The sequence below is a fragment of the Tenrec ecaudatus genome, chromosome 5 (genome assembly GCF_050624435.1).
Source record: "Tenrec ecaudatus isolate mTenEca1 chromosome 5, mTenEca1.hap1, whole genome shotgun sequence".
Lineage (NCBI taxonomy): Eukaryota > Metazoa > Chordata > Mammalia > Afrosoricida > Tenrecidae > Tenrec > Tenrec ecaudatus.
Genome location: NC_134534.1, coordinates 106,614,678 through 107,108,791, shown reverse-complemented (window position 1 = coordinate 107,108,791; position 494,114 = coordinate 106,614,678). Strand labels below are relative to the sequence as shown.

The window sequence follows — 494,114 nt, the reverse complement described above, 5'->3', positions numbered from 1 at the left end:
TTTACAACAAAATTTCCAACATCAATTTCTGGTTTTATTTTCACATAGTTCAGTTTTAAGTCCATCTCTCTCCCCGCCGCCCCCCATTTTCCAATAAGTAGCCCTTTAAGATCTTGCTTATAAATAAGCCCACATAGAAGAAGCACACCAGCCTGTGTGATCATGAAGTGTCAACAGGATCGGGTATCAAAACCGTTATACCGATGTGAATGAGGGGGGTTGGAGTGGAGACCCAAACCCCATCTGTGGACAATTGTATATCCCCCCACAGAAGGGTTACAAGGAAAGGACAATTCAACCAGGGTTCAGTATAGCACTGATGAAACACACATCCTTCCTCTAGTTCCTGAATGCTTCCCCCTAGCCCCATGATCCAGTTCTACCTTACCAACCCATCCATCTAGATCAGACTACACACATTGGTACGGATAAAAGCTCTTAACACATGGAATTTAGGACAGAGACAAACCTCACGGGGGTGGGGTCAGGGGGAGTAGTGGAAAAAGGGGAACCCCATCACATGGATGAACATATAGCCCACCCCCCAAGGGAATGAATGACAAATGTGGATGGAGGGGACAGTGTAAGGCACAAAATAACAACAATAATATATAATTGTTCGAGGATTCACAAGAGTGGGAAAGAGTCGTAAAAAGAGGAGCTGATACCAAGGAATCAAGTAGAAAGAAAATGTTTTGGAAATGTTGATGGCAACATATATACAAATGTGCATAATATAATTGAATGATGGATTGTTAGAAGATTTGTAAGAGCCCCCCAATAAAATGTTTAATTTTTTTAAATCTTAGAAATCTCGTCAAATATCTAAATTCATCTTATGTTTTTTGTTTTTGCTTTAATTTATCTTATAAGATCTAACCATCAAACTTTTTAACATAATCCAAAGATGTTATTTGCCACTTCATTAAAAGGATCTTATTTCATCCATTGTACAACCATATGTTTATCATTTCCTTTAAAACCTCACCAAAATGACAATTAATACATGCCTGGCAATTTTTTTCTGGTGGCATCCTATTTTTCTAAGTTGATAGGTACTTTATCTATGACTCAGCATACATCTCAGTTCTCATCAGAATTGTCATTTAATGTCTATAATTCTACCAACAGTCTCTTCATGGTAATGTAGAGTTTTACTGTTAGGCACCTAACAGTAATTCCAGCCTTATCTATTACCAATTTCCATATTTTATGTATTTGCAAGATCATTTCCCTATATTTGATACCAAGTTCTGTCTTAGTCAGTAGTCATTTACTTGATATGGCCTTTCTAGCCATTGTAACCCCCACCAAATGACTGAGTAAAAGCTAACCCCACTGCCATTGAGTTGATTCAACTCATAGTGGCCTTATATCGGGTTTCTGAGATCACCAGGTCTTTTCTTTGACACAACACTGGAACAGTAAACCAGCAATCTTTTGGTTAGCAACTGAACTCTTTACCACTAACATGAAGAAGAAAAATAAGATTGTGACATAGAGAAGATCGTTGACATAAAGTCTTCACTCATGATTAAAAACTGTCAGAAGTCAGACATAGAGATTAATACTTTAACTTGGTGTGGTAGTTATATAATCGTTTGTCAATTTGAGGATTGAGAGTGAAGGGGTGGAGTCTAGTCTGTCAATCAGGTCATAGCCAATGAGGCCTCTGTGTGGGCACGGCCTTCCCCTGAGGATTCTGGGAAATCCTGTATTTCCTCCTTGGAAGCAGGAGACTCTCTCTGCTCATTCCCTGAGAGATGTTCTGCTGACAACAGACATGGTGCTACATCCTGGGAGCTGGAGAAGCCACATGGACCTGCCCTGATGCAACCAGACCTCTGGAGCTAGAGAAGCCACGCAGAGACCCCTGTCCACGCTTAGTTTTTACGATGCCACTGGATCCACTGGCCATTCCAACCCACTGGCCTCTGATTTGTTTCTGTAGTCTACCCGGACTAACACTTGATAAAGAACACTTATGGAAGATTTATACCTAACATTATGCTAATGATGAAAAATTTAATGTTTTCCCTTTTATATCAGAAAGAAAACAAGATGACTGCTTCTCACTCCTGTTACTCAATGCAGTATTGAAAGTTTTAACTGTCAAATAAAGTTTTAAAAACCTGCAAGCTCACTGATTATGACCCTATAGCATCGCATAGAACAGCCCCTGCAGGTATCCAATACTATAGATTAGTGGTTCTCAGCCTTCCTAATGCTGCATCCCTTTCATACAGTTATTCGACCTCCAAAGGGGTTGAGAACCGCTGCTTTCGATCTTTACAGGTATAGAAAGCCTCAACTTTTTCCTGCAGAAAGGTGGTGATTTGAACTGCTGATCCTTGTGGTTCGCAGGCCAATAGAGGCATACAAGATAGTGAATTAAAGGAACAAAACTGCCTTTATTTTCATATTGCTTGATTTCCTATGTAGAATATCAGATGGAATACATCAGAGCACCTAATAGGACCAGCATATTTTTCGTATATTAAGTCAGTGCTCAGAAATGTATTGTATTACTCTATTGCAGAATGTAGAAAAAGATGGCAAGCTCTTGAATTCATTTTATGAAGTGAACATAAACCTGAAACCTAAACCATACAAGAACATCACCAGAGTAGAATAGAAAATTAAATCATATGAACATAGATACAAAAATTCTCCACAATAGAATCCAACAAAATGATATCCAAATAATAATACATCATGATCAAGTCAGATTCATCCCAGGTATGCAAGAATGCTTCAACATTTTTTTAAATCCATGTAATCTGCCACATAAAGAACTACATGATTATATCAAATACAAAAAAGGCATTTGACTCACAGTCATTACTGATAAAAACTCAAAAATATAGAAGGGAAATTCCTAGCATATTAAAGGTCATATTTACAAAACCAATGGCCAGTATCTTGCTCAATGGGTGAAGCTGAAAGCATTCCCCCTTTAAACAGGAACCAAACAAGAATGTCCTTTATCACCACTCTTAGTTAATATTGTACTGAACATCTCAGAGCTATTAGAAACAAAGAGGAATCAAAGGCAATTAAATTAGCAAAGAACTACAACTTTCTATTTGCATTTGATAGGCTCCATTTGCACAAAACACCAGAGACTCACCAAGAAACTTACTGAAACTAATTGAAAGATTCAGCAACATAATGTGCAAGATCAAAAATGAAATTCCTATATACTCAAGAGAAGCAGTCTGAAAAGAAAATTTTGAAAATAATATTTATAATAGTTACCCAAGATAAGAAAAACTAAACCTAACCATAGAAACATACGACCTTGTTCAAATAAAACTACAAAGAAACCCAATATATATGTAAGTGGAACGATGTTCATGGGTAGAAAGACATTGTAAAAATGTCAATACTATCCCAAAACTCAAAAATACCTTCAAATTCATAGCCATTGAGTCAATTCTGACTCAGCAACTCAATAGGGCAGGTTAGAATGGCCCCTGTGGATTTCTTAGGCTAAATTTTTACAGAAGTAGAAAGTTTCATCTTTTTTCTGAGGAGCAACTGGTAGCTTCGAACTGCCAGCCTTGCAGTTACCAGCCCAATGAGTAACCCACTATACTACCTGGGTTCCAAATACTACCCAACGTGATTGATAAATGTAATACACTTCCAATCAGAATTCCAGTATCATTCTTTAAGAAGATGGAAAAACAAATCACCAATTTATATGGAAAGAGACCCAGGATAAAGAAAGCACTACTGAAGTGCAAACAAGACAGCCTTGTACTTCCTTACCTCAAAACCTATGGTAGTCAGAACAGCTGAGTGCTGACTGGTGCAATGAGATATACATAGACCACATAGATCGGAATAGAGAATCCAGAAATCAGTCTACCTATGGACAACAATATTTTTTATGTTGGAGTTTACATTTCAGGTCATTGTTTTATTCAGCAACTTAATCAAGCCTCCCTATAGTTTTCCCTGCCTATCTCATAGGATATATAGTTTTTAAGTTTCATTGATGTAATTCATGAATTAAGTAATTCATTTGTTTAGCAAATGTATTGAGTTGTGCACTCATTACCACAATAATACTCAAGTAATAAACTGCAAGAGTGGCTCTCCGTTTCTCTGCCATCCCGAGTGTGGTGGTGCTCCGACTTCACCATGTCGTCTCATAAGACTTACAGGATCAAGAGATTCCTGGCCAAGAAACAGAAGCAGAATCGGCCCATTCCCCACTGGATTCGAATGAAAACTGGTAATAAAATCAGGTACAACTCCAAGAGAAGACATCGGAGAAGAACCAAGCTGGGTCTGTAAGGAGCCCCCTGAAGGGTGGCACGCATGGCCGCATTTTCCCCGGCTCAAATTTTGTTCCCATCTGATGACTTGAACTTCTATTGGCAAATAATCTGGTTTATTCCTTGGGTTTTTGCTTCCTAATCAAGTTTAACAATAAATGATGTAAGGCTGTTGGTGTGAAAAAAATAAAAATAAATAAATAAACTGCAAGAGTGAATGTATGTTTGTTTGGATTCTAACCTTTACCTAGGAGTTTTGTCTCTCCAGTGAGCAAGAGATATTTATGAGGAAATAGAAGAAAGAACTTGGAGGCAAAGGGCATTTATAGATGTCTAAATAAAGGCATGTGCATATGTAAATATATATATGAGGATAGGGAAATAGATCTATGTGCATATATTTATAGGTTTAGTATTAAGGTAACAGATGGACATTGGATCTCCACTCAAGTACTCCGTTAATGCAAGAATACTTTGTTCTATTAAACTGGCATTCCATGATGCTCACCTTCCTGACACAGTCACTGAAGACAAATGGGTACATAAGCAAATGTGGTGAAGAAAGCTGATGGTGCCTGGCTATCAAAGATGTAGTGGCAGGAGACAACACTGGAGACACTGTGGGAATTCCGCCCAATTTGATCCCACCACACTGAGACAAAACACTAAGGGGTGCAATAGAACAGCAAGGGAACAGAGCAATGAAATCCCCAGCAAATACCTAAAATAGACTGAACTGGAAAATACTCCTAAAGGCCAACAAACAGTCCTAGAACTAACTACAAGCTTTTCTTCCTTGTGTTTTGTTTTATTGTCATTGGTTTGTTTTATTTTGTTTCTTGGTTTTGCTATGGCTTGTTCTTGTGCATGTTATTATCTCTGCAGGTCTGTCTAAATAAGATAGCTTGGATGAACAACAATGTGAAGGAGAAAACAACGGGACCGACAGTTCTGGGGGGACATGGGAGAAGAGGGGGAGTTGGGAGAAAAATAGTGGTGTTAGCAAACCCAGGGACAAGGCAACAACAAGTGATCCAAATCGGTGGTGGGGAGGGTGTAGGAGGCCTGGTAGGGTGTGATTAAGAGTAATGTAACCAAGTGGAATTTACTGAAACCCAAATGAAGACAGTATGATAGTGGGACAAAAGGAAAGTAAAGGGAAATAGAAGAAAGAGTTAGGAGGCAAAGGGCATTTATAGAGGTCTAAACAAAGGCATGTACATAAGTAAATACATTTATATATGAGTATGGAGAAATACATCTATGTGCATATATTTATAGGCTTAGTATTAAGGTAGCAGATGGACATTGGGTCTCTACTCAAGTATTCCCTCAATGCAAGAATACTTTGTTCTTTTAAATTAGCATTCTATGATGCTCACCTTCCCAACACAATTGCTGAAGACAAAGCTGGTGAATAAGAAAAGTAGTGAAGAAAGCTGATGGTGCCTGGCTATCAAAAGATATAATGTCTAGGGTCTTAAACGCTTGAAGATAAACAAGTGGCCGTCTAGTTCAGAAGCAACAAAGCCCACATGAAAGAAGCACACCAGCCTGTGTGATCACGAGGTGTCAAAGGGATTAGGTATCAGGCATCATCAGGACGAAAAATCATATCATTGTGAATGAGGGGGGGGAGTACGTAGTGGAGACCCAAAGCCCATTTGTAGGCCACTGGAGATCCCCTTGCAGAGGGGTCTCGGGGAGGAGACCGAGCCAGTCGGGGTGCGATGGAGCAACGATGAAACAACTTTCCTCTAGTTCCTAAATTCTTCCTCCTCCCCCACTATCATGATCTCAATTCTACCTTACAAATCTGGCTAGACCAAAGAATGTACACTGGTACAGATAGGAATTGGAAACACAGGGAGTCCAGGGCTGATGATCCCTTCAGGACCAGTGGTGCGAGTGGCAATACTGGAAGAGTGGAGAGAGGGTGGTGTGGAAAGGGGGAACCGAATACATGGATCTACATATAACCTCCTCCCTGGGGGATGGACAACGGAAAAGTGATTGAAGGGAGACATCACACAGTGTAAGATATGACAATAATAATTTATAAATTATCAAGGGTTAATGAGGGAAGGGGGAGAGGAAGGGAGGGGGAAAATGAAATATTTTGAGGATGTGGCAACAAAATGTGCTTTACACAATGGATGTATGTACGGATTGTGATAAGAGTTGTATGAGCCCCCAATAAAATGAATTTTTAAAAAGAGATTTATCGTTTTTGAAGCCTAATTGGAGACTTTGGGTTAATTCTGGGTCTGTTTGTAGTACACTGGATAAGGACCTGTTAAGGAATTCTGTTTGGTGTTTGTAGGTGGGTGGTACCTCCTGGTCAGAGACTTGGGGTGACTGGAATGTGTATGTTCTTTGATGTCCTGGAGGCCCGAGGAATGTGAAGAAGTTGCTCCAGGTAGTCTTGGACTGAGTGTATGTGAATGGACTGGCACTCATCCCTCAAAGGGGCTGAGGTTTCAGGAAGGTTATGGGGTGTATCAAAGCTGTGCAACTGGTAATGGTATAGGAGGAGGTGGTGAGGGAGAAGCGGTCCCAGAAGACGGGCTGCAGCTCTGAACCACCTGAGCTCGTCTAATGTGCTCTAAATGGCATGCTAATTGAAGGATGAGGTATTGCTAACTTGTAGATTAATGATGGTGTTGAGGGGCTAAAAGGAAAAAAAAATAAATTGAAAGAAAAAAAGTAGTTTCCTTTTTTCTTATTTAGACCAGCAGATGGGGAAGTACTGATTAAGCATTGATTATTAGAATAGTAAAAACATCTACCTGTGATAGTATAGTGGTTATGTGTTGGGCAGCTAACAGAAAGAATAGTAAAAAAAAAATTCTAAAAAAAAAACAGTATAGTGCATGACTTTGTTTTAAAGAAGAGGAGGATACAGGAATGATAAAACACTCAGCAACACCACCAACAAAAGAACAGCAGGGGCCTAAACCTTGTCCTGGGGGCAATCAGGTCTGTGTAGAGCAGAGCAGAAGTCTTTGAGCAGTTGGGGGCAGTTTCTGGTGGTTGTTTTGCTCTTGTATTTTAGACTGGCAGGACTGGTTTGAGTCAGGCTAGGGGGTTAGTTTTGGAGTCTGGTAGGACTGAGTCTCTTGGCAGAACTTAGACTTTAACCAAACACCAACAGTTCTCATTTTTTATTTCTTTTCTTTTTGTTTTTTGCCCTTTTCTTTTTCCTTTCTTTCAAATCAAAAGTTTGTACTACCATTCTAAATATTTTTCCATTAGTACTACCCTTCCAAAATAAGAATTCTTAAACCAGCATGACTTGATCCTTTTCTCTTTCCTCTATTACTTTCCTCTCTATTCTTTTTCATCTTTACCTCGCTTCTCTCTTACCCCTGTTATTCCTGATGCCTGTTCAGAACAGGTTCTATTAGTATTCTACTATACAACTCAACAAAGATGACTACCCACACCACACACCACGTAACCTTCCCAACACCCCTCATAGCTAAAACAAGATGTCAAGGAAAACAGAAAATATTGGAGTGTATACACACAGAAAGAGAAACAAACACAAATGAGTGAAAACCAAGCCCAAAGGAAATGGCTGAAATTGAACAGAAAATGAAATTACCAGAAAAGGAGTTCCGAAGGGTGATTATTGCACACATTTAACAGATGACGAAAGAGATTGAGACAAAATGGGAAAGAATATAAAAGCTGGAAACCTCATGAGAAGCTTACCAAAAAAATCCAAACAAATCCAAAGTTGAACACCAAGATAACAGAATCATATTCTGCAACAGGTAAGAGAAATGGAAATAAAATGGAAGAAATGGTAACCCGAATTACTGAGACTGAAGACAAATCTTTAGATTCGAATCTAAGAAACAAGCAACAACAACCCAAAAAAGCAAGGAGACCAAAGAGACTCATCAAGAGGAACAATCTACGACTTACAGGGATTCATAAAGAAGGAAAAAAAAAACTGCAGAGAGAATATTCAAAGAACTGTTAGATCGCTCTCGTGGTAGAAATATGTCGACCTTGGCTTCGCATGAGAAAGAATTCACTCCAAAGCCTGGATCATGATCCAAGTGAATTTTATGAAAGACAGAAGAAATTTCAGGTTTACACAGGCACCCACAGGGCCAGTCACCCCCTCACAGGTCTGCTGAGAAGCAGCTTGAGAGAGAAGAAAAGGTCACGTGGTAGACTCCAGATCCTGTCTTCAGTTCCTCCACAAGGAGGCGTGGTTGGCAATCCTGGTCGACTCCATTGGCTGAATTAAATTCACCTGGCTCCGATGGGCCAGTCCTGAAGTAACGCCCCTTCCTGGTCAGAAGCTTGAACCTCTGGGAATGCACAATGGACACCTCAGTCCCTATGCTAGCTTTGTTAACTGCATAAAATGAACACATAACTATTCAGGAAGCTGAGAGCACCCCAATCTGGAAGGACTCCAAAAGAAAAACAGCACAGTATATTGTAATCAAATTCTCCAATATCAATATACGAGGGAGAAATAAAAAGTACTCCAAGCCGCCCGGGAAGTGAGCCGGGGTCGGGAGGAAAAAAAAAAGTACTCCAAGCCAATGAGAAATGAAATGAATTCGTAAAAAAGACCACCACTACAAAAAGTACTAAATGAAATACTATGGCCAAAAACTCAACAACAGAAATAGGAAAACTTGGTATGTAGACCAACATACAAGCTAATTCCTCACAAAAATCAACACACTCAAAGCAGTATCCCAAACAGCACAAAAACAGAGAAAGAACAAATAAACTAATTACACAACCCCACCCCCCACACACATATAAAGCAAAATAATAGCAACAAGTGCATCTTATTGTTGTTATGTGCGGTGGAGTCAGTCATGCCTTACAGAGACCCTGTGTACAGAGAGAGAACTGTCTCTAACAGGGTCCGGGTTTTCATGAAGTTTTCAGTCTCGGACAAGGTTTCAATTCTGCCCATCAGGTTTCTGTGAGTCATTCTTTAGAAGTGGACAGCCTATTCCTTTTTCATAGTCTGTCCTTAGTCTGTTGACTGTGGGTGGCCCTGCTGGCATTTGAAATACCAGTGACATAACTTCTAGCATCATCGCAACACACAAGCCGCCACAGTACAAACAAACTGACAGAGAAGTGATGGAACAAACCGATACATATCAATAATCTCACTGAATGTTAATAGATTAAATGCACCAGTTAAGAGAGAGTAGCAAATGAGGTAAGAAAACAGGACCCATCAATATGCTGTTTTAGATATTGATTTTATTTAAAAAATCATTTTATTGGGGGCTCACAAACTCTTATCACAATCCATACATTTATCAATTGTGTAAAGCACATTTGTACATTCGTTGCCCTCATCTTTCTCAAAACATTTGCTCTCCAGTTAAGCCCCTGGCATCAGCTCCTCATTTTCCCCCTCTCTCCCCACTCCCTCATGAACCCTTGATAATTTATAAATCATTATTTATTTTTAAATATCATTTTATTGGGGGCTCTTAGAGCTCTTATAACAATCTATACATCAATTGTATCAAGCATATTTGTGCATATGTTGTCATCATTTTCTAAATATTTACTTTCTATTTGAGTCCTACTTATTAGCTCCTCTTCCCCCTGTCCCCTCCCCACCCCTGCCCATGACCCCTTGATGAGTTATCACACCGACCTTGTTGTTCATCCCCTTCAGGGGGTGGGATTGGGTTTATGTATTGATCATTGTGATCAGTTCCCCCTTCCCTATCCCCCCCCCCACTTTCCCCATACCCTTCAGGTATCATTACTCCCATTTCTGTCCCTGAGGGGTTTATCTGACCTGGATTCCATTTCTCATGAGCTCTTATCTGCATCAGTGTACATGTTCCAGTCTAGCCAGAACTGAAAGGACTGGGATTGTGGTAGTGGGAGTTGAGGAAGTCTCAAAGAACAGGAGGAATATTGTGTCTTTCATCAACTAGGGTGCTATACTGTGCCCGGTTAACTCATCCCTTCCTTGTGACCCTTCTGTAAGGGGATGTCCCATTGTCTATAGATGGGTTTAGGATCTCTGATCCAATCCCCCTCCTTCTGAACAATGTGGGTTTGTTTTGTTTTGTGTTTTCTGATTTCTGTTACCTGATCCCGTCAAAACCTCTGGTGTGCTGCTTTAGCGCAAGCTTGTTTCTTCTCTGCTAGATGGTCACTTGTTTACCTTCAAGCCTTTAAGATCCCAGATGCTATATCTTTTGATAGCTGGGTATCTTCCATTTTATTCACATTGGCTTATGCACCCATTTTGGCTTCAGCAATTGTGCTGGGAAGGTGAGCATCGCAGAATGCCAGGTTGTTAGAACAAATTGTTCTATGTTAAGGCAGGGTTTGAAAAGAGGCCCAAAGTGACATCACAACAGATTCAATTGATATAAAAAGAACAATAACACACTATTATAAAAGACCCAAAATGTTTGATAACCTCAAAGAAATAGACAAATACGTAGAAATACATGATCTACACAAATTAATGTAGACAGATGTAGAAAATCTGAATAGACACATAACAACAACAAAAAATAGAGAAGACCTTCAAGAAACAACTCAGAAAAACCCAGGAACAGATGACTTCACATGGAGGCCTGGTAGTGGTTATGTCTTGAGCTGCAATCCCCAATGTCAGCATTTCAAAACCAAGAGCCATGGGACAAAGACTGGGTTTTCTACTCCTGTAAACAATTATAGTCTCAGAAACTCACAGTTGGTTGCTTTGAGTTAGCATTGACTCGATGGCAGTGGGTTGGGTTTGGAGGTGGCTTTCACAGGGCAGTTCCATCAAATATTCATCAAAGACTGTCAGCATCACTACAAAAACTACTCCAGAATATAAAAAAGGACAATAAACTCCCAAATTCATTCTGTAAAGTGAGCGTAACCCTGACACCAAAACCAGGCTTAACCTTGACTTAACCCAGACTCCATGAAGACTACATGCCAGTATCCCTCATCAACATAGACTCAAAAATCCTTAACAAAATTCTGGCCAATAGAATCCAGCAACATACCAAAAAATAATCAAGCATGATCAAGTGGGATTCCTGCCAGGGATACACGAATGGTTCGAAAATTCAAAAGCAATTAATACAATCTACAATGTAAACAAGAACTACATGATCCTATCAATAGATGCAGAAAAGGCATTTGATAATATCCAACCCTACTTTCCGTTAAAAACACTCAAATAGGAATAGAAGGAAAATTTATCAACATAATGAAGACCATATACAAATCATCAACAACCAACATCATACTCAGTGGGGAAAATTTGAGAACATTTCCCCTGAAAATGAGAACCAGTAAAGAATGCTGTCTGTCACCATTCTTATTCAGTTTCATGCTGGAAGTCTCAGCCAGAACCATCAGACAACAAAAGGAATCAATGGAATACAACTGGACAAAAGGAGGTGAAATTCTTGGTGTTTGCAGGTGATATGATTCTATACACAGAGAATCAAAAAGACTGTTGGTTGTCTATGTATAGAGGGATTTACCAATATAGTATGATACAAGATTAACAAGCAAAATCAATTGGATTCCTGTATAGCAGTGAAGAGAGCTACATTAATAAAATAATACCATTTATAATAATCTAAAAATGTATAATACTCAGGAATAAACCTAAGCAAAGAATAACCTATGATTATAACACAATTCCAATCCAAATCCCAAATTCATTCTTTAGAGAAATAAAAAACCTTATTTCCAATTTCATATGCAAAGAACTACTTAAAACAAAGACCCAAATACAAGGCCTTGCAAAACCCACTCTTAAAATCTGCTACATAGCAAGAAGAGTCAAAACAGCCTGGAACTGGTACACCAGAAAAACAGAATAAAAAACTTAACAGGCAACTGATTTTTGATGAAGAGTGAAAAAATATCAAATGGGATAGGAACAGTTCCTTCAATAAATGATGTTTTAAAAATTGGAGCGCTCTCTGCAGCAGAATGAAATAAGACTCATACCTGTACCCATGCACAAAAACAAACATAAGGTGGATCAGAGACCTAAATATAAACTCCAGATCTATAAGGATCATCATTGAAAAAGTTGGGATAAACTTAGGGACCCTTTTGCAGGGCATACACAGACTACAAAGTATAAGTAAATAAACACAGTGGAAGACAAAATAGATGACTGGGACCTACTAAAAACAAAACTTATATACATCAAAAGACTTTGACTTCATCAAGAGTAAAAGGGGGGGAAGCACAATGAGATCACACAAATTGGGAAAAAATGTTTAGTAATGATACTACAGAAAAGGGTATAATTATAAAAATCTATAGGATTCTGTAACATCTCAGTAAAAAAAAATAACAAAAGACCCAATTAAATAGTGGGCAAAGATATGAACAGACAGTTGACCAAATATAACAATTGGCTAACACATTAAAAAATGTTCATAATCACTGACCATCCAGGAAATTAAAATCAAAACTATAATGAGATATCACCTTACACCTACAATGATAGCCCTATTTAAAACAACAACAACCAAAAAAAACAATAAATGCTGGAGAGGATGTGGAGCGATTGGGCTCTTATACACAGCTGGCAGGCTTGTAAATATGTACGTCCATTGAGAAAAGTGATTAGGCACTACCTCAAACTACTGACTAGAAACCCCATGTTGGTGTTAGGTGCTATCAGCTCAGTTCCAACTCAGCAGAAGAAAACACTGCCTAGTCCTGAGCCCATTGTTGGAGCCAATGTGTCAGTCCATCTGGTTGAAGGCCTTCCACGTTTTCACTGCCTTTCTACCAAGCATGATGTCATTCTCCAGAGACTGATCTCTCCTGACAACATGTCCAAAGTATGTGAGACAAAGTCTCACCATTCTTGCCTCTAAGGAATATCCTAGCAGTACTTCTGCCAAGGCTTATCTTGTTTGTTCTTTTGGCAATACTTTCTTTGTTTATAATGAGCGTGTCTATCCCTAAAGACTCCAAATACTTTGCTTGTCACTAAAGACTTCCAAGTCCATGCTATTTTCAATATTCCTCACCTTCAAATATAGCAATTTTTCTTCGGGTTTCCTTAGTGAATGTCAACATTTCACACTCATGGGTAGCAATTGAAAATACCCTGACTTGAATCAGGTATACCTTAGTCCTCAAGGTAACATCCTTGCTTTTCAACACTTGAAAGGTTGTATGGAGCAGATTTACCTAATTCAATGCGTCATTTTTGATGTCTTCCTATTTTCATGAATGTTCATTGATTGTGAATCAAGCAAGATGAAATCCTTGGCAACTTCAATCTGCTCTCCGTTTATCATGAAAGTCCATGCTATAGTTTATTGTGCCAGCCTGGCCGATAAACACAAGTAGGATTAACTGAAGGGCAGAGCAATAAATGGCTCAGTGAGCCTCACCTTGGTTGTTCTGTGCCTCAGTTTAAAGGGGTACACTACCTGTGGGATGCCTAGCCTGTGGACTGTGTCGCTGTATGTTGAGGTCTCTTTAAGCCCACATGATTGGAATGTTCATCTCTGGAGCTGGGGACTGACAGTTGATGACAGTTGGGGATCGACCTTGCTGTTTGCTGCCTGGGTATATATAGCCCAGTTCTCTCTACAGAAGGGGACTGGCAACTGGCAGCTCTCAAGCCTTGAAGGACTGCTAGTGTCTCACTGCTATATAATTTAACTGTTAATTTCTTGTATTATCTATCTGTATATAATTTAACGGGTCATTTCTTGTATTATATATCTATCTTTATAAGTATATTTATATATAATTACTAGCAATCTGGTTGGTCTCTCTAGAGAACCCTGTCCAATACATTTTGAGTCTAAATCCATACTGAAGGCAGCAATTCTTGCTCATCATCAAGTGCTTCAATTCCTCCTTCCTTTCCGCAAGTGTGTCATCTGCATACTGCAGGTTGTTAATAACCTTCCTCGGATCCTGATACTAAATTCTTTATATATTCCAGCTTCTCTTATTATTTGTTCAGCATCCAGATTGAATATGTATGGAGAGAAGATACAACTGATAACACATGCTTCCTGATTTTAAGCCAGGTAGTATCCCTTTGTTTCTGTTTGCACAACTGCCTCTCGATCCATGTACAAGTTTAAGAGCACAGTTTAAGTGTTCTGGGATTCAAGTCAAGACTATCCATATTTTGTTATGAGTCCCTTCTGAGCAGAGAGGTACATCTTATGGCACTATCTCTGGCGATATTCTTTTGTCCATTAGGTTTTCAGTAATTGACAGTATTTCTGTTATCCATAGAGTTCTCAGTGGCTAATTGTGGGGAACCAGCCCCACAATCGAACGGGTCCAAGGGGTGGTTGTATAATTGAGGAGTAAAATTAAAGAGACATTAGACAAGATAAGGCATGCAATTGCTCACCTCTAGGACGGCCATGATCTCAGCAGCTAGGTCTGGCCAGAGAGAGCAAATATATTTCCAATCATGGCATATATACACTTCAGTGATGTGCAAGCCTCCCTAATTATATCATAACAGAAGGGGTTGAACCATAGGCATACATGAAATAGGAGTGGGGCGATCTAGGGGTGTACACACAATAGGAAGAGGAGACACTTGTACACAAGTGACAAGATGGGAAGATGGTAGCCCAACCTTGATCCTCCTTGACTTGGCTTGACCTTGTCTTTGGGCTCTCTTTCAGGGGAATAATCCACTATCCTTATCAGAAGGGAGTGGGCCCTACTTAGGGTGGGACAGACTATAGTCTAATTACTCTGGGTGGCTGATAAACCCTCAGGGAGATAACCTTTAAGCAGCTGATCGCCAAGTGTACAGACTGACCATGTGTTAGCAAGCAGTGTCTTAGGTTTGGCATATAACATGGGGGACAACTTGGAGGTGGGGGGTGGGGGATCTGTATCCCACAGCTAATTCCCTTGAAGTGGACAGCACATTCCTTCTTTATAGTCTGTTCTTATTGTGGAATTTCTGCTAAACCCATTCTCTTTGGGTGACTGTTGGTATTCAAAATACCAGTGACATAGGTTTTGTCAACACCCAAGCTACCACAGTAAGACAAATTGACAAGAGTGGAGGAGAAATCCCTTATGACCCAGTAATACTGCTCTAGTGGGCATATACCCAAAGAAGTAAAAGTAACCACTAAGCCTTTCTTCAAATCCAAGTCAAATGTTGTCTCAGCAGAGGCAACTATGCTTTGGTCAAAGTTAAGACAATCAACACTTGTTATCATGGCCCTTACTTGGGCACTTATGACCTAGTTTTTATTCAACCCTTGGCGACTCAGGCTGTGTCCCATAGGATTGTAAACTTAAAGAAAACACACAGAAATGGGGAGAGTATTCCTATGGAGACATGGTCTCTGTGGGTTCAAGTTAAGATTTTCTTACTTAGTACTTTTGCAGAAGGAAGAGAATGAGGACAATCAGTCTGGTGAGAAGTCTCGTGTGAGCTATCCAAATCTAGAAAAGCAAGCTAAAGTGTCTTTGAGCATGAATTAGGTGAAGAAACTTTAGAAAAAACTGAAGAAGCAGGGTCAATTTGCTATGCAAGGCCTCTGATGCTAAAGGAAACCTCATGGCCAAAACCTATATGCCCTGAGGGGACTGCAGCCTCCAAGGTCTTAGGGTGATAAAAGCACTAGAGGAAGAGAATTCCAAGAAGCTCCTTTGCTTTCTTCAAAGGTTGGGAAAGCAAAAACAATACCAGCAAAGTAGTGAGAAGCCTTTGAGATACCCAAATTTAAATCAAGTGAGATGCAGACAGAATGAGTATCAGGCAGATGGGAAGATTTTAGGCAGAGCTGAGAAAACTAAGCCTGAGCCAGGAGGGGAAAATGATATTGAAAGCATCTTCTCCCCTTCTGGATTTTAATGTAAGAAACACCAGAGATTGTAAAACAAGCAAGCAAGCCAGTGCTGGAGGTAGAGAGATTAGCTCCAAAGAAATGCAGTCTAAGAGAGCTAGCAGGCAGGATGAAGTTCGAGAAGTGCAACTTCAAGAGATACAGGTTGAGGAGACCAGCTCAGAAAATAAAAGCAGAGGCCAAGTATAGGAAAGGTCCTTTACTTTCAAGGGTAGAAAGAGGGATTGCAGAAGGAGATTTGGAATGTAGAATGTCTTATCCTGTTAAGAGTTGTTAGAAGACAGCCTTGCGGGGACACTCACAAGGAATTCAGAGCCTTTCCCTTTAAGTTGCTAAAAGATCTCAAGCAGGCAGTCAATGATTATGTAAGGTCTCTATCTCCTGACTATATCTCAACCTCGGTCCTTGGCTCCACACGAGAAAGATTTCGCCGAAGCCGGAGCCGGGCTCATGATCCAATTGAATTCAATGAGAGTTAAAAGAAGCTTCAGGTTTTACGCGGCACCCATAGGATTCCTTTGACCATGCGGCCTGGCAGAGACTGCTGGGGGTCACGCATAGATATCTCTCCTCCCATGAAGACGACCAGACAAGCCTCTCTTCCTTCTGGTCCCTGCCTTTTCAAGGGATCCCGGGGGAGGCGTGGTGAACGACCCCAGGTCGATCCCATTGGCTGAATTGCAATCACCTGGCCCAGGTGGGCTGTTCCAGGTGTAACGCCCATCAGCGCCCACCGGCGGGAAAATCCAGCTTTCTCCTATGCTGGCTCTCCTGGGCATGCGTAAATGGACTTCCCAATTCCCTAGGCTAAGCTGCCTAACAATTATAGTCAAGACTCACATGTAATTAGCATGATAAGGGCTTTAGCAGAGTCTGAGAGCTAGACCCCTATTGACTGGAGAGCTTTAGGGAAAATTTGTCTTTACTCTTTAGAATTTTTACGGTATCATATGTGGTGGAATTTTATATTCCATTTGCAAGCTTGGAAAAATGCTGGAGATGGGATAGATATGGGAATTCATCACCTGCTAGGGGATGAGAATTATATTACAGTTGAGTAATATCAAGGCCTGGGAAAAGATAATTCCATCAGGAGAGGGAAGGCCGAGTTGCACGGTGGCTATAAGACAGTGGAATGATGAATCCTATGCTGACTTTGTGTCCCGTTTGGAAAAGACTATTTCCAAGTGTGTAAAAAAATGTTCAGGCAGTAAGAGACCTACTGCATAAGCTATTTTATGATTTCTCTAATAAACACTGTAAAAATGCGTCCCTACAGGGAACAGGGCACACTGTTGGATTGCCTCAGAATATGCAGGAATGTAGAGACAGATGAATACAAGGCCAACCTCATGGTAGCTGCCTTGGCAAATTACACCAAACCTAGAAGAAAGTGCTTCAGTTGTGGGAAGACAGGTCATCTTCAAAGAGATTGTAGGCAGCGCTGGTCAATCAGCCTTGTCACAGAGAGTGAGCTGCAGCATGCTGCTTTTGGTGGGACACTCCGATTTTAAACAATTTTTCCCACGTCCTGCGGCGTTTTTAAAAAGTCCCAATTTTTGGAAAGAATGCACGACAAGCTAGGGTATCCGGTTTTCGGCTGCCATGTGGCTATTTCACCAGGATATGAGTTTTAACAATGGTGTTGCGCTTTACCAATGTTAAATCTGGTCACCTTAGAAAAGACCCTGAACTTTGCCCACACTGCAGGAAGGGGACCAATTGGGCAAGTCAATGTCGCTCAAGTTTCAGCAGTAAAGGATGGCCTTTAGCAAAGGCTTCGCGGCGGGAAAGTAGAGGAAGGAGCTTGATCCATGTCCCCTCTAACAGAGCTCGGAAGGCAAAGCCTCTGCCTAACCCAGCAAAAGAAACTTTGAATGGCAATCACACTATCCCCCAATCTCACAGCAGGAGCCTCTTATTGAAAGAGTAATACAGTTTTTGTCAGGAAGATTTAACCTAAGTGCTCAAGGAATTCAAATTGATACTGGAGTTGATCAGAGTTGTGAGGAAAAGCTAAAAGCTGTAATTACATCAGAAATTAACAAAAGTAGAAATTGGGGTCCCCTACCTAAAAGAACTATAGGACTTTTATTAGGAAAGTCTAACCTATGTTCTCAAGGTATTGCTGGAATTATTGATCAGGATTATGAAGAAATTAAGGCAGTGATAAAATCTGATATACCATGGTTTATAAAGAAAGATCACTCAAGCCAATTTTTGTTTTCTTTCATTTCTAGAGTAAAAATTCATACTCATCAGGAAAGAGTACTTAAGAAGTCTAACCACCCTTTAAATCAAGGGGTCTTTTGGCATGCTGTTGTGGGAAAACAGCGCCCTCACATGGAATTAGAAATTGGCGGAAAAATGTTTTTCAACTCTGGATATGGGATTATTGCCTTAGTGCATTCAGGAGGGCCTAGCACCCGCCCATTAACTTCCCCTAAAGCCAGCATGGAGGGAATAGGAGAATTTAACCAGGACGGAATACTGCAAGGTTGTAAAATCCTGCAGTGTAAGAAGCCTAAAGAGCAATATGGCTTTGTAAGGGAAACGGAGCCCGACCAAAATCACCGACTCACAAACAACTGCTCAAGAAAGAAAAGTTTATTTAAGGAACTAGACAACTAGCAAAAGGAAAAGGCAAACCCGGGTTTGGGCTACAGCATGGCCACGCAGGGTCCAACACTGCAGCCCCGAGTCAAATTTTTCTTTTCTTTTTATAATCGAAGCTAGTGCGGTGGGGAGGGGTTGAGCAAGGAATGGGAAAGGGAGTTTTCACAAGATAACAGAATGTGGTTAGGTCGACATGTCCTGCTCAACTTGTCCTGGACCAAACGTACATCAGCAAAAGCGATTAGCGGGAGTGGGTCACAGTGATATTTCTCTAAAACAACATGTTTTTCTAAAATGGAGTCACTTTAGGCAATTTATTTAGTCTATTAACCCTTAACAGGCTTAATTGAAACTGTATCCTATTAGTAGACTTAGAGAAAAAAAATGGCTGTTTGGTAAGTTAGTTCGAAAATAGCTGAACAAATTTATTAAGAATTTTTTTCAGGCTTTCAAATCATCCAGTGTGGTAAGAAGTTCTCACAATTAATCAGATCTCTTGATCCTCTGAGAGCTGGCAGCCAACCTAACAATGAAGGCTATCTAACTAGTAGTTTTACTGGGTCAAAGCCTAGCAAGTTAACTGAGCTTGCCAGCAGTGCTTTAAGATTTGCATTGTTAAAACAGAAGGGGCAGAAGAGGAATCTTATGTGTGACAAAGTTCATTCAGTCATTTTAACTAAAAAATTTCTCCCCTTGCTAAAAGTTTGTAACAAAGTTAGGGCAGATAAAGACATTTTCACTTCCACAGAGAAAGCTGATCTCAAGGAGTCCCAGGAAGATGGAAATCACGTTTGGGATACAGGTCCATCTGTCACCTGGAGAAAAGGCTATGCATCTATGTTTTTGCAGAATAAAGCTGATGGACTCCCCTTAGAAGAACACAACCATGTTCGGAGAAAGATGGACATGAAGGACATGAAGGAACCACAAAAGCTTAATCATAATTCCTTTTTCAGGTTAATGACACCCCAAGCGAGGGGCTATTTGCTTATGTTTTCACAGGAAAAGGAGATAGGTGAATTTCTCTTCAACCAGGAAGGCCCAGAAGAATGGAGGGAGGCTGACCCTGTCCTGTTACTGAAGTTATTCAAAACGTCAACGTCAAGAAGACCTTGCAGATTCCTGAGAATGGCAATTGCTGACTGCTGAGATATTTCTTCCATTGCTGATGCTGTCTAAGGGACACTCTGGGACTCTATCATAACTGAACAGTTTATACAATAGTGACTGGACTATGACAACAGACTGTTCTTTTGCTGAAAGATCAAGATGTTGGACTTGTCAATGCTGTAATGTTATTGGAATGTTACTGATTTTTGTATAATCCCTTATCCTTATAAGACATTGCATGATTGGGATTTTTGATTAGGAAACATTTGCAAGGATTCAAGGGAAATATTTCATTAGATGTGATTCAGCTAAAGAAGGATATTTTCTATACATTCAAAGACAAGCTTGAGGCTTCTCCTGGCTCTGATAGGATTAAGCAATTGATGAGTGGCATGGAAGGGTTGGCCACGCGAGCTTGGGTTCAAAGCATTTCACATAGCTTAAGTTCCAGTCTGACTGTGCTGTTTATTCATCATATTTTTGATGTTCACAGTCGCTGAAGAGAGAAGATGTTGCCTCCGTGACGCTATTGAATTTTAAATGTAATGCAGAGAGGGGAAATGTGGGATTCTAGCACCAAGGGAAATAGAACTGGGACTTATTCCCTGACTGGTACGGAGGAAGACTGCCACTCTGGTAGTTGGAGAGATAGTCTGAATACATTTTCCTGAGGTAATCTGTCATTTCCATAGTTTCTCTCCTTAGAGCTGTGCTGCCTTAAAGTAAGCAAATGGTTGATTCATTCTCCCTATAGAAGCAGACTCTATTAGCTCCATTTCTTCCCGCCGTGGCATCCAATCCCTCTCATACCTTCCTCCAATAGCAGATGGCCATAGGAGGACTTTATCCCCAATGTCTGGGTTCAAAATGTTTGCTATAAGCCTGAACTGTTGGCTATATTAATTGGATCATGAAGTTTTGCATTGATAGCTTTCAATGTATAGAAAATAACCATATAGCCATTGTGGCTCTTTTGAATTTTATGTATAAAACAAAAGGAATTGTAGGAAACAGAAGGGTTTCTCCCAAGTTGTCTCCTCCAAGTATATGCCAAACTGAACTGCTTTTCAAGGACTCTACACTTGGAGGTCATCAGAAGTAGATCAGAGATTATTCTCCCTAAGAGCTATCAGCCAACTACAGGCAGCAGTCACTGCTGTTTATCCCACAACAAGTAGGGCCCACTCCCTTCTGATAAGGATAGTAGTTGTCTGTTTCCTTGTAGGAGACCCCAGAGAGGTCAAGCCCTCCCAAGGGTGACTAAGGTTAGGCTGCCATCATGAATCTAGGGTCCACCCATCTTGTCACCTGTATACCCCTAGTCCCTCCCATTCCTATGGGCACACCTCTAGCTCATCTCCTTCCTGTCATGCTTATGCCTATCATACATCCCCTTCCTACAATGTGTATGCCTATTGTACTGCCCCTTCCTGTGATTTATGGTTACCTGTTACCATGCCCCCCTAAGGAGATATAACCCTTGGTTAGCAATAAGGTGGGGGTCTTCTGCCCTTACTCCTGAGGCTCTCCCCATGAGGACCACCAAGCAGGGCTGAGGTGAGCATGCTACTATGAATTGTGTCTGACTCTATTAATTTAATCTATCTCTTATGCTTTCAATGACTTTAATATATAGCTCAACCGTACAATTGTGCCTATCGAACCTGTGATTAGTGGTGGGGGTCTGGTCCCCCGTCCAACTGCACACTGATCAGACAGAACCTTCCCAAGTGATGCCACTAGGTGTACTAACTCAGAGTTCCTGATGCTTGCTGAGTGGGAAAAATGTGTAATATGAAAGCTCAGTTAGGCCCAGCACCTGTGTTTTTTTTTTTGGGGGGTGGTTTAACCCCTCAAACACCACAGTTAGAGATATACCAAAAATTATTTAAGAATGAAATGATATTGTACCAGAGATTTCTGATCACCTACCAAAGTGATACCAAAATAAGTTCACATTTATTAAGTGCTCATGTGCAAAGGAGATGTGCATTTTATGAGTAGCGTGAACCAAATATGTGTCCTCTACATTGGTTTTGTAGTTTATTATAGCACAAGCAGGGGGAAAAAAAGTAAGAAAACATACAATTACTAAAGGTAATAAATTCTGGTAAAGAAACCCAAAGGATTTCATGGATTATAGAATATGAAGGACTTTTTCTAGATAGGGTGATTGAGCTCTCAGAAGAAATAATTTTGAACATATTGTTATATTTATGCTCTGAATGTAATGTGTTGGAACTAACATTTTGTATAAAAATGTATTCTTTTAATGGAAAAATGACCCATATTCACCATGAAAAATATGAAAAATACTAAAATAGTTTACTTGGATGCATCATCTTGGCATATTTTCTTCCAGTAACTTTCTCCTATATGTACATGTGTTTTTAACATAGGGTCTGTATGTTAGGCCTGAGAAACAAATCCAGAGACACTCATATGTGTAAGAGCTTTATATCAAGACATTATTATGTATCAAGAAAACATCCTAGCCCAGTCCAACTTAAGTCCATAGTTTGATACTAGTCCAACTTTATACATCTTCTAATTGACATGAAATTATGTAACTATCAGAGTTCAATAATAAGATGCTATTTTATTTTTTCAAAGTCACTTCTTAATTCTATCCAGTAATAAACATCCTTTTCCCCATGCATACTGAAAAATATGCATATACAAGTTGTCCTTACAAAAAACTAAAAGAATCCCAAATCCCTTCAAATGCACTGCCAACAAGTCGATGCTGCCTCATAGTGACCCTATAGGACAGGACTATGAAGGCCTGTCTTTCTCCCTCAAAGCAGCTGGTGGTTTCAAATGGTTTACCTTGCAGATAGGAGCCCAACAAATGACCACTATGTCAAACATTGATTTGCATAGTTTACATATACTATACATTATGTTGTATATAAGAATTGCATATGGAAGAATTTATTTCCAAGGACGGCATTGACTCTGCAGCTCCGGGAGAGGGACATACCTGATCGGAGCACATGGGAGCAGACGAAGGGAGAGTAGGAAAGAGTGGAGCACATCATGGCCCACCAGGCCGTGAGGACCATGTTCCCAATTAGAGCAGCCAATCCACAGAGAGGACCACATGGCCAGCCCACTATGAGATATGATGCCCCTCACTGACCCATAGCCCTATAGGGGACAACATTGGAGACACAGTGAGGGAATTGCACCCGATCTGATCCCACCACACCGAGGGAAAACACTATGGGGTTGCAACAGAACAGTAAGTGAATGGAGCGGCGAGGTTCCCAAGAAATGCTGAAGGTGAACTTTGGGGTCAGGGCGGGGTGCCCCAACAAACTGGACTGGAAAAACACTCCTAAAGCCAACAAATCATCCTTGAACTAACTACAAGCTTTTCTTGTTAAAAAAAAAAATTTGCTGAGTTGATGGCACCTAACAACTTTCAAGTCAGATTTTTGGCAGCTACAGATTTTATTCTCTCAAATTTTTCATAACTTTATTTTCTTTCTAGACATTAGTTTAAATTCTTTTTTTATACAGAAAAGTTCCTTTTACATGTTATCAGGAGAGGCCAGTCCCTAAAGATGGACATCATGATTGGTAAGTGGAGGGGCATAGAAAAAATGGAAGGTCTTTGATAAGATGGATTGACATGGCTGCCAACAATGGGTTCAAACATGAGAACAATTGTGAGGATGGTGCACTACTGAGCAGTGTGTGTTTTTAAAACAATGTATGAAGGAAAATTATTTTTGTTGTTTTTTAAATCTTTTTATTAGGGGCTATTACAACTCTTATCACAATCCATACATACATCAATTGTATAAGGCACATTTGTACATTCATTGCCCTCATCATTCTCAAAACATTTGCTCTCCACTTAAGCCCCTGGCATCAGGCCCTCATTTTCCCCCTTCCCTCCCTGTTCCCCTGTCCCTCATGAACCCTTGATAATTTATAAATTGTTTTGTCATATCTTACCCTGACGTCTCCCTTCATCACATTTCTGTTGTCTGTCCCCCAGGGAGGATGTAGATCCTTGTAATCATTTCCCCCTTTCCAACCCACCCTCCCTCTACTCTCCCAGTATCACCACTCACACCACTGGTCCTGAAGGTAACATCTGCCCTGGCTTCCCTTGTTTCCAGTTGCTATCTGGACCAGTGTATATCCTCTGGTCTAGCCAGACTTGCAAGGGAGAATTCGGATCATGATAGTTGGGGTGGAGGTGGGAGGAACATTTAGGAACTAGAGGAAAGTTGTATTTTCCATCGGAAATCGCATCCTGACTGGCTCGTCTCCTCTCCGAGACCCCTCTGCAAGAGGATCTCCAGTGGCCTACAAATGGGCTTTGGGTCTCTACTGCACACTATCCCCTCATTCACTATAGTAAGATTTTTTGTTCTGATGATGCCTGATGCCTGATCCCTTTGATAACTCATGGAGCAGTGTTTTCTCAGACTCATAAGAGACCTTATGTACAAGAAAAAACTGTATGAGCAGTGTTTTCTTGTTGTACTTAGGGTCTCTGAGTCTGAACTGCCTTGATAATACCTAACAACTGTTAAGGTGTATATGGAGCCCTGATGACATAAAGGATTACACATTGGGCTGCTAATCAGAAGTCTGCCGTTCAAACCCACCAGCTGTTTCCTGGGAGAAAGATGAGGCTATCTCTTCCCAGTAAAGATTTTTAGCCTCAGAAACCCTTGTGAGCAGCTCTACTCTGTCCTATGGGGTCACTGAGTCAGAGTTGGCTGAATGGCAATTGAAAGCTGTAATCAAGTTGTATGCTAGTAACAAAAAGCCTGTACCTATAATTATACATTAAAAAAATAGAGGAGATAGTGACATTACATGGCCTCTGTAATGGTTAAACAGCCAGGAGACTGTGGTATTGCTATAATGCACCCAGTGAAAATACTACCCTAAGATTTTCTCCCTTCTGAATCTTGCAGTTTACCACACACTCCTTCAGGGTACTCCAAACCCAGTTTCCTTCACAGTCTTATTCTACTTGGGTAACCTGGCTTGAGCCTTGATCTTTTGCCCCTTTAACAGACAAGTGAAAAGGTAACTTCTATCAGCAGCTCAGTTTTGAATAAATTCTACAGGTGACATATCTGACAATGTTCCATTGCTACCCACAGGTTATTCACAGCAGCTAATGCCTCGGAAGTGGCTCGCCTATACCTTCTTCACAGTCTTTTTCTTAGTTCTGTTGCACATAGGTCATTGTGTGAACTGACTGGATGGTACCCAACAACAGCAACAGGTGGCATATTGTTAGGCAATAATCCCAAAGTCAGCTCTCTAAACCATCTTATGCTCCTCTGGGAAGAAGATGAGGCTTTCTACTCCTTTAAAGAGTTAGTCCTGGTAACCCATAGAGTTCTGTCCTGTCCTATACTATAGGGTCCCTATGAGTCAGCATGGACTAGATGGAAGTGAGTTTTATAAGCCTTGAAGGCCTCGCGCTTACCTCAAGCCTAGGTGTGGGGTGCCAGGTGGTTGGTGTCCTACACCCATCTCCCAGGCCCAACATATTTGACTGAGTTGTTAATCTGCAGATGCTTTCCTTAATGAACTTTCAAGTCTCGATACATGGCACCATTACCCACCCGGGTTTGTTGTACTCAGCTTGCCCAACATTAAGATATGTCTTCCATACTCTCTTCCCCAAACTCATCAGCAGTCTCCCAAATATTTGAGGCGAACTTTGCTCCATTTCCATGATCAGAGGGCCTTAGTCTAGGAATTATCCTGGGACTTGTGCAATGTTCTACTACCCTCTCAAAATTACTCTTCTCACGATACAGAGCCTTAAACACTAAAACACAGCATCCCCCCTGCATTCCCTCACTTCAGGTTCAGGTCCTCGTGCCTCAATGGCCAATCGCACACCACACTCCCTCTGCTCCCCAAGAGCTGCAGCAAGATCTAGCAAGGGGGGCGCGTCCACACACTGCTCGCCAGTGTTTTCTACAGCGATTCACTCTAACAGTTCACTCTAACGGACTTTCTCCTTCTTTTTCTTTTATTTATTTTTTATTTTTCTTTCAAAATTAAAGTTCAGAGCCCAAAATAGAAAAGAGCAACGTGACACAAAGCAGCCCAGAAACCCCAAGTTAAAGAGCTCACAACTCAACTCATTACCATCTGGTGGATCCAAATTTTATTAATCCTAAAAGAACTGTCCCTGTGACTAATTCTTCCCAGAGCGTGTCTGCTTCCACCACGCCCAGCACCCAGCCCCACCCCCAACCGGCCCAACGCAGACGCAGCCTCGGCGCCTCCCGCCCCAACGGCTTAGTCGCACTGGAACATTCCACACCCCCGCGCACGCGCTTTGTCTTTTAACGTGCAGCCTCCGGGAGTTTCCGCCTCCACGCCGTACAACACTTCTAGTCCTTCCTAGGAGTGACTTCGCAACAGGTCTCTCATTGGTTGGTTATTGAAACGAACCTCCCAGAAGCGAGGCCAGGATAGGCTAGGATTCAGACTACGCCGTGCCGCAGCTTGCGCGTACGCTGATTGGTTAGCGCCGGCGTCCAATCAGCTCTGGGTTATCCAATTCAAACCCGGATCGTTGGGCCTAAAGTCAGTTGGCCGCAGTTGCGTGGGTGCCGTTCCGTGCCGGGCCATTCAGTGCTGCTGCTCCTGCTCTGACCCTTTCTTCCCGACCTGCCCCGCTGCGCCGCCGGCCAGATGGCTCACAAGCAGATATACTATTCGGACAAATACTTCGATGAGCATTACGAGTACCGGTGAGTAGCCGCGGGCGTAGACCTGGGCGCCCGGGCGCGTCCCTCGCGTCTGCCGCGGTGGCAGCTTTTGGCGTTGGCGGCGCGCGCCGAGTTTGAGTGGTGCAAGCGGTCGGTTTGGGCCCTTGGTTCTCCTCTGAAGGATGCAGGCGCTTTCTTTCCCAAGACCACTTTTGGGAGCGCAGCTAGTTTCCTACTATTACCACAGAGTAAACGGCCGTAAAACCTGGAGAGCAATTTTGGAAACGGCTCCCAGGGCCCTCTGCGACAACCCATTCCGTGTGCCCTGTACGCCTTCGGCATTCGGTAGTATTCTCAGACCGCCTAATGCTTAATATCGTATTCCAAGTCCTTGAGAAATAACGAAGTTCCCGGAAGCTCGGGACCTCCGCTCTGTGGCCAAGCTTTTTATCTAAATAGTATCTTCTAAGAAACTGCCATTCCTTTAGTGGTCGCCCGTAATTTACGGGTGTTCATGCAAAACCCCAGTTTCGCTCCCTCTGCAGTGGTTGCGTGTTGGGCCCGATCCCTTGATCTGCAGTTCTGAATCACCACCAGCAGCTCCGCGGGAGAAAGACTGGGCTTTCTATTCCGGAAGCATTTAAACAGTCTTGGAATTCCAGAGGGGTCACTGAGGCAGCACTGACTCATGGCAGCGAGCTTGTTGTTTTTTTTAACCTACCAGTAAGGAGCGCAGGTGGTGTATCGGTTACTAGTTACTAATCTCAAGGTTAGCCGGGAAAATCCACCAGCTCCGCCACAGGAGAACAACGAGGCCTTCTGCGCCCGTGAAGAGTTCAAGTCTCAGAAACAAACAGGGACACTGGTATCCTGCCCTGCGTTGGAATATAGATTCGATGGCAATGAGGCCAAATACGCTTCTACCAGGGGCAACCAGGCGTTTACTTACTTACATTGGCAACTGGTCTGAGAAACATGGCCAGAGAAAGCCTGTGACCTTCAGCTTTTTGTTACTGTTTTAGAAGTAGACCGATAGCCATCCACGTGATTTGGAGGTGATCCTAGAATAGCGTTCCTGAAGACTGTGTGGACAGCTTCATCGTCTGGTGGATTTGACCACCCACCACAAGGTCACAGCCCACTTCTCTAGGCCTCATTTCTTTGGAAGTTAGTGGTACTAGAAATTATCTTGAGGTGAAACAAGGAAAAAATCAGACGTTTGGGTCCTGGTTGGGACTGAAAATATATGGGTCTTTTATGACCTAACACATCCTAATATCATGGCATAAATTAAAGGGTCTTAGTTTAAGACTAAATTGAGCAATTGAGATGAGCTTCCCCCCCTCTCCCCGGGAGGGTTTGTATACATTGGCTGAATGTTTTCTGGTTTATCTTTTTTTGTGTGCAAGAAACTTTTAAGAGGGTAGAGGAAGTTTCAGGTAATATAGGCTGAGAGTACATGTTATCCCTGGAAAAGAATGCAAGGCTGCAGAGGGAACCGCTGGAGGGTTCAGAAGGGGAGCGTGGAAAAAACACATAGAGAATGGTCGGAAAGGTTTTGCTTTGTCTTTTGAAATATGAAATGTATTTTTGTGAGAGAAAAAAAAGCAAACCAAATCGGATTGGAGTGGAGGAGTTTAAACAATTTAGTGGCTTTATTGTATGCAAGAGATTAATTTGGGACACAGCTTTGACCACTGTCACCTTATAGGTTAATAAGTAAAATCTTGCTTTTTGGGACACAAACTGAGAAGTAGGTATGGCCAAGTAAAGTGACCTTGGTTTCTTTCCATCCTTTAAAGGTATATTTGAGATTCAAAGAAGAAAGCACCTCCTCTCTCCAATATCATGAAATCTGCCATCTCAGGGCAAAACCTGAGGGCTTCTAGACAGCTTTACAATACCTGCAAGCAACTTGTTAAAAAAACAAAAACAAGAATTGTAACAAGAGTTGTAAGAGCCCCCAATAAAATGATTTTTTTAAAAACCCAAACAAACCAAAGGGAAAAAAAGGAATTGTTTGAACTCTTTGAAGCTGCTTCATATGCCACTGCCCACTGTCAAAGAGTCTGTCTGATTCATAGTGACCCAATAGAACTGTCCTATAGGATTTGTGAAGCAGACTCTGCTATCTTTTCTCTCAGGAGTGACTGATAGGCTTGAACTTTCAAACTTTTGGTAAGCAACCTAGTGCTTTAAGCACCACTCACTACCATGGTTGCCTTTTATCTTTACATAAAAAACTCACTGCCACTGAATTGATCTGATTGAGCAATCCTGTAGGACAGGGGAAGAACTGCCCTTGTGGGTTTTCAAGGCTACTCATGAGTAGAAAACCTCATCTTTCCCTTGGGGAGTTGGCTGGTGGTTTCAAACTGCTGACCTCGCCACCAGGAGCCCATTAACTGTGTGTGTAAAAAAGCTATAATGCTGCAGTTGTAATCATATAATGTCTTCGCATAATTAAGTTAGTATGATGACATTGGCATCAAGTCCATCATTCAGAAACCCAAAAGACTTCTGAAAACTCATTTGTCTATAAAATAATACTTTTTTTCAGTGTGAATATATTCATGTGTGCTGATGTTCACTTATGTTATCCAGTGCCCGATGTGGATAGCTAGAAATAAACAATATTTAACTTTTCTGAAAATCTTAATTCTGAAACAATCAGCTTCAGTTGTTTTTAATAAGATGGTTCTCTAGTGGATTAAATGTTGGGCTGTGACCACAAGGTTGGTAGTTCAAGCCCATCAAGCAGCCTCGGCTGCTTGCTTTCGAAAGGATTCAGTCTTGGACACAAAGAAGCAGTTCCACTCTGTCCTACAGTGTTACTAAGAATCTGAATCCACTCTGACAGGTTTTTTTAGAGGTGGTGGGGTGGGCAGAGAAGGGTTGTAAATTTCTTTTAGAGCATAATATTAAGAGGTTAAAATAATTAATTAGCATTTTACTCACATAATCACTGATTGACAAGCTCCTAAATAAGCCAGGCTGCCATCAACATGTTGACCTAGTTTAATAATTGGTTTGTGTATACTTAACAGAAGAAAATCCTGTCATGTCTGCAGTAATTTATTCATAACCAATATAAATTAGAGTTGATTTGGTTTCATTGACCAAGCCCATTACCCTTCTGAAACAATATAGTTACTAATCTCTAGAGAGAGTTGCTGTGAGTCAGAATTGACTTGATGGCAATGAGTATAGTTTGAGCTTGGTGAGATGCTTTTAATTAGAAATTTATGCTGCTAACTACTAAGGCATTCTAGGGCGGATTGCCGATGATGGTGTAGCATCTGGTGTCAATGTATCCACAATGAGCTGTTCCCTTAACTCTGCATTTTGCTTTCTTTATTCCCTCCTCACCATAAGAGGCCCATAGTGCTGTTGAATTTGGAAATTTAGATATCATCAATAGACCCACGTATAAGCCGAGTTTTCCAGTACATTTTAAATGCAGTTTTTGTAAAATTAGGTGCCTCAGCTGATAGTTGGGTCGGCTTATACTCGAGTACGTACAGTAGTTTAAAAAATATGCAGTAAAATACAAGTAAAATTCTCATTTAAGCCTGAAGCTACTTAAATATTGTTACCTTATCAGACCTTGAAGAAGATCCTGTTTTCCATGGTTTATCGCGAATGTAGTGTTTTGTAATTTCTTCCTAAGTAGCATTTTGATAAATGTGGGTTTACACAAACCATAAACTGTTCTAGGATCAAACCAAATCCAAATCCTTAGATGGGAGCTACTAGCAATCTAACACTTAGCCAAGAGTGCCAAAATCTTACAGTGTCACATTGTTTTCTTTTAAACTAATCAACAATTAATATAGAATATATAAATATGATAGTAGAATATCTGTCGATTTTTAAAACCTAAATCTATCTACTGCCATCAGATTGTTCTGACTCATAGTACCCTACATAAAGTTTCCTCAGGTTGTAAATATCTGGGGTCACAGATAAGCTTCATTTTCCGGATGAGCAACTCTTGGTTTGAACTGCCAATCTTGAGAGAAGCAGTCCAACAGGACTCCTTACACCCTTTATAGGAGATGTTAAAGCAGTATTGCAAGAATAAGGGAGGTAACTATAAGTATTGCTAAGTCCCCATGTAGTTTTAGGGACTATGATATTAAGCAAATATAACTTGATCTAGCCTCATGACTGTCTATTAACAATAGAATTGAAAGGTTCACTTTTGCCCTTCAAGCAGTACTAAATTGATCCATAAGTACTAGACTGAGGGTGTGTGCATTTGTTTTAAGAATTCCCCAAACTGAGAAATGCCTGTCCACTTTCTTAGGAAACTGAACAGAAACAGTGTTGGAAATAGGTCAGTAACTTCTTTGTTGGGAAATTGATGGAATATGTGCATTTGTATGCTTTACACTTTTTTAAAGTTTTATTGACATTTCATCCAAATGTCATGCAATTTACTAAATCAGTTATATCAAGAAGAATTATACTATACAATCATCACAATCAATTCTAGAACATTTTCTTCCTTTACTCATTGTTATTCATATAATTTATTTTTAATTTGTGGCAAAATAGACAACAATATTCTCCAATTCAACAGCTTTTACATGCATAATTCAGTGCCATTGATTATACTCTTCATGTTGTACAACCATTATTGATATCCTTTTCCAAATTATTCCACCATCATTACCATAAGCACAATGTCTCCTAAGCAAAAACTTTTCCTCCTTCACCCACGATAACCATTAGTCAAGTTTGTTTTCTTCGTTTTTTTAGTAGTTTCTTGATATGATATTCACATCATACATTTCCATAGCTAAATCACTTTTAAAACGAGTTGTATATAGATCATCATAAGCAGTTCCAGTGCTCTTTTCCGCCCTCTCTGCTTTTAATTTTGTGTGAAGTATTCTTGAAGTATAAAGCAATTTACGGAGTATATAAGGACATACCGTAAATACTCCATTATAAGCCAACCCGAATATCAGCCGAAGCACCTAATTTACCACAAAACTGCATAAGAAATATGCTGAAAAACTTGGCTTATATACAAGTATATACAGTAGCTACCCCAAATATTTAGTGTTGAATAAAAGAAGCTACATTAACTGTAAGGTTAAATTGCATCCTCTCACACCCTTGATATAGAAGTCCAGGGTTGGGATGACAGCTTTATAATCAAGTACCAGGCTTTTTACCTCTTACTGCTTAGCTGTCCTCAATTTACAATTAACAACTGTGGTCCTGGGTTTCTACTTTACCTTCTTGATCACATCAATCTGTATCCTAGTCAACAGGAAAGGGAAAAATTGAACAGATATATGTATGTGTTTATGCATTAAAGATCACATTTGCATATTTTCTATGTCCTAGTAAACAGGTAAGGGAAAAATTGAACAGCTATGTATGTGTTTTCTCATTAGAGATCAAATTTGCATAGTTTGTAAGTATAGCTTATTCTCCAGATTTAGCCACATGGAAGATTTTTTTTTTTTTGTAATCAACTGCCCAACTTAGACTAATCAGAATTAAAGTTAGTAGAAAGTAGGGTTTCTCAAGTTTGAGACCAATGGTAATGGAATCAGAGTTGCTTTAAATACATTGTGTGTTTTGATGAGAAAGCACTCAATTTTTAAATGTTAAAATGATGCATGTATAAATGTATAAGTGATGCATGAACAAAGAAGCACTCATACTTGTATCTTGTAACAGGCACGTCATGTTACCCAGAGAACTTTCCAAACAAGTACCCAAAACCCATCTAATGTCTGAAGAGGAGTGGAGGAGACTTGGTGTTCAACAAAGTCTAGGTTGGGTACATTACATGATTCATGAGCCAGGTAAGTTTTGCACTTAAGTACATAATAATGGAATTTACATAGTAATTGTTAAAAAATTAATAGTGGTTAAAAGCATTTTGTCATAATTATATGACAACATTGCCCCCCACCCAAACAAGGAAACCAAAAAAAATCCCATTTGATTAACAGGTCCAAGTTAGACTTCATTTGCATCTATACAAGCAAATCTTTCTGAAGAATAAACTAGTATACTGGGCTTGGTCACTATATTTCTTTCTCTTTCAAATATGTGGTGTCTGAGTATATGGTAAACTCCATGATAGCGTAGAAGTGTTCTAAGATTTTCCTCGGCTGTGATCTTTATAGGAGTAATTGTTACTTGGTGAGTTCAAACTGCTTTAAACTAGATCACAATTTTAAGAAGTGAGATTCTACTTTTGGATTTCAACAAATCTGACTCAGAGGTTAGAGAGGGTCTCGTACTGTATTGAAAAGAAAGTGAAAACATGCTAGATTGGGCTGCTAAAGATAAGATGGGTGGTTCATACCCACCAGCCAATCTACAGGAGGAAAATAAGGCTTTCTGCATTATAAAGATTTATAGTCTCAGAAACCATACATAGACATGGAAGCAGCACACCAGCCTGTGTGACCATAAGGTGTCGAAGGGATCTGGTATCAAGCATCAAAGAACAAAAAGCATATCATTGCAAATGAGGGTGAGTGCAGAGCTCATCTGTAGGCTACTGGTCACCCCCTTACTGAAGGGTCACGGGGAAGAGACGAGCCAGTCAGGTTGCAGGGTAGCAAGGATGAAACACAACTTTTTTCTAAATGCTTCCTCCCCACCCACTATCACAATCCCAATTCTACCTTACAAACCTGGCTAGATCAGATAGGAATTGGAAACACAGGGAACCTAGGACAGATGATCCCTTCAGGACCAGCGGTGATACCTGAAGGGTAGAAGAAAGATGGGGGAGAAAGGGAGAACCGATTACAGGGATCTACATATAACCTCCTCCCTGGGGGATAGACAACAGAAAAGTGGGTGAAGGGAGACATTGGACAGTGGAAGATATGACAAAATAATGATAAACTATCAAGGGTTCATGAGGAGGGGAGTAGGAAGGGAGGGGCAAAAATTAGCTGATATTAAGGGCTAAAGTAGAAAGCAAATGTTTTGAGAATGACAGTGGCAAAAAATGTACAAATGTGCTTGACACAATGGATGTATGTATGGATTGTGATAAGAATTGTAAGAGCCCTCAATAAAAGGATTTTTTAAAAAAGGAAACCATACATAGGGTTTCTGTCCATCAGAATCCACTTGATGGCTTGAGTTTGGAAGCCATCTTGCTCCCCAAAACTCTTGTTAAAAATTTCATTACCGCCTGATGATATAGTTGAATAAAAAAATCTTTTCTCTAGAAAAATAGAAAAGCAACTAAGAAGCTTAATTGTGGATTCCTGAACCCTATCTAGTAAAACAAAATTTATGGATATATTGTCCTCCATGGAATCTGATGTTTTATAAGCATGCAGGTGGTTTTTGATGAATATTAGTATGAAAGTTACTTTTCTTTCAGCATAGATAATAGGAAGCTGATTTGAGAAAATCGACTTCTCATAAAGAACTTTGTTTTTAATACCTATAGAGTTGAGATTCTAAAATTATAAGGCAGTATTTCCTACAGTGGGTGGTACTGTCCCGTGGGAGACACTGGGATGATCCTGGGGGGCTGCAAAAGCAGATACTTGCACTTTATCTTGGCTCATGGGCAAATGTTTTTAATTGCACAGGTTGTGTTAGTGGGGTTTTTTTGACACTCTTACTGGGTTTTATTCTTTTGATCTTTTATTGGTGACATTGATGTTAGAAGCAAATTTCATTTCAAGTCAGTTCACAGCCATTGATTTATTATAGATTAAAATTCTTTTTACTTTGACTCATTTGACTTTTAATTTTTGTTAAATGAAAATTAACCATATTGTAGTAAAATGATATGTAAAATTTTCTTTCCACAGAACCACATATTCTTCTCTTTAGACGACCGCTTCCAAAAGAGCAACAAAAATGAAGATTATTTAGGGATTTTCAATTAAATCTTCTTCAAGTTTAATGTTTATGTGTATATATGGTGTAGTATTCAGTGAATACTTGAAAAATGTACAAATCATCCGTCCACACCTGTGCATGAGCTGTATTCTTCACAGCAACAAAGCTCAGTTAAATGTAACTGCAAATAGATTACTATAAGGTGTTTAAGACATAATTTCCTTAGTTATTTTGAGTATAAGTAAATTGCCTGTTGGATTTTTACCTTGTTTACTTTTGTTTATAATAAAGTTTCTGTGTTTCATTTGTTACTATTGGGAGTTAATGACATTTATTTTTTTGGTGACTATTGAGATTGTTTACAGATTTTGGTTTTGTACTTTTTAGCTTGAGGAAATAAGCTTAAAAATATATAAAATTTTAAATAAATTTAAAATAGGTTGAAATGATGGAGGTATTGCTATACTCCAGACTTTAGTGGGTCCAATTTGCACATGTTGAACCAATAGCTGACTCAAAGTAGTCCGTTTATTTCCTTATCATCTTAGCCAGATTCATCATGAAAACTAAGGTTCTCTGGTGGAAGTAACCAAGTTTATGACTTGGAGAGGGTCAATAATACACTGCATTGCAACATGTAAGGGAGCCAGGAAAACCTGTCTAATCTCTGATGAGTGGGGTTGTTTTGTACTAGGTCAAAAGTTTCCAATGACCATTTCCAGGGAGTTAAGTATTTGGTGTTTTTTTCCTCCCTGCATCCAGTTATTGGTTCTCTCACATAATTTGTGGGCAAGGATCCATCTTGTATTGCTCAGAGCTATCTCAGTATTTAATGTCTAAGAAAAGGTAAGCATACATTTTTACCAGGAGCTAGTTGTATGAACCCATTTAATTTACTTGGAAGAAACTTAAGGGCTGATATATTTTAAAAGCCAACGTGGATTTTATAGTATATAGTACTCTCTGGTTCTTAGAGAATGGTCTGGGCTGAATGGTCTAGTCTTCATTTGAACTGTAGCCAAATAAAAAAATGCCAGTTTATTAGTCTTAGAAAAATGACTCATCCTTTACCTCATTTTAGTCAGATTATAACGTTTCTGATTAAAAAACAGCATTTTTAAAGGTCCACATTTGTTGTAAAATACCAACATATGCCACCTTTTAGCCACTAGACTGGGTAAGTTAAATGCAAATAATGGCAGCTTAAATGCGATGACGGAGAATAATTTCAAAATAGCATGTTCAGCCATGAAGCATGTGACCTCTAGGTTTAATCCTCTTGTCTCTTTAGAAATGGGTGCCTTATACTTAGTGGACACAATTGCAAACTGAAGGTGGTGCTGAGCAGCAGCCTAGGAAAGGTCAGCCTAGGAGAGGGTCAGAGTAACTCATTAGGAAGCAGCCCTGGGGATGCAGTGATTAAACACCTGCTAATTGAAAAGTCAGCAGTTCAAACCTACCACCTTCTTCCCAGGAAAAAGATGTGGCAGTCTGATTCTGTAAAGAATTTCAGCCTAGAGAATCCCCTGGGGCATTTTCCTAGGGTTGACACAAAAAGCTAATCAAGACTCTCCCATTGAGCCAGTACTGACAAACTCAACAAAACACTGCCTGGTCCTATGCTACCAGCACACTTTAGACTGGACCACAGAGGATTTGTACTCCATATCAGGCACGTGTGACAGTTCCCACCTCAAGCTCCAGCAGAACCTAAGGACTCACTGCTAGAAATATGAGCTCCTTTGGAGTATTTGGTAAACCTAGTGGGCCATCCTTGAACATAAGCCTGTTGCCTGTATTTCCTGTACATTTTGAATATGGATAATAGAATTGCTAAATCCAAGTCTTATTTGCAAGGGAGGGGGCAAACTCGTTTGGTACTAGATGACACATAGCTCCTATTCCTATTTTAGGCAAATGATTTCCATCTTAAATCTACCCTGTTAAGTTCCTGCAAGCCTCTAAGTAAACTTCACCCTCCACTGCTGCTCTTCACCGTCCACTCTGCAGTACTAAGGCATCCTGCCATAGTGTAAGACAAGCTTGTAATAGGCTTTGTTTAACGCACAAAAATACTTTTCCACCTCTTGGGCTAGCCTGTTGGGGGCCATATATTTGGTTCTGACTCAGTGACTCTGGCCTACATACAACAGGAAACAATGCTCTGTTCTCCATCCTCACAATTGTTATATTTGAGCCCGTTGTTGCAGCCATTGTGCCAATTTCTCTCCTTGAAGGTCTTTCATGAGGTTCTGTTTAATCAATGTTTAATGCCCAATAGCGACTCAAACTTGGCAATTTTGAAATTAAATTGTTCTTTGGGTATCACCAAAATGCTTCAAGTTTCTGGAACTCCTCAGGATATAGGGGTTGGCAGTTAAGTCATTTACTTCTGGCTTCATTTTAATGAACATATCCTAGCTCTAAAAGCTGGGAGGCTGTCCTCCAAAGTGACATGAGTTAAACTCTTGCCCCCAGGCCTGGCTCTCCTCAATCCTGTCTAACTGCTGTGGGCTATACCCACTGCCATTGAATCAGTCACTGTGCCCCTTTACTGCAGAGTAGAACTGCGTTACTAAGACTATAAATCTTTACAACTCCCTCTTCTTTCAGAGCGGCTAGTGGATTCCAAAAGGCTAACCTTGCAGTTAGCATCCCACAGTCTCATTTCTTTTCATAGAAGGCGTCAGGGCAGATAAAAGGCTCATTTGAATTGTGCAGAGGGAGAGCACTCCCCACTACTTAGCCAGGGGCAAATGAAACTCAGTGTCAACGGTTCGATGCTGCCACACAGCAACCGTATCAAACTGGCCCTGTGCGTTTCTGAGACTGCCTCTGTCCAGTCTGTCTCCCACGGAGCAGCTGGTGGTTTCTAACCGCTGACCTTGCAGTCAGCCGCCTAACAGGTAACTACAACGGTTACGAGGCTCCATTCCTTCAGTGCAGTTTACTCAACCGCTCACAGCCACTCCTCTACCCCTGACCCAGACTTCCGGCTCGGCTGGGAGGCGGGCTTGTCGCGTTTCTATGACGCACTTCCGCGAACACTACAAAGGCGGAAGAGCACAAGAAAGTAACGCGAAGTATTTTGTCCCGCCAGCCGTCGTGGCTGCCCCTGGCTTCTCGTGGCTGGGCCTCCTCAGAGCCGCCCACCATGGCGTCGGAGCTCCCGCGAGGTTCTGAAGGGGAGGTGAGGGCTTCCAGAGGCTTGCCCAAGCCAGCGCCCTGCGGGCGAGCCGAGGAGGCCGGGGCCCTCGCTGTAGCTTTTACCCCGTGCCAGGGTCAAGCAGCTGCGGGCGGACGGAGGGCCGCCTGGCCGGGGCGGCCGGCTGGAGCCCCTCCGGGCGTCCTCTCGCCGGGGCTGGTGACGGCGGGCTGTGCGTGTCAGCGCAGCTCACTGCAGCCCCCGCCCCCGCTCCCGCCCGTCTCCCACCATTTAAAATAGGTTTAGTATAATGCCAGATGTGAACGCCTAACTGCCACCCTCCTATCGTTAGGACTTGTGAAAGAGTACAAGTTCGTCACACTTTGAGGAAGTGGTGGTTTATTTGAAAGCGTAGTTTTTAAAAAAGCATTCATCTTTCAGCTCTGCATTCTCGTTACCCCTGGATGAAACCCTGGCGACCAAATAAAGTAGCTTTAAACTCTAATTAAAAAAGCACAACTACGAACTTCTTGGTACAAGTCTCTTAGTATATGTAAGAGACTTATTTTAGAAGTCAGATTTCAGCTGCTTATGGTGGCAGGACGATGATTTCTAGGATTGTGTTTAACCAAACAAGACTTAACTGTCTCAGTGAGAATCAGATGTTTTCTTGGACCTGTGAGAAATTGAATGTAAATAAGCTTGTGTAATGTCTTTTGAGTACTAAAGCTTAAGGAGTAGTTGATTGCAGCTATTCTACAGAGCTCGATTAGCCTGATTCCAAAGTTGAGCTAGTTAAAAATACCATATTTCCATGTTGTAGACTAAGGAAACGTTTTCTTTAGTGTAGCTTTATTATATAATCTGAATTGAATTTATTTCCACTTAATTTGTTGTTTTAAAAAAATTAATGACATTTTGAAGACTGCTTTTTCTAATGAAGAGTTGCAATTTTCTTTGAAAGTTGTGTTTGAACACCCATTGTGGATTAGCATTTCTGGGGCTATAAGAATTCAGTCCCTCTCTTTGCTTTTTTGTTTGCTTTTGACTGATCTCAGGGTGTATGTAGCTAAACCCCACCTTTTTTCCTCAGGGCATCAAGTTATCAGCTGATGTCAAACCATTTGTTCCCAAATTTGCTGGGCTAAGTGTGGTGTGGCCAGAGTCCTCAGAAGCTTGTGTCTTCCCTAGCTGTGCAGCCACATACTATCCATTTGTTCAGGAACTGCCAGTGACCGAGTATGTATTTTTCTAAATATGCAGTACCTAAGGTATTTGTTGGCTCTTGGTGATTAGCAGCCAAATACAAATAGGTTGTACCAGATACTTTTTCAAATCTGCAAAGTAGCTAAAGAATGTGCTCCTCAGCCAAGAAGCGTCTAAGCCAGTACCATAACTCACATGTAAAATGCACATAAAACTAAAGCTACTTTGCTTTTTTCTCTTAAAAGATGAGAACTCAAAGAATTTGAAATATAGGGTTTATTCTGACCAGCTACTTTCCATATGCATATATGGAGACCATTCTGACTCCAAAAAGCAGATGGCTGCAAGTCCAAGCTCATTACCACTGATTCCATTACAACTCATAGTGACCCTCTAGGATAGAGTACAACTGCCTTTATGGGTTTCTAAGACTATAAATCTTTATGGAAGTAGAAAACCTCATCTTTGTCCTGCGGAGTGGCTAGTGATTTCAGTAGAACTGCTGACCTTGTGGTCCAACACATAACCTACAATGCCACCCTTTTGGGGCTGTTAACTATGGGAGAAAGATGAGGCTTTCTACGCCCATGAAGAGTTACAGTCTTAGAAATCCACATGGAAGAAACACCAGCCTCTATGCTCATGAGATGTTGATAGGATCAGGTAATCAGATATCAAAAGATCCAAAACACAATTATATTGATGTGAATGACGGATTGGAGTGGAGACCCAAAGTCCATCTGTAGACAATTGGACATCCCCCCCACAGAAGGGTTACAAGGAAGGGACATTTCAACCAGGGTGGAGTCTAGCACCTGCAAAACACATCATTCCTCTAGTTCCTGAATGCTTACCCCCCACTACCTTGACCCAGTTCTACCTTACAAATCTGGCTAGACTGGAGTACACCACAGTGGTATAGATAAGAGCTCTTAACACCTGGAATTCAGGACAGATAAAACCCTCAGGAATAGTAGACAAGTAGCAATATCATGAGGGTAGAAGGATGATAGCAGGAGAAAGGGGAAACCCATCACAAGGTTGGATATATAGCCCATCCCCCAGGGGACGAATAATAGAAATGTGGATGAAGGGAGACAACAGATAGTATAAGATATGAAATAATAACTATATAATTGATCAAGGATTCAGGTTGATGGGTGGTGGTGGGAGGGAGGCGATGAAAGAGCTGATACCAAGGACAGAAGTAGATAATGTTTTGGAAATGTTGATGGCAATGTATGTACAAGTGTGCTTAATGCAATTGAATGATTAATTGTTGTAAGATTTGTAAGAGACCCCCAATAAAATGATTTTTAAAAAGTTACAGTCTTGGAAACCCATAGGGGCAGTTTTACCCTGTCCTATAGGGTTGCTATGAATAGGAAACCACTTGAAGGCAGTGAGTTTTCCTCAAAAAGGAGACCAGATGACAGACACTGTTTGCGTGGTGTTAGATGGTTAGCAAGGTCAGTGGATCTAACTCACTATCCACTCCAGTGAAAAAGGTTAGTCATTCTGCTCCCATAAAGATTTACAGCCTCAAGATAACCTTATATAGAGTCAGGATGAATGAGAATTAACAGGATCAAGAGTGGGTTTTATTTATTCCAGTTTATGTTGTGGGTTTTTTTAATCATTTTATTGGGGGCTCGTACAACTCTTAGCACAATCTATACATACAACCATTAATTTGTTCATTTGTTGCCCTCATCATTCTAAAAACATTTGCTTTCTACTTGAGTCCTTGGTATCAGCTCCTCATTTTTTCCCCTCTTTCCCTGCCCCTCCCATAAACCCTTGATAATTTATAAATTATTATTATTTTGTCATGTCTTACACCGTCGGACATCTCCGTCGGACGTCTCCCTTCATCTGCTTTTCTGTTGTCTGTCCCCCAGGGAGGGGCTTATATGTAGATCCTTGTGATCAGTTCCCCTGAGGGGTTCATCTGTCCTGGAGTCTGTGTTTCCAGTTCCTATTGGTACCAGTGTACATCCTGTGGTCTAGACCAGATTTGTAAGGTAGAATTGGGATCATGATAATGGGGATGAAGCATTAAAGAACCAGAGGAAAGTTGTATGTTTCATCATTGCACCCTGGCTGGATTGTTAAGAGTAGGTTTTAGTGAGCCTTCGAACATTGTTTTTAACTTAGCTTAAAATAGAAAAACAGGATTAGCAACTTTAGGTTATAAAGAACTGATGGCAGGATTAATTTTGGGTCAGAAATTCTTTTTTGCAGTTAATAATTTGGTTTCCTGTGTAAGAAAAACTATCAACAGAAGAGGTCTATTAATTTTTTTGATGTTTCACAATAACATTTTGGCAACCAATTACTTTACATTTATTAGTAGGAAGTACAGATTCTGTGTTCATTTATGCATAAGTTTTATATATATTTGTCTTTAGTAGAGAGGAAATGGCAAAGGAATCAGCAAAATATACATGATCTTTATTTTCAAAGCTTAATATTTAAGCTTTGTGTGTGCTCAAATTTTTAAAGGATTTTTTAAAAGTCTTCCTGGAGAACAGGTTGGAATTAGCACTAAGTGGCCCCTTTTATGTAGAGATTTTCCAAATTGATGCTTTATGGAGATAGATTTTATAATTTTATGTTCTTCAAAATTTGAGTTGAAAGAAGATTCTGTTTTCCTTTCAATTTTATTTTTATTTCTAAAAATTTATTCCACTGATAATTGTTTTTTGAAAAAATATTAACCTTTCATTTAAATGTAAAGTTTTATTTATATGGTTATTATCAACTTTGGTGGTTGTGTAAGAATTCGTGTACTTTATACTTCTTTGATATGGTTTAAAATTTTTCCTTTTTTCAGTCAGTTCCTTAAACAGTATGTTCAAAGATAGTTAACACATTGGCATGTAATTCACATGTCATACAACTCAATAGTTCAATCTTATCAAGAACTCTTGTACAATCATTACCACAATCAATTTTAGAACATTTTCTTTCTTGTACTCATTGTTATTCTCGACTCCTCCCCCTACCCTCCCCACCTCTTCTGCCATACCTACAAGAAACTATTAATCCAGTTATGTCTTGATACATTCATCCATCTTGGATTACATATATTGAAAAATATATTTTAAAAAAACAGCTAACAAAATAAAATAGAAAAAAGCCTTGATTGAAAAGAAAGCAGAAAATATTAAAAACTAAAACAACTTCAAAATGTGTGAGGGTGTAGAATGGGGTTTGGTCAAATGCAAGTAGCCTAGATGAATTATTGAGAGCCGAATGAAGGTTGAACATGATAGTGGCACAGGAGGAAAGTAAAAGGAAATAGAGGAAAGAACTAGGAGGCAAGACATTTACAGAGGTCTAAATATAGACATGTATATGTGTAAATATGTTAATATATCACAAAAGGGATATAGGTCTATGTACATATATTTATATGTTAAGTATTAAGGTAACAGATGGACATTGGACCTCTACTCAAGTCTTTCAACATAAGGACACATGTTTTGTCTCATTTCATTGGGGTATATACCCAGCAAAGATATTGTTGGATCATATATTTCTATACCATTGGTTTTAGCTATAGCCATATTACTTTCCACAGTGGTTGTAGATATTTACAAGTTCATCAGCAGGGTATAAATGTACCTATCTCTTCACACCCTCTCCAGAATTTGTTCTCTGATTTTTAAAATTGGGCTATAATTGTGGTGTAAGAAAAGATATCATCATTGTTTTGATTTGCATTTCCTGGATGGCTAGTGATTGTGAGCATTTCCTCATATGTTTGTTAGCTATTTGAGTGTTGTCCTATATGAATTGTGTGTGTTCTTTGTCCGCTTTTCAATTAAGGTGGTTTTGTTTTTTTCTTATTGAGGTGTTTGAGAATTCTGTAGATTTTAGTAATTAGTCCTTTGTCTTCCGTCATTGCTGAAGATTTTCTCCCAGCCAGTAGGGGCGCTCATTTTACTTTCTTGATAAGTCTTTTGATGCACATAAATGTTTTATTTTTAATTGGTCCCAGTTTGTCTTCTGTGTGTGCTCAAATTTTTTAAGGATTTATTATGGAAAGCAGTACATGTTAAGGAGAAGATGATTAGCTCATGGCTGTAGTCAACTTTTTGTCGATATTAAATAGACTTGTACTGATGATGTTATTGGATAAGACAAGGAAATACCAATAGAACAGCTGATTCTTGAACAGAGGAATCAAGGCACAAACATCTCCCCTGCTCCACAGTTTAAAATTCATATACAGCATTTAACTATTCCAAAACTTAACTACAGATAGCCTACTGTTGATTGTAAGTTTTCCTGCTAAGACTGTTACACCACATTTGTATGTTGTATGTGTTATATACTTTAGCCACAAAGATTATTTCTATATGGGATATAAACATTTCACAAAAAGTGCAATCTTTTCGCACGTGCTAATAGAGCTACAGTGATGGTTTTATTGATTTGCTTTTCTTTTCTTACGATGGTCCTAAGACTGGATTAATTTACTTTGAAGTGGTGGGTAACAGAAACGGCAAACCTCAATCTATGGCATAACATCCAGCAATTCAGCCTTTCTTTGTAATATAATGACTTTTCTCTATTTCTTTGGAGCTCTTCCAGGATTACTAATGGCATGTATGCATTCCAAGGTGTACTTAAGGTTTACAATACTGCACTAAACGTAGTGAAAAAATTATGAGAACCAAGAAAGCCTACTTTTTAATGTAATAAGCAATTTAGTGGAGCGAAAAACTGCTCCTGTGGTGATGATTAGCATCATAGCAAGTTTGAAAAAGAACAAAATCCATCTGCTGAACCTGCATGATTCAAATTTGTGTTACTTAAAGGTCAACTGTATTCTGATAGAGAATTTAGCATGTTTGAAAAATAAATAACTGATGTAATGAATAAACAGGAATAAGTAGAAAGTTCGTTGTACCTTTTCAGCATCTTTTAATATAGTGTGGAAATTTCACAAATGAATGTGTTTAGATTGAAATTTCCTAGTCAGGAGAAATGGAGCCCTAGTGGCGTAGTGGTCACGTGTTGAACTAGTAACTGCAAGGTCAGCATTTTGAAACCGCCACCTGCTCCGGGAGAAAGATGTGGCTGTCTATTCCTAGACAGAGTTACAGCCTCAGAAACCTACATGGGCAGGTCTGCCCTGTTCTGTAGGGCTGCTAGGAGTGGCGGCAACTTGATGGCAGTGAGGTCAGTGTAGCCAGGAGAAATCTAGCATATGGCCCAGCAATAGAGAACAGAACTGTGCATTTTAGGGTTCCATTCAACTGGACTGGGTGAAAGAGGGGTTGTTTCTTAGGTCCCATTGGCCTGACCAAAGGGACGAGTTGTAAGATGCATTTGGGACAGAAGGGGAAGGAGAGGAAATTGTTCAGCTAGATTGAAAGGCAGCCTAGAGAGTACAACTGACGTTTAGGTTTGCTGGGGTAGGAAATAGGTGATTTTTAACGATATTTTGGATGAGGTCATAATTCATCTTGGATTTGGGTTGGACTTTTAAGAGGAGACGTGTGATGGTTTTGACTAGGCTCCATGCATTGGAAATCAGGATCTGCTGTGAAAGGAATATGGAAAAGGTCTCCAGCACTGTTGATGTAGATTTTTGTGGGTTAAAGTTAAATACAATCTAATACATTGAAGGAATGGTGTGAAGAATAGCATTTATTTGGGGACTGGATATTTTAGATTTATATATTTTACATTTGGAAAATGCAAAATATTAAATGGAAATAACTTATAAGTTTAAGTTGAAGCCCTGGAGCTGGTCAAAGTGATTGATTGGAAGTAGAGTATAATAGTAAGAGGTTCATACTTGGCATGTGTCTAACAAGATTAGGGGGGCACCAGAGGAGGGGAGGCACCTATTGCAAAGTGGGTGATGACTGGGAGAGTAGAATGGCTGAGAATTCAGAAGCTTTTCCAGCAGTGGAATTCAAGGAGCAAGACCTAGCTACTGTCATAAAGTAGAGGTGCTATTGAATTTGTCAATAGGAGGGTCATGGTGGGACATGGAAGGCTTTCGTAAAGGAGCCCAGGAGAAGTAGTGCACTAGAGAGTTTGGCAGTACTGCAAACACATCTTTCTGGCAGGGGAGTGTTAGGAAGGGACCTCCTAATAGCAAAAGAACAAGTAAAAAGCAAGGCATGTTGCTGTGGGCTTCATTTGGGAAGTTTACGGCAATTGGTATTCTCTAGACAAGCCAGCACAATACTGTTGTTGGTTGTCTATTTTGTATTTCCTCTGGTGTGTTCTTGGAAGGTAACAAATATTAATTTGCCAGAGTAAGATCCGTGAGGGGACAGAATCCCAGGGATGTGTGAGTAATTTGTTCAGGGTTGAGAATGAGCTGGAACTGAAGCCCAAACTAAGATCTTTTGACTCAGAGATGAAATTTTCCTAAAAGCAACAGCCTTATTGCATGTGAACCCTGCCTGTCCTTTAATTTTGAGCTACTATTCCTGCTGTTTATTTATTCATTTTTTAGACTTAAGAGTATTATTATTATTTTTAAAAACTCATTTTATTGGGGTCTCATACAATTCTTCGCACAGGAGTATTATTTTTTTTAACTGTCTTTGTTATCAACCCATGTTCTCCACTTTTTGTTTTATGAAGAACAGCTTATTTACTGTCACCTAAAGCCTGCCTCACCCCATTGGATTTTCCAAGCATTAGGCAAAATAGAGATTCTTTTTTTTAAATAGAGATTCTTATAAGCATCTAGTGAGTTGACAAAGTTTATGATTTTTTTTTTGCTCGCTGTATAAACAACAGTGTTCTGTGTGTACCAGAAATAAACAAACAACCCCAAACCCATCGTCCTGTTCATGCCAGCTCACTGCAACACTGTAGGACAAGGAGAACTGCCCTGTAGAGCAGAGAAGTGCTCTGTAGGATTTCCAAAGTGGTTGGTTGATCTTTACGGAAGCAAACTATCATATTTTTTCCCCCAGAGTGACTGATGGTTTAAATAGACAACCATCTAGTTGGCTGCCGAGTACTTAACCATTGTACTACTAGGGCTCTTTTGGAGACAGAGAAGGCCAGGAAGGAAAAGTTTAAAACTTTTAACTGAGACTTCATTGGTAGAATTAACTTAAAAAAATAATTTTATTGGGGGCTCGTACAGCTCATCACAATCCATCCATCCATCCATCCATCCATCCAATCTATTGTGTCAAGCACATTTGCACATTTGTTGCCATCATCATTCTCAAAACATTTTACTTTCTACTTGAGCCCTTGGTATCGCCTCCTCATTTTTCCCCTCCCTCTCTGCTTCCCCCTCCCTCATGAACCCTTGATGATTTATAAATTATTCTTATTGTGTCAAATCTTACACTGTCCCATGTCTCCCTTCACCCACTTTTCTGTTGTTCACCCCCCAGGGAGGAAGTTGTATGTAGATCATTGTAATTGGTTCCTCCTTTCCACCCCACCCTCCCTCCACCCTCCTGGTATCGCCAATCTTAACACTGGCCCTGAAGGGATCATCTGCCCTGGATTCCCTGTGTTTCCAGTTCCTATCTGTACCAGTGTACATCCTCTGGTCTAGCCCGATTTGTAAGGTAGAAATAGGATCATGATAGTAGGGGCAGGGGAGGGAGCATTTAGGAACTAGAGGAAAGTTGTGTGTTTCATCATTGCTACACAGCACCCTGACTGGCTCGTCTCCTTCCAGTGACCCTTCTGCAAGGGGATGTCCAGTTGCCTACAGATGGGTCTTGGGTCCCCAGTGTGTACTCCCACTCATTCACAATGATTTGAAGTTTTGTTCTTTGATGCCTGATAACTCATCCCTTCGATACCTCGTGATCACACAGACTGGTGTGCTTCTTCCATGTGAGCTTTCTTGCTTCCCTGCTAGATGGTCACTTGTTTACTTCAATCCTGTAAGGCCCCAGACACTATATCTTTTGATAGCTGGGCACCATCAGCTTTCTCCACCACATTTGCTTATGTACCCATTTGTCTTCCATGATCGTATTGGGAAGGTGGGCACACAATGATTTTATTTTTCTGTGCTTTGATGCCTGATACCTGATCCCTTTGACACTCCGTGATCACAGGCTGGTGTGCTGCTTCCATGTGGGCTTTGTTGCTTCCAAACTAGATGACCACTTGTTTACCTTCAAGCCTTTAGATCCCAGACGCTATATCATTTGATAGCCGAGTACCATCAGCTTTCTTCACTACATTTGCTTATGTTCCCATTTTGTCTTCAGCGATTGTGTTGGGAAGGTGAGCTTCATGGAATGCTAGTTTAATAGAACCAAGTGTTCTTGTATTGAGGGAGTACTTGAGTGGAGACCCAATGTTCATCTGCTACCTTAATACTAATAAATGTATGCACATAGATCTACTTCCCCATCCTCATATAGAAATATATTTATATATGTACATGCCTTTATTTAGACCTCTATAAGTGCCCTTTGCGTCCTAGTTCTTTCCACTATCCTTTTATTTTCCTCTTGTTCCACTAACATGCTCAGCCTTCATTTGGGTTTCAGCAATTCCTCTTGGTTGCATTACCCTTGATCAAGCCCTACCAGGCTTCCTACACCCTCCTCACCACAGATTTTGGATCACTTGTTTCCTCGTCCCTGGGTTTGTTAACACCACTTCCTTTTCCCCCACCTCCTCCTCTCCTATGTCCCCTCCAGAACCGTTGGTCCATTGTTTTCTCCCCCAGATTGTTCAGCCTATTTTATTTAGACAGACCTAAGAAGTAACGTTTAAGAATTAATATTTTAAGATCTAAACTTAAAAAATTACACAGTATCTTAGAATTAAAAGCCAGTCTATAGTTAAGTATCGGAGAAAGGACTAAAGCTAAAATTGTAACAATTCCCTTAATTTGTTAGGAGTGTACCCTATAGAAGATTCCTCGTTGGCTTACGTATAGGGCTGCTAACTGAAAGGGTAGCTGCTCAAACTCAACGCTCACTCCATGGGAGAAAGATGAGGCAGTTTATAGCTTTGGAAACCCCATGGAACAGTTCTACTCTGTCCTGTAGTATTTCTATGAGTGGTGGGTTTGGTTAGTTAGTTTGGTTTTGCTAGATTGGGGGTCCTGGTAGTGTAGTGGTTATGAGTTGGGCTGCTAAAAGCAAGTAAAGCAGTTTTAAACTACCAGCCACTCCAAGAGCTGAAGATGAGGCTTTCTATTCCTGTAAAATGTTACAGTTTGGGAAACCTATAGTTGGAACTGATTCTAACATTGAATTTGGAGTTTGGATAGAGGCTGCTTATCTTTGTTCACTGTAGCCTCTCACTTGCAGAAGATTAAAAGTATAATTTCTGATAGTTTGTTCCTTGTATGGCTGTGTTAAGCCTAGAGAACTAGAGAAACAAACCCAGTGACCCTCATTATGTGTAAGAAAGACATTTATATCAATGGTAATCATATACCAAGAAAACATCCCAGTCAGTCCAACTCAAGTCCTTATGTCTGGTACTGTCTATAAGTCTCTGTAGCAGTGACAGTCTACAATGATGCAAAATGCAGGAATATCACTGGTTGTGGGTGCAAGGTTGTGTGGATCCAGTGGCAGTGGTAACGTTGGAGGTGGGTGCTGGGAGAGAGGTAGGTGTTCCCAGGGCCTACCTTAGGGAGGCATCATCAGACTATGACCTTATTGACAAATTGAATACCACCCCTACACTTTAAAAAAAATTTTATTGGGGGTTCATACAACTCTTATTACAATCCATATATACATCAATTGTATAAAGCACGTTTGTACATTCGTTACCCTCATCATTCTCAAAATATTTGCTCTTCACACCTGTATACTTTTACATATCTTCAAGTTGACATGAAATTATGTAACTACCACACTGTCTTTTGACAGTCTAATAGTGTGAAGGACATATAGGAGGATTCTTAAGTAGATTACAGTATTCTTGCCTTTTTTTTTTTTTCAGATAGAAAAGGGACACAGGAAGCATTTAGTAGTAGACACTGTTTTTCTTAAAACCCTGAGGAAGTGCCTCCCCGGCTTGAGCACATCCCTGTCCTCATCAGCCACGCCCTGTCTGTCTGCTGGTGCTTCCCATACCATTCACCACGCCCTGTCTCCTTAAAGTGACCGTTCCACCACTTCAGGCTCTTTATGACATCAGTACCCACCAGTCTGGTCACTCGTATGGGTGGTCCTCACCCATCTTTTCTTGGGGTTGTTTTCTGAATTACCTTTCCATATCGTCCTCCTGAAGTGGGAGTGCTGTGGGGAGTCTTTGAGGCAGGGGAGGATGAAGCTGTGTTCTCACCTTAGCCATTGGAGAGGGGAGGGTGGGAGGGTTTGTTTTCAAAGGAAGATAGATGTTCCTTTCAATGCATTTAAGTGTTTACAGCTATCAGTATTATAATGCAATGAAATCTGGCTGGCCCCTCTGGCTCCTGAGAGGCAGCCAGCCAGCCCTGGCCTGAGTACCATCCAGGGGCAGCACATCCTGCTAACTGAAGACTCCAGTTAGTGGAACTGTCTGTTGTAAACTGAGATTTTAATCCAAAGCCAGAGCACCTGGGCAGTTAATAAAATGCTCTGTGCCGGGCTGGCTCTTGCTGATGCTCTTTCTTGTATCATCACAGCAACTCTGACCACCGAGCACTGTCTCTCTCCAGCGTGGCTGGTTGGGGTGGGGTGGCACTGGTGGGGGGGACATGAGAACATTTCATTCTTGCTTTTTTTAATACTAGTACACTTTGATATTTCATTGTTTTGTCGCAAGAAAAATTTCAACTCCGAAAATTCACAGAAGCATCTGTTGGTGCTTATTTGAGGTTTTCTTCTTAACTTAGAAGAACAAAAAGATTGTGTTTTGTAGCAATTTTAACTCTGCTGATGGACATTAGTCCTTATGTCAACTTGAATTGGGAAATGATTGAAACCTCTTAACAGTATGTACTACAAACAATCCCCTAATGTTAAATTTTATTTTCCTTTGGTCTAGTGATTTGAATAAATTGAGGCCAGCAATTTTTCAAAGATTGTGTCCATCTTTCCAAAAATATATGTGGGTTTCAGCATGCTGTGTTCCTTGACACCCCTTTTGCCTGACCCTGACATCAGAGCATTGGATATGGTGGGCTTGGAGCAGAGAGCATGGATTAGAATTAACTGCAGACATCTGGAGGCTTGTGGAGACAGGCTTTGCAGGTTTTTGGGTGGGGCCTGGATTGAGTTGTCTGTTCCACAAACCATTGCATCCAGGTCAATTGAGAGGCTTTCCTAAGTATTTAACATGAGAGTCAAAGGTTGTTGAAGCATTCTTTGACTGCATTGCTATTCATTATTATGCAATCCTCTCCATGAGGTTCCCAACTAATCATGAAAAATATACATGTAACCCAGCATCTTCCTTTGCATGTTTAGAAAGAAATGTTCAAATGTTTGTCATAACGGACATTCCATTGCTAGGATGAATGATGCCAAAAATACTTCAGAAATTAAATTAGTTTTTTAAATACAATATTAAACCAGTTAGTTTAGGTTTGAAATTTACAGCTGAAATTTATACTTTTTATTTAGGCAGAAAATATATACGGAAGAGATGGCCTTTGGAGCTTCAACTTTTCCACCTCAATATTTATCTTCTGATATAACTATTGATCCATATACCTATTCTCCTTATACCCTTGAATCTACACAAAATGTTTGTTCAGTGCCTGCCTCCCAGTATGACTACAATCAACCCAGGTGTTACCAAGATTTACAAGCTGCTAAGCCCCAAAGTGAGCGCTCATGTCCTCTCCCTCAAGAAATGAAAGGCCTGCTTAAGGTGAGTACCAGCGCTGGTTTTGATGTGTCTATGATTGGTTGTTTTAGTGTTTACATTGTAAGAGTTGACAAATTCATGTATGATATTTAAACATCTCATTTTTTGTGGATTTTAAAGAATTGATCTAACTTTTAAAAACGTTGCATTGTGAATACTTGTAAGTTTGCAATTTAAGATTTTTAAAAAATAGTATTTAAACATTTTTTTCATGTTATTTTAAATCTTTCTTTCCTGCAGAAAAAGACATATGATGAACCAAAGTTTGACAGTAGAAGAGCTGGTATAAAATCAGCTAAAGGCTCCCATCATATACACATTCATGCAGAAAATAGCTTTAAATCAGGTAAAAATAGTGAACGTTACTATTAATTTCAGCCTTTTAAGGCAGACAACTTACAGTTTCTTGGGGAGGCCATCTCTATAGACTTGTTCATGGTGGCTTCTCCTAGAAGTGAGATTGGCGGCCTGTAGATATGAGATCCTCAGCCGGAACTCCTGTACCATTCTGGGTTTCTTATCTTCTGGTGTATCGTAGGCTCTGTGATGTGCTCCTAAGGTGTACTTCATGAAGAGCTTGTTTAACTTTATATTCCAAGTAGATGATCACTTGTAATATAACTTCAAATCATATCATTAAAATAGATACGCGCACATATCCTTTGAATTGTGCTTCATTGTGTTCATTCAGTAAATAACTTCTCGGGTAAACTATTGGGGCACTTATAAGAGAAGGTAGAATTTGATTGTTGTTTAAATACCAAATATTATAGTTACTTGGAAGACACTTTTTATTCATGCCAGAAGTCATGTTGGCGCTAGGCTTGAAATCTATTCTAGTCTGTGGCTCAAAGTTATTCAACATGGTCTTTTTTTTTTCCTCTCTGTAAGTTATCTACTAATGTAGTTTGATCACAGATATCACCTATTTGTTTAATAACTTAAAACCTTTGTTATAATGTATTTAAATGGTCTATCCCGTTATGTACATATGATTATGTTACTTGTAATATAAATTTTTCCTATTGATGTCTCATAAACCACCTAGTACATGGAGATGTGAAAAGAAAGCTTGTTCGTTAATTATAATAATTGACTTGAAAATAAATACGAAGGATTATGGTGCTGGTAACCCACAATGTCATTCATTTGTAGTTGTAGGGAAAAGTATAGGGGAAAGGATTCTATGCTTAATTTTATTTGCTTTCCTTCATTTTGTTTCATTGACAAAATACTTTCACTTAAATCTATTAGGGTCCCTTTAACTTTGCTGCACTTTAAAATATCTGTAATTACAATGCCCAGCTGCCTCACAAGCATGAGGCAAATATTCTCCTCAGGTTTGTACTGTGTTTGGGTTTTCTGCATGGGGGCCCTACCACAGCAGTTGATCCTTTTGGTCATTCATGTTTTGCAGTGTTACACAGAAAGGTAACAACTCTAGCCACAATTGATATTAGATTAACTTATTGCATAAATAGCAAGATACATTCTTACTAAAATTTGAAGGTAGGCCAACAAGTGAAGTTTAATTCTTGATACCTACTGTACATTTTACAATTACAGATGTCTATCATAATAAACGAACTGACAGGAAATCCAGAATAATAGAAAAGAATGGTTCTACCTCCAAACTTGAGTTTGAATTTACCAGGGTGGATTTTCCTGAACTTCAAGGTCCAGAGAACAATGGTGTATTAGAGATGCCAAAACAACCCAAATGGGGTCCTTTGCGCTCTGCTACAACCAACATCTCTCTCTTGAGAGAAGTAAAACCGCTCGCAGTGTTATCAGAGGTCAGTTTTTTTCTCTGTTTATCTTCTCTTTCTTCAAGGATAATGACTTATGATATATGCGTCAGTTCAACCTAAATGTGGTATCTCGTATACATTGACCTTTATATCATTATAAGAAGTCATTATCTTGTTAAATTGCTATGAAATGTGAGGCTGACTTATGCATAGCAGTCAGTTTCTTTTGGGCAGAGAATTGACTGTCTTTATACCTGGTATTGGCCTTGGATTATGTGGGTTAGCTGCTGCACAGTTGTAGAACTCCACGTCTTCATCAAGTGGTAAGGAGACTCAAATCACTCTGGAGTCAGTGGATACTTCCAACTCTTGAGCAACACAAAGAACTGGCACAGACAACTGTATGAGGATGGGTAAAATAAGTGGATGGGTAAAAGGATGACATATTATGTAGGAGTGCTGATATTTAAACATGATGTCAGATACATTAGGTTTATATACAATTTACCATACTGATTTTCTTACTTTTTAAATTAAATTTTTGTCTTTTGTTGTTTTTAAATTTTCTTTCCAGAAGAAACCCTTCTTGATTATGTGAGGATAAGTCACAAAGTTTTACTACAAAATTATAGAAACTTTAATAAATATGTAAAAATGTGAAGTCTCCATCTAGGTCTGTATACTTCTGGGAGCAGTGTTTTTGTCTTTCTAAACCATCCCTAAAGAATGTTGTGCTCTTCAATTTACATCATGTCAAAACAACACTTTACACATCTCAAAGGGACTAAAATTGTGTTTGAAATATTCTTTTAATTTTGGGAACAAAAAGAAGTCTAAAGGTTTAAGAACAGGGCCATAGGGTGGATAGGGTAAGGTTTCCCTAGAAAATTCTCATAAGACAGCCCTCACTACCCTGAAAGAATGAGCAGGTGCATTGTCGTGATGAGGGAAAAAATTTCCAGTGCTATTTTCCTGACCCTTTCTCACCAGTACAGTTTTCATTTTTCTAAAAATTTCCTCATGCCCCGATGATTATGTTCTCTTCTATGAAGAAAAAACTATCAAGATTACCCCTTTATAAACCTCTCTCCAAAATAGCTATAACCATTAGAGTTGACCTTTTAGCCTTGAATTTTGCTGGCCTAGTAGATCCCCTTGGAAACCACTGTTTGGATTTGACCTCACTGTGTGGATTGTATTGATAGAGACAAGACTAATGTCTGGTTATGATTTGTAAAGTCACCTTCATTAGCTTTGATCTCACAAGACTAAAGGAGATAGCTATCTTAATACTTGTAGCACCTTTTGAGCTGAAATCTAGCTGTAACCAAGATGTTCATTTAAAATTGAAAATGCAAAACATGTGTGATCTTAATTTCCGTAGCTATTACATTAATGGTGATTCTACAGTCATAACCAAGTTTTGGATGTTAGGCAGTTTTTTCCTAATTTGAGGTTGACAGTCTTCCTTGTCTTGGGTTATCTTTGAGATCATCCCAACCAACCTTAAAACTTTATCCATCTAAAAATTCTAGTTTTATATAGTAGCATTCCCATAAACTTGTTGCAAACTTCAAGGATTTGGAAAGATAGCCACTTGAATTGTGTTATAAGTATGATATTAACTCTTACCTCAAAATTGTTTTTTATCATGGGACAAACAGTATCTTTTTTTTAAGGCACCGTAAAGAAACTTAAAGACAATTATATTATTGAGAGAACTTGTCTGCAGCCACCCACTAATCAGAGGCATGTACTTTTTGTTTGTAATAATTTTTGCATGTGTGAACTGGAACCCTAGTAGCAATACAATTTTTACCTATCTTTATTAGTATACCCCCTCCTTATTTATCAATTGTCCTTACCAAAAATTTGTATTTGGGACAATAGTGGGAAGTTTGCTGTTTTGTTCATTAACAATATGTATTTGGCATTAACAAATGGTTTTGTATCACCTTGTCTAGGTCATGATTCTCGGTGATTTTTTTTTAACAATTTATTGGGGCTCATACAATTCTTAGCACAGTTCATACATATACATACATCATTTGTATAAAGCACATCTGTACAGTCTTTGCCCTAATCATTTTTTTCTCCTCTTTTCCTTTTTTACATTTTATTTGGGACTCATACAACTCTTATCACAATCCATACATATACATACATCAATTGTATAAAGCACATCCATACATTCCCTGCCCCAATCATTCTCAAGGCATTTGCTCTCCACTTAAGCCCCTTGCATCAGGTCCTCTTTTTTTTTTTTCCCCTCCCTCCCCTTTCCACCCTCCCTCATGTGCCCTTGGTAATTTATACATCGTTATCTTGTCATATCTTGCCCTATCCGGAGTCTCCCTTGCCCCCCTTCTCTGCTGTCCCTCTCCCAGGGAAGAGGTCACATGTGGATCCTTGTAATCAGTTCCCCCTTTCCAACCCACTCACCCTCCACTCTCCCAGCATCGTCCCTCACACCCTTGGTCCTGAAGGTATCATCCACCCTGGATTCCCTGTACCTCCAGCCCTCATATGTACCAGTGTACAGCCTCTATCCTATCCAGCCCTGCAAGGTAGAATTCGGATCATGGTAGTTGCGGGGAGGAAGCATCCAGGATCTGGGGGAAAGCTGTGTTCTTCATCGGTACTACCTCGCACCCTAATTAACCCATCTCCTCTCCTAAACCCCTCTATGAGGGGATCTCCATTGGCCGACACTTGGGCCTTGGGTCTCCACTCTGCACTTCCCCCTTCATTTAATATGGTATATATATACATATATACATGTACATATATACATATACACATACATACACACACTTATATCTTTTTTTTTTTTTTTGCATGATGCCTTATACCTGGTCCCTTGGCACCTCGTGATCGCACTGGCCGGTGTGCTTCTTCCATGTGGGCTTTTTTGCTTCTGAGCTAGATGGCCACTTGTTCACCTTCAAGCCTTTAAGACCCCAGACACTGTCTCTTTTGATAGCCGGGCACCATCAGCTTTCTTCACCACATTTGCTTATGCACCCATTTGTCTTCAGCAATCCTATCATGGAGGTGTGCAGTCAATGATATGATTTTTTGTTCTTTGATGCCTGGTAACTGATCCCTTCGGGACCACTCGATCACACAGGCTGGTGTGTTCTTCCATGTGGACTTTGTTGCTTCTGAGCTAGATGGCCGCTTGTTTATCTTCAAGCCTTTAAGACCCCAGTCACTATCTCTTTTGATAGCCGGGCACCATCAGCTTTCTTCACCACATTTACTTGTTCTCGGTGATTTAATAGCTAAATAGTGATGTAAATATTTGTATTTACCTGGACATGTTGTTAGGTGTAGGCCAAGTGGTGATAGATTCTGGAGGGTCACTAGTTTCAAAGCCAAGAAGTCTTAGGATGTGCCAAGAAGTTTTAGTATGGAATTGTTATCGCTGTTGTAGTTATCGATGTTTCTGAACTACACCGACTAAAGGCACAAATAGCATCCTACAAGGGACCTGTTGGAGGTATTTCCCAGAATGCAGTTCTGTGATCGCATAGTTTTAGAGTGTGCATACTAGTTCCTAACCAGGGAGTCCCTCCAGAAGCAGCAGGCTGCAATATCAACCTTAAATGTTGCCTCTCTTTCAAATGGAATTTGATTGTTGAAATAAAACTTTTGGGAGGCATGATAAAACACATCAATAAAAGTTTTCTGAATTCCAAAAAAAAAAAAAAAGAAAGAATAAGAGGAAAGTTGTGTTTTGTCGGTTCTACAATGCCCCCTGACTGGCTCTTCTCTTCCTTGTGATCCTTCTGCAATGGGATGTCCAATTGTCTATAGATAGGCTTTGGGTCTCCACTCTGCCCTCCCCATCATTCCCATTGATATGATTTTTTGTTCTGGGTCTTTGATGCTTGATACCTGATCCCATCGACATACACAGGCTGGTGTGCTTCTATGTGGGCTTTGTTGCTTCTTAGCTAAATGGATGCTTAATTTATCTTCAAGCCTTTAAGACCCCAGGCACTATATCTTTTGATAGCCCGGCACCGTCAGCTTTCTTCACCATATTTGCTTGTGCAACCATTTTGTCTTCAGCAATCATGTCAGGGAAGGTGAGCATCACAGAATGCTAGGTTATTACAACAAAGTTTTCTTGCATTGAGGGAGTATTTGAGTAGAGTTCCAATTTCCGTCTGTTTCCTTAATACTTATATACATATATGTAAATAGACCTATTTCCCTATCATGTTTAAATATATTCACATATGTGCATGCCTACATTTAGACTGCTATAAATGTCCTTTGCCTCCTAGTACTTTCCTATGTTTCCTTTTAATTTCATCCTGTTCCACTATCATGTTCGACTTTAATTTGGGTTTGTTTCAAATTTAAAATTCCAATCACCAGTACTTATCAATGCATCTTAATTGCATGTTTGGTCAATTTCAGACGGAAGAAGTTGGTTGATTTGTTTTTTCTTTATTGACTTTAATGGATGGTATGTAAACTGAGATTCATATTGTGTTCATTCCAAGAGTGCTGACACACATAGGAAGTGGATATTATAGAACAAATAAATATCAAACACGAGTGAAACATTTTTTCACAGGTAATTAAAACGGTTGTGGCATTCCACTGACAGGAAGCTCCACAATTTCCAATCAGATTTAGAAGATGTGGAATGAAGAATAAATATTGCTGACTCAGATCTTGGAAAGCAAAGAATACCAGAAAGGTCTTTACTTGTATTTTCTTGACCCTTCAAAGGCTTTTCATTGTGTGGATCATAATAGATAACATTGCAAAGAATGGGAATTCCAGAACTCTTAAAAGTGTGCTCAGGGGGAACCTGCAAATAAGCCGAGTCAGCACTTGGAACAAAACAAGGGGACTGTGGTATAGTGAATTACTTAATATAACTCCTCTAGTTATAGACTTTGTAATTCCCACCACACAACTTGGTGGGGCATGTGTAGATTGGGTGTATACCTTCTCTTCCTCATTTGCTTGAGTAAGAGAAACTAAGGGAAAGATCGTGATAGGATTATATGATTCAGCTGTGTGTGACTAACAGGGTTAATTATGATGTTTTTTATCATTTTATTGGAGGCTCAAACTTCTTAGCACAATCCATTGTGTCACTAGCATATGTACATTTGTTGCCATCATCATTCTCAAAACATTTGCCTTCTACTTGAGCCCTTAATATCTGCTGCTCATTTCCCCCTTCCTCCCCACTCCCCCCTACCTCATGAACCCTTCATCATTCATAAGTTATTATTATTTTGCCATATATTACACTGTCCGATGTCTTCCCCTGCCTTCTTCTCTGCTGTCCCTCCCTCAGGGAGGAGGCTATACATAGATTCTTGTAATCAGTTCCCCCTTTCTACCCCACATTCTCTCCACCCTCCAGGCATCGCCACTCTCACCACTAGTCCTGAAGGAGTCATCTGTCCTGGATTCCCTGTATTTCCAGTTGCTATCTATTCCTATGTACATCCTCTGGTCTAGCCAGATTTGTAAGGTAGAATTGGGATCATGATAGTGGGGGGCAGGAAGCATTTAAGAATTAGAGGAATGTTATATATTTCAACGTTGCTACCCTGCACTCTGACTGGTTCATCTCCTCCCCACAACCCTTTAGTAAGGGGTGTCCGGTTGGCTACCAATGGGCTTTGAGTCTCCACTCTGCACTCACCCACATTTTCGATGATATGATTTTTTGTTCCTTCATGCTTGATACATGATCCCTTCAACAGCTTGTGGTCACACAGGCTGGTGGGTTTCTTCCATGTGGGCTTTGTTGCTTCTGAGCTGGATGGCCACTTGTTTATCTTCAAGCCTTTTAAAGACCCCAGACGCTGTATCTTTTGATAGCTGGCCACCATCAGCTTTCTTCACCACATTTGCTTATGCACATGTTTGTCTTCATTGATCATATCAGGGAGGTAGGCACCCATTGGGCACCCATTAATACGATTTTTAGTTCTTTGATGTCTGATGACTGGTCTCTTCTGCACCTTGTGGTCAGACAGGCTGGTGTGCTTCTTCCATGTGGGCTTGGATGCTTCTCAGCTACATGGCTGCTTGTTTATCTTCAAGCCTTTAAGACCCCAGACGCTGTATCTTTGGATAGCTGGGGACCATTAGCTTTCTTCACCACATTTGTGTATGCACACATTTTTCTTCAGCAATCGTGTCTAGAAGGTGTGCGTCCTGGAATGCCAATTTAATAGGAAAAAGTGTTCTTGCATTGAGTAAGTGCTTGAGTGGAGGCCCAATGTCCATCTGCTGTCTTAGTACTAAACCTATAAATATGTGCACATAGATCTGTTTCCCTACATTCATATAAATATATTTACATATGTACATTCCAGTCTTTGGACCTCTATAAATACCCTTTGTCACCTAGTTCTTTCCTCTATTTCCTTTTACTTCTTGTCCCATTTTGATGTTCAGCCTTTATTTGGGTTTCAGTAATTTCTCTAGGTTACATTGCCCTTGCTGAATCCCTACCAGGCCAATGAGTGAGAACACAGCTATGGCAATAAAAAGGGATACCAATTACCCATAGAAGAATAAATTAATTAAAAGAAAAATTTTTTAGAGAAAGAAAAACCTGTAAATAGATCAAGGTCTTATTTTTTATCTCTAGGCGTGTCCTTCAGTCAGGTCCAATGGGGTACCATGCTTTGGCCCCAGAGTCTGTCCTTTTTACTCCCTCGGGTGTACAAACTTGGGATTGGTCAATTTTGCCATCCGAAGAAATGTGCTCTCAGAATCAGACAGTGGAAATCTCACAGCCATGAAGAAAGAAAGAAGAGCCGGGAGTCAAGTGTGCCTTTTGCACTCCAAGATCCCTGCACACTGAACCTTCTCAATTCAAGGACAGAAATCTGTAATACCAAACCCAGGAGTGGCAGCACAGAACCAAGAGATAGAATGTTGGACTTCCCAGCCTACAAAGGGAATAAAGCTGAATGCTGTTAGGCAGGATGCTCAGTAGGGAATTAGGGTGCCTCCATGCACTTAATTAGGGGAGCTAGGTTTGCTTATCCATAAAACTAGTGCAAAGTGCCTTTGGGCTGAAACTGCAGAGTGGAGTGCCCTTTGAACAGTTAATAGCAATGCAAAAGAGTTTTGTAATATTGCTCATAGAGGGTATAGGCAAGGTCAAGTGGCTGAGGTCCAAAGAGATGATTGTGGACACAACAGAGAAGAGGCAGTTTTGATCCAAGAACTGTGTCCTGAACATTTCTGATCCTAATTGTAACTTAATTGTAATAAGCCCCATAATCATGAATATTACTATCTGTGAATTCTTTGTGATCGTTGCAGTGAATTTTCAAACCCAGCTTAGATGTGGAGAGTGCTGTGGAGAGACTGATGATAGAATTGGTAACAAAGGTTAGAGAGTGGAAGCATTCTGGCCTGTTTCATAGGAATCAGGGCTGATACGGTTTGATTCTCCTTCCCTTTGGTGAAGTCAGAGGAAGTGCTGTACTGCCATTAAGTACTTTTTAGAGGGATGCTGAATGTTAAAATCAGAAAAGGTGTATGCTAGGGTTGTGTCCTTTTACTGTAATTATTCAACCTGCATATTGAGCAGATCATTTGAGCATCTGGACTATATGTACATGAAAATGGTAATGGGATTAGACAAATGCTTATTAACAATTTGCAATATGTATGTGACACAACTTTGCTTCTACAAGCAATGACAACTTGAAGCACTTACTAATAAAGAAAGATAAACCCAACCAAACTGTAGCTTTCAGTATGAATTTTACCTCCACATAAAGAAACCAGAAATCTTCACAACTGGACCGATAACATGATAACTTGAGAAGACATTGAATTTGCGAAGGCCTTTGTTTTACTTGAATACACAAGGAGTACCCATGGAAACGGTTAAGAAATCAAATTATGTATTGCATTGGGCAAATTTGCTGCACAAAACCTCTTTAAAGTGTTAAAGAGCAAAGATACCATTTTGAGGACTAAAGCATGCTGACATAAGACAGTGTTTCAATCACCTCGTGTGAAAGTTGGACAATGAATAAGGAAGACTGAAGAATTTAGGTCTATAAATTATGGTGTTGGTGAGGAATGTTGAAATTATCATGGATTGCCAGGAGAAACAAGCAAATCTGTCTTGGAAGAATTACAGCCTGAATGTTCCTTAGAAGTGAGGATGGTGAGATATGGCTCATGTACTTTGGACACATTATCAGGAGAGACCAGTTCTTGGAAAAGGATGTCATGCTTAGTAAATTAGAAGGTAGAGACCCAAAACAAAACATTGTTGAGAACGGGATGGTCAGAGCAGAGACCCAAAACCTATCTGTAGACAATAGGACATCCCCTCACAGACGGGCCACAAGGAAGGGATGAGTCAACCAGGGTATAGCACCAGTGAAACACACAATATTCCTCTGGCTCTTTGAGGCTTACTCAGCCCCCTGTCTCCCTCCATCATGACCCCAGTTCTGGTTAAACTGAAGCAGATACAATGGTACAGATAACCATACACATGGAATCCAGGTCAGATAAACCAGTCAGGAACAGAAATGGTAGTAGCAATACCAGGAGGGTAGGAGGAAGGTGGGGGAACTGATCACAATGATGGACACATATCCCCACCCCTGGGGTTGAACAACAGAAACATGGGTGAAAGGGGACAGCTGTTGGTGTAAGATACGAAAATAATAATCTATAATTTATCAAGGGGTTAGGAGGGGAGAAGGGAGAGAGAAAAGAGCTGATACGAAGGCTCAGATAGAAAGTAAATGTTTAGAAAATGATGGCAACATGCGTACAAATATGATTGATATAACTGATGTATGGAGTGTTGTAAGAGCCCCCAATAAAATTATTTAAAACAAAAAAAATTAGAAGGTCAGTGAAAAATCCCAAAGAAATGGATTGATAGAGTACCTGCCATAATGGGCTCAAGTATACCAGCATGTGTGAGGATGGTGCAGGATTGGGTGGTTTGTTCTGTTGTCCACAGAATTGCTGTGGGTCCAAGTGGACCCCGTGCCACCTAGCAGCAATCAGTAACATCCTTCAAAACACAAAGGAGCCACAGTTAGGACATAACTTTTAGAACATAACCTAAACCTATTAATGATTGGATTTCGTGATTTGAAGGATTAGGACCATAGTCTTTTCACATCTTGGTCAGCTGGTCAGATATGTTCATACAGTTATGTGTAATACATTCTGGCTTAGAAAGTAGTGTCTGGGTTATAAAAGTCCCCCCCCCCTTCTCCAACCATTTTATTGCGAACTATTACAAATTATCATACCATTCCATAGTTGAGTCACATCAAGCAGTATTGTACCATTGCTATTATAATTAGTTTCAAGACAGGTTTTAAAAGCTTAGAGTGACCATCTTATTCACTGTCATCAAATCATTTTCAACTCATAGTTACCCTCAAGCTATTTTTCTAGACTCATCTGGAGAGAAAATAGAGTGTGAAGGAAACCAAATACTCAAGGAAGAAACTTAGTGTATGGAAATAGCTGTTTACATGAATTAGGGCCTCATTTACTTGTGACTAGAAGAACTATATTCCTGATTACTACTAATGACCATGCTAATCAGGGCCACATTAGATAGACCTTGAGGTTGTTAATGCCACCCAATGTGCTGTGACTTATAGTCACTCTACAACAGAATGAAACTCTGCCTGGTCTTGTGCCATCCTTCCAATTGTTCTGTTGAGCTCATTCATGTAGCTACTGTTTCATTCCATCTTGTTAAAAGTCGTCGTCTTTGCAGTGACCTCCCAAGCATACTATCCATCTTGGGACTGGTCTCCTGATAACATGCCCAACTGAATCTCGACATCGTTGCTTCTAAGAATTCTGGCTGTACTTATTTTAAGACAGATAAGTTTTTTCTTCTGTAAGTCCATGATAGTTTTACTATTCTTCATCAACACCATAATTCAAACATACATTCTTCATTCTTCCTCATTCATTGTCCAACTTCCACATACATAAGAGCTGATTGACAATATCATGACTTGGGTCAGATGCACATTAGTCCTCAAAGTGACATCTTTGTTTTTCAACATTTTGAAGAGGTTTTGTGCAGCAGATTTGCCCAGTGCAATGTGTCACTGGATTTCTTCATTGCTGCTTCCATGAACATTGGTTATGGATTCATGCCAGATGAAATCCTTGGCAACTTCAATCTTTTTCCATTTATCATAATGTCTATTGGTCCAGCTGTGAAGATTTTGGTTTTCTTTACATTTTTAATCTATACTGAAGGCTGCAGCCTTTGGGCTTCATCATCAAGTGCTTAAAAGCCCTCCTCACTCTTAAGAAGCAAGGATATGCATATGTCAGGCTGTTAAAAACTAAGTTCTTAATTTAGTCCAGCTTCTTAAATGCTTTGATCAGCATACAGAATATTAGAAAGATGTTATTTTTATTTCATTGACTGCAAAGACAAATTATAAGAAAGTCTTGAAAAGAATAGAAGTTCCAGAACACTTAATTGTGCTCATGCAGAACCTGTACATGGATTAAGAAGCAATTGTGCAGACAACAAAGGAATGCCACATGGTTTAAATTAGGAAAGATGTGTGTCAGGGTTGTGTCCACTTACCATACTTATGCTTACCGATTTGTATGCTGAACAAATAATTAGAGAAGATGGATTGTATGAAGAAGAATATGGTATCAGGACTGGAGGAAGGCTAGTTAACAAGCTGCAATTTGTAGATGACACAACCCTGCTTGCCCATTGAGAAATAATTCCTGTCATTTATTTGAAGCATTGAATTGTTTAGATGACTTAAAAGGAAAGAATACAGAAAAGACAAAAGAAAGAAAACCAGTAAGGGCTGCAACCTCAATGTAAAGCAGTGGTTCTCAACCTTCTTAATGCTACAACTGTTTAATACAGTTCCTCATGTTGTGGTGACTCTGCCCCCAATGATAAAATTATTTTCGTTGCTACTTCATAACTGTTATTTTGCTACTGTTATGAATCAGGCGACCCCTGTGAAAGGATCGTTTAACCCCCAAAGGGGTCGTGACCCACCAGTTGAGAACCGCGGATGTAAAGGCAACCAGAATCCTCACAACTAGACTAGTAGGTAACAAGGTAAACGGAGAAAGATTAAAGTTTTCAAGGATTGCATTTTGGTTGGATCCACAATCATGGATTGGAAACAGCTCATGGAAACAGCCTCCAAGAGGTCACATGATGTCTGTTGCACAAGACCTCTTTAAAACTTTGAAAAGCAAAGATGTGACTGAGGACAAAGGTGTGCCTGACATAAGCCATGGTATTTTCTTTTTTTTTTTTAAATTAATAAATCTTTTTATTGGGGCTCATACAGCTCTTATCACAATCCGTATATACATCAATTGAGCAAACACCCTTATACATTCGTTGCAGTCGTCATTCTCAGCCATGGTATTTTCAACAGCCTCCTATGCTTGTGAAAGTTGGACATTGAATAAGGAAGACCAAAGAAAAAGATGCACTTAAATTATGCATGGTATTCGTGAATATTGACTGTACCATGGACTGCCAAAAGAACACACATCTGTCTTGAAAGGAGTACAGTCAGAGTGCTTGTTAGAAGCAAGGATGGAAAAACCAGCCCCTGGAGAAGGATATTATGTGGAGGGCCAGCCTCCTGAAAGATGGATCGACACAGTCATTGAAACAATGGGCTCAAATGTAGGAACAATTGTGAGGATGGCGCAGGCCTGGGTGGTATTTTGGTCTGTTGTGTATTGGGTTTCTGTGAAACAGAACTGACCTGTTTGCACTTAACAGGAGCAGCAACAGATTGACTAAGGTTGGTGAAAGGATACAATGATGGATCACACCTTTCTTGAGGTTAAGTCAGGCAATATTCTTTTGTTAGAATGACTACCTGTTGGTCCATGTACAGATTCCTTATGAACACAGTGAAATGTTCTGCAATTCCCATTCTAAAATTATCCATAGTTTATTATGAACCACACATTTGAATGCCTTTGTATAGGCAATAAAACATCTTTCTGGTATAAACATCTGGTTTTCTCTGCTTTCAGCCAAGATCCACCTGAAGTCAGCAATGATATCCTTTGTGAAATAGCCTCTTCCATATCTGGCTTGAATTCTGACCGCTCTCTATCAATGTGCTGCTTGCTATAACCGTTTTTGAATGAGTTTCAACAAAATTTTAATTGCATGTGACATTATATCATTTGATAATTTCTCCAATTTGTTGGGACCACCTTTCTGTGGATTGGGCACAAATATGGATCTCTTCTAGTCAATCGGTCTGGCAGTTATTACCACAATCAATTTTAGAACACTTCTTTCTTGTACTCATGTTATTAGCTCCCCATTCCACCCTCCTGCCCTCCACCTCTTGTCCTGTGATCCTAAGAAAACCATTCATCTAATTACTGTCCTTCTAGATTTACCTATCCTAGATGTCATACACAGAAAAACATACTCAAACAAAACAAATCCAAAACAATAACAAAGTAAAAGAGAAAAACCTCAGTTGACAAGAAAGAAGAACATATTAAAAACTAGAACAAATTAAAATGGTCAAAAGATAAGGTGTTACATTTTAACACTAACTGCATTTGAAGTGATCTACTCTGCGTTATAGCAAGGCTCTTCATATCCCTGCTCTGTGGTCACGGGAGTCACCAGAGGCTCAATGTGTGTGTAGAACCTGCAAAGGGATTTTGGGCCTTCACTGTCATCCATATCCTCCTGTAAACCAAGTGTCCACAATTGAAGCTCCGATAACACTCCTTCCTTCAGATTTGGGTTTTATTATTTACAATCCTTGGATCACACAGGCTGGTGTGCTTCTTCCTTGTGGACTTAGTTGGTGTCTCACAGCCTTTAAGTCCAAAACATTATTAACTTCTGATAGCCAGCACCATCTTGTTTCTTCACAGCAGTTTGCTGTAGCATATATCTTCAGTGGTCTCTTTTTTTATTTTTAACATTTTATTAGGGACTCATACAACTCTTATCACAATCCATACATACATCAATTGTATAAAGCACATATGTACATTCTTTGCCCTAGTCATTTTCAAAGCATTTCTTCAGTGATCCCTTCATGGGAGTGAACATCCAGCTGGGTCATGTCATACAAACTATTTTTTCTTAGATTGGGACTAGAATTAAAATGTGAGCCCCAAATTTATGTATCTGTGATTTTTAAATGTCTGGTTCTCATTAGAGATATCATTATCATTTTGTGATAGAGAACTTTATCAGTCATCCCCTTGGGCATAAGGTAATTCTGTTGATAATAGTAATTTAGTCAATGATATAGAATTTAAGACACTATTGAGAAAAGGAAATTGTACAAGTATAGCCAGCTACAAACCACAATACATAAATTGTTGACTTGTACAGATAAATTCAGTGACAACACAATTCACATGAATATTGGAGGTTGGGAATAAAATATTCAATAATATTCATTTATAATAGCAGAGCCATGCTTACCAGATTAATCCATGTTATAATAAAGCAAGGAAGGTATTAAAATAGTTAAGTATATGGTAGTTCTGGCCACCATTCATTGTGCACATTTAAGACAAAAGATCCAAACGAAAGCCCAGTGTCCACCAATTCTATACCCTTAGTTTCAGGCTAAGTTCAAGGACTACAGATGAGTTTGAGGTAAATTCCCGTTAGTGGAATTTCTACAATACTGGTGTGGCCTATGAAGGGTGTGTTTCTTGAATGAACATAATCTAAAGTCCCAATAGACTACAGAACATGATCTGGGTCACCATGAGCTATATGGAAACTAAGTCAAAAGTGTCCAATTAGGAATATATTCTTCCCTTGGGTTCTTTATAATTATTGTTAAATGTTTTTCCTGATGGGCGTTTTCTCCTCACCATTTACCCACAAACAGAAATGTAATTTCCTTTTCTGAGACACAATGGCTCCCCTACCCCCATCACTTTTTGTTTGTTTGCTATGTATGAATTTGTCACTAAAGACTCTAAGCTTGTTTCAATTTTACTATTCTTTTTTTTAACAGCCACCTAAATCATTATTTAGGTTTGAGGGCTAAGGAATCTGGAAGGATTTTTTTTTAAAGAAACACTATGTATTTACACAGCCCTTTAAAAAAATCATTTTATTGGGGCTCATACAACTCTTACCACAATCCATACGTACATCAATTGAGTAAAGCATTCTTATACATTCGTTGTCCTCATCATTCTCAAAATTTGCCTTCTACTTGGGTTCCTGGAGTCAGCTCATTTTCCTTTTTTCCTCTTCCCCTCCCTCCCTGCTCCCTCCTCCTTCATGAACCCTTAATAATTTATAAATTATTATTTTATCTTACACTTCCCGGTGTCTCCCTTCACCCACTTTCCTGTTGCCCATCCCCCAGAGAGGAGGTTATATGTAGATCCCTGAGATCAGTTCCCCCTTTCTACCCCCCTTCTCTCCCGGCATTGCCACTCTTACCGTTGGTCCTGAGGGTTCATCTATCCTAGATTCCCTGTGTTTCCAGATTCCAACTGTACTGCTGTGCATCCTCTGGTCTAACCAGGTTTGCAAGGTAGAATCGGGATCATGATAGTTGAGGGTAGGAAGCGTTTAAGAACTAGAGGAATGTTGTGAGTTTCATTATTGCTACACTGAACCCTGAGTGACTCATCTCCTCCCCACTACCCCTCTGCAAGGGATGTCCAGTTGTCTACAGATGGGCATTGGGTCCCCATCGTGTACTCCCCTCATTCACGATAATATGATTCCCCCCCCCCCCCCCGTCTTTGTTGCTTGAAACCTGGTCCCCTCGGCCCTTCATGATCACACATGTTGGTGTGCTGCTTCCATGTGGGCTTTGTTGCTTCTGGGCTAGATGGTCGCTTGTTTACTTTCAAGCCTTTTAAGTCCCCAGAAGCTATATCTCTCAATAGCCGGGCACCATCAGCCTTCTTCCCCACACTTAACTTATGCACACATTTGTCTTCAGCGTTTATGTGGGGAAGGTGATCACACAATGATGGTTTTTGTTCTTTGGTGTCTGCTACCTGATCCCTTCAATACTTTGTGTTCACTTAGGCTTGTGTGCTTCTTCTCTGTGGGCTTTGTTGCTTCGGAGCTACATGGCCGCTTGTTTGCCTACAAGCCTTTAAGACCCCAGACGCTATTTCGCTTTGATAGCCGGGCACCATCAGCTTTCTTCACCACATTTGCTTATGCACACATCTGTCTTCAGTGATCATGTCGGGAAGGTGGGTATCATGGAATGACCGTTTAGCTGAGCAAGGTGCTATTGTATTGAGGAAGTGCGCGCGAGGAGGCCCAATGTCCACCTGCTACCCTACTACTGAACCTATAAATATATGCACATAGGTCTCTTTCTCCCATAATCATAAATATATTTACATATGTGCATGTCACAGCCCTTTTCAAGGAACAACAATATCCATTAAAATTTTCATGGGAGTAGAGATACTAGGAGGGAATGGGGAAAGTGGGAAGAGTAAGGGAGAAAGGGGAAACATCTCAGTGATCGACACATAATCACCACCAGCAGCACCATACTCCAGGGGGATGAACAACAGAAACCATGGGTAAGGGAGATAGAAGCTGGTGTAAGACAGGAAAATAATAACATAATTTATCAAGGCGGGTAGAAAGAGGAACTGAATACTAGACTCAATAAAGTAAATGTTTAGAAAATAATAATGGCAATATAGATACAAATGTGTTTGATACAATTGATTATGGATTGTTTTAAGAGTTGTAAGAGTCCCGAATAAAATGATCTTTTAATAATAAATATATATAGCTACCAATAAAAATAGAAACTTCCATGTATTATTTTTTTTAACTCCCTTCCTCCCTTCTTGACTTGAATTTCCAGTAAGGTTCATATATCACTGGTAGGAAGGAGTATGTTGATTTGGGATGAACTTAGGACAATTTTGTATGGTGGCAACTGAATGGCCTCTCACCCGCCCCCACCCCACCCCTTAAAAAAAGGACCCCTACTTGAGGTAATATCTTTCTGTCAAAGTTGTTTTTAAGATGGACACATTTTACACTGCCATTGAGTCGATGCGGACTCAGTGACTATAGGACATGAAAGAACTGCCATTGTGAGTTTCTGAGACTTTTAAACTCTTTTCAGAAGTAGAAAGCCCTGTCTTTTCCTAGGAACAGATGGTGGTTTTGTACTGCTGATCTTTCAGATTGCAGCCCAATGTGTAACCAACCATTACATCACCAGAGCTTCTACAATGTACATGTAGAGGGGTGATATGTTGTTCATGTACGTGAGGTAGGCTGTTGCTAGGCAGGCTGTTGCTCATTGCTTGGGATACTGGATTAGAAGATTATGTGATGTGAAAGCAGAGCCTACATTTATCTCAGTTTATCTCAGTATTGTAGTTGATTAACTTCAGTGAGCATAATGGTTTCCAGGTCCATACATATCATAAGGCATTTTATGGATTCATTGTTGCTGTTTAGGGATGTATAGTATTCCATTGTGTTTATGTACCAGTGGGTTTTTTTTAATGAACAGAAACTAATTTTTTCCAGAATTCTGAGATGTCCTAATCAAATACTATGCTTCACTCACTATGTCACAGGTGCTCTCTATTTTTTTAATAAATCATTTTATTGGGGGCTCATATAACTTTTCTATTTTTTTTATCATTTTCTTAGGGGCTCATACAACTCTTAGCACAATCCATACATCTATCCATTTTGTCAAGCATGTTTATATATTCATTGCCATTATCATTCTCAAAATATTTGCTCTCCCCTTGAGCCCTTGGTATGAGCTCATTTTTCGCCTCCCTACTCCCCCCTCCCTCATGAAACTTAGACTATTATTCCGTCATATCTTATACTGTCCAATGTCTCCCTTCACCTACTTTTCTATTATCCATCCTCCAAGGGAGGAGGTTATATGTAGAACCTTGTCATAGGTTCTCCCTTTATACCCCACCCTCCCGGTATCACCACTCTCAGCACTGGTCCTAAAGGGATCATCAGTTCTGGATTCCTGTGTTTCCAGTTCCTATCTGTATGAGTGTACATTCAGAGGGTTTTTTTTTAAAAAATCCATTCTTCTACTGATGGGAATTTGTGCTCTTTCCAGCTTCTTGCTATTGTAAACAGTGCTGCAGTGAACATGGGAGAGCATACGTCTATATACACTGTCTCATTTCTTTGCACAATAACCTAGCAAAGGTCTTTTTGAATCAGATGGTATCTCTGTTCCCAGTTGTTTTAAGTATCGCCATATCGCTTTCCACAGTGGTTGTACATATTTAAAAACTGGCCAGCATAGTGTAAGTGTTCTCATCTCTCCACACACACTGTAGCATTTGTTCTTCTCTGTATTTTTGAATTGGGTTATTATTGAGCTGGTTGAGCTGGTTGATCATGTTGTGTAGATATTCAGATTCCTTACTGAGTTTCTTATCTAGTCGTCTGTCCTTGAGAATGGTATATTGAATTCACTTTATTATTACTGTGAGCTGTTCGTTTCTGTTTTCAACTCTGAGGATTTGACTGATGTTATTTTGAAAGTCTTTCATTGTGTGTACATTTATTAATGTTATATATTCCTGGTGAATTGTTCTTTAATAATTATGAACTATCCATTCTTGACTTTCATTATGCTATTCTTAAAGTCTATTTTATCAGGTTAATATATCCACTTGTTCCTTTATATAGTTGCCATTGGGTTGTTCGATTTTTTTCCCCATTCTTTGATTTTATGGAGTCCTGGTTGTGTAATGGTTATGTGTTAGGCTGCGATCAGTATGATTGGCAATTGAAAACCACCAGCATCTCTACAGGAGGAAGATTGGACTTTTTATTCTTGTAAACCGTTACCATCTCAGAAACCCATAGGGGGTCGGTATGTGTCAGCATTGACTCAATGGCAGTAGGATTTATAAAATTTTACATTTTAGTCTATTTTTTCTTTGACTTTATGGTGTCTCTTATAGGCTGCATAGAGGTGAGTCTTGTTTTCTAATCCATTCTCCTACGCTGTCCTTTGAATGGTGCATTTAACCTATTTGGAAAAAAAATGTAATCGTTTTATTAGGGGCTCATTTAACTCTTATCACAATTCATACATACATCAATTGTGTAAAGCACATTTGTACATTCATTGCCCTCATCATTCTCAAAACATTTGCTCTCCACTTAAGCCCCTGGCACCAGGTCTTCATTTTTTCCCCTCGCTACCCGTTCCCCCTTTCCCCTCCCTCATGAACCCTTGATTACTTATAAATTATTATTTTGTCATATCTTGCCCTCTCCGATGTCTCCCTTCACTCACTTTTCTGTTGTCCGTTCCCCAGGGAGGAGGTCACATGTAGATCCTTGTAATCGGTTCCTCTTTTCCAACCCACCCTCCCTCTGCCCTCCCAGTATCACCACTCACACCACTGGTCCTGAAGGGATCATCCGCCCTGGATTCCCTGTGTTTCCAGTTCCTATCTGTACCAGTGTACATCCTCTGGTCTAGCCAGACTTGCAAGGTAGAATGGGGATCATGATGTGGGGGAGGGTGAAGCATTTAAGAACTAGAGGAAAGTTGTATTTTTCATTGTTGCTACATCGCACCCTGACTGGCTCATCTCCTTCGCAAGAACCTTCTGTAAGGGGATGTCCAGTGGCCCACAAATGGGTTTTGGGTCTCCATTCCGCACTCCCCCCTTCATTCAGTATGGTAAGGTGTTTTTGTTCTGATGATGCCTGATACCTGATCCCTTCAACACCTTGTGATCTCACAGGATGGTGTGCTTCTTCCATGTGGCCTTTATTGCTTCTAAGCTAGATGGCCGCTTGTTTACCTTCAAGCCTTTAAGACCCCAGACACTATATCTTTTTATAGCTGGGCACCATCAGCTTTCTTTACTACATTTGCACCCATTTGTCTTCAGCACTCATATCTTGGAGGTGAGCCTTAATACTTATTTAATTGTTTTGCCTCAGTGTGGTGGGATCAGATAAGGTGCAATTCCCACACAGTGTCACCGGTGTTGTCCCCTATAGGGTTATGGGTCAGGGAGGGGTGTCATGTCTCATAGGGGGGGGCCGGCCATGTGGTCCTCTCTGTGGACTAGCTGCTGCTCTAATTGGGAACATGGTGCTCGCGGCCTGGTGGGCCAGGATGTGCTCCTCTCTCTCCTCCTCCCCCTTCATCTGCTCCCGTGTGCTCTGATCAGACGTGTCTCTCTCCCACAGCTGCAGATTCAGTGCCGTCCTTGGAAGTAAATTCTTCTGGAGGGAGAGGCAGGTGTCCACTTATTAGTTGGGATTGGAGCCGGCCCCCCACACATATCCACTGGTTTCCTTACTCTACACCAGCATGTTACATTCACATCTTGGAGCAGTGGTTCTGTTCCTTCTTTTCCTGTGGAGATATAAACGATACCTTCCCCTTGAGTGAGTTACTTCCCTGTGCCCTTGCTACCCATTTCTTTTTTATTATCATGATTTTCCTTTCCCCACCTTTTTAGTTGTTTACCATGTGAACCCCTGTATTTGGTCTGGTCCCTGCCATATTACCTGGTCCTCACTCCAGGAATGTTTGTATGCAGTAGCTTTTTCTCCATGCCCTTTTTGCATTTTTTTTAAAAGCTTACCTCAGTGGACTCATGTTGTACTTGTCTGATTTCCTCCAGTTCTTCCCATGCAGCCATGTGCTTCATACTTCATTACTGCTTTTTAGTGATGCGTAGTACTCCATTGTATGTATATACACCACAGTTTTTTAATCCAATCATCAGTTGATGGAAATTTGGGTTTCTTCCAACTCCTTGCGATTGTGAACTATGCCGCAATGAACATTGGAGCACAGATGTCTGGTCTTGGTTTGTTTCTTGCCTCCTCTGGGTATATGCCCAGTAGGGCGATTGCTGGGTTGTATGATAACTCGATTTCCATCTGTTTAGATATCGCTAGATCGATTTCCATAGTGGTCGTACATACTTACAAGTCCACCAGCAGTGGATGAGAGTTCCTGTCTCCCCATAGCCCCACCAACATTTGTTGCTTTGTGATTTTTTGAATTGGGCTACCTTTGAGGATGTTAGGTGGTACCTCATTGTTGTCTTAATTTGCATTTCTCTTATGGCTAAAGATTGGGAACATTTTCTCATATGTTTGTTGGCCATTCGGATTTCTGTGAAACTTCTGTTTAAGTCCTTTGCCCAACTCCTCATTGGGCAATTAGTTTTTTTCTTTTTGGAAGCCAGCAGAGTATTGTAGATTTTAGTAATAAGGCCTTTGTCTGATGTGTCATTGCTAAAGATGTTTTCCCAGTCCATGGACTCTCTTATTACTCTCTTGGTGAATTCTTTTTATCTACACAGGTGTTTTATCTTCAGTATATCCCATTTGTCAATTTGTGCCTCCTCTGTGTTTGTGTCCTTCCCTTTTTCTGATAGCCTATGTATTCACTGTGCCAAAGTTCTCAAGTTGGTCCCAATTTTCTCATTGATGGCCCTAATAGTTTGGGGCTTAACTTCAAGGTCTGTGATTCACCTTGAGTTTATTCTTGTGCATGGAGTGAGATAAGGGCCTTGCTTCATGTATCTGCTGGTAAATATCTATTTTTTCCCAACACCACTTGTTAAAGAGGGCATCAGCTTTCCATTGTATATTTTTTTGGCCCTTACCAAAGAGCAGTTGTCTGTATGCTGATGATTTTATTTCTGGGTTTTCAGTTCTTTTCCATTGGTCTGAGTATCTGTCATTGTACCAATACCATGTGATTTTGACAACTGTGGCTGCACAGTATGTGCTACAGTCAGATAAAGCAAGCCCTCTCACTGTGTCTTTCTTGAGCAGTTCTCGGCTAATTCTGGGCTTTTTTCCTTCTCCATATGAAGGTGGTGATCATTTTTTCCATTTCCTTGAAGAAAGATGAGGGTAATTTTATCAGGATTGCATTAAACTTATATGGTGCCTCTGGCAGAAATGACATCTTGACTATATTGAGTCTTCCAATGGATATTCTTCCATTTGTTGAAGTCGCTCTTCATTTCTTGCAATAGTGTTCTGTAGTTTTCCTATATAGATCTTTTGTTCTCTTAGTCATGTATATCCCTAGATAGTTCAGTTTGTGTTTGGCTATTGTGAAGGGTACCACTTTTTTGATCTCCTCTTCTGTGGTCTTATCCGATGTGTATAACAGTCTAATGAACTTCTGTTGTTGATCTTGTATCCTGCCACTCTGCCAAACTCCTCTATTGCTTCCAGTACTCCCCTTGTGGAGCTTTTGGGATTTTCCATATATTAAATCTTATCATCTGCAAATATCGATAGTTTCACCTCTTCCTTAATGAGCCAAATACCTTTGATGTCTTTTCTTTGCCTTATGCTGTTAGCTAAAACCTCCAGCATGATATTAAATAGGAGTGGAGACAAGGGGCATCCTTGTCTGGTCCCCTTTTTCAGTGGGATTGTGTTAGTCTTTTCTCCATTGACTATGACTTTGGCTGTTGGCTTTTCATATATAGCTTGTATTGTCTTGAGGAACTTTCCTTCCATTCCTATTTTCGCTAGTGTCTTAAACAGGAATTGGTGTTGGATGTTGTCGAATGCTTTTTCTGCATCTATTGATATTATCATGTGATTCTTATACTTTTTCATGTCAATGTGACGAATAGTACTAATGGTCTTTCGTATGTTGAACCATCCCTGCATCCCTGGTATGAATCCCACTTGGTCATGGTGAATTATTTGTTTTATATACTTTTTTATTCTGTTGGCTAGTATTTTTTTTAAACATTTTATTAGGGGCTCATACAACTCTTACCACAATCCATACATATACATACATCAGTTGTATAAAGCACATCTGTACATTCTTTGCCCTAATCATTTTCAAAGCATTTGCTCTCCACTTAAGCCCTTTGCATCAGTTCCTCTTTTTCCCCCCTCCCTCTCCTCTCCCCCTTCCCTCATGAGCTCCCTTCACCCCCTTTTCTGTTGCCCGTCCCAGGGAGGAGGTCACATGTAGATCCTTTAATTGGTTCCATCTTTCCAACCCACTCACCCTCTACTCTCCCAGTATCGCCCCTCACATCCCTGGTCTTGAAGGTATCATCCACCCTGGATTCCCTGTGCCTCCAGCTCCTATATGCACCAGGGTACAATATCTGCTCTATCCAGACTTGCAAGTTGGAATTCGGATCATGGTAGTTGGGGGGAGGAAGCATCCAGGATCTGGGGGAAAGCTGTATTCTTCATCGGTGCTACATCGCACCCTGACTGACTCATCTCCTACTCTAAACCCCTCTGTGAGGGGATCTCCAGTGGCCGACAAATGGGCCTTGGGTCTCCACTCTGCACTTTGCCCTTCATTCACTATGGTAGGCTAGTATTTTTTAAAGGATTTTTGCTTTGGTGTTTATTAGGAATAATGGTCTTTAGTTCTCGATTCTTGTGGGATCCTTGCCCTGTTTTGGTATCAGAGTTATACTGTTAGATCTCTCTGGAGCAAGAGTTATACCTCAGTCCTTGTCCCTGCGCAAGAAAGAATTCATGCCGAAGCCTGGTTCGTGATCCAAGTGAGTTTTATGAGAATTAGAAGTTTCAGGTTTACATGGCACCCATAGGACTCCTCCCGACCATGCAGCCAGGCAGAGGCTACTCAGTGTGATACAAAGTCAGTCTCTCTCTCTCTCTCTCTCTCTCTCTCTCTCTCTCTCTCTCTCTCTCTCTCTCCTTTTGCCTTTTCAAGGATTCCACTGGGAGGCATGGTAGACGACCTCTGATTGACCCCATTGGCTGAATTGAATTCACCTGGCCCAGGTGGACCAATCCAAGTTTAGCGCCCACCCACACCTATGGGCGGGGAAACCTGAGCCTCTGAGCATGTGCAGTGCGCTGCTCTTTGTTCCCGTGCTTGACTCTCTGGGCATGCGCTAACGGACATTCCTCATCCCTACGCTAGCGTCATAGAAGGAGTTCGGGAGTTTGCCGACAGTTTCTATGTTCTGGAAGAGTTTTTATAGGATTGGTATTAATTCTTCCCTAAATACTTCATAGAATTCTCCAGTGAAGCCATCTGGTCCAGGGGTTTTTTTTGTTGGTAATACCTTGATAGCCTTGTCTATTTCTTCTGTTGCTATGGGTCTCTTGAGATTCTTGACGTCCATTGAGGATAGTCTAGGGAGGGATTGTGTTTTCAAGAATTTGTCCATGTCTTCCAAATTTTTGAATTCAGTGGAGTACAGTCCTTCGTAGTATTGTGTAATTGTCCTTTTGATTTCATTAGAGTATGTTTCAATATCCCCTCTTTCATCCCTTATTCTTGCTATTGAAATTCCCCTCCCCCCCCCCTGCCAGGGGTCTGTCTATTTTGTTTATCCTTTCAAAGAACCAACTTTTAGCAGCAGCATTTTTTCCCATAGTTTTATTTTCTCTTTCCTGAATCTTAGCCTTGATTTTTATTATTTCCTTTCTTTTTCTATTAGTAGGATTGCCCTGCTGACTCTGCTCTACTTTAAATTTTGTGTCAGCGTATCAGTCATGAGTCTCTCTTTCTCAGGTGTGCATGTATTGCTATGAAACTTCCTCTGATGACTGCCTTTGCTGTGTCCCATAAGTTTTGGTACGTCGTGTGCTCATTTTCGTTGGTTTCTAGAAATTTCCTAATTTCATCTCTGATCTGTGCCAGTACGCACTCCTTTTGCAGTAGAGAGTTATTCATCCTCCAATTGTTTGCTCTTGTTTTCTTTATATCCCTTTTAATGAGAGTGGTCTGTATGATATCAATGTGCTTAAATGTATGTAGATTCCTCTTATGCCCCACCATATGGTTTAGTGTGTGAGAGACCAAGAAAGAGACAAAGAAGAGGAAAAAAAGTTTAAAAGCAAGCTTGCTGGGCCTGGGGGGGGGGGGAGCATATAGAGAAGAGACGGAAACAAAGCAACAATGCAGCTGAGTCGCTCTCCCCCTAGAGGAGTTGCAAGGGTCCTGTCCCTGCCCCAGGAGGGTGGCGGCAAACTGTGGCTGTGTTGAGACCAAGCTGCCCTACAGGCTCTAAATAGTTCCTCCTCCAGCAGAGACAGTGGCAGGGCCAAGGTTAAGCCCCAGCCGGTTTCCACTGAGGTAAGCCAAAAGCCCCCAGTCCCTCAAAACCCCGTGGGTCTGTGCCTACTTATCTTTATGATGCTCCTCCTGCGTTCCAGTGGCGTTGAATTTCCCTCTAAGCAGCTCTCCTGGGTTGAATTCTGTGGAGTCCCTCTTGTATGTGTTACCCCATCACCATCTTCCCAGAAGTTCGCATTTAACCTATTGACATTCATTGTCTTAATACAGTAGAACTCTGGACCTCTACATTATTCTATTTTAGAAGGAGCATGGAGATGCGTTGCAATCAAATTCTGAATCAATTTTTCCTTAAAGAAATAAACTGAAAACGGATTAATCCATTCTCGACCACCACGTTTTTACCCTACCTTACCTTTTTATACAAAACATTACATAGAAATTTCAAAGTAAATTAAGAGTTAAATATTATCATTTAAATAATAAAGAACATTAAAAATGTTTTTAACAACTACAGTATGACCCATCCCTTGAGATTGATGGATCTGTGGACACGGATGTGGAGAGGAGGGTTGGAGAGAGAGTCCTTGTGTGGAAGGGGAATCCCCTTCCTTAAAATCATCCCCCTTCTTTGTCTTTTTTCACTAGGACCTGGCTGGCTTACTCTTAAGAAATCTGTCTAATATAGTCTATCATCCATAATATCAATAACATGGTTAACCAGTTCCTTATCATGATGATTATTTTCAGAAAACTCTTTCTTAGCACTCATGCTTTTTATCTAAAAGCAGTATAAAAAACCACATAAAATAAGAAAATTATAACAAAATGCATGGAACGCCGCCGCAAAAGGTTTAAACACTGCATACTAACAACATCAACTAATAATGCCCAGTGACCGAAACATGAACTGCTTTTGTTTACAAAAATGATATGCGTTGGGACAGATTCAGATGTTTTGTTCGAGCTCTGAGCTCAACATTTCGCATTGAAATCAGATTGTCAAGTACTGATGCGGTTGAGTACTGGCGTTCTACTGTGTATGTGAGTTTGTGTTCTTTTTTTGGTAGTTCTATTGGTGTCTATTTCTCTCCTATTTTTTTTTTTTTAGTTTGAGTGTGGCTTTCATTGTATTTGTTCCTAAATGATATTGTCTAGTCTGAGGCTCCCAGATTTGTCTGCTGTTGTAGTCATGTGATCCAGTTGATATTTTTTGTAATGCTTATCTTGATTTTACAATTTTTTTTTAGTTTTCCTTTGTCTGGAAATAGCATTACTTTTCTTCCTCATTTTTGATTGGATACCTTTCCTGGATATAGACTTCTTGGTTGGCAGTTTTTTTCTTTCAGTTTATATATGACTCTTTATTGTCTTCTTGTCTGCTTAGTGTCTGCTGCGAAATCCTCTTTATCAGCTTTCTTTTGTAGGTGACTTTTTTTCCCTCCAGCTGCCATCAAAACTTCATTTTCTTAAAGTTGCAGAATTTGAAAATGTTGTGTTGTGATTTTTTTCTTTTAAGATTTATCCTATTTTGGATTATTTAAGTTTCTTGAATACTTATTTTCTCCTTGTGATACTGGGGACATTTTCTTCTATGATTTCTTGTACTATTTTCTATTTTTAAAATTTTATTGTCACTTCATCTATATATCATAAAATTCAATAGGTCAATTATATCAACAGGAGTTTCACACTCAGCACAATCAATTTTAGAATATTTTCTTCTTCCTTGTACTTATTGTTGTTCATGCAATTTTTTTTAATTGTGGCAAAATGTACACAAAACATTTTCCAAGTCAACAATTTCTACATAACATCTCATCTCTACCCGTTACTAGCATTTGTCTCTTTGAGTCTCAAGTCTTTCATTTGTAAAGTAGATGAAATAATTTCCTGCTTATAAAGATGGTCTACAAGGAGGTTTCTAAAGGTGCATGAAAAAATTTCCTGTCTTTTCACTCCAGTTTCCATGACCTTTTTGAAGCCTCCTAGTATAAAATAAATGAATAAAAAGTATAGGTAAAGATATGATGTGATAAATAAATAAAAATCGATGTATTTGAATTATGATGCTGATGACAAGCATTAAAGGACCACTGTGTTAGGCTGTACTGCCCCAGCTCAGTCAATCTCAACTCTATAGGTCAGATGCTATGCTAATCAGGGGCCTCTTCAGACTCACGTAGATGCTAGCCCATGATGTCAAAAGGTGCAGCGGGAAGCAGGGAGATCACAGGCCCATGACCCCAAAGTTGAATTGGGTCCAAGGTCATTGGGAACATGGCAGGATGCTGACAGCTCTCAAAGTCTTCCCCTGGAGGCAGATACAGAATCTCGGCAAGGATGAAGGTGAGGGACAAGAGAGAATGGAAGTTAGTTCTGAGTGTCTCTTTTAGAAAAAAGCCACACCTCCCAGAAGGCAACATCAGGCTGTGACCTGATTGACAGGTTGGACTCCACCTTTCCACAAAAGCAAGTTGACATAAAATCTGACTACTGTAATTTCAGACTGCCAGAAGAACCAACACATCTGTATTACTAGGAAAGGCACATTCAGAATGCTCGTTAGAAGCGACAATGGCAAGACTTTGTCTCATGTACTTCAGACATGTTATTAGGAGAGGCCATTCTCTGGAAAAGGACATCATGCATGGTAAAGTGGAAAAGCAGGAAAAAAGATGACCTTAAATTACATTGAGGCAGTGGCTGCAGCAATGAGTTCAAGCATAACAACAATTATGCAGATGATGCAGGAAGAGCAGTGTTTTCATTCTGTTGTACACAGGGTCCCTGTGACGCAGAACTGGGATGGCAAAACTTGGCCATGTTATCATGAGAGACCAGTTCCTGGAAAGGGGGTGTCATGCTTGGTGAAGTAGAGGGGCAGCCAAAAAGAGATCTCAGTGAGATGGAATGACACAGTGGCTCCGGGTTGGCCATGATCTCAGCAGCCAGGTCCATGCAGAGAGAGAGCTTGTACTATTTTCTCGGTAGATTTTTTTTTTCCTTCTTGTTACAGGATCCTAATGATACTGGTTGTTTCAAGAGATAGTGTCCCACATCATTCTCAGGCTTTTTTCTGATTCCTTTTTTGGTTGTTATTGATTGTTTCTATTGTCAAATGTCAGAATGATTTTCTTTGAGCTCACTGATTTGGTTTTCCTCTTATAATTTGTTGCTTGGGTCTTTTACTATGTTGCCTAGTTCTGTTATTTGATTGTTTATCTTCTGGGATTCTTTTTATTTTAAGGATTTTGGGTTTTCATTTATTGGAGTTTACAGCTACATTGGACATTGAGACACAAACAGAAAGGCTCAAAACACAAGTTCCTACATTTTTATAGCTTCAAATATATCATTTCTACATATTTATACTTCAATAAATCTTAAACTATAGAGCACATTTCTTATAATTAATTGTTATCAGGAGATCTATAAACAAGCCCCACTGTGCACCACTTTTCTGCCAGCTAGCCCTATGTTTCTTACTGTGCTTTTTAACAGGCTTATGCACTTCTCACTTTCTGCTTTTGAATTTGCTGTAATCACCAGATAAACAAAATCTCTGGACCTGTGTTTATATTAACGTGGGTCATTTTCCACAACAAGAATGCCTGTTCTAAAAATGTCCTTCCTCAAGCTCTTATTTTTAACTTTCAGAGTTTTCTACCCAATAGTAGAACCACAGAACTTGGGATTCTCAGACAAGAGTATATAATCCTACTGCCACAATGTATTATCATAATACATTTTTAAAAATGTGTAAAGATTAAAAATATATATTTTTGTATATTTAAAAATATTTATTTTAAACATTTTGATGGGGGCTCATACAGCTCTTATCACAATCCATCCATCCAGTCATTCATCCATTGTGTCAATCACATTTGTGCATATATTGCCATCATCATTTTCAAACATTTTCTTTCTAGTTGAGTCCTTAGTAACAACTCATTTTCCCTTCCTCCCCTCCCCTCCCTCGCTCATGAACCATTGATAATTTATTTAAAATTTTTTCTCATGTCTTATGCAGATTTCTGTCTCACTTCACCCATTTTTCTGTTGTTCATCCCTCAGTGGGGGAGGGGAATTATATGTAGATCATTGTGATCAGTTCCCTCTTTTTCCTCCACCTTTCCCTTACCCTCCTGGTATCCTTACTCTCATTATTGGTCCTGAGGGGTTTATCTGTCCTGGATTCCCTCTGTTTCCAGCTCTTATCTGTACCAGTGGACATGCTCTGCTCTGGGCAGATTTGTAAGATAGAATTGGGGTGATGATAGTGGGGTGGGGAGGAAGCATTAGAGAACAAGAGGAAAGTTGTACGTCTTGTCGTTGCTATACTTCACCCTGACTGGCTTGCCTCTTCCTTGTGATCCTTCTGTGAAGGGTTGTCCAATTGTCTACAGATGGGCTTTGGGACTCCACTCTACCTTCCTCCTCATTTACATCGATATGATTTTTCTGGGTCTTTGATACCTGTAATCTGAACCCTTAGACACCTCATGATCACACAGGCTGGTGTGCTTCTTCCCTGTGGGTTTTGTTACTTCCCTGCTAGATGGCTGCTTGTTTATCTTCAAGCCTTTACGACCCCAGATGCTATTTCTTTTGGTAGTCGGGCACCATCAGCTTTCTTCCATACTTCTCTTCTTGTCCCCTGCCTCCCTCTCTCCTGTGTCTTACGGAATGCAGCTCCCAGGAGGCCCACTTGAACTGGTTCTCTGCAGCATCAAGCTTAGAAATTGGTAACCCCTGAGTGGCTTCTTGAGATTGTAACTCCTCCATCAGCACTTCCTGTTTTTAACAATGGAGAGAAAATGGTTGTCTAGGGCAGACATCCACAGGGCCACCTGTGGCCCACCAAGGACATTTATCTGGCCCACCGGGTGTTTTTGCCCACCGCCCCTTTTACTTCAAAATAAGTTATGTGCAGTGTGCATAAGAACTTGTTCATATATTTTTTAAACTATAGTCCGGCCCTGAGGGACTGAACTAACGCCCTGCTTAAAAAGTTTGAGGACCCCTGGCCTAGGGTCATCAAGCTCACTCTCCAAATCCTCCAGGAATTTCATTGCCTACTCTCCATCCTCTGGAACATGCTCCCCTCCTTGGGTTCTATGGCTGCAAACTGCTCTAACACCACCAGCTTTTATGTGCACCTTGGCAGAGTTCTCGGAATTGGCCCACAGCTTCCGAAGGCCCAGGTGAATCCTGGTAACCAAACTGCCAGACCATTGCCAGAAAACCTCTGGGTCACGAAGATGGTTCCAGGGACTGTGTGATCCCTCTTCACCATCGGAATCCTCCTCCAACTGCACTCTCACACTATTTTCTTCCTTATCTGGAGTTGGTATGGTAAGTATTGAATCTACTTTCACTGACTGTGCAGGCATCCAGAATTACAATACTTCCAAGAAAATGAGGGCCCAGTCCTCAGGGAAAATCCGTTTTCTTGTCAGACACTCCTCCAGCTCAGGAACTGCAGCAGCCTCACTGGCCATGGCAGACACCAGTTCTCAATTCTGTTCTCTTGAGTGTTCTCCACAACTCCCGAAAGGCCCTAAACCTTTTAAATCCAGTTTCTGGTAGCTTCGTTGGCTCTTCTTCAGAATATGCCATCAGGTTTGGGTTGTTTTCAGGTTGTGCTTGTTTTTCCTGAGATTTTTATTTGTTTTGGTTTACTGTGGTTGACTGCTGTTTTCTTGGCATTGTGGTACAATAGGTATGTGAGCTGACTGGGTCATGTAGAGGTAGTTATCTTTATTTAATGATGAGAAGTCTAATACCAGCTGGAAAATATATCGTGTTGAAAAGGGGGGGAGTGAGTTGGTAAGTGGGGAAAACGGGGGTGTGGGGAAGAAGAGGGAGCATAAAATAAAAGTAATGATAGTACAATAAGTAGCCATCTGGATAGGCAAACAATTTCTTTAAATTAATGGGACACTGTTTTAAGAGGGGTGATCAGAATAAGTTTATTGGAAATATATTTCACAAGGAAAAAGAGAACAAAGAGATCATAGGTGGATGTGCCGTGACAAAAGAGACAAGACTTAGGTGTGGCCTAGTGTGGGTACTAATTTCTGGTGCTATGACAGTGGATGTGGGTATTATGTGCACTCAAGAGTGGGGAAGTCCTTGTTTGGGTAAGTGGCCAGAGTGGAGCGTGAGGCAGCATCAGAAGAGGGCACTGGAATTCAAAGTGGGAGTGTACTTTAAAAAATATGATGAAAAAGAAGAAAAAAATAGGATGGGACCATTATAATAGAACAAGAAAATAAAGTAAAAAATACTGTATGGGGTTGGGTGGGGTTTTCTGTTCTTTGGTAGTGTCCCTTTGTGCACATGTGTGCTGTGTTGGGGAGGTAGGGCAAGTGGTGGTGGGGAGGGCCACTGACCAAATCAGGAAAGAAGGGTGAAGGGGAAAAATATGAAAAAAATAAGCTTAGGGACTGATTATGTTTGCACCAAACTGCACACACAATTAGCTATTTCCTGGAGACCATTGAGCTAAGAGGTTTGGCTGGTTGGGTTGCTTCAGGGGCCGAGAAAAATTGGCTGTGCCATCAACCAGTTCTATCTGGGAGTCTGTCAGCAGGCATTGTTGCTCTTCCACTTTAAGAAGCTTGGATCTACCTTTAAGTTGACATTCCCCTTGCCAGGAAGTGCATGATTTCCCTCCTAGGGGAACTTCTCTGGTAGTTTGTGAGGAGATCAACCCGGGCTTGTTATCTGGCATCTGTATTTTCTTAGCCCCTTTCTGATACTTTTCAAACCTTGAAGTGAAACTCCCTTGAGATAGCCTTTGCTAAATAACATATTGACTAAGAAAGTAATGCATATCACCCATAAGTACTATGTTCTTTTTTAATTCCCGAATAAACCAAATAGTAAACAATTACTTTAAATGAAGATGAGAAGGTGAAGTGACCAAGAAAGTATATTAATGGGACTGATGGAACAATTAGAATGCAAATAATTAGAATGTGCATGCATAGTGAAGAATGTAACCAATGTCACTGAACAATTTGGAGAGAATGGGAACCTAAATAGCTATGTAAATCTTTATAAAAACGTTATCTATATTTATCTAAAAATTACTCTAAGTCTAACCTTAGTCCAAGTCTTAGAACTACCCCGAACACTACTCCAAGCTATAATCGGATACCTAACTGAAACCATAACTGGAAACCTAACCCCAGCCAAATCATAAGCCTAATGCTGGCAGTAGTTCTAAGTGTACAGCATCATGCTACTGTATTGTTCGCACTATCTGTAACCTTAAGTTAGATGTAGAGGGGAAATAACCACGCAGGCACTTGGGTGCTGTTGTGGAAAGCTGTTTAAAGTATATTTCGTTTTGAAAAGAGTTGTACACAGGTATATATGGTATGGTCTCATTATTACAGTTCATATAAAAAGATAAATGTAACTGTGGCATTCATTCCTATAGGCCAATGCCAGGTCCTGCTGCCAGCAGTGCATTGTCATGGGGTCCTAGCAAGTTCTTCTCACGTGGATTGTAAGGGGCCAGAGATAAGCCCCACTCGATATTCACAGGCACGCAGCAGCAAAGAATGAAGCCAAAATTTTGTTTAACCATAGAGATACTTCCCAAAGGAATAACGTGGGTTCCCCTGGAGAGGTGAGAGGACACCTTAAGCACAGATAGGATACACTTTGCTTCCAGGGCAAAGCAGGTGTCCTGCAGAGGTGTGAGAGGATGCCTAAGGGGATGCTTTTTGTTTTTAAAAACACGTTCCAAGTGGGGGTTGCAGCTCCACAGATGGCCCAGCAACTTTATAATTAATTGCTAAATTGGTCCTTGGGTCTCCTGTATATATCTTTTAAATTTATCTTAGGCTACAGTTCAGTCTCAGCATGTTTTTTATCTTATCTCGGGCTATAAATCTGGTGTGGCAGTGTCAAACTTTTCCCAGGCCATAACTCTGGGTAAGATGTCTTATGATGCCCAACACAGCCTGACCTGGAGGGTGAGACATTTATTAGGCTTGTTATCTCAGGTGCCATGTTCAGTCTCTTAGCAGGCAGAATGCTCATTCCTTTAACACAGAGAAGCCTTGTCCTTACTGTCAGGAACTGTGTTATAAAAAGGGAAAGACATAGAAAGTTACTAACAGTGGTTGGTGTATTTTTATGAGATTTGGTAGACAGAAGTGTTAACTTTTTATGCATGTTTGTTTCCATTTTTTAATTTACATGTATTTTATAAATTTTAAGAATGACAAAGAAACTGCAGAAAAATTAAATTATTCTTTTCCCATTTCAAATAGTAATAAAAGAACTGGCTTGCTTTTTAGGGTGAAAGAGTGGTCAAAAATAAAAATGCAACTCAATCAGTGGCTGATAATGATGCTAACAGTTCAACTTCATATACAAGAGGTAAGATTGGCTGCAGAATATTATCTTTAAGAATTGTTTTCGGGGGCGGGAAAAAAAGAATTGTTTTCTGGGTTAATTTTGGAGTACATTGCAAAGAAAATGTTTTCACTATACAGTCTTCAATAAGGTAGCTAGTGGGGTGTTGATAGATTGAAATGGAACTTAGAATAGTAAAGTAAGCATATTGTGCTTAAAGAACAAGTTGCTATGTGTCCTCAAGTGGATTTGACATAGGCTTTTCTAGGCTGTAATCTTCATGAGAGCTCATTGCCAGGTCTCCTATCTCACAGAGCGGCTGAGTGCTTCACCAGTATGCTACCAGTGCGCGTGTTAAAGGAATGTGAAATGAGGGGCAAAAAGTATACCTGACATTTTTATGCAATTACATGAGAAAATTTGTGGACGCAGAAATCATTGTTTCAGTATTAGACTAGTGAGTTTCAAACCTAAATACTTACTCTTAAAAATGAGGGTCCTCATTGATACATCTCAATATTTACCATATTAGAAGTTAAAACTGAGACATATAAAATATTTTAAAAGTAAATCAATTATGTATTTTAAAAATAGCAATAATTAAGCCCAATATATTTTAATATAAATAACTTATTTTTATGGGGGAAAAATACTTTTCCAAAACCAAAAAATAAATGACACCGAGGAGAACAGCACTGTTTACATCTTGCAGCTCTTTTCAGCATCTGGTTCAGTGGATCTGCTGCCCAGTCCCATGTCTCAGCCTCAAGAATACCCCTCCCCTGCACACTTAGGGGAAAGATGAGAGGGGAAAAGGCAAGTCATGTGTGAGGATTACTGTGGAAATAGTACTGACATGAAATTTATAATAGCTTATTATAAAAAGAAAATTTCATACATGGTTTCCTATAGGTCTTTTTTATTTTGCATTTTTACATTTGGTTTTTATGTGCTTCATCAAATCTTCACCAAAGAGGCTCCAAGCTCTGCTCTGGTTGGAGGCTTGGTCTTGGTATTGGTTCCTTGCCTTGTGCTATTGCCATGAGCAGCAGTCAACTCTTGCTCACCTTCTGGGGGTCATGTGCTGATAGCGTGACGGGTGACCTTTTGTCTGTACAGAGTTTCATGGTAACCAAGAAGTAGCTTTGTAACTGTGTGCTAAACAGAAATAAATCACAGTAGTTTTGTAACTGTGTGCTAAACAGAAACAAATTACCAGTTGTTGTGATAGTGATATTTTACTTTTGATTTTAAAAGTACATATCAAGATGAGTAGGCTAAAATTGAATCGTTTGCTCCTTCTTTGTATTTGTCACATGAGCTTAATTGTGGATTGTTGTTTTTTAATGGAAACAATTGTATACTCACCCCACCTCTTGTATTAAAAGACCAGTTTTTATGAAAATCTGCCTTACAAGGGAAAGGGAAAAATTCAACATGCATATTCCAAGAAGGAAAACATGATATATTCCATATGAGGAAATACTTTTTAAAATTCATGGAAAAAGGAAATTAAATTATAGTGGAATTTTTCTAAGACCTTTTTGAAGCTTCCTTGTAGTTTTCAAAGGGACATATTGAACAGGAGCTCAAATTTAATTATGCTCTAGTAATATGGTTTTGAAAAACTAAGCAATTTTTATTTTACTGTTAAGATTGTTATTTTGGTTGTCTTTGAGCAGAGTTATCTTGGACACCAATGGGCTATGTTGTGCGGCAGACATTGTCTACAGAACTGTCACCAGCCACTAACAGTGCTACTGCCATGAAAAGCCTAAAGACACATGCTTCAGCAGCAGATCCTAAAATGGTTAGTATAGCATCTTCTGATCCTTCCTACACTAAAGAGAAACATAGTGTTCAATTTATTTAAAAGGTATGCATCACCTTTTGATATGTTGATTTTTTTGTAGTTTTATACATTTCTTTTTTTTTTTTGCCCAGCTCCTAGCACTAGGAGTTTGTTGTATTGGTAAAAATAATGATAATCAGTTAAGGGGGGGAAAAAAAGATTGCTTTTGAACATGCAGGGGATATTTGAGATGAATGAATAAGAATTTTCCCCTTATAGTCTTAAAATATCAGCGAATCATTTAGACTTCTTTAAAGCAGAGATGTTGGCATAAGTTCATGCTCTGGTATATACATTTGCTCCATCTTTTATCAGGGTACTGGGAGCAAGTTACTGTATATACTCCTGTATAAGCTGACCAGAATATCAGTCGAGGCACCTAATTTTACCATAAAACTGCATTAAAAATGTGCTGAAAAACTCAGCTTACGCTCGAGTGTATACGGTACTTGAGTTGCTCATGTTTGATCATGTACTTTAGGTTACTTATTCTTATTTAATTGCAATTTATTAATTATAATTTCAGAATTGGTTTTTCCCTTCAATGAAAATAATTTCCATTTTTGTTAGTCGCTGCACTTGTTTGTCCAAGAGACTTTTTATTGTGCTTAGATTTTGTTTTTGATTTTCATATACTGTTTTAGGATGAAATATATTCATATTGTTTAGTGTAGTATGTTCCCATCTTTTTGAGGGCTCGTACAACTCTTATCACAATCCATCCATCCATCCATCCATCACATTTGTACATTCGTTGCCCTCATCATTCTCAAAACATTTGCTTTCTACTTGAGTCCTTGATAGCAGTTCCTCATTTTCCCCCTCCCCTCCTCTCCCTCCCTCTTGAACCCTTGATAATTTATAAATTATTATTTTTTCATATTTTACACTGTCCAATGTCTCCCTTCACCCACATTTCTGTTGTCCATCCCCCAGGGAGGAGGTTATATGTAGAGCCTTGTAATTGGTTCCCCTTTTCTACCCCACCCTCCTGGTATGGCCACTCTCAGCACTGGTCCTGAAGGGATCATCTGTCCTGGATTCCCTGTGTTTCTTGTTCCTATTTGTACTAGTGTACATCTTCTGATCTAGCCAGATTTGTAAGGTAGAATTGGGATCATGATAGTGGTGGGGCGGGGGGGTGAAGAAGGAGGAGGGAGCATTTAGGAATTAGAGGAAAGTTGTATGTTTCATCATTGCTACACTGCACCCTGACTGGCTCATCTCCTCCCTGTGACCCTTCTGTAAGGGGATGTCCAGTTGCCTACATATGGGCTTTGGGTCCCCACTCCACACTCCCCACATTCACAATGATAGGATTTTTTGTTTTGATACCTGATCCCATCGGCATCTCATGATCACACAGGTTGGTGTGCTTCTTCCATGTGGGCTTTGTTGCTTCTGAGCTAGATGGCCACTTGTTTACCTTCAAGGCTTTATGACCCTAGACACCATCTCTTTTGATAGCCGAGCACCATCAGCTTTCTTCACCACATTTGCTTATGCACCTGCTTTGTCCTTAGTGTGTCAGGAAAGTGAGCATCGTGGAATGCCAGTTTAATAGAACAAAGTATTCTTGCATTGTGGGAGTACTTGCGTGGAGGCCCAATGTCCACCTACTACCTTAATACTAAACCTATAAATATATGCACATAGATCTATTTCTCCATTCTCATGTATAAATATATTTAAATAGGTACATGCTAAGGTTACTTTTTGAATTCTAAAAATGGTATAGCTAGCTCATCCTACATGAATGGGAGCTATGTACTTTTATTGTATTATAGGAAAATTAAAATGATGTCAGACACAGTGTCTATTGAAAGTTTCTACATCCATTTGAAGAGTAGCACTATGCAGGTAAAATAGCTTTCCTTTAGCTTACAGACAGAACTTGGCTGGCAGTGGAGCTCTTAGGCCTTTTAAGATGTCTTACCATTCTCTTGGGGTCCTCCAGGTAGTTAGTGGACAACTATTCTCACTTGGTCTGGTTTTCTATCATGTCTACTAAGTCACTATCCCGGGCCATTTTCCTTAAATGGATGTAGCTTCCTAGCACTCAACACATTTTGTTTTCTCAGAGTCCTTTATTCCCTAATTATTGAAAAAATTTATATGTATGAGAAATGCTTAGTTTAGAAATCTTATAACGATAACTAATGAAGAAAATAACTAATGATCTCCAGTCATTTTATCACTGAGATTGATTAACATTTTACAAAACTGGGTTGATAGTGTTGATAAGGGTTATTTTTCCCTGTAAAACTTCCTTTATTATTTTAAAATTATATGATAAATGCAATACTACAAGTATAGTTTTTAGAAAAACGTAATTTCTTCCACTCCCAAATCTATAAGGTTTCAAAGAAAATTAGGTGTTGCCTCTTCACAATCATTCTTGTGAATGCTGACTCTTATAAATAGAGAATGAAAAACTCAACCTGGATAAAACTGCCATGTAGTTACACAAATTGATAATCATAATTTTTTTATAATCATTATTTTTATCTAGGACATAGAATTCAAGAATTCCATTGAATGTCGTAAAATATTTTCGCTTTGGTTTTGTTGTAGTCCAAAGATTTACAGAGTGACAACCCTGAACAAAATGAAGTTTCAAGAAAGAGTAAGAAAAAGAAAGAAAAATCTAAATCAAAACACGAAGTTCTAACAGTTCAAGAGCCACCAAGGATTGAAGTACATTTAAATTCTTATTTACCTTTCGTGATGTACAATTGTCTTTTGTAGTGGAAGCTTGGGTTTCTGTGGTTTCCTAAGTAAAATTCTCTAGCATTTTCTGTAATAATAATTTCCTTATTAAAAAATGAGCACAACCCATTTTCTTACTTCTTCATCCTTGCTCTCCAAATAAGTACCTGTCTCAAAGCAGATCTTCCATGAAGATTTGAATAAGTGAATTAATAAAAACCATTCAGTCTAGAGACAAAACTAATGTTAAGAGTTAATAGTATAGTATGTTTACACCTTATAATCTTCTTTACCTACTCATTCCAGGTTTGGAATATTGACTTGTAGAACTTCCTTTTCCATTCAGAAATGTCATTATGATGTGGTTGCAACCCACTAAACCCACTGCCTTTAACTTTGGCATGAAAATATAGCCTTTAAGTAGATTTCGACTTGTGGCAATTAGTGTAGAACTGCTCCTCGAGGTTTCTAGTACTGTAAATCTTTATAGTCTCACCACTCTTCTGCATTCTCCAACCGTGATGTGATTACTGTAGAGAAATTCAGAATACTTTGGTCATTCATTTGGAGTCCTGTAAGGAGAATTTCATGGGCTTCCTAAAGAGCTCTTTAATCCATGGACCTCCCTTGTTCCATGTTGCTTCCTAAGATTCAGTCTAAACTCTGATTGAACTGTCCAGGTGACCGCTACACTTCTTTCCGTGGCCACAGAAGAATCAAAACACGGCTGCTTGTGCAGGCTGATGAGTCTTTCCGAGTTGCTACCCAAGTGCTCAGCCTGAAGGATCCCTACAAATCTAGGAAGTCTCCCAAGTTTTTGAAATTTCCATTTGGGAATAATAGGGTTATATGTTTGAGATGTCATGATTTAGACCAGTGAATAATGTATTATATTTTCTGTTCCAAATTTCCCATAATGACTTCTCCAAGGAAGATGACACAAAATAGCATTAAGTGATATTAAAAAGCTTTTTTTAACAGGCATATTGCCTTTTTATTTCTAGTACCCATTTAGCATATATTACAGAATAATTATTCTACTGAGTCTAGATTTTATGGTTTCTCCCCTGGAATTAGTATTTGAATATTTTCATGCCAAGGTTAAGGGCCAATTCTCTAGACTCTTGAGTGGGACCCAGATTCTTATTGGCACAGTGTCTATTTCTGGGACATGTTATGTTACGCTGTGGCCTTTAATTCTGTCACTTTACTTTATAAATGTTAAAGCAGAAGCAATTATGTCAGTGTTTGAATTGTTTTGTATTACCGTTGAGATTTTTTGGTGGCAGTTTATGAAAGAGACAAATATGAGCAACAGAACGCTTGCACCTGGGCATATTCTGAATGGAGCCCTAAAAATGTGTGGTTTACTTAGGATGCTGACGAGTTCCCCAATCTGGCAGTTGCTGCTGAAAGAAGAAACAGGGGAGAGCCAACAAAATGTCAATCCAAACAGCAACAGCAGGTAACTGTCACATGGAGACTACGATTGCTGTCGGCTTAGCGTTTCTCGCTAAACCCTTAAAAGTGACACACTTTGTTTTGTGCTGAGCCGTTGTGTTCCTTCATTGGAGCACCACATCCATTGTGTTGAAACAAAATTGCTTTTAAGCTAACATGTCTTGCGTGTTTGTAATAAGACTGGTAACTGCCCAACAATTCTTTTTTGTGGTAGTATTAAAGGCAGAACAAAAGTAAGAGAGCATGAAAACTTCATCAAAATTGAAGCCCAAGGGGTACAGGTTCCCTCTTCCAATCTATCCCCACGGTAGCCTTTAAGAATAAAAGTTGTTATTTATACCCAGATGAGAATTTATGTACTTTAGCCCATTTCTTCTCTAGCATTTTCATTGTTGTGCTTTCAAAGGTGGGACATGTTCACAATTATGAAAAATAAAATTCTAAACCCTTAAGAAAATTAACTTAGATCCACATGTAATAGTTTGATAACCTTCCATCTCTGCAGAAGGTTTCTTGGCATCCTGGTGCTGTTGCCTTCAGCACTCTCCTCTTGATTTGCGCTCAGCCAGTGGGGGCTTGGGGCTAGAGAAGAGGAGAACTGCTGGTAGGAGAGGTAGGAGATGCTAAAGCAGAGGAGATGCCGCATGTCTTAGGATATCTTAAGGAGACTCTTACACACCTTTCATAATCTCAAAACAAGTCACAGTTTCTCTTGTCACAAATAATACTTATTCAGAATGTATCAGTTTTTGTGCCTAAATTCAGTGCTCAGCTGCTTGTTTATGATTTAGACTTTGGTACAGTTTGGTCATAGCATCATAATTTCATGAAGGCTGGCTCATTTAGGGAGTTGGAGAGTGGATAATGCTAATGACATCGTAAACTAACCAATTCTCCATGCCTTAGCCTTTGCAGCTAAAGACTTCTTACAATGGGTGCTTCTCTGTAGCTGGGCATTGTTAGTCAAAATGTAAATAGATGCAAGCATACATGTGGACAGGTTAATTTTCTGAGAGAAAGACTTAAACAATGATGGTAATAGATCATGTGGGATTGGTTTTTTTCCCCTTAATTTCCAGTAATATTATTTTAAATAGTATTTTCATATTTAAATATGAACATTTTCATTTCATCTTTTACTATATATGACTTCATAAAATGAAAAGCATGGGTTATAAAACCAAAATTTTCATTTGATATTTTATTATGTGACTTCATCATAAAATGAAAAGCATGGGTTATAAAACACAGTACTGTAGATAAGCTTTTTGATATTTGAACTTTTAGAAGGATTTTAAAAACAGTGGAAAGAAGAGTGAAATTCCAGTTCAGCTGGATTTGGGCAGAATGCTCGCAGCCTTGGAGAAGAAGCAGCACTCTCAGAATGCAAAGCAGTCTTCCAAACCTGTGGTGGTCTCAGGTATGAGAGCAAGTAGCAGGAAATCTTTTCCAGATCTACTCTCTTTTGAATGTGTTCTTTTATAATAAAAGTTATCAAAGTATGCCATTAAGAATTAGTTCTTACTAGAAGGTGAGGACTTTTCCCTTAGTTATGGTGACAGGGTACTTCTGAAAATCTGGTTTTCTAGTGTTCTCTGTTTCAAAAATCTTTACAGTGTAGGTAAGGGAATTACATTTCATAGAATGTAATTATCTACCTGCCCTAACAACTAACATTTACTTAGTACCTAGTTTCTCCTGTTACAGCAGCTTATTTATTTTTAACTGTGCTACATTTGTAAAAAGAAAAAATAGATACCCAGTGACACTGTAAAGAAGGTTTTACTCAACGTACTTGCATGGGCTGAGTTTTCCGGTAGTAAGTAAAAAGGGATACGTGTTAAGTGTGTAGCATTTGTGTAGAAAAGATACTCTTTCAGTCCAGGGGAAGTATGCTTTCACAGACACATAGAAACAACAAATTGTGCGGTGAACACTTCCATTCTTACCACCTAGTGTGCACTTTTTTTTTTTAGTGTGCACTTTTTAATGCTGTGATTTCTCTGTTAAATAACTGTCTCAGGAGTCAGAAACGGGCTCACTAGTGGTCTACTTCTACAAGTAAGGCTTGACTTAAGTATTATGTGTGACTGCTGTTGGACTTCCTGGATAGGGCCAACTGTGAACGAAAAAGCTAGCCTTCTGCACCCACCCAAACACATCTTGGGCGTACAGGCAAAAGTTGGCACTGGAGTTCATTTAGGAGAAAGTCCTGGTGAGCGACTGCTGAAAATCATCCACTGACAACTGTGTCGGGGGTTACTCTGACTTGCTCGGGGTCCCCAGGACCTAGAATGGCCTCAACAGCAGCGCACAGGGCTGTTGCTGGGCTAGCATGGCAGGGAGTGGTTGTGACAGAAACTGTATGGCCTACGATAGGGGAAATATTTATCATCTAACCCTTTATAAAAGCAAGAAGCTTTGATAGGTTAGTGGGTTGTACGTTGGGCTGTTAATCATAAGGTCAGCAGTTCAAAACTATCAGTTGCTCCTCGAGATACAGACAGAAAACCACAGCTAGTCATCTTTTTACTTCCTAAACAATTTACAGTCTTGGAAATCCGTAGGGTGACTATGAGTTAGAATTGATTTAATGACAGTGAGTTTAATTAAAAAAATCATCACCTGACCGTTGGCATTTTGGCTATAGTGTTATAGTATGGATCTGTGTGCTTCTCCTACCTGGAGTTTCTTGTGGGTTTCTGCTTTGTGGATTGTTTTTCCTCAAATTCAGGAAATGTGGGAGCATTATATCACTTTGTTCAGCTTTGTGACTGCTTCTGAGGAGATCTTTGTCAACTTCCTTAGTCTGTTGTATCAGAAGTGGTTCTCGCCAGAGAATTATGGTTATGACTCTGAAGAGTCACTTGATGTATGGTTGGTTGCATGCTGTCAGACAAGACCTCATGACCTGGGATTGAAGTGAACTGAACGGTAGATGGTTGGAGGAGCTCAGGTGAGATGCTGAACCTAGCAGGGTTGTTAGGAATTGACAGGAGCTAATACATGTAAACTGGGTCATTAGAGGAATTGTTTCTAAAGAAGAGCTGATGAGAAAAGTAGAGACAGTCATATACTATGTAATAGTCTCCAAAGGTCTAAACAATTGTGCTTTAGCTATAACAGTTTTAGATAGTAGGGCCATTTTTATACTTAGGTTCTTATAAGTTGTACAGGTAAATGTTCCACATGAAGCAGATAATTGGATGGGTAAGATCTAATCAGTTTGTTTACCTGATAGATATAACACAAGTTCAGAAATATATTCCAATATTGACGGGAAAAGCAAATTCCCTGCCATTGAGTGGATACTAACTCATCGTGACCCTGTAGGCTATGAGGAGAACTGTCCCTGTGAGTGTCTGAGAATGTAGATATAAACAGGAGTAGAAAGCCCCGCTTTCTCCAGAGGAGAAGCTGCTGGTTTCTAACTGCCAACCTTGCAGACTGCAGCCCAAATCCTAACCACTACACCACCAGGGCTCCTACCAATATTAAAGGAGAATGGATAAAATTCATATGGGAAAATATTGGTGCTTGAAGTTGGACAGTGGACACATAGGGTTTGTTTTGCCATTCTTTCTGATATATGTGTTTGGAAATTTTCCTAGTTAAAAAAAAATGCAAAGTAGCTACTTCTTTTAAATATATCCTAAAGTGGAAGTTAGCCAGGAGAGGAAAATAAAATTGAAGTATCCGGTAGTAATGACTCGTTGACTATGCAAAGTGAGTGCTACCAGTTGAACATGATGAGATTTATACATCTGGAGAAACTACAGAATCAACTAGAAATATTACTAGAATCTTATAAGGGTCTTACGGTAGTTATACAGAAAGAATACATACAAAAGTTATTAGGCACAACAGTAATTCATATGAAATAGAAATACTTTTATTCTAAAAATTGGATACATTGTTGGATTTTACTAGAAACAGGATATTTGATTACATGCATAGGAGATAGTTCTAAAATTATTAGATAATTTATTGTGGATCATATCCAAAAGCTACCCAGAATCATTTAAAATCATTGCCTACTGAAAGAATTTCTGTAGAATTAAGAAGAATGGAAGGTTAGGGGCTGAGTTCTAGTGACACAGGAGACTTTTAAATGCTCTAAACGGCTGTGAAGCCAGGAGGGCAGTGCCTGTGTCGCATTGTGCACACTTTGTTTCAGTTGGTGCTGTGCCAGTCCTTTCCAAAGAAGCCACCTCGGGGACGAAGAACCACCACTTGCAGCAGGTGCAAACCCCTCACAACCCCTTAGACTCCAGTGCCCCGCTGAGGAAGAAAGGGAAGCAGCGAGAGGTTCCCAAGGCCAAGAAACCAACGTCTTTGAAGAAGGTGTGTGAAACAAAGCATTAAAAGGCTTTTAAAATGTCATGTATTCACATTTAATTCTTTCAGTGCTTAGGTTGTCAGACTTTAAGGTTTACTTTATTTGAATGTTGATCTCTTGAGACAGTTCTCTAAAACATAATCATTTGCTCCCCCAGCATGATGGAGGATGTAAAATTTTAAAGGGAAAGTTTTTTGTTTGTGACGCTCTGGTGACATGGACAGAAAACCAGAAGAGGGAAAAGTCCATTTTCTTCGTTCTTATCATCCAGAGCTCTAGAGGATCTGTCAAATGCTCTCATTCACTGATGCAGGGCCCCTCTTTGCACCTGTTCTGTTAGCATGTGACATGTCCCTTCCTTTCACTCTAACAGTCATCCTGGAGGCTCTGTGGTTGGTCTTGGGTTTGAGGCCACTGCTATGCAGAGGGACTGAGTAACAGGCTCTTGCTCAGGGAACTGTGGTGTATCAGAACATGCATTAGAGCCCAGTTTGTATGTTTAGTTCTGCACACAGACCACCCTGGCATGGAGCAGGAGTGGGTGGGTGGGTCTTTTCCTGCTATTGAAGGTAAGAGATTAAGCAGATCTCTCATGGACACTTGTGTTGCCAATAAGTTGAAGGTGGACTGTTTATTTTGAAGAAGAATATCTTAGGTGATTTGATCATTTTTAAAAGATTATTTTGAAGGAACGACAGGAAAAAAAGCAGCAGCGTCTCCAAGAAAATGTTGCAACTGACATGCAAGATATAGAAAGCAGTGGTGATGACCAATCCTTTCAGCAGGATGACCTTTCAGGTATTTGTGCCTGTTTGTCTGCTACTGCTGCTGCTTCTTGTTATTTTTTAAAATAATTTTATTGGGGGCTCATACAACTCTCATCACAATCCATACATCCATCCATCGTGTCAAGCACATTTGTACATTTGTTGCCATCATCATTCTCAAAACATTTGCTTTCTGCTTGAGCCCTTGGAATCAGCTCCTTGTGTTTTTCCCCTCCCTCCCTCTTTTCCCCCCTCCCTTATGACCCTTGATAATTTATAAATTCTTATTATTTGGTTGTTTGCTTCTTAAAGAAGTGATTCTTAAAGAATCACTGAATTGGGAGCCATCATGACAGAGATAAAATGTGTGTCTAGCAAACTACCTGGAACTTTGCCTATACACTGTCCAGCTGTATGATAAAAAAGCAAGTTAGGACTGGACTTGAGGGAAATGCAGATATATGCAGATGCATGCCTAGCTTTCTAATAGATAATATCATGGGTGGCAGAGTAGGGCTTGTGGTACCTCTAATTATTTGAGTTTGAGTAACAGAGGAGATGAGACTGCCAAGTTTGTTATCAGTGGCACTGAATGTCTTTATAAATTGGCATAACCAGGAGAATTAGATGCTTACCTGGAAGTGTATAAGAGATGTCCTAAACAATTATGTCTGTATGTTTTTGTACAGTAAGCTTTATTGGAAGATATATATTTTTGAAAGTGTATAGCTTGTGGACTTTTCACAAGGTAGACACAGAACCTAGATCAAGAAATAGAACAGAACCCCAGCAAAACCCTGATGTCGTTTTGGTCACAGGCCTTCCCACCCACCCCTGCCAAAGGTTTGGCCCTGGCTGCAGCACTGTGGATGCATTCGAACTTAACCTCAGTGGAGTCACATAGTATATGCTCTTCTGTGCTACTACTGTGTCTCCACCTGAGGTTAGGGGCGTTTGTCCATCTTGTGCCACATTAGCGCAGTTCATTAATTTCATCATCGTGTGAGTATACCAGGCTGCTGAAAGGCATTCAAGGGGTCTCCATGTTGGGGCTGCTATGGATATTATTGTGTGTGTGTTTTGGAGAAGACGAACATTTGGCTCCTGTTGGAATTTGCCCAGGAACACAATTGATGGGTTGCATTAATAGAATCTGCTAAGTAGGTTTTTATCAATTATATCTCCACTGGAAGTCTGATGTTACAGTTCCATGTCTTTGTTACTTTTTAGCATGTTATCTGACTTTTTTATGCTTTTCCTTCTGGTGAGTGGTGTGCATTCTTAACTCCTTCACTTTGAGACCTGTTACCTGCATGTAAGCAATCTGTGGCAATAATGAGATAGGAGACTGAAGCTCTTGCTAAACCATCACTGGTGTATTTGAGCACACCTGTTGAGATGTTTAAGGATCTCCGGTGGTACAGTAGTTATGTGCTGGGCTTCAATCCACATGGTCAGCAGTTTCAAAGTGTAGGAGTTTTAAAAGTGTAGCTCCCACTTGCAGCTCTGTGGGAGAACGACTGGGTCTTCTACTCCCGTCAACAATTGCAGTCTTGGAGACCGACAGCAGGTTGCTGTGAGTCAGCAGTGGCTCAATGGCAGTGGGTTTGGTTGATATTTGGATTCATTGTAATCTAAAGATTCTTTGAACAAAGGATGATTTCAAGTCAAAAACACTTAGAACTAAGAACCTGTTTTCTAAAACTTATTAATAGGAGATTCTTCATGTTAAATTTCAAAATTCAAAAGTAAACCTAGGTGTTGGGGTGGTGGTGCAGGGAGAGGCAGCCATACAGAAAGGCCAGAAGGCTGGCTGCAGTTTTCCCATCACATTTTTCATGTATTTTAATTGCCTTCTCTGAAACTACTCACCACCTATGTTTATTAATATGACATATATGTGCAGTTTTGGGTTATATCCTAAAGACTTGGGGACACATTGTTGGGACATACCAGTAGGTGCATCTTGGCACTGCTTCACCTAGATCAGCAGTTCTCAACCTGTGGGTCATGACCCCTTGGGGGGGGGTCGAACGATGCTTTCACAAGGGTTGCCTGATTCAAAACAGTAACAAAATTACAGTTATGAAGTAGTAACAAAAATAATGTTATGGTTTGGGGATCACCACCATATGAGGAATTGTATGAAAGGGTCGCAGGAAGGATGAGAACCCTGTACAATGACTTCTTTTCTTTGTACAACTTCAGGGGAAATGGAAGAATCGCTCCCCTCCACGCTGGCAGAGGAAAGAAGGGAAGAAGAACCAGTCCGAGCCGAGCCCCAGAGTGACTCAGAAACCTGCCATCTTCGTCTCGACTCAACCAGCTTCCCGAAGATTCACAGCCGGAGGTTCAGGGAGTGAGTGCCCCTTTACTCTCCTGTACCCCTATCCCTGCTAACGACTTGAGTGGGGAGTTGTGTGCTTGTGTTTACCTTATATATTCGAATGGAAGCCGACCTAAATATCAGCCGAGGCACCTAATTTTATGACAAAAACTGCATAAAAATGTGCCGAAAAACTCAGCGTATACACAAGTATATATGGTAATTTAGCAGTTATTTTTTTTTTGTTCTTCGGAGTGGGTCACACTCTCTTTTCATCCTACAAGTTTAAAATGGCCAGTACCCCAGTAGAACCCTTGTTCGGAGATAGCCTAACTATTGCATGTGCTTCTGTTGAGAGTCTCTGATTTGTTAGAATCCAAGTGTGACGTGCATGAGCAGGATCCATACCCGGGTTCCTCTGGTGGCACCACTTCTCTGTTTTCTTAGGGAAGGATAGTTTTAACCCTGTGGTCTCTACCTTCCAGGGTAGATTGTTCAGGGATTTCTGTTCTAGTGAGGAGTGACCAGAGATGTGGGTAGGACCCTCGTTGGAAGAGATTTGGCACTCCGTGGTGGGGCCTGGGGCACAGAGATGTTCATCCCTTGTAACTGGGAGATGGAGAGGAAACCTCAGCCTTTTCATAAAATCAGATCCATCAGGAATTTCACACTTTTTGTTAGTATTACCTGAAAAGGACTTAGTATTCTCTATTAAGGTTTGGTGGGATGGTACAGCCAGTGGAAATGCTTATGACGTGCTATGTTTCTGTCAGTTACTGCAGCCAGATGCTTAGTAAGGAAGTTGATGCTTGTGTTATGGATCTTCTAAAAGAATTGGTACGTTTCCAAGACCGTATGTATCAGAAAGATCCAGTCAAGGCTAAGACCAAACGCCGACTCGTCTTGGGGCTGAGAGAAGTTCTCAAACACCTGAAGCTCAAAAAGTTGAAATGTGTCATTATTTCTCCCAACTGTGAGAAGATAAAATCCAAAGGTAAGGCCAGCTGTTTTGCCCTGTGTAATAGCGGTTCCTGCCCGCAGCTTATGCCATAAGCCCATTTGGTCTCCAGTGCTGGGTAAGACCTCTGCTACAGGACCGGGGAGTGTGCTTTAATTGATGAATGCTTTTCCCAAAGTCCATTTAACCACCAAATAGCTAACCTGTGTCAGTTGGGTGGGCATCTGTCCTTTTAGCTGGGAACATTCTGGCGGCAGCAGCAGCAGCAGCAGGAGTGCCTTCTATAAGCCGAATGCTCGGAGCCTTGCTGATTGACTCTGGAGTTGGAGTTTTAGTTTAGAGCTGGGGAAAGCTCACTGGTCACTTAGATCACAGTTTCTTCTCCCTGGCTGCCAACCAGCACCTAGATGGAGCATCTGTAAGGTTTAAATTTACTTTTTCAATCTGTGATTAACTAGTCAGTCCATTAATGAAAGGTGACAGTTTGCCTAAGTACCACTTGATCTGTCATAGGTTTTGTTGTGACAAGCTTGGTCAGGTAGGAGATCGTGTACTCCTCCTTTCTGTCAGATCTCATGTAACTCTTTTCTTTGTTCTTTGAAGGACTTGCTTGTCTATTTTATTTTCTCGTTAGGTTAATATAGGAATTGATGGGAGCAGAATGTCACCTCTCATTTGAGCTATAAAAAAAAGAAAAAGAACCAAACCTCTAAATATCCACAACCGAAGTCTAGAGTACCCACTTTTGCCCTAGTTCCATTCCTTTCTTTTACAGGGTAAAAGCAAGCTTTACCAGTATTGTCTTTTTAATCTAAATCTTAGCACTAAGTCTTTGAGATAATCTTTGCCAGTTGACATTTCACCACTAAAGTGTGAGGTTTCCTGACTTGTCTACTGGTTATTTTGGAGCGAGCTCAGGAATAGCTCTGCTAGACCCCTTTCCCCAGGCCACTAGGTTTATCCGCTCCATGTCACAGTTGATTGGAGTGGACCAGGGCTCATTGCTCTGCCTTTGCAGCTGTGTGTTTGGCAGAGCCCTCACCAGGTCCAGGGCAAGGTGTGCACGTTACAGAGCTACAAAGGATAGCCCAAATCATGGGGGCAAACAGGTCACACATAGGCTGCTTGTGTCCTTTTTAACTTTCTAAAGAATTTTTAAATTTCTGCTATTTTTTTTTACATTTTATTAGGGGCTCATACAACTCTTACCACAATCCATACATATACATACATCAATTGTATAAAGCACATCCATACATTCCCTGCCCCAATCATTCTCAAGGCATTTGCTCTCCACTTAAGCCCCTTGCATCAGGTCCTCTTTTTTTTCCCCTCCCTCCCCATTCCCCCCTCCCTCATGTGCCCTTGGTAATTTATACATCGTTATTTTGTCATATCTTGCCTTCCCCCCTTCTCTGCTGTCCCTCTCCCAGGGAAGAGGTCACATGTGGATCCTTGTAATCAGTTCCCCCTTTCCAACCCACTCACCCTCCACTCTCCCAGCATCGTCCCTCACACCCTTGGTCCTGAAGGTATCATCCACCCTGGATTCCCTGTACCTCCAGCCCTCAAATGTACCAGTGTACAGCCTCTGTCCTATCCAGCCCTGCAAGGTAGAATTCGGATCATGGTAGTTGGAGGGAGGAAGCATCCAGGATCTGGGGGAAAGCTGTGTTCTTCATCGATACTACCTCACACCCTAATTAACTCATCTCCTCTCCTAAACCCCTCTATGAGGGGATCTCCATTGGCCGACACTTGGGCCTTGGGTCTCCACTCTGCACTTCCCCCTTCATTTAATATGATATATATACACATATATACATATACATACACACACTTATATCTTTTTTTTTTTTTTTGCATGATGCCTTATACCTGGTCCCTTGGGCACCTCGTGATCGCACTGGCCGGTGTGCTTCTTCCATGTGGGCTTATTTGCTTCTGAGCTAGATGGCCGCTTGTTCACCTTCAAGCCTTTAAGACCCCAGACACTATCTCTTTTGATAGCCGGGAACCATCAGCTTTCTTCACCACATTTGCTTATGCACCCATTTGTCTTCAGCGATCCTATCATGGAGGTGTGCAGTCAATGATATGATTTTTTGTTCTTTGATGCCTGGTAACTGATCCCTTTGGGACCCCTCGATCACACAGGCTGGTGTGTTCTTCCATGTGGACTTTGTTGCTTCTGAGCTAGGTGGCCGCTTGTTTATCTTCAAGCCTTTAAGACCCCAGTCACTATCTCTTTTGATAGCCGGGCACCATCAGCTTTCTTCACCACATTTACTTGTTCACCCACTTTGGCTCCAGCCGTTGTGTCGGGAGAGTGAGCATCATAGAGTTCCAATTTAATAAAAGAAGGTATTCATGCATTGAGGGAGTGTTTGAGTAGAGGCCCAAGGTCCTTCCGCCACCTTAATACTTGACCTATAAATATAGACACATAGAGCTATTTCCCCATCCTCCCATATATGTTTGCATGTACATGTCTTTGTCTAGACCTCCATGAATGCCCTTTGACTTCTAGCTCTTTCCTCCATCTCCCTTGACTTTCCTCCTGCCCTCCTACCATGCTTCATCGCCACCTGGGCTAGAGTATACCTCTTCTCTAAGCAACCTTACCCTTGATCGTTTCCCACCAGGCCTGCCACTCCCCCTTCTCTACCATTTGGGGTTCCATGTTTTTCCCTTGTCCCTGGGTTTGTTAACACCACTTCCTTACCACCCCAAGTCCCCCCGGAACTGTCGGTCCCGTTGTTTTTCCTCCAGATAGTTCATCCAGCCTGTCCTATTCAGACAGACCTGTGGAGTCACTAACATGCACGAAAACTAGACAGAGGAAAACAAAGCAACAGTATACAACCAGGCAACAAAACAACAAAAAAACCACTGACAAAGAACAGAACAAAACAGTTCACAAGAGAAAAGCTTGTAGTTAGTTCAGGGATCGTTTGCTGGCCCTTAGGAGCGTTTTCCAGTCCAGTCTTTTGGGGCACCACTCCCTGGCCCCAAAGTCCACTTTCAGCATTCCCTGGGGACCTTGCTGCTCCATTCCCTTGCTGTTCCATTGCACTCCCCCAGTGATTTGCCTCGGTGTGGTGGGATCAGGTCATGCAATTCCCACACTGTGTCTCCGGTGCTGTCCCCTGTATCGACCTTAGTCACTGATTGGCATCATTTCTCATAGTGGGGCCAGCCATGTTGTTCTCTCTGTGGACTGGCTGCTCTACTCAGGAACATCATCATCACGGCCTGGTGGGCCAGGCTGTGCTCCACTCTCTCCTCCTTCCCCTTCATCTGCTCCTGTGTGCTCTGATCAAATATGTCCATCTCCCAGAGCTGCAGAGTCAATGTCGTCCTTTGGAACAAATTCTTTTTGGGGGAGGGGCAGGAATCCATTTAATTTATGGTGCTGGGGCCAGCCTCCCAGACCTCTCCACTGGTTCCCTCCTCCACGCCGGGATATTGCATTCACACCTTGCGACACTGGGTTGAAGTCTGGTCCCACTTTCCCTGTGGAGATATAAACAATACCCTCCCCTTGGGTGGATTAATGCCCCATGACCCCACTACCCTTTTGTTCCTTGTATTCATCCTTTTGTTTTCCTTTCCCCACCTCCTCCACCATTGTCTACCATGTACATCCCTGGCTTTGGTCTAGTCTCTTCCATACTACACCGTCTTTACCCCTAAAATGTTTGTATACAGTAGCTTTTTTCCCTATGCCACTTTTGCTTTTTAAAAAAAAATTTTTTTTTAATTCTTACCTCAGCGGACTCATGTTGTACTTGTCCTTTTGTGCCTGACTTACTTCGCTTAGCATGATTTCCTCCAGTTCTTCCCATGCCGCTATGTGCCTCATACGTTCATCACTGCTTTTTAGTGATGCGTAGTATTCCATTGTATGTATATACCACAGTTTTTTAATCCAATCGTCAGTTGATGGAAATTTGGGTTGCTTCCAACTCCTTGCAATTGTGAACTGTGCTGCAATGAACATTGGAGCACAGATGTCTGGTCTTGGTTTGTTTCTTGCCTCTTCTGGGTATGTGCCCAGTAGGGGGATTGCTGGGTCATATGGTAACTCTATTTTCATCTGTTTTAGGTATCGCCAGATTGATTTCCATAGTGAGCCCTTGATAATTTATAGATTGTTATTTTGTCATATCTTGCCTTATCCGGACTCTCCCTCCCCAACCTTCTCTGCCATCTGTCTCCCAGGGAGGAGGTTACATGTGGATCTTCGTAATGGGTTACCCCTTTCCAACCCACTTACCCTCTACTCTCCCAGTATCGCCCCTCACACCCCTGGTCCTGAAGGTATCATCCACCCTGGATTCCCTGTGCCTCCAGCTCCCATATGCACCAGTGTACAACCTCTGCCCTATCCAGTCCTGCAAGGTAGAATTCGGATCATGGTAGTTGGGGGGAGGAAGCATCCAGGATCTGGGGGAAAGCTGTGTTCTTCATCAGTACTATATCACACCCTTACTGACCCATTTCCTCTCCTAAACCCCTCTGTGAGGGGATCTCCAGTGGCCGACAAATGGGCTTTGGGTCTCTACTCTGCACTTCCCTCTTCATTCACTATGGTATGTATACACACACACACACACACATATACACACACACGTATATATATACACACATATATATTTTTTTGCATGATGTCTTATACCTGGTCCCTTTAGCACCTCGTGATCGCACAGGCTGGTGTGCTTCTTCCATGTGGGCTTTGTTGCTTCTGAGCTAGATGGCCACTTGTTCACCTTCAAGCCTTTAAGACCCCAGACACTATCTCTTTTGATAGCCGGGCACCATCAGCTTTCTTTGCCACATTTGCTTATGCACCCGTTTGTCTTCAGCGATCGTATCATGGAGGTGTGCAGCCAATGATACGATTTTTGTTCTTTGATGCCTGATAACTGATCCCTTCGGGACCTCGTAATCACACAGGCTGGTGTGTTCTTCCATGTGGGCTTTGTTGCTTCTGAGCTAGATGGCCGCTTGCTTATCTTCAAGCCTTTAAGACCCCAGATACTTATCTCTTTTGATAGCCGGGCAGCATCAGCTTTCTTCACATTTACTTGTTCACCGCTTTGGCTTCAGCAGTTATGTCGGGAGGGTGAGCATCATAGAGTGGCAATTTAATAAAGTATTCATGCATTGAGGGAGTGCTTGAGTAGAGGCCCAAGGTCCTTCCGCCACCTTAATACTAAACCTATAAATATAGACACATAGATCTATTTCCCCATCCTCATATATATCTTTGCATGTACATGTCTTTGTCTAGACCTCTATAAATGCCCTTTGACTCCTAGCTCTTTCCTCCATCTCCCTTGACCTTCCTCCTGCCCCACTACCATGCTCCGTCCCCACCTGGGCTACAGCTATACCTCTTCTCTACGCGACCTTACCCTTGATCATTCCCCACCAGGCCTGCCACTCCCCCCTCACTACCATTTTGGGTCCCATGTTGTTCCCTTGTCCATGTGTTTGTTAACACCACTTCCTTACCCCCCCACCTCCCCCTATCCCAAGTCCCCCCAGAACTGTCGGTCCCGTTGTTTTTCCTCCAGATAGTTCATCCAGCTTGTCTTATTTAGACAGACCTGTCAGCTTTAAGAAAAAAACTTGTTTTTCTGAAAATTCCTTGTTTATAGCAGTTGCTGTACTTCATGGAATGTATTACTCTGAGGATTTTACTGGTGCTGCTTTCTTAAGCATTTTGTACCAATGAGACTGAGCATCTTTTCATTTAAGAGTGTGGTATTTCTTATGTATTATTGATTCTTTGCCATGTCTTTTAGCGACGTTTCATTTTTATTTGGGTTTGTACTTTCTTTTTTTCCCATAATAAGAAAGCTCGCCCTTTAGGTGTTGTAGATATTTTTTGTGGTTTTCGTTTATTGTTGAGGGAGGAGAGTGAAAAGGTGCAGGCAGAGATTTTAGGAGCTACATAGGACAGAATTAGTTTATCTTATGGCATCTAAGTTTTATGCCATTGCTAGGCCCTTTCCTACCCCAAGGTTATATTTGTCTAATCCTGTTTGGCTTCCTAGCTCTTCCATGTTTTCATTTAAAAGAGAAAACCGAAGACCAGTGGCTGTCAAGTTGATTCTGACTCATGGTGACTGCATGGGTGTTTGCGTACTCCATAGGCTTTTTGATGGCTGACTTTTGTGGGGAGTAGACTGCCGGGCCTTTCTTTATAGTCATCTTTTGGTTATCTTGAACTTCCAACCTCCTGGTTAGCAGCAAGTGCTTAACCCTTTGGCACCACTCTTTTCACGTTGAGGGAGAGAGTATATTGTGGCCTAGCATCCAGTGTCTTATGTGGGACAATGCCCTTGCTTTTCCCTGAGCTGAAGCCCTGTACAGCAGTCCTGCGTTTCAAATATATGGGTCACCATGGACCCTGTGTTACGCCATTCTCTATTACCTTGCTCACACTGCAATTCCTTCCTCTGGGGTGGCTCATTTTAAGCCTAATGGGTTGATGAAACTACCAATCCCCCTGTTAGAGGTTAGGGTTAGGGTTCCATTTAACTTATATGCATGGTCCTGCCCTACACGAGGGCTGTGTACACGATTCCTTTGAAGGAGCACAAGCACCTCACATTTACATCGTCTTACCTAGTAATTAGTGGTTAGAAGGGCCTTATTCAGTCATTCACAGCAGCACAGTAGCAGATACTGATTCGCATCCTGTTGGCCTAGCATCATTGTCCTTTGTTAGAATGGTGACTTATGTGGAAGCATTAGGGTACAAGTGGGAATATTGCATCCTTTTTTAATGTAGGTACACATGGGAACTAGAGACCTGTTCGCCTCTTTCTTGAAGTACTATTTGGGACACATGACGTCACCTCTCTGTGTTTCTGGTTTTGTTTGTTTTTATCATTTTAATGGGGCTCATACAACTCTTATCACAATCCACACTTACATCAATTGTGTAAAGCACATGTACATATTCGTTGCCCTCATCATTCTCAAAACTCGCTTTCTGCTTGGGCTCCTGGAATCAGCTCCTCATTCCCCCCCCCCTCCCCTGCTTCCCCCCTCCCTCATGAACCCCTGCTAGTGTCTCCCTTCACACACACTTTTCTGTTGCCCATCTCCCAGGGAGGAAGTTATATGTTCCCCTTTCTACCCTCCCTTCCCTCCCTCCCAGTATCTTCACTCTCACCACTGGTCTTGAGGGGTTCTGGTTTTTTGTTTGTGATGATTCAAACAGCCTTGTAGGATTTTTGTGAGACTGCATGCAAAACAGATCCTGGCACATAGTACCGCAAAACCACAAACTTGTTGCCGTTAGGCCTATTCCAGCTTATTGAGACCATATCGCATGGAATGAAGCTGCCCCACGGGGTTTCCAAGGCTATCGATCCTTTCTTTCTCCCACATCGTGCCTGTGGATTCCAATTGCCAGCCAAGCGAATAACCCTTGGGCCACCGGTGCTCAGCAGATGGTAGATCCTTGGTAAACATTAGCTAACATTTAGTTTTCCTGTTACGCACAATACTAGCATTTGACTAAGGGGGAGCGGTGATACATTTTATTACTTTAAAGACATCTCTATTTGGGGAATTGCTTTTCATAAAGGCTGAGAACTGTACTACATGCAGTGACTTGGCTTTGTTTTCTGGTGAAATCTGCCCTGGCCACTGAATATGAAATATAAAAGAGGGTGCACAATGCTGATGTCTGTAACCAGTATAATAAGCACACATCCTGTGTATTGTGTTTCCTTTGTTGTTTTTTTCTTTTCCTCTGATGCAGGTGGGTTGGATGACACTTTGCATACCATTATTGATTATGCCTGTGAGCAGAACATCCCATTTGTGTTTGCTCTCAACCGCAAAGCTCTGGGGCGCAGTCTAAACAAAGCCGTTCCTGTTAGTGTGGTCGGGATATTCAGCTATGATGGAGCTCAGGTGAGATGGAACAAGGGCTGCTCTGGGAGGAAGTCCGAGGAGAGCTGGTTTGGCACTGAGCAGAGGTGACCTCATGAACCGATGACCTTTGTGTCAACAGCAGGGCTGTATTAGAGAACAGCTCTTTTATCGATTGCTGGCCCAGATAACACTGAGCATGGCTCAGGCTCTAGGCTTTGCTCTCCCAAGGGCACGTTTGCTGAACGGGGGAGCTGGTGTACTCACGGGTACTCTTGGAACATCACACATGTGCTTTTTTACCCAAGGACCAGTTCCACAAGATGGTTGAGCTGACAATGGTGGCCCGTCAGGAGTACAAGACCATGCTACAAAGCATATGCCAAGAGCTGGCTGAAGAGCCTGGTCCTTACATGTCACCCAGCCCACCCACACAGAGATCAGGGAACTCTTCGCAGGATACACACCCAAACCCCAGTGAGCAAGAAGAGCCACATTACAGTGAGTGTTTTAGGGTGGGGTAGTGTGTGTGAGGTGGGGCAGAGTTGAGCACCTTATTGGTTCATTATTACATGAGTGGCAAGGGCCCATTTTAACAAGGCCCTGGCGTGGTCTCGGTTGTTGCCTGAAACGACCTCCTTTGTGAGCTTTGTAGGCCTTGTTAATGATTATCTGATAATTTCCTTTCTCAGACTTACGGTCAGTATCATCTCAACCTGTGCTCAGGTAGTTCATTCGAGTTCTTCAGTTAGCATTCCCTCAGATGTCCTTTCTGGGATTTATAATATAGGTCCAGTGAAAGTGGGTGCTCAGGGACGGAACAAGTGCCAGGGTTAGAAGCCACGCTATAATACTCCTCCAACCTTGTAATGAGCGTGTGCACATGCTCCCCACACTGATTCTCCCAGGGTGCTCATGTCTGCATGGCGTTCCTTGTTTGTTGGTGTCTTTTTATTAGTTACACCATTTTCTTTTTTTCTAGTTGAAATCTGGAGAAAACATTTGGAAGCATATAATCAATGTGCCCAGGAACTAGAAGAAACATTAGAGGCTTCAACTTCTCAAGTGATGAATTTGAAATTATAAGAAAAGAGCTCTGTGTGTGTGTGTGTCCATGTGCGCACGTGTGCGCACGTGTGTCCATATTTTGGGTAAAGGGGTGGATTAGAAAAGACTGTCTTATTCTCAGTTCTTCATTGACCTACTGTATTGGATTCAACCATTCAATATGAAAACTAGGCAGAGTGAAAGAATGTTTGTAGACATGGCTTGTTGTAGACCATACTGTGATACAGTTTTGGCTTTCTGACCACACTGGATTTGCAGAATACTGCAGAAAACATGATACTTAGACTACTTTGGTTGCTAAAGAAACTCCTCTTATTATTACAGAACAATTAAACAAGTAAATTATAAATTACACTGTCTGCAGGAAGCCCGGTATTGTAGTTACTGAGTGTCAGGTGGAGTAGGACAATTTAATTGGCAAGAAGTGGAAAAAGGTGCCATTCCTAATCTTACCTTTTTTCCACCTCCCAGGAAGCTCTGACTGCTTTGTAGGAAACTAGTGTAAAGTCTTCTGTGAGTGATGCCAACATTAGAACAAAGAGGGGCATGGTGACGTGCTTGTTTCTCAGGGGATGTATGTTTTCACATTTATAGATTAAAAATTTGCTAAAATGAGTCACTGAAGGAAAAAAACATTTTCTAATCTGTAACTATTTAGTCTTAATTTTAAAAAAATGCATATCAATGTTTTGACATTTCAGTTTTGATAATCTTAAAAACTTTCTTATTTTAAATGAATATTCTGAATTCTTTGAGACCAAAGGGAAGAAGTTTACTTTCATATTTTCCCTATAAGTAAGAAGGCTAACTTATTTTTAATAAATAGTGATTACTTTTATGCAAGACTTTTATTTTCTGTTTTATTGATGTTCCTAAGTGTCTGATTTGTCCATTTTGGATAATCTTGTCAGAAGGGGAAAGATTTGCTGTTTACATACTTAATATGTTTTGGAGTAGACATTATTGGTGTCGCTTCTTAAAGGTCTGCCTGTAGACTTAACCTTGTGGGTTTTTCACCAAAGTAAACAGCAGAAAAGGAATTATACTACATTTTGTTTATTTAGCAAGAAGGATAACTTGGGGGCTTTGTTTAATTAAAGTTAGACATGCCAAACATCTTACTCCCTCTGAGAAGTGACGTATGGTGAGCAGATAAAATGAAAGCGAGTCCACCGCGGCACATAGTGAACTGTGGCATTTTAGCATTTCCCTTAGCCATTGAGGCTACTTTCCATTGACCTCACCCATATTCTCACGAAGTATTCTGGATCTAATGTGAAGCTCTGACAGCATAGGAGCTCCCTGGTGCCATGTGAATGAATAATGGTGGTGCCCAGAGCATATGGGGAACGAGGGGGTCCCAAATACAGACCCAGCATCTTAGGACAGGCACAGGGTTATGCTTTCATGGTCTTGAGAATTGTTAATCCTCGTGCACTACACTCTCAACAGACTACCACATCTTATACCTGGCTGTATGAACTGTTCAACAAACGTGCTCTGGTTAAATACAAACTTGCAGAGGATTTGATAAAGAAAACAGCACCTTGGAAAAGAACCCAAAGCTCAGACCAGTCTGTCAACTGATAATTGTCGAAGCCACCTGTGGGGGTGGGGTGCCCCCCCCACTCCACACATGACCCCCATCTCCGCAAGCAGGAACCACAGTGCCAAAGAGAACTTATTGATAGGCGTTATGTTGAAAGTATGTGGCGGTTCTTTGGGAAGATCAGCATCTTTGGCAAGGGGTTAGCTTGCCCTACTGAAGGAGGACTTTAGAGTGCGGGGAGCCCCAGGGCATCTTGGTGCTTTTGATCACATTGTAAGAGGTCCTGTTCATTCCGCATCCTTGAAGTGATTCGTTGGAAAATGTGTACTGACCTCAGCTTACCCTCTGCTAAGAGAGCGGGGTCTGAAATATGCCCATGATCCACAGGTCTTTAAGATCTGTGACTTCCTCAGAATCACAAGGTTGCAGCTTTATTTTTCACAAAACTTCTTATATGATAGACCAAAAATTGTCAATGCCCATGCTCACAAAGAGGGACGCTGTCTCGGCTTTCAAAAAGTCTGGGTCACAAACCTTTCTCATCAGACCTGTGTCACTGTGCACCTGTAGCAGGGGTCCCTTTTCTAATCCACCTGCCCATGTGGCCAGTGCCGAAGGCTGCACATGTGGACACAAAGCCCAGCACTTAGCAAACACGGAGTACTGAGTCTAATGAGGAAAAACAAATAATAGCAATTTTTGCTCCCATGGTGGACCTCATTGTCACTTAGGGTCTAAGGCAAAAAAATTTTTGTGTGACAAAACATCACCAGTTTACTCAGCTGATGATGGTTGAGTCTCACCATTCATTATCATTTGGGGTCTTCCGTTTTTTTCTTCCTTGGTAGTATCCTGTAGAACAGGGATTTTTCCACTTCTGACCCCATTTTGCCCCAGAAATTTACAACACTGGCAAGTGTTGCCAGGAACACATTGGGTTCATTCTCTGTTTGATTTTGAGTGAGTTTTCGGTCGTTGTGCATTCAGAAACCTTTATTGTTGCCAAAATGTCACTACCTCCGCATTCAGTTACACAACCCACAGTTTAAGAAACCTTGCCTTAGAGAGAAGTGGCTAAATTTGAAAGGTGGAAAGAGCAGTTCCTAGATTCCTGTCAGTGAAATAATAGGTTGAATGTTGGTTCGAATAGTAGCCCTTTTCTTAAAAAAAAGAAATTATTCAGATCCTGTAGGAATGACCTTACGAACATAATGGCAATTTTAACTTAATGAAAGCATTTTTGTGGCCTCCTATCCTTTGGCCAGAGAGACCCTTCTGTCATGGGAAGCATTGGATTAAAAAGAGTACACGGGGAGTGACTACCCACTTGAGTCCAGCTCTGGGGTCCTGCTTCTACTGCCCAGCCTCTGGCGAGATTGGGGATGTATTCAAAGCAGGTAGAGCTGGAGCAGCCAAGCTGTGGATCCTCAGGTGCAAGCACAGAATCTTCTCCAGGGGTGACTGGGGTGGGTGGTAGGGTCTGCTTTAGATTTGTTTCAGGAACTGCCTCCTTGTGGTTAAACAGTATCCTTGTCACAACTTTCCTGAAAGAGTAATGTTGTCATTGAATTAGCAAAGCAGTTGGACCTTTTTCTCCAACTCATACTTGTTTTAGACAGTAGTTTTCTATGCGGGAGGGAAAGGTCAAAATTCAGTGGTTCCTGTGATTCCCTATCCTATTTTCTAAAGTAGGTGCTCAGTTTGGTTTGGAATTCCTAAGACAAGCTCTTCCTTCTTGTCTTATGTGTCAGGGACACTCAGTAGGAAGGGAACCCCCATATAAGCTCCAGTCCCATCTCTCAAATTTAATTTTAAAGGGTTGATTAGAAATGCCCCATTTGCAACAAATATACAAATGTGCTTGACACGATGGATGGATGTATGGATTGTGATAAAAGTTGTACAAGCCCCCAATAAAATGATTTTTTAAAAATGCCCTATTTGATAGCACCAACTCAAGCAGCAGCTTGTTGTCATTTAGGCAAAAGTATTTAAAGCCTGACATGTGTGCTGTTATAAACTTCCTTGCATATCCAATAATTAATTTTGAGTTGTCATGTCAACTCTGACCATGGTATTGGGCATCGTGTACAGAGCTTGTCCAAAGTGCCTGTCCTCTCTATGTAGGACTGAGGTTTAAGAAGCTACCCCTTTCTGCTCTCCATAGGGCACAATAGCAGAGATACTTAGGCAAATGCTGCCAAGCCAGCCCAAGGCGATCACTGCTCACCAGCACTTACCATCCCATTTTCCAATTTTCACGCTCTTATTGAAAGCAGTGGTTATGAGACTTTTGGCCTGGCTGTGCCAGCCACTCACTATAAGGAGTCAGTCTAAGTCACTTGGCCACTGATTTAATTATCCTTCACCCTCAGGTGCCAGAGTGGGTATGGATGTGTTCACCTGGGCTTGAAGGGTTATGGGTGCTGGAGTGAAGTTCTCAAGCATTTAAGTGCTCTACACAACACTTGTGACTATTCAGCCCTGGACCTGGGGGCAGTCAGGCATCAGGCCATTTGCTCCCCATACCCACCCAAGGCCCAGAGCCCGCAGCATACCCACGTCTTCCTCCAGGTCTGCATTGTGCGTTTATGCTCGCCGACCATGGTTCTCCAGGTGGTGAGCTCTCTGGTCCACTTCTGGTATGTAGCCTCTAGAAGATAGAATTGGGGCTTATGGTCTCAGTTCTTTTCCATGGTTACAGTAGATTATCTTCCCTTATTTCATGTTAAAGTGCTAAGGACACAAGAGGTAAGCGTTGGCCCAAGGTCATACCATGGGCATCAGTGAAAGACGAGGCCTCCTCTGCTAGGGAACATAGGGCACAGTAGAGCTTGGAGAGTCCTCCACAGGTTGGCTGTATACCCCTTGGAGCAGCAGTTTGAAGGTCAGCTGTCCCATCACAATCCAGTTGTCACCTTTTGAGGGTTACAACTCTTCGCAATGCCATAGGATCAGTGCTGGGGTCACCGCACACATGAAGAACAGCCCTTTACACTCTGCAATCTTTGGTTCTAGAGATGAGCTCCCTGTCTACACCCCATGGGATGTTGACGACACTCAGGGTCTAGGAAGGGCAGCTTTGCTAATGTTGCTGCAATGCCACCTCTTCCTTTGAAGAAGGAATCCTTTCTGGAAGCCAGAGCAGGCCTGTGTTTAGCACCAGATACTCTGATTTCCCAGGTATCTCTTGCTTTGGAGTTTGAAAGCAAAGCTACCTGTAGGGTTTATTAATATACAAACTTGACTACCTATCTTTCTGTTTAAGCACAACATTTGACGTAGAACATTCCTTTGAGCTCAGATTCACAGAATCGCAGTGGTTTTAAAAGTTCTTTAAAAAAAAATAAGTTCTGAGGTCTGAGCCCTACAACTGAGAAACAGAAGTAATAGGTGGGACGGTACAAACGGACTCCAATAACTGTTGGTGTTGCTGGCCACCCCACGTCACCTGTCACCTCGGAATAGTGCTCCAGAGGGCCACAATTCTTGACAATCCAAGTAGATCCCTGCACCATTGGGTTTTCATTAGCAGGACATTTTTTTCCCCTTTGTTTCTTAGCAGACCGTTTTTAATTCAACACTGAACAGGAAGTAGAGTGGGGGATACCACATCCAAATAATTTCTAAACACATCTCTAGCACTGCCAGTATCTTAATACACAAGGTAGTAAAAAAAAATTCGGAGACTTGGATAACTCTTAGAAGTAAATATGTGGTAGAAAAAAATAGAAAGTTGAGAAGGCAAATAAAAGAAAAAACAATGTAATAAAAAAAATTAAGAGTTACTGATTGGCTAGAGACCTGTAGGACTATGGTCATCCCCTGAGGTAGAATAACCAAACATTGAAGATAATAAAGGCAGCATATACCCTGCAACCAAGTTCAGAGGGTTAGAAAGGAGGAGAAACAGAAATAGAAAACAGAAGCAACAAGGGGTCATCGAGGGGTTACAATGGGAGAGTTGAAGCAGAATGTGTATGAATCGCTGAATTTAAGACCAATGATCTGCCCTGTAAACCTAATTCACAATAAAAGTTTTTATTTTAAAGTTCAGAGAAAAGGCTCTTAGAAATAAAAATGTAATAGAAAAATTTATGAAACAGTTTAGAAGTAAAAGAGAACTTTAATCTTTTTTCTGGCTATCATGGAATTAGTCCAATTGTGCGGTTTTGCTTATGTAATTCATGCTACAGGCTGTTTATGGGTTTTAATCATCAATAAGTTTACTGCAGATTCTCAAAGTATTTAAGTATACAGATAGGAAAAAAATGATACATGGGGGTCTAAAAATATTTACTTCCCACACACCCATTCTGAGGTGTATTGCGAGACAGATTTCAGAAAAATGCATTTGAGCAAAGTACCACCAAGGAGCCACCACTGCATCGACAGAAATGGGCTTTCCAGCGTCAGGGTAAAGGACACTCTTAGGGTGGCAGTGTGAAAGGGACAAACTATCACCTTGGGCAAGACTAGAAGGTTCTGGAGGAGGTTTAACAACAGAACCCAGATGATTGCATTTATGCAATGATTTAGGTGTTTATGAAACGAGTGGTGTTAATAAAAACTGAGAAGCCAAGCAAATGAAAATCAGGACAACTATTGTTTACACAAAAAACCAGAAGTTTAGGAAAGGAAACCATGAAAGATCTACTTGCCTCAACTGTTCTATGTGATAGAAACCCTAAGTAACAATCCAACCCAAATTTAGAAATGAGTTAAACTGGTATTCTCTCCTCTCCTGTCCTCTCCCTCTCCCTCGTCTCTGTCTCCAGTGAAAAAAAATGAAGTCCTCACCGTCTTACAAGGCCAAAAGATGATCTTAACACTAAGATGCTACCATATAAGCATGGCTTTTAGAAATATAAAGGGTAAATACTATTTAGAAACAAAACACCTACGTTGAAATTGGATAGTAGGACCAGGCACCCACTTACCCTGAGCCACCACTGTGACCCACACTTTCGATGTCCTGTTTCCTGCTGAGGAGGTAGCAGAACAGCGATACTCGGTGCTTTCTTGAATGGAATCTTGCAGCCAGCTGAGTGTGTGGGCCTTGCCATTGGACAACACATGGGTTTGCACGGGGGCACAGAGCTCCATCTTTTGCCCGTTCTTCTCCCAGACGAAGTGAACATCTGAAGGACCTATAAACACACAGAGCGTTTCTCGTGCATTCCCCTGAGCATGAAGGAACCTCGAACTGAGGGCTCGTGGCCAGAGGAATGTACATCCCTTACATGCCTGCCCTAGAGGAATATAAGAGCCTGTGGTTTTCAGAGCCAGACTAGAAATAACAAGGCAGAACCAAATTGCCCTCAAATGCCTTGGCATCTTGATTCCATCCTGGAGTCTGGTGTCCAGGCCCCGGTTTCTTCAGATAACACCTGCCAGGCCTCTGACCTCCAGAACATGCTTGGACCATCACTGCACAGGGTCTCCTCACATTAGTGGAGGGCTTGGTGACTGTTCTTGGAGACTCTGAATTTTTTTCTGTTCTACCCTTGCCAGATGAGTCCCTGAGTGCTTCAAAACCCATCCCTCCTTAGGGCTATCCTGCTGTGCTCAGTCTGGAGATAGAAGGGCAGGTCTAGAGTGGCATCCTTCAGCCTCGGGCACTGGATAGCCTTAGAGAGAAGTAGGTGTGGGGCAGATTAGGGACTACCTGAAGAGTTAACAGTGCTGGGTGGGGGTGCCAGGGAGCTGAGAAGGGTCTGGGAGATCCCAATTGTCCTTTAGCTCATCACAGTGTGGTCATGGCCTATGAGGAACACATAGTACTAGTGCTTTATGGGACAAACCTATCCGCCTACAGAAGGTTCTGCCTCACAAACCCTATCCACGGTCACGCAGGCTCCTGTGCTCAGGCCCAGGTCTGTTATGCACCCCCCCCCCCCATATTGTCACCAATAACAGCACGGAGCTGTTCTTTAAGGACTGCCTAAATCCTTGTTTTCCGTTGAGGTTATTTAGTTTAACTACAACAAGTCAACTACTTTAAGTGACTCTCTGACTCCTCTATTCAGGGCTCTGTGAGAAGGGTGGGAGCTGGCAGGTTCTAGTTTGACAGGTAGAGCTAAGTGAGGTTCCCAGCAGAAATCCTGGGGAGTTGTGCAAGGCACAGACTAGTGGGTAAATTGTGACTTAATGTAATTCTACATCGGGGATCTGAGACTGAAAATCGTAGGAGCACACCCTCGTCTTTCTTCCTTGGACTTGGAACAACCAACCTTGTAGTTCAGAAGCCCAACATCTAATTCACAGAAGCACGTGGGCCCATGGAAAGCAGTCTCCACTGTGAAAGGAGCAAAGGGGCCTGGGTAGGGATCGACCAGTATGCAGAAACCCTCCTGAAGCACGGGCCACCAGTGAACTCATTACTCCAGGGCAAAGGGACTTTGGCACCAGGTCATTGCTGGTGCCCAGCAGTAACCTAGCTTTCCAATTCTCATATTCCAGTCAATTATCTGGGAAGTGAGGGCTGGATCGTGGGTGGTACAAAGACTTCACTGTGCGGCCATACAGTCAGCTAGAGGAAGGAAGTCAGACCCAATTCCCCATCCCTATTAAAAATTCCACTTTCCCCATTAAGATTTAGGTTGAAGAAAGAACTGAGGACGTTATCAAAGAGCCCAGCCTCCCTCCCCCTGGTTCAAGGTGTAAGATGAGCCTGGACTGAGCTAGACAGCTGGACAGAGTCAAGTTAGCCTCAGATAGTCCTGCAGGCACAGTTCCCTTCCCTGCTTTCCCCTGCTCCAACCCCTAGACGCCTACCTCTGGTCAAAAGGACTGGGATCGCACTATTCCTGGTCTTCATCTGGGTAGGAGTGTGGGGCTGATTCAGCACATCATTCAGGGCAGGGAACTTGGCTCGCCTATATGCACATTGGTATGGGTGAGGGAGGCTGTCCAGAGAGCTAGCACTGCGGTACAGAACACCTTTTTACATTTCTAGGACTGACTTTAGTGTCAATTCTAAGAAACATCTGCTCTATACCCATTACTTGGTTAGCATACCTCAAGATAACTAGTTTACAATTGGATTGTACCTAGATGTTTTCAGCCTGGGAATGACTAAACCAAATGCGACATCTTGAGTATGTTCAGCAGTACTAGGAATTAGGACTCTGTGTCTGTGGCTAGAGTTCAAATGAATGTGCCAGGAAAGCAAATATCAAAATGACAGTATTAAGACTAACAAAAACAACTCCCACCGTTGCCATCACTCCTGGGTGGGTGTCTGTGTTTATATGTGCAGCGCATGCACTACGGGGCTGAGAGCAGTGAGGTGATGGAGCTTTATGGTACTGGCCAATGATGGCTTTCAATTTGTTGTTGTTTTAAAGGAGGGCAGTTTCCAGTTTAACTGTAATTCCTTTTGAGTTCTCATAGGATCAGCTCCCTGCTTCACCAAACATGACTCCTCGTCACCTCTGTCCACCTCCTTGATTATGCATACTGTCTTGGATAGTCGAAGATGTCCCCTCCTAAAGACCTATGTTAAGATCCTTTAATTGGACATTCCTAGAAATGAATCTTGAGAAGAGTGAACCATGCTAAGGTTACTGGAGTTCTGCTCCTATCAGCAAGAAGTTGGAAAATTTCCAATAGAGGGGGCATATAACAAGGCCAACCATGTTACCATACAATAAATTTCATTTAAGGACTCTTTTTCATGTAGGAAACTACTAACATTGTGTTAAATGAAAAAATATGAGCATGTTTGTATGCATGTATGTGTGGACATACAGGTTTGTGTAAACACAGAATATCCAAATTATTAAGTGAAGATTTAATTTTTTTAATTTATACTTTCCAATTTTACTGTAACAAACAAACATGGTTTTATAACTTAAGAGCTATTTTGAAAGAAAAGCCATACATGCTGAATGGTATTCTGAAAGTTATGTCCCAAAATGTTTTGCTTAGCAGCCTGGAGCTGTTTTGAAAAGAATGTTCAAGCCTTGGTTGGCTTCTTTAGGTTTCTTGGGAGTTTTGAGTGTGTGTGTGTGTGCATGCAGGTTTATTTTTGTTAATCTTGTCGCTCTAGAATTCATTTCCCCATTAAGAGTATTTAAAATTCTAGTCGTGGATAACTGTTATGTATTTTTCTTATCATTTAACTGCTGAGTATATATCCATGCTGCCACATTTTCTTAGCCACTCCCCAGTTGATGGATGTCTAGGTAGAATCGAATTTAAAAATATTCTCACGAGGGGTGTCCTGAACACCAAGGACTCAAGTAGAATGAAAATGTTTAAAAAGGATGATGGCAACCTATGTACAAACGTGCTTGAAACAATAGATGCATGGATTGTATACGAGCTGTAAGAGCCCCCAATAAAATGATTTCTTAACAACAACAAGACTTGTCCTGATCAAGTGATGTTTCTTAGAACAGACATGGGAGTCAATTCTGAAACAGCAGAGTCCTCTCCCTCCTTTTTCCTAGCCTTGCCTGACAAGTGACAGGCACTGAGATCTGCTTGGAGGACTAAAGTCGCTGAGATGTAGCACCAGGGTTTCTGGAATGTTCCTTACGCCTCGGCCTGGCACACAGAATCTGTCTGTGTGACCTGAGCTGAAGCCACACTAATAAGGACCCTCAGCACCAAATCTTCCAGAAAGTGCCTAGCTCCTGGGGTTGGAGCTGCATGTATGGAAAACACGGACCACATATTCTTCCTATAGTGTGAAGACATTTTTAAGCGTCATTAAAACTATTTTTTTAAAGATCATTTTTATTGGGGGCTCCTAACAGCTCTTCGAACAACCCACACAGCAGTTGTATCGGGCGTATCTGTACTTACGTTGCCATTCATAATTTTCTAAGCTTTTTCTATTTGAGCCCTTGGTATCAGCTTCTCTTTTTCACCCCTCCCTTCCCCCCCTTGTTACCCCTTGATAAATTATAAATTATTATTATTTTCATATCTTACACTGACCACTGTCTCCCTTCTCCCACAGTTTGTGTTGTTCATCTCCTTTGGGATGGGGGTCATTAAAAGCATTTTTAAGGAATGTACTTGAGCATAGTAAAACAGTAAAAATGTTGAAGAAGCACTTACATTTTCTCTTAACAAACTATCCATCTCATTTTGAGTGCATGGGAGATGAAAGAGAGAATTAAAATGTGACCCACAGCAGGGCACCTATCAGCACTGTAGTGTCACTGAGAGCAGGCCCAGAACATTGGCCTATGGCCCTCCTCCTCCCACCTGAAGTCTCTGTGGAAACACCTCACTTCTGTTCCTAGGCCTTTACACCCAGGGCTGTAACACTTCAAGGAACAGGGCTGACTAGGGTGTTTACCTCCTGTAGAGTGCCTCCCAGACTGAGGAGCCTCCGGTGGGGTGGGTGAGGCTGGGCAGAGCTGTGGACCATTACCAACTTCTGGGCATGCATTGTCTCCCTTCACAGAGGTTGCCTCCTCACCCAGAGAAGGGATGCACATTCCCGACTTGCCTTCTTTCTGCATCCACCGTCATGACAAGTGCGGGCTAACCCATCTTGCACAAACCTGTAACTAGTAGCCTTCGAAGGACTCTTGATCCCTGGTCCCAGCATCCGTCTCACAGTGGGCAGGAAACAGGGACTATTACATAACGTCTTACATTATCACTTAATGGAAGACGTCCGAGTTAGATTTGTGTGACAGCCCCAGGCCAAAATGAAGATCAGGCTGTGGGAAGAGCTTTGAGAAAGTGGAAGGAAGCATGGTGGGGAGCCCCTCCACACACCCGACACTAGTCAGGGCCCGAGAGGAGTCACGTGATATAACAAACCCTCTGAGCAGAGGGCTGCTCTTTTTGTCAAATGCCACAAATACGGAGTATTAGGGAAGGATGGAGACACACTCTGAGGCCTCGCCTCAAACAAGCAAGAAGACCTTCTTTGGTGAGTCCTACACGGCTCCCCAAAACAAGGTCAAGACCACAGAAGCATACCTGAATCAGAAGAGAGCATAGTAGCTCCAACTTCATGTGTGTCTTTGTCTAAGTCCAAAGGCAGTGTGAGTGCTTAGGTGGGGCTGCGAACTGGTCGCGTACACTCTTGGTGTTGTCCAGGCTGCCTCTGAGACCAGAAGGTAGAGATTACACACAAAGGAAAAGGATCTGGCCTGGTAGGAGCAAGTGGGTTTGGGTCAATGTCTGGGGTCTCCAGTCTTGACTTTCCAGCTCTTCTGTGCAGTATGCTCAAAGTCATGACTGAGGTGAGTGACGGAGAACATCCAGGGCCTAATTTGGGAAGTTTGTGAATGGACTTGATATCTAGATGGGATTAAGTTGAAAGATTTGAGATTAGTCCTAGAATACCGAGTGGACCCTAAATGAAGAGAAGATGATACATGCGGAGAAGGACTGTGCCCAGAAGAAAAGGCTGGAGTCATGGAGCTCCAAGTCTCTATGGCAGCAACAAGAAGGTAAGCGAGACAGAATAGATCCTCACCCAGAGCCTGCAGGGGGAACTCAGCTCTATAGGCACCTTAATTTGGGCTTCTGGCCTCTCGAACTGTGAGAGAATCAATGTCTGTTATTTTATGCTATCCTCTTTATGCAACATTGGCAGCTACAGGACCTTCTTGCAACAGATATGGCCAAGCCTGAACTTCTCGTGATCCAAACACCCTCCCATGCTCTCTGGTCTGAGATCTGTGAGAGCTGGCAGCAGGTTGAGGTGTAAGCCATCTCACATCAGGAGCACTTCTGCAAAGTTTGCAGGAGCACCTACTGGAGGTTCTGCCCCACTCTGGCTGAGTGGTGAAGGCACCCACCCTGGCTGGCAAGGTCTTTGCCTCTAGGGGCCAAGTGAATTCTGGAAGTACTGGAGAGTCGGCCAGGCAATGGAAACTACCTCTCCCAGAACGTGGGTACTCAGCAAGCCAATGGCTACAGGGTGCACTGAATTAATTAATTAATGGAATTAATACAGAGGATAACATACCATAGGAATAGATTCCCTTAGATCAGTGGTTCTCAACCATCCTCATGCTGTGATGACCCCCCCAACCATAAAATTATTTGTTGCCATTTCATAACTAATTTTGCTACTGTTATGAATCGGGCGACCCCTGTGAAAGGGTCGTTCAACCCCCAAAGGGGTCACAACCCACAGGTTGAAAACTGCTGCCTTAGATGATGCTTGTAAAGTTCTCTGCCTGGAGCACAGCCTACAGTAGGAGTTGCATCAATGAGCTTGTGGCAGTTTTAAAGCAGGTCTTCTGGTCAGGCAAACCCTTCCTGACCAGAATCCACAGGGAGCTCCACTCGGGATTCAGCAGATGCAGGGTACACAAGTTGGGCAAAATTTCAGAACACCAGAACTCAGGAAAGGGCCCTTTGCCAGGTGCTCTAGAAGGTCACGTGAGGATGCTTTTCTCCTCCATGGCATTGAAAATACTCGGCCAGATTCTTTGCTCTTTGTGAAACTTCTGATGCCCATATGTCCCCAGACCACATGAACACCACAGGAAATCTAATCAGAATTACGGTTTAAGTAGAAAACTGTCCCATGAGGGGAAAGATGGCCGCAGAAAGTTTTATGTTCTTTCCTGAAATTCCATAGTCTAAAAACACTTTGCTAGACCTTTCATTAGAGAGCTCTGAAACCATTTACTACTACTACTGTGATGAAATTCATATGAGAGAGAACCTCAGGCAGGGCTCCAGGCTACCCAGTGACAGCCCTTGATACCCTCCGATGGGTCTGAGATCGTAAATCATCAAAAAGAACACCTGATGCTCAGAGCCTCTTCGGAACCTGAGCCTGAAGCATCATTTGGATGCCCAGCTCAGGTTTAGTCCACAGTATGGCACATACCCAGACCACATGAATGGCCTTTCCAAAATGTGTCCCATAAAGCTCCACACCCAGAAGTCAGGGTCACATCACTCTCGCCACGGCTTGGGCAGAGCAACCACATGCAAACAGACCCGCGGGATCTACTGCAGATGCACAGGCCAAGCAAAGGCTCCAGTGCTTAGTTCAAAGATGGGGGTAGGGTGGGGGGTGGGGGGAGAGGGAACGGGCAGCAAGTCAAAATGTAGTCGTTTTTGGTAGATTCAAATCTCAAGACGAATGTGTTTCCATGCCTCACGATTTATTTTCCTCATCAGGTAAGTACCATGGGTCTATACCATTTCCTCCCTTTCTGTATTTATTGACTAATTAAAAATCCCCTTAGTTAGGGGTCTCCGGGCCCTGCCTAAAGCCTAGGAAACATTTGACACTCGGTTTGGGCCATCTTTCCAGAGCGGATGTCCAATATTAACCTACCTCTTCTGTCTTTGGTAGACAGGGATACTAGACTTTTCATGCATCGTGAACCTAACAATTTACAAAATTCATATTTTGAAAGCTCTGAAGTTAATTTTAAAGTTGCCACACGCGACACATATGGCCCTCCACTGTTAGCAGAAATCTATGTAATCTTATATGCCAGGGGCTGGGACACGATCGCCAAAGCCAGCCCCTAACTTTTGTAGAATTCCTAGTGTATTATTTCCCAGCCACCACCATTCAGTTGCATGTTGTCTGTGGCTGCTTCCACAATAGCAGAGTGGTTTCAACCAGGTAACGCAGAACGCTGGGCATGCTTATCGGGCTCTCAATGGAAAACGGCTAGTGAGCCCTGCTGTAGATTATTTGTAACTCCCACATTTCCCATCAGGTCCAAACCGAACCCTTGGCCATTGAGTCAGAAAGAGAAGAATGGCTCCATAGGATTTTGCAGGCCATGCATCTTTACAAGGCAGACAGCTCATAGTTTTCCCCTGGAAAAGGAACTGGTGGGATCAAACTAACCTTTCTGCTATAAGCTATTATCCCTGATCACACAATAACAGCATGGGTTGGCCTTCCCTATGGGATGCAGACTGAGGCAATATATGAGATCAAAGCACATGGCAGCATATGTATGCCCACAGCGAAGACACTTGCCTATACCCACATTTGCAGGCAACTGTTCTAGCCCCCTGCACTAGCCAGCCAGGCCTCTGGAGGGAGACGGGGCCAGATGAGGGCATGGTGGGTACAGAGAAGTGTGCTACTCACCTGTGGCCTGACAGAAGAGTTGGAATGTCCCCAGGGCATGCACGTGCTGTGCCTGGTCACTTAGGATGGGTGGCAGCAAGGTGACTGCTGAGGTCTCAGAGCCCAAGCTCAAGGATGGCCAGGGGCTCTGGGGAGAAGATGACTCAGGACCCAGACAGGACAGGGAGGAAGAGCCAGGAGGAAGGAAGGGTTTGGGAGGTAAGGCTGTGAGACATAAGAGGACAGATAAGAGCATGCTGAGGAAACATTCTCAGGAATGTATCTCATTCTGAAGAAAGCAGACCTTGACCAGGAAATTGACCCAGATGATGGAGAGTGGCACCACAGGGGTCTCACACCTGTCCTCTACCCCTGGCCCTTGAGAGTCGTGCTGGGAAACGAGTGGAAGCCACCTTACACACAACATTGTGCAGACAAGAGAGGCATCCAAATGGAAGTCATCGTAATAAAGATTTTCCCAAATTGAGGATATATGATTCTTATTTATTCAGTTCCTTCTCATATATATACAGATCAAAGTAGAAAAATAAAAACAAAGTAAGTCTTATAAAACACAAATGTTTACACCAAAATGGTCCAATCATATGCTGGAAGGTACGACTGACTACACAGGCACACAAAATCCCGAGTTAATTTTTCTTTGCCCTGAAAGAAGATCTCTTCTGATGGTATTTACAAACACTTGGAGGCAGGGAGGGAGGACAGTGATGTGTAATAAGCAAATGGTGGCATTGTACCACCAACTTCAACTTTCACTGCTAGAGGCAGGTCTGGCGTGGTGAATGGTCTATGTAGGGGGCATATTCTATCCCAAACCTGCTGTAGAGGCCTATCTACCATTGTTCAGGCCATTTCCAGCTGCGGAGGAGCACAGGCAGTACGTTTGCACAGGGAGTGGATATGAGGTCACAGCAAAGGGAAAAGGAGATGTTCAGAGAGCCAGAGAAGCAAGCCCTCCCTATACTCTTTGGCCAGGTGGTCCGAGCCAGTGACCATGGACATCCAATGGCAATGCACTGGCTCACGTGCAGTCCAGTGTCAACCTGACTACGCTTCACTGGGGCCTCCCAGCTCAGAACCCCAAGCTCATTGTATGAATATGTGGTAGTCCTCTGCTGCTGTCTCCTCTTCAGAAAGTTTTGAAAAAGAATAAAGACAAAATACAGAAAGAAAACTTTTCTGAAAGCCAACATTTCCCTCAAGAAATGAAGAAAAAAATAAGTGTTCCAGAGGCAGTTTGGGTTTATAGTTCTAAAAGTAGAAAGAACGCATTTAGCAAAAGTAAGTTTATCCCTGAGAATCATTAACAATTTAAGCTATACTTATTATAATACATAATGATGGAGAAGAAAAATTTTATCTCCTTCGATAATTAAAAATTAGCTGAAACGTTTAAACAATGAAAGCAAAATTTAAAAAACAACAAAAACTTCAAGAAAAAGCTCATGCTGTATGTTGCCAAACTTACAAACTAAAATGTCATTTCCACTCTGGAATTAAACTATGTTAATGGATGCAATGAGAAGGAGGGATTGGCATTAAACTTGATTGAGTTTGTGTCTCTCCCAATGAAAGCCAGACCTCAGCTGGACTGGTGGCTCCACCAGCAGGTGCATTTTCAAGCACTGTGACCACCTGAGGCATGCATGACCAGGGTGTGCTGCCTGCTACTTCCGAAAGAGGCAAAGAGAAATCAAGTCATAAGCTCAACCCAACAGACAGACAAGAAAACACGACTGGAGTCTTGCTTGAGATAACTTCCCCAAGCAAGATGGGACCTGATGGGATTGCCGTTTGGTAGAGTACAAGAGGTACCCATGTGTGGATGGACCCCTTTACAACGTGATGGGTCCTTGCTCAGCCAGCCAGCCAGGATAACTTAACCAGGCATCTAGGGAAGGGAAGTGGCTGGCCTCAGTCTCCATCGATGTCAGAGTCTGCGTACTTCAGCTCGCACTTCACATCAAATGGTTTGTCCTTGGCAGAAAGCTCGTCAATCCTCTGGGAGTCCTCGGGGTCGGTGGGGAGCTTGCTGGTGATGGTGTCCTGCTCTGTCTCATAGCCTGTGTCCAGAGCCAGTTTGGGCTGTTCCCCGTATTGCTGGGAGAAGCTCCCCTGCGTCACCAACGTTTCCTTCACATTCTGCTCACAATCAGAAAAATCCGATTTGGGCTTTTTCTTTCCAAGTACCATAATGGAGCGGAATTTTAAACACTGTCCAGGCAGGTAGCCTTTGTAGCAGTTGTAGGAAAAGAGGCAGAGGAACAGGGCAAAGAAGAAGAGGAAAAGAAACATGAGGAGGCGATTGTCACTGGACTTGAGATACATGGTCTTCTCGGAGTGGATTTGTGGGATTGTGTTTATGACAATCTTGGGTTGGCAGGGAGTGCTTGTTGGCACAAGGTGGGAGGGTGGGGTCATCACGGCTCCATGTGTTGTGATCCGCACAGTTGGCATCTGGGGAGAAGTCCCTAGAGTGGCCTCTGCCAACACTTCGGGGCCAAGTTTACTACCTTCTGTTTGCATTGCTGGAAGGGTGGGGGCTGCTGGTGTGTGCGAGATCAACTTCACTTCCAAAACATGCTTAGCAAGCAACTGTGAAATCGTCTTATTCTTCACGGTTTCTTCTGACAGACACTGGTACACCCCGCTGTCTTCTTTGGACAAATTAAAGATCAGCAGGTTTGCCCTGCCCACCAAAATGTGCTTAGAGGTGTTGGCCTTTAACACAGTGTTCTGGAACTTCCATACCACTTGAGCCAAGTTGGACTTCTGGGCGCATCTGAGCTCTGCTGTACCACCGTGCTTGAAAAAATGCTGCCAGCGACTTTCCTTAACTCTGTCTGTAATAGATCAAAATAAACGTGCGCAGCATCAACAACCTGCGTGTTAGCTGGGTTCTTCTAAAGCATGTTAGCATGCACAAACAGCCACTAAAGTAGCACGAAGTCATACAGAACAACAAAGCATGCATGACTAAGGAACCCCAGCTGGCAGCCCCTGTGTGAAAAGAAAGCTGAGACGACAAGCAGCAGGTACGCCTTTGATCAGCTTTTTCTGCTCCTGACGCCTCTCAATGCACCATGCACCTTTAGTTAGCCTAACCATTTCCTAATTTAATGATGGCGATACGAGAGCCTGTAGCATGAGCTGCTAGTGGGCACATCTGTCTTGAGCAGTGGTTGGGAGGACAGTACATGGAGTATCAAAGAAAGTGCGCTCCCAATACTATTGCCTCTGGCACCCTACAACTACTTCATTGGGAACACTACCTTGGTGTCCTGGCTTGCTGCCTGCTACTGAGTCGAGGCAACCTTGTGCCCACTGGCTCAAAATGCTGCACAGTCTTGCCCCACTGCCACATCAGGAATGGAGTGTGCCTTAGTGATCCGCAGGAATGCCATCCGCTGATTTTCCTAATACATCATCAAGTCTTTTTCCTAGTACTTGCAAGCCCCACTTTAGCCTGTTCCTCATCATCAGCAACATGCAAGTTTCTGTTTGCAGATGGGTGGTGGCTGTACATGAGGTACGCTGGCCGAGAATTCATGAAAGGTGAGAAATATATTATTGAACTCCCACTGCCCTTGTGGACTGATTAACTGCGGCCTTCCTTCCTCCTCAAAGTAGATTTAGGTGTTTCTTTGTTTGTTATTGTTCTTTAATGAGCCCCCAACTCCCCAACCCCCACCCCTACTCCAAGGCAGGCTAAAACAAAGTGATGAAAAGCACATTTGTAGAGAGTGCTTTTGGGTAAAAAAAGCCCATTCTGAATAGTTTCGAGCAGTCTTCTTTTTTCTTCAATCAAAAGAATCGAGATATACCATAGCTTTTGCTATAGGGTGCTTGCCTCAGTGCCAAGCAGAGGCAGAGAAAGATATGAAATGTACCCCCACCCCGCTAAAAAACAAACAAAATTACAACACTGAAATGGGGTTTAGTTCCTCATTATTTCTTAAGGAGATGTAGTAAGAGTTAATGACTCACCAGGGCAGGCAGAGACATCACCACTCATGTTCTGGATCAAATCCCTGTAAAACAACCAGGTCAAGATGACAAACACATTTGTGCTTTCTGCTGTGTAGGTGGCAGGGATGACGGAGTGCAGGGACATCACATAAGTATATTAAGCTGACAGTTACCTGCCGGGGATGTGTTCCTGGTGCAGCCCAACACATGTGGCAACATGTGGACTCCAGGCACAGTAGGGGTCCCGTGCTAACACGCAGTCCACACACGTGATGTGCTTCCCACAGAAGGCCACAGCACCCTGGATCACGCCTGGGTTAGAGCCAGCATAGACAAACTTTTTGCCCTGTGAACAGTAAACAGGTGAGAACAGGCATTTGGTGAAAGGCAAAGGGCAACAACACTTTATCAAGGTAACGGAGTAGGAAGGTAAGTCCAAAGCTGTTGGGATGCAGTTCGTTCACGCATGGGTTTATTCTACGTAAAATACGCTTAAACAAGTCTTTGTGACTAGTAGATGGCTGCAGACACACCCTCTCTTTAATCCCGCCCTCCTAGTCTCATTAGGATGCCTTCAGAAACAAGGTCCCATAAAAACAATGGCTTCTGTGGAGATCTGCTGGGCCTGTAAAGTTCAAGGCAGGAAGGTTGACTCAGGAGGTTATGGTGACTTTGCTGGGAGTTAGGGGTGGGGAAAGTGGGACTAGGTTCTAAAGGAGTGAATTTTTAAAAATCGTTTTGCTGGGGGCTCTTAAAGCCCTTTTTAAAAAAAGTGATAATAAATCACTTATTAAAACATGATAGAATACAGTTTCTGAGCCACTAGTACAGTGGTAAACATTTCACCTCATTGACATTCCACATAAAACCCAGTTAAATTGTAACATAATCTGCCCTGAATTGGAAAACATGTATGCCTTTAATCACTCAATGGCTTACTAGGTAAGTGAGTGGAGATCTAGGTTTTCTGGCTGAGTTAAAGAATATGACAATCTAAAAGGTGACCAAAACCCCATGTGCCTGCAAGTTAAATTTTATTTACCCTGGGATCATTGGTATATGTGCAACTTAAAGTTACCTTCATTAACTATTACCTCTTCCTCTCCACACACAAAAATAATATATATGTCAGGAACAAAATTTAAGGATAAGAGTTGAATTTCAAATCATGCTTTGTTACTGCCATTCTCTTTTTAACTGATCACCTATAAGCATGCAAACAACTGTCCTCTGAACCACAGCACTTCCATGGTCTCTTGGGTGACAACAGGTAACTTTAAAAAGGGCATTCAATTTGTAGTTCTCTCCTAGAACACAGTGTGTGTGTGTGATACACAACACGAAATAGGAAAAACCATCATCAATAAATTATTTCAATTGCAAAACCTTTTCTGAAAAGAAAACTTGACAAAATGTGAAACCATGCTTTCAATGAGTGCCATAGGACTACCAGTTGCTCCCAGGCTATTTCAGGAACCGCCTCCAGGGAGTGCTGAAGCCTACGCAGGGCCTTGATGTCAAGGTCCACCAGGGCTCCAGACCAGGCACTGGGGGTCGCCTTCCTCCACTTTCATTTGCTGATTCTTTGGGCCACCCAGTCTTGCTGGCAGAAAGGGCAGCCATTGTACTGTTTCACGCACAAGGACATGCAGCCGTTGTGGAAGGAGTGATTACCTTCTCCCCAGACCACTTAAAACCAAGGGAAATCACTCATGATCTAGAATTCAATCTCAGACTTGGGTTTTGTCCCTTCCTTGACCAACTGAACAACACATTCCTCTTGTTTGTTTTCAGCTTGCCATCTACGGCAGGCAGCCATCACCTGGACCTTGCAGATGGCACACGTACAGCACTCTACGTCCCAGCTCCACGTGACCATCACGTTCCACTTCGTGTGGGAAAACCTTTTAAGGCCCCTAACTTGAAGCCAGTGCTCCAGGAGTGAGAGGAGAGTATGCCTGGCTCCTTGCCTGGCTCCTCGCTGTCTTCCACGTTGGCCATGGTGGTGGCTCAGAGCCTGGAGCAGAAATGTTGGCCTGGAGAGGAGGGCAGCTATGGTGGCACCGTGGGACCTCCAGCAGGACAGCTCTTATCATATTCCATGTATCAATTGTATCAAGCACATTTGTACACATGTTGCCATCATCATTTTCTAAACATTGACTTTCTATTTGAGCCCTTGGTATCAGCTCCTCCTTTTTCTCTCCCTTCTCCCACCAAGTAATCTTGATAGATTTTCTTGAAGAACACAGCATGACCACTGGGGCTTATTATGAAAAGGTTTTAAGAAAATGGAAAACTACATTGCTAAGAAAAAGGCCAGAAAGTTGCATTGAAGAATTGTTTCCATTTCAACACCCAGTCATTCTTTAAGAGTATAAAGGGCTGCAGATAAGAATTTCACTGGGATACCTAAAATCCATCCATTACAGCCCTGGTCTTGCCCCTCACGCTTCTTTATCCTCCTCCCCCCAAATTAAAAGAATCAGAAGAGGAACACAATTTGAGCCTTGTGAGGCTGCCACAATTGCTGTTTTGACTGGTACAAATCAGAGTTCAGAAGCCTTTAGGGGAAGGTTAGAGAGAAGGAAACAGTGTTGAGAGCTAGATGGGAGGTATGTTGAGACAATGACTTCACAGTTTGATATATTTTTGTTTGATAACAGTTTCTATTCATTTTGTAGCAATACTCTTTGACTGCTTATTTAGTAGGATCACAGAAAATGTCAACAAAGCACGTTCAAGCTATCCATGACGGAAAGTTCACATAATTTAGAATGGTTGAGTCACTGGGTGGAGCAAGCAGTTAAAGTGTTTGCTTGTCAGCTGAAAGGCTGGAGACCTGAGATACTTTGGGAAAAAGGCCTGATGATCTACTTGTGGAAAAAAAAATCAGTCCTTGGAGATCCTGTAATCCAAATTCTAACTGGACACATGTGCGATGACCAGAGTCAGAAGGGTTCATGGCAAGTGGTACTCTATTCCCAGATTCCTTTGTCTGTTATGTTACACATTTTACACCAGACTCTACTACCAGATTACATCATCATACAAGTCTACCAGCACACCCAGTAGAGGCAAAGTATCTGGTCTCAGTTGTCACTCAACTAGGCTTATTGATTTTTTTCTCTCTCACTAAATTTTGACTGGATGTGGTTTCACCACATTCAATGTAAAATGCAGAAATCTGAAAGAACAGCAAAATCTGTCAAGCTTTAAAATCAGCTAGTTACTGGCTTTTAGACCATCCTTTGCCTGTTATCTGTCTCAAAAGATTCCCAAACTTATGAACAAATTAGTGTTTTATAGTCAAATGAAACATTATTTTATTCTTAAAGGTTTCTGTATTAACATCAAAATCAGGCTTCAGATAAAAGTCCTTGGTGCTAATGAAGGTTTGCAAAACATCCAAGTCCCATAAGGTTGCAGACTTGTGTGTGGGTGAAGCACCAATGTGTTGTGGAGCTCAGGCACGTGGCAGAGGTGAGTCAATTTGGACTCACAGTGACCGTAGGACAGGGCAGACCTGCCCCCGTGGGAGTCCGAGACTCCAACACTACAGGAGTAGACAGCTTCATCTTTTCCCTTGGCGTGGCTGGTAGCTTTCAACTGCTGACCTTGCAGCTTGCAGCCCACCTCGCAACCCACGATGCATCAGGCTCCTACGTGGCACATAGAAAAAGGGAATTATCTCTCTGTCAATGAACATGATAATGTCCAACAGTGGGAAGAGCTGGGCCTCATGGTGCCATAGACACATTCTTGTAAAGATGGGAAGAGGCCAATTCATAAGAGGATGATGCCTCGATCATGTTTTGTGGGGGGGATTGTGGGGGAGAGGGAATCATGTGGCTTGTATAGAAAGGCTGACGCAGAGAAAGGCTGACTTGGGTGATTTAAAACGTCTAACTGGCTCCTGTGGGGAAAACTGCACAAGGGTTTCAGATAGTTAATGTAGTACAGAACATAGTCCTGGGGCACCCGTGGGGGGGGGGGGCTCGTGCCTGAGAATACCTGCCAGACAGGAGCAAGTGGCTGCATATCTGAGTGTAGAGAAGGTCCAGTTTAGCGGAGGTCAGCCTTCAGCCTTGTGGGTCACCTGACTCGAGAGCCCATTCCTCCTTCCAAGCCACTGAAGACCAAATGGAGCAGAGAAAAGGAAAGCTCCTTGGACCAGCGGAGCCCCACTGAGCCCGATGCAGAAGCAAAGGAGCAATGGGCAATGGGCAATGCACAAGAACACTCCGTGAGAACTGTTGCCAGTTAGCTCTACCACGGGGGCTAGAATGGGTGCGAGAAGCCTGGTGAGAAACCAAATAGGTGTGCAGACACAAGATTGCTCCCCGACTTCGCTAAGAATGACTTTGGGGACTTCTGGAAACTATAGAGCGCAGTTCTAGTCAGACACACATGGGGTGGACATGCATCACAATCTACTTGATGATGGCAGGTCTGTAGTCCTTGGATGGTACAAATGTGTCTGCGCTGCTAGTATCAGAAAGGTTCGTGTTTCAAGACAATGCCGAGGCTGCTTACAAGTCAACCACTTGGAAATCCTATGAAGCCCAGTTCTACTTTGATATACATGTGAGCTGACGTTTCCTCGACAACCCCTTTCTAAGTGCTGGTTTTAACAGCATTCACGGATGCTTCGGCACACCTCCCTCCAAGAGGTACCATGTAGCCACCATCCCCAACGCATTTCTAACAAATAGGGTATAGGAAAAGAAACAGACTTTAAAGCAAGTGATCAGATCCCTTTCTCTGTGTGTCTGTGCAGGGCTGGTGGGGGAAGTGGGGAGGATGACAGCCTGATTGGGCCTGGACCCACCACTAGCTGAAAACAGAGTACGGAACGAATTGCTCTCTGAAGCTCTCTAAAGGGGCAAAGCTGTGGCATTCCCTGAAGAGGGCTGCTGTAAGGAGCATTTCAGGTTTAGTCCGAAAGCCTTGCACCAAAAACCACAGGCCACAGTAGGACAATGGAAAGTAGGGCTTTCATAAGTAGGAGGGTGAGGATTGGAGTAGGCCCACTATTCCAAATTCTCTTCTGACGTGGCGGTGTGAAACCCCTAGATGCCAGTCAGCCCAGCAAGTCAGAGGAGCTTCTTGTGCTGTGACTCGAAGCAGGAACGACCCCGCCCTGGGTTGGCTGCCTCACACACAGAGCCCTTCAGAGGTGCCATCCCTCAGAGGGATGGAGCAGCTCCACCCAGAACCCAGTTTGGTAAGCACTTACTGTGTGTTGCATCCTATGCTCTGCACTATACACAAGGACCATATCATTTAATTCTAAGAACAACCCACTGAAGAGATAGACACCCCATTGCAGAGGTGGGGAAACTGAGGCACAGAGTGCATAACCAACCAGCTTGCCAAGGCTGTCCTAGTCATACACAACGGAAGTGGGATTCAGACCCAGGCTATCTGGTAACTGCGTTCTTCTTCACTGCTCATCGACAGCACCCATTTCCCAGTCACAGCAGACACGGAGGGAAATGGCATATGACAAGGGCTGGCAAACTATGGCCAATTCAGCTCCCTCTCTGTCTCAAATGTTAAGTGAGTTTGGGAGGGAAGGGAAGTCAAAGGAAAAGACTTTACGTTGTGAAAAATGATATGAACTTCAAAGTTGCATGTCTCCCAATAAGCGATCCCTGGTATGCAGACACATGGACTTCCTCATGGGTTGCTTGTGGTATTCTTGTGTTATACCGACTAAGCTAAGTTGTGGCCAAGACTGCAAAGTCCACAAAGCCAAAAATAATTACCATCTGGCACTTTATAGAAAAAGATTTTCAACTTTGATGTGTGAGAAAATACTTTGTAAGCCAAAATAATGTATTCATGCTATATGCTACCATTAAAGAGACTTGTGGTGTAGTGAGTTATAAGGAGGTTATAAGCACAAGGGCCACAATTCTAACCCACTATTTCATGAGTGAAATATGAGGCTTTCTGCTCCCATAAGGATTTATACTCTGCATTTATATAGGGTTAAATACAGGCATGTACATATGTACAGAAATATATTTTTATATAATGATATAGAAATAGATCTGTGTACATATATTTATATGGTAAGCATTAAGGCAGCAGATGAATATTGGGCCTTTACTCGAGGACTCCCTCAATGCAAGAACCCTTTGTTCTAATAACCCGTCATTCTGTGATACTCAACTTCCCTGACATGACCACTGAAGACAAAATGGGTGCATAAGCTGATGGTGTCCAGCTATCAAAAGGTATAGATAGCATCTGGGGTATTAAAGGCGTGAAGATAAATAAACAGCCATCTAGCTGAGAAGCAACAAAGCCCACATGGAGGAAGCATACCAGCCTGTGTGATTATGAGGTGTCGATGGCATTAGGTATCAAGCATCAAAGACCCGGAGCAAAAAAAATCACAATGATTCAAATGAAGGGGAGGGCGGAGTGGAGACTCAAAGTCCATCTTTAGACAATTGGACATCCCCTCACAGAAGGGTCATAGGAAGAGATGAGTCAATCAGAGTGCAGTATAGCACTGATGAAATATACAACTTTCCTCTAGTTCTTTAATGCTTCCTCCCCAACACTATCATGACCCCAATTCTACCTCACAAATTCAGCTAGGCCAGAGCATGTACATGGGTACAGATAAGAGCTTGAAACACAGGGAATCCAGGACAGATAAACCCCTCAGGGCCAATAATGAGAGTAGCAATACCAGGAAGGTGGGAGGAGAAAGGGGAAACTGATCATAATGATCAATATATAACATGTTGTCCCCAGGGGGACAAACATCAGAAAAGTGGGTGAAAGGAGACAGTGGCCAGTGTAAGACATGAAAAAAAATAATAGTTCATAAATTACCAAGGGTTCATGAGGGAGGGAGACAAAAAAAGGCTCATACCAAGGGCTCAAGTAGAAAGAAAATGTTTTGAAAATGATGATGGGAACATACGTACAAATGTGCTTGATACATGGTTGTATGCATGGATTGTGATAAGAGCTGTAAGAGCCCCCAATAAAATGATTTAAAAAAAAATCTATAGTCTGGAAAACCCAAAGGAGGTCTCCTACTCTATCCTACAGGGTCAATATGTGTTGGAGTTAACTCAATGGCAGTGAGTTTTCATGTATTATCACTATCTTTACATATTGCCTGATATTAATGCTATCAGGAAGCTGATATTCATAGCAGAATAACACAACACAGACGCAATCTACAATCTCACCAAGTTTATGTATAAGAAAATGTCTTTATAGGAAAGCACACAGATAATAATAGCATTCTATCTGCTTAATCCAAACAACAAGTGCTGGAAACTTTCGATAGACAGCTACACATTTCTCTGGATTTGTTCTCTCACTGTCCCAAATTTCAAACTACATGGCTGACAGAACAATTTTTGAACAGCCTGAATTAGTCAGCTCATTTTGCACATAAAGAAACTAACACCAGAATCAATGTCCCACGTCCCACTGCCAAGAGTAGCGTTGGGCCTAGGTACCAGCTCAAGACTCAAGAACTTCCGGATTACCCAGACAGTGGACCTCAAGGCCCAACATCACGTTCTAACTTTACCTTTTTTGAAGATATCAGCAGGGTCTGGATTGGTGCAAAGTCCTGGAACAGTTGTGTCTCCTCGATGATGTGTATGCTGTTTTGCAGGCTGATGGCTTTGTGCAGGGCACCTTTGTCTGTAAGGTTAAGGGTCCACAAGTTAGTGATGGAGCCTAAGAGGGGATTCAAGGGGCGTCCAGTTATACTAACAAAAGCAACCAATGCTCTGTCCCGTATTGTCAACAGATCCCCCAAAGACATACTCATTATGTCTTTTCCCCAAGATTTGTTACTGGTTCTTATTAGCCATTTCCCATGTGTGGTAGTTATATAATCTAATGTCAACTTAAGACTTAAGAGTGTAGTGGTGGAGTTTAGCCTGTCAATCAGGTCACAGCTTGATGACCTCATTTGGAGCCGCTAAGGAGATAAATTGCTTGCTGGAGGTGGGACACGCACTCTCTCCCTGTGAGGTATTCCTGATGATAAGACACATGGAGCTTCACTAGAGCCCTTGAGTTGGAGAAGCCACGTGGAGAACTACGCCAGTGCTAAGATGCTTACACCACCACTGAATCCACAAGACTTTCCACCCCCTGGCCTGTGATCTTCCTGCATTTGGCATCATCGCATGTGTTGTGTGAGTTTGAAGAGGAATTTAAACATTGGTATTTGACAGATGGGCTAATATTGGACTTATGAACTTGATCTGAAGTGGGCTAGGATATTTTCTCAATATACAATGGCTTTTGTATATAAAGCTTTCTTTTCATGTATGAGTCTTCCCTGACTAACACATCATGCCACTAGTTAAAGACAACTACCTCTACATGATTCAGTAGTGTATTCACCACTTGTAGCTGCACCATGATGTTGTGTAAAAAGGAGCCAATCATAGTACACACAAAAAACATGAAAAACAACCCCAAATATCCAAACACAATGAAATACTCTGAAAAAGTGGCCCTTGAATGAGCAGAAATAGAAATCAGTAAAATGGTGTTGAGGTGTCTTCAACAAATAGGAAGAATGTTTGTGAGAACAATGGGAAAAACTTGAAAAATTAGGAATCCTACACCAAATGGAATTCCAGAAGATAAAAGAATTAGACATGATAATCTTCTACCACTGGAAAACAGACGTGGAATAAAAGGAAAACAATAAAGCAAAGAAGGAAGTCAAAGACAACTCCTCTGAGTGTAACGGATAAGAGACACAATTCACAAATAAAGCAGAGGAATCCAAAGAAAGCCTGAGAATAATGTGGGACACTAACGATTGGAAAAAAAAAAAATCTTACATCCTACTGGGATCCTGGAGCAAGAAGGAACAAAACAATCCACAGAGAAAACAGTATAAGAAGTCATGGGAAAAAAATGTACCCAGCACCATATAAGAGAAAATAACCTATTGAAGAAGCTCAGAGAGCTCCAAAGAGGAAAAATCTCAAAAGAAAAACATTGCAACATACTATTGTCAAACTTCTTTAATTTCAAGGAAAAGGAGAGAATCTTAAAAGCAGTCATGTAAAAAAGACAGTAAAAAAGTAAAGTCAGTAAGAATATGTTCAGACTTCTCTGCAGAAATCATACTGGCAAGGAGACAATGGAATGACATATAAAATTCTGTGAAAAACAACAAAAAACCCTGCCAACTATGAATCACAAAGCAATATTATCACAAAAATATGAAGGATAAATAAAAGTATTTTCAGACAAGGAAAAATTAAAAGGAATGCTTAAAAATAAGCTAAGCATTATAGAGTGTGCTAATGGGAACACTATGGGCAGAGACTCAACAATCCTAGGATCATCATACAGGGTGCCACCAACCAGACAACAATATAATGAAAACCACATTCAAAACAACACACAAATAGAGTGGGAACAAAGATAACAATAAAATCACACACAGAGAACAAAATATACACAACAAAACAACACTGATTGTCAAGAAATGAAATGCACCACTCAAAAGATGAACTGTAGCAGACTAGGGCAGAAAACAAGACCCATCTATGTGCTGCCTATAAGGGGCACATCTTAAAAATCAAGGACAAAAATAGACTACAAATCAAAGGATGGAGAAAAAATTTACCCAGCCAATGAAAGTCACAAAAAATGATGAATAGCAATATTAATCTCTAATAAAACAGACTTAAGGGCAAATAACACCATAAAAGATAAGAAATAACACTATATAATCATTAAAGGAACAACAGAATAAGGAGACATAATAACCATAATAAATATATTCCAATGAAAGATTCTCAAAATACATCAATCAAACCCTCATAGCACTGGAGGGAAAAACAGACAGCTTTTCAGTAATAGTAGGAGACTTCAATACATCAGTCTCAAGGAAAGGTAGATCATCAGGAAAGAAACCCAAAAAAGAAATAGAAGACATATACAGAGCACTCTACACAACAGCAATATTCTTCAACAATATTCTTCTTCAGTACACATGGTACATACTCTGGAATAGACTGCATGTTAGGCTACAAAGCAAGTCTTAATAAATTAAAAACATTGATATCTGTAATAGGTAGGCTTATTGTGCCAGCCTGGTCAATAGGAACATGTGGGATTAATCAGGTTGCAGTTTGATTGGAGGGCAAAGAGATAAATAACCCGGCAGGTCCTGGCCCTTGCTCTCTTGCTCTCTGGTGATCAGACCAATGTGTGGCTGCTTTACCTAGTTCTCTACCTCAACTTGTGAGCTACACTACCCATGGATCATGTTGCTAGAGCTTGAGGTTCCTTCGAGACCTGCTTTGTCATGCTACTAGTATATACATCACTTGAGCTTGAGACTAGTGGATCCTGTTGTCTCGCATTGCTTCAGTTTGATATTTCATCCGGGTTTGCTTCGCTAAGCTCCTGAGCTGTTGACTATTAGTGACCTGCCCTGCTGTTTGCTGCCTGTGGGCAGCATTGCCTGCATTGCCCAAGGAAAGACTCAGCTGTCTACTTCCTTGACCTTGGACCTGGCAAATTAACTGTTCCATGGAAGTGAGTTCAATTGAGCCCTCTGTACTGCTGTGTGGACTAATTAGCTGTTATATTCCTTTACGCTGTATAACTCTATCTATCTATCTATCTATCTATCTATCTATCTATCTATCTATCTATCTATCTATCTATCTAATCATTAAGTGTCCCCCAGGGAGCCTGCCTAACAGAAGTTCCTACCATCCATTTTAACAGACCACAAAGTTAAGAAAACTAGAAATCAACAATAGAAAGAATAAGGGTTTAAAATCAACACATAGACACTGACCAAGATACTACTTGAAAATAACTGGGTAAAAATTGTCGAATGACCACACAGAGCATGAATCCTTCTCCAACACCAAGAAGAAAACATTAAGGAAAAGGAAATGAAGTGTAAGCAAGCATGATGAACAGCTCAAAAAACGAATAACCTGTGGTCCAGAGACTGTGGGAGGGGCAGAGGGGAAGAGGTAAAGGGTAAATGCACTCACAAGATGCGTAGCCCCTCCTCCTGCCAGACTTAAGTGCCATCTCAACTTCCCAGTTGGAATGGACTCCATACACCTGGCCTCTAGATTGCTCACATGTCTCCTCATCCTTCAGCAAGCCAGCACTTTTCTGTTGGTGTGAGTCACATACCTTGGGCTTAAATGACTCCCATAACCACCTACCATCCAGGCAAAAGTGCTGGTTGACCTGAGCACCCTGGCTCTCCCACAAACCAAAGCCATAGCACCCCATTAGACAACCTGAGGCATGTAGAGCAATAGTCTGCCATGCCCACCGCCGCCCCAACCCCCAAGAAGGCTCTTACAATTCCCCTTCCTCTTAGCCATCCCAAGAGCAACCTTCCCTCTGGGAAGTCACAAGACACAGCTCCCTCTTTCCCATCCCATCTCAGAGACCAGTGATCTCTGAATAATGTAAGCTCCACCCCCTCCAACATGGGCCACTTGAATTCCATTCCTTAGCTACACTTAGCCTCACTCTACCTCCCAAATTAAAATGCCACTGTTCTCTTAGCTCTCATACCCCCACTTTACCCCTTTGCCTTCAGCCTTCTACCTGACTAACCCTATACCTGCTATCCCAAGCACCCATCTGGGTGGAACCATTCATACCCAGGCACTGAATCAAATGCTCAACTGATCTCTGTCTTGCACATTCTTAAACTCTCTCATGGTAGATGTTAGAGAACAGGAGTTTTTCTCCTTCCCTTCTTTCAAATAAAATCTTGTACTATTTTCATAATTCCTTAATAATTAGTATGTGGTAGTTAGATTTTGTCATTTTGGATTTATAGGAAATTATTGGGTAGAGTTTTTATCTTGTTTTAGCCTGTTAGATGTAAACATGATTTTAAAAGAGTCATTTTATTGGGGGCATACATCTATCCATTGTGTCAAGCACATTTGTACATTTGTTGCCATGATCATTTGTGAACATGATATTATAATTATCTTTGTTTGGTGATTATGTATGGTTGCAGAATTGTATAAAGGTCTCATGTTAACAATGGGTAATCTATGGTAGTTAGACTTTATGTCAACTTGAATTTGTATTAAAGTGTATGGCTGGCATCTAACCCATCAATCAGGTCATAGACTGATGCTACCTCCTGAGAGGTGTGGTCTTTTGAGAGATAGTGGGGACTCTTCCCTTCTCTCTCTTCCCCTTTCACCTCCCTGCTGACTGTGACTCTGAGTTTGTCTCTAGGGATGCCCCAGTGGGCCAGCTGACCCTCAGAACTACTGACACCCTCCTATGTTTCCAATGACTTTGGAGCCACATAGGCATCCACCAGCCTGTGATCTTCCTGTATCACATTTCACCTTTCTGGTCATAGGCCTGCAGCTATGTGAGTCTGTAGAGGGTTTGGGCTAGTATTGGATTTAAGTTGGACTGGGCTGGGAAATTTTAATGTATGATTATTTCTTAATATAAAGGTCTTTCTAATATATCTCTATATCTATCTATCTATCTATCTATCTATATCTCACTGGTTTTGTTTCTCTAGACAACCTTGCCTATATTAACTTTTCAATACTTCAAAAGAAAAAAAATTCCCATCTAGCATTTCTACTGTTTTTAACTCAGCCAGCACCTCACTTAGAATACCTTAGGCCAAATCTGCTATTAAAGGTCCAAATCTGCTACCTCCTCCTGGGATCCTTCTCAGTGACCATTGCCTCTTGAAAGATGTGAGCCTTACCCCTACCACATCCACTCCGCTCTGGAATGGTGAAGTTACTCAATTTCCCAAACCATAAGACTTCTAGTCTCGTACCTCTTGCAGCCCTACTCAACCCCTTCACCTCTAGCCTAGTGTTTGCCTAAAACAACACTGGCTGTCCAAGCACACAATTGGTAGAATCACTTGCCCCCAAGCACTGTTAGCAATTGCCCAACTGATTCCTGCCCTGTACATTCTTGAATTTTCCCAGAACAGAGTTTAGATCCCCCATATTCTTTTTTTATCACTTCTTTAACACAGAATCTTGTACTATTGTTAGTTTCTTTTAGTACTACCCTTTGTTTCTCTATTTTTAACACAAGTACTTAAAAAATAATTCTAAAATCCTTAAATTCGCAATACCCCAATCTCATAGCCAGAACTTCATTTAGACCATCCCAGGCCATTCAAAGCAATAGTTCACTGCCTGGGACCACTTGTACACACCCCCTCTCCACCTGGGTCATCTCCATGAAAGATTAGTCCTGCTAACTCCTCCCCAACTCTTCTCAGAGACCCCTGCCTCTTACGTGAGTGCCACTCCTTCCACACCCACTCAGCCTGACTCCCCTGAGATACCTCCCCATATTCAGCCACCCGAGTCAAGCCCCTCACTGGCAGGTTACTGTAGAGCACAAACATACTCCAACTAACCCAAGCACCTGACCACATGGAGTCATTCACCCATAGGCACTGACTACAACTTCTCTATTGGTCCTCCTCCCTTGTGCATCCAACGAGGGTCCTACACCAGCCTAGGACTCTCGCCCTTCTCCTATAAACACATCTTCCACTTGCTCACAACAGCTATAGTCCTCCTGGGGAAAGCCTAGACCCCAACCAAATACCAACTGCTCTTTTCTTGTTGTCCCTTCCCCGCTTTTCTTAAAACAAAAAAGAAAAAGATTACACTATTTCTATAAATTCTTTTACTATTAGTACTAAGCTTTCTTTTGACATTTCAAAACAAGAATTTATTTTTTGAAATTCGTAGCTTAGCATTAACAGTTTTTCTCATTCCTATATTGGTTCCATTCCATCCTTTTTATCTTTCCTCTCTCCCCTGCACCACTCAACAGAGTGAACGACCCCCACACAACACAATTTCCCTGCCACCCTTAATAGCTACACCAAAACATCAAGGAAACAACAGAAAATATTGATGTGTACACACACACACACACACACACACACACACACACACACACACGAGAAATAGGCATAAACAAGTTAACAACAACCAAACTTTAAGTAAATGGTTGAAATTCAACAAGCTACAAAATTACTAGAAAAAGGATTCAGAAGAATGATGATTGTGCATATTCAACAGATAAAGAAAGAGTCGTGGAGAAAAAAAAGAAAGAATAGAAAAACTATAAATTTCACTAGAAAACTTCCAAACAGAAATCCAGAAGTTGAACATTAAGATAACAGTTATACAACAATATAAAAGAACAGAGAAACAGAAATGAAAAAGATGGAATCCTGAATTAGTGAGCGTAAAGAAAAATATTTGGACTCCAATCCATAGGAAGAACAAGCAGCAACAACAGCAAAAACACAAAGGAGACCCATGAAAATCTAAAAACCGTGTGGGACACAATGAAGACTAACAACTTACGCCTCACAGGCATTCTAGAAGAAGAAAACAACAATAACAGATGCCACAGAGAGGACAGTCCAAGAACGCGTGGGGAAAACCTTTCCTACTGTATACTCTATAAAGAGAAGCTGAGCTCAAGCAATGAGGATGGATCCCAAAGAAAAACAGCCTAACATATTGTAGTCCAACTTTCCAATATCATAAACAAATAAAGAATTCTAAGAGCAGTCAGAGAACAAAGTGCAGTCACATACAAAGAGGCAGTAATTAGAATTAGCTCAGATTTTTTTAGCAGAAATTATGTAGGCAAGAAGACAACGGGGTGACATATATGAAGTTAAGAAAATCAGATGTAGCAGTATAAATCTCTGAAAAAACACATAAACAAACAAAAGACCAAGAACCTGGGAATCAGTAAAATTATCACTCACATAGATGGGAGAAATAGAAGTACTCCCAGACAAAGAGAAATAAAATGAGTTTATAAAACCAAGACACTACTAAAAAAATACTGAACAGAATAATAAACAAACCTGAGACCAACATATGGGACAATTCTTCACAAAAAAAGCTAAACTAAACTAAACACACACACACAGAGACACACAGATATATACACACACCATAATGATAGCACCCAAAAATAATTTCACTGAATATTATTGGATTAAATCTACCAGTCAAGAGACATACAGTAGCAGACTGGATAAGTACAAAGACCCATCAGTGTACTGCTTACACGAAACCCACCTCAAACCTAAAGACAAAAATGAATTAAAAATGAAAGGCTGGACCAAAGCATATCGAATGAATGGCAATTTAAAAAAAATTAGGTGTAGTAGTATAGATCTCTGAAATAACAGACTTCAATGCTAATGACATAAGGAGAAACAATAATGGGCATTACATAATTATTAAAGGAACTGTGATAATAGAGTTAGGTTTATTGTACTAAGTAGTCCTCCATAAGAACATGTGGGCAGAGTTTGATCAGGTTTCAGCTTGATTGGAGGGTGACCAGGATAAATGCTTTCCGAAGCCCCTCTCCCTCACCTGCCAATCTCTCTCTCTGATGATCGGACCAGCGTGTTGCTGCTTGAGCAAGTCCTTTGTGCCATCCATATGCTGCACTACCTGTGGGCTGAGCCAACCCATGCCTGTCTTGCCTGAGGTCAGACTCCACTGCCTGCCTCCTTGACCAGCAGGCTGTGTGAGTTGAAGGACCTTCAGTATACTAACTGTTCCACAAAAGAGAGTTGAACTGAACCCTCTGCACTGCTGTGCGGACTAATTTGTTGTTATATTCCTTCTCCCTATATAAACTTATCTGTATATATATATACATGCATATATGAATATATTATATATAATTTATTATAATATATCTGAATATATCACCCACATTAGTTTATATATTATATATACATTTATGTGTGTGTATATATGTATGTATAAAATCATAAGTGTCCTGGTTTTGTTTCTCGAGAACCCTGCCTACCACAGGAACAACAGACCAAGAAGACATAACCTTAAGGAACATAAATACCCCAAATGAAAGACTGTTGAAATACTGTATATACTCGAGTATAAGCCTACCTGAATATCAGCTGAGGCATCTAATTTTACCACAAACTGAAAAAAAAAATGTGCTGGATAAACAATCTGGAGGAGCAAACAATGGGACCGATGGTCCCAGGGGGACATGGGAGAGGGGGAGGTGGGAGAAAGGAAGTGGGTTTACCAACCCAGGGACAAGGGAACAACAAGTGATCCAAAATCAGTGGCAAGGGGCATGTAAGAAGCCTGGTAGGGCTTGATCAGGGCCACTGTAACCGAGAGGAATTACTGAAACCCAAATGAAGGCTGAACATGATAGTGGGAAAAGAGAAAAGTAAAAAAGAAATAAAGGAAGGAACTAGACAGCAAAGGTCATTTATAGAGGTCAGGCATGTACATATGTAAATATATTTTTATATGATGAGGAGGAAATAGATCTATGTGCATATATTTATAGGTTTAATATTAAGGTAGCAGATGGACATTGGGCCTCCACTCAAGTACTCCCTCAATGCAAGAACACTGTTCTATTAAACTGGCATTCCATGATGCTCACTTTCCCGACACAATAGCTGAAGACAAAGCAGGTGCATAAGCAAATGTGGTGAAGAGAGCTGATGATGTCTGGCTACCCAAAAATAAAGTGTCTGGGGACTTAAAGGCTTGAAGGTAAACATGAGGCCATCTAGCTGAGAACAAAGTCCACATGGAAGAAGTACACCAGCCTGTGTGATCACAAGGTGTCGAAGAAATCAAGTATCAAGCATCAAAGAACAAAAAATCATATCATTGTGCACAAGGCAGAGTGTAGATTGGGGACCCAAAGCCCATCTGTAGACCCAAACAGAAGGGTCTTGGTGAGGAGATGAGCCAGTCAGGGTGCAGTACAGCATCGATGAAACATACAACTATCCTCTAGTTCTTTAATGCTCCCTCCCAATACTATCATGATTCCAATTCTACCTTACAAATCTGGCTAGACCAGAGCATGTACACTGGCACAGATAAGAGCTGAAACACAGGGAATTCTGGACAGATAAACCCCTTAGGACCATTAATGAGAGTAGAGATACCAGGAGGGTAAGGGTAAGGTGAGAGAGAAAGGGATAACCGATTACAAGGATCTACATATAACCTCCTTCCTGGGTAATGGACAACAGAAAAGTAGATGAAGGGAGACATCAGACAGCATAAGACATGAAAAAAATAATAATTTATAAATTATCAAGGGTTCGTGAATAAGGTAGGGTGGCGAAGGGAGGGGGAAATGCGGAGCTGATACTAAGGGCTCAAGTAGAAAGAAACTGTTTTGAGAATGATGATGGCAACAAATGTACCAATGTGCTCAACACAATGGATGTGTGTATGGATTGTGAGAAGAGTTGTACGAGCCCCAATAACATGACTGGGAACAGAGGTGTTCCCTGTCGACACCGTCATTCAGCATCGTGCTGGAAGTCTTAGTCAGAAGCATTAGACGGCAGGAAGAAATCGAAGGAATCTAGCTGGGCAAAGAAGTGCAACTGTTTGCAGATGGTATAATTCTATATAGAGAGAATCCAAAAGATGCCACAAAGAGGCTGTTGGAAAAAAATCAAGATATTTGATAATGTTGACAGGTTAACATTCAGAAAGAAATACGGTATTTGTGTACTAGGGAAGAGCGCTCTGGAAGAGACATTAAGAAAAAAAATACCACTTACAGTAACTACATAAAAGGTGAAATACTTACAAATAAACCTAATCAAAGAAACAAAAGACATCTATAAAAAAACCAAACCAAAACTACAGATCATAACAACAAGGAAACAAAATAGAGCTACACAAATGGAAGAATATATAATTTCATGGATAGGAAGTCTTAATATCGTTTAAATGTTAATCCTATATAAAGTAATGTACAAATAAAATAAATTTTAATACAGATTCCAACTTCAATCTTTAAAGAATAGAAAAACTAATTATCAACTGTACGTAGACAGGGAAGAAACCTCAGATAAGCAAAGTCCATCTTAGAAATAAAAACAATTAAGTGGTCTTACAAGATCTCACCTGAAAAACCATTACACAACCATAGTAGTCAAAATAGCCTGGTAGCAGTAAAATGATAGATTCATAGAGCAATGGAACAAAATAGAAAACCTAGAAATAAATCCGTCCGCTGACAAAAGTGATCTTCAAAAAAGGGTAAAAGATTTGTAGATAGAAAAGACACCCTCTACAACTGGGCCTGGTAAAATCAGAACTCTATCTGCAGAGAATAAAATAGGACCCATACATACATCACCCCATGCACCCCGTGCATAAAATCAAACTCAAGATGGATCAAAGACCTAAGTGTAAATCCCAGAGCGATAAAGAGCATTAAAAAGGGAAAGCAGGGTCAAACTTAAGGGCCTGGTGCAAGGCATAGGCATACCACATATAATGACGGAAGGACAGATAGTGTTGTTGTTAGGTGCGATCGAGTCAATTCCGACTCTTACCCACCCTGTTACAATGGAAGAAAACACTGCCTGGTCCCTACCAGCTGCACAATTGTTCTAACATTTGAGCCCATTGTAGCCACTGTGTTACGCCATCTCATCAAGGGCCTTCCTGCTCTTCGCTGCCTTTCCACTTTGCAAAGAGGTCCTCCAGGGATTGGTCTCGCTTGATAATAGGTCCAAAGTCTCACTGTCCTTGCCTCGAAGGAGTATTCTGGCTGTACTTCTTCCAAGTCAGAGCTGCTTATTCTTTTGGTAGTCCACAACATTTTCAATATTCTTTGTGAAAAACATAGTTTAAATACATTGATTTTCAATGTCCAACTTTCATATGCATAGAAGGCAATTGAAAACAGAAGGCATTAGCCAGGCAAACCTTAGTCTTCCAAGTATCATCTTTGCTTTTCAACACTTTAAAGAGGTTTTATGTAGCAGATTTACCTAATGCAGTATGTTGTTTGACACACAGTAACCCACCCAAGGGTGAGGGGGTATTGTTTATATCTCCACAGGAAAAGAGGGGCCAGACTTCAACCCAGTGCTCCAAGATGTGAATGCAACATACTGGCATGGAGTAGCGAACCAGTGGAGAGATCTGGGGGCCGGTCCCAGTCCCAACTACGTGCACATTTGCCCCTCCCCCCAGAAGACTTTATTTCAGAGGACAGCATTGAACCTGCAGCTCCAGGAAAGGGACATGTCTGATCAGAGTACACAGGAGCAAATGAAGGGGGAGGAAGAGAGAGTAGAGCACATCCTGGCCCACTAAGACTTGAGGATGATATTCCCAATCAGAGCAGCCAATCCACAGAGAGGACCACATGGCCAGCCCCACTATGAGACACGACATCCCTCACTGACCCGTGGCCCTACAGGGGACAACACTGGAGACACAGTGTGGGAATTACATCCAATCTGATCCAACCACACTGAGGCAAAACACTAAGGGCATGCAACAGAACGGCAAGGGGAGCAGAGCAACTAAGTCCCCAGTGAATACCAGAAATAGACGTTGGGGTCATGGCTTGGCGCCCCAACAGACCCGATTGGAAAACATGCCGAAAGGCCAACAAAGTCCTTGAATTAACTAAAAGCTTTTCTTTTTTGTTGCTGTATTTTGGGTTTTTTTTTTAGTTTTTTTTGTCATTGGCTTGTTGTTGTAGTTTTCTGATTTTATTTTGTTGCTTGGTTTTGCTCTGTCTTGTTTTTGTGCATGTTGTTGTCTCCACAGGTCTGTCTAAGTAAGATAAGCTGGATGAACAATATAGAGGAGAAAAAAACGGGACCGACAGTTCCGGGGAGACATGGGAGAGGGAAAGGGGGGAAAGGTAGTGGAGTTAACAAACCCAGGGACAAGGGAACAATAAGTGATTCAAATCAGTGGTGAGGAGGGTATAGGAGGCCTCGTAGGGTGTGATCAAGGATAATGTAACTGAGAGGAATTACTGAAACCCTAATGAAGGCTAAACATGATAGTTGGACAAGAAGAAAGTAAAAGGAAATAAAGGAAAGAGCTAGGAAGTAAAGGGCATTTATAGATATCTAAATAAAGGTATGCACATATATAAATATATTTATATATGAGGATGTGGAAATAGATCTATGTGCATATATATATATATATATATATATATATATATATATATATTTAATATTAAGGTAGCAGATGGACATTGGGTCTCCACTCAAGTATTCCCTCAATGTAAGAATACTTTGTTCTATTAAACTGACCTTAAAAAAATACATCCTGACCTTCTATGATATTCACCTTCCCGACACAATGGCTGAAGACAAAGTGGGTGCACAAGCAAATGTGATAAAGAAAGCTGATGGTGCCCGGCTATCAAAAGAGATAGTGTCTGAGGTCTTAAAGGCTTGAAGGTAAACAAGCAGTCATCTAGCTCAGAAGCAATAAAGCCCACATGGAAGAAGCACACCAACCTGCATGACCACTGGATGCCAAAAGGATCAGTTATCAGGCATCAAAGAACAAAAAAAAAAATCATATCATTGTGTGCTCACCTCCCTGATATGATTGCCGAAGACAAATGAGTACATAAGCAAATGTGGCGAAGAAATCTGATGGTGCCCGGTTATCAAAAGATATAGCATCTAGGATCCTAAAGGCTTGAAGGTAAACAAATGACCATCTAGCTCAGACGCAACAAAACCCACATGGACGAAGCACACCAGTCTGTACAATCATGACGTGTTGAAGGGATCAGGTATCAGGCATTATCAGAACAAAAAAATCATATCATTGTGAATGAGGGGGAGTGTGGACTGGGGACCCAGAGCCCATCTGTAGGCAACTGGACATCCCCTTATGGAAGGGTCGCAGGTAGGAGACGAGCCAGTCAGGGTGCAGTGTAGCAACAATGAAACATCCAAGTTTCCTCTAGTTCCTAAATGCTTCCTCCCGCCACCACCCCCACTATCATGATCCCAATTTTACCTTACAAATCTGGCTAGATCAGAGGATGTACACTGGTACAGATAGGAACTAGAAACACAGGGAATCCAGGGCAGATTATCTCTTGAGGACCAGTGGTGAGAGTGGTGATACTGGGAGGGTGGAGGGAGGGTAGGATAGAAAGGGGGAACCAATTACAAGGATCTACATATAACCTCCTCACTGGGGGATGGACAACGGAAAAGTGGGTGAAGCAAGATACGACAAAAATTTATAAATTATCTAGGGTTTATGAGGGAGAGGGAGCAGGGAGGGAGGTGAAAATGAGGAGCTGATGCCAGGGGCTTAAGTGGAGAGCAAATGTTTTGAGAATGATGATGGTAACAAATGTACAAATGTGCTTTACACAACCGATGTATGGATTGTGGTAAGAGTTGTATGAGTTCCTAATAAAATGATTGAAAAAAAAAAGACTGAGTCACACTAAAAATAAGACAGTTATGTGCATCAAAAAGCTTCTTCAAAAGAGTGGGGGGAAAAGGATCATAAATCATTCTTCCGCAAAATTTGGACATGTCATCATGAAGGATCACCCCTTGGAGAAAGGCCATCCTGCTTGGTAAAATACAAGGGCAGCCTTTTTTTGTTTTTAATCAGTGAGGTGGACTGCCACATGACTGCCACAATAGGTTCCAGTGTGGCAAAGATTGTGAGGTTGGTGCAAGACCGGGTTATATTTCATTCTGTTGAATGTGGCGCTACTCTGAGTTAGAAGTGACTCAATGGTATCTAACATCACAAGTGCTCCAGTCAGGCCAATCAGATTTAATTCTAGACTCGAACCAACTCTTGCATTTTTATCAAGTTCTCCAGGCAAGCTGACAGTCACGGAGACGAGACAATGGCCGATGCCTGCGTAGAACTATTTCTCAGGAAACCTTAACCTCCTTCTACAGTAAACCAACAGAGTCATCTTGATCTCGTTGCCAAATTCATAGTAAATGTTGGAATCAGATTTTCCTGTTTTCTGCACCGCAACACAGGGCCTAACCCATATGACAACTCCGGGTCAGTCAGTTCGTTGCTCTGTGGTGGCTAGGTGTTGCTGGAAGCTATGTCGTTGGTATTATTTTTTAATCAGAAAACGGAAGGATACATTTTTACTCAAGATGCTATTGACAAGGAAATCCACATGGAACAGGCCTAGTGCGCAAGTCCAGGGACAAAGGTAATCGAATCTGTGATTCTTGGATCCACTTACTCCTTATCACCCCTTATAGCATACTTATCATTATTAATTTTCTATCCACCACACTTCTCCCTAAGATGGATTAAACATAACTGTCACTGGTATTTCAGACCCGTGCACAGGTCTGAGCAGAGCTGCCAGACTAGGACAAGACTACAAAAAAAGAAATGGTCTGTCCAATTTTGAGGAATTAGCTGTGACAAACCTGATAGATAGCATAGACACATTGTCAGATACTGAAAACCTCATGAGAAGAAGAACAGTATCAGAAGTTGTCCCAGAAGATGAGCCCGTCAGGTGTAAAAGCATTCAAAATATGACTGAGGAAGAGCTGCCATCTCCATGGAGCGTCAATTATCATGATGCTCATGGAGTAAAGCTGTGGGAATAAAGCCTTCAGAATCTTCTTTTGCTGACAGGACATGATTCAAAATGAGAAGGAACAGCTGAAAATATCAATTAGTATAAATCTAGGGAAATTGAAAGTGGTAAAAATTTTTAAATAGAATGCATAAAAATAGACATTCTAGGCACTATTTTGGTCAATGTGAACCAGAAAAACATGAATTACCATGCTGAGATTAAAACAATCAGGAGGAACTGGGTTGCATTAATCATCACAAAGGATGATTAAGATCTATACTGAAGTCCAATATGGTCTTTATAGGATCTATCTATCTACATTCAAGGAAATCCAATCAATAGAACTATTATTCAAATGTATACACTAATCACCAATGCCAGTGATGAAGAGGTTGAAGAATTTTACCAACTTCTTCAGTCTGAAATTAATCAAACATGAAATCAAGATGCATTGACAATTATTGGAATTGATTGGATGCATAAATGGTGATAGAATCCAAGCTGGAGATTGTTTGATATAATTTTCCAAGGATGACAACTTCTTTTTTTTTTAATCGTTTTATTAGGGGCTCATACAACTCTTATCACAATCCATACATACATCAATTGTGTAAAGCACATCTGTACATTAATTGCCCTCATCATTCTCAAAACATTTGCTCTCCACCTAAGCCCCTGGCATCACCTTTTTTTCCCCTTCCCTCCCTGCTTCCCTCTCCCTCATGAACCCTTGATGATTTATAAATTATCATTTTGCCATATCTTTGCCTGTCTGATATCTCCCTTCACCCACTTTTCTGTGGCTGACTTTTTTTTTGCCCTAATCATTTTTTTCTCTTTTCTTCTTTTACATTTTATTAGGGACTCAAACAACTCTTACCACAATCCATACATATACATACATCAATTGTATAAAGCACATCCATACATTCCCTGCCCCAATCATTCTCAAGGCATTTGCTCTCCACTTAAGCCCCTTGCATCAGGTCCTCTTTTTTTTTCCCCCCTCCTTCCCCATTCCCCCCTCCCTCATGTGCCCTTGGAAATTTATACATAGTTATTTTGTCATATCTTGCCCTATCCGGAGTCTCCCTTCCCCCCTTCTCTGCTGTCCCTCTCCCAGGGAAGAGGTCACATGTGGATCCTTGTAATCAGTTCCCCCTTTCCAACCCACTCACCCTCCACTCTCTCAGCATCGTCCCTCACACCCTTGGTCCTGAAGGTATCATCCACCCTGGATTCCCTGTACCTCCAACCCTCATATGTACCAGTGTGCAGCCTCTGTCCTATCGAGCCCTGCAAGGTAGAATTTGGATCATGGTAGTTGGGGGGAGGAAGCATCCAGGATCTGGGGGAAAGCTGTGTTCTTCATCGATACTACCTCACACCCTAATTAACCCATCTCCTCTCCTAAACCCCTCTATGAGGGGATCTCCATTGGTCGACACTTGGGCCTTGGGTCTCCACTCTGCACTTTCCCCTTCATTTAATATGATATATATATACATATATACATATACACATATATACACATACATACACACACTTATATCTTTTTTTTTTTTTGCATGATGCCTTATACCTGGTCCCGTGGGCACCTCGTGATCGCACTGGCCGGTGTGCTTCTTCCATGTGGGCTTATTTGCTTCTGAGCTAGATGGCCGCTTGTTCACCTTCAAGCCTTTAAGACCCCAGACACTATCTCTTTTGATAGCCAGGCACCATCAGCTTTCTTCACCACATTTGCTTATGCACCCATTTGTCTTCAGTGAGCCTATCATGGAGGTGTGCAGTCAATGATATGATTTTTTGTTCTTTGATGCCTGGTAACTGATCCCTTTGGGACCACTGGATCACACAGGCTGGTGTGTTCTTCCATGTGGACTTTGTTTCTTCTGAGCTAGATGGCTGCTTGTTTATCTTCGGCTGACAACTTCTTAATCGAAAGTCAATAACATAAAAAGACTGTGTGGACTTCTACAGATGGAATACACAGAAGTCATACTGATAACATGTGTGGGAAGAGCCGATGGAGTAGCTCAATGTAAGCAGCCAGGGGCTGACTGAAGATATTCATATGTAAGTTCAGATTGAAGCTGAAGAAAATGAAATCAAATCCATGAGAGCCAAAATATGACCTTTTGTCTCTCCCTTTCAATTTTAAGACCATATGAAGAAGATTTGACACACTGAACACTAATGACAGAACACTTGAAGAGCGGTGTGATGACATCAAGAATATCATACACAAACAAATAAAAGTCATTAAAAAGACAGGAAAGAGAGAAAAGGTAAAAATGGATTTCAAGAAGAGACTCTGAAACTTGCTCTTAATTGTAGGTAGAGTAGCATATGGAAGAAATGGTGAAGTAAAAAAGCCAAACAGATCATTTCAAAGGGAAGCATGAGAAGACAAAGTAAAACATTATAATGAAAAGTGCAAAGATCTAGACTTAAAAAACCAAAAAGGTTTTAAGATAACACTCAGCATCTCTTAAACAGAAGGAACAAAAGAAAATATTTAAGCCTCAAGTTGAAATATTGAAAGTTCCTATGAAAATACTGAATGACCCAAGAAGCATCAAAAGAAAATGGAAAGAATACACAATGTGGCGAATAAAAAGAGCTCGTCATTCAACCATGTACAGGCAGCAGATGAGCAAGAACCAATGGTGCAGAAGGAAGAAGGCCAAGCTGCCCTGAAAGCATTAGCCAAAAGCGAGGCTCCAGGAATTGATGGAACATCCACTGAAATGTTTCAGTAAGTTGATGAAGCACGAGAAGGACTTACTAATCTCTGCTTGGAAATTTGGAAGATAGATATCTGGAAAACCAACTGGCAAAGATCCATATTCACACCCATTACAAAGAAGGTAACCCGACAGAATGCTCAAATTATAGAAGAGTATCACTGATGTCGCATGCAAGTACAAGTTTGCAGATCATCCGACAATGGCTGTAGCAGTGTCCTGAGAGGGAGCTAAGTGAGCTACAGATTGGATTCAGATGAGGACACGGAAAAGGGGTATTATTGTTGATGTCAGGTGAATCTTAACTGAAAGCGCAGGATACCAGAAAGAGGCTTATTTGTGTCTGATTGACTATGCTAAGGTATTTGACTGTGCCGACCATAAACTATGGTTAGCCTTGAGGAGAATGGGAATCCCAGAACCCTACATTGTGCTCATGCAGAGCCTGTACATGGATCAAGAGGTAATTGTGTGAACAGAATGAGGCAACAGTGTGAACAGAACAAGGGAATACTGTATGCATTAAAATCAGAAAAGGTGTAGGTCAGGGTTGTATCCTCTCACCGTACTTAATCAATCTGTATACTGAGCAAATAATCAGAGAAGTTAGATGCTATGAAGAAGAATGAGGCATCAGGATTGGAGGAAGGCTTATTAACAATGTAGGATCTGCAGATGACACACCTTGCTTGCAGAAAGTCAAGAGGACTTAAAGCACCTGTTGATGAAGATAAAGAATTTTAGCCTTCCATATAGATTACAACTCAATGAAAAGAAAACCAAAATCCTCACAACTGACCCAATAGGTAACATGATGATAAATGGAGAAAGGAGCAAATTTGTCACCAATTTCATCTTACTTGGACAATCAATGCTCATGGAATCATCAGTCAACTGATCAAACAATACACTGCATTAAGTAAATTTGAGGCACAAGACCTCGTTATAGTATTGAAAAGCAAGGATGATACTTGAGGACTAGGATACACCTGATGAAACAATGATATTTTCAATTGTCTTTATGCACAGGAAAGTTGGACATTAAATGAGGAAGACCAAAGAAGAATTTGAATTATGGTGCTGGAGAAGAATACTGGAAGTACTATGGGCTGCCAAAAGCACAAATCTGTCTTGGAAGTAGAACCAGAGTGCTCCTTAGAGGCAAGAATGTCAAGACTTCATGTCATACACTTTGTCTATGTTGTCAGGAGAGACCAGTCCCTGCAGAGGGACATCATGCTTGGTAAAGTAGTAGGACAGTGAAAAAGAGGAAGAACTTAGGCAAGATGGATTGACACAGAGGCTACATGGATGGGTTCAAATATAAAAAACAATTGAGGGTGCGACAGGACCGGGCAGTGTTTTCTTCGATTGTATATTAGGTTGCTATGAGCTGCAAGTGACTCAAAGGCACCTAACAATGCATATGACTGTGCAGTGCTAGTGAACCTACCTGTGCCGATAAACATCACATCATAGATGGTCCCGTCTAGAGCCTGCACCCTGTCCACCACAATCTGGGTGTAGTTCACATTCTTCTTAATTAACCGAGGCCTGCTCTCGTATGGCATGATGGAGTCATCCATTAGAGGGTGGTCTTTCACAAACTGCAACGTCTTGTCAGGTAAGTTCAGGGAGCTGGTAAAGTTGGCTGCCCTGGCTTCACGGTTGATGCACTGTGGGAGAAATCACATATCCTAAGTAGTGGACCATGGCCATGGCTGGAACAAGGACAGCGCCACACCTCCACGCTATCACAATATCATGGTGTCAGATTCAAGAAAAACAAAGTGATTCTCTTGCAGAAAGGGGGAGTGGTGGAATCCTGAGGCGCCTTTGTCCCAGGAGTCTGGAGTCCTGGTTATAGAGCAGTTGCTTATTCCACTTCTCTTTTACCTACTAGACCATTTCACTTCCTGACATTTCCAGGCACTCCTGTTACGAATTATAGTTGTCCCTCGCCATGTTTAAGAATTTGTAGATAGTGGCAACAGGTGCATATGCTCTTATTTAACCTCCATTTATTCCTAGAACAGTCCAGAAGCCTTTTCAATGATTTAAAAGCTACACAAGCAGCAAGTGAAAGTAATTGTGATAAATAATCTGTTGAAAATAGGGCTTATTCAATAGTTTCAAAGACATCTGCACATTAAATGCCATATATGAGTTATCCAAAAGTCAGACACTCCACACCTGTGGACTACCTGTAATTAAGTATATTTCTTCTGTTTATAGTTGAGGGAAAAAAAGGACATGAAATTTAAAACTTTAGTAGAAAAGTGTGACTCAGTGATGATGCCCAGACAGGATTGCTCATTGGAGCACTAACATCTTAAAAGTACTGGTGTCTCTCTCCAGGAAACTGAGAATGAAATCTGCCAAATTTTACTGTGCAAATTAACACATTTATGTGTGCTTCCCAAAGTGCCTCTACACCAGTTAGAGGAAGCTTCTTGTGTGTGCACAGTGTTACCAGAGTTGTGCGACTTTATGCAGTAGAGGGAAGCAGAAGATACTCATTGGCCTTCCCCAGGCACGAGGGTGCTCCTCGGGTGTCTTGAGGACAGGCCCTGGTTGCTCCTGAGCAGCACAGGTAGGCCCAAATGTAGTCAGGTCAATGACAGCTGCAGGAGGCATTCAGCTCTGCCCCTGTCAGGCCCTGGACTGGGAAGGCCATTCCATTGTTCCACTCACCGCTCCGGGCCGTGGCCTGGGTACTGCCCCATTGTAGCGTACCCACTTGGTATGGGACTGCTCTACCATCGTGCTGTGCATGTACTTCCCTCGAGAGAAGACCTCCTCCACCATAGACAGGTTGTAGGCACACACTGCTGACAGTCCCATGTTGTTCCTAGGCAGAAGAAAGAGGATGTAACTGCCAGCGTGAATGCCAGAAAACTGGCCGCCCAGGATCTTCCCTGCACAGGGCACTCACAGTTGTGGGGTGAAGACAGCGTAGAACACAGGCTCCTTCAGCCACGGACCTCGGAGAACGAACACATCCTGTAGCATGTTGAAAACAAGGTTGCTATCTGGTTTGGAGCAAATCAACCGGGCCTTTAGGAAGGATGTCCACTTTTTTTGCAATGTCCTCAGTCCGCCCTGGTCACCCTGAAATCCCAAAGACACATGTAGAAGAACATACGTTCTCCACCAGCAGCTGAGACAGACAGAGTCCAGGACCTGCACGCACCCACCAGTAGACAAGACATGCCAGGCTGACTTCCCAGTCACTAGCAGGCCGAGGGGCCTCTCAGGAACAGAATGCTCTGTTCACACGAAACAAGGTGGCAGCTAAAGAACACAGGCAGTAGACCGATCTGTGACCCACAGCACATATGGCAGCATGGGTCACGAATGTATCTCTTCACTAAAAAACAAACCAAATTAAAGCAACAAAAAACCCCTCCGATTCTAGCTAAAACAATTCCATCCCCCAACACTTGTTTCCCAATAGTGAAGATGCATGCCTTTTCTTCTAAATGTTTTATTTGTTTTTGCTTGTGTCCAATCTCCAGGCTCATAAACTCTCAGTTAGTGACCCTTGGGCCGATATTCTCACACACACACACACACACACACACACACACACACACACACACACACTCCTTCTCCCATGTAGATATCGCTGCAATTTCTCTGAGAGCAAAGATAATGTGCTGGCCTGGTCTCCACGAAAGAACCTTAGTCCTTCAGATGTTCTGCCCTTTACCTCCTTTCTACTTTCCAAATGATCTATTAAAGTGCTTTGGGCTTAAATAAGCAAAACAGTACAAAACAATAGCAGGAACAAAACCCAACCAAATTCACTGTCATCAGGGTTTTTGACTCATAGGGACCCTGCAGCACTGCGGAGACCTGCCTCTGTGGTTTCTGAAGCTGTAAACCTTTCTGGGTGCCGAAGGTCTCATCTTTCGCTTGTGAAGTGACTGGCTGATGGGTTTGAACTACCTGCCATGTGGTGAGCACACCAATGTGTAATCTACTATGCCACTAGAGTTCCGTTTGGATTTCCTAAGTATTTCATAAACACTTTTTACCGACCAGAAAAACCGAGATAAAAATGTAAAATCTGTTTTGCTCCATGGGCAGTGGTAATTCAATAGAATTCTTTTTAATTGTTCAAACTAACCTTTATTTTTCCATCAGTATGTGCTGGAGCTATAGATGTTGAAACATGAACCAATCTTGTGACTGACAAATGAATTTTGAAATGTCTATAAAAATGTGAATAAAGGAAGTCCATGAATAAGTCAACTTCCTTTTGTGTAATTTTCCAGGTGTTTTGTGCACTGTCCTACAAAGCTTTTGCATCCTTTAGGTGTATGGCATAAGAAATATCAAGACTTTGTGGGCTACAGGGGACAGCCCAAAGAAATTCTGTAGGAGCCACGTAACCATCCATTTTGCACGACGTCCACATAGCAGCCATCCAAGAAATATTAAACGCATTGATTGATAAGGGACAGAAACAACAGTCAAAGGTTTTCTGAAGCCAGTTTCCAATTATGGTTGTATTTGACCCTGCTCCATGTGCAAGAAATAACGGCAGACAGGTGACTTCTTCTGTGACAGTCTCTAGAAGACTATCTCCAAATAGACAGGAGAACCAACCCGGCCACAACACTTTCTCTTTAACATTCTCAGATGGCACTTGAGATTTTGACCAAATCGGAACAAGAAATGCTTCCGAGCCCCTCTGCGTTCCTTTCACTCCTGGGAGGGTAGAGAAAACCACTTTGACATTAAAGTCTTCTCCAACTTCCACAGCAATTCCTGTTTGCTCTTCGGCAATCATAAAGGCACTTAGGAGTCTGGAATATTCTTTGCGATCACTATAGGAGAGTTAAACTATATAAGGACCATTGTTTATGCAGAAGGACTGCAACCTGTTAGGAATCAATATCTTCCTTCAATTGTGAACACTCGGGAATTTTCTTTTGATGTGAAGTAGAGACAAATGTAGTTCCTTACTGATTCCAATCCTTTCTGCAGCAGGGTAGCACCTGTAGAGTAATCTTTAAGCCTGGAGGATGCTCTTTCACTAGGAGTCATTTCTGATGAATCATATGAATCCACTGTCAACAAAATCCTGCGGTGACTCTGGCATGCGTTCCGGCTTTACAAACCATCCTTCGGGTCTGGATCCATAAACTACATGGAGACGAAAATCCCCTGAAGTTTATAAATAAAACAAAAGCTGTCGAAGGGATGCTAGGGCAGAGATGGAAGAAAACCGCCCTCGAGGTTCCCTTGGATTCCAAAACCAGTTCCCTGAGGAAGTGGACACATCCAGGGAAGAGGCTGCCCCTCCATGGGGTGGGGGGTCTGGTGGGGGTCCAACGGCTCCCCGCACAGGGAGGGCGAAGGACTTCACTTCTGCGGAGGGGCGACTCCTCGCCCACGGAGACGTGGGGCCCAGACGCCCCTCTCTGACTGGGCCCATCTGGGCCAAGGGCAGCTCTCAGCTGCCGCCTTAGAGAAGGGGCAGTTTAGTCCCCAGCCTCCACAGCCACCTCCGTTTAAATTTCAATAGAATTCTTGCCTTCTGTGTGTGAAAATTCGGTTTGACTCCTAGCTATTGCTCCTTATGGGCGGTCACCACCTGTCAGTCAGTGGCAGTTCCTGCATAGATTCTAGCGAACTTTCTAGACTAAGACTAGGAAGAAATAATGAGCTACTTCAGAAAATCAACTAATAAAACCTTATGGCTCACAACAGTTCAATTTCATTGTGCATGGGGTTGATGTGAGACGGGCCAACTCAACAGCAGCGAACAATAGCATATTACTTAACTCGCGACCCCTTTGGGAGTCAAATGATCGTTCACAGGGGTCGCCTGATTCATAACAGTAACAAAATAACAGTTATGAAGTAGCAATGAAAATAATTTTATGGTTGGGGGGTCACAACAACATGAGGAAGTGTATGAAAGGGTCGCCGCATTTGGAAGGTTGAGAACCACTGACTTAACTGGATCTGGACAGAAATACTGACAATATGAAATTTAAATGTAAAAGATATTTTTATGTTATACAAAATACAAACCTATCCCTCTCCACCTTGAATCACGCGAGTCCGAGTTTCTTTTTTAGAAGAAAGATTGTTTTCTTCCTTTACAAAAAGGTAATTCCTAGCATGTCTGTGATCTGCTGCTTCTTTGAGCTTTCATGCTGGATAGTCACTGATGACGTGTTTGTGCGTTGTTAAGGCTGAGCAGGAGATGTGGGAGTGCTGCTCTTGCTGTCCTAAGTCCTCAGAGAAATTGTAAAAAAGTAAAAGAGACACTCAAATTGCAGAGGCCCTGAGGCTACTATTTAAGTATGTGTGTGTCTGTGTGTGCACCCTACATGAGAGACCCCCAATGTTTGATGATGAAACCCCATGTTGGGCACAACGTAACATTCACAAGCCACAAGTTCAGTTAGGAAAGGCTTCAGCCTCCAGGGCTTCCTTCCTGACACCCTCCTGACGGCCATACTCTGGGTCCTGTTATATAGTCTTACACTAATGGAAACCCAATTTTACCGCCGCAGGCTGTTAAAGACACCATCTTGTCCCCATGTAATGTATTTTAGCTTCTGTTGAATAGCAGTTGTCTGTAGGCAGATAGATTTGTTAGGTAACCGGACAGAAACAGAGGGGTGGTCCCTCCCATGCCTGCATAGGCCCCCTACAAGCGGTTGGGAAGAAAAATCTGGTGGCCATTAGCCAACAATAACTTCCTTAACTGGGCATGCTCCAATAGAAGTCTCCGAGCCAGCTGGGTATTATGGGCCAAACTAGGCCTAGATGGGCTTGATTCGGCCAATGAGGTCAACTAATACCTTTGACCACACCTACCCAGCCAGAGGTTTCAAATACCCTGCTGGTGGGAATGTGCTCTCCTTTACCCTGCTCCTGCTCCCACTGGGCCGCGCTGCTTGCTCTCTGGCCTCAGTTTACCACATGTGGGGCACAGGCCCATGAGGTTGTCCATCTCCAGTTGTGGCCCTCAGCACGGCTTCTGCGGGGTTTGGCACGCTTCCCTGAAATAGTATGTACTCTTTTGAGACTGTAAAACCTGAATCTTCTCCCATCCTTCATAAAAACTCACTTGGATTACAAAACTGGTTTCGACATGAAGTCTTTGTCGTGTGAAGCCAAGAACCACAGTATTACCCTCTGGAGAAATCTAACATTGTGGTGCCTTCAGGAAAGTCCAGCTCAGGATATTTTCCTGGAGCGGCCCTCCGATTCCGGCCTCACTGACTCTTTTCGGGCACTTTCTGGAATCCTACCTAACCACCCTTGAGGGACTGGGAACTGGGTGGCTTGGTTGGACTTAAACTGCAAGGTGCTCAGTTTAGAAAAGATGCCAGTTTCCTAGAGGGAAGTGGAATCTTCTCATCTTCCTCCTCTTCCTCCACTACGACTGGTCTGGTGGTGTCTGAGAGCCAACTTGACAACAGCCCCCTATGAGGCCATGTGCAACGTAGGGCGGGCATTCCAATCCCTTCCCCGCCCTGTGTGTGTCTTCCTCTCCTCCCCTGGGTTTCCTGTGTGTCTGCCTTTCTGCTCCTCTGCTGCCTCGCATGCTTCCTGCTGCCTGGCTTCCTGCGATGCGTTCGAAACACTGCAGTCTGCAGTGGTCTGCTCCGTGTTCCTGTCAGCAAAAGGGTCGCATGTGCATGCATAAACCCTGTTGGTCTCTGCAGGATCCTGGCTCCCATTGCTTCCACTCTGCCGACTCCCGACTTGTCCGCATGCACTCTGCGCCTGCCATTTTTCTTGCAGGGCAGCTGTGGTAGTTACATAATCTGGTGTCAATTTGGGACTTGAGAGGATTAAGAGTGACAGGGTGGAGTCCAGTCTGTCAATCGGGCCATAGCAATGAGGCCTCTGTGTGGGCATGGTCTGAGAATTCTGGGAACTCCTGGATTTCCTCCTGGGAGGCAGGAGAGACTCTCTTGGCTCACTCCCTGTGGAGAAGATACATGGAGCGAGGCTGATGGAGTCAGACCAAAGGAGCTGGAGAAGCCACATGGAAAGCCCTGCCTGCGCTGAGATGCCTACAATGCCATTGGACCTGTAAGACTTCTAACACCCTGGCCTGTGACCTTCCTGAATTCGGTGTCATTGCATGTGTTTCATGAGTCTGAAGAGGACTTTATAGATTGGTATTGGACATATGGGTTAATATTGGACTTATGGACTAGATCTGGACTGGGATGTTTTCTCAATGTTTAATTGCTCTTATATATTAAACTCTCTTATACACTGGCTGGTTTTCCTTTGCCAAAGCCTCAGCAAAAGGCATCTGAAGGTCGTCCACTGAGTAACTGCTAAGGCTTTTGTAACGAAAGGCTTCTTGGCACCACTGCCTTCTTCCCCGGGCCACGCATGTTCCGGGCACAGCTCTGCTGTGACAGTATGTGTCCAGCCAAGGATCCTAATTTCCCTCGAATGCACCCTGAGCCAATTAACAGATCCCTACTCCCCTTCAAAGGTTGCAGACGGCTGCTCAAGCCAGTGGTCGCCTTTAAGGCTATTGGAAGGCTATTCCAACAGTGGTCTTGCTTTCAGAGGTCCAGTGAATTCCTCATGCCAGGAATTCCCTATGTCAGCCCTCTAGGCCCAAATCCAGTGGCCCTTGCTTGTTGTCTAGAAAACAGGGCCCAGTTTGCTGGCAAAGACTGGATTCCTCCCCCCGGCACCCACCTCCCTAGAGTTCGAGACCTCAGTTTCATAGCACCTAGTGGCACATACTGGAACTGCAGTTATGACCCTGGGCACCAGACTCTCCAGACTTCTCCACTGATTGTTTTCTAGATGGCTATTGAGAGATCCCTGCCCAAGGGAACGCCGCTCTGTTGAATTAGGATAGATTTGACCCGCAGATGTTAGAGGAACAAAGATTAATCTCATTCTGCAACACCATCTGGCCTTAGTACATTCTAGGTGATGGGGAATCCTGGCCAAAGAATGGCAAACTTTCCCTTCCAACCCCGATTCAGCTAGAACGTTGGAAGGATGGGGAAGTGGGAGGAGTTCCCTTATGTTGGGCCTTTTTCCGTTTGAGACACAGTAAAGACCTGCGTTCCCAGTGTACCAAGGACTCCCTAAGGGGTCCTGAACCGAAAGGCTCCTCCACCGCCAGCCCAGCCTTACCACCCTTGGACCCTGAACCTGTAGAGCCTGGTGAAACACATGACCCCTGGCAAAGTTCTACCCTTAGTAGAGACAGCTGGGGAGTTTAATCCCCAGGCAATTCACAAGCCTTTCACCCTAATTGAACTCAGGCAGATTACGAGTAACCAGAAGAGTTACTCAGACAATCCCAAACACTACTTAGAGAGCTTTCAGCACCTCACTCTAGCCTATGACTGGAAGGATGTAATGCCCATACTGGGACAGACTATGACAGACTTTGAGAAAGAACGATTTCTAAAAGGTCATAGGAAGTTTGCAAAAAGTTTACACATGAGATGAATGATAAGTATCCAATAGGAGAAACAGCTGTGCCAACTACTGTCACTGCTTGAGATTATAATGATCCCAAGGACGGGTGGGCAGGGGAACATTTTTTGGTGTGTATAACAAGTGGACTGAAGTCAGGTCGGCAAAAGACCATCAATGATGTCAAAGTGACAGCTACTCACCCAGGGCCCGAGGAAAGCCCCTTAAGTTTCTTAGAGCAGCTGAAAGAAGCTCCAAGGAATCACAGCACTGCAGACAAGACTCATAGGAAGGGCAAGTCATACTCGGGGGCAAATTTCTCACAGGCCGCACCAGACATTCCGAAAAGGCTCCAGCAGTTAGTGCAGAAGCCTGAAGGAGGTACCCTAGAAGAGATGGTCACTAGAGCTAACACCATCTTTTACACTAGGGACAAGGAAGGGGAGTCCAGGCTCAGGAGAAGGAAGAACATTTGGCATGCCCAGGTACTGGCTGCCATTGCTAACCAATGCTCAGCAACTGCCTCCCAGGTTCCCAGACCCCTGAACAAGGCACCAAGTGCTCTGTGTGCTGGCCTCTGGGCCACTGGGCAAGGAATTGCCCTAACCAAAATAGGCCTCCCCAAAGGCCATGCCACCACTGCAAACAAATTGACCATTGGGCGCACCCTGTCCTATGGGAGACAACCAGGAGGGGAGGTGCTCGCAGGCTACTGTGCAGCTGCAAACTGAAGATTGGCCTGACCCAGACAGCCAAGCAGCGGGAGATAGCTGTTACTGGTCTGGAGCATTGGGTGAGCAATTGATGTGCAGGTAGGTAAGTAAATTTTCTTCTGGATACTGGGGCCACCTACTCTGTCCTTAACTCCTTCCCCTGACTCCTGGCACCAACATGGTGTGTCAGGAAAACATGTAGGCAAACACTTTACAGATCCCTGAAGGTGTGGGATTACAAAGACTTTTCCCAAGCTTTGTCTTCCCCAAAGACATGCCAAACATTAGAGGCTGTTTGCCAGCATAAGGTGGGAGGTCAGATCCTTAGAGACATCCTCCCTGAAGGCAGTCAGTTGCCAGGCAACTGTCTGGTCCCACCATAGGTAGGCCCTCTCCCTGCTATTAAGGACAATGGGCTACTTCTCCCTAAAGGCTTGCGACCATTAGCTTGGTTCCTGTAGCTGGGGTTTACGTCCTACTGATAATGGTTTCCATGGTGGGCCAGAGAACAGATCAAACCGGCTCAGTGACATCCAAAGTTATGTTGCCATCCTGAATCTAGCATCCGCCCTTCTTGTCACATGAATACCCCAAATTCTTCCTCTTCCTATTGCGTGTATGTCCCTAGATTGTCCCCCTCATTGCTGTATAGCCCATAGTGCAACCCCTTCCTGTGACATATGTCTTTACCTGTAATTAGTGGGCTTGCACGCCCCCAAAGATATATAGGCTTCGGTTAGCAATAAAGAGCTCTCTCGGGCTCCCCTCCTGGCCTCTTGTCGGTTCCTCCCCTCCTCTCCAATCCTCGCTCCCCTGTTCCCTTTCCCCTTGTCCTCCTTCCCATCTCTCTCCACGTGGATCACCAAGTGAGGCTGAGGTGAGCATTGCTACCATGAAATGTGACTGACTCCATTATTCCAATGTCTCTTCTACCTCTCATACTCTCTGTGACTTTACTTATTATCACTGTACAATTGCACCTACCGGGTCGGTGATGATGTGTTAGGGGCTGGTTAACCCTGACATCAAGGTACCTATGGAACAACGTCTATTTCTCTTATAGCTTCCTAGTAATCCTTCAATGCCCTGCTGCCTTCCTAGGCTGAGATGTATTGTCTAAGCTACACACCTACAGGGTTATTAGGCCTCATCCTAGTCCCACTATAGCTTTCCAAATGTCCGTGAGCACAGAGGAGTTCTCACACAGGAACAGTGGGAAAGAGCCATACACCCTGAAGTCTGGGACACAGGAGTGTCCCTGGCAGAGCTAAATATTCAACCTCTGTAAAGATTTCCTAAAAGATCCCACCACAGTCTTAGAGCTAGTAAATGCTTTCACACAATTCTTGTGTTTAAAGTAAACTGGCCCCCATGCCTGTCAATCCTAAGATTTCTTTTCTAAACTTCCAATGACAAGGGCCCTGCTGTCTCACAGCTTTGCCCATGCTTTACCTAAACTAGTCACCTGTTTTGTTTCTTCGAGAAGTCATCAGATTACCAATGTCTCTGAGCCAAGTGTGCTAGTCCCAGGATCATCAGCCCTGGATCACTCCAACTTCATTTACAGTGGGCCCCTAGACACCCCTTTTCAGAAGAGTAGGAAGGTTATGGACTCAAAGACCCATGTTGTGCCCCTTTGCCAGCAGGAAGCAGCCAGGGGAAATGTTAGGTAGCCAGATAGGGAGAGGGGGCTGTCCCTCCCATACCTGCACAGACCCCCACAGGAAGTTGTGAAGCAAAACCAGGTGACCATTAGCCACCATAAAAACCTTAACTGGGCATGCCGCAATTCAGGCCTCCAAGCCAGGTGGGCGTTACACCTGGATGGCTTAAACTAGCCCCAGGAAACACTGATTCAGCCAATGGGGTTAATAATATCTTTAACTATGCCTACCCAGCCAGAGGCTTAAAAAACCCTGCTGGTGGGAAGGCATCTCTGGTGCTGCTTGGCCATGCCGCTCGCTGTCTGGTCTGAGTTCACCACGTGGGGCAGGGGCGGGGGGCGGGGCACAGTCCCACAAGGTTGCCCGTGTGCAGTTGTGGGCCTCGGCGTGGCTTCTGCGGGGTTTGGCATGCTTCCTTGAAATGGTGACTTTTGAGACAGCGAACCCTGAAACTTCTGTCCTTTATAACAACTCACTTGGATTAAAAACCAGGCTTCATTATGAATTCTTTCTCATGTGAAACCAAGAACCGAGATATTGCTCACCCAAAAAACCTAACAGATTTATTTCTGGGTTCTCTATTCTGTTCTATTGGTCATTTCTCGTTATACCAGTACCAGGCTGTTTTGATAACTGTGGTTGTGTAATAGGTTTTGATATAAAAAAGTGAGGCTAAGCAACAAAGTCCACATGGAAGAACACACCAGCCGGTGTGATCGAGTGGTCCCAAAGGGATCAGTTACCAGGCATCAAAGAACAAAAAATCATATCATTGACTGCACACCTCCATGATAGGATCGCTGAAGACAAATGGGTGCATAAGCAAATGTGGTGAAGAAAGCTGATGGTGCCCGGCTATCAAAAGAGATAGTGTCTGGGGTCTTAAAGGCTTGAAGGTGAACAAGCGGCCATCTAGCTCAGAAGCAAAAAAGCCCACATGGAAGAAGCACACCGGCCAGTGCGATCATGAGGTGCTAAGGGACCAGGTATAAGGCATCATGCAAAAAAAAAAAAAAGATATAAGTGTGTATATGTATGTGTATATGTGTGTATATGTATATGTATATATATACCATATTAAATGAAGGGGGAAGTGCAGAGTGGAGACCCAAGGCCCAAGTGTCGGCCAATGGAGGTCCCCTCATAGAGGGGTTTAGGAGAGGAGATGAGTTAATTAGGGTGTGAGTTAGTACTGATGAAGAACACAGCTTTCCCCCAGATCCTGGATGCTTCCTCCCCGCAACTACCATGATCCGAATTCTACCTTGCAGGGCTGGATAGGACAGAGGCTGTACACTGGTACATATGAGGGCTGGAGGTACAGGGAATCCAGGGTGGATGATACCTTCAGGACCAAGGGTGTGAGGGACGATGCTGGGAGAGTGGAGGGTGAGTGGGTTGGAAAGGGGGAACTGATTACAAGGATCCACATGTGACCTCTTCCCTGGGAGAGGGACAGCAGAGTAGGGGGGAAGGGAGACTCCGGATAGGGCAAGATATGACAAAATAACGATGTATAAATTACCAAGGGCACATGAGGGAGTGGGGAAAGGGGAGGGAGGGGGAAAAAAGAGGACCTGATGCAAGGGGCTTAAGTGGAGAGCAAATGCCTTGAGAATGATTGGGACAGGGAATGTATGGATGTGCTTTATACAATTGATGTATGTATATGTATGGATTGTGATAAGAGTTGTATGAGTCCCTAATAAAATGTAAAAAAAGAAAAGAGGAGAAAAAATGATTAGGGCAAAGACTGTACAGATGTGCTTTATACAATTGATGTATGTATATGTATGAACTGTGATAAGAATTGTATGAGCCCCAATAAATTGTTAAAAAAAAAAAAAGTGAGGCTGTTTCTACCTTGTTCTTCTTTAGTGTTTTTGCTTTTCTTGGAGATCTTTCCTGTCGATATAAGGTTGGTGATAACCTTTTCCATTTCTTTAAAGAATGATGCTGGGATCCAGATGGGAAACATTCTCCCATCTATGTAGTTAGCATTCAGTTTCTTGTACTAGTGTTTCAAAGTTTTATTTGTATGTCAATACAAGGCATGGGCCGGGAGATGTGTGAGAGAGAAGTGGATTCTATGCATCAAAAAGCACAAACATGGGGAGTCCGGGAAGATGGCCGACAGGGACACCCGCATACTCTGAGAGCTCCTCCAAACAAAGCGGGATTGGTAACCAGGTAGCTGTATAGTAAGAGTCTGGTGAGTGAAATATCCCCCAGGGACAGCACCCCAGTCCCACCCCACGTATTTGTCCTGAGCAGGGGTCTAGGTGAAAGAGGACCGGACTCGTGGGACATCTCTGGTCACTAAGCTGCCATGAGCTCACTGGCAACTGGCCTAGGCTCCATCCCCAAACCGGACCCCAGCCCAGAGCCGCTTGCCTGCCCTGCCTAGACAGGCGCAGCAGGTCACGCTCCCCTACACCAGCTGCCCACTCGCGGATCCCCACTGGGAGAGAAGCTTTCCTCTCCCGCGGTTCCCCTCTCCCCGCAGGGAAGCGATCTGCCCTTGGGCCCGCATCCCTCCCTCCATTCATCCAAGCTCAGGGGAGCGGACCCGCGGGTTGTCTGGCGACCCCCACGGGGGACCATACACCTGCACCGCTGCTGCGGACCTCTCCACCTGCCCTCCGTGCACTGGCCTCCCACCCGCCCCCACCCCCCGTCCCCGCCCGCCCCTGGCAGCCTAGCACCAGCTCCACTCCTGGCCGGGACCCTGCGCTGAGCACTTCCCACCGACGGGAGCCATAGCCCAACCCGTGCCTGTCCCGGACCCTGAGCTTCCTCGGAGCGCCGCGGCCCGCACTGCTGAGTCTGCCCGCCAAGGGCCCCTCCCTGCGCAAGGCACAAGAGTAGGTGCCCTCCGCAGGGTGCTGCGGGGACCCCGGCGGCCGCGACTCTGAGCCTGAGCGGAGGAAGGGCGCCATTGCCCCCTGCGGTTTCGCGCCAAGCCTCCTTTGCCCGCCATTACCCCCTGCGGTTTCGCGCCAAGCCACTACAGTCCGCGGGGTTCTGAGCTCAGAGCAGGGCGGAGAGCGAACACCATTGTTCCCTGCAGTGTCGCGCCTCTGTCTGCACAGCTGTCCGAGGGGCCTCCCCGCGCCCGCTCACAGCCCGGGCAGATCAAACATTCCACCTGCAGTGGAGCCTGGGTCTCGGCTTTGCAGTCCCTGAGGAGCCGTCAGTGAGCTCCAGCCAGCTCTCACCACCTGGGGGCCCTGTGGGGTCCCCAGTGCCAGCCCTAAGCCTGCCGCAGCCCGCCCCAGCCACCCCAGGAGACGGCACAGTGGCCTGAGCCTCCACACAATAAGGTTACTCCTGTCTCCCAGAAGCATGGGGCCTATGAAAGGATCAAGGAAAAATCAACAGACCACATCACTCCCAACAAAAAAATCAGAGAAACGAAGCACTTTAACAGACCTAACGTCACTCATAGAAGAAACAGATATAGATCAGCCACAAAAGGAAATCTTCAGAACTCTGCTTGCAGTAATACAGGAACTTAGAGAAGCAAACCAAAATAAGGATGCAACGATAGAGGGGATGAAGTCCACAATAGAGGGGATGAATACTATCCACCAAAAGGAACTGCAGAAACTAACAGAGGAGGTAGCAGAGGCCACACAAAAGGTCACAGAAGCTATATCTAGGCTTGAGGAGGCTGAGAACCGTATCAGTGAACTCGAGGACGCTCAAACCAAACGAAGCAAGCGAGAAAAACAATCAGATAGGAAAATTAAAGAAACAGAAGACAGCCTGAGATCAATGACAGATGCTATGAAGAGGAATAATATTCGAATAATCGGTCTACTGGAACACAACATAACACACAAATCGACCGCCAAGATAGCAAAGGAATTCCTGGAAGAAAATTTCCCCAACCTAACAAAGGAGAATCCGACTCTCATACAGGAAGCAGAGAGGACGCCGGCTAAGCTAAACACCAAGAAAAACACTCCAAGACATATAATTGTAAAATTATCCAACTTAGAGGAAAAAGAGAAAATTTTACGAGCATCAAGGGAAAGGAAGACAGTCACATACAAAGGAGCGCAGGTAAGAATATGCTCAGACTTATCAACAGAAACCACAAAGAAGAGGAGAGAATGGAGCAACATCTTCCAAAAACTGAAAGATAAAAATGCCTCCCCCAGAATCCTATACCCTGCCAAGTTATCCATTAAGATAGAGGGTAAGATAAGGGTCTTCCAGGACAAGGAAGAACTCAAAAAATATACTGCAAGTCACCCGACCCTGCAGAACATACTGGCTGACTCACTATGGCCAGAAGATTAAGCTCCAACTAGAACCACCAGGAGACCACCATATAGCCCATCTCCATCTAGAAGCCAACATGCCAGCAACACGTACCAGGACAACACGGTCTCAGATGGAAAAGAGGACAGGATAGAAACCCTTCACTCAAATGCAGTACACTGATATGAAGGAAGATAGGCAAAGACCCAAAACACAAAACAGAATATGGCAACCATGAAGCCAGAGATTGTAATAATCACTCTGAATACAAATGGGCTCAATTCATATGTTAAAAGAAAGAGGCTGGAGGATTGGATTAGAAAACATAACCCATCAATCTGCTGCCTGCAAGAGACACACGTCAAGTGAGCAGACAAGCATATGCTGAGAATAAAGGGCTGGCAGAAAGTTTACCAAGCAAATGGTAACTCCAAGAAGGCAGGAGTGGCTATCTTAATCTCCGACAAAATGGATCTCAAGATCCAAAACATAAAAAGAGACAAAGAGGGACATTACATAATGCTCAAAGGCTCAGTAAACCAGGAAGCACTTAGCATACTGAATATTTACGCACCTAATAATGGCGCGGCAAATTTCGTCAAACAAACTATTAAAAAAATGACAGAAGAAATCACGGAAACAACAATAATAGTGGGGGACTTCAACACTCCACTATCAGAGAAAGACAGGTCACAGGGAAAGAAGCTCAGCAAAGAGGCCAGAGAGCTAAACAATGTAATTAGGCAACAGGGCCTGATAGACATCTATAGAGCCTTTCATCCAAAAGCAAAAGGTTTCACATTCTTCTCCAATCCACACGGATCTTTCTCAAGAATAGATCACATGCTGGGACACAAGGCCAGCCTGAGTAAATTCAAACACATAGATATTATCCAGACATCTTTCTCAGACCACCATGCCATAAAGCTGGAGATTAATAGGAGGGCACCCAGAAAAGCAAGGGCCACCAATTGGAGAATAAACAACGATCTCCTGCGACATGAATGGGTTAAGGTCCAGATCAGAGAGGATATCAGGAAGTTTCTAGAAACTAATGAGAACGAGCATACAACATATCAAAACTTATGGGACACTGCAAAGGCAGTTATCAGAGGTAGCTTGATATCACTGAATGCATATATGAAAAAAGAAGAAAGGCGTATGACAGATAATGTTAACACAAAACCTCCAACAACTAGAACAGAGTCAACAGAACTACCCCTCCAATAGCAAGAGAAAAGAAATAATAAAAATCAGGGCGGAGTTAAACCAGTGGGAAGACAAAAGAACAATGCAAAGGATTAACACAACTAGAAGCTGGTTTTATGAACGAATTAATAAAATTGACACTCCCCTGGCAAAGCTTATCAAAGATAGAAAGGAGCAATCATCAATAGCCAGGATGAGGGATGAATCGGGGGCAATAACAACAGACCCCAATGAGATAAAAAGGATAATCACAAAGTACTATGAAGGTTTGTATTCTAATGAATTCAGAAACCTGGAAGACATGGATAAATATTTAGAAAAACAATCTATCCCTAGATTATCTGAGACAGAGATCAAGAACCTCAACAAACCCATAGCGAAGGAAGAAATAGAGAGTGTCATCAAAAACCTACCAAGGAAAAAGGCCCCAGGGCCAGATGGCTACACAGCAGAATTTTACCAAACATTCAGGGAAGAGCTGACACCGATCCTCCACAAAGTATTCCATAGCATAGAAAAGAACGGTAAGCTTCCAAACTCATTTTACGAAGCCAGCATTACTTTGATACCCAAACAGGGAAAAGACCCCACAGCTGTAGAGAATTATAGACCAATATCTCTAATGAACATAGATGCAAAAATCCTCAACAAAATATTGGCCAATAGAATACAAAGGAACATCAAACATATCATTCACCACGACCAAGTAGGATTCATCCCAGCGATGCAGGGATGGTTTAACATCCGAAAATCCATCAATATCATACACCACATCGAGAAGAAAAAGGATAAAAACCATATGATAATATCCATAGATGCAGAAAAAGCATTTGACAACATCCAGCATCCATTCCTAATCAAAACCCTCATGAAGATAGGATTGGAAGGTAAGTTCCTCAAGCTCATACAAGCTATCTATGAAAGACCAACAGCCAACATCATAGTCAATGGAGAAAAGACAAGAACAATACCACTGAAAAAGGGTACAAGACAAGGATGCCCCCTGTCCCCTCTTCTATTCAATATCGTTTTGGAGGTCCTGGCTAACAACATAAGACAGCGGAAGGACATCAAAGGGATCCAGTTGGGAGAGGAGGAGGTGAAACTATCGTTATTTGCAGATGACATGATCCTATACATTGAAGACCCCCAAAACTCCACAGTTGGAATACTTACAGCAATAGAGGAATACGGAAGAGTAGCAGGATACAAGATCAATAAACAGAAGTCGGTAGGGTTTCTATACACATCGGACAGGGCCAGGGAAGAGGCGATTAAGAGGGAAGTACCCTTCACAGTAGCCAAGAACAAACTGAAATACCTAGGAATATACTTAACAAAAAATACTAAAGACCTTTATAAGCATAATTATAAAACCCTATTACAGGAAACCAAAAGTGACCTTCACAAATGGATGACCCTCCCCTGCTCATGGTTAGGTAGGCTGAACATAGTAAAGATGACAGTTCTTCCTAAAGCACTCTACAAGTTCAATGCTATACCAATCCAATTACCATCAACCTTCTTCAAAGAATTGGAAAAACTGACCACCAACTTTATATGGAGAGGGAAGAAACCCAGAATTAGCAGAGAACTCCTCAAGAAGAAGGACACAATTGGAGGACTCGCCCTACCTGGTTTTAATGCCTACTACACAGCTACAGTGGTCAAAACAGCATGGTACTGGCACAATGATAGACACTCAGACCAGTGGAAAAGAATAGAAAGCCCAGGAGTAAAATCATCAGCATAGAGACAACTGATCTTCGACAAGGGTCCCAAAAACGTCAAGTGGGAAGCAGATGCCCTCTTTAATAAGTGGTGCTGGAAACAATGGATATCCACATGTAGAAAGTTGAAACAAGACGTCTACCTCACCCCATGCACAAGAATACACTCAAGGTGGATCACAGATCTAGAAGTCAAACCCCAAACCATCAGGACCATTAAGGAGGGAATCGGGACTAATCTCAGAGCACTGGCCCAGGGAGCACATAGGCTCACTGCAACAGGGAAGGGGACACACACAGGTGATCTGGAAATCGACAAATGGGATCTAATAAGAATAAAACACCTGTGCACCTCGAAAGACTTTGCCAAGAGGGTGACAAGGCAACCCACAGACTGGGAGAAGATTTTTAGTAATGACACGTCAGACAAAGGGCTCATTACTAAAATCTACAACACCATCGTGACCTGCAAAAAGAGGAAAACAGTTAACCCCCTAAGGAAGTGGGCAAAAGAAATGAGAAGAACTTTCACTAGAGAGGAGATCAATATGGCCAATAAATATATGAGAAAGTGCTCGAAGTCCCTTGCCATAAGAGAAATGCAAATCAAAACAACCATGAGATACCACCTAACACCCCTGAGGCTAGCCCAGATCAGTAAATCAGAGAGCAACAAGTGTTGGAGGGGCTGTGGTGAAGTAGGAACCCTCCTCCACTGCTGGTGGTCGTGCAGATTTGTACAGCCACTGTGGAAAGCAATCTGGCGATACCTAAAGAAAATGGAAATTGATCTACCTTACGACCCAGCCATCCCTCTACTGGGCATATACCCGGTTGAAGCAGCAAATAAAACACGACCAGTCATATGCGCTCCAATGTTTATTGCGGCACAATTCACAATAGCAAAGACTTGGAAACAGCCTAAGTTTCCATCGATAGACGAGTGGATTAGCAAACTTTGGCACATACACACAATGGAGTATTATGTAGCACTGAAAAGCACCGATGAGCACATGAAACACGTTATTTCATGGGAAGAGCTGGAAGGAATTATGTTAAGCGAGGTAAGCCAGACCCAAAGGGACAGGTACAACATGAGTCCCCTGAGGTAAGTACAATCAGCATGACAGAAATAGAAGAATAAACATCCATCCCACAATAAACGGGAGGAAGCATAGATAGTAGGAGGGAGGACAGGCCACACCTAGGGAGGTACATGAGAGCCCAGCATAAAGAAGGAGTAGTGGGGTAGAGAGAGGGAGAACCGGGAGGGGGAGAATCTGAATGGATGGTATGGGGGGGGGCAGGATACTAACCCACCCGGGGGAGAGTATCGGTTGTGTCCCCACAGATCTGGAACATGCATACGGACCCCAACACGACACACCAAACAAGGAGGGCACCGCAAAGTACAGAGGTCTACACAAAGAGGCTGGACGACAAGCCGGCCCAAACCAGAATTAGGCTGACCCCCACACTCGAAGGGAATACCACAGAAAACAAAAATAATTCGTCTGGAGTGGGAAAGGAACTGACCCACCACACCACATCCAGAAGGAAGCTGAAACAAAAGAAGGAGAAAGGACATAGTGGAGTACACCTGGGTCCACCAAGCCCAAAGTCGATAGACCAGCTAGAAGGGCCCGTCATACAGAGAGGACCATTCAGCTGACCACACTACGAGATACGACATCCTGCACCAACACATGGCCCTACATGGGACAGCACCTGAGACACAATGGGGGATGGGCGACTGAGCTGACCCCGCCACACTGAGGCAAACACTGGGGGCGTGCAATGGAGCAGCGGAGGAAGCAGAGCAGAGGGAGCCCGAGGGAGTATAAAGGATGGTCTACAGGCCAACGAAAGGACCTTGAACTACTAGCAATTTTTCTTTTAATATTTGCTATCTTTTTGCTTAGTCTTTTTAAATTTGTTTTGTTTTTTACCTTGTAAATTTTGTATATTAGTGGCTTTTCTGCTTATCAGTGTGTCGATGTTGCTTCTGTCAAAGCCATGTTCTTATGGGCCACTTGAGTACAGTCAAAGTCATATCCATTTGTATGCACATATTACTATGTCAGCAGGTCCACCTAGACAAGATAGGCTGGACAAATAATGAGAGAAGAAAACAACAGGACCAACGGTCCTGGAGGGACATGAGAGCGTGGGAGGTAGGGGAAGGGAGGAGGTGTCGCCCAACACAGGAACAAGGGAACAGCGAATGGTTCTAAACCAGAGGAGGGAGGGGAGGGGAGGACTGGAAGGGAGTGACCAAGAGCAAGGTAACTGAGAGGAACTACTGAATACAGAATGAAGGCCAAACATGGTAATGGGTCGGGAGGAAAGCGAAAGGAAATAGAGGAAAGGAGTAGGAGGCAAAGTGCATACAGAGAAGCCTAAATACAGACATGTACATATGTAAATATATTTATGTTTATGGGGGCAATAGATTTATATGCATATATTTATAGGTTCAGTAGTAGGGTAGCAGATGGACATTGGGCCTCCTCATGCATAATCCTCCAATACAATAGCACCTCGCCCTGCTAAGCAGCCATTGCAGGATACCCATCTTCCCGACATGATCACTGAAGACAGCCGTGTGTGTAAGCAAATATGGTGAAGAAATCTGATGGTGCCCGGCTATCAAAAAAAGATATAGCGTCTGGGGTCTTAAAGGCTTGAAGGCAAATAAGCGGCCATCTAGCTCAGAAGCAACAAAGCCCACAGAGAAGAAGCACATGGCCTAAGCGAACACAAGGTGTTGAATGGACCATGTAGCAGATACAAAGGAACAAAAACAATCATTGTGTGATCACCTTCCTCACATAATGGCTGAAGACGAAAGTGTGCATAAGCAAGTGTGGTGAAGAAGGCGGATGGTGCCCGGCTACTGAGAGATATAGCGTCTGGGGACTTAAAGGCTTGAAAGCAAACAAGCGGCCATCTAGCCCAGAAGCAACCGAGCCCACACGGAAGCAGCACACCAACATAGGTGACCATGAAGGACAGAGGAGACCAGGTCTCCAACATCAAAGGTGGGGTGGTGGTGAGAATCACATCACCGTGAAAGAGGGGGAGTGCATGATGGGGACCCAATGCCCACCTGTAGAGAGCTGAACACCCCTTCCAGAGGGGTAGGGAGGAGGAGATGGGCCACACAGGGTTCAGTGTAACAACAATGAAACTCAAAACCTTCCTCTAGTTCCTGAACGCTTCCTCCCCTCCCAATCATCATGACCCCAATCCTACGTTGCCTTGCGGACCTGGTTGTACCAGAGGATGTACAGCGGTGCAGTGGGGATCTGGAGGCACAGGGAATCTAGGACAGACAAACCCTTCAACACCAGCGGTGGGAGAGGCGACACCAGGAGGGAAGGGCATGTAGAAAGGGAGAACCGATCTCGGAGATCTATGTGTAACCTCCTCTCTGGGAGATTGTCAAGGGGGAGGTGGGTGAGGGGAGACGCCGGGGATGTAAGATAAGATATAATAATTATTTATAAACTATCAAGGGACCAGGGGTGGGATCGGGGAGGGAGGGGGATGGGGGGAAAAAAAGGGAAACCGAGCTGATTCCAGAAACCCAAGTGGAAGGTGAATTATGAGAGTGACGAGTGCAACGAATGTATAAGGGTGCTTTGCTCATTTGATGTATGCACAGATTGTGATAAGAGCCTTATGAGCCCCAATAAAAAGATTAAAAAAAAAAAGAAAGAAAATGATTAGGGCAAAAAATGTACGGATGTGCTTTATACAATTGATGTATGTATATGTATATGTATGGATTGTGATAAGAGTTGTATGAGTCCCTAATAAAATGTAAAAAAATTAATTAATTAATTAATTAAAAAAAAGGCACAAACATCATCCCAATTGGGTGTTGCTCATCAAAAGAAAGAGCAGATGACAAAAAAGAGTAATGATCTAGATGAGGAAAGTGATTAGCTCCAAGTAGCTGAAGAAATGGCAAAGGAAATTCAGAAGGAAACTGAAAGAACAGTTGACCCATTTTCCTCCAGACACATCACTGTAGGACAACCGACTGAGCAGTGAGAAAAGGAAAAGAAACAAAGGAGCTTCCAGTCCTGTCAGAGCAAGGTACTCTGTATTGATAAATATAAGATGCTTCCCTCAAGAAACAGTATCTTTTTCAATTCTTGAGCGATATTTGATATGTAACAAACACAAATGAATTGTATTCTTTCATTTGGAGCCATTGCCGTCACAAGACTACTGGGTAACATGTGCAGTAGTGGCCAAACTAAACCATCGAATCGATTCTAACTCATGGGGAACCCATATGTGTCAGAGGAGAACTGTGCTCCTTCGAGTTTTCATTGGAGGACTTTGCAGAAATGGCTCGCCATGGCTGGAATCTCAACCTCTCAGTTAATAGCTATTTGCAGTACCTAGGGACGCTCATCTGGCTCTTGTTACTTCCACAGGCTCAAGGCTTTGCAAGCCTGCACTCACTGAGGAATTGGAATACTAGCGCCTTTTGCAGGCAAGGACACTGATGTGTTGAAGTCAAATGCCTAGTAAGAAGCTAAGCCAGCACCGTGGTGGTCAACTGCAGTCTCTGCCCTTGACTACTTATATCTGCTTTTAAAATAATAGGAGCCTAACTCTCCCTCCACCACCCCAGCTTACCAATCCTTGTTTCTTTTTTATAAAAACACTAGCTATGGTAGCTTTTTATCTCTTACCATTTAAATAATTTCTGCTCCCTGTAAAACATGTAGACACAGAGAAGGAAATAAAAGCGTTCTGATCCTACAATTAAACCAGGTTTGTCTCTTAAGATGCTGACTGAGTAACATATCCCAGAGAGACTCACAGAAATCAGCAGAACCACTGAGAGGGATATTCCGTTCTTCCAGGACACAGGAGGTGCAGCAAAAAGGTTTAAAAACAACTTTGCTACACTTAACGGAGGCTAACAAGGCATCCCTGTGCCGACAGCCCTCGGGCACTCGCCAGGGGACTGCAGGAGCAGTGGAGCCACAGGACACAGTTCTAAGGAACCAGACGGGGCAGTTAAGAGTGAACAAGTTTTGGTGTGTTCACAGCTCACAGCTCTAACTTCCCAATTCAAGACCGTGTGCTGTCCACAGAATACCGAGTCAGGTGGGGATAAGTCACCAGGCAGCCTGAAAAGTGCACAAGCAGTAAACACAAGCTCAGTGAATGCCAGCTAGCTACATTTGGCAGAACTACTCCCCCTTTGTGGGACATAGTTCCTCAGGGCCCCTGATCTTTTTTTTTTTTTTTCCATTTGAAAACATCACTGTTTTATTAAGAGACCCGATTACAAAAATAATCATGACAGACACTTTCATTCATCCTTCTACTCAGCCTGTTGCTCTGGCCTTCCCTGTTGCCCACATCTCCCTCCACCTTCTACCAAATGGGTGATCTTTTTCTTCATCCCACCTCGTGGAGAAGATCATGGGAAGGGCCACAGGAAGTTATTCGCTTCTTGGAAGCATTTCCCAACAGTCTAGATCTCATGAACCTGATCCCTCATGCAGACGATGCCATATTGACCAAGAGACCGTGCCGTCAGAGTGTTATCTGTTAGGGCAATACACTTCTTATTGATTTTGCCATCACCACGCTGGTAGATGAGTTCATTCACCGACTTCAGGTTTGGGTACCGCCATGCAATGTATGATTCCACAATCCTTAGCATATTAATTGAAGCCATTGAAAATCTGGTGAAGGCTGAGAAGCTATTACACTTTTTGAATCTTTGGACTCACACCACTGACACAGCTGATCCTGATAATAAACGCCAGCTTGGGCTCTCCGGGCACATAGAAGCTGCCAGCTTTCCTTGCCGTCTGAGCCATTCAGATTTCAGTTCTGTCCATCTGCCTGTAGTCCTTGTGATAGTGCGTAGCTTTCTCATAGATAAGCTTCCTCCTGACCTTTTGAAGCATCTTTTGAGCAAACTTCTTTCTTAGGCGTTTGATCTTTAGTTCTGTGAAATTCCTTCGCTTTTTCTTAAGGGTCTCTGGACAGCAGGGACCGTCTTCTCCGCGACAGCCTCCATGATTCCAGCCAGTTTAAAAAAAAGGGGGGTGGAGGGCCTGATCTTAAGTCACCCAAAAAGACCCAAAAAGCTTTAAAAAACATGGACATTCAAAGGCATTTAAAAAATTATATTTTTAAACTTATCTGGGCAGCACTCAACACACACTTGGTCCATTGCATTTAATTAACATAACACTATGAATAGAAACAGCAAGGGCAAACTGCCCTTTGAGTAGGGTTTTTTCCTCCCCTCTATCTTACCTAGGTGAGAAGCAGGTATAACCATACCTGCACCCCCACTTGGCCACCCCATCATGCAAAGGAAGAGGTGTACATCGTAAATAGACCCACTTTTCACACACGACCAGGGGCCTCCAGCCCAAATCGGCAAAGCGAATCCAGCTTCCACGAGGTGCACCTGACTCAAGCTATTTTTTCCCCATTTTGCCTCTTTCTTTTTATCCCTCAAACTGCTCTGGGTCTCAGTTAACACACACCTGGCTCATTAACAGGTCATTAGCATAATAAAACAATCAGAAACTTCAGTGCAGGCAGGAAAATTAGGCTTGAAGTAGAGACTGGAAACCTAAAAGCCCAGAGGCCACTCATGGTGCATATACCTAGCTATACAACAAGCTGTCTGGGGACACCAGCTGCTGGTCATACCCCAACCCTCTCACATAATCCACATGCCCTCTGAGTAGGGCATTGCTTTATTCTGCCACCTAGCCAGGTGGAACGTATATAGACCCCATTCTGCAACCCCACTTGGTCAGCCACATCATCTGAAAGAGCGAATCCTGTTCCCTCTGACTTGATTCAGCAGAGGACTATTCTCTCCAGACAATTAATTTAAACCATAAGAATACAGGACCCACAGCCACCCCAAACACCATAATAATCCCTCTAGCCACAGTCTCAATCCTATTGCAACACCCTATAAGACCATAAGGTAGTAAAATATAATACTACCAGACACCGTCCCCAATTGCTTAAAAGACCTCTGCTGGCCTGGTAGGGAATGATCAAGGGTAAGGTTACTTACAGAAGAGGTATAGCTGTAACTCAGGTGGGGATGGAGCATGGTAGTGGGGCAGGAGGAAGGTCAAGGGAGATGGAGGAAAGAGCTAGGAGTCAAAGGGCATTTATAGAGATCTAGACAAAGACATTTACATGCAAATATATATATGAAGATGGGGAAATAGATCTATGTGTCTATATTTATAGGTTTAGTATTAAGGTGGCGGAAGGACCTTGGGCCTCTACTCAAGCATTCCCTCAATGCATGAATGCTTTCTTTTATTAAATTGGCACTCTACGATGCTCACCCTCCCGACACAACTGCTGAAGCCAAAGCAGGTGAACAAGTAAATGTGGTGAAGAAAGCTGATGGTGCCCAGCTCTCAAAAGAGATAGTGTCTGGGGTCTTAAAGGCTTGAAGATAAGCAAGCGGCCATCTAGCTCAGAAGCAACAAAGCCCACATGGAAGAATACACCAGCCTGTGTGATCGCGTGGTCCCGAACAGATCAGTTATCAGGCATCAAAGAACAAAAAATCATATCATTGGCTGCACACCTCCATGATACGATCGCTGAAGACAAACGGGTGCATAAGCAAATGTGGCGAAGAAAGCTGATGGTGCCCGGCTATCAGAGATAGTGTCTGGGGTCTTAAAGGCTTGAAGGACAACAAGCGGCCATCTAGCTCAGAAGCAACAAAGCCTACATGGAAGAAGCACACCAGCATGTGCGATCACGAGGTGCCAAAGGGACCAGGTATAAGGCATCATGCATATAAATATATATATATACACACACATATATACCATAGTGAATGAAGGGGTACGTGCAGAGTGGAGACCCAAAGCCCATTTGTCGGCGACTGGAGATCCCCTCACAGAGGGGTTTAGGAGAGGAGATGGGTCAGTCAAGAGTTTGATGTAGTACCGATGAAGAACACAGTTTTCCCCCAGATCCTGGATGCTTCCTCCCCCCAACTACCATGATCTGAATTCTACCTTGCAGGACTGGATAGGGCAGAGGTTGTACATTGGTGCATATGGGAGCTGGAGGCACAGGGAATCCAGGGTGGATGATACCTTCAGGACCAGGGGTGTGAGGGGTGATACTAGGAGAGTAGAGAGTGAGTGGGTTGGAAAGGGGGAACCGATTACAAGGATCCACATGTTACCTCCTCCCTGGGAGACGGATGGCAGAGAAGGCGGGGGGGAGGAGGGAGACTCCAGATAGGGCAAGATATGACAAAATAACAATTTATAAATTATCAAGGGCTCATGAGGGAGAGGGGAGCAGGGAGGGAGGGGGAAAAAAGAGGACCTGATGCAAAGGACTTAAGTGGAGAGCAAATGCTTTGAAAATGATTAAGGCAAAGAATGTACAGATGTGCTTTATACAATTGATGTATGTATATGTATGGATTGTGATAAGAGTTGTATGAGCCCCTAATAAAATGTAAAAAAAAAAAAAAGACCTCTGCTAAACACAATCCTGACATCCCTACTGGGACAACGAGTGGGACCCAGCTGCTCTTTTTGCTGGCGCTGTTGTTGCTCTGTGTTCTATCGCTCCTACACCCTCCACTTCTTTAAAACAAAGTGGAGCACTACTCTTATAATTCATCCTCAATCAGGACTTCCCCCTCTGTAGGCATGCATAAGGGCAGGGGTAAATATATGTTTATACTACTTTGCTGTTTTACTTTCAATTTATTTTCTAGTCCCTTAACAGCCATCAACCCAAAAGTTAACACCCACAACAGAGACAAAGGTCCTGGGCAAAGCTTAGAGCCCAAACAAATATACATTAACAGCTGGCTTGCAGCTTACTCCAGTAATATTTTTCTTAGTATTATTTTAAAACTTTTGCCCCCAGCCATTTCTTTCAATTGCCCTCTCTCTAATCTAAATATCTCAAGTTTTATTTCATAGTACGGTTAACCTACCTTTTAATTTCTCTTTTCTTCTCATCAAACCCTTTCTTTCCTTTACATCTTCATAAAACCAATAGCTGACACTATTCTCACATTTAAAAAATATTTTTCTATAAAATATTATAACCTATCCCTCCATCATTAAAAACAGGGATTAAAAAAGAAAAACCTAACTTCCCTTCTGTTAACCTACCAAAAAATACTACCCTCCCTTTTTTCTCTTCTTATTTTGCCTATTGTTCCTTCCTTTCTCCCTCAGCTAACACGTCCTCTCTCACTCTCTGATCACTCCCCTAACACCTAATCTAACATTCCCACCCCCAGATACTTAACAACTGTCCACCATCCCTCTACTGCACCACTGAACAGTTAACCATTCCCACATAATATCTCCTCCCTAACACCCCTAATAGCAACTCCAAGATGTCAAGAAAACAACAGAAGATATTGGTGCACACACACACACAAAAAGAAAAACAGAAACAAATAACTGAATACCAACTAGACCTAAATGTAATGCCTGAAACTGAACAGACTATGGATTTACCATAAAAATAATTTTAAATGATTATTGCACTCATGTGACAGCTGAAGGAGGTGTCTGGGCGAAAAAGTGAAACAACAGAAAAGCTCCCAACCTCACTACATGCTGTAGAAGAAACACGCTGATCAGAAACACAATCAAACACCACAACAGCACAACTAAAATACTACAAAGGAACAGCACGATGCTGTAAAAGAACAGAGAAACAATTGAGGAGATGGAAACCCAAATTAGCAAACTAGAAGAAAAAAATATAGAGATTCCAATATAAAAGAAGAACAAATAACAACAAATTCAGAGGACACAATCAGGAGGAACAACTTGCTTATTATAGGATTCCATAAGAGGAAGAAGCAAAAAAGAAAGAAATCCACACAGAGAACAGTCCAAGAGCTCCTGCAAGAAAACTTTCTTCTAAGTCTACAGGAGGAAGAGATAACTGTTCAAGAAGCCGAAATAACCCCAGCCAGGAGAGATCCCCAAAGGAAAATTCCCTGGCATATTTTAGTCAAGCTGTCTAACATCAATGAGAAGGAAAAAATTTTAAGAGCAGCCAGAGAAAAAAGATCAATTACATACAGAGGGCCAGCAATTAGAATAACCTCAGATTTCTCAGCAGAAACCATGCAGACAATAAGAAAATGGAGTGATGTATACAGAGTACTGGAGGAATAAAAACTGTCAACCTAGAATCCTGTACACAGCAAAATTATCACTCAAATATGATGGAAAAATTAAAATTTTCTAAGAAAGGAGAAACTAAAAGAATTCACAGATACAATTCCATCACTCCAAAAAATACTCAACAAAATACTACGACCAAAAGATAAACAGCAACAACACACAAACCTGGAACCAACAAGACAATGCCTCACATAACAAAAGAAGAAATAGAGCAGGCCCTTAAGAAACTTACAGCCAAGAAAAGCCCAGGTATAGATGGTTCCACAGGGGAATTCTATGAACTATTCAAACATCTGACACCAATGTTATACAAACTATTCCAGAACATAGAAAAAGACAACAAACTCCCAAATGCATTCTATGAAGCCAGTATAACAGCAATACCCAAAACAGGAAAAGACCCCATAAAGATTGAAAATCATAGACCAATATACCTCATGAACATAGACGCTAAAATCCTAAACAAAATCCTGATCAATAGAATACAGTAGTGGATTAAAAAAATAATAACTCCAGGTATGCAAGGATGGTTCAATATTCTATGTAATCTACCATATAAATAAGGCAAGAAATAAAAATCACATGATCCAATCAACAGATGCAGAAAAGGCATTTGACAGTATTCAATATCCATTTATCTTCAACATAAATAGAAATAGAAGGAAAATTCCTCAACATAATAAAAGCTATGTAAGAGAAACCAACAGCCAACATCATGCTCAAAAGGGAAAATTAGAATCGTTCCCACTGAAAACAGGAACTAAGCAAAGATATCCCCTTTCATCACTCTTATTCAATATCATGCTTGAAGTTTTAGCTAGAGTCATCAGACAACAAAAAGAAATCAAGGGAATACAAGGGAAAGAAGAATAGAAACTCTCACTATTTGTAGATGACATGATGCTATAAATAGAAAACCCAAAAGTCCCCACAAAAAGCCTGCTGGATACAATAGAATCTGGCAAGGTAGCAGGATACAAACTTAATAACCAGAAATCAATCGGATTCCTGTATGCCAGAAAATAGAGCTATGAAAAAGACATTTAGAAACAATACCATTTACAATAACTACACAAAAGGTGAAATATTTAGGAATAAACTTAACTAAACAAACAAAAGAACTATACAGAGAAAACTACTGAGCACTATTCCAAGAATGTAAAAAGAACCTATCTAAATGGAAGAACATCCCATGTTCATGTATTGGCAGGCTTAATATTATGAAAATGACAGTACTACTTAAAATAATCCACAGATACAATTCAATACCAATTCAAACCTCAAATAAATTCTTTAAAGAAATGTGAAACCTAACTACTAATTTCATGTGGGCAGGCAAAAGACCCAGGAAAAAGCAAAGCATTTCTTAAAAATCAAAAGCAAGTAGGATGCCTGGCACTGCCTGACCTAAAAAACCTTCTACATAGCCACAGTAGTGAAAATATCCCGGTACTGGTACAATGAGAGGTACACAGTCCACTGAATCAGAACAGAAAACCCAGACACACATGCATCATCCTACAGGCAACTAATTTTTGATAAAGGACCTAGAAATATCCAATGGGAGAAAGCCTCTTCAACAAATGGAGTTGGACAAACTGGGTTTCCATATGCAGAAGAATGAAACAAGACCCCTAACTTTCCACCTGCACAAAAATAAACTCAAGATGGAATAAATACCTAAATCTAAACCCCAAACTCTCAGGATCATCCAGGAGAAGGCTGGGACAAACTTAGGGGCCATATTGGAGGACATGACAGACTATACTGGAGGAGGCACACACAGCAGAAGACAAGAGATACGAGTGGACATGCCGAAATGACATCACTTATGCACATCAAAAGACTTCATTAGGAGAGTAAATCAAGAGCCCACAGATTGGGAAAAAATTTTACCAATGATACATCAGACAAAGGGCTAATTACCAAAATTTACAGAAGTCTATAAAAACTCAGTAAGAAAATAACAAGTGACCCAACTAAGAAATGGGAAAAAGGCATGAACAGACAGTTCACCAAAAAACTAAGGACACGAAAATGATGGTGGCAGCAATTGTACAATTATACTTGATCTAACTGAATAATGGGATGTTATAATATCTGTCAGAGCTCCCAATAGAATTCATTTAAAAAAAATACAAATGGCTAACAAACACATGAAATAATGCTAACCATGAGTGGCCATCAGGGAGATGCAAATTACAACCACAATGAAATATCACTTTACTCCTACAATGCTAGGCCAAATTAAAATAACAAACAGAAAGCAACAAATGTGGAGAGATTTATACACTGTTGGTTGAGTTGTAAATACATACAATCACTGTGGAAAAGGATACAGTGATATTTACAGCAATTGGGACTTAAAATCCCACACGATTCAGCAATACCACTACTAGGAATATACCCCAAAGAAATAAGAGACAGAACACGAGTGGAGGCATGTTCTCCCATGTTCACAGCAGCACAGTTCACAACAGCAAGAAACTAGAAGCAGGCCAAAACTTCAACAGTGGAAGAATGGATAAAGAAACTATGGTACATCCACACAATAGAAGACTCTACAACCCTAAAACACAATGATGAAAACAAGAAACACTGCATGATATGGAAAGACCTGGAATCACTCACAAACAGCCGAGTATTGCACGAGTTCACTGCTATGAGAAGAAACACCAATGAAACAAATCTTAGGAACCAATGCCTGAACAAAAGGGGAGTCATACATTACCTCCACACATGAACTCCTCAAGGCCCAGCTTGAAGGAGGAGACCTCACATTGTTGGGTCACTTTCTCAAGCGGGAAATGGGAGCTGACCATGCACTTGAGGCTATACAACATCAAGACAAGGCTGGGGCAAATCAAGGGCGCCCCCCCTAGGACTGAAAGGAAAGCCTTGCCAGAAAACCATGCTAAGAGCAGGTAAAGGAAATGTCCACATTTTGGAGGAGATGCTGATAGTTCGGCTGCTGAGTATGGTGGGCGAGAAGGAAAAATGAACTTCACATTGGGGTGCTAATCAATTGCTGTAGAGAACCTAGGGGGACAATGGACCAGATTTTATGTTCCTTGGTAGATTCTACAAATATGTTCCTACTCAACCCTTGGTGAACCATCCCCTGGACTAAATAGTATGATGACCTTGTTTGTTGACCACGCAGGCATCACGAAATAAAGTGGGCGCCATGCCAGATGGGCTTAACATAGAGATCCTGTTGAATGAACTAAGCCCTGCTCTGAAGTTGTGTGCACCCTAGAACTGAGGTATTCTGAAAGGAGAGGAAGCAGAGAGGGGGTGCCCATGACTACGGGAGTGGTGATCACTGGACCTTGGGGGGAATCCCCAGCTTGGGGGCTGTTTAATGGAAATGGACCCAGAATCATCATATATTTGATACCTCAATACCCCCCTCACAGTGACATGACAGGTTTTGATCTGTTGGTTAGGGAAATGCTCATGGAAAAAGTGATCCAGGAAGTTTTCCCCTAACACCTAGCCTCATACTTTGGATAAACAGAGCTCAAAAGAATGGGAGATCAAACTGTGTAGAGGGCAACAACTCATGGGCTGCGGCCCAAGGTGGATCAGTACTCATAACGACTCCTCCTACCGACAGTGTCTGGAATGCTGTGTCATTGGGAAAATTGATGTGATCATGCCAATTCTGTACTTTTTTATACATATGGGTTATTGTTTTCCTGCCTTTAGTTTTTAATAAATTTTTTGGGTTTATTTTTCCTCTTTAATTGATTATTTGCTGGTTGGTTTGCTGCTGGTGCTAATGTAGTAGGTCATGTGGGGTTTGATTTTGTCATAAGTCAACCACCAAAGAAAACTTCAGTCGTGTGTACTCCATGGACAAACAGATGGATTCTGGGCACCTATTTAACTCCAACCCCAGTACGAGTAGTTAGTTCTGGTAACATGTCCCAGCTCAATACTTGCCTTTATGATGATCACTGAAGATACGGGCAGTACAGCAAAGTATGGTGAAGAAGGCAAATGGTGATTGACTATCGATCACAATAGTGTCTGGGGTCTTAAAGACTTGTATTCAAACAAACAGCTATCTAAGTGAAGAGTCAACTAAGTCCATATGGAAGAAGCACACCAGCTTGTGTGATCCAAAGATGGCAAATACAAAATTCAAATATGATGAGGGAAAAGCATCAGAGCTTAAATTGTGAACACCCAATTTGGGGAAGGCTACGGAGAAAAGTGGTGACCCCAAACCCATCTGTAGAGTATCTAGTCATATTAAACTGCTGGCAGATCCCCTCTAGCCATACGCAAAGGTCTGGAACATCCTTACTATCAAACATAGATCATTGTAATCCTAATTAGGCTGGATAAAACTTGATACTTGGCCAGTTGACCTCCCTATAGACCCAAACTGAATTTGTTCCAGGTGTAAGAATTTATTACTTGTTCTTTTTTAAATATTGCTTTTAAAAATTTGTTTGTGGCTTTTAAAATATTGATAGAGGTCTTATCTGTCTTGCTCATTGTGGTATTTTTATCTTTATATTACTATTGTTTTGTCCTTACCACTTCATTCCATTTTTTGTTCTATATTGTTTTTGTTGGGTTGACAAATTTATGAAGCACAGGAGTGGATTCATAGAGATAATAAATTATGCAAGGATTTGTAGGGGATATAGAAGGGGTAGGGGGAGATGAGGACAGTGAAGGGATTTGGGGAGTAAACAGGGAATAAAGGCGGGAGAGGGAGGGCGCACTAGAACTGAACATGACGACACAGCTCATTTTAAAGGAGATCTAGTGAAGCGGGAAGAAAATGTTCTGAAATTGATTATGATAATGATTGTACAGTTCTTCTTGACATGACTGAACAATTGAATTGTATGATGTGGATTATGTGCCAATAAAACTGGAAAAAACAAAATCCAACAATTAAGCTAGATAATGAGCACTATTGGCAATTTGGTATTGTAGTTCCTTTTCTCTTTTTTGGTAGTCCCTTTTCATGACTACCTACATTATGTGGTCTTCGATGGCAAAGTTCATATTTATTTCTCTTGAGGGAAATAATAAAATGAAAAATGGCTTTTAATGGTCAATAAGTAAACAAAATAATAAAAATATCATGGGATTATTGTAATTGAACAAAAATATAAAAAATAAAATCACCTTTTGAGTGGTTATCCCTGCTCTTTGGTAGTGTTATTTTGTGCATACATGTTTTCAGTGGGAGCAGGGAGGGCACTAGAGAACAAAGTAGAAAAGAAGGAGGAAGGGAGAAAAAGAGGCAAAGTGTTAAGCATGAGTACAGATTATTTCTGTACCCAGTTGAACATACAATTAATTGCCTCCCAGAGGCCAGCAAGGCAAGAGGTTTGGCTGGCTGGGTTGTCTCAGAGGCGGGGAAAATTGGACTGTGCTGGGAGGAGCAGGGTCCCAGAAGCAGCTCATGCCACTGGCAATAGAGGCCTATACCACTGGTCATAGAGGCCTATACCACTGGCAATAGAGGTCTATACCACTGGTCATAGTGATCTATACCACTGGTCATAGAGGCCTATACCACTGGTCATAGAGGTCTATACCACTGGTCATAGTGATCTATACCACTGGTCATAGAGGCCTATACCACTGGTCATAGAGGTCTATACCACTGGTCATAGAGGCCTATACCACTGGCAATAGAGGTCTATACCACTGGTCATAGTGATCTATACCACTGGTCATAGAGGCCTATACCACTGGTCATAGAGGCCTATACCACTGGCCATAGAGGTCTATACCACTGGCCATAGTGATCTATACCACTGGTCATAGAGGCCTATACCACTGGCCATAGAGGTCTATACCACTGGCCATAGTGATCTATACCACTGGTCATAGAGGCCTATACCACTGGCCATAGAGGTCTATACCACTGGTCATAGAGGCCTATACCACTGGCAATAGAGGTGTATACCACTGGTCATAGTGGTCTATACCACTGGTCATAATGGTCTACACCACGGCCCATAGTGGTCTATACCACGGCCCATAGAGGTCTATACCACTGGCCATAGTGATCTATACCACTGGTCATAGAGGCCTATACCACTGGTCATAGAGGTCTATAAAACTGGTCACAGAGGTCTATACCAATGGTATAGTTGAGTTTGACAAGAGTTGCTGCTCTTCCGTGGTAAGAAACACGGGCCTACTTATCTTTAAGTTGAAATTCTTGCTGCCAAGAACGTGCAGGATAGTCCTCCTAGTGTAACTCCCCTGGCAGTTGCTGAAGAGATTTTCACACGCTTGTCATCCGGCAGCCGTCTTCTCTCACCTCTTAAAGGTTGCATTTTCCTTCTCATTTGTTTCAAGGAATTTTTACATTTCATTCCTTATTTCTTCAATTATTCATTAGTTTTTAAGCAGGGTGCTGTTCAACTTCTCTGTATTTGATTCCACCCCCTTCCTTATCTACATTGTTGTCTAATTTTATAGCATAGTAGTCTGAGAAAATGGTGTGTAATAAGTCGGTGTCTTTAAATGTTTTATGCCTTTCTTTCTGGCCTAACATGGTAGATTTGGGAGATTGCTCCATTTGCAGTGGAAAAGAATGTACCGTATATACTCATGTATAAGTCGAGTTTTTCAGCACATTTTTCATGCAGTTTTTGTGGTAAAAATGAGGTGCCTCAGCTGATATTCATGTCAGCTTATACTTGAGTCTGTATGGTATATAGTGTACTGTTGTGAGGGGAATGTTCTGTATATATTCAGAAGGTCAAGTTGGTTAATTCTGTGGTTTAGTTCTTCTGTGTCTTCATTGCATTTGTTTCTCAATGTTCTAGTGTGGTATATTGAAGTGACCTACTATTCCTATTTTTTTAAATTACAGAATTGTCTATGCGCTCTTCCACTTCATAAGAGTTGGTATAACTTGAATAAATAATCAATTTATACTTAATGTCATTATTTTAATGTATGAATTTAATGGTGCCATTCTGCTGTTGTTTTTCCTCTTTGTTCTTAGCATACTTTTTTTATACAGTTATTTTTGTTTCTGAAATTTTTGGCATATTTTTCCTTCACGATGATCCCTTTTTTATTTTGATAGAGTTTTTCTATTTTCTTTGAAGCTACTTTGTTATTTATTATTTTCTACCCAAGTTTAAGGCTGTTTTCTCTTGTGAGCTATTTGACTTTCTCTCCATTCAAGTATTTGTGTTTGTAAACTTTTCTCTTTACTTAGTTTCTAATTTTCTTCCTTGAAGAATTACCTCTCTGGCTCCCTAGTCTCAGTCCTGGAGGTCTGGTTTATTGGAGTCCTGCCCAAGTGTGTTGAGTTCTGGGTTGTCATATCCTCCACGTTGACCTCAGACTGATGTGCTCTTCTAGATTCTCTGTTCAAACAATTCCCCTTTGTATTTTTTTGGAATGTTGGTTTTGCTTTCACAAATTCATTTAATACAGTTTTATCTGAAATGTCCATATTTCCCCCTCACATTTGAGGAATAATTTTGTTGGATATAAGATTTTTGGCTGGCAGTTTTCTCTGCATAATTTTATATATGTTATCTCATTGGCTTCTAGTCTATAAAATTTCTGCTGAAAAGCCTGAATGTATTCTTATTGCTTTCCCGTAGAAAAGAAAAGTCTTTTTCCCTGTTGTTCCCTTGTCCCTGGGTTTGTTAACACCACTTCCTTTCCTCCACCTCCTCCTCTCCCATGTCACATTGGAACCTTAGGTTCGGTTGTTTTTTTCCTTCAGTTTGTTTATCCTATCTTATCTAAATAAACCTGCAGAGATAATAATATGCACAAAAACAAGACAGAGCAAAACAAAGCAACAAAGATAACAAAACAACAGCAACAAAAAATGACCAAAAAAAGAAAAAGCCTGTAAATAGTTCCAGGTCTGTTTGTTGACCTTTAGGAGTATTTTCCCCGTCCTGTCTGATGGGGTGCCACACCCTGGCCCCAAAGCCCATTTTTGGTATTCCCTTGGGACTTTCTTGCTCTGCTCCCCTTGCTGTTCTGTTGCACACCCTTAGTGTTTTGCCTCAGTGTGGTGGTGTCAGATCGGGCACAGTTCCCACACTGTGCCTCCAGTGTTGTCCCCTGTAGGGCTATGGGTCAGTGTGGAATGTCTTGTCTCATAGTGGGGCTGGCCATATGGCTCTCTCTGTGTGTTGGCTGCTCTAAGTCAGGATATCAACCTCAAGGCTTGGTGAGCCAGGATGTGTTCCACTCTCTCTTCGTCCCCCTTCATTTGCTCCTATGTGCTCAGATCAGACATGCCCCTCTCCCTTAGCTATAGCTTCAGTGCCTCTGATCTGAATACATTCTTCTGGGGGCAGGGGCAACTGTCCATGTACTTGAAATCGGGGCCAGCCCCTCAGACCTCTCTAATGGCTCCCTGCCGTTATGTTGCACTCATATCTTGGAGCTCCTGGTTGAAGTCTGGTCGCTCTTTCCTTGTGGAGATATAAACAATACCATCCCCTTGGGTGGATTAGCTGTTCACAGTTTTAACCAAGTAATGTAGAAACTGCAATTTCACCATGTGCCTCTTTCAATCAGTTTGGAGGTGTAACTTTACAATTTTAGAGTTCCACTTTAAAATGGCCACCCAGACAGATGTATTACAGAAACCGTTTATGACAATAGAAAACCAATGCAGAGGAGAAGAAAGTGGGTGAAGGGAGACGTCGGTGTAAGACATGACAGTGTAAGACATGACAAAATAATAATAATTTATAAATTATTGAGGATGAGGGAGGGAGAGGTAGTGGGGAGGGAGGGGAAAATGAGTCGTTGATACCAAGGGCTCAAGTAGAAAGTAAATGTTTTGAGGATAATGATGGCAACAAATGTACAAATGTGCTTGACACAATGGATGTATGTATGGATAGTGATAAAGATTTGTAGGAACCCCTGAGAAAATGATTTAAAAAACAAAAAAAAAAATAAAATAAAAACCGAACAAACATTAACTTCATATGGCTTGGTGAAATTTGAAGACAAAATGACCCAAAGTGAGTCACCTAAATGTAAGGATACCAGTCACCCTTCCATGGGTGCCAATATGTCCCAGCCTCCAAGAAAAGGGCCATAGTTAAACCCGAAGTGCTATTTCACATGGCAAGCCTTCCAGCAAAACGTCGATCATTGAAGCAAAGAATAAAGTAGTAAATACATCCATATTGCAGGTAAAGGTTAAAGTGAGTAAAAGCTTTGACTTTCAGATATGCCATTGACGTAGGCTAGGACTAAAGAAAATGAAAACTGAATGGTATCTTACCTTGCATACTCTCGCTATCCTTGGGATCATCAGCTTAAAAACAAACTCATATTCCACAGATACCTCCATGAAGAAGAAGTACACCTTGTCATCCTCACCCTCGGTGTCACTGAAGTTCCTTCGTATGACATCTGCGAAGACAAAGCTGGGCTCTGCAGAGGAGAAACAGCCCTGAGTTATCTGTACACGCCAAACTGTATACTGCCCAGCCACCAGACTTAATATTGGTATCATGTCAATATCCTGCAAACTGATCCACAGATTCAATGCAATCCCTATAAAAATCCCAACATTGTTATTTGTAGAAATGGGAGAGCCAAGCATCAAATTCTTAAGGAACTTGAAGAAAGTAGAAGGACTCCCATGTCCCAATTTCAGAATGTATAGTAATCAAAGCAGTCTGGTGCCAGTATAAGGATAGATAATGAAATGTCATCAAAACAAGACTCTGCTCCAGGGCACCTGGGGCACATCTAAAGGCGTATGGGCCATACTCTCGCCTCTAAAGTGCAGGAATGATGACAGTTATGAGCCACTGGGTGTGCTCAGTCTACTCTCCTCAGCCTCAGAGCGTCTCACAGAGACATCCCTGAGAAGCTAGCATGAGTTTCCTTACTGTCAGCCTTGAGTCCCCAGGGAGCCAGTCCCAATGTCCATAGAGACTGTCAGGGGAGCCAGCCTCTAAGAAATCATCACAGGCCCGGCAGTGCAATTGCACAACTATGACGTATAAAGATTATAGTAAATGCACAGAGAATAAGAGAGCTAGGAGAGAGAATAAAATGAAGGAGCCAGGCACATTTAATGGTGGCATGCTCACCTCAACCCCACTTGATGGTCCACATGGAGATCCAGAAATCAGAGAGGAGTATGAGGGAGACTGATTTATTTCTAACCAAAGCCTAAATATACTTGGGGGCGTGCAAGTACCTGATTATAGGTAATGACCTACATCACAGGAAGGGGTTGTAACAAAGGCAATACAGTAATGGGAGGGGAACAATCTTGGGGTACATACGCAATAGGAAGAAGAGGGATCGGGTACACATGACACGATAGGCAGATCCTAGATTCAAGATGGAGCAAAGTCTTGATTGTCCTTGAGCTGGAGACTTGACTCATTCTAAGCTTTCTATGGAAAGGAATCTACTGCTCTTAACAGCAGGGAGTGAGACCCACTTATGGTGGGATACACAGGAGTGTCTGCTTGCTCTGGATGGCTAAAATCCTACAGGGAGAATATCTCTAAGCATCTGGCAAACAGCCTCTTAGATTAGGCATATATTTGGGGAAGACAAAGCTTGGGAAAAGTTTTTTTATGTCCCACAAGAGGCTATCTACAAAACATGCATTTTCTATTTTTTATTAATCATTTTATTAGGGGCCTCTTACAAATCTTATGACAATCCATCCTTCATTTGTATTAAGCATACTTGTATATATGTTGCCATCAACATTTCCAAAACATTTTCTTTCTACTTGAGCCCTTGGTATCAACTTCTCTTTTCTCCCCTCTGTCCCCCCTCCCTCCCACCCTTGTGAATCCTTGATCAATTATACATTATTGTTGTTATTTCATGTCTTACACTGTCTGTTGTCTCCCTTCACTGACACTGCTGTTATTGGTCCCCCCTGGGGGATGGGCTATATATCCAACTTTGTGATGGGTTCCCCCTGCTCCCATCATTGCCCTACCCTCATGATGATCACTACTCCCACTACTGTTCCTAAGGGTTTTATTTGTCCTGAATTCCATATGTCGAGAGCGCTTATGTGTACCAATGTATGTACACTGGTCTAGCCGGACAAAATATGCATTTGCTGGCTTAAATAATAAGCCCTCCAGCCAACAAATCCAGACATGCAGCAGCTCTGTCTCCTTGGCTGCTTCATGCTGAGGAGTGGTCAGCTGTCCCTGCTTCTCTGGCCACAGTTTTTGGCACCTATACCAAACCATCCTGCCCCTTGAGAGATTAGGAGGCATCACACCTAAGGGTCCCATGGGCTGGCACCCACAAGCAAAGTTCCAAAGGAGTAGGTATGAGCCCTCTACACCTTGAAAACTAGACTCTACAATACACATGTTTTTTGGAGGCAAGAAAGAATTGAACTCTGATCTGATAAGCCATTTAACGTTGTCCACAGAGAATAATGCCAATCTGTATTTACTCAGCACTTCAATATCACCCATCCCGATAACACATCCCAATCGGATTCATTTGAACAAGGCTTAGTTTCAGACTCTCACTGTTAATACAACCTTCCAAACAAGTCAATTTTAAGGGGGAACATTACTTAGAACAATGCCTCAGTAGAGGAGAAAAACAGACACACGTTCTTGGTCTTTGGTTCACATAGCTCCACACAGTGGCAGACGTGTTCCTAATACACTGAGGACCTGCCACCCGGTCTTCTGAATCAACGGGTGCTTCTGCAGCCTACCAACCTGCACCAAGGGTGACATAAGGCATTCCTTACAATCAGTGGATGAGCAAGGGATAGCTTGCTTACAGTTCTGGTTTTGGAAGGAAGCCTCCCACAATGGGCAGGCACCACCCAAAGGGAATGTCGGCAGCACTACAGCCCTTTTCTGGAGAACTTTGGACAGTTCACCTGGTTGTTCATTTGACTTAGATGGAAAAATGGCCAGATGTGTGATTATGTATTGACTCATGGGTTGTGATAAATGGTTAGGATTGGCCGTCAAGGGCTTAGAAAGAACATATTTGGAAACTAGATGATAAGGAGTCGTGGGGACGAGGTGCATGGTCAGATCTCTCTGCATAGCCAAAGTGAAGACATTTGTAGCTCATGTGATGTTTACCAAAGGGTGACTTATAGTAATCAAGTGGAAAGACTGACAGATGCATTCTATTGAAAATAGCCTCTTTCCTCAGTCACTCCTGACATTACCCAGTGGATTCATGAACAAAGTGGTGAGGGTGGTAGGACTGTAGGTTATGTATGGACTCAGCAACATAGATTTCAACTTACCAATGCTGATTTGACTACTGCCACTGTTGAATGCCTAATACTTTTCCAGCAGCAGGAACCAACACATTGTCCCTTCTGCACTGAGCTACCCACCACAACCTCATTCAGAGTCAGCAAAAGGAGACATAAACGGGCGCACTTCCATTGGCAAGGAAGTAATCATGCATAGAAATGCACTTTCAGTGACCAGCTTTTGGTTCTTACCATTAAGCCAAGGTATTGCATACTCGGTTCTCAGCGGACTTTGGGAAGAATGGCGGGAGATGATGGGTTCACTTCCCAAAAAGTTATATGATGTGCCGGAGTAAAGATCTCCATCTTCATCAGCCCAGGGAGAAAGAGGATAAGTGAATAAGCATCTCAGGTTGTGGCATCAGTACAGGAGACAAATTGCTCAACACATTTTGCTAACATACTAGCCAAGTTATATACAATCTAAGAGCTTCATGTAAACTCCTCCTGGAGCTATGGAGACCATGTTCCCTCCTGCCTCTGCTTCTTCTTTTTGATATGGATTTTGTGTTGTCTTTTATGAGCAAACACTAAACATAATGAAGCACTTCCAGCATCCATGAAAACAATTGTAAACATGACAGTAGGATCCTCAAGCTATTCTCAGCAGGATGTGTCTCAGCTATAAGCCCCTACTCAAGCAGAAACAATCTACTCAGCATTACCATACAACCAACAACACCCACACAAAGTACTGATGTAAACTAATGTTCCCTGTGGTAGTTATATCATCTGTCAATTTGTGAATGGGTGGAGTCTAGCCTGTCAATTAGGTTGCAGCTTGATGACCTCATTTGGAAGCACTATGGAGATAAATAGCTCACTAGAGGGGAGACCCACACTCTCTGCTTGTCTCCCTGTGAGACATTCCTGTTTACAAGCCACATAGAGCCAAATTGATGGAGCCCGAGCCCTGGAGGACCATATGGAGACCCATGCCAGCACTGACATGCTTCCACTGCCACGGGATCCATGAGACTTTCCACCCACTGGCCTGTGATCGTCCTGCAATTGGAATCTGAAGAGGAATTTATAGACTGGTATTGGACATATAGGCTGATATCGGATTTATGGACTTGAAGTGGACTGGGCTGGGATGTTTTCTTAATATACAATTGCTCTTGTCTATAAAGCTCTTTCTTATATATATATGAGTATCCCTGGATTTGTTTATCTAGTCTACCAAGACTAACACATTCCTAACAAATTCAACTCTAGATCGTGATAGCAGGTAAGTTATACTTTTGAATAATAAATTAGGGAATATGTGGAGCCAGAGTCCCTTGGTGTTGCAAACCGTTAACATACTCAGCTGATAACAGAAGGCTGGAACCTGGAGTGCACCTACACATGGCTCAGAAGAGAGGCCTGATCATCTACTTACAAAGCACCAGCCATTGAAAACTGCATGCAACACAGTTCTACTCTGACACGCCATGAGTTGGGGTCAACTGATGGCAACTGGTATATGTGAAGTCACATGTATCTTTTGTGAAAATGGTTAACATCAAATTGAAGCACAGAAAAAGAGTAATGATAGACAAAAAGGAACTGGATACACTGTTTTGTATCTACAACAAGACATCAGACGCATCATCTTTGGTACAGAAAGTCATGAGAGGCGAGACTCACCAACCATAATAGAAGAATAGCTCTGCGCTGGGTCAAAGGGACACTTTGCTTTGCCATCTTCATTCTTCCCCAGAAAGGTAAAGGAGGTTAAGCTCTATAGTAACCATTGAACAAAAAGAAAGTGTATCACATTTCTGAAGTTACTTAATAATAATGCTTCTTCGTACTATTTAATTTTACAGACTCATTATTCCTAGAAGAGCAAACATGGGAAGGGCCAGATGAAGGCCATCCTTCAGAGCTGCACCCGGTGTTCCTCACTTAGGTTTGGAAGGCATCTCTTCCATGCACCTGCTGTAATACACTGGCCATGCTATTCACAATCCAAGAGCCTCAGTTTACTCATCTGTAAAGTGGAAAATGGGGAGCGGACATTGAGTGGAGACCCAATGCCCATCTGTAGACAATTGGATATCCCCTCACAGAGGGGTCACAGGGAAGACATGAGCCAGTCAGGGTGCAGCACAGCACCAATGAAACACACAACTTTCCTCTAGTTCTTAGGTACTTCCTTCCCCCCACTATCATGACCTCAATTCTACCTTACAAATCAGATTAGACCAGAGCATGCACACTGCTACAGATAAGAGCCCGCAACACAGGGAATCCAGGAGAGATACCCCCCACCCCAGGACCAACAATGAGAGTAGAGATACCAGGATGATTAGGGAAGGGTTGGGGGAGAAACAGGGAATCAATCACAAGGATCAACTTATAACCCCCTCCCACAGGGATGAACAATGGGAAAGTGGGTGAGGGACAACGGAGGATGATGCAAGCTATGGAAAAAATAATCTATAACTTATCAAGGGTCCGTGATTGAGGCAGGTGGACGAATGGGGAGGAAGAAATGGGGAGCTGATATCAGGGGCTCAAGTGGGAAGAGAATGCTTTGAAAATGATGATGGTGGCATATGTGCAAGTGTGCTTGACACATTGGATGAATATATGGATTGTGATAAGAGATGTAAAAGCCCCCAGTAAAAGTATTTAATGAAAAACAATTAGGAAATGACTGCTAATGTTCTAGGGCAAACCAAAATCAGGAAGCACTTGGGCAGCCCATGCATGGAATTTTATGTTTAAAGACAACATTTCAAAATGTTAGGAGAACCTGAGTGTTCAATAAGTAGAAAACAAAAAATAAAACCGGTAGCAAAAACGACAAAAAAGCTGAATTTGTACCATACTCTCCCCATCAAAACATACTCCAGGATGGATCATTGTTCCGAATATAAAGAAGGAACCCACAGTACATTGAAGGAAAACGTAGCAAATATCTCAATTTTGGTATAATCTTTCTAAATCTGACAAGAAAATTTTAAACTATACAAGGAAAAAATGAACATATCCAACAATTTAAAAACTAGGAAGTTTTTGGTTTGTTTTTGCCAGGAAAAAAAAGGAGATAAAATTGAATAGCAAGCAATACACGAGGGAAAATGCTTTCAGGATGACAGATGAAGTATTTACATCCCTCCACAAATGTACAAACAAGTTGAATACATGAGTAAGAAGAGTAGGAGACTTTAATACACCAATTTCCTGGAAAGATAGAACATCAGGAAAGAAAGTCAACAGAGACAGGACTAAATAACTCAATCAGCCAGCTCGATCTTCTAGAGCATTCACCCCGGGGCTGGTTCTTTTCCAGGGCACACACACGTACTGTGAAATAGAATGCATTCTAGGGCACAAAACACGCCTTAACAAATTCACAGACATTGGTGTCCTAAGGACCTAAGGTCCATTCTCTCAGATTACAATGCTATAAAATTGGAAATCAACAACAGAAAGAACAGAAACATAAGGACAAACACATGGAGACTTAAAATTAACTAGGTAATAGACCAAATAAAGGATGAAATTAATAAATTCTTTGAAATAAATGAGAAAGATAATACAATACACAAAAAACTTTTGGGACACAGCAAAAGAATTTATCAAAGAGCAATTATAGGAATCAATGTACACATGAAAAAAGAGGAGAAAACCCAAATCAAACCCCTGAACATGACATATGCAATCATTAGAACCAGGGTAACAGCATAAACTCTCCAACCAAAGAAATCATAAAAAGTAGAGTCAAAATAAAGGAAACAGTGGAAACAGTGGAAAATGGGAAACAGTGGGAAAAAATCAACAGGATAAGAAGTTGGTTCTACCCTAGAGCGAACTAAGATGGACGGAGGGAGAAAAGGAGGAAGGGAGGGAGGGGGAGAGAGAGAGAGAACCTCATTATGGTCCACCAGCTCTGGGGATGACACTCCTGCTTGAGCAGCCAGTGCACAGAGAGGACCTTAGGGCAGGCCCCACCACGAGACAGGACGTTCCCTCACTGCACCACAGCACTAGGGGGCAGCACTGGAGACACTGTGCAGAAAGTGTGCCTAGTGCAACCCATGCACAGGGCAGTAAGGGGAGCAAAGTAACCAAGTCCCCGAGGAATTCTGAAAATAGATTTCTGACTTGGTGGACAGGGCTTGAGGCCTCATCAGAAAGCATACATAAGGGTTAATTGACAGACCTGGAACTATGCTTTCTATTTTTTTAAAGTTGTTTTGTTTGTTTGTTTTTCTTTTGCCCTATGTCTATTTGTATGATAGGCAGGACAAACAATCCTGAGGAGAAAACAAAGAGATGGGCAGTTTGGGGGGTTTGGCGGGAGAAGGGTCATGGGAGAGAAGGGAACAGGGTGGGGGAGTGGGGAGCCAACTAACTCAGAACTAAGGTAAAAACAAGAGATCTAAAATTGATGGTGAGGAGGGCGCAAAATGCTGAGTAGAGTTTAATCAAGTGCAATGTGTCCAAGAGGAATTACAGAGAGCCGAATGGAGGGTGAGCATGATAGTGGGATAGGAAGAAGGTGAAAGGAAACAGAGGAAAGAAATAGGAGGCAAAAGCTATTTATAGAGGCCTAGCTATAGGCATGTATGTATGTAAATATATTAATTTATAATGAAAGGGATAGAGGCCATTGTACATATAATTATATTAAGTATTAAGATAGCAGACAGACTTTGGGCCTCTACTCCTGGCCTCCCTAAACACAAGAACACTGTGTTCTGATAACCTGGCACTCTTTGCTACTCACTTCCTGAAATGATCGCTGAAGACAAAATGTGTGCGTAAGCATATATGGTGAAGAAAGTGAATGGTGCCAGGCTATCCAAAGATATAGCACCTGGAGTCTTAAAGGCTTGAAGTTAAACAAGTGGCCATCTAGCAGGGAAGCAAATCAGCCCACATGGAAGAAGCACAGCAGCCCGTGTGATCATGAAGTGTTGACAGCATCAGGGATCAGGTATCAAGAGATCCCAAACAAATAACTATATTGATGTGAACGAGAGGGGTCGGAGTGGAGACCCAAAACCCATCTGTAGACAATTGGATATCTCCTCACAGAAAGGTTATAAGGGAGGACTCAACCAAGGTGTCGTATAGCACTGATGAATCACACATCATTCCTTTAATTCCTGAATGTTCCTCTCCCCCACTACCATGACTGTGGCCGTTCCATAATCCCCTGTCAACTTGTGAAGGAGTGGAGTCTAGCCTGTCAATCAGGCTATTGCCAATTGGCCTCCATGTGAGCATGGCCTTCTCCTGAGGATTCTGGGAACTCCTGTATTCTTACCTGGGAGCAGGAGACTCTCTCTGCTTCATCTTCCTGCTGACAAACCACATGGAGCTACACTGATGTTGCTAGAGCCCTGGAACAGGAGGAGTCATGTGGAGACCCATGCCACCACAAGATTTTCCACTCACCAGTCAATGATCTTCTTGCATTCAGCATTGTTGCATGGCTGTGTGAGTCTAAAGAGGAATTTATGGACTAGTATTGACATATGGGGTAATATCAGACTGATGCACTTGATCTGGACTGGGCTGGGATGTTTTCTTAATATACAATTACTCTTTGATATAAAGTTCTCTCTTATACATATGATTGTCTCTGGGTTTGTTTCCCTAGTCTCCCCAGAGACTAGCTGACACAATGACACAATGACCCAGTTTTGCCTTACAAATCTGACTAGACTGGAGAACACACATTGGTACAGACAAGAGCACTCAACACATGGAATTCAGGACAGATAAACCCCTTAGGAATAGTAGTGGGAGTAGTGATATCACAAGGGTAGGAGGATGGTTGCAGGGGGAAGGGGGAGAAAGGATGAACCCATCACAAGGTTAGATATATAGTCTGCCCCCCCACCCCTGGACAAATAATAGAAATGAGGATGAAGGGAGACAACAGATAGTGTAAAGTACAAAATAACAATAACAATATATAATTGATCAAGGATTCATGAGGGTGGCAGGATGGGGGAGGGAGGGGAAAAATGAGGAGCTTATACCAAGGGCTCAAGTGGAAAATATTTTGGAAATGATAACAACATATGTACAAATATGCTTGATACAATTGATGTATGGAATGTTATAAGAGCCCCCAAGAAAATGATTTTTAAAAAAGAGAAGAAGTTGGTTCTTTGAAAGGATCATCAAAATTGACAAACCTCTAGCAAATGAACAAAGGCAAAAAAGAGAAAATGCAACAACAAAAAAAATTTTTTAAAAGAGAAAATGAAAATATCTAGAAGTAAAAATGGAAAAGGTGGCAGCACAACAGATTTAAACAAAATTTTATATATATATATATATATATTATTGCAAAAGGCTATACTTCAACAAATTTGATAACCTAGAAGAAATGGACAAGCACCCAAAAAAAACCCAAAACAAACTCACTGCCATTGAGTGGATTCTGACTCATAGCAACCCTGTAGGACAGGGGAGAAATGCCTCTGTAAGTTTCAGAGACGGTAACTGTTTAAGGAATAGAAAGCCCTGTCTCTCTCTCTCAGATCAACTGGTGGCTTTGAACTGCTGATCTTTTAACATAGACAGAACTAGAAAACTTCAACAGCTACATGACAAAAGGAGACATGGAGCGTCATCAAGCAACTCCCAGCAAACCAAGACTACCTACCACTCTCCAGACAGCCCACGGGCATCCCTGGGCCTGTGCTTGATGCAAATCACCCGCGGGGGGTCCCATAGCCTTGCCTTGAATGCCTTGGTTGGAAGCCCCTGGACCAATCTTGTAAGCAACTTTTGTCTGACATTAATGTATGTGTCCCAATCATGGTCCTGTCCCAACATCTGTATTCACATCTGTAACTATGATATATTTATCTGCTGCCAATCACACTTTTGTGAGTTTTCTTAGCCTTCTCAGGGCCTTTTAAAACCTCTATATCTTAGCAAATTTGAGGATGCCATTATAATCTAAAACGAATAGTCTCCCTCATCAGATGCTATATCTTTGCTTCTGTCCTGTGTAAGACTTAATAAATGTTCTGTTTTGTTTTTAAAGGACTCTCTAAGAGAAAAGCCCAGGAACAGAGGTTTCCACAGAGGGATTCTACCAAACTTTAACACTTGTAGTGGAAAATTATCATCCACGCTGCACAGACTGTTCCAGACTATAGAAAGTGACAATAAACTCCCAAACTCATCTATGAAGAGAGCCTAACGCTGATACCCAGATCAGGCAAAGATCCCCCAAAAGACAAAAACCATAGACCAATATCCCTCATGAACGTAGATGCAAAGATTCTCAACAGAATTCTGGTCAATAAAATCCAGCAACGTGTCAAAAAAGTAACTCACCATAACCAACTGGGATTCATAACAGGGTTGCAAGAATGGCTTAACATTAGAAAAACAATTAATGCAATCTAATACATAACCTGGACAAAGACTAAGAAACACATAGATGCAGAAAAGGGATCTGACAATATCCAACATCCATTTCTGAGAAAAAACACTCGATAAAATTGGAACAGAAGGGAAATTTCTCAACATAATAGACGGCATATATGAAAAATGAATCACCAACATTAGGCTCAATAGAGAAACACTGAAAACATTTCCCCTGAGAATGAACAGTAGAGAAGGATGACTTCCTCACCACTCTTATTCAATATCGTGCTAGAAATCTCAATAAGTAGTAGACAAGATAGATGACTAGGACTTATTAAAAATAAAACACTTCTGCACATCAAAAGATTCATCAAAAGAGTAAAATGAAAAAAAAAGTAAAATCATTACCTATAGACTGGGGGAAAATCTTTTGTAATGACAAATCAAAAAAGGGATTAATGAAAGGAATTCTGCAATGCCTCAAATAGAACAAGGCTAATAATCCAATTAAGGTGGGCAAAGGACATGAACAAAGAATTCACCAGAGAAGACACTCAGATGGCTAACACTTACACAAGGAATTGCTCATTATCACTGGCTTACACTAATAATGACAGCCCATTAAAAAAACAAACCAACAGAATAAATGCTGGAGGGGATGTAAAGAGATTGGAACTCTCCTACACTGCTGGTCACACTGTAAATATGCACAATCATTGTGGAGAGCAATTCAGTGCTTCCCAAAACAACTAGCAATCGAAGTACCAAACAACCCAACAAAATTTCTCCTGGACATATACCCCAAAGAAGTATGAGATAAAATACAAGCAGATATATGCTTGCACATGTCCAATGTAGCACAGTTGAGAATGAGGAAAAGTTGGAAAACGCCCAAATTCCCATCAGTAGAAGAATGGATAAAGAAACTCTGGTACATACACAATGGAAGACTATGTATGCATCCCCAAAACACAGAGATGAAACCACAAAATATCTCATGACAAGGATGGACCTGGACATCATAATGCTGATTGAAGTTAATTGATCACAAAAAGTCAAATAGTGTTTAAGTCCACTACTATAAGGACAAAACCATGACAAAGGAAGTCTTCTGTTTCCAGATCATGTAATCTTTTAATCTGGTCCTCTAAGCAATGAGGTGGTATGTCTGATTAATTCCCATAAACCATATATCACCCTCTTTATTTGAATGTGGGGCTTAATCAAGAGCAATAAAGCAGTAAGGAATTATTAAACCCGAATGAAGGCTGAACATGATGGTGGGACAAGAGGAAAGTAAAAGGAAATAGAGGAAATAACCAGGAGGCAAAGGACATTTATAGAGGTCTAAATACAGGCATGTATATATATTTATATATAACGAGAAGAGAATAGATCTATGTATTCATATCTATACATTAAGAATTAAGGTAGCAGATGGACACTGGGCCTCTACTCAAGTACTCCCTCAATGCAAGAACACTTTGTTCTAATAACTTGGCATTCCATGATGCTCACCTTCCTGAAATGACTGCTGAAGACAAAGTGGGTGCATAAGCAAATATAGTAAAGGAAGCTGATGGTGCCCGGCTATCAAAAGATATAGCATCTGGAGTCTTAAAGCCTTGAAGAAAAACAAGTGGCCATCTAGCTGAGAACAACAAAGCCCACATGGAAGAAGCACACCAGCCTGTGTGATCATGAGGTGACAAAGGAATCAGGCATCAAAGAACAAAAAAATCATATCATTGTGAATGAGAAGTGCGGAGTGGAGACCCAAAGCCCACCTTTAGGCAACTGGACATCCCCTCACAGAAGTGTTGTAGGGAGGAGACAAGCCAGTCAGGGTGCAGTATAGCACCAATGAAACATACAACTTTCCTCTAGTTCTTAATTGTTTCCGCTCCCCACCCCGCCCCACTATCATGATCCCAATTCTACCTTAAAAATCTGACTAGACCAAAGCATGTACACTGGTACAGATCAGAGCTGGAAACACAGGGAATCCAGGGCAGATAAAGCCCTCAGGACCAATAATGAGAGTAGTGATACCAGGAGGGTAAGGAAAACAGGTGGGGGAGAGGGAGAACCAATCACAACGATCTACATATAAACCCCTCCCTGGGAGATGGACAACAGAAAAATGGGTGAAGGGAGGCATTGGTTAATGTAAGACATGAAAAAAAATTATAAATTATCAAGGGTTTGTGAGGGAGGAAGGGAGGGTGGGAAAGGGAGGGGAAAAATGAGAAGCTGATACCAAGGGCTCAAGTAGAAAGAAAATGTTTTGAAAATGATGATGGCAACAAATGTACAAATGTGCTTGACACAATGGATGGACTGTGATAAATAGTTGTACGAGCCCCCAATAAAATGATTTAAAGAAAACAGACACACACAAAATCACCTCAAGAGAGGTGGGTTCTCACTCCTGATAGGGTCAGTTTCCCGTGTTGTGGGGAGAGGAAGAAGATCAATCTATCCCTGCCATATAGCAGGGTTTTATGGTCAACTCAAGAACAAACACTCCCACTAGAGTAATTAGTGAACCTTACTAGGCAATTTGTGCAGGAACTGGAGAGCACACGTTAGATGATAATTAGCAATTGCTGGTGAATCTTTTAGCTATAATGATGAAGCTAGAGTTAATTTAGGAGATGCCATTATTCTTAGGAAATGCAAAAGGGTAATAGATTAACACACAGATATTTAGCAAAGAAGGCTAAATAAATATTCCTATCTCTGCAATCTAGGTGGTTAATATGCATACAAGTATTCACTTTTCCACAGGCTTAAATTGTTTTCATTAACAATGAAAATGACAGGTATAGATTTAAATGAAATATATTTTCCCTTACTTCAATAACTGACATATCTATGGAGTGTAAGTTTCAAATGCAGTATTTGAAGATTCTGGTTAGAGTTTAACCTGGAAACCCTTTGATGCTCAAATAGACTCAGTACACATTTTATTAAGCAAAAAGAAACAAAATCTGTCTTGAGGACTTCAACCATCCTAGAAACATGCCCTAGTATCTATCAACCTTTACCACTGTATCTCTCATGGTAGGACCAGTGTGCACTGCCTTAGCTGGCAAGGCTCCCTTCCTGCGAGATCTTCCCGAGGAGAAGCCACATGGACTTACCCTGATGCAGCCCTGGGTGCTGGAGAAGCTGCACTGAGATGCTTCTACCGCCACTGGATTTAAAGACTTTCTACCCACTGGCCTGTGATCCTCCTACATTTGGAGTCATTGTATGTGTCTTGTGAGTTTGAGGAGGACTTTGTAGATCGGTATTGGGTATATGGGCTAAGTCACACTTATGGGCTTGGACTGGGCTAGGATGTTTTCTGAATGCACATTTACCCTTTATATAAAACTCTCTCTTATACATAGGTGAGTTTCTGTGGATTTGTTTCTCTAGTCTACCCACACTGACACACCATCTGAGCCTCACCACAGAGGAAAACATACAAGTCCAATACTTGTCTATCTAAGTTCTTAATGAGCCACATTTTGTGTTGGCATTTCCCTTTGACTCAGAGTTAGACAATGTTTATAAAAATTTCAATTCATTTCTAATTCTAGCGCACCAAGATTTTCACTGGAGTAGATTTTACACATGTTACATACTTGTTAAAACATATGAGGAAATATGCTGAATTTTAAATTCTCACGTGTACTCCTTCTCTCTGTCCCTATGCATTGTTCATCAGATTTTCTGAACACAAAGAATTTCTCCTAGCTGGGGATTATAGCTAACTCTCTCTTTCCTAGTTTTCAGTCTAGTGAAGTGGAGAGAAGTGGAGAATTGACAATATGAGATGTGTAAAGGGCTCCCCTCTTAAACATGAAGGTTTCTGATGTATTCAGTGGAGGGATAAACAAGAGCCCTGCTTCTTTGACAGCTCAGTGCATTCATGTGGTCTTGATTGGATACCAATCTATATAGTCCAGTGGCAACCTACACACCAACAGGAATCTCAACAGCAGATAAAGAATGATATTAATCCAGGACCAGAACATAAGGCATACCAAAGGGTATGACGACTGCCTGTCAGCTTGGCTAAGCTCTAATTCCAAATGGTTTAACCAAATAATAAGCTAGTTGCTATTCATAATGTAATTTAATATAATATAGTCATGTTCCATAACTCAATTTAATCAAAGAAGGGTGTTTCCTTAGGGTGTGCGCTGCCTCCAGATAATAGACAAATATTTGGAGAGAACTCACTCTCTCCCCACATGCGTTCTTCCCAGTCATCTCATCCATAAAGCTTGGGATACAAGCCCGACGTCTTCAGCCTGGTGCCTGACCTACAGATTTTGGGTTTGCCAGCCTCTACAGTGATGTGAGTCCATCCTTGAAGTACATGTTCGCTCACTGACATGTGTATCAAAAGGATTGTTTCCCCAGAGATAAGAAAGACAAAAAGCAAGTGTACATCCTGGTGAAGAAGTTCTAACATTCATCAGGACCCTTATCATAAGTAGGCCTTCCCCATAAAACAAAGTGAAAAGGAGAGAGGGAGGGGCTGAGATCATAACAGATGGGAGCTTACTTTGCCAACAGCTCACTTTGTGTAGTACCCCTCCTTGAGTTCTGCACGGTACTAAGGGCTGCAGTGCTAGGAGGCTCACCTGTCGTGGTGACTGACAGGCAAGAACAGTGGTACCTTGAAGGAGGTGGGTGACAACCTGACCACAACTGACACGTGGATTTGATGCTCTTGATGTTGGTACTACCTTGTTTTGCTGGTGATTAGTTTATGCCTAACCCACACCTCACTCTGCGTTCATTGCTGACCAGGCTGGATGGAACACATGGGCTGTGCCAATTCTTACCAGGTAGTCACACATTGGTTGGAATGCATTTGTTCCACACACATAAAGAGTGTTGGCATCAAGCGTTTGTAGCACCCGGATGTAATTCAGGCATTCTGTCTATAAGAAAGAAAAATGAACATCAACAGCTGTCCAGCTTTACACACCTTTCTCATTCTCTATCAAGTTACCATTTCAAATTGGCTGACCCATTTTCATTCCAAGATCCTGCAAGCTAAGTGTCGATGTCAGCTTGTGCCATTGTAACCGCTGCCTCATTTCGACCTCCAGATGCCCGCGGTCTTGGCACCAGTTCCAACACGTCCATCTACATTGTGAGGGTCACAGTGATGCATGGTCAGTCCTTGGGCAGCCTACATCCTGGGCTGGCCTGACGAAGTCTGTCTCTGCAGTGTCCACAACTTGTTCAAGTGCCAAATGGGACTTTATTTCAGTTACACTCAGCAAAGATCTTGTGACCAGAAAGAGACAGACGCTCTCTTCAACTTTTCCTGAGGCCACACACTACCAAACATGCTTTTAACTTTCACTGGACGTCTGTGTTTCCCTCCCACTTTGTTGACAACATGCTGAGAATGGACACTGCACATTAGTCCCTGTAGTGTATCATGTGACTAAGGCTATAGGTAGCTTTTCTCTCCTGCTACAGTCCCTGTGTATGTAGGTCTGGGTAAATCCCCCAGAAGGAGCAAATGGAGGCCCAAAGCCGTGCTTTATAACTAGAAGGCCCCAAGGAGGAAAACACAGATGGCATTAAAAACCCACAAACTATTTCAGGCTGAAACTTACTGGGCTTATGTGCCATAGTCTGAAATTATCTCCGCTTAGAAAAGTTTGACATTTTTTTTCTACTGGTTGGAAATAAATCACAATTCCCTACGTTTTTCTAAACTAGGGTTGGAGTATTCTTAGTCTTGGCACAGTTTCTGTATAGATGAGTGCAGAGCACATTATCCCACTTAGTTCGAAACGACTCTTCGTGTCACCTGTTATCAGAATGAAATGCTTGCTTTGCCCTCATTTCTCATGGAAAGTGCTTAGTACTTTACTAAAGGCATAAAAAATAGAATTCCCTTGTACTCTTGTTTGTTTTAAAATTACTTTTTAAAATATTCAATAACTCTGAAATTGACTGAATCCCCTGCCAAGGACCTCGACTCATCCATGACATGTCCTAAGCACAGAGTGCTTTTTGTTAAGTCAGTTTGACTCACGGCAGCACCGTGAACAAGAAAACGAAACACTGGTCAAGCGTTCACCACGCTCACAGTATTATCACGTTTCACCCCATGGTTGCAGCCACCGTGTCAATCCATCTCCCAAGGGGCCTTTCCATTTTCCCTGCTCTTCTACTGTACCACGGATGATGTCCTTCTCCAGTGACTGGCATCTCCTGACAGCATGATCAAAGTCCTGGGGACAAAGTTTCAACATCCTTGCTTCTAAGGAGCATTCTGACTAGTTGCTCCAAGCAGCTTTGTTTCCTTAGTGGTCCGTGGGTACTTCCATTTTCTTCAACAACACCATAGTCCAAATGCAACAACTTTTCTCAGTCTTCCTCATGCAGTGTCCACCTTTCGTGTGCATATGAGGCAATGATAAATACCATTGCTTGGCTCAGGTGCACCCTACTCCTCAAAGGAACATCCTTGTTTTGAACACTTTAAAGAGATGGAAGCGGTCTTGTGCAGCAGATTTACCTAATACAATGTGTCGTTTGATCTCTTGACTGCTGCTTCCATGAGCACCACTAGCATATTAAGCAAGACAAAATCATTGACGTTCATTGTGTCTCTGGTTGTCATGATGTTACCTACTGGTCCGACTGCTAGGATTTTGGTTTTCATTTCATTGAGTTGGAATCCCCCCTGAGAGTGGCAAGCCTTGTTCTTCCTCAGCATGTGCTTCAAGTCTTCCCTTTCAAGGTTATGTCATATTCACAGTTGTCCATAAGCCTTCTGAGGTAGTTTATTGTACCAACCTGGACAATAAACACATGTGGGATCAATTGAAGGGCGGAGGGATAATGGCTCAGTGAGCCTCGCCTTTCTAGTTCTCGGGTCTCTTGCTTTCTGATGGTCAGACTAGGGTACAGCTTTCTTAGGCAGTTCCCTGCTTCAGCTGGCAAGGCTCACTTCCTGCAAGACATTCCTGAGGAGAAGTCACATGGACCTACCCCAATGCAGCCCTGGGTGCTTCAGCAGCCATGTGGAGACCCCTGCCAGCGCTGAGATGCTTACACATTCACTGACTCGGCTTTCCTCCTGCAGTCGGCATCATTGCGTCTATTTTGTGAGATGGAGGAGGACTTTGTGGATTGGTGTCAGACATATGGGTTAATGTTGGACTTGTGGAGCTTGGACAGCACTGGGTTGGGATGTTTTCTTGATGCACACTTACCCTTTATATAAAACTCTCTCTTATACATGAGTTTCTGTGGATTTGTTTCTCTAAAGCGCCCGGACTAACATACCTTCCTTCAATCCTTATACTACGTTCTTCTTCAGATAATCCAGCTTTCCTGATTGTTTCCTCAGTATACAGATTGAATAAGGATGGTAAGGGATACAACCTGGACACACACCTTTCCTGATTTTAAGCTATGCGGTGTGCTCTTGTTCTGTTCACACAACTAACTGCCTCTTGATCCATGCACAGGTTCCACAAGAGCACAATGAACTTCTCTGGAATTTCCATTCTTGTCATAATTATCTTCAGTTGTTACGATTCACACAGCCTTATCATAGTCAAATACAAGTATTTATGATGAACAAGTCGTTAGTCTTGAAAAATTCGACTATATGATCTCTAGCTCTGTTTCTAACATCAAGGCCATATTTTCCAAGTATTGTCCCTTCCTGTTTGCACTCTAAATATCAATGCATCTTGATTGCATGTTTGATCAAGTTCCTACTGAAAAGGTTCATAGAATTCAATTGCTGCATTACTAGTTTTAGGGGTTGGTATACAGATTTGAACAATAGTTGTACTGATTGTATCCCTTGCATGTAGACAGATATCATTCACACATAATATTGTGTTTCAAGATCGATCTTGAAAGGTCCTTTTGGACGAGGAATGCAATGCCATTCTTCTTGATTGTGTCATGCCTGGTCTTGTAAACCACGATTTTCTGATTCAAAATGGCAATAACATTCCATGTCACTAACACCTAGAATATTGATCTTTATGTGTTCCATTTCAGAAAGGCTCAGTGAGCCACAAAATGAAACAAAATGCGACATCACTGCCTCTGAGGAAATTCCAACTCTTAATGACCCTATACGACACAGTAGAACTGTCCATCAGGTTTCAAAGGCTATAACCTTCATAGAAGCAAAACACCTCATTTCTCTTCCTCATATTGGCTGGTGGTTTTGAACTGCTGACTTTGGACTTAGCAGCCCAGAGAGTGACCCACTATACCACCAGGGCTCTTTATGGCCCACAATGGTGCCCCAAACCTTGAAGAAGGGGGGCATTTACCCAGTGCTGAGGGATCAGATGTCTGCCAGACGTCTTGGGTGACGGGCTTGTGCCAACACACTTATACTTGCACTGTTGAGATACACAATCCTGCACTTAAACATGAGTCAGCAGGCACTGGAAATTGCTTTCATCACCAAAGTTTCAGAGTGAACCACAGTGAATGAATGCAAGTCAGTTAATCTTTTAAAAGTATTTATCAAATTTCTGCATTAGTTTGTCACTAACTTTGAGAAACTTGGGTCGTAATGAGTAGATCAACCCTACTATAATTCCTAAACAAAATGTGTGGCCCACATTTCAGAAAGGTTAGTATTCAAAAGATTAAAACAACTGAGAAAAACAAACAAACTGAGAAATATACCCCGTTCCCCTCCCCCCGCCCCCTTTGGTTGTTGTTTTGCTTCAGCTCAGAACAGGAATTACCTGTTTTGATTTTCCTTTTTCAGCACATTTTGTTTTTTTGTCTTCGGAGACCTTCCAATATACCTGTTAGGATGAAACACAGTCCATTTCAGTGCATATTATCCTTCTCAAAGAGTCTTAAAGCCAACTAAAAAGGAGGGGAAAACGGGGACATGGGTAGCCGGGGAACCGGGCACTAACCCACCTAAGAGGAGGGTATTCTTTATGTCTGCACAGGAAAGGGAGAGAGGGACCACATCTCAACCTGGTGCGCCAAGGCTTGAATGCAACCTACCAGCATGAAGCAGCTAACCAATAGAGAGGTCTGCGGGGCTGGCCCCAATCCCAGCTGCGTGGACCCTCTCCCCAGAAGAATGCACTACAGAAGACAGCACTGAAGCTACAGCTTGGAGAGAGGGGCATGTCTTCTCAGAACACACAGGAGCAAATTAAGAGGGAAGGAGAGACGAGAGAGTGGAACACAACCTGGCTCACTAATCCCTGAGGACAATATTCCTGCTCAGAGCAGCCAATACACAGAGAGGATCATAGGCCCGGTCCCACCAAGAGACATGGCATCTCCTCACTGACCCATAGGGCTATAGGGGCAACACTGGAGATACAGTGTGATAATTATACCAGATTTGACTCCACCACACCAGGGAAAAACACAAAGGATGTGCAACAAAGCAGCAAGGAGAGCAAGCAATGAAATCCCCAAGGAATCCCAAAAATAGACTTCAGGGCCAAGGCATGACACCTCATCAGACTCAACCAGAAAACACTCATAAAGACAACAGACAGACCTGGAACTATTTATTTATAGGCTTTTCTTTGTTGTTGTTGTTTTTTTCTTTTTGCATGTCTATCTAGATAAGATGGGCAGGATAAACGATCCTGAGGAGGAAACAACTGGACCAACAGTTCTGGGGAAACATGGGAGAGTGGCAGGTGTGGAAGAAGAAAGGGGAGCCAACAAACCCAGGCACAAAATGTAGCTGAGAGGAATTACCAAAACCCAAATGAAGGTTGAGCATGATAGTGGGGCAGGAAGAAAGTAAAAGGAAATAGAGGGAAAAACTAGGAGGCAAAGGACATTTATAGAGGTCTAAATATAGGCACGTACATAAGTAAACATATGGATCTATAATGATACTGATATAGTTCTATGTGCATATACTATATGTTAAATAATAAGGTAGCAGACAGACATTGGGCCTCCACTCAAGTACACCCCCAACACAAAAACTCTTTGTTCTGGTAACTTGGCATTTTGTGATGCTCACCTTCCCGACATGATTGCTGAAGACAAAATGGGTGCATAAGCAAATGTGGTGAAGAAAGCTGATAGTGCCTGGCTATCAAAAGATATAGTGTCTGGGGTCTTAAAGTTTTGAAGATAAACAAGCAGCCATAGTTGAGAAGCAACAAACCCTACATGAAAAATGCACACCACCCTGTGTGATCATGAGGTGTCAATAGGATCAGGCATCAGAAGACCCAGAACAATCATATCGATGCAAACGAGGCAGGGGGCTGGGGGCGGAGTGGAGAACCAAAGCCCATTGTAGACAATTGGACATCCTCTCACAGAAGGGTTACAAGGAAGGGACGAGCTAGCCAGGGTGCAGTATAGCACCAATGTAACACACACATTCCTTTAGTTCTCGAATGCTTCCCTTCTCCCCTACTATCATGATCCTAGTTCTACCTTACAAATCCAGATAGACTGTACACTGGAACAGATAAGAGCTCTCGACATAGGGAATCCAGGACAGATAAATCCCTCAGGAACAATAAAGGGAATAGCTATACCATGAGGGTAGGGGAAAGGTATGGGGGGAGAGGGGGAACCGATCACAATGATCTATGTATATCCACTCCACCAAGGGAGGCAGACAATGGAAACATGGATGAAGGGAGACAGTGGTCAGTGTAAAATATGAAAATAATAACAATTTACAAATTATCAAGGGTTCATGAGGGAGAGAGAGTGGGGGAGGGAGGAAAGATCTGAGGAACTGATACCAAGGGCTCAGGTAGAAAAAAATGTTTTGAAAAGGATGATGGCAACACATGTACAAATGTGTTTGACACAATGGATGTATGGATTGTTATAAGAGCTGTATGAGCCCCCAATAAAACAATTTAAAAAAAGAGGATGAGTATTCAAAGGTATTAAAATATATAATCTAGAAATAACAATGCAATTCTGAGGAAAGACATTTATCCCGGTACATTAAAATGTCAACTTGCACAGATGGAGAGGATGAGGATGAAGAGTATTAACCTGTCATGGTGTACACTCGTTGTCTTGGGACTTAAATACCTGTTGTTCTGTAAAACTGTCCTGTGACTCCTAACTGTCAATAAAAGTGTTATCTTTTTAAATGTTATAGAGTCTTTCATTAAAATGTTCAGTGACAATAACCAGGCACCATCCATTGCTCTAGCTGCAAAGCAAAAGAAGAAGCTGTTGATAGATAATATATTCCATTTTTTCCTCCTATTCCTTCCTTTCTTCCTTTGTTGTTCCAGACAAATGTTGTTGCTCTTAGGTGCTATCGAAACAGTGACAACCCGTAGTACCAGAAAACGAAATAATGCACGGTCCTGTACAATCTTTACAATTGCTCCTCTGTCTGGGCCCATTGTTGCAGCCAGTGTCAATCCATCTCGTAAAGGGCCTTCCTCTTTTGCTGTCCCTCCACTTTACCAAGCATGAGGTCCTCCAGGGACTGAGCTCCCCGAAAATATGTCCAAAGTAGTACGGTGCAGTCTTGTCATTCTCGCCTCTAATAAGCACTCTGGTCATACTTCTTCCGAGACAGATCAGTTTGTCCTTTTAGCAGTCTACGGTACTTTCAATATTTTTCTCCAGGACCACAATTCAAACACATCAATTTTTCGGTATTCCTTATTTAATGCCCAACTTTCATCTGCATATAAAGCAATGGAAAATACCATGGTCAGGTGTATCTTCATCATCAAAGTAACATCCTTGTTTTTCAATACTTTAAAGAGATCTTGTGCAGCAGATTTATCCGATGCAATGTTACTGCTGGATCTGTCGACCGCTGCTTCCATGAGCATCGATTGTCCTTCCAAGCAAGATGAAATCCTTGACAACGTGACTCATTTCTCCATTGATCATGATGTTACCTATTGGTGCAGTTGTGAGGATGTGGTATTCTTTACATTGAGATGTAATCCGCACTGGAAGCTGCGATCCTTGATCTTCATCAGCAAGTGCCTCAGACTTTCCTTACATTCAGCACACAAATTTGTGCCCTCTGCACACTGCAGGCGAAGACTTCCTCCAATCCTGATGCCACATTCTTACCCATAGAGCCCAGCTGTCTGATGATGTGTTCGCAGATTAAATAAATATGATTAGACGATACAACCCCGAGGGGCACGTTTCCTGAGTGAAAACATTGTTCTGTTCTCACAACTGCCACGTCGAAGATTCATGGAGATATTCTGCAGGAACACAATGAAGTGCTCTGGAAATCCTATTTTTCCAAGGTTATATATCCATAGTTTATTATGGTCCACACAGTAAAATGTTTTTTCAATAAAACACAAGTAAACACCTTTCTAATATTCTCCATTTCAACCAAGATCCATTTGACATCAGCAATGATGTACGTTGTTCTAGGTCCTCTTCTGAATCTGGCTTGAACCTTTGGCAGTTCCCTGTCAGTGTCTTGCTGCAACTGTTGTTGGATGATCTTCAGTAAAAATTTACTTACATATGATATCAATGACATTGTTCTACAATTTGAGCTTTCTGTTGGGTCATCTTTTTTTGGAATAAGTACAAATATGGATCTTTTTCAGTCAATGGTCGAGTAGCTGCCTTCTACATTTCCTAATATAGACAAGTAAGTGCTTCCAGTGCTTCGTCAACTTGTTGAAACCTTTCCATTGGTGTTCCATCAATTCCTGGAGCCTTGTTGTTGGCTTATGCTTTCAGTGCAGCTTGGCCTTCTTCCTTTCAGCACCATTGGTTCTTGCTCATATGCTCCCTCCTGAAATGGTTCAATGTTGAGTTTTTTCTTTTTGATACAATGACTCTGTATTCTTTCTTTCTTTTTCTTTCTTCCCATCTTCTTTCGATGCTTCCTGCATCATTCAACATTTTGCTCATAGAATCTTTCGATATTGCAACTTGAGGCTTCAATTTTTTTTGTAATTCTTTCAGCTTAAGATCTGCTGAGTGTGTTTTTTCTTTTGGTTTTCTAACTCTAGGTCTTTGTACATTTCACTACAATATTTGACCTTGGCTTCTTGAGCTGTCCTTTGAAATTTTCTATTCACTTATTTGACTTTATCAAAGAGCTCGGCACGCAGCTTGGCTAACTATGAAGTGTTCTGAAGTTACCATTTTCCAAGACTTTCCGTAGTTTATTGTGGTTCACCCAGTTGAATGCCTTTGCGTAGTCAATGAGACATAAGTAAATCTCCTTCTGGTATCCTCTGCTTTGAGCCAAGGGCCATATGACATCCCTAATTGTATGTTCTCTTCTGAAATTCCTGGAAGCTGTCAATGTATTGGGGAAACCGTTATTGGATGGTCTTCAGTAAAATTTTATTTGAATGTGATATTAATGATATTGTTCTAGAATTTGTGCATTCTGTTGGATCAGCTTTCTTTGGAATGGGCACAAATACAGATCTCGTCCAGTCAAATGTCCAGGTTGCTCTCTTCTAAATTCCTTGGCACAGATGAGTGAGTGCTTCTAATGCTTCCTCACCTCGTTGAAACATTTCAATTAGATTTATCAAGTCATGGACCCTTATTTCTGGATAATGCTTTCAGCAGCTTGAAATTCTTCAGTACTATTGGGTTTTTATCAGATGCTCCCTCTTAAAGTGTTTGAATGTCAACTCTGTGCATTCTTTCCATCTTCTTTAGATACTTCATGCATTGTTCACTATTTTGGCCATAGACTCTTTCTTTTTGGTTTCCTTACTTTAGGTCTTTTTACCCTTTAAATGTTCTGCTCAGCTCTTTTACTTCATTATTTCTTCCATTTGCCTTAACTCTTCTACGTTAAAGAGCAAGTCTCAGAGTCTCTTCTGACATGCCCTTTACTATTTTCTTTCTTTCTTGTCTTTGTAATGAGTAGTTGTTGTTGTCACTTTCTTCATGTAGAATGTTCCTGATGTCATCCTATTCACAGACCATCTGGTGTCTGTCATTAGTTTTCAGTTTATACAGTCTGTTTTTGAGATGTTCTGGAAATTTGGGTGACATACACTCAAGGTCATATTTTTGGCTCTAGTGGATTTATTTCTATTTTTATCAGCGTCTGTTTGAAATTACATACGAGCAATTGATGGTCTGTTCCACACTCAGCCTTCTGCCTCATTTTAGCTGCTGAGCTTGAGCTTCTCCATCATTTCTTCCCAAGTAGTCAATTCAATTTCTGTAGCCTCCATCTGGAGAAATCTTTTGTATTGTTGAAAAAAGATATTTGCAATGAACAAATCTTTGGTCTTTAAAAATTCCATCATGAGATCTCCAGCTTCATTTCTATCACCAAGATCATGTTTTCCAACCACTGTTCCTTCCTCTTTGTTTCCAACTTCTGTATTCCAATTGACAAAAATTATCAATGAAGCTTGATTGCATATTTAATCAATTTTAGACTGAAGATGCTGATAAGATTCTTCAATTTCTGTACCACTAACCAGTGGTTGTATATAAATCTCATTAACTGGAATAGTATTAACTGGATTTCCTTATGTTCAGATAGATATTATTCTATCAACAACATTGTATTTCAAGATAGATCTTGAAATGTCCTTGAATTTGTCATTTCTGGCAGAGTAAATTATAGGATTTTCCTGATTCAAAATGGTTAATTCCAGTACAGTTTAGCTCATTAGTGCCTAGGATATTGATCTCTATTATGTTCTATTTAATTTTTGACAACTTCTAACTTTCCTAGGTTCATACTTTGTATATTCAAAGTTCCCATTATTAATAGATATTTGAAGTTCTTCTCGTTTTGAGTCATGTCCCATCAGTAAATGAAAAACTCAAATGCTCTACTCAGGAAAATATGACTGCATCCATTCATTATGGTCAACTCTATTTTGAGAAGACAGGTCTTCCTCAGTCACAGTTTGAGTACCTTCAGCACTGAAGGGTTCCTCTTCTGGCACTCTCTCTGACAATGGTTTGCTGCTATTCATGAGGTTTTCGGTATCTGACAGTGTTCCCCTGCTCTTCATAAGGGTTTCAATGGCTAATTCCTCTGAAGTGGACAGCCTAGTCCCTCTTTGTAGTCTTAGTCTGGAAACTCCACTGAAACCTGCTCACTTTGAGTGATCCTGCTGGCATTTGAAATGCCAATGACATAGCTTCCAGCAACACATAAACCACCAGTTGATGAACTGAGAAATGGTGGACTGGTATGGATACAGTTCTGCAGTTACTGTGATCTACGTGTGAGTAAGATGAGGCTTTCTACTCCTGTAAAGCGTTTTCATCTTGGAAACCCACAGGGGCGGTTCTACTCTAACCTATAGGGTCACAATGAATTGGAATCGACTCAATGGCAGTGTGTTTGCTATTTTATTTGTGTGTGCATGAGTAGATGCATAGGTATTCAGACAGAGGTCGGGGACGGGGGGAATTTTCTCTTTATGGAAGATTTCCAGCTAATACATGAAGAGGGAAAGGTGGGCCTGGAGGTTGCAGTGAGTTTAGGCTTTGCTTGTCAGAGGCTGCTTGTTTTTCAAAAAGAGAGACCGTGGACAGAAGCACAGTCTTGCCACAGCACTGAACCTGAGAAGTCTTGCTACTTCACCTTAAGTGAAGTCTGAGCAGAAGTCAGGACCAAACCAAAAGCCACACCCACTGCCCTCAAGTGACTTCCGACTCATAAGTGACCCATAGGCCAGAGTAGACTGTAAATCTTTACAGGACAAGGTTTCCAAGACTAGGGTTTCTGCGGCTTCTTCAGGGAACAAATGACCTCACTTTTCCCCCCTTAGGGCAGCAATATACATGAGGACGAAATTAGCAAAAGTAAGAACGGAATAGGATAGACAAAGTAATTTTCTCCATAGGTAAACCAAGAGCAGATTCAGCAGACATAGCAGCCACCTGCAAATGGAGAGATCTGCTTCAATCCAATTCAAACTATTTAAAAACATAAAGGAAAAAAACATTTATGAATGTGCTAGTAAAATTTAAACACCAACAGAGTATTTGATGACACTTGGAAGTTATTGCTAGGTGGTTGTTTGTTTTTTTTTTATGTTTGGAGAGTAACAGTCCCTTTCTTTAGGATATGCAAACGAAAACACTTCTAGATGCCGTATGTGCTTTCTGGGATCTGATTTAAAGTTGCCATTCTCAGAGGAAGTGTGTAAGGCAAATGTGAAGACCAAGTAGCCCTGGCTGGCTACTGTTGACACTGAGAACGGGTGCAAGATTCATTACACCACGGTCTCTACTCCTGCATATGTTCGCAACAGTTTCCATAAAGAAACAATTTAAAAGTAAATAATTCAAAGATAAAAGATGAAGAATGGTTAGGCAGAGCACAGGGCATTTTGGGGCACATCACATCACATTATGCATTTGTCAGAACTCCACAGAGCTATACAAAAAAAGAGTGAATGCTAATGTGAATGATGAATTTTAGTTAGTAATGACATATCAATATTGGCTTATCATTTATAATAAATATACCACAGGATATTTTTAAGATATCATCAATAGGGAAACATTTGTAAGATGTTAATAATAAGGGAAACTAGGCATGGAGGGGCAAGAAACGGGAACTCTCTGTACTTTCTGAATAATTTTACTATAGAACTAAAACTGCCCTAAAAATTAAGATGACAGGTGTATATATATAGAGAGAGATGACTGGTGGGTAGGTGAAGCACAGATAATTAGATTGAGAGATCGACAAGCAGAGTGATCGCTGCGCACAATGTGAGACTGGGCTACATACACTGAGGCAGGTGCAGGCAGAAGAACAGCCACGGGATCAGGGGCCCCCACACATTTGGAGGTCAGGAAAAACGAGTAGGCACCCACCAGCCTAATTTCCAGAGGTAGTGCCTCTGTGAGACAGATAGATCATGAAATGAAGAAAGCAGCACCACACAGAAAGAGAGCGGTGCCTAAAGCACACCACAGTCCAGTCTAAGGCTGAGCCCGTGTGGAGAGCAAGGCATAGTGGTCCTGGTCCCATTGCAAAGGTGTGCTTGCATCTGCCAAGGGGCAACCCCCCAAACACCTACCTCATGCTGCTTCTCAGCGATATCAAGGGCATTCAGAGCAAAGACAGCCTCCCGGGCGCCGACGTACAGGGTGTCCTTATGCTCACTAAGCAGGAACGCTGAGTAGTTAAAGATGCCTGGCTCATGAAAATGCACCAGACCTACCTCTGTGGAAGAGAAGGGGAAACAAATATAAGGTTTTTAAGCTAAAAAGCCAACGAGCCGATATATTGTCTGTATTTAACCATGTACTAGCACACTGGCAGGGTCTCTGGGTGGTGCAAATGCTTGTATGCTTGTGGAAGACTGGTCTGTGGGCTCCCCACAAGCATCTTGGTGGAGGGTCCGGTTAGTGCAGGATTTGAAGGACTTGGAAGCAGGAGGAGAGTAATATGCATGGCAATGGGTGAGCACAGCAGTTTCAGGCTCAGCACTTCATTCATGACACCTGCATTGGTTGCATCTGTTGATACGTCTGCACCGGAGACTCTTGATGCTCCTGAAGTAAGCATGTCCTACAGTCCCAGCAAACCTGGAAGTACACTGAACACCACTTGCTGCCACTTGACTCATGGTATTTCGAGAGTAGTTTTGCTAATTGGTTTTTGATGGCTGGTTTGGTTTATTTTTAGGTAGTCACCCCACTTTTCTTCCAAGGTGCTTGTGGAAAATTACCTAGAGATTAACCGACCCACTTACTGACCTCTAGTTGTTTCCTACTATTAAGAACCTTGTAGAGGTTGTAAATGTTTATGGGATCGAACAACCTCATCCGTCTCCTATGGACTAGCTGCGAGCCTGGAACCACTAACCTTGAGATTAGCAGTCCAACAGCTAGAACTATTTAGAATTTTGTTCATGAGAAAAAATTATTTACCTCAAAAGCTTTTAAAAATCAAATGCAGAGATTCTATAACTCCATCCAAGCCTTTTCACTGATAATCACAACAAACGTTAAACTAGGTAAAACATGACAGTCTTTATTTATCAGGCAATACTTAGGAAGAGCATCAATACTATTTAGGTACACTAGAAAATTAAATATTGGGAATGAAAAATTTGTCAAAACTTTTTTCCTATAATCTTTATGGCATCAATCTGAATAAATTTGAATGGACTTCCTATAAAGTACCAAATGTACAAATGACTTACGGGTCAGTAGGTTAGTTCCTCCTGTTCTAATTGCCCACTGTCGGAGGTAGACATACATGAAATTCCCCTCTCGTCCAGGTGCTACTCCTCACACAGCCGTTTAGTTCCGCAGAGGAGAGTTCTCTGTGCTACATTCAACACCTGTGCTCAAGCCCAGGTCTTTTAAGTTCTCAATTCATTGACTGAGAAAGACAGGGGCTCCCAAGAGAGGAAATAAACAAAACAGAAACTAATAGGCAGCAAAGAATAATCAATGGCCTGAATTTTAACTGACCTCAAAACTCACCAGTGGTTTGTCCATAGGTACAGTGGCAAATGCTGAGTAGTGGCTTGTCCTGAGCAGTCAGTGCCAGACGCTGTCAGTTGTAAAAGAGATCGCCTTTCCTTTGAAAAACCAGTGACCAGTTGCCACCCTTGGCAAGTCCACGTGTATGCGAGGCAGAACCGTGCTCCCCTGAGGTTTTAATGGCTAGTTCTCCAGGAGTCAATCACCCACCCTTTCTTTCGCGGCACTCCTGGATGCACATAAACCTCTAACTGTCCTGCTAGCAGCCAACCTCATTCCCACTTCCCACCACCCAGGGAAGACTCCTTTTAGGAATTCCCTCTAACTTAGGCACCACATCAGGGTGTCTGAGCATGTTTGGTAAAGGTTTCCAGCTACTAAAAGCTTCTTTTAGATGCATCCATCTACAAATTCTGAGAACAGCAAAACAAAACATTGCTGTTGAGTCAATCCCACCTCATGTGTATCAAAACAGACCTGTGCTCTGTGGGTTGTGATCATTCAGAATGCAATGCAAGGCCTGTTCACAAAGGCCATTCTGGGGGGACTGAACCACCGGAACCTTTTGGTTAGCAACTAAGTTCCTAAGCATTTGTGATACACAGGGAACCGTTCTAGAAGCATAGAATCAAATAGCATCATTAGCAACAATATCTAGACACATATTTGGTACTGTGGGTGGTGAGATGATTGTTTCATTCCCCACATCACACGCCCACGCGACAGAAGCTGTTGGCATCCTTGCAGGCTTGTGCTCACCTTTGTGTGCCCAAGTGATCCTGGGGACAGGTGCAAATGCCACGGCTGTCCCAAACACCACACCCAAGGCCATGAGCAGCCTCCTGGCGGTGACACTCATCCTCATTGGGCAGGTGTGGGCTGCGGGGATTGGAGGCTGTTCAGCGCCCTGATGATGTGACTAGCCAGTCAGCACAGAGATGGAGCATAGTAGGTCCCCCTAGGACCTTCATTCTCCAGCCCTCCAGGCTAGAGGGAGACACTCTTGTTAGCGAAGGTCTCAACAGTCACGTGGTGTAGAAATGGGATGCTCCGAATTGTCTTTGGGGGAAATGCTGAAAGAAAGTGAAGAAAAAGGGAAGCAATCAAGATGATGTGGTACTACATCTGCTCAGCTTTTCTCCTGGGCTTTGCTCTCACCACACCCTCTCCCCAGAACGGTCTACTAGAAACCCCTCATGAAGGCAGATCTCGGTGGAACCCGACACAGGCGCCTGTTCTCAGAAGCACAGAGGCACCTACCTTCAGGCAGGCCTGGGGCAGGAAGTACAGAAGGCCAGTGTAGAGCTATGAGGATACCCACCGAGCTAGCGGCTTCCTTCCCGTGCGCTACTCCTGTGCAAAGGAGGATAAGATCAAACTGGAGGCACAGGATCAAAGTTGCGGTTTCCCTTCAGGGACGTTTGCTTTCCACTTCCTTTAACAGTTACCAAGTAAAATGGACAGACAGAAGCACCGGAGGACTGCAAGGGAGGCAAACATGATATGCATGCATAACACATGCATATGCATGAACACTTAACCCATGGCGACTAAGAAAGAACCCAAAACATGAGCCAGCATGGAAGGAGAACAGGTTCTTCCCCCTCTACACTGACGTAGCCTCTGCTGGAGGAACCCCAGTGGGGTAGTAGGCACATGTCGGGCTGTCAAAATGCAGGATGATTAGTTTGAAACCACCAGCCACTCTGCGGGGGGAAAGACAAGACTTTCACTCCTGTAAAGAGTTAATAGTTTCAGAAACCCACAGGGCCAGTTCTACCCTGTCCTATAGGGTCTCCATGAACCAGAATTAACTTGATGGTGGTGAGCTGTGGGTTGCTCTTTTTGTTTGAGTGTTTTTGCAGGGGAGGGGGAGTAGGAGAGAGAATAATCAAGGGTTCTGGGGCCTCCTGCTGGTCACCTACTCTTAACCACTCACCTACTCTATGAGGGCAAGACTGTGTGACTGGGTCTTCTCACTGTATGGTTCCCCGTGCTAGGATGAACAACGTAGTCAGTTGCTATCTGGAGATAGCAATCTGAAGCCCAGGAGCCTACACCTAACAAAGCCCATTCTGCACTGTAAACTGGGACTCAGCTGAAAGCATCAGCAGGGAGAAGCCTAGGGCTGGCCTGCTATAGGCTTGCCTGGATTCCCAGGCCAAGGTGGGAGGATGCCACTTCCCTTCTCACTACCCTGAATAGAGATGTGCCTCCATTTCCTCCCTTAGTCCAGTCTTTCCAAGGATTCCATGTAACCTACATGTACCCCGCCCCTCCCCCACGGGCAGAGTCTCAATGGGTCCTGCCAAAGCAAGCTTCTAAAGAACTTTTTTGGCCTCTTGTTATTTCGTAAACTCCCATTGAAGCCCTCTGGAACTGCTTCCTATTCCTCTATGTAGTCTTCACCCACGATCCAATGCCCTGGATGGTCATTGCCTCCTCTGGAGACACTGCACAGCGCCTATCTGTCCCCAGGATACCACTTTAGGAGAGTAAACCTTTTCTAACTGGTATTTCAGTCCCTAAAGACCTGCTGGGGCTGCAATCAGCCAACTCCTCTGAACATCTTTCTCTCTGCTGTCTTGGCAAAGCAGGTGGCACGCATTGCTCTCAGCAATGCCCTGGGCCTAAAAAGGTCTTGTTTGTTTTTATTTATTTTTTATGTCTTTGCACAGACCATGAACACTGGTCCCTGCTACTGAACCGAAGTCATTAGACTACATCAGAAGGCAATCACATGACGTGTTAGATGAAAACACCTCTCCCCTGGGAAGGCAAGATGGGGAGCAGCCTGTGGGTATGGGCACTGACTGCTGCCTCGAAGATTCCTACCTCCCTTGTCTGTAACCCTGAAGGGTGGCTTGCCAGGAAGCCTGGTTCACAGAGCACCCAAAGCAGTTACTCTCGTAGCGTTGACACACTAATAAATTCTCAGGAAATGTCCACGAACACACAGATTCTTTTTCACCAGAGAACAGTATATGCTAGTTTGCGATTAACACAACTTTCTCATGAAGGGCCAGAGAGAGCATATTCAACTTTTGTGTCACAAGGACTCAGCTTGACTGGTGCAGAGTGAAAAGCAGCAATGGAAAATCAGTGACTATGTGGATACAGCTGTGTTCTCGTACAACTACCTTTAAGCATGATCTACAACACCGGCGCTGGGCTATACGCAGCAATTTGTCAACACCTGCATGAGGGAGTTCACAGTAACAGACAAACATCACTGCAAAAACAGGAAACCTCTAAATGCTACTTAGATGTCCTAGGTTGCTGACCCCAAAGTTGGAGTTTCTAGCCCACCCAGAAGCATCTCAGAAGAAAGGAATGGGGTCTTCTTAAAAAGTAGCCCCCAATCTACCATTGGGAAGAACACTTAACATTACTTATACCAAGCACCAATGGGAGAATATTCCCTGTAGCATGTTCCTAATATTTTTCTTTAATAATGGTTTTTTAAATTGTGAGTTAGGTGAGAGGTTTACATTTCAGATCATCAACTTTGTATTCAACAGTTTGAACCACCCGTCAAAGGCCTCCATAAGTGCTGGGTAGAAACTTGGCCTAATAAGATACTTTTGACTGATCCAGGTTGGTGATCCAGGCTGAATGCTATAGATAACCAGGACTTCGGACATTTCCCTTGTGAGGTACACAACATTCTTCATAGGCCACAGCGGAAGGCCATGGAAACCCCATGAGCAGATCAGATTTTACCTTAAACACACTTGTAGCAAATTCAAGGAACGGAAGTCTTCTCTTGGACTTAGGGAGAAGAAGCAAATGACTACGGTCCCAAAGGAAACCAATGGATTTGGGTTCGAATATCTTCCTTGGAGGGTGCCCGATATATGACAAGTAAGACTACCAGCTGTTTGGTATGTTTATACTCTCTTGGCTTTTTTATAACATGTACCAGTCCAGCCTGCATAGTCCTACCTCCGTGAATGAGCATTATTGAATGTTTTACCGTCTTCAACCTCCATTATTTGCAAAATGTCCATTGTGTTTTAAATCTACACAAGTCACCACCAATCCATGTAGTTTAGTCTAAAAACTATCCTATACATGTATACTTTCTTTTTCTAAAGAGCATTTTAAATTCTATATCATTGACTAAAATAATGATACTATCAATAGAATTACCATGTGCCCTCTGGGGATGACGTACACTATTCCTCAATAAAATGATAATGGTGTCTCTAAAGTAGATCAGGGATGCATACAAACTGTACATATATGAATGGATTTTGAGTTTGCACTTTGTCATAACTGAAGAACAATTCGTTCTTATGACATGGCGCTGCGCAATCCTTGCCTTCATGAAGAGATCACTGAAAATATGGGTGCAAAGTGGGAAGAAGGTATCAGGAAGAGTATATCATAAACAGCTATCTACATGAGGTGTCAGCCAAGTTTACACAGAAGTGTAACAAGATGGGTGATCTAAGGATTGTAGATTAAAAAACCCATGAAACTACGAGTGAAAGAGGGAGCTGTTTGGAGGTTGAATTCTGAGCACCCAGTATGCAGACGGCTATGAATGACAGTGAAAGCCCGAATTCCATTGCAGCGTCCCCACATGAACTAATTAATCCCTGACCACTGCCAGGTGAATAGCCCTGCTATTAGAGAAAGTGCATTGGAAAGTGATTAATACAGATGTTGGCAGTTTAAAATTAGATAGGCTAAAATGTAATGCCTTTTCATTTGTTCTCTTTTGACCTATTCCTATTTTTTCTAGTTCTTTGTTATTTTCTGCATTCTTTTGGACTCAGATTTTTCTGTTTCACTTTGTTATTGTTGTTGGGAGGATTGTGTTTTTCTGGATATGAAATCCAGGATAGGTAAATCTACACAGATAGTACTGGATTAATATTTTCATAGGGTTATGGCAGGGGAGGCTGGGGGGAAATAAGAATTTAATAATAATGAGTACGAGAAAGAAGAAAATGTTGTAATATGAATTTTGGTGATGATCGTATAATGCTTAAATATGTTTAAACCATATAATTGTATTACATGCAAATTATATATAAATAAAACTTTAAAAATTCAGTTACTGAAATTCTGTGGAGCATATTGCTATTTTAATAGATATAGATATGAGGTTATCAGGGGTCACAATAGACAGCATTGGGGGGTGAGTGGAGCACAAAGGCTACTAGACAGAGCTTAAACCCCAAAACCAAACTCTTGGTCATCAGTCAGTGCTGAATCATCATGACCCCTGTAGGTTTCCGAGACTATAACAATTTATGGGAGTAGAAAGCCCAGTCTTTCTCCTGCAGAGCTGCTAGTGGTTTCGAACTGCCAGCCATACAGATCACAGCCCAACATGTATCTACTACACCACCAGGGGTCCTAAGCCAAGAAATAAAACTGGAGAAGGGAAAGATGAGGGTTTTTAAAAAGGCATATGAGCTCTAATTCTCTACAAAGTGAACTCATAGATGCGCTTGTGTTCATCTAAGTCTGATACCGATGCCTGCCTTGAGGCAGAGGTCTTACTGGATCCTTTTTCCCTGCCATCAACGAGGAATGCAGCACAAGGTGGTTCCAATCAGCATTTTCCAGTGAGAAGTCCAGGCCAGGTTAATCCTCATACACAATTCTGCGTTACCAATGGGATTCACTCATTAAGCAATTCCGCAAAGAGCTGTTTAGCAGAAATCATATATTGTCAGCTGGGCCGTGCAATTACATGGAAGTGCTGTAAGAGGACATAAATGGCAAGTTGGAGAGTTCAAAAACCCACCCTAGAACCTTCAACACAGAGGTCTGCACTTGCAACCTAAAAGTATTGTGGTGGGGGCCAGACCTCAAACTCCAAACTCACTGCCTTGAGCTGATTCTGACTTACAACAACCCGATAGGTGCAGTCCCTTGGGACTAAGTTAGGACTATCACACACACGGACAACCGCCTCGCTCGTCAATAAGCTGCAGCTGTGGCCTCCGAATGCTCCAAGTGGGGTCAAAGTGCACAAGCACCACTCAGTGAGTCCTCAAGGTTAGTTCATTCTCCCTGCAAGCCCTCTCCAGATCTGCTATAAGAACCCCGCAATCCTCAGCTGAGTCAGCCAAGGTGTATGTGGATAATTGTTGAACAGAATAGTCCTTTCCTGAACTACTAACCAGTTTGCGGAGGAATCAAGGATAAGTGGAAGAACACAGAAAGATGATAAAGTCAATGTAGAAAAATGATGAAACCCAAGGGTGTATATATGAATGTGCACTGTCAAATTCCTACCAACTTTGCCACATGTTTATAAAATGTTTGTAATAATATTGTGAGATGTTTGTTAAATAAAATAAATAAGATCAACAAAACTGAGTTGTGAAAAATCTGTTGCATGCAAACTCTATAATCAGTTGCTGTTGCGTTGATGGCAACTGGGGCGCCTCCCACGCCAGACTAGAATTGTGCTCCATAGGGTTTCCAATGGCTGCTTTTCAGAAGCACACTGGCGGGTCTTCCTCTGGAGGTGCCTATGAATGCACACAAGTCATTAACCTTTGAGTTAGCAGCTGAGCACATTAGCAGAAACGCCACTGCAGGCATGACGTACTGTACAGTCCTCAAAGCATATGTGATAGATGTCCATGGTTGTTTTGATCATAATAGTTTAAACTGGAAGCTACCAAAATATCCATCAAAGAGAACTGATAAGTGAAAGGTGTCTGTTTGAGTGAGGGGTTCCTCAGGAGCAATAGGAATGAACAAGAGGGATCTCACAAATGCAAGGTACAGACTGGATGAGGAAGACACAAAGGAATTACATGAAAGTCAATCAAAGAGTTTAGCTAGTAGGGTTCAAGATCATACATGAATGGGCTCATTCCAAATATAGCACCAGTGGATTGCTGTAGAAAAATCTCGCAGTAATGTATTTGTTCTAGTGTGCTTAGAGTGCTTCAAAAACAGATACTTGCTGTGCTATGGGACAAAAATAATCGAGGTCAGAGCTAATAAAAATTTTTTAAACAAAACTCAAAAGGTTATCTTCCCAAAACATTGAAACTTTTCAGTAATTTTATGGGGACACTGCCCATATAAAACAACAGGTTGGGGGTGGATCAAATGTTTTAAGGAAGGTGAAGAGTACTTCGTGGTGAGCATAAATTAAAGATTAGACATGACTAGACTGTGAGCCTGAAAAGGACAGATAAGTCACAACCAAAGGGTAACAGATATTATAAGGGAAATAACCAAAACGTATCAGCAAAAGCAGGCACATGTTAGAAAGGACAGGATGGTAAAACAGATTTATACGCAGTAAATGAAAATGAGAGGCAGCACTCTCTCAGCTTGAGGAGATCACACTCACCTCACCCTGAACTTGGTGGCTATTTAAGTTTCTGGGGTCAAGAAGCTTACTAGCAGCATTTTCTCACTGAAGGACGTGCTGCTGACCACAGCTCCCAGCCCACTGATGACGAGTATCCACCCCAGAAGAGTAACACCAACTCTTGCTTACTATTTGCTTTATTAATTATAAGATTTGAAGGTGTGACTCTTTCCTTTGGAAGCTTGGTGGAACCCCCACTGCATGGGGCATCTTCACTAATAACCTGTGCGTTTGGCTTTCATTCCCATAGAAACGTATTGAGTGCAGTGAATAAAACCTAAGCATTGCAATGACAAGTTGATGTGTCTATATGTTTTATGGAATCTGTTTAAAACATACCTCAAAGATAAGCTAAGAAAGGTAAGATTGTCAACCTCAATGAATGAAGAAATGGTGCTTTAAATCCAGAGACTGGTAGAAGACAGTGGAATTACTATTGATGTGATAGCTTCTGAAGCGAGGGTCAATATGGTTGGGCATTTTCAGTTTTTAAACGAGCATCTTGGCCTTATACATGGTTTCATGAATGCCAAAGGTATTGCACTAGTAGCAAACTAGTTTGAAGAGCTGATCTTTCCATCAAAATGGAAGCTAATGAAGATGATGTTTTGAAAAATCTCACTCAAAACTCACTGCCATCGATTGAGTTGATGCCAACTCCTAGGCACCCACCCTATAGGACAAGGTAGAACTGCCCTGTGGGTTTCCGAAACTGTAACTCTTTACAGTGAGGAGCACCTGGCGATGGTGAACTGCAGACCCTGGGGCTAGCAGTCCAATTCATAACTGCTACGCAACCAGGGCTCTTTAATGTTATGAAAACAACCGTAACTGGGGATGAGTCTTAGATTTACCAACTAATCCGAAAGCAAAGTCCAAAGAAAACTGGCTTCCGTGGGGATCTTCTGGGTCAGCTAGATTCAAAGCTCAAGAGATTACAGCATATTTTTTAGGGGGGGTGGTTCCAGTGGAGTAATCTTGATCAAATGTTCTCAAAGGATCCAGGATAATCATGGGGGCTTTATCATAAATAATTTTTTCAGAAAATGGAAAACTACATTTGTGAACAAAGAGGTCAAGAAAGTTACACCAAGGAAGTGCGTTTTTTTCTATCAGGACAATGCACGTGCGCATTCTGCAAGGGTAACAAAGGCTGTCCTATAAGACTTTCAGGGGAAACAATACCTCATCCATCTCATATGTGTCATATTACCACTTTACCCTTGTTTGGTTTCCAAAGCTCAAAAAAAAAAAAAAAAGGCAGTGAAAAGGAACATGATCGGGACCTTCAAGGATGCTTCAACTGCTGTTTTCACCAAGTACAACCTTCCGAATGCCGCGGCCCTTTCATACAGCTCCTCATGTTGTGGTGACCTTCCCAACCACAAAATGAATTTTTTGCTACTTCATAACTGTCATTTTGCTACTGCTATGAATTGGGCAACCCCTGTATTCGACCCCCCCCAAGGGATCACGACTCACAGATTGAGAACTGCTGATCTAGATGAAGGATATGTCAGGAAACAATCAATTCAGTTTAATGTTTTCAGTTTGCAGCAATAATTTTTATTTACCCTCAAATATAATTCCAGTTGTAGTGTTCACAAGCCTGAAAAACTAATCTACAGTGTGAGACACAGGCAATTAATATCACCATCTGGCCGCAATTCCTTATGTGAGGTATTATAATTCCAGATTTCTATGCCTGTGGCTTTTGAACGAGTTCTTTGTTACAGGATTAAGGTGGGGCTAAATCCTGACCTTAGTAAACCTGAACCAAGCCACACCCTTCGTTTCTTTGGAATCAAGTTTCGACTACTCTCCTAGAGGATGTAACTTAAGACACCATCCTTCATTTGTCTTGGGGTTACAGTTGGCCCCTGCATCAAAGCCATTCCACAGGATATAAGGCACAGACAAAAGCTGAAGAACGATTTGGGCGAACATGTTCAAGATCTCTGTCTGAAGTGGCGGAGGCTGCTGCAATCAGATGCCCCAGAGAGCAGCGCTGAGACTAGCGGGGCCTCCTCCTCATCTGGTCCAGGGCTACAGAACTGTGGGAAAGAAAACAGGTAGGCTGGCTTCCTGGGGCCAAGGGACACTGCGCCTAAGAGACTGAAGGCCGGAGAGAGACGTGGCTGTGGGCTGAGAAGAGGTGTTGCTGTGGACTAAGGGTGGTACCCTTCCTGTTTGCTGATCCTAACTGTGGTAACCTATTCAGCCCCCCAACAAAGCCCCTTCATTGTGAGCACTGTGCGGTTATGGCAATGAATTCTTGAAGCCAGCACAGAAGTACAGCTCCATGGGAGGAAGGGTTGGTGTCAGCATACAGTACAGAAGGACAGAGGGTAAAGGCATATCTGACCCCTGACTTGCAGCAATAAGGAAGCCAGGCAAGCTCACATTACGGTCAACTACCCATGCCCCCCACCCCCCATGTGGTTTTCCACATGATATTCCAAGGAGAGGATGAGCCTGGAGTGGAAGACTGCAGACCTATAGGAGACTCCCCTGCTGGGCTCACTGGGGGGAAAAACCAAGTAAACACTTGAACGATGTGCACTTTTCTGTTCAAACATTGCACGTAAATTAATGTCTTTGCTAATTCTACTTCTAGATCCATTGTAACCACTTCTTTCCCAAAACCCCATGGAATACACACACGATCACTCCCTGGTGAGCCAAATCCCAGCATCCCACTGTCCCATCATCACCCCCACATCGTAGTCTCCCTGCACCTCAAACCAATGTAGCTAATGTGAATGCTTGGCCTTCCAGGTAAGGTCCACACAACAGAAACGCACTGTAAGGATGTAATAATTAAAAGAAGTCACAAGAGACCAACTCCCCTAAGAAAAACCACCTCTTTAGAGATGGACATTGAATCTACAAAGACGAAAAGGCACAACTATACAGACAGCAAACCTGGGGGAGCCTTCCAAGCACCAAAAGAGAACATGGGAAAGCTGTAGTGAGAGGTCAGGGTGGCACCAGCCAGCGTGTTGTAGCTGTGGATCAGATACATGAGAACCAAAGGGCATGTCTCATTTGCAGTCGGGCAAACTTTGGTGGCCAGCTTTGTATTGTAGGACAATTTCCATGATACAAATACTCCTGCCACTGTCACTGTCAAGCTACCAAAGTCAAGTCAGAATGGGATGCGAGACGGCTGGCTGTGGTGGCTGCCGCACAGTGGACTCTGAATCACGGCAAGGCCGTGCCTGCAAGCTGCGGAATAGAACTGAGCTCCTTTCCGAAGCACACACAACTTGGGGTGGCCAATCTAGGCGGTAGTGAGACAATTTGTGCCACTCAGGGCCCAGCAACCAGTACATCGTTTCCAACCATGCAGACGTCACAGGCGGCAGTCTCAAGAACACAGATACTCTGGGAGGCAACACTCAGGGAATTCAGCTTTCATGTTTACTTTAGGCTTTCAAAATAACATACTACAAGCTTGTATTGCTTTTGTTTAAAACTGTTTGAATTCATTTTTAAAAAGGTCTGACTGATGTTATACTCAAGTCAGTGTATGGAAAATTTAAATCCAGCACATGTTTGAAGCCATAAATAGTGGGATTTTCTATGGTAATATCTCTCCCGGTTTCTATTTCTCATCATTTACTAGCTTTTTAGCATTTCTGAGGGTAAGTAAAAATGTACTGCTGTACAAACTTAGTAATCTTTATTAAACAAAAAGAATCAAAATGCAAACCCACTTTTCCCCCCATAGCCTCAGCTTCCATCTACGCTCACACACTTCTGAAGCCAGTACTACCGCCTCTCTAACTCTTCCTGTAAAGAATTCTGTGCTTTTCAATTTATAATACATCAAGCATCCCCAAGCGGCTCCAATTGTATTCCTTTTCCATGCTCTCTTGCATTTGGGAACACAAGAAAACCTCCAGGGGTAATACCAGGAGGCGTGGTACGGCGTGGATGAAGGAAGGTTTCCTAATGAAATTCTCCTAGGGGAGTCCTTGCTAGCCTCCAAAAATGAACAAGTGTACAGTCATGATGAAACAAAAAGCAACTCCTTGGTACAACTTTCTTGGTTTTTGCTTACCAAAGCAGTTGTCTGAAAACTTCTTTATAATAAACCTCTGTGATTATCCTGTGTCATTTGAGAAATTTTATCAAGATGGCCCCTTTCCAAAAACCTTGACCCCATAAGACAGACTAGAAGTGCCCTGGTGGGTCTTCTATGTTGGAGCTCTTTATGGGAAGAGAAGGATTACTTTTTCTCCCAAGGAAGGGATAGTGGTTTCAAACTGTTGACCTCGTGCTTAGTATTCAAACACATAATCCACTATGCCACCCTTCTGAGTTGCCCTCTTTGCCCTGAATTCATTTTTGTTATTATTTTAAATTCATTTTTAGGGTTTCCTGATCTTCCTTAAAACCCTTGATTTATCTAAAAGCTGCTGTTTTATATGAGGTAGCACTCCTATGAACTTGGTCCAAAGTGTCAATGGTTTTCGAGGTCCACTTGAGTTTTGTTAAAAATTTGCTATTAGTCTAACCTCAGAACCATTTTCCCTCACAGCACAGAAAGTATCCTTTTCTTTTGAAGCAACTCAGACGAGACAAAGACAAGGAGAACTCACTGATCACTGAGACTGGAGTGTCTTACTGAGAGAACTCACCGCTCACTGAGACTGGTTTAAACATATTTTGTTTGCCATACACTTAAGCATGTATAAATTAAAATCCTAATAGCAAAACTTTTTAACTTACATTATTAAATACACTATTAAAAGGGAAATATTATTTTTTCCATGTAATTATTCCATGTGTTTTATGATACCAAGTCACTTCTTGACTCACAGAAACATTATATCTAGTTTCTAAGTCTTTATAGGAACAGACGGCTCATCTTGAAAAACCCACTGCCACTGAGTCAATTTCTGCTCAGAGAGACTAGATATAATGTTTTTTTGCAGAAGTAGAAAGAGCTTCATAGCAAAGTAAAAAAAATCAAAGCAGTTGATTTCTAGATTTTCTCACATCAAAATTTTCTTAACTATTTAATACAATGCTGAGTGGAATAAACTGTCCTTGTTTTTACTTTCTTTCCAAAGATTCTAAAATATTTATTTAAAACAGACCTGTAAGTAAAATTCAAAGGCAAATGACTAACAAGGAAATATTTTAGTAAAACTATAAAGCCCCACCCCAAGAGATTTGTTATTTATTAAATAAATAAATATAGACAGCCAAGAAACATAGAGAGTGTTAAGCCTCATTAGTACTAAAACTACTAAGTAAAAGATCCTACCAAACTGGCCAGACAATTTCTAGTGATAGCAAACACAGCCACTATGCCTCGGCAGCCGTGCTTCCCAGGCGGCTGCACAATCAATAATCTTGCTGGACTCATTTAAGAACACTAACAGGATATAGGGCAGACAGATGTTTTTCTTTTTTGACAAAAGTTTTACAAATTAAACTCATATTTCTCTTTACTCTAAAACTTAAAACAAATGGTGTAGAGTTGATCAACTTAAAGATTAATAAAAAACAATTTACATTCACGGTAAGTGACTTTGAGAGTCCTCTTTTCCCTCTCACATCTTATGAAATTACTTTCCACCCACCCCCACAAACCACACAAGAAAAACTGGTCAAGCCAGGAGCTGGGCGCCTCCTTACTAAGCCAAAGAATTCAGCTGGTTAGAAAAGAAGCAAGGAGAACATGCATTAATTCAGAGAGAGGGAAAAGCAACAGAAGGAAAGAAAAGATGGCTCACTGCAGTAGGAGGAGGTGAAAAGAGACCTTAACCCACCTCTGTGACCTTGGTCTCAAGGTGAGGACAACCAAGGCATGGCCCAAAGCCCAAATCTGTGCCCCAAAGAACACACGAAAGGAGATCCGTTTTTCTACGGATCCAACTGAGACTTTAGAAAGGCATCAATCTTGTTAAGCTTAATTTTTTTTACTTGTTTTATGACTTGAAACTTTCCAGTGATTTATAGAAAGGAGTCTTCAGAAGTCTTTGCTCTCACAATAGAAGACGAGAAACTTAAACATTTAAATAACCCCTCCATATAAACTCAGGATTACTTCGGAAAGGTAGAGGACAGATATCCTTGAACTCTCTTCCTCTCTCCCACTCTATAACTCCCCACCCACCCAATGCCTATATACGTTTCTGTATATACAAACCTTCTGAAGCTCCTGGCAGTTGGCTTTCCGACCCAGGCTGTGTGAACAGGAAGAATGAGGTGACTGTGCGGCTGCTCACTCACAAAGGGGAAGTACGCTGGCCACAGAGCTGCCTGCCACAGCTGGAGAGTTCCTTAAACGATGCACTGCTACCTTCTACCAGAGCATACTGGTGCGCGCGCGCGCGCGCGCGCGTGTGTGTGTGTGTGTGTGTTTAATCAAATAAGCCATTCAAATACAAAGAGACTTTAAAAATTCATTAAAATTCCCATTATTGTTTCATTCCATTTTGCCACAACATTTTGAAGTCCCCTTGTGGGACCCATCATGAGAGGTAAGCAAAGTGTGCAATGATGAAAACATATTTTCTTGCCAAATCATCTGTCTATAAATTTCTGGCCTGAATCCTTAAAATATCATCAAAGTAATATAGCCTCCCCGCCCCTGAAGGGGACAAATAACAGAAGTGTAGGTGAAGGGAGACAAGGGACAGTATAAGATATGAAATAATAATAACAATATAAAATTGATCAAGGATTCCTGAGAGTGGGAGGTTGGGGCTGCGGGAGAGAGGGCAAAAAATAGGAGCTTATACCAAGGGCTCAAGTAGAAAATGTTTTCCAAATGATGATGGTAACATAGGTAAAAATATGCTTGATACAATTGATGTATAGAATCTTATAAGAGTTGTAAGAGCCCCCAATAAGATGATTGTTTTAAAAATCATCAAAGTAAAATGAATGAGATAATGAAGGAAGAAACAGCAGACCATGTGTGTACAAGAAAACGAACTTCTAAAGAAGACATGTCATTTTCCATTTTTGGTTTTCACATGAGATTCACACAGCATAAAAATAACTATTTTAAAGTATTCAACGCAGTGGCATTTAGGACACTCATAATGTTTTGTATCAAGTTTTAGAATATTTTTATGACCCCAAAAGAAAACTCAAAATAGTTAATTTCCTATTTCCGTCACACTCTAGCCCAGGGAATCACCAATCTGCTTTTTGCTTCTATGGATTCAACAGTTCTGAGTATTTCATAGAAGTGAAATCGTATATCCGCCACAAGCGTTGTTCTCTCAGCATGGTGTTTCCAAGGTCCATCCATGTTGGAAGACACAAGGACTGCATTCCTTTTCATGACTGAATAGTATTCCATCCCCCTTTGCTTTTGATTGGCAACTTTTCAAACAGTTTTATTATCACTTCGTCCACATGTCATACAATTCAGTAGTTCAATCATATCAAGAAGTTGTACAATTGTTATCATATTAAATTCTAGCACATTTTCTGCTACCTTGTACACATTGTTATTCTTGTAACCATATTTCTTTCTAATTGTGGCAAAATTCACAAGAAAACATTCTCTGATTCCACAACTTCTACTTGTATAATTCTGTGCCATTGATTATACTCTTCATGTGCAACTGTTATTGATATCCTTTTCCAAATAACTCCACCATCCCTGACATAGACTCAATGGTCCCTAAGCAATATATCTTTCCCCTTCACCCATAGTATCCATTGGTCCAGTTTGGTTTCTTTTCATTTTTTAAGGTAGTTTTCTTGAAAATTTAAGCCCAACAGTCCATAGTTGGAAGGCAATGTTTTCACACTGTGCTTGTTATCTTTTCACAGTGCAAAATATGGTCCTCAAAACTGGGATCCCTTTCTCACACTTTTATAAATTGAAATTTGGGTAAAGAGAAACAGAATAACAAAACTAGGTCACCTGCATATGGTGGAAGATGAGTTAGTTCAAGGTTGGCTATGTTGATGTCAATTCCTCTGTAAATGCAGTGATCAAGTATATTTTAAAAAATTTAAATGTAGATAATCCTGCCCTCCCCACAGAAGTGGTACAAAGAAGGAATGGTTCGACCAAGGCGTAGTACAGGACCAACAAATCATACATCATTCCTCTGGCTCCTCAATGCGTCCTCCCCCCACCATGACCCAGTTCTACCTGACAAATCTGACTAGATTGGAAAACATACATTGTTACAGATCAGAGCTCTTGACACATGGAATTCAGGACAGATAAACCCCTATGGAGCAGGAGCAGGAGTAGCAATATCATGAGGACAGGGGGATGGCCAAGGAGGGGGAAGAGAAAGGGGAAACCTATTACAAGATTGGATATAACAGAAATGTAGGTAAAGAGAGACAACGTAAGATATAAAATAACAATATATAATTGATCAAAGATTCCTGAAGGTGTGAGGGGGAAAAAAGAGGAGCTATACCAAGGGCTCAAGGAGAAAATGTTTTCAAAATGATGGTGTACAAATATGCTTGATACAATTGATGTATGGAATGTTATAAGAGCTGTAAGAGTCCCCAATAAAATGATTTAAAAAATAATTTCAGAATCAAACGCTAGCATATTTTTGCTATTTTTCTCTTTTTTTCACCCCTAAAGATGGCCAAGAAGTGGAAAGTGCTCCCTGGCAGAGCATCTGATCCACTCCCATCTCTATTACCTCCACCACCCAGTCCTTTTATTTTTCTGATAACTTCCTTACCAATAAGTTGTGTGGACACAGAGAGGACCATACAGCTGGCCACACTGCGAGATGTGACATCCTGCACCAACCCACGGCCCTACACGGGACAGCACCTGAGACACAATGGGGGATGTGCAACTGAGCTGACCCCACCACACTGAGGCAAACACTGGAGGCATGCAATGGAGTAGTGGGGGAAGCAGAGCAAAGAGATCCCGAAGGAGTATAAAGGATGGACTTTGGAGCCAGGACGTGGCACCACACGTCTCGTCTGGAAAACACTCCTAAAGGCCAACAAACTGACCTTGAACTACTAGCAATTTTCTTTTATTTTTTGCTATCTTTTTGTTTTGTCTTTTTTTTTACCTTGTAAATTTTGTATGTTAGTGGCTTTTCTGATTATCAGCATGTCAGTGTTGCTGCTGTTGAAGCCATGTTCATATGTGCCACTTAGGCACTGTCAAAGTCATCTGCATTTGTATGCACATATTACTATATCAGCAGGTCCACCTAGACAAGATAGGCTGGACAAATAAAGAGAGAAGAAAATAACGGGACCAACGGTCCCAGAGGGACATGAGAGCGTGGGAGGTAGGGGAAGGGAGGTGTCACCCAACAAAGGGACATGGGAACAGCGAGTGGATCAAAACCAGAGGAGGGAGGGGAGGGGAGGACTGGTAGGGAGTGACCAAGGGCAAGGTAACTGAGAGGAATTACTGAAACTAGAATGAGGCTAAACATGGTAATGGGACGGGAGGAAAGCGAAAGGAAATAGAGGAAAGGAGTAGGAAGCAAAGTGCATACAGAGAAGCCTAAATACAGACATGTACATATGTAAATATATTTATGATTATGGGAGCAATAGACCTATGTGCATATATTTATAGGTTCAGTAGTAGGGTAGCAGATGGACATTGGGCCTCCTCACACATACTCCCCCAATACAATAGCACCTCGCCCTGCTAAACGGTCATTGCACGATACCCACCTTCCCGACATGATCACTGAAGACAGACGTGTGTGTAAGCAAATGTGGTGAAGAAAGCTGATGGTGCCCGGCTATCAAAAAGATATAGCAACTGGGGTCTTAAAGGCTTGAAGGCAAACAAGCGGCCATCTAGCTCAGAAGCAATAAAGCCCACAGAGAAGAAGCACATGGCCTAAGAGAATGTGTTGAATGGACCATGTAGCAGACACCAAGGAACAAAAACAATCATTGTGTGATCACCTTCCTCACATAAACGCTGAAAACGAAGGTGTGCATAAGCAACTGTGGTGAAGAAGGCTGATGGTGCCTGACTACTGAGAGATATAGCGTCTGGGGACTTAAAGGTTTGAAAGCAAACAAGCAGCTATCTAGGCCAAAAGCAACAAAGCCCACATGGAAGCAGCACACCAACATGGGTGATCGTGAAGGGCAGAGGAGACCAGGTCTCAAACAACAAAGGCGGGGGCTGGGGGGAATCACATCACCGTGAAAGAGGGGGAGTACATGATAGGGGCCCAATGCCCATCTGTAGACAGCTGGACATCCCTTCCAGAGGGGTAGCGGGGAGGAGATGAGTCACTCAGGGTTCAGTATAGCAACAATGAAACTCAAAACCTTCCTCTAGTTCCTGAACGCTTCCTCCCCTCCCAATTATCATGACCCCAATTCTACCTTGCGGACCTGGTTATACCAGAGGATGTACAGCGGTACAGTAGGAATCTGGAAACACAGGGAATCTAGGACAGACGAACCCCTCAACACCAGCGATAGGAGTGGCGACACCAGGAGTGAAGGGGGTGTAGAAAGGGAGAACTGATCTTGGAGATCTATGTGTAACCTCCTCTCTGGGAGATGGGCAATGGGAAGGTGGTTGAGGGGAGACGCTGGGCAGTATAAGATAAGATAAAATAATTATTTATAAACTATTAAGGGATCAGGGGGAAGGGGGGAACGGGGAGGGAGAGAGGGAGGGAGGGAGGGAGGGGGGGAGGGGAAACTGAGCTGATTCTAGGAACCCAAGTGGAAGGTGAATTTTGAGAATGACGAGTACAACGAATGTATAAGGGTGCTTTGCTCAATTGATGTATGTATGGATTGTGATAAGAGTTGCATGAGCCCCAATAAAAAGATTTATTAAGAAAAAAAAAGTTGTGTGGACACAATCACTTAACAGCTCTCCCTCCGCTCTGACGTGCATTCCCACTCGCCTTGTGCCCTTCAGGCCTGCCACTTTTTACAGGTCTAAAATAGAACCTTGAATCAACAAGCGAGATACCCAATTAATAAGTGGAAACAATGCTGATTCATCAGGACCCCAGTGCAGCAGAACTTCTGAAGAGTGGTCCTGATGTCTTCCCTATTGTAACGACTACTTCTAATTGCCAATATTAAAGTAGAAAGTATGCACACATACAATCAACTGCCGAAGTGTCTTCAAAGAGGTCACATCCCTACTGGGCATGTAATTAACATTTTCAGTTTAAACTTTAGGGGGAGGCAACTAGACTAATGATCCATAAGCTCAGTGTCATTGAGTCAATTCTGACACATAGCGAACCAATAGGGCAGGGTGGAAAACCTCTGTGAGTTTCTGAGACTATACCTATTGGAGTAGAAAGCCTTGTCTTTCTCCCTTGGAGTGGCTGGTTTTGAACTGCTGACCTTGCGGCTAGCAGCCCAGCATGTAACCACTAACTACACCACTAGGGTAACGATACTACAGCACTAACAGGAAAACAGCTGATGTAGCAAATCTGACTGCTGCCAGCAATTTACCCACTCATATGGCACCTTCCACCTCACGGATAGAGCCAGAAAACTGTAGCTCCCAGGGGAATTCATAGAAGGAGGTTTTTTGGGGGAAAATAAAATAAAAGATTTAGATAAATAATATGAAAGCCAGTTGTTGTTGTTTTTAACTGAGAAATGTCATTTCCCCAAAAATTCAGGAAGGCTTCACATTTTTTTTTTAGTTTTTATTTTATTGGGGCTCTTACAGCTGTTATCACAATCCATACATATATCTATTGTGTCAATTACATCTGTACATATCATCATCTTTTTCAAAACATTTTCTTTCTACTTGAGCCCTTGATATCAGCTCCTCAATTTTTCCCCGTCTCCCACTCTCTTCCCACCTTAATAATTTATAAATCATTTATGATTTATAAATTCTTTTTTTTTTCATGTCTTATACTGACTGCGGTTTCCTTTCACTCACTTTTCTGCTGTTTGTCCCCCTGGGAGGGGGACCATACATCACTTATTGTGATCAGTTGCTCCTTACTCCCCTCTCCCCTTTTCCCTTACCCTCTTAGTATTGCTGCTCCCCTTATTGGTCCTGAGGGGTTTTGGATCCCCTGTGTTGCGAGCGCTTATCTGTACCAGTACACATGTTCTGGTCTAACCAGATTGGTAAGATAGAATTGGGGTCATGGTAGTGGGTGGCAGTTGGGGAGGAAGCATTAAAGAAGTAGAGAAAAGTTGCATGTTCTGTCAGTGCTCTACTGCACCCGACTGGCTCACCTCTTTTTGTGGCCCTTCTGACAGGGGGTGTCCAATTGACTACTGATGGGCTTTGGGTCTCCACTCTGCCTCCTCCACCCCATTCCCATTGATATGATTTTTGTTTATTTGTTTGATTTGTTTTGGGTCTTTGATGCCTGATACCCGATCCCATTGACGACACCTCATGATCACACAGGCTGGTGTGCTTCTTCCATGTGAGCTTTGTTGCTTCTCAGCTAGATGGCCACTTTTTATCTTCAAGCCTTTAAGACCGGAGACATTGTATCTTTTGATAGCTGGGCATCAGCAGCTTTCTTCACCACATTTGCTTATGCATCCATTTTGTCTTCAGTGATCATGCCAGGGAAGGTGAACATCACAGAGTGCTGTGCTAGTAGAACAAATTGTTCTTGCATCGAGGGAGTACTTGAGTGGGGGCTCAATGTCCACCTACTGCCATAATACTTTATAAATAAATATATGTACATAGATCTATTCCCCTGTCACTATATATAAATGTATTTACATATATACATGCATGTATTTAGACCTCTATAAATGTCCTTTGCCTCCCAGTTCTTTCCTCTATTTCTGTTTACTTTCCTCCTGTCCCACTATCATGTTCGGCCTTCATTTGGGTTTTGGTAATTCCTCTTGACTACATTAACCTTGATTGCCAACACCCCCTCCTCCACCCAAGCATCCTATGCCCTCCTTGCCATAAGGTTTATATTACTTATTCTTCCCTTGTCCCTGGGTTTGTTGACATCCCACTCCGTTTCCCCCATCTTCCCCTCTTCCATGTCCCCTAGGAACCATCAGTCCCATTGTTCTCTCCCCCAGATTGCTCATCCTGCCTATCTTGTCCAAATAGACATGCATAGACAATAATACGTGCAAAAACAAAGCAAAGCAAAACATAACCAAAAAAGAAGACAAAAAAACAAATCCACAACAGCTAATACAACAATAAATAAATAAACAAATAAATAACCAACAGCCAAAACAGAAAAGCTATCGACCAGGTCTGTCTGTTGACCTTTATGAGTGTTTTCCAGTTGGGTTTGCTGGGGTGCCACACCCTGGCCCCCAAGTCCACCTTCGGCATTCCTCGAGGACTTCATTGCTTTGCTCCCCTTGCTGCTCTGCTGTACATCCTTAGTGTTCACCCCAGTTTGGTGGAGTTGGATTGGGCACATTTCCCACACTGTGTCCCAAGTGCTGTCCCCCTTAGCACTGTGTCAGTGGGGGACACATTGTACCTCTTTAATAAATGAAAAGCCATGAGTAGCTTATTATTTTGGTTGAACAAGTCCTGTGATAATTCTGCTATATGTTTACGGGACTGAACAAGGAAGAGCAGATATGGGAGTATCCAACGGGCTTCATAGTTTAAAAATTTTCAAACAGAAGACTTAAAAACTGGCATGGTTGACTTGCTGTAAAAGATGCCTATATTGACTGAAGCAAAACTTGTTACCTCGGCAACAAAGAAGCCAGAAAGAGTAGGCAGAGGAGACACTTGGAGCCCTGAATCTCGGAGGAAAGGGTAGCTGAGCGATCTGAACACACACATGGGGAAATGATGAGCAGAAGTCTAAATAAACCCCTGACGATTTTTGGCTTGTCAGAAGTCAACTGCTCATCTGTTGCACTGGGTAAGCTCCTCCCTGATAGCCAAAAGGGACAACGGAGATTTATTCCTACGCCAATGCCCAGCATAACTGCTCCCATCTGGCAGAGCCAATGAGAGAAAGTGAGCACCCTCTTGGTCCCCACAATCCCTAGGGAGCAGTGACTGAGACCCCCAGTCCATCCAGCAGCTAGCTGTGTCCTTCCTTCTGTGCATGCAGGCAGTGAGGGTCGCCTGACAAAGAGGCAGGCCAGGCAGGAAATTGCACCACATGGGAGGCATGGCAAAACCACAGTGGGACTGGAACCTTGGGCTCCCCACAGTTGGCTCCCCATGCCCCAAAATTCATATCCTCTGGATGATATGCATACATCTTTGAAAGAAAAGAAAAACCAGTCAACCAAAAATCTTTAAAAAAATTTTTTTGCTTTGTTTCTATGAAACTAGCTTTTGGGTCACAAAAGAATCAAAGCTAATATCAACTTCAGTTTTACTTTTCTTTTTTTTAAATTTCCACTCATGTGGGCTTTTTTCCCTTCAGTTTTACTTTTCATTCTTTTATAACACTCAGATCTGTATTCAGATCTGAGGGGTAAGGAAACTGGAAGATTTTAAAAGCTATAACCCTTCTATCTTTTAAAAATTTTAATTTTATTCATTTATATGAAGCCCCACCTGGCATATTACAGCACTGTGATATCTGTGACATATACAAAGAAAAACTTCCTACATGTAGTTGCACGGCCCATCTCATCAAAACAATGTAAACTCCCTCACGCATGTGGTGCACCACATTAAATTGGAATGGCGGAGAGAGTGGCATGCCCCCGGTGCAGAGATGACATGCCAACTCATGAGGCGGTCCGTATTGTCCACTGAAAAAACTCGGGAGTACATAGGAGTGATGGTTGAACACTCGGATGAGCCTAGTCCATGCAACTAACCTGAGTAGATGAATGTTGAAACGTCAAGTGTTTTGCTGCATGTATGTTTACACAATAAAAAGTAATCAATTAAAAACACACAAGTTAAAAGAATATCATTACCCTGCCAAGAAATCTAGTCACCTACAAGCAGATGAGCAGTGACGGGAGCAAAGCAGATGGGGTTTTCAATCCTGATGACACCAGGGTCCCCTCCTGCTCGGGGTTTTGTTCTCTTCACTGTATTCACGGCCCTGGCCCCACGGGGTAGCACACAGCATGCTGGCCTGTTAGAACGCTGAGGTTACTTCATCGTGCTTGCACCTGCCTGCTGTGAAGGCTTGTAAGTGTCATCACTGAACACTTTCCAATGGTCTCTGACAATGGCAAAGTGATGGAGGAAGGAAAGATGCCACATGGACCATGGAGATGTCACCGTGATACCTCGATTCCATCCCCAGCCGGGCTGAGAGCAGCAGTAACAATGCTCACCCTTCATATAATGTCCCAAAGGGTCCTCTCAGCATAATAGGAGACAGGTTGACTGCACTGTGTCAACAAAGAAAACAGGGGAGAAAGGGGCCACAACTGCTGTAGAACCACCCTTAGAGCCAAGACCTCCCATCAGGGTTCCCATGTTATCTCCCAACACTGCTCAGTATATCCATGGACCAACTACTATTGTCAATTCCCACACATAGTAACTACAGAAGAGAGTGGAGTAGGGATTTTGATACTGTATCTCATTAGGGAACGGACAGCCTCAGCTTTCTTCTGCAGAGCAGCTGGTGGGTTTGAACTACTGACCTTGTGGCTAGCAAGCCAACATTGAACTGCACTATTAGGCATCCTCAGGTTTTGGAGATGCCAGTAACCACCAGGGTGGGACTGGGGTTAGGGGGAGCTCACAGAACAAGAAGGGCCAGAGTGTTTCTTATGCAGCCTGGGAAGCAGCTGGCTATGAAAGTTCTACTTCGTGTTCCCATCTCCATGGGAGTTCGGCTAGAGGCAGGCACCATGGAAATATGTGCTTCCTTTCTTTGTCATTGGCAGGGCAGTGAATAAGTCAACACCACACAATCTAAGATGTAGACCATCTGCCAGAATATCCCCTAGAACCCCGAATGAACATGACATGGCTTAGGGCTGCAGCAGTGCCTGTACCTCAAAGTGTTCAAGGCCTCCTCTCATATGGCCAGAGGGATTGTGGGATTTCCCCAGGGCCCAGACACTGCTCTCCACCCAAGGTCTCCCGTGCCCCTTGCTACCAGGGTTCAGCTTGCTGTACAGGCAGCTGAAGCAGCAAGCCCTCTGGGGCCAGGACACAAACTCTTGGTTAGTAACAGCTAAGGAGACTCAGAGCAAGTCCAAGTCTCCACTGGGATTTTTTTTTTTTAGTTTCCTCCAACCATATACGATTACTGTCTTTCATCTTTCATCTTTAGGGATTCTTTAAAAATAGACAGCAAAATTACAAAGTTTGGCTAGCTCGACCACAAATTGTATTTGAGTTGGCAGAGAACTGAGGCTTCCTGGCTTTCTTGAACTTTACCCAAAAAAATCTACAATTATTTTGTGTTGCCAATTGCTATCTAAGAATTTTAAGTTCCTGGATATGTCACTATCAAATACCACAGGATCAGGTAACATTTAAAAATAAATAAATTATTTTATTGGGGGCTCTTACAGCTCTTATAACAATCCATACATAAGTTGTATGATCGGGTAGCATCTGGTTCTATTATACATTAGGTCACCATGTATTAGAGCAGAATCAACGATAATTAATCACCACAAGGACTATAAACTCCTAGCTACAGCACTATTTGAAGCATACACACTGTGTCCGTGGCCTTCTATTTGATTCATTGGCTTCTACACTCTGCAAGATGACCAATGAGAATGTCAACTGAGTCCCTGGTCTCAGAGTAAGTAACCTCTGGCAAATCTAGTCATCTTGAGACTCTGCTTAAATATACTAGAAATAAAGTCAATACAGACCCTATGAATAGTAACTGTGTGGTCACTCGGAATCGAACTGCACCACCTCTGCAAACGTACGAAATAAAAGCAGAGTCAACAGGCCGAGCTGTGATAGAGAGAAAACAGAAGCCATTGCTGGGCTAACTTGTTGCCTGAAGATGAGTTAAGTTTTGTCACTGCCACCAAGATACCTACTGCTCAACTGTTTACATGTTTAGGGCCAGAATTTCAATGCATTTCTAGGTTATAAATAAGCACCAGCAGCATGGAACTGCTGGTGAAATGGTCACAGACTCAACAGTACGGCTTACAAGGCTTCCCATCTAGCCCAGTGGTTCTCAACCTTCCTCTTTAATGCAGTTCCTCATGTGGTGGTGATCCCCAGTCATAAAATTATTTTCGTTGCTACTTCATCACTGTAATTTTGCTACTGTTATGAATCAGGCGACCCCTGTGAAAGGGGTCACAACCCACGGGGTGAGAACCGCTGCTCAAGCCTTTGCACTGCTTTCAAAGGTATGCACATTTCTTCTCCCTACTTCCAGACAGTCTGAACATGCTCTGTGAGGCTCCTCAACACCATTTGCACTATCCAGACTCCCTCCAAAATCCTAACACTGTCAAGTCCATTCCAATTCAAAGAGAGCCCTGTGTGTTACAGGACAGAACTGCGCTCCCTAAGGTTCTCCTGACTCCTGTCATCCTCACAAAGGCAGAGCGCCAGGCCTTCCTTCCACAATGCCGCTCCATAGGGTCACACTTCCAACCTGGGTTTGTGCCACACGGGGCCCTAAGAAGTCATCAAATGGACTGCAGATCCAAGAATTCTTACTGGAACATCTAAATGGGAACAACGACCCCAATCTGCATTTTACAAGCCTTTATGAAGCAGAGTTTGATCCTACTCTTTGGAGTCTACTCCCATCCATCAAACTCTGCACGGTAGTCAGTCGGGCTGAGTACCACAGAGCCTGCCTGGCCTGTGGAAAACCTAAGGCAGCAGTCATGCTCTACACTGTGATGACCGTCCCTTCCATCGTTTTCATGAGGTGAACAAATAGCAGGTCAGGGGTCTGCTTTTTCTGCAGTGACATTCCCCCAGCTTGCCCACACACACTAAGTGACACTTCCAGACGACTCAATGCTCATGAGACACGGGAACGTGGTCACACTAAGGAGGAGCAACTGAGTCACAGCCATCTGGTGCTGACCCTGGCAGTTATTTTCCAGGAAACAAAACTGAAATTAAAAGGCTAACTGGCATTTCCTCCTCTCTCATTTGGAGCCTGGGAAGGAGTCTCTTTTTCTCCTGGGGAGTAGCTGGACTTGTTTGGGAGTGGGGCAGGACAGAGCACAATGGGAGCAGAGTTGCCTCTAAGATACCTCCAGAAGTCAGTGGCACCGTCTTTCACAATTCATCGGAACTAAAATACACAGAAAACTCCAAACAATGCTCTAAAATGTCCTCTTAGCAAGAAAAGTCTGGCTGCCTGTCTGTCTCTCCCTCAAACTAATGAACCGTTGAATCCAACGGAAAAACAATCCCATGCCTGGTTTAGGACCGTATTTCAGAAGGAACCACACTCCTGCTTCTTACAGCACAAGAGACAAGGTCATCAACACAGTTTATTCCCCAAAAACTCGCCCCAGAAAAACTCATCTAGTCCTCCATACACACCTTGTATCACAGTGATAACTCTCTGCTGCCATCACAGCCTCTCTGGTGAGAGCACGGAACAAGCATGTGGACTCAAGAGCCCCATCTTCCCGTTCCTGTGCAGTCCCAGCCGCATCCCAGACACACGATGCTGAGTGCATCCTGGCTACCCTGAGAACCAGCTTGTCTCTGAATTTAACAGTGGCACCCACTCTTCCACCTTTGAGGCTGGAGCTGGCCTTGCCCTCAACAAACACTTTTCAAACTTGTTTCCTAGTATGACAATGAATTTGGCTACAGCAACAGAGTGATGGACCTTACAGTCCACATGGCCTCCAAGGAATAAGAGCCCCCATGGGCTACACACGCCAGGAATAGTACTACAGGAAGAGAGAGGCCGTCGGCTGCTGGGGAGTCTTTGTCCCAACTCAATCCCCAAAACACTGAGAATATCCCATCATTTCTAGTTTCCATCCAGACCCCTGAAGTAGAGGGACTTAAACAACTTAACCTTGTCATGTACCATCAATAAAGAATACTGTACCCAGCCAAAAAGACAGACAGATAGACAGACAGAAAGTATGTGATGACTAGAATTTTGGGAGAGCCCAAAATACAAGTCCTGAAATTATGCCAGCAAAAGGCACTAAAATGCCAAATATAAATGGGCAGTTTTCTATCTTTTAGGATTCTATTTGGTAAAAGACAGAGATTCTTACAGTCTGTAGAAAGATGAATAATTCCGCTTCCCTCATATGACACGTTGTCAGGAGGGACCAGTCCTGAGAAAGACATCATGCTTGGTAAACTGGAGGGGCAGCGAAAACGAGAAAGGCCCTTAATGAGCTAGATGGACACAGTGGCTGCAACAATGGTCTTGTGTGCAAGAGAGCCACTGTGAGGGTGACGGGGACCGTGTGGTGTTCCCTTCTGCTGAGCACATGACTGCTATGGGTTGGAATGGACTCAGTGGCACCTAACAACATGCACCTGTTTTCTCATCAGCAGAATAACTCGGTTAATATAAGGACTCCCATCACGAAGCCGTGTCCAATAGTTCCTTTGACTGAAGGTCATCCTGTTTGGAGCTTTCTGTAGGAAAGCTAGGCAACTACAGGAGGAAGCTGTGTCACACTGACTGTGCTGACCAGAATCTTCCAAAGGGTCATCTGGTCCCCTCAGGGGCCAGAGAGGGGTCTCAAGGCTCCTCACTCTCTGTCATGGTCTCACTTATGTAACGGCAACAAGCATATAAAGACTTTCTATAACAGTGTAGTCCTCATGAATACCAGCCTAATTAGGGCTGGCGTCCGGTCTCCATGGCCTTTCTGTATACAGATGGTAGCCCAAAATCTCCCCATCAGTCTTCTGTCAGGCACAGCAGTCTATGTACAATCAAAGCCACACATGAACATTTGCCCTGATGTGGAGTTCTGAGCATGCTTCTTACTCAGACTCCTTCCTTTACGTCTTTCTCCCACACCACACTGAAAAGAGAACTCTCAGCGGGGAAGGTATTAATTAACATCTTAGGGATCCAGCTCAGGCCCTGGGAGTGCAGAGTGGACACTTAAGGCCAGGAAAGGTTCCCGGCAGGCTGACCTAAGTTCTTCTCAGACAAACAGAATTGCAGCCAGTCCCTTGCCTATCCAGGGCATCCACGTTAGCCATGCCTTGCCAATACAGCTCCGCCATCCCTAACTACACACTCACCCAGTCCCCCCGACAGAACTGGTCCAGACAAGCACCTCAGGTTACACATGGACAGAACTGGTCCAGACAAGCACCTTAGGGCAGAATGCCAAAAAAGAAATTGTGCCACTTCTTGAAGGAAAACAAAAAGCATCTCCCTATGTTCCCAGTGGTCACGTTTGAGACGCCTTCTCCACTGCTGCCATGGTCCTTGTCTGCCGCTGCGCCAGTGGGCACTTCCTGGCCTCCAGTGCGATATCCCAACACCTAGTCCTGTGCCCTCCAGACATGTCGCTGCTGCAGGTACCCATGCCCACTGCGTGCCACTGTAACAAGGACACTGCAGGCAAACGCCACTGAGCATGAATTTGCTGAAAGCCAAAGGCAACGACCAGAGGGTGGCTGGCTTCACACAAGGTCACTACGGTCAGCACTGAGCACAGAGTGTATGCCTAGCCATAGGGAGCAGGTAGAATACTGACTAAATTGTATTATTCACCTGACAAATCCTTTATCACATGCATAGTCCTAAATGCTACACAAACACATACTCACTGTATCCTCAAAACCACCCTGAGGCCAGGCATCTTTGATTTTAGACAGGAAAAACCTGAGCAGAAGTCATCTGGAGAGACTAGAGAGAAGTTATCTGGCTCCGGGTCATCCCATAGCAGTGCTTGGATTCAGGCAGTCTGGCCTGGGGCAGGCTCTCCGCTCCCCATCACTGTGGAGTCACGCCTCATCTGAAACCAAACCTATCTTCCCATTCTGGCTCTTGAAACTGCAAGGATCCCAACACAAATGACCGACCTACCTCTGGTCTTGGGGTGATAGATATTCACTGCAAGTGAAATGCCAAGCTGAGAGCAGAAAATAATATTCTGGGCATGGATTGGTAGCCAGAAGAGGAATCTCGTTAGCAGCCATTAGCTGCACACAGGGATGGCTTGGATCGTATCGGCTCTCCATCTACCCTACCACTCTCCACCTGCCTAGACAACCTTCTTCCACGAACACGGAAGGCTCTGGGTGACATTCTCCAAAACTCAGTGAGTCTATGTACTCAGGGAGAGGGACATGGAGAAGACAACATGGAATCCTTGGGATGAAGAGAGGTACACTCACAATCTCATCCCCTAATCACAAGGCCACAGCCTCAGATGCTATTAACCAAACAGCATCTGAGAGCGTGGCCTTCTTACAGCTCCTTTCCCCAAAGACCCTCGTCCCCCAGAGGGTGATGCTCAGAGCCCAACGCAGCCCAGGCCCGGAACATCAACCCCTCAAACACGGTCCCGTTCCTTCCCTAAGCCAAGAAACATTTCTTTTAGCTACATAACATCCCTGTAAAAGGCAGAGCGTACGACATCTGGGGAAGCAGAACTTCCCATACACCAGCAAGAGAGGGACAGATGGGAAGAAGAGGGACTCAAGCTCATCAGATAAGCGCAACACCACAGCTGACATCTGCCTCCCCTTCCTGGTGTCCTCACTTGCAGCCTTTCATCAACTTTATGAACCAGGAACTACTATCACAATCCCTTTTTCGTAGATGATGCAATCAAAGTTTGGAGACTTGCTAGACACATGCCAGTGTTGAACAGTGGTACCAGAGTCCAAATCTCGGTATCTCATCCGGGCACCTGTCCCCCATTCACCACCCACCCTCTCCTTAGATCTGAGGGCTAAATAGCCCCCACTCCTTATGTAAGAGAATATTATCTAGATGAGGACAAATCAAATTATTAAATGCATATAATAGACTTAAAATGAGCACATTTTAATTAATATTCTTTACTTAAAACTTTCTCCAAATTGCTTCAAGATAATAGTGATATGGACACTTTATAAGAAAGAGATGACTGGGCCTGGACCCACATCAGCTGCATCAGAATTCCGGGTTATTGAATAAGCAACTTGTATACTTGGCATCTGGTTATCTTGGAAGTTTGGGACATATGCTTTTCAAATTAAGTGCATATTGCTAATTAGGTCAATGCACACCATAAAGTTTCTATTGCAAGCTTTTAAGCACATAAAGGAAATTAAACAAAGCACAAGATGAAGTGCATGAAGTGAATTGAGAGTGAATAAGTCTACTTTCAGAAGACCAAAGGACCAGGTTTCTGTGCATGTCAAGCTACTTTATTTTGAAAAGTCAAAAATCGATTAATACACATATCACACAACTCAATACTTCAATTATATTAAGGATTGTACAATAATCACCAGTCAATTTTACAATGTTTTCTTCTTTCTCATACTCATTGTTACTAGCTCCCCATTTCCTTCCAGCCTTTCTTGCCAAATCCTAAGGAATCATTAATCCAGTTACTGTTTCTATAGATTTATCTATCCTGAGTTTTATACACAGAAAACCCAAACCAAACAAACAAAACTAACAATAACAAAGTAAAACGGAGAAAAACCTCAATGGAAAAGAAAGCAGAAAATATGAAAAACCAGAACAAATTTAAAATGGGTCAGAAGGGAGATCCAATGGTGAGGTGTTGAAATTTAATGTAGTTGCATGAGCAATAACTCATTTTCCAATGCGCTCTGCATGACGGCAAGACTATTCACATCCCTGATCTATACTGAGAAGGAATTCGCCAGAGGCTTCATCCACATGTATTTCTACTTCACTTTTTTTGAAAAACTGAAACGACTTTAAAATGGGTCAAACGAAAGATCAAGTGATGAAAGACTACATTTAAAATAACTACGTCTGGCATACAGACTTTACCAAGCTCTCCTCTGTCTGACAGCAAGGCTATGCGCTTTCCTGGACTGTGGTCAGGTGGGATTCACCAGAGGCTTAATCCATGTGGGGACACAGCAAATGACATTCGGGCTTCCACTGTCATCCATAGCCTACTGCAAACCAGGTGTTCACAACTTACGCTCTAATACCATTCCCTCCTTCACATTTAGAGTTTACCTTTTACAATTTGGGGATCATACAGGGAATGATCTTTGGGAAGAAGCTGGTGTGCTTCTTCCATGTGGACTGAGTTGACACCCCAACTATAGGGTTGCTTGTTTGAAGACAAGCCTTTAAGACCCCAGACACTATTCTCTCTCTCTCTCTCTCTCTCTCTCTCTCTCTCTCTCTCTCTCTCTCTCTCTCTCTCTCTCTCTCTCTCTCTCTCTCAGCAGTTTAATTGGCACTCCTTCCACATTTCAGACAGTCGAAAAGGTCAACCATGAGTTAGTTAGTTTATTGTGCCAACCTGGCCGAGGATGGAGGGATAAATGGCTCGGTGAGTCTCGCCTTTCTAGTTCTCAGGTCTCTTGCTTTCTGATGGTCGCACCAGGGTGCAGCTGCCTTAGCAGTTCCCTGCTTCAGCTGGCAAGACTGACTTCCTGCAAGACATCCCCAAGGAGAAGCCACATGGACCTACCCCGATGCAGCCCTGGGTGCTGGAGCAGCCGTGTGGAGACCCCTGCCAGCACTGAGATGCTTACACATTCACTGTCTCGACTTTCCTCCTGTAGTCGGCATCATTGTCTCTGTTTTGTGAGATGGAGGAGGACTTTGTGGATCGGTGTTGGACATATGGGTTAATGTTGGACTTGTGGGCTTGGGCAGCACTGGGTTGGGATGTTTTCTTGATGCTCACTTAATCTTTATATAAAACTCTTTCTTATAATGAGTTTCTGTGGATTTGTTTCTCTAAAGTACCCAGACTAACACAAACCATATCAAGAAGAGTTTACAATCTTTACCACAACCAATTTTAGAACATTTTCTTGTTCCACATACTCATTGTTATTCATGTAATTTTTCCATTTTTGAAAAAATATACACAATAAAGCATTCACCAATTCAACAATTTCTACATGTATAATTCAGCGTCACTGATCATACTTTTTGTGTTGTACAGTCATTGTTGTTATCCCTCTCCAAATTCTTCCACCTCCATTACAATGACCTCAATGCCCTCTAAGCAAAATCTCTTCCTCCTTCCGTCGGACAGGGCAAGATATGACAAAATAATAATTTATAAATTATCAAGGCTTCATGAGGGAGAGGGGAGTGGGGAGGGAGGAGGAAAAATGAGGACCTGATGCCAGGGGCTTAAGTGGAGAGCAAATGTTTTGAGAATGATGAGGGCAATGAATGTAGAAATGTGCTTTGCACAATTGATGTATGTATGGATTGTGCTGAGATGTATGAGCCCCTAATAAAATGATTTTAAAAAACTTTTTAAAAAGAATGGGTCAAAAGGGGGGTGAAATCCCCTTCCTCCTTCACCCATAATAACCATAGGTGAAGTTTGATTTCTCTTCTTTCTTATTTTTTTAAATAGTTTTGTTAATACAATATAGATCATACACTTCCATAGCTTCTAAAAAGAGTTGTAGATACATCCCTACCATCTGCTCTAATGCTCCCTCCCCATACCTACATCCACTGGTCTCTCCCAATTCTCCTCGCTCCCTCTCTCCCCGCCTTCCCTATAAACAGTGCATCAGTTATTGTCTCTATGCACCTGCTCCATCTGTGCTTTCTAAACTGGGACACCTAACAGAAACAACAAAAACCAAAATCAAAAGGAAAACAGAAAGAAGAAAATAATAATAATAATATAAAGAATAAGAAAGAACAATCCACCAACAATATTTAAAAAGCGAGAAGAAACTTCTTTCTTGGAACAATCAAGAAATATTTGGGCATAGAGCAAATTCAAGTTGGGTCAAGAGAGAGGTCAATTGACCTAGTTTCATATTATATTATGGTTTAATTTACCATAATCAAGTTTACAATAATTTCTGTTGATAGTAAAGCTGTTTGAGTCCCTCATCTGTCACTAGAAGGGATCTGCCAGAGTTCCAATCCAACCAGACACTGCAGATGGATTTTGTCCACCATAAGCTTTTACAAATTGGGTGCTCACAATTTAAGCTCTTGATACTTTTCACATTATTATATTTGGAGTTTGTTATTATCATCTTTGGATCACACAGGCTGGTGTGCTTCTTCCATGTGGACTTAGTTGATGGCTCACTTAGATGGCTGCTTGTTTAAATACATGCCTTATGACTCCAGCCACTTTGCCAATTGACAGCCGGGCACCATCTGTTTTCTTTACCACACTTGCAGCAGCACCCTTATCTTTTTTAAAAATCATTTTATTGGGGGCTCGTACAACTCTTATCACAATCCATACATCCATCCATTGTGTCAAGCACATTTGTACATTTGTTGCCATCATCATTCTCAAAACATTTGCTTTCTACTTGAGCCCTTTTGATCAGTTCATTTTTACCCAATGAATCCTTGATAACTTGTAAATTATTACTATTTTGTCATATCTTGCACTTTCTGGTGTATCCCTTCACCCACTTTTCTGTTGTTCATCCCCCAGGGAGGAGGTTATATGTAGATCCTTGTAATTGGTTCCCCCTTTCTACCCCACCTTCCCAGCACCCTTATCTTCAGTGATCTCTTCATGAAGCTGAGTATTGAGCAGGGCCAAGTTATAAGAACTAGCTGTTCATGGATGAGGGCTAGCATTATGTGGGAACCCACAGAATCCACCCGCTTTTCCCCGGGTAATGAATGCCTCTGGTTTAATTTGGAGGTCATAACATGACAAAAGTAATAAACAAGACTAGAATCAACAAGATTAACAAACAAATAAAACATAAGAAACAAACAAAAAACCACTGTCAATCATCACTTCAGGGTATAAGGCGATTGCATTAATAACATCAATAGTTTATCCAATGGCAACGAACTTAAGGCACTGTTGATATGGAGAGTGCATGTGTTGATATGGAGAGTGCATGTGTTGATATGGAGAGTGCATGCGAGCGCAGTCCAACTGCAGGCTGCAATCCATGAGCTGTCGCTCTGTAGGACTGACTTCTTAATTGACTGAACTCCGTTTACATCGAGCAGGAGAATGGTGCTTGGGGAAAATCTCAGGGCAGACCCTGGCCTCTCAGACCAAAGCCTGCCATATTAACGCAGAGGGCACATCGAGGCACTAAATATCTATTTTCGATGCTGTTCTTTCTGAAAGCTGACCGCCCTCTAGTTTCTTGCTACATTTTGCTATAGCATCATGTCTTCAGTGATCTCTTTGTGAGGGCAAATGTCAAGCACGACCATGTCATAAGAACTAATTATTTTAGATTGGGCTAAAATTAAGTGCTAGCTCCAAATCAACTCAAATATGTACAGTTTAATCACTCAAGTATGGACAGTCTCTGGTTCATCTTAGAGACAATACTGTCATTTTATATTAGAGAACATTAGTAGTCATCCCTCTGGAGAATAAGGTGATTTTATCGATAGTTTCATTAATTTAGCCAATGGTATTTAAAACACTGTTGAGAACACGTCATTGTACAAGTATAGGCCTGCTACAAACCACATTACATAAATTATTGACTTGCACAGATTAAACTGTGCAATAGTGACTGGACAATATTTACACAAACAATGGGGTTTAGTGATAGGGCACAACTTTAATCACATTCATTCAGTCCAGCAGAACCATACCTACCAGACTAATATATGTCATAATAAAGCAAGGATATATTAAAATAGTACGGGTATGGTCGTGCTGGGCTACCATTCATTGGGCCTTACAGTTGATGAACTTGTCACTATAAAACTTCAACCAATAGTTTAAAAAATCAATGTTTTAACTCATATGTGGGCAGACAGAAGCACTGACAAGATGATTGTGCGATGGAAATTGTTCCACAACTGACTGACTGCGATAGTCCCAAACTTGCGATAAAAATACTCTCAGGACTAACCTAGGCTACAGACAATGTCAGGAACATCTCAGTCCTTGGGAAGAGTGCTACTTAGAGGTCAGGATACAGATCACAAAGCTTTACAAGCTCAGGAATTTTCAAACAATACACTCTTCAATTTTCAGACCCAAAAGAGAAGGTGCCGGCCCCAGCTAACCCGCTGCCCTGAACCCAGTCTCCCCACAAGACTCCCAGAGGCCAGCTTTGTTTCATACCAGAATCTAGACTGCTGGCACTGGGCATCCACATGCTTGTGCTGAGGGGGATGGACACTGCTGTTCACCAGGGTTTGATGAGCCTCATTTTCCAGCAAAGCCTGTCCCTGTGGGTGGAAGGCAGCCCGAATGGAAAGGTTCCGACTGGTAAAAGGCACAGACAGCAATGAAGCCAGGTAGGTACACATGACAGCTTCTCAGGCGAATGGGAAGGTAGGTCAAAAGGCCTTGCTTAACGGCAAGTCCCCATGGGAATGTTCTTGTGTTTCTGGAAGAAGCCTGAGAGCTACAGTGTGCATGTTTGATGAAGACCCCCACGGTGCTTCTGCAGAATCATCATCTAAGTGTCCAATAATCAAGCATTGCTTAAATACGGAATTTGCTCTCAGTTTAAATATTTCTCACTTGCTTCATGATAGAAATTTTCTCTCTGGATTATTTTAGTATCGATTTTAGTATTCCTGGTGATCTTTTCTTTCTTCCTCTTTATTTTGATTTATTTATATATTCTGTTTTTTTATTGTTTCTGATGTTTCCCAGTATATGAAACACAGAAAGACTGCATGTATAAAATGAGTGTGGAAGGGGAGAGGTGCACTGGAATTGATTGTGATGATGCATATACACTTTTAAAAAGCGACTTAACTATGAAAGCGTATGATATGTGTGTTTTATATCAATAAAACTATTGGAATAAAAAAAGAACTGATTAAATAAATAAGGCAACAGGTTATGCGATCAGTACAAACCATGCAAGCCAATTTTTATCAACAAATACAAATGAACATACTCTATTATTAAACAGAAAGGAGCCACAATAAACAGCACTTCAGAGCAAACATGGGAAGATTTCCTCAACAACTAAGGGGAAGGTTCTGCTAGGAGGGAGAGCCTATACCTTCTGGTGGTGAGAAAATCAAGTTAAAAGCTAGATAGACCCAAGTTCCTTAAAACGGGAGAGCAGCAACGTCTACTTAAAGATCCCCTTTAGCATTGGCCAGCAGCACACATCACGTCTGTGACCCCTGCTGCTCCCCAGCATAGCTGACTTTTCCCAGACCCACAGGCAGCCCAGCCAGGCAAACATCCTCCTTCCATCACTGGCCGCTGCGAGTTCAGCATTGTGAGAGCAGCTTGGGGCAGAGACTGTAAGTATTCCATCGACACTTTTGCCATTTCCCCCCTTCCGACTTCTTTCTTGCTTTGTTTTCTGTGGCCCACCCCCATCCCACTGGTTCCACCTCCCCCACAAGGCACACATAAACACATAATAACCCTACTAAAGGAACAGGAAGACCCACTCATGAGGCAGTTTTACTTTCTACTTTATTTCATTTTCGGGAATTTTGTTCTATTATATTTTTATTATTTTTTTCTAATTCTCTTCCTCTTCCAGTATGACTCTGCCACCCTGAGAATATGTATTTCTCCCACCCCCATCCAGGCAAAAACAGGCAGGTCTGCCAACTCCAGCATAGCCGTCCAATCAAGGGCTTTATTATTTTCTTCCACCCTCTGAATGCACAAGCCCATCCACGTTCACACCTCCTTAACGACAGGATTTCAGCACTCACACCCAAGCCACACCTGTCTTTTCTCTTTTGTCCCTCTTCTTCTCTGCATATCCACCCATGACCTCTTTCTATACTCTTTTTCCTCATGAGATATTCATTTTCATTACTCCTCTTAAAACATATTTTCCCATTATTTTTACAAATCTGTTGATCCACCCAGATAGCCATTTATTATTACTATCACTACTTTCATTTAATTCTCTCGTTTCTTCCCTAACTTTCCTCCCTTACCGATCTCTACTCCCTTTTCTCTGTCTCACCACTCTTTGTTTCCCAGCTCCTATTAGACCTCGCCTACATCACTAGACAGAGCCAACTACCTCTACATAACCTGGCAGCTCCACAGCAATAGCAGCTGTACCACGATGCCGAGGAAACAGCAATCAACCAGAGTAAACCACAAAAAAAAAAAATCAAGAAAAAAAACACACAATTTTTTTTTTAAATAACCCAAATACAATGGAGTAGTCTGGAAAAGAGGCCTTGGAACTCTCAGAAACAGAAATCAAAAGAACAAGGCTTATGTCCTTAAAAATGATGTGAGGAACATTCATGAGGACAATGGAATATATTGAAAAACTAACATCCTTAAATCAAAAGGAATCCTAGAAGATAAACAATGTTGTAGCAAACTTAGGCAACATATTGAAAGACCTGAGGAATAGAATGGAAGAAAAGGAACACTGAATTAGTGAACTCAAAGACAATCACTCTGACAAGAATCAATAAGAAAAACAGTCGACAAAAAACACTAAGGAATCAGAAGAATGTCTGAAAGAGATGTACACCATCAAGGGAAGCAATCTACATCCCAGAACAGCTCGGCAATACCTTTGCTGGGCACAGACTCCAAATAAGAGAAAGAACATGAATAGATGTATGCTTTCCTGTATTCACTGCAGCATAATTCACAATAACAAGAAGCTTCTTGCATCCCAAGAAAACAGCTTCTTGAATCCCTAAGAATCAATATCTCTGAAAAACAGCCATGAGACCATGAAACCCCTCAGGACACGGATGGGCCTGGGAACCATGATGCTGAGTGAAGGTATTCAGTCACAAAAGACAAATACCGTGTGTATCCACTACTATAAGGCTAAGCACCCGGATGAAAGCAGACGTCTGCTGTAAAGCAAAGTAACCCTCTCATCCGATCCCCCAAGCATGCGGTAGCCTGCACGCACCCTCTGCCACTCCCCTTACAGGTACATCTTAAAACAAATTTAGACAGAGGAGACCTCACCTCCACTGGGGCCATTTTCTCAAAACGGGGACCATTGTGCTAAAGTCACTCCAAAGCAACAGACACCTTCAGGACCAGGGGTGTGAGGGGTGATACTGGAAGGGTGGAGGGAGAGTGGGTTGGAAAGAGGGAACTGATTACAAGGATGTACATGTGACCTCCTCCCTGGGGGACGGACAACAGAAAAGTGGTGAAGGGAGACATCGGACAGGGAAAGATATGACAAAATAATAATTTATAAATTATCCCCTCACTGACCCATGGCGCTACAGGGGACAGCACCAGAGACACAGTGTGGGAATTGCGCCTGACCTGATCCCACCACACCGAGGCAAAGCACTGGGGGAGTGCAGCGGAACAGCAAGGGAATGGAGTGGCAAGGTCCCCAGGGAATGCTGAAAGTGGACTTTGGGGCCAGGGCGTGGTGCCCCAACAGACTGGACTGGAAAACACTCCTAAGGGCCAAAAAAACGATCCTTGAACTAAAAAAAAAAAAAAAGAATAAATTATCAAGGGCTCACGAGGGAGGGGGGAGTGGGAAGGGAGATGGAAAAAAAGAGGACCTGATGCCAAAAGCTTAGGTGGAGAACAAATGTTTTGAAAATGATAAGGGCAATGAATGCACAGATGTACTTTACACAATTGATGTATGTATGGATTGTGATAAGAGTTGTATGCACCCCTAATAAAATGATTTAAAAAAAGAGTGATAAGCAAACCTTCCTGGAAATTCATTAAAATGGGGAAAGGAGGGCATGGTTGTCCTAGAAGAGGTGATTACATTACCGCTGGTGAGTAAACTGGTGGAACAACCTCCCATGGGCAAAAGAGAAAAAAACCAACATGCTTAAGAGTGCTAAAATACATATATAGAACACAAGGGGGAGACTATGCCCGGCACTACATTCCTAACTGGACACTTTTAACTTGGTTTCTATATAGCCATTAGTGACCCAGGGACTATTATGAATCTTGCCTTTTGCCTTCTGAGGCACATAACGGCCCTTCATAGACCACACCAGAAGGATTCTACATGAAACTTAACCTGTAGCACATTGAAGGAAGTGCCATACTTTAAGGCTGAAATGGTCTAGTGTGAGAAATGGATGACTGCCATCCCAAGGTTATGGAGTTGGCGATCATTGGACTTTGGTTCGGATCTCTTGCTTTGAAGGTACCCAGGTCTACCTGGTATTGAAGGTAGCCCAGGTCTACCATATATTTACTATTTTAATGCCCACCTTGCTTTTTCATAATACATATTATTAGCCTGGGAGGCATGGTTCAGCCTTTGTGAATGATTGTTATTAAAAGTTTTATCCTATCACTGTGGTAGTCATCTAATCTGGTGTCAATTTAAGGATTAAGAGTGTAGGGGCGGGGTCTAGGCTGTCAATCTGGAGATAGCCAATGAGACTGCTGTGAGGGCATGGCCTTCTCTTGAGGATTCTGGGAAATCTGGTGCTTCCTCCGTGGAGGTGAGATACACTTATCTCTCTCAGTTCACTCTCTTGGAGACTCTCTACTGACAAGGCTGACTTCCTGCGAGGCATCCCTGAGGAGATGCCACATGGAGATGCAGCCCTGGGAACTGGAATGGCCACGTGGAGACCTCTGTCAGCGCCGAGATGCATCTACCACCACTGACTTTGCAACCACTGGCCTGTGGTTGTTCTGCATTTGGCATCGTTGCATGTGTTTCATGAGTCTGAAGAGGACTTTATGGATTGGTGTCAGACATATGGGCTAATAATGGACTTATGACTTTGGACTGGACTGGGTTGGGATGTTTTCTCAGTGTTCTTGTACACAAACCTCTCCCTTATACACACGTGTGTCTGTGGATTTGTTCCTCTAGTCTATCAAGGCCAACACAGTTTGCTTCCTGTATTTGTTGTATAAGAAATCCAGGCGAGGTAGACTGCAGAGACAGCACCTGGACTGATCACTGCTAGGGGCACGGCAAGAAACGAGGGGGAAATGGTAGCTAACAGTAAGCAGGAGAGAAAAGATTCCGAACTTGATGGTGTTGATGACTGTAGAAATCTCCTTAATACGGTGGAAAGATTAAATTGTATAATATAAGAAACATATGCCAGTAAAACTCTTTTAATTGGGGCAGGGAATATATGGATGTGCTTTATACAATTGATGTATGTATATGTATGGATTGTGATAAGAGTTGTATGAGCCCCTAATAAAATGTAAAAAAAGAAAAGAGGGAAAAAAAAGAAAATGATTAGGGCAAAGAATGTACAGATGTGCTTTATACAATTGATAATATGTATATGTATGGACTGTGATAAGAGTTGTATGAGCCCCTAATAAAATGTTAAAAAAAACTCTTTTAAAAACAGAATTATAAATGTGATACGCGAACTAAACATATTTCACATCACTATATTAGTAGGGCTTAATTGGGTTAAGTGTGCTGTATTACTTATCTGGTAGGCTAATTCATCTTTTCTCATCACTTTCTTTTATTGAGTAACTAATGAGTAAAACTTCTTCCACATTCAGTGATGTGAGTGTAAATAAATATGACTTATAAGATCAAAAATTAAAATAAAATTAGTCAAAGTTTATGAATTATTAAATGTAACTTGGACTAAAATCCTTTATTTCATACATTTATGTTTAAAATCCATTCTTATTAGATTTGCCCATGGCAGGCAGTTAATAAGGTTGCTCCAGTCCTGATGCCAAGTTCTTCATACAATCTAGATTCTTTGACTATTTACTTAGCATACAGGTTGACTATTCCCTAGTTCCATTCGCACAGGTTCCACATGAGCATGCAGAGTGCTGGGCTTCCTCTTCTTCTCTTAGTTCGTTATGGTCCACACAGTCAAATGCCTGTGCATAGTCAATAAAACACAAATTTTAATTTTCTGGTGTTCTCTGCTTCCAGCCAAGATCAACCTTGATAAGAGCAGAACAGGGCGTCTGCCTGCCAAGGGAACAATGGGCCTGGAGGCCATGCCTGGAGACTCATAATCACTATTCTGACAAAGAAAAACAGCCTGAATTATGCTTATGAAGGAAATATACCGGGGACCAAGGAGTGGACTAGTCTGAAAGCAAACGGTCATCTACAGAGCTATCACCCTCATCCCTTTGACTTTTCCAATAAAACCAAAGAAGCGCTCCCGAGCCTGGGCTCTTTTTCAACTCAAGGGGGGACCAGCTTCACTCTTGAAGTGTATCTAATCTATGCTTAAGTAAATGTTTGCTTAGCTCTCTGTTACTGTGTGTGTGTGTGTGTGTGTGTGTGTGTGTGTCTTTCCTCTGTCGCCATGACAAGAAGACAACCCAATGCTGGCACCAGAACTTAACACATCTGGCATCAGCAATGATAAACTTTATTCCACATCCTCTTCTGAATCTGACCTGAATCTCTGGCAGCTCCTGGTCAATATATGGCTACAATTGTTGCAGGATGATCTGCAGTGAAGTTTCACTTGCATGTGATATTAAGATAGTTCTCTGCGCATCCTGTTGGGTTCCCTTTCTTTGGCATGGGTACAAACACAAATCTCTTCCAGGCAGTTGGCCACATTTGTTCGCTCTCTTCCAAAGTTCTTGGCACACACCAGTGAGTGCTTCCAGGGCTTCCTCTGAGTCCTCATTTCAATTGGTAATCTATCAATTCCTGAAGCCTTGTTTTCGGCTCGGGCCATTAGTCCAGCGTGGATTTCTTCCTCAGTGCCACTCACTTTCTATCATGTGCCACCAAATGAAATGGTTGAATGTTAACTCGTTCTTTTTGGTACAGCGGCTCCATGTATTCTTCCCATCTTCTCTTGATGTTTCTGGCACCATTCGATATTTTGCCCAGAGAATCTTACACCATTGCAACCCAAGGCTAGAATGTTTTCTTTGGTTCTCTCCGTTCAGATATGCTGAGCGTGTTTTTCCTTTTTGGTTTCGAACTTCAGGACTTTTGCACATTTCATGTTAATATTTTACTTTCTCTTCTCGGGCTATCCTTTGGAATTTTCTGTCCAGCTTTTTTTAAAGATCATTTTATTGGGGACTCTTACAACTCTTGTTACAATCCATACATCAATTGTATCCAACATATCAGTACATATATTCCATTGTTCTTTTCTAGACATTTACTTTCCATTGAGCCCTTGGGATCAGCTCCTCATTTTTCCACCTCACCCCCAACCCTCGTGGCCCCTTGACAGATTATAGATTGTTAATTATTTTCAAATTCTGTTCAGCTTTTGCTTCATCATTTCTTCCATTTGGCTTAGCTAATCTATGACTAAGAGTAAGCTTCAGAATCTCTTCTGATATCCACTTTTTGATCTTTTCTTTCCAAGAGCCCTGGTGGCATAGTGGGTTACATGTTGGGCTGCTAACCAAAAGGTCAGCTGTTCAAAACCACCAGTCATTCTGCAAGAGAAAGGCAATAGTCTCTACCCCAATAAGGATTTATAGTCTCAGAATCCCACAGAGACAAATCTATTCCCTTCTATAGGATTGTCGTGAGTCGGAATTGACTCACTGGCAGTGAGTTTGGTTTTTGCTATTCAATTAGAAGGGGTCAAAGCTTGGAGAATGGAGAAAATGGCATCATCCTTTTGGACAATTCCATTGAAGGACGAACACTGAATTCATACACTCCACAGGCCATAAACAAACAACTTCGGAGTTCTAAACCTAAGATCATGGAACAAGATCGTATCAGTAACAGCAAGATCCTTGAACTTTGTATGCTGAGCTTTATAATTTCACTCACCCTATTTCTACAACATATTTTCAAAACCTGTGAATTTATAACATTTCCCGGGTAATGCAAGCTATTGAAGTTATTGCCTTTTATTTATTATTATTACCTTTGAAATAGCTTTTTAAATTATCAATTAGGATTTATTGCATGCTAAACATTACTTTATTATAGTTCTCTTTACATTTTTATTTTATTATACTACGTTTAGATTGTTTTCTTTCAATAGGAAGATACCCTTGGGATTCTTTTTATTACTTCTACTAATTATGATTAAGGCTTAAAAGCAAAATGTCTTGGTTAAACAAGCTCCATCCGTGGCTGGCGTTGGTAAATTGACAAACTGATAGCTCTGTTACTTTTGCCCCCAATCAAAAGGCTCTAGACTCTGAAGGGCCTCTTGTTGCCACAATTTCAGATTGCATGTTTATGCCTACTGCCGTTATAGACTCTGAATGTCCTTATCTAAAAGGCCATATATACAAGACGATGTCACTTGCTCTCTGTTTTCTTCATCTCATCTATTTTGAAACTCAAACTTGATGTACTTCATAGTCATGGGAAACCCATTCATTCATTGATAATTCTAGCTATCTAGACGCAGTAATGGACTGTGCTGCAAATGATCAAATCTTTCCCATATGTGAGTAGTTTAAAGACTGCAAAGAATATGGTGCATTGTCCATGTGCAATAATTCATTACTTGAAAAATGGTTTGCAAGAAAAGTGACTTGAAGAAGTAAACCAAACCAGTCCTTTTCATAATGAAAAAAGTGGGAAGGGTATGATGTATGACCCAGAGAGAGATATATTGTTATGTGGAGGAATAGCTTACATGAGGGAAAACTCTAGTGTTGAGTCACACACATTGACTATAACACATTTAAATGGGTGGGTCGGATGCACTCTAGACACTTTCTGTATTCCCTTAAGCACATGTTCTTACAATGACAGCACACATTGCTCTGATAATGCTGAAGCTCATATCTGAAATAAAGCGACAATTAAATAATAAAAACAATCCCATATTACAGGCAGATCTGAAGTTGAATGCTCCCATCTCTAATAATTTGTACCTTGGCTTGGTATTTCCCATTCTTATTAACTGCAAAGGGCTGGGGACTGCATCTGACCGACTGTGGCTACACAAGGGTGAGGGAGAATCCAATTCCACTCAAGTCTAAAGTCAACAGCTACAAAGTCTATGCACACTAAAGTACTTAGAAACCAAATTTCAATGGATTAATTTTTAAGTGGCATGTGAGTCACATCGTGCAATCCAGTAGTTCAGTCATACTCAGGAGAGTTGTATGATTAGCACCACAACTTTGGGACATTTTCTTCTGGCTCATACTCAATTACGTCAGCTTCCCATGTCCCCCTGGAAATTATTAATCCTGTTACTCACTCTATAGATTTACCGATCCTAGATTCCATGTACAGAAAAAAGACACACACAAACAAAATCAAGAAATAAATAATCTGACAACAATCACAAAATAAAACAGAGAAGAGCCTCATTTGAAAAGAAAGCATAAAATATTAAAAACTAGAACAAATATAAAATGGTTCAAAAGGGCAATCGAATGAACAGGTACTACATGTCAACCGAACAGTGTCTGCCATACTTTATACTGCTGTCTCAGAGTTCCACTGAAAATATCTGGCCTCCTTAATATCAGGTTGTTCCTCTTAGTAGGACCTCACTCTACGCATCCTTCTAAGGTCCTCTGGGATGGTGTCCAGCTGTGCTGTCAGATCAGCCCTTGTGGGCTTACACGTTTCTGAAGAGCAGCTATCCAAAAACAGCCCTTGCAGAAAACAAGTGACTTCTTTGTGGGCAACACGAGACCTGCTCACCAACAGATGAGACTTCCCGAATTTGTCTTCTTCAGAGAAACACATAGCGAGGTTTATGCTCATAAGGGAGAAGAGTAAGAGCATCCAAAATTCATAACGGAGGCATCACATCAATAGGGAAGTAATAGGTTCTTGTTAAAAGTCAGACTCTGATTTTTAGCATAGGTTCTGCTTCAAAACTACAGTCTGTCATTTCTTTAAGTTTCCACTGTGCTTTGCTGAAACTAATAGATAAGTGACATAAAATTTTTTAAAAAGGTAAGTGACATCTAGGGGGGGAAAGTGGGAATTTTAACCGCCCTCAACAAACAGTGATGGGGCCAACATGCATTCATAGTAAACACAAGGTCAGGATGTAAAATCACTTAGGAAGACAATGTCAAGCATACAAGTGATTAATTTCTTAGGGAAAATGTGTGCTTAATTAACCAAACCCGCCAGGATATAGACCACCTGAGAATATATGAACTGTTTGCTCCTGGAACCAAACAAAATTAAGAATAGCTGACTACAATTTCACCATTAAGAATAATGAAACCCATACATACATAAATTGAGTAAAACACATTTGTACATTCATTGTATGAGCCCTCAATAAAATGATAAGAAAAAAAGAATACGCCAAAGCAGCTGGCTCATTCCACTCTAACCAAATAGCCGACTCTCACATTTCAAAGGACTTTATACACAATTATTAGTCCCCTACGTTTCCTTTGTATAAAAGCTTCTAGTTAGATAGAGATAGTAAAACACTGCTGAGAGCATGCTCAACTGTGTTTTCCTAATTCATGAACTGGTGATTATAATTTTTCAGCAAAACTCTTGGTTTTACTGTAAGCAGACTCTGTGGCTTGTGCTCTACAACAGACCCACAAATAGACTATGCAGATCTGTGGATGTGGTCGGAGTTCTAAACGACACTGCTTAAACCACTAAACTGACTCAAGATTTCCAGAGTTCGTGTGGAGAAGGTCATGGGTTCATGGCTGTTGATTCGGGTAAATGCATTTGAACTTAATTATAGGATCTAGTGGTCTAAAAGATTAATTTACATTTATGTGAAAGGATATGCTTGATGTTTTATTATTTTTTAATCTTTAAAAAAATCATTTTATTGGGGGCTCGTACAACTCTTATCACACTCCATCCACACATCCATTGTGGCAAGCACATTGGGACATTTGCTGCCATCATCATTCTCAAAACATTTGCTTTCTACTGGAGCCCTTGGTATCAGCTCCTCATTTTCCCTTTCCCTTCACACCTCCCCCCACTCATGAACCCTTGATAATTTATAAATTGTGTTTAGTTTGTCATGTCTTACAGTGTCTGACGTCTCCCTTCACTCATTTTTCTGCTGTCAATCCCCTAGGGAGGGGGTTATATGTAGATCCTTGTGATCAGTTCCCCCTTTCTACTCCACCTTCCCCTCCTGATATCACTACTCTCGTAATTGGTCCTGAGGGGTTTATCTGTCCTGGAGTCCCTGTGTTTCCAGTTCTTATCTGTACCAGTGTACATCCTCTGGTCTAGCCAGATTTGTAAGGAAGAATTGGAATTAGGATAGTGGTGGGGAGGAAGCTTTAAAGAACTAGAGGAAAGTTGTGTTTCATCGGTGCTATACTGCACTCTGACTGGCTCCTTTCCTCCCCGAGACCCTACTCTAAAGGGATGTCCAGTGCCTACAGATGGGCTTTGGGTCTCCACTCTGCACTCCCTCTCATTCACAATGATATGATATTTTGTTCTTTGATGCCTGATAACTGATCCCTTTGACATATTGTGATCACACAGGTTGGCGTGTTTCTTCCATGTGGGCTTTGTTGCTTCTCAGCTAGATGGCTGCTTGTTTATCTTCAAGCCTTTAAGACCCCAGATGCTATATCTTTTGATAGCCAGGCACCATCAGCTTTCTTCACCACATTTGCTTATGCACCCACTTTGTCTTCAGCGTTCATGTCAGGAAGGTGAGCATCATGAAATGTCAAGTTATTAGATCAAAATGTTCTTGCCTGGGGGAGCACTTGAATAAAGGCCCAATGTCTATCTGCTACCTTAATTCTTAACATATAAATATGAGTACATAGATCTATTCTCCTCTCCTTATATATAAATATATTTACATATGTACATACCTATACTTAAACCACTAAAAATGCCCTTTGCTTCCTAGTTCCTTCCTCTATTTCCTTTTACTTTCCTCTTGTCCCACTATCATGTTCAGCCTTCATCTGGGTTTCAGTAATTTCTCTTGGTTATACTGCCTTTGATCAAACCCTACCAGGCCTCCTACACCCTCCTTGCCATACATTTTACAATGTTTGATGTTTTAAATGTTGTTTTCCTGATGTAAGAATCCATTTTCTCTCTTCTCCTAAACTATCTAGAACAACATACTATGGTTATGCAAACAAAAGTGAATCATCATTTATATTTCCATAATTCATTCAGGGCTGGGAAGCTCTCAATGAGTATTCTTATTTTTCTGACAATATAGTTATGTTACATATCCATTACTTATCTGTCAGTTTGTTCTATTATGGTGGCTAGTGTCACTGGTATTTCAAATGCCAGTTGGGTCACTCAAAGCACACAAGTTTCAGCAAAGCTTCCAGACTATGCAGAACTCGGCAGCCCGCGTGGAGGAAGTAGTGGCTAATTGTCAGGTACTAAAGGAATTGGAAGAACACTGTTGGAGACAGAGCCAGAGGATGGGCCCCTGGTGAGGAGCTGCCTTCTTATAGTCGACCATAGTGACATGAATGGAGTACTGCCTGGGGGAATGGAGCCTTTGGGTCTTCATTTGCTGACGGGGCACGACTCAAGGTAAAAAGAAACAGCTGCAAAACACTACTAATCATAACTTGGAATGTACAAAATGTTAATCTAGGAAAATTGGAAGCCATAAAAATGAAAGGGAACACACAAAAATCTCTATCATAGGCATTACTGAGCTGAAATGCACTGGTATTGGCCATTTTGAATCAGAAAATCATATGGTTTACTCTGCTGGGAGCAGCATAGTCAAGAGGAATGGAGTGACATTCATTGTCAGATAGGATAATATCTACCTGCCTTCAAGGAAATCCAGTCAATACAAATATTATTCAAATTTATGCACCAATCACCAAAGCTAGTTATGAAGAAATTGAAGAATTCTACCAATGTCTTCAGTCAGAAATTGATCAAACATGTAATCAAGATGCATTAATCATTGGTGACTGGAATGTAAAAGTTAGAAATGAAGAGGAAGAAATAGTATTTGGGAAATATTGTCTTAGAAATAGAAACGAAGTTGGAGATCACATAATTCATATTTGTACCCATTCCAAAGAAAAGGGATCCAACAGAATGTTCAAGTTATAGAACAATATAATTAATAGCATATGTAAATGTTGCTGAAGATCATTCAACAACAGTTGCAGCAGTACAGATTTAGGACAGGACAGGGAACAAGGGACACATTGCTGAGGAATACCAGAAAGATGTTTACTTGTGTTTTATTGACTATACAAAGGTATTCAACTCTGTGGATCATAATAAACTGTGAATAACATTGAGAAGAATTGGAATTCCAAAACACTTCATTTTGCTCCTGTGGAACTTTTACATGGATGAAGAGGGAGTTGTGCAAACAGAACAAGAGAGTGCTGCATGGTTTAAAATTAGGAAAGGTGTGCATCAGGGTTGTATCCTCTCACCATACTTAATCAGTCTGCATGCTGAGCAAATCATCAGAAGTTGGATTATATGAAGAAGAATGTGGCATCAGTATTGGAGGAACGTTTTTTAAAAACCTGCAATATGCAGATGACACAACTTTGCTGGCTCAAAGTGAGGAGGACTTGAGGCACTTGGTGAAAATCAAGGATTGCAGCCTTAAGTGTGTATTACAAGTCAATGTAAGGAAGACTAAAACCTCACTGTATTACAAGTCAATGTAAGGAAGACTAAAATCCTCACAACAGGACCAATAGGTAACATCATGATAAATAGTGAAAAGAATGAAATTGTCATGGATTTTTGTCTTATTTGGATCCACAATCAATGCTCAAGGAAGCAGCAGACAAGAACTTAAAAGATGTATTGCAAAAAAGAAAGAAAGAAGTGTATTGGATAAATCTGTTGCACAAGATCTCTTTAGAATATTGAAAAGCAAGGGTGTTACTTTGAGGACTAAGGTGCACTCACCCAAGCTATGGTGTTTTCCATTGCATCATATACACGTGAAAGTAAGAGAGTAAATAAGGAAGACTGAAGAATTGAGGTGCTTGAACTGTGGGGCTGGAGAAGAATATTGAAAGTACCATGGACTGGATAAAGGACAAACAAATCTGTCTTAGAAGAAGTACAGTCAGAGAGCTCCTTGGAGGCAAGGATGTGGAACTTCTTCTCATGTACTTTGAATAGGTTGTCAGGAGAAACCAGTCTCCGGAGAAGAACATCATTCTTGGTAGAGGGGCATAGAAAAAGAGGAAGGCCCTCAACATGATGGACTGAAACAGTGGCTGCAACAATGGGTTTCAGAATAGGTCCAATTGTGAAGGAGCAGGAATGGGGAGACCCTGGAATGTTTGGGTCTGTTGTGCATAAGGTTGCTATGGGGGTTGCTATGGGAGATAACCTACTCCATGGCTCCTACCAACAACATAGGTATATGTATGCATAAATTCATTAGAAATGTGTCCCTATATTTAACAAGAACACTGTGAGAGATGGTTTGCTTGATATAGATCTTGCATCTGACTCAGCAACTTCCAGCTCTCTGGACTTGATCCAACTGGAATAAAAATCATGCCCCCATTGACTAGAAGAGATCCGTATTTCTAACAACTCCGAAAGAATGCAGAAATTATCAAACAACGTCATTAATATCACAAGCAAGTAAAAATATGGCCGAAGATTATCCAATGACGGTTGTAACAGTCCATTGACAGGGAGCTGCCAGAAACTCAGGCCAGATTCAGAAGAGGACATGGAACAAGGAATAGCACTGCTGATGTCAGATTAGTCTTGGCTGAAAGCAGAGCACACCAGAAAGATGTTTATTGTGTTTGACTGACTCTGTAAAGGCATTTGTGTAGGTCATAATAAATTAGGAATAGCATTGTGGAGAATGGGAGTTCCAGAATACTTAACTGTGCTTCGGTGGCACCTGTACATTTTCTAACCCAACAAGGGAATACTGTGTGGTTTAAATCAGGACAGTTGTGCACCAAGATTTTATCTTTATCCTCTTATTATACTTACTCCATTTCTATACTGAGAAAATAATCAGAGAATCTGGACTATATGAAGATAACCCAGCATCAGAATTGGACCAAGGCTTATTAATAACTTTTGATATACAGATAATACAACCTTGCTTGTTAAAAGTGAGGAGGACTAGAAGTATATATTGATGAAGATCAAGGATTAAAGCTTACAGTATAGGTTACAACTTAATATAAAGAAAACAAAAACCTTCACAACAAGATCAATAGGCAACATCATGATAAATAGAAAAAGACTGAAGTTGTCAAGGATTTCACCTTGTTTGAATCCACAGTCAATTCTTATGGAAGCAGCAGTCAAGAATTAAACAACGCATCGCATTGGGTAAATCTGTTGTACAAGACTTTAAAATACTTAAGAGCAAAGATGTCAGTTTGAGTGGTGAGGCATGCCTGACACAATCTGTGGTATTTTCAGTCACCTCATATGCATGTGAAAGCTCATAACTGAATAAGGAAGAATGAAGAAGAATGGCTGCAACTGACTTACGGTACTGGCCAAGAATATTGAGAGTACTGTGGGCTGCCAAAAGAACAAACAAAACTGGCTGGGAAGTACACCCAGAATGGTCCTTAGAAGCAAGGGTGGCAAAACTTCATCTTACTTATTTTGGACACGTGATCAGGATAGACCAGTCCCAGAAAAGGGCGCCATCAGGTATAGGAGCAGTGAAAAGGAGGAAGAAGCTGCAACACTGGGCTCAAACATAACAATTTTGAGGATGATGCAAGGTAGGGAAAAGTTTCATTCAGCTGGACATAGGGTTGCTATGGGTTGGAACTGACTCGATGCTACTTAAGAACAATATAAGCATGTAGTACAACCACTCCAACTTAAATTTTGTTAAGTTTATTTTTAGCAACACTATATTCATGATAGTGCTGCAGTTCTTTCTGTCATACATAAGCACTGACTCAGTGCAATTAAAACAATGGCAAAAATCAGCAGCCTTTCTTATTGCTTTTGGCCCTCAGCCCTGCTCCCCACGGACAATGCTCTTCCCAGGGAACAGCTGCATAAGCCCACCGTTCACACATGAGTCACCCTAGATCGACTGCTCCATTGGTTCTGGCTTCACAGAACCTGACCCCTGGGTTGTTAGGTCCCATACTAAAGTTCCATCAGAAAAGCAAAACACACCCATCTCTTTCATGAAAACTGGCAAGGAAAAATCCTTTGTTTGACAGTGATTTACCATTTACTAAAAGAATGTTACCATCAACAGAATTACCTTAAGCCCCCCCAATTTTTTTAAAAAAAGAATTACCTTAAGCCCCATAGGGATGATTTATGACATACTAAAAAGTGTATTACAAGAAAATGACAATGATATCTCTAAATGTTAAGCAGGAGCCATGATTTTACTAATGGGTTTTGAGTGCTCACTTGATCATAGCCCTAATATAAAAACAATGTGTTCCTATAACATATCCCTGCTTAGTACTTGCACTCATGAGATCACTACAGACATGAGTACCATAACAAAGTGTAGTGAAGAAATCAGATAGTGCCTGGCAATCATGAAAAACAGGATCTGGGGTCTTAAAGGCTTGTCTCAAAACAAGCAACCATCTAAGTGAGTGCATGTGGAAGAAGCAGACCAGGCTATGTGATCCAAGGATTATAAACAATAGAATCCAAACCAGAGGAGGGAATGGTACCAGGGCCTAAGTTCTAAACACCTGTTTGCAGAAAGCTATGGATGATAGTGGTAGCCCGAAATGCATTTGTAGGAACCCTACAGGAGTGCCATGAGTAAGTCTGCACTGAATCCCCAGTGTACACAGATAGTCCTAATATCAAACAAAGCGCGTCATAAAGTGAACTTTAGCAACTCTCCTTAGCCTAGAATGCAACACCTTCTTATGGGATGTCCCTCTGCACCCAATGGAAATTTATTCTAAATTTTTATATTCTCTCTCTCTCTCTTTTATCAAGCACATAGCCTTTATTTTATATACTATTTCCAAATAGAACATTTGTTAAAGTTAGCAATGAACACAACTTACACGTGACAACAAAGGTGAATGGCTCAAGTCCCCTGTGCATTCATTTTGTGGCTGAGCACCTTGTGTGGCTGACTTGAGTGACAGAAGGCGATACAAACAAGGAATCGGTGTTCTGTGACCAGTAGTGGCTGCTAAATGCGCACCTGAAATGTGTCGAATTGCAACTGAAGTTTCCTCAAACCAAGATGCGTGGGAACCAGTGGTCGAAACCACATGGTATTGATATAATGGCAGATCCTCAGACCAATGGAAAAGAACTGAAAACCCAGAAATAAAATCATCAATGTATCTTTGATAAGAGCCCTAAAAATATCCAATGGGAAGCAGATGCTCTCTTCAATAAGTGGTGCTGGAAAAAGTGGATATTTGCCTGCAGAAAAATGAAGCAAGACCCTTATCTCACTCCATGCACAAGAATAAACTCAAGGTGGATCACAGACCCCGAGGTAAAATCCCAAACTCTTAGGACTATCAATGAGGAAATCTGGACAAACCTGAGAACTTTGGCTCAGGGAAATACATAGGCTATCAGAAATAGGGAAGGACACAAATACAGATGAGTCACAAATGGACAAGTGGTATATACTGAAAATAAAAGACCTGTGTACATCGAAAGAATTCACCACATGAGCAGTAAAAGAGCCCATGGACTGGGAAAACATCTTTAGCAATGACACATCAGACAAAGGCTTTATTACTAAAATCTACAATAGTCTGCTAGCTTCCAAAAAGAAAAAATAAAACTAATTGCCCACTGAGGAGGTGGGCAAAGGATCTGAACAGAAGTTTCACAGGGGCAGAAATCTGAATGGCTAATAAACATATAAGAAAATGTTCCCACTCATTAGTCATAAGAGAAATACAAATTAAAACGAGATACCATCTAATACCCTCAAAGATAGCCCAATTCAAAAAATCAGAAAGCAACAAGTGTTGGAGGGGCTGTTGTGAGATAGGAACGCTCATCCACTGCTGGTGGATATGTAGGTATGTACAGCCACTATGGAAATCGATTTGGCAGTATCTATAAAACAGATGGAAACTGAGCTACCATACGACCCAGCAATCCCCCTACTGGACATATACCCAGAAGAGGCAAGAAACAAACCACGGCCAGTCATCTGTGCTCCTATGTTCATTGCAGCACAGTTCACAACTGCAAGGAGATGTAAACACATGAAGCACATTGCCACATGGGAAGGACTGGAGGAAATTATGCTAAGCTAAGTAAGCCAAGCACAAAAGGACAAGTACAACATGTGCCTGCTGAAGTAAGCTTTAAAAAAAATGCAAAAGGTGCATAGGGGAAAAGCTACTATATACAAACAATCCTGGGCAGAGGTTCAGGTAGTATGGAAGAGGCCAGGCCACATCCAAGGACACATATGGTAGCCAACTAAAAAGGAGGGTAGGGCGGGAAGACATGGGTAGTGGGGCAACAGGGCACTAATCCACACAAGGGGAGGGTATTGTTTATATTTCCACCAGACATGGTGCCACAGGATGTGAATGCAACATCCTGGCATGAATCAGGGAACCAATAGAGAGATCTGAGGGGCAGGGTCCAATCCCAACTAAGAGGACAGCACTGACGCTGCAGCTCAGGGACAGGAACATCTCTGATCAGAGCACACGGAGCAAATTAAGGAGGAGGAAGAGAGAGTGGAGCACATCCTGGCTCACCAAGTCTTGAGGATGATATCACTGCTCAGAGCAGCCAATGAACAGAGAGGACCATATGGCCGGCCCCACTACAAGACACAACATCCCTCACTGACCCATAGCCCTATGGGGGACAACACTGGAGACAAAGTGTGGGAATTGTGCCCGATTTGACCCCACCACACGGAGGCCAAACAATAAGGGTATGCATCAGAACAGAAAAGGGAACAGAGCAATGAAGTCCCATGGGAACACCAAAAATAGACTTTGGGACCAGGGTATGGCACCCCATCAAACTCAACCAGAAAACACTCCTAAAGGTCAACAAACAGACCTTGAACTATTTACAGGCTTTTCTCTTTTTTGTCATTGGTTTTTTGTTGTTGTGTTGTATTGTTTTCCTTTGTTGCTTTGTTTTGCTCTGTCTTGTTTTTTGTGCATATTTTATATCTGCAGGCCTATCTAGATAAGATAAGCAGGATAAACAATCTGGGGGACAAAACAATGGGGCTGATGGGTTCCAGAGGGACATGTGAGAGGGGGAAGGCGGAGTGGGGGTGTGTGTGGTGGGAAGGAAGTGGGTGTTAACAACCCCAGGGACAAAGGACCAACAAGTGATCCAAAATTGATGGTGAGGAGGGTGTAAGAGGCCTGGTAGGGCTTGGTCAAGGGCAATGTAACCAAGAGAAATTACTGAAGCCCAAATGAAGTCTGAACATGATAGTGGGACAAGAGAAAAGTAAAAGGAAATAGAGGAAGGAACTAGGAGGCAAAGGGCATTTGTAGAGGTCTAAATACAGGCATGTACATATGTAAATATATTTATATATGACAATGGGGAATTAGATCTATGTGCATATATTTATAGGTTTAGTATTAAGGTAGCAGATGGACATTGGGCCTCTACTCAAGTACTCCCTCAATGCAAGAACACTTTGTTCTATTAAACTGGCATTCCATGAAGCTCACCTTCCTGACATGAATGCTTAAGACAAAGTGGGTGCATAAGCAAATGTGGTGAAGAAAGCAGATGCTGATGGTGCCTGGCTAGCAAAAATACAGTGTATGGGGTCTTAAAAGCTTGAAGATAAACAAGCAACCATCTAGCTGAGAAGCAACAACGCCAACATGGAAGAAGCACACCAGCCTGTGTGATCACGAGGTGTTGGTAAGCATCAGGTATCAGGCATCAAAGAACAAAAAAATCACATCATTGTGAATAAGGGGGAGTGCAGAGTGGAGACCCAAAGCCCATCTGTGGACAACTGGACATCCCCTTACAGAAGGGTCTCGGGGAGGAGATGAGCCAGTCAGGGTACAGGATAGCATTGATGAAACATATAACTCTCCTCTAGTTTTTTTTTTTTTACATTTTATTAGGGGCTCATACAACTCTTATCACAATCCACACATATACATACATCAATTGTATAAAGCACATCCGTACATTCTTTGCCCTAATCATTTTCAAAGCATTTGCTCTCCACTTAAGCCCTTTGCATCAGGTCCTCTTTTTTTTTCCCTCCTCCTCTGATTTTTTAATGCTTCCTCCCCCACACTATCATGATCCCAATTTTATCTTACAAATCTGGCTAGACCAGAGGATGTACACTGGTACAGATAAGAACTGGAAACACAGGGAATCCAGGACAGATAAACCCCTCAGGACCAATAATGAGAGTAGTGATACCAGGAGGGTTAAGGAGTGGGGTAGAAAGGGGTAACTGATTACAAGGATTTACATATAACCCCCTCCCTAGGGGATGGACAACAGAAAAGTGGGTGAAGGGAGACATCGGACAGTGTAAGACATGACAAAGTAATAATAATTTATAAATTACCAGGCGTTCATGAGGGAGGGAGGATTGGGGAGGAGGAGGTAAAAATGAGGAGCTGATACCAAGAGTTCCAGTAGAAAGCAAATGTTTTGCGAATGATGATGGCAACAAATGTCCCAATGTGCTTGACACAATGGATGGATGTATGAATTGTGATAAGCCTTGTATGAGCCCTCAATAAAATGATTTTAAAAAGAAAAAAACAGATGCATGGGAACAATGACATACACACATGCAGAGCAACACGGGCTGAGAGAATGGGGAGTCCCAGGGGGCTGTGACTGTAGCACACTGATCAAGAGCCCTAAGAGGGTGAGCAGATGCCTGCCCTTCAAAGATGAGGGTGGCATAGGAAGAGATGACACCAGGCTGGCCCGTGGTTCCATATGTCACATCTGGGGTGCAGGTAAGCTTCTCCCTCTGCCCCAAGCTCATCTGAGGCATGCCCTCTTCAAAGTCCTTGATGACTTCATGCTAGCCAATTCTGAACTTGAAAGGTTAGTTTCTGTCTCTGGGTGATTCAAACGTCTTTCCACTTTGGAGCATTTCCCTTCATTCCATTCCCCACACTGGACCTGGCTGAATTTCTATAAACAAATCTGAGAAAACATTCTAAGATCTTTTCATTTTCTCATGAACCTTTTTTTTTTAAAACGGAACAAAGCTTTAATAGGCAAAGCACACTTTCATCCCAAAGCCCCATGCTTTGAGAAAGATGACCTCTCTGCTTTCGTTTAGGGTGAAGTCTTTGTTTTATACGGTCAGGTCATTGATGCTGGATCCATATTGGTTGTTTACGCTTGTGTTGTATGTTTATCTGTGTGGAGAAACGGAGACAATAGCTGGATTAAGGATTGCGTGAGAGCACAGAAAGGGAGGGTGGGGGAAATGGAGAGTCACCATGCATGGGCACAGAAAGGAAGAACAGGTTTCAAAGTTGGTTTGGCAAGGACTGTACAACCCTTCTTGGAATGACTCACCTATTGAATTGTACGGTATGCTAATTAGAGCTTAATAAACTTTAAAAAAGCAAAAGCTGGTGGGGCTGTAGACACAAAGCTTCTAGGGTTCTACCTGTACCTTTCCTTGCCCCAACCTTGCCTGTGTGTGACTCCACTGAGCATCTGGGAGTTGGGCTGGATGCTCCCACTATGAGGTCACGGCTCCTCACACAGGTTGTAAGCCAGGAATCCACTCGGCACACTGGGTGCCACGACACCCCCTCTGCTTCAGAACAGAGGGCAAGAACGCAAACTGACTACAACAGTCACAATAAACTAATATGACTAGCTTTACCAGTCACAATCCATTGGAATAAGCCAAGAAAACACAGCTTAATACTTGTGCTGATATTTATGTGTGCACATTGAATCAGTTGATCCCCCCAAAAAAGAACAGAAACATCCAACCCCAACAAACCACATTCCTCATCTCAGAGTCTATAATCCTGCTCAAATTCCAGACAGATGGCCTTCTCACTGGAGGTCATCTGTGTGTGCTGCTGCCTTTAAAGTACCAGTTCATGAAAACGTTGGGGTAAATCCAATTTCACTGAGATATGATCTTCAGATCCGACAGAGGATGAGGTTGTTAGGGTTCAAGTCACTTCCTGGGAGGGAAGGAACCACCAACCTCCTCCAGCCATGGAAAACATGCCCACCTACCTGAGACCGGTACCAAAATAAAACAAGAGCTCTGTTCCTGCAGTACCAAGGTGGGTTTTACCTGGGAGCCCTGCGCTGAGTTCATTCCCACTGTGCTCGCTTTGGAGGCTGCACTAGCTTCAGGGGCTGCACTCACCAGGCTAGTGGGGTGCTCCCTGACTCCAAGGTTTCCCCTGTGCATCCCTGGCTTCAGGGAGTAGAAGTGCTCTGGGCTCCTGCTGGCTGCATCTGCCTTAACACTGAATCACTCTTAATGGCTCATTGTCCGCTCCAGGCTAGGCTCAGGGCAAGAAATGAAGGGGACAGCTGCTCTGCCACCCTCTCATACCACAACAAGGCCCCATGCCACCCTCTCATACCACAACAAGGCTCCGTGCCACCCTCTCATACCATAACAAGGCTCTGTTCAGGAGTCTGGGACAAAGCTCCACAGAGAACTTGCTCCCCAGGTCCCAGCATGCAGGTCATAAGACAAGTTTGTTCCCATTATTTGCCCTTTAAATAGCAGGGCTATTTGGTGATGTGGGTCCAATGACTTTCCTGTTTGGACTAATTCTGCCCCCCCCACCCCAATCACCCCCCCGCCAGGATCATGAAGAAGGGAGGAGCGCCACAGGAAAAGTGGCTGCTGAGTCTAATGCTGCCCAATACATACTACTTGCAGCTCACCCTGACAGCAAGCCGGCCTGGCCCACATCCCAGCTTTCATCAGGGGGATGTCAATTAGACTGATAGTGACCACATACTGACAGTGACCCTACAAGGCAACAGAATCACCACTTTGGGATTCTGAGACCTTATATCTTTACTGAAGCAGGCCATCATATTTTCCTACTGGGGAGAAATCAACCTACCTAATGCCATGACCCTTTAATACAGTTTCTCATGTTGTGGTGACCCCCCCCCCCATAAAGCTATTTTCATTGCTACTTCATAACTGTAATTTTGTTACTGTTATGAATCGGGTGACCCCTGTGAAAGGATCATTCGACCCCCAAAGGGGTTGCAACCCACAGGTCGAGAAGCGCTGTTAGTGGCTCAATGTGCTAGGGAGTGAGAAGCCTTAGGTATACTGCAGGGTGGTGGACTGGTCACCAGAACTGCTAAGCCCAAGTCAACTGAAACAGGCAAATCAATGCTCAATGGCAGAAATGAGAATGAATGAGGAGGCAATCCATGCCAACTACTGACACTCTTCTGGGCATATAATCTAGCTTGACTGTCTTTTCTCAAACTCAACAAAAGTGAAAACTAAATCTGGAAACCAATAGGTCTCTTCTAGCACCACCCTGGGTTCTGTCTCCCTGTAACCTCACACGAGTGTCCCCAACATCCGGAAATGCCACACATGGTGTCTGCATGATGAGTGCTACCTTAAATGGTACGAGCTGTGCATTGACTACTTTCATGGTTCTGTACAATTTTCCACCTGTACAGCAGAACTTTGGATCCCCAGACTCCCTAAGTCAGCACATTAGATTTGATTGTTAGCCACAGCATGTGATCATCTACATTTGGCCTACAATAGTCAAACAAGATAAGCAAACAGAGTGTAGAGTTGGCCCATCCGTCCCAAGTTCTACAAGTCTCTAAAACTACACATGGGAGGTTCTAAACTCCTTCTGCATACCTCCACCCCAACACTGCTCACCCTAAGGACAATCCTTACCTAAGAGCCTGCCTCGCACTCCCAAAGGCTGAGGGTTACAGGAGGCACTTACTTTAGCTGTAGTGATTCCATGTTTCAGGAGGGAATTACACACTTGGGACATAGCCAGTGTTCGATGACTGCACAATAGTACATGCTGACACTGCAGGTGCTGTAGGCATAGTCATTGGACAGGCAGTCAGTTGGGATGGAGTTGTAGGTCAGCTCCACCAAGTACTGTACAGAAAACCCAACAGAATAAGCTAGGAAGCAGAGGCCTTTTGGCCTCTAATGTAAGGCAGGTAATTCCATAGGAGCAGCAGCATGGGGAAAGGGTATTATGACTTGCCATGACACATAGCTTGGGGCAAAGTCAGAAATGAAATTTGGATCAGAATTCTTTATAATAGGAAACCAAAGTTCCACTTGAGCCTGTTTCACAAGACCAGCTGTCTTGTGAAAAATATACAGTAGCAAATGTTCAACTACCTAGCAAAAAGATTCTTGTACCTTCTACCTAGATTGCTTCAAAATATCAACAGGGCAGAGAGATCAATCTCAGAAATGTAGTCACAACTGTGAAGAGAGAAATGCAGGCGGCAGAGGGCAGATTCAACCATTTGGCAGCCTTCATTCCAGTGACTTGACTTTTGAGCTTACCTCTCTCTTCCAGAGGCCTGGGTGATGACATTAACAGGTTTTAAGGTTAGAGACAGAAAAGAGAAGGAGAGGCACAGCTGACAGGACTTGTATCTTTGTGTCCACTTGCATGCATGCGTTGGTCCAGATTGTGAACAATTTTGCAGTACAAAAATACAAATGTCTCACTCCAATACATTTTCTTGGAGGAGACTAGGTAACTGAATGGCCCATGCTCTATTGGGCCAGGCCCTGCTTCCTTATGGGGGTCAAGAAACATCGCTGGTCCTGGGTGGGGTTGCTCACTGGCAGGGCACAGGGCACCTAAGTGTGTTGGGCCCTGCTTCCTGGTGGGGCTTGGAAACAGCACTACAGGCTATCTGAGAGCGGGTGACGGAGTGGAGCACTGGACCCCATGTGAGTGGGTCTGTCTCCTCCTCCCTTTACCTTGCTTGCTACCTCAGTCTCGGGATACGGAGGCTTCAGTTTACTTATGTAGCTTCCAGGTTGTTCTTTGCAATGACTGGCGTTCCTTCTTGCTGAAGGAAGCATGTTATAGTGTATTTTTGTCGTTGTGTCTAAGGTATGTTTCTTGTAAGCATCACATTATTGAGTATCCAGTCTGGTGCTCTCCGTCTCTTGATTGGTGCTTTTACTCTATTAAAATGCAGTGTTGTTATTGATATGTAGGGGTTTGTTGCTGCAGTTTTGTGTGTGTGTGTGTGTGTGTCTCATATTGATCTCTTTGTTCTTCACAAATTTCTGTGCTGAGTTACATTTGTTATTGGATTTTCTTCTCATATTTTCCATAGCTGTTATTTTATACTTTACTAACTTTTGTGATTTTCCACCTCTCTATTTTGATGGGTTTTCCCACTTTCGTTTAGATTGCCCTGTTATTTATTATTTTATTCCCATATCTTAAAGAGTCTGTTCTCTCTTATGACCCACTTGTCTTTCTTGCCATTTGGATGTTGTGTATCTGCAGTTTTCCCTTTACTTCCTCGGTATTTGTCTTCACTGTAGATTGATATCTCTTATTCTCAATTTTCAGTCTTGCTATTTTAATTTTGAATACTATTTTAAGTAGGTTGATTTCTTGGTGGTGATGTCAGTTCAGATTTATGTCTGCTGTTGTTGATTCTCTATCCAATTTTTGTTTAACAATTTTTTTGGCTTTTATTTAGCTTCAATTCAAATAGTTATTACTTGGATTTCACAACTTTGGCTCATCTTTGATATTGCTCTCCTATATCAAGGAGCATTGATTTGTTTTTGTTTGTTGAATTCTATTAGAAATTTGTTGAGAATTTTTGCATCTATGTTCCTGAGGGATATTGGTGTCTGTATTTTGGGATCTTTGCCTGGTTTTAATATCAGGGTCATGCTCGCCTCACAGAATGAGTTTAGGAGTTTGCTGGTCCTTCCTATATTCCGGAATAGTCTGTGCAGAATTGGTGACAGCTCTTCCCTGAATACTTGGTAGAATTGCCCTGTAAAGTCATCTTGCCAAGGGCTTTTCTTGATGACCTTCTCTATTTCTTCTTTTGTTATGTACATCTGTCTGTGTTAATTTGGGTAGAAGATGTATTTCTAGCATTTGCCCATTTCTTCTAGATTATCAAACTTGGAGTACAGTCTTTCACAGTACAGTCTTATTATTCTTTCTATTTCATTTGGATATGTTGTGATGTCACCCTTCTCATCTCTACATATTTGAAACTTTTCTTCTTCCTTTGTTGTTTGTTGATTTTGTTGGTTCTTTCAAAAAACCAACTTTTTGTCTTGATTTCCCCCCCATTGTTTTTCTGTTTTCCAGTTCACTTCTCTCACCTCTAATCTTCATAATTTCTTTTCTTCTGTTGTTAAGGGAATTAAGTTGTTTCCCTCAATCTAGCTGGAGAGTGTTTGTCTTTAATCTGTTTTTTGTTTTTAAACAAAATCCTTTAATTTCTCCTTGTCTGGAAATACTCATATCTCCCTCATATTTGAGCAATAATCTTGCTGGACATAAGGTTCTTGCACAGCAGTTTTATTTCTTTATATCATTCCATTGTCTTTTTGCTTGCATAATTTCTATGCTCAGCATAGTTTCTGCTGAGAAATCTCAGTGAATTCTTACTGGTTTTCCTTTGTAGATGTCTGCTCTTTTTAAAAAAACAGTTTTTTGGCATATACATCACATATCATACTATGTAATCATTCAAACATATTAAGAAGAGTTGTACAATCTCACCACAATCAATTTTAGAGCATCATCTATAGTCTTCTGAAAACTGCAGGCTCACAATTTATGCTCTGATACCACTCCCTCCTTCAAATTTGAATTTTATTATTAACAAAACTTAGATCACACACGGAGCTCTGGTGACACAGTGGTTACATGTTAGGCTGCTAACCTCAAAGTCACCAGTTCAAAACCACCACTGATTCATCAGAGAAAGATGAGCTTTCTTCTCCCATAAAAAATCACAGTCTCACAAAAAAATCATGTCATTGTGTGCTCACTTTCCTGATGAAATCGCTGAAGACAAATGGTTGCATAAGCAAATGTGGAAAAGAAAGCTGATGGTGCCCAGCTATCAAAAGATATAGTGTCTGGGGTCTTAAAGGATTGAAGGTAAACAAGTGGCCATCTAGCTCATAAGCAACAAAGCCCACATGGAAGAATCACACCAGCCTGTGTGATCATGAGGTGTCAAAGGGATCAGAGATCAGGCATCAAAGAACAAAAATATCAATTCATTGTGAATGAGGGGGAGTGCAGATTGGGGATCCAAAGCCCATCTGTAGACAACTGGACATCCCTTTACAGAAGGGTCTCGGTGAGGAGATAAGCCAGTCAGGGTGCAGGGTAGCAACAATGAAACATACAACTTTCCTCTAGTTCTTAAATGCTTTCCCCCCACCCTACCCCACCCCCGCCAATACCATGATCCCAATTCTACCTTACAAATTCGGCTAGACCAGAAAGGAACTGGAAACATAGGGAATCCGAGACAGATGATCCCTTCAGAACCCGTGGTGAGAGTGGTGATACTGGGAGGATGGAGGGAAGGTGGGGTAGAAAGGGGGAACCGATTACAAGGATCTACATATAACCTCCTCCCTGGAAGACGGACAACAGAAAAGTGGGTGAAAGGAGACATCAGACAGTGTAAAATATGACAAAATAATAATTTATAAATTATCGAGGGTTCATGAGGGAGGGGATGGAGAGGAGAGAGGGGGCGAAATGAGCTGATACCAAGGGCTCAAGTAGAAAGAAAAAGTTTTGAGAATAATGATGGCAACAAATGTACAAATGTGCTTGGCATAATGGATGGATGGATGGATTGTGATGAGAGTTGTACGACCCAATAAAATAATTTTTAAAAACTTACCATCTCAGAAACTCACAGGGACAGTTCTACCCTGTCCTACAGTGTCACTATGAGTCAGCATCAACTGGATGGCAGTGAGTTTGGTCTTCTAGTTTGATGGATCACAAATGCTAGTATGCTTGTTCCAAGTGGACTTAGTTGACACCTCACCTAGACAGCTGCTTGTTTATAGAGAGCCTTTAATTGAGGCCCCAGCTGCTACTCTTTCTGATAGCCGGGCACCATCGAGTTTCTTTGCCATGCTTTGCTACAGCACTCCTATCTTCAGTGATCCCTTCATGAAGGCAGAGGCCCTTTTTCTTTTCTTTCTTTTTTTTTCTGACCCTACATATTTTGGAGCATGATGCTATCCCCATAACATGCCCCAAATACTAAGGCACCTGACGAAAAATAAAATAAGATTCGTAGCAACCTTCCACAGATTGTGGTCATCCACCCTTCTTTGATTTCATCCACCAAGTCAGGCAATTTCCATGCAAACTGTAGGACAAGGAAAAAACAACAACACTATTTTCCTTCAGTTGCATTATGATTACTTACAACCAGATTAAAACACAGGACAACCCTAAAGTCTCATTCGTGAGCCTCCTGTCAAATTGCTTGTCAATTCCACTCAGTACACCTACCGCCTGCGGTCTTCCTGTTCATCAGCCCCTGCAACTACATGAGTCATCAGACGCCTCCGCCTCACCATCTGACCCCAGACTTAAACCAGACTGGACATACCCACTTCTACAACTATGCGAGCCATTTTCTTGATAAAAATATATTCATCGGAACCCTGCTGGGGTAGTGGTTAGGCATTGGGCTGTGATCCACATGGTCAGCAGTTCTAAACCACCAGCAGCTCTTTGGGAGAAAGATTGGGCTTTCGACTACCATAAACAGTTACAGTCTCAGAGAGTCACAGAGGGATCGCTATGGTCAGTATTTACTCCATAGCAGTGAATATACACATACTCAGTAAGCATCACTGGTTTGGCTTCTCTGGAAATCCAGCCTAACAAAAACATCTCTGGTGTATGCCAGGAGGCATGAGCTCCTGTCAGGAAAGCAAAGTCTTTTCTGAAGAGAGGACAACAGAATCATCCCAGAAGAACCTAAGCTGTTCTTTAGGCCTAAATATGGGGCCAGCAGAGAAAAGTGAACCAATTAAGCAATCGGTCAGGAGAGTTGGGAGTGCAGCCCATTCAGGCAATGGAGCATGTTTGTTGGCCTTTAGGAGTGTTTTCAAGTCCAATCTGTTGGGGCACCAAGTCCTGACCCCAAAGTCTACCTTTGGCATTCCCTGGGGGCCTTGTTGCTCCAATCCCTTGCTGTTCTGTTGCACCCCCTTAGTGTTTTGCCTCGGTGTTGTGGGATCAGATCTGGCACAATTCCCACACTGTGTCTCCTATGTTGTCCCCTGTAGGGCTACAGTCAGTGAGGACGTTGTGTCTCATAGTGGGGCCGGCCATGTGGTCCTCTCTGTGCTCTGAGCAGGAACATAGTCCTCAAGGCCTGGTGGGCCAGGATGTGCTCCACTCTCCTTGTCCCCCTTCATCTGCTCCCATGTGCTCTGATCAGACATGTCCCTCTCCCAGAGCTGCAGATTCGCCACTGTCCACTTCTTACAAGGTATCTTAGGACTTCAAAAATGAGGGTTCTGTGAACACAGTGAAAGCCATACTGCCTTTCCTGACCCCGAGTTGGAATCCACGCAGCATTGATCCCACCACATTCCATTCTTTGAAGGTGCCAGGGAGGGAACGCAGACCCCACATCTCCATGAGAGGAATGCAGTTGTCTCCTAGAGTGGCTGTCACAGCAGACCAAGCAGAGGAGAGTGGGAAGGGGGCGTGGATTATAAGGACAGACGTTTACTGTCTCACAATTTTGGACGTGAGAAGTCCAAGTCAGCCATATTAGTTTCTCCTCAGGTTTTGAGAAAGAATCTATTCTAGTGTCTCTCCCAGATTCTGGAGCTTGGCATGGTTGGTCTCTCTCTTCTGATTCCCTATCTACATATATTTTCTTTTATGGGTTACAATTCATATATAATCTCATGCTAAATTAACTCATAACCTTTTCCAAGACCTTATCTCCAAAGATTACAGTCACACATACAGGGGGTTGGAACTTCAGTGTATCTTTTGGGAGGATGCACATAGTAAATTGACCAATAGTAAATTTCAAAGACTTGCATCCATATTTTTCAAACTGCCATACTTTCTCTCCCCATTCAGCCACCTAGCTGTTTTCCTACTTGTTCTCAAGTTCCAATTCAGTGTTCTTGACTTCCACACCCCCATCCCATCCTTGTCAGATGGCCCCACCTTCAAGTTCCATCCGCAGTGGTCCCCCTATATATTCATGTTCTCTCCCTTCCCCACCAAACCAGAAAACCGAACTCCCTGCCATAGAGTCGATGATGACTCATGACAACATGACAGGACAGGGTAATGGATTTCCAAGACCAATTCTTTATGCGAGTAGAAAACCCTACCCTTCTTCCATGAAACATACAGTGGTTTTGAACTGCTGACCTTGTGGATCGCAGGCCAACACATAACTACTATGCCACCAAGGCCTTATCTGGGGAGCCAGGGAACTTCCAGCAACTCACTGGATGAGTGAGCAGCAGCATGTTTAGATGACAAACATATTATATCAGCAGACTGCGGAGCCAGCAGAAAAAGACCCGAGGGTGCCCCGTGAGAGGAGGACCAGCAAGCAGCAGGACCTGGAGGAGTGACCGCAGGGCTGGTATGGAGCAGGGCCATCAACTCAGGCCCACTTCCTATAAGGGGAGCTTCAAGTTTGGGGAGGGGAGCAAGGGCTAGAGAGCAGGGGTTGCTAAAGGATAAAGGTTTACCTGTTTGATTTCCCTAAATTACATGGGTCATTGTCACAAGTGGGGATAAGCGGTCTGCCTCTGCAGTAGAATCATACAAAATATGGGGTATCAACTCATGAACAGAGAGGGCTACAGGGCCGGCCCCAAACAGAGGCAAACTGACCCCTCCCTAGAAGTCTGTGCTACAGAGGACAGCACTAAACCTACAGGTTGGGGAGAGGGGCCAGCCTGTCACGCCCATACCAAAGCCAAACCAAGAAGGAAAAACAGAGAGTGAGGGACTAGACCCCAAACTGGCACACCAAACCCTGAGGGCGACGTCCCTGCATGAGCTGCCAAGGCACAGAGAGGACTGTCGGCCAACCACAGCTCAAGACATGATGTCCCCTCGCTGGAGCAGGCCACGACAGAGGACAGTCCTGGGGACATGGCGGGGAGCGAGTCCAGTCTGAGGCTAGGAAGGGCAGTTCCCGGAATTCCCCCAGCACCAGTGGGAAGATCGTCATAACGGCCAGCAGACAGACCTGAAATTGTGTATGCCTTTTCACAATTTGGGGGGCTGTTTCCCCCCTTTTTTATTCAGTCTTTTGTTTTGTCTCCATTATTGTGTATTGCCTACCAATATAAGATAGGCTTGGAAAACAAGCCCAAAGAGAAAGCAACAGTACTGATGGTTCTGGAAGGACTTGGTGGGAGGAGGAAGCGGGTGGGGGGGGGGGTGGCGAAGGGAGCAGTGAGCAAACAACGCCATAGGCAGAGGAAGAACCCGGGAATTAAAACCAACAATGAGGATCCTGGGGGTGTTGGAGCAACAGCAATCTAGCTGAGAGGAATTATTAAGAGGCAGAAGAAGGGTGAGTATAATGGTGGGACAGGAAGAAGGTAAAAGGAAACAGGAAAGATCTAGGAAGTAAAGCTATGGATAGAGGTATAAACGTAGGTGTGTGCATGTTAATATATTAATTCATAAAAATGGAGGTATTTACGCATCACTAAAGAGCAGTGATGAACGTATGAGGCACATAGCGGCATGGGAAGAACTGGAGGAAATCATGCTAAGCGAAGTAAGTCAGGCACAAAAGGACAAGTACAACATGAGTCCGCTGAGGTAAGAATTTAAAAAAAATTATTTTTTTAAAAAAAGCAAAAGTGGCACAGGGAAAAAAGCTACTGTATACAAAGATTTTAGGGGTGAAGACGGGGTAGTATGGAAGAGACCAGACCAAAACCAGGGATGTACATGGTAGACAATGGTGGAGGAGGTGGGGAAAGGAAAACAAAAGGATGAATACAAGGAAGAAAAGGGTAGTGGGGTCATAGGGCATTAATCCACCCAAGGGGAGGGTATTGTTTATATCTCCACAGGGAAAGTGGGACCAGACTTCAACCCAGTGTCGCAAGGTGTGAACGCAATATCCCGGTGTGGAGGAGGGAACCGGTGGAGAGGTCTGGGAGGCTGGCCCCAGCACCATAAATTAAGTGGATTCCTGCCCCTCCCCCGAAAAGAATTTTTTCCAAAGGACGACATTGACTCTGCAGCTCTGGGAGATGGACATATTTGATCAGAGCACACGGGAGCAGATGAAGGGGCAGGAGGAGAGAGTGGAGCACAGCCTGGCCCACCAGGCCGTGATGATAATGTTCCTGAGTAGAGCAGCCAGTCCACAGAGAGAACAACATGGCTGGCCCCACTATGAGATATGATGCCCCTCAGTGACTAAGGGCGATACAGGGGACAGCACCGGAGACACAGTGTGGGAATTGCACCTCAACTGATCCCACCACACCGAGGCAAATCACTGGGGGAGTGCAGCGGAACAGCAAGGGAATGGAGTGGCAAGGTCCCCAGGGAATGCTGAAAGTGGACTTCGGGGCCAGGGCGTGGTGCCCCAACAGACTGGACTGGAAAACGCTCCTAAGGGCCAGCAAACGATCCCTGAACTAACTACAAGCTTTTCTCTTGTGAACTGTTTTATTCTGTTCTTTGTCAGTGGTTTGTTTTTGTTGTTTTGTTGTCTGGTTGTATACTGTTGCTTTGTTTTCCTCTGTCTAGTTTTCGTGCATGTTAGTGACTCCACAGGTCTGTCTGAATAGGACAGGCTGGATGAACTATCTGGAGGAAAAACAACGGGACCAACAGTTTTGGGGGGACTTGGGGTGGGGGGGTAGGGGGGTAAGGAAGTGGTGTTAACAAACCCAGGGACAAGGGAAAAACATGGGACCCCAAATGGTAGAGAAGTGGGAGTGGCAGGCCTGGTGGGAAATGATCAAGGGTAAGGTTGCTTAGAGAAGAGGTATACTCTAGCCCAGGTGGCGATGAAGCATGGTAGTAGGGCAGGAGGAAAGTCAAGGGAGATGGAGGAAAGAGCTAGGAGTCAAAGGGCATTCATGGAGGTCTAGACAAAGACATGTACATGCAAATATATATAGGAGGATGGGGAAATAGATCTATGTGTCTATATTTATAGGTCAAGTATTAAGGTGGCGGAAGGACCTTGGGCCTCTACTCAAACACTCCCTCAATGCATGAATACCTTCTTTTATTAAATTGGAACTCTATGATGCTCACTCTCCCGACACAACGGCTGGAGCCAAAGTGTGTGAACAAGTAAATGTGGTGAAGAAAGCTGATGGTGCCCGGCTATCAAAAGAGATAGTGACTGGGGTCTTAAAGGCTTGAAGATAAACAAGCGGCCATCTAGCTCAGAAGCAACAAAGTCCACATGGAAGAACACACCAGCCTGAGTGAGCGAGTGGTCCCAAAGGGATCAGTTACCAGGCATCAAAGAACAAAAAATCATATCATTGACTGCACACCTCCATGATAGGATCGCTGAAGACAAATGGGTGCATAAGCAAATGTGGTGAAGAAAGCTGATGGTGCCCGGCTATCAAAAGAGATAGTGTCTGGGGTCTTAAAGGCTTGAAGGTGAACAAGCGGCCATCTCGCTCAGAAGCAAATAAGCCCACATGGAAGAAGTACACCGGCCAGTGCGATCACGAGGTGCCCAAGGGACCAGGTATAAGGCATCATGCAAAAAAAAAAAAAGATATAAGTGTGTGTATGTATGTGTATATATGTGTATATGTATATATGTATGTATATATATGTATATATATATCATATTAAATGAAGGGGGAAGTGCAGAGTGGAGACCCAAGGCCCAAGTGTCGACCAATGGAGATCCCCTCATAGAGGGGTTTAGGAGAGGAGATGGGTTAATTAGGGTGTGAGGTAGTATCGATGAAGAACACAGCTTTCCCCCAGATCCTGGATGCTTCCTCCCCCCAACTACCATGATCCGAATTCTACCTTGCAGGGCTGGATAGGACAGAGGCTGTACACTGGTACATATGAGGGTTCGAGGTACAGGGAATCCAGGGTGGATGATACCTTCAGGACCAAGGGTGTGAGGGACGATGTTGGGAGAGTGGAGGGTGAGTGGGTTGGAAAGGGGGAACTGATTACAAGGATCCACATGTGACCTCTTCCCTGGGAGAGGGACAGCAGAGAAGGGGGGAAGGGAGACTCCGGATAGGGCAAGATATGACAAAACAACGATGTATAAATTACCAAGGGCATATGAGGGAGGGGGGAATGGGGAGGGAGGAGGGGAAAAAAAAGAGGACCTGATGCAAGGGACTTAAGTGGAGAGCAAATGCCTTGAGAATGATTGGGGCAGGGAATGTATGGATGTGCTTTATACAATTGATGTATGTATATGTATGGATTGTGGTAAGAGTTGTATGAGTCCCTAATAAAATGTAAAAGAAGAAAAGAGAAAAAAATGATTAGGGCAAAGACTGTACAGATGTGCTTTATACAATTGATGTATGTATATATATGAACTGTGAAAAGAATTGTATGAGCCCCAATAAATTGTTAAAATTAAAAAAAAAAAAAAGGAATTATAGTCTCAAAAATCCGCCTGGGCAATTCTTGAGGAATGTTGCATGTATATTGAGACTGTAGTTTTGTAATTGTTTTAAATAAACTGAATTTTCAATGAAAAAAAAAATGGAGGTATTGCAATTGATGTATGTATATGTATGGATTGTGATAAGAGTTGTATGAGCCCCTAATAAAATGCAAAAAAATGGAGGTATTGGCCTATGTACATATATTTATATGGCAATACATTGAGGAAGTGGACAGACTTTGGGCCTCTGCTCAAGCCCTGCCTGAACACAAGAACACTTTGTTCTAACAACCTGGCACTCTATGATGCTCACACTCCTGACATGATCGCTGAAGACAAATGGGTGTATAAGCAAATGCAGTGAAGAAAGCTGATGATGCCCGGCTATCAAAAGATATAATGCCTGGGGTCTTAAAGGCTTGAAGTTAAACAAGCGGTCACCTAGCAGAGAAGTAGCAAGTCCACACTGAAGAAACATGCCAGCTTTGCGATCATGAGGTGCTGATGGGATCACGTAACAGGTATCAAAAGACCACAACCAAACCATACTGTTGAGAACAAGGGGGTAAGCACAGAGACCCACAGCCCATTTGTAGACAAGAGGACATCCCCTCATAGAAGGGTCACAAGGACGGGATGAATCAATCAGTCAACCATGGTAAAGCACAGATGAAACACACAATATTCCTCTGGTTCTTTGGGGCTTCCTCACCCCCCTCTATCATGACCCCAGTCCTGCCTTTCATTTCTGGTTATACCATATCATGACACATGGAATCCAGATCAGATAAATCCCTCAGGAATAGAAACGGGAATAGTGATACCAGGAGGTAGGAGGAAGGTGGGGGGAGGAAGGGAAAGAATGGGAAACTGAGGGCAATGATCAAAACGTAACACCCCCGGTCCTGAGGGGGACAAACAACAGAAATGTGGATGAAGGGAGACAGCAGTTGGTGTAAGATATGAAAATAATAATAATTTATAATTTAGCAAGGGACCACAAGGGAAAGGGAGAGGGAGAGGAAAAAAAGAGGAGCTGATACCAAGGGCTCAAATAGAAAATAAATGTTTAGAAAATGATGATGGCAACATGTATACATATGCTTGATAGAGCTGTAGGATCCCTGAATAAAATTATCTTAAAAAATATATATGGGTATTTCAGTGTCCAGAAGGAAGAATCCAAGACTAGCAACATGGTTTTGTGTTGTTCACATAGCCTCATTCACAATGACACTGAATGAGAAACAAGCAGGCTGCATGGTGGTCCATACATGGTGACAACTGCACAGAGTGGAAGACTAGAAAGCAATACAGGCCAGACATTATGTGTGCCACAAGGCAAATCTTCCAGACAGGACTCAAGCACACAGATCCAGGCTTTCAGGAGCCAAGCAGCAGAATGGCTTTTTCACAATCTGCCAAACCATCACAGTCAGCCTCTGCTTGGCTTGTCTAGAGAGCAGTCCGTGGGGAGCAGTGACCAGAAGAGGACTGGGTCTGAGGGCTGATGTTGGGTTAGAGCTATTATTTAGGGTGTGTGGGATCACAGCAAATGTCACTCTGAGGATGTACAGATATCATTGTGTTTTTAATGTGCATCTCACTGTGGAAGGAAGCAGCAGCTGGAACAGCAGGAGAAGAGAAAGACAAGGGGAGGTGAGAAGGACACGGCTCTTCCAGCTTAGCTCTGACTTGCCCCTGCATTTCCAACACAAAAAGGAAGTAGAAAACAGGATCACTGTCAAGGTAATCACCTGCACCTACAGGAACAGGGCCAGGTGGGACCCAGGGATGAGACCCAGCCCACATGCCCCCGGCAAGGGCAGAACTCAGAACACCATGTTATCCTGCTACATTGTAGCCATCTGGTCACAAACAAGCTTTGAAGCCATTTTCCTGGTACTTGCACAAAGCAAGGAGGGGCTAGCAGGAGAGTCACGCATGCATGACCTCCGTGGCTAGAGGAAATTGAGGAGGCCAGTTTCAGATCATGCTTCCCTCCTTTATGTGCACCTGTCATTTGGCTTGTGACAACCAGGCACTCTGAAATACTGAATGCAAAGGAAAACATGGGTGACTTTTGAGAACCCTTTCACAAGAACTGGGGGCTCTGGGCTCCCGGAGAAGCACTCACACTGTCCTCGTGCCACACACTGAAAGGTCCCAGCCGTGAAGAAAAGCACTCTGTAGAAATCCGTTTACATAACAGTAGTTACAATATTCTGTCTGGTACTATAGAAAGAAGCAGTCCCCCTGCCCCCACCCCCTGCCCCCACCCTCCTATTGGCTAATGATGACAACAGCAAGGACTGGGTCAGGACGCATGTGAATGGTGAATGGGGTTGTGTTCAGCACAAGGGTTTCTTCATCTTTGTGACTACACTATTATGGTTGTTGTTAGGTGCTGTCAGGTCAATTCCAACTTATTCCAACTGTAAATGAAAAGTAGAAATGCCCCGTAGGGTTTTTTCTTGGCTGTAATATTTAGAGACACAGATTGTCAGTTCTTTTTCTTTCCTGTCATGAAGCCTGTGGGTGAGTGTGAGCCAGAAACCGCTGATTAGCAGCGGAGTGCCCAACTATTTGTGTCACCAGGGCTCCTGGCACCAGGGCGCCAGAAAATGCTTAAAATAGTTTTGACACGAAGCATTTCAGCAGAAGTCTTGACATCGCAATAAACGTGGTGTAGAGGAATAGACGTGATTATGCATTATCTGCCTCTCAGTTGAAAGAGCAGTGGGAAGAGCTGCGTTTTCTGCTGGCATTCATTCTCAAAGGGAGCTGTTTGTATGAAGCCATCTCTCCCCTCTGCTAAAGCAAATGTGTGGCAGTGGCATCACCTTTCGGGTAAAATACACTATTTTAGCTCAGGCCAAGAGGAGTTTCATTGAAATAAATGGGAATCGTTCGCTCTCTAATGGTTTCTTTTCCGAGGTATTCAGAATCTACTTTCGGAATATTCTCTTTTGGAAGCTGGATCCTTGCACACCCAGAGTTTGCAGCATCGGTGACAATCACGGCATGCTCTGAATGCCCTCTCGTGAAGAATGAGGACTGTGGGTCCCGTGAGGGAAGATCTTATTTATAAAACACAGAAGAGCGCAACCATTTACCAAGGAAGGGCTGAGCGAGCTCGTGGCTTCACAGTATTGCATGCTCTAAAACCCAAGCACTGTTGCTCCAACACGCCCTAGGTCCCTTTTCAAATACATGTAGGAGATCCAATTCCACCAGCCCAGGAGTCCTGAGTTGACCCAGTTTCCCTGGTCATGAGGATGCAGTTAGAGTGGATGTCACACCTTCGGCCTTAAGACACCTAGTGGCCTTTCAATCACTGTACTCAAAGTTACTCCTTCCTCAAAGCAGTCCCAAACCTAAAGACCAACCACCCTTAGGGGGAAAAAAACAAGTGAAATCATCCCCCCTTAAAAGCCAGCTAGGAAACTAATACGGCAATATGAATGTTAAACATCTTTACCCAATGTAAAAATGCTAAGTGTTCCTATAGTCACCAATATAAGGCCCACCAGATGTCAACAGGAGTGGGGTGAGTCTGGAGTGTGTGTGAGTGGGAATGAAGACAATATTTTTCAATCTGGAAAAGCAATGTTATTGGAGCTTCAGGTTCTTCCCTTCCCAAAATATTTACTTTGAATGGGGTTTTCATACAGAAAAATTCATTACAACTTTCCTGGAAGAGGAAAGGGAAGGTGGGGGGAGAAATGGGGAATGGATCACAACGATCTACATATAACCCCCTCCCAGGGGGACGGACAACAGAAAAGTGGGTCAAGGGAGACATGGGTCAGTGTAAACCATGAAATAATAATGTATAAATTATCAAGGATTCATGAGGGAGGGAGGGTGGGGGACGGAGGGGGAAAAAAAAGAGGAGCTGATACCAAGGGCTCAAGTAGAAAGCAAATGTTTTGAAAATGATGATGGCAACAAATGTACAAATGTGCTTGACAGAGGATGTATGTATGGATTGTGATAAGAGTTGTACGAGCCCCCAATAAAATGATTTAAAAAAAAAAAAAGAATCTCCTGGGCACGAGAGAGAAATCACCACACTGGCAACCAGCTCTCTGACGCTTATCTCTGCCTACCAGCGAGAAAACAGGGTTTTAAATATTCCTGAGGAAGAGGAAATTCTGCAGGGAGCGGCAAGGCTTTCTGGGAAATGTAGTCCTATGATATTGCAGGTCCAACTCTCCCCCTTCACTCCCATGCCCTACCACAGCATTTTATATATATATATATATATATATATGTATGTATATATATGTAATACATATATGAAGGCATTTTTTTCAGTAAAATTGTCGTTGATGGTGTTTGGGTATGTGTGCACGCTGCCTCACAATATCAAATGTGTTTCTAACTGCAAGTCACCATCAGAGTGTGGAAGCAGCTACACGTAAGACACCTGCACAGCCAGGTGTTAGGAATCAAAAGGAAGTTTTAACATCCTAATAAAAATGTTCTCAGCAATAACATATATGCATGAAAACCTCATGGAAGCTTCCTTTTAAATGCAATACTGACCGCCACAAGTATCCTAGTTCAAACTTTGCCAAGAAGGGATATTATTCGTGTCCTCCTATTTAAATTCTTCAAGTCCCACAGAGTTGATCCACGGACAAAGGGTCGGGCCTAATTGAAGTCAGTAACCACAGGTGACAGGCTGACTCAGGATTTCTGAGGGATTCCCATAGGCCAGGCTCAGGCCCTTCCCGAGCAGACTGGCCCTGGGGGGAACGAGAACACAGGAGAAAAGGCTGTTTCGTTCACAGAGCCTAAGCAGCCTCCCCTCCCTCTTCGGCGGGGCACACAGCTACTCCGACTCTGCCCTACCAGCTGGCCTGGCCACCGCAGGCTAGGAATGCACCTGCTAACTTCTGCTGCCATTTTATGTTTGCTGTGCAGAAGAACAAATAGTAACACACCCACCTGCTTTTTAGACAAGGCATACACAACCTATCTTTAAAAGTACGTCAATCCTCTCCAGACAGACTTTGAGTGTGTGTGTGGTCTTCCATCAGATTGTTTAGTTTCAGTTTTTAGTTTTGTAGTTTCCCTTTGGGGTTTCCATAACCAGTATTATGATAGAAAATTGGAGAACTGCACACAAACACCAAGGGAAAAAACAAAAGGAACACTTGATAAACACTCTGGACAGAGACTAGCTTGATCTAGGCCAACTATACTGATTTGGTTCTAACCCTGCGCCGTCCTCACAATGTTGCAGCCACAGCGGCCGCCCGTCTGCTAAGGACCTTCCTCTTTCACTGCCCCTCCACGCTACCGAGCACGGTCTCCTTCTCGTTACACCACCCAACCACCAGCCACTCCTGGGGATGACATTTTCTGCTCCCATAGGATGCAGTCTCCCCACCCCAAAGGGGAAGCTCTCCTCTGCCCATAGAATACCGGGGAGTCACAATCATCTGGATGGCAGTGAATCTGAGCTCTAACCATTCATCTCTTGGTGGCAGTCCAGGTGTTACCTCTCTTTACTACTTCATCATCACAGAAAAATACCCTTTCCCATAAATGCTTCTTTACACACACGATTCCTTCAGATACATTTATAGACGTTGAATTATAATCATCAAAGGATACACGTATCTATACAATCTTTGAAAAGGCACTGACCAAATACCATATTGAAGTTCCTACATTAAATGTTGTATGTGGATGCCCGGGACCCCTGTGTGTCACAGGGAGTTACAAGTTGGACTGCTGACCACATGATCGGCAGTTCAAATCCATTCACCCCTCCTCAAGAAAACAGTGAGGCAATCTGCGCAGCCTCAGAAACCCCATGCAACAGTTCTATTCGATCCTGCAGGGTGGCAATGAGTCCAAGTCAACCCCATGGCAGTGGGCATGGGAGTTCAAATCTTGGCTTAGCCACTTCTCAGCTGAATAACCCCAAGAATAAATTAATGATTCTCTCAATTTTCTTTCTTTCTTTTGTTATAAATTATTTTATTGGGGGCTCTTATAGCTCATATAACAATCCATACATCAATTGTATCAAGTACATTTGTACTTTTGTTGCCTTCACCATTTTTAAAACTTTTTTTTTAACTTGAGCCCTTGCTATCAGTTCCTCTTTTTTCTTTTTCTGTTTTTTAAAATCATTCATTGGGGACTCATACAGCTCTTATCACAATACATACATACATCCACTGTGTCAAGCACATTTGTACATTTGTTGCCATCATCATTTTCAAAGCATTTTCTTTCTACTTGAGCCCTTGGTATCAGCTCCTCATTTTTCCCCCTCCTTTCCCACCCTCCCTACCTCACAAACCCTTGATAATTTATAAATTATTATTTTTTAATGATTTACACTGACCGATGTCTCTCAATTTTCAATGTCCTCACTTGTGGGGCGGGGGGGGGGGGAAACATATGTTAAAAACTATGCAAAAAAATCCTAAACAAAATTCTGGCCAATAGAATCCAACATCGTATCAAAAAATCATACACCATGACCAAGGGGTTTCTGTCCAGGGATTCAGGGATGGTTCAACATTCGAAAAACTATCAATGTAACCCACCACATAAACAAGGTGAAGAACAAAAACCTTACAATCATACCAATAGACACAGAAAAGGTATTTGACAATATCTGACACCCATTTTTGATAACAACTCTCAACAAAGTAGGAACAGAAGAGAAATTCCTTAAAAAAATAAAAGCCACATAAGCAGAACTATGCCAAACTTACAGTGCTGCTTCCAGAATTAAAAGAGGATGGTATATGAGCATTTGGTAGGTGCTTTATGAGATCACCATAAATATTGCCATAGCATAACTGCCTCCCCTAAATGCCTGCCTTCCCAATTCATCAGACAGACAGGTAATTCTCACTGCTATCCAGCCAACAGTGACATCTTGTGGGTTTCCAAGACTGTAACTGTTTATGGGAGTAGAAAGCCCAGTCTTTCTCCCACAGAGCTGCTGGTGGTTTGAACTGCTGACCATGTGGATCACGGCCCAAAGTGTAACCACTATACCACCAGGGCTCCTAAGAGAGGTGATAATCACTCCTTACTCGCCAATCTGCCCACATTTGACTGTCTTACCCACCTGCACAATTATTCTGGAAAAAGAAGCCAGATGTAAAGGTTAAGATCTATGGAATCAGAAATGAAACTTTATTTGCAAAGTCCCCTGTGTGCAAAAAAATTCTTAACACTACTCAAAACCTCCCAACCCAAATAAAGAAAACTAGACTAATGTTGGTGTGTCTTCAAGGTTTTTAGGTGGGTATTTCTTCCTTTTAGATAACCAATTTTTTTACAGTTAAAATCTGAGTTACGTAAAAGGCGATTCATGGTGAAAAACCTAATAAGCAGATTAGCCATGCTGCCGCTTAGGACCTGCTGCATAAATGGGTGAGCAAACTTGTCTTCTCGACCACTGATCTGCATGGTTTGTTGTTATCCTAACCCACTCTTTACATGTAGGTCCAACCTGCTCAGTATCGGAGTTTGTTTTTATCCTAATCCATTCTTCACATGTAGGTCCAACCTGCTCAGTATTGGGTTACTCCAGCTCAGCTAACACCAGGAAAAACAACTGTTGTCATCAGAATGTTAACCCAATTATACATTGTTTACTTTATTGTAAATACTGGTGAACCGTGGTCAATAAATAGTTTTATATTCCTTTAAAAAAAGAAATAGAAAACTTGAACAGTCCTATATTAAGAAATTAAATACACAATTAACCTATTAACATGTATGATAAGAAATTAGTCTATGACTCATATAGTATGAAATAGCAGTACAACATATAGTACAAATAAATAGAGTAAAAATATATTGTTCAAATAAACTGCAAAATATAGTTATGGTGAGGAGGCAAGCCACAACACTTTAGCCAAGAAAATAACACCCTACACTTAGCCTCGGTATCTTCACAACAACCACCCACTCCAGAAGGACTGTCACATTTTCCCTTCTCTAGATTCTGCACAGCCAGGAGGGCTACCTTTCTAACCTGGCACACGTACTTTCTGAGGCTTTGCTTCAGTTTTTGTCCTGCTGTGTGAGCCTTGCTCCCTTGGTTCTACACTCATCATCATTCACTGACATGCCTGGATCCTCATCAAATGCTAAACCGTCTGCAGGCAGGGCCCTCTGCAAAGAGTCCTTATCTGTGGACCCATGGCTGAGCAGAGGCACCAGCACACAGGCTGTGTGCCCAAGAGCCTGCGGAGGAAGACAAGCTGACATGCAGTATATCACCAAAGACCTCTTCGCTTCATTATCTTGTTCTGCTAAATCCTTCCCTTCAGAATACAAACCTTAACAATAAACCTTCTTTCAGCTCATTAACCAAAAGCTACTCCCCCACTTTTCTACTACCCTTGATAACAATATCCATGAAAATTTTATACTCCTTTGCTTTGAGACGTTCTCTCCTTTCCTGCTCTTATAAACTCACTCCTATCCTCTGTCCCCACTGCTCCCTCTAAACTGTGCTGCTCAAGGACCTGAATGGCCTCTGTGTTGCTAAGCCCCATGGTCACTGCTCAGGCTTCAATATACTCAGGTCAGTCTTAGTCCCCCAAAGCTTAGTCAGTACTTCACTTCTCGAACCCCTCCAAACTCCTTGGCTTATCTTTCACCTAGCTGACTATTCCTTCATGGTCTTTTGTCCTGACTCAGCCCTCTTCTATACCAATGTTCTTGGTCTCAAGCACCTCACAGTTTTATATTATCACCTCTATGCTAACAACTCCCAAATTTATATTACCAGTCCAGATCACTCTTCCAAACTCCAAGCTCATTCATCCAACCATCTCCCTATGAATGAAAAATGGAACTGTCATATACTCCTGTATACTTGGAAGTTATAGTTTTGGAAATTCCCCATACAACTCCCCCAACCCCCAACTGCAAGGATTGTCAGGCACAGACTACCTAAGGCTAACAATTTTATTGCTTAGCTTACTTAAATTTCCTTAGCTTTAAAACTGTCTTTCATATCACTAAGAGTAAGATGTCAACTTCTATTTTTCCTTGGCCTACAAAACATACATTGAGATGGTCAATAACTATTGATTCATTGACTGCTTCATTTAAGTTAAACCATCTGTTATTGACTTGTAGAGAAGATAAATTTCTACAATCAAATTACATTTCCAACATTATCAGAAATTGCATTATTTAACAATAACACAGTGGGTAAGCTGTTAAGCAAAAGGTCTGAGATTTACACCCATCAACCACTCTGCGGCAGAAAAACATAGCAGTCAGCTTCCATAAAGATTTTCAGCTTCGGAAATCCTATTGGCCAATTCTACTGTCCTATAAGGTCACTATGAATTGCAATCAACTCAATAGGAATAGGTTTGCATTTTTGGTTTAATGGAAATACCCTTTGAAAATTAGTTTTATAATTATAAAATATTCATATGTAAATTGAACAAACCACACTAAACGATAGAAAGGTGAAAGCCTTTCTCCTTCCCATTTCCCTTGCACAACACACACACACTCCCACTATGGACTGTTAACTTTTGCTCCTGGCTGTGGGCCAGTGGCGCAAGCAGTATGTTCAGGGGCTGTTTGCTTGTGCCACAAGAAGTATCTTCAAGAGCTCAGTAATTATCTGCTAGATGATATACATGCTTCTATATATTTTTCTATGTGTAAACATGGACTCACTCAGAAATGCAGGATCATTCCATACATTTTATCCTAAGGGATGATGTCTTCACTTACTATATCAGTATGTCTCTTAAAGTAAATCTTTGAACTATATCATAAACTGAAGGATCCTAAGATATGTTTCAGAGAGGATTTATTAAATTATCATGTTTTTACACCTGCTCCTCCCTCACCAACTGTCTTGTTATATAACATTAATCATTTATGAGCATAGCAAATCTACTATCTACGTGTTCAAATCTACTTCACACTGAGGTGTGAAGTGAGAGTAGCATTGGCTATAAAGTTATGTGTCAACTTAGTTCTCAGTGACTTGTTAATTATATAATGATATAATTTGGCAGTTACATAACAAAGAAATCTGCCGGTTATGGAATGATGTAGTCATCCTCCATTTTCAGTATTAAAAGTTTTGCATAACAACTTGGTCTTTGGAACCTAACCATGTAAGTAAGGAGAGAGTATATTATGAGAAATTTTGACAGTACAAAGAAGTGAACATAATACAATAAAAACTCACCATGGAGCCTAACTCAGCCCCAATAACTATCCACCTGGGGGCAATTTTACCCCATTGACACCCCTGTCTACCTCCCCACCCCATACTAATGTGAAGTAGAGCTCAAATATTTTATCAATTCATCGGCAAATAACTCAGGGTCTGTCCATAAATTAGTTTTAACATTACCACAATATGTCTTTTTTAACTACAATGTGTTTTTTAAGTAAAAAAGTTACCATTCACACAACAAATGTCTAATTGCCTCGTAACATAAATTTTCAAGGAACGAATCCTGGAGAGAACGCTGAGCTGTAAGCTCTGTATCAAGCTTTGTCCCAACCCCCTGACCCCCGTGCCGTTCCAGAGGGACAGTTGAAGCCTTCCGAGATAGCTAGCGCTGCATATGTTTAGGGCAAGTACAGACCCAGGTCACTGGAGGTCCGCAAAGGTATGTTACAGAGGGTCTTGGAGGTGTGGGCAATTATCTCCCTGTTGACCTGGCCAGAAAGGAGGTGGTGCCCTTGGGCTGGAGCAGAGGTCACTGCTAGTCATAAATGCTTGAGGGACAGCAACAGAGTCCAACACTAATGGGCGAATTTAAATAGGAAGGATCAGTAGAAACAAGCAAGTCAATGTGCTTATATAGATGACCACCTTACTGGCTTACCTAAAACACCTCCTCAGGTTCTAAATGACCTAATTACTCACAGCTATTTCCTCCTAATAGATCTCTCTGACCATCCCCAAGGTTCCCTCTCCTCAACAGCAGGAAGGTTAGAAGGGGCCCAAGTTCCAAGTAAACTTCTCCCCACCTGTTGCAGAGCATCTTGGCCTGGCTGCCTGGTATTCTTGGAGGGAGGGAAGGAAATGCCCTGAGGCCTGAGTGTCTCCAGGTAGCACAGGTGAAGCTGCAAAGATTGGTGGGACTATGTACCTGCCAAGGTTAGGGCAGACAAGGGCCTGGTCCCAACCATGTCTCTGCCACTTTTGCTCAGTCATTTTCTATCGTATCTCCTACTCTCTCTCTAAGACTAGAGCCATTGAATGGGATATGATTCAACCTCCTATTGGGACCTGCCAAGAAGGCAGTCTCCTCTCTTCCAATGTCCAACAGTCAGCTTGGCTCTAAAGGGCCTATGGTAAATTTACTTCTGCCATGCCCATAACCACCCTGCCAGTCTTGGGCAGATATCAGGTCACTGTCCTCCCGAGAGAGTCTGGTGCCCACAAGATTCAAAGACACTTCACTGTCGTCCTGCCTTTCCAAGAGTTCTTGCAACCGGGCAAATTCTTAACATGAGGAGAAATGGTATGGTACTGTAAATTAAAGAAGAACCAGGAAGCAATCTCACACCCAGCGTAACTAGCCAGGGATGCCAACAGCAGGGACATTCGAGTGGGGGTGGCCCTGTGTCCCAACTACCAATCAAGGCTCTGGCATCTTGGGCCTATCATTCAGTACAACAGAGACAAGAGGAGCCCTCACCCGCCCTCCCTGAACCAGAAATAGGATCCAGAGGAAAAGCCTAAAGCCAGTCCACACCCATCCCCTACGGGCAGCTCAGTACAGTAAAAGCTAGCTCACTCCAGAAGCAGCAAGACAGAAACCCATTTGTCTTTGCAATGCATTATCGATTCAAAGGCTTATAGTCAGCCATCAACCTGAACTCCCCAAGCACTGGCCCAGCGGAAGACCAAGCTACGTGAGCAGTGCCTCAGATCATCCACTGAGTGGATGAAGTTCAACCCACAGGGAGGGAATCAAACGTGGTCCTCAGGCCCCTGGACAGCAAATTGTGCAGACCACCTCACCCAGCACATGGCACCAGAGAGCCACCCACTTAGTGGCGCACCCTCAGGTCTCTCATACTGTTTTCAATAGACCATGTCTGCAAGAGTTGACAGGTGGATGTGCTTCCTCTTGGGGCCAGGGACTTGTGTTCAAGTCTTTGTTTTACTTGCTGGTGTAGAACACACAGTTACACTGGGTCTGGCCTTCTTGTACACTGGCCCCACCCACAGCTCTGTGTGTGTGTGTGTGTGTGTGTGTGTGTGTGTGTGTGTGTGTGTGTGTGTGATATCATGGTTGGTGCCTGGGCACTGAGCACTTAGCAAGAGGCTCCACTTTTCCAATTGGATGATTTGTAACCCAGAAAGTGCAATCACATCATCCAGCGCACTGACAAATGGGGCATTATCCTTTCTACCAGAAACCAGGACCTAGCTGAGGCTGCCCATCTCTGAGATACAGCCCTAGGCCAATGCGAGAAGGAAAGTCTCCAAATGTCGCTGCATCCCCTAAAAAGGGCACTTCAGTCTAGCGGGGCCCAGTGGCTACAAACAGTTAAAACAGGAGGAAGATACTCAGCTTGGCCCAGGGTCTCTGCACAGACCAGACTGAGCCTGAGGTTTCAGTACAATGTGGAAGTTTTCAAAAACTTAAAAAAACAAAAAACCTAAAATGAAGTAACGTCATGTGGCAATATCTTACAAAACAGGGCCCAGGCCACTGAAAACAAGCCTCTTTATAAATGAAGTAATGAGCTGCCCATGGACAGGACCATTTACACACCCACCTCTCAAAATACCAAATAAAGAATATAAAAAAGAACGACACGATCTCGAATATAATTTATATGTTATTATATACATATGTATATATGTATATAATTTTTTTCTGGCCAACTCAGTCGATTCAACTGCCAGCAACAGGTGCAACCCTGAACTAAGCTTGCAATTCTCCTTTGCTTTTCTCGAATACGGCTAAATACCCCCCAAAAAAACAGTATCTGCACAACCCACTGCAATGGCAGCAACCCAGAGCCCAAGGCTGTCCAGAGACCTGCCTTCACCTGTCAGAGGACGGGACTCCAGCTCCCGTGTGCCAGCGTCCTCCACCCAAAACTGCAGCCCGCAGGGTGTCGGGCGTCCCAGGGGAGCTGCGGGCCGGCCAGACGTCGGAGGGCCTTGCCACCCGGACGCGCCGCCCACTCTGGGGCTTGGGAGGGCGCCTGCTCCGCCGCCGGAGCTGGGCGAGGGGCCACCTGTGCCAGGTCCGCGGGGGCGCCGGATCGGGCCAGCGCCGGTGCGGGGAGCCGGGGCGTGCACTCGCCCTTGCGCACCTGCCCACCCCCCGCAGCCCGCTAGGCCGGGCCTGCACGCTTACCTGCGAGCAGGCCGCGTCCAGCTCCGGCCGCCGCCTCGGCGCCCACGCGCAGCAAGCTCGGCGCCAGGAATGGCGGCGACAGCGGCGCAAACGCGGAGCGAGCGCGGCCGCGGTGGCCGAGGCGGGGATGCTGAGGCACGGCGCTGGCCGGCGGCAGGATCACGCAGATTGGAGGGCCGAGAGGAGCGGCCAGGCCCCGCCCTCCGCCCCTCCCTCCCTCTCTCTCCAGCCTCTTTGCTGCTGCCTCTCTTCCCACTTCCCGCTCCCTTCCCCCACCCCTCCACCCCTCGCCTCTGCTCCCTCCCTCTCTCCCCACCTCCAACTTCACCTCCCTTCTCCTTTCCTCTCCCTTGCGCCCCAGACTGCTCCTTGCTAGGGCTAGAAGCCTCCCTCTGCCCACAGCCTCTTCAAGGGCCAGGTATGGCTTCTGGGAGCCTTAATTGTCCCCACCTTTTCTAAGCTACCCCACCCTCCACCCGCACCATTGTCTCCTGAACTTTGAGAACCCCGGGCCAACTGGACTGGGGACCTGACCTGCAATTTGAACACAGGACACAGGACACCGGTTTTAGGCTAGAATCCAGCAACATGTAGAAGTGTAAGAAATGAAAGGTAGGAAGATTAGGGATCGAAGGGCTTGTCCCCACCGAATGCCTACACTAAGCAAAAATCAGATGTCCATGCCGTAATAAAGGGGTTTAAAAGAAGTCAGGTACACATGAGACACCTATGGGGGCATGCTCAGACCAAAATCACCTAGGAGCAAGTGTAGGTCAATCTGGGCATCCACCCTAGACCCCAGCAACATTGCGTTACACAGGCGCCGGAATACAGCCACTAAGATCAACCAATGCCCTCAACCATGTACCACCACCCCCTCAATGGGGACAGGAGGGGATAAAAAGGACAGACAGGCTAGGGCGAATCTCTCGCATGTGCAGTGCACACACACACATGTGCACCCTCTCATGGCTCTCTCTCCTTCCTTTTGGGTTCTGGGACTCCTCATTTAGTTTGGCAACTTCCATTTTCTGGACATTTTTCCATGCGGTTTTTGTGCTCCAAAGGGGCCCTTTTCCATTGCGAACTTTCCCATGCGCCCCCTCCCCCCCAGCCATGCGGCCTTATACACACTTTCCAGAGGTAGTGTGTACTGTGTACTATCTAAGACCGCATTATCTGAAACGTCCCTTTCCCTCATAAAAGTTACTTGGACTTACAAAAGTGCCTCTGCCATGTGAATTCTTTCAGCGTTGAGAAGCAAGAACCAGGGAAAACCATTCCACAAACCTAACATTTTTCCAGGGAAAACCCTCCCAAAAATCTAATGGAAAGAGCTTTATATCAAGAAGTAATTATAAACATCCCAGCCCAGTCTAACTCAAGTCCTTAAGTCCCTCTTCAGGCTTACACAGTCACATGCAATTCCTGCATGTGTTAGTCTGGGTAGACTAGAGAAACAAATTCATAAACATGCATATGTATATAAGGAGAGGTTTATATACAAAGGGAATTGAACATTGAGAAAACATCCCAACCCAGTCCAGTCCAAGGCCATAAGTCTGATATTAGCCCATATGGCTGATACCAACCTATAAAGTCCTCTTCAGACTCACACAACACATGCAATGAAGCCAAATGCAGGACCATCACAAGCCATTGGGTAGAAAGTCTTTGGGTCCAGTAGCATTGTAAGCATCTCAGTGCTGGCAGGGGTCAAGGTACCAGATTTCCCAGAATTCTCAGAAGGCCATGCCCACAAAGAAGTCTCATTGATTGTCTCCAGATTGACAGCCTAGACTCCACCCCTACACTCTTAATCCTTAAATTGACACCAGATTAGGTGACCACCACAGACCACCTCTTGTCAGTTTAACACTTTCTCATAACTCTTTAGCCATATATAATTTTCAAACAATAATAAAATCACATCTGTACCTAAGAGGATAAAACTAAAAAGCATACAATCCACTGTATGCCACCCTCATTTAAACATAACATTCTATAAGTGAACAAAACAAAAAATCTCCTATGCCTAACAATTGCAGTTAAGTAACAAATACACCTTAATTCTATAATCCTATGAATATATATATATTCCCCCACCTATGAAAGTTTGTAAGCCAACCACTTCATGCCTTTATTCCCCCATTTTGCGTATCCAATTTTTCTATACTGCCCACTTACATCAACCCAGTGTACTGAGGAGACAACCATGTTCTTTGATGAGAAGAACCTTCATTCCAGTCGGAACCTTGTGAGTCCACATCCATAAGCAAAGTCAAATCAGGACAGGACAGCCATAAAGTTTGCAGCAATGTGCACAAACTCACAGGCTCAAAAAAAATCTTATTTGCATCTTATCAAGTTCTGGTCCATTCAATGTGGGCTGCCTGGCTGAACCACACTAGGGTCCCATTGTTCCCATCTTTCAACCATGGGCCCCTGCACAAATTCTCGACAACCCCAAGCCCTTGGGGCTAGGTCATGCCGTGGGCTCAGGGTCCGCACAACTCTTTAAACTTCAGACCAGGCTACCTGCTCTGATCTCCTCTAGTCCAAGTGAACCAGGTCTACAGGTGTCAGGAGCCAGACTCAACCTGCCTCTCTAGTGCTGCATTTCGCTCACTTGCACTCAAGTGGATTCAGGTGGCCACATAGCAAGCCGTTCATGCTGCCCGCAGGCTCCCTTTAAAATTCAGTGTTTGAGAGGAGAGTTCCTTCTGGGCTCTACATTTTTCCAGCTTCAGGCACCAACCTCTGGTTCAATTCAAAAAGGCCAAATGGCTCCTTTGTCCTGCAGTCTGCCAACAGCTCTCTCAGCAAGCCTTTTCAAATACAAATGTCCTGAGCACTCAAGGCACTAGGTGGGGCCTACTTTTTCTAAGCATTCTTTGCAGGCATTTCCTATATATACCAATTTACCAGAATCAACTTAATGGATGAAGGCTTAGGACTCTATTTTCTTCCTAATCATCATTTCTAGCATACAGTATATCAATAGCAATAAGTAGAAGAAATTAGTATGAATTAGTAAAGCCAGATCCTAAACTCAGTTCTTAAAAGTCAAATTCGCAAACCACTAAAAGCATGCAGTAGAGCAACCTTGGGAGCAGAGCAGGGAGCCCCTGAGGGAGTACAAAGGACAGACTCTGGGTCCAGAGCATGGTGCCCCATTGGACCTGACTGAAGGACACGCCTAGAGATCAAAAATCAGACCTTGATCTATTATAGGTTTTTCTTCTTTTTAAAATTTTGTTTTCTTTTGATTAGTTTATTCTTCCGTGGGCAATTGGCTTGCTTTTTTGTTGTCATAGCTGTTCTCACTCATCGCCTATCTGGCTCTGGCTTGCTTGTTGGTGCATATTATGATCTCTGCAGATCCATCTAGATAACATAGGCTGGATGGATAGTCTGGAGGAGAAAACAACGGGACCAATGGTTGGGGGGGGGGGTGACACGGGAGATGGGGAGGTGGGGTAAGGAGGTGGTGCTGACCAACCCAGGGACAGGGGAGCAACAAATGATCCAAAATCAGTGGCAAGGAGGGTGTGAGAAGCCTGGTAGGGATTCAGCAAGGGCAATGTAACTGAGAGAAGCTACTGAAACCTAAATGAAGACTGAGCATGATAGTGGGACAAGAAGAAAGTAAAAGGATAGAGGAAAGAACTAGGTGACTAAGGGTATTTATAGAGGTCTAAAGACTGGAATGTACAGATGTAAATATATTTATATGAGTGTGGGGAAATAGATCTACATGCATACATTTATAGGTTTAGTATTAAGCCAGCAGATGGACATTGGGCCTCCACTCAAGGGCTTACTCAATGCAAGAACACGTTGTTCTATTAAATTGGCATTCCAGGATGCACACCTTCCCAACACGATTGCTGAAGAAAAATGTGTGCATGAGCAGGTGTGGTGAAGAAAGCTGATGGTGCCTGGCAATCAAAAGATATAGCGTCTGGGGTATTAAAGACTTGAAGATAGAGAAGTGGCCATCTGACTGAGAAGCATCAAAGCCCACATGGAAGAAGCACACCAGCCTGTCTCACTACAAGGTGTAGAAGGGACCAGTTATCAGACATCAAAGAACTAAAAATCATATCAGTGGGTGCCCACCTTCTGATATGATCACTGAAGACAAACAGTTGCCCACAGATGGGCTTTGGGTCCCCAATCTGCACTCCCACTCATTCACAATGATTTGTTTGTTTGTTTTTTCCTTGATGCAAGTTACCTGATCCCTTCAATACCTCGTGATCACACAGGCTGGTGTGCTTCTTCCATGTGGGCTTTGTTGCTTCTGAGCTAGATGGCCACTAGTTTACCTTCAAGCCTTTAGGACCCCAGACACTATATCCTTTAATAGCCAGACATCATCTGCTTTCTCCACCACATTTGCCCATGCACCCATCTGTCCTCAGCAATTGTATCGGGAAGGTAAGGTGAGCACACAATAATATATACTGGTGACTATTAAAGTGAAGTAGAAGGAATGTCTTTCCCAAACTCTCTTTCAGTTATAGGAGTCTATGATCTCTTGTCCTCCACCTTATTTGGATTAAAACTTAACTGGAATAAATTATTGTAGATGTTGTTGTTATTGTTCAGTGCCATTGAACAAAGCACTGCCTGGTCCTGCACCACCCTCACAGCGATTTATTGCAGCCTCTGTGGTAATCCATCTTCTTGAGGATCTTCCTCTCTTTCACTGCCCCTCCACTTTACCAGGCATGGTGGCCTTTTCCAGGGACTGGTCTCTTGTTTTAAAAGTTTTTATTTATTCATTGTTAATTATTTTATGCATAATTGAAAATACGATGACTTCAGTCAGGTGCATCTCAGTCCTCAAAAATGACAGCACTTTTTTTTAACACTTTAAAAGAAGAATTTTGCTGTAAATTTGCCCAATGAAGTATGTTGTTTGATTTCTTTTCTTTTAAAATGTAGATGTCAGACAGTGTAAGATATGACAAAATAATAATTTATAAATTATCTATGGTTCATGAGGGAGTGGGAGTGGGGAGGGAGGGAGAAAAATGAGGAGCTGATGCCAAGGGCTTAAGTGGAGAGCAAATGTTTTGAGAATGATGAGGGCAACGTATGTACAAATGTGCTATACACAATTGAAGTATGCATGTATGGATTGTTATGAGAGTTGTATGAGCCCCCACTAAAATGATTTTTTTAAATGTAGTCTGTATTATTTTCACAAATCAAACACATGAAATAGATTTTATTATAAACACTTAGGCAATGTTACTTTTGAGATAATGCAGTCTGAGAGATCACACCCTAATTTACTCCTAGTAGGAAAGATAAAGGAGTTACTGTGAATCATTCAGACAAACTTACCAGTAGTTCTTGTGATTTCCACGATATTGGATTCTGATTAAGCCTGCATCCCATTCAGTGTTTCCATTCCTGATTCTGGATGCCAACTACAGGTCCTGCGGAGGGCTTTGTCCCGCAGTTCTGGGGTTCAAGCTTCATGCTTCCACGGTCAGAGCACAGCCCTGTTTCCTGCCTCCTCCAAAGCTGAGCCGCCTTTTGAGCAGCACTTCTTCACAGCTGGCCTAGGATTTCTTTCTTTTTTTATCTTAAAAAGAGTAATACGGTTTATTATTTTTATATTTAAAAATCTACTGATAGCAGTAAACTTCTCTTCACAGAACACTCTCATCGTCTGATTATGCCATATATAATATATAAAATACTTTTATTGGGGTCTGTTACATCTCTTATTACCATCCATATGTTCATCCAGTGTGTCAAGCACATTTGCACATATGCTGCCATCATCACTTTCAAAGCATTCTCTTCCCACTTGAGCCCCTGGTATCAGCTCCCCATTTCTTCCCCCTCCCTCGCCTGCCCTTCCTCACAAACCCTTGATAAGTTATAGATTATTATTTTCATATCTTACATCGTCCTCCATCACCCCTCGTCCACTTTTCCATTGTTTGTCCCCCTGGGAGAGGGTTATAGGTTGATCTTTGTGATTGATTTCTCTTTTCTCTTCCCACTCTCCCCTAATCCTCCTGGTATCTCTACTCTCCTTGTGGGCCCTGAGGGGTTTATCTCTCCTAGATTCCCTATATTGGGAGCTCTTATCTGTAGCAGTGTGCATGCTCTGGTCTGATCCGATTTGTAAGGTAGAACTGAGGTCATGATAGTGGGGGGAAGGAAGCACCAAAGAACTAGAGGAAAGTTGTGTGTTTCATCAGTGCTATACTGCACCCTGACTGGCTCATCTTTTCCCTGTGACTCTTCTCTGAGGGGATGTCCAATTGTCTACAGATGGGCACTGGGTCTCCACTCCATGCCCTCCCCCTGTCATTCATATTAGGTATGATTTTGTTCTGGGTCTTAGGTGCCTGATACCTGATACCATCGATATCTCATGATCACAGTGGCTGGTGTGCTTCTTCTATGTGCGCTTTGTTGTTTCTCAGTAAGACGACTGCTTGTTTATGTTCAAGCCTTTAAGACCCCAGATGCTATATCTTTTGACGGACACCATCAGCTTTCTTCACCACGCAGCCATTTTGCCTTCAGTGGCCATGTCGGGAAGGTGAGCATCACAGAATGCTGGATTATTAGAACAAAGTGTTCTTGTGTTGAGGGAGTACTTGAGTCAAGGTCCAATGTGCATCTGCAACCTTAATTCTTAACATGTAGATATGAGTACATAGTTCTAGTGCCCTCTTGTTTATATATATTTATATATGTACATGCCTGTATTTAGACCTCTATAAATGCCCTTTGCCTCCTAGTTCTTTCCTCTATTTACTTTTACTTTCCTTCCACCATCATGTTCGGCCTTCATTCGGATTTAGTAATTCCTCACTGCTACATTGCCCTCGATTAAACCCCACTAGGCATCCTCCACCCTCCTCTCCATTGATATTAGTTCACTTGGTCTTCCCTTGTCCCTGGTTGGTCCCCCATCACCCCTATTTCCTTCCTCACACTTCTCCTGTATTCCCCTGGAACCATCGGTCCTTTTCTTTTCATCTCTGAATTATTTATCCCCCTTATCTTATCTAGATAGACATGCAGATACATTAATAAGCGCAAAAACCAGCAAAGCCAAACAAAACAACAAAGGAAGTCAAGACCAACAAAACAATAACCAAAAAGCCACTGACAAAAACAGAAAAGCCTATAAATAATTCAAGGTCTGTTTGTTGGCTTTTACAAGTGTTTCCAGTCGAGTCTGATGGGGTGCCACACTCTATCTCCAAGTCTATTTTTGGTATTCCCCAGGGATTTCATTACTTTGTTCCCCTTGCTGCTCTGTTGCGTGCCCTCAGTGTTTCGCCCCAGCCTGATGGGGTCAGATTGGGCACACTTCTCGCACTGTCTCCAGTGTTGTCCCCCGCAGCATTACGGTTTCGTGAAGGACGTCGTGTCTCGTGGTGGGGCCAGCCTTATGGTCCTCTCTGCGTTGTCTGCTCCAAACAGGAATACCGTCCTTGGGGCTTGGTGGGCCAGGATGTTTTCCCCTCCCTCTCCATCCCTTTTCATTTCTCCTGTGTGCTCTAATCATACACACCCCTCTCCCCAAGCTGTAGCCCCAGTGTTGTCCTCTGAAGTGCATTCTTCTGATGGGAGTGGGGTGGGGTGTCCACTTAGTTGGAATTGGGGTTGCCTCGCAGACCTCTCTATTGGTTCCCTGGTACATGGCGGTATGTTGTATTCATGTCTTGGCACACTGGGTTGAAGCCTGATCTCTCTCTCCCTCTCCTGTGAAGACATAAACAATACCCTTCCTTTGGTGGGTTAGTGCCCTGTTCCCCACCTACCCATGTTTTTTTCTCTCTTTCTTTCCCCTCCTATTTAGTTGTCTGCCATGTGTATCTCTGGATTGCGTTTGGCCCCTGCCATAGTAGCTAGACCTCACCCCAGGGATGTATGTATACAGTAGCTTTTCCCAAATGCCCCATTTTTTTAAAGCTTACCTCAGTGGAGTCATGTAATACTTGTCCTTTTGTGCTTGGCTTACTTAACTTAGCATGATTTCCTCCAGTTCTTCCCATGCGGCAATGTGCTTCATGCATTCATCGCTGTTTCTTAGGGATGTGTAATACTCCATTTTATGTATGTACCACTCCAACACCTTGCAATTGCAAAGTATGCTGTGATGAACATTGGAGCACAGATGTCTGGTCTTGGTTTGTTTCTTGTCTCTTCTGAGTATATGCCCAGTAGCGGGATTGCTGAGTCATATGGTAGCTCAATTTTCATCTGTTTGAGAATTCAACAAATCGATTTCCATAGTGGCTGTGCATACCTACAGGTCCACCAGCAGTGGATGAGAGTTCCTGTCTCCCCACAGCCCCTCCGACACTACTTTCTGAATTTTTTGAATTGGGATATCTTTGAGGGTGTTAGGTGGTATCTCATTATTGTTTTAACTTTCATTTCTCTTATGGCTAGTGATTGGGAACATTTTCTCATGTTTATTGGCCATTCGGATTTCTGTCCTGGTGAAACTTCTGTTCAGGTCCTTTGCCCACTTCCTCAGTGGACAGTTAGTTTTTTTCTTATTGTATGCTTGCAAAGTATTGTAGATTTTAGTAATAAGGCCTTTGTCTGATGTGTCATTGCTAAAGATGTTTTCCCAGTCTGTGAGCTCTCTTATTACTCTCTTGGTGAATTCTTTCGATGTACACAGGTGTTTTATCTTCAGTATATCCCACTTGTCAATTTGTGACTCCTCTGTGTTTGTGTCCTTCCCTATTTCTGATTGGCTATGTATTCCCTGTGCCAAAGTTCTCAGGTTGGTCCCACTTCCCTCATTAATGGCCCTAAGAGTTTGGGGCTTTACCTCAAGGTCTGTGATCCAGCCTGAGTTTATTCTTGTGCATGGAGTAAGGTAAAAGTCTTGTTTCACTTTTCTGCAGGTAGATATCCATTTTCTCCAGCACCACTTATTGAAGAGGACATCTGCTTCCTATTTGATATTTTTTGGTCCTTATAAAATATCAGTTGTCTGTATGCTGATGTTTTTATTTCTGGATTTTCAGCTCTTTTTCCATTGGTCTGAATAGCTGTTGTTATAGGACAGGTCTCTCTTGATAAAATGTCCCAAGTTGGTTATGTGTTATGGATTAAATTGTGTCCCCCTCCTGCCTCCAATCCCCCCCCCCACACACACACAGTTTGGATAGCAATGAGTCTCCATCAGCTCCATGCCAGTGAGTTAGTTGAGTCAAAGTATGTGTTGAATTCTTAGCCTCAATACTTTTGCAAGTGATTGTGTTTGCAAACAGGGGTTTACTTTTGTTATTTTAATGAGGTCATGTCAGTGTAAAGTGGATCCTAAACCTACTCACTCTACTTATAAAAGTTATATAGTCACAGAAGCACACCCACACAGAGATGTTGTGTGAGGATCACCTAGAAGCCTAGGAGTGCTAAGGAACCAAGAACCCCCGGGTGACTGGCATGAAGTAATCAACATAATTTAGACCCTGATTTGAACTATTAACACCCAGAACTGTGAGCAAACAGATTTCTGCTCTTCAAAGCCATGCACTTGTAGTATTCATGTTACAAGCACCCCATCTGCCCAAGAGTAGATACAAACTTAGTGTCAGTAAATGCAGTTACTAAGAAATCCAGGTTATAAACCATCTAGAATAGCATGCCCTTTCTTTGGAGGTATCTAAAGAAGATAGTTGTTGCACTGGGAAATTTCAGCCCTAAACCATCGAACCCCAATGTTTGCACAGCTTTCCAGGGAATAAGAATTAACCCCTCTATTCCATATTACAGAAAGCACAGGTTTGAAATCTGAGAGAGACTGCAGCGGTCACTCTGTAGGGCTCGTACGGCTGCAGGATCCCTCTGGCCCATTTCTGACGTGACCATAAACCCTGTCTCGATGTGCGCAGTCAGAGAGCTGCCATGGATTTGCTCAGAGGCGTAATCTGGGTTTAGCCCTCATTCAAAGGAGCCCTTGTGGTGTAGTGGTGCATTCAGGTGCTAACTGAAAAGTTGACCATTTAGTTGGTTAAAAAACAAACTCACTGCCATTGAGCCTCATAATGACCCTGTAGGACAGAACTGCCTTGGTGGGTTTCTGCCCCCTCTAAACAAAGTAAAAGCCTCCGCTTTCTCCTGAGGAGACGCTGACAGTTTTGAACTGCTGACCTTGAGATTAGCAGACCAGCATATAACCCCCTGTGCCACCAGGGCTCCCCTCTTTAGTTAGAAAGGGCAGACTGAGAACCAAATGAAACCCATTGTCATTTACTTGATTTCAACTCATAGGGACCCTATAAGGACAGAGGAGCACTGCCCCATGGGATTTCCAAGGCTGTAAATCCGTAAGAAAGCAGATATCCCCAATTTTCTCTTGCAGAGTAGATGATGGATTTGAACTGTCAACCTTTCAGTTAGCAGCTGAATGCACCACAAGGGCTCCTTTGAATGGGGTCTAAACCAAGAGTATGCTTCTGTGAACACATCTATGGCAGCTCTCTGACTGCCCGCATGGAGACAGGGGATGCGGTCACGTCAGAAATGGGCCAGAGGGATCCTGCAGCAGTACGAGCCCTACAGAGTGACCACTGCAGTCTCTCAGCGTTCAAACCTGTGCTTTCTGTAATATGGTAGGCTTTCCACTCCTTCCTAAATCTCTTTGCAGAGAAGCATGTGCTCAAACAAACAAACAAACAAAACAAAACAACCACCACTGCCACTGAGTCCAACCATAGACAAAGTAGAGCAAAGTAGACAACCATAGACAAAGTAGAGCAAAGTAGACAACCATAGACAAAGTAGAACTGCCTTTGGCGAAGCTGATGGGGTTCAAACAGCTGACCTTGTGCTTAGTAGCCCATTGCATAACTAGACTCCTTAAACGTGTGGGCCTGGGCAAAGAGGAGATGTGACCTTCAACAATCATTACTAACCTGCTCCTCAATTTATTTCCTTGTTGGAAAAAATAATAAAATGAATGGTGTCTCCCCTCACCCCCTGCCATCAAATGGCATGGGGATCAGATCTGACCTCCTCTGGCCTCCCATTGCCAAGAGGCAGGTGTCAGACATGCCTCCCTGCTCCGTTCTTCTTTACGTATTCTGATGCCAACTGCCCCTCCTGTACTTTTGCACTAGGTTTGATAATTCATTGCAATGGCTACCCAGAACTCCACAGAATCTACTCACAATTATGGAAGCTGTGAAATCGAAACAAGCAAACTCACTGCAATCAAGTTGAACCCTATTCATAGTGACCCTATAGAACAGGGTAGAACTGCCCCTGTGAGTTTCCAAGACCTTTACTCTTCACAGGAATAGAAAGACCCATCTCGCTCCCGTGGAGATGTTGGTGTTTTGAAACGCTGACCTTGCAGGTAGCGGCTCCATCCTTCACCACCATGCCACCAAGACTAACCCAAAGTCACTGCCATCCAGTCGATGCCAGCTCGTAGCAGCCCTAGGGCGGGTAGAGCTGCCCGGTGACTTTCTGAGACTATAACTGTTACAGGATCCGCAAGGCCTGTCCTTCTCCCCCTGAGCATCTGGCAGTTGACCTTTCAGATGGTCGCCCAACCAGGGAAGATAATTGCTGTTTATGACACCAAGCCTTTCTGACCCACAGTAACCCCATGGCAACTGACTGATCCCGTGCCGCCCTCACAACGGTTCTTATGTTTGAGTCCACTGAGGCAGTCACTGTGTCAACCCACCCGTGTCATTTCTTTTTCATTCTCCCTCTACTTAGCAAGGACCCCTGGTGGCGTACAGGCTGCACAACAAAAGTGCAAACTCACCAGCCTCACCAAGGGAGGGAGAGGGGGGTTTCTGCTTTCCTAAAGAGTTAGTTTCAGAAACTCACAGGGCGCTTCTATCCTGTCCCATAGGCTCACTGTGAGCTGGCATCGACACCATGGCAGTGAGTTTTTAACTTTTTTTTTTTTTTAACCGAGCATGATGTCCTTCTTCAGGGACTGGTCTCACCCGACGACAGGTCCAAAGTCTGTGAGACAAGTCTCGTCATCCTTGCCTCTCAGGAGCATTCTGGCTGTGCTTCTTCGGAGACTGGTTTGTTTGTTCTTTTGGCAGTCCATAGTACTTTCAATTTACTTTGCCAGTCTCAGAATTCAACCGCATCCATGTTTCTTCAGGCTTCCTTATTCAATGTCCACCTTTCACTTGCATACGAGGTGATTGAAAATACAATGGCTTGGGTCAGGCGCACCTCGTCCTCAAAGAAGTGTCCTTGCTTTTCAACACTTTCACGAGGACTTATGCAGCAGATTTATCCAGTGAAATGCATCTTTTGATCTCTTGTCTGCTGCTTCCATAAGCATTGATTGTTAATCCAAGCAAGACAAAAATTTTTTCTTTATAAAACTTTTAAAAATAAAAAACAAACTTTTTATTGTGAATTAGTTGAAGATTTACAGAGCAGATAATCAGTTTTACATTAAACAATTTTATTTTTAATTGTGGCAAAAATATGCATTAATATAATATAAAGTAATATATTAATAAAATAAATAGAAAACATTTTCCAATTTAATAAGCTGTATAATTCAGCACCATTGATTATACCCTTCATGTTTTGCAAGCACTATTGATATCCTTTTCCAAATTATTCAACTGCCATTGACATAAACAGTGCCCTCTAAGCAAAAACTCTTCCTCCTTCATCCACGGTAACCATTGGTCAAGTTTGGTTTCTTTTCTTTTTTATATTTAGTATTTTACTTGATATAAAAGTCACATAGTATACACTGCCATAGTTACATCACTTTAAAGATGAGTTGTATATTCATCATCACAATCAGTTCTAGTGCCCCCTCCCTGCTCCCTCATTCCTTGTTTACTCCACGTTTTCATTTTTCCCTCCTCCTTCCCATGCCCCCACCCGCAGCCCCAATGAAGCATTGCATCAGCATTGCCTCTAGGCAACCCCTACTTCTGTGCTCCATAAAATGGGAAACCTAGTAGAAAAGGAAAAAACAAAAACAAGAAGAAATAATAATAATATAAAGATAAACATGAGTGGAATTGGGGTTATGGCGGGGGCTGCCAGGCATTGGGGTAGAGTTTTGATATATCATCAGAGACAAAGTATTTCCAAGATGGCTTACCATGCATCCAACGCTCCTTGTTTTGTCAACATTCTGGTGACCAGCAGACATTTTGCTGCTGCTGCAAAGTCTGCAAAAAAAAAAACCAAAGAAAAAGCACGTGATGAAATAGAAAAAATAAGGTCATACTACTATATGGAAGACAAACCAGAAGATGGTGTTTATTTAAAACACTTATACCCACGGCAGAGATATGAGGTAGAGGAAGCGGTGCACCTACTTAAGAAATTTCAAATTCTGGACTTCACGTATCCAAAGCAAGGTGTTTGTTTATCTTGATTTCACACTGGATATGGCACTGCAGAAGAAGAAGACAGTGGAGCCACTTGCCAGTGTTGTTAGTTTTCCGTTCCCATTCACATCAGATATCAATAAAGTTGCTGTATTCACTGGGAATGCACCAGAGATGAAAATAGCGAAGAAGATGGAGCTGCGTTTGCAGGAGGAACTAACCTGGTTCAGCAGGTTTTGGCTGATGAAATTCATGCAGACTTTTATGTAGCAGTTCCAGAAGTAATGCTGGAGCTTAATCCCCTGAAGGAGAAACTAAAAAGAAAATTTCCAAAGCATACTTGAAAATCCATTAGCCGTGATTCTCCCAAATGCTTGAATTATTTAAAAGTGGACATGCAATTGAAGTTGATGAAGAAAAAGAGAACTTTCTTCAGACCAAAATAGGAACACTGGCTATGTCAAGTGACCAGATAGCTGCCAACCTGCAAGCCATTCTCAGTGATGTTTGTGGGCACAGGCCGTTGAGTTTAGGACCGCTTGTGGTACATGCTGTTCTTCGTAGCTCAACAAGTGAGGGTCTGTTACTAAAGATGGAGCCATTGTTGCCGAAGGAAGTGGAAACCAAAGAAAGCAAAAAAGCTGCCTAAAATGTATTGATGTTTGATGCACTTTCAGTGGATTAAGAAGCAACAAAGGAAATTATAAAACTGGTGTTTTCTTCCTATTTCTTGACCATTATAGCTGAAAGTAAAGTTTAACACCAAACAATCTACAATCATTTCAAATGTAGGAAAATAAATTTTTTCTGTTTGAACCTACTTTTAAGATCCTCCCATATTTTCTTCCTTAGAATTTGATTCTGCATAGTGGTAATCATGGCATTAATTTTTAGCTCAGTAACTTTCTCTTGAGAGTCATAACCATCTGTAGGATTAGTAACATGCTCAGTTCCCACAAGAGGAAAATGACAGTCATGAGCTAAAGTACAAATACAACTCTTTGTAAAAGTAAAATCAGAAAATGTTTGTTCTGAAGGATTCTGAATATTGTTTGAGATAGTGTGAGTATGGAAATTGACTAATCCATTAAGATGTGCTTATGAAAATTTTCCCGCCTCCTGTGGGCCATAAATTTGCAATAATAACAATAATAGCTTTATTATTGTGGTGCTGTATGACATACAAGAAATTAAGTGTTTTCAGATACTTGACCACATTTGATCCTGAGTTACACAAGTGTATATTGAGTGAACATTCCTATTGAAGTATTCAGGGACAACCTCATGTGTGCTGACTTTGAAGACTGATACTGTTCTTGGGCTAAGTATTCACTTCTATGTGATAAAATAAAAATAAATCAATAAAGATAATTTGGGCATAAAAAAAGATAAACATGAGTAAGAAAGAAAAGACCACTATCAATCTTAAAAAAGAAAAACAGAGAAGAAAGTTCTGTTGTGGAACAAGTGAGAAATATTTAAGCCTAGAAAAAATTCAGATTGGGTTAAGAGGGAAGTCAACTGACCAATGATCATATCATACCATGGTTCAATCCACCACCATTAAATTTACAAATAATCTCTGTCTGATACTAGAGCTGTTCTTGAGTCCCTTGCCTCTGGCTAAAGGGGATCGTCCAGAAGCTTAATATGACTAGGTACTCTTCACATGGATTTTGAGCTCTCATTGTCCTCTATACCGTTCTTCAAATTGGCTGTTCACCATTTAAGCTCTGATGCTTCCCTTCATTATATGTGGATTTTGTGCTTCTTTGATGTGGACTTAGTTGATGCCTCACTTAGATGCCTGCTTGTTTGAATACATGCCTTTAAGACCCCAGACACGATTCCAGTTGATAGCCAGGCACCGTCTGCTTTCTTCACCACACTTTGCTGTAGCACCCTTCTCTTCTGTGACCGCTTCATGAAGGCAAGTGTCCATCATGGCCATGTTATAAGAACTAACTGTTCTTGGACTGGGGCCAAAATTAAGTGGGATACCAGAATCTGTTTGATTCAAGACAAAATTCTTGACAACTTCCATTTTTTCTCCACTTATCATGATGATACCAACTGGTCCAATTGTGGGAATTTGGTTTTCTTTACACTGAGTTGTAATCCATACTTAAGACTAAAATCCTTGATTTTCAGCACTAAGTGCTTCAAGTCTTCCTGCCTTTGAGCAAGCAAGACTGTGTCATCTACATATCGCAAGTTGTTAATAAGCCATATTCCAACCTTGCTGCCGCATTCTTCATTCTTCTCGGATTATTTGCTCAGCATACAGATTGAATAAATCTGATGAAAGGATGCAACCCTGATACATACCTTTCCTGGTTTGAAACCAAGAGCTATTCCCTTGTTCTGTTTGCACACTGCCTCTTGATCCATGTACAGGTTCCAAATGAGCACAATGAAGTGTTCGGAAATTCCCATTCTTCTCAAGGCTCTTCATAGTTAATTATGGTTTATACAGTCAAATGCCTTTCCATAGCCAGTAAGACACAAATAAACATCTTTCAGGTACTCTCTGCTTTCAGCCACTATCAAACTGACTTTACCAATGGTATCCCTTTTCCACACCCTCTTCTGAATATGGCCTAAACCTCTGCTAACTCCTGGTCAGTCTACAGCTATGACAGTGGTTAAATGATCTTCAACAAAATTTTACTTGCATGTGATATTAATGATATTCTACAATTTGATCATTTAGTTGCGTCATTGTTCTTTGCCATGGATACAAACATGAATCTCCCTCAGTCAGTTGGTTAACTGAATAACTGTTTTCCCAATTTCCTGGCATAGATATTGCTTCCAGGGCTTCATCAGCTTGTTGAAACATTTCAATTGGTATTCATCAGCTCCTCGAGCCTTATTTTTGAGTAATGCTTTCAGTGCAGTTTGAACTTAATTCTTCATCATATGCTACCTCTTGAAATGGTTAAATGTCAACTAGTTCTTTTTGATTTGATGATTGTATTCTTTCCATGTTCTTTCGATGCTTCCTGTATTAATCAATATTTTGCCCATAGAATCTTTCAATATTGCAAACTAAGGTGTGAAGTTCAATTCTCAGGCTGTCATCCACAGAGGCATTAGCAAACTCCAAAGTTGTGTGGTTTGTTAGTGTCCAGAGATATGCCATGCTCACCACACATACCAGCAACAAAGAGTTAAGCAACAGTTTCATTAAAGCATAGAGTCACTTCAAATGGAATGAAATGGATCCTTTTCATGAGGTGCAAAGGGGCCACCTCAAGCAAACAGAGGATACACCCTGCTTTGGAGGCAAAGCAGGTCCCCCTCAAGAGGAGAGAGGGTATCTTAAGCACAGTTGAGATACACTGCACTCTGAGAGTAAAGGGGGTTCCCCCTCTCGAATGGAGATGAGGATGTTGTCTAGGAGAACACTTCTAGTTCTTATATGGCACTTTCAAGTGGTGGGGGGGTCACCACTCTGCAGATGGTCAAGCAATTTTCTAGTTAGTTACTCAGTCCCCTCATCGGTCTCCTGAATTATTTCAGTTTTAGCTGCGCTGCTGCTCCAGGTCAGTATATCTCAGAATGTCTCATGATTTTCTCCAAGTGCATCAGTCACTAGGGCCTGGCTTCAAGGTTAAGGTGCTTTGTTCATAGCTTGTTTCACAAGGTCCTGTGTTAATTCCATTAGCAGGCTTGACAGAAGCCTCTGTTCTGTCATCAGAGGCCTGCGTTTTTTCTTGAGTTCTTTCAGTTTAAGATATGCTGAGCATGTTTTTTTCATTTTGTTTTTTTAACTCAATGTGTTTGCAGTTTTCATTACATTTTACTTTGTCTTCTGGAGCTGCCCCTTGAAATGTTCTGGTCAGCTCTTTGACTTCATTTTTTCCACATGCCTTAGCTGCTCTGTGATTAAGAGACCGTTTCAGTGTCTCTTCTGGCATCCATGCTGATCTTTTCTTTCTTTCCTGTCTTTTTAATGATCGTTTGCTTTCTTCATTTTTTTAACGATGTTTTGAATGTAATCTGCTGACACTAGTGCTCAGTGCATCAAATCTGTCCTTGAGATGTCCTTGAAATTCAGATGCGATAGACTCAAGGTCATCGTTATCTTTCATGGACTTGTTTGCATTTTCTTTAGCTTCAACTTCAACTTATATATGAACAATTAACTGTGTGTTCCACAGTCAACTCCTAGTCCAGTTTTAGCTGCTAATATTGAGCTTCTCCAGCATCGCTTGCCACAGATGAATTCAATTTTATTTCTGTGTAGTCCATCAGAAGTCGGCAACATACCTTTTATGTTGTTAAAAAAGGTATTTGCAAAAAAATTTTTTTTTTAAATTTCCATTTATCAAGGGACAAGAAAGCTAGACATGAGACTCCTCCCACAAATACATCCGAAGTCTGCTACTGCTGCCTAGGCTTGTCTTCATTTACTCAGCCCTGGCGTGTAGCCAAAGCAAATATAACTAGTGTGACCCTGTCTGAAACCAGCCCGGGCTCCAAGAGCACTGAGGGGCAGCTTCAATGTTTCTTTTCCTCCTTTTACGACCACCCAGACCAGTGTTTTGATCCGATGGGAAAGGGAACTGGAGGGTATGCAAAAAAATTTTTTAATGTATGAACAAGTCGTTGGTCTTGCAAAATTTGCTATGAACAAGTCGTTGGTCTTGCAAAATTCTACCATGAGATCTCTGGCTTCATTTCTATCACCAAGGCCACATTTTCCAACTACTGTTCCTCGCTTTTTGTTTCAAACTTTTTCATTCCAATAGCCAATAATTATCAATGCATCCCGATTGCACATCTGATTAATTTCAGACTGAAGACATCGGTAGAATTCTTCAACTTCATCGCTGGTGTTGGTGATTGGTGTATACATTTAAATAATAGTTGTATTGATTGTATATCATAGAATGTGGATAGCTATAATCCTATCATAGACAGCATTGTACTTGAAGACAGATCTTGAAATATCCTTTGTGATGATTAATACATCACCATTCCTCCTGGCTGTTTAACTTCTGGGTTTCTTTTGAGTGTGAGGTTTTTGGTATCTCAATTTCTTCCTTGGTTTTTGGGATCGATCCCCAGATTTCTTGTATGGTCCTAAACATTATTCTCCTATATTCTCTTCCTGCTAATTCCAGGACTTCTTCTTCTGTGTATTCTATTGGGTTTGGCTAATCTTCAGTTGTTAACTTTTGTTTATCTTGATTTTTTTGTGGTTACTGATGTTGATTGTTTTTTGTGTGGCATAGTGGTCCAGCTATACATGGTCTATACGGTTCTGGGTTTTTTGTTTCAGGGGATGTGTGGGAGGTAACTCTCAGGTTAGAGGAGGCAGATCAGATGGGGGCTAGAAATTGTATTGTGTGGAGATGAGGAAAATAAAGAGAGTTGGTGGGTAACACGAATAGAGATAGGAGCGTAAGAGCAGCATTTAAGTGGTAGTATTAATCATGAGTGGTTTCTGGTTAAAAGAGTGATTTTAAAAAATAAATTTGGAAAGGGGGTTTTAAGAGGTTGGAAGTACTTGTTTATTTATGTGAAAAAGTCTCACTGAGAAAGGGGGGTGGGGCTTGAGGGGAGAGCATAGCTAGTCATCTACCAGAGTCATTTGTACCACTCTATAATCTAGGAGACGCACAGACCAATGTGATAGTGTTTGCAGCAAAAGGTCCTTGGTTTTGCAGCAGTCGGCTGTCCTGCTCTCAGAGAGCTGATCTGTTGGTGTAGGAACGGCACCCCTACTGGGAATGTCACACAAGAAATATGGACAGCTGTGGGGATTCGGTGCCACACGGTGCCACGACATGCTATTCACCCCCCATGCAAGGGCCCTAGGGGGTAATAGGCAGTAAAATGGAGGCTTGAGGTGAGGGAGCGCTTCTAATCAGGGGAGGTCATGAGGAGGTAAGTCCTGACATGAGTGGTTTCCAAACTGGGGGAGAAGGAGCCGCCCAGGCTATGTGGTATGCCAACTTCTGGGTTGGCGGGGGTGGAGGGAGGGTGTTTTTATTTGTTTGCTTGCTTGTTTTTACCAAAAGAGAAAAAATTTTTTAAAATCTTGAAGCACCCAGAGTTCACGTCTCACATCTGATTTCTGAGGACGCTCACCCTACCCGTGAGATTCTGGCTGACACTGGTTGGGTTCTCTAGGAAGGTCTACATGGCAGCCATGTTTTTCTCCTCAGGCATATTTGTTGTCATTTTGCTGTGTTTTGTTTGGTTTCTTTTTCCTTTCCTATAGAAATAAATCCAGTGATACTCATATATGTGTAAGGAAGAGCTCTCTATCCAGAAGTAATTATATATCAAGAACACATCCCAGCCTAGTCCAACCTACATTCATAAGTCTGATAATAGTTCATAATTATTGAACTATGCAGAATGCAGGAATATCACAGGCCAGTGAGTGAAGAGTCATGTGGATCCAAAGTCGGTGGAAAACATCACATGGCCCCAGTAGCTCTCAGGGTCCAGTAAGCAAGAGAGTCAAAGCAGAGAGAGAGAGAAAAGGAGGTTCCCCTGGCCCTCCTTATGAGGAGGCCACACCCACAAGGAGGCACTCCCAGGCCGTGACCTGACTGATAGTTTGAATACCCCTACCCTTTTACATATCTTCAAGTTGGCATGAAATTCTGTAACTTCCACAATTGGTGTCTTTGTTCCTCCTTTATTTCTGTGTTGTTTTGGTGGCTCCTTCCCTCATATTGCTCTCTGGGCTGTGTTACCCTGTCCAGGGCTCTCAGGTTTATTTGATATTGTAGATGCTCTGTCCATAGTGATCTGATTGATATTATTTGTGATTCTAGTCTTGTTTTTATTAATTCCTTTAGTTTTTCCTTGTCTGGAAATACTTTTATTTCTCCTTCATATTTCAGGGATAATTTTTCGGAATATAGGATTCTTGGTTGGCCGTTTTTTTCTTTCAGAATTTTATAGTCTTTTTGCCTGCTTATCCATATGAGTTTTCTGTTGCAGGTGACTTCTTTTATATCTAGCTACCCCCAGGACTCTCTCCTTTTCCATGCTATTGGACACTTTGACGATAACATGTCCTTATTTTTCTTTTTTTTTTTTAAATTTTTTTATTTTAACAATTTATTGGGGCTGATACAATTCTTTTCACAGTTCATACATATACATACATCAATTGTATAAAGCACATCTGTACAGTCTTTGCCCTAATCATTTTTTTTCTCTTTTCTTCTTTTACATTTTATTAGGGACTCAAACAACTCTTACCACAATCCATACATATACATACATCAATTGTATAAAGCACATCCATACATTCCCTGCCCCAATCATTCTCAAGGCATTTGCTCTCCACTTAAGCCCCTTGCATCAGGTCCTCTTTTCTCCCCCCCCCCCCTCCCTCCCCATTCGTCCTTATTTTTCTTAACTTATCCTATTTGAGCTTCTCTGTGCTTCTTGAAGAGTTATTTTCATCTCTTTTGTGGTGTTTGGGAAATTTTCATCTATAGTTTATCATATTTGTTTCTCTGAGGTTTTTTTTATTCCTTGTTCTGAGGTTTTGATACGATGTAGTTTGTTTCTGTAGATAATGTCCCATATAATTTTCAGGTTTTCTTTTTTTTTTTTTTTTGTGATTGCTTCTCCTGTCGATTGTAGTCTGATTGTCCTCTTCTTCCATTCTATTCTTCAGGTCTTTTACTAAATTCTGTTATCTCATTGTTTTTCTTCTGGGAATTCTTTTGACTTAAATATTTTAGTTTTTCAATTTCTCCTATTGTTCTCAGGAGGACACCCCACATCAAATTCTGTATTTGTTAATTTTATGACCTTTAAAAAATATTCCATTGAGTTTGATTGCTATTAGATTGTGATTTTTAAAAAAAACATTTTATTAGGGGCTCATACAACTCTTATCACAATCCATACATATACATACATCAATTGTATAAAGCACATCTGCACATCCGTACATTTTTGCCCTAATCACTCTCAAAGCATTTGCTCTCCACTTAAGCCCTCCGCATCAAGTCCTCTTATTTTTCCCCCTCCCTCCCTGCTCCCCACTCCCTCATGAGCCCTTGATAATCCACAGATTGTTATTTTGTCATATCTTGCCCTATCCGGAGTCTCCCTTCCCCCCCTTCTCTGCCGTCCATCTCCCTGGGAGGAGGACACATGTGGATCCTTGTAATCAGTTCCCCCTTTCCAACCCACTCACCCTCTACTCTCCCAGCATTGCCCCTCACACCCCTGGTCCTGAAGGTATCATCCACCCTGGGTTCCCTGTGCCTCCAGCTCAGATTGTGATTTTTCTTGTTGATTGTTTTGCTCGCCTGCTGTTTTGTTAGCAGTAGTACAGCTGTTTGAGGTGTGTGAGCTGCTGAGTTGTGTAGTGATATTTGGCCGTGGTTAGTGACATTAGAGAAGTTTAATTTGACCTGGAAATGATACAGTAGCCAAATAGAGTAAAAAGAAAAGCTATGAGTAAATAAAGGGTAAGAAGAGCAAAAATAAAATACAGCAATGATAGCAATAATAGCTGCTTGTCTGCATAAGCCAACCCATTTGTAAAACTAATAGAAAAATTTTTTTAGAAAAAAATTTTAAGAGGAGTAAATCAGAATTAATAATTTCTGTGGAAATACATTTCATGAAGGTAAAGAGAGAGAACACAGAAGTAGATAATATTTCCATGTGCAGAGAGACAGGGGACAAAAGTGACAAAAGGCTCAGGTATGACCTGGGTATGGTGTTAGTCTCTGTTGCTTTGGCAACACAAATGTGATTGTGTTAGTTCACTCAGAGGGGAAAGATGCCCTTGTTTGGTGTTCAGGAATCTAAAGGATTTCTGTTTGTTTTGGTTCCAGTTTTAATTTTTCTTCCCTGGAGAGAATGGGTATTCTCAGGAGGGTGAAGCCACACTTGAAGAAGGCATTGGAAGGGGAAGTTAGAAAGAAGTCCAAAAATATGAGAGTATTGTAATAGAACATAAGTATAAAGACTGTCAAAAAATCACACTGCCTAGTGAGTGAGAATTCCTCCTCTTTGATAGTGTTATTCTGTGTACATGTTCGCAGGTTAGGCAACCTGGGGCAAGGTGGTGATGGAGGGCACTGGAGAAAAAAGCAGGAAAGGAAGAGAAAGGCAAAAATCATGAAAAGTTAAGTCTGCTTACTGCTCATGGTACTTACATAATCTCGTGTCAACTTGATGATAGAGAAAAGGGGTGGAGTCTAGCCTGTTAATCAGGTCACAGCCTGGTAGCACCTCACGTGGCTGCTGTGACCTTCTCATGAGGAGGATCCTGGGAACTGCCTTCAGCTTCACCTGCTTGCTGTTGAGTGTCTCAGAGAGCTGCCAGAGACACTGCAATTGCATCCAACCAACTCTGCACCCACCCACCTGTGATCTCCCTGCCTTCTGTATCCTTGCATGTGGCTGTGTGAGTTTGAAGAGGCACTTATGGACTAGTATCAGACTCACAGACTGGTATTGAACATATACTTCTTAATATAAAACTCTCTCTTAACACCTATATGAGTGTCAATGGATTTGTTTCTCCAGTCGACCTGGCCTAACACACTGCTCATGTGTATAGCATGCAGAGGACAGCCAGCAAAAGGCTTCAATAGCTGGGTTGCCTCAGAGACCAGGGAAAATTGCATCTGCTGGGGAGGAGTGGTGCTCATAGAAGTAGCTAGTGCTTGTCAACGGCAAAGCAGAGCCGGCCAGCAGGTGTTGCTGCTCTCTCACTTTTAGAAATTTAGGTCTAGTTAGGGTTATGTTGGAATTCCCACTGCCAGGAAGTGCAGGATATCCCTTCTCGTGGATCTTCTCTGGTAGTTGCTGTGGGGATGTTCTTGGGCTTTTTATATAGCAACCATTGGGCAGCAATCCCCCCTAGATATGTATTTTTAACTCAAGATTTTCTATGCTTTATTTTGTTATTAAGACAGGATTTTTTCCTACCAAAAAAAAAAAAGACAGGATTTTTGCTTTTAATTTTGTTTTTTGTTGTTATTGTATGTTTTTCTTTATGTAAAATTCAGAATATGTTATTTATAGAGACAGTAATTGGATTAATAGTTTCTTGGAGTTGAGGGGTAATGGGGAACTAATTACAACAATTAAAAGAAAGAAGAAAATGTTCTAAAACTGATTGTAGTGATTATTTCACAAGTCTTTTCCATATGTTTAAACTATTGTATGATATGTGAATTATATGTCAATGTCAATAAAACAAAATATTTTAAAAATGCAGGTTTTTCTATTGTAATAGTTTACAGATTAAAAACCAGTTTTGCCCAAGTGTCGGCCAATGGAGATCCCCTCATAGAGGGGTTTAGGAGAGGAGATGGGTTAATTAGGGTGTGAGGTAGTATCGATGAAGAACACAGCTTTCCCCTAGATCCTGGATGCTTCCTCCCCCCAACTACCATGATCCGAATTCTACCTTGCAGGGCTGGATAGGACAGAGGCTGTACACTGGTACATATGAGGGTTGGAGGTACAGGGAATCCAGGGTGGATGATACCTTCAGGACCAAGGGTGTGAGGGACGATGCTGGGAGAGTGGAGGGTGAGTGGGTTGGAAAGGGGAACTGATTACAAGGATCCACATGTGACCTCTTCCCTGGGAGAGGGACAGCAGAGAAGGGGGGAAGGGAGACTCAGGATAGGGCAAGATATGACAAAATAACAATGTATAAATTACCAAGGGCATATGAGGGAGGGGGGAATGGGGAGGGAGGGGGGGAAAAAAAGAGGACCTGATGCAAGGGGCTTAAGTGGAGAGCAAATGCCCTGAGAATGATTGGGGCAGGAAATGTATGGATGTGCTTTATACAATTGATGTATGTATATGTATGGATTGTGGTAAGAGTTGTTTGAGTCCCTAATAAAATGTAAAAGAAGAAAAAAAAAACCAGTTTTGTCTTAAACAAAAGTACAGTGGGGGATCCAGTAGTAATTGAAAGTTGATGTGAGAACAGAGTCATCCCAAGTGCAGGGTAGAGGTGGGGTATAAAACTTCTTAGTTGGCAGCTCATTAATGCCAACAACATGGAGAAAGGAGGATGCTAAAAAGCCACCAAAAGATTTTTGCACTGAATATATAGTTTAAGTATCTAGCAAAAAATGAATGGGCTTACTGGCAATATTTACACATGCCCATGGTTCCATAAGTTTGATGTCAATAGCGTTACTTCATGAAGCTAGGGAGCTTGGGCTTTGTTTTAGTCTGGGTAGACTAGAGAAACAAATTCATGGACACTTATATGTGTATAGGAAAGAGCTTTAAGGGGGGGGGGGAAAGAGGACCCGATGCAAAGGGCTTAAATGGAGAGCAAATGCCTTGAAAATGATGAAGGCAAAGATTGTACAGATGTGCTTTACACAATTGATGTATGTATGGATTGTGATAAGAGTTGTAGGAGTCCCTAATAAAATGTTTTTTTTTTAAAAAAGAATCTTATTCATTGAAGCTGTGAGCTATAATGATTTCCTAAAAACTACGGGGAGATTAGGAACTGTTTATACGTTCTTAATAAAAAAGATTCCACTTGTATTATAGTTTTTAATGTTTAACAAGAATCCTCTTTATGGTAAATCTTACCTTTATTCTATTGGGAAGGATAGTGGGAAAGAACATAAATAATGTATGCATATTATAAAAATTGTTATATATAATTAATATTTTAAAATACATCCAAATTTCTTGGAAGTCCATATATTGATTTTTTTCAGATATGTTTTGTTGATGCATAAAAAGAGGAATGTACTAATAAATGTTGAATTACAAAAAAAAAAGGAAAGAGCTTTATATCCAGGAGCAATTGAATATTGAGAAAACACCCCAGCCCAGCCCCGATCAAGCCCATAAGTCTTATATTAGCCCATATGTCCGATACCAATCTATAAAGCCCTCTTCAGATTCACAAAAAACATGCAATGACACCGATGCAGGAAGATCACAGGCCAGTGGGTGGAAAGTGTTGTGGGTCCAGTGACATTGTAAGATCTCAGCACTAGCAGGGGTCTCCACGTGGCTTCTCCAACACAGGGCACTAACATAGTTCCATGTATCTTGTCAGCTTCAATGTGTCCCAAGGAGTGAGTTGGTATTCCTACAAGGAGGAATACCGAAGTTCCCAGAAACCTCAGGAGAAGGCCATGCCCACTCAGAGCCTTCATTGACTATGACCTACTTGACAGGCCAAACTCCACCCCTTCACTCGTAAGTCTCAAATTGACAATAGATTATGTAACCACTACAGGCTTAATCATTGCCACCAAGATTCTCTTGGGCACTCAAGAGCTCAGTGTGTTGGAATCCCACAGTGAAACAAGTGAAGGGAAGCTTCCCTCACATCTTTGTGTTTCAGAAAAGACCTTTATGACACTTAATATTATGACCTGGCTTCCCACAGCTGTCACATACTACTTAAGGTTGGGGTCATGTGGGATTGGTTGGGCCATCATGCTGTGGAGCAGCGCTTCTCAACCTGTGGGTTCTGACCCCTTTGGGGGTTGAACCACCCTTTCACAGGGGTTGCCTGATTCATAACAGTAGCACAAAGGTTGGGGTCATGTGGGATTGGTTGGGCCATCATGCTGTGGAGCAGCACTTCTCAACCTGTGGGTTGTGACCCCTTTGGGGGTTGAACAACCCTTTCAGAGGGGTTGCCTGATTCGTAACAGTAGCACAATTACAGTTATGAAGTAGCAATGAAAATAATTTTATAGATGGGGGGTGGTCACCTCAACATGAGGAACTGTATTAAAGGGTCGCGGCATTGGGAAGGTCCAGAGCCACTGCTGTGGAGTCTTTAAGCGGACATTGGCTATAAGAGAAGTTTTTCTAATTTTGACTGGTGTGCTTTCTTTTTCTCCTCCAAAGCTCAGTTGCTGTACAGTGAGTCACTAGGAACTCACGAGTCATTTTGGGGTCCTATAACTTTACAATGGAATTTCCTGTGAATGTTCAAAGTGGACTGATTAATAAAATGGGTATTTAAAACATCTTTCTCATCTGATAGCTCTGGTTCTATGTTGTTCAGTCTCTTACTTGTCTCAAATCTGTAGACTGCTGGGCTCTCATTCTTGTCCTTGATCACCTCAGTTAATTTTGAATAATTCACAGGTTAATTCGAATATCTTTCATTTTTTTTCTATAAGTCAGGTCTGAATGTAATCTCAGGCAGCTCTCCATTCTGCTCTTGCCTGACCCTCCTAAGAGTTCCATTAGGAATTCTGTTCGGGGAAAGTTGTAGCTCTAGCAACTGCGTTTGCATTTGTGGCGTGTATATGATCAGCTGGGAATTCTTGCTGATCAGTGCTGCAACATTGCAACCATGAGGTCCACCTATATCAAATAAAAATAGGCACTGTATGCAGAAATTCTTCAGTGAATCATCCAGGATTATTAGAAAAACTGTCCATTTTCTTGGCAATATTTCAAGTCTACCTTGCTAGGGGGGTGTGCTTCCCCATGACATTCTCATCACCTCATGCCACTTTCTGCAGGGGCAGAATGCAGGATGAAGGGTTTCCTCTGTTCCTGGAACTAGAATCAGGCTGGTTGGTGCCTTGTTGTCTCTGGGAGTCATTGGCTCCTGGGGATAAGTTGAGGGACAAAGTTTCTTAGAGGACTCAGTTTGGCTGGCTGGATTAGCTAGTACTGTTAGGGTCAGGTACACCTTAGTCTTTAAAGTAACATCCTTGCTTTTCCATAGTCTCAAGAAATCTTGTGCAGTAGATTTACCTAATGAAACACATCTTTTGATCTCTCGACTGCTGTTTCCATGAGTATTCATTGTGGATCCAAGTAACATAAAATCCTTAACAACTTCAACCTTTTCTCCATTTAATCTGATGTTACCTCTTGGTCCACCTGTGAGGATTTTGATCTTTACATCAAGTCATAATCCATACTGAAAGCTGCAATTCTTGATCTTCAGCAGCAGGTGCATCAAGTCCTCCTTACTACAGCATGCAAGGTTGTGTCATCTGCATATCACAAGTTGTTCATAAGACTACCTCCAACTCTGATGCGACATTCTTCATCATATAATTCAGCTTCTCTAGTGATTTGCTCAGCATACAGATTGAAGAAGTATGGTGAGAGGATGCAACTCTGATGCACACCTTTCCGGATTTTAAACTATGCCCTTGTTCTGTTTGCACAACTGCCTCTTGATCCCCGTACAGGTTCCACAAGAGCACAATGAAGTGTTCTGGAATTCCATTTTGTTCCTCATGGCTATTCATTGTTTATTATGGTCCACACAGTCAAATGCCTTTTCATAGTAAATAAAGCACAGGCAAATATTTTTTCTGGTTTTCTTTGCTTTGAGTCAAGATCCATCTGACATCAGAAATGATACCTTGATCTACCTCCTCTTCGGAATCTGCCCTGGAAGTCTAGAGCAGCTCCCTGTTAAGGTCCTGCTGCAGCCTTTGATGATCTTCAGCAACATTTCACTTGCATGTGATATCAATTGTATTGCTCTATAGTTTAAGCTTCTGTTGGGTCCCTATTCTTTGAAATGGGTACAAATAGGGATCTTTTTGAGTCAGTTGGCCAACTACCTGTCTTTCATACTTCTTGGCATAGATGAGTGAGTGCATCCAGCGCCTCATCAGTTTGTTGAAGCATTTTAATTGGTATTCCATAAATTTCTGGCACCTTGTTTTTGCCTAATATATTCATTGCAGCTTGATTTTCTTCCTACAACATCATTGGCTCTTGCTCATATGCTATCTCCTGAAATGGGGAGATGTTGACTAGTTCTTTTTGGTACAGTGACTCTGTATTCCATCTTGAAATTACATCTTCTCTTTATGCTTTCTGCATCATTCAATATTTTGCCCATAGAATCTTTCAAGATTGCAACTCGAGGGTTGCATTTTTTTTTAGTTCTTTCAGTTTCAGATATGCTGAGCATGAACTAATTCTAGGGCCTTGCACATTTCACTATAATATTTGACTTTGCCTTCTTGAGCTGCTCTTTGAAAGTTTCTATCATCTCTTTGACTTCGTCCTTTCTTTCATTTGCTTTACCTACTCTATTCTTAAGAGCAAGCTTCGGCCTCATCTGACATTCATTTGAACTTTTCTTTCCTGTCCTTTTAATGATCTTTTGCTTTCTTAATGAAAAATGGTCTTAATATCCTCCCACAGCTTATCAGGTCTCCTGTCATTAGTGTTAAAAAAGCCTCAAATCTGTTCTTGAGATGTTCTTGAAGTTTAGGTAGGATAGACTCAAGGTCATATTTTGGCTCTTGTGGACTTGTTTAATTTTTTTTTGCTTTACCTTGACCTTCCTTGTGAGCAATTGATGGACTGTTCTCCAGTCAGCCTTTGGTCTGGTTCTAGCTACTGATAAGGAGCTTCGCAAGTGTCACTTCCCACAGATGCAGTCGGTTTGATTTTTGTGTATTCCATCTGGGGATGTCCATGTGTATAGTCGTTTTTGTGTTGTTGTGTGAACATTTGAACCGGTTCTTTTGCTATGAACAAGTCGTTGGCTGTGCAAAATTCCATCACATTCATGATTGATTTTGCAATATCCATTTTGACAAGGAATGCTAGGCCATTCCTCTTGACTGTGGCATTCAAGGAATAGTAAATCAAATGATTTTCTGACCCAAAATAGCCAATAATAATAGGATGTTGATCTTTATGTATTCCATTGAATTTTTGATGACTTTCAGTTGTCCTAAATTCGCCCTTCACACATTTCAAGTTCCAATCATGAGCAGATTTTTTGCAGCTGTTTCTCCTGACCTTGAGTGACGCCTCCTTAGCTAATGAGAATTCTGAAGGCTCCTCTCCCACAGGCTTTTCCAGACTCAGCTCCATGGTTGACTTCACTCTGAGAAAACAGCTCCTCCTCAGTCATGCTTCAGGTGCCCTCAGACCTGAGGAGTCCATCCTTAGACACTGTCTCTGACAATGTTCTGCTCCCATTCTTTAGTACCTGACAATGCTTTCAATCTATGTAGAAGGCTTTCAGTGGCTCCTTCCTCCGAAGTGGGGAGCCAAGTCCTACTCTGTGATCTTTCTGGGTCTGGAAGCTCTGCTGACACCTGTTCAATTTGAGTGACCTTGCTGGCATGTGAAATACCAGTGACTTGACTTCCAGCAACACAGCAACCACCACAGTACAATAAACGGATCGACAAGTACTGTGACTGTCTATAGCACATTCAATATTCTTCACAAGCATTGTAACACAAATGCAGCAATTCTTCTTCCTTCCTTATTTAATGTCTAACTTTCAAATGTATATGAGTCAATTGATACGATCTTAACTTGGGTCAGGTGCAACTTAGTCCTCAAAGGAACATCCTTGCTTCCCCACATTTTAAAGAGCTCTTGTGTAGAAGATTCACTACCCTATGCAAGACTTCTCTTGATTTCTTGAATATTGCTTCCATGAACATTGATTATGGATCCAAGCAAAACAAAATAATTGACAACGTCCATCTTTTCTCCATTATTTATGATGCTACCTATTGGTTTAGTTGTGTAGATTTTGGTCTTCTTTACACTGACTCATAATCCATACTGAAGACCTCCACACGTGCAGCAAGCAAGGTTGCACCATTTGTATATCACAGGTTGTAAAGAAACCTTTCTCCAATCCTGATGCCACGTTCTTTGTCATATAAAATGTCTTCTCTGATGATTTGCTCAGCATACAGATTGAATAAGTATGGTGAGATGATACAACCCAAACACACACCTCTCCTGATTTTAAACCATGCAGCATCTCTTGGTTCTGTTCTCACAGCCTCCTGATTCATGTATGAGCACAGGAGGTGTCTTAGAATCCCCCTTCTTCTCCAGGCTATTAATAGTTTGCTATGATCCACACAGTCAAATGCCTTTGCACAGTCAACGAAACACATGTAAACATCCTTCTGGCATTCTCTACTTTGAGTCACTATCCATCTGATATCAACAATGATATCCCCAGCTCCACATGCTCTTCTGAATTCAGCCGGAACCTCTGGCAGCTCTTTGTCAATTAACTAACTCAACCATCGTTGGGGGATTTTTTTTATGTTCCCAGAACAATTTATTCCAATGAAAAAAGTTTCTATATTGTTGTAGTATACAATTCATACTTTTAATTATTCCAACACTAACCGCCTAAAATAGGTACAGAGCCTTTATCTTAAATTTCAATAATAAGCTTTCCATTTAATGCATACCACAGTAAGATGTTTTTATTTAAAATGGAGAGTTTATTTGCTCAGTACACCAAATAGGATGCAAGCACCGACATGACAAATATACAGAAATATGCAGGTCAACATAAAAGTAATCTAGTTTAAATGAAGGGAAGTCTCTTTAAATGTTATGACAACATACTCCCAAGAAGATTCTTCAGTTAATCATGCATTTCAATAAAATAAAGGGTCATAGGTTAAGTGGAAGTTAGCTTGTGAATTTTCCTTAAAATAAAACTCCAACTTTATTAATCCATGCCAGTTAAACACTGTAATAAAATCTCAACTAAGTGCAAAAGGAGATGACAGAACTAGTTACCTTCTTGTCTGAACAGTCCAGCAGAAAACAGTCACTACAAATGCAGCAGGCCAACTGCAGAGTGACTGATCTAAGACAGAGTGCTATACTGAGTGTCAGTTTAAATTGTGCTACATAGTCATCAGGATGGCACCATTTGGTCCATGATGTGGTTTTAATGCCAACACAGATCCCAATTTGTTACAGAAACACACAGATTATGTCGCTTCTCTTATTTTGAATATATATTTTTGCAAGCCAAGTATATTTCCACTTACGAAGGACAGTTTTCCCTGGAGAAGTTACAGGAAGTAGTCAGGGGTACGCCGAGTCACGTGAGGCTCTCCACAACGAGGTGCTGGGTCAAACTGAAGGAAGGAATATTTTAAAATGTCATCTAGGTCCTCCGGCTAGCTCAGTCGGTAGAGCATGAGACTCTTAAAATGTCATCTAGTTCCATGATAGCAGCCTGGTTTCCACAGCGATAACAATAATTGGGTGCATGGAAAATGGTAACCACATTCCTATCATGACACCAATTATATCCCTCCATCACGAGCTGGTGAGCACGGGAAACCAGTGTGGGACCATTGGCATGGTTAAACGTTTCAGAAATGTCTTGTCCAAATGTGTAGCCAGCACCACGTGGAGAAATACCCCACCCAACGATCATCTGGATCTGACCATAGTAGATCACACATTGGACCCTCATGTGGAACTTCCTGTAGTCTATCCAGGGCTCTTATATGATCCAGTGGATCTATAGGTGGAGAGAGGCCCCCATGGAGGCAGAATATCTGTCCATCTACTAAAGCTGTGAGTGGAAGACAATCAAACAGATCTGTAAAATATTTGCAAACATTAGCATTTCCATATTTTCCTAGACATTCATCATAAAAGCCATACACTTGAGTAATTTGTCGACTTTCGTGGTTTCCTCTTAATATTGGAATGCGTTCTGGATAACGCACCTCTAATGCCACCAGAAGAGTCACGGTCTCCTCTGTCCACGTAGTCAGTCGCCCATGAACAGACAGTGTATCTGGTGACTTCCCACCGATTCTGAAGAGTCCCATAAGGTCATGGAACTGACCATGGACATCTCCACAAACGGTCACAGGGCAGCGGACCTCTTGCACATTTGATGCTTTTGTTAACATTTCCTTAGCCTTTTCGCACAGCGTCCGCACTCGGTTCTCGTTCAGCTGCTTACACTCGTTCGGCTGCTCGACTCACTGGTGTAGCTCCTTGGTGAATGCTTTGTCGTCCATGTCTGCGTCCGTGTTTCGCCCCCCACCCTCCCACTCCCACCCCGGGCGCCTCGAGTTGGTGAGGGGTGCGGGGAGGTGTAGGGTGCGCGGCAAGGCCTCTGCGGGCTCGGCGGCCGCTACTCACGGCCCCGGCTCTCGCTCGCCTGTTGGGGGATCTTTAATAAAATTTTACTTGCATGTGGCATCAATGGTATTGTTCTGTAATTTGAGTGTTTCTTTTAGTCATCTTTCTTTTGGATGGGTACAGATTGAATCTTGTCCAGTGAAATGACCAAGTAGTTGTCTTCCAAATTTCTTGGCATAGAAAAGCGAGTCCTTCCAGTGCTTGAACTTGTTGAAACATTTCACTTGGTATTCCATCAATTCCTGGAGTTTTGATTTTGCAGCTTTGACTTCTTCCTTCGATACGATTGGTGCTTGATCAAATCTTACCTCTTGAAATGGTTGATTGCTGACTAGTTCTTTTTGGTACAGTGACTCTGTGTCTTCTTCCAGGGATGCTTCCTGTATTGTTCAATACTTTCTTCCAAGAATCTCTAAATATTGAAATGCAAGGCTTGATATTTTTGTTTAGTTTAAGATAGTCTGAGCATTAAAAAAAGAGGTAGACAATGAAAATTAATGGCTAAAATTACTAAATCAAACAACAAAATGGATGAATCTTAAAAAGCATTATATTAGGTGAAAAAAGTCAGATGCAAAAGATCACATGTGAATAATGTGATTCCATGTCCATAAAATTCTTGGGAAAAAAATCTACCTATGGCAACAAAAGTAAATCAGTGGCTTTCAGAGGCTGGTAGTGAGGGGAAAGAACTAGCTAAAAAGAATTATGGGAGATACTCTGGTATTATATAAATATTCTATATTTTATCTGTAGTGGTCATCACAGATTATATTCCTTTAAAACATGTTGAATTTTATATTTAAACCTGATGACGTTTGCTACGCTGACTTTCATTATAGCCCAATTAAACAAATGAACAGTAAAAGAAAGAGTTTTCAAAAAGCATATTCTAACTTGGAAACATTTAATATAAAATTGATGTCAGGACAACAGTTTAAGGCTCATATTATAGTTTAAAATTTTGATCTGTGTTAGCAATGCCAGTGAAACAAAAATGGGGGTACACTACCATCTAGCGGTCTAATTGCACATTTGAACTAATAGAGAACACCACAGTCAAAAATGATTGATTATTTGACCCAGAAAGGCCCATATTATAGTCTGTTAAAAGACATTAACAGCATAAATGAAGAAAACTTCCTAGAATTTTAAAAGACAGTTGTATAACATTTAGTCATTGTTTTAAAAAATGCTTGAGAAATCATAGAAAAAGAATAGTTTCTTATACTGTCTGGTAATTCTTGACATCAAATTAGCATTACTAAATATTATATTTTAATAAAGATGAGTCAAAATTTCCTACTTTCACTAGAATTATATAATATATTCCTGGATTTTTTAATCAATACAAAACATTAAAAGAAAACCATAATTCAAAAAAGACATGCATCTATTGAAAACGATAAAATTGTGACAATGGATAGATGAATGAATAATATACTGCCCAAACATTAAAATTCTTAAAAAACATTTTACAGATATTATTACAATCCATATTTCCATTAGACCAAGCATAATTGTACTATTTCTGCCATCATTATTTTCAATATTTTTCTTCCTCTTGAACTCCTTGAATCTCCTCACCACCACCACCCCCATGATCCCTCATTATATATTATTATTGATTTTTTTTGCCATAACTTCCACCATCGCATTTATCCAATCACCTAAAATTCTGATGTTCATTCCCTTCAAGTGGGCTTATGCAGTCACCATTGCTATCAGTTCCCTTCCCCCTTTCCTCCCCTCTCTTCCCATCTCCGCAGGGAGTCATCACTCCTCTTCCTGTTTCTACCTTGAATTTTGGGCATTGAAAGATCTCAATTGAATTACGGTACAAATGCAGGTCCAGCAAGATTAGTGATGTAAAACTGAGGCCATCATAGTGGGAGGAGAAAATTTTAAAGAACTGGAGGACAGTTGTGAGTGTCATCAGTGCTCTAAGTCCCCTGATACATCCTCCCTTCCATATGGCCCTTCTGTGAGGGACTGTGCCATTATTTTACAGCTGGACTTTGTGTCTTGACCTTCCCTTTGTTTCTTTACATCAGTTTGATTACTTCTTATTGAACTTCTGACACCTATCACAGTCAACACCTCATGATCACACAGGCTGGTTATGCTTCCTCCATGTGGGTTTTGTTGCTTCCCTGCTAGATGGCCGTTTGCTTAACTTTATGCCTTTAAGATGCCAGATGTTATATGTTTAAATAGCCAGGCACCATCAGCTTCCTTCACCACTTTTGCTTATGCGATTGTGTTGGGAAGGTAAGTATTATACATTGGCACATTATTAGAACAAAGTGTTCTTGTACTGATGTAGGAATTAAGTAGAGCCCCGAAGTCTGCCTGCTTACTTATTGTATTTACTTATATATATATATACATAGGTAAACATACCGATCTTATATATTTATATCTTTACATATATAGTTACCTATATTTATACCTATATACATTTTTTATGCCCTCTGCTTAACTATCATGTTCGCCCATCATTCACCTCTCAGTAATTCCTCTCCAGTGCATCTCGCTTCATCAACCATCACCAGGGACACTACACCCTCCTCGCCATTGGTTGTAGGGCCCTTGCTATTCCCCTGTCCCTGGTGTATTGGCTCACCACTCCACTTCTCCCATCTACCCTTCTCCTCTACCCACTGTCAGTCCCATTGTTGTCTCCTTGAGATAGACATAAAACAACAACAACAAACAAAAACATAAATAGTTTTGTTCTACCGGCTGACCTTTGTGACCATTCCAGTTCACATGGGGAGCCAAGCACTGTCCCCAGAGTCAGGAATCTCCTTTTGGGATTCCTCGGAGACTTCATAGCTTTGTTCCCATTGCTGATCTGTTGTACTCCCCTTTTGGTTTGACCCCATGTGGGAATATTAAAATTCTTATAATGCAGTAAGTGACCATGCATGCAGAACACAAAAGAATTCCAGGTTTTTTGTCATCCATTTTTAAAAGAGAGTGTTCACTTATTAAGTGTTAAATAGGACAAGGACAAGAAAGCCCAAGAGAGATAACTGGATGAGGAAAAGTTCTAGCCCAAGATCATAATGAGTTCCAAGGATTGGCTAAGATACAGAGCTTTAAAGGGGAATGGGAAGTAAAAGTAGAATGTTACAGAAACATGATTGGAGGCAGATCAATGACTCATCGTGACTGGTGGAACTCCCAAAGCAGGATTGGGGACTTGACTGACACATGCACATCATGTTCAACAGAGGACATTACAGTATTGGTACAGAGGCTTCCCTGAGGCAGTCAGGGCATGACTCATGACTATACAACCCCAGTACAGAGATTTCCATCAAGGACATGCCAATGTGAGCCCCTAGCAGTGACTGCCTCTCCTTCTAATAAGGGTCATGGGGACAAAAACCTAAAGGAGAGAATGGTATCAGGGCTGAAATGGTGAACATGTGGTTTGCACAGGCTATGGCTGATAATGGAAACCCCAAATCCACACACACAGTCCGCACATGGATCAAGCCTCGGGTCAGGCACCTCTGATCATTCAGTTATCAGACAGAAAGGAATGGAAATCGATGACAGCACACAGAGGGAGGTTAAAACGGAATAGCTTATCCTTTGCTCTCCTTTTTGACCCATTTTAAAGCTGTTTCTCTTTTGAAAAAGTAATGTGAAGGAAATCCATATGGACCATGCCCCTGGTGACTCCCCTGTGACCATGGGCAAGGCATGGGAATAGGCCTGCTATCATGCAGATTACATTGGAAAGTGGATTGTTGCAAATGGATTAGATTAAACCTTACCCTCTTTCTTTTGATCTCCCTATGGCCATTTAAATCTGTTTAGTTTTTAATAGTTTCTGCTTTGTTTTTGATTGAGAGTTTTGTAGGTTTAACTTTGTTTTCTCATAAGTTTTGTTTGCTTTTAAAGGCTTTTCTCTGTAGGAAATTCTGGAGTGGTGATCTATAGATAAAGTAACTAGATTAATGGCTCCTGGGGGATATAAAAGGGGAGGTTGGGGAGAAAGGAGGAGCCAATAATAATGAGTTTAAGACTGAAGAAAATGTCCTAAAACTGATTGCAATGATGACTGTACAATTGTTCTCGATGTGATTGAACTATTGAATTGTATGATATGTGAATTACCAACAATTGCAGCCCTAAAATGTTGGGGACAAATGCTTTCCTGTGCACTCTGAGTGCACGACTATTTACATCCCTGGACAATGGTCCGAAGGAATCCAATGGAGACTCAATCTGAACGGAGACTCTGCTAATGGATTTATGGGGTTCACTGTCATCCATAGCCTTGTGCAAACAGGATGCTCAGAATTTATCCTCTAATAAAATTCCCTCCTCTGGATCATGGATTTATTAACAATTCTTGTATCACTTGGGCTGGTGTGCTACTTCCATGTGGACTTACTTCACATAGATGGCTTTGTGCTTTAAGACAGATTTTAAGACCCCAGATGCCATTCTTTGTGAGACCTGGGCACCATCTGAGCTCTTCCCCACACTTTGCTGTAGCACTCACAATTACAGTGAGCACCATAGTGGAATTACTGAGCAGGGGCGCCTAGTATGACCTTGTTTTCTTAGCTAAAAGCTACGACTAACAGTGAATGAAACATCCATTCATACGAACACATTTATATGACCACATGGTCCACATTAGAGGCAGCGTTTTCAGCTTCTTGAGAAACAATATAGGTAACCTCCCGAGACACTTGATAATTTTCACAATAGTATCACTATTCTAGGCAATCATATAGAATTTAAAATATCATCGAGAAAAAGAAATTATACATTATAGGGAAGCGTTTTAGAGTAAAACACATGGAACATTCAATTAAATAGAGTAAAAATTTGAATGACAAACTGCTTAAGAAATCAATGAGATTTAGACACTAGGCAAAACTTTTAATAATGCTCATTCACCAAGGCAAAACTGTATCTGCAATACTTAGCCATTTCATAAAAGCAATACCATATGCCCCATGGTGTCATTGATGATGGCTCCCATTACAATGATAATGATGTCTCCACAGTGAACCAGATATATATATATACATACCAGAGATATTTAAATGGATTGTGAGTTCACACTTCATTGTAGCCCTAATCTGAGTACAATTGTTATGCTGTGTCCCTACTCCATCCCTGTGGGATACAAAACAGTTTCTCCCCAGGTTGATCCCCACATTTATTGTATGCCCAGCCGAGGACACAACTCGAAACACATGGTACATGATTGCAGCACACTTAAAACAAGCTGCTTAGAAGTTATCTCTCTGGGGGCATCAGCCATCCAAAGCAATCAGACTCTATCTACTGTCCCACCACAGGTGGGGCTCACACCTTACAGGTAAGGATAGGGAATGCTTCACTGGAGAGTCCAGAAAAAAGGTCAAGCCCATTCAAAGACGACCAAGGTTAGGCCGCCATCTTGAGTCTAGGATCCGCCCATCTGGTCACATGTGTACCCCTAATCCCTCCTCTTCCTATTGCATGTCCACCCCTAGATCGTGCTCCTCCCGTTGCTGTATTCCCTATGGCACAACCCCTTCCTGTGATGCATGTGGTTACCTGTAATCCAGGGGGCTTGCATGCCACTAAGTATATATAAGCCTTGGTCAGAAATAAAGTCTCTCTCTCTCCTCCTTCTCCCGCTCTCTGTGCGGACCTGGCTACTGAGATCATGGCTGTCCAGGAGGTAAGCATGCTACCATAAAATGTGTCTGACTCCTTTATTTTTTTCTTCTCTCATCTCTCTCTTATGTTCTATGAGTTTACAATGATCTTTATATATTATCACCGGACAATTGTGCCTACAGACCTCCTGCGATTTTCAGAGGCTGGTTAGTCTGACACATACTTGCCATCAAGCAAAGATTACTCAAGCGGTAGTGCTTTAGCAAAGTGTGTTGAGGAAACCAGATGGTGCCGGGCTATCAGAAAGAAAAGTCTCTAGAGTTTTAAAGGCTTGGCATAAAACATGCATTCATGTAAGTGAGGGGCCCGTTAAATCCACAAGGAAGAAGCTCGTGAAATTCAGAGATTGTTAACAATAAAATGCAAGACTGGAGGAGGGAATTGTATTAGAGGTTGGATTCAGAGCATTTGGTTTGCAGAAGACTATGGGTGGCAGTGAAAACCCCAAATCCATTTGCAATGTTCCTTCTGACCTCTGACAAGGGATGTGATAGTCTTGCTTACAGACACAGTGCTTCGGAAAGTGGATTATTGTAGATGTGATCAGATGAACACCTTGTCATTGGTTCTCCTTTTTGACACACTTTTAAGTTATTGCAGTGTTTTAACACAGATTTATTGGCACTTCTTCAACATATCATTCAATTCAATTGTTTAATCATATCAAGAAGAGTTGGACACTGGCTACCACAATCAATTTTAGAACATTTTCTTTTTCATTGTACTCCTTGATGAATCACGAGAATACTGCACAATTTTATTTGTGGTCCTTTGGTGATAAGAATGATACAGCACTCAGAAGCAACGAATTCCACATGGAAGAACACACCAACCTGTGTGATCGAGTGGTCCCAAAGGGATCAGTTACCAGGCATCAAAGAACAAAAAATCATATAATTGACAGCACACCTCCATCATAGGATCGCTGAAGACAAATGGGTGCATAAGCAAATGTGGTGAAGAAAGCTGATGGTGCCTGGCTATCAAAAGAGATAGTGTCTAGGGTCTTAAAGGCTTGAAGGTGAACAAGCGGCCATCTAGCTCAGAAGCAAAAAAGCCCACATGGAAGAAGCACACCGAACAGTGTGATCATGAGGTGCCAAGGGACCAGGTGTAAGGCATCATGCAAAAAAAAAAAGATATGTGTGTGTGTATGTATGTGTATATGTATATATATATATATATATATATATGTATATACCATATTAAATGAAGGGGGAAGTGCAGAGTGGAGACCCAAGGCCCAAGTGTCGGCCAATGGAGATCCCCTCATAGAGGGGTTTAGGAGAGGAGATGGGTTAATTAGGGTGCGAGGTAGTACCGATGAAGAACACAGCTTTCCCCCAGATCCTGGATGCTTCCTCCCCCCAACTACCATGATCCGAATTCTACCTTGCAGGGCTGGATAGGACAGAGGCTGTACACTGGTACATATGAGGGCTGGAGGTACAGGGAATCCAGGGTGGATGATACCTTCAGGACCAAGGGTGTGAGGGACGATGCTGGGAGAGTGGAGGGTGAGTGGGTTGGAAAGGGGAACTGATTACAAGGATCCACATGTGACCTCTTCCCTGGGAGAGGGACAGCAGAGAAGGCGGGTAGAGGGCAAGATATGACAAAATAACGATGTATAAATTACCAAGGGCACATGAGGTAGGGGGGAGAGGGGAGGGAGGGGAAAAAAAAAAGAGTACCTGATGCAAAGGGCTTAAGTGGAGAGCAAATGCTTTGAGAATGATTGGGGCAGGGCATGTATGGATGTGCTTTATACAATTGATGTATGTATATGTATGGATTGTGGTAAGAGTTGTATGAGTCCCTAATAAAATGTAAAAAAAGAAAAGAGGAGGAAAAAAAAAGAAAATGATTAGGGCAAAGAATGTACAGATGTGCTTTATATAATTGATGTATGTATATGTATGGACTGTGATAAGAGCTGTATGAGACCCTAATAAATTGTTTTAAAATGTTTAGAATAACAATAATAAAGTACTTTTTAAAACAGAAAAAAAAGAATGATACAGCAACAATACCAAACACACATACACACACACACACACACACACACACACGTAACCAGGACTTTTGAGCAGTTGGGGACAGTGTCTGGCAATAGATTGTTTTACTATGGGTGGTCCTTTAGGCTGGCAGGATAGGATTAAGATTCAGGCTAAGTGAAGGATTTTGGTGTCTGGTGTGGCTGAGAATTCTGTATGGTTATGATTTAGGTGAATCATCTTAAAGAAATAGACCTCTGGTGGATCAGAGGGAGGGAACAGAATGCACTCTTTTGGGATGTTGGAAGTGACCAAGTGGGATTGGGGGAGTAGGGTCTATGACTGCCACCTGCCTAGGTGGTCTAGGAGGGCAGGAGGGAGCAAGAGCCTACTCACAGGGCAGGATGATCATCTGAATGACTTGGGGTGCTGACCAGGGGCTGGTGTCATGGCACAGCTGACAAGTTGCTCATTCTATCCAGTAGCTCGGTTGGGAGTGGCCTCTGGGCACTGGAAGTTATGCTCTTTGTCTCACACATAACTCCCTGCCTCTGCGTTTTAAACCCACTGTTGCACTTTCTCACACCTTGCTAAGGGGCCAGGTGAGTGTTGTCTGATAAATAATTTTTTAAAAAATCCTGCGAATAGCCAGAATGGTCATGCTTTTGGGGTGCCTTATGATGGTGCTGTGCAGAGCTGCACCTCAGGGAAGGATAATTATTTTTTGCCTTCTGGGATGGAGCACCCCTGCATTGTGTGGAGAGTTAGTTGAATCACTATTTATGCCCATTCCAGGCTTCCCGGGACTCATGCCCCTGCATAAGCTGTGCTATCCTTGCTTTTGGGGGTGGCAGGGCTCAAAGGAGGGTTGAATGGAGCTCCCTTGCTTTGTGCCCAGAGCCAAGCCTATTTGTGCTTCTATCCAGCCCTGGCTGGTCATGCAGAGCTACATCCTCCTGAAGAAGAACAAAGCAAGGTTTCTCCTGCTCCCTAAGTTCAAACCCGACCATGTAAGCACCACAGTCCAACAGCCTGGGATCGATGCAGTGACAGACACATCAATGAATGGAGGGGATGGAGGACGCAGAAGTATGTCCATCTACTTGTGGACAGCTATTCTTTGACAAGAGGTCATAACCCACTAAATGGCAAAGAAACAACCTCTAGAAACAGTGGCTGACAAAATTGCAGAGCCATTTAAAGAAAAAATGAAAAAGGATCCATAACTGTCCTGATTTGACTTTGCTTATGGATACGGACTTCACAAGATTCCAACTGGAAAGAAGATTCCTCATATCAGAGAATATGATTGTCTCCTCACAGCACTGGGTTGATGTAAGTGAACAGTATAGAAATTGGTTACCCAACATGGGGTGGATTAGCTGCGTGAAGCAGCTGGCTTACAAACTCTCATAGGTGGGGGAATATACTCATACACTCATAGGATTATAGGATTAAGGTGTAGGTGTTACCTAACTGAAATTGTTAAGCATGGGATATTGTGTTGTTTGAGAGGTTGGAGATGGAGGTGCAGAACAGAGATAGAATTTAGGCAGAAACATGATGTTGAGAAAGATTTTATCAAGGCAAAGAAAGAACTCCCAGGAGGGAAGGGAGAGCAGAGAAGGATGAGGGCAGCTTGAGCCCCCGGGCATGTTCTGAGACCCAATAAGTTAGGTCAGGGAAACCGCGCCTGGCAGTGAGGCAGTGGGACCTATAGAGGTCTTGAGCCAAGGTCGTATGTACTCATAAGAGGGAAGGAGGCCTTCTAGTGCTGCAGTGGCAGGATCTGAGTCAGGTGTGGTTTGTGAGTAAATCGTCTCAGAACACTGAGGGAAGGGGCTGTACAGACCCGGCCTGGAGGGATAAGCCCCTTGGAATGCTGGAGGCAGGGATTGCACAGCTCAGCTCTGACCTTGAGAGGCAGAGGGAAGGAGTCGCACAGCCCAGCGGGCCATCTTTCAGGAAGCTAGGGGAGATGGCTGCATTGTCCGGGCCTGGCCCAAACATTGTTCACTTAGAGAATATTATGTTTCAATGAGGCTTTGGCACATTTTCAATTGTATGCATTTTAGTTTTATCCTGTTACGTACAGATTATATTTTATTACTGTTTATTTGAAAATTATACATGCTTAAAGAGTTGTGTGAAAGTGTCCAGTGGACAAGGCATGGTCTCTGGTAGTTACATAATCTGGTGTCACTTTGAGACTTAAATTTGAAGGGGTGGAGGTTAGCCTGTCAATCAGGTCGCAGCTTGATGACCTTATTTGGAGGCAAAAGGGAAATAAATAGCTCACCGAAGGCCAGATACACTCTCCCCGGAAGACAAGCCACATGGAGCTAGCCTGACAGAGTCAGAGTGCTGGAGCTGGAGGAGCAATGTGGAGACCCATGCCAGTGCTGAGATGCTTCTACCGTCATGGGATCCACAAGACTTTCTACCCACTGGCCTGTGACCTTCCTGTATTCAGCATCATGGCATGTGTTGCATGAGTCTGAAGACGAATTTACAGACTCGTTTCAGACATCTGGGCTAATATTGGACTTATGAACTTGATCTGGACTGGGCTGGGATGTATCCTTATTATACAATTACTTTTTATATAAAGTTCTTTCTTGTACACACATATGAATGTCTCTGGATTTGTTTCTCTAGTCTACCCACACTACTATATTACTAACACATATTTAAAATTTTTAACAAGGTGGATCAATGCCCTAAAACTATAAATATCATCAAAGAAAAAATAATGGCAAAGTAAGGACCATAGTATGTATTAAAATACAAGTAGGAGAAAACAAACTAGATGACTGAGACCTTTTAAAAAGTAAACATTTATATGTATAAAAAGACTTCACCACATGCAGTTAAAGATGGTCAACTGATCACACAGACAGTAAATCCAACCACCACACTTAGGACAAAAAAATGTCTCTCATTGGAATTCCAGATTAAGAAAAAACAAACAAAAATCAACAGAGAAAATATTATCAGATATCATGGAAGAGAACCTCCCCAACACCATAAAGGTAGGGGCCAGGGGAACATTGTTATTCAGGCAGTGGAGAGAACCCCAAACATTATCGATCCTAAAAGAAAGACACCATGGCCTATCATTTTCAAACTCCCCAGTGTCAAGGGTAGAGAGAAAATCTTGAGAGGAGAGAAATAGAACAGCTATCAACAAAGGAAAATCAGTAGGAATAAGTTCCATTTGTTTCCAGTGGAAACTATGTAGGCAATAAGACACTGGAGTGACATGTATAAAATTCAAGAATCGTCTATCCAGCACAGCTCCGTCTAATATGAGGTTGAAATAAATTTATTTCCACAGAAGGAAAAATTAAAGGAATTTGTAAAAACAAGGCCAGCATTTTCTTTCTGCTTGAGCCTTGTGTTTTGGCTCCGCTTTTTCTGTCCCTCCACCACCCTCACACCCTTGTGGACCCCTGATAAATTATAAATTATTATCATTTTCATATTTTACACCATCCACTGTCTCCCTTCTCCCACATTTATGTTGTTCATCCTCCTGGGGTGGGATGTGTGTAGGTGGAGGGGTTATACATCAATCATTTTAGTTGGTTCCCTGTTTCTGTCCCTTCTCCCCACACTTTCCCCTTCCCCTCATGGTATCGTTACTCCCATTTCTGTTCCTGAGGGTTTTATCTGTCCGAGTTCCATGTGCCAAGAGCTCTTTTCCTGTACCAGTGTACATGCTCCAGTCTAGCCTGATCTGTGACGTATATGGAGTCATGATAGTTTCAGAGAGGAAGCATTAAAGAACTAGAGGAATGTAATGTTTTCTTTTGTTTTCATGTTCCTGCTATTTCTATTGTTGATGTCCAGTTTTATGTCATTGTAATCTGAGAACAATGATTGTAGGATCTCAGTGTTTATTTAATTTGTTGAGGCTTCCTTTGTGACCTAACATGTGGGCTATTCTAGAGAATATACAGTGTGTGCTGGAGAAGAATGTATATGTTGTTGTTGTTGACTGGACTTCTCTGCACATGTCAAAGAGAGGAAGACACTTGATTGTGTTGTTGATCTTTTCTGTTTCTATATTGTGTTTCTTTCCTGATCTCTATTTCCTTGAAAGTGTTGTGTGGAAGTCTCCTACTATTATTTTAGAAGATTTTATTTCTGTTTTCAACTCTTTAACAGCTGGATGTATTTTGAGAGTCTTTCATTGAGTACATCAATGATTATTAAGATTAAGTGTTCTTAGTGTATTGTTCCTTTAATAACGATAGAGTGGTCATTCTTGTCTCTCATTATACTATTTTCCTTAAGTCTGTTCTATCAGAGATTGATATTCCCACTCCTGGTTGCCATGGGCCTAGATTTTTCACCATCAATTGATTTTTGGTGTATTTTTGTCTTTGAGTTAAGGTGTGTGTTTTAGGCCACATATACACGAGTCTTATTTTCTAATCCAGGCTCCTACTCTCTGTCTTTTGATTGGTGCATTTAATCCATTGACATTCGATGCCACTGAGGGTAATTGAGGGTTTGTGGTCATTTTGCTGTGCTTGTGTTTGGTTTCTTTTCCCTTTTTGTGCATAGTTTTATGAGTGTGCTTGTTACTCCTCTATTTCTGTACTGTTTTGAGCGTTACTTTCACTGTACTGGTGTCAGAGTGGTGTTGTGCAGTCTTTCTCGCAGATAGGTCTGCTGTTGTTGATTCTCTGTGCATAGTGAGCTAGTTAATATTTTTTATAATGCTGGCCTTGCTTTTATGAACTCATTTAGTTTTTCCTCATCTGGAAATACCTTCATTTCTCCCATATTTCAAGGAGAATTCTGCTAGATATAGGATTTGTGTTTGGTAGGGTTTTTGTTTGTTTCTTTTCTTTCAGAATTCTATACATGTCATTCCTTTATCTTCTTCATTTCTTTGTATCTTCTTCATAGTTTCTGCTGAGAAATCTGAGTTTATCCTTATTGGCTTTCCTTTATAGGTGACTCTTGTGGGTTTCTTGTACTATTTTCACTTCAGAGTTTTTGGTTTCTTCTAGTTCCAGATTCCAACTGAGATGTAGTTTGTTTCTCTTAATAGTGTCCCACATCAATCTCAAGGTTTCTTCAGACTACTTTGGGGTTTGTTGTTGTTGATTGTTCCTCTTGTCCATTGTAGTCACAGTGATTGTTTTCAAACTCAGTGATTGATTTTCCTCTTATTCCATTCTATGCCTCTGGTCTTTAACTGTGTTGCCTTAAACTTTATTTTCTGGGGTTCCTTTGGACTTAAGGATTTGAATTTCAATTTCCTCTGTTGTCCTTGGGAGTGTTCCTGAAATTTCTTGAAAGGACCAAAACATCATTCTTCTGAACTCAGTTTCTAGTAGTTCCAGGACATCTTCTCCAGAATCGAGCCTTCAATTTGGGTGATTTTTTTCTTTTGTAGTTTGTTGTTTTGTTGGTGTGTGTGTGTGTGTGTGTGTTACTGTTGTTTACTGCTATTTCCTCAACATTGTGATGCGGCTATTAGTGGTATGTTAGCTGCTGGGTCATAGACAGATAATAGACTCTGGAGATGTGGGAGAGGTCTAATAGGAGCTTGGCACCATGGTGGTGGGAATAGAGAAAAAGGGAGAGAGATTGATAAGTGGGGAGAGGAGGAAAGAGAGAGAATAAAAATAAATAAAAGTAGTGAATGTAATTGTGTTAGTTACATAATCTGGTGTCAACTTGAAACTACTAAAAGTGGAGTGGAGTTTAGCCTATCAATCAGGTCACTGCTTGATGACCTCATTTGAAGGCTCAATGGCAATAAAGAGCTGGCTGGAGACAAGACACACAGACTCTCTCTGCTTGTGTCACTGTAAGAACTTTCTGTTGACAAGCCACATGGAGACACACTGATGGCAACCAGGGCCCTAGAGGTGGAGGAGCAACGTGGAGACCCATGCCAGCACGGAGATGTTTCCACCACAATTGGATGCACAAGACTTTCTACCCAATGGCCGGTGATTTTCCTGCATTCAGCACCACTGCATGTGTTGTGTGAGTCTGAAGAGGAAATTACAGACTGGTATCAGATATATGTGCTAATATTGGACTTATGAACTTGATCTGGACTGGGCTGGGATGTTTTCTTAATATAAAACTGCTCTTTGATATAAAATCCTCTCTCTTATACACATACGAGTGTCTCTGAATTTTTTCTGTAGTCAATCCAGACTAACACAGTAATAATAAGTGGCTGTCTGGATGGGCCAAGAGATTTTCAAAAATAATGAAAAAAAAGTTTTTTAAGATGAGAGATCAGAATTAATAAGATAGAAATATATTTCATGACGGAAAAGAGAGCAAAAAGTGATCATGGGTGGATGTGTAGGGGTAAAGGAACAAAAGAGATAAAAGAAACAAAAATCTCAGGTGTTAGTGATGAAGGTTTGTTGCTAAGACACCATCAATATAGGCATGTCCATGCACACATAAAGGGAAAAAGAGCTCTGGTTTGTGAGTGATGGTGCTGGAATCTACAGGCCTACTTGGTTTTGTCTGCGGGAAATGCATATCAAGGGGGTGGAGTTTCACTGGAAGAAGATGCCAAAGAGGAAGAGGGATAAAACTAGAAAAGAGTTGTTATAATAAAACAAATGTATAATAAAACAAAAGAAAATAAAGCAAAATTTTCTTGTGAGGATTTCTGCTCCCTTGGTAATGTTGCATATGAAAGTTTGCTGTGTGGACTAGGTAGGGCACGTGGAAGCATGGAGGGCACCAGAGAACAAAGCAGGAAAGTAAGAGGAAGGAGGGAGGGGATGGTGTTGCGAAGTTCTCTTCCATGATATCTGGTAATACTTTCTCAGTTGATTTCTGTTTGTTTTTTCTTATTCTGGAATTCCAACGAGAGACATGGGTCATGCTTGATTGTGTCCGACACCATTCACAGGCTTTTTTCATAATCCCTTGATTTTGGGGGTTGATTGTTTATCTTATTGGTTATATTAGAAGTACTTGTCTTTGAGCTCATGATTTCAGTTTTCCTTCCCTTTAACGGTATTATTCTGTTCTTTTACTGTACTTTTATTTCCATCTTATTATTGATCTTTTGGTGTTCTATTTGGTTTAGGGTTTCTAGTTTTTCCATTTTCCCTCAATCTGTTGTATCTAAACACTACGCTCCTAAATTCTACTTCTGATAATACCAGAGTCTCATATTCAGAGTAGTCCTTGGAGCCTGTGTATTTTTCAGTTGTTTGTGGTGGGAACCTACCTTTACAGGAGAGAGGGACACTGGAGTCTATGTTGCCTGGCGGAAGACATGGGGTCTTTCTTGCCTGGTCCTGAGGATGGCCAAAGGTGTACTTACCAGGCTGTGGGGACATATGGGGGCTTTCCTTCCAAGGTCTTGGAGTAGGTTGGGGCATCCCCAGCTGGGATTCAGGGATGCCTGGGGTCCTCCTTACAGGATTATTGGGATTGCCAGAGCTTAGCTTGCTAGGACAGTTTTAATTTCTTGACAATTTTTCTCCTAAGTGCTGTGGCTGGATTTACTGCTTGTATGATCAGTTGACCATCTTTAACTGCATGTGGTGAAGTCTTTTTATACATATAAATGTTTACTTTTTAAAAGGTCTCAGTCATCTAGTTTGTTTTCTCCTACTTGTATTTTAATACATACTATGGTCCTTACTTTGCCATTATTTTTTCTTTGATGATATTTATAGTTTTAGGGCATTGATCCACCTTGTTAAAAATTTTAAATATGTGTTAGTAATATAGTAGTGTGGGTAGACTAGAGAAACAAATCCAGAGACATTCATATGTGTGTACAAGAAAGAACTTTATATAAAAAGTAATTGTATAATAAGGATACATCCCAGCCCAGTCCAGATCAAGTTCATAAGTCCAATATTAGCCCAGATGTCTGAAACGAGTCTGTAAATTCGTCTTCAGACTCATGCAACACATGCCATGATGCTGAATACAGGAAGGTCACAGGCCAGTGGGTAGAAAGTCTTGTGGATCCCATGACGGTAGAAGCATCTCAGCACTGGCATGGGTCTCCACATTGCTCCTCCAGCTCCAGCACTCTGACTCTGTCAGGCTAGCTCCATGTGGCTTGTCTTCCGGGGAGAGTGTATCTGGCCTTCGGTGAGCTATTTATTTCCCTTTTGCCTCCAAATAAGGTCATCAAGCTGCGACCTGATTGACAGGCTAACCTCCACCCCTTCAAATTTAAGTCTCAAAGTGACACCAGATTATGTAACTACCAGAGACCATGCCTTGTCCACTGGACACTTTCACACAACTCTTTAAGCATGTATAATTTTCAAATAAACAGTAATAAAATATAATCTGTACGTAACAGGATAAAACTAAAATGCATACAATTGAAAATGTGCCAAAGCCTCATTGAAACATAATATTCTCTAAGTGAACAATGTTTGGGCCAGGCCCGGACAATGCAGCCATCTCCCCTAGCTTCCTGAAAGATGGCCCGCTGGGCTGTGCGACTCCTTCCCTCTGCCTCTCAAGGTCAGAGCTGAGCTGTGCAATCCCTGCCTCCAGCATTCCAAGGGGCTTATCCCTCCAGGCCGGGTCTGTACAGCCCCTTCCCTCAGTGTTCTGAGACGATTTACTCACAAACCACACCTGACTCAGATCCTGCCACTGCAGCACTAGAAGGCCTCCTTCCCTCTTATGAGTACATACGACCTTGGCTCAAGACCTCTATAGGTCCCACTGCCTCACTGCCAGGCGCGGTTTCCCTGACCTAACTTATTGGGTCTCAGAACATGCCCGGGGGCTCAAGCTGCCCTCATCCTTCTCTGCTCTCCCTTCCCTCCTGGGAGTTCTTTCTTTGCCTTGATAAAATCTTTCTCAACATCATGTTTCTGCCTAAATTCTATCTCTGTTCTGCACCTCCATCTCCAACCTCTCAAACAACACAATATCCCATGCTTAACAATTTCAGTTAGGTAACACCTACACCTTAATCCTATAATCCTATGAGTGTATGAGTATATTCCCCCACCTATGAGAGTTTGTAAGCCAGCTGCTTCACGCAGCTAATCCACCCCATGTTGGGTAACCAATTTCTATACTGTTCACTTACATCAACCCAGTGCTGTGAGGAGACAATCATATTCTCTGATATGAGGAATCTTCTTTCCAGTTGGAATCTTGTGAAGTCCGTATCCATAAGCAAAGTCAAATCAGGACAGTTATGGATCCTTTTTCATTTTTTCTTTAAATGGCTCTGCAATTTTGTCAGCCACTGTTTCTAGAGGTTGTTTCTTTGCCATTTAGTGGGTTATGACCTCTTGTCAAAGAATAGCTGTCCACAAGTAGATGGACATACTTCTGCGTCCTCCATCCCCTCCATTCATTGATGTGTCTGTCACTGCATCGATCCCAGGCTGTTGGACTGTGGTGCTTACATGGTCGGGTTTGAACTTAGGGAGCAGGAGAAACCTTGCTTTGTTCTTCTTCAGGAGGATGTAGCTCTGCATGACCAGCCAGGGCTGGATAGAAGCACAAATAGGCTTGGCTCTGGGCACAAAGCAAGGGAGCTCCATTCAACCCTCCTTTGAGCCCTGCCACCCCCAAAAGCAAGGATAGCACAGCTTATGCAGGGGCATGAGTCCCGGGAAGCCTGGAATGGGCATAAATAGTGATTCAACTAACTCTCCACACAATGCAGGGGTGCTCCATCCCAGAAGGCAAAAAATAATTATCCTTCCCTGAGGTGCAGCTCTGCACAGCACCATCATAAGGCACCCCAAAAGCATGACCATTCTGGCTATTCGCAGGATTTTTTAAAAAATTATTTATCAGACAACACTCACCTGGCCCCTTAGCAAGGTGTGAGAAAGTGCAACAGTGGGTTTAAAACGCAGAGGCAGGGAGTTATGTGTGAGACAAAGAGCATAACTTCCAGTGCCCAGAGGCCACTCCCAACCGAGCTACTGGATAGAATGAGCAACTTGTCAGCTGTGCCATGACACCAGCCCCTGGTCAGCACCCCAAGTCATTCAGATGATCATCCTGCCCTGTGAGTAGGCTCTTGCTCCCTCCTGCCCTCCTAGACCACCTAGGCAGGTGGCAGTCATAGACCCTACTCCCCCAATCCCACTTGGTCACTTCCAACATCCCAAAAGAGTGCATTCTGTTCCCTCCCTCTGATCCACCAGAGGTCTATTTCTTTAAGATGATTCACCTAAATCATAACCATACAGAATTCTCAGCCACACCAGACACCAAAATCCTTCACTTAGCCTGAATCTTAATCCTATCCTGCCAGCCTAAAGGACCACCCATAGTAAAACAATCTATTGCCAGACACTGTCCCCAACTGCTCAAAAGTCCTGGTTACGTGTGTGTGTGTGTGTGTGTGTGTGTGTGTGTATGTGTGTTTGGTATTGTTGCTGTATCATTCTTTTTTTTCTGTTTTAAAAAGTACTTTATTATTGTTATTCTAAACATTTTAAAACAATTTATTAGGGTCTCATACAGCTCTTATCACAGTCCATACATATACATACATCAATTATATAAAGCACATCTGTACATTCTTTGCCCTAATCATTTTCTTTTTTTTTCCTCCTCTTTTCTTTTTTTACATTTTATTAGGGACTCATACAACTCTTACCACAATCCATACATATACATACATCAATTGTATAAAGCACATCCATACATGCCCTGCCCCAATCATTCTCAAAGCATTTGCTCTCCACTTAAGCCCTTTGCATCAGGTACTCTTTTTTTTTTCCCCTCCCTCCCCTCTCCCCCCTACCTCATGTGCCCTTGGTAATTTATACATCGTTATTTTGTCATATCTTGCCCTCTACCCGCCTTCTCTGCTGTCCCTCTCCCAGGGAAGAGGTCACATGTGGATCCTTGTAATCAGTTCCCCTTTCCAACCCACTCACCCTCCACTCTCCCAGCATCGTCCCTCACACCCTTGGTCCTGAAGGTATCATCCACCCTGGATTCCCTGTACCTCCAGCCCTCATATGTACCAGTGTACAGCCTCTGTCCTATCCAGCCCTGCAAGGTAGAATTCGGATCATGGTAGTTGGGGGGAGGAAGCATCCAGGATCTGGGGGAAAGCTGTGTTCTTCATCGGTACTACCTCGCACCCTAATTAACCCATCTCCTCTCCTAAACCCCTCTATGAGGGGATCTCCATTGGCCGACACTTGGGCCTTGGGTCTCCACTCTGCACTTCCCCCTTCATTTAATATGGTATATACATATATATATATATATATATATATATATACATATACACATACATACACACACACATATCTTTTTTTTTTTGCATGATGCCTTACACCTGGTCCCTTGGCACCTCATGATCACACTGTTCGGTGTGCTTCTTCCATGTGGGCTTTTTTGCTTCTGAGCTAGATGGCCGCTTGTTCACCTTCAAGCCTTTAAGACCCTAGACACTATCTCTTTTGATAGCCAGGCACCATCAGCTTTCTTCACCACATTTGCTTATGCACCCATTTGTCTTCAGCGATCCTATGATGGAGGTGTGCTGTCAATTATATGATTTTTTGTTCTTTGATGCCTGGTAACTGATCCCTTTGGGACCACTCGATCACACAGGTTGGTGTGTTCTTCCATGTGGAATTCGTTGCTTCTGAGTGCTGTATCATTCTTATCACCAAAGGACCACAAATAAAATTGTGCAGTATTCTCGTGATTCATCAAGGAGTACAATGAAAAAGAAAATGTTCTAAAATTGATTGTGGTAGCCAGTGTCCAACTCTTCTTGATATGATTAAACAATTGAATTGAATGATATGTTGAAGAAGTGCCAATAAATCTGTGTTAAAACACTGCAATAACTTAAAAGTGTGTCAAAAAGGAGAACCAATGACAAGGTGTTCATCTGATCACATCTACAATAATCCACTTTCCGAAGCACTGTGTCTGTAAGCAAGACTATCACATCCCTTGTCAGAGGTCAGAAGGAACATTGCAAATGGATTTGGGGTTTTCACTGCCACCCATAGTCTTCTGCAAACCAAATGCTCTGAATCCAACCTCTAATACAATTCCCTCCTCCAGTCTTGCATTTTATTGTTAACAATCTCTGAATTTCACGAGCTTCTTCCTTGTGGATTTAACGGGCCCCTCACTTACATGAATGCATGTTTTATGCCAAGCCTTTAAAACTCTAGAGACTTTTCTTTCTGATAGCCCGGCACCATCTGGTTTCCTCAACACACTTTGCTAAAGCACTACCGCTTGAGTAATCTTTGCTTGATGGCAAGTATGTGTCAGACTAACCAGCCTCTGAAAATCGCAGGAGGTCTGTAGGCACAATTGTCCGGTGATAATATATAAAGATCATTGTAAACTCATAGAACATAAGAGAGAGATGAGAGAAGAAAAAAATAAAGGAGTCAGACACATTTTATGGTAGCATGCTTACCTCCTGGACAGCCATGATCTCAGTAGCCAGGTCCGCACAGAGAGCGGGAGAAGGAGGAGAGAGAGAGACTTTATTTCTGACCAAGGCTTATATATACTTAGTGGCATGCAAGCCCCCTGGATTACAGGTAACCACATGCATCACAGGAAGGGGTTGTGCCATAGGGAATACAGCAACGGGAGGAGCACGATCTAGGGGTGGACATGCAATAGGAAGAGGAGGGATTAGGGGTACACATGTGACCAGATGGGCGGATCCTAGACTCAAGATGGCGGCCTAACCTTGGTCGTCTTTGAATGGGCTTGACCTTTTTTCTGGACTCTCCAGTGAAGCATTCCCTATCCTTACCTGTAAGGTGTGAGCCCCACCTGTGGTGGGACAGTAGATAGAGTCTGATTGCTTTGGATGGCTGATGCCCCCAGAGAGATAACTTCTAAGCAGCTTGTTTTAAGTGTGCTGCAATCATGTACCATGTGTTTCGAGTTGTGTCCTCGGCTGGGCATACAATAAATGTGGGGATCAACCTGGGGAGAAACTGTTTTGTATCCCACAGGGATGGAGTAGGGACACAGCATAACAATTGTACTCAGATTAGGGCTACAATGAAGTGTGAACTCACAATCCATTTAAATATCTCTGGTATGTATATATATATATCTGGTTCACTGTGGAGACATCATTATCATTGTAATGGGAGCCATCATCAATGACACCATGGGGCATATGGTATTGCTTTTATGAAATGGCTAAGTATTGCAGATACAGTTTTGCCTTGGTGAATGAGCATTATTAAAAGTTTTGCCTAGTGTCTAAATCTCATTGATTTCTTAAGCAGTTTGTCATTCAAATTTTTACTCTATTTAATTGAATGTTCCATGTGTTTTACTCTAAAACGCTTCCCTATAATGTATAATTTCTTTTTCTCGATGATATTTTAAATTCTATATGATTGCCTAGAATAGTGATACTATTGTGAAAATTATCAAGTGTCTCGGGAGGTTACCTATATTGTTTCTCAAGAAGCTGAAAACGCTGCCTCTAATGTGGACCATGTGGTCATATAAATGTGTTCGTATGAATGGATGTTTCATTCACTGTTAGTCGTAGCTTTTAGCTAAGAAAACAAGGTCATACTAGGCGCCCCTGCTCAGTAATTCCACTATGGTGCTCACTGTAATTGTGAGTGCTACAGCAAAGTGTGGGGAAGAGCTCAGATGGTGCCCAGGTCTCACAAAGAATGGCATCTGGGGTCTTAAAATCTGTCTTAAAGCACAAAGCCATCTATGTGAAGTAAGTCCACATGGAAGTAGCACACCAGCCCAAGTGATACAAGAATTGTTAATAAATCCATGATCCAGAGGAGGGAATTTTATTAGAGGATAAATTCTGAGCATCCTGTTTGCACAAGGCTATGGATGACAGTGAACCCCATAAATCCATTAGCAGAGTCTCCGTTCAGATTGAGTCTCCATTGGATTCCTTCGGACCATTGTCCAGGGATGTAAATAGTCGTGCACTCAGAGTGCACAGGAAAGCATTTGTCCCCAACATTTTAGGGCTGCAATTGTTGGTAATTCACATATCATACAATTCAATAGTTCAATCACATCGAGAACAATTGTACAGTCATCATTGCAATCAGTTTTAGGACATTTTCTTCAGTCTTAAACTCATTATTATTGGCTCCTCCTTTCTCCCCAACCTCCCCTTTTATATCCCCCAGGAGCCATTAATCCAGTTACTTTATCTATAGATCACCACTCCAGAATTTCCTACAGAGAAAAGCCTTTAAAAGCAAACAAAACTTATGAGAAAACAAAGTTAAACCTACAAAACTCTCAATCAAAAACAAAGCAGAAACTATTAAAAACTAAACAGATTTAAATGGCCATAGGGAGATCAAAAGAAAGAGGGTAAGGTTTAATCTAATCCATTTGCAACAATCCACTTTCCAATGTAATCTGCATGATAGCAGGCCTATTCCCATGCCTTGCCCATGGTCACAGGGGAGTCACCAGGGGCATGGTCCATATGGATTTCCTTCACATTACTTTTTCAAAAGAGAAACAGCTTTAAAATGGGTCAAAAAGGAGAGCAAAGGATAAGCTATTCCATTTTAACCTACCTCTGTGTGCTATCATTGAATTTCTATTGCTTTCTGTCTGATAATATAATGATCAGAGGTGAATGACCTGAGGCTTGATCCATGTGCGGACTGTGTGTGTGGATTTGGGGTTTCCATTATCAGCCATAGCTTGTGCAAACCACATGTTCACCATTTCAGCCCTGATACCATTCTCTCCTTTAGGTTTTTGTCTCCATGACCCTTATTAGAAGGAGAGGCAGTCACTGCTAGGGGCTCACATTGGCATGTCCTTGATGGAAATCTCTGTACTGGGGTTGTATAGTCATGAGTCATGCCCTGACTGCCTCAGGGAAACCTCTGTGGAACATGATGTGTGTGTCAGTCAAGTCTCCAATCCTGCTTGGGAGTTCCACCAGTCACGATGAGTCATTGATCTGCCTCCAGTCATGTTTCTGTAACATTCTACATTTACTTCCCATCCCCTTTAAAGCTGTGTATCCTAGCCAATCCATTGTGATCTTGGGCTAGAGGTTTCCCTCATCCAGATACGTCTCTCTAGCTCTCTCGTCCTTGTCCTATTTAATACTTAATACGTGAACACTCTCTTTTAAAAAATGGATGGTAGAAAACATGGAATTCTTTTGTCTTCTCCATGCATGGTCACTCAGTGCATTATAAGAATTTTAATATTCCCACATGGGGTCAAACCAAAAGGGGAGTACAACAGATCAGCAATGGGAACAAAGCTATGAAGTCTCCGAGGAATCCCAAAAGGAGATTCCTGACTCTGGGGATAGTGCTTGGCTCCCCATGTGAACTGGAATGGTCACAAAGGTCAGCTGGTAGAACAAAACTATTTATATGTTTTTGTTGTTTTATGTCTATCTCAAGGAGACAACAATGGGACTGACAGTGGGTAGAGGAGAAGGGTAGATGGGAGAAGTGGAGTGGTGAGCCAATACACCAGAGACAGGGGAATAGCAAGGGCCCTACAACCAATGGCGAGGAGGGTGTAGTGTCCCTGGTGATGGTTGATGAAGCGAGATGCACTGGAGAGGAATTACTGAGAGGTGAATGATGCGTGAACATGAAAGTTGGGAGAGGACAAAAAAAGTAATACAGGAAATAACTAGGGGTAAAAATTATGTTTATAAATATAAATATAGATAAGTATATATGTAAAGATATAAATATATAAAGATCGGTGTATTTACCTATGTATGCATATATAAGTCAATACAATAAGTAAGCAGGCAGACTTTGGGGCTCTACTTAATTCCTACCTCAATACAAGAACAGTTTGTTCTAATAATATGCCAATATATAATACTCATCTTCCCAACACAATTGCTGAAGATAAAATGGGTGCTTTAGCAAAAGTGGTGAAGGAAGCTAATGGTGCCTGGCTATTAAAAGATATAGCATCTGGCGTCTTAAAGGCATGAAGCTAAACAAACCACCATCTGGCAGGGAAGCAACAAAGCCCACATGGAGGAAGCAAAACCAGCCTGTGTGATCATGAGGTTTTGACAGGAATAGGTATCAGAAGTTCAAAAAGAAGTAATTAAACTGATGTAAAGAAACATAGGCAAAGTGAAGACCCAAAGCCCACCTATAAAATAATGGGACAGTCCTTCACAGAAGGGCCATATGGAAGGGAGGATGTATCAGGGGGCTTAGAGCACTGATGACACTCACAACTGTCCTCCAGTTCTTTAAAATTTTCTCCTCCCACTATGATGGCCTCAGTTTTACATCACTAATCTTGCTGGACCTGCATTTGCACTGTAGTACAATCAAGATCTTTCAATGCCCAAAATTCAAGGTAGAAACAGGAAGGGGAGTGATGGCTCCCTGCGGAGATGGGAAGAGAGGGGAGGAAAGGGGGAAGGGAACTGATATCAATGGTGATTGCATAAGCCCACTTGAAGGGAATGAACATCAGAATTTTAGGTGATTGGATAAATGCGATGGTGGAAGTTATGGCAAAAAAAATCAATAATAATATATAATGAGGGATCATGGGGGTGGTGGTGAGAAGGAGATAAAGTGCAGCTAATATCAAGGAGTTCAAGTAGAAGAAAAATATTGAAAATGATGATGGCAGAAATAGTGCAATTATGCTTGATATAATGGAAATATGAATTTTAATATCTGTAAAATGTTTTTTTCTAAAAAGAATTTTAATATTTTGGAAGTATATTATTCAGTTATATACCCAATATGACAACTTTACCATTTTCAATAGATGCATGTCTTTTTTGAATTCTGGTTTTCTTTTAATGTTTTGTACTGGCAAAAAAACCCAGGAAAATATTGTATAATTCTAGTGAAATTAGGAAATTTTGACTCATCTTTATTAAAAGATAATAATTACTAATAATAATTTGAATGTCAAGAATTACTAGACATACATTTATTACAAAAGTGTTATGAAATTTATTGTTGTGATGATTGAATGAATCTTCTTGATATGATTGATCTATTAATTTTATGACATGTGAATACATGCCAATAAAATGATTTTTTAGAAATTTAATATGTGTGTGTTATTTAGAAGTAAAAAATGTGGCTTTTCTGGTTTCCTTTTTAGTTTTCTTTGTTGATTTAAAGGAACCCAACTTACTTTTTCGTGTGTGTTGATATTTTACCCTGTGACTTTGTTGAATCCTTCTAATAATTTTCTCGCTTATTGTCTGATATTTTGTGTGTTTAGGATCTGTGTTAGTCTGCATTGACTAGAGAAACAACTTCAGAGACTTATGTGTATAAGAAAGAATGTTATATAAAAGAGCAATTCTATATTCAGAAAACATCCCAGCCCAGTCCAGTCAAGTCCTTAAGTCCGATGTTAGCCTATATGTCTGATATCAGTCTATAAATTCCTTTTCCGACTCACACAACATATGCAATGATGCTGAATGCAGGAAGATCACAGGCCAATGTGTGGAAATTCTTGTCGATCCAGTGGCAGTGGAAACGGTCAGGGGTTTCCATGTGGCTCCCCCAGCTCCAGGACTCTAGTGCAGTTCTGTGTGTCTTGTCAGCAAGAATGTCTCGCAGGGAGTGAGTATGAGGCTTCCAGTGAACTATTTACCAATGAGGTCATCAACCTGATTGACAGGCTGGACCCCACCCCTTCATAAATTGACACCAGATTATGTAATTACCATAGGGTCATATTATGTAGAAATAGAGGTAGTTTTTATTATTATTTATTTAAAGGTCATTTCAATGGGGGCTCTAACAACTCTTATAACAATCCATACATCAATTGTATCAGGCAGATTTGTACATATGGTGCCATCATTATTTTCTAGACACTTGCCTTCTATTGAGCCCTTGGTATCAGCTCTTCTTTTTTCCCCTCTTTCCCCACCCCAGCCCTTGTAACCCCTTGATAAATGATAAATTATTATTATTTTCATATCATACTGGCTGCTGTCTCCCTTCCCCCATGGTTTCTGTTTGCGTCCCCCTGGAAGGGGGTTATGTGTGTGTGTGTGTGTGTGTGTGTGTGTGTGTGGTTATGTGTCAGTCATTGTGATCAGTTCCCCCTTTCTCTCCTTCTCCCCACCTTCCCTCTATCCTTCTAGTATTGCCCTCCCATTGCTGTTCCTGGATTCTGTGTAGAGATAGTTTTATTTCTCTGCCCATGTCTTTGCTTTTATTTCTCTGCCCATATCTTTGCCTTTATTTCTCTTTCTAAAGGAGTGGTGATAAAAGGCTTCCTTATCTGGTTCCTGTTCCCAAGGGAAATGTTTACAGACTATGTGCGGTAAGATTCTAAGTTGGTTATCGATTTTGAATACATCCTTAATTGTGTTTAAGAATTTCCTTTTTATTTGTATTTCCTTGAGCATTTTTATCTATCCAGGTGCAACATTGAATTTTTTCAAATCATTTTCATTCCTTTCCTTTGTTTAATTTATGTGTTGAATTATGTTGGTTGTTTTTCTAATGTTGAAATATCCTTGTATGAACTTGACTATGATGTATTTTTTAATTGTATTGAATAATACCATTAAGACATATCTTGATGGTGGGAAATGATCAAGGGTAAGGTTGCTTAGAGAAGAGGTATACTCTAGCCCAGGTGGCGATGAAGCATGGTAGTAGGGCAGGAGGAAGGTTAAGGGAGATGGAGGAAAGAGCTAGGAGTCAAAGGGCATTCATGGAGGTCTAGACAAAGACAGGTACATGCAAATATATATAGGAGGTTGGGGAAATAGATCTTTGTGTCTATATTTATAGGTCAAGTATTAAGGTGGCGGAAGGACCTTGGGCCTCTACTCAAACACTCCCTCTATGCATGAATACCTTCTTTTATTAAATTGGAACTCTGATGCTCACTCTCCCGACACAACGGCTGGAGCCAAAGTGGTGAACAAGTAAATGTGGTGAAGAAAGCTGATGGTGCCCGGCTATCAAAAGAGATAGTGACTGGGGTCTTAAAGGCTTGAAGATAAACAAGCGGCCATCTAGCTCAGAAGCAACAAAGTCCACATGGAAGAACACACCAGCCTTTGTGATCGAGTGGTCCCAAAGGGATCAGTTACCAGGCATCAAAGAACAAAAAATCATATCATTGACTGCACACCTCCATGATAGGATCGCTGAAGACAAATGGGTGCACAAGCAAATGTGGTGAAGAAAGCTGATGGTGCCCGGCTATCAAAAGAGATAGTGTCTGGGGTCTTAAAGGCTTGAAGGTGAACAAGCGGCCATCTCGCTCAGAAGTAAATAAGCCCACATGGAAGAAGCACACCAGCCAGTGCGATCACGAGGTGCCCAAGGGACCAGATATAAGGCATCATGCAAAAAAAAAAAAAGATATAAGTGTGTGTATGTATGTGTATATATGTGTATATGTATATATGTATGTGTATATATATATTATATTAAATGAAGGGGGAAGTGCAGAGTGGAGACCCAAGGCCCAAGTGTCGGCCAATGGAGATCCCCTCATAGAGGGGCTTAGGAGAGGAGATGGGTTAATTAGGGTGTGAGGTAGTATCGATGAAGAACACAGCTTTCCCCCAGATCCTGGATGCTTCCTCCCCCCAACTACCATGATCCAAATTCTACCTTGCAGGGCTGGATAGGACAGAGGTTGTACACTGGTACATATGAGGGTTGGAGGTACAGGGAATCCAGGGTGGATGATACCTTCAGGACCAAGGGTGTGAGGGACGATGCTGGGAGAGTGGAGGGTGAGTGGGTTGGAAAGGGGGAACTGATTACAAGGAGCCACATGTGACCTCTTCCCTGGGAGAGGGACAGCAGAGAAGGGGGGAAGGGAGACCCCGGATAGGGCAAGATATGACAAAATAACGAGGTATAAATTACCAAGGGCATATGAGGGATGGGGGAAAGGGGAGGGAGGGGGGGAAAAAAAGAGGACCTGATGCAAGGGGCTTAAGTGGAGAGCAAATGCCTTGAGAATGATTGGGGCAGGGAATGTATGGATGTGCTTTATACAATTGATGTATGTATATGTATGGATTGTGGTAAGAGTTGTTGGAGTCCCTAATAAAATGTAAAAGAAGAAAAGAGAAGAAAAAAAATGAATCCAACAACAACAACAAAAAATATATAAATACAAACAAAAACTCTACTGCCATCAAGTTCATTCACTTAGTGACCCTGTAGGATAAGTTAGAACTCCCCCTATAGGTTTCTGATACTGACGTTTTATGGGAGTAGAAAGGCCTCATCTTTCTCCCATGCAGTGTAAGTCTACATCTTAATGATGGATGCAAAGATGAGAGCAGAGGACATTGCTGACACCTAACTCAACATCTACTATTATACTGCGGGTATGATGATATCCGTTCCCTTTTTTATTGAAAAGAAATGATTTAGGAACTATTTAGTGTAGCTAATATAATTTCCTCATTAGTTTCACAGTCAAGCAATATTTAATTTTATTTTTTGAATTCTATAATATCATATTCTCCCTTAGTATCCTTCTCTGGATCTTAAAATATGTGCATTGTCAAAATAATTTTTGAAAATTGAGTAAATTCCAGAGATAGCATGGTGTAATGTTAACACTCTTCTAATGGTTAGTAACCAAAGTTTTCTCACTCTGTTACTTTATAGTAACCCAGAACCATATCCACTGCCTTTGAGTCACTGCTAATTCATGGTGACCCCCTGGGCACCATGAGCTGCTCTACTGGAGAAATATATGACATTCTTCCCTCCATAAGAGGAAAGCCAATTATAGTCTGTCCTATAGGGTCTAGATGCCTTAGGTTTCACTTGATGGCAACAGACATTATGACAATCATAGAGCTTTAGTCATAACAGAAAAGAGATATACTATCAGTACTTTAAATATGGTTCTTGAAAATCATTGAATTTTGTTACATCATTTGTGTCTGGTAATTTTCACTTCCCCGACAAAAGATGGACTCTTGAAATATAACCATCCATGGGATTCCACTAACACTAATATGTAATATTTTTCATTCAAATGGAGCACTACGATTTCAAACAATTGTAAAAATGCCTAAGCGTATGTGCTGTCGAGGTGCTTGAGATTCATAATGACCCGATGCACAACAGAATGAAACATTGCTTGGTCCTCTGTCATCTTCACAATTGCCCTTATGTTTGAGCCCATTGTTGCAGCCACAGTGTTAATCCATCTTCTTGAGGATCTTCCTCTTTATTATTGCCCTTCTACTTTACCAACCAAGGTATCCTTCTCCATAGACTGGTCTCTCCTGATAGATAACAAATCTCAAGTACATAAGATGAAATCTTGCCATCCTTGTCTCTAAGGCGTTCTGGCTCTACTTGTTCCTTGACCAATTTGTTTGTTCTGTTGACAGTGCAAGGTACGCTCGCCTTTCTTCACCAAAACTATAATTCAAATGCATGGATTCTCCTTTGGTCTTTCTTCTTCACTGTCCAACTTTCACATGCACAGGAGGCAATTGAAAATACCATGGCTTGGTTGTGGCACATCTTCGTTCTCAAATTAACATCCTTGCTTTTCAACATTCGTATTTTATATCAATCAATCAGTAAGTAATGATAACTAGTTGATTAGTATTATTATTGTAGGATATTATTTGTACAATCCATATAATGTAATAATATGGCCCTTCCAATTCTTTAAGAAATAAACTCTACTAAGCACACATACAAAAAAAGACATATCTTGAAGAAAGAAGAGCTGTGACACAAATAGATATAAGCACATCCATGCTCAGTGCAGCATTACTCCCCATGGCAAATCAAAATAAAAAGCTAAAAACAAAACAATGAAGTCGAGCACCCGAGTCCTGCTTTTCTTGTGCTCCGCTATAAGGCCAACCACTCTGGGCTCTACACTTTCCTTTATTTCAAAAAATTATTATATTGGGGGCTCATACAACCCTGATCACACTCCATATACATCCATTGTGTCAAGTACATTTGTACATTTGCTGGTTCTACACTTTTCAATGGACATACACAGTACCCTCCAAGCAATGTGCTCAGGAGAATAAAACATTGTCTTTATGAAGTTTAGAACTGCATTGTATATTCACCACTCACCTGGAGAAAGTCTGAAGTTTACAAAAGATAGCTATCATCATTCTTTTTAAAGTGAGAAATCACTCATTGCTTTTGTTATCCATTATTCAGGTTCAGCGAACCCCTGGATCTATTCACTGCCTGATCTCAAGGGTTCCAGACCTCCCCTAAGAAGAAAGGGAACCAACGGAGGGTGCCCGGTGTATGTATCAAGAGGGCATAGAAAAATGTGACCCAAAGTAGTGAGCTTAATGGTTGGACTCATGGAAGTGCAGGTTAAACGAGGCCAAATGTCATTAGTTTCTTTTAAACTCGTTCAAGTTCACTTTTAGTCTTATTATTCTATTCCTGAAGAAAGCTTGTAGGATCCCCTGGGTTGTGCAAATGGATTGGACTCAAGCGCTCGTCATCTCACTGCCATGGAGTCAGTTCTGACTCACGGTGACCCTGTGAGACAGAGGAGAACTGCCCCTGTTGGTTTCCGAGTCGGTGACTCTTTACCGGTGTAGAAAGGCTCAACTTTGCCCAGTGGCTGGTGGTTTCAAACACAACATCACCAGGGGTCCTCAACACTGGTATGTACTAAGAAAACCTCAACTCAAAATCACTACTATCAAGTTTGACTCATAAGGATTCTCTATAGGACCGGGTAGAACTGCCTCACAGGGTTTCCAAGGCTTTGACCTTGTGGCTAGCAGCCAAATGCTCGAATAACCACATAATCAGGGCTCCTGAACTGGTATATATGTAATTAATGGTAAACTTTTCATAACAATATATTATTAAATAATAAGTAATAATAAACTTAATGGTAAACTTTTCAAAATAATATATTAAGGGTTGTGCACGTGTGGGAGTCTCTTTCTGCATCCCCCCACCCCCCTCCATAGTTTCTCAGGGACTCAGGCAGATGGGGGCGGCTATGGCAGCTTGATGACCTGGGACCAGAAGCAAAGGAAAAGGAAAGACTGTCTTTGTCTCAAAAGGGCAATGGAAGGTGGAAGGGATTCAGGATATTTGTGACTGGTCTCTAGGGGGCGTTCCGGGGAAAAAAGATTCCCGAACCATGAGCCCCAAACTCCTCAGATGCCCGCGTCTCCATGTGTTCTATTGGCCCCGCCCCCTGATTGCCCCGTATGCCCAGGCTGTAGGGGCTGGGCCAGTGGGGAGGCAGGGTCATAACAGCATCCCGGGACGACCTTCTGTACTGTCAAATTCCTTTCAACTGGTGCAGCTGCATTAGACTGTCCGTTCTGATTATCATCGAAAACGTCCAGGCCCAGTGCAGTGCGGTTGGTCAACCCAGGGTAAAGACGAAGAGAGTGGGAGAATGCCCGGGCGGCAGCAGCGTGGGCCACGGGAAGCACCGCCCAAAGAAAGGAGAACAGGCCCCTGGCTCTCGTGCCACAGCAGCTTTGAGGTCCCCAGGAGCTGGCGGGGCCCCTGAACAGCCCCACACGACAGCAGGTGGACAGTGTTGCTATGAAGAGAAAGCCCCAATTGTCCCAATTCCAAGCCGCCACACGCCAGACCTCAGCTATTGTGTGTCCTCCATAGAAATGCAAACGAGCCGCGTGTGCCGTCAGCAATCTGCTCTGTGGCCTGGGCCCCCTGCGCTGCCGGAGCAGAAGTTTGCTGGGGCCTTCCAGTCTGCACTCCTGTCGAAAGGATTAAACGGACGTCGCAATGACCAACCTCTAACTCCGGGAGCAGTTAAGAGGATGCTTGCTGCCTGCAAGCTGAGGAGCAGCGATGCGTGCTTTGACTTTAACTTCCAGTTTATGAACGCCAAAAGAAAAGAACACACAGAAAGGTAGCCAACACATAAATAAAGTACATACAAAAATAGTTTTACGTCTCCACAGGTGTGTTTCACAAAGGACAGCTTCCTATTAGCAAATAGATGCACGTTTAAACCTTCCATTTCCTTTTAAGGATCTAAGGGAGAAGAAAGAGGGTGAGATGAATTCTGCAGGCTGCAGTCTGCCTAGTAACAACACCCTGACAAAAGAGGCAGAGTCGAGGCATTGTGATCTCCACGCCCCCAACCCCCTTTGGCCTTCTGGCAGGAACCTAGCCTGCCCACCGATTCATTTGCATCAGAAAGCCGACCGGGGCCAATCGCCGGTAGCCTTGCGCCAGCTGGTGGTGCTCGGCTCGCCCGAGCTATATAAGAGTGTTCTGGCTCTGGGGCGCTCGTCCTTGGCAGTTCCCTCTCCTAGCTGCGCGGCTGGCTGCTCCGGCCCCGCTGTGCGTCGCTGGCGTGTGCGATTTCGTCTTCTCGGACTTTGGTGGATAACTTGCTCGGCACGCTTGGACCATGACTTTGGAGGAAGTCCGTGGCCAGGAGACCTTGCCGGAAAGCACCGGCAGGTGAGTCCCCGCAAAGAGCCGGGTTTGGGGGAACGGAGAGGCGGGCTTGGCTCTGCCGAGCCGAGTTCGGTCCGCAGGGCCCACGGGAAGCAGGAGCCCGCTGCGCCTGGCTCGGGGACCCGAGGGGGCGATGCTTGGTGGGGGGAAGGGGCTCCCGCCACGGGATCGCCGTGCCCTGCTCACGGAGTCTCTGGTTGCTGGCAGGAAGCAGAGTGCCGGGAAGGCGCTGCACGAGCTACTGCTGTCTGCCCTGCGACAGGGCTGCCTTACTGCTGGCGTCTACGAGTCTGCCAAGGTCCTGAACGTGTGAGTATGCCGCCCCGAAGGGGGGAGGTGGCTGCGAGATCCAGCCTGGGCAGGCTCTGACCTCGCTCCGTCTGCCCGCACAGGGACCCCGACAACGTGACTTTCTGCGTGCTGGCCGCGGACGAGGAGGATGAGGGCGACATCGCCCTGCAGATCCACTTCACGCTCATCCAGGCGTTCTGCTGCGAGAACGACATTGACATTGTGCGTGTCGGGAATGTGCAGCGGCTGGCGGCGATCGTGGGCACCGGGGAGGAGAAGGGGGCACCGGGCGACCTGCACTGCATCCTTATCTCAGTAAGTGCTGGCCCAGTTGTTTGCCCCGGTTCGGCCGGCCCCTCTCCTTGCAGCCAGGTTGACCTTGATTGTGCCTTCTCTCCGCAGAATCCCAATGAGCACGCATGGAAGGATCCCGCCTTGGAGAAGCTCAACTTGTTCTGCGAGGAGAGCCGCAGCGTCAATGACTGGGTGCCTAGTATTCCCCTCCCGGAGTGACGACCCAGCACAGGGACGTTGGTCTGATCAACCTGGCGCGACTCACCGAGGGCCTAGCGAGTGATTGGGTCTCGGGATCCGGCCCCCCGGAGGGAGGCGGGAGTCGGCATGAGTCGTTGGACTAGCAGGCCGTGGCGTTGCGGAGAGGCCAGCAGGATCGGGGTGGGGGGCCCCGAGCTTGGCGGAGAGGACCTGGGAAGGTGAGGGTCCACCTGAAGCTGAGGCACTTTGCACGTGTCCGAAACTGCAGAGAGAGAGAGAGAGAGAGAGAGAGAGAGAGAGAGAGAGAGAGAGAGAGAGAGAGAGAGAGAGAGAGAGAGAGAGAGAGAGAGAGAGAGGCTGCACACCGTAGGAAAGGAGGACTGGCTCAGACATGACTCAGCCGCACCCAAAGGAACCTAGGAGAAAGGCGAGGCGACTGTGGAATTTATTCAGTGACAAGGTCTGTGACGAACTCAGCAGACATGAACCGCCTTGAAAATACAGATCCAGGTTATGCATACATTGTTTTAAAGGTTGCTGCTATGGAAGCTTTGAATTTACAATAAACGTTCCGAAACCAATTCATTTTCGTTATTGAGGGCAAGAGAGTCTTTTTTTTTTTGCTGGGGATGGTAGGCGTCAAGGTTTCAGATGATTACTAAAACTTGGAACTGCTGGTTCCTGTTTTGCTGTTGGGCACAGTATAGGCACTGGGGCCTTAGATTTGGGGGTAGGATGCGTTGGTCAACGGTTGTGGAGCTTGGAGTTCCATTCGCTATTTATTTCTTTTTAGGAAAAAATTTAAAATGCAAAGCAGCACACTTGATAAGCAGTTAGGGCTGGAGCTAAAGGCTCGCCTCTCCCTGTTTCCTCCCCTCCCCCACCGCTCTCTTCTTTCTGACAGCTGCTTATCTGAACCTTGCGCAGGGCTGCATCAGTCAGCCTCCGGGTGCACAATGTGCCTGCAGTCTGCAGGAGCTGCCCTTTGTGGTCCCGAGAGGAAGGATGGTGGTAGACTATGCTAATAGAGAGTTTCTCTTTAAAATTCTGATACAAGGAATTGGGCCAAATTAATATCAAGTGTGACGCTTGGTGACGATATTTAAGTGTGAGTCACCCTTATGTCAAGACCGTGATAGGACAGCAGTGTAACTAAGGGAAGTGGGGGAAGGTGCAGACCATTGTTGGAGGGGATGTTACCAATGACCCCAAAATGGTTGTTTCCAGCTGGAATCATTTTATATAAAAATCCTGGTAGTTACAATGAAAAACGTTTCTATAAACTCAGTTTGCATGTATCAAATATACTTAGCAAAGCTGAAGGCCCAGCTAATTTACTTTTTGAACCTTCGAATGCATTCTCATCAGAGTTGTCACTATTACCTAATTACAGTGATACTTTGAATCACATGGTTTTGTCAGCACTTGCTTCAAGCACTTGCATTTGTTTTTGTTGCTTAGCTCATGGTTTTATAAAATGTTACAATTCTCTGGTGTTCAGCTACAATGCTGTGATACTGTAATATTTATGAATCTAAATCAATACCTTATTTGAGAACCTAAATATAAAAGAAAATGAAAAAATTAAAAATGCTTCCACTCAATCATCAGTGATGTAACTAATGTAATTTGATGAACAATTTTATAAAAGTTATGTTGTAGCAATCATATAACCAAATATACTGCATTTAAGGAATTTACAATTATATTAACTTGTGATTTAAATTGATAATAAACATTACTCATTCTCTCTCATTGCCTTTAAATCAATGCTGACTCACAGTCACCTCCTGTGGGTTTCCCAGACTGTAACTGTTTTGGGTAGTAGAAAGCCCAGTCTTTCTCCCATGGAGCTGCAGGTGGTTTTGAACCCCTGACCTTGCAGATTGCAGCCCAATTTGTAACCACTACAAACACTACCAATTACTACTACTTCTCTACAGTTTGGAACAAGAGGTGGTCCAGGGGAGGGAAGTGACACCATCAGTTACTGCTATAGGGGACACCAATGCTAATGAGGGCATTTGATAAAATTTAAAAGATCCCACTAAAACTTTGAAGAAGAAAAAAAGGAAAGAAGCAAATAGAAATGAGCAATTCATAATGAGGCTAGCATCTGTTACCTACTCTTTTGGGTTTTCTTTTCCTACATCAGACCTGTATCAATTGGCTATTCACAATTCCATGTAAAGATTCAGTGAAGAAATATGGTTAAAAATCATTTAAGAAAGCCATTCTTTCAGACAAATCAAGGAAAAAGTCATCTGGCTATGTCTGCCATTTTAATGAAATCAGTGTTTTGATGATTTTGCATCCTTTGCCAAACTATGCAGTCACCCTCTGCAGAGGAATGTTGATGCATACAACTATTCCTGTAGGCCAGGCTGCCAGGTTGCCACACTGTCCACCTGACATCTGGGGAAAGGAGGAAAGATGTTGTCCTCAGAAGTCAATTCTCCTGACTTAGCAGCGCTGGGTGGTGGATTGGCTTTTTGGGGTGCTGCTTTTTAAGTTCTCTGCAAATTGTCAAAATATTATCAGAAAAAAATGAGACCAGAATGCTGGATTAGTTTTCCCTTAATGAAAGTGTCTTATTCACCTCTTGAAAATATTTTCTGGATTAGATTAAGGTCCAAAAAAGTAACTCAGTTATTTGTGTGCTAATTTTCATTAATGTTTTACCTAGCACCTACTAAAAGTCCTAAGTGTTTCCTCATAGAGGAAAAGTCTGGTGGTGGTGGGTTTTACACATAGCCATCATTATGTCATAACACACCATAATGAACACAAATGGGTAGAATTTGTGGCTGGTTGAGGCCTTGGGAAGACTTGATTCTGTCTTACTAGAATTTGCTACAGGACTCCTGTCTGACCCCCTGAGACTAGCAGCATTTTCAAGGAGTAAAAAAACAAAAACAAAAAGAAGCATACTTAGATATGGGGTTAGGCCCAAGGGGTCATGTTTAATATATTGTGTTAATGTCTGAATAGTTTAGCAAAAATTCGTCAATCCTATTACGTGAAGTACTCCAGAGGGTACTTTGGCAATTACCAATGCTGTTGTGCATCATGCAGTCAATTCTGATTCAGACTCACAGTGAACTTTTGTGGTAATGCTTGCTAATTATAAAGGTATGTTGAGCAAATTCATGAAGTTAACGTAATGACTTACTTGTAGAAAGTACTGCTGACCGTTTGTGGTAATACTTTAACAGCCAACCCTCATCTATTGATGGCGGGGTTGTAAAATGGTAGAACTATTGTGGAAATGGCTGGCAGTTCCCTGAAAAGTTAGATATAGAATTATCATATGATCCAGCAATTCTAATGGTTGATATCTATTCTAAGAAAACAGGAACTGTGACATGACTAGATACTTGCATGCAGCACTATTCACAATAGGCAGAAGATGAAAACAATTAAAATACCATCAATAGAAATGTGGAAAAGATGAGGCGCTGAGGCCAGGGGCCTAAGTGCAGAGCAAATGTTTTGAGAAGGATGAGGGCAATGAATGCACAAAGGTGCTTCACACAATTGATGCATGCATGGATTGTGATAAGAGTTGTATGAGCCCCTAATAAAACGATTAATAAAAAAAACAACAACAAAAAAGAAAAGTGGATAAACATACATACATACTATGCAATACTAAAGATAACAATGAATGTGTGAAACACATGATAACATAGATGAGCCTGGAGGACATTATGCTGAGTGAAATAAGTCAATCACAAAAAGGCAAATATTGTATGAGATGACTATTATAAAAAGTCAAGAAAAAGGTTTTCACACTAAAATAATCATTTTTTTTCCTTTGGTCTTACTTATTCACTAGCTTCCACATGCTTATGAAATGATTGAAAATACTGTGGATCAGATACACCCTAGGTCTCAAAGCGACGTCTTTATTCTCAAACATTTTATTTATTTAATTTTTAAAATAGTTTTTTGAATTATGAACTCTAGATCATCAACTTTGCATTCAACAGCTCATCCACTCAGCATAAAGTCAGTGCAGTTCCAGTCCAAGTCCCAGTCCAAGTCTTTCAAAGAAATGAAGAAATAAATCACTAACTTTATATGGAAGGATCAAAACCCAGGGTAAACAAAACACTACTAAAAAGTGAAGTAGGAAGCCTTTCAGTCCCAAATTTCGAAACCTATTGTACAGTCACGGTTATTAAAACAGCTTGGTATTGGAACAACGATAGGTTTTTAGGCCAATGAACTAAACCAGAGAACACAGAAATACAACCCAGCCCCTATAGACACCTGATTTTTAAAGACAGATTTATTAGCACTTCACATACAATATAATAATTCAATTTCATCAAGAAGAGTTGTAAAATAATCATCACATACAGTTCTAGAACATTTCTTCTTCCTCGTACTCATCACATAATTATTTTCTCTAATTGCAGTTAAAATATATGCAAGACATTCTTCCAATTCCATAACTTCTACAGGTATAATTCAGTGCCATTGATTATACTCTTTATCTTGTACAACCATCATTGATATCCTTTTCAAAATTGTTCTACTAGCATTAACATAAACTCAATGCCCTTTAGGCCACAACTCTTGCTCCTTCACCCAGTGGAACCATTGATCATGTTTGGTTTCTTTTTCTTTTTTTAGTAGTTTTCTTGATACAGTATTCATATATCATATGCTTCCATTGTTAAGTCGCTTTTAAAAAAGAGTTATATGTACATCATCCAAATTAGTTCTAGTGCTAACCTCCTCCCTCCTCAATTCACTGTTGCTCCCAAATCTCTTCACCATTCCCACCCCCACCCTCTCCACATTCCTGATAGACCATGGCATCAGTTATTGTCTCTATGCATCCACTCTGTGTGCCACAAACAGGGAAGTCCAACAGAAACAATAGAAAAAAACAGCCAGAAGAAAATAATAACCTACAGATAAAAGTACAAATACAGAGTAAGAAATAAAAGACTACCATCAATATTTAAAAGGCTATAGAATAAATTTCTGTCTTGGAACAAGTGGAAAATATTTGAGTCTAGAGCAAATTCAGGTTGAGTCAACAGGGAGGTCAACTGACCAATTATATTATACCATAGTTCCGTCCACCACAATCAAGTTTACAATAATTTCTGTCTGACAGAAGAGCTGTTTTAGTACCTCACCTGTGGCTAGAAGGGATCAGCCAGAGTACCTGACTAGATAAGTTGCAGATGGATTTTGGTCTCCTACTGTTCTCCATAGCCTTCTACAAATTGGGATGTTCACAATGTAAACTTTGATATTTTCCACTTTATCATATTTGGATTTTGTTATTGTCATCTTTGGACTATACAGTCTGGTGTTCTTCAATACAGACCTAGTTGATACCTCAGTTGCATGGCTGCTTCTTTTAATACAAGCCTTTAAGACCCCAGACACTATTCCAATTGATAGCCCGGCACCACCCTTTGCTGTAGCATGCTTATCTTTGGTCATCATTTCATGAAGGTGAGTATTGAGCAGGGTCACTTTATAAGAACTAACTGTTCTTGGACTGGGGCTAGAGTTAAGCAGGAATTCAGAATCCATCTGCTTGTCCTTGGGTTATAAACAAATCTGGTTTAACTCTGGCGGTTGTATGTATTATGAAAAAAAAACAAAAATTCACAAGAACAACAATAACAACAACAAAACATAATGAAACTCACAAACTTCCTCTAGTTCTTAAATGCTTCCTCCTCCTCAACTATCATGATCCCAATTCTACCTTGCAAACCTGGTTAGACCAGAGGATGCACAACGGTACAGTTGGGATCTGGAAACACAGGGAATCTAGGACAGGTGAACACCTCAGGACCAGTGGTGAAAGTGGCGATATTGGGAGGGAAGGGGGTGTAGAAAGGGGGAACCGATCTTGGGGATCTACATATAACCTCCTCTCTGGGGGATGGGCAACAGGAAAGGGGGGTGAAGGGAGACGCCGGACAGTGTAAGATAAGATAAAATAATAATTTATAAATTAGTAAGGGTTCATGAGGGAGGGGAGAGCAGGGAAGGAGGGGGAGGGAAAAATGAAAATGAGCTGATTCCAGGAACCCAAGTGGAAGGCGAATTTTGAGAATGATGAGGACAATGAATGTATAAAGATGCTTTATTCAATTGATGTATGCATGGGTTGTGATAAGAGTTGTATGAGACCCAATAAAATGATTTTAAAAACAAAACAACAACAAAAACAAACCAAAAAGAAAAAAGAAAAACAATAAACCAAAGAAACAAAAAGAAAAAAAAATCATCAATTACCCCCCCTGGGGTATAAGGCAATTGCATGGATAACAACTAACTTTTACAATGAAATAGAATACTGTTGTAAATACAGAGATACTGTTGCTATGAGGAGTTTGTGTGCATAGAGACAAACTGTGAGCTGCAATCCATGAGATGTTGCTTTGTACACATTGATTTCTTACTTAGACACTGATTCTTGACCAAGGACTGAAACACACTGTGGGTAAAAATTGAACTTTTCAATACATGGTGCTGGAAAAATTGCATTTCCACCTGAGTAAGAATGAAAACAGCACCCATATACCACACCATGTACAAAAATGATTAAAGTCCTCAATATAAGCCTTAGAACCATAAAGATTATTACCATAATTCATGTTCTTACTTTACCAAGGGAAATATTTACTTTTGGAAGAGCATTACAAGAGATTTTTATTTAGAGACTCCTAGTAGGAAGAAATCCTTATCAGCTAGTAGGGCTAGCTTCGGTATATTTTGACAACCCATCCCCCTCAAGACACGCATATCAAGCGGTTTTTTTTGTTGCTGTTTTATAAACAGTTTTATTGGCTTATAATTCTTATATAATACAATTCATTAATTCAATCATATTAAGAAGAGCTGTACAGTTATCAGCACAGTTTTATGACATTTGCTTCTTTCTTGTGCCCATAATTACTAACTTCCCTTCTTCCCTCAACCTCCCTGCTATACTCCCAAGAAATCATCAGTCCACTTACTGTCTCTGTAAGTTTACCTATCCTGGAATTTTTTTAATAAATTTTTTTTGACATATCATACTCACTCCAATAGATCCTTTCTCTTCCCATACAGTTCTGTTCATTCCCGTGGGGCTATGTAATCATCAACGCTATCAACTCCCCTCTCCCCATCTTCCCCTTCAACCCCTCACTTCCCATACCTTCAGGGAGCCCTTACTCCTGTCTCTTCACTACCATGCACTGAACAATCTTAAATGTACAAATGAACATACAAGAGTTTTCAAATTCATTTATTTCTTCTCTAATATTTATGATTTATTTTCTCTTCGTTGTTGCAGATTCATTGTTTTGCTCCTATTCTAGTTGTTACACATGCTGGGTTAAAGTTTAGATTTTGGTTCCCTCTTCTTTATTCATATGTGTGTTGATTGCTATAAATTGTGCTCTGATACCTGCTTTTGCTCTGTCTCAAAGGTTTGTGTGCTGTTTTTTCTTTCTCCTTTGCTTCAAATAATTTTTTAAAATGTGATGACTTACTTCAACCATCACCCGCTTGGTTTTTCTTAGCGTGTCATTTGGTTTCAATGCATTTCTTTTGCTTTTGCTCATTCTACTGTTGATCTATATTTTTATAGCATTGTGATCTGAGAAAACAGTGCATAGATTCCAATATTTAAAAATTTATTAGAGCTTACTTCATGACTCAACATATGGTTTATTCTAGAGAATGTTCCATGAGCACTGGAAAAGTATTCCTACTGCATTGTTGTTGAAGGGACTTCTGTATTTGTCTCAGAGACTAATATCATTGTTAGTTCTTCTGAGTTGTTATTTTGTTCTTCTGTGCCTTTCAAGGTTTTCTTTCCTATGATCTGTCTTTTCTCAAGAGTGATGTATGGAATTCTATTTTTACTGTATTTATCTCTTCAACTCTGTTTGATTAACATATTTTTTTAAATTGGGGGCTCATACAACTCTTTTTTTTACATTTTATTAGGGGCTCATACAACTCTTATCACAATCCATACATATACATACATCAATTGTATAAAGCACATCCATACATTCTTTGCCCTAATCATTTTCAAAGCATTTGCTCTTCACTTAAGCCCTTTGCATCAGGTCCTCATTGTTTTTTTCCCCTCCCTCCTCACTCCCCCCTCCCTCATGAGCCCTTGATAATTTATAGATTGTTATTTTGTCATATCTTGCCCCATCCGTAGTCACCCTTCCCCACCTTCCCTGCCGTCCATCTCCCAGGGAGGAGGTCACATGTGGATCCCTGTAATCAGTTCCCCCTTTCCAACCCACTCACCCTCCACTCTCCCAACATCGCCCCTCACACCCCTGGTCCTGAAGGTATCATCCACCCTGGATTCCCTGTGCCTCCAGCTCCCATATGCACCAGTGTACAACCTCTGCCCCATCCAGTCCTGCAAGGTAGAATTCAGATCACGATAATTGGGGGGAGGAAGCATCCAAGATCTGGGGGAAAGCTGTGTTCTTCATTGGTACTACATCACACCCTGACTGACCCATCTCCTCTCCTAAACCCCTCTATGAGGGGATCTCCATTGGCCGACACTTGGGCCTTGGGTCTCCACTCTGCACTTCCCCCTTCATACATATATACATATACACACATATACACCTACATACACACACTTATATCTTTTTTTTTTTTGCATGATGCCTTATACCTGGTCCCTTGGCACCTCGTGATCGCACTGGCCGGTGTGCTTCTTCCATGTGGGCTTTTTTGCTTCTGAGCTAGATGGCCGCTTGTTCACCTTCAAGCCTTTAAGACCCCAGACACTATCTCTTTTAATGTCAGGCACCATCAGCTTTCTTCACCACATTTACTTGTTCACCCGCTTTGGCTTCAGCAGTTGTGTTGGGAGGGTGAGCATCATAGAGTGCCAATTTAATTAAAGAAAGTATTCATGCATTGAGGGAGTGCTTGAGTAGAGGCCCAAGGTCCTTCCGCCACCTTAATACTAAACCTATAAATATAGACACATAGATCTATTTCCCCATCCTCATATATATATATTTGCATGTACATGTCTTTGTCTAGACCTCCATAAATGCCCCTTGACTCCTAGCTCTTTCCTCCATCTCCCTTGACTTTCCTCCTGCCCTACCACCATGCTGCATCCCCACCTGGGCTACAGCTATCCCTCTTCTCTACGCAACCTTACCCTTGATCGTTCCCCATCAGGCCTGCCACTCCCACCTCACTAGCATTTTGGGTCCCATGTTGTTCCCTTGTCCCTGTGTTTGTTGACACCACTTCCTTACCCCCCTATCTCCCTCCACCCAAGTCCCCCCCGGAACTGTTGGTCCCATTGTTTTTCCTCCATATAGTTCATCCAGCCTGTCCTATTCAGACAGACCTGTGGAGGCACTAACATGCACGAAAACAAGACAGAGGAAAACAAAGCAACAGCATATAACCAGACAAGAAAACAACAAAAACAAACCACTGACAGAGAACAAAACAAAACACTTCACGAAAGAAAAGCTTGTAGTTAGTTCAAGGATCGTTTGTTGGCCCTTAAGAGTGTTTTCCAGTCCTGTCTTTGGGGCAACACGCCCTGGCCCCAAAGTCCACTTTCAGCATTCCCTGGGGACCTTGCCACTCCATTCCCTTGCTGTTCTACTGCACTCCCCCAGTGCTTTGCCTCCGTGTGGTGGGATCAGGTCAGGTGCAATTCCCACACTGTGTCTCCGGTGCTGTCCCCTGTGTCGCCACTTAGTCACTGAGGGGCATCATGTCTCATAGTGGGGCCAGCCATGTTGTTCTCTATGTGGACTGGCTGCTCTACTCAGGAACATCATCCTCACGGCCTGGTGGGTCAGGCTGTGTTCCACTCTCTCCTCCTCCCCCTTCATCTGCTCCCGTGTGCTCTGATCAGATATGTCCATCGCTCGGAGCTGCAGAATCAATGTTGTCCTTTGCAACAAATTCTTCTCAGGGGAGGGGCAGGAATCCACTTAATTTATGGTGCTGGGGCCAGCCTCCCAGACCTCTCCACTGGTTCCCTACTCCACGCCGGGATATTGCATTCACACCTTGCGGCACTGGGTTGAAGTCTGGTCCCACTTTCCATGTGGACATATAAACAATACGCTCCCCTTGGGTGGATTAGTGCCCCATGCCCCCACTCCCCTTTTCTTCCTTATATTCATCCTTTTATTTTCCTTTTCCCACCTCCTCCACCATTGTCTACCATGTGCATCCCTGGTTTTGGTCTGGTCTCTGCCATACTACACAGTCTTCACCCCAAAAATGTTTGTATATAGTAGCTTTTTCCCCTATGCCACTTTTGCATTTTTTAAATTTAATACTTACCTCAGCGGGCTCATGTTGTACTTGTCCTTTTGTGTCTGACTTACTTCGCTTAGCATGATTTCCTCCAGTTCTTCCCATGCCACTATGTGCCTCATACGTTCATCACTACTTTTTAGTGATGCGTAGTACTCTATTGTATGTATATACCACAGTTTTTTAATCCAATAATCAGTTGATGGAAATTTGGGTTGCTTCCAGCTCCTTGCAATTGTGAACTGTGCCGCAATGAACATTGGAGCACAGATGTCTGGTCTTGGTTTGTTTCTTGCCTCCTCTGGGTATATGCCCAGTAGGGGGACTGCTGGGTCATATGGTAACTCTATGTCCATCTGTTTTAGGTATCGCCAGATTGATTTCCATAGTGGCTGTACATACTTACAGGCCCACCAGCAGTGGATGAGAGTTCCTGTCTCTCCACAGCCCCTCCAACTCTTGTTGCTTTCTGATTTTTTGAATTGGGCTACCTTTGAGGGTGTCAGGCGGTACCTCATTGTTGTTTTAATTTGCATTTCTCTTATTGCTAAAGATTGGGAACATTTTCTCATATGTTTGTTGGCCATTCGGATTTCTGTCCCTGTGAAATTTCTGTTCAAGTCCTTTGCCCACCTTTCAAGTGGGCTATTGGTTTTTTTGGAAATAATCTGAAACTTTTATTTTATATATTGGATAAGAACAGAGTAAGCAAGCCAACTTCACGGCAGCATTCCAGAAACCATGCCTTCACCAGTGTCAGATGTACATGTTAATGTTACCTGCAAAAGGGCTCATCTTACTTAAATGTAGAAGGACTGCTGCCATTCTGCCAACCACCCCCAGTCCCTACAGAGGTCCTTCCACAATACAGGTGAGGTTCCAAGTTTGATCATCGAAATCAATCTATTTTGGAAGAAATAAAGCACTTAAAAGGACAAATAACTCAATATGCCTCAAGGTGCCATTTATGTATTCATTTGCATCAATTTAAATGATTTGTATTTGTTTCTGTTGATAAGCCTTAATTTTGCTCAAGTTAATGATAAATCTTCCATACATTATCTTTGTACCCAACCAATTCAAAGGAATAAAACCAAAACGATTAGTAATGAAAAATGGAGGCATTAACACAACCTTTTGCTTGAAGTATTAAGATTTAAAAAGTATTTAAAGAAAGTTTGTACTTCCTAAAAGGAAACTGTGATCTGAATGAATACCCCAGTGAAAAACAACTGTAAGATGTGCAGCGGCGCTGGGGTTGCAGGGTGAGGGTGCTCTTCGCAGCACCCCAGCTTTCTTGATGAGAAGGTCGGAGGTACACTGGTTTGTATTATTGCGACATCCAAGAAATGCTCTAGCTTGCTTTTCCTTCTGCAAGGGCTTTATTTGTCAAATAGTATTATGCTTGACCTCCAAATTTGGCTGACAATTTACTGATGATATTCATAATCTTAGGGTTACTCTGGTATTTTGACATATTTGCTGGGTTCTTGGCCACATCCTGGAATGCCACCAGAACTTCTGGATCCTGCATGGCAGCAAGAACCTCTGGATCACTAAGAATCTCATTGAACCCAGGCATTCCTGCCATTCCAGCCATACCCGCTCCCATTCCAGGCATTCCTCCAGGAAAATTACCAGGCATCCCCCCAGGGAAAGCCACCCGGAAAGGAGCCATTGTAGCGCTCCTGATTGTCATCTAGCTTCTTCCTCCCTCTGGGCTCCTTCATGTTCTTCCCGGGCTTGCGTAACTCTTTCTATTCTTTCTTTGATCTCTCTCTTCACGTTTCGCTCATACTTTCTCCGATGTTCTGCAATTTTCTGGGCCCTCGGCTGAACTTCTTTCAGCATTCCACTAGCGTCTTCATCATAGTCCAGTTTGCAAGCAAAGGCAAGGTCATGAGCAGCTTCTTCCCAAAGGTCTGTGTGCCTTCCCTCTCCATTTGTAAGGCTGAGCTGAATCGGGATTAATTTCAATGGCTCTGTCCCAGTCTCGGATGGCAGCATTTGGCTTCTGTACTTTGAAGAAGACACTGGCTCTCTTGGCATAAAGAATGGCCAGGCGAGGATTCAGTTTGATGGCATCAGTATATAGATCAATAGCTTTCTGTAGTTCACCATCATTTAGGGCATCAATGGCAGCCACTTTCTTGTCATTTGCCTGATCCATCATCTCTTCAGTTATCTCTACAGCTTCATCTCCCATTTCCTGAGGGGCATCTGCATCTGGTTCAATCACACCTTCATTGTCAATTTCTAGGTCACTCTCCTCACTCGATGGTTCATCTGCCTTTATGTTTTCCTCCGTCTTCATATCATCTGTTTTTTCTTCCTTGATGTTTTCTTCTGATTTGGCTTTATGAGTAGCAGGTGGTATCTTACCACCCAGCTCTTCCACCCACTCCCTCAGGAAGCGCATCTCCTCGGTGTGCAGAACGCTTGGGTCCTGCTTACACATTTTCACGAAGGTCCGCAGCTCGCTCACTTTGCGGGGGTCCATGGTCGGCAGGCAGAGGGGAGCGGAGGGCGCGGCTCAGGAGGCTGTGGCCTGATTCCAGGTCCGGGAGCTGGATCAGCGTGACCGCGCCGGTTTTTTTCTTTTTGGAAGCTAGCAGAGTATTGTAGATTTTAGTAATAAGGCCTTTGTCTGATGTGCCATTGCTAAAGATGTTTTCCCAGTCTGTGGACTCTCTTATTACTCTCTTGGTGAATTATTTTGATGTATACAAGTGTTTCATCTTCAGTATATCCCATTTGTCAATTTATGCCTCCTCTGTATTTGTGTCCCTCCCTATTTCTGATAGCCTGTGTATTCCCTGTGCCAAAGTTCTCAAGTTGGTCCCAATTCCCTCATTGATGGCCCTTATAGTTTGGGGTTTAACTTCAAGGTCTGTGATCCACCTTGAGTTTATTCTTGTGCATGGAGTGAGATAAGGGTCCTGCTTCATTTTTCTGCATGTTGATATCCATTTTTTCCAGCACCACTTGTTAAAGAGGCTTCCCATTTGATATTTTTGGGGCCCTTATCAAAGATCAGCTGTCTGTATGCTGATGCTTTTATTTCTGAGTTTTCAGTTCTTTTCCATTGGTCTGAGTATCTGTCATTGTACCAATACCATGCAGTTTTGAGAACTCTGGCTGCATAGTATGTGCCAAAGTCAGGTAAAGCAAGCCCTCCCATGGTGTCCTCCTTGAGGAGTTCTCGGCTAATTCTGGGCTTTTTTCCCTCTCCATATGAAGTTGGTAATCAGTTTTTTCCATTTCTTTGAAGAAAGATGATGGTAATTGTATCGGGATAGCATTAAACTTATATAGTGCTTTTGGCAGAACTGACATCTTAACAATATTAAGTCTTCCAATCCAAGAGCATGGGATATTCTTCCATTTGTTGAGGTCGCTCTTGGTTTCTTGTAATAGTGTTCTAGATGAACATATTTTGAGGATGTTTCACTGGGTATGATTGTGTTTATTATGCTTATGTGTTCTTGTTCCATTTTCCTTTAATCATTATGTAGTGTTCTTTTTTACCTTACTTGGTGGTTTTTGCCTTGAAGTCTATTTTATCACAAATTACCGTATATGTCCAAGTATAAACCAACCCAAATATCAGCCAAGGCACCTAATTTTACAAGAGCTGCATTAAAAATATGCTGAAAAATTTGGCTTATACACAAGTATATATGGTAATACCATTGCCTCTGCTCTGTTTTTGGTTATCATTAGCTTGGTAAAATTTTCTCCATCCTTTTATTTCGGTGTTTGTGTCTAAAGTGTATTTCTTGTAAGAGGAATATTGATATGTCTTATTTTCAAATCTAGTCTGCTACTCTTGGTCTTTTGACTGGTGTATTTACTCCATTGAGAGTCAGTGTACTTGATATGCATGTGTTTGTTGCTATATTTTGCTGTTTGTGTGTTTTGTGGTCATATGAAAAAATTTTTCTGTAATGTTTGTCATGTTTTACAAATTCAAAAAATTCTTCTTAATCTGGAAATGTTCTTGCTTCTTCCTCATTTTTGATGGATAGTTTGACTGTATATAAGATTCTTGGTTGGCAGTATTTTTCTTTTTATATATGTCACTTCATTTTATTTTTGCCTCCATGGTTTCTGCAGAGAAATCTGAGTTTATTCTTGTTGATTTTCCTTTTTAAGTGACCTTTTTTCCCCCTCTAGCTGCTCCCAGGATTTGTTTTCTTTTCCTAAATAGGAGTTTGACTAAGATATGTTGTTATTTTCTTTTGGTGTCCATCCTGTTTGGTCTTATCTCAGCTTCTTGGATCATTATTTTCTTCTCTCTTACGGTGTTAGGAAAGTTTTCTTCCATGGTTTCTTATATTATTTTCTCTTAAAAAATTTTGTTTTTACCTTTTCTGGAATCTGAATGATACTTAAGTTGTTCCCCTTGCTAACATTTTACACAATTTGACTTTCTTCAGAGTCTGTTTCTCTTTTTGTTGGTTGTTTCTCTCATTGGTAGATGAGAGAGTTTTCTTCAAGCTCACTAATTCAGTGTTATATATCTCAAATTCTATTTCTCTCTTCTTTCATTGTGCTGCCTAAGTTTGTTATTTTATTATTTAACTTCTGGAATTTGAATTGGTGTAGGGTTTCTGGATTTTCTACTCTTTCCATTATCCACAAGAACATGTTCTCCATTAATTCAAAATACCTGAACATCATCTTTTTGAATTCTATTTCTGGTAGTTCCAGGGCATTTTCTTCAGAATATGCCTTTGCGTCTGCATAGTGTTCAATTGTTTGTCTTTTTCTTATGGTTTGTGTGTAGACTATGATTGACTGCTGCTTCTATAGCATCTTGGTGCAACTATTAGTGTTGAGAGGGCTGCTGGATCATGTGGAAGTAGTTGGATTCATCTTTTGGGGGCTGAGGGATGGCTGAGGCCTTCCTTGCTGCAGTGAGGAGATGGTCAGGAGCTATCTTACCACGTGTCAGGGAAGACAGGGTTTTTTAGCCATGGCTTGGTTCCACCTAGGGACTTCCTTTTCAAGCTGCTAGGATGCCTGGGGGCTTCCTTGCTGGGGCACTGAGGGACTTCTTTGTGACAGGGAGAGGGTGAGGTGGAGGGAGGGGAAAGAAACAGTTGGGGGGAAAGAATCTTCTTGATATTTTTCTCCTAATTGTTGGAGATGGGATCTTACACCATGTGGCCAGTTGGTCATATTGAACCAGAGGCCTACTCTTCAAGAATTTAAAGAGGTCTTGTGCAGCAAATTTACCCAATACAGTACACCAATTGATTTCTTGACTTCTGCTCCCATGAGTATTGAGTGTAGATCAAAGCAAAATGAAATCCATGTTCACTTTGATTTTTTCCCTTCCACTTATCATAACGTTGTCTATTGGCTTAGTTGTGAGGTTTTTGTTTTCTTTACACTGAGTTGTAATCTGTGCTGAAGGCTGCAATCTTTGATATTCACCAACAAGTTACCGTAAGTCTTCTTTACTTTCAGACAGCAAGAGGGTGTCATCTGCATATCATAAGTTGTTCATTAATCTTCCAATATAGAGGCCAATTCTTCTTCATATAGTCTAGCTTCTTGGATTATTTGATCAAGATATAAATAGGATATATACGGTGAAAGTAATTAACACTATCATCAATGTCTGTCAGTTTTTTGTACTATGGTAGCGTATGTGTTGCTGTGATTGTGGAAGCTGTGTTACTGGTATTTTAAATGCCAGCAGAGTCACTCAAAGTGAATTTCAAGGACATCTCAAGAACAGATTTGACACATTGAACACCAATGATAGAAGACCTGATCAGCTGTGGGAGGACAGCATGAAGAACATCATTCATGAAGAAAGCAAAAGATCATTAAAAAGACAAAAAAGAATGAAAAGATCAAAGTAGATATCAGAAGAGACTCTGAAACTTGCTCTTAATTGTAGATTAGCTAAATTAAATGGAATAAACAATTAAGTTAAAGAGCTGAACAGAAAATTTCAGAGAGGTAGAGGAGACAAAGCCAAATATTATAATGAAATGTGCAAAGACTAAGAAACCAAAAGAGAAAAACACACTCAGAATATCTAACACTGAATTAATAAGTGAAAAAATTCAAGTGTAAATTTGTAATCTTGAAAGACTCTATTGGCAAACTAATGGATGACGCAGGAAGCATCAAGAGAAGATGGAAGGAATACACAGAATCACTGTGTAGCTTATGAGCAAGAACCAAGGGTACTGAAGGAATAAGTTCAAGCTTCATTAGGCAAAAACCAGGCTCTAGGAATTAATGGAATACCAATTGGAATGTTTCAATAAGTTGATGAAGCTCTGGAAGCACTCAATGGGACAAAAGTATACCTGACCCAAGCCATTGTACTTTCCATCTTCTTATACACATGTGAAAGTTGGACATTGAGTAAGGTAAACCAAAGAAGAATCCATGCATTTGAATTGTGGTATTGTTGAAGAATATAAAAAATACCACAGGCTGCTAAAAGGATAAATTGATCTGTCTTGGAAGAAGTCTGACCAGAGTGCTCTTGTGGTAGACAACATTTTTTAGAGAAACAAAACCAGGGCACTTATGATTATATATATGAAAGGATTGGTTTATATAGTGAGAATGAATACAATATCTATTAATCCACACAGCAGTACAGAGGGCTCAGTCCAACTCACTTTTTGGGACATCTAATATAGTGACGATCCTTCCAATTGATGCAAGCTGATGGTCCAAGGTCAAGGAAGCAGACAGCAAAGTGGCCAGCGGAAGGTGCAGTCTGCCTGCAGGCAAAATGAGCAGTTGTCCCCCAGGCAAGAGACATGGCAAGACGGGGCAGCATCAGCAGCAGGATGAGATATTGAGGTATAGCAGAGGCCAGTAGTGCAGCTGCATATTGAAGCAGGCTGTGATGGAGCTTCAAGGTGTAGTGATACAAGGGAAGTTGACATGATCTACCTTGATACACAGGTTGGCTCAGCCCACAGGTAGTTCAGAGCAGCCAACTCAGGCAGCAGCATGCTAGTCTGATCACCAGGGAGAAAGGGGAAAAGCCTGGCCTCAGAGAGCCATGTAATTATCTCAGTTGCCCTCCAATTGAGCTGCCACTTGATTGACAGGCTAAACTCCACCCACATGTCCCTACAGGAGTCATGTTGGCACAAAAGACTTAACACAGATCCATAGAGGAAAGGTTGGCAAAATTTCATCTTTCATAGTTTGGACATGTTGTCAGGAGAGATATGTTTGGTAAAGTGGAGGGGCAGCAGAAAAGAGGAAGGCCCTCAATGAGATGGGTTGACCCCACGGCTGCAACAGTGAGCTCAAACGTAGGAACAATTAAGAGGATGGTGCAGACAGTGCAGCATTTCATTCTGTTGTGCATGGTTTGCTTTGGGTTGAAGCCTAGTGTTTGAATGACTGCTTCTTAGTTTATGTACAGGTTCTGCATTAGCACTGTATTAGTCTGGGTATTTTAGAGAAATTCACAGAAACTCATATGTATAAGAGAGAGTTTTATATAAAGGTTAAATGCACATCAAGAAAACATCCCAACCCAGTGCTGGCCAAGTCTACAAGTTCAACATTAACCCATATGTACAACACCAATCCACAAAGCCCTCCACAATCTTGCAAAACACACCAATGATGCTGACTACAGGAGGAAAGCCAAATCAATGAAATGTGTAAGCATATCAGCACTGGCAGGGGTCTCCACACAGCTGCTCTAGCACCCAGGGCTGCATCAGGATAGGTCCATGTGGCTTCTTCTAGAGGAAGTCTTGCAGGGAGTGAGCCTTGCCAGATGAAGTAGGGAACTGGCTAAGGCAGCTGCACCCTGGTGCAAGAGACCATCACAAAGCAAGAGACCCAAGGACTAGAAAGGCGAGGTTCACCGAGCCATTTATATCTCTGCCATTCAATTAACCCCCCAGGTGTTTATTGGCCAGGTTGACACAATAAACTTTAACTATTTCAAGCAAATTGTGTTTTGAAATTCTTATTCTTAGCAATATTATCCACGTTTTTTTTCTTCTCTACACAGCCAAATGCCTTTGCATAGTCAATAACACACAAGCAAACATCCTTCTGGTATCCTCTGCTTTCAGCCAAGATTCATCTAACATCAACAATGATAGTCCTAATTTCCTTTCCTCTTCTGAATCCTGCTTGAAATGCTGGTAGTTCCTTTGATGCAACTCTTTCAATATTATCCTCAGCAAGACTGTACCTGCATGTGTTATTATTAATACTTTTAGATAATTCTGTTGGGTTGCCTTTCTTCAGAATGGGCACACATACTGGTCTTTGCCAGGCAGGTGGTCACATAGCTGTCTTCCAAATTTCTTAGCATACATTCATTTATTTCCAGCACTGAATCCGTTTTCTCCTTTCCCTTTATAAAAAGCTGAAACAACTTTTAAATGAGTCCAAAGGGAGATCAAATAAGATCATACATTTCAAGTTAACTACCGCATTCGATTTTACACTGCTTTCTGCCTGGTAACAAGGTTATTTACATCTCTTGACTATGGTCAGAGGGAATTCATTGCAGTCTGAATTTATGTGTGGCCCCTGCAACTAGATCTTTGGCTTTCACTATCATCCTTAGCCCCCTGCAAGCCACTGTTCACAATTTATGCTCTGATACAATTTCCTCACTCAGATTTGGGTTATATTAATTACAATTCTTGGGTCACACAGGCTGGTGTGCTTCTTCCACACTTAGTTGATGTGGCTCACTTAGATGGCTTCTTGTTTGATGAGAAGGCTTGAAAGTCCCAGATGCTAGTCTTTATGACAGCTGGGCCCCATTTAGTTTCTTCACCGCACTTCGTTATAGCACCCATATCTTCAGTGATCTCATATTTTTATAGCACCCATATCTTCAGTGATCTCTTCATGAGAGTGCGCATCATATTTCTTAAAACATTTCAATTTCCAGAGCCTTGTTTTCCCCTAATGCCATAGTGCAGCCATGACTTCCTTCAATAACATCAGTTCTTGATCATATTCTACCTCTTGAAATGATTGAATGCTTGAACTGGTTTAATTCCCTAAATGGTTTAATTAGTTTTGGTACCGTGGCACTGCAACATCTTCTTTGTATGCTTCCTTTACTATTCACTATTTTGCCCATATAATCTTTCAACATTGCAACTCAAAGCTTGAATTTTGTTTTCAGTTTGAGGTATGCTCACTGTTTCCTTCCCTTTTGGTATTCTAACTCCCGGTCTCTTCACATTTCACTATAATGCTTTATTTTGTTCTCTCAAGCTGCCCTTTGTAATTTTTGGTTCAGTTCTTTTATTTTATTATTTCTTCCATTCATTTAGCTTCTCATTGTTCAAGAGCTGGTTTCAGAGACTCTCTTGTTGCATTCATTTCTTTCTTCTCTTCTTGTCTTTTTAATTCCTCAACTTGTCTACTGTTTGGTCATTAGTTTTAGTGTATCAGATCTGTTCTTGAAATGCTCTTTAAATTCAGGTGGGATAGGCTCAAAGTTGTATTTGACTCTTTTGGACTTGTTTTTGTCTTTTGAAGTTTAAACTTGAACTTGCATATGAGTCAACCGAAAGTATGATGCTGGGTGCTCACTCTGTGTCCATCCTTTAGGGCAGTGGTTCTCAACTTTCTTAATGCCATGACCCTTTAATACAGTTCCTTATGTTGCGGTGACCCCAACCATATAATGATTTTCGTTGCTACTTCATATCTGCAATTTTGCTACTGTTATGAATAGTAATGTCAATATTTGATATGCAGGATGTATTTTCATTGTTACAAATTGAACATAATTAAAACACAGTGATTATCATAGAACAATATGTAATTATACATTGTGAAACATTTATTTCTAATTAAAAACAAATGAAATTTTATCTTGAAGCATGGTGGAGCATGGGTAACAGTCTTCATGCCGGGTACTTATATGTGGGTGTATCTGCATGTGGGCAGACCCTCCTAGAGGTGGATATAAGAGCAGTGTCTTGGTTCTTAAGACCATTGGAAATATGCATTTTCTGATGGTCTTACGAGACCCCTATGAAAGGGTCATTTGATCCCCCAAATGGGTTGTGACCACAGATTGAGAAACACTGCTCTAGGGACTCAGTATCATTCTGACATGACCTCATCTCATGAAGGGTTGTGGGACATGATGCTGCTGCTTTGAGATTTAGAAGTGATGCTGGTGGGTATTTCAGGCCTCAAAAATTGTGATGCTATGTGTCTGGGGTCTTAAATGCTTGAAGATAAACAAGCAGCCATCTAGCTCAGAAGCAACAAAGCCCACATGGAAGAAGCCCTCATAGAAGAAGATCATGAGGTATTGATGGGATCAGGTATCAGGCATCTAAGACCCAGAACAAAACCCTACCCAAGGTGAATGGGATGGGGGCATGGAATGGAGACTCAATGCCCATTTATAGACAATTGGACATCCCCTCACAGAGGGGTCACAGAGAAATGATGAATCAGTCAGGGTGCAGTATAGCACTGATGAAACACAAATCTTTCCTGTAGTTTTTTGGTGCTTCCTTCCCCCCACTAGCATGACCTCAATTCTACCTTACAAATCAGATTAGACCAGAACATGCACACTTCTACAGATAAGAGCCTGCAACAGGGAATCCAGGAGAGATAAACCCCTCAGGGCCAAAAATGAGAGTAGAGATACCAGGAGGATTAGGGGATGGTGGGGGGAGAAAGGGGGTATTTATCACAAGGGTCAACCTAGAACCCCCTCCCAGGGGCACGCATAACGGAAAAGTGGGTGAGGGGTGACGGAGGACGATGTAAGATATGGAAATAATAATCTATAACTTATCAAGGGTTCGTGAGGGAGGGTGGATGGGGGAGGGAGGAGGAAGAATTGGGGAGCTGATAGTAGGGGCTCAAGTGGGAATAGAATGCTTTGAAAATGATGATCGTGAAATATGTGCAAATGTGCTTGACACACTGGATAAATGTATGGCTTGTGATAAGAGATGTAAGAGCCCCCAATAAAAGCATTTAAGAAAAATTGTGATGCTATGTACTTGAGCTTCCTGTGGCCTATTGAATACTTCTAGATGAGAACAATTCAGCCTCTACCTGACCTCCCCATCTCTTAATAATTGGCTTTTGTGTCTCATTCCTCAGTATCTGGTCCCCTGCCATGTCCTACCCACAGTATGCATGTACCTAGTGTTTACCTCACAGTTGTAGGTATGTTTGAATATAAGAAGCAGCTTAATATAAAGGAAAATGGGGAAGGAAGTGTGGCTTGAGTTTGGCACTTCTGTGCCTTTGACTTGGACCTTGACCTCACCCAGGCTCCTCCTTAACAGATTGTGATGAGAGCAAGTCTTGCTTTCTTTCCCATCTTTATGCCCTTTTCCCGAATTCCTTAGTACTCAACAATGACCAGTACTTGCCTGTGCTGTTCATTTAGAATGAAAAGGGCAATATGTTCTCAAGAGTGTACTACTAACTTTGACCAAGCCAGGGTGGAAGAAGCAAGACTATGTAGAACATCAGTGGGAGCCAGCAACTCCAAGACAGCCCCAGCCAAGTTGTACAAAGAAAAAGTCAAGACAATTGTATCGACTTAAGGGAAATATACCTTGCTGAAGTTCCACTGAGTTTGGAATAAACTATTTCTAGGAGAAAAGGATTGGTCAGATCCTTCTAGTCCAAAGCTGAGTAGGACCTCAGCAAGGAGGAAAAATCACGATAGCATTTTAGAAAATGCACTATCCATGGATTTATGGGAAATACAATCTAGCCAAAAATTGGTGGCTGAAAATGCTGACAATAGCACAGGGCAAAAGAAATTTTGTTCCCTTCTTCATCTTACTGAATGTGTAGGCTGTTGCTGGTGAATTGTTATCCAAGCAGAAAGGAGGTGTTATATGAAGTGAAGAAACAAACTCTTAAAATGAAGATCTGTATGGGAGTTTCCTAGGACTGTTACACAAACACCACACACTGGGTAGCTTTGAAAGAACCAAAATGTATTCTCTCATGTTTCTGGAGGCTGTTGTTATTCAGTCAATTCTGCCTCATAGTGAGCCTATATGTCATAGAAAAATTGTCCTACAAGATTTCCTAGCCTAAAATCTTCATACAGACCAAGTTCTTTCTACATGGAGCGACTGGTGAGTTAGAACCACTGACCTTTCTGCTAACAGCTGAGCACTAACTATTGCACCACAAGGATTCATTGTATGGATGCTACTAATCCCAAATCGAGGTGTTGGCAGGTCCATGCTTTGAAGGCTACAGGGAAGGATACTTCTTTTTCCTTTCCAGCTTCTTGTGGTCCCAGGTATTCCTTGGCTTGTGGAAGCATCACTTCAAGGCCCTGGACCTCTATCTCTTCCTTCCCTTCTTCCCATATCTTATGTTCACTCAGATCTTTTTTTTTTTAAAGAAATCATTTTATTGGGGCTCTTACAGCTCTTATAACAATCCATATATCAATTGTATCAAGCACATTTATACATATGTTGACATCATCAATTTCAAAATATTTTTTTTTCCTGTTTAAGTCCTTGGTATCAGCTCTTCTTCCCCCATCCCTTTCCCACCCTCCCACTCTCATGGACCCCTGACAAATTATAATCATTTTCATATCTTACACCATCTGCTCTTCTTTCGTCTGCATTACTCCTGTTGGTCCCAAGAGAAACTAGGTCCAATTCCTCTTTGTGTCTGCCATTGCTTACTAGTGCCTTTCAAATAACCAAGATTCAATAAATCTTGATGAAATCAACTACAATGCTTATGTGCTAGACTTGTGAGATATCATTGAACCTGAAAACATTGCCACTGAAGAGGAACATTTTTGGACTCAATTATTGCCCATAAATTGATTATCTTCTGTTCTCCATCCTTAACTCAGGCACATATCATGCAACCAAGTGTTACCTTCACTTGAATGGGCCAGCACTGGAACTCTTCCCACATCCTCTTCAAAACTTGCTAGGCTGCCACAACACTCTCTCTCCCAAAGAATGTATGACCACCCAACAAGATGCCCCGTCAGAAAGCTAAAAGTCAATGCTGAGTCTTCTTTCCCCATCACCTGTCACATGTTCTATCTATCTATCTATCTATCTAGGTCATTTTATTGGGGCCTCTTACAGCTCTTTTCACAATCCATATATACACCCATAGTGTCAAGCACATTTGTAGATATGTTGCCATCATCATTTTCAAAACATTTGTTTCTACTTGAGCCCTTCATATCAGCTTCTCATTTCCTCACCCTCCCTCCCTCATGAACCCTTGATTTTATATATATATATATATATATATATATATATATATATATATATATATATATATATATATTTTAATGTCTTACACCAACTGCTGTCTCCCTTCACCCATTTTTCTGTTGTCCATCCCCCTGGGAAGGGGTTATATATAGATCATTGTGATCAGTTTCCCCTTTCTCCCCCCACCTTCCCCTTATCCTCCTGGTATCTCTATTCTCATTATTGGTCCTAAGGGGTTTATCTGTCCTGGATTCCCTGTGTTGCGAGGTCTTATCTGTACCAGTGTACATACTCTGGTCTAGCTGGATTTGTAAGGTAGAAATGAGGTCATGATAGTGTGGGGGAGAGGGAGAGGAAGCATTAAAAAACTAGAGGAGAATTGTATGTTTCATTGGTGCTATACTGCACCCTGACTGGCTCTTCTCTTCTTTGGCTCAGTCAGAGCTTAATGAACCCGTATTAAGCTTATCCTATAGTGTCGTTCTCATTTGTTTTCTCCTTTCTGCCTTAAATGCCATTGCCCACACCTTCTCTCCACACTTCAAAACTGTCATGGTGGCCTCTCATCGGCTCCCAGCTTCCTGCCTTCTCTCCATTTTTTTCTTCTACACTATGGCAAACATTGTCTCTGTAAATTACAAGTCTGATTTGAGAGGTAAACTGAGGCATGAAAGCAAACAAAGAGAGAGAAAAAGTTAAGAAAGTGAAACAGCTTTTTATTTAGAAAGAAGCTCCCCGGAGAAGTCCCGTGGTCTAGTGAGTAGCCCAGGGAAGTCTTGCCCAGTGAGGGGAGTGGTGGGTTTTTAAAGGAGGAGCTGAGGAGGTTTTGGTTGGGGAGGGAGTAGGGCTGCAGTTGCTGGGAATGTTCCACTGTGGCTATGTTCTTCCTTAACCTAATCATCCAGCCATTGCAGGTGGAGAGGAAAGACAGTTATTCTTAGAGCCAGTTCCAAGAATTGCCTGTCAGCTTCGTTTCCTGGTATGTGCAGGGAGAAGGGTTGAGGCCCTGATAGCCTGTCCATGACCCAACACCCCAGTCTTTTTGTGATAGGGGCCAATGTGAGTTGTTCTTGCTATTTCCTGCTGATGGGGTGGGTGGGTGGTGGAGTGGGGTGGTGGTAGCGATGAGGGCCTACAGGCTGGAGTGCGCTGGGCCAGGTTCGGTAGGAAAGGGGCTGTAAGGGTGTAAAAGAAGCTGTTTGGGAGAAAATTGAAAAAGAAAGGGGGTTGGGGCTATTAACAACAAAAAACACATGACTACTAGTGGCCCAACCACAGGGAGCAGCAGCCAGGAGGCAAAAGGGTTTTGAAACCAAGATGTTAATGAGGCGCTGTCTTGTCGACAATTACGGATTTCATCCTCATTTTATTAAGGATATTTACATTCTGTACCATTACTCCAGATTCATTACTGTAGTAACAACATCTTTCTCCTAAAAACATACAGGTGCCTTTTTCTGTGCTTAGGAGACCTAGAGCCCTACAGTTTTGCAGGATTACCTGTCCTGGGGAAGTAAGTTGTTGCTGTCGGGAGATTAGGGATTCTGAAGTAGGATCCATGACCAATTGGAGTTTTAAAAAAAAATTGTGCCTGAAGCACGCGGTGGCCTAGGGCCCCACTAGAGAGGCCAGCTGCTGAGAGCAGGAGGCTAAGCTAAGGCCAATAATACAGGCAGGAAGACAGCCCTTTTGTCGCATGGGTTGGTTTTGGGACCCCATAGCCATTTAAATTTGGCAGTCCCATACATAGTAATTTGGGGGATCACAGTGGTTGGGAGGCAGGAACTTGTTACAGACTCACTGACGCCTTTGGTAAAGGCGCCATTGCATCAAAAGATCGTTCCTTGGGGTGGGGGCTGAGCACCCCTGTTATGCTGTGTGTACTGTTGCTCCGATGGTTTGAGGCTGATGACTTTTAATAGCAAATGAGATATGTCTTATTTTTGCTGGTGTTGGAAGGATGATACCAAAGAATTCCCTTTAAGGATGTAGGGCACTCCCTGGACTCATTAGAGAGGGAAAAAGTTAATAATTATTAGCATGGTGGCTAATAATGGGCACCACAGAGAGGCATTGAGAAAGCAAGTGGTTACTGTGGTTACTTTGGAGACATTGCAGAGGGCAGCAGCTTCCTGGATGTCTTTTAACCAGGTGAATGGGATTTTGGGGTGTATTTTTGGGTGATGGAGTATCTACTGCTGGTAGCTGGTTAGCCAAGGATTATTTGCCATCCTGGATTTTCTGTGCCGCCTGATTTAATTTATTAAAACTTTAGGGGAGGATTCTTACGTATTGCTGATGGATACGAAAGGAAGCAACAGGTCTGGTGCTGTGCTGCCAAGAATTTAGTTTGCCTCTACCCCTGACATCCATTTGCTGTCGCAGGGATCTGAGATGTCAAGGCGACAGTCTCTGCTTTCATCCCCAACCAAAACACTCTGCTTATCTACAACTGTGCATTCCAGTCCGGAGACCAGTGAATTTTGCAGGAGGAATATGATGGGCACCTACCATAGATGTCCGGCCACCAATGACAGTATTTTTCCATCTGGTTATAAAGAAAACATAGGACAGGGTTGGCTATAACATGGTTGGTTATGAACTTTAAGGAGCCAGAAGGGAGGTTGATTGAAAATGGTGACTGGCATCCTGCCAGGGAACAATATCCTTTTCAGGTGATGTGGATCTGCTTAGCATTGTCAGCCTGATAGGCTTTGTGGGCAACAAATTCCTATGCGAAGAAGTTTACCTTTGGTGTTGTAGCCTTACCTTGGCTTAGGGTGGCTTGCAGAAGGCACCCTAATAATACGAAGGGGAATGGGCCCCATGACAGGGGATTATGGCTGGAAGGCGCCTGTTGAACTTGCCTGAGGTGGTGCCGGTTAGGATCCCCAAGTTCCTTAAGTGCTGTGGGAATAGTGAGGATTACAATGTGTGTACCTGACCACCGTGGGTGTAGAGGTTTTGGATGAAGAGTTTTGAGAAGCAACAAGTTTGCAGGTTGCAGCATGGCCACCTGAATGGTTTGGTCTGAGTTTCGGGGCGGGGCAGGTACCTGTCCGAGAGTTTCCAGAGCAGCTGTCTTAAAAGAGAGAGATACTGGAGGTAGGATGCCAAGGAGGGGAGTTTCTTAAACTGGTAAGTGGTGGTTAAGTAGGACTGGTCTTCCATACATGAGTTTGAAAGGCCTAAGGAAGGTGGGGCTACAAGGGGAGGCTCTAATCTGAGCAAGAGCTATAGGTAACAGTGTCACCCAGGACTGGCGGAGTTCTACAGAAAGCTTTGTGAGGTGACCTTTGAGGAGTCCATTTTTCCTGATGACTGAGGTTGGTATGGAATGTGCATCTTCCAATCTGTTTAGTGCTGAACATACCTTATGAGTAATCTTGGAAAAGAAAGCAGGCCCATTATCCGATTGTTTGGAGGTGGGGAGACCACATCTGGGAATGATGTGGGTCAGCAGAGTGTCTGTCACTACGTCTGCAGTTTCATGTTGGTAGGAAAGGCTCTTACCCACCCTGTAAGGGTATCAACCATTGTCAGAAGGTACCTTAGCTTTTTGTGATGGCATGCGAGTGAAGTGTACTTGCCAATCTTGTCCTGGGAGATGTCCTTTTATCTGATAGGTAGGGAAGCTTGGTTTAAGTCTTTCCTGCAGGCTGACAGAGGCACGGGTGTGGCAGACACAGCAGTGTTCACACAGGTTTCCAAGGCCAGTTGATAAGGAAATGGCTACGTTTTCCTGGGTAGATGTGTAAAGAGTGATGTGTTTATTGTACGATGGTGGCTGCCTGAGCTTGCAGTAAGGCTGACTTTTCTTGCAGCATTACCCATCCTTCTGGGGCTAAGGTTCCTCCCTTGGTCAGCAAGGAGTGTAATTCCGTGTGGGGGTCGGCAGAGGGGTGGTTGGAAGTTGAGGGGGTAGAGGAGTCAGGTGATTGTGAGGGGCACCCATAATATGGAGAAGGCCTTACTGGGGGCTCAGATAAGGAGTCCGGGGGGGGGGGGTCAGAGAAAGACAAGGAGTGTATTGTCAAGGGCCTGATTAAGAGAGTGTTTGGGTAAGAGCACCTGGGCAGGGTGACAGGTAGTACAGAGAGAGAAACCAGAGTGTAGAAGGAAGAAAGCTTGGACACAGGGGACCTTAGGCCTTTTGCCATTATCTAGTTTATATTGGGGCTAAACCAAATTGCAGTGAGCAACAAGGCATTTGGACAAGATGTCTGGCGTTAAGCGGGGGTGAGGGGGGTGGGGGGGGAGGTTAGTTAGGAGACACCCTAAAGGTGGGGAAGAGTCTGGCTTGGAATTTTTGTTTCCCATGCTGCAGAGTTCTTGGAAGAGACGGAGCTAGACAATCAGCATCCCCAGGATCCAATTGGGTCTCTGGAACCAGGGGAAGGGGAAGCCTGCTTCCCAGCTCCCCTGGAAAAGGCGTAGAGAGAGGGAAAGGAAGCAGCTTCCCAACTCCCTGGAAGGGGAACAGAGAGACCCAGGCATCTGCGCATGTCGATGACCCTTAGAATAGGGGGAGGGGAAGACTGGCTTCCCTTAGTGTCTGTCCTTTGGATGGAGAGGCTCTGACGTGAGCCCACGGTTCAGCAGAAATTTATGGACAGAGCCTCTGGTGGAAGAACCCAGCTGCAAGGGGCAGTGACCGAAATAGCAGAGATAAAATTTAGCCAGGTACTCACTCCTAGATGCAGTGGATAGCACCTGAGAGGTCCTGGTCTGAGGGAAAGGGGGATGGAGGAGAGAAGGGTGCCACACTCGCCCGAGGGTGGGCAGGGGCTCCTCAAGATACCTCTTACTCTTCCTGAGTTTTGGCACCAAATGAGAGGTAAACTAAGGCAAGAGGGCAAACAAAGAGAGAGAAAAAGTTCAGAGAAAAAAAAAAAAGTTCAGAGAGTGAAACAGTTCTTTATTTAGAAAGAAGCTCCTGGGTGAAGTGCCGTGATCTAGTGAGTAGCCCAGGGAAGTCTTGTCCAGTGAGGAAAGTGGTGGGTTTTTAAAGGAGGAGCTGAGGAGGGTCTGGTTGGGAAGGGGTTAGGGCTGCAGTTACTGGGGATTTTCCACTGTGGCATGTTCTTCCTTAATCTAACCATCCAGTCATTGCAGGTGGGGAGGAAAGATGGTTATTCTTGGAACCAGTTCCAAGAATTGTCCATCAACTTCGTTTCCTGGTATGTGCAGGGAGGAGGATTGAGGTCCTGACAGTCTGTCCCTGACCCAACATGATTCCTTCAGTCCCTGTTTTGCATGGGCCATAGAAAAAGGGAGGGGGCTTAGATGGAGAGCAAATGTTTTGAGAATGATGAGGACAACGAATGTACAAAAGTGCTTTACACTTTATGGATTGTGATAAGAGTTGTATGATTCTCTAATAAAACGATTAAAAAGAAAGTTGTATGAGCACCCCTCCCCCCCAAATGATTTAAAAAGAAAAAAAAAGCAAATGTTTTGAAAATGATGATGGCAACAAATGTACCGATGTGCTTGACATAATGGATGCATATATGTATTGTGATAAGATCTATATGGGCCCCCAATAAAATGATTAAAAAACAAAACAAAAACCAGAAAAAGAAAAAGGGAGGTGTCTTTGGAGTGGAATATCAGGCCTAACTCTGACTGGCTTTGGTGTATTGTTTCTTGAATTAAAAAAAAATTTTTTTTTACCTCTCCCAGCACTGGCTTCTAATCTTGTCATCTCATGTTTGAGTCACCCTCTCCAAACCTGTCCTTCCTTTTTGTATTCCTGGACCTCTATCAGCCCAATCTCACTACAGGAAATGCTTGTTTTCTCATATTGCTGGTTAAGTTTTACTCATCCCAATGGACACATTAGTTTCTGAGTTCAGTCGCATTTGTTAGAGAACTAAAGACTTTCTTGTGTTCAGTCTTGGCTGACTGTACAAGTGCCCTGCCTGGTGGAGGGAAAGTGAAGGATTGTGCATATGTGGGGGTAACAAAAGGCTCAACTGGTGGATCTTGGATAAACAGTAGGGCACAACCTCATTGCAGCATTCAGAGGGTGGCCCAATAAAACAGGGGGGACCACATCTGCAGAGGGGATACTAACAAGTCAGTCCTTTACACATCTACTCTGTCATTATTGGGAAGGGGGGCCCCAACCCCTCTGCCTAAATGCCAGGTTCCCATCATTAACGTCTCACTCTTCTTTGTTCCTTAAGCAGCCCTGAGCTCCAAGGCCGTTAGTGCCATTATGGAATGTCAGTCACTTCCTGCTCATTACTACTTCCTCCAGCCTCAAGTTCCCCTCCTACATAAAATTTCTGAAGGTCTAGGAAATCACAAATCCTTAGTGTGGGGGAGGATTGTAGCTACGCAGTCTTCAGTTTGCAGGTGATGCAGGCTCAGAGGGTAGTCACTTGTGGCAGAGGAGGTTTTGGGGGAGCTTCAGGTCTCCAATCAAGTCTACAGTTGGCTTTTGACATGCATTGGATTGTCATTCTCAGGATTGTCTCCGGTTACTCCTGGAATGGAGGGAGCCCTGGGTGGATGAACTCTCTTCCTGCCGGAACCTGCTTGCCTTAGATGTGCCCAGCTCCAGCCAATTTGCTGTGCTGCTTCTCAGATTCTCTCCGGGCTTCGGTCAATTGGCCAAGGGTACAGTGTTCTCAGGCTTTTTAGTCATTCTGATCCACGAAAACAGAGCCTCACAAAGAGCGAAACCTGAGCGCTGGAATGGAGTGTGGCAATAAGAATCTCAGTGATTCTGGAAGTAATACTTTCCAAAAGGTGAACCATTTTTGATGTTGAGTTGCCTGGTTGGACAGGATGTCTGATCCCAAAGATAATCATGGGACTACTGACCATGGTAGGTGGTTTAAATCCACCAGCTGCTAGAAGAGAGAAAAATGAGGCTGTATGCTGTCATGAGGATTTATACCCTTAAAAACATCACACAGGACTGCTATGAGTTGGGATGGACTCAAAGGTAGCAGTGTTGGTTTTTGGTCCCAAAGCCAGTGAGCTTCCTGGCTTGGGACTGACCTGCCAGCCTGTGCTGCACTCTGAACCCTCATGAGATATGAACACATATATTCATCTTGTCTGACTTTCCCTGCCTAGGTCTGCATGTCATGTCATTCAGAGGCTTTAAGGTCCTTGAGAGAGCAAGTGCCAGGCTGTACCTATGCCTTTGCATACTACTATGCACTCTATAGAACAATGACTTCACTTTTTTTTCCCCACAAAAGTTTTGTTTTTTCAAAAAAGTTTTGAAAAGGTTTATTCCTAAATATTTAATATTTTGTGTGGCTACTGTAACTGATGTGTATTTTTTTGCAATATATTTTCAGAATGCTCCTCATTAGTGTATAGGAATCAGACTGATTCTTTATGCTGATGTTGTATTCTGCTACATTGATGGTTTCACACACTTTTTTTTGAGTCAGGTTTTTTAAAATCATATAATCTGCAAAGAGTAAGAATTTTACTTCTTTGCCAATTGAATTGCTTTGTTATCTTTTGTTGTCTACTGTTCGTGGCTAAGAGTTTCAAAATAATGTTGAATAAGAATGGTAATAAAAGGCATTTTTGTCTGGTTCCTAATCACAGGGCAAAGGCTTTCATTTTTTCCCTGGTGTGAAAGATGCTGCCTGTTGGTTTTTATACAAGGCCTGTATTGTGTTGAGATGTTCCCCTTCTATTCCTATTTTGTTGAGTTTTTTTTTTTAAATCAGGAATGAGTGATATGATCATGTAGTTCTTAGCTTTTATTTGTTTATATGTGGAATTACATGGATTGCTATTCTAGTGTTGAATCATCCTTGGGTATCTGATCGGAATCCCACTTGATCATGGTTGGCTTCTGCTGAAAAATCCGAGTTTATTATTATTGATTTATGTATATAACTTTTTAAAAATCATCTTATTAGGGTCTCATGCAACTCTTATCACAATCCATACATATATCTTTTGTGTAAAGCACATTTGTACATTCACTGCCCTCATAATTCTCAAAACATTTGCTCTACTTAAGACTCTGGCATCAGCTCCTCATGTTTTCCCTCTCCCTCCATGCTCCCCCTTCCCTCATGAACCTTTGATAATTTATAAATTATTATTTTGTCGTATCTTACACTGTCTGACATCTCCCTTTACCCGCTTTTCTGTTGTCCATCCCCCAGGGAGGAGGTTATATGTAGATCCTTGTAATCATTCCCCCGTTCCACCCCACCCTCCCTCAACCCTCCCAGTATCGCCACTCTCAAAACTTGTCCTGAAGGGATCATATGTCCTGCATTCCCTGTGTTTCCAGTTCCTATCTGTACCAGTGTACATCCTCTGGTCTAGCCAGATTTGTAAGGTAGAAATGGGATCATGATATTGGTGGGGGTGGGTGGGTAGAGGAAGCATTTAGGAACCAGAAGAAAGTTGTATATTTCATCATTGATACACTGCATCCTGGCTGACTCGTCTCCTCCCCGAGACCCTTCTGTAAGGGGATGTCCAGTTGCCTAAAGATGGGCTTTGAGTCTCCACTCTGCAACCCCCTTATTCACAATGATACGATATTTTATTTTTTTGATGCCTGATACCTGATCCCTTTGACACCTCATCGCACCGGCTGGTGTGCTTCTCCCATGTTGGCTTTGTTGCTTCTGAGCTAGATGGCTACTTGTTTACCTTCAAGCCTTTAAGACTCCAGACGCTATATTCTTTGATAGCCAGGCACCATCAGCTTTCTTCACCACGTTTGCTTATGCACACATTTATTTGTCTTCAGTGATCGTTTCAGGGAGGTGAGCATCATGAAATGCCAGTTTAATAGAACAAAGTATTCTTGCATTGAGGGAGTACTTGAGTGGAGGCTCAATGTCCTTCTGCTACTTTAATACTAAACCTATAAATATATGCACCTAGATCTATTTCCCCATCCTCATATAGAAATATATTTACATATGTACATGCCTTCATTTGGACCGCTATAAATGCCTTTGCCTCCTAGCTCTTTCCTCTATTTCCTTTTACTTTCCTCTTGTCCCACTATCATGTTCAGCCTTCATTTGAGTTTCAGTAATTCCTCTCGGTTACATTACTCTTGGTTGTATATAACTTTTATTATTTTCACTGGGTATTCTCAGAATTGTCTTCTTGTCTTTGATTTGAAGATTTTGACTTCAATATCTTGTCCTGGTTTTCTTTTATGTTCTGTCCTCTTTGGGGTTCTGTTGGCATCCTGCATGGTTATTTTCTGCCCTTTTATGCTGTTATGAAAGTCCCCCCCCCCCCGAGAATTTCTCTTCTCGCTCTCTCTCTCTCTCTCTCTGTTTATGTGTATTTCTTCCTGTTCTGTGATCCCAATGAGATGTAAATTGGATACTATCCCACATAATTCTTAAGCTTTCTTCAGACTTCTTTACTCTTTTTTGTTGATTTCTTCTCTTGTAGATTTAGATTAAAAGATTTGTGTTCAATCTCACTAATTTAGCTTTCAATTCTATCACTCAGTTATTTTATAGTGTTGTGCAATTCTGTTATCTTAGTGCTACCAGTCAGAGAGGGGCAAAGGGAGAAGAGATGGTAAATGGAAAGAAACTTGTACAAATCTTAAACACAAGAGGTGGAGATTGACTTCAGCACATACCTCTCAAGCACAAAGAAAGGTGAATGACAGAATAAAACACTTCCCTTATCAGTGGAAGAGATCAAAGATAATGGGTATAACTTTTGTGTTTTTGTTTGGAGTTTTTATCATACATTTTCTAGTTATCTTATTCTTTCTTTTGTTCCTTGGACTCTTTATCTTATGAAAGCACCTGATCATTAATAGGTCTGGCTGGTGTGAGATGGGGCCTGGCCAATTCAAGCAGTTCCCTCCCATCCTCCCATGCTCACTCTCTCCACCCACACCTTCCCATACACGCCAAAACTACGTCACCACTGCCCCATCCCAACTTGCCAATCAAGAGACTCTTCCTTCCCTAGGTACCCATCTCAACCCCCGAGGGCATATCTATCTGTGCCTCCTTCGTATGGGCATGACTCACTCCATTTCAGGAGTAGCCTGGCAGATATCACTTCCCAATAAAGCCTGTTACTTGATACCTGTGTCTCAGCTGGTTTTTCTCTGATTGGGTGCAGAAATTCAGAAGCGTGCAGCGCCAGGCCACAATCACCCTCTCTTGGGTAGATTCTTCCCCATCCCTCCCCTCCTGGACCTGCTGAAGTGGGTATCTTCCAGGGACCTTCTCCACTTGTCATTCCAGACTCTACACCCACACACTGGCTGGTTCTGGGTGAGTGTTTATTTGAGTTCCTTTCCTCGAGTCCTTTGCCATCTCTCTACAGCCTTTCAGAAAAACCCTGTTTTGAAATCCTGGTACTTGGTCAGTGGACTCAGCCTCTGGGGCTTGGTTTGCTCTCAACGTGGGGGAAGTCTTCCTGGCCTGCTTCCTTCTTTCCAGTCCTTTCATGGGATCCGGAGTTTGAGGGACTCACAGTGATGCTCCTTGTGGCTGTTTTTCTCCTTGGGAGCTCAAATTTCACTTATCCCCCACCACGAGAAGTATCCAATCTCCGCCACCCCAAAATTTGCCTCTGGGGTGTCTACTCATAATCTTAAACCTCTGGGTCTATACCTAGACATTAGACCTAAAAACCTAATTTTATTTTTTTTGAATCAGATTTGGCTACAATGAAAACTAGATAATGACTCAAAATGGCCAGAAACTGGCTCTTTTGATTTTAATATACCATGGGACCTTGATAATTTTTTGTCAATGTAACTGCAAGTACCTAGAAGTTCCCTATGTGCAGGCTTTTTCCACCTCTGCTCCCACTCTTCTCTGTGCCCACACTGCCCCACTTCCCAACTCCTGCAGGCTAAGAAGAAGTTCCAGCTCCCAGCTTCTCCTCCTCCATCTGCTCCAGTTTTCTCCCCTCCTCCTTCTTATAATCCTCCTCCAGTCTTGTCCTAAGCCCCTCGGCCTCATCTGACCCATCATTTTCTGATCTGCCATCTTCTCTTCCATTATCTCCTGCCCCTCCTGACCTGCCATCTTCTGATTCTCCATCTTCTCCACCGTTGTCTCCTCCACTTTCCTCGCCATCACCATCTTCCCTCCTGTTGCCTCTGTGCTATCTTCCCCTTCCCCTCTGCAACCATTTTCTCCACCCCACACTTGTTCACGCTCTGCCCTTCCTGTTCAAAATCCTCTTCTATATATCTGAAAATCCCACCTTCAGACCCTGCCCACCCTTCTTCCTCTTTGTGAGGTGGCAGCGGCTGAGGGACTTGTTAGAGTACATACCCCCCTTTCTATTTCTGATGTGTCAGTTCTTGCCAAACATCTGGGACCTCTTTCCTCTGACCCAGGCACTTATATTAAAGAGTTCAGATATCTCATTCTGTCTTACGATCTTAAGCTGGCACAACATTTATATTATTCTACAACTACTTTATCCCCCAAAGACAGGGGGAGAGTCTGGGTAGTGGCACAGCAGAGAGGAGTTGAAATTCATGCCCAGGACTGAAATAAACCAGTGAGTTCAGATGCAGTTTCCCAACGAGACCCTAACTGGAATTATCAACTTGGTCATGGGGTCCACACTCTCCAAGATGACATGGTTATGAACCTAATTGAGGGCATTTGCCTACAAAAGATGGCAAATAAAGCTGTTCATTATGACAAGATTAGAGAAATCCTTCAAGACTCAAAAGAAAATTTTGCCCAGTTTTTAACCCACCCCTTGGAGTTTTTTCTAAAGTCCACAATGGTTGATCCCTCAACACCAGCTGGCACCACTTTACTTCATTCACACTTTATCTCACAATCAGCTACCAACATTAAGAAAAAGTTATAAAAACTTGAAGAAGTTTCTCAAACTCTACATCGAGATCTTCTTAATGCGGCCTTTAAGATTTTCAATAAGAGGGAAGAACAATGACCATCTAGTTCAGAAGCAACAAAGCCCATGTGGAAGGAACACACCAGCCTGTGTGACCACGAGCTGTCGTAGGGATCAGGTATCAAGTATCAAGGAACAAAAAAAATCTTATCATTGAAAATGTGGGTGAGTGCAGAGTGCAGACTCAAAGTCCATTGGTAGCCAATCGGACACCCCTTACTGAAGGGTTGTGGGGAGGAGATGAGCCAGTCATGGCGCAGGGTAGCAATGATGAAACATATAACTTTCCTCTAGTTCTTAAATGCTCCCTCCCCACCCCCCACTATCATGATCCCAATTCTACCTTACAAATCTGGCTAGACCAGAGGATGTACATAGGTACAGATAGCAACTGGAAATACAGGGAATCCAGGACAGATGACTCCTTCAGAACCAGTGGTGATAGTGGCGTTGCCTGGAGGGTGGAGAGAATGTGGAGTAGAAAGGGGGAACTGATTACAAGAATCTACGTATAGCTTCCTCCTTGGAGGATGGACAGCAGAGAAGAAGGTGGGGGAAGACATCAGAAAGTGTAATATATGACAAAATAATAATAATTTATGAATGATGAAGGGTTCATGAGGTAGGGGGAGTGGGAGGGAGGGGGGAAATGATATTAAGTGCTCAAGTAGAAGGCAGCAGATATTAAGTGCTCAAGTAGAAGGCAAATGTTTTGAGGCTGATGATGGCAACAAATGTACATATGTTTTTGACACAATGGATGTATGTATGGATTGTGATAAGAATTGTACGAACCCCCAATAAAATGATTTAAAAAAAAGAGGGAAGAACAGGAACAATCAGAGAAACTAGAGAGGGATAAAGCTAAATATCAGATGCTGGCTAACACACTTCAGGGCAAACTAGGCAGATTCAAACTAATAAACAATGGGCCATGAAACCTGCTTCAAATGTTCCAAGATGGGACATTGGGCATGTCAATGCCCCAAATATTCATCCCCCACTGAAGCTGTGGCCACATTGCAAACAAGGAGGACACCAGGTTTTTGATTGCCCTTTCTGCCAGAGGGGCGGTGTGAAGGAGGAATAATCTCCAGTAACACCTCTTGAACAACCATCTCAAAAGCACCTCCTTGTCAGGGCTTCTAGGCTTGGCTATAGAGGATTGATGCTGCCCATGGTTGATGGTCCCCCATGGAGATCACCCATCACAAGCCCAGGGTAAAGATCATTGTCTCAGATAAGCCTATTTCTTTCCTTTTGGACATGGAACCCACTTAGTCAACACTCCCTGAATATTCAGGATAGACTTCCCTAGACACCACTATCTCAGACATAATCTCAGAACCCCTCATTACATGGCCACTTAAAAAATCATTTTATTGAGGGTTATTACATATCTATTCTATCAATCCATACATCTATTGTATCAATTACATTTGTGCATATGTTGCCATCATCATTTTCAAAGCATTTTCTTTCTCTTGAGCCCTTGCTATCAGCTCTTCTTTTTCCCTTTGCTCCCACACCCTCCCACCCTTGTGAACCCTGGGTAAATAATTAATAATTGCTAATTTCATATCTTACACCATCACTGTCTCCTTTCACCCATATTTCTGTTGTTCATCCCCCTGGGAGCAGGGGTGGGGTGATTATATGTTGATCATTGTGATCTATTCTCCCTTTCTCCCCCCATCTTCCCCCTAAGCTCATGGTATCACTACCCCCATTACTGTTCCTGAGGGGTTCATCTGTCCTGGATTCCATGTGTCAAGAGCACTCTTATCTCTACCAATATATATGCTCTGGTCTAGCCTGATTTGTAAGGTAGAACTGGGTCATGATAGTGTGGGGGGAGGGAGAGGAGGAGGGGTGAGTGGGGAGGGGGAGAGCATTAAAGAACTAGAGGAATGTTGTGTGTTTCATTGGTGCTATACTGAACCCTGGATGAATCATTCCTTCCTTGTGACCCTTCTGTGAGGGCATGTCCAATTGTCTACAGATGGGCTTTGGGTTTCCACTTCAACCCTCCTCATTTGCATCAATATTATTGTTTGCTTTGGATCTTCTGATGCCTGATATCTGATCCTGTCAATACCTCATGATCACACAAGTTGGTGTGCTTCTTCCCTGTGGGTTTTGTTGCTTCCCTGCTAGATGGCTGCTTGTTTAACTTCATCTATATCTTCTAATAACTGGGCACCATCAGCTTTCTTCACCATATTTACTTATGCACCCATTTTGTCTTCAGTGATCATGTCAGGCAGGTGAGTATCACATGTAAGATTATTAGAACAAAGAGTTTTTTTTCATTGAGGGAGGGCTTGAGTAGAGGCCTAATGTCTACATGGCCACTCTTATGTAGTCTTTATAATGTACAATTCTCACACCAGTTTCTAGTCATTTCACAATGCCCTGTTTCTCTGCTGAGCAGAGATATGCTTGCTAAATTTAAAACAGTGGTAACTTTTCATTTACCAGGGGCCTCCTGGACTCCAAACTTGTTAGTTCTCTTACAAGCTGCACAAGACACTTTCTCTGTATTCATTTTCTGTAAAATGACTCTAGTGTTTTAACACCACCCCCCCCCCCCACCAATGTCCATGAGTACTACATGCAGGGTACTGCCCTCTTTTGAAACTATCCACAGTGCTCTAAGCAATCACCCAAGGATGTACTATCTGCTCTATGACATCATAACAGGGAGGAAATCATCCCCTCTCTTTTGCTACCCACCTACCAGACAAGGGGACTTGTTACTGCACAAGACTGGAAACTTGGCTTTACACACATGCCCCCTCATAAAAAGGTCAAATACCTGCTCACAATGGTAGATACTTCCTCAAGATGGGTGGAAGCATTTCCTTCTATCTCAGAAGAGGAAAAACTGGTTACCCAGGTACTCATACATGAAATCATTTCCTGTTTTAGCTTGCCTGCCTCCCTACAATCAGACAGAGGTCGAACCTTCATCTCACAACTAACTCAGCTGACAGCTCAGGCTCTCAACATACAATAGAATCTACATATACCTAATCCATTTAGTATGGAGATTAATCAAGCCACCGGTTCCTACTCCTCCTGGTATTAGGACCAATAAAGCTCAAATTATCTTGTAGGCGCTCTCAGCTTCCTAAGGAGGCAGATGGCCACACCTCTGCAGAGTCGATTTTGAACATTCCTTAAGTGCACTCTAGAGGCTATCACCTGGTTATAGCCTCGCAACAACACCCCGAAGCCATCTTGCTATGGATTGAAGATTTTTGGCTACAGGGTACCTTTAGGTTATTTTCTTGTGAGGAAAATGACTTTTTAAAAATTCCTTCTAGTCTGCTGCCTTGGTCCTCTGTCTCTTGTATCATTAGAGATCCTGCTGTGTTTGCCTATCATGTGGGCCACTGCTTTAGTCTGACCTCCGGAGACAGTCTAGGAACTGTGTCTCTGAAAGATTGGAGATGAAGACAAAAGTGACTACTTACATACTGACCTATTATTTCAGTGCTCTCTTATTTTTACTTTAGTGGGTGGCAAAATGTCCATATGAGACCAAATATGGAACCTAAAGGGCTTAGGGGACGGTTGGGTCCACGATGAAGCCATAAAACAAATAGCCCAGATCAGCATCAAAAGACTCAAAGTGAATGCCCCATATGGGAGGAAATGTCCATATGGAACCACGTATGCAACCTGAAAAGTTTAGGGGAAGGTCAGGCGTGTGATGAAGCCATTGAATAAATAGCCTAGAATGGCATAAAAAGACTAAAAGAACTAGTCCAAGCCCTGCCTCCCTACAAACCAATAGACCTAGCCAAACTCAGAGAAATAGCGCAACAAGCTGATTCCCAGACACCAATTTCATCTCTCCTTAACCAAAAATGCTCACCACACAGTGTTGGTTATGCCTCTCTTTCCGACAAAGAAAATAATCTAGTATCTCCAATTCCATCTTCATGGATAACACCCAACATAACCAAGACAGTCACAGCTACCCCTATCATAGGACCAGTGGGCACTGAGATACTTCTCTTTCCCAATCCAGACACTGTCTGCCTCCTGGCCCCTACAGGCTTACAACCTATAGACAATGTTTCTACTGACTCTTCTAGTCAGACCCTCCTTTGGCAAAATACTAGACTCAAAGTGCCTCACCTGGAATATTTTCCTACATGATTCATTTAACTACACATATCTACAGGCTAACTGGACAGGACTATGCATCCCAATCTTTCTCACTGCAGACAGAACTTTCCTAGATGGATGAGGCATGGACAACACCATACAGAAATACAAATATGAGTCCTATGGAAACAAGAAAGTAGTTGTAGCCCCTGCCCTCGTTGTAGCTAGTATGGCAGCCGCATGGGCAACTGGAGTGGGAGGAATTGGAACTGCTACTCATTTGTACTACAAACTATCAAGAGACCTTAGCATTGCTGTGGGAAAAATAGGAGACACTCTTCTAATACTACAAACTCAAATGGATTTCCTAGTGGGTGTGGCACTGCAAAATAGGTGAGCCCCAGATTTGTTCACTGCAGAAAAAGTGGGAACCTGTATTTTTTCTAGGAGAGGAATGTTGTTTCTTTGTTAATCAATCAATCGTAGTTACACAAAAGGTAAAATAACTAAGGGAATGAATATAACACCAACTAGAAGAGTTAGGAGACACAGGACCCACGTGGGAAAACATATTTGGCTCTTGTAACTCATGGGCCCCATGGATCCTGCCACCTCTCCTGGGACCTCTCAGTTTAATATGTATAATCTGTGCTTTGAGCCTTTTCTGCTCCGCTGTTTCAAACTTGTTTGCAGGAATGCCGGCATGCCTTCACCAATCAAACCTACATGGAGCTATATTATGCTGGGTTCCATCTCCTAAAGTGCTCACTGGGCCCTGTCAAAAGGGGCTGTAAGCCTTTCGCTGGCCCTGTCCAGCAGGAAGCAGTAACAGAAGATGAGGCCTTCAGCCCTATTCCCTATTATCAAAAGGCAGGAATAATAGGTCTGGCTGAGTGTAAGATGATGCCTGGTCAATTCAAGCTGCTCCTTCCCATCCTCCCATGCTCACCCTCTCCACCCCCACCTTCCCGTGCCCAAAGCTATGTCACCCCGGCCCCATTCAAACTTGCCAATCAGGAGGCTAAATGGTGCTCTCTCATCCCTAGCTACCAGACTCCACCCCCTGAAGGCATATCTGTGTCTCCTTTGTATGGGCGCTACTCTCGCCATTTCAGGAGTAGCCCAGCAGATTTCGCTTCCCAATAAAGCCTCTTACTTGATGCCCGTCTTTTGACCCGGTATTTCTTTCAATCATGATTCTTCTAAATTATTTTTCTGGAAGTTCTAGAGCCTATTCATTTTAAGCCATTTCCTTTAAGTCTGGGTGCTGTTCATTTGTTTGTGCACGGGTTTTTTTTTTCCCATGTGGACTAATATCCTCTGCTATTTATGTGGCATCTTGATGCCACTGTTGGGGGTACCAGGGAGGTGGACCATTGAACGATCGAATGGTGGATTAGAGGAGTAGCGGAAACTTCAAAACATGTAGAGGAAAGAGAAGATAGTAGAAGAAAGAGAAGAAAGTGAAAAGAAGGAACAATATTAAAAGAGAAAAAGAAAAGACAGTCATCATTAAAAACTGCACAAAAATAGTTAAAAAGAAAGGGTAGAAACAATTTAAAGGAAGTTATAAAAATAGTAAAAAATATTTTAAAAATATTGCTGTTTGCATGGGATCTTCACTATGCTCACACATGTGGTATCAGTGTGGGCACAAGAAATTTGGGGTGTGGTGCCAGGGTGGTCTTGGGACTTGTGCTGGAAGCATTTCCCCGGTTAGGTCTTGTGGAGTGGGCCCATAGCAGAGGGTGCTCAGATTGGCTAGAACTCAGACTAGTCAAGTGTGTATATTGGCTGGGAATCGAGGTAGTTGCACAGGCTGGTTGGGGGTCCAGGGAGTCAGGGCACATGATAGACGTGAGACCAGGCCATTGACCAGGTTGGCCTGTCATAGGTTTTCATGATTTGTTTTCCCATAATTATCATTTGCTTTGGTTGGAAGTTTGTAATGATGCAACATGGGAGGCAAAGTTGATTCAGAATGCTGACAGCTATCTCTTACTTTGCACCTGTGATGCGAGGCCCATAGGATGTACTCTCTTTCCTGGGTAGGACTAATTCAGGATGATGATTTAACTTTTTTTGGATATTTGTTATGATAAATTGTATATTAACAGGATCCTATATAGCAATAACCTTACACCAGAAAAAGTCAAATGGAAAGCAGAGAACCAAATACCCTCTGAATAAAAGCATCCACTTTTGCAGGAAAATAAAGATTTCTTTGTGATTCACAACAGCACAGCAATTCAGGGAATCCTTCACTAGGCAGGGTGTGATGTGAAAATCCCCCAAACAAGGAAGCGAACTGTGAATTAGGCACAACAATCATAAAACGTGTTGTAAATGCTCATCTAATCATCTCCTGCTCGCTGGCTTTGCAAAGCAGTCAACTGCTAGCTACTTCTGTGGGACCAAAACCACGGTAGAGATAAAATCTGGGTAATCAGTTGATTGGTCCACATGATTTCAAATAGCCACTTGGAGATAATTGCTGCTTTGAGGATTTTTCCAGACAGAAGTTGAGCCTCAACTGGATGACAGGTCCCAAATACCAGGGGAGGGTGATATTTTGCTTACAAAGAAAGGTTCACCCAGCTTTTGTTCTTTCATATGACCCGAAGGCCCTGCAGAACACTCTGAGAAGGCTTACAAAAAATTGGGCAGAACAATTACCACATGAAGGGGGAACCAGGGAACTGGAGAAAGTCGGGTGGGGAGTAGGGGCCAGGCAAGCAGGCATGCCTGTAGTACAAACCTGGAGCTCCAGGCTTCTGTAGTTGGAAACCCCTTTTGCCCATGCTCATATCCTCCTTCCCTGCATTCACCATTATATAGCTCCCACTAATTCTAGGGGATACGCTGGTGGTACTGATGGTGAGCATGCTTGGTCACTAACTGAAAGAGTGGAGGTTCAATTCCCCCCAGAGGCATCTAGAAGAAAGATCTGGAGATGTACTTTTTGAAAATGGAAAATCCTGTGGCACACAGCTCCTGTGGTGCTTTGTGTTAGTCTGGGTAGACTAGAGAAACAAACTCAGACACTGAAGTGTATAAAAAAGAGCTGTATATACAAGAGCAGTTGAATAAGGAGAAAACTTCCCAGCCCAATCCAGATCAAGCCCATAAGTCTGATATTAGCCCAGATGTCTGATACCAATGTATAAAGTCCTCTTTTTTTTTCTCCCAGTGATTCTTATGGGAGGAAGTCAGTTCAGCCAAACACCTATTCTGCTGGCTGTTATCTGGCAGTCACTCCATAGTTCCTCTTGCATATTATGTCCCCTTCACCAAACCAAGGCAGAGCAAGGTGAGGCCTACTGATGTGCTTTAAAGTTCTCTTCAGACTCAGGGAACACATGTGATGATGCTGAATGCAGGAAAGTCACAGGTCAGTGGGTCCAAAGTCTGTGGACCCAGTGGTGGTAGGAGCATCTCAGCACTAGCAGGGGTCTCCACGTGGCTCCTGCAGGAGGTCTAGGATTCTCGCTGCCATCAGCATAGTCCCATGTGTCTTGCCAGTAGAGAGATTCTTGGGGAGTCAGCAGAGCAAGAGCATGTCTCCCGCCTCCAAGGAGGAAAATACAGAAATTCCCAGAATCCTCAGAGCAAGGCCATGCCCACACAGAGGCCTCATTGGCTATAACCCGATTGACAGACTAGACTCCACTCCTTCACTCTTAATTCTCTCAAGTCCCAAATTGACGCCAGATTATGTAACTACCACATGCTGTGAATTCCTATTTTACGTCCCTATAGACATGGTCTTGTAACTCTTACAAAATGCTTGGAAGGAACAATGCAAATAAGGTACATGTGCCCTACCAAAGCAATTGCATCTGCTAATGCAAATAAGACAAATAAGGGATTGGTCAGTTTTGCTATCTTGCTATGTCAACTTGTATTGTGTGAAAATGGGGTGGAGGAGTCCAAGTTCTCAATTAGGACGCAGCCTAACAATGTCTTCTTGGTGGGGTAGCCTTTGCATAACACATGCTGTGGAGAACTTCCTCTCTTGCCCCTCTATGCCTTCCTGCTTACCTATATTATGCACCTGGCTTTGGGGCAAAAGCCCATGTGGCCTGCCAGCTCTGGGAACTCAGTGTCTGGCCATGTTCCTGCCAAACATGAATCCACACAATTCTGAGCCCATTGGCCTGTGATTGTCCTGCTTCCAACTTCGCCCTCATGCTTCATTGGTTAACAGCTATTCGTATATGGAGGTACTTCAGCTAACATCTGACCCAGCTTCTGACCCATGGTCTTGAGTTGGACTGGGCTGGGCCACATTCTTGATATACATTTCTTTCTTGAAACAAGATCAGGTCACACACACACACACACACACACACACACACACACGGTTTGGTTTTCTAGAAAACTCAGCCTAAAACACTAGGCTAAAAGGGAGCTAATCTCAAAGATAGAAGGGGGATCTCACTACCATCAAAAAGGAGAACCAGGAGAAAAGTATGTCCTTTGGTCTCTGGGTGTGAGAGATAGGTTTATTGTGCTAACTTGGTCAATAGGATTATGTGGGGATAATCAGATCACAGTTTGATTGGAGGGAAAAGAGAGAAATGGCTCAGTCCCCCTCATTCTCTTCCTCTCTGGTGATCAGACCAGTGTGGGGCTGCTTTAGTTAGTTCTCTGCCTCAACTTGTGAGCTACACTACTGGTGGGACAAACCAACCCGTGGATCATGTCACTAGAGCTTGAGATTCCTTTGAGACCTGCTTTGCCACACTGCTGGTGTGTATACCACTTGAGTTTGAGGCTGGTGGATCCTGTTATCTTGCATTGCTTCAGTTCAATAGCCCATCTAGGCCTGCTTAGCTAAGCTACTTAGCTGCTGACTGTTGGTGACCTGCTCTACTGTTTGCTGCCTGTGGGCAAACTCTGCCTGCATTGCCCAATCAGAAGACTCAGTTATCTGCTTTCTTGACCTTGGATCTGGCAGCCCTTGTGGGTTGAAGGACTTTCAGTATATTAACTGTTCCATATAAGTGAGTTGAACTGAGTCCTCTGTACTGCTGTGTGGACTAATTAGCTGTTATATATTTTTTTGTGCTGAATAAAGCTATCTATCATCTATCTATCTATCTATCTATCTATCTATCTATCTATCTATCTATCTATCTATCATCTATCTATCTATCTATCATAAGTCTCCTGGTTTTGTTTCTCTAGAGAACCCGGCCTAACACAACTGGTACCAGGAGTGGTTCTAGAAAAAGAAGTTAATACATATGGGCTTTTAAAATTGGTTTTGCAGCCTGATGAGGCTTAACAGCACTGAGAATGCTGTCTCTCCCCCTGAAGGCATGGGTAAGTCTGCCACTCCTGCTAGAGAGGTGCTAATCCTAGGTGTGAAGTCGCTGGTGAGAGGAGAGGCTGGTGAGAGGAGAGGCTGGTGAGAGGAGTGCTGGTGAGAGGAGAGGCTGTGCTGGGGAGAGGAGAGGCTGGTGAGAGGAGTGCTGGTGAGAGGAGAGGCTGTGCTGGTGAGAGGAGAGGCTGTGGCTGATCGTGTGTTTGACATTTTCCAGCAGTTTTGTCAGGATGAGAAGTATAGAGAAGCTAGTTGGCTGGTCCTCCTTACAATAGAAAATGTAATCAAGGAAAGGAAATAATCAAACTTTTCAGGGATTAATGGACACTGGCTCTGAACGGAAACTAATTCCAGGAGACCCAAAGTGTTTCGAAAGCCTGCCTATCAGAGAGGGGATGCATGGAAGTCAAGTTATTGATCAAGTTTTAGCTCAGGTATGCCTAACCATGAGTCCAGTGGGCCCCTAAAGCCAACCTGTCGTTATTCCCCCAGTTCCAGGATGCATCGTTGGAACAGACATATGAAACAACTGGCAGAACTCCCATATTGGATCCTGAAATGTGGAATATGGGCTGTTTTGGTAGAAAAGGCAAAGTGGATACCATTAGAACTGCCACTGCCTAGGAAAATAGTAAACCCAAAGCAGTACCGCATTCCTGGAGGGTTTGCAGAGATCAGTGCCACCATCAAAGACTTGAAGGATGCAGTAGTGGTGATTCCTACCACATCCCCATTTAACTCACCTATTGGGCCTGTAAAGAAAATAGATGGATTCTGGAGAATGACAGTGGATTATCTTAAACTTAACCAGGTGGTTACTCCAATTGCAGCTGCCATTCCAGATGTGATTTCATTTCTAGAGTAAATTAATACTTCTCCAGGTACTTGGTATGCAGCTATTGATTTGGTCAAAGGTGTCTTCTCAATACCAGCCTCGGAGGACCACTAGAAGCAGTTTGCCTTCAGCTGGCAGGGGCAACAATACACTTTCACAACTCTCCCCCAGGGGTTATCAACTCTTCTGCCCTGTGCCATAATTTAGTCTGAAGGGGACGTGATCATCCATCTCTTCTGCAAAATGTCACATTAGTCCATTATATTGATGACATTATGCTGATTGGACCCACTAAGGAGGATGTATCAAAGACTCTAGATTCATTGGTACAACATCTGCATGCAAGAGGTTAAGAAATCAACCCAATGAAGATTCAGGCACCCTACACCTCACTAGATTATCTAGGGGTCCATTGGTGTGGGGCATGTCAAGATATTCCTACTAAAGTGAAGAATGAGCTATTGCACCTGGTGCCCCCAACAACTACACAGAGGCACAACACCTGTTGGGCCTCTTTGGATTTTGGAGGTAACATATCCCTCACTTGGGTGTTCTACTTTGACTGATTTTTCAAGTGACACGAAAAGCCTCCAATTTTGAGTGGTGCCCAGAACAAGAAAAGGCTCTGCAACAGGCTCAGCCTGCCGTGTAAGCTGCTTTGCCACTGGGACCATATGATCCAGCTGACCTAATGGTGCTAGAGGTGTCAGTCATAGATAGAGATTCAGGGTGAAGCCTTTGGCAGGTCCCTATTGGTGAATCACAGTGTAGACCATTGGGATTTTGGACTAAAGTTCTGCCATCCTCTGCAGACAACTGCTCCTCCTTTGAAAAACAGCTGTTGACCTGTTACTGGACGTTGGTGGAGACTGAACACCTCACCATGGGCCACCAAGTCACCATGAGGCTGAGCTGCCCATCATGAATGGGGTATTGTCTGACCCACAGAGTAATAAAATTGGACATGCACAACAACGCTTCATTGTTAAATAGAAGTGGTATATATGAGATCGGGCTAGAGTACGACCTGAAGATACAAGTAAGCTTCATGAAGAAGTGGCCCAAATGCCCACAGTCTCCATTCCTGTCACAGTACCTTCCTTCTCCCAGTCTGAACCTATGGCTTCTTGGGTAGTTCCTTATGATAATTTAACTGAAAAGCAGAAAAGTCATGCTTGGTTTACGGATGGCTCTGCAAGTTGTTCTGCAGGTGCCACTCGTACGTGGACAGCAGCAGCACTACAGCCCCTTTCTGGGATCTCCCTAAAGGACAGTGGTGAAGGGAAATCCTCCCAATGGGCAGAACTTCGAGCAATGCATCTGGCCGTTCAGTTTGCATATAAGGAAAAATGTCCAGATGTGAGACTGGATACTGATTCATGGGCTGTGGCTAATCGTTTGGGTGGATGGTTAGGGAACTGGAAGGAACATGATTGGAAAATTGGTGGCAAAGAGGTGTGGGGAAGAGGTATGTGGTTAAAACTCTCTGAATTGGCCAAGAAAGTAAAGATAATCATGTCTCATGTGAACGCTCACCAAAGGGTTACCTCTGAAGAGGAGGACTTTAACAATCAAGTGGATAAAATGACACACACTGTGGAGACTGATCCTCCTCTTTCCTCTGCCACTCCTGTTATCGCCAGATGGGCACAGGAACAAAGTGGACATGGTGGCAGGGATGGAGATTGTGCATGGGCCCAGCAACATGGACTTCTACTCACCAAGGCTGACTTGGCCACTTCCACTGCTGAGTGCCCCATCTGCCAGCAGCAGAAACCAACATTAAGTCCAAGCTGTGGGACCATTCCTCAGGGAGATCAACCGGCAACCTGGTGGCAGGTTGATTACATAGGACCACTTCCATCATGGAGGGGGCAGAGTTTTGTTCTAACTGGAATAGACACCTACTCTGGATATGGATTTGCCTTCCCTGCATGCATTGGTTCTTCCCAAACTACTATTTGTGGACTTACAGAATGCCTTATTCACTGGCATGGCATCCCACATAGCATTGCTTCAGATCAATGAACTCACTTCATAGCAAATGCAGTGTGGCGATGGGCCCATGCCCATGGAATCCACTGGTCATATCATATTCCTCATCATCCTGAAGCATCTGGCTTGATAGAATGATGGAATGGGCTCCTGAAGACACCTTTATGGCCCCAGCTAGATGGTGTCAACCTGTAGGGCTGGGGCAATGTTCTCCAGGAGGCTTGTATGCACTCTAAACCAGGGGCCAATATATGGTGCTGTGCCTCCAAAACCCAGGATTCATGGGTCCAGGAACTAAGGGGTGGAAGCTGGAATGGCAGCACTCATTATTACTCCTAGTGATCCACTTGCAGTATTTTTGTTTCCTGTTCCAGCATCCCTTTGCTCTTTATTCCTGGAGGTCCTTGTCATGAAGGAAAGAACTCCCTCACCTAGAAATACAGCACTGATTCCACTCAACTGGCAGCTGAAAATGCCCTCTGGTCACTTTTGGCTTCTCATACCTTTGGAGCAACCGATCAGGAAGGGTGTCACTTTACTGAGTAGTGTGATTGATCCTGATTCCCAGGAGAAATTGAACTGGTGCTACATAATGGAGGTAAAGAATAATATGCCTGGAATCCAGGAGATCCTGTTGGCCAACTCTTAGCACTCCCATGCCCTGGGATTAAAGTAACTGGTACACTACAGCAACCCAATCTTGACAGGACATATAATGACCCAGACCCCTCAGGAATGAAGGTCTAGGTCACCCCACCAGGTAAACAACCACAGCCAGCTGACGTGCTTGCCGAGGGCAAAAGTAATCCAGAATGGGTAGTATAAGAAGGTAGATGTACCTATCAATTATGACCATGTGATCAATTGGAAAAGTGAGGTTTGTGATTGTCAGTTTATCTTCTTTATATGTACTTATTGAATATCTTTCCTTTGTTGATGTACCAGATATAATTAGATTCAGTGTGCTTTCATTTTTATGTATGAAGATATGATATTAAGTACAGTGTGATTTCATTAATGTCTGGCAATTATGTGGCTAAAGAATTGTATACAGGTGCCAACTTGGTAAGGGGTAGACTGTGATAGGTAGGTTTATTATGCCAACCTTGCCTACAGGAACATGTAGGATTAATCAGGTGGCAGTTTGATTGGAGGGCAAAGAGATAAATGGATCAGCAAGGCCTGCTCCTCTCTCTTTTGCTCTCTTTTGGTGATCGGACCAGTGGGTGGGTGCTTTAGCTAGTTCTCTGTTTCAACTTTTGAGCTACACTACCCATGGGACAAGTCAGCCCATGGATTGTATTGCTAGAGCCTGAGGTTCCTTGAGACTTACTTCACCACACTTCTGGAGCTTGAGGCTGGTGGATCCTGTTGTCTTTCATTGCTTTGGTTCAATATCCCATTTGGGGCCTGCTTAGCTAAGCTCCTGAGCTGCTGACTGTTGGTTACCTGCCCTGCTGGTTGCTGCCTGTGGGTGAACTCTGCCTGCATTGACTGCTTCTTTGACCTTGGACCTGGCAGCCCTTGTGTGTTGAAGGACTTCCAGTATGTTAACTGTTCCATATAAGTGAGTTGAACTGAGTCCCTTGTACTGCTGTGTGGACTAATTAGCTGTTATATTTTTTCATGCTGTATGAACCTATTCATACACATACACACAAATCAGGACACTTGTGATTTTACGTACACAGACACACACTTACATATATATAAAATCACTGCTGTCCTGGTTTTGTTTCTCTAGAGAACCCTGCCTAACACACTGTGTCTCTGCACTGAGACTATCATAGATCGGGGAGACAGGAAGAGCTGCAACACTGGACGTGACAGGTAGGAGATGATGCTAGATGTGTGACACAGCCTGGTGGACTGCTTGGCAGATGGGAGCCTACAGAGCAAGAGAAGCAGAGCTCCTTTGGGCAGAAAGCTTGTTGGTAAGTGCAGTGCCTCTGGGCACTTACCAGAGGAGCTAAAGAGTTTTATAGCATTTCTCTGGGCAGGGGAGAGAGGCCTGCTTGCTGACAACTCAGCCAAGTCGATTCCTATAGCTTCACACAGGTTTGTGCTTCAAACATTTGGTGTGATTCCCTCCAAATTCTTCTCTTATCCTCTCTCAAGGCTTTTATTATACACTTTAAAAATCTGTTCAGAAGTGTGAGAGTTCTTCAAAGAGATATGGTTTAATTTGGAACACGTTGAATCTAATATCGTGTCTAGCATGAGCTTATTCTATTGGATGACTGAATAAAAGTATTTTTTATCATATATCCTAAACCCCTCTATGAGGGGATCTCCAGTGACCGACAAATGGGCCTTGGGTCTCCACTCTGCACTTCCCCCATCATTCATTATGTGTATACACACACACACACACATACACACACACATATATATATACACATATTCTTTTTTTTTTTTTGCATGATGCCTTATACCTGGCCCCTTTGACACCTCGTGATCGCACAGGCTGGTGTGCTTCTTCCCTGTGGGCTTTATTGCTTCTGAGCTAGATGGCCGCTTGTTCACCTTCAAGCCTTTAAGACCCCAGACACTATCTCTTTCGATAGCCAGGCACCATCAGCTTTCTTTGCCACATTTGCTTATGCACCCGTTTGTCTTCAGCGATCCTGTCATGGAGGTGTGCAGCCAATGATATGATTTTTTGTTCTTTGATGCCTGATAACTGATCCCTTTGGGACCACCCGATCACACAGGTTAGTGTGTTCTTCCATGTGGACTTTGTTGCTTCTGAGCTAGATGGCCGCTTGTTTATCTTCAAGCCGTTAAGACCCCAGACACTATCTCTTTTGAGAGCTGGGCACCATCAGCTTTCTTCACCACATTTACTTGTTCACCCGCTTTGGCTTCAGCAGTTGTGTTGGGAGCGTGAGCATCGTAGAGTGCCAATTTAATTAAAGAAAGTATTTATGCATTGAGGGAGTGCTTAAGTAGAGGCCCAAGGTCCTTCTGCCACCTTAATACTAAACCTATAAATATAGACACATAGATCTATTTCCCCATCCTCATATATATATATTTGCATGTACATGTCTTTGTCTAATGCTGGGAGGTCTTATTGGAAAGTTGTTTTTTTAAAAACAATTTGTGCCATACATTCCATAACAGACATGTTCACTTTTCAAATTAGCATGTGGAACAATTAAGCAGTTTAACATGACAGCAAATCATAAGTGACATGAAGCATATATTTGTACCTGGTGGTACCAGGTTGTGTGCAAAGAATCCTCCTCTGGAAGTCTACTTGTTCCTGATGTCTAGCTTCTCCCAGTGACTGGACCCAACAACGTCGTTGACTTTTTCAGTTGGTGGGAACAGAGAGGCGGACTCCCAGCAGGTCTTTACTTCAGCCTTTGTATTTTTCTCAGGGCCAGATCTTGCTCTCCTGAAAGCAAACTCATTGGGACCTTATTTTTCTGCTCTTTCCTGCTAGTTCCTATCAGATAATTTCCCAATACATATGTCCTCTCCCATCCAACCATTTTATTAGGACATAATCCAGATGTCATACCATTCAACAACTCAGTCCTTCAAGAAGTGTTGTATAATCGCTATCACAAGTAGTTTCAAAATATTTTCTTCCTGCGTATATTCCTTGATGTTAGCTCCCTATGACCACCCCCGCCTCCCCTGCTCCACCCCCCAGGAGCCCCTAATATAGTTATTGTTGCTCTGGATTCACCCATCCTTCCTGGGTTGGTTCATTTGAATGTAAAAATGACAAACCTGGTCTCTGAGGCATCACTACAGGAATCTGTGAATTAGCTGAATACAGTATGTAGGTGCTTGGTATGGGAAGGAAAGTTTATATTTTGCAAAAAGTAAGACTTCGAATGGACAAAGAGAACCTCAAGATAACCTTCAAGAAAAAAGTGAGTTTAGTGGTGGATAAAGTACAGTGTAAAAATGTAATTTAAATCAAACTTTTAAAAAAAATCAAACTTTATGTATTAATTCACTCTTCTCTTTGCAGTTAGAATAATAATGATTTCATACAAGGATTTACGTGTGATTAGGAGATCCTCCTAACATTTTCCTTAGCTAATGTGTGGAAGGAGATCATATTTGGTAAACTAGAGGATCAAAAAATGAGGAAACCCCAATGAGATGAATTGATAACTGAATAACTGCAATAATGAACTCAGAGAAAGCAAGGATTGTGAGGATGATGCAGATTCGGCAACAGTTTCTCCCGGTGCACATGAGTCACGACAAGCTGAAATTGACAGGACAACAACAAATAATGACTACAAATATCAATTAGAACAGTCAGTTTTAAAATTTAGAATATAGTATTGAGGTTCAAGTTATGCTCATAAGTCTTCAATATTTGCCTTTCTCCAGGTCCACCCTGTCCTCTCTCTCACCCTTCTCAGTGACCAGAAGGATCACTGACCCTGGAATGTCATTGCCAGGCTGTATTGCCTTTTAGCTTCCGGTTGAATTTGGCTAATGAGAGGTGTTAATGGGAGACTAAAGGGTTAGGGGAAAGACTGGGGGCATTCCTTCCTCTGCCTCCTGCTCTGGGATTGTGCTTCTGGCAGCAGTTGTGTCCCTCTGCAGTCACATCACCTGCTAGGAGACCCATCCTCACTGTGCTCTGGGGTGAATGATCCCCTCTTCTCTCCTTCCTTTCAAGCCTCATCGGGAGAGGAGGACAACCTCACAATAGCTTTCTACTTGACTAGTCTTTGGGAGAAACACCTGTCTCCCTAATGTTTGTGGGAGTTACATAACCTGGTGTCAATTTGAGAGGATTACGAGTGAAGGGGTGAGTCTGGCCCGTCAGTCAAGATATAACCAATGAGGCCTGTGTGGGCATGACTTTCTCCTGAGAATTCTTGGAACTCTGGCATTTTCCTTCTTGAAAGCAGGAGCGACACTTTCTCAGCTCACTCTCTGGAAGATGCTCTACTGACCGGACATAGGGAAGGACACTAGTGCCTTTAGCTGGAGAAGCCACCTGGAGACCCCTGTCAGCACTGAGATGCTTCTACTGCCACTGGATCCAAAGACTTTCTACCCACTGACTTGTGATCATCCTGCATTTGGCATCATTGCATGTGTTTTGTGAGTCTGAAGAGGACTTTATAGATTAGTATCAGACATATGGGGTAATACTGGACTTACAGGCTAGGACTAGACTGGTTTGGGATGCTTTCTTAATGTACAATTACCTTTCATACAAAACTCTCTCTGATACACATATGAGGAGCTATGCTTTTGTTTCTCTAGCTTACCCTGATTTTTTTCCTGGTCTCTAAAAATGGCCTATTTATTAACATTATTTCTTTGTATGTACTGTTTGGGAATGGCGGCAGTGGGTGGCTGGGTAGGGACATTCCTCTTTCCTGCAGGGCCTTCTTGTCTATGCAAGCAACCAGAGCTGATTGTAGTTGTGAGTTGGCGGGCTTTAAGTCCTACTGATTGGCACTTCCTCGCCCATGTCACTAGTCAAAGCAAAGCATATGGCGATGTTTAAGTCTAAGAGTGCAGATCAGGCACCCTTGCCCCAGGTTGCTGGAGGGAGCGAATACCTCAGTACACTGAGGTCAGACTCTCCAGGGATTGTAGTGGCTGGTGTCGGTAACCTGCTCAGTTTACCCAGCTGCTGAGCATGTTGATTGCTAACCAATCACTAGCGTACCTTCTCTGAAGAACCATCCTTGGTCACAGAAGTCAATTCTCGGGTACAGTTCACGACTTAGACCCAGGTCCCTGATAGACGAGGCTGAGGCTAGTCTCAAGTTGAGGCCACTTTTGGACTTAGCTACTCTCCCCGGCTCTAGCATACTCCTTATGGCTCTTCTGCTGAGAGTGTCCATAATTAAACACTGGAACAAATATCCGTGACTCAAATGCCAGGAAGACAATGTAAGGCAGAGTTAGAAAGCTTGTTAACTGTCTGCCTTGGAATCCTAATTTTCAGAGTTAATGCAATAGTTTCAGAGCAAAAAGGCTCACTGGTGCATCTTGTGGTATATAGCTATTGCTTTATGGACAAGAGTTAGTAAAGCTATATAGAATCACTGAAAATGACACCATTGAAGGAATCTGATAATAAGGAAAAGCAATGATGATATCAAGTTGAAGGAGGAAAGGCAGAAGAGGCACACATTGTAATGCTGTCCCTAGGCTTTCTCGGAGCTGCTCTGGAGAGCAAGCAGGCACAGCATTCAACTCACTCTCGGCTTATTCTGGGAAGGTGAGAGCACGGTAGCTTGTGGAGCTAGGTCTGTCACAGAATGTGCTATTTACTAGCTATGCCACTGGGCCATGTTACTTCCATCTGTAAGGTGCGGCAATGATAGTGCCTACCTCATCAGATTGTAGGAGAACCGAGCGGAGCAAATGCATGCAGAGTGCTTGAACAATGTCTGCACAATGGCTGGCACTGCCATTGTTTCTTGTTGATATTTTTAAGGAAGGGGAAGTTTCCCTTTGTGGTGGTTACATCATTTCATGTCAACTCACAGATATATAAAATTGTAGGGGTGGAGTTTAGCTGGTCAATCAGGTCGCAGCCTGATGATCTCACTTGGAGATATGACCGAGATCTATACCTCTCACTCTGCCTTCACCCTTCTGCTTGTGGGCCACTCTGAGAGCTGCCAGAACCATGCAATGTTACCACTGCCATTGGATCCACATGACTTTTCACATACCAGCCTGTCATATTCCTGCCTTTTGCATCATTGCAGGTGATTGAGTCTGAAGGAGAACTTATGGACTATTGTCAGACTTATAGACTAAAGTTGGACTGGGCTGGGATGTTTTTCGCAATATATAATTACTTCTTGATATAAAGCTCTCTCTTATACATATACAAATATCTTTTTTTTTCTAGTCAACCTGGCCAAAAAACCCTTCTTTCCAAAGAAACAGAATTGTATATATTTAGAGTCCCTCTTATGCACTTCTTTTTATTAGGAAGAAGATCTTTGAACACTACATTTCAAACTTAGGCCATTTTCAAACTGTTGCTCCCAGGGACTGGGAAAACCATTTTAAAGTGGCTTTCCACCTCCTTTAGGCCAGTCTCTGAGGTGGCCCTCAGATGTGCAGCCTGGCCTTACAGGTCAGCTCCCAAAGCCAGGCACAGACTCTGATGGTTACTGAGGAAGGACAGGCCTGGGCTTGGCAGAGACCTCCCTTTCTGGGGGAAGGAAGAACTTGCCAGAGAAAGATCAGGGTGCCTCAAGGCAGGCAGGTCTCCTTGGGGATGTCCCTTCCACCTCTGGCTTCGCATCATGACTAAAATGTCTCCATTGGCCCTGGGCAGAATGTCCTGGGGATTCAATTAACATGTGGATTCTAATTTCTGCAGGTATGGGTGTGTGTGAGGACTCAGCATTTCCAGCTGGTTCCAAGCAGTGCCTAGGCTACCCATGGACCACCCAGTGAGCTTCAAAGGCACAGTGGCGCCCTTGGTCTCCCTGGGTAATGTTGCATTTTTATGAAGGTGTGACTCTGTGGGGAAGATTCTTGGCTGGTGTGGGGTGAGGCCTAAACTTGAAGCCACTCTAAGTAGGAGAAGCAACTTTCCCTCAGCACACGGTTCACACCTCCCAAAGGCCATCAAAGTGCCACCCAGCCTGCTTATTGGCCATCCTTTCTCTGGGAATTAGCCTCTGTGTTGGTTACTGTGAAAGGATGAGAAGGGTTTGTATTTCAAGACAGAATGCTTGCCACAGGACCCTGGTCCCTATCAGCCACAGGTACAGAGTTCTGGCTGGGATGGTGCCAGGGATGGGTGTGGCTGAATTTAGAATTTCTGACCCACTACTCACTTTCCAGCTGGGACTTCCAGATTCTTGGTTCCTCTCTGAACTTTAATATAGTCTTTAAGAAGTTTGAGCTCACATACTACCTGCAGATTCAGGTACACGATATGTTAATTGATGTTGAATCTGATCTTCCAACAAGTTGTTTCTTTTCTCTGCCTAAGATCCTTAGTGTCTTAACAGGACTAGAAAGAGAGCCAGAAGTATTTTTGCTTATAAACAAAAGATTGACCTAATGAATTTTTAAAGACTCTCCCAGTTATAGGATGTTATATTAATGAGACAAGCCCTCTCACAATGAACAGGGGTCCACGAGGGGGCATGTTTGCAATAAAGATAGATTAAGAGGTAAGATAAAGAAATAGGACAGAGAAGGCAGGTTGGGCACGGAGAACATAGACAGTCAAAGGTCCAGAACTTGATCTGAGGCAGGTTCACATACAGTCCTCATCACTTACCCTGTGTTCAGTGACAAGATTTCCTCCTCACCCCCACCCCCCACAAAGAAGAATAAGTTTAGCCAATTAGACTATGGCCTGGAGGGGAGCAGAACTGAACAGAACGCTGTGTTTCAGCCCTGACCCAGGGAACCTGAGCGAAAGCCTTATCTTAGCTGTACGTCAGACTTTCAGAATTTTGGCTCCTTGGGAAGACCTAACAGATTTCCCCCATGGCCTTGCTTAAATCATAGAATCTGGCAAAGATCCAGTCTTACTTGGAGAAGGAAATGAGTTGCAGACTGTCCCATAGTGCACTCCCCCACTCGGAGTCCCTGGGAATGCGGTGAATTAGACCCATGATTCCACATGACTATATCTTTTTATTTTTTAATTTTAGGATTGCACAGTATTTCAAATAAGAAAATGGATACAGAAAAAAAGCATTGACAAGAATGCTCAGTTTCTGCTAAATGGTTGTACTAGAGGAACATTGCCTCTTCTGGAATGCAGTGTGAGGTGACGAATGGGCCACTGGAACACAGTATGTTCCTAAAGTTGGTGTCCTACCATCTCTCGTTCATTCTTGTGTCTCTTGTTCATTCTTGGGCCTTACTGCCCAAACTGTAGTCCACATGTGAACAGCACCTGCCTGGGATCTATTAGGGAAGGTAGGTCCTCATACTTCAGCCCAGACAGGCTGAATCAATAATCACATCAAAGTTTGGAGCGTTTTGAGTATTACTCCTTTGAAGTAGAAAAACTCAATTCTCACTGCCTATCAGAATCACTGGGGGGTGTTTTTCACAAGACTCACACCGTGATCCTCTCTGCAGTGCTGGTCACGAGAATCCAATATCTTGACAGAACTTCGATTCCTTTGTGTTGTCCCAGAGCCCTGTGCAGAGAAGCAATGCAAGGTATAGTTATGTGGAATCATGCTTTAAGTCACACTGAATTGCTGAGGTCTAATTCACTGTCCCTGACCTCAAGAGCTTCTAGTCTGATTCAGAGAATAGACACACATAAGTGAGATGCCAGTTAGGTCCAGCCCATGGCTGAGGAGCACCCGCTGTAGGATAATATTTTGAGATGCTAGGAGAGAGAGAACAGACTCCAGTCCTGAAAAGTGGTGCATACTTCCTGGGGTCCCTCCATCTCTGTTTTTGCCTCCACACTTCCCTCTCTGCAGTGGCATTAAGACCAAGCAATAAATGAAAAGTACAGTTAGGGCTCCCACTCCAGGCAGAAGTTTGATCTATGAGGATTTGGTGACATTGTAAGACGGTGGTGGCATCATCAAAGAGGACATGAGATATGAACTAGAGAGTCAAGATTTGGAAATACGCAAATTATTGAAATTATCTTTAAACTCTAAGCCTTTCTTGGTCAGGGGTAATGGAAGGACGTGAAGGCATGGTAGAGAAGACACATCTTGGTAACCTAGGTGTGCCTAGGGAGGCCACATACTGAGCATCTGAGTGAGTGAAGGGGGATCACAGGGGCGGGCTGGCAGGTGTTCTGATGAGGTAGTTATGGAAGAACGTGCTGAAAGCACATTGAGTCTTTAGAAAGAACCCATAGGTCTTCTGTGCAGAGAAATGCCAAGTTTTACCCCTAGTACGCTTTGGTCGTTATCCCATTTCCAGATGAGGATATGAGGACCTGAGTTACACATATTGCTGAACGCATGTGCACAGCTCAAGGGAGGGGCCCTAACTTAGGTCAGTTGGAGGCCCACTCCCGATTATTGGAGGACACCTTGAGCTGCTGTCTCTCCCTAACATACACAACCCTACCCCTGGCCTCAGGATCTCCGTAGATGGATAGCAGCCTAGCACCAGCTGTCATCTCCAGCCTCTCTTCTAGGAAAAAGGCCAGTACTTTCCCCAGCTTCAAATGACTCTCCAAGTGCTGGCCAAGCCCAGAATTTCAGAATGCTAGTTGATTCTGCTATGGTGGCACTTGGCCAGTTTCTAAAAGACTGTATTAGCTGCATCTTCTCCTCTGCCCTCTTCTCATCACCTCTGCAGTCAGAACTGTTCCTGACCACTGGGTCCTTTAGTCATGATCCCCTCTCATGGATTTGCCACTGCACTTCCTGTAGGCCACCCTTTCATCTCTCCTCACTCATCTCTTCCAAGGATCTTTTCCATTAACCTCATTTTCTCTTTTTTCTCCACTTGTTTATAACTCTAGAGACTTCTTAGAAGTTTAAAAGAGAAAGATAGTGTTTACAGAGAATTCAGCACTTAGTGTCGATCTATATTTGACACTGAAACAAATTGTGACAGAGTGAGGTCTATATGTTCAGAAATTCATAGCTGGCAGGTCTTGGCCCTACTTTTACTTTATTTAGTGTCATAAATAACACTGAGTAGTACCCAGAAAACATTACAGTGACCTATATTTATTACAAACATATTTGGCTGCAAGCACACATTGAAGATATTTATGTTAGCAAAAATGAAGGAACTGTCTACCTGCAGGTAGGGGTAGGAGGTGGGGGTGGGGAAGAGAATATATGGCCACTGAGTGGAAAGGGTTAGAAAGGAAAGCTGAGATTTTGCTTTAAACTAAAACAACATCCTTTTTTTGGATAACCCTTAAAAAAAAGTCAATTTGTTTTTCTGTTGCTATGGGCCCACTTTCAACAGCAATGAAAAAAGCCTAATGATAAATTTTATGTAACATATATTTCTACAACAAATAAGAAAAATGTTTAGTTAAGAGAGAAAGCAGCCTAAATTTTAAAAAATCATTTTATTGGGGACTTGTATAGTTCTAATCACAATCCATCCATCCATTGTGTCAAGCACATTTGTATATATGTTGTCATCATTTTCAAAACATTTCTTTCTACTTGAGCTCTTGGTGTTTGTTTTTTGGTTTAAAAAATTTATGGGGGGCTCTTACAGCTCTTATCACAATCCATACACATATCCATTGCTTCAAACACATCTGTACATATGTTGCCATCATCTTTTTCAAAACATTTTCTTTCTACTTGAACCCCTGGCACAACTCCTCATTTTTTCACCTCCCTCTCCGCCTCCCCTTGATAATTTATAAATTATTTTTCATGTCTTACACTGACCGCTTTCTGCCATCTGTCTCCCTGAGAGGGGGTGGGGCTAGGTTGATCATTATGATTAGTTCCCCCTTACTTCACTCTCCTCACCCCTTACCCTCCTAGTATCCTGCTCCCCTTACTGGTCCTGGGGGGTTTATCTGTCCTGGATTTCCTGTGTTTTGAGCTCTTATCTGTACCAGTGTACATGTTCTGGTCTAGTCAGATTTGTAAGGTAGAATTGGGGTCATGGTAGTGGGGCGTGGGGTGGGGAGGAAGCATTAAAAGAACTAGAGGAAAGTTGTGTGTGGTATTGGGCTATACTGCAGCCCGACTCAGCCTAAAATTCTTATTACTCAGAGTTCTATGGAGAAGGTGTCACCCCTAGAATCACTGAGTCAAGAGGGCCTCTGCTTCAAGAATTGTGGTTGTGGGCCTCTATTCCACAGACTGGTTAATCCTTGCTTCCATGGCTGGGATTAACAACCAATCACCTCAAGGGCAAAGTTGTCCACAGCATGGCTGTCTTGGCCCCTTGTTCTTCTCAACCACAGCAAAAAAGCATATGATTATGAAGGATATTGCTGGTTAAACAGGCACGGTGATACACATTAAAACAGAGAGAAAAGTGTTCTCAATGCAGTATGCACAAAGCAAATCTCCATCCCTACCATCTTTAGAAAGTCCCATAGGGACTTCCTGACTCTCTTGGGGATTTCCTAGAGGCTTCATGTCTACTTGGGTCAGCTAAGACTCTGATTCATTCTGATGATACCACACTGTCCAGCCCAATCTCTTGCCTTTAAGGGGAGCTGCAGGAATGTTTGCAGAGCGACTGCCTCCACTCTTCTGCACTGGTGCAGTGATTCCCCTGAAAACAAAGCCGACTCGTTCTTGAGAGCAAACTAATGCCAAGGAGAGTTGAAGTAAGATATGAGCCACTGGGGTCCCTACTACTTACTGCAGAATGTTCCAAGAGAGGCTGACCTGCATTCTCACTCTCTCTTCCCTGTGGTGTGATACTGGATAACAGGCACATTGACCAACAGATGCCCACAGAGCTCAGCCAAACCTCTTGAAAATAAGCTTCAGTACCCCTCCCCAATTGTGGTTCACAAGGCAGCTGACTTCAGTGGCCAATAGCTCATGCCATGCCCTTCTCTTTCAGCCCTCCTCTGCATACTAACTTACCATCTCCGCCCAAGGAGCAGTTGAAAATACCAAGGGAGCAACGCTCAAATCTATTTGTTTTTAGCATCTTATACTCTCCAGAAAATATCTGCTTGAAAGAAGTTCCGTGTTTAAAAAAGAGTGATATTTCAGCATTGTCTGTTGGGTTCGTTTATAAAAATATTTGGGTGACATCTCATGGGTGCTAAGATCTGGCCATCTGGCCATTGAGCATGTCAGGTTAAGTGGGCACAGTCACAGCCAACAAGGGTTAACAATCCTAGATAAAAGAATACAGACAGAGTGTCAGTGATTAGATTATAGAATACACTCAAGTGGGCCCTACACTTGCCAACTTGTAGTCACGGCGAAGAAGAACCACTGGAGAAATCTTCAGGAATTCTTCTGCTGGGCACAGTATAAGAAGAGAGATTCTGAAGTTCCCTTCATGTCAGACTGCTTGCTTTCTGGAGCTTACCCAAGAGATGCGAAGTGCAGACTGGGTATATCTTCAATATCACGAGATAAACCAAGAAGGGAAGGCTGCAAGTTCTCCTTCTAAGGAGCCAGACACGAGAGGTAATTTGCAGTTCCAGCAGATCAAACTCATGGCAGCACAGGGGGTTGTGCCCCAAAGATATGTGGCTTCACAGCTCCTAATCATCATAGAGCCTGGTCATGGGAACTCTTCCCTGAGGACAGGGACCTTAGGCTAGGAATCCTTTCCTCAAGGGCAGCTAGCACACCATTCTCCTCATTCTTGCTGGATTATGCCTCTCCCTCATCTGGGTTCTCTGTGTTTGCACATACTTGAGAGTTTTATTTGCAACCCAGGAACGTGACTAAGTATTAAACCAGGCTTCACAAACAATTCCTAGTCGAGTTAAAGAATGTCTACAAAGCAGTTACCCAAGTCCAGGGCAGCAAAGGATTTAATAGCCCTTCTGGTCATAGTCTGGGACTCCCACAAAATGAATGGGTGAGGCTATGCAAATAAAGTGCTTGTGGGTTTGGGATTGCGTAGCATGCTAACAATGCAAATGAGAAGTATGGATTCCTTACAGGGTTGAAATTGTACAAATAAGTGTTTGTGGAACCTTCAAAGGGGATTTTTCAGTTTCAAGCCAGGCTACTGGGCTTAAAAAGACAGCTAATTCCAGAGCAGGAAAGAAACCTTGCTAGAACTAAGACAAAGATGATCAATAAAGCACATGAGAATGGTGGGACTCGGGAGACAGTGAAGGCTTTCGAGGGAGGGCTGTTCCTAATCCAGGTTGGTTCTCCAAGCCTCTCCAGGTCTCTTCTCTTCTCTTCCCATTCCCAGAGCCCAGAGCCCAGAGCCCCTCACACTGCCTATCAACCATGGAGCAGATGGAGTGGATGCAGAAGGCAAAGCTGACCACAGAGTAGGGAGCCCCAAGCTGTTCAACAGGGAGCACAATCTCCTCTCAGTGGCTACAAGAATGTGGTCGGGGCCCACAGGTCCATGAGTAGGGTTTTCTTGAGCATCTAACAGACACCTCCAACAAGAAGTTGCAACTTAAAAAAAAACAAAACATTTTATTGGGGGCTCACACAATTCTTATCACAATCCATACATATATCCATTGTGTCAAGCACATATGTACATTTGTTGCCATCATCATTCTCAAAACTTTTGCCTTCTACTTGTGTCCTTCATATCAGCTGCTCATTTTCCTCTTCCCTCCCCACTCCCCCGTACCTCATGAACCCTTCATCATTCATAAATTATTATTTTGTCATATGTTACACTGTCTGACATCTCCCCCCGCCCTCTTCTCTGCTGTCCATCCCCCAGGGAGGAGGCTATACATAGATTCTTCTAATCAGTTCCCCCTTTCTACCCCACATTCACTATACCCTCCAGGCATCGCCACTCTCACCAATGGTCCTGAAGGAGTCATCTGTCCTGGATTCCCTGTGTTTCCAGTTGCTATCTGTACCAATGTACATCCTCTGGTCTAACCAGATTTGTAAGGTAGAATTGGGATCATGATAGTGGCGGGGAGGAAACATTTAAGAACTAGAGGAAAGTTATATGTTTCAATGTTGCTACCCTCCACCCTGACTGGCTAATCTCCTCCCCATAACCCTTCAGTAAGGGGGTGTCCAGTTGGCTACCGATGGGCTTTGAGTCTCCACTCTGCACTCACCCACATTTACAATGATATGATTTTTTTGTTCTTTGATGCTTGATACCTGATCACTTCGACAGCTCATGGTCACATAGGCTGGTGTGCTTCTTCCATGTGGGCTTTGTTGCTTCTGCACTAGATGACCACTTGTTTATCTTCAAGCCTTTAAGACCCCAGATGCTATATCTTTTGATATCCGGGCACCATCAGCTTTCTTCACCACATTTGCTTATGCACATGTTTGTCTTCAGTGATCATATCAGGAAGGTGGGCACCCATTGATATGATTTTTAGTTCTTTGATGTCTGATAACTGGTCCCTTCTACACCTCATGGTCAGACAGGCTGGTGTGCTTATTCCATGTAGGCTTTGATGCTTCTCAGCTAGATTATTGCTTGTTTATCTATAAGCCTTTAAGACCCCAGACACTATATCTTTTTATATTTTGATAGCTGGGCATCGTCAACTTTCTTCACCACAATTGCGTGTGCACACATTTTTCTTCAGCAATCATGTTGGGAAGGTGTGCATCCTGGAATGCCAATTTAATAGAACAATGTGTTCTTGAATTGAGTAAGTGCTTGAGTGGAGGCCCAATGTCCATCTGCTGCCTTAATACTAAAGCTCTAAATATATGCACATATATCTATTTCCCCACACTCTGATATAAATATATTTACATCTGTACCTTCCAGTCTTTAGACCTCTATAAATACCCTATCTCACCTAGTTCTCTCCTCTATTTCCTTACACTTTCCTCTTGTCCCACTATCATGCTTAGCCTTCATTTGGGTTTCAGTAATTTCTCTTGGTTACCTTGCCCTTGCTAAATCCCTACCAGGCCTCTCACACCCTCCTTGCCATTGATTTTGTTTCACTTGTTGCTCCCCTGTCCCTGGGTTGGTCAGCACCACCTCCTTACTCCCTACTCCCCCTCTCCCATGTCACCCTGGAACCATTATTCCCGTTGTTTTCTCCTCCAGACCATTCATCCAGCCTATGTTATCTAGATAGATCTGTAAAGATAATAATATGCACCAAAAATCAATCCATAGCAAGATAGGCGATGAATGAGAACACAGCGATGAAAACAAAAAAAGGAAACCAATTACCCATAGAAGAATAAATTAATTAAAAGAAAAAAATTTGAAAAAGAAAAACCTCTACATAGATCAAGGTCTGATTTTTTATTTCTAGGCATATCCTTCAGTCAGGTCCCATAGGTTACCATGCTTTGGCCCCAGAGTCTGTCCTTTGTACTCCCCCAGGGACTTCCTGCTCTGCTCCCATGGTTGCTCTGCTGCACACTTTTAATGGTTTGCCTCAGTGTCACAGGGTCAGTCTGGTCCAGTCCCGACACTGAGTCTTCAGTGTTGTTCCCCTTAGGGCCCTGGGCCAGCAAGGGATGGCGTGTCTCTTAGTGGGATCAGCCATATTGTCCAATCTGTCCATTGGTTATTCAGAGTGGGGATATCATCCTCCAGGCCTGATGAGCCAGGATTTGCTCCACTCTCTCTTCCTCCCCCTTCATTTGCTCCCATTTGCTCTGATCAGACATGCCCCTCTCCCCTAGCTGCAGCTTCAGTGCTGTCCTCTCAAGTAAATTCTTCTGGGGCAGGAGGGGGAGGGACAGTTGTACACATAGGTGGTATGGGGGCCGAGCCCTCAGGCCCCTCCCTACTCCTTGCCGGCATGCTGCATTCGTCTGGCACTGGCTTTAAATCTAGTCCCTTTTTCCCTGTGGAGACACAAGCAATACCCTCCACTTTGGTGGGTCAGTGCCCCATCACACATTTTTTTTCTGTCCCCTTTCCTCCCTCTACCCCCCTTTTATTTGGCTACCATATGTAGCCCTAGATTTGGTCTGGCCCCTGCCATACTACCTGGGCCTCACCCCTGGAGTGTTTGTATACAGCAGCTTTTCCCCTGTGCCCCTTTTGCACTACCTTTCTGTTCTGTTTATGAAAATTTTGGTTGTTTCCAACTCCTTGCAATTGTGAACTGTGCCGCAATGAACACTGGAGCACAGATGACTGGCCATGGTTTGTTTCTTGCCTCTTCTGGTTATATGCCCAGTAGGGGGATTGAGGAGTCACATGGTAACTCAATTTCCAACTGTTTGAGAAATCGCCAAATCGATTTCCATAGTGGCTGTACATATCTACAGGTCCACCAGCAGTGGATGAGAGTTCCTATCTCACCACAGCCCCTCCAACATTTGTTGCTTTCTGATTTTTTGAATTGGGCTATCTTTGAGGGTGTTAGGTGGTATCTCATAGTTGTTTTAATTTGCATTTCTCTTCTGGCTAATGATCAGGAACATTTTCTCATATGTTTATTGGCCATTTGGATTTCAGACTCTGTGAAACTTCTGTTCAGGTCCTTTGCCCACCTCCTCAGTGGGCAATTAGTTTTTCTCTTATTGTAAGCTTGCAAAATATTGTAGATTTTAGTAATAAGGCCTTTGTCTGATGTGTCATTTTTAAAGACATTTTCCCAGTCCGTAGACTCTCTTATTACTCTCTTGGTGAATTCTTTCAATGTTCACAGGTGTCTTATCTTCAGTATATCCCACTTGTCTATTTGCGACCCCTGTATATTTGTATCCTTCCCTATTTCTGATAGCCTATGCCAAGGTTCTCAGGTTTGTCCCAATTCCCTCATTAATGGTCCTAAATGTTTGGGGTTTTATCTCAAAGTCTGTGACCCACCTTGAGTTTATTCTTGTGTATGGAGTGAGGTAAGGGTCTTTCTTAATTTTTCTGCAGATAGATTTCCATTTTCCCCTGCACCATTTATTGAAGATGGTATCTGCTTCCCATTTAATATTTTTGGGGCCCTTATCAAAGATCAGTTGCATGCATGCTGATGTTTTTATTTCTGGGTCTTCAGCTCTTTTCTATTGATCTGTATATCTGTCACTATGCCAGTACCTCACTGTTTTGACTACTGTGGCCATGTAGTATGTGCTAAAATCAGGTAGAGCAAGCCCTCCCACTTCTTCTTCAGGAGATCTCTGCTATTTATGGGCTTCTTCCCCCTCCATATGAAGTTGGTAATCTGTTTTTCCAATTCTTTGAAGACGGATGGTAGTATTCGTATTGGGATAACACTGAACTTATATAATGCCTTGGGCAGAACTGACATCTTTAATATATTGAGTCTGCCAATCCATGAGCCTGAAATATTCTTCCATTTGTTGAGGTCACTCTTGATTTATAATTTTCTTCATACAAATGTTTCATTTTATTAGTCAGGTATATCCCTAGGTACTTCATTTGTGTTTGGCTATTGTAAAGGGTACTACCTTTCTAATCATCTCTTTTGTGATCTTGTCTGATGTGTAGAGCAGTCCAATAAACTTCTGTTTGTTGATTTTGTATCCTGCCACTCTGCCATATTCCTCTATTGCTTCCAACATTCCGCTTGTGGAGTGTAAGGGATCTTCCATATATAGAATCATATCATCTGTGAATAACGATAATTTCACCTCTTTCTTCCCCAGCCGAATACCTTTAATATCTTTCCTTTGTCTTATGTTAAATAGGAGTGAGGACTAAGGTCATCTTTGTCTGGTCCCCTTTTCCAGTGGAATTATTTTCGTCTTTTCCTGTTAACTACTATATTAGCTGTTGGTTTTTCATATATAGTTTATATAATATTGAGGAATTTCCCTTCTGTTACTATCTTCTTGAGTATCTTAAACAGGAATGTGTGTTGGATGGTGTCGAATGCTTTTCCCACATCTATCGATATTATCATGTGGTTCTTATAATTTTTACTGCCTATGTGGTGAAAAATGCTGATGGTGTTTCATATGTTGAACCATCCCTGCATCCCTGGTATGAATCCCACTTGGTCATGGTGAATTGTTTTTTTAATGTGCTTCTGTATTCTATTGGCCAGTATTTTGTTAAGGATTTTGGCATCAATGTTCATCAGGGATATTGGTCTATAGTTCTTGATTCTTGTGGCATCTTTGCCTGCTTTAGGTATCAAAGTTATACTAGCTAAATAGAAAGAGTTTTGGAGTTTTCTGTCTTTTTCTATGTTCTGGAAGAGTTTGTATAGCATTGGTGTCTGTTCTTTCCTGAATGTTTGGTAGAATTCTCCTATGAAGCCATCTGGCCTGGGGGATTTTTTTGTTGGTAATCCTTTGATTACCTTGTCTATTTCTTCCATTGCTATGGGTCTATTGAGGTTCTTGACATCCACCTGGGATAGTCTATGGATTGTTTTTTAAAATATTTGTCCATGTCTTTCAAATTGTTGAATTTGTTAGAGTATAGACCTTCATAGTACTATGTAATTATACTTTTGAATTCATTAGGTTCCATTGTAATGTCCCGTTTCATCCCTCATACTTACAAATGTCGTTTGTTCCTTCCTTTCTTTGGTTAGGTTTGCCAAAGGTCTATCAATTCTGTTAATTACTTCAAGGAACCAACTTTTAGCAGCATTATGTTTTCCATAGTTATTTGTTTTCCCTCTCCTGTGTCTCAGCTCTGATGGTTATTATATCTAGCTTCATGCTATTAGTAGGGTTGTTATGTTGACTCTACTCTAATTGGTGTAAGTTTTGTGTCAGCATATCATCCATGAGTCTCTCTTCTTTTTTAATATGTGCATTTATTGCTATCAGCCTTCCTCTGATAAATGCCTTTGCTGTATCCTACATGTTTTTGTACGTCATATTTTTGTTCTGATTGGTTTCTAAAAACTTCCTGATTTCATCTCTGATCTGGGTCAATACCCACTCCTTTTGCAATAGGAAATTGTTCATCCTCCAATTGTTTTCCCTTGTTTTCTTCACCGTCCTTCTGTTAATTTCCAGGTTTTTGGAACAATGATAACAATGTATAACCTCTATGTGCTTGAATTTACTCGTTAGACTTGTGTCCCAGTATGTGGTCTATATTCGAATATGTGTCATGTGGACTTGAAAAGATTGTGGGTTTTTTGCATGTAGGTGGAAAGCTCTGAAAATAGCTATCAAGTTAAGCCATCTAATAGTGCTATTTAGATCTGCAGCCTCCTTGTTGAGTCTCTTTCCCAATGATCCGTGTTTTTCAGAGTGGTGTATTAAAGTCACCAACTATAACTGCTGAGCCTGTGATCTCTTTTTTCATCTTTAGGAGTGTTTGATTTACAAATTTTGCAGGTCCCTCATTAGGTGCATATATGTTTATTATGCTCACTGGTTCCTGGTCTATTGTTCCCTTGAGCATTATATAGTGCCGCTTCTTGTCGCTTGTTATGGCCTGTATCTTGAAGTCAATTTGGTCAGATATTAAGATCACTACCCCTGCTTTTTTTACATTACCATTTGCTTGGTATATTTTTCTCCAACCTTTCAGTCTCAACCTGGTTATGTTTCCTGAGCCAGTCTGTTAGCCTCTGTCTTTTAATGTCTGAGTTCAGGCCATTGATATTCAGTGTTATTATAGCCATCTGTGGATTCTGTGATGTCATCTTGTACCTTTTGTGTTGCATATTTTCCTATCTACCTATCTTATCCACTTGTGTTGTGTGTGTTTATGTTTGCCTTCTTTCCACTATTGAGCTGATGCTATCCTGGGGGCTGTTTCCTTGTTGTTGCCCTATGAGTGGAGTTGTTCTATGTGATGGTCTCTTATTTGCCCTCAGTGAGTGTTGATCTTCTGACCATATTGGATCGGCAAGGATCTTTTGTAGGACTGGGTTTCTTTTTATGTATTCTTTGAGGTTGTCCTTGTCTGGGAAGACTCTTACTTCTATATATATATATATGTCTTAATTGATAATTTGGCTGGTTATTCTTGGGTTTGCGTTGTTTTCCTTCAATTTTTGGAATATGTTACTCCATTTCCTAGTCTTATTCATCATTTCTGCTGATAGATGGGAACATACTCTTATTGGGGTACCTTTATACGTGACTGTTTGCTTTTCTCTAGCTGCTTTTGTGATCTTCTCCTTTTCCTTATAGTTGGATAATTTAACAATTGTGTGTCTTGGTGACTTCTTGGGATTCAGTCTGGCTGGTGTTCTTTCAGCCTCTTGAATAGTTGCCTGATTTTCACTTATTAAACTGGTGAAGTTTTCCTCTAAGAATTCCCTTGCTATTTTCACTGTTGACTTCTTTGTTGTGTTTCGATCTGGTAGTCTAATTATTATAATATTATTTCTTTTCATAGCATCACACATGGCTCTCAAATTTTCTTCAGCTATTTTGATTGTCCTATTTGACTGCTTTTCCCATTTGCTGAGGTCTGATTGATTATCCTCTAGGTCACTGGTGTGATTCTCTGCCTCCTCAAGCCTATTGGCAAGGTCTGTCAATTTGTTGCTGGATTCTGTTATTTCATCCCTTAACTCTTGTATTTCCCTTTGGTGTGTTGCCTTTATCTCCTCTATCATTTCATCTTTTTTCTGCATTGCTTCCCTCAAATTCTTTATGACTTAAAACAGAATTTTGACATTTTCTTTTTGTGGCAGGTCAATATCTGCTTCTTCTATGCCTATCATTAGATTCATGACTTCTTCTGGCATTGTCTTCTGTTTCTCCTGCTTTTTTGTTGAAGCTGTTAGAACTGGTTGCTGTTTACGTGTTGTTTTAGAGGAGCCTGGAACTATCTTCCTGAGTCTAAGAGCCCTGGGCTCTCTCTTGGGGGATTTGTATGAGTACTTCTATGAACTACCCGCTGGTAGATGTACTGAGGGGTCAGGCTATATCTTCCTGTGGTTTCAATCTTATCCTAGTCATCCAGTATTCCATTACTTGGAACGTGTGTTGGATATTCCTCTCATGTGACACTGGTCGAGTTGTTGAGGGTCCATGAGGGCGTTGCTTCCCTGGCCTATCTCTAAATAGGCTTTACTGTTCTTGGAACACCTCGGCTGGCCTGTGATATTTTCCTCTGCAACTGTAGTGGTGAGGAGTGCATGTGGGTATATCCTCCTTTGTGTAAAGCTCTATAGCTATCAGGGGAATTACTGAAAATAGAGAGATCACCGTGTGGGTTGGGTGGTTGTTCCCGCAGAAGTGTGGAGCCCCACCAGTGGTGGTCATATATTTCCCCAGTCACTTGTAGGACCTCAGAATTTAGGCTGTGGATTACCCTACCTTTTGTAGGGGAGAACCCCCTGATGTTTGGTGTGGAAGAGGACTGGCATGAATTCCTCAGCTGCTTGCCAAAACAATAAAAGCGGGTAGGAGCTCCCCTAGTTGGTCCTCTGAGTTGCCTTAGGCATAGAAGAGTGTCCTGGAGGCCACTAGTGTCTTGTGACAGGAAAAAAGAGTTAAAGGAGAAGAAAAAGAGAGCAAAAGGAAGATATAGACTGGACCAACAATGCCAAGCAAACTGACACCCACTCTCATACACACAACTTAAATGCACAGAGTAAACAAAAGTGAAAACAGCAAGACAAATACAAAAGAAAAAGAAAGAAGGAAATGAAAACAACAAAAAAGACTAACTGATTCTGCTGAGGCCGTGGTAGGAAATAGAGATGAACTAGAAGAAGAGGAGTAAAGAAGAAAATGTGAAAGAAGAACAGAAGGAGAGGGAAAAAATAGAAGAGAAAAGGAAGGAGGAAAGATAATTATAAAAATAGATAAAGAATAGTGGAACCTGTGCTGTGCTATGTGTAGCATTGACTCATCCTGTGTGCACTGTCTTAGGGGTCAGGTTGCCCACTGAAAGGAGAGGGTTACCCTAGGAAGAGTGTAGGGGTCTAGAACCAGCAGTAGCATGTGAAAGGAATGAGAGGGGGAAGAGAGTATCATACAAACAGAGAGATAAGCAAAGAGAACAAAGAAAGACAGAAAGGAAGAGAGTAAAGAGATAGAAGGGGGAAAAAAACCCAACTGAGTTCACTGAAATTGGCTGTGATGTTAAAGAGGGAGGAGAGAGAGAAGGTGGGAATAAATAATAAAGAGATAGCTGATCCCTGATTACTTGAATGTGGGCCAGAGGGGTTTTGACCCTGCCTCACAATGCCAGGTTGGTGTGCCCTTTTAATGCAGGTGCTGGGCAGAATTTCCCTAGTTTACGAGATCGCCTTAGAGGTCTGATGCATGTTTCCTCAGCAGCACAGCGTGCTGTAGATATTTGTCCCAGCTGCCTTGTGTGGTGTACAGAATTCCCACGGAGGGCCGGCTGGAGTTCGTCCTGCTATTTGGGTTGATTTTCCCTAAGTGGAGGGTAGTGACCTGGAAACCAGTAGTGGCATATGATAGGAGAGAGTGGGAGGGAAGAGGAGAAAGCGGGAAAAAGAAAAACAAGAGGGAAAAAGAAGAAAGAGAAAAAAACCTATACAAACCTGAGCTCATTGAGACTGATTGCAGAGGGAAGATAGAAGGGTTAGTGAATAGAGAGAGAAGAAATAGAGTAGTAGGTAAGGAGATAACTGAGACTTGATCACCTGTCTGTGAGGCTGGAGGAGTTCCAACTCTACCACAAGGTAGCGGGGTGGTGTACCTGTTTTATGTAGGGGTCCACAGATGCTGTGTGGGATTACTTCAAAGGCAAGATCCCACCCATGGCCAGGCATCAGTTGAGTACTGGAGTTCACTGGTGTACCTGCTTTGTGCTGTATGTAACACTGCAGCAGGGGCAAAGCTAGGGTATTCCCACAGCCCCGTCTAGGGCCCCAGGACAGGCAGGGCCTCTTCAGCTCTGTGTAGAATCACTGAGAGGGAAGCTGGGCCCATTTTCTTATCTAGTCTGCTGTTGCCTAGTAGATCAGAGGATTTTATTTTTAATTTATTTTTATTCCCCTGGCCAACTAGAATAAAATCAAATTAAATGGTCCCCCACAGTCTCTGGGCTGTAGCTCCATGTTGTTTGAAGCTGACACTTGCTACAGTGGGTCTTTGTTATGCAAAAACCTGCCAGACCCTGTAGCTGAGTTATGGCATTCTTTAGCTAGGCTTATTCTTATGATGATTTACTTTAATGCGTCCCCCACCCCTGCCTATGTGTTCCTAGGACTTGAGCAACCAGACTGGGGTTTGAGTTTTAAACCAATAATATATATTTCACCCTTTTAAAATTATGCTTGTGATGTGCTCTGATCTGGGGGCTTTCAGGCTGATGCCCCGAGGGGGAGAGCCAGCTAATCACGGGGGTTATTTCCTTCTCTGCCTATTGGAACTAACATCGCTCCCTGGACTCCCGACTTTCTGCCTATTTTCTCCCACACCGCGATCTACCTGAGGTAAAACTCTGCTTTTTCTTCTACTCTAAATTAAGGCTACCCACCACCACCACTCCCAGACTGTGAGCTCAAGGCAGCCAATGATGTGGAAAGCTCTGGCGTGGGGTTCTCCTCGTGTCTTGGATTCTGTCCCCCTTAGGGTGTCTTCCTGGAGAAATCGATGTTCCCCGCAAGGGCACAACTGGCGCCCTTGCGCTCACCAAAGCTAGAGCACTTTAAAGCGGTCTTGGTTTGCATTTTGAGTGGCAATCCCACACAAAAAGGGGTTCAGGAGAGACCCTGGTACCCCAGTTCTAATTTCAGGACTCCACCTCCCCATTTCCTTCTCCTTACCTCCCAATTTTCTGGTCTGGCAGCAGGAGCTCTGGATGGGTGAATCCTATCCGGTCGCCATTTTTCCTCAGTCCTGAAGTTGTAACTTCTTAAGGACTATCGGGAGAAAGCAGCATATGAGCTGCGATCCATCTGCACCACAGTCCTGGAATTGTTGGATAATAGAGAGAGTAAGGTCTTCTATCAGAAAATGAAAGAGTATTTCTTGTGTCTTGATGAAGTAGCATGTGGTGATAATAAAAAAAACAAACGATAGATAATTCCCAAGGACCTTATCCAAAAGCCTTCGATATAAGCAAGAATCATATGCAACCTACACATCCAATTCTCCTGGGGCAGGCTCTGAACTTTTCTATATTTTACCCTGAGATCCTTAATAACCCAGTGCTTGTCTGTAACGCCGAGCAAAACAACAGTATTTGATGAACCCATTGCAGAACTTGTTACATTTAATGAAGACTCATACAAAGAGAGCATGCCTTTGCAGTTGATTAGAGAAAACCTAACATATGAACATCAGACAGTACAGGAGAAGGTGATGTGGCAGAAGGGCCAGAGAACGAAATGCCGACAGGGTATTCTGCAAGTGACGGCTTTGTATTACTGTGAAGAGATGCACATGTGGTTAATTAAAATAAAGAGTGTTTTGTATACTTTTTTCATTCCTTCTTGCTCTTTTGTGGTTCCTTTCAGTAAGCTAGTTTTCCATGCTCTTGATGTAGTCCTTGTTTGTGAGAATCCAGAAGTATTCGATTGAATGCAAAGCATTTGATATTTCTGGCTTGAGGGGAGGAAGTGTCACATATTGAAATTCCCCCTGTATATTATGGACATCATGTACCTCTGTGACAGAGTTTCCTTGTTTACTCTTCATTTGCTGTTATTTAAGTTGACACCTTCTTTTCCCAATAAAAATTCACTTACACTTAAAAAAAAACAAAAAAAACCCCAGGAAGCTGTTTTTGGATACAGGGTCCTAGTGTGAGAAACTCCTAGAACAAGGAGACAGAACTGCAACACCAGAGATGAGAAGATCAAGAGAATCAGCAACAAAAACGGCAAGAGTCCAGTAGCACAGATATGCAGCAGCAGAACTAGGAGACTATGTAAGATACAGTGGGCTTCTAAACAACCCATAAAGTGAGGTGGCAGGGAGAAAGAGGCAAGCATCTTAGGGCAGAAGGTTTCCTGATGAAGAAGGGTGCCTCTTGTCTGCAAAATGAACATGTTTTATAACACCTGCCCAAGCTGGGCAGAGGACAGGCCCAAATGGGCACTCAGGGCCAGGAAAGGAGGCCTTCCCTGTGGGAGTTGAGAAGAGACCTGTTCTGAAGGTATCCAGAAGAACCTTGCACAGCTAAGAGGAGTTGGGAAAGCTGTATTGCACTGAAGAATGGATACTTTACCTACGTGCTTTTCTGGTCCTGATTTGTAGTTTGTTGATTTAATCCTAAAATGTAAGCTGTTACTTCCCTAATAAACCCCATAAGTGAGTATGGCCATGAATTCTGTTTGAACATTGCAACAAATTATCGAACCCAGAAAAGAAGTAAAGTGGGCTGTGGGGAAGCAGTTGGTGTCAGAGGTTTTTTTTAAAGGTTGGAAAGAGGTGACTCCTGTTTGAGCCTCCACCTCATAGGAGTCAATCTGGGATTACTGATCTTGATTCTCTCTCCTCCCCTTTGTGATAGTAGATGAAGTCTGAGATCACCACTCCATTTCCACGATAGGGATTTCTCTCACTGCCCCAGGTCCTTAACTGGGCCTGCAACCTTGAGGCAGTAATTCCACTCTCAGGGCTTCCCAGACCTCATCTTCCTGAGAAGAAATATCATACCCAAACTTAGGAGCTCGGATAGGAACTAGGCGCAGTGGAGCAAGGCATTTAATAATTGTTTTATAAGTGAGCTTGAGAATAATCTAAATTGTTTAAAATCTCTCTTCCATCACTTTTACTATGAATTGTCTTAGGGAAGGTATGGCATTTTTCCTGCTGTAAAGCTGAGAGTAAGATCCCAGTTGTGAAACCTACAACTTTCCTCTAGTTCCTTTAATGCTCCCCCTCCCCCCGCACTATCATGATCCCAATTCTACCTTACAAATCTTGCTATACCAGAGCAAGTACATGAGTACAGATAAGAGCTGGAAACACAGAGAATCCAGGACAGACAAACCCCTCAGGACCAATATTGAGAGTAGCCATACCAGGAGGGTAAGGGTAAGGTGTGGGGAGAAAGGGGGAACCAATCACAATGATGTATATATAACCCCCTCCCAGGGGAATGGACAACAGAAAAGTGGGTAAAGTGAGACATCAGTCAGTGTAAGACATGAACAAAATAATAACTTATAAATTATCAAGGGTTCATGAGGGAGGGAGGATGGGAGAGGGAGGGGAAAACGAGGACCTGATATCAAGGGCTCAGGTAGAAAGAAAATGTTTTGAAAATGATGATGGCAACAAATGTCTAAATGTGCTTGACACAATGGATGTATATATAGATTGTGATAAGAGTTGCACGAACCCCAATACAATGATTTATTAAATAATAAAAAAAGATCCCAGTTGGCACTCACCAAAATAGAATGGAGAAATTGTCTTTGTGAACTATGTTATATCACTTGACCTTGGTGTCTCATGAAACTATGGTCCTGAGCCCCAAGGCCTAGCTATTCATTCCCTCAAGATACTTGATTATGTGTAAGAAGCATCTAGAACTTTGTTCCCTTTCTACTCCACTGCATCATGGATTTAGTTGCAGCATAGGTAGATTCACATATACGAATATCTTCTGTCAAACCAGTACGTCTTTTTGGTTATTTCCATTCTCCCTACTGTATGTCTATCCATGCATCTACCCAAAATGCAGATTATGTATAAAATAGTGTTTACCTCTATTGTCTTTAACTCTCACAAGTCTCCCAGTGTCTTTAACTTTCACAAGTCTCCCTGCCTCCATAATTTTTTTTGCCAACTTCCTAATTATTGTAGATTCTCTTCGCCTTTACCCAAATTAACACTTGCCTATCATCCATCAAGTGGCTTCCCTCCCATCCCTGGTTAACTGTTAAAGAGTGTTTTTTTTAATGTGGAAACCTTTTGACTTTTCATAGTAGTGGTCTCATGAATATCTGTTCTCAGTTTATGCAACAACTGTCGGAGTCCTCCAAAGGACTTGCTGAGAGGAGGAGGACTGGGAAAGACTGAGAAATATCAGTTAGTATAATTTACCCTCGGTCATGGGCAGGAGGTAAAGGCACCGCAAGTGCACCCGTCATTTGCCTTCCCCTGGAGTGCCAGTTACCTCTCCATTAGGCAGCTCTCTGTCAGAAATTTCCGCACAGTTCTAGAGAGCTCCCTGCAGAAGTGCTAAGGGTGCTCAGCATTCTTGCTGAGATCCAGCACTTTGTCAGTCAGGATTCTCAGGCTCTGCAGACAGCTGGGAATCTGGATTCTGCCACCTGATCTGGACCCACAATGAATAAGATAACCCTAAGAGCTCAAGTTCTCCTTCACTAATTGTTTGTGTAATTACTTTTGAGGACATGTGATTGACATGCAATCCTTCTCTAGCACATCCACTTTTCAGAAAGCAAGATCTGCTCAGTGGTTTGTGACTCCTTGCCTAGTTTCTGTACACAGTAGGTGCATATTACATATTTGATGAAGAGCAGGTCAAGGACGCCTTATATGAGACTGCAAAACCTATTCATTCAATTTCCCATCCATGTTATGAGAAGAAACGCATAACTATTGCCCTCCACTACTACCATTCTGTATTTCCATTGATTATCAAGTCTAAATTCTGGAGGCCTGCCTGGAAGGTATTCAGTGTTTTTATTCAATTGCCCATCCATTCTATGAGGAGAAGGAACACTAAGATCTAGTTGATCTAGAAAACAAACTCCACAGGCTGTTTTTGTTTTGTTTTACTCTCAGGCTTGGCAGAGCTCTGCACATATCCCCCTGGTGCCGTCTGACATCATGTGTTTCTGCTCAGATTCCAAGCTCTCAAGTACAAGGTAAGGATCACTTCATAGACTCCACAGAGAGGGATTATTTGCCTATGCATCAGGCCATCCCTCACCTGAGCCTAGAATGTATGTTCATTTCCAGAAGAAGCATAAGCTAGGTGAGACATCAACTGTGGAAAAGCAATTGTGATCCAGAATGCATGCATCAACTTAATCTGTCTGGAATTTGGGACCGTTCTCCCTTCCCTAATCAATTACCTAAGACAGGGGCACGTGAGCAAACAAGACCACCTAAGCAAAAGAGCAGTTCACCAAAGAAAACATTCAGACAGCCAGAACCCATATAAAGAGATGCTTGCAATCACTAGTCATCTCTCAGATCAAATCAGTGCAAATCAAAATGATGCAGAGATACCATCTCACCCCAGCACTGACAGAAAGTTCAAATAAGCAGAAAACAATAAATGCAGGAGAGGGTAGAGAGATTAGAAACTTCATGTACAGCTGGTTGCACTGTTAAACAGCTTAGACACTGTTGAAAGCTGGTGCTTGCTCAAACATTTGGGAATAGAAATATCATCTGACCCAGAAATTGTGTTACGTGGTACTTACCCTGCTCCAAAGAGTCAAACTCACTGCTATCGAGTTGATGCCAACTCATAGCAACTCTAAAGGGCTGCCCCTGTGAGTTTCCGACACTAACTCTTTATGGGAGTAGAAAGACCCATCTTACTCCCTAGGAGCAATTTGTGATTTCAGCTCCTGACCTTGTGGATCATAGCCCAACAAATAACCAAGCACCACCAGGGCTCCTTATGTACATACAGAAATAAGTAAGGATCAACCCTGCTCAGTGCAGCACTATTCGCAATAGCAAGAGGATGGGAACCACCTAAATTTCCAGTGGTGGGAGAATGGGCAAATAAAATTTGGTACATGCGCACCATTGAACACTATGCACAGCTAAAGAATAACGGTGAAAGTAGGAGTCACCTCATGGTGCATAGATTTGGAGGACATGATACTGAATGAAGTTAGTCACAAAAGGACTATTGCTTGAGACCACTGATACAAAGAAAAAAAATGAAAAGGAAACAGATTTTGAGGATTACCAGGGATGGGGAAGCAGGGAAGGTGTTAACTTGGGTGAAGGGAAAGACAATATTCTAAAAGATGGGGGAAAGGGACTATTGGAACAGGGAAGGTCATGTGGAGGATTGAGAAATCAAGTTGTTGGACTTCCGGGAAGATGGTGAAGGAGTGACACATACCAGGGGGACTCTGCAGAATCCAGCCCAGGAGAGTTGCTTGGAGGGAAATTCAACGTCGCTGGATCGCAGGAGGCGCATCATAAAGATAAGTAGGCACAGACCCATGGGGTTTTGAGGGGCTGGGGGCTTTTGGCTTACCTCAGTGGAAGCCGGCTGGGGCTTGACCTTAGCCCAGCCACCGTGTCTGCGGAAGCCGGGACCATTTGGAGCCCAGCGGCTGTATCTGCCGGAGCCGGGACGATTTGGATCCTGTAGCAGGGCTTGGTCTAAGCACAGCCACAGTTTTTCCCTACCTGCCTCAGGGCAGGGACAGGACCCTTGCGGCTCCACTGGTAGGGACTGGGGTTGAGCTACATTGTTGCTTCTGTTTGCGTCTCTGCTCTCTGTTCCCACACAGCCTTGGAGGGCTGCACAGGGGCTTTTTCACAGCACGGCCACAGCTTGCCGTGACGTGTCTGAGCAGGCACTAAACCCAAACCTTCACAGCTCCACGGCAGGGATCAGGGTTCAGCTACATTGCGGCTTCTGTTAACATCTCTGCTCTCTGTCCCCCCACTTCTCTAAGGACTGCTCGGCGGCTTTCTTGTGACTCTTCTTGGGGCTCAGCTGCAGACTGCCGCTGGGGCTCGGGGCAAGGAATAAACTCTTGCAGCTCCACAGGCAGGGAGTTGCTTTTGCTTCCCTCGCTTCCCTGTACCCCTGCACAGTCTAGTCTCAGTTTTTAATTTTTCACCTCCTCCTTATTTCTGCCCTGCTCTCTCACACTCCATTGCGGACTTACGGGGCACTCCTTTTGCCCTAGGGCATTTGCGCCTGGGCCACACCCAGCTAGGTGAGCTCCACCCTGCATAGATAGCCCAAGGCTAGGGAAAGGCCTGCTTGCTCTCCAGGGGATACTCCTAGGACTTCTCACCAGGGAGTTCCTGCCTGTGTACCTGGGGACATAAGGCAGCTCAGCCAACACTCATCAATATTCAAACCAATAGCAGTAACTTCAGCACAGCCTCTGCAACTGTAAGGCAGGCAACCGACCAGCCCATCTGGGGCACTCCCCTAAGAGGGAAGCCACAGGAGGATAAAGTGGTAGGTTAATCCCATAGTAAAATCAGATGTAGGCAGTTCGAAGAAGCATTCCTATAAGTCTCCCAGAGAGAGCCTGGAAAATGGCACCTGGTCCCTCAAAAACAACTCAACGCAAACAGCCATCACCCCCAACGACCTCAACGAAAAAACAGGAGAAACAAAAGGCAAAGGCAGATGCCCTGAACATAACAACATACATAGAAGAAGCAGACATTGAGAATGCTGCTTGGAGAAATCAAGTTGTTGAATGCAAAAATGGTGATCTTCTATGTAAATCTAAATTACAATAAAAAATTAAAGAAAAAGATGTACAAAGCCTCCAAAACCCTAGATAGAGTCCTTCTGAGTTGAAAACAAGCCCACTCCACAAGCCAGCCTCCTGCTCCAAAGCACTGGCTCTGAAGGTTGGGAAGTTCAAAGTTAAAGTTCTCTCTAATGCTCCATATTCTGGCACCAGTGCTGCTGCTCCTCTGTTGCTGGTTTCAAAGCTGTCTCTTGGACCAACGGGGTTCAATGCATAGGGATCTTGGAGTCCAAATGACATGCTCCACTCCTGGGTCTCCTCTTGCTGGTATCAGACTCCCTTTTCTGCTGCTGAAATAGCTCATTGTATATTCAGCAGGGTGGCTCTCCCAATCAACCCTGTTAACAATCACTCACAGCGGAGTCATATAATCCAATTAGTATCTTCCCTCAACTTCTTACCCAGACGAATTAGAAAACCAGAGATCATCTGTGGGAGCAACAGAGGCGGCGGCTAGAAGTGTTATTTTAAGTAAGTCACTGCACTGTCTTATTAAATACTTGAAGAATTTTACACAGAGTGATCTGAGTCAAGATGAATGTCTGTCTGCACTCTCCTTTCCTGTTCTCTGCCTGCTTCGTGCAGCCAGGCAATCATGCGGTGTCTCTCTTGGTTAGGTGTGGGGGTCACACCAGGTGAAGGTAGCCTGCCATTACTTGCTTGGTCTAAGGCAGTGATTCTCAACCTTCCTAATGCTGCGACCCTTTAACACAGTTCCTCATCTTGTGATGACCTCCCCAACCATAAAATTATTTTTGTTGTGACTTCATAACTGTAATTTTGTTACTGTTATCAATTGGGCGACCCCTGTGAAAGGGTTGTTCACCCTGTAAGGGGTTGAGAGCCGCTGGTCTAAGACATAGTAATCTTCATTTGTTACTCGCTGTCCTGTTTATCAAAGCACTCCTAGCAATTTCCTTTGGAGATTAAATTTCCCAGACTTCCCTTGCCTCTGTCAGGCAGTTTCATTCTGGAAAACTTAGAAATATTCAAGAAAGAGAGGTCTCCCTTTGGACCCAGAGAGAAGTGTCCCCAGAGAGTAACTTCCCACAGCTGATGATTACCACTAGTCCTTCAAATGACTACAATGCAGGTTGATCACAAATACCTAGTGAGGACTTCCTCACCTTCAGAGAACAAAGAAACAAGGGGCTCGACCATGACTAGTAGTTTGATAGATGTCCAGTTTGGGCTCTGCCTCTCCTTTTTCTCTTCAATATCATGCCCACTTTGTCAATTTTACCTGGGCTTTTATGGTCCAATCTCATCCCAGTGAAACCAGTTTCCATCAGAGTTGCCTCTAACCCAGTGCACACTGCTCTACATTTCCATTCTCATACCATTCAGCTGCCTTTAGATTTCTGTAAGGAGGCAGTGGTGATGTAGTGGTAGACTTCTTCCTTCCATGTGGAAGACCCAGGTGAATTCTCAACCAATGTATCTCCATCTGTCAGTGGAGGCTTTTATGTTACTATGATACAGAGCAAGTTTTAGTGGAGCTTCAAGACTAAGATAGGCAAGCAAGAAAGGCCTGGCTGTCTATTTTTTTTGTTGAAAATCAGCTGGTGAAAATTGTAGGAATCACAATGGTTCAATCTCATTAGGCAGTGTCTTAATGAGTGTATGTAGGAGGAGTGTACTCGGCAGCAGCCAAGCGCAAACTTCTCTGGAATTTGCTTATTTCTACTTTCTTATTGATGCCTCTCCACTCCATGACAATGTAAATTCCCCGAGGAAAGAATTATGCTTCGCACCGAATGAATCCCATGTGCTCAGTGCAGAAGGAGAAAGCCCACAGTAAATGCCAGCAGAACTGAATAGGAAGGAAGGAAAGCTGGCAGAAACCTGGGCTCAGCTGGTTTACCGTGCAGGAGAGGCACATCCAAGTGGAAAGCTCATATGCTGGCCATGGCAGAGCAAAGACAAGTGGGCTGATTTTGGACCTTTGAATGACCCAGAATCTTTCTTCTTGTAGCATGCTCCCAATGGATCCTTAAATTACTGGGTTAGTGGGTTGTGCAGTAGGGGTGGGACTCATGGCAGGTTCTGGGCCAGTCCGCGGGTCATTGCTAACAGCTGTGTGACCGTGGCAAGCTGTGTCACTTGCAGGTTTTCTCATCTGAAAACCCAAGCCAGAAACAAACCTGCTGCAGTGGCCTCTATTCAAACTCATGGTGACTTAATGTGTTATCAGATTTTCTTAGCTGTACTCTTTACAAGAGCAAATCACCAGGACTTCCTTACGCAGCACTATTGGATGGGTTCAAACTGCCAAACTTTATAGTAGTAGCTGCTTTCACAAGCAAGGGGCTTTTTATCTGTAAGGAGACGATAGTAACAGCAGTGCTTGCCTTTAAGGATTACTGTGGGGACTAAGGAGAAAAATGCAAGGCTGCCCATACAGAACAAGGCTGGCCACATAGGCAAGTCCAGTGAGCATTCACTCTTATGGCTATATTATTCAAGAAACATATGAAATAAATAAAAATAGAATTGGAAATCACCTTAGGAGACATAGTAGTCTCTTGCAGGCATTTCCTCAGTACCTAATATTAATGCATACATGACAGCAGGGAACATACAATCTTGAAGATTACCTTTATTTCTTTTTTGCAGCATTTGTGGCTCCTCTGATGCCATGTAGTGACTTTGCACTTCCAGCCCTCCTTGAAACCCATTGGTTTATTCTTTAGAAGCATCTCCATGACAGGGCATCTCCCAACTTCACGGAATAATATGCTCCTGGTAGCATTTTTGTATGGAAGGGTTCATTCTTTTTAAATCCCAGAGAGCTCCTTGGGCCTGCTAATTGACTTGTCTCGCTAACACCTCATTGTTGCAAGTGTGGGGGCTCATACTTTTCAATTAGGAAAGGGTGACTAGCAGGCTCAGCTTGATAATAACCTTTGCAGTGTGACCAACTGGGACTGAGCAGGGAGTCAAAACTGCATTCGCAGCAGAATGTGGCTTTCCAGAGAGCATTTGGAAGAGATGGCTCCATTGTGAAGTGAAAAGCTCACCACGTGCAATAGCTTCCTTTGACCTGTAGCTTCTAGTAAGCTGTGACTCCACGGTTCCAATAGCTTCATGGTGTTAGGCTGCAGTTCTATCATCTTCCACCTGCAACCATTTTGTGTCCTTACTGCAGGCCACCAGGAGCAGGCCTTTCCTTGCTGATACAGGTTCCAGGCAGGCAGCACTTTGTTTTTCTGGACTTATTTCCCTTTTCTGGAGACTCTGCTTTCTAAGTGGAGCCACTGCCAGTATCCAAAATCCTTTTTTCAGGATGAGCCAGCAGTCCTATATTTGTGCTTAATGTTCTCATTGCCTGTGTGGACAGTGAAAGCAACGCGCTCTGAGCTCATCTTGCTGATTGCCTGCAATGCTTGCTCTTGGACTTGATGAAAAGGACACACTGCAGGCTGTAATATGGGACCCATCTCCTCAGGCTTCCTGCTTCCTTTGTACAACTTCTGGGAAATTCCTGCTCATCTTGGGCTCCATTCTGGCTTAGATGCAGGCTGTACCCCGAGGGTACCTCTTCTTCTCCCACCAGCAGAGGATGCAGGCTTTGGCCCTCCTCTAGCCTCTGAATCAAAGGCCCTGGCATCATCCGGGGGAGTCCAGTCAGTGGATTAATCATGATGCTACTGAAAAGAGGACCGAACTCCCTGGATCACTTGCATGCTTGCCTGTTTGCTCGTCCTCCCAGAGTCCCTACTTCCTGATCACTGCAATATGTTAGTGGTGGAGGACAGCAGACATTTCCTGCTCCAGGTTGGCGATCAGTGCGGGCATCTAGGAGGAACTCAGGAGCATGCTGCGAGACTGTGGGGAGAAGCATGGCCCCTACCCCTGCTGCCATACTCCATTCCACAGCTATGACCAGACCTCCCTCCCACAGCGTGCAGCCCACCCACTCCTCTCTTTAGCGTGTTCTCCTCCACCCCTCCAGGACAGAACTTCTAATGTGCTCAGAGGGACTGTAACTGGGCACAGGAAGGACAGGATGAACCACGTCGATCTGGGATCCTTGCCTGCTATGAGCCAGTGATAGGAACTCCTGTGAGCTACCAGCAAGAGGAGCTGGTGAAGGGTGATGGGAACCTACTATGGACCAGCTTGTTTCTGGGGCTCTGTGTCCCTGGAAGGGGCCAGAGGTGCATTGTAGAGCCCTGAATGGTATTGCCCACTGCAGGCCTTCTCATCCAGGGACACCGTCAGCTTTACTGGGGGCTATGATCTTGTCCTTCTCTTTCTCTCTTTCAGAGTCCTCTGTGATCCTAACTTTTTTCGGACTGTGGCAACGATAGGATATAATATTGGCAGAAGGTCTCCATTCCTTTTCCTGGAAGTGCTGTGTGGGTTCCTGTTTACGGGGGACAGGGTATAGAGATGCATAGGGACACACACTTCAAGCTTTGGTGGGCTTTCCTGCAAGGCATTAGCCAGGAGCTGCTTCTGGCCATCTGAACCTTTCGCCAACCTCAGACTCTAATCCAGGGTGTTCAGAAGGGCCTTGGAGCACTATCATCTAGGAAGGTCCTACTTACATCCCTCTCTGAGTGAACACAGGGAGTGTGAACCTCTCAAGCTTTGGTTTTCTTACTTTCAAAAGGGTCTTTCTGGGTGATCTGGCCACGATGCAGTGAGGGGGTCACTTATGAGACCAGCCCCACCTCACCATAGATTCAGGTCCCTAGAGCAGGACTTAATTTCTGTGTCTCAATCTGGTGTTTCAGGAGTGAAAAGTGGTGAAAACATTGGCATTTGTTCACTGATTTCATCAGGATATTTTCCACCCTCCAAGCACCAGGACTGAGTGGGCCAAGGACAGTTCAGCCCACAGATTTTATAGGTCCCTTTGAGAAGAAGAGTCGTGCCAATGAGGAGTAAAGAACAGAGAAGGAAAGTAGGTGTTTGGGAGTGGCCTGTCCTCTCTCCTCCGGACTCTCACCACAGCAGGGTGGACACTGCAAGGCCCATTCTCCTAAGTCAGCTCTATTGGCATATGTGCTGAAAAGAACCCACTGCTTCTCCTCTTCTTCTGGGTGGGTCCATGATTACTCTCTAGGCTTTGGACACTTGGGAGGCTTCCACAGAAAACCCTGACCCGGGCAGCCAAAGACAACTGTTTAATGGATGGGACCATGTGGAATTGCACTGAGGATACATTTTAAAAAAATCATTTTATTGGGACTCATACAACTCTTAACACAATCCATACATACATCAATTGTGTAAAGCTCACTTATACATTCATTGCCCTCATCATTCTCAAAATTCACCTTCTGCTTGGGTTCCTGGAATCAGCTCATTTTCCTTTTCTCCTTCCCCCTACCTCCCTGCTCCCCCTCCCTCATGAACCCTTAATAATTTATAAATTATTATTTTATCTTATCTTACACTGCCCGGCGTCTCCCTTCACCCACTTTCCTGTTGCCCATCCTGCAGAGAGGAGGTTATATGTAGATCCCCAAGATCGGTTGCCCCTTTCTCACCCATTTCCCTCCCGGTATCGCCACTCTCACCATTGGTCCTGAGGGTTTATCTGTCCTAGATTCCCTGTGTTTCCAGATCCCATCTGTACCGCTGTGCATTCTCTGTTCTAACCAGGTTTGCAAGGTAGAATTGGGATCATGATAGTGGGGGGAGGAAGCGTTTAAGAACTAGAGGAAGGTTGTAAGTTTCATTATTGCTACACTGAACCCTAAGTGACTCATCTCCTCCCCACTACCCCTCTGCAAGGGATGTCCAGTTGTCTGCAGATGGGCATTGGGTCCCCATCATGCGCTCCCCTCATTTATGATGATATGATGCCCCCCCTCCCCTGGCCTTTGGTGCTTGAAACTTGGTCCCCTCGGCCCTGCATGATCACACATGTTGGTGTGCTGCTTCCATGTGGGCTTTGTTGCTTCTGGGCTAGATGGCCGCTTGTTTACTTTCAAGCGTTTAAGACCCCAGACGCTATATCTCTCAATAGCCGGGCACCATCACCCTTCATCACCACCCTTATGCACACATTTGTCTTCAGCATTTATGTGGAGAAGGTGATCACACCATGATGGTTTTTGTTCTTTGGTGTCTGCTACCTTATCCCTTCAACATCTCGTGTTCAATTGGGCTTGTGTGCTTCTCCTCTGTGGGCTTTGTTGCTTCCGAGCTAGATGGCTGCTTGTTTGTCTTCAAGCCTTTAAGACCACAGATGCTATATCTTTTGATAGCCAAGCACCATCAGCTTTCTTCAGCACGTTTGCTTATGCACACGTCTGTCTTCAGCGATCATGTCGGGAAGGTGGGTATCATGAAATGACCATTTAGCTGAGCAAGGTGCTCTTGTGTTGAGGGAATACACTAGAGAAGGCCCAATGTCCACCTGTTACCCTACTACTGAACCTATAAATATATGCACCTAGGTCTATTTCCCCCATAATCATAAATATATTTACATATGTACATGTCTGTATTTAGGCTTCTCTATATGTCCTTTGCCTCCCACTCCTTTCCTCTATTTCCTTACGCTTTCCTCATGTCCCACTACCATGTTCATCCTTCATTCTGGTTTCAGTAATTCCTCTCAGTTACCTGGCCCTTGATCACTCCCTACTAGTCCTCCATCCCCTCCCTCCACTGGTTTTGAACCACTTGTTTTTCCCTTGTCCCTGGGTTGGCCAACACCTCCTCCCTTCCCCTACCTCCCATACTCTCATGTCCCTCCAGGACCGTTGGTCCCATTATTTTCTTCTCACATTGTTTGTCCAGCCTATCTTATCTAGGTGGACCTGCAGATATAGTAATATGTGCAGATGGCTTTGACAGCACCAAAGTGGCACATAAGAACATGGTATTGATGGCAGCAACACCAACAAGTTAACAAACAAAAAACCCACTGACATACAAAATTTAAAAGAAGGGAAAAACCAAAAGACAGCAAAAAAAAAAAAGCATGTTAGTAGTTCAGGGTTTGTTTGTTGATCTTTAGGAGTGTTTTCTGGACGAGTCTGATGGGGTGCCACATCCTGGCCCCAAAGTCCATCCTTTATACTCCCTCGGGACCTCCTTACTCTGCTTCCCCTGCTGCTCCATTGCACGCCCCCAGTGTTTTGCTTCAGTGTGGTGCGGTCAGCTCAGTTGCACACACCCCACTGTGTCTCAGGTGCTGTCCTGTGTAGGGGCATGGATCAGTGCATGATGTCACATCTCACCATGGGGCTGTCTATATGGTCCTCTCTGTACATTGGGCCCTTTGAGCCTAGCTATTGTCTTCTGAGCTTGGTGGGCCCAGGTGTGCTCCACTCCGTCCCTCTTCCTTCCTTTGCTTCAGCTTCCTTCTGGGTGTGGTGTGGTAGGTCAGTTCCTTTCCCACACGGACGATCTATTTTCATTTTCTGTGGTACTCCCTTCAATGTTGGGGGGTCAGCTAATTCTGGTTGGGGCCGGCATATGATCCAGTCTCTTTGTGTATTCCTCCGCATTTTACGTTGCCCTCCTGGTTTGGCATGTCATGGTGGGGTCTGTATGCATGTTCCAGTTCTGTGGGGATACAACCAATACTCTCCCCCCGGGTGGGTTAGTGCCCAGTGCCCCCCATGCCATCCACTTGGCTTCTCCCCACCGCACTTCTCCCTCCATCTGCCCCACTTCCCCTTCTTTATGTTGGGCTCTCATGTACCTCCCTAGGTGTGGCCTGCCCTCCCTCCAACAATTTATGCTTCCACCCATTTATTGCGAGATAGGTGTTTATTCTTCTATTCCTGGCATGCTGATTGTACTTACCTCAGGGGACTCATGTTATACCTGTCCTTTTGAGTTTGGCTTACCTCACTTAACATGATTCCTTCTAGCTCTTTCCACAAAACGACGTGTTTCATGTGATTGTCCGTGCTTTTCAGTGCTGCATAGTACTCCATTGTGTGTATGTGCCAAAGTTTACTAATCCACTCATCTATTGATGGAAACTTAGGCTGTTTCCAAGTCTTTGCAATTGTGAATTGTGCCGCAATAAACATTGGGGTGTATATGACTGGTCGTGTTTTATTTGCTGCTTCCACCGGGTATATGTCCAGTAGAGGGATGACTGGGTCATAAGGTAGATCAATTTCCATTTTCTTTAAGTATCGCCCGATTGCTTTCCACAGTGGCTGTACAAATCTACATGACCACCAGCAGTGGAGGAGGGTTCCTACTTCACCACAGCCCCTCCAACACTTGTTGCTCTCTGATTTGCTGATCTGGGCTAGCCTCAGGGGTGTTAGGTGGTATTTCATGGTTGTTTTGATTTACATTTCTCTTATGGCTAAGGACCTGGAACACTTTCTCTTATGCTTATTGATCATATGGGTCTCCTCCCTAGTGAAAGTTCTTTTCAGTTCTTTTGGCCACTTCCTTAGGGGGTTAACTGTTTTCCTTTTTTTTTTTTTTTAATTATTTTTTTTTATTTTAACAATTTATTGGGGCTGATACAATTCTTTTCACAGTTCATACATATACATACATCAATTGTATAAAGCACATCTGTACAGTCTTTGCCCTAATCATTTTTTTCTCTTTTCTTCTTTTACATTTTATTAGGGACTCAAACAACTCTTACCACAATCCATACATATACATACATCAATTGTATAAAGCACATCCATACATTCCCTGCCCCAATCATTCTCAAGGCATTTGCTCTCCACTTAAGCCCCTTGCATCAGGTCCTCTTTTTTTCCCCCCTCCCTCCCCATTCCCCCCTCCCTCATATGCCCTTGGTAATTTATACATCATTATTTTGTCATATCTTGCCCCATCCGGAGTCTCCCTTCCCCCCTTCTCTGCTGTCCCTCTCCCAGGGGAGAGGTCACATGTGGATCCTTGTAATCAGTTCCCCCTTTCCAACCCACTCACCCTCCACTCTCCCAGCATTGTCCCTCACACCCTTGGTCCTGAAGGTATCATCCACCCTGGATTCCCTGTACCTCCAACCCTCATATGTACCAGTGTACAGCCTCTGTCCTATCCAGCCCTGCAAGGTAGAATTCGGATCATGGTAGTTGGGGGGAGGAAGCATCCAGGATCTGGGGGAAAGCTGTGTTCTTCATCGATACTACCTCACACCCTAATTAACCCATCTCCTCTCCTAAACCCCTCTAGGAGGGGATCTCCATTGGCCGACACTTGGGCCTTGGGTCTCCACTCTGCACTTCCCCCTTCATTTAATATGATATATATATACATATACATATATACATATACACATATATACACATACATACACACACTTATATCGTTTGTTGTTTTTTTTTTGCATGATGCCTTATACCTGGTCCCTTGGGCACCTCGTGATTGCACTGGCCGGTGTGCTTCTACCATGTGGGCTTATTTGCTTCTGAGCTAGATGGCCGCTTGTTCACCTTCAAGCCTTTAAGACCCCAGACACTATCTCTTTTGATAGCCGGGTACCATCAGCTTTCTTCACCACATTTGCTTATGCACCCATTTGTCTTCAGCGATCCTATCATGGAGGTGTGCAGTCTGTTTTCCTCTTTTTGCAGGTCAAGATGGTATTGTAGATTTTAGTAATGAGCCCTTTGTCTGATGTGTCATTACTAAAAATCTTCTCCTAGTCTGTGGGTTGTCTTGTCTCTTAGTGAAGTCTTTTGAGGTGCACAAGTGCTTTATTCTTATTAAATCCCATTTGTCAATTTCCAGTTAACCTGTGTGTACCCTTCCCTATTGCAGTGAGCCTATGAGTTCCCTGGGCCAGTGCTCTGAGGTTAGTCCCAATTCCCTCCTTGATGATCCGGAGTTTAACTTCTAGGCCTGTGATCCACTTTGAGTTTATTCTTGTGCATGGGGCGAGGTAAACATCTTGTTTCATCTTTCTACATGTGGATATCCATTGTTTCCAGCACCACTTGTTAAAAAGGGCATCCACTTCCCACTTGATGGTTTGGGGATCCTTGTTGAAGATTAGTTGTGTATATGCTGATGATTTTACTCTTGGGTTTTCTATTCTTTTCCACTGGTCTGAGTGTCTGTCGTTGTGCCAGTACCACACTGTTTTGACCACTGTAGCTGTGTAATAGGCATTAAAATCGGTAAGGTGAGTCCTCCAACAGTATCCTTCTTCTTGAGGAGTTCTCTGCTAATTCTGGGTTTCTTCCTCTCCTATGAAATTGGTGGTCAGTTTTTCCAATTCTTTGAAGAAGGTTGATGGTATTTGAATTGGTATAGCATTGAACTTGTAAAGTGCTTTAGGTAGGACTGTCATCTTTACTATGTTGAGCCTTCCAATCCATGAGCTGAGGGTGTTCTTCCATTTGTGGAGGTCGCTTTTGGTTTCCTGTAGTAGGGTCTTATAGTTTTCCTTGTATAGGTCTTTAGTATTTTATATTAAATATATTCCTAGGTATTTCAGTTTGTTCTTAGCTACTGTGAAGGGTACTTCCTTCTTAATCCTTTCTTCCATGGCCCTGTCCGATGCGTATAGAAAACCTGCTGACTTCTGTCTATTGATGTTGTATCCTGTTACTCTTCCATATTCCTCTATCACTATAAGTATTCCAGCTGTAGAGCTTTTGGGGTTTTCAGTGTACAGGATCATGTCATCTGCAAATAGTGATAGTTTCACCTCCTCCTCTCCCATTTGGATCCCTTTGATGTCCTTCCGCTGTCTTATGTTGTTATGTCTTATGTTGTTAGCCAGAATCTCCAAAAAAATATTGAATAGAAGTGGGGACAGAGGGCATCTTTGTCGTATACCCTTTTTCAGTGGGATTGTTCTTGTCTTTTTTCCATTGGCCGCTGGTCTTTCATAGATAGCTCATAAAAGCTTGAGGGACTTACCTTCTAATCCTGTCTTCATGAGTGTCTTGATTAGCATACAATTCTTATCACAATCCATATATACATCCATTGTGTCAAGAACATATGTACATTTGTTGCCATCACCATTCTCAAAACATTTGCCTTCTACTTGAGCCATTAATATCTGTTGCTCACTTCCCCTTCCCTCACCCCTCTCCCTACCTCATGAACCCTACATCATTCATAAATTATTATTTTGTCATATGTTACACTCTCCGACGTGTCCCCCTGCCTTCTTCTCTACTGTCCATCCACCAGGGAGAAGGCTATATGTAGATTCTTGTAATCAGTTCCCCCTTTCTACCCAACATTCTCTCCACCCTTCAGGCATTGCCACTCTCACCACTGGTCGTGAAGGAGTCATCTGTCCTGGATTTCCTGTTTTTCCAGTTGCTATCTGTTCGAATGTACATCCTCGGGTTCAACCAGATTTGTGAGGTAGAATTCAGATCATGAGAGTTGGTGGGAGGAAATATTTAAGAACAAGAGGAAAGTTATATGTTTCATCGTTACTACCCTGCACCCTGACAGGCGCATCTCCTTCCCACAACCCTTCAGTAAGGGGGTGTCCGGTTGCTTAACTATGGGCTTTGAGTCTCCACTCTGCACTCACCCACACTTACAATGATATGATTTTTTGTGTTCCTTAATGCTTGATACATGATCTCTTTGACAGCTCGTGGTCACACAGGCTGGTGTGTTTCCTCCATGTGGGCTTTGTTGCTTCTGAACTAGATGGCCACTTGTTTATCTCGAGTCTTTAAGACCCCAGACGCTATATCTTTTGATATCCGGGCACCATCAGCTTTCTTCACTACTTTTGCTTATACACACATTTGTCTTCAGTGATCATATCAGGAAGGTGGGCACCCACTGATATGATTTTTAGTTCTTTGGTGTCTGATAGCTGGCACCCTCTGCACCTTGTGGTCAGACAGGCTGGTGAGCTTCTTCCATGTGGGCTTTGATGCTTCTCAGCTAGATGGCAGCTTGTTTATCTTCGAGCCTTTAAGACTCTAGACGCTAAATCTTTTGATAGCCAGGCACCATCATCTTTATTCACCACATTTGCTTATGCACACATTTTTCTTCAGCAATCATATTAGGAAGGTGTGCATCCTGGAATGCCAATTTAATAGAAAAACCTGTTTGCATTGAGTGAGCCCTTGAGTGGAGGCCCAATGTCCATCTGCTGGCCTTAATATTAAACATATAAATATGTGCACATAGATTTCCCCCCCACTCTCTTATATAAATGTATTTACATATGTACATTCCAGTCTTCAGACCTCTATAAATACTCTTTGTCACCTAGTTCTTTCCTTTATTTCCTTTTACTTTCCTCTTGTCCCACTATCATGCTCAGCCTTCATTTGGGTTTCAGTAATTTCTCTGGATTACCTTGCCCTTGCTGAATCCGTACCAGACCTCTCACACCCTCCTTGCCACTGTTATTGGATCACTTATTGCTCCCCTGTCCGTTGGATGGCCAGCACCACTTCCTTACCCCTTCTTCTCCCTCTCCTGTGTTCCCTCGGAACCATTGGTCCCATTGTTTTCTCCTCCAGACTATTCATCCAGTCTATCTTATCTAGATAGATCTGTAGAAATAATAATATGCACCAGAATCAAGCCATAGCAAGATAGGCGATCAGTGAGAACACAGCGATGACAACAAAAAAGGAAACCAGTTACTTATAGAAGAAAAAATTAATTAAAAGAAAAAATTTTAAAAAGAAAGAAAAATGTGTAAACAGATCAAGGTCTGATTTTTGATCTCCAGGCATGTCTTCACTCAGGTCCAATAGGGTACCATGCTTTGGCCCCAAAGTCTGTCTATTGTACTCCTTCAGGGGCTCCGTACTCTGCTCCTACAGTTGCTCTGCCTCACACTTTTAGTGGTTTGCCTTGGTGTCACAGGGTCTGTCTATACCAGTCCCGACCCTGAGTCTTCACTGTTGTCCCCCTTAGAGCCCTGGGCCATCAAGGGATGGCGTGTCTCCTAGTGGGATCAGCCATATGGTCCAATCTGTCCATTGGCTGTTCAGAGTGGGGACATTGTCCTCCAGGCCTCATGGACCAGGATGTGCCCCACTCTCTCTTCCTCCCCCTTCATTTGCTCCCATTTGCTCTGATCAGACATGCCCCTCTCCTCTAGCTCAGCGTCAGTGCCGTCCTCTCAAGTTAATATTTCTGGGGGAGGGGCAGTTTTTCTCATAGCTAGTATGGGGGCCAAGCCCTCAGGCCCCTCCACTGGCTCCCTACTCCTTGCAAGCACAATTAATTAATCTGACACTGTCTTTATATCTGATCCCTCTTTCCCTGGGGAGACACAAACAATACCCTTCCCTTTGGTGGGTCAGTGCCCTATTCCCCTATCACACATCTTTTTTTAATTTTCCCTTTCCTTCCTCCACCACCATTTAGTTGGCTCCCATATGGACCCTGGATTTAGTCTGGCCCCTGAAATACTACCTGGACCTCACCCCTGGAGTGTTTGTATATAGTAGCTTTATCCCTGTGCCCCCTTTGCACTTACCTTTTTGTTCTCATATATACAATTATTTTATATATATATGTATGTTGCAGTAGGCAATATAACCTGGTTGTTCAGTGATAAATGGACCAATGGAACATGATGATGATGATGATAAGAAGGAAATAAAAGCATCCACTTCCAGGCAACTGGTTTTCAACAAAGGACAAAAACACATTAAACAGAAAAAGACACCTTTTTCAAATGGTGCTGGAAAAATTGGATCTTCATCTGCAGAAGAATGAAACAGGACCTATGTCTCCCCCCACTCCACATGCAGAAAAAAAATGAACTTAATGTGAATTAGAGAACTAAATGTAAGCCCCAGGATCATCAATGATGAAGATCATTAGTGAGACTATTAGGACAAACATAAGTACCCTATTGCAGGGCATGCATCAAATAAAACTCATTGCCATCGAGTCACTTCCAAATCCCAGACACCCTGTAGAATGCGGTTGATCTACTCCTGTGAGTTTCTGAGGCTGTGACTTTCTAAGGGGGTATAATGCACCATCTTTCTCCCAGGGAATGACTGGTGGTTTCCAATGGCTTGTGGATCACCTTCCAATTTTCTTTGTAACCACTATGCCACCAGGACTCTTTAGGCTACCAAATACAGTAAGGAAACACACACCAAGTAAGGCAAAATAGATGAGTGGGACCTATTAAAATAAAACACTTATGCACATCAAAAGACTTCATAGAAATAGTAAAATGAGAACCCACCTTGGGAAAAATCTTTAGGAACAACACAGGGGGCAAGGGACAAATTACTAAAATCTGTAGAATTCTGCATCACCTCAATAAGAAGAAAAACAAACAGTCCAATTAATAGGTGGGCAAAAGATGAATAGACAATTTACAAAGGAAAACACTGGAATGGCTAACAACCAAATGAGAAAATGCTCACCAGCCATCTGGGAGATTCAAGTTAAAACAAACAAACTGAGGAGATAGCTCTTTAACATGCACAATGATAGCCAATTCAAAAGCACTGAAATCAGACCACATTATTCCAAGTTTCTGTACACCCTCGGGGACCCAAGCCATGTGCTACAGAAGAAGAGAGCATTGAACTCTGGATCTTCAAGGCGCACAACACGTTTCAAAGTCCATAACAGAAGGATGTAATATGGAAACTCCACTAGGTGAACAGGGCTCCACCTCAAACACACCTGTAACCTGAAGACTGGAGACTGAAACTCCATGATGTGTGAAGGAGCAGAAGACAGCTCTGCCAAGAGTATTGAACTGTCGGTAGGCAGACTAATATTTACTTACTACTTCTGTGTCCTACTTACTATAGTTAATATATGTATTAATCTGACAGACTTCTGTCTGACACTGTCAGTGAATATTATTATATGCTTTTCCTGACCATCAACTCCCATTATTTGTGTAAATAATGTCCTCTCATGTAAGATTTATTCTGTACAAGTCAATAATCCTTGTATTGGGATTTGCAGTTAGCCTACACTTGTTTAATCTCCCTTTCTCAGTAGTGTTTTAAAATTAGTACCTTGGGCTAATCAGTCACACTATAAACAGAAGGCTTATAGGGAGATGTTCAATAAGATTTTCTGCCATGAAGTAGCCTAGATGTCTCTAACATGAACCAGAGGCAGATAAAAAACAGATTCAGGAATGGAGTTGGGGCTCGTGTTTAATCCTAGCTCCAATCTAAGAACCATTAGTTCTTATGATATGGTCCTGCTCACTACTTGCCCTCATGAAGGAAAGATGGAAGATGGGTGTGTCAGCAATGTCCGGTAAAGGAACTAGAGAGTGCCTCACTGTCAGAAATAATAGAGTCTGGGGTATTAAAGGTTTGTTTTCAAACAAGCAGACATCTAAGTGATATGTTAACTAATCCCACATGGAAGAAGCACACTAACTTCTGTGATGTTACCAAGGATGGTAAACTATATGATCCAAATCCAAAGGAAGGAATCTTATTAGAGTTTAAATTGTGAGATTCTGGTGTGTAGAAGGCTATGGATGACACTGAAAGTCAAAAAATACACTTGCTGGGTCTCCACAGGTTATACACCTCCAATGATTCCCTCTAACTATAATTGAAGATGGGAATAGCCTGGTCATCAGACAGAGCATAGTGGAGAGATGCTTACAGTAAATCAAAATGATAAATCTGATTTGAATGGTTGAAATCTTGTCATTTGATTGCCCTTTTGATACACTTTGTGCTTGATCTTGTTTTTAATATATTCTGTGGGGGTTTTGTCATATTGGGATTTTCTCTGTTATATTTTGTCATTGTTGGTGTCTTCTTGGTTTTCTGTTATGTATTTTCTACATTTTTCAGTATACAAAACCCAGGATTGGTGAACGTATAGAAACAAAACCAGACTAAGGGTTTCTGGGGGATGGGTCTGGCAGGGGAGGGGCGTGGAGTGAGGAGGAACTGGTATCCATGAGTACAAGGAGAAGAAAATATTTTGAAACTGATTTTGGTAACAATTATACAATAACCCTTGATGTGATTGAACTATGGAATGGTATCATGTCTTGAATAGGTCCCAATAAAATGCTTTGAAAGGGAAAAAACCCAAATAGCAATAAATGCTGGAAAGAGTACAGAAAGATTTGAACTCCATTACACTGCTGGTGAACTTGTAAATATGTACGACTATGATAGAAATAGATATGGTACAACCTAAAACCACTGGGGGAAATTACTGTATAACCCAGCAATACCTCTGCTAGTCGTACACCCAAAGCAATAAGAGGCAGAATACAATCAGAAATAGTCTCTCTCATGTTTACTGCAGCACATTTTACAATAGCTTGAAGCTGCAAGCAGCCCAAATGTCTTTCACTAGAAGAATGGGTAAAGAGCCACTGGGATACTATACATCCCTACAAAACCATGAAACACCTCAAGACATGGAGGGACTTGGAAACCAGTATGCTGACTGAAGTTAGTCAATCACAAAAGATAAATATTGTATGAGTCCATTACCATCAGGATAAATGCCAAGACAGGCAGTTTCTTCTGTCCAGTCGTGTAATCTAGTAATCTGGTCTCCCCAGCAATGAGGTAGGGAGCCGATCTAGTGCTTAGGAGCCATACTTTTATATCACCCCTTATGTGTACATCCTAAAAACCACTTCTACAGAGGAAATCTTACATTAGCTGGGATCAGTTTGAGGAGAGGGAGCAGACCATTCAGTTGCTGCCATACAACATTGCTCTAAGGTCACTCCCTCAAAGAATGATAAACTAACCTTACTGGACATTTAAGCCAAGTTGAGGGGAGGGAGGCATGCACATTTTGGATAAGTTGATTACATTTCTGTTGGTGGATAAACTGGGTGGAGCAATCTCCCACTGGGAAAAATGCTTAACAATATTTATGGAGACCCCAAGGGTCCTAATTGGACACTTTGACCTCGTTTCTATCCTGCTGTGTGCTATAGACTGCTAGACCTTGAGACTATGCCTATTCAAGGTACACAACATACTTTATAGGCCACACCAGAAGGATTCAAAGTCAAAACCCCATCAAACAGACTGAGCTTCACCTAAAACTCAATCTGTAGCAGATTTTTAAAACTGACAAATTCTCTTGGTTGAAGGCTAAAATGCTCTAGTGTGTGAAGCAGATGACTGCTATATCTCAGGTTATGCAATTGGCAGCCAATGGACTTTAGTTTGGCTCTGTGCTTTGATGGTGCCCAGTGAAAGATGGTCTGAGATTACTATATATTTACTACTTCCTCACTTCCTTGCTTTCTTATTGCATGTGTTGATCTGGTCAGCATGATTCTACCTTAGTGAATGAGGCTTATTGAAAATTTTGCCCTATCACTCAGGCTCATTGTTTGTGTAAATAGGGTCCAGAAATGTAAGATTTTAATCTGTACCAGTCAATAATCCATGTATTTCTGTGTGAAGCTAGCCTATACTTGTATAACCTTTCCTCAACAGAGTTTTAAATTCTATACCATTGGCTACATTAATGACACTATCAATGTAAAAATCTCTCTGTGCCTCAGGGGAATGATTTCTAATGTTCTCTCTCATAAAATGATAATGATATCTCTAAAGTGAATCAGAGACCAATATAAACCATAGATTTATGACAGCATTGGGGCTCACACTTAATTCTAGCACCAATCGAAGAACAATTAGTTCTTGTGTAATTGCTCACTCTCATGAAGAGATTGCTGAAGAAATGGATGCTATAGAAAAGTCTAGTGAAGAAACCTGATGGTGGCTGGAGATCAGAAGGAGTAATGTCTAGGTCAGAAAGGCTTGTCTTCAAACAAGCAGCCATACAGTGAAGGCAGCTAACTCCACATGGAAGAAGCACATCACCCGTGTGATTTTAGGGTCATAAATAGTAAAATACAAACCTGAAGGAGGGAATGGTATCAGACCTTAAATTGTGAACACTCAGTTTGCAGAAGGCTATGGGTGACCATGGAAGCCCAAAATCCATTTGCAAGATCACAGCATGGATTAAGCTTCCAGTGAATTTCCTCTGACTATTGTTGAGGGCTGTGAATAGTCTTCCTCTCAGAGATAGAGTATTGTAAATTTGATTATTGCAGATGTAGTTAGGTCAAAATGTAGTACCTTATTTCAGTTCTCTTTTGTCCTATTTGTTTTCAAAATTTCAGGTTTTAATATTTTCTGTTTTTAAAAAATAGTGTTTTTCTATGTTATTTCCCTCTAGCGATTGTTGTTGGGCTGTTTGTTTGTTTGCTTCCTGTTTATTTTATGTATATGAAATCCAAGATAGGTAGATCTATAGATTTGATTGGTAATTATCTAGGGGAGGAAAGGAGAAAATAGGGAGCTAACAATGAGTATGAAAAGAAAATATTATGAAATTGATTGTGATGATGATTATACAAATCTTATTGTGAATGAATGATTAAATTGTGTGATCTGTGAAGTATATGCCAATACAACTATTTTAAAATAATTAAAAAATAAAAGAAGACATTTTGTTTTCCAAATACCAAATACTCATACAGCCTTGAAAAAAAGCTGATCTCCCCAGGCCTCCACTTGCTCTGTATAGGGCTGCTTGTACCTCTCACAGGTAGGCACACAGGTCCAACACAGTCCAACACTGAGAGTCATTGGATAGAATGAATCACAGATGCGCCCTTGGATTGTTTTCTCTAAGCCCCTGGGATGAAAATAATGGGGTGTTCCTCTCATCCAGTTTATGATTTTAATTTCCCAGCTTTCTGAATTGTCAGCTTAGATACACTAACTGAGTAGGCAGCTACACGATTAAGGACCCACTTTGATCTGGTGAGCAATACCAGACTGATGGTAGTTAGGGTCACCACCTTGGTTCTCTGCCATCTACACAGTGCAAACTGACAGAGAAGGCCCTGCTGCTTGGAGCCTCAAATGCTGGCCAATAACATGGTAAAGGCAGTGCTTCCTGAAATATCTCCATCTGTCTGCCTCACCTTGTCTCTATTGATCTCAGGTGACAAAACGCTAATATATCAGCCACTTCTACTTTCTTACTCCTAGGCAACCAGATGCTGTTGTTCACTGCCCATCCAGTCAGTCTCTACTCACAGAAGCCTTATGGATAACAGGAGGAAATGCTACCTGACCTGCGCGACCTTCATGATTGCAAGTTGGACAATTGTGACCCTCAGGGTTTTCATCGGCTCGTATTCTCAAGTATATAGTTTTTCTTTCTAGCATGTCTCAGCTTTGAGGCTCTGATGATACCTGTTTAGCATCTTAGCAAGCCTTCACTGATAGATGGGTTGTGGTTATACATGAGGCACATTGGTTGTGAGTTTAAACTGAGTATCCCCCATGGGACATGAGAATTTTACTGCTGAACCCAGCTAAGAATCTTCCCCAATACTTGAAAGGGACTGAAAAATGACATGAATAGAGTCTTTGCCACTGAGTTTGTTGTTAGATATATTGTGAGTTGATTATTTATGGCCCAGGTGAAAACAGTGGCCAATGTCTAGATAAATAAATCAGATAGTAAGAATCTAGGATGGGAGAGGGACACATGACAAGGAAATGAAAACTCAGAGAAGGTAAAGGCAGAATAATTGATCTTTGTCCTGGTGGGTCACTGGGTCCTTTGGAATTATGCAGATGTGCATGTCTTCATTAAGAAAATGGAACTCAGTGCTGCTTGTTTATCTTAGTCAAAACCCATGTCCTTGACTGAAGAACAGGTTGCATACCTGCAGCAACTCCTTCTTTATCTGTGAGAATACACATTTCCATATGCAGACCTTGAGCCACTTTCCAAAGTAGGCCATGAGAGCCACATCACGCCCATTTTACAGATAAGGACACTGAGGCCGAAATGCCTTGGTCCATCTCCAATGGTGGTAAATGTAGGATGAGCTAGAGCTTCTTTTTAAAAAAATGTAATCAGAGTGCCTTCAAGAGAAAATAATCCCACTTACTGAGTTACATTGAATATGCAAAATCCTTCTTGGGGTTGCTTAGTGCATTGCATTTGTTAGAAATTCACTCTTGAAATCAAGACTGAACATGGGTAGCATCTTTAGCCACTTACAGAGGCACACTTGTGAAAAAGCTAATGATAAACTTTTGTTTAAGAGAAGTTGCCTAATCTGGGGTCCTGTCTGTATGGGATGGATGTGTAAGAGTGTGAACACATGATGTGTTAGCACTGTTGGGTAGCTGTGATAGGTTTTGTGTCAACTTGACTAGGAGCGGATTCTAAATTTGGCAGTTGAGGCCTCCTCCATGATGGGATATAACATAATGTAAACAAGTCCATAATAATGATCTGATGTGAGCAATAAGTTACAATAAGATTAGGGTAGAAGCAACCCCTTATTCAGAACACAGTCTTAATGATGTTTTCTTAGGAATGTGGTCGACTTCATATGCATACATAGATGCTATGTTACTTCTTCACTTCTTGCTGGTCTGAATAATGCATCTAGCTCATCGACCTCTGGGGCCTGAGGTAACAGCCTTCCATATTGCCTGCTGACCCTAGGGGTCATTAGAGTCTGACATCTGACTTGCAGTTTGATCTTGAACTTATCTGCCTCAGCATCCACCTGCCATAGTCTTATTGCTTCATCTTCCTGCTTCTGCTTTCTCAGCCCTGGCAGGTCTACTAGTCAAATAATACCTTACAGCTAACATCTGACCCACAGGCTTGAACAGGCTTAGGCTTACCCACTTTTACAACTAGGTGAGCTATTTCTTCAATATAAAGTTATTCTTTATATATGTGTGTCAGTGGTTGACTTTTCTAGAGATCTCAACACAGTAGTTTTGCCACCACATGTCCCTTCATGCAGTATCATGAAATTATTGATTGTGACAGCAATCTGCATAGATGTATGCAGTATTTTCTCAGCAATTTGTTCATGTTTGGTGATGCTTGGATGTGGAATGGTTCATAAAGGTGACAAAGCGAACTATGGACCAATATTCTGAAGAATTACTGATGCTTACACCCTAAGACCCCAATTCAGTAATTTCAAACAGCAATCATGTTGCTGCATCTCTTGACATTGTGACTCAGGAATTTGGACTTGGCAAGTTGTTTCAGCATCCTTCTGTTCATGGAGGTCACGCACTGGCCTTGGTAGAAATGGTAGGAAGGAAGTGCTCAGTCAGGACTTCGCAGGTACTCAGTTGAGGTCTCTGCAGTCGATTCCTTGGATTTCCCCAGGGAACTGGCTTCTCACTGAAGAAGCATTCCCAGAGAGGAGGTGGAAGTTGCAAGGCTTCTTCGAATTTAGCTTCAGAAGTAACAGAAACAATTCATCTGCATGCTATTAATTAAGCAACAGCATGAAAGTACGTCCTCTGGGGTGGCCACTTGATCCCCAAGGACTGCACTGATATTTTTTATGATTGTCGCAGCAGCCTTGCCAGCGAGGTTGGAAGAATGTCATTATCTGAGGTCTGTAACTGAGGAAGTGGAGACGCAAGAGATTAAGAGTCTTGTCTAAAACCACGTGGCTGGTCTGTAGTACTAGTAACTCTTTCCTGGCAGCAGGCAGCCCAGGGGTAAGTGCCGTCTTCTACCCTACAATTCTGGACTTAAGGGCCACTAGTAGAGGAAGTGTGGGGTTTTCTGGAAGAATAGCGAAATACCACACATTTGCCAAAAGCATAAGGAAGCCACGTTGAGATTCACACCTGTGGACTTAGTCCTCAGCTGAGCGTGTCAGACTGAGTTTCCAGATGCTCCAATCTGCAGATGCACTCCCAAGTTTACGTTCCTACTGAAAAATCCTGGATACTCTCATACATTCCCAAATCCTTCCTCTGCCCTCCCTAAGATGAACAATCGAGTTCAACTGTGCGATTATCTGCCCCAAGTCTCCTCTACAATTTTATGTTGACATCTGGCTAATATAATATATGCGATTTCTGGAAACCATGGAGAGAGGTGAACAAGGGGACTGTGAGTTTCATTAAGGAAAGTATCGTGTATAAGGATGAGACGCTGAGGAGCAGGAAAAACTTCTCTGCAGTGAAAACAGATGCAGAACCATTTCCTTCTAGAAGAAATACATGTTTCATTCTTGGAAGTGAATAATGGAATGTGTGGAGTGGTTCTGCCTTGGGCTCTTCCAACAGCAGTGAAAAACCTTGTGTTGAAAGACATTGCTGCTGAGAGCATATGTAGGCAGGTGGCCAGGAAACAAGGACGGATGTAGTCTGCTCTTATTGCTTCAATTTTCTGTCTGCATATTGCAGAAATTGAGATTCTTTTCTTCTATATCCAAACATTTCTCTTCTTCTCTAAAAGCCCCATGCAAAACCCATTACTCATCCCCGAAGTCTCACTCTGGCTATGCCCCACAAACAGCTCTCACAGGTAACACTTGAGGTCACATGATATATAGTTACCCTAACATTGGCAGGAGAGTCCCCTGGGTGGTGCAAATGGTGGTTCAGAAGGAAAATTTGGTGGTCTGCTTCTAAAAAAAAAATCAGCATAGAAAATCCTATTGAGCACAATTATGCTCTAACCCACATGGAGTTGACATAAATTGAAGTCAACACTACAGAAACTCATTTGGTATTTGGTTGACCATTTGTAAAGCAGTGTTTTAAAAAAAACAAGCATGTCTACGTTTCAGACATTCACCCCGGGAGAAATAGAACAACACAGGAGAAGTTCTTTGTATGTTTTAAAAATAAAGTTTCTGGCTTGAGAGATAATCTTTGGGTTCAGAAAACATAGACAATCTGAACTGGAGCTAAGACAATCTGAACTGTGTACATGTTCCCAAACAGCCCAACTATGCTAAGACCATGGGGTAGAGTGAAGGAAGAGAGCTGACCCAAGAAGAAGGCTGGTTTGTCAGAGAGCTGTGCTCTAACTAAGTGTTTGGCTCAAAGTTCAAGACTGCAGGGAAAGAACTTGTATGGCCAATTGTCTTTTGTAACTAACTGCCTCTGGAACACTATCACTGAATGCTCTTGTCCTTGAGTTCCTGGGGAATTTGGTAAATGCTTCAAATAGAAAATTGAACTGGTGGTGAAAGGGCATGCCAGACGGGGTGGAGGAGAGAGGGCAGCATTATGCAGCTCACCGTCATGCATGGAACTGCAAGGATGAGCCTCTGTCTTTCTGCAAATGACCCATACCAAAAAAAATATGACTACATTCCCTCTGTCTATGCCTCTCTTCACTCCTGTCTTCCCTGATAGATAGCTTGTAATGACCACATCACACACATGGGCCTCTTTCCTATCACTGTCAGTATTTACCATTCAACTGTGTGAATTCTACAGCTTGTACGTCTAGAAAGCATTCTCATCGTCTTATTTTCACACCTGCACATTTGGAGATGACTTGGAGCTGTGCAGAATCGCCGACGTTAAGCGAGGCACTCCGTTTCCTTGGGTCAGGGACATCCATCTAGCCAGTTCTTGGTTTCTGCTAAGTACAGGACATGAGAGCAACCAAGAATGAACGAGATGGTGGTGCCAGCCCTGCTCATGCTGCAGAGCAACTTCTATAAGAACAGCGTGCTCACACAAAGTGTAGAGGAAGACAGGTCCAGGCCAGAGTGAACACAGCCTGGCCTCCATCTGCCCTCTTGAAGGCAGCCAGATCCTCAACTCATTGAAAGCATAAAATAACTAAGTTGTGACATTCAACTCCAGAGTCAATGACTTCTCCTCACTGTGTCTCTGGACACATTACCACATAGTGTTCTGGGACAGAAGGTCTTGGGCAGCAGCGAGCCACCCGGAGATGGAGGACAGGCATACAGTGAAAACTGCACAACACAATGGGGTCGTTTGTCATCTTTGTAGAAGTCTCAAGAAAAGCAGTCTACAGGTCGCTGCGTGGGAAGGCATTTGAGGATCCTCTTAGGGACTGTGCACTTCCTTGCATGCAAGCTACTCTTGGGCATCCTGCTAGTTTTTAGTGGTAGATTTTATAGATTTGGAGCAGTTATATTTTACAGAAAAATAAGCAGAAAGTACAGAGACTTATCATATACTCCACTGAACTTTACTTTCTGATTATTAGCATTCAAGTCCCTGTGGTATACTTATTGCAATTCATGAACCAATATAGATACATTACTAAACACTGTTTGTGTTGTATGGTTTTGTTTAGGGTCCTTAAGAAGTGAAATTAACTCCATGGAAGCAGGTATCATGTGTCCACTATTATGATTTTATACAGAATTTCACTGCCTTAACAATGCTCTGTAAAATGGACTTAGGGCCTGACTCAAGCACTCCCTCAATGCAAGAACACTTTGGTCTATTAAACTAGCATTCCATGATGTTCACCTCCCCGACATGATTGCTGAAGACAAAGTGGGTGCATAAACAAATGTGGTGGAGAAAACTGATGATGCCTTTCAAAAGATGAAGATAAGTGTCCATCTAGCTGAGAAGCAACAAAGCCTACATGGAAGAAGCATACCAGCCTGTGTGATCAATAAAATCAGGTATCAGGCATCAAAGAACAAAAAATCATATCACTGTGAATGAGGGGGAGTGCAGTGTGGAGACCCAAAGCCCATCCACTTACAGAAAGGTCACAGGAAGGGACAAGCCAGTCAGGGTGCAGTATAGCACCGATGAAACATACAACTTTCCTCTTGTTCTTTATTGCTTCTTCCTCCCCCACCCCCCGCTATCATGATCCAATTCTATCTTACAAAGCTGGCTAGACCAGGAATGTGCATTGGTACAGATAAGAGCTGGAAACAGATAAACCCCTCAGGACCAATGATGAAAGTAGTGATGCCAGAAGGGGAAGGGGGAACCAATCATAATGATCTACATATAACCCCCTACCTGGGGGATGAACAACAGAAAAGTGGGTGAAGGGAGACATAGGACAGTGTAAGACATGACAAAATAATAATTTATAAATTATCAAGGGTTCATGAGGGAGGGGAAAAATGAGGAGCTGATACCAAGGGCTCAAGTAGAAAGCAAATGTTTTGAGAATGATGAGGGCAACAAATGTACAAATGTGCTTGACACCATGGACATATGTGTGGATTGTAATAAGAGTTGTACCAGGCCCTTTTAAAATTATGGTTTTTTTTAAAGAACTCAGCAAAATAAAATTACAGTTTATTGTTGGACAACATTGCTTCACACATACATCAAACAGGCCCCAAAAAAATAAAAACTAAACAGCAACTTCATAGACAAAAAAAGAAGAAACCTTTTATCTTTGGCCTTTTTAACCATCTCATACAAACCAACTACTTATAGTACAGCTAAGTACATACACAAAAACAGCTACTGGAATGCTCGGAAGAAGATTATATTTTTTGTTGTTGTTTTTGCTTTTTTTACAAGGTTTTTTTTCTCCTTTGAGATAATGAGCATGGTCACACCACAAGTAGAGTCAGACTTAGGACAGCGAATGCTCCAAAGGCTGGCTTGGTCACCCGAGATCATTAAAAATGTCTGACCCCCTAACAATATGTACAAAAATATAAAATGTAAATAAAAAATACAAATTTTCCTTTTTAAAGTACTTTTAAGAAAAAAAGCAGGGCCCGGGAAGTTTGGGTTCTTTTTGCCTCCCCTGTTGCAAATTCACGGTGTAGTTTTGGTGGGGTGGTGATGAGCGCGTGTCTGCAGTGGCGCAGCCCTAGGTGGGTGGGGCGGGACTCTTACTGGAAGGTGACCACGTTTAGATTCTGAGACAGGAAGTGGAGGGTGAATAGGTCATGGTGGCCTTTGTGTTTTTCTTTTGCTGTTGTAAGTTGAACTTTTCCTTTTGCTGTCTAGTCGTCCTCGTCAGTTTTCTGCTTCTTGGTGTCCACATCGTCATCCTTATCATCTTCAGCTGCCCGTTTGCCTGTAGCTGCCTCAGCCTCCTCATCCTCATCCTCTTCTTCACCATCACCTTCCTCCTGTTCGTCCTCCTCTTCTCCACCTTCTTCCTCTTCTTCATCTACCTCGTTGTCAGCCTCCTGTTCCCCATTTTCCTCATTAGCGTTCCCGTTAGCGGGGGCCACTCTCCCATTCTCCTCCTCCTCCACAACCTCCTTCTTCTCCTAAGTCCTTGGTGGTGATCTCGGAGCTGGTGTCCGCGGCTGCGTCTGACGTGGTGGGGCAAGCTGGTGATCCGGTACAGCGGATGACAAAGAAAGTGCGATTCGGGGACTCTGGCGAGGGAGCTGCCCGAGTCCGCGGCGGCGGCGGAGGAGGCTGCCGCGAGCGGAACCCGGGAACAATGCAAAGATGGCTTTTCAGAGCAGCCAGTGGGGGCTAAAATTATGTTTTTTAATGTTCTGTGCTATACTTACTCAACCCTTTCCCCTTTCTGAACTATGAGCAGCCACTGATCTTTTTCTCTAAAGGCTTGTCATTTTAGAAGGTTCTATAGTTGAAATATACAGTACATAACCTTTACAGGTGGACTCCTTTCACTTAGCAATGCTCATGTAGATATGCTTTCCTGGCACCGCTATAGCCTCAGTTTCCCCCTCTGCCAGGAAGCTCAGGGGATGATGTTATCAGGCAGCGATTAGCTGCCACCTGGTAGCATAGACCAGACAGGGTGGGTATACTGTCGCATGTTCACTTTCTTCACAATTCCCTGAGCATGGGGTGTAAACTCAATTTACAGATTAGAAAAGAGCTGGACAATTGCCTAATTCAGTGGTTCTCAACTTTCCTAATGCCATAGCCCTTTAATACAGTTCCTCATGTTGTGGTGACCCCCAACCATAAAATTATTTTTGTTGCTACTTCATATCTGCAATTTTGCTACTGTTATGAATTGGGTGACCCCTGTGAAAGGGTTGTTCGACCCCAAAGGGGCCATGACCCACAGATTAAGAACCATTGGCCTAACTCAAGGTTTCTCCCTGTGTGGTTTTCTCTGACATGCCATCCAGGTGGTAGCACAGGGAGAGGAGAGGAGGTTGTGTAGGTGAGAGGGCAGTGTCTGGGACACAGGTGAGCAGTGCATGTACAGCATGCTTGGGGCACGGCATGCAGGGCTAGGTTAGAAATGACACTGTGTTTGGAAAGATGGAGTGACAGTCTCTTCTCCCTCACCACCTCCCCTAGGTGTAAGCCACCTGCACGATCAAAGGACAACCGGGAGCAGAGGCTTCTACTTCCTGCTTCTGCTCTGGCATCTCCCTTCTGCCAGGTGTGGTCAGAATCTGCCTCAGGTACTGGCTTTTGCATGTTGGACACATGAGCCTATGTGCAACCACAAAGCACATCTTGGGTTACAGAGTTGTGGCATGCAGAAGAGATCATCCTTGGCTTCAAACATCTCAATCTGTTCGAACACAAGTGTCTCTCAGATACTGTGTCAGGTGTTTGTACTCAAGTCGGGATGTAGGTGAGTGGGAAGAGGGAAAAAGAATAAAATACATTTGGGGTTCTTAAGCAAAAGGGAGATGTTTAAGAGGACCTAAGATGAGCTAGGATGTCAGGACAAAGAACCTAGCTACTGACACCCTCCCCAATAAGTGAACTAAGAAAATGGGTCCAAACCACCCAGCAATAATTGTATATTCGGAATCCTCCAGGTTTAGCATTCTCATCTCATTGAGTGCACACAGGAGATGTGTTCACCAATCCCAGTTATTTGACCATGGGCACCTGGAACCTCCTGCAGAGAAGCTGGTGGGTTGGGTCCTAAAGATGTGCATTTAAAAGTTCCTCTTTCCAGATTTGAGACCATTGATACAATGTCCACCTTCTTCCCAAACACTCATTACTGAAGACCTTGCTAGGGGATCCATGCCTAATCTATTTGGATCCCTACTTAGGTTGGGACCCTAATACCGAATGCCATCTACTCTAAACTACCTTCCTGAAAAACTGCTAAATAAAAGGAGAAAACCTTTGCCTTCTTCTCTGAGCTTCTCCTCTTGCTTTGAAAAATACTGTCATTTCAACATATGGTTGATTAAAAAAAATGTGTGATCACCATCCCCACATAAATGCTGAAGATGAATGTGTGCATAAGTAAGTGTGGTGAAGAAGGCTGATGGTGCCCGGCTATTGAGAGATATAGCATCTGGGGACTTAAAGGCTTGAAAGTAAACAAGCGGCCATCTAGCCCAGAAGCAACAAAGCCCACATGGAAGCAGCACACCAACATGTGTGATCATGCAGGGCCAAGGGGACCAAGTTTCAAGCAACAAAAGCAGGGGGGAAATCATATCATCATGAAGGAGGGGAGTGCATGATGGGGACTCAATGCCCATCTATAGACAACTAGACATCCCTTGCAGAGGGGTAGTGGGGAGGAGATGAGTCACTCAGGATTCAGTGTAGCAATAATGAAACTCACCACCTTCCTCTAGTTCTTAAACGCTTCCTCCCCCGCAACTATCATGATCCCAATTCTACCTTGCAAACCTGGTTAGACCAGAGGATGCACAGCGGTACAACAGGGATCTGGAAACACAGGGAATCTAGGACAGATGAACCCCTCAGGACCAATGGTGAGAGTGGAGATACCGGGAGGGGAGTGGGGGTAGAAAGGGGGAACCGATCTCAGGGATCTACATATAACCTCCTCTCTGGGGGATAGGCAACAGGAAAGAGGGTGAAGGGAAACACCGGGCAGTATAAGATAAGATAAAATAATAATTTATAAATTATTAAGGGTTTGTGAGGGAGGGGGGAGCGGGGAGGGAGGGAGGAGGAAAAAATGTAAACGAGCTGATTCCAGGAACCAGTGGAAGGCAAATTTTGAGAATGATGAGGGCAATGAATGTATAAGGGTGCTTTACACAATTGATGTATATATGGATTGTGGTAAGAGTTGTATGAGCCCCAATAAAATGATTTTTTTAAAATAAAAAATATTATAGCTTTGGAGACTCTGGGGAGTAAAAGATGACTTTCAAAAAGCCAAAAAGCAATAGCTGGTCTAAAATATTAATATTGGTAGAAAATATTGTTTTTTGTTTTTTGTTTTTGAAAAAGCAGGCAAACAATAGCCACAAAGAAAAACCGAGGAAAGTATATCCTAAAGAGACACAGGGAGATTCATTTACTTGCTCACAATCAGCTCTGTCGTAAGGAGAGATTGAATTTAGGCGTGGGAGCTAGAAAGCCCTAGTTGAGTGCTTTAATTATCAAATTAGATAACATCCCCTGACTGATTTATAGAAGTGCTTTTTATTTGTCCTTTAAAAATTTTTTTTAATGTGAACCTATTATCTTCAGTGGATGCAGAGGTGATTCAGTGTTAGAATTCTCAGCTGTCATGTGGGAGAACCTCATATAGTTATCATTAGTTTGTCAGTAAGTGCTTGTATATTGCTGTGACTCTGGATACGTTTCAGTTGAGTTTCCAGAATAAGATGAACTAAGTAGAAAAACCTGGAAATTTGTCAATGAAATCTTCTGAATCATAATGACCCAATTCACTACCAATAATGGGGGTGGCCCAGGACCAGCCAGCAATTAATTTTGTTGTTCATGAGTTAGGGATTGACGTCACAACAGTTAGTACCAACAGTAATCATCTGCAGAAAAGCCTAATAACTGTCAAAAAACTTAAGTTCATACGGAGGTCAAAATTTGGTAATATTTCTAGTTTAGCAGTTCATTTTATGTTTAATATGAACTCTTACATTGACTATTATATTTATCATATATAAATATCTACTGATCTTGGTAGAAACTGATTTAACTAAGCTTAGAAATGCCACCAAACACAACATATGAATATTGGTTCCAAAAGATGCTGACTTTTTAACTGAATTTAAAAAATTCTCTGGGCATATATATCCAACTTGAGGATACTGGCTTTGCGTACAGTTTTACTCCATATGTCTTAAAAGTGTGTCTTGGATATGCATAACAAAAAGGCAGCTATCATTTCTCCATGCATGGCTTTGCCAGGTCACAGAGGCCAAGCAAGTGGCTTATTTCCTGCAGGGCAGGAAGACCTGGTCCTTAAGTTTGGTCTTTAGAGGGTGCCTCTGAAAGGAGAGCGCTCCGATGACTATTACTGTGTGGCTTCAACAGGACAACAAGAAGAAAGATGAGATGAATGCAATTAGCTATTGCCCAGAGCAAGTGATCTGGTGTTTGAGGGGGCCTGTTTTTCATTGTTAAGATGAGGATGAGTGAGGTCCACATGCTACAGCAAGTGAAAGTCAGGAAACTTAGCAAGGGGAGAGTACTGGATGGGAGGAGGCTAGGACCTTTTACCAGAGGTTGGAGTTTTTCTTAATTCCATCTCAAAAACGGCAATGGGAGACACTTGGGGAAGAATGAGGCAGAGCTTGATCATCTGATTAGTGTTTGCCCTGTCAGAGCTCAGGTGCAGGCTGCAGGACACTGGTAGACTTGGCAGTCATAGTTGTAAGGAAGAAACAGTATGGCAAGACAAGCAGAAAGCTTTGGGACAGTGGTTCTCAACCTTCCTAATTCCACGACCTTTTCATACAGTTCCTCATGTTGTGGTGACCCCTAACCATAAAAATTATTTTGTTACTACTTCATAACTGTAATTTTGCTACTGTTATGAATCATAGTGTAAATATCTGATAGGCAGGATATATTTTCATTTTTTACAAATTGAGCATAATTAAAATTAAAACATAGTGATTAATCACAAAAAGAATATGTAATTATATATTGTGAAATATTTATTTCTAATTACAACTAAATGAAATTTTGTCTTGAAGCATAGTGTAGCATGGTAACGGCCTTATATAACAACAGTAAACTACATTGCTACATTTTGCGGTAGTATGCATAAAAAGCCACTGTCAGTGCAAAGGTTGAGAGACCTTCTTTCTCATCAGATCAGAAATTCTCTGGGCAGTCTTTGCAAGAGCACAACGAAAATCATCTTCTACAACAAGTCTACTTCTGTATTTAGACTTGATAACCAACAAGCTGGAAAGCCCTGTTTCACAGAGATATGTTGTTGGAAATGGAAGAAGAAGGTGAAACACAGTCTCAGACAGGATATGGCTGCAAACACTTGATCCAGAATTTTGTAAGTGGCATGGTAGAGAAATCAGTTCTTGCTGTCTCAGCTTTGACTGTGAATGAACTTCTGGCAAGTGCAAATGGGGTGTCAGGTAGATTTGGAAAGTACAATGAAATTTCATCTGCAAGCTTGTGCAAATGTTCTTTCACAGAAATTATCATCACAATCCTTTGGTCTGGTTCAATGTCATGTTCCTCAAAGAAAGCAGATAAGGTAGGCAACATGTAAATTTTATTTTTATTCCATTTTCTTTTTGCTAAAACTGAAGTTTCATTGGAATGATAGGATCTTTTCAGACAAATCGAGACATGTGCATTTGGTCCTTACAATGATCAATTTAATTCATTCAAAATGGCAAAGATGTCCACCAAGTAAGCTATTTTCTGCAGTTCACTTTGATTGCTGAAAAGTGCTTCGAACTGCGGTCTTGCTTTCTGATTAAAAAACGTTTTGAGTTCATCACGAAGCTCAAAAACACATTTTAAAACTTTTCCTCTCAAAAACCATCTCACTTCAGTGTGAAATAGCAGAGCATTATTCGGTACATCTAACTCGTTGCACAGTTGCGAAAACAGTCGACTGTTTAAAGTGCTCGCTTTTACAAAATTGACAGAAATTATGATACATTTCATTACTTCTTGTAAATCTTGTGGCAGTGTCTTCATTGCTAATATTTTCCAATGAATCATACAGTGCATTCCAATGACTTTTGGTGAATCATTCAGTACCAAATGTTGAAATCCAGATCGACATCCTAGCATAGCTGGAGCACCATCTGTACAAACACCACAAACCTTTTCCCAAGAGAGTTTATGCTCTTTCAGAAATGAACCAACTATGTCAAGTACATCACGTACAGTAGCTGTCGTTTCAAGAGGTTTGCAAAAAAGAAACTCATCTTTAAAGTCGCCATCATTAATATACCTCATGTAAACCAGTAACTGTGAACAGTTTGCAACGTCTATAGATTCATCCAACTGGATGCTAAATATTGGAAGTGGAGCAGATTTAATTTCCTGGATTACCTGATCAAGAATATCAGCAGACATGTCATCTAGTCTTCTGTGGACTGTGTCGTTAGATAAGGAAATTGCACTCAATTTCATAACAAATTCGTCTTGGATAATAACTCAAACAATGTCTTTGGCTGCTGGCAACAGCAAATCCTCAGCAATGGTGTGAGGTTTCATAGCTCTGGTGATTCTGAGTGCCCCCAAAGAGGAAGCTTCAACAGCAGCTACATTTTGTTTGTGCTACTTGCCACCAGTGTCAAGTCTGGCTTTCTTGAGTCCATCAGCTTTGCTTCTAAGGATAGTTGGTATCCTTGCCAGCAAAGCTCAGATGCTTGGTATCAAAATGCGGCATTTTAGTTTGTTCACTTCGTAGAGTAGACTGAAAGAACTTCACAACAAATAACACATTGTGGTTTCTCAATTCCTGCTGTAAGTATTGAGATAGAAACATACTGTAAAAAAATCCTCACTATATTTTCTTTTCATAACGTTCTTCTCTACATGATCCATTGTCATGGATGGTTTGCTAATGAAAATAATATATAACAATAGCTTTAAAAATACAAAAGATGATACATGGCATAGTTGAGTCAGTACAGTTCATTAAAGTTTCCTATGATTTATCATTCTGTGTTGGTTTTTTACATGCCTGTTACTATCACAAGGGGCAGTATTCACATCAATCGCAGCTGAATATAAAAAGACTGATCAGCATCCAGATTAAATTCCCATGGTACAGATATTTTTATTGCAGTGGCTGATGATTGTACAGTACATGATTTTACATTTACCCAGTAATTATAATTCATTAAGTCTTGCTTTACCTCCAATACTGCTGCTTTGAACACATTAGCTGCTTTCTACACAGTAGCTGCTATCTACATAGTAGCTGCTCTCTACACATGTGTGACTAGTCTGCATAAGTACATTATGGTGCCAACAAATACATATACCTGGATTTGTATGGGGTGTTTGTGATGGGGTTGGCATAATGATGTCATCATGCCGGATACTTGTATGTTGATGTATCTGCATGTGGGCAGACCCTTCTGGAGATGGATAGAGGAGCAGTGTCTTGGTTCCTAAGACAATTGGAAATATGTGTTTTCTGATGGTTTTAGGCAACCCCTGTGAAAGGGTCATTCAGCCCCAAAGGGGTTGCGACCCACAGGTTGAAAACTGCTGATTTGGGATAAGGACAGTCTTCAGGCTTAGTCCTTACTCAACTAACAGAAGGTTGCTGAGCTCTGCTCAACCTGTGCTATCTAGGGAGCCAGAAGTGAAATCAATTTCCATTTGTTCACAAACCACTGCATGCTATCTATTCTGGGACCACTCTGACTTTTTGGAGGTCGTATGCACTCTGCATGGTCATTCCTCCATTTCTCATGTGGGAAGGTTTGTAGTGGAAAATTGAGGATAATCATAAAAGTCTCTAGGTTTGCCTTAACTGCAGGTTAAACAGCAGCCATTCTGTTCTTCTCTGCCTAGCACTGTTGTAAGAAAAATAACAAATGAATGATGGACGATCCAGAAAGCAAGATTTGTGGGAAGGATAAGTTCACTGGTATTTAAGTTTCAATACAACTTCCAGACTAACACAAACAAAAAGAATGATCTGACAACCACTTTTTTAAAATTAACCAATGAAAACCTCATGTATTACGGCAGAATGTTGTGTGAATCGTTTGTTTTGGACATATCACCAGGAGGGATCCATCACTGGAGGAGAACATCATATCTGATGACATCGAGGACCAACAACAGAGATCCTCAGTAAGATGGATTGGCATAGTAGCTTCAACAATGAACTTGAACAAAGAAAATGCAAGGCAGGACAGTGTTTTCTTCTGTTCTCCATAAAACCACCAAAAATCACAGTTGATTTAATGGTATCTATCTATCAACTAGTTGAAGTTGACATTAATGGCAAGATTTGGAACCTTGACTGGAGGCTGAGAGAGAGGTGGGAGAAAATCTGACCGACCTATTGATGAGGTGTTGGCCACCCTTTGTAGGCTGATGGCCCAGGGCCCTCTCCCCAAATAATCCCTTTAGGATAACAGTAACTGGTAGACCTTATCTTCATTGATAACTGCTGCTGTGACTATAATTTTAAGCATATGTACTGTGAAAATTTATCCATCATTCCTTTGTGGAATTTAGGGCAAAATGTAAAATCTTTTCGAACAGTGCATATACCATATATGATGAAACACCACAGTGAAGTGTGGTGTAGTATTCCATGAGCAAATGTGCTAATAATTTGCAGGGAAACTAAATGATAAAAAACTCACATATATTCTGGACAAAATTTCCTCCAAATGAATTATGAAACAACTTTTGGTTCTCAGAACGTTTTTGAATTTTGAATTACTGATATCAAATTATAGACCTGCAAGAATAAACAAGCTCAACTAGATATGAAAGTGTAATCCTGGACTTATAGGTCTGTGTGCTTCAGTGTGAATGAATACATACTTTGCAATTTATACACATGTATGTGTATATATGTATAAATGTGCAAGCATGTGTGTGTGTACCATATATACTCAAGTATAAGCTGACCTGAATACAAGCCAAAGCACCTCATTTTACCACAAAAACTGGGAAAGTAATTGACTCGAATATAAGCCTAGGGTGGGAAATGCAGCAGCTACTGGTAAATTTCAAAATAGAAATAGATACCAATAAAATTACATTAATTGAGACATCAGTAGGTTAAATATTTTTGAATATTTATTTCAAAGAAAAACAGTAAACTAGCTTAATAAGTGGAAAAGAGGGTCAATAAAAACAATATGTTATCAATAATAACTTAAAAAGTACAAAAACTTTAGCTCAATCAGCAACTAAGCTAAAACACAAGAGTTAAAATCCTTCAAAACTGGATTCCTCGTCCTCATCTGTATGTGCAAACAGAGCTTCAGCTTTAGCTGGTGTGAGGTTATCAGCAGAGACATTGTCATCATCACTGAGTTCACAGTCATCACCATCACTGCTGTCGTTCTTGTGCAAAGTGCTGTCTTCACTGCCATCCACAGCATTACTGATGCGGCATTTCTTAAAGGCTCATTGCACGACGCCCTCTGGAATCTCTTCCCATGCATCACGAGCCCACTTTGCTATCAGTTCTATGTCAGTTCTATGAATCTGATTTCCAACTTTTGTCAGTCGGGCTTGACCAGATGACATCAATTCATGCCACATCTTTCACACATGGTCTTTGAAGGGTTTATTTAAACACTCATCTAGGGGCTGCAATACAGATGTAAACCCACCTGAAATAAAGGCCAAAGTAACCCACGAAGATTTTGCCTTTTTTTAATGTCATCAGATGTGTGGGCTCTGAATATATTCCAAACTAGCAATGATGGTTTTTCTTTAATACTGCTCCTGATCATCTGTTCCAAATTTCTTCCAGCCATTATCTTGTTCTGTCTTCATCCATCTAGCCTTTAATATGTGCACACACTGTAATTAATGGTGAAAATTTGACCTTTTTAGGAAAGTTCTTTCTTTTAAAAATAATGGCAGGCCACACCTTAGTTTCATTAGCCAAACATGACAGAATGACTGTAATTTTTTTTTCATTTCCTGTGGTTCTGAGTAAAATAGTTTCATAGGTGTTTCATCCGCATTCCTAATATCTTCCAGATCATAGTTATGGATCCTTCTTTGTTTTATGATGAATGAATGGAATGACTTCACTTTTTCATCAAGGCGACTTCTGTGAAATCTTTGTTCTTTGCCACAAATATAGGGCAAACCTATTCATGAAGCGGGCACATTATCCTGATGATGCAACACCATTTTCTTTTTCTTTTTTAAAAAACATTTTACTAGGGATTCATACAACTCTTATCACAATCCATACATACATCAATTGTGTAAAGCACATCTGTACGTTCTTTGCCCTCATCATTTTCAAAGCATTTGCTCTCCACTTAAGCCCTTTGCATCAGGTCCTCTTTTTTCCCCTCTCCCCCTACCCCTCATGAGTCCTTGATAATTTGTAAATTATTATTTTGTTATATATTTCCCTGTTCGACATCTCCCTTCGCCCCCCCCACCCCCTTTCTGCTGTCTGTCCCCTAGGGAGGAGGTCACATGTAGATCCTTGTAATCGGTTCCCTCTTTCCAAACCACTCACTCTCTACCCTCCCAGTATCGCCACACACACCCCTGATCCCGAAGGTATCATCTGCCCTGGATTCCCTGTGCCTCCATCTCTCATCTGCACCAGTGTACATCCTCTGCTCTATCCAGACTTGCAAGAATTCGGATCATGATAGTTGGGGGGAGGAAGCATTTAGGAACTGGAGGAAAGCTGTTTTCTTCATCGGTGCTATGTCGCACCCTGACTGACTCATCTCCTCCCCTAAACCCCTCTGCAAGGGGATCTCCAGTGGCCTACAAATGGGCTTTGAGTCTCTACTCTGCACTTCCCCCTTCATTCACTATGGTAAGACTTTTTTTTTTTTCTGATAATGCCTTATACCTGATCCCTTCGACACCTCGTGATCGCACAGGCTGGTGTGTGCTTCTTCCATGTGGGTTTTTTTTTTTTGCTTCTGAGCTAGATGACAGTTTGTTTACAACCTTCAAGCCTTTAAGACCCCAGGCGCTATCTCTTTTGATAGCCGGGCACCATCAGCTTTCTTTGCCACATTTGCTTATGCACCTGTTTGTCCTCAGCAATCATATCATGGAAGTGTGCACCCAATGATATGATTTTTTGTTCTTTGATGCTAGATAACTGATTCCTTTGGAACCACGTGACCACACAGGCTGATGTATTCTTCCATGTGGGCTTTGTTGCTTCTGAGCTAGATGGCCGCTTGTTTATCTTGAAGCCTTTAAGACCCCAGATGCTATATCTTTTGATAGCTGGGCACCATCAGCTTTCTTCACCACATTTGCTTGTTCACTCACTTTGTCTTCAGTGGTTGTGTCGGGATGGTGAGCATCATAGAATGCCAATTTAATAGAAGAAAGAATTCATGCATTGAGGGAGTACTTGAGTAGAGGCCCAATGTCCTTCTGCCACCTTAATATTAAGCCTATAAATTTGGGCACATATATCTATTTCCCCATACTCAATTATATATATTTGCATATGTATATGTCTTTGTCTAGACCTCTATAAATGCCCTTTGCCTCCTAGCTCTTTCCTCTACTTTCCTTGACTTTCCTCCTGTCCCACTATCATGCTCCGTCCCCACCTGGGTTTCAGCTATATTTCTTTATTACATTACCCTTGATCATTCCCCACCAGGCCTGGCACACCCACCTCACCACCAATTTGGATCACTTGGTGTTCCCTTGTCCCTGAGTTTGTTAACACCACTTCCTTACCTCCCACCTCCCCCTGTCCCATGTCCCCCAGGAACTGTCGGTCCCATTGTTTTTCCTCCAGATTGTTCATCCAGCCTATCTTATTTAGGCAGACCTGCAGAGATAATAGCATGCACAAAAACAAGACAGGGAAAAACCAAGCAGCAGTATACACCAAAACAACAACAAGAAACCACTGACAAAGAACAAAACAAAACACAACAAGAAAGAAAAACCTTGTAGTTGGTTCAAGGATCATTTGTTGGCCTTTAGGAGTGTTTTCCAGTCCAGTCTGTTGGGGCACCACACCCTGGCCCCAAAGTCCACTTTCAGCATTCCCTGGGGACCTTGCCACTCCATTCCCTTGCTGTTCCGCTGCACTCCCCCAGTGCTTTGCCTCAGGCAACAGCATTTTCAATGCCTGGTTCTTTTAACTTGTCTCCTTTAGTCATTTGAAGGGCACATAAGCGAATTCCCACGCATGTTATGCAGTAACCATTTTGACAACACTCCATAACCCATTTATGCAATTCAGTCTCTAGAGCCCCATATGAAGTCGTTAAACCATGTTGAGCTTGTTTTACCTTTGGAATCTTTTCCAAGTCAGCTTTCATTTTCCGCCATTCCCTCACTTGTTTTTCGTCAAAACAAAATTCCCAACTTGCAATACTGTTATTGCTTTCTTCTGCTCTTGACGCACTTAAGTTTGAATCCAGTTTCATATAACCTGCGTTTTTGTTTTGGTCCAAGATTAGAAGTACTGAGGTCCATTTCTAACAGGATAAAAAAAAAGAATTTGAAAAAGAATGCCATACCATAGCGATTGAATTCTCAGAATATACCGTAAGCCCTACTTCAAAAATAAGCCCTAGTTATAGTTCTTAAAAGAGGCCAGTTTACAGTAAAAATGGTGGTGTCCAGGAAAACAATACATATAGACAAGTAAAATCAATTGGCAATAGAATGCAGCAAGACAATAGACTTACCACAGAAAACAGCCCCCCAAAAAAGAATCACACTCAAAATACACTATGAAACCCAAAACACTGGATCACCAAGGAAGCTGACAGTAATTCAGGGTTTGGAGAGTTTGGTATGATAATATTCTAGAATGTATGGCATGACTATGTTTGAATAGAGCAGCCTGTGTGAGGGATCATACTATACACACTGTGTTATTGCATGCACTGCATTACTACATATGCTGCCTTACTGCCTGTACACAATGCAACTTGTATAGGTTGAGGCCTAACGCAGGCTGATGATATTCCAGAATGTGATGACATGACTGTTTGCATAGAGCAGCCTGTGTTAGGGCTCATAATACACACGCTACGTTGTGTATGCACTGTTACTGCATGCGCTGCATTACTGCATACACAGCGTTATGACATATGTATGAGATGTGCTAAGGCAACACATGCAGTAACACAGTGCATACACGATGCAGTGTGTATATTATAAGCCCTAACACAGGCTACTCCATGCAAGCATAAATCAACACTGGGTTCAGATAGGGGTTAATACAAAAATAAATATAAACGATAGCAGACTAGGTACTGTAAATAAACGTAATGTGCATCTAAGACCAGAGATATACCGGTACTTGTATTCAGCAATGCTTGGGCAGGGCAAGGAGGCGTAACCAGGCAGGGGTAAGACTGTGAAGGCTACGTCATTGGTCACAGCCCTGGAGAAGAGCAGGAGAAGAAGAGCGGCTGCATCTGACATTCATCTGACAAGGATGTGGTGTGCCCCAGGTACCAGCACACAGAAGCAGGCAGGTTCCTGCCCAGTATGGCACAGACAACACAGAGGCTGCCGTTGTGCAGGAGAAAAGAAGAGCGGTGATATTAACAGTTGTCTGATCTCCCACAGAGGCTGCAGGTGCCCGCAGAGGAGTGGGAGAGACTGGAGAACACCCACACTGCAACAGAGAACAGGTAATTGGGACCTTCACTTGAGTATAAGCTAAGGGGGGCTTTTTCAGCATTAAAAAATGTGCTGAAAATCTTGGCTTATACACGAGTATATACAGTATGTGCATCTTTGTGTGTGTGTGTCTTTGTGTGCTCTAGGCTTTAGGACTGTGGCAAGATCAAAATTCATCATTAGATTAGGCCCTTGATCTTTAGATAAAGCAGCCCCACTGCAGTCTACCAGTGTGCAGCAGATGGGTCCCCTTCGCTCTTAGAGGGGGCCAGAGGAAGAGAAGGCCAGGCCAGAAGGCTGGCTGATATACAGAGCACTCATCTTTCACGTGACCAGCTATCTCTTCTCCTTTATCAACTCCCCTTGACTAAGTAAAGGCTAAAATGGTAAGTAACTAAAGACAGAAATTTAGGAGATTGGTGACCAGACAGTGGTTTTGGAGGTGAGCTATGGGAACCAAGGGGAAACACTGAGATGCTGTTAGGAGTGGAATTCAAGGATGGAGAAGCCCTGTAGCACATGGGAGTAGGTAAATCCCCAAGGTACTTAGCTAGAGCATTCTTGAGGTTGGCTGGTACTTTGGGCTAAAGATTTGGCTGATAAGTACAAAGTTGGCGATTTAATCCACCATTCTTCCTACTGGAGAAAAGTGAGGCTGCCTGCTCCCATAAAGATGTGAAATGTTGGAACCCCTATAATGGGTCACTACGAGTTTGAATAGAATGAACAGCAATGAATCTGGTTTCTGTTTGGTACCACTGTTGTGCCTGGGAGAGGCTGCTCATATAATGGAACTGTACATGGCCTGATATTTGCACATAGCCCCCACAATTCTGAGAATGAAGGGAGCTCTAAAGTTTGATATAAGTTAATAAAATAATAAAATGTGATATTTTTTCACTAACAATTTAGGATACAGAGATACCTATTTTTATTATTAAATATTTTATTAGGGTCTCTTACAACTCTTATCACAATCCATGAATTCATCCATTGTGTCAAGCACATTTGTACATTTGTTGCCATCATCATTTTCAAAGCATTTTCTTTCTACTTGAGCCCTTTATATTAGCTCCTTGTTTTTATCTTCCTCCCCCACCCTTCCTCCCTCAGGAACCCTCGATAAATTATAAATTATTATTTTCATATCTTACACCATCTGCTGTCTTCCTTCACCACTTTTCTGTTGTTTGTTCCCCTGGGAAGGGATCAATAGATGCTTATTTTTTATTGGGAAAAAATACCACGAAGAATTCTGGAATAGGAGGCTTGCAGTAAAAGATGATAGTCTAGACAGATGTGATACTTCAGCAACAAAAACATGAAAAAAACAGATACACAAGAAATATATGGAGCCATGAATCTATCGGGAAGGATAAATCAATGAGGAAACATCAACTAAGAAAAATTGAAGGATGGAACCCACGAACCCACACACACGAAAACAAGGAAGAGCAGTGAGCTCTCAGTGGGCCAATTACCCCTCATTCCACACACTTGGGATGGTGAAAACATGCTAAAACAGGGAAGAACTGAGTATATTGTTGCCCATATCAAGAGGAAGTAATGAAAGAGAAACTGACTTTCACAGGATGCTCCACAGCACCCTGAGGTCTGAAGGGGACACAGACTCACAGTTTTATTTGTATTTATTTTTTTATGGATAGTGGCAGAGACTGCAATCTGACACTTGGTGTGTTAGTCTGGGTTGACTAGAGAAACAAATTGATACACACGTAAATGTGTACAAGACAGAACTTTACATAAAAGAACAATTGTATATTTCAAAAACATCCCAGCCCAGTTCAGATCAAGTCCATAAGTCTGGTATTAGCCCATACATCCAATACCAATCTATAAATTCCTCTTCAGACTCATGAAACACATGCAATCACACTAAATGCAGGAAGATCACAGGCCAATAGGTGTAAAGTCTTGTAGATCCAGTAGCAGTAGAAGCATCTCAGTACTGGCATGGGTCTCCAAGTGGCTCCTCCAGCTCCAGGGCTCTGGCTGCATCAGCATAGTCCCATCAGGCTTGTCAGTAAAATCTTGCAGGGAGTGAGTGTTTCTGGTCTCCAGTGAGTTATTTATCTCTGTGGCATCCTCCAAATGATTGACAGGTGAGACTCCACCCCTTCACAAGTTGACATCAGATTATGTAACTACCACACCTGGCCAGACTCTGGCACACAGCTCCTGAGTGAAGGTGCCAACTCACGGAAGAGCCCGAAGTACAAAAAGCCTCCTTAATAGAGGAATGGGTTGGAGTTTTTGGGTGATTTCCCCCTTCCCTTTATTACTTTTTAACTGCTTCGTCTTGAGAAATAACTACTTCAGTCATTGACCTACAGCTTCTGACAACCACAGAAGTGGCAGGGTCCCAGAACTTGGGCCTTGAAAAAAAGCGGTGGCCAGTTCTGGTTTTCCTTCAGTTCTTCTGTTTGTTGGTTGGTTGTTTTTTTAAAAGTTTTTTGGTTTGGTTGGTGTGTGTGTGTGTGTGTGTGTGTGTGTGTGTACGTACATGTGTGGGAAGCATGAGGGGGGTGAGGTGAGATTGGTGGTCTTTTAATTTTTGTGTATGTGTTCGAGTTTTTGTTTTGTTATTAATAATTTCTCACAGTTAACTGATGGCACACCACCCAGCCACTTCTGCACCTTCAAAAGCCACTAGTGTCAATGCCATAACTCAAATCACTACCTAACCAACAACACTACGTAACCACAAACAGAAGCAAATATAAATACAGTACTAAGTCTCAGGAGATAAGAGACCATCTCAGCAAACATAAGAAAGCAAGTTAGTGTGACACAAATAAGTGGTCAATGTACAGACTTGGAAACCTTCCTGGGAAATAAAAGCCATTGGAGCTACTGGTGAGGGGATTCAGAAAAATTATGTTCAGGTACTTTCAAAATATGAATGAAAAGATTGAGAGCACTAGTGAAAAAAACAGAAGAGAAGATAGACAAACTCAGGAAAATATAAAAGAAAAGTCCGGCAGAATGAAAAATCAGAAATAATACAAGAACACTAGGGTAAAATTCAGAAGATTAACACTAAGCTGTTAGAACTAGGTAACACTTTAAAAGAGTAAAGCAATAAAATTGAAAAAATTGAAGGCTGAATTAGAGATCTTGAAGACAATTCCTTTGAGATCAAACTGCAAGAAGAATAAACCATAAAAAGAGCAAAATAAGCATCTGAAGAAAGTCTTAGAATTAGGGAGGGGGTGCATTATCAAGAGGAATAACATATGCCTGATAAACGTTCCAGAATAGGGGGAAAAAATCCCCAAATAGTCCAAGAATTGTTGGACTTTCCTAACACCATCACAGAGGAGAGAAAGAACATTTAAGAAGCTGAAAGAACCTCAAAAAGGATAGACTCTAAAAGAAAATCAGTATGAAGTATCATATTCGAACTTTCTAATTGCAAATAATCCTGAGAGTAGCTAGGGAAAGGGAAAATTTACCTACAAAGGAGAACCAATAAGAATAAGCTCAGAGTTTTTAATAAAACTATACCAATAATAAAGCAATGGAACAAAATATGAAAAAAATCTAAAAGAAGAAGAAGAAAAGCCAATCAAGAATAATAAGATAGGATATGGAAGAGTTTCAGGCATGTTGTGCTCTAATTTCCAGAGTCTAGATTTTCTGAACTTTAAAAAATAACATCTTCAGAGAAGAGAGGAGTCAAGATGGCATCCAGGTAGTGTCACATGTCAAGCCCTCCTGTTGCTAGACCAGAAAATTAAGAGGTAAGGAGGCCAATGCTGGGAGGCTGGGCGCTAAAAATAAATTCGATGTACTAGAGTTTGGTTCAGACCTCCCCTATGATTTTCATCCACAAAGCAACTTGAGAACTACCTGAAATGCTCTAAGCTCACTGCATCTGTCTACAGGCTCTGCTAAACCCTTGTCAGGCCCAACAGGATGTCTGCCATCTCTTCCTGCACCCAAAAGATGAGATCTGCAGCAAGCAGTAATTTCCCTAGACTGCTGTTTAAAAGTGGTCACACATCCCCTTACAGAAGAATCACAGGGAGGAGATGAGCCAGCCAGGGTACAATATAGCACTGTCGAAACATACAACTTTCCTCTAGTCCTTTAATACTTCCTCCCTCCTACTATCATGACCCAAATTCTACCTTACAAATCCACCTAGACCAGAGCATGTACACATGTACAGATAAGAGCTGGAAACAGGGAATCTGGGACAGATAAACCCCTCAGAACCAATATTGAGAGTAGCAATATTAGGAGTGGAAAGGAAAGGTGGGGGGTGGGGGAGCAAAGGGGATCCGATCACCATAAGCTACATATTAGCCTCTGCCAGGGGGATGACAAGAGAAAAGGAGGTGTTGGTCAGTGTAAGACATGAAAAATAATAATTATTTATAAATTATCAAGGGTTCATGAGGGAGGAATGAGAAGCTGATTCTACAGGTTCAAGTAGAAAGAAAATGTTCTGAAACGGATGATGGCAACAAATATACAAATGTGCTTGACACCATGGATGAATGTGTGGACTGTAATAAGAGTTGTATGAGCCCCCACTAAAATGATTTTGAAAAATAATAAGTGGTCATAATCCCAGGCTTTTGGAAAACCTCTGAGAACGAGCTACAAGACTCCGCACCAGAGTTCCCCTCCCCGCTATCTTCCCTGCTCCTGCAGCCCAGGAATGGAGTGACTACATTGGCCACCACTTTCCCCACTCCCCAACTCCATTCCCGCCAGTGTGGGCAATGGAAGATAATTAGATAATAATTTACAACAATTGAAGATCCACTGGGATATTTATCTGTGACAGAATACAGTTCCCCAGAGCATAACTAGCAGGTTGTGCAGGATAGGGATGGGAGTGACACAGGAGTGCAGCAGGGTAGAACTCAGTTCCACTCAGCCCCAAACCCTCTCCTCTTATTTGGTTCCCTTCCCTGGAGACAGTGAAGCACAGCCCGAGACCAGGGAGCCCCACAAGCCCATTATAAAAACAAACAAAAATCTCTCAATTCCAGGCTGTGGTCCTTGGTATAATTTTAATGTAAGCAGCCAGAACTCTGTCCTGTCCTTTAGCATAACATTAACTTAACAACTCTAATCTCCAGAGCACAGCCTAGGACTTTAACATAATGAAACGGGAAAAGCAAACAGGTTCTGACAGCTAACAGCCCAACTCAAAAACAAGTCTGGGCTCCACAGAGGGTTTTTAAAAGGCTGCAAATTATGGCCAGACAGTCTAGACCAGGCCCTTGCCTGTGCTGCAGTTCTGCCACAACCTGGCCAGTGGGCTGTCCAGACTGGCCTGCTTCAGCCCAGACTCCAAGGCCCTCCACCACTGGTGGCCACTGAGTAGCCATGCCACCCTGCCTACACAGCAGTCTGACCAACCACCATAGTGGGTCACAGGCAGGCAATCCTTGAAAACACTCTTTCCAGTCACACATAGAAAGAGTTCAGGGACCCTTGGTCTTCAGAAAAACAGCAGCCAGTTCCAAAATGACATGCAAACAGCAACATATTTCAACACCCTCAACAAGACAACAGGAAAAACAAAAGGCAACAGTTAAAGAAGTTATAAACCTAATGTTGCTCATAAAACAAACAGATGCTGATATACCACAAAAAGTAATCTTTAGAATGCTTCTTGGATTACTACAGGATATGAGGGAAGCAATGCAGAATAAGGATGCAATGATAGAGGCGATGAAGTCCAAGATAGAGGGGATACAGTCCACAATAGAGGGGATGACATCCATGCACCAAAGAGAAATACAAGAACTAATGGTTGAGAAAACAAAAGCAAAACACAAGATCATATACCTCATCAATGACTATAAGAGGCGGCGAATCGAACCAGCAACCTTGAGGACATTCAGGCAGACTTCAACAAATGGAAAAGACAGTCAAACAGGATAACCAGAGATAGAAGAAAACCTGCGGTCAATGATGTGCTATGAATAGGAACAATTTTCAAATAATTGTTCGACCAGAACAAGACACATTAAAGAAACCAACACTAAATTAGCAAGGTAATTTCTGGAAGCAAAGTTCCCCACCTTAATGAATGAGAATAAGACACTCATACAGGAAACAGAGAGGACACCAATTAGATTAAACCCCAGGAAGAACTCACCAAGGCACATAATAGTTAGATTATCTAACTTTGAGGTAAAAGAGAAAAATTTAAGAGCAGCAAGAGAAAAAAAAAAAGCAGACACATATAATAGTGATCAGGTAAGAATGTGCTCAGATCTATCAGCAGATTCCATGAAGAGGTATAGAGAGTGGAGTAACATCTTCCAAAAGCTGAAAGAAAAAAAAAAAAAACACCAGCCAAAGAATCCTCTTCCTTGTCAAATTATCTATTAAGATAGACAGCGAGGTAAAACTAAGGAAAAAACTCAAGGCAACACTCAAAGAATATTCCATAAGACACCCAATCCTGTGGAAAATCCTTGCTGACTCACTATGGTCAGAAGACCAACATCTACCAAGACCAAGCAAGAGAATACCAAATAGCACAACTCAACCCAGAAGTCAACGAGTTGAAAACAATTGCCAAGATAACAAAACCTCAGAAGTAAAAGGCAAGAATGAAGGTCCCCACATAGACCCAGCATACTGATATGAATGGTCATAGAAAAACACCCAACACAAAAGGTATGAGATGACAGAAATGAATCCACAGATTGTGATAATAACTTGGAATGTCAATGGCCTCAATTCTATAGCTCATTTACAAACAAAGGTTAGCAGACTGACTCAGAAAACATAACCCATCAATCTGTTGCTTACAATAGACACATCTTGAGCTCGCAGACAAAAATAGACTAAAAAGAAAAGACTGGTAGAAAATGTACCAGAAAATGGCATCTTTAAAAAATCAGGGGTTGCAGCTCTGACAATATTGACCTGAGTGGGTACTATTTACTGCTCAAAGGATCAGTAGGCCAGGAGCCAGTAAGCATAATAAATATGTATACACCTAATGAGAGACCCATGAAGTTTGTCAAACAAACTATTTAAAAGATGAAAAAAGAAATCACAGACTCAACAATCATAGCAGGTGACTTTAATACACAGCTATCAGAGAAAGATCTTGGTTACGAAGTTCAACCAGGAGACTACGGAGTTAACACTACAATTAGGTAATGATATGATAAACATTTATAGAGCTTTCCATCCAAATGAAGTCTGAACCCCCACAGCAGGGTGAACCAAGAAGGGAATATAACAGATCAGCAATGGGAGGAAAGCCACAAAGCCCATGAGGAGCCCCCAAAATAGACTTCAGGCTAGAACGAGCAGTACCTGAAACCCACCAGGACCAGTGGGAAAATAGTCAAAAAGGTCAGTGGACAGACCTGGAATTATCTATGCTTTTTTGTTTATTTTTAAATTTTTTATTTGCTAGTTATTATTATGTTTCCCTATATATATATCATACTTCAGTATAAGCCAACCTAAATATCAGTTGAGGCACCTAATTTTACCACAAAACTGCATAAAAGCATAAAAATGGGTTGAAAAACTCGGCTTATATGTGAGTATGTACAGTATATATTTCTTTTCCCTATATATTCAATTTTTTGTTTTACTTTTGTATTGTCTCTATTATTATTGGTTTGCCTACCTATATAAGATAGACGTGGGAAACAATCTGAGGAGAAAGCAATGGGACCAAAGGTTCTGGAGGGGCTTAGGGGAAGGAGGAGGAGAGGGAAGGGAGCAGTGAGAAAACAGCCCCTAGACAGGGGAACAATTAGGGAATTCAAATCAACAATGAGGAAGACATAGCAATCCTAGGGGTGTTGGAGCAACAGCAATCTAGCTGAGAGGAATTATTAAGCAGCAGAAGAAGGGTGGGTGTCATGGTGGGAAAGAAGGAAAGTAAAAGGAAAGATCTAGGAAGCAAAATTATGGGTAGAGGTATAAACATAGGTGTGCACTTATGCAAATATATTAAATCATAAGAATAGAGGTAATGGCATAGATACATCTATTTATATGGTGATACATTGAATAAGCAGTCGGACTTTGGACCTCTGCTCAAGCCCTCTCTTAATGCAACACTTTGCTCTAGCAACCTGACACTCTGTGCTTACCATCCTGGCAAAATCACTGAAGACAAAATGGGTGCACAAGAAAATGTGAAGAATGGTGATGGTGCCAAACTATCAAAAGATCTAATGTCTGTGGCCTTAAAGACTTGAAGTTAAACAAGCAGCCATCTAGCAGAGAAGCAACACAGACATGGAAGAAGCACACCAGCCTGTGTGATCATAAGGTGCAAATGCGATCAGGTAGCAGGTATAAGAAGACCCCAAAACAAACAAAAAAACATATTGTTGAGAATGAAGGGGGTTTGGTACAGAGACCCAAAGTCCATCTGTATACAATGCAATATCACCTCACAGAAGAGTCTCAAAGAAGAGATGAGTCAACCAGGGTGAAGTATAGCACCGATGAAACCCACAATATAGCACCGATGAAGCCCACAATATTCCTCTGGTTCCTTGAGGCTTCTTCATCTACCTCTATCATGACTCCAAACCTGCCTTTCACTGTGGACTAGGCCAGAGCATGTACACAGGTACAGATAAGAGCTCAGAACACACAGAATCTAGGTCAGATAAAACCCCTAGGAACAGAAATGGGAGGGTAGGGGCATGGTAGGAAGAGAAGGGGGAAGAAATCGGGTAGTGGGGGAGAAGGAGACTTCTGTTGGTATAAGATATAAAAATAACAATAATTTATAATTTATCAAGTTGTCACAAATATTGAAGGTGGGAGGGAGGCTAAAAGGAGGAGCTGATACCAAGGGCTCAAGTAGAAGTAAATGTTTAGAAAATAATGATGGCAACATATGTACAAATATGCTTGATACAACTGATGTATGGATTGTTCTAAGAGTCCCCAAGAAAATAATCTTTAGAAATAAAATAAAGAATCATAAGATAGCCAGCAAAATGAGGGAAAATTTTGCCTCAAAATATGAGGGAGACATCAGGGCATTTTAAAGAATTTGTCAAAACAAGATCAACTTTACAAACAATATTAAAGGACGGTATTTGTGCAGAGAATGAACAACAGAAGACAGATAGCCAAGAATACAAGAACGCACCAGAAATCAACCCTTTTAAAGCAGTGCACAATGTGAAATAACCTATATGAATGAAAACAGGGAACCCAAGATAACATTTTGCAATGAAAACAACAAACTAATAAGGAACTAGATAAAAACACTCAAATGGAGAGAAAATTGAGGAATTCCAAAGAGAATAAACTATCTCAACCTTGAGAAGGAAACTTTAAAAATTAAGGTTACCTCAAAGAAAATGAAAAAGCTGCATCTAACTAAAAAAGGAAAGAACAAAAATCTAGTGAATGACAAAATAAAGAACACAAGTCAAAATATGACAATAAAATCCCCCAAAATGAAAGTAGCACAAAAAATATTAAAGAATACAGGAACCAATTAACACTACAAGAAACACAGAACAAAGTGACAACAATAAAACGATACTTACCAATAATGAAGCTGAATGAAAATGGATTAAATTCATCAGTCAAGAAGAAAGTCCATCAGAATGGATCAGAAGACAAGACCCATTTACACGCTGTTCACAAGAAACACACCTTACACACAAAAACAAGTTAAAATTTTTGAAATGGTATATCAAGATAATGGCAACAATTGACAAAAGCAGGAGTGTCAATATTTAATTCTGATAAAATGGGCTTCAATTTGAAATCTGTAATAGGGGACTAAGAAGGGCACAACAGGATTGAGCAAGTAGACATAACCATAAAAAACATATGCACCCAAAGAAAGACCCAAAACCCAGAACTCAAAATACATCAATCAAAGTTGAAGAGAAAAATAAATCATGCTATAATAATAGTAGGAGATTTCAATACACTACTCTCAAAGAAGGACACATCCTCTGGAAAGAAATTCAATAATAAAGACATATAGGAAATAAATAGCACAATATGAACCTTTTGGGCATATAGAGAACACGCCACCACAGAATAATACAATATACATTATTTTTCAGCACATCTAGAACATTATCTAGAATATGTTAAGCA

General features: G+C 42.3%; 5 protein-coding genes, 1 non-coding gene and 6 pseudogenes across 10 annotated transcripts; 4 read left to right on the top strand and 8 right to left on the bottom strand.

Moving 5' to 3' along the window:
• Window positions 1–26,434: 26,434 nt before the first annotated feature.
• On the top strand, window positions 26,435–34,739 carry CKS2 (CDC28 protein kinase regulatory subunit 2). Its single transcript, XM_075549826.1, has 3 exons — window positions 26,435–26,616; window positions 32,275–32,402; window positions 34,392–34,739. Exons 1-3 carry the CDS (start codon window positions 26,558–26,560, stop codon window positions 34,442–34,444), a joined length of 240 nt encoding a protein of 79 aa, XP_075405941.1. The 5' UTR covers window positions 26,435–26,557; the 3' UTR covers window positions 34,445–34,739.
• A 2,733-nt stretch (window positions 34,740–37,472) lies between these two features.
• On the top strand, window positions 37,473–108,942 carry SECISBP2 (SECIS binding protein 2). 2 transcript variants are annotated; one of them, XM_075549825.1, is made up of 17 exons: window positions 37,473–37,612; window positions 38,661–38,806; window positions 50,311–50,560; window positions 50,798–50,903; window positions 52,124–52,353; window positions 84,683–84,764; window positions 86,423–86,550; window positions 89,167–89,289; window positions 90,677–90,766; window positions 92,050–92,182; window positions 94,940–95,106; window positions 95,779–95,899; window positions 98,077–98,227; window positions 98,968–99,188; window positions 106,939–107,093; window positions 107,360–107,552; window positions 108,034–108,942. In XM_075549825.1, exons 1-17 carry the CDS (start codon window positions 37,577–37,579, stop codon window positions 108,135–108,137), a joined length of 2,436 nt encoding a protein of 811 aa, XP_075405940.1. In that variant the 5' UTR covers window positions 37,473–37,576; the 3' UTR covers window positions 108,138–108,942. The 2 variants fall into 2 exon arrangements, with proteins under 2 accessions (XP_075405940.1, XP_075405939.1); XM_075549824.1 differs by lacking the exons at window positions 37,473–37,612; window positions 38,661–38,806; window positions 50,311–50,560; window positions 50,798–50,903; window positions 52,124–52,353 and adding an exon at window positions 81,594–81,719.
• Window positions 108,943–110,643: 1,701 nt separating this feature from the next.
• SEMA4D (semaphorin 4D) lies at window positions 110,644–301,430 on the bottom strand. Of its 4 annotated transcripts, XM_075549823.1 has the most exons (18): window positions 301,244–301,430; window positions 219,937–220,250; window positions 217,761–217,906; window positions 209,508–209,570; window positions 205,596–205,694; window positions 195,043–195,136; window positions 193,603–193,716; window positions 190,405–190,556; window positions 154,829–155,004; window positions 154,588–154,744; window positions 153,347–153,569; window positions 134,265–134,380; window positions 126,868–127,040; window positions 126,713–126,756; window positions 122,726–122,929; window positions 114,609–114,818; window positions 112,227–112,321; window positions 110,644–111,212 (listed from the first exon to the last, which is right to left on the bottom strand). In XM_075549823.1, exons 2-18 carry the CDS (start codon window positions 220,040–220,042, stop codon window positions 111,186–111,188), a joined length of 2,199 nt encoding a protein of 732 aa, XP_075405938.1. In that variant the 5' UTR covers window positions 220,043–220,250; window positions 301,244–301,430; the 3' UTR covers window positions 110,644–111,185. The 4 variants fall into 4 exon arrangements, with proteins under 4 accessions (XP_075405938.1, XP_075405937.1, XP_075405934.1 ...); XM_075549822.1 differs by lacking the exon at window positions 122,726–122,929 and having other exon boundaries at window positions 301,244–301,428; XM_075549819.1 differs by lacking the exons at window positions 110,644–111,212; window positions 112,227–112,321; window positions 114,609–114,818; window positions 122,726–122,929 and adding an exon at window positions 123,188–125,568.
• Window positions 128,265–128,695, bottom strand: LOC142448894 (RING-box protein 2-like; annotated as a pseudogene).
• On the bottom strand, window positions 156,008–158,446 carry LOC142448505 (centromere protein L pseudogene; annotated as a pseudogene).
• Window positions 176,218–176,950, bottom strand: LOC142448504 (large ribosomal subunit protein uL30-like; annotated as a pseudogene).
• A 12,855-nt stretch (window positions 301,431–314,285) lies between the features above and the next one.
• Window positions 314,286–315,241, top strand: LOC142449221 (large ribosomal subunit protein uL1m pseudogene; annotated as a pseudogene).
• A 3,811-nt stretch (window positions 315,242–319,052) lies between these two features.
• LOC142449668 (small nucleolar RNA SNORA61) lies at window positions 319,053–319,172 on the bottom strand. Its single transcript, XR_012784793.1, has one exon. It is a non-coding gene; the product is annotated as a small nucleolar RNA SNORA61 (small nucleolar RNA).
• A 13,185-nt stretch (window positions 319,173–332,357) lies between these two features.
• Window positions 332,358–333,365, bottom strand: LOC142448893 (serine/threonine-protein phosphatase 2A catalytic subunit beta isoform-like; annotated as a pseudogene).
• A 31,965-nt stretch (window positions 333,366–365,330) lies between these two features.
• On the top strand, window positions 365,331–367,908 carry GADD45G (growth arrest and DNA damage inducible gamma). The gene is made up of 4 exons (XM_075550714.1): window positions 365,331–365,596; window positions 365,801–365,902; window positions 365,986–366,199; window positions 366,287–367,908. Exons 1-4 carry the CDS (start codon window positions 365,544–365,546, stop codon window positions 366,395–366,397), a joined length of 480 nt encoding a protein of 159 aa, XP_075406829.1. The 5' UTR covers window positions 365,331–365,543; the 3' UTR covers window positions 366,398–367,908.
• Window positions 367,909–377,987: 10,079 nt separating this feature from the next.
• On the bottom strand, window positions 377,988–379,205 carry LOC142448891 (putative protein FAM10A5; annotated as a pseudogene).
• Window positions 379,206–470,521: 91,316 nt separating this feature from the next.
• On the bottom strand, window positions 470,522–471,938 carry LOC142449220 (prothymosin alpha-like). Its single transcript, XM_075550867.1, is given in 3 exon segments — window positions 470,522–470,795; window positions 470,797–471,008; window positions 471,804–471,938. Coding segments are annotated over 3 exon segments (621 nt in total).
• Between the last annotated feature and the right edge of the window lie 22,176 nt (window positions 471,939–494,114).

Coding starts and splice junctions, on each gene's coding strand:
- CKS2 (XM_075549826.1), top strand. CDS start 26,558: ATGGCTCACAAGCAGATATACTATTCGGACAAATACTTCGATGAGCAT. Junction 26,617..32,274: donor GATGAGCATTACGAGTACCG/GTGAGTAGCCGC, acceptor ATCTTGTAACAG/GCACGTCATGTTACCCAGAG. Junction 32,403..34,391: donor TTACATGATTCATGAGCCAG/GTAAGTTTTGCA, acceptor TTCTTTCCACAG/AACCACATATTCTTCTCTTT.
- SECISBP2 (XM_075549825.1), top strand. CDS start 37,577: ATGGCGTCGGAGCTCCCGCGAGGTTCTGAAGGGGAG. Junction 37,613..38,660: donor CGCGAGGTTCTGAAGGGGAG/GTGAGGGCTTCC, acceptor TTTTTTCCTCAG/GGCATCAAGTTATCAGCTGA. Junction 107,553..108,033: donor GCAAGAAGAGCCACATTACA/GTGAGTGTTTTA, acceptor CTTTTTTTCTAG/TTGAAATCTGGAGAAAACAT.
- SEMA4D (XM_075549819.1), bottom strand. CDS start 220,042: ATGAGGATGAGTGTCACCGCCAGGAGGCTGCTCATGGCCTTGGGTGTG. Junction 205,695..209,507: donor AAAAAGGAAAATCAAAACAG/GTAATTCCTGTT, acceptor TCTTTCTTATAG/ACAGAATGCCTGAATTACAT. Junction 153,570..154,587: donor CCAGGCCACGGCCCGGAGCG/GTGAGTGGAACA, acceptor TTTCTCCCACAG/TGCATCAACCGTGAAGCCAG.
- GADD45G (XM_075550714.1), top strand. CDS start 365,544: ATGACTTTGGAGGAAGTCCGTGGCCAGGAGACCTTGCCGGAAAGCACC. Junction 365,597..365,800: donor TTGCCGGAAAGCACCGGCAG/GTGAGTCCCCGC, acceptor GGTTGCTGGCAG/GAAGCAGAGTGCCGGGAAGG. Junction 365,903..365,985: donor TCTGCCAAGGTCCTGAACGT/GTGAGTATGCCG, acceptor CTGCCCGCACAG/GGACCCCGACAACGTGACTT.